The sequence below is a fragment of the Scatophagus argus genome, chromosome 14, assembly GCF_020382885.2.
Source record: "Scatophagus argus isolate fScaArg1 chromosome 14, fScaArg1.pri, whole genome shotgun sequence".
In the NCBI taxonomy this organism is placed as follows: Eukaryota; Metazoa; Chordata; class Actinopteri; family Scatophagidae; genus Scatophagus; species Scatophagus argus.
The window spans coordinates 5,901,888-6,471,501 of record NC_058506.1 but is presented as its reverse complement, the minus strand read 5'-3'; the positions used below and the strand labels follow the sequence as shown (position 1 = coordinate 6,471,501).

Below are 569,614 nucleotides of genomic sequence, written 5' to 3'. Positions count from 1 at the left end.
TTTTAATCCATGCAGACCTTTTTTTTTTGTCCTGGCGCAAACTCTGAAAAACAGCGACAGCAGGTACAAACCAGTACATGACTGCAAGGGCCATGTCTAAAATGCTCACCAGATGGTCCTCGAGAGCTCTGTTTTCATCTCTGCAGGTTGTAATTAGTTTGGGTGCTTGTAACCCCACAAATAAGTCATTTAGTAGTGTGCTGCTATGATGATAATAATGTCACTTTGAAGGTCTTTCCAAAATAGGAATGTAAATTGCTTGTGTGCTTAACACATAATCCAGAAAGTTTTGAGCAAAGAACATAGTGAGAATTTCTATTATTAATTCCTCTGTATGTTTAATTGTCTGTCATGCTAAATATGGCAATTAATTAACTGCTTTTTTTTTTACTTAATTAATAATTCATAATTAAACTGAACTTAATTACTGTTGTGGCACACTGGAGCCTTCATGTCTGGAGGGCTGAGAAACAGTCTGACTTTTCTCACTTGATTTCTCATTTACTTCAATCTTGGATGCAAATAAAAATCTGTTTAGTAAGTTATATACATATATACAGTGTTTAGTGACTGGAAAAGAAAAGTCATAACAAGACATGAAAGCCATCTTGTTTTCCTCCTGTGTAATAATGTCAGATTACTGTCTCCCTCTCCAACAAACTGCAGTTTCAAATAAAACTTATGTGACCTGGTCAGTGCATTGTTGACATTTTGATTTAACTCCATGCAGCTGATAGTGCTGTTCTCTGCCCCGAGCTTGATGTCAATAAATATTGAAACAATGTTGGTAAATGTTTTTCATTTCAACCCATTTGGGCCATTGATTCCATGATTGGACCTGATGACTAACAGTCATCGAAATGCTGTAAGTGTTTTAAGCTCAACGGTAACTGCGGTGTTGACATTGAAGAACAAAATGCACAGTGCATTATCTGTCTGACTATGAGCGTTAATGTCTGATGACTAGTGCCATTTTAATACAGCTGCTGCATGTTCTCCACAATCCAATGTAGCCTCTGGAGCCGTAACCACAGTAGGACATTCACTATAATCACCACTGGGTAATATGATACAGATAATCATGCAGCACTGGCTGATGAGCTATTGTGTAAAGTGTATGAATTTTGATTGTCCAGTGCACTGCTGATGACAGCTTGTAATTTTTTTTTCTATAAATAAAAATCTATTGAATAAACAATTTACACTAAAGTGCAATACACTGTACTGCTGTACCAACAGACTATTCGTGCAGCCTGTTTCACATATACTGCTGAATGGTCTCGTCTTATATGTTTTGGAAGAAATGTCATCACTGCAGTTTCCAGATGCGTTCAGGGTGAAAATTTTGTGACTGTAGAGAGGTTACATTTATGAAAAATGTTTCATTTCCTTTTCCAAGTGACATAACTTTTCTTTCATTGTAATTTCTGTTGTAAATTAGTTATATAAATCTAATATTGAACTCACATATTCAAATACACCAGTGTGTATCTACCAATGAATTGTTTGCTAAGCTGACTGACCAAAAGGATGGTGCCAGTGTGGTGTCATGACTGGTTTTGAGCCAATATTTCTGTATGCAGACACAGTGAGGCTTTAAGCTAAACGGCACTGTCAGAATGCAAACATGATCACTATGCCAGTGTTAGCAGGTGATATTTGGTTTCACAGGGAATCATGCTAATGTGCTAATTACCATGAAACACAAAGTACAGCAGAAGCTGATGGGAATGTCTTACGCAAACATTTGGTCACAAATCTGCATTGGTATGATTTTAGGATCCTTCAAAATTTTGACCCAATGGTAGTGCTAGATGAATAGTGAAGGCATCACCAACATGATTTCAATTCATCCTGTGAAGGGCATGAATGTATGTTCTAAATTTCGAAGCAGTCCATCAAGTAGTTGTTGAGATACTTCAGCGTGAAACAAAGTGGTACACCCAAAACTGAAAATAGGTTCAAACAGGGCAAGCTTAACCAGTTGCACTCTTCAAGTTAGAGAGTGAGGAGTCATTCTGAAATACAAACCTGGTCCTCACAGTTAAATACAGTCAGTATAGTACAGTACAGCTGTACGTGCTGTATTTGCAATAGTTATTTCCAGGCAGACAGTGAGTTTGTTTTAACCTCTTTCACTGATTGATCCGCCCCCGGGTGCTCACACAGCTTCAAATCCCAAACCTGCTCTTATGTAATGATGAGTGAAGCAGATCTGGGTGGGGTGATCATCTGAATCATCAATTGCAATTGGTTGTTTGTATCGATGGTAATGTAACTGCTCAATACTTTCCAAATAGACACTCCTGACTTCATTCAGAGAGTGCTGGTGATCAGTCGGCAGAGCGAGCTTCAGCCTGTCTCACTCCATGAATAGTCACCAAATCATTCACTCACAGAAAAATTGCAACAAATTAAAACAAGATACTCCCAAAGTGATTATTCCTCAGTTTTTTTTTATTTTATTATTAAAAGAGCCAGTTCCAGTGTGTTTACTAGAAATTAACATGGAGAACAACTTCACAACCCAGCCATCAGGTTTTTGTACTGCACACTTTAGGATGCTATAAAGGTAACATTATCATATTCATCAATAACCAACAAAAGAGAAGACAAAACAGCAATTTAATCACTTCATGGGAAAGCTTCATCATTTCATGTCACCAACACAGGAACCAGTTTAATCAGAGCTGCTGCTAATCAAACATGTAAGAAATGGAAGTGAAAGCAAATGTGTGAACCGGGTTTGTCTTCAGCCACTGTCCAGAGAGCCTCCCCATGAGAGAGCTTTTGTTTCAAATCTCTTAATGCAGCCAGTGTGCCTATGTGTTGCACAACTGTTCTGCCTGGATGGGAGTTTGACGTCACACTAACAAAGCAGTCACGTCTAAAACCAATGATCAGTTTTCACACACATCACTTTTGTTGTCATCTACATTGTTGTAACTCCATAGGGTAGATACTTCTGTCAAAACGTCTTGTACTGGTTACTTTCTCCTCAAACTTTGCTAAACTTCATTCTTCTCGTCGCCTGTGTATACTGTATATGAGACAATAATCTTGACACTTGATCACTTGCTAGCTATGGGTTCTTTGAAGCATATTTCAGAAATCCACTTGACGTTTTGCATATTATTTTGTGCTACAAGATGATTTATAGGTACCTGTTATTTGGACTTTTTACATCTGAGATCTACTGATGATTCTTACAGTTTATACACCCCAGACCCCTTGTACACTAAGAAGATATTTTTTATAAGGAGGCAAATTAAATTAGGTCCCAACGTTTTCTCAATACACTTTTCAGGCTTTAACATCAGGCAGTTTACCTTAAAAAAATGCAAAAGGCCTGTAATTCATCTTTCTCTAGCCTACAGATGTGAGTTTATAACTTTGTCTGTGTTACTGACATTGTAGTAAGTGTTATTGTCGTTCAGTATAAATTTTGTCTATCAGATCTATTTTAAAAGTACTTGACATTACATCATAACATGAGATCAATGACATATACTGTATATAATACCGGTACTGAACAGTAACAGGATATTTTTGAAATTCAGATTTGAGAATTACTTGTGGCTGATTGTTCCTTACTACATCCTGTCAAAAACAATCATGACAAGCAGTTCTATCTTTTCTATCTGCCGAGCAGATACATGTTTAACATCTTAGTTTACTGTGTTAGCATGCTAACTGCAGTATACACACATGTGCTTCAGTTATACATAGAAACGTGTGATATAAATATGCAAAATTTAAGTTGCAGGATTAATGGATTAGTTTTATACAATTTAGTACAGATTTTTGTCAAATATTTCTTGGCTTGGAGATCTGACTCGTAACTAAAATCAGACATAAAACTATGGGGCAAGATTTCTGTCAAAATGAATACTGCTGCAGAAAAAGCAGTTTTACTGAACCACAGTGAGCAATGAGGTGGGCCTTTAAAATATTTAACTGCTACATTTTAATGTCTCCGCTTTTTCTATCATGCCTCTAAAGGAAGAACAACAGGAACAGCTACAGATCCTACAATTGTGCACACAGTCGCTCTGAGATTAATACACTGCACCAAGGCAGCACAAAGTAGCCTGGATTTAATTGGAACAATGTTAGCGGGGCCCCTTTATTTAAGCCCACTTTGTATCAGTCACCTTTAGCGATAATCCACTTTGCATCAGCTAAATGTGACATACCAAAGAAAAGTCTTTGTGATATAGCAGCATTGTATTAGTCACAGTGCATGAAGGTAAAAACATTGTCTAAATACAAGGACCGGTTACTGCAATATGAAAATATTACATTTGCTTAAGAGAACAATCCATTATGAAAAGGAGGAGGGTGACAGAAGAGCATCACAGGTTAGATAACATGAGCTGAGTCTCTGGAAGAGGTGGGACGGGCGGGGTGAAACAGCACAGCATTACTATGATAGTCATACCTGAAGAGTTCTTACCCCCGTTAGGAAGGAAGGAGGTGATCTGCTTTTTTTCTTGAATGATCGCATCATCATCATTTCTGAAACAGAGTCCTTAAATTCAATATTTGGTACAGGAAATAACACAATGTTTTAAAATAAGCAATAATCTACAAACAGTAATAATTTAGTTCCCACAAATAATCAACGCACGGATATACAATGTCCTCAAAAAGTTATCATACATACAGTAACAACTTTCCTCTATTCAACCAAAGATTTTTACACACACCGACACTTACAGAGACACTGGCCTTTCAGTTCACATGAATTAAAGAGTTAATGTTCAGTTTCTTTCAACATGTCTCTTGAGTACAAATGACTGAGGTCAGCATTGACTCAACTGCACAGCAAGTCCATACAGCGTGGAAATAAAGAAACTGCCTCAACAGCCATTTTGCATATAAAGTCTGTATAAAAATCAAGGAGCAATAGCAACAGGCCCTCTTCAAAGGTTAATGCTAACTCCTACTGTGAGCTGAGCTGGAGTGAACTGCATGTTTGGTTAAAGTCTCTCCAGCTGAAAATAAAGGCGAGAGGTAAAAACAAGATGTTGGCCCACGTTTACTGAGGTCCGATAATACTGCAACGCAAAACTGGCTGAAGATCCTTATTGTCACTGCAGAGTTGGAAGATGTCATTCTGCCCAAACGGCCTTTCATACAAAACAAAGATTCATGTAAAAAACTGTAAATACACAGTTACAGTATATGTGCATACCTAACATGATGAAGAAGTTTGACTGTAGAAAAATATATAGCCTATATCAAAGTCACTTCGCCAGAAAATAAATCCAACAAGCAGAATTCAGGATCATTTTACAACGTCATATATAATGACAACACCGGAGGACCAAATTACACAAGGCCAAACTGAAGGCATTTTGGTTGCAGAAACTTGTAACAGGGCATTTTCTTAATCATGGGTTAAAATGTGGAAAAGGGGAGCCTGCAATTTTGATAAAATATTACAACAATAAAAAGAAATACTAACAAAGCTTGTAAAATTATTTTCAGTCAGGTATACTTCTATCATTTTGATTTGTTTAGGTTATTAGGGACATACAAGCTCGCTATCAGAGTGCGTGAATAACCCTGTTAGACTGCACAACCATTTATTATAAGAGAGGAAACGACATAAACAAAACAATAAGAGCACAAGTGTCCCCCTTCTCCCTACATGCTTGCATAAAGGAACTGAAGCTTTCTTTACAATTATGTCATATCTGACACTGTTTAACAATTGATGCTAGCAAAAAATGATTTTCTTTTTTTCAAGTCATAAATTACTTTGTATTATCAGCATGTTATAAAAATGTATATGGCATCAGTTTAGAAAATGTGCAAAATAATTCTCATCTATAGCTAGCAGATTAGAAAGTATCACTTTTCCACTAATCACAGATTCTTGCCAGGAAGTGAATTTACTGATATAATGTGGACTTTTAACAGGAAGTTGGGATGTTTTGAAAAGCTTGGGCATGAAATATAAACTTTGTATCACATTGTTTCATTATCTTTATGGCTCCAGTATATGAGCTGCACGACACAGAAGGCAACCTGTCCTGACTTTGTACATTATAACTGATTTATGAGTCACTTGCGGGAGGAGTTTCAGTATATGTTCTGTTCTGTAATAAGACAACTTTTTTTAAAAAAAGTCCCATTTTTCATATTTTCCTGTGTCCACTGATGTTGTTATGTTAAGCCTAAAACAGATGATTCACTGTGCAGATTGGGTGAACAGGACTGTGATTTAACATGTACTGAATAATACTCGAGTATTGACCTTAACTATACAGAGGAAGAGTTCACAGTGAATCGAGTCACCTTTTCTCATAAAACCACAGCCTTCATAATAAAAATAATGCATAGTCATGACAGACACAGGAAGCTCAGTAAGGATGACAATAAGGCAAAAGAACAGTTAAGGAGTAACACCTAGTCGGCTAAGAAATCACTTTGTCTCTCCTTGTCAAAGGTATTAAAATAACGAAATATAAAGTAGATTTGGCTTTAAGAGCGTTTGTGACATAAGTACGACAGTGTAAGCTGTGAAATAGTGCATTTTTCTGATTGGTACTTGGTCCTGTGAGAAATAACACTTAAAATCTGCCACAGGATGTTAAAAAAACGAGAAGCGAGCCTAGAAAATAAAAGTCAGAAATTACAAAATAAAAACTTTACACAGTTTTTTCACCATAACACACACATAATAAATAGTTTGGCCCTATGTTCCCAACCAGACAGGTTAAATGCAGAACGTTTAATGTTGTCTCTTCCCTGTGTATTAATAATAATTCAATAAATCAACCTACCATGTGCTCTTTAATTTTAAGAAATACCTGTTCGTGCACCATGACAGGACTGTTTCATGCAACACCAAACAAAAACAAAGTTTTTTTTCTTCACGTAATAAAAAATAAATAAAAATAGTGCACAGTTGGAGAAGGTCTGTTGTTTTAAAGCACATTATGGGAGCAGGACAACACCTGCCAGCCCACACCTCTGATCAAATATACTGTAAATCATAGAGTGCATAAAAAATTGAGTTGTTCAGTTGTGGCTACAGCTCTGCTGTAAATGTGTTTAAAATTAGCCTTTTCAGTGCATTAACTTGCATGTTAAAATGCAACTTTTATTCAGACACATTAATAGTGTGTGGATGACACCTGCTCTTGCAATAGATTCTTACTCCAACTCTGTCAGCCTGTCACCCATCAGAGGCTTTCACTGCATTATTTCAGAACTGTATTACTTACAATAATAAACAAGCAGCTTCACTGAAATAAAACCATTTTTCCACATTTCCATGAGCTGTTTTTGCTTTTTGTGATAAATTTCTCAGGTTAATGCTACGCAATGCTACTTACTAGGTCCGTGCCGCTCTATTGTGCGGTTCCCAAGTAGCTGAAAAACCCACAGACCTGATCATATTCAACCAAAACAGTGACTGAAGTCTGTACAAGTCTGAAGTCTTCTCATCCTTGTGACAATTCACATATTGATAATGAGAGAAAGTAAAGTGCTTTGTAATAACCTATGTGTTGCTACATGTGGTGGAAACATCAAAGTGGTGTTGGTGTAGTAGGACATCACTAGTGAACCCTTTCCATGTCTGCATTCCCATCCTGCATGCATTTATGATTAATGGCAATTAAATATTTCTGTGTGGGTGTGAATGTAAACGACAGGAACAAAAAGGAAGAATCATCAGAATAAAACAAACAAGATATCTGAGTGATGTTAGGTCTATACAAAATATTGGCACATTATTTTATAAATCCTGGATGATGATCATATTGTTTAAGAGTTACTACTTAAACAAATCAGGCATCCAGTCTTTTATATCATGTATCACAGTTTTAAAAGTGCACTGATTGCCCTACAGACCATCATTTTCCAATTGTAATATTCCTCACCATATCTCTCTTGTAAAATGTGCTACACTTTTTCTTTGATACTCATTAATGCCACTTTAATTTCTCTAGTTTCTCTTCTCTTCACTTGCAATAAGCCTAACGCTCCTGACCATTCTCACACCTGAGTCTCCACTCCGTTCAGTTTAGGCATCAGGATACGAGGAGTCACCCCCGAGTTTAGGTCCCTCTCAAACTCCAAAAGCTGGCCCATGAAGTTTAGATTTGGGGACACCACTGGGCGACGGCTCCGCACGTATTTGTAGGCATCTGTCATTGTCATGAGGGTGTGCTTCATAAGGTAGGCGATGACAATAGTTGCAGAACGGGACACGCCTGCCTGGCAGTGTACCAGCACTCCCTGTCCACTCTGATATGCCTCCTCTGGGGATAAGAATAACAAAACAGATGAGCTCAATTTTCTCAATTCAGGCACTAATAACTGGCTTAACATGACATGCTGCTGGCAAGCTGTGATCATCTGTGAACACAGAAAGTATTGCATCATTAGAACTTACAACTATCATACGCTTGACAAAGCCTATGACAGCTGTCATTACATGGTGGGTAAAGAATTGAGCTTGTTTACAACATGTTCATACTTTCATTCAAGGCCCCATAAAACATCACTGACTGTCTTATAAACAATAAATTCAAACTTAATTTCCTTTCAAAGTCATGACACTGACTACTGACCCTGCTCTTGTCGCTCACACTGTGATAGAAGAGATTCACTTTCAGAAGTTTCTTCAGTGCCTGGCAGAACTTTTCATCAAAAATTGTGATATATTGAAAGAAATGTTAAGAAGGATTGGTGAGTGTTGAATTCATAGTTTAAAAGACAGTCAGCTATGTTTTATGAAGCTCTGAGGCTGTAGCTGTTACCATGTTAAATTCAAACACAGACTGCTCACTTTAGTATGTTGATATCTTATTAATCAGACAATTATCTTTCAACTAATTGTCAGTGTTTGCAAAGTTAATTACATAACTTTACTAATTACTCAGCAAGAAGAGTAATAACAATAACGAAGTTACATTAATCTTGTTACTCAGCCCAGCTCTGTCAAAGGTACATTGGTCGGGAATACTGCATGTGCAATTGTCTGTAGAAACAAGAATTTCCCTCCAGGGATTAATAAAGGAATTCTGATTCTGATTCTGATTCTGATTTTTACAAATCAAAAGCCTTCAAACATCATACACTATATAGACAAAAGTATTTGAACAGGGGCTGTATTTCAGGGGTTGATCTTGGCCCCTTACTTACAGTGAATGGAAATCTTAATGCTTCAGCATACCAAGACATTTTGGACAATGCTACACTTCCAACTTTGTGACAACAGTTTGGGGAAGGCCCTTTTCTATTCCAGCATGACTGTGTCCCAGTGCACAAAGCAAAGTCCATAAAGACATGGTTGGATGAGTTTGGTGTGCAAGAATGGTATTAGTATCTGTGATGTAATTACTGAAGTAATCCCACTTAAGTATAACATTACTAAGTAATGCATTACTGCCCAATACTGCTAATCATTACTTCACTTCTTAGCATTGATGTACTTCATACACACTCACAATTATAACAATATATCAGAGGTGGGTCTCTCACCAATAAACTCGAAAACCTCTTCAAAATACTGTCGAAGATTTTGCTTGCTGTTATCAGTGGCTGGCAGCCTTTTGTAGCGCAGTCCAGAACTGACGTGGTAGAGGGGCAGGTGTGTTGTCACGTTGACCACATAGCCAATATTGAGGCGTAGCAGCAGGTCCAGGTCTTGGGCGTCTCGCTCGTTCCCCAGAAACAGGAAGGGCAGGATGGGGCTGATCACTGCGTTTTCAGCATCAGGAGTCATAACACTCTCATCAGACAGAGAAGCCGGCAATGAAGAAGACAGTGGCAGAGAGAGGTGCACTGGAAGAATATGAGATAGAGATAAAGTGAGTTGAGACATCGTCAGCGGTGTGTGAAGACGCTTATGTCTGCCACAGAGCAGGAAATGACATAAATATTACTTTTTTTTTACTATTACTAAACAAACAAAACTTGAAGTAACTAAATCACCAATGAAAGCGCGGATTCAAAAGTGGGTTTGTTATAAATGTAAAAAATTAGTATTTATATTTACATAGGAAGTCTGGCCATTAGCACTGTCACACCCTGAAACTAAACCGTGATGGAGCCCTGTAGTAAATAAGGGATTGAAAAATGCTGCTAAATAACAGTCAACATAATATAACACAGTATTGTCAGTGATTGCAGTGGAAAATTAGCTACTTCATACTATAGATCTTTGGTATTTTATCAATTGCACAGGTGAATTGTGAGCTATCCTTACTTCTGCTGTTCTCCTCATCTTGCTCTCTGTTCAGGGAATTGAGGGCCAGGTGAAGTGACTGAGCCGATGGCAGCGAATGTCCTCCCTCCCTGTCTCTCTGCCAAGGTTTGGGTTTGATAAGTGTGCTTGGGGCAGACGGTGGAGGCGAAAAGGACACGGGTGAGGGTGGGGATGCAGAGCGGGGAGAGGGAGAATGTTGATATGCTGCATCGTCATCTTGCTCAGGACCATCACCCATTCCCATATCTTCAGCTTTATTCAAGAGCCTCTTCAGTGAGTTCCGGCCTTCATCATATCCAGATCCTGATCTCCGGCCCATAAAATCAAGGGCAGCCATTTTCCCTTGCTGAAGTCGTCGTCGGCCAGCATGATCTGTTAGCTGGGACTGTGTGTATTCCTGGAGGTTTTGACAGTCCAGAAGGACAAGGCCTGTACCATTACTGCCATTCTGGGCCTGGCCTGCACAGGTCTTTCCAACTCCTACTGCCATCCCAGCGCAGTGATTCTTTTGGGCTTTAGAATGGGTCATCTTCTTTGCCAGTTCTTCAGGCCAGATAGTACGCACACTGTAGTCATCATCGTCAGCTTGGTACATACCCATCGGATGAGCTGCTCCCATGCCTCTTCCTGGGGGTTTGCCTCGGCGAGGGTTGAATGTCACCACTATTGGGTCGCTGCTGCAATAGCTGCAGGTGGAGCTGCCTGTCTGAGAGGCTTTGGGGTTGCAGCCTGTGACACAGCTCTGTATTGCCCGGAGAGGGGCTGAGGAGGACAATGGGGCACAGGGCAGGCATCCCCCTACCAGTTTTTTGCGAAGAATAGCAGGACTCTCAAAGTTTCCGGCCTCACCAGAGCAGGAGGCACAACGGAGAGGTTTGAACAGGTTTGCTCGGCAGTCTGACACAGTGCTGTTTGAAGAAGAGGTGTTGGAGGTGGAGGCGGTGGAGAGGCACCCACCCAGATTTTTCAGGCCCATTTCTTTGCCTCCCCTTTTCACTGCTCCGACATTGTGAGCACAGGAAAACGAGGTGGAAGAGCTTCCTCCACCTCCTTGGCAGCTAGCAGAGTGCCCCTTACACCCTGCGCATCTTACCAACCTCCAGCAGCCGCAACTGAATGGGTGGGTACAGTCAATGGTACAGGTATGGTCAGGACTGGGGAACCCTCCTGCGTGGGAGGAGCAGGGGGAGAGGGGTAGACCATGAAGAATGTGAGGGCGGTGATCCCTGTTGCGGGACAGGTATGGCTGGCTGAGTTGTTGAAATGATATTGGGACATGGGTGGGTTGGGACGGAGGGGATGAGGAATAGTTGGAGTTTAGGATGGCAGCATGGGGCACTGGGACGGAGTTGTGGTGGTAGGGCAGACTGTGACTATTATGACTTTGATGGACAGTTCCCAGTTTGGAATTCTTTTTGTGACCTAGAGAGGGAAATTCTTGGCTACTTCTGTTAGGAAAAGTGGTGTTTTCCTTCTCCTTTTCACTCCTGAATTTATGCTGCTGTGCCTGAGCAGGGACAAATTGTAAGACACCTCCAGGGGAAGATGATAACTGATTATGGCGACTTTGCTGTGACTTGTATTCGGCTCCACCTGGTCTCCCTGCAGTTCCAGTTTTTCTCTCACATTGTCCTTGATCCAACTGTGAAGAGGCACATTTCCCTTTGCCACCTTTGACACTTCCACTGCGCCCTAACGAGTTGCTGAATCCTCCTCGCCGTCCTCCTCCTTTGTCTACTGTCACCCTGATATCAATAGTATGTGTGTGGGAGGGAAGCCGTGGGCCAAGAGTTACAGTGCCATTGCTGTGGCAGTGGCTAGGGATGTGTCTGACACCGGCTGGGATGACAGGCTCGTCGCCCTTGAATTTCTGCGCACGGGAGGATCTGCGCTTGCATTCCAGAGTCAGAGATTTAGAGGAGGGCGAATAGAAATGGGACTGAGAAGGGTGGAGATGTGGAGGATGGACGACTTGTCCATTGGAAGAGGCTGATATTTGAGAGGAGTGTTGTGGGATGGTTTGTGGGGAGGCCTCACAAAGAACCAAGTTTTTAGGGCGCTGGATGACCACTATGCGCTCATCAAGAGGGAGGGGAGGCATCTGGGTTTATGCAAAGCTGTTCAATGAAGAAGATGAGAGAGACAAAAAGAATAGTCAGGAAATTACTGTCATTTCACAAAGACAAGAAAAGTGGGGCACACTTTACATTTCATGAGTTTAGATGCAAGATGCAGCAATTACATATTTATTTGATACAGTGAACACAGTTGTATTTTTTCTTCTAGTAGGTTACAATACTGTGTAATGACTAGGGATGTGGTGATTAGTCAACTAGTCATTGCTACCTTTGCTAGTCATCACCCAAAATGCTAGTTGGTTAGTAAACTAATTGTTATTTTTATATCAATGTACATGTTGGAGCCATTTCTAGACCTAAGTGTATGTAGAACACCGTATTGGTCCACTAATTGTCATCTCTGTGCTTTTGGTCACTTAAAATACAGATAAGAACTTTGTCTTCGGAAACAGGTGTTGTTGGACAGAGGAGTACAAATAGATTTTTTTTGGTCACATTCATTTCATCAAACACAAGAAGTGGACTTTGGCTTTAATTTTACGTCTAGCCTGCATAGTACACCTTTAATTTACATATTGACATGATTTAGACTGAAATGTCATGTCTTTGTAGTCAAATGTTATGTTTAATGTTTAACCCTATAGTTTATTGTACACAATTTTTACTGTTTTCCAAGTGTTTTCTTACTTTCAGTCTAGTCGACTAGTCTAAATTTAAGATTGTGGTTTAAACATCAGGGAAATGAGTTGTTAGGAACATCCCTAGTAATTACATTTAGAAAGAATTGAGGTCATTTATTTGTGAATGTAAAGTAAAACCCCAACAAAAGAGCAACAATACATGATGACAACTATTGTTTGTTTTGCATATTTTTGTTAATCATCCCTGAGGTGTCTTTTGCACACAGACACATACAAAGAACAAATACAAAACCAACAACCAACAATGTTGCATCTCAGTTTTGAACATCTCACACATATTTCCTTTGACATTTGCTGCAAATGAAAGGAGGATTTATATAAAGAGAATACCCACTGAGGTGCATGTTTGATGTTAATGGATGACACTCTAGTGATTACATTTTCCAAATCCATTTAAACATGCACATCACAGTCTGTGACCTGCTTATACCAGGGCCACTAACCAGACCTTCAGTGCTCATCCAAATTTAGACTGCTTACAAATAATATCATTACCATTAGACTTTTGTTGCCTTCTTTCCTGTGAACCTGTTTGCTGTTAGCAGCAAATAATCCTGATAGCAGTGACACTTCTTGAAAGCTAAGTCATCAAAGCCACATCAAACGAAAGATAACAACCTTCATCCTTCTGATGAGTCTTTATTCTTAACAGGACACATTCAGTCACATGAAATAACATGCCAAGACGTGTCATGGTTGATGGTAAAAACAGTTAAATATATAGCTGGACAGTGTATGTTCTCTGCTCTCAATGCAGAGATGCACTATATAATGATGTCTGAGTACATTAAACTTCAAATACAAATAGAAATGCATCTGTGATGTGTGTAGATTGTTTATAGGTACTACTTAGAATGGGCACAAATCATATTGCACTGCTGTCACAGAAAAATGACATGGTGACTCAAAGTCAGTTTATGGCTCAGTGGGATTCTTCACTTTAAAGACTGTTTAATGCTGGAGAGCCATGTGATTATCTGAAATGAAACACTTTCTGCTCCTAGCCATCTAGCCCTGTGGAATTAACCAAATTAACAGACTCCTCTAGGCCTTTTGGAAATGAGCATTTGTCTAGGCCATGGTATAAACAGAAGGTCACCCCACACACAACAATACAACTCAGCTGGAGAGAAAGCTTTCTCACCATGACACAGCAAAAACTGACTGCAATATATATAAATATTGCAGTTATAAATATGCGCTTTGTAATAAAATACATATAGTTTTTTTTCACATATCATTAAATTGCTTTTATGATTGATGTTATTAATAACAGGCTGGTACAGTTACTACAGGACTTTAGACTTTAATCTTTTGTACTCATTTGGAACATTCATTATACGGCTGCTCTCAAACATTAAGATGACAAATTATTGTTGTTAAAGTGAAAATCCGCCCTCTGACATGAACACTGTTCAATTCAATCAAGCTGAGATGTTCGATGCACCCAGGAGTTGTTTGACTGATGAAGTACTTTAATTAACTATTTGCCACACTAGTGGCATAAATGTAGGAGTGAGTACGTTCGGAGGATGTTAGCATGCTGATATTAGCACCAAGCTCAAAGCGTAGCCAAGGCTGACAAAGTACAGGAGTCAGTTTTGATGGAAGGCAAGTGATTTCCCACTTGAGAAAAATGATGCATTTTAATGCAGATGTGACAAGTAAGCATTCCACAACAGAGACTGATGAGGTGATTTCTGTCTCTGCCTCGTGTGTGGTGGGTTTCCCCATGTGACTGAGAAGTGGATGCAAACTGACGAATCTAGAAAAATACATTTCCTTTCTGTGACATTTGGTGCAGACGTCCATCTTCACCCAAGATGCATTTGGCAATCACTTAGCTGGCTTATAAATAAATATTTGTAAAAACTGACATTCCCATGAACTTCAGCCGCACTTTGTGTCTCGTGCAAATTTTAGCATGCTACCACTAAAACTAAGATGGCAAACACAGACCATGTATTCTTAGTCTTCAGTGTTGTAAAAATTTAGATTTAACGCAACATATTTGTTCATGTAAACCCTGAGATATTCAGCCATACAGATAATTTATTTGTCCAGGATTTGAGAGATCGGTCATTTCTGTTGTCGACCAAAACACAGGTGAATGGAATTTCGTTCAGTACATTTACTAAAGCTACCTTTTAAACTCCACAGTAATTGAAGGGAGAGATGCATCAACCAAATAATAACCACATAAGACTCTTCAGATTTAGCCTCCATGCAACAAACCAACCGACGTACATCACATAGCTGTTTTTAAACAGTGTTTGTTAAGGTGGATTTTCATTTTAATCCTGAGCCCTTGAAGCCATATTTATCAAGAATCTCTCAGGGAGTGGAAGACCATAAAGTTCAAAGGGAGGAACAGATTCTGAGGACAACACTGGCTGACAGAAACAAAGTGGGTAGAGAGAAAATACAGGGGGACAGATTATAACGTGACACTGGAGAGCACAGACTACAGGGGAGGAAGGAACACGTCAAAATAATCTAGGGATGCCTTCAGTCCCAACACAACACAGATACCGACCCGCAGAGAAAGCAAACCACGCTCCAGTGTCCCCATGCTTATATCCACGCACAGAGTCTGGTGATGGTATCCTCATCTTTTTTTTTTTCCTTTTTCAGCCTTGCCTGTGGTGGAGGGGGGTGGGGGTTACATTGACCCAGTTTTATCATGGTGGAAGTCACTATCACTCTGATCACTTTTCTCTCACACACTGTAAACTGCAGGCCGGCAAGTGGCCCTTTCACTCACTCAGTCACAGCTTCAGCAGGCAGTAAGGCCACAGAGAGAAAGAGAGATGGAAAATACTAAAACAAAGTACAGCATTGAAGTCTCTTTGGTACATGTTGACATGGTACTTTACAGCAAGAATACAGTTTAATGCTCTACAGACTACGGTGAAGCATTACAGCATCAGACTGGCTCGTTACAGTGACAATAAAAATGTTTGTGTTGGAAATGTATTAAAAATACAGTCAAATATGAAACAGGATTTAAAAGAGGTTTGCCTATACTGAAGCTTTCATGTCCTATTGTGGAAAGTAACTACTCATTTACAGTACAATACAAGTAAAAAGTTGGGACTCCTCTGCACAGCTGTAGTCATTTTTCAGATTAAAATTTTATATGAAAATATATTAATGATACACTCAAAATATGATTGTATGTTTGAGATTAGACTTTGATTAAACCTGTGGCTCCTAACCTCATGGCTTGTGGCCCCTTAATACAGCAGTTTGTTAAATTCTACAATATTTCACAAAAAATCCAAGATTTGAGAAAAGATCAAAAGGTGCCTGGGCCAAAACTTTGCTTTTCCTTCTTTTCTGTCACATTTATCACATTTATGTCAGCCCATCCCTGATTTAAATACAGTGGTTAAACCCTGCTCCACCTTGACCAGCTGCAACAATTAAATGCCATATTTAACACGCTGGTGCATCGGCTCTAACTATCTAATAATCTAACATATAATAAATATATCAGGAACAGGAAGCATTTTTCTGTAGAGTAATTTTACGCAAGTATTTAAGTGCTTTGAATGCAGTTTTTCTTGTAATTTTACATTGTTATATTGGTCATTTTAATTAAGTAAAGGGTTTATTGCAGTAAAACTACCACTGGTCGTGCCAGATGTGGTGATCTGGTGTGGTAGTTGGTTTAAGACTTTTTTTTCTCTAATATCCCGTCATGTTTGAGCATTTATTCTCTGGACCTGAAGGCGGGCTGCAGCCAGAGGGCAGTTAGCCACAGGATTCACCTAAAAACCTGTTAAACTGTGTGAGCACTGTTGATTAGGAGGTTAATTGAAACAGTGTTTAATTAACTGTGTTTATGTGAAATCACTCCACTCTCTTTCCAACACACTAATGGAGTCTGATAAAAGGCTGTAAGCTACTTCCTTTGCCAGCGTACAGCACACACTGTGTGCTGTTGTGTGTGTTTGCAGTGACTGTCTTTCAAAAATTAGTCGCCTCAGTCTGCTTCATTTGGATCAGCCAAACAGTACAGGATGTACAAAGTGTATAAATTGATTTGTCGCTTGTCAAACAAAGACACTGACTTCTTTTTTGTCATATGACAGTTTTTCATTATTGCCCCCTTCTGCTGATAGCTTCAGTTGCCAGATCCCACATCTGAAGTGGGAGCCAATCTGACAGATCTGGGGAAATAAAAAAACCACAACAGAACACAGTGCAAACAAAAGGAACGTACTACATAAGCTCATTGCTGACTAAGAAGTAGAAGAAGAAATCTAATCTATTTGATAGCCAAAACAGATGTCTTAAGGATCCGATCTGCATGCCTGCACTGGCACAGTTATAAACTCCTACACCTGTGTGTGCTGATAGGAATTCAGGAATAGCTCATCTGTTTGAAAGATTCACAGTCTCAAGTGCACAACTCAGTATGTGTGATTGCTTAATATATCTACAAGGTATACTGTATATGACTTTAGATACTGACAGTAAAGTGTGAATAAGTTATGAGAGCTGATGCAGAACAGCCACTGAGGAGAAATGTTGACAGTGTTGGCTACTTCTATTAGGTTGAATAAACAAATGTTGCAGCACGGATCGAGAAGTGGAGGGGCAAATGCAAATGTATGTGCACGATTAGGTACATATTAACATTAAAATAAGGAATGTATGCTAAGCTTTGCAATCACATTAGCCGCTTCAAGATTCAAGCATATTAACATGTAGCGACTTGAATTAAAACCTCACACAGATAAGATCAAATATTTTTTAAAAAAGAAGAAGAAGAAGAGGGCCACTTAGTTCCTGTTCGTAGAGCTGCATGAGCCTATGAGGGCAGATCATGACGCCATCCTTCGGCTCACTGCTACCCCACCAGCAGAATAAAGATAACAGCTTTACAGTCACAGGAATGAGCCAGAAAGAGGGGCCCGCTGCACATGCTAATGTCTTTCCAGATGATTTAACTCTTTTCCAAACACCTGAGCAAAACCTGCAATACAATAAACAGTTTGCTTAGCGCCTCTGAACTGTGTAATGTTTCAGAAATTCAGTCAGAGTGTGGTGAGTACAACAAAAACCCATCAATTTTGTCTTGAAAAGAGAACAGGAACAATACAAAGTGATGTTCATGAATGATGGCGCCTCACATACAGGACAGGACGACAGCGAATAACTTACAGCAGAGGAGACTATAATGTATATCACAGTGGAGGCTGAGGCAGCATGGTGTACAGTGCATCTCCAGCTGAAGAGCTGATGCAGTTAGTGTTTTTGGGGAACAAGCTGTTGAGGGGGCTGGTGTTTTTGGGAGCAGATGGCTGCCTGGCTGTGCAAGATTGATGGCGATCTTTCTTTTCCCTCTCTCTGCCAGCTGTATGCTGCTCCTTCATCAAAAGGCACCTGACAGCCAAACACCCACGCAGCAGAGTGGACAACACCAGAGCAAAAATCAGGCAATAATGTGAGGATGTGCTGCTAAATTACTGCTTCAGACCATCTTTTCCTGCTTCATGAATAAGATTTTTCTCCACCACAGTAAAAAGAGAAAAAAAAAGGCATTTTGAGATGGCGGATGGCAGGGAAATTAGTCATCTGAGTCAGTTGTTTCCAGAGGCTGCTGAGCAGACCGTGTCTGTCAGAGGACAGTCCACATCTCCCCATTTTTGCACGTGTTTAGCTATCAGTTGGCACAAAATGACAGAAGGCGGCCCACTTCTCTCTTTATGTTGCTGTCCTAACACATAAACAAACTGACAGATGGAGAACAAGAGCTGTGGATGCTGGGCACAAAAGGAGGAAGACACCAGGATGTCCATAATAATATAAGCATTAAGTCTAAAACAGTTGGTGTCACAGATCCTACAGGATGTTCTGCATCCACACACTGAGCCAGGCATTTTGTTGTGGAACTGATGCTGTGACTGAAAATCAATGAACAGATTCTTACCTCACAAGGTGGACTACATACTGCACACCACTGAGTGCAATTTTGCAATCCAGCACTGAAATATGATAGATGGTTTCTACTCTCTCTCTGTCTGGGGCTGAGTATATAAAATATAGCCCTGAGTCAATTTTCTCCTTGACAGTCAAATCTGACCACTTGATTGATAACAAAGGACTAAAAGCAAAATGAACAGAGGCTGCTCCCTTTGTGTTTTCATATGGTGGTTGTTTTCTTAATCCTCAGGAATGTGCAGGAAATGTACAGTCCACCATCGGACTTTCTGATTTAATGTGGAGACATGCGGCAGAATTGGGCAGATTATTGTGTATGTTACGATGGGAGTAAAAGAGCTCTCAGCTATGAGCAAATGTTGGTCTCATGAATGAAAAGAAAGGCTTTCCTTGGCCTGCACAGATGTTGATTTCAGAGAACAAATGCAAATCAGCACAAAATGATCAATCTTTTCTGGGTTTACACATTGGAACATGATTTGTCATTCAATTTTAACAAGGCAGACTTCAGAAAACATGCTCTCTGATGTAAACACAAAAATTACATTTGTTTGAGGGCAGAATTCAGCTTGGTGCCAGACTGAGGTTAAAGTCTTCTCCTGAGAAATACAGATAGTCTGTACATCATTGAATGTGTTTTTATACTGGTGTCACAGCAGCGTGTGGAATCTCTTCTCTTGCATCGACCCGGGTGGAAATGTTAATTGTAACTGCAGCAGAATGGGCTGTAGATGGGGGAAAAACAGCAGAGTGCGAAGCGCCTCCTCCCTATCGCAAATATGACATGAATGATAATGATTGACTACAAAACCAGCCTGTACAGATGGCTGCTTGCCACACTGGTGTGAAAATCGCTTTTTAATGAGATATTCAACCCCAAACTTCGATAAAGGAAAGGAAAGTGACATATCTTGTCATTGGAGGGAACTCACTCCAACGAAATTTGTTCTCTGCATTTAACCCACCCAAGTGACGTGCACACACACACAGCAAACCCGGGGCAGTGGGCGACCGCGTGCAGCGCCCGGGGAGCAGTGGGGGTTAGGTACCTTGCTCAAGGGTACCTCAGCCATGGACACCGGGACGGGGAATCGAACCAGCGATCCACCGGTTACGGGTCCGACACCCTAACCGCTGATCCACGACTGCCCCTAAGACGAGGCATTCAGTTACCAACAGCGCAAATTCAATGTGAGCCATTGTGTGATCAGCTTTATCTATATACAGATTAAATAATTAATCAGCTATGTTCACACTGCAGCTCTCAATGTGGCTTTGGAGGAGCTTTTAAACCCTCAGGTTCTTTAAAAGAAGATCCAAAACATGTATTATATGTTTACATAAAAAGTGAATTTCCATAACAGTGTTGGTTAACAGAAAACAAAGGAGAAGAGAAACCAAGGATCAATCTGGGCCGTAACAGAGACGTGGACTTACTAATCAGGCATAAGTTACACATCTAATGACGTAAGATCAACTTGGGACAAAAGAACATGACTTACAACTTGAAATCCTACGTGTGTGATGACTTGGTTGTGACTCAGTGTGTTTTGTCAACATGATGGTACAATAATGACACACAAGGATGAGCCTTTTGTTGGTTTGTGTCATTATTAAATTGTCTAAAACACTGGTGTGCTGATGTTTGAGTGATTCAGACTGAATTCATGCCCTAAATTACTTCAAAAGACAACATCTTTTTGCTTTTCTCTGTAATCTGCTGTGTTTCACTGTGTCATCAGAGCTCACACCACTACAGGCTACTGGGGGGGGAAGTCAAAATAATTACATCACCTAATCTCCACAGTCAGCGGACAGAAAGTGATGGAAGCAACTGCACAAACCGGCCAATCAGAGGGCAGCGTGACAGGGAACATCCAGCCACCTCTTCTTGTCCTCCATTATTCAGTCAAACTGAAGACAAATACTTGACTTTTAGGATACTGTCTTAATCCCCACATATTCAAAGATAAGCAAATGGTATTTTCATTTTATTATCTTACAGGAGAAATTGGAGGCACTTTGGCTGAAGGGCAATACATTCCGAGCAGCCCAGAAAACCTTAGTGTGCCTTAACTTATATTGGAAAATCAAATATTTTAATGAAGGAGGAAAGAAATGCTCATCAGTTACAGGCTATCAGTACAATGATTTCTATTAATGCTCATAGAAAGGCATATGGCAATGGCAGATTCTAAGGTTAAAAAATAAGACTGGAGTTTGACCTCCAGTTTCATAAGAAATACAGAAAATGACTATCCTGAAATAGAAAGCTAAGAATAGAAACTGACAAAAGCAGCTTGGAGATTGAAGGTTTTGTGGTTGGTGGGGATTTGAGCCCTCTGTCACCTGAAGATAAGAAGAATGGTTGTGCTTTGAATATATTTTAAACTCTTTGAAGGATTATCTCTTTAAAAAGCACACTGTCATGGTTGTTGATTGCTTTGAAAATCAGCTGACACTGGAAATCCCTGATCTGAATACCAAAATGTAGTTGGATGCTTGTGCCAAAGCATTTCTGTCCACCAAACGTCATCCCAACTGTAACTTTCTGGCATAATGGAAACAAAAAAATAAAATAAAATACAGTCATGGAGTAAGACAACACATTACTCATTCAGATTAATTGATGGAGCCACCAACATGGTCTCATGTTACATGAATGCCACTGCGTGAGTGTGCTCCAAGGCAGTATTTGATAAATGTTTTGTTTCAGAGTGTATTTTGATGTGAAGTTGATGCTTGATAGGACCTCAGATACACAGGAACTCAGACAAAGAGATCAAAGAATGTGTATTAGGCCCACAGACCAGCAGGATTTTTCCCCTCACAAAAATAACACTGAAAATGATCTGAGTCTATTCTGTTCGACAGGGGGTTGCTCAACTTGAACAAAGAAACGTACAGCAACATCTGTTAGTTGCAACGTGGTAACAACAGTCTGTTTCCGTTCCCCCCCTCTGGGATTTTTGCCATACCATCTTCATACCCTTGAAGAAAGGCTCTAAAGAAGTATGAGTGTGCATGAAAACAACAACACAAGACACCCTGAGGCTGTCGCTGCATCGCCCTCAGCGCCACAGCCAGCCTGCAGCATCAAGAAGAAGGGCCGCTTAATGAAATGATCATTATGAATGGTCAAATTGTGCGAATCTTATACAATAAAATAAAATAAAATAAGATGTTACCTCGGTCTTGATAGCATGACCTCGGATCATTATGATGGATATTTGTTCACTATTTGAAGTGAAGTGCTATAGAGTGAACTTAACTAAACACTTAATCAAAAAAATAAGCTGTAAATGGATGAGTAATGAAAATATTCATTACCTGATGATGACCTCTTCATAGTAATCTCAAATAAATGTCCATAGCTGTATATTTCATAAATATCTTGTAAATATTTCCTCTTCCTGAGCGATACCTTGTTGACTGTAAACAGACTGTTGCAGACTTAATCAGTTCAGTAAACTCTGATGATACACTGCATCTTTCCTGAGAGTCAAAGTCAATTTAATTATTGTTACACTTTAAACATTACACGTCACCAGTAATGGCTGCCCATGGTGGTACACGGGGGGTAGATGCAAGCACTGAGTCAGCTTTACAGTCTCTGTAGCTCAGGCCAGGAAACCAACATATGAACTAAAAACAGCTTCAGACTGTGAGTTGGATGATCATGTTACTGAGGCATATTAGGTCTAAAGCACTGCTTTATGCAGGTTCAGGTGGTGATTGGTTTGTACGTGTCCCTGCACTGCTAGGAAAACAGCACTCTCCCAGCAAAAACACTGCAGTGACTCTTGCTTATGAAGTTAGTGCCTCTATAAGAACAGCCCGCCTCACATTGTGGTCTAAGCACAGTTCATGTTTGCAGTTCTACTTTTTAGTCTTTTTTTTTTTTTAAGAGAACAAACTACTAAGCTCTACCCTTAAATATTCTATATGTTTGATTTTCCAAATGGAGATTTCAAAATAGCTTTCATCAGTCAGCATCTCTGTATCACTGCCATCCAATGACTCGCACATCCTTTTACTTTCCTGCTCTTTGCTTTTGCAGGATTTGTGCACATCTAACTCTGGTGACTGAGAGACTCGACTATGAAATAAATCACTGGCTGTCACACCTCTACAGCACCACCACAAGCAGAAATAAAGCAGATATTAATATTTACATCCTTCCTATGCGATCTTGTTTACAGATCTCTTCTTCAGGCCAGTCATGGAACATCTATTAGTTCCTGTTTACACAGTCACTAGATGGCGCACCGCCTAATTTCCCTGTATTTTTAATCGCATATTCGTTGCTCATTCTTTGAACCTTTACCATGATGAGAAGTGAAGCTGATGTGGGCGACAGGGCCTGAGCCAGCAGGCCTGTACCTTCACTACTCACTTTGATCAAGTGTGTATGTGTATAATTAGGATTCGTGTATTATCCTACACTTGGCTGTTGGCTGATCGTCGTAAATAATACGCGCAGCAGCTTATGGCAGCAGTTATAATTACTGATCTCCTTCGGACAGCGGTGAACACACGAGGATGCATTGCGTGGTTTAATACATTTGAAGTGTAAATTCAAACATAAGACATTCACGAGGTGATTTTTTATTTCCTTTCGCTGCTGTAAGCTGAACGTGACCAACACGCAGTGCTGTGACAGCCGCTGCACTGAGCACAGCCTGCTGATGGGGGGGGGGGACTCGGCGGCGACAGGCCGAGCGGACTGACCACAACAATAAGTAACGTTAGAGAAAACAAACATCACTTACATCAACAGTGGCGGTCTTGTGGTGTATTCATCATTTATGGGCAGCTGAATGACAAATCCTCATGTCTGTAGTGGCCCGAGTAGCACGACCCGATGCGGTGGTATGATCCAGATGTGTAACACCTTCACTGCCTGCTCGTTTCTTCGTGTATTTTGAAAAACAAAAAGATTAAAATAAATATAAACTAAAAACGACTTGATTTGACCAGAGGATGCACAGCTCTGCCGGACTTTAAGATAAGCAGTTAAATAAATAGTATCAGGAGTGCTTGGCTAACTCAGCTGGCGTCACGTCTGAGCGTGTGTCACTCTGAGCTGCGATGCGTGTGTGAGGAGACACTGACGGGGAGGTGGGCTCTATTGTCTTCACTGTGGATGACATCATCCCAGACCAATGGCAAAACACACGAGATGAAGGGCTCAGGGGCGAGCACGCAGCACGTGCGGGCTGGTGGGAAGGAAGGAGCAGGGGGAGGAGGGGTGATATTAAACCCAACAACACAAGATGAGAAGAAAAAACAAGTAAAAGTAAAATCACATACACTTTCGTTTGCATGAGATGTCTTTAAGTGAAACTACGGTCAAAATGAGCTCACTGAGCAGCAGTGGTGGAATGTTTCTCAGTAGCCTAATGTACTCAACTACAAATTTGAGAAGTACCACCAGTAAATATGTATATACATACATATGCAGTGAATGAACAGAAGAGAAATCTAAAATCAAATCAGTATTTGGCGTGACCACCCTTTGCCTTCAAAACAGCATCAGTTCTTCTAGGTACACTCGCACACAGTTTTTGAAGGAACTCGGCTGGTAGGTTGCTCCAAACATCTCGGAGGACTAACCACAGATCTTCTGTGGATGTAGGCTTCCTCAGATCCCTCTGTCTCTTCATGTAATCCCAGACAGACTCGATGATGTTGAGATCAGGGTGGAGGCCATAGCATCACTTCCAGGACTTCTTGTTCTTCTTTACGCTGAAGATAGTTCTGAATGACGTTGGCTGTATGTTTGGGGTCGTCGTCCTGCTGCAGAATACATTTGGTGCCAGTCATACGCCTCGCTGATGGTATTGCATGATGGATAAGTATCTGCCTGTATTTCTCAGCATTGAGGACACCATTAATCCTGACCAAATCTCCAACTCCATTTGCAGAAATGCAAGGAACCTCCAGCATGCTTCACTGTTGCCTGCAGACACTCGTTATTGTACCGCTCTCCAGCCCCTTCTGCTACAGACAAGTATTTCAAATTTTGACTCATCACTTCAGAGCTGCCATTTTTCTGCACCCCAGTTCCTATGCTTTGTGAATAGTTGAGTCACTTGGCCATGTTTCCATGTCGGAAGTATGGCTTTTTGGGTACAACTCTTCCATGAGGACCACTGCTGGCCAGATTTCTCCAGACAGCAGATGGATGTAGCTGAGTCCCACTGGTTTCTGCCAGTTCTGAGCTGATGGCACTGCTGGACATATTCCGATTTCGAGGGGAAATAAGCTCAATGTGTTTTTCATCTGCTACACTAAGTTTCCTTGGCCGACCACTGCGTCTACGATCCTCAACGTTGCCCATTTCTTTCTGCTTCTTCAAAGGAGCTTGAACAGCACATCTTGCTGCTCTGAAGTGACCCTGCTGATGCAGTATAACTACCTTGTGTGTTGTTGTTTGTTGCTACCTTGTTGCTGTGCTCAGTCTTGCCATGTTGTATGGCTTGTGACATGAAACTGTCTTCCACAGCCTCACATTGGTAGCAGAGCTTGGCTGTTCCTCATGTTTTTGTGTGTATCTCTCTCTCTCTCTCTCTCTTATAATGCCATATATATATATATATATATGTGTGTGTGTGTGTGTACTTTGTATTCCATAAATTCTATTTAAAGTACTTTTTAATGCACACATTATTAGTAATAGATCAAATTTGTTTGACTTCAAACAAATTTGAAGTCAATGGTAAATAAACTGCCTTTATTTACCATTAAAAAATTCTACTTATACAATAATGCATATTGCATATAAGCTCATAGTATAATAACCTGCTCATAGGGACCCTTTTCTTCATTATTACTACTTTTACTTTAGCTGGTTAAAAGATCTGAGTACTCAAGCACCATAACAGTGTGTGTGTGTGTGTGTGTTTCATGAAGATGTTACATCTTTTACACTATACTTCATTGTAATGATTCTGAAATATAGTCTCCTGGCTATTCCCTGTGACAGATCTGCCTTCAAAATGTTTTACTTTAGTAAAAGTAAAAGTAGGCTACTAAATTATGCACCAGAGTAGCCACTTGATATACAGACCTTTTTATTTGCTGTGCTCCTTTTGCTTTTAATAGATTGCATTATTTAAAAAAAATGCTCTGCCTTTATTTACCATTAAAATATTCTGAGAGATATATATACACACACTGCTACCACCAAATGTATCAGCGTGTTATTTCTAGCAAAACAGCCTTAGATTAGAAAAATCCACTTTTCTCTCTTCACAGGGAGAGGAGTTGATTGATTGACATGGACATCATGCTGACCAGAGAAGATATTCTCATTGTGTGAAATCAAGTAATCAAGTAAAATGGAGCAAGCAGTTTCAGACTAATTTTAGCACTTTAAGAAGTGTTAGCTGTCATGGCTGCTGAGAAAGGCAACAAGCACAGACTTTTCAGACTTTTGAGTTTTTTTCTCACATATTTTGGCCTACATTTATATGGCTTTACAAAGACCTTTTGTCTGCTTTTTCTGCTGCTTTTTGAGCCGCAACAACAAACCCTGTTGACCTGCAGTCTGTACTGTGTGCCAGCGCTATCATATTTTACTGAATCATTTTTTTGATCCCCTCTTTAAAATGCCTATAAAAGATTCCCAGAGACACTGTTTTAGTTTGACAGATACATCATCGACTGTTGCCAAACAGCATCTTGGCACAAACCATATGCTAACCAGCCGGCACTTTGATGGGCTGAGTCCACTTGGAAAAAAGCCCTGGCCAAGGGACTCTGAGGCCATCCCACCCCATGCAGACCTCTGCATCGTCAACTCTGATCGTCCAAGCTTGTTCATGATCAGAGGAGCTACAACTGAGCAGCAGTAAAATAATACCCCATCTTCCCTGTTGTAGGCTTGTTTGAGTTGTGCATTTCTACTGTAACCTCTGAAATGTGTGTTCCACAGGCCCTGTTCAGGCCCAGTGTTAGCATCTCTAAGCTCTATGTGCAGGTATGAGTGAGCCCAAGATGCATCGATGTTGCATTTTTGAGCTGGTCACTCAGACCACATTCAGAGGTGGTCCAGGTCACACAGGACCATGTTTTGTTAGCAGTGTGTATGCGAATGTGTCCTGGGCCTACTCAACTGACGTAGCAAAGGCATAATGTCCAATTTCCTTTTGCAAATCCAAAGTACGTGTTTGGGTTGTCTTACCTGATAGGATAAATAGTAGATGTTTGTGAACACACTGTCTGTTTCAGCTGATTTCACCACTGAACTAGTAACCACAATATCCCTAGAGTCCCTTTAAAATCACATAATTTTTAGTGTTGCTGAGTGTGGAGGAGCTCAATAAATTGTGAGAAACGACTACAGCAAATTCGAAATCATTCATGTCTTCTTGTAAATTTAGTATTAAATACAACACATTAAGTGTAACATATTTGGCAGATGTTTGAACACACTGTTTCCACTGAGTTCACCATTTACAGCAAATTTATGAAAGACAACAACATTTCATTGATGGTAGACATCACATTTTTTCAAATACAGCTAACATTAACCAATATAGGCTACTTTTCATCTGTAGGGAAAGTCTCTATGCTCCTTTAAAAAGTGCTCAGTTTTGTGAGTTGTTGGGAGATATAGTATCAACTTTATATGTGAGTTCGAGCCACAAATGGTCACTCGAGATGCACATAGAAATGCATTATAATGCCAGGTCTGAACAGGCTCACAGCCTCCACACAGAGAAGAATCACAGCTCGTTCGACTTGTATTGCTGCTGTTACAACTGTTACTTCTTCTTGACACACTGGTCCATTTGTCTCCACCTGCCAGCAATGGAGACACTTCACCCATTCACAGCTGTGACTGTAATGTGTAAAGAAAAGTCTCTCACATTCCCAAATTAACTGCATGGAGCATTTCATTTGCAAATGTTACATCCCAGTGGATAAATACAGGATGCGCTGGCACCTGCTTCACTTGGTTACGTAATGAAGTGTAAATCTGATAATGTGAATTATCACATTTGACACTTGCACTGCAAATTAGAGTAAATGATGGTGTTTTCAGATTTCTTCACTGAAAACATCTGCAATCCTCTTAGTGTGTCACAATTTAAGTGACTTACACAAATAGCTTGTATCCTTAATATATGTAATTAGGCTTAATGACCTATTCTCCATGGCTGAAATGATCTAACATTCCTTCAACAATTTTATCTTGCTCCAACATGTTTTGGACAACAGGCATTTCATTATGAGTAGTCCATACTGACATAGTTCTCCTTTGTTTCAGAGCAGCAGACACGGAGGGACAGTTGTTGAATTTCAATGTGCTTCTCTAACTTCTTTATATCTGATTAGCAGGTTACCTCATGAGACATGACATCTAGCCAAAGTTCTGCGGATTCATCCGGTCTCAGGGGATGTAAGTGATGCTTCCTCTAAGCCTATTGAAGTAGCAAAGCAGACTTTGTAGACTCTGTTGAGGACCTTTGAGCATGATAATGCTGCTAACAGTGAGTTAGCTCAGTACAAAGTTCAGGAACAGACAGGTCTGAAGGTAACAAAACAGTCCCTCTAAAGCTACTGAATCAACACGGAGGACTTAGGATGAATAAAAGTTCTTCATGAGCCTGCATTTTCCTTCTGAGGGGGCTGAAGCATATCCCAGCATGCTCTTGGCAGCAAGTACAAAACCCATCCAGCCTTAGCATGTGTATGCATATTAAATTCATGGCTCATTTCCTGCTCAATACAGCAAAATAGCAGAGCTGGGAAATATGGATGACAAGTAATAATCCAGTATTTGTGAGCCTTCATGAAATGACTGGTTTTACAAAGAGATTTTTGTAAACAGAACAATAATTTGAATAGCCAGTCTTTATTAAACGCTATTAGATTTGAACAGGCTGGGACAAACACATCTTTCACTAGGGATTATGAAGCATATTTATTTAGTTTTGAGGAATTATAATGAAAATTTATATTAAAAATTATCTGGTGTTGGCTAAATGTCTGCACGACACTGCAGTGTACTGATATGAACTTGGTGTTGTTTTTTTGCTTTAGTTGTTTTGTCAGACTTGCACTCACTGATACAAAAGAGAGAAAATCCACCAGGTGAGACCTTTTGATCAGTCCTCAGACCTTCATCACGTATGACAGTTTTGTCTTTGCCAGAGAAGTAACCATGTGTTGACCATCATTTTCTGTTCAAAGAAGCCATAAAATGAAAAAGCAAAGCAAAGTCCAAAAAAATCACAAAAGTAGCAATGTGCTTTCAAGAAATAATACTAATAACACTCCTCTGGCACAGTGGGGGTCCATTTTCCAGTTAATGTGTTGGGAATTAATGCATTCCTATGCTTGCAATAAGAAAGGAACACTTATCAAGGCACTGCACTGCAGCAGAGAAAGTGAAGAAGTTATTTTCATGCTTCAGAACTCTTTTTCTCTATCTTTCAAATGATTTGCTGAAATTTGTTGCTGCTATTGACCATCAGGCTAAACAATAATCAGCAGCTAATAGGTAATCAAAGTCTCACCTCATCAGTGGAGCTTCGGTTTCACTTAGCTGTGGTCTTTAATGAGAATAAACTCTTAATTTCACAGAATTTCAAATGCAAATGCTGGATTAGAGTCCTGTATAAATAATTAAAATGGTTAAATAAGATATCAGTGACCGAAGCAATTTTTTTTGTGCAGAATTAGGCTGCCAGTTCAGAACTGTGTGTCAGATGGGTACACAGCTTCATACCTTTCAGACATCAGATGAGTATTTTTACTTTTGGTACTTTAAGTACATTAAGCTGATAATACTTCTGTACCTACCACTGTCAGAGGGTTTTGAAAGCTGTAACACAGCCCTATTGCACTGGGTTGCATTATGTGATCAGAAAATCCTCTTTTCAGTGTCTTTCAGCGTTAACGTGTTTGCTCACTTTTAGTTGGTTATGTAGCACCTTGTTTTCTAAAGAGTTCAAATTCTGATCATCTTAATTACCATGTGCTTTGGTTTATATATAACTTTGAAAGACCCTCCCAAAGTTTTCTGTCAGAGTTTCTGTTTTTTCCTGTTGAATTGTGTAATTAAGACAAGAAGGCATTTCATGGCATCATAAACCAGCAACATTTATTTCCACTTTTTATACATTAAACGTGCATATCAATAAAACTAAAATTGATCATATAAATACCTCTACTGTTACAATAAATATGGCTCTACAGATTTTGGTTAAATAAAAAACAAAATTCAATATCAGCTGCTGTGCGACACAAGGAGACACTCAGGAAGTACTGCACATGTCTTCTTTTTTAGCACATTTTTCAGTGATTGTGCAGTCATCGGGACCTAATAACTTCCCACAGACGTCTGTGAAGAGGCCCTTTGCTCTCTGCTGTGCTTTTTCTAAAAGTGATGTTGAAAAAAATGTTCACAGTGTCAGCATGACAGATTAGAAAACTGGTGTCGTTCTCAGATCCTTATCAGACTATGCTTATTTGTCATGAGCACCCGTAACATTTGTGGACGAGATAGTGCCATGCCTTTCGCCAGTTTGTGCCGAAGAGCAGAGTATCACGCATATACACACACTCACACGAAAATCTTAAATATGCTCAACGATTTTACATTTCATAATACAATTTAAAGCAGAGACTCTGCTCCAGGTTGACTTATATTGTTAAAAAAGAAAAAAAAAAAGGCAAACAAAAAAAAAAGGCATTTTAAACCCTGGCTATGTCCAACATGATACTGATTTAGAAAGCATCGTGGGAAAGGGGACCAGGCAGTGAAAAGATTATGTTACAGCTGTGTTTCACATGTACAGGAACACATCAACACGTCAACAGCCATGTCAAAATATTACATACAGTACTTTAAAATAGATTACCAAGAAACTCTTAATCTGGTAACGTGCAAAAATAAACACACCTACTCTTTCACAAAACTCCCACGCACGATGTTCATCTTTTACATGATACACAATGAGTAATTAATGTGTAGATTCAGTAATAAATATCAACACACAAACATGTTTTACTGGTCGTTTCAGCCCCAGTAACGTCTTTCCTTTTACGTAAAGTATGTAAATGTCAAGTATAATGTCATCCCATGCACCATCTGTAATTTTCCATTTTATCAGACCCTTAAAAATACAAGCAGACTTCTCAATACTTGCTTTCATTTTGTGCTTAAGTAACACTGAATAACTAAAATAAGTGTCCACACAGAGAGAGGACATGATGTCAAGTGACAGAAGGTTTGATGTGATTTATGCTCAAAGCAAGGATCAGATAAATGTCCAGTGGAAGGTTTGATTTCAGAGGCTAAAGCTATACTTTACAGCATAGTGGGTGGTAGCAAAGTTCCAAAGTCCAAAGAGTTAAATTCAATCAGATATTGTGCGGTATCAATAATAACTAATGATACAAATAGTTATAAACCTTTGTGAAAATAGACAAAAACAGAGAGAAAACACATTCTGTAGACCGTATAAACAAGGAGAAGAGCTGTGTCTGTGCGTTTCCCTCAGTCTCAGAAGCCAGGCACGTGGCAGTACGCCTCCAGGGAGGCCAACAGGATGTAGATGAACCAGAGGGAGAGGAACAAGAAGAAGGTGAGGAGCTTGGCAGTCCGTGGGCCCCCGAGTTCTCCACCTGAGATGCTGGGACGCCGACGGTAGAGCAGCACCAGCACACACACCAGCGCCATGATGGTGAAGAGGGTGACGGAGAAGGCCAGGGAGCCCGGGTCCACTTTGAACACCTTGCCTTTGGTGTGCCAGTAAATGGCTGCAATCGTCCACGCCACACCGATGCCCAGGAAGACATTCACTGCGTTGCTGCCTGTCACATTGCCGATGGAAGCATCGGCGTATTGGTCCTGGATCGCAGCCACTTTACTCGCAAAAGTATCTGAAAAAGAATCAGATACAATACATCAAGGTCAAAAATCAGAGGCGTGCACAGGAGGCAGAATTCTCTTTAGACCCTTCATTGAACCACAGAACTGCCAGGGACCTTTGAGCAAAGATGACTTCAAAATGTTAACTTTAAGGGAAGCCACATGATATGGAGCTTTTGATGGTTTTTCGTGGCTAAAAACCTTTAGAATAAGGCACCCTTTAGATAAAGGTTTATAAGTAGTAAAAACAACTTTATTGTAAAAGTAATATTAATGATATAATATTAAATTAAATATATTAAATTTTAGATTTCTTGGCATTTTATACCATTATTAAATATTGATACTGAGCAACAAAGGTCTCAGGCCCCATCCAAAGCAGGGTGTGGTGCTTCATGTTCAGTGTCCCCTGTGGCTTTGTTAGCGGTTAATAAATCATACATCAGTCAGAGACAATAAATAAGACCACCTTTTAGATTGTCTTGTTATGAAAATGTTCTGTTTCTATTTGGTAATAATGCATTGAAAGGTGCAATAATCATTAGATAATGTCCTTCAGCTAGTCTGCAGTTATAATGTTATTAATCCTTTTGTTTGACATATTTGGTCATGCACTTATTTGATTTCTGGTGGAGAGTTAGAAGATGACTGGTATAACTCCGTCTGTGAAATATGAAACTATGTCCAGCAGTTAGTCAGCTTATATTAGATGGTGTTAGCCAGGGACGTTATAGACAAAAGTGTATTTTCCTGTTTTCTAAGGTGAGAGAGAGCGGAAGAAGATTGTTTTGTTTGTTGCTGGGTGAGTTAAGCAGCATTCTGCCAGTCACACCAACATATTGGCTGGTTGCTGCTAAAGCTTGACTCTGAGCAGTGCCATGAAAACAGCATAAACTTTAGTAAGTTATTGTATCCAATCAAGAAATAATCTGACATTTAACGACATCATACATGTCGTTTTTTGTACAGTTTAAATAAACAGTGTAACACATTAATTAGTGAGCTTTAGAAGTTTATATACTTATACTAAGTTAAGCTAACCTGACTGCATTTCCATATTTACTGTACTGACATGCAAATGTTGTCAAACTTCTCATTTAATTGTTTGCCAGTAAGCAAATAGACATGTTTCCCAAAATGAGAACCTGCCCCTTTAAGTTGTGAATAAATGGATTTTGGTTTGACTTTTACACCTTAAACTGGAACAAAAATATTTTATAAACATATTCTTCAAAGCCTGTCCTGGCACTATGCCAGACTGCACAGACACAACAAGTGTCGAAAGAAGTCTCTGGAACTCTCTGCCTCTCAGAGCTTATAACCCAGGCCCATAAGACCACTACCTGTACTGATACCGTCCTGGTGGTTGCCATCTAACTAATTCATTTCTAGCACAACTAGTCTCCCAGCTTGAAGGACGGTGTTTTGTTCTTACTGAGCCATAACCTGTCAAAACCTAATTTTCGTGTTCTCATTTGTGCCTCTCTGTGGCAGTGTTTAGGACATACTGAAATACAATTATGCAGTGCAGAGAGACAAAGTGAAACGGTGCTTTTCCTAGTTTACAGATAATATTCAAGGCAAGAGCTCTGGAGAGAATTATTCCGACAGCACAGGCGGAGGCAGAGGTTACATGAGTTTCCCTTAGCACCTGCCTCTGCTGCCCAAGCAAACCCCAGAGGAAAGTCAGGACACTGTTAGAGCTGATAGACACCACGGGGGCCTACCTGGAACAGAGGTGCCGAGGGCCACGAACACCACAGCGGTGACAGAGTCTTTGAGGCCAACGGTGCAGCCAAAATGGGAGGCTAAATCCCCGGTCACAGCTGTCAGAACGCCAATGAGGGAGATGGACACGAAGAAGCAGGCCCAGCCGTTCCAGTACTCAGTGGGAGGGACAAAAGCGAAGAGGACTTTCCAGAAAACTGTCAGGAAATGCATAATGTAATCAAAGCAAGATGGCAGGCGTTCCTCCCCGCTCTCTTCCTCATCGTCGTCACCTAGTATAGACAGGATAGATGCATAAAGGAATGCAATATACAGACAAAACCTTGCTGCTTCTATATTCACTGCTGACAGATTATCTGAGGATCATATTATCCTGAACAAACCTGAGTCAGACCTTTGTGAGAACTAGATCAAATCAAACTTTATTTGTATAGCACCTTTCATATAAGAACAATGTTACCCAAAATCCTCTACACAATAAAAGACAACCCCCACCCAACCTCCCACACACACACACACACACACACACACACAATGAGTGTAGTTATGTTCTAAACGAAGGACTCAATAAAACAGGAGTTAAGGAAACTCTATCCTAATATGCAAGAGAAAACACCAGAGGAAGGACAGTTGATGCTAGTTATTATTTGATCCTACTGTGACATCCCATCTCAGTTCAGAAATGCTCATTTGAATGATACTGAATCAAGAAAAGTTGGTGAAATATAATCCCAGCTTCACTTCACGCTTTAATCAAACTTAGATGACATCTAGCTGCAGGCAGCAAAATCAGGCTAGGACTGTACTAACCCCCACCCCCACCACGTTTAAAACATTTGATGAATGTGTGGGAGCTAACCTTTTCACATTGTTACATTAAATCTCTAAATATAGGCAGAAATTACACGTTATATTTATATATACTCTCTCTTTGCATGAAAATCTGAGTGGACTCAATGAGAGAGAGAGAGAGAAAATGAGAGGAATGAGCGTATTAGCAAAATGACACATCTCTGGTGTCTAAGTCAGCTTTTAGCCCAAATGCTTTGAGCACTAGTGCACATCTAAAAGCCTCACAAAGCCAAGTGCATGGCTTTTGAAAGGGCAAAATAAAAAGGGTTCACCATACCACATACATGTACAGAAATTCTTCAGAGCCATTAATTGTCCAGGCAGAGCTGACCAGTTTAGTTTTTATAGTGAGCCACATGAGGAATTCACTACATCATGTGTTTTTATTAAACTGTGGATTAAAAGGAAGCAAAAATAAGCACAGAACTGCCAAAATACATTAAAACAGGCTTTGTTTCTGTAAGCTCTTTCATTCATTTTATGTTAAATTAGGCTTTTTTTAAAAAATCAGCCAATGTGAAACTGGAGCACCCAGGATTTTATCAAGATAAAGTATCTAAAAAATAACAGTAAGGCTGGTGAGCAGCAGCTGGGGGACCAGATCTAGCTGCAGGCTCAATCTTCCACAGGTCCGGTCACAGAGGAATGAACAGATGAGACATTTCAGGACGCTGCGACTCACCTGCACTGACAGTGACAGCACTAACAAACTGCTCTCTCCAGCTGCTGCTCCCCACCACCAGAGCCAGGTTCGTCTTCTTAATCAGCTTGTCCACTGTGCTCTGCAGTCGGACACAAAGACAAAGAAATCAAGAAAAAAACAGACAAGTTGGTGGGAAGCATCACTGCAGGTAAGAGACCATCAATATAATCATAACACTGTCAAATGACACTCGGGGCACTGATGTGGTGAATTAGGGTGCAATTAACCGTGTCGCTCCTCCCACTGTGGTGCTCAGTGAGTCACCAAAACAGGTGCAGGGGAGCACAAAACGCCAGGATCCCTCAGGAAAAAAAGGCACAGCATCACCGTAAAGCTGCTTTACACCTGTGCAGAAAGATGAGCTACAAGTATCAGCACATTAAACTGGAGCCCCGAGCATGAGTGCAATGCCATATTAAGGAATAAAATTGGTTTTAAAGGGGCAGACCACCAAGAAGTTTACCATACAAAACAGTTGCATGGAACATGAAGCGGCTCTGATGGGAGTTTTGTCATAGTGGTGCCCTCACGGAAGCTTCATATTTTTAATCAGCAGAAATGCTTGTTATAAACAGGGGCCATAGAATTTGAGAGACATGGACAGTGAAGAGACGGAGAGGGTCTGGTGAAAGACACTCTTGAACTCCATTATGGGAAATGTACGATTCAGTTTTTGAGTTTAAAGTCAGAATATCTCTGTTGCATCAATTTTGAGCATTTCTTTCTTAACTGGTCTCATACAAGAACTGCAGAACCCTCATGTTCATTGCAGTGCAATATAAAATTGATGGAATACCCCTCTCAAAGCTGCATGACGGTCAAATGTAACAATTTTCTCAACTTTTCTCAAATGATGAGTGAATAACAGGCAGAGCCATTAGTTACATGCACATCACTAATAATTTATCATCCATTCCTAGTTAGATTAAATATTAATTTCCAACAGTCATACCCAGAAATATTATGACATAGCTGACATTAGTCTAAAAGAGCTGTGTTTTGTCCAATTTCCTCCAGCAATGCTCAAAAATGCTGCAAAGGTGCTCTTCCAGTGGTGAAAATATGATGTAATGCATTAATTTGAAATGTGTACTAGTTAAACTTTAAATCTGAGACACATGAGGAAAGAGTTTTGATCTTAACCAGGGCTTCTAAGTGGTGCCCCATCGTGTGCAGCTGGTATCCATTTCATTTTTTTTAGCTCTTACCCCTCAGACAGCTGCTGTCTGCCACTGCCCCCAGCTCTAACCAAGCTGCAGAATAAAATAAGTCGCCACTGCGCATGGTTAATAGAGAAAATGTGTTTAATATCATGTTGTTTGCTCTCATATTGTGTATAATGAAGTTCTAAGGGATTGAAGGTTGCGACCCTCTCTCTGAAGCCCAGAGAACTGCTGTGATGTGGTATTCAGTAGGAAGAGAGCAGGTAAATCTTGAAAGAGCAAATCAGTTATTTGCTTTCATCATCAGTGTGTGCAGTGCCAAGATATGCAAACATCAGCGTGATGCTGGATGTGTTGGGTGAGCTTCTGAAGTAAAACGCTGCTTATTTTTGAGTTACCTTGAATTCATAGGACTCCTCAATGACCACCTCCAGCTTAGTGTGCTCACCCAGACAGGGGCAGCCCATTTTTGACACGTCCTCCGGTCCCACTGCTGTCTTGTTATCGTTGGTATCTCCTACAACAGAGTGTAAACTATGAGCCGGTATTTCATATGAGATTTGTTATAAAATAAGATCCTGTGTCTACTGATAATGAAACCCAGTCTTCCACATGTGCTATTTGCTTATTAAAGGTCACAAGTGACATTTCCAAGTACTGCCTGATTAATTTCAGGTAAAAACTGGTCAACCAATTTTGTATATTCTATTTTAGTTTTTAATCTTTTCTTTCATGCTTTTGTGTGTATACTTGCATCCTAGAAGTGCTGTATGGCAGATTCTGAAATCATTTATGTTCTTTTTTCTTTTACAATGTTGTCATAGTCACTGTAGTATATTTTAAAGATATGCTTAACGTGTAAGATATGTAAACAGATGCATAAAATATAAATAGCTCTTTTAGCCCTGGTCTCTTTTAGCTATGACTTTGATCCCACGACTTTGGCTCAAGGATCATAAAGCCTGGCCATGAAATACACCAAAGGGACTAAAGAGATCAGACCTTAGACCACCAGAATTAAGACCAATTTTCATCAATGGATATAAACTGCTATAGTCCAAGGATTTTATTTAAGGCAGAGTCCACTTTTGAGTGTAAAATGTATTTTAAGCAATAAAATAATGAGAAGAATCACTCTGCTGCTGCCGCATGTAGCAGTGCCCATAGCTCACCATGTCTCTGTCCCACTTCCAGCAGGATGGGCTCCTCCAACACAATCGTGAAAGTCTTGTTCTTCTCGTACTCCTCATCATCGATGATCTTCACATTCAGCAGCTTCCTGAAAGCAGAAGAGTCAAGGAACAAGGACAGGATGGAGCCAAAACAGAGGTGGATGAGTTAATTCATTGATACTATTTGGGAAATAAGAACAGCATCCAATATGAGTTAACCTGCAGCACACATTTATTACCTTGGTTTGCCATTTGTTCTTTTTTTTAGCTAAATTATAAAATAAGAACATCCCAGGCAACCAGTAACTGCAGTTTCTGTGCTTTTGCACACATTAGAATAAAACAGTGTAGCCAAGAGGTAGTCTGCCTACACAGTGAATCATGAAATAGAGATGTTAGATAAGACGATGGAAGCTTGAGATTTTGAATCATTAAATATCATGTGGTACAGAACACAGTAGAGTATGTACAAAATTCAAAGTGATATATATATATATGTGTGTGTGTGTGTGTATATATATATATATATATATATACACACACACACACACACACACTTCACAATACCCCACAAGAGGGCAGACTCTTTCTACACCATTAATTCCATTAGAACACAAGAGAGAGCTTGTATATCATGAGAGATTGAATTATAACGTTGTTCTCAGTGGAAATTAAGCACCCGGTAATTCAGACTCCATGAGATAAAAGCCAGTTTTTAGAAACTTATTTTGGAATGTAAACTCCTCTACTAAATCTGAGGGCTACAAAAACACGTGAGGATGTGGTGTCAAACCGTGACCGACATATTTGCCTCAACCAGCTTCATTCTCCTACACTGTCACAGTGAGTCTTCCTCTCCCTCTCTCTCCATCTCCCTAATGATATGTGGGTGGCTGTCTATTTCTGTCTACACTTATACACTCAGGATTCGTCAACACGCAGGAAGAGCTTTTGCTTGCAGAAGAGGAGAAGTTTATTTTAAACATGAATGATACGTCAGCGGCCGTCTGATGTCAAGGAAAGTCATGCCAGTGGGAGCAAAGGGACTCACAGTCCTTACAATGGAAACAAACAAGTTTATCTTTCAAACTAGGTGCTATTTCAAGTGTTACATGTACAGAAACACAGAAACTTTCCTTTAAAGCATTAAAATAAAATGTCATGGTTCAGTTGTTCTGGACCATATTCATGCAGCAGCTAGTTTGATATTACACTATACAGATACTGTTTGCGTAGCAAGACGAAGAGAATATAACTGCCAGCGATTAAACAAATATTACTCTCATTAAAATACAAGGCAGAAATGAAAGACTGTCAAAAAAAAAAACAAAAAAAAAAAACAGCAGGCATATAGGTTCACATACTGCATTAGGCTGATTAGGTGTTAGTTTAATTCTCATTCCTCTTGTTCTTTTTTTCATCTGGTTTAGAGTTTAATAAGAATTTGTATACCAACACTTAGGTCTGTATGCTAAATATAAAGCTAGAGCAAGCAGTGAGTTAGCTTAGCTTAGCTTAGCCTAGCGTAAAAGACTGTAAACAGTGGGAAGAAGATAGTCTGGCTCAGACCAAAGGAAAAATATTTGCCCACCAGCTCCTCTAAAACTCACTAATTAAGACATAATATCTTATTTGTTTCACCACACACAAAAATGTAAACATGACAAACACATTTTGATGGTTTTGTGGGGAGTTCCTCCTCAAAAACATACTTAAACAGTGTGATATCTGAGCAAGGTGGAGTATTTACAAAAATGTACTTTAGTTGAGATTGGTGACAAATTCATGGGGTTCTTGTCATCCAAGCATCTCCCTGCGTGTGAACTTGAAACGACCGCATTAAGAACCAGGTTAACACTAACAGTAACACCACCACAGTTTCCTTCTGTATCTCTGAAGGCTGATGTAAACTCTCATTACATCAGGCACAGTGAGATTCCATCGAGACAGTGTATATCACATTTCACTGTGTGTCTCTGCCTGCCCGGCGACTTCATTTCTGGAATCGTTTTTGAGAAGCCACAGTGGGCATCAGATCCTGCTATTGTATCTGTCACACACAAATGTGAAGACCTGGACTGTCTGAGCTCTGAGGACTGCTCGCTGTTGCATTTGAAACAACCGTAAACTCTGCTGATATGTGGAATATTACATACTGCAGACTGCAGAAAGGTCCAATAAAATTGTAGAAAGCGTGAGTGCTTTTTACTTGGATCTTGTTCCGCTTTTCTCACAATTTCTGACTGCCAACTGACTGCAACAAAAAAAATGCATGTTTCTTGTATAAATGAATTAGCTGGATTAACTTGGATTAACCTGTTAAATGGAGGCTGAGTAAAGGAAGAAGCAGCTGGGGCCCTAGGGTGGAATGGCTCTGCAGCTGAGGCTGTCACCTCTAGAAAAAAAGGACCAGGCAGCTGTGGAACCGTTTTTTATTTGGAGTTTCCCCTCTCCTCCACATTCTGCGTTGGTTTGATAAGGACACTCCAGTTTCCTCCCACAGTCAAAAGACAGTAAGTCATGAGGACTGGAGACTCCAGATTGCCTACAGGTATGAGTGTGAGTGATTTTATGCCTCTGTGTTCACCCTGGGAGAGTACCTCTGCTTTCTACACTCTGCATGCTGAGATAGGCTCCAGCCCTCCAGAGAGACTGACAAAAATGAAGCGAGTAGGGAGAATGAGTGAATGCATGTATGTATGACAGAATGTCAGATTTCCTTGCCTGGACGGACCACCATCATTCATACAGAAAGGAAGAATTATAGATCAAAGCTGTGTGTTTACTTGCATCTGCCTTGCTCAAGTGTCCTGAGCAAGATAGGCTGCTGAATCTCTACCAGCCAGACTATATTGTAGCTGAATATGAATGTGAATCAGCGGCGTACCAGTACGACAGATAAAATATCAACATTTTATTATCCCCACTGGAAGGTGTTCTTGGGTTAGTATGAACAGGATATTTATATGGATACAAAAGGTTTCTGAGACTGATAAAGATGCATGACCCTGTCTCTGATAAATATGGCAGAGGAGGCATGCTTAATGTTATCTGAACTAATGAGCACTGAGGGAGACGTGAGATGAGAAGAAATTCAGTATATAAAAACAACAAAACTGAAGTTTCCAGCAACTTCAGACTGCTCATAGGATAGTGGAATAGCTTCAGAAATCCTTTTGTCCCCAAATCTTTCTGACATCATGGTGTCCATTTTGGTAGCTTTCCAAAAACCGACATTCACAATCGATTGAGCAGGTGTGCAGTGACTAGACAGGAGTGATTTGAACCTCTCTTTTAAGCTGTCACATTAGTCATGCTAGTGACTCTGTGAGGCTCTAGGCCACTTTCTTTGAGCTAAATGTTTACATCAGCAGGCTAAAACGCTCATAGTGTCAATGCTAAGATACTGATGTTTGGTAGTTATCAAGTTTAACACATTCACAAATAAGCTCTAAACACAAGTTCAGTTGGCACTAATAACATTAGTGTTTCAAATATTTCAACATAAAGCAAAGTATAGGAGGAACTGAATTGCACCCACACCATAAATTTTAACTTCATGGAAAATCTAAAAAGTCACTGGATCACCACAATTGTTATGATTCATCTTCATTCAACCTAATCTGTACAAAATGGCAGTAGTGGCTATGATATTTCAATCTGTCCCGACATGGTGTACCGGCTGGGCGACAGACACTACCCAGCACCAGCTTAAAAGTTTAGCCTAATAGATAAGAAATAAGACAGGCCTTTATTATTCTCACAAAGAGAAAATACTCAACACGAACAATTACAATGAGCAACTGCTGTGTGCATTAAATAAGAGAGTAAATGTTAAAATAAATAAAACACAGAAATGCATTACCCAATCCTGACTCTACTGCTTGCTTATATCCATGTTCGTTCGTGAAGTCATCGATCTTGACTGCATTAAGCTTGAGAAATAAAGACCATCAAGATATTGATTTCCCTTTTCAGAAGTGATCTCCTCACATCTATTTCATCTTAGCTTATGTAACTGCCCCCATTATCCACCTCAGCCTCTAGTAGTGTATAGTACCACAGTACCACACATTCTGAGGTGCTAAACAAAACCAGATACAAAAGGAAGCAACACAAGCATCAAAGGGTCTGCGCAGATCTTCCTCCAATCCATAAACACAGAAACCTAAAATGGTTCTGTATCTCAGCCTGTTTATTTTGGCTCAGATGTTTGTGTCTGTACATCTTAATCTATTTACTGCAGTGCAGAATTCAGATGATAAATTATTATTTAACTGCATGCCTAGATTTTAAACAATTCCCCTGGCTCCATGTCATGAGCGCATGAACTTGCCCTCCTCCTCTTTTGCTCCTCTGCATCGACCGGGACAGGCAGATGTACACAGACACAAAGACACACCATGCAGCGACACTGCAACAAACACACACACCCACACAGAGCTGCCTGGAGGTCGCCTGCCGAGTGACAGCTCTTTGTCTGAATACCCAGGGAAACACTTGGGTAAGAAGAGCCTGCTCTGTTTGAAGGATGAACTTTGGCAGCCTGCTGAGCAGCAAGGAGCAAAGATACACATTTAACACAGGGAATAAATGCATAGATATGCAACTACAAAAGCTGAGGTGCTTCAAGATGCAAGGTAAAGACACAGTGATGAGGTTTCACCTCCATCTTTTAACAGGTCTGACTGAATGGTCCAAATTAAATAACCTTTTCAAAAAAATTCAGTCAGACTCGAGCATCTTATTAGCATAAAGCAGGAGCGAAATTTCATCTTTTACAAAGACTTGAAAAAGAGATTAGAAATCTGTTCAATTGGGGAACTTTGGCTTGAAGGTTCTACGTTTTATGTGGCAAATACAGGCGAATGCCACGATAAAATGTCTTTATGACCTTCTACAACAGATATCTTAGATTAAGAATTCCACTGGCTGAAAAGATAAGTAAGATAACTAAGCTGCTGTGACTTGACCCAAGTGGATGTGGTAACTCTGACTTAAGATCTGAGCCAAACCTTTTCACCTATAATCACAGTGCTCCTGCATTCATCTTGAAGTCCTTGTTTGTCATTCAAAGCAGCACAGGAGCAGCTAAGCACAACTCTGACATTTCCTGTTCATGTTTTGTTTTCATTGTTTTTCTAGAAGCAAACTGTCCTGCTCTGTTGGATCCTGCTCTCCACAGTCCTCGCTCTCCTGCTGCATGGCGACTGTCAAGGAAAGCAGGACTCCAGGTAATACACAGAGTGTGCAGTTGCTTGTGTCACCGTCAGCTTGCTCCTGTCATATGAACAGAGTCTTGGCTCAGTAAGTGAGGATTTTATCTTATGCTCAGTCTCTGTTAGAACACAGAAGCCTCCAGCCTCTCATTTCACATTGCTATACACTGTTGTCTCATTAACTGCAGCTTCTATAGCATCTGCACTATGCTAAGAACTTTTGGGACTCCTTTAACCCCTCTTCACTCTCTTTAATTGCTTTGGATGCTCAAGAAGCTCATTTTAATTCCCCTTTGGAGTGACATTGTGTTTGATGTGGGTGTGAAGTGGGTTCAGCGTACAGATAGTACTCGCAGACACCCTTAAAAATACACACAGACAAACATACACGCAAAAAGCCAGCAAACGCACTAAGTGTGCACAAACAAACTGACAATTACACAGATAAATTTATTCAAACAACCATCCAAATCACCTTCACTGTAAGGCAAAAGAATAGACAAATAGTTAGATCTGCGTTCTCTTTGACACCGTGTATTCACCTGCCTTTCCTCCCACTCATCCCACCTACACAATACACCTACACACCAACCCTGGAATCCTCCTCACACAGACGCATTCATCTGACACATTTTGTTCCTTTGTTTTGTCCTTTGGTGTGCTGTAAATCATTTTGTGATGAGCTTGATACAGATAAGGGCATTTTCTTTTCCAAGCTAAAAAAAAAAAGAGAAAAAAATCACTGCTGTGGATAATTGCCAGGTCCTTTGCACATCACATCACTACAAGTGTACTCATCATCCCAAACCTTCCACACAACATTCAAGAGAAGAGCTGGAAATACATCACACTTTCAGTGCTCTCTCTGTGCCCTTCCTCCCTGCTCTTTTTTATCCGCCTCTCTGCTGGTGCATCCATGAATCCTTTGGTTGAAATTATCACACAGGCTTCATCACAGGCACCTGTTTCAGTAGCTGCTAAGTCCTCATCCCCTCCTTGCTGCTGTGTAAGTCACCTGTCTGATTTTCTTAGCTCTACTCTGTTGCTAACACACACACCTTTGTTTTCTGCGGTTGAGCCAACGAACTTCCTTATAACCTCCAGAGAATTCCCAAAGGACTGTATGTTAATTCATTCACAGAAAGCTTTGATGCCTCCTCTCCTTCTCCTTCTTCTTCTTTACATCAGACACAAGGTTTCATTATCTGCCTCACAATTATATCCTCTTATCCTCCCACGTCATCCTTCAGAAAGATCTAAACTTCTTCTCAGAGTATCTATGACTCATGAAAATAGCCCTTTTATCCTTTACCAGAATAGATAACTTAGGGTAATGGAGCAGGACTGTTTAACATACCAACATGTGGGCTGTGATATTTGATCAGGTGATGAGAAGCAAAAACAAGACATCACATCATATAACAAGAATAGTCACTCACATGGTTTCATCGTTCTGAAACTCCAGCTTGCCCGACACCTCCTCGTAGTCCTCTCCTGCCTTGGCGGTGCCCTCAACCGTGTGGTAAGGCACAGCCACCTTCCCCCTTGCCCCGGACGTCCGGTGAACCTTCACCTGCATGTTGCCAATGCTCTCGCTGACCCTCGTGGAGTCACTCTCAAAAGTAAAAATGCCAGCATGGTCGTCATCATAGATGGTAACTGTGGCAGTGTGTGCCTTGCCCAGGGCTGCCTTTGGGGGAATGTGGGAGGAGATGCCCACCATGCTGTTGCTGGAGGTGATAGAGCTTGGCTCCAGGACGGAGACCTCAGCTCGGTGCACAATACGTGGATTGCTTAGGCACACATAGAAGTGCTCATCCTCTTCAAAAATATCATCATCAATAACGCCAACAGTGAACTCTTTTGTAGTCTCACCGGGCTTGAAGACCAGAGTTCCCTCAGCAAACTCATAGTCTGAGCCGGCATTGGCAGTTGCATCCTCTGTGCGGTAATCCACCTGTGGGCCGCAAGCAAAGGAAGAAACTTCATGAAATATTTAATGTCTGGAGTTAAAATAAAATTCTGAATTATTAATATTCAACACCTCAAGCTACTAAAGTTGATTTTGAACTGACCATGAGCATTTACATTATTTTTGTCATTACTTCCTCTTACCTTCACTGTGCAGCCACTTTCTCCTCCATGCCGGCTCACTGAGAGTTTTAGTGAGCCACAGTTCTCAAAGCACTGGTAGTGAGAAGGTTCAAACTGCAGGTAGATGGTGTTAGGATCCTCCTCTTGCCCACTGGCCTCATGACAGCTCACCACCTTCCTGGCCTGGTCAGCTGCGTGCTTTTTCAAGATGTTCCCAGCTCCGATCATCATTCGTGTTGCTTGAATGCGATAGAAGGCCCTGCTCTTCTGTTGTTGGACCAGTACTTGGTAGTTGGCCATCTCAATCAGCTGCTCCATGTCCTTCTCTGGGTGCCTCTGTTTTAATTCTTTCAGAGTGCGAGCCATTTCCCGTCTGGCCTCTTCCTCTTGATCTTGCTCCGAACTCATCCCTCCACCTTCTTCCACCCCCTCCAGCATCCCACCCAGAGCCTCTTTGGGGTGAGTGTGCGAGTTCACGCCCTGGCCATCCATCTCCAAGTCCATTTTAGTGAACATGGCGTCTCCCTCTGACTCGATGATAATGCCACGGGTCTTGTCAGCACGATAACGCTTATGAACGTACTTGTAGAAGAGCAGACGTCGGTCGGCGATCCAGGCTTGCAGCACACAGAGAGGGAAGAAGCAGAAGGTGAGGACGGCCTCCCAAACCTGCACCTCTCCAGGGGAGAACACAGACAGGATGAGATACAGCCAGATGTAGGCGAATATGCTCCAGGCAGCAGTGACAAAAAACACCCGCAGGTGCTTTATCTTGCGGGTTTCATTTTCTGGCACCACATAGACACAGAGAGCAATGATAATGAACATGTTGAACGCTGCACTGCCAACGATAGTGCTGGGACCCAAAGCTCCGGCCTCAAAATTATGGCCGACCACCTCAATTACAGAGAGCAGGATCTCTGGTGCAGACGAGCCCAGAGCCATAAGTGTCAGGTTGGATACTGTCTCATTCCAGATGCGCACAGTGGTCGTCGTTGTTTCACCGTTAGGCTTCTTGATGGTGATCTCCTTTTCCTGAGAGGTGATGACCTCGATAGAAGACATGAAGCGGTCTGCGATGATGGACATACCCAGGAACATGTATATGAGGGCTGCAAAGTAAACAATGGCGCGTGCCACCTTGTCGCCCACTGCAGGGTTTTGGGGGTTCCACATGGGTAGCACCACACCATCAGAGCAGTTATCTTCACTGGAGCAGTTGCCTGGTGTGCTGCCAGTATCTTCATGGCTGACGTTGCCGTGGGAGAAATGAGTGACTCCTGGGAGCAGAACCAGCAGAATGGAGATGAACATACATGGTGTGAAAGATGAAGTGAAATTCAGGATACTCTTGTGCAGAAACATGGCAGCGTGATGATGCGCGGAGTCTTCTAATGCCAAAGTTCAATCCACATCACATGCGGAGGTCTATACAAACTTCTGAAAGATAGAAGAAAAAAAAATTGTGTGGAGGATGAGATGGTCACAGTCACTACATCAGATGTTCATCAGTCAGAGTTCTATTTTTTGAGATAACCCCTACAAGCAAAGGTTTAACATCATCACAAAAGTGTTCACAGTCATACTCTTTTGTATGCAAATGACGTGGGATCCAATGGTTTGCTTGGTCCGAGCTTGGAAAGCCAGAAATATTGGCACCTACTAATCGTTGAGTCACTGGTATTGAACTATCCTGTCAAACTCCCACATATATAATGTGGTCATTTTGTGTGAAGCAGTAGTAGAAATGTAACCCTCTGCACCTGTAGTACTGAGGGAAAACTGACTCAGTCCACCATGTACTGCCAGGTTGGATAGGATTCCAAAAATAAACTTCACTGACAATGAGTATAACAAGAGAAGCAGTTGTTCATAGGCAGCGCAGGCGTACTGACAAAGATACCAAAAGATTATTCAAAGTAAAAACATTCCTGCTCCTCTTAACTCTGGTCTGTAGTATAGGGTGTAAGGGTTTACTTGTTTCTTTTCAAATAAGCCATTTAAACTATGTAAGGGAACAATTTTAAAATAATCTGAGTGGGTTTCTTGGCAGCAGCATGGCTATTAACAGCTTGAGTGAACAATTTAGAGTGTACAGCATCAATGCCGTCCAGAGGATTAACATCGGCATCAGTGTGAAGAGAGAAGGAGAGGAAAAACACCGAGGAATGTAATCGGGTGCTTCCTAATTAAAATTTTAAGACCATCTCCATCTCAGAAATAGGTTGCCTACCTGCAGCAGAAGAGATTTGACAACACTTTATGTACAGCACATTCTCTCATTGACATGGAGAGAGAAAAGCAGCAATCTTCACTCTGACCTAACAGGAGTGCACGTTTTCCATCATGGCTACATCTGAGGGTGAAGCAGTGTGGTTCAGATGAGATGTAGAAATTAAGTTGTCACGTTCTTAGTCCATTTTTTTTTTAGCTTGAGATAAACTACTAACCAACGACATCTCTGTGGAACAGCTCAACACCTGATCAGACTGAGCTAAAACGTCAGCTAGATCAGCACCACGGACAGCAACCCCTGCTGTAAGCAGACAACATGTGGCCCTCAGCCTGCGTTACAAAGGATGTGTGATCCATGTTGAAGAAAGACATTTCAGAAAGTCCTGCAGCTTTAAAAGCTTTGAGATGAATCTGCTATAATATTAGAGCAAAACAGTACAAGATTTTGCACATCATGTAATTCAGTATATAATATGATATAATATTGCTTTCATCTGGCACACAAACTTGCACAAATTTTGAGTGGGTGACGTTTCTATGGCAAAAGCAAGCTCTCCAACTGCTGGGTATACAGGAATATAACATGTTTTTTGACAATACTGCAGAGACAAAAGTATTTTCATATTTCCCTATGTGCTAGTGGTGCTTTTCCCTGTTACATACATTCCTCAGCGGAATCAGCAGGTAGCAGGAAGCTAACCAGGTAAAGAAACTTACTATTTGAGATACTCCTTGTTTTCCTGAGGATAGAAGAATAAACAAAACCAGGAAAAATTGAGAGAAAAAGAAAAAAAAATCACCTTACTTTGATCATTTGCAAATGATGCTAATATTGATTTAAATCCCTCGCTGGGTCTCTCCTGTTCCCTTTACTGCTGATAGTTAACATGAATTTCTTGACTGACCACCTCACTTCAGTATTTGCCCTTTACTGGCTAATGACAAGCCCAACAAGATGCCACTCTTCCATTCCACACAGTTGTTCATCTAACCTCTAATAATTTGAAAATGAGCCAAATCTAGAGAAAGAAAAAAGTACCTCTAACCGCTGTATAATTATGATGATTTAATCCTCAAACATGTTTGGTAAGCAAAGGTCTCTGCTTGGCAGGTAAACACTTGTACGTAATGAGTCACACTTTGTTGCGAGCACTTGTTTGGTGACATTCTCAATTTGTAATGAGACTCCTCATAAATGCCATTTCTGCTATCGGAGTGAAAAGTCGGAGAAACAAACAGAGGGAACGCGAAGCAGAGAAATGTGTAAACAAAGACCGACATGACTTCCTTGACGCCTTGTATTGTACAAAAAGCATAAGAAAAAGCAATCGAAGGAAAAACAATAAAATAATAAAACGTGTACTCGCCTGGTGTGCATGCAGCTGTGAGATCCTCATGCAGGGATACCATTTGTTATTAGCTCTTTTAAATATCTGAACGAAGTGCATCACTCACCTGGGTGCGGATGTCAGTGAGTCAGCTCAGTGTGGAAGTTGTGGCCTCAGGAGATGAAACTTCTCCCCCATATCGCTCTGTGCAAAGACAGGTTAACTTAAACTAACGAACTGTAAGGAGAGTTTTATAATCACCGTGCAAAACTATAGCCGGAAAGGATTCCACATTAGAGAGTTTTAAGAAGCTTATTAAAAGCCAGATATGTGGGTCAGCAGCAAGTGGAGTAAAAACACAAATAAACCATCACTGTTGCAGACTAGAGACAACTCAAAATGTGAGGTTACAAATGGGTTCTGAGACAACTAGATTATTGGACATTACAGAAACAGGAAAAAAAAGCCGATTATCCCATCAGGAGGCTGCTGTGCATGAGAGACAAACAGACCGGTCCATTTGGTGCGCACAGCAGTCCCACAGATACTCACAGAAAGCCCCGAATCTCGGCTGGACCCTGGTCACAGCGTGGCTACCCTGCACCAGTTCAGCAGAGGAAGACACCCCGTGTGCCATTCACCCAGCAGGCTGGTGTAATGGTGTTGGCTTGTTGCGCTGGCGTCTTGGAAATGACGCGTAGCTTTCCACGGCGCTTCTTCGCTATTTTTTTTTTCTTTTTCTGACAGGTAGCCTACCTCAGCAAAGTTAACACTGTGGGATTAGTTGCTCTTATTAAATTCCCTTTGTTCCACCGCGGCGACACCATCCGCAAGGCTAAGTGATTTTTCAAAAACCACAATGCGTTTTCAGCTTTATCCTCTCCAGACTACGGGCGATTGTTGATGCGTAAAATAATAAATTAAATTACTGAGTCTGTCGTCCCGCTTGTATCAGTCCGAAATTTTTCAAAACTACCAATTTGTAAAAGGCTTTAACAGTGTTTCTTTTATCCGAAAAATAAACTGAGTGGAGAAATTTCCTTGCTTTTCTGTCTGAGCTGGATAACGCAAAGAACCAAACAGGACTGCACATGAGAGTAGGCGTGAATGAATGAAGCATTGAGAGGACGCAAACCACACACTACACGGATCAGTACAAGATGGATATCAAACAGAGCGATGGTGGCAGACAAGAAAGAGGAGTGTGGTGTTATGCAAATGGAAGTCTTGTCTTACTCTTGCGGTGGGCAGCACTGGCACAAGAAACGATGAGCGAGAAGGGAAAGCAGTAACACTGCAGAAACAGGGGAGGAGACGTTCAGAAACAGCGCTACACGCACGCCTGGTCCTCCTGACTGCGCATCAGGAGTCCAGGACGAATGACCATTTCACTCCTAAATCCTCATAATTTGCTCATAATCGTTATTAGCCACCAGCACAGATAACCTACTGTAAGATAAAGGCTAAAGATCCGGTATTTGTTTCAAGACTCCCAGATGCTGTTGTCTGTAGGTCTGTAGTGGGTCGGTGGTTTGATTTTTGCTGTATCTGGATGCTTACAGATGTAGAAAAGAAAAAAGCACATATACTGGCAAACTGCACTAATGATAATAGAAGTATAAAATTGGGAAAAGTAGGGGACATGAGCCATTTTCTAGGTAACATCAAAACAATCTAAACTAGGCTAAAAGTCTGTTTATCTATTAGCAGCCCCATTCATAAGACTCATTTCTCACTAGCAAACAAGATTCCCAGACGGGTGAGAAATGATGAGACACTTTTGCCATTCCGGTCCTTACCACTAGTGGAGTAAAACAAGATGTCTGGCTTTGGGGTGAAGTCAGAGTGAAAGCCATCAATTTTATACATAAAGGTCAGCCTGCTTCAGTGCTGCTCAGCCTGTATGTGAAAAACGCTTGCATAATATCTCCTTGAGCTCTGGAGGGGTTTTCTGCCAAAGCAACCCCGATGATGTCATAGTGATGTCACCAGGGTTATCTTGAGTTTGAGGTGAGACTTATTTGACAGAAAGCTGTTATAATCTGTGGCCTTGAAATTTGAAATGTGAGTGCTAAATCGATGGACTAAAAGGGCTCCCTGACTTCTGCTGCACAGATATAAACCTTTGTATTTTTCTTCTTTTGTTTTCTTTTTAATCTGTCTCTTTTGAGTCCTCCAAATGTATCTAACTTTATGTAAAATATATAATGAATATATCCTAAGTCTGGACAAAATAAACTTTAATTAATTTATGCTTTTACCTGAATCCTAATATTAAAAGGCTAACATGCTTACAGGTAGTGTGTCAACATGCATGTTTACAGTGACACAAACACGCTGACATTTAACACGTTGGAAGTAGCATGCTCACACAGTTAATTCAAAGTGCACGCGAAGGTGATGAGAATTCAGTCGTTCAGCATCCTCTACCTGTCGACTCTGCAGTGCAACACCGCCATCCTTACAACCACACTGCCAGCACTGCTAAAAATATAACTTTCATTTAGATAAAATTCATTTAGTTTTTATTGGTTCGTGATTGCCTGTAATGAGGAATGGAAGTTGCAGATTACCCACCTGGAGAGATGATTATGGAAAACCTTGAAGAGAAATAAAGAGATTGCACTGAGATGTGGAGGAGGGAAAGTGTCGAGGGAGGGGACACGCCCCAAACATCATGAGGAGATGCAGCACAGTGGGAGCTCAGTTTATTGAGGGGAAGACTTTGCCCTGTTATCTGTGGCGATGCTTCTGTTCAACAGCTCACTCTTAACCCTGTGTCCATTCCAACACACATAGCTGCCCAGTGAGGTTTCTCATGAGAAGCCTTCCCTATTGACTTTGTGCACACACTGTTCTACTAAAGGAAGCGACAACCTCTAAGCATAACTCACCCTCATTACCGTGAAGTGGCTGACCTTCCTGTTTGGATTGTGGAGTCGCCGCCAAAAGGTGAAATGACTGCAGAAATTCTGCACATTTGAGTAAACATATAGAATCACACCAAAAGACATTTGCTCAGATTTAATATGTGTATGAACATGAGTGCATAAATCTTTTAATTGAAAGCACTGACCTGCCATTATAGCTACCTACTATTTCATTTTCATACTCAGCAGAATATATATCGTGTAATACCAGAGCAGAAGCACTTATTCAATAATTCTAAAAGGGAGCAGATGGTGATATATGCCTGTAGCTTAAGACAGGAGGTGCTGCTCAGTAATTAACCCATAACCCATGATTCTGAGTCTCTCCCACCTACACCATCTCCCTCTCCAATTTCTCTAAATTAGCAAGTATGTTGTCACAGGCCGGTCAGCTTGAATAATGTCACTATCCATCTTTCATACTTCAGTCACTGTCAGTCAACACTGTGGACAGAACCTCAGAGCTCCTGCAACACTCAGTAATAGCAGACAAAGTAAGTCACATTGCTGGGAAATGCAGCAAAAATACTGTTTGTTTGAAACCTCATGTATTATATACATTCAGTGCCAATGTTATTAAGTACACCTGGACAATATAATGTAATCCAAAACAACAGTCCTGCTGTAATGTTTGTCTTTAATATGTTTATTATATTCAGTGCTTTTGGTGTATTTCAGTGTATTGAGTATTACTGAAGTCATATTAAAGATGGTGATATACTGGATGACAAAACACTGAGAGGTGGCTCAAATATTTGTCTTTCCCATTTTCAAACATGAACATAAATGAGTACTAGAAGCAACTGTGAGTATAACACTGTGCAGTGCTTTACAACACCATCGCTAACTATAACCTCAGTCCTGTAACATGTAATTTAAGCAAGATGTTTATGACAATGTCACCAGAAAGTGAGCAGTATCAGCATGATAAAAGTAGACTTTATGTGTGTTTTTCCATAACTGAAATCAAAAGTCTGAGTCCATTGGTGCTAAGCCTTGACCTGTGTGAAAACTTTGAGTAAGAAAGAGTTTAAAAAAAAAAACCATAACTCAAGGTCATGTTAATGTGCTTTTCTGAGCCTTAAATTGCCTCTCACAGGCCCCATTAGCAAATGGGACTAACTGATGGAGACAATTAGCTGGTCACTCATAATTAACTGTTGTGCCATTTTTAGTCATATTTTTCAGCATGAGGGTCCACTATTTGTTGCATGAGTATGTGGATGTCAGTTTTCTGATGTAGTTTAAGAGAAATCCACGTAGCGGGAAGAAGCCAAACCTTTTGTGAGTTATGTTGTAGAGAGCAGCTGCTTGGTCTTCTGTGATTTTCATGTCAGCTGTGCACTCTGGGTTACCGGGTTGCCCATTACATCAAAGTATTTGAAACAATATTATTAAAAATTAGTTTGTTGCCTCTCACTGACACATACAGTTTGGTCTTTTGCAAGATTTTGGTAAGCAATAAACATGCAAAAAAGAGAGAACTTGTTATGTTCCTGGTTAGTATTTGACAGTTTTCCAGATTTCCCTTTATAGAACACATTTCTAGGAATATCTCCTTTCAAGTATTATTTGATGAGTATTTTTTTTTTAAGATTCCAAAGGTCATGTTTGGTGTGAGTGTCTTTGCATGCACATGGTACTATGACTATAAAGTCTTTCCCTTGGTTCAGACCCCTCTGTCAGCAAGACCTTTGTGGAAGCAGACCATGAAATGAGGATTTATGAGAAGGTAAAGTCTGAATTTCAGAAAAATGAAGCCAGAAATATAAGTGTACATGTGAAGATTGCAACAGCTGACTGAAGGACAGCACAGCTTCTTTTCTTAGACAGGTATTCCTGTAGAACAGAAGATTGTTATGATGTCTAGGAAAGAAAAAAAAAAATTCTAATTCCTTTCTACTCTTTTTGAAGAGGAACAGGGACTGGAATGTGTTTACTTGTCAGTTTTGTTGAGTTACTAAAACGTCATCCTTTATTAAAATGAACCAGAGAATGCAAACTGAAATAGGGAAACAACTGCTTCCCACAAAACCATATTAGTCCTCAAATCATTTTTTCTTAACTTCTTTCTAAATCAATTTCTACTGATGCCTTGTGCCAAAGACAGGCAACTGCAGCTAATCATGAGAGCATGGAGACGTCTTTAGGATAATGTGACCTGTATTTAAAGGGCACAAAATATTTGATTTCTGGTTAGAGGCAGAAAAGCACCGGATGTGTTTGGTTGCTATGGTAACTGTTCATCTACTCTGTATCCAGGGATGTTAAGTGCATCTTTATGGTTGTGGTCCTGCTGAGTTTTCTTTTGGCAGATGATTGTATATGTATTTTTAGTGTGTAATAAATAAAATAAAAATTGGATAATGTTCAGTGAACCAGTTGTATTGTTGCTTTTCGTCATTCCAGCCACTGGTGAGTCATGTGTAGTCGCTGCTGCCTACTAGCACCAAGGTCAACAAAGGTTGTAGTCTTTTTGTTGCCATAAAGTCATGATAACTGTCTATAGATAGATAGATAGATAGATAGATAGATAGATAGATAGATAGATAGATAGATAGAAGCAGCCTCTCAGCCTGACATGATGTGGTCTTCCCATGAAGTAGTAGGTGATCCAGGTCTCCAGGTGTGAGGTTGCCTTCATCTCTGACTTGTTTCTCAGTAGGAGGATCTGGGTAGTATCGAAGGTGAAAAATCAATATAGTATATAGTATATAATCCTCAGAGCACTGCACCCCTTGTCCAGCAGAGAAGATGGCATCCTGGTAAGCAGTGAGTCGAGTGCATAGCAGAGCTGGGGTGTGAGGGGATGGAGCAGCAGCAGTTCTGAGGTCTTCATCACATGTGAACAAACCAAAAGGACATCATCTGCATGTCTGATAAGTGAGCTGTTTATTGAATCTGCAGACATTTGGACAGCATGAAGGGCAGTTAGCAAATGCACTATAATCCTGCTGTTTGACAACAATAAAAGGGTCTTTTCAGGACATATGGTATCTTTTTGTTTTCGGAACTGGAAGCATCTGTGCACAATTAACCCCAGTGTCTAATAGCTTCTGAACCAAAATACAAAGCTGAAATATATGCTTTGGGTTTCAATGGCTCTGTGTCCTACGGGTGCCCTGTTAGGCTTTTTATCTTTTCATTGTTAAAGTGATCAATAAAGCTGTAAGGGGAAAAAAAGAATTTAGGCCCAAAGGGCAGCAGGTCAGGCAACATTAAACTGACCCCATCTTGTTTCTTAGCATACTGGCAGATGACTTCAACACCCATCAGTACCCTGGGGAGGGTCTTGATATCTACTAATTGATGCAATATCCCACTAAACACTGCCCTCAGCTGTTCAGAGCACTGAGCTGTGCTGCGCTTTAATTCCCACTGAGGTACTGTGACTGAGGTTAATGAGCCATCAGTCCAGCTTGCAATCATAATAGATCTTCAAATATAAGTGCATACTGAAAGACTTGACCTTTCTCTTCCTTTTCTGGCACATAACAGTAGTTTTCTTGCAGTTTCTTCCCTCAGTAATAAATAAAGATGCTTTCTGTCCATCAAGTGAGTTAACAAGGATGTTTTATAGCCTACATGTACAGCAAATACAGTAAAACCATGGGAGGACTCTGCTGTGAGAGTGACTCATTTGTAAATCAATACCGCTGTTAGACACCTAATGCGGCCATCTGTTGCTGCCTCTGCCTCTCATATGTTGCCATCTTGTGGACAGCTCAAAACCTGTCAGTCTCGATTTGCCCTAATGCACCAATTAAACTCTTCTTGGAATTCCAGACACGGATTTGAACCGGGTGAGCGAGTTACAATGTCAGTCTTCATTGCTGCAGAAGTCAACGCACAACTGATCTGATTGCTGTCCTTAACAAGACACAGCAAAAGTCCAACTGAAGTTATGCAGTAAAGCATAGAATACATGTTTACATTAACAAGTGTTAAACCAGCAGTTTTTCAGGCTAATGTGAAACTTGTGATAATATTAATAAAAATCTCTCTCTGCCACGACTGTCATTATGATTTTGACGTCTGCATCACTGGCTTAAAGGCTCAAAGCAGTGATTAATGGTGGCCACTGCACTTCAAACATAAAGAGGAGCAGTAACATTTTATTGAATTCTTTAGCTCACAAACATTTTCATGTATCTGTCAGCCTAGCTGCTTTGAATAAAATAAAATGACATTTTGTCATTAACGCTGTGTACTTCAACTTTTAAAACTTAGAATTGTTACACAAACAAAGAAAAAGCTCTAATTACTTAAACACCAGCCCACGCTGCAACATATGTGTTCAGCGGGACTTTCAAATTATACTGGTGCCTTTGCTGTGTGACAGCAAGGAATGTGGAAGGACATCATGAGCTGCAGTCAATTACTATCACCACTAGGGGGAAGACTGAAGCCAGCAATGAGACACCAGGTCTACAACCTCTGACAAAACATCCTCCAGTAGGTTTCAGTAAGAGGGCTGGTTATAGTTTGTTAGTGCATGTTAGTGCAGTTAGTGCACGTAATAAATGATGCTCTGCACTGTATGTGTTCCATCCATCAGGAGGTGACTGACACTGTTAACACTTTCTGTGTATGTGGTTCATGGATTGATCATGTGACCAATAGGTCACAATATCCTCAACAACATTATCCCACCCTCTTTACACTTTTTATTTATTTATTTAATTTACAAAGTACACATACAGCTACAGAAACTTACAAGAGTAATATAAACGGCCATCAAAGCTACACAATACATACCGACTTTTCAGAATATTCAAATATTTCCTTCTATGCATTTATATAACTTTTGCCACTTTTAAAGTCCATGTGTTCTTCATAGATTCATCTCCAACAATAAAATCTGAAAAAATGAGAATGCTAAATAGTTAACAGTTTTTATAGACAGTGTAAATAATGACAAATGGTGTGTGTCATTGTGATGGTAGCAGCCATCACAAAACCAGGAGGACCAGATGTTCCTTTGGTTTCCCTCTAACAGGTGGCTCAGACAACTGTCAGTGTCAAAGTCAAGCCAAGTTAAATCTGATTAGAAATTACCAAAGAAAGTGGCAAATGCTTGCAGAATACCTTTAAGGTGTCGTACTTATTAACTTTATGTAACAATCTCATGCTGCTGATCATCATGTAAGAGTAAGTTTTAATGAGAACAAAGTGGGGAATTTAAGAGCTCACTCTGAGGGCCAGAGTACTAACCTTCTTGGACTTCTCCTGGTGGTTTTGGTCCAGACACACTCATGTGGTGTTTATGATTTGTGAGCTACTGGCTCACGATGGAGCCAAAACTTTCAGCTCAGGCCTGTCTGGCAGCCTTCAGTACCAGTGGAATCTAACTGCAGTTTATATGCTAAAGTGTTATGTTATAGCTTTGTATGTGTAACAACCCAAATTGCTTTGGGAATTATAAAAATGAAAAAGCAATTTACATTAAAAATAACACCTCAACACAGTTTGACCAGACTGCAGGGAATCCCCAACCATCGACAACGCAGTAAACCGGAATAGACCAGCAGCCTCTGTTTAACCATTAGATGGCTAACACACTGACCCAGATTGCTGAAAGCCACCCATTCACTTCTTTGTGCTGTAACCCAGATTGCAATCTCTTCACACCAAATTTCCATGACAAGCCATCAGCCATATGTACTGTATGTGCTGTATAGGCCTGATAATCACACTGAAATGGCATTTCTTTTCACTTCAACATGTGGGCGGTGATTCAGAGGTCTGGAACCAGGCTATACAGGCACATAATAAATCAACAGTGCATCAAGTGTGAGACAGGCAGTACACCATGTTTTTTTCATTCATTTCAGGCAGGTTTCTGTTGATCAGAGTAAAAATACAGTAAGTAAATAATGACCGGTAATGTACATTAGACAGTTCATCTAACAAAGTTTATGGTGTGAAATCTGACATGAGTCTATGAATTGTTGACAAAACATGAATGGTTACAATGCAAACTAGACAGCCTGCAGTAGATTCCTCAATAATCTCTAAACTGACAAAAGTCTGAGGAAGCTGACATCATCTAAATTCCTTGCCCTTAGTCAAATGAGTGAATAAGTGAATCAGTGAATAAATGTTCAAAGATCTGTATCCCAAGGGAACTGCTGCCACTCTGTCAATCCAAATAAGACTTCTCTTCGTCAAGCAGGAAGCAAAGGAAAAAGACCAAAATCTGAAATCGCTGAAAGTAATGAATAAATGATTGAAATGTCCAATTTTTGGTGGTAGCAAACTTGACAAAACGTTGACAGTTCAGTTGCATGAAAAATATCGTACATTCACTTTTATATCACAAATAGTGTTAAAAAAACCAGTTTACAATCCATTTCTAAGACCTTGACTGGAACATACCAGCTGGAGTTGATAAAGGTGTATTGTAACTGTGGGTATGCCAGACAAAAATGTTGAGAAGCACTGCATTACATCATGACATCGCCCCCGTCCTGACACTTAACCGCAGAGAAGTGTGACAATAATGAGACGATGCTGGGTTACTTATGGCTGAAGTATTTGTGTATTCGGTGATTTGTGGTGCTTTTCCTTTCAGACTTTGGCATCTGTCTAAGAAACGTTGTACAGATCAACACGGAGAATCAGCAGTAATAGTATTATTGAATGCTTCTGACAAAAGATGTGGCATCAATGTGCACTGGAGCACCAGCAGTTTCTAAAAGCTCTTCAATAATAAACTATGGTTGAAAAAACCAAAAAAAAAAAAAACCCAACAAGAAATGAGAAGAAAGGACACAAAGGGTGAAACCGAGCTACTTAATAGATGTTGAGCGAACAGCTAATTGAGCAGAGAAGTGAAAGGAATGACAGGTGATTGAGAGCAACACGCTCTGAGATCCAGACTTACATTTCATAAAATGACAGATGACTAAACGCTTTGCTGAAAGGGAATAAGGGAGACAGACAGAGAGATGCAGACAAAAGGAAAAGCATTTGCAGCCTGCCCTGCCCCCTCATCACTCTCTGGGGAACAAGAGATTATGGAAATGTATAAATGCAAGAGAGAGGGAGACTGACAGACAAGGAGGGAGGAGGGCGAGAGCAAATAAGAGAGGGAGGGAGACAGAGCAACGCTATTGGTCGACTGTTATAACATCAAGCGTGGTGGAAATATTTCTCTCGCAGTTTAAGAAATAGGGAAAGAGACAGACAGAGACGGTAGACTCAGGAAACACATTCAGGTCTGTTTTCAAATTATCTGGAAGAGATAAAAGCAAAGGGGACTTTGGAAAGAAAGAGAAGCAAATAAGGAAAGGGGAGACAATAGACAGGTGGACTAATTAACTTAAGACTTCTGAGGGCTGTGGGGATTTTTGCTTGATAACTGGAGTGATCTCAAAATGAGAATAAATGCGACTCAACATGTAGATGTTCTGCATGTTCCTCGCTAAATATTCCACCTTTTTTCCCCTCCCAGAACTGAATAATTAACCCTGTACGTCAGCAAAGACATATCTAAATGTTTTTGGAGAAATCTGAGGGATGCGTCTGAGGGAAAGATGCAGAGCAGAGAATTCTGACATGGTGCCGACCCAAATTGACGAGGACAGAGTGGACTGTTCAGTGGCAGACACGTCTCCGACCAGACACAGGTATTCTCTACTCGATATTAAGATCAGTTGAGATGTTGATCCATGCTAACTGAAAGTGTCAACATTGTACTCTTGTATTTGTGAGTCCTCTTGGATGTGTGATATTGGCATTGCGATGTTAAATGGTTGTTTTATTTCAAACCTGATTCCACTGTTTGCTGGCTCACTGATTTATACTAGCGTTATTTTATAGAAAAATCCACAGTGGCAACCAGTTATTTGCTTTATCAGAATACAATTAAACAGCAATACCTTGTGATCAGATTTATGTGGAAGGTTAGACATTTCTTAAAAATGTAGTAATAAAATAAGTAATACATCAAAGAGATTTTCTCTGCAACTAACTTTAAGCTAATTTGCAAACTATGGTTGTTTACAAACGTGTTAAATACGATTTAGAAATATGCGTCATGGATGGTGTTCTTGATTTAGAGCAACAGATGAACTGAAAGCCATACGACAAACTACTGAACTATCACAAGCCATAACGGTCTCACACAGTAATCCTCACTGTTTTTAAAACGCAGAGCTGTGCTTAGTATCGACGAGAATCCTGTGCTTCTGTTGTCTTCGTGCCACTCAGACACTTTGTGGTTTGCGTTACTGTGAGAGGAACAAAAAATGTGTAGGCTTTGTCTAAAGCGAAACTACATGGAGGAGGAGGAGGAGACAGACATTTTGCCTGTCAGAGACTGAAAAGAGGAGCATCAGGCCAACAACAGACAACTGTGGCTGTGAACAGACATATAAGTGCTTCCTAAATCAAAGCCAGAAAGAGGTCGTCCTGCTGTGACACAAGAAGAGACAAAGACGGAGGCATGAGTGGAAGCACTGAAGCCACTGATCAAACTGATTATTGATTGTTACTAAAACTGTGCTTTACCCACCTGGAAGACACAGACTCAGCTCCCGTCGGAGGGGAAAACAGACAGTAACCTCCTCTAAACCAAGAAGGGAGAGCGGGCAGTAGCCAGTAGAGAGACGGAGAGCAGGGGGAAGTTCCCTTTCTCCCTCTCGACCCAGCTCGTCGTCAGGCTGGCTGGCACAGCCATGGCGTTCACCTTTGCGGCCTTCTGCTACATGCTCACCTTGGTGCTGTGCGCTGCCCTCATCTTCTTCGTCATTTGGCAGGTGAGCAGCTTTGTGCACACTGGGACCACTGACCACACACACACACACACACACTGACACTGAAATGGGCACATGTAGGGCCTGTGAACATCCACGCTGCGTCCCACGCAGACAGACGAGCACGTCCACCTACACACAGTTGTACAACATTGACAGGAACACAGGACCAGGTCCTCCAGATCAGTGGTGTCAAACTCACTTTGATCCTTGGCCACAATAGCATTTTGGTTGTCTGTAATGTAAGACTATATGATAGCAAGCAGACATTCAGGTTTAGAACTATTCACATAGATTTAGCACACACTGCTTCAAAAACGCACCCTCTAAAATACCCTGACAGTCATATGATTTCTTCAACCACAGTAAAGCTGGATTTCACTTCTGCATCATTTATTTCTTACGGTAACTTTGGCCACCTTTTAATTCTCCACCTTTTTGTTGCTTTTCTTGATGGCCAAGGTTACTATATTTGTGTGGTGTCAAAGTGTGGAATAAATTGCATTCTTTTGGCACTGGCACTTGTATTTGTTGGACATTTAGCTACTGTTAACGTTACCAGCTAGAACCACTGGTCTAGAGCGCCACTGCAGGAAATGGCTGTGATATTGACACCCTATCCAGAATCATCTGACATATAATGGGACAGATGCCTTCAGCAGGCAGGTAACAAAATTAGAATGCTGGAATTCTGGGACATGTAGTTTATGGACACAATACTTCTGTAACTCATCATTAAATTATATTGTGCAAATTATGTTCTTTGCAAGCTCTCATGGACCACATAAAATGATGCGCCTGCCAGATTTGGCCTGCGGGCTTTGAGTTTGACACATGTGCTCGAGAGGTCATGACATGCATAAATATGTCAGCTGGATCTCAAAGATAACCTTAGTGTAATTGTACTAATGTGTGACTGACATTTTAAATGTCCTCTTCAAAGTCACCAAATGACTCTTTGGTCCATTTCATTTCAAACATGCAGCGCAGATGTAATTACAATTTGACCACAGAGTTGTGGGAGATGCATGAGAATACATGTAAAAAAAAGGATGCTAGTCTAAATTTGAATGACTGCGGTGACTTTAACTGACCTGCGGTTCATCACTAACAGAATTAAATGGAGCTGTTGTGACCCTCACGCTTTCTCCAAAACCCCAACTCCACACTAAAACAAGCTTTGATCCAGAGAGCTAACAGCAAACAGCTCCTCAAACAAGGTGTTCAGGCTTCAGCAAACTGCACGAAATGAGTCCAGGGAGGCGGCAAAACACAGTGATCATAAATTTCATGCCGGACTGTTGCGAATCTGTCTGCCTGCGGCATTTTAAGTGGAATTTGCACACATATCGCTGGTGCGCTCGGTTTGCTGGTTGCACAAGTGCCGACTCGACAAACACTTTGCTTTGATCTCTCACCTTTAACATTCGGTCCTTGGAGGCTGGGATAATGTGAAATACATAACATATCATTATGAATATAAAGACTTGAAATGACTAACGTAGCAACTGACTAAGTGGGTGAGACTACATATGAGTCAGTCAGCGTGTCTGTGTGTGAAAGAGACGGGGAGAAGCGCGCGTCTGGCTCAGCACTCATCCATATAATTGACACGCTCATCGAAACTGATTTCGTTCACCCCTTCCCCCAGTCTGTCTCCACCCACGGGTGCAGCACCCCAGTTCTATGTGGCTCTCAACCAATCAGAACGTTTGATCACCGCTATAGTAACCATGGAGCCCGCTGAGGGGCTCGCCATGTCGCCATGGAAACTGAATCTGTTTACAACGTCTGTAAAAAGACGAAACGAGATCCGCATCGATTCCTATGGGGAAATGATCAGCAGGGGTGACTCTATATCAGTCAGATTCAAGTGTTCTGTTTTCTTATTATTGTGGACATAAGTCAGATGCTCACTTATCTGCAAATGATGTATTTTTTATAGCTTTTTAATGAGCCGTCAAACTGAAGGTTCCCCGTTTGAAAGCCGAAGTGACGATAAGCACAGCAGGTGGCCTTTTCTCTGAGATTTATTCGTTATTTTATAGTGCTATTAATCAGGGAGAAATTTGGTGAGAAAAATGATCACTTGTATAAGGAGCAGTTAGAGAGCTATGAGCACAGAGACAGTGGCACTGTTTTCTCTACAGTGTCCTCAGTTTTTATATATTTTGATATTTTGCTAAAAAAGAAATCATGAATAAACAAATGAAGAGTTCGTTTGCAAACCATTTTGACTTGACATTTCCTTGAGTGCACATAAAAAAACATGATTTGTGAAAATTAAAAAAGAGAGATATCTCGTCGAAACACACCACAGGAGATATTTGTCTATCCGAATGAGCTCTTGGAATGACAATTGTCATTAAAAATTAGTTCAGTTGGCAAGTCTGCTTTAATATTCTGTATTTTCTAATGAACAAACGCTGTGTGACAACATGGGAATTTAAATCAGATTTTAGATAAGGAGCCACTTTATGACACATTGCATAAATATGATATACAGAATAAAGAGAAAGAGCCGTAAGTAATTATGCACATGCTCATCTGCCATTTAATCACCATGTGTGCTTGAGTAACGTGAGCTATGGCTGCAGCTGTAGATGTAGTGAGTGTGCAGTAAACTGTTCCAAGATGTAATGAGTGTTATGTTGAAAAGACACCAACTCTGTCTTTATTTGATATATCTACATTACAATTACAGGATGTGCATTCATTGGTATTCTAAATGAAAACAAACTCACATGTCTGTTATTCTTCAGATCATTGCATTTGATGAGCTTCGCACAGACTTCAAAAACCCCATTGATCAGAGCAATCCCACCAGAGCGGTAAGAACCCTGCTGTTTCGCTGCTTTCAAGAATGATCAAACCCTCGTGTGCACACAGAAATCCCTCCTTTCTAGTTCTTAGAAGATGCCTCAATGATCTACACGTGATGACTGAGAACAAATTGATGGTTTCTCTCTAAAAATGTTGCATATGACCCTAAATTTATTAGTCAGTATTACAAATTTTCTAAACAGAGTTCATCAGCTCCTCATAAACAGCTTGTAAATAATGGGCTTTCATACAAAATCCACAGCACGGTGCCATTTAATTCCTGCAATCATATGAAAAAGCAAGCATCATTTTATGTAAATGAAGGTTTTGTGATTTTGGAATCTTTCAAATGTTTTATTCAGTTACAATTAGCCTCTTCATTAATCTATCAACATCAAATATTTGTACTACTTTGAAAACAGTTCCTACTAATCCAAGCCTCCAGGTGATTGCAACAGCAGCATCCAGACAACATTTGCCTTGAACACTCATCTGTATGCAGATTGAAGCAATCAGCCTTCCACAAAGACGTCGGCTCGTTGGCTTAATCAGTTAAGGAAATTGATGCAAATGAAGCTGCTGTTTACACAATGAGATACTGTGCTGTCACCTCTATAAAAGCGCAGATACAAGGTCTCACCTCACTCTAACAGGAACTAACTTATTCACTTGAGTCACACTTGAAAATACAGCCCATGTTCTAAAGTGCAAACATACTTTTGTACAGAAAGACCTGCAGTGATTATTTCATAACATTTTGTCTTTCACTCTTGCAGTGATGCTTATGTAAAGCGTGCATACTTCTTTCTCAATCTTTTGCAAAACATAAAATAACATTATCATGAGTCAGTAGTGAATAAATTCCATTATTCGCTTAACAAGTTAACAGCAGCTGTGAATGTCTTTTTCACAAGTTAGCTAATGTTCTAGCAATCATGTGAACCTGCATCTGAACTGCAAAGTGATGAGGAGTGGGAGAGGAAACTGTGAAAGCCGACTGTGGGCGTGTGGAGGCACTCCAGCTACAGGGGGTGGACACAATAATTGCAACACCTGTAAAATCTAATTCAACCCAATACAGTAGCTCTGCAAGAAATGCTGCTGTGAATGTTCATTTCAAAGTGGATCATTGTCCTCCCTCATACAAAGATGGAGGGCTGGTTTCTCTGACGGATATCAAAAAGTATTGAACACAACAAGCTTCCTGGCAGCAGGATTAAGGCCACTGTACTGGATTGCATTATATTGTACAAGTGTTTTGTTTTGTTTTGTTTTTTTTAATCGATAACACAAACTTAAATGTGTCATCTTAACTGATGTCAACATGTCAGATGGGTTCAGAAAGAACATGATCATCCGGGATGCGATGCTGTCATTCTCTCCCGAAATCAATGAACTGCACAAACAGAAGAAGATGTACAACACGGCAACAGCCTTGGAAAAGAAACAGCAATTATTTCGTGCTCATTCACTGCTGTTGCCTACAAAAAAGAGACGAGCAGTAAACATTTGTCAGTGACAGAGAAATTACAAAAGGACATAACAGAAGAGTCTGAACACGTGTCTCCAAATCAGGTTTATGTGTACATGGTTACACTGTGCTGTCACTGTGACTGGCTGGGTGACAAAATGCAATAAATAGATTACTAACTGAACTACATACACTCTGTATATTGTAAAATGTCTCCACTGTCTTTGATTAATGTTCTCAGTTGTGTTTCCTTAGTTGGGATAATTAAATATTTAGAGTCAAGTGAATGACCTGACATTAATTAGGACACTTCAGGGAGGCTCCAGTCTGTAAAATTCAAGCAGAGTTACTGCAGGACAACAATTTACAAGCGCAATTACAGACCATGCAGTGAATAGTAACTTAGCTAGAAGGTCCAGCACCGCGCTCTTTACATTTAAAAGCTCATTGTCGTAGACGGGTGCGATGCACAAAGCGAGCAGTAAGAGAGAGAGAGAGAAAAAAATGCTGTAGACCCAAACCGACAACTGTGAATAAACAGTGAGGATGGAGATCCAGGATGCTGTAGATTCAGGGCAAAATCCACTTTGAGGTCACCAAGGGAGTTTGAATTTATGTCCACAGATTTATAAAAGGTGCAGCCTGTGGCTAAAAGGAGCCGACATACCGGTGCCTCAATAACGGGAGCCATCATCCTGTAACTAAGACAGATGCCTCAGTACATCACAAAATGAGCGTGAAAGTCTTTCCTGTTAAGGCTTCATCAAATACAGAGGAAATAAACCCCAGTAAGGTTTACACACACAAATATATGGCAGCTACTTTTGTTGCTACTTATGTTCCCAAAATACTGAAACTTTTATTGACCTGCTCTGTTGCTTTCATTTGCATTGATAGGTAATCAGAACACCCCCCCTCCTCCCAAAAAAAAAAAACCTCACCATTCGAGGCCACTAGCTGCTGCTCAAACTGGAAGATGGATGGCTTTCATTACTAAAACTGTGCATTGACTCCTGTTTAATGACCCACAAGAGACCAAACAGCTCAGTTTACAAGGCAAAGTACAAAATGTCTGCGCCAAACGTTACTGTCCTTATTGCTTAAGATGTGGCTGCGGCTGCGGCTTTTTCAACAGGCCACCGCTTGTTTCATTCAAGCTTGGTTGCATGACAGAAATACATTAACTATAATGGAAGCGGGAATCTGTGTCTCTGTGTATTTGAAAGTACTCACCAAGCCTAGTTTTTGCATTTTATTGGCATTTTATTCACAATTTGTCTGCCTTGAGAATTATTTTCATGGATAGACAGACTTTGTGAAAAAGTAATTTGTAGACTGCTAATCAGACTTTCTTTATTTGCACTCCACAGAGGGAAAGGATTCTCAACATTGAGAGAATCTGCAACCTGCTTCGCAGAGTGAGTAAGAGTTGTTTTTCACCTGCTGCTGGGGGATGACTAAGACAGGGGGGCTTCAGACAGACATGACCATTTGTCTTTCTAACTGTTGTGAGGATCATGACACACACTGATTCATTTCATATGTAGCCTCTCCTAACAACCCACCATCACTGCTCTGCAGACACATAGAAATGGAGAATACTGAAGAAGGTTTTATATGTGTTGCAATACATTTTATAATCCCTACAAGGCTTTCAAGGAGAAGCTCAGTCTCCTTGAAATGTTATGCACTGTGGAGGCCATTTTGAATATGTGTGCTTTAGAAAATGATCACTTGCATTAAAACAGATGACTTTAAATAAGCTCAAGTTGTTATATCACCAAGTACACATCATACAGAAATGGCTGTAATTCATCAGGGAAGATCGCACATTAATTTAGGGTTCATGTTTTTACAGCGTTTTCTTACAAGGGTGGCTGTTATCTGTGAGGATTTTAAGATTCAGTGGACAATTGGTTGGCCAAAACTTTGCTGTCATGGGAGTAAAGTCTGTTAGTGTAAAAGAAAATGGTTTATTCAGATTCAGATATTTAGAAGTTTGCTACTAACTGACTAACTGCTGCTATTTATTTTTTGCAGTGGTGCACTGCAAGGAACTTAAGCACCATTAATGCATACCCACACCATCACTTAATATATGAAAAAGATATCTCAAACATCATGCAAATATAGTTTCAAAAATCTTTAACTGTGGTAGAGGGAGACAATATGCACTATGGCGACAGAGCGATGCGAATTTCATCTTTGTCGTTATCACTCAAAAATGCAGAGTGTGATGCAACAAAAACAATCTGGTGATCAGTTTAGCCCTGTCAAAAGAGTAGGTCTCACATCATGTTCACACCAGCCCAAACTTGTAATTTGATAGTTTGTAATTTGGGATGTGCAAACAAGTCTGTCATATCAACTTAAAATGTGATAATATATTGGTGTTATTTTCACAGCTCACTGATTCAACTAGCAAGCTAGCAACCTGAAGTATCTGTATCAAAGTACATCTACTTCTACTAACATCTAAAAAGCAGTCTACATGTGTATGAAACTATATTTGCACAGCAAGTAGCAGTGAGCCACGAGTAACATTAACACCTTCTGCGTGAAGTGTCTGCCTCACTGTGTCACTTTGGTTTCATAGATTGTAGCACAACATGCATGGAGTTGCAGTGAGACTTGCTGCAGTGTGATTGGTGAATCATTTTGGTTTCTAAAAAACAAAACAAAACATGCAGACCTGTAACCTGACTCCTTGTGACTACTCTGGCTAGTTGGTGGTACCGGAGTACTCCATCCACGGACTCTTCTGCCTGATGTTCATGTGTGCCGGAGAGTGGGTCACGCTTGGCCTAAATATCCCGCTGCTCTTCTACCATCTGTGGAGGTACGGTCCCATAACAGATGTCTGATAAGCCTCTGTTGGTCCTTTGTGAGCGTGAGCCAAACCTCTCTGCTTTTTCAGGTTTTTCCATCGGCCGGCTGACGGGTCAGAGGTCATGTACGATCCTGTCAGTGTGATGAACGCTGACATTCTTAATTATTGTCAGAAGGAGTCCTGGTGCAAGCTGGGCTTTTATCTGCTCTCTTTCTTCTATTATCTCTACAGGTAGGTTTAAATTCACAATCCTTCAATGTATTGTTGCTCTGTCAGGTTTCAGTGATGGCCTTCTCATTTGTTGTGATTGTTTTTCATGTCTTGTCTATTTCCTGCTGAAGTATGGTCTACGCCTTGGTGAGCTTCTAACAGACAGGAGATTGGGAGGAATAAAACGAAGACAATATAAGAAAGACACAGAGGAACAAGTGTATCCCTCCCATCACTGGCTTGGGTTTTCAACAGTCTAAACTTGGACAAAACAAGAAGACCAATCTGAATGATAATGTGAATGTAAGTGTTGCCTCCGCTCGATTATATCGATTATATCGCTTTATCCCAGGTACTGCTGTCGGAAGGCTGGACACGTTTTTGAAGGATTGAGATGACAGAGAAAAGTGCAGTAGGTGTTTGTGTTGCCTTTGACCCATCATACAAAATAACAATATGTTTCTGAAGGGCTGGAATTATTCCCATGCTGCTCTTACTGATCCAGTCGCTCAACTCACTGTGAATCTCCAAACGCTTCGGGGCTGGAAAACAGAATAATACATCTGTATTATTTAACTTTGAAAATGTGCTAAAAAAAAAAAAAAAAAGATTGTTTTGGTATCATCATATATATTCAAGATGGCTGACAACTGATGACTGCTTTGATTGTGTTACAGGTTCATAAAACTCCAAGAAACAGCTTAGTTTGTACAGAAGAACTTTAAAACAGTGTAAAGGACACAGAAGACCTGGCAGGGAAATAATAGATTGTGTGCACACACACTTTTAATCACAGTGTTGATAAAGGATAGACCAACACAACATCTCCTTGACGCCAGCCTCTGCCAAAAGTCAAATTTAACAAAAACAACAAGGAATTAATCAAAGGTTTGATTTCAAGGGTCAGCGCTCATAATGTACATTCAAAATAAGTATGTCCATAGCTGTAAGGAGGTATTTTATGCTACATGCTAAATTCATGCTTTCCAAAGAGCATCATGCTCAGACCTACGTATAATGCCAAAAGTTTATATCTAAAAAACATTGTGCCAAATTAAGACATCAGTTAAGAAAGGTGAAAGGAAAGACGACTGGGTTTGCAGTATTTTCATCTACATCTGCTAAGGCATTGCAAGGCTATGTCTTCACTTTCTTTGACACACATTTGATTTTGGCACAATGTTTTTTTTTTCTAGAAAAAAAACGAAAAAAAAACGTAGTTCTGTTGTATTTTTTAGTGTGCAGGGAGCGCCTTATTCCTATTTCCAGTGAAGTTTACTTCTTACTCATCTGCATCTATACTATAGTCATTTTAGCACAGCAATTTTTCTTTGACTGGAGATAGAATATAGACATGCCATGTACAAAAAGCAATTAAAAACAGCCAACTAGCAATGTGATATGATTCATGAGACATACTAATGCAGTGTTATTCAGTGTATGTAATAACTGTGAGTGGGACACGAGTGACAGATGAGACAATAATGACTCTATGACAATGTTTCAGTTATTTCAGAAGTGTAAAGACAGTGAAGTCATCTCAATACGTCTGCAATCACAGACTTTCAGAAGGGACAGACGTAAGCCGTTAAGATTTGTAAACAGCAAAGTCTTTCCTTGGCTGGTGCTGCCTTTGCTGTTATGTGTTCATTGGTTTGATCTATTTGTTGATGAGCGGTGGTTGAAATGTAAGATTTGAACAAGAGTAGAAAAACAGAAACTCTCGAGCCTGAGATCAAACTGTGATGTTTGTCTTACGCCAGCTCCTCACGTAGTAATTGGTGGCAATGACGTCTGGTATATAAACTGTGGGACTCAGGAAAAACTGTCTTGAATACTACAGGCTATTGAAGTAGATACTAACTGTGTTAAAAGAAATACAACTAAAATTCATATGTCAACATGTAGTTGCACCACTGATCCATGTGAGCTACTGATCATCAGTCACGATTTTCTTAAACAGGCAAAATAACCTCTGCAAACTTAAATACAGAACACAGAAAAGTAAATATTATGGTATTACTACACATATAATGTGCATTTTGTGTATGCTGCTATATTCATGCAAGGTATAACTACATTTTAATTGTAAGCATATAACTTTTGCCAATATTAACTAATTAGCAATACCATAGAATACGGCTGGTGTAGTTCTGTAACTTAGTTACTGTCACAGACTATAACCAGTCCCTTTGTTTCTACTGAAGGCATAAATCTTTAAAACAGTTAATGATTTTCAAAAAATATTTCACAGTTTCCGAGGACAGCAGGGCACTGTAGTATTTATCAAATGCCCCATGAACAGGAGTGGATGGTCCATTTCTCTGGGTCTGTTTTCAGGCAATGGATTAATACACATTTGACATAGTAGTTAGTACTTACAGCAGCAGGATGGTGTGTGTGTGTGTGTGTGTGTGTGTGTGTGTGTGTGTGTGTGTGTGTGTGTGTGTGTGTGTGGCATCGATTCATAATAAGCTACAATGCCAGTGTTGATCATGATGAAAGAACGTCACCCAGCATAACAGTGTGACTTATTGATTCTAATAGTTTTTAATAGCTCTGTGGCACAGAGGAATGATGGCACTTTTGCTTCACAGGTATGGCTGACTTTGGTCTTTTCATAAGATTTGCTGACAGTAAGAAAAATGTAGAATATCACCTGTGTTATTCTTTGAATGTGAATTTCATTCTCAATACAAAACAGTTTTGGATGAGGATGTCATACATACATTATTTTCAAAATAATGTTCAAAGTCACCTGTCCTGCCAGGGTTTATACAGTGCGTTAGGTAGGCTTTACATTTCAGGAAGCATCGTTCCTCTTATTCGTTTAAAATTTCACATGATAGCTTCAAGTTTAAAAACACACTGTCCTCACCACTGCTACAGTAGCCATTTTGTAATAATAAATCAAACCATATCCATATGTGACAGAATCTATTTCTCTCTCTCTCTCTCTCTCTCACACACACACACACACACACACACCTCTTGTGTCAATCACAGTCCTTTTCTCGTCACTCTGATGCTAATGAAAGCTTCAGAGCTCAAACTGCTTTGATTTGAATTTCAGCCAAATTGTAACCTTAACTGAAATAACTTTAATAGTCTGTCAGTGTTCCTGCTGACACACAGCAGACAGTACACGTTCCCATCAAACAATCACAAGCTACTGAGACCTCAAAACTCCAACAATGTGAGTGCGTTGAGTCTGGACAATCACTCTTAAAGCACAGGACCACGAGGAAAAGAGGAAAAATACAGATTGGTTGAATGTCATTATGTAGTTGCTCTAAACAAAGCATTTTAGAAAACTGTATTTAAGTATATCTATTTGTATCTGTCTTTTATACATTTATCATCAATGTACGCTACAGTAAATTTGGTGGATTAATTTATATTTATTAGGTTACACTCTGATGTACAGTTACTGAACAGCGATTCTCATGCCATATTCTAATAAAACAGTAATGCCAAATAGATCATCTTCAAGTGTCTTATTTCCTGTCTGCTGAGGGTCAGTATTTTGCCCATCTGTGAGGAGTTATACAGACACGATGCTCTGCCAACACCAGAGAGAAGAAAAATATAACTCTGAGCATGATGAGGAGGATTTATAACGAGGATACTGAGTGGTGCATTAGACGGAGGACAGAAGATGAACCGCCACATGGAGAGCTGTCGAAAAAACAGCTGCATTTACAAGTGGTTTCAGAGGCATTCACACAGCCTCTTAAAAAGCACTGAAATAACTGAATTTCCAAAAAATGCTTTACTGATGTGGAAAGAACTTCTACTGGATAGACAGCAAAGACAGAATGATAACCTTTCATTAATGCCCTTCAAGCTCCAGAATACTAACATATCAAATTATACCTCATTGGATGCATAACAAAACTAAGTTGTTCCATGTCCACAGCAAGAGAACACTGACGAAAATGTCACTACATTCAACATTTCCTGACGGATTTATGCTCTTTTTCTTCCAAATTCAATAAGGCATGTGTCTAAGCCAGCTCAGGGACTCATTTGTAGGTTCTGTAAGGGTTGCCAGGTTGTCACTTGTCTAAATAATGATTCAGACAGAAAACAGAGCAACAACGGCTTCAAGCTGGCGTTTTCCCTCTGTTTGAAAAGGATGTATCAGTCCCCGCTGTCACCATGGAAACTAAATTGTATTAGAGATTCCTGTTGACTCACTCTGAGGCTCTCACTCAAAACACAGAAAGATCCAAAGATTCAACTTGGTTCACATGCCTGGCAGCGCTGCCTTTCTGCACAATGCATATTTTTACATTAACATTTCATCCAGTGCACATAAAACAGTTTCATGTTTGTAGTCATGACAGCCACAACCTCAAATGGTTCTATTCGTGACTCTTGGCTAACCCAGGATACAGACACACACACACACACACACACACACTCGCTTGCATCTGTTTCTTGTTCTGTCTCATCCCACGGTTCACACTGTTCACACTCATCATCCCGGGCTCTTCCTTTTTCAGCACCCTCCACCACCACCATAATTGTCTCAACTCCTTTCCCCTCTCTTTGCGCTCTCAGAGAGCTGTTACCATGGAAACTGGCTACAACTGATGGGCCTGAAACGTCACGATTGGCATACACAATTGGCAAGTATGAGCACACGCGGAGGTGCACACACACACACACACACACACGCACACATTCATTATTATGCAAGACACTCACGGATGTTGCACATTGTTATGGCTGTGAAGACATGAACACATAGAAATAGAAAAACCATAAGGATATACTGTATGCTAGGGTCATGTACAATGGTGGAAAGTACATTTACTGAAGTGTTGTACTTAAGTAAATATCCCATAATGCAATTTATGTAGGCTTTTAATACTTCCATAATCAAGTCAGTAATATAATATACATTACCTTTAAATGAACCAGTCTGCATAATACTTTTGTGTTGTAAATATATTTTGTTGCCACTTCTTTTGCATTTGTTCTTTATTCACATTTTGAATGTGAAACTTTTAGTTGTAGCAGAGTCTTTCTACACTGTGGTACTGTTACTTTTACTTTTAGTAAAACATGTGAGTACTTTAATCACAACGCATTTGTAACACACGTGTAACTGAAGCCTCATGCTATGCTTTATTATCACATTAACGTAACAATGACAATTACAAGAAGACTAGAGATTTATTAAAAGAAGATATTAAATGAAAAAGGGAATAGAAAAACAAATAGTTTTTTTGGCCTTTAGGAATTTTGTTTAATCATTTTATGCACACAATTTGAAAGAAAAAGAAAACCACCACCTCACTTGTCATCAAATAACTTTTAACTTTTGTTTGTCATATGTAAGTCAACACATTACAATGAAATGTGCTGGACGTGAAACGAACATATTTGCTCTCTCTCATCCTAAGAATGAAGCGGGAGCAGATGTGCTGTCTGAACGTTGTCTGTGTGTGTCCAAGAATGTGTCAAACCTGTTCACACTTATGTTTTTATTTGGCCCGTGGATCGCCTGTCTAGACAGAGACTTGTGTGTGACTCACTCTGTCAGCAGTCGTCTCTTTTATAAAAATATCCACCGTTTTCATCTGTAACTAAATACTGAGATTATTTTTAATTAACTGCCTTATTTCTAACAAATCATGTTTCGTTTAAAAAAAAAAATCAAAAATCAAAATCAGTACTGCTATTTATAAACTATGATGATTTATGAACTATGAAAACAACAATTCATCTGCAGCCATGCTGGTGTTTTAATACAGGACAGGTAGGATGCGCAAGTTCTTGATATGTGGTCAGATTTCTTTTGCTCTTAGCAATTGATGACCATGTTGACAGATTGCTGAAATATCGATCATAACGGATGTTAAACACTTGGAAGATCGTTCTAACTTTCCCTGAGTAGGGAGGGCAGAGAGAGAGAGAGACATTTAGCTGACACGTCAAGCTTTAGATTTAGACAATAATTAACAGAGGCTTTGCTGCACCAAGAATTTGTATTTCTGTCCCAGTTTCTCACTATCCTTACTAAAGATGGATGAGGAGCAAAAGTTAAATTAGCAATTGTCACTATTATTACAAAAAAGTAACAAAATGAGGTCCCTGACTGACACATTATTAAATATAACATTTTTAGATTACTGTTACTGATTTATTAACATGTCATCAGTGTTAGGTCATTTAGGCCAGTGACTCCAATGTTATCAAACATTTGGCCATTTTTCATCAGCCAGTTCATCCACATCTGCGGCAAGGGCCCTAGTTTGCTTTTATTGTAGTACACTTGTCAAGTTAAGGGCAGGAAAGCAAGTATAAAGTCGCATTACAGTAAACTGAAATACTCAAGTGAGGTACAAGTACCTCAAAGAAGAACACTTCAGTAAATGCACTGAATTCCTTTAAGTTTAGTATAAAAAATCTCATATAAGAATGTCAACAACATTACATTTCATGTGTTTTTCTGAACAGAATTATGAAGTGGTCCAAGAACGGTAAAATGAACAGAATCAGGGAAAAAATATAAAACCCAAGAAGCTTATAATAAATCAGCATAAATCCAGCCACAGCGTAGATAACCACAGTATTATACAAGCACATTCTTAATTAGCACTTAGCATATGAAAAACAACACAAAATAGCTTGAGTGCTGTGTAGGCGAGACCAGAGGCCAACTCTACTGTAAATGGGCTTGAAAGTTGAAAAGTGAAGGTGTGCATCAGTGGAACGGGCTGCCATCTGTACACCTCACTGCATGTAGGAGAAATATTATTTGCATCGGGGTGATCTATAATTGAAAGGGGCATATGTGACGCACATAATTTTTCGAAAAATGGCAGTGAGGTCTAAATTTGTTGCCGGGAAGTAGCAACAAACAGTATGTTGACAACACGAGCACCTGTGACCCCCCACAGTGAATCACATGGCTCTGTATAAATCTTGGAGAAGGAACGCTGCTTTCATGCTGATTGAGGCCACTTTTCAGGAGCCTCTGATTGTGTTCACTTGTACTAATGCAGCCCATATACCTCATGTTCCTTCAGAGTAGTTTGGTTCAAAGCTGAAGCCTGACAGATGTTACAGAAGCCTGGTAAACACCCGCTATTAATGCCTGTACGCTGGAAAAAAGTCCATCTGAACAGGATGATGATAACAGGTTGAAAAAGGTTATTAAAAACTGACAGCTATTAGCTGCCATCGTCATGGTAGCTAATGTCTGTTAGCTGTTCTGGTCTTTCAGCTGTCTCTAACACACTCACAATGGGCAGATTCAAATCTTCATACAAAGGAGTACGTCACACAAAGCCCAGAGGGATTTAAATAATAATGTGTGATAAGTGCAATTAAGAAGCATGATTGAGTCTTGTACACTGTTTTGGATTTGTTTATTTCAAATGTATTTCACAGATAACAAATTTAAAAAAAAGACAAACACGATAAAAACGCTGCGAGCCATTTCATTAAAAAGGCACTGATGTTGACATGGAAATGAATTTTTTTGCTATTAAAAAGTTTTCGTTCTCAAATGGGGTGTTTTTGTGAGCTTATCTTATTTTTATGAGAAAGCAATCAGAAAGCCAACACTGTTTTCACTACAGCTTTAGGCTTTTATTCTGGAATGCTTCAGCTGTAGAAACAGACAGACTTCACCTATTTAAGATCCCTGTGAGGTTTGAAAGTCAAAATGCAGCGAAATAGAAATAGTGGTCTATTTAACATCCTTAATAAATGAACCACAGCCTTATGTATTAAGGCTGATTAAAACTGTGATCTTCCTGCAGAATCCCAGTACAGCACCACGGCTTGTTTCTTGTGTGCTCTGCGTAACTGAAAATGAATTTAAATTTTAAAGCTATTGCTATGTTTGTGTGGACTTTCCCTTTCAGTATATATAAGGGAAGATCCTGTAGGGGACACGTCGACAGTAGGTGTCCCACGCCAGTCCATATTTGGCCCTACATTGTCTCTCATCACGGTCCTCTCGGTGAATCAGCAAGACAGTGAAATATATGACATAGAAGTAAGGCAAAAGATGTGTGAATCCTAAAAGGAAAAGAGAAGCGTACATAAACTGTAAGCTTTGGTAAACCAGTATGAATTACAAAAAAACAAAATGTCAAAGAAAATTATATGATTCACTGATGAAACCCTGACTTTCAAGTGATCATCAAAACAGAAACAAAATAACACCTTTTACTGTTAACATCAATATTCACGATGTGATTGACACGAAACAAGCTGTAATCAAGTCTACATCCTCCTCAGCAAATAGCTGTACATTGTCTTTCATATCTGTGTTATACAAAAGCCCCGCAGTGAATACCAGCTTGATTGAGCTTATAACGTTCCCAGTGTTGATTGATCTGAATGGTAATTTTCAAAGACAGCACTCTATAGTGTTTTTGAGCAAATATCTTTTGTTTCTTTAGTAAAGGTCTGGATGTGACCACTGTTCCTCTTTGTCAGTGCAGCTTTCATCCATGTTTGGTGGAGAATGCCATCATGCCTTTTTTTTAAAAAAATGCATAATTTAGCAATTTGTGGCTTTTGCAGCCACAGTTAAGGCAGCAACTACAGTACATCTCAATTACAAGGGCAGTTACACAAGTTGAGTCACATTAAGCATGAATACAAATGAGCAAAAAGTGTCAGCTGTAACAAAAGCCTGACTGTCACCATTTTAGGAAGTGAATTTTCAAAGGAACATAAGGCATCCTAGAGAGGAACAAAGAGAACAGACAGTAACTGGCTTAACCGCTTCTGTGTCGGTCACAAACACTGCATAGTTATCTAGTAAAGTCTGAAGGTGAGTATCAAACCTCAATACTTTTTCTGGTACCAACCAACAAAGGATCAAAAACTTCAAAATGGGTTGCTGAAAGTTAACACTGAATGCCTGATCTGATTTGTAATTGGGGTTGGGTAGTTGCTGATTTAAAGTGGCTGTAAAATCAGTATTTTTATATAAGCAGTAGACCCCACGATTACTTTGTGTAACCCACAGATCATAATGACATGACTCTGCAGTTCCTGTCAGCTCTGCAGAGCCTTTTGTCATCTTTAAGCTCATTGTTTTGGTTTCCCAGCCTGTAACTTTATGCTTTAGTCCAGTTTTCACTGTAAAGCTCTAATAAAACCTTCACTGTGCTGTGTGCTACCTGCTCAGTACCAAAGAGCAGACACACACAGTCAGGAGTTGGTGGAGAATAAATACAGAAGTAAATATTTAATTTATATTCATCAGGTGACCACACACACAACTCCAAACAAATGCTACTGTTGCTCCTTAAGTACTGAACAACTTGTAGTGACAACTACATATAAAGGTGACATATTACCAAAAAAATATATTATTTCAGCTTTAGGGTTTGACTATTTTATTTATTATTGTTAAATCACTGAATGGTTGCACATTTGAGAGCTTCAGTACCTTTTGTTAAATATAACAGGCTTTTGAAACAAAAGTTAAGAATATCATTTTGGCATTGATACAAAAACCTAGAACAAGTGCTGAGACATCTAGTCCCAACAATCCAGCATGAGGAAAGCTCTATTGGTAAAGAGGAAGCCAAACACATGAAAGAAAATGTTCTACAAATTGAAAGGCTGTCACCTGACCATTTAGATAAATCAACACATCTAACGGTCTCAACAAAAAGCCAATGTTATTAGTTTTGCTAGGCTTTACTAGCATATACTGCAGGATCATCTGGTAAGTTGCTTCTGTTATTTTGTCCAGTCACTGTACAGATGGAAAGCTGTGACAGCAGGATCAACACATGCACACTTCTTAAACTGTGTTGTGTCCAGTTGGACTGCAGGTGCATGTGTCACATAAACATGTGCAGCACTGCTTCTCATTATGTCTCCAAAGCACCAATGCATCTGTTTATTCTAATGATAAATATGGCTGGACGTACTGACGACTCAGCCTCAGCCCAGACATTAATGTCATCTCTACGACTTGATCCACTTTTTCTAATAAAGACACTGTAATAAGAGGATGTGGCCTGTACGCCATAGAAGCCTTGTAGTGGCTTTCAAGCTGTCTTACCACATGGCAGAGACCACGCCAGGGCCATGAGGAGGTCACCAAGGTAATTGGGATGACGAACGAGACCCCACCAGCCGGACACCAGCAGCCGTTTCCCTGTTGCTGTGGCGATGGTCTCCAGTCCTGCAAGGAGTTATGGAAAATATAATATAAGTATTTATAAGTGTATATATATATAATATAAGTATATAAGTATTTATTTTTCATATGTACAGCATGATTTGACAGACGATAAAAATAAAAAGTGATAGAGTATAAGATATAAGATTTTCGACTTGATTTTAGAATACATACAAATCTTTTTTTTAAAAAAAAATGACTCACTTGCAACACTTGGATGTGAAGGGTCTCGTCTGAACTGGTTCTTCTGTGAATTGGATTTTCTAAAAATATAATATCCAATACCTGACGGCAAAGAGAAAAATATTAACAATGCCATCTTAAACTCACACGCAAGCTTTAATGAAAAAAAAGCTGACACATGTTTACCATTCAGTGCTATTATAACCGCTGCTCTGAGGGAGCTTAGGTCCTGTGGGTGGACAACAAGGAAGGCAGCCTGCAGGCTATATGTGAAGGGAACCCAGGCCAGGTCCCCAAAGACCAGCATGAAGCCAAAACCATCGTGCACAATGTCCATGGTTGTCAGAACAGCCTCCTGTTGTAACACAGCAGTGCATGAGCGTAAGTGCAAAATCACACACTTACTAAGTTGAAAGTACAAAGACACAAAGCTGAACATTCCTGAAGAAGTTTGTTGATGCACCAAATTCAAAATGAGAATTCACATATGATCTAAAGCATAATCTTTATCTCTGACTCTGTTGCCCCTCACCTCATTCCACAGAGCATCTGCCACATACAGCAGCTGGAAACTGTTGACCAGTATCATAGCGAGTGAGGGCGAGCCTCGAAGCTCCACCTCCTTCATCAGCATGCCGAGGTTTATGACCACCTGAGAGGGAAACAGGTGAATATTGGAACATTTTCACCTGCACTGTCCAGGCACTGCTACAGGAGACCATTTTATGATTTACTGGGCAAAAACCCACAATCAGATGAAACATCAAATGGTAACACACACAACCACTAAAGCAGTTCATGTTTGGCCATTAAATAATCTACTAACTATAACTTTGCCAGGTTTCATAATGTTAAGACTACCATTAAATGTGCTTCTACTCAAGTAGTATATTGTTGGACAGTTTGTGGTGAGAACAGTGTAGAAGTCAAAATGTCACATTCATCATAATGCTCACAAACTGGACTGGCCACTGAGTAAAAAGATCCTGTATACCTCACTGTATTAGCTCTTAAAATGTCCATTACTGGGGACATTAAGAGCAACTGTAAGATGTTGGAAGTTAAAAGTAAGCAGTTTTCAGATTCAACAGGAAGCAGAAATCTCCTACACACTGTCTGTAGCCAGCTGGTAGGAGCTTTTTCTGTCCTCTCCTACGTACCTGGCTTTGAAACATTCAGATGTGCAAAGGTTTTACTGTTTACACTGTAAATACAGAGGGAAAAAGGTAAATAAAGGACTCATCACATCAATATTTTCTAGCATGACTGTCCTTTTACTGTCACTGTGCTGATTTTCTATTTTTTTTTTTTAGTACTAGTGAAGATAAAGAGAACATTGTTTTAATTTTAGAACCTTATTTGTAATTCTCATTGGAAAGTCTTACTGGGTCTGATGACTCAGACACAGATAATGATGTGCATCTCTGTCCTCCAGCAAATGTCTCACTTGGTCATCGGGGAGAAAAGTTTCTGACTCTGACTGTGTCAGAGACTGCAGTGCAAATTACTGTGGGGGATCAAGAGAGAGCAACATCGCCATCTGTTGGTCATGTTGTGTTCTAATGTCAAATTATTGAGACTGTGTGTGTGAGAGTGTGTGGTTGTCTGTCTTTGTGTGTCAGCTCTGTGATTGACTGGCGACCAGTCCAGGGTGTACCCCGCCTCTCGCTCACAGTCAGCTGGGACAGGATCCAGGCCCCCCGAGACCCTGACGGATAAGCAGTATGGAAAATGGATGCACGGATAAGCTTCTGCAGGTTCACTCACCCAGCCAATCAGACCCGGCCTGAGCTCACAGAAATATTTAAGGTCAAAGTTTCCAATACGGGGGTTTAGCTCCCGCCCGATGAAGAAGTCATACAGGGGATTTCCTAGACAGGACGACAGAGGGATGAATGCATTAAAACAAATCCACAGGAGGACTTGATGTACACAGCTGAAACTCTGTGCTTTCGGTGTCTGCAGGTATATACTGTAAATGAAAAGTGAAAAGTGAATTAATATCATGTTTACTGGTCAAGTCACTGACTTTATAATCATTTTTAAAATAATCTATTAGCAGTCAATTAGTTAGCAAATAGCTAAAACTTATTTTTAGTCAAAAGCTGTTTGTGTTGATCAGCTTATGGGTAATTAAATCCACTCTCTGATACACAGGCATTGTTAGACCAACAACCAGCAACACTAACTGATGGCTGCATTCTTTTGAGATGTGTGAGTTCAAAGGTCCAGGTTTATTTGGTTTACTGGGATATATAAATGAAGCAGAGCCATCATTAACAGTATTTAGTAATATGTTGTATGTTGTCACATTCCACCTTCCTGTTTTATTTCACTTAATGTTAATGACACATGGATGTGCCTGTTTTACACCTTAATTAAAATAATTTTGCACAAACTGAATACCCAAGAAGTGTTATTTTTTCCTTCTGATTTCATACTATGGCACTGGAGAAAACATGTTTTTGTAGCCTTGCTCATTTTTTCTTCACACAAACTGTGATGAACGTAGCCATCAGCGAGCAGGAGCTGAATCATAACAGTGGATGCTCTCAGGTTTCTGCCTTCAGATGCAGCAGAGTACAGCGAAGCTGGTGAAGCAGGGTCAGCTTACTTGAAAGAGTCTTCCTGGTGCCTGCAGGCACCTGGACAGCTTAGCTGTTAGATAATTACCCACAGGAATACCAAAATTCTCCACCAAACAATAAAACAGGCCAACAAACACACAGTACATCAGCTGCAACTGAGTTTAAAAAGTGTTTTAGGGCGGATTCTTCCTTTAATGCTGAACCTCCACTCTCACCTGTGTTGCCTCCCAATGCGAGAGCATGGGAAGGAGCCCAAAAGGAACGGATGTAGAGATAGATGGAGAAAAGGAATGACACTGCTATTGCACACACGGCCAGAGGCAACAGCAGCTCAAACAGATACCCCAGCGGAGCCCCAAGCCCCACTAACAACATCAGCAACACACCGCTGATGCACAGGCCATGAAAACCTGAGGGAGACAAACAAACAAAACTAAATGTTGTAGCCTGAGGGGAGAGAGAAAAGCAGACTGAAAAAGGTAAAAAAAAAAAAAGACAAACAAAAACAAAGAAACTAAAAGTTAGAGTAGTGGAACTTTAGATTGTGTAACTTCAGTAAACTTAAGCTCGAGGTCAGATCAGGAACAAAGTGTAGAGGTTAAACTCAAAATAACATTGCAGCAAGTGCATTAGCGGAGCATTACAAATGTGAACAAAGTATCTGCGCTCAGATTTTAGTCAAGCATAAAAATCAAGCGTATTTATAATAGCACAGAGACGATTATGTTTCAGTTATGTTTCAGTGCACAATTATCTCCTATTACTCACAGTACAAACAAAGCCAGTGGTCAACAACTTTGCTCACAATCGCACTTAAAATCTTAAAACTGCCTTTAACTTATTCATATCAAATACTAAAAAATAAACAATCATAAAGAAATAATCCAGCAATACCGTTTATGGGATACTTGAGACGCGTTCCATCCCTCAGCACTAATCCTTCAGATACCTGAAGGAAAATACTTTCATTATGAATCTGAACACGTAAAAATTATATCTTGTGTATATGTTAATAACTGGAGTCATAGGCTCAGTCAAGGAATTTAGGAAGTTTCGGTGCAGTTATTAATGAAGTCTTATCGTACAGCTCTGCTAGAGATGGATTCAAGGGTGAAAAGTCAACTAATCAAAACTGTGCAATTCATGCAGAGCTGTGCATTTGTATAACATGCGGTCACACTTGGAGATATGGCTGAGATTAATATTTCATCAGAATAAATCATGGAATAACAAACACATGAATCTGTGTCCAACATGTAAGCATTACATAAAAACAACTTTTTACGTCACATGTGTAAAAACGCTATGGAGTGGGACTGAGTACCTTTTGAAAGAGGAAATAAAGCATCCATTCTCTTACTACTATCATCTTACTTGTTCTGATATAACCTGTAATGTTTAATGTCAATCTCGGTTGACTCATGTCACGCTGCATTTTACTCTTAAATTCGCTCTTAAATGTCTGTTACCCCAGTCCCACCCGCTGCTGGTTCCTTTCAAAGGTAACAAAATGCATCAAAAAGCTTACAGTTATCATGTTTTTTTGTTTTTTAGTTGTTGTTTTTTTTTTTTTTTTTGCTTAATCTCCACACAAGCCAAAGTGTTAAACAGCAATTCACTGTTTGGCCTAATGTAACTTAAATGATTATTAGTACTATTTTTAAACAACACTTGCAGGTACTTCCAAATGATATGGCAGCACAAAATGTAAAACCATAATTTGGTATTTACCTCTTTACTTGAGTTCAAATTTTTCTTTTTTGAAAATGAATCAAAACATTGATTAAGGGGAAGATTTCAGGTAGATTACAATTAGAATAAATATAAAAGAAAATTGTAATTTTCCCTGTTAATTGCTCCAATGACTGGGCCGATAAACAGTCAGTCACATCTACCTGCACACCACACATGGCGATATGGGGAACTGTGTTAACTGTTGAGTTACTGAGGTGCTGGCTGTTACTTTGGAGTCTTTGTACATCCAGGCTACCTGTTTGCCTCTGTGAATGGCCTTCAGCTTCTGGCTGAAGTCTTATATTTAGTGGGCAGCTACAAGAGTGGCGTCAGTCCTCTCATGTCTCTCTTGGCTGGAAAGCCAACAAAAACATTTCCAAAAATGTCAAACGATTCCTTTAAAGCAGCTGAATCGAGAGGCCGCTGGCAAAAGGAAAATTCATATTCCATTATCTCATAATTATCAGCTGAGGCCACAGTGGCTGCTGTTCAGCAGAACTTATGCTTTAACAACTTTGTTAAAGTACTTTGTTAGGTTTTTCTGATCATATTTTCACAATTAAATTGAAAGTTGATGGACTGGAATTATTATTTTATATGTTATAATTTATTAACATTCACTTTAACACACAACAGTATAGCTGGTCATAACATCAAAGTCATCATGAACTCAAAAAATATTCCAGAGGCAGCATCTCTTTGGTGTGTGTGTCACAATGGCTGGTTTCATTATAAGTTAAATTTAATTTTGCCTGAGCTCATGAACATGCCTTACCTTTCCTAATGGCATCAAATATAGGAGGGCATGCAGAGCGATCCAGCCCAGCAGCAGCACAAGGGCCAGAGGGTCCCACAGCTGGTCAGTGGAGGGGAGGGAAGGAGGCCATTGGAGCACACTGGCCTCAGGGCATCGACTCACACAGACCAGGAAGAGCACCATCAGGGGAAGAAAGATGGGAATGCATATGGCACCTGAGAGACGATTACAGATAAAAGGGAGATAGCAGAGTGGGTGACATAGGATAGCAGGGAAAACTTAATAGTGAAGAACATCTGACCAGTGAGACTACCTATTGTTCCAGATCAGCAAAGCAAATGTATGCTACCTGTGGATAAGCAAGCATGTTAAATAACTGCATGGTAGCAAAACAATTAGTATGGGTGAAACAAAACTCCCCCGGGGGGCTGGAGCCTATCCCAGCTGACTACGGGCAAGAGGCATGGTATACCCTGGACTGGTAGCCAGTCAATCACAGGGCCAACACACAAAGACAAACAACCACACACTCTCACACTCACACCTAGGGGCAATTTAGAGTAGCCAATTAACCTAATGTGCATGTTTTTGGTATTGTGGGAGGAAGCCAGAGTACCCGGAGAAAACCATGCAGGCACAGGGAGAACATGCAAACTCCACATAGAAGGGCCCAGACCGGGATTCGAACCTGGAACCCTCTTGCTATGAGGCAACAGTGCTAACCACTGCAACACCGTGCCGCCCCACTGCAGAGTTTTGTCATCTTATTATTCCTATTGTGGCAGCAGGTTTATGACCTCCCAAAGAAGCAGCTGAAGAAATACCCGACCTGTGCAAAATATCATGACAGCGCCTATATATTTAAAACAGTAAGTATTAATGCAACTTTATATTTTACTTTAATGAAATCATCTGCTTTTGTTTACTGAAAAAAAAAAAAAAGCAACTTGTACAGAAAACTGTAATTCAACAGCAAATATAACAGCAAATGCTGCTATATGTCGAGTTCAAATGACAGTGGATGTATGGTGAAGAAGCGGCAGTGAGGCGATCTTTTCTGCTGTGACTCACCCAGCGTTCCTCCAAATTCCCTCTCTGTGTCATGTGAGGACTTGTGCTTGAGCGCTTGACTGTTTGGTCTCATTATTGGTCACCTGTGAAAATATTCAAGTAGATATATTTCAGTCAATATAAAGACATCTGATGAATAAATAAATAGCAGTAATTATACGGCAATGGAGTAATACCAAAGCCTTCAATGAAAAAAGTGACATTTTCTAGAGTGAACCTTATCCATCAAATCTGCAGTGAAACTACCCTCTGAATCTTATACATTCACACACAGTGTTGCCCTTTCAACAGGCCATACACACTTTCAGTGCAGCCACACTGACTCACCAAGTGTACCAGATTCAACAGGATGCAACTACTCAGACTGTTCCAAAATAGTTCAAAGTAGCATCATGCAACCAGGTACATTAAAACACTGAAAACCTTTTAATGCATCACTAATCTACTAATCTAGGAATTATGTCTAAGACTTTGAAAGGTGCCATTTTGATGCTTTAGGTACATTTGCTGTTAATATTTACACACTTTTACTTTAGTAGATTTGTTACTTTTCCACTTGGAAAAGAATATTTTTACATACCGTAATAGTATTTCTACTTTTATTTTATTATATACTTTTATTTATGTCTCAGACTTCTCAAGGAACCTTAAGGGAAGTCATAATAACACAGCTGATCACAAATGCACCAAAAAATAAAAGACAAATACGGAAAAATCTGAGAATCAGCGAAGTGATGTTTCACTTCCAGTATCAAGGAATTGTATGTAAGAATTAGAATTATGTAGAATAATTAGCTGGTATTTTGTGTACTACTGATATGTTGCTGCGATTGCTGTCATAAATAGCCGAGACAAAGTTCAGGTCAGTTCCTGTGTCCAGACATTTCTATTATGAAACGAGATGACAGGCTGTTTAGCTGCTCTCTCGTTACCTGCTGATGCTAAAATGAGCTGAGCGTGAGGGAAACAAAGTCTTTAGAAATAAAGAAATACAGCGTATATAAAGTCAAAAAAAAATGTTTGTCTCGCAATACAGTAAGCAGTGTCTTACCAGTCTAAGGCATAGAGGTGTGGACGGGACCGTAACGATATTCTCATGGATACGTCCAACAGCCTGCAGTTGGAAACGCCCCCGACAGATACACGAACAGCACGAAAGCGTCTCTCAGCCAATCAGACTCCTCTGCGGTCATCAGAAGAGGGTGGAGAAAGAGAGTTCAGCCAATCGTATTAGCTCCTCAGGTGGCGACAGTCAGATGCACGCTACAGTGAGAAATGGCTGGCAGATGTTGTGAAATGCACCTGAATTATGTAAATTTCTTGCTATATTGTTCAGTTAAATGTAATCATAACATAATTGACACAAACTGCTATGTTTGTTTTTTTTTTTTAATTTTGCCCATTTCAACAGGGCTGAGACTGTTTTCTTATGAAAAAAACAAACAAACAAATGTTGAATCTCACATTCATACAGGTTTATTGTGGACATATAATCGAGAACATTCCTAAAAGATAGTGTTGATCTGCAAAAGAGATGCACAGAAAACAATCAGCTCATCTGAAGGCAGCTGTGTTAAACATGGATTATATAACCAGATGACATTCAGACTGCAAATTACTCAGCAAATACCCCCCAAAAAGCATTTACTAATACATGAGATTCCCACAAGAGTGAACTTTTCTTTTTTGTCATTAAGAATCTGTATTCACATGAAACACATCTCCTTCAAGGGGAATATGTGCTAAAATTTTTAGATCAAGTCATGGATAATTAATTTAGTTTCTATCTACTCATTCTAACTACTTATGTACACTTCGTACACTTTGTATGCTTAGTGCCTGGAATGTAACATAGACCTGCCTCAAATTCACTGTCAGACAATGATTTAATCTTCTTGATGATAAAATAGTCAATTGTTGTTTGGTTTTTTATAGTGTTGAAAGGCTTAAAATGTTATGCAGAAAGTTTCATCGCTTTTTCCTTGAGGCTGTGACAGGAGTATTGAAATCTTCACAAATGTTAATGAGATTTTGTGCAAAACAACCTTTTTACAGTATAATTAAATGTGGATTGGTTAATGTAACATTTATCACATCTGAAGTTGTGATATGGCGTCTGGAGCACACTAGCTGTCTGTGCAGCACGCCAAGCTTTAGCCTCGCTCACAGATGACTTCGATCACACTCTGCTCCATTGGGGCAGGATCCAGGCAGCGGTGGGCCGAGCTCCCCACTATCTCGTCCAGCAGGAAGTGCACAAGGTTCTCGTCGGAGACGAACCGCCACAGGTACATCTGCAGGTAGTGGCAGTCAACCTGGATCTGCTGAAGCCCGTAACGGCCAAAGGTGCGCAGACGGACACACTCCAGGAACGTCTTCAAACTGATTTTGATAATTCCTGTCATCACGGAGACCTGGGACAGTGGAGGGGTGTGTGAGCGGGAGATGATTTTCACTGAACGCTACGTCATAGTATAACGAAGACCTGTACTCACTTTGTTAAACTCCACTGAGCTGAAGATGTCAATCCTCTCAGAAAACAGCTTGTGTATGTTGCTCAGGAGATTAGTGTCCATGGGAGCACTGCAGGCAGACACATCATTCAAGTGAAAACACAATTAACACAATGACCTTATTCTTATGATTAAAGTCACAAGTTGCTCCCCCTGCAGTGAAAGTGTAATACGGATTTGCTGCATGCCTCTGTATCATCCTAAACCACTCATATATGGGCCATATGTCATCACTTTACTCCAGCACTGAATGCCTTGCAGGAGAGACTGTTTGAAACATATGCTGTTATTGCCGTATTTTAACAACATTGTGTCTCCATTAGGCTACCACTGTGTCCATTCAAAACAATTACAAACACTCCTGAGTTTTTGGCCGACCTTGTCATATGAACCAGCTCTTTTCCACAATAACTCAGTCTTGACATTTCATGCAGACATTTGTCATTCAAAACGTGCAAACGTCACCTAATTACACCTGTATTTCAAAAACATGGATGGATTTGATTTTAGGATGAAGCTGAAATAGCTACCTGTATCTCAGCAAAGTAATACAGATAAAAAAAAATTTCAGCTGGAAAAAGATGTTTACACATTGAAAACTTTGGACTTCAACATGTTAGTAAGTTTATGTTCAGCATCCTGCAGAGTAGGAATACGTTTGTGCAATTAAATTCCCTATTAATTATCCCCGTGCAGAAGAATTAATGGTGGACATGTAAAACTGGTGGCCATCTCTAGTGTTCAATCGTGGCTTTAGATTTAGAAAAGTGCTCTTGACATGATTTACATATTTTCAATCTTAAACCATATCTCTTAAATGTCCAAGAAACGACAAAAACCTTGCTAAATTAAGTCCAAGACTTCATTCTGTCCCTGTCAAAGTCTGATATGTTGTAATTACATTAAAATTAAGTGATTACACCCCACAAAACTGATACTGCACTTTGTTTCATCGCTTCACCAGTGTGTGTGTGTGTGTGTGTGTGTAGCTGACTCACCTTGGAGTATAGCTGGCAGCATAGCGGGCTTGCTGCCTGGAGCTGCTGTAAACAGAGAAAGTCCGTTTGCTGGAGTCACTGCTGTGCGCTTTCCTCACACCCTCTTCATACAAAAGGCCAACCTATGATGGATCACGAAGGTTGATAAGACCACTTTCTCATACACGGTGATGAAAGCAATGCATGGACTGATGGCGATACTGCGATTACCTGGACATCTATCGAGGTGGTGTCCTCCACCACTCTCTTCATCACAGCGCGGACATTTCGTGGCTCAATGGTGTTAACCCAGTCTCGTGTTTCCACGCTCTTTCTTAACATCTGGGAGATAATCAGACCTTGAACCTGTAAAAACGAACAAGAAAACACAAGCAATTACGGGAAAAGGTTCTTTGAAGAAGTACTTTCCTGCACTGAGGTCTTAAGTTTTCCCTCAGCAAGAGAAGTCAGTGAACGCTGGAGATGAAAACCGACCTTCACATAATGGTTCAGTAGTTTCTGTGCTGCCTCCCTGGCTTCTGCACATAAAGTTGTGACTGGTGTCACAGGACTGTGGTGCTAAGGAAGTACAAAAAGAAGAAAACGTGTAATTTAGGTGGCTGTTACCCAGGTCACCTTTTGGGAGCGAAATAAATTCATTTAAAAAAAAAAAAAACACATTCAAAAACATAACAGATTTGTCATATTTCACAGGAACGTGCTCAGCTAGTTGTAGTTAAATAATGTTTTTCTACAGTGTAATATGGTCTCACGTGCATGCTGCTGCATTTGTGGCAAGCCATTTACCTGCACAAGGAACTGTTCATCTGTGAGAGTGAGAATGTAGGAGATAGTAGAGGTTTCATAGTCCAAGCAGAGGCGGGAGAGCAGCAGCAGAAGGGCCGGAGGAGTCGAACCTCCCTTGTCTCCCGCGCTCTCACAAAACTGGCGAGAGGACTGGCACACAAACTTTATAAAGTTCACCACCAGGCTCTCACGTACACCCTGGCTGCAGAATTCACCCTATGAGGAGAAGACAGTCAGAAACAGCTGGCACACTCACTGTGCAGAAACTAAAAATACAGGATGTCACAAATGAAAGGAATAGTGCCACTATTCAATTACTCTCTGTGTGTTCAGTAGTGCTAAATAAAGAAAAAAAATTACTCACCTTGAAGTAAGGCTTGTTGGAGAATGTAATGTCCTTAGCTGTGAAGAGATGCACTGATGCCAGCACTGATTTAATCTGATTGAGAATAGAGGCTGACAGGGATGAGAGGAGTTCTGGCAGGCTGGATGGAGCATCTCTGCCGGAGGCCGGACCCCCTAGAAGAGCTCCGCCTCCAGCCGCTGCAGCACTGGCCACAGAGAGCCGAGGGGTCGCCAGGGCCTGCCTCACGTCTGTCAGGCTGTCCATGTAGAAGCTCTGCAGCGCAGCGAGGTACTGCTTGACTCGCTCTGTTGCTGCCCGGATCACAATCTCAGTCCCTTGGTTTGGCACAGCAGAGCCTGGCAGCAGCTTGGCGATAGCCTGAAGTCTGCGGTGGAAGCGGTCAAGTGCGCGGACTAAGAGGGAGTTATCTGCAACACCTTTCTCCTCTTGTATTCTCCGCTCCACTAGCGAGAAATATCGAGCGGCCAGATCATCCACGAACGCATGCAACTTCCCATTTGCCATCTGAGGAATATTTTTGGATGCTAGCTCGCCTTTGTGAGCATGGTTGATAAATAGTTCTTGATAGGATGTAATAACTAAACATAAGCTGCTGACAAATTCGTTGCAGCCTCTGTCAATGAATTCCAGTATGTCAGTGTTTGAAGTGGGAGAAGGTATTGCACTCATTTTAGGGGAATTATCTGTTGGTGATCCAGCAGCTGCAGTAGATGACAACCTGCGTGCAGAAACATCTTTCATGGCTGCAGCAGACGGGTACGGTCTTATCTCAGCTTCCAGACCCTGGAGGTCCGACTCTAGTCGAGACTGCGCATGGCTCAGGAATTTATCACACAGCTCTTCTGCTGGCTCATCCAACTGTAGCAGCAGCTCCACACACTCTGACAAATCTTTGGCACTTGATCCACCATCCCTACAAGATAACAACAAAGCAGGTAGAAATAAATGATCTTGAGGAAATGGAAAAATATCAAACATAAATAAATCTCTATTTAAACATTTTGTGTAGGCGAGTGCAGCCTCTAATAATGACAAACCATTGACATTATACCAAATATTTGTTTAACTGACCTAGTTGAGCAGCATGAGTGAATTTGGATAAGATTAAGGCATCAGTCTGACAGAACAACGTAAGGATTTCCAGTGTACTCAGTTACATTTAACCCTTATTTCTTTCTATGGTTCATAAAATCTGGGCGTACTCGTCAATCACAATTATTCACACACACAGTCGTGTGTATAATCTGAATGTAGGCTCACAGATTTCCTACCTGAACTTCTGCCGAAGCTCCTGTGCCAGCTTGTCCATGATAGCGTGACAGTCGTCCTGAATTCCTTTGAAGGAGGGCAGGTGGCTGTACTGCTGCAGCACACAGCGGGCACGGCGGTGGGATCTCACTGCTTGAGCATAGGCCTGCAGCTCCAAACACTTATTTAATCTAGCAGGCAATTCAAACAGAAACTGCAGTTTTCTTAACAGAGTGTGAACCCCTGAAATGAAACACGGCAAGACAAAAATGTCAAAAACAATAACCGTCGTGAAGTCCCCCAGAAGTGATTCAGCAAAACAAACTGCCAATTCAGGCCTCACCTGAGAGTTTTGTGATCTGCGCGTGCTGGTCTTGAAGAGTACCACTGATACGAGCGCTGAACTCAGTGATGGCTGCCATGTTAGCAGACAAGCAATCCATTTCATCCTCCATCTTCTTGAAATCGTTTTTCATCTTTCTAATGGTGTCTGGAAAACATGGAAAGATGGGTCAACTATCTGGATATGCACAATTCAACAAAATCTGACAACATTTCAAGAGTAACTTAACAGTGACTGAGATGTATCCTCACCTGTAGCAGATATGAACTTGTTGTAGTTTTCATACACCAGCGTCTGCATGTCACTGTCCAAAGAGCGGATCTGCTTGACCATGCAAGTCTCCTGGTCCATCAGCTCCGCAAGAGAGCACTCCCTTCTGAGCTGCATTTGGACACAAAACACATCACGGTCACAGAGATTTTTCATGATGTGGTTAAAATGAGCAGTGCGCTTAATTTTTGATCAGATCAGATGTATCCAAAGCTGAATTATATTCCCACTTAGTTTTGTGGTTCTTCAGCATTTATTCCAAGACTTCACATTAAATTTAAACTGATGCTGGTAATCGATGAGAAGTATCCCAGACGCTAAAAACTCCCTTCCACTCAATATTAATATATTGACTCCCCATCATATTACAGCAAATTGTACGTGTTGATGTGCAGTGACGGAGACAGCAGCAATGACACAGAGATGGCTTTAATTTATGTTCGAATTTCTCTCATTTAACAACAGCATAGAGAAAAGTGAGCCTGTAGTTTAGCAGGTCCAGGTAACACTGATGTTGACAGCAGTCTTTATGGCACACAGTGCAGAGGTCATTATGAGAGCTGTATGACTGGAGAAGCGACACAGCAGCGATCACTAACCTTGTTGAGGAAGAGCTCGGGGTCGAAATGCGGCCCGTTAATGTCGCAGGGATCCAGGGACGTCGGTTGCTCCTCGGCCTTTCCTTCCTCGTTTAGCCCGTAGTAGAGCTTCAGCATGCCGTGCACCCTACGTCTCCTACCGTGGCCGGAGTCCTCCGACACCGCCACAGAGCCGTCCATCTCACCGTCCATATTGTACAGCGGCCAGCTGAGAAATGTACAAATGAAATGACCGTAAACAAAAACGACGAGCGTCCAGCTGGCAGGAAAAACTGACAACCACTGTCTGAAAACTCTAACTTCTTGCTCTAAAGTGACCTATATTCGCGTAGCTTCGTCGCCTCCTCTCTATCACGACGCTTTTCAAAGTAGTTAATAAGAAGATTTCATATTTTCCATACAACACAAGCAGCTAGCTTGAACGCATTTGTTTCCGGGGTTGTAAGCCTATCCGGTGTTACGTCGTCAAAGAGTGTGCGCAGTCAAGATAGTTCAGTCTTGACTCACTTAGGTGAGGAATGATGCAGCTCTGCCAAAGAAACTCTTCTGCTCTGACAGTACGGAAATGCACTGCTGCACAAGTCATGGTGTTCACGGTTCAGCAGACCACGAGGAACAACATAAATGCACTTTTTAAATTAACAATAGATATTTTAATTTTTAATAACAATAGATATTGATTACTGTTTGTCGTCAGAGGTGTTACTGATCCAATAAAGTGAATAAGGGCATAGGCTGCTCTGACAATAATCCCGTGACTACGATAAATGATAAATACTGCTGTAACATGGAAAGGTTTTGAGGATTTCTTATATGACAATGGAAAATCAGTCATAAAGTCCCGTAACAAAATTCTGACTTTATAAAACAAAGAGGCGTTTTTGCATTTAAAAGACAGAATTTTAAATGTTGACAGGCTTCATATTCAGAGAAAACAATTTTCATTTTAAGGGTCACGAATTCAAAACTTGACAAAAGACTATATGTTGAATCATGAACAATATTGTAACAGTAGAATAATATCCCAATTCATTTCAAGTATTTTTAAAGTTATGGTTAATTATTAATCGGTGAATAAAAAAGAGAATATAAAAGAGTTAATAAGCACATTTTAAACCATAAACACATAAGAAATCACAAAGCCACTGTCTGAACATGGATTAACAGTGTTAGATCACTCACTCACATCCTCCACTACACCCTGCACATCATATTACCAATAATAAAATTTAACACTAGAATACTTTTTCAAACCTTATTACATGCACATAGTTGAAATGTTAGAGGATGTCTAAGTTATGTTTACATTATCTGAGCAGTACACATGGCAAAATATTTTCTAGGAATAGGAGTTTGACTAAAGATTGAGCAGAATATATCTGTACAAAACATGAAATCTGCAAATAGAAAAATCATAAATAAATCATAAAATCAGACCCCGGTAACAGGGTTAGTGAGAATACATATGGTTTTGGTGTTCTTCGGCTTCAGGCAGTGAAGTAATAAACACACAAACATATTTTCAGCGAAATGGGCTTTCTTTGCATCTGTTTATTAAAAAAAGCATATCAGACATATGTTTATGAAGGCAGAAGGAACCAAAACACACTGTTCAACAGCAGTCCAGTGTAGTTATCCAGTATATTAATATACTCACATCAGCTAGGAAAGGTGAAATGCATGGTCTAGTTGAAAATGCAGGAAACATATTACAAAACACAATTCACTTTTTCTGAACCCTTGCAATAACAAAAAATGTCAATTCCTGGTTTCCAATCCTCAAAAACAGTACAAACAAAAAAGGCACTTAATGTTTCTGCAAAGTGACTGCTTGAGAAAATTATGCTTAAATTGACCTATTTTTTCCCACTTCATCCTTGTGTATAAACACTGAATAGTACATGAAAATGAAAGTAAAAATATTCTCTCGTAAAAGCCAACAAACAATACAAAAACATCTGCAGATTTACAAACAGTGTATTAGTATTAATAGTGCAGTATCACACAATGTGTAGGCTGTCGGAATGGCTGTTCTACAATGTGACATGCATAGTGTAAGTTAGCAACAATATATTGGGGTCTTGCAGTTAGGTTACAGACTGTGGCTGACATTTAACAAGTCAAAGCATAAAAAAGTAAAAACATTCTGCAGTTTGCATGCTCAGGAGAATTAGGAGTAATACAAAATACCACCACACCTCAAATCACGTTCAAGTGGAAGGCAGTATTGTAAAGATGTATACCTTCTTTCATGGCCATGAGTGAGGTGAGCTTGTTTTGTTAAATGTGGAGGACCCTGCCATGTCTCTGCAGAGTTTAGGTAGCATACTGTGCTGCAGCATGTTAGATAAGCTTTGGTGTATAGACTGTACTTCAACAGCATAGTCAAAAGCTCTTGGCCGGTTGTTCTGTGCCATATGCATGCAGCACACATTTGCACATGTATTATAGAATTAGGTGATTTTTTTTTAATGTTCTTTTAAGGGTTGATGAAACTGTCCTATGTTTGAACTAAATCAACCCATTAAAAACCTCACAAAGGTATATATTAATGGTTGACATAGTGTTCTCCTTCTTCTTTTAAGTAATTTCAAAGGTAAGCGTGTTTCCAATGAAAACAATTGTTTCAAATGGCTGGATAAAATGTAGACAAGTGGGCTGCAGTTTGAATTTGTTGTTAGTGAGTCAGTAGGTTAAAGTAGTGCTGATAAGCACTGAAAAGGATTATTTTAGTCTTTCTCGTGTCAGAAGTTGCACAAATAAAGTATTGCATCATTTTCACTTTGTTATGATAACGCAAGTGAGCAAGTAATAGTCAAGCCAGGGCCAGTGCATGGATATCACCTGCAGTGGAAGGTTAACATGGTATGATACCTGAACTACTGAGGAAGACGGCTTCTATTGGACTCATTTGTGGTTATTTTTTGTAACTTATTGCAGGGTTTGGGTGGTTTTTGACTAAAGTTTAATCCTTTTATCAGTGCAAGACATTTCATTGTCCCCACTGAGGACCTGGTACTATGAATGTATAATTTTAGCTTCTACAGCTGGAAGCTCTAAATGTCTGTCTTATTCTGTTAATTAACATGTTTAGACTACATTCACTCGATATAATTTTCATTAGTAAAAAAGTGAGATGTGCCACCTGCACTTTCTTTCCACGATAACCATCTGCAAATATCAGCAAATATTAACAATGTCCAACACTTAAAAGAATGTACTCACAAGAAACTTCCGCAGCATAGACTATGCGCTCCCATACGGACGCTTTACAGTCAGCAACACCAACCACGTCTCTACCACTACTTTTCTTAAGTGTCTTCACCCTTTGACGAGAACAAGGCACTGGCAGTTTGAGAAAGCACAATAGTGGAAACACGCCTTTAGATCGTCCCCTCAAAAAGTCTTTGTCATGCTGACTGTCAAGAGATTGTGGTAACTCTTATAGTGTGAAAAAGTTACAAAATGCTAATGCTGAATGTCACATGGGGATATACTGAGGTGCACTTGATGTTTGAAGCCCAATAAGAGTTAAAGTAAAAAGAGGTAATGCAGTGGTTATACTCAAATGAGGTGTAACATTTTTGAGTTATAGCAGTGTAGCTGTAGAAAGGTCAAAAGGGTCATGAGACATGATACAGTCATTGACTGGAGTCACCGGTCTCTAAGGCTTGTCTCAGACTTATTAATTAATGGCCATTAGATGAATAGCCACTTCAGTATGACCTTGGCAGCACCTCTGTTATATATTCCATTTTGTTTTCACATTACTGTCCTCTCTTATTATACACAACTTCAAAAGATAAATATCGTCACTCACACTTAGATCCCTCGCTTGGTCCTTTGCATGTTCATATATTATCAGTTAAACGTCTTAAGTTTGAATCAAGTCTTTTCTCAGTGTAAAATGTTCAGATTTGGTCTTTAAAGAGGCATGGGACGCAGCTGTTCAGGCAGTTTAACCCTGCTCCAGGCTCTCTGTCACTTGCACAGCAGAGTACGTGGGTGCAGACACCTGTCGGGTGAAGAAGGACGCGGCTCTCTTGGGCTTCAAGCGTTTGATTTCTTTTCCTGAAAGACGACAACGGACAAATATTGAAACATTTTTCAGACTCAAGTCGCTACAGGGATATTGTCCTCTAGATCCAGAAATCTTGTACTGTGCGTATGCTTGGACTACTACACGCAGTCTTTAGACTCACCATTGTCCACATAGCTGATAGTGTTAAGTGTATGGACCCGGCTGCACACAACACTGTTTTGCCTGTGCAGCATCCCGCGCCGTCCTCCACGTCCGCCATTGTTGCTGCCCCCCTGCTGAGGGACACTCACCTCACCGTCCTTTTCGGCAGCAGCCCCTCCCTCAGGCACAGGCTTCAGCTCCACACAGAACTCGATGAAGCCGCTCATTAGCTCTGCCTATTCAACAGGACAGCAAACAAATACAGAAATAAGTAAATAACAATACAAATTCTTAAGTGTGATCCTTAGAAGTATACATAATAATCAGCTGTGCTTCACTTTCAGATAGCTTTGGATAAGGGCCTGGCCTGACTACGTATTACTGCCTTTGCCATTATGTAATCAAAGTAAAGTATTAATCTCTTCACCATCTGGTGGCTGATACAGTCCTATTCAATCCAGCAGTTACTGAGAGATGATGATATACATGTGAGTCCACAAACAAACATGTAAACTCTATTAGTGTTCAACACCAATATCAAGAGCTACGCTCCTCACATGGGCACAGCAGCTGCACCTGATCCAGACGCTCTCAAAAACACCAGGTGCACTGCACTCTTGAGAGACGGCTCCGTATCCTCATTTGAAGTGAGACACACATAACAGGAATACATCTGCCAGCCTCTCCAGCAGCGCGACATACTTCAAGTGATGTTCAAACGACAGCCAAGATCTACCACGACAGGTGCAACTCAGAAACAGCCAATCAGTGCAACACATTCAACAGCTCTGAGGCAATCTAAAGCCACAATACGCAAGCTTGTTGATGACACTCCACCATACAGGTTTTATATATGATCCTATCAGGTGATTTGTGATTTGTCATTTTCTTACTTGTTTTGAGTAGATCTTTAGCAGCTTGTTGACAGGAGTACCGTCTTCCTCTCCATCGAATTCCAGCCACAGAATGTGTGAGTCGCCCTCCTCCTCGGGGTAGCTGTGGTCCCAGGAAAGCTCATCAAAACGCAGGCCAAGCAGCACATGCTACAAGAAATCAGAACAGTTTTCATGAATGGAAATGAAAACCAAAGTGCCATTGTGTTGTTGTTTTACAGAAACAACCAAAGAGAATCCAGCTCCCACCTTCTCTTTGACATCCATCACATAAACTCCCTCCAGACAAATCCCAACACTGACAGCTTTGCGTTTCCCCCTTTGCAGAATTCCTTGTGCCTGTTTGTCTATCTCACCGGGGAAGAAAGCGCACCTGTTTGTGTAGTTAAAATAAAACAAAACATAATAAACATAAAGTGACTTGAGGTATGTAAATTATTTGAGCTAAACCTAACTCTTGCGGACAGAGTAAAAATGAGTGATTACATAAATTCTTACCCATAATAAGGCAGAGCGTGACACGTGTTGAGGTACTGGTGTAGGAGCTGTGTGGGCTCAGGAGAGTTTCCAGCAGATGTGCTGATCTTTCTGTACGCCTCCAAGAGGTTCTGCTCCAGCGCTGCCTGACGGCTCGACTTCCCTCTCAGAGTGGAGAACAATCCTCCGCTCCCCATGACGACATGTGCAGGCACAAAAGAGGACAGCTTTTTTTCTCTGTGGAAAGCAGGCGAGACAAGCTTGTGTTATGCATTTAGAGCATCATATCTTATACTCAATTCATAATTCTTTTGTTAACATTTACTGTTGAATCTCATGGTGTCTTTTTCTTATTAATAACAGGATACTGAAACAATGTGCAGTATCAGTGCAAGCTACTCTCTTGTGCCACTATACTGTGTGGTTTGCAGTGTAATACATTTCTTCTTAAATCTTGTTTTCTTGCACTTTGCTCTTGCAGATGTTGCAAAACTCATTATTTCCTTCCCTTAACTACAGCCTCAGTATTTCTAGCATTCTCTTCCCATTTAAATTAAGTTTTGACCTCATCTCCTCAATGACTACCACCCACAACACAAACAGATACAAACCAAGACATTATTACATCACTGCAAGCAGACAAAATTGTCATAAATAAATAGCAATTTATTTATGTTACTACCAACTGCAGCGAACCTGTAACATGTGCCATGAGCTTCTAAAATGTCAAGACAGACACAGGCACTGTGGAGGAGCTATACTTCTTAATCCTTTAACCACAGTCTCAAAAGGCTTTGCAAAGAAAAAAGACACACATGATCATTCCACTCCAATCAAAAGTGTCGTTCTGTGCATTTTTGCACTTGGCTCTTATAAACCAACAAGCAATTATCAAACACTGTTGTGGCACAGGGGAGTGTCAAAGCCATTTAAAAAAATCAAAGCCCCATCTAACAAGAGAGGAACCATTGACCCTCTTCACAATGCCTCTGGATTTTCATCAAATAACTATGTGTTGTTGCTGATGATTGTGCCGACAAGCGTGAAGCTGCTCAATCCACCAGCTGCCCTTTAGAGTACGTGGGTTGAGGGACATGAATTTGGTTATGTGGTTTTTTTTTTGTGTGTCATTTTGTTCCAGCACATTAAGCTGAAGTGACACACTACACACTTCTTCATTTTCTAAAAAAGGCTAACTAAAAGCAAGTAAACTCTGGCCTTCACAAAATGTTTGAGAGCCAAAAAAGAGAAAGTTAAGTAGCAGTACACTGTGTTTTGATGTAAAAAAATGCAATGAAATGCTAATTATCTTACCAGAAAATGACCCACAAGTTAACATCAGTGGATGTGGATATGGTTACAACACATTTACACCATGTATTTAAATGAATTTCTGTTTTGTTTTGGGTTTTTTTCAGTTTCAACAACTAGTTTCAATGCAAACTTTAGATGTCACCCCTAATTTACTTAAAATTAAATAGTCTCATTTGTTTAAAGGAATAGTTCAACATTTTGGGAAAGACACCTAGTAGTTTTCTTGCTGCAAGTTCAATGAGAAGACTGATATCACTCTCACATCTGTGCGTTGAATCACAAGCTACAGCCAGGAGACAGTCATCCTAACATTGCATAAAGACTGAAAGCAGGGTGAAACACCCAGCCTGGATCTGACTAAGGGGTTAAATAAATCTGTACAAAACCCAACGCGGGAAAAAGTCAAGTTCTGGTTTTACAGGGGATTAAATATTCATCTATTTCTTGGGCATATGCAGTGACTGCCTGGGATCCACACTGAGAGGACGCTAAGTGGAAAATCCAGGAGGTCGCTGTGTTTCTATACTTCAGGTTTTCAAAGAATTAAACAAACAAGACAAACACATGTTCTATCTCGTAAGCTTTAGAGGACCCAGCAGGCAAATTCTATTACATTTGAACACAGTCATACTAGCTGTTTGCCTCTGAACTCAAACTTTGGACTAAGCTACACTAACCTCCTGTCTGTAGCTTTACACCAAATGTGATTGATTTTCTCATCTAACTCAGTGAGAACAAATAGTTCAACAAAATATTTTGTTGCTGATGGGTCAACAAGGCGATTACCTCAAAAACCAGTCAAAAGTTTATTATCCAACCTTTCTAACTTGCCTTATTATAGTAGTAAACTGTTGACTTTCAAGGCCAGTTCCCTCATCAAGAGCAAGCGACAAGGCTCCAAGACCTGCCCAGTGTTCAGGATCACAGGGGTATCGACCTGTGAGGATGTTGCTCCTGGCCTCCTCATACAGAAGCCTCAGCACTGCCTCATCTTCTACCTGCTCAGGAGTGAGACCAGGACAACACTTACTATTTCAAAAAAACAAAAATCTTCATTAAAGTGCATGAATGCCAAGCAGAGAAATAGAGTTAATAGTACCTGCAGCTCTTTAGATTTAGGATAAAACACGTTCCGACGGAACTGGAGATATGGTTCATCTGAGGAAAAAGCAAAGGACACTGACACATCAGGGTCAGGGGACCAGCTGTATATTCAGTTGGTCCAGCCATCGCTGGGTGAGATTTTACCCCACTGTCCAGAGTGGAGACATGGAGGTATAGAGGCAAACAGTGTGGTAGATGTGAAGCCCCCCTCCAACTAATGGTTCTGTATTGTGTGTGAAAACCCCACCTACTGCACACAGGAAATTATGCAACACTGAGGGTACTTAGTGATACATTTTTATTACTGGTCAGCTGACACTGGTGTTTTTGTTTTCCAGACATGCTCTTTGCAGCAGTGTCAACACTTCTTTGAAAAGGAACTGACACACCACAGCTAACAAGTGTGGGTTGTTCTGCTTTGACTGTCAAAGTACTGGCAGATAACACCGGACTATGAGTCAGTGCCTAGCACCTTCACATTCTACGTTCACATTTTTACCACAAACTCCAATCACATTAGCTCCAGCTGAACCGCGGAATGCATTTTTAACACAGAGTGAGGACTTTGGATTTTGACTCTTATCAGCTCATATTAGAGGGGAGGCTTTTTGCAGCCAGTATTAAGGGAAGGAATAATAGTTTCAGTTTCATTGCATATGTAGGCATGTGAGTGCTGAGAGCAGAAAATATGTTAACTGATCCTTTAATTTTAGAAGGTCGTTTATAAAAAAAGTTTTCATTATCAATAAGTCTGCCGATAATATTCTTGATTCATTTGCACATACAATGTCACAAAATGGTTAAAGTTGTAAGACATATTCAAATTGCTTGTTTAGTCAAACCATCAGTCCAAATTCCAAAGATATCCAATTTAATATAAGACAAAGAAATTATTACATTATGTTCAGGTTTTCCCATTTGGACAGGATTTGTCAACATATTGTCGACACTACTCCACAGACTGCTCAGGCTGTCAGTGCTTCAGGATAATATCCTCTCCTGTGTAAATATCTCTTGTTGTCTTATAATGTGATAACTCTTCAGTTTTATTATTTTACAAGGAAATAGTAACCAAAATGAAGCAAGTACTTTCTCTTCATTGTTTGATTTTCAACATTTTTCCAACCTTTACTACCAACGTTCAGCTTTAGGTCTTTATTGCTTATCATGCCAACTCCCTTTCCTTTCCTTTTCTTTATTCCAAACAAACCAAGCAGCAGTTTTATTATCCTGAGCAGGCTACAAAGCACCAATAATTTATTAAGGTATAAATCCACAGGGAACAGATGCAGACAACTGGCTGTGCTTGGCATACAGACGAGAGAAACCAGTTTAAGGCAGGGAATCAGAAAATGTATTTACTATATTTGCACAACAACAACTTAGTTACTCTTAACTGAGATTTACACTCTTTTCTTTGGTTAATTTGCAATGTGATTATTTCCCTCCCTAACAGGAATGCTTGTTTCACACACCCACAAATCATCTTGTAGAGATAAAGAACTCTGTTACAAATACACGGCCAAGAACTCATGTTCTTTCAGCAAAAATCTGGCTTTCAAAACCAAATAGTTTAATCCTCACTTTGATTGAACAAATTAGGTTTCTTGTTGAGATGACTTCTACAAAATGGAAACCTGACAAAACTGTTCGCTTAAGTTAGTGCATGTAAACACACTGACCTACAGGCCAAATACTCACCTTGTGAAATGTCTTCCTCTGAGGCCTCAGTGAAGCGATACAGCAAGTCCTGCCACTGCCGACACAGTTTGTATGGTTGATGCCTTGCCTTTAACTGCAAATCTGAGGAGTAGTGAGGGGGCACATGTAACACAGTGAGATGATTGTTGCCCCGTTTACCATTGTGATACCGGAGCTGCTGATATCAAAGAAGAGTACAATCACGAGTAATAAGGCTTTCAAAGGCAAAGCCACAAATTAAAAGAGGTTAATTTGAAGCAACTGATCTTATTTTTAAACTAAATTCTTCCTCTAATAACAGTTCAGTACATATAAACATACTGTAGTCAACCTGCTTGTACCAATTTATTCCTAATACTGGTAGTACAACACTGCATAAATGATATAATATATATACTTCTTCAGGCAACTGGACACAGATCCTGCCTAACATCCTGCCAACAATATCATATATTATGAAATATGTTGTAGCCAGATTATGATTTTTTGTTTAAAGAAAAATATCATACATGTACACATCAACATCCACATATCATAGCTCTACAGACAAAGAGATGCAGCATTTCTGAGTGTATAAAGTGTGGAAAAAGGTTCTTACCAAGCAGTGGCGAACAAAGCCAGAAGGCAAAAGCGTCCTGTGCGGACTCAGGAATGCTGAGAGCCTCACGAACACTGCGGCCCAACTCCTGTACACTGACACTGCCAAGCCCTTCTACTGATAAGTGTACTGCACTCTCGCCAAACAGGTATATAAGGACATCTTGGGCTGTGAGAACAAACAAAAATAATTTAAAAAATTACAAAGTTAGCTGAAGAGAAACAACACCACTTCAAAATTCAAGCCTTCTTTAAAATACATTTACTACAAATAAAAATATAATACATTAGAAAACACTGAGGAGTGATTTTATCCTTTATGAGTTAGATTAGTATTTGCTGCACCGTACCACGAGAAAGTGTTGCAGAGGAAGCAACACTTCCTCTTTGTGAGTGGTCGTCCGAATCTGGAGGAAAACTGCAGTCATCTCCTTCCATCTCTAATCTGAAACAGAATAACCAAACAAAAAAGTCACAATACATGCACAGTAGCATAACTGTGAACATACTTTAGAAACAGCTAGAGAACACTAAGCCTGGACAGGAATAGTAGTCAAATCAGTACTGATCAAAGCTGACATATTTCACATGAAAACTCCATATATGCTGCAGTTATCAGGTGTTCAACTACAATATGAAATGCACAAATGCCAACAGCATGTCTGCAGCTCCCATCTAGCCCTGCACAATGTATTAACCATGCTTCCGATGAGGGACACTGAACCTGGACGAACTTCTTTGATCTTCATGTGTGATGGGATGAGACCTCTTAAGTTATCTATGCACAAATGGCTAACCAGAGTGGTCTGTGAAGGAGTTACGTGTCTGAAGTGCTCACAATAACACTAGGTTCAACTACACTGAAATAAAGACTTAGAAACTGCTTCAGAGATGACCAGACAGATATTAGCAATGGTATTATCGTCCAATATTCCAATACAATATAGTATCCATTTAGTCATGTTTCAACAAATGAGAAAACAGGCTACAATAAGAACCGACGACATCACGTGGTATTTGATTAGAAAAGATCCTGTACAATCAGAAACTGCCAGTCGACTACTGTTGACCTGACCATGTTGGTCTACGATTGTCGTTTGTCCCCGTAATTCAACCACATTTATATGATATTTAAAAGGCCTCTAAATGTTGACAACAGCCAAATTATGGTTAGTTAGTAAACACAGAGACATAACAACAGTATCCCGAGGCCTGTGGGACAAGGGCTAGCTAGCTGCCCAAGTTTAACTGGATTGTCCTGTACATGCCCGAACAAACCCAAACAATGGTTGAAAATTCCCAGGGAACCATTCAAGGCCACTTAAATGAATTTGATTATCTAAGAGACAAGGGAAACGACAATGCTAGCTACTGGGATACGGGGAATGCCACTAAACGTTACTGCGATATTTTAAGATACAATAATACATTTTTATTCGCCAGTTGACAACGAGTTTGTCACTTAACCTAAGTGGTTAGTTAGCCATCTCTTGGTGTTTTGCCCAACAGTCTGACTTAGTGTTAATGCCAAGTGGTGGAACAAAATGTATCTGTTATCCACCTACCTGCCAGTTGTAAATCTCCCCCCTCTTGCAGCTAATGCTCTAACTGGGATCCTGTTAATTTTGTAAATTACGTTAGGCCTACAGTAACTACTGGTAAATACATCAGCTAACTTAGTCAACGATTCGTTGTTATTTCCCTGACCACGGTTAGCCAGTTGTCTGACTAGCTTTCCGGGCAGCTGCAACAGTTTGAGTGTGTGCCTTCAAAATGATTCGCTTATTCTGAACCAGTCTTTACTGGGCGTGACAGTCAAGCTGGGAGATTCAAAATCGTAATTTAAATTAGGTATTCATGAGGGGTAAAGTCATTAAATCAGATAAGGACAAGTAATCCAAAGCGAAAATACATCGACTAACAGACTGTGTACATTTTGAATGTTTTATGCGGGACAGGTTCAAAAAGTCTGATCTCAAATATGAGTCGAAGAACCAGTCGAACATCGGAGAGCGCGTCGTCGCACGTCACGTGATCAATACGTCATAGTAATTCCAACTGCTCAGACAACAGATTAATTTTGTTTATCTGCTCTAGACTGTGGCTGATACGTGAAGTTAAAGAGACATAATTGCAGCAAAGATTAAACCAATTTTATTGTTAGAATTTGCGTATTAAATTGTCAAGAAATAGACTCTCTCAACGTGGAATTACAACATGCGCTTCAGCATACCATCACTACACCGTAGAAGGCTGTTGTAGTACACTTTAGACTGTTGTGTCATACTTCAGGCAGACAGAAATGTCATATAGCTCTAATGCAGTAGGTTACAGTAATATGAAAGCTACTGCCACAAAAATGACTATGAATCAACACCTCTCATCTCTGACACAGAGACATCGCTTGATTTGTGTTATGGTATTATTCTACATGTCAATTAACAGGTTTAACCTGCCACCATATGCAAATATAATATAATCTCCAAGTCTGACACATAAACGTACATGTCAAACTTGGACATTATATAATATTTCGATCAACAGTAATCATTAAATTACTGTACAATATACAGTATGCCCAAATGATATGAATCAAAAACTGATGATCTGGTGGTGAACATAAACAGTACACCTCCAGAAAGTCAAGATATAGCATAAATAACAGCTTATAACTACATGCCATGAGTGGCACAGATTGGAGTTTTTGTATTAATAATACCTGGGAAATCCCTGAGATCTTTATTTGCCATTTAGATCCAACTATGTTCATCTCTAGACCTTCACAGGAGTCATACTGGGCTTGATTCAGAAAATCTCTGCCTAACCCAAGAACATCACTCAAGACAATCAAGAGATGTTTTTAAAAGGACCTTTAATAAAGCTATTCAGATGGGTTGACATTAGAAATGAATCCCAGAGATCAACAAATCTTTTACTTTGTGAAATAAAGAGCATGTAGAATACTTCACTTTTAAATTCAATGAAGTGGACAGGGACTTGGGTAAAGAACACAGAGTTATATCTCAATATTATCTTTCTGTCAGTAATTTAGAATTTCTTAAGCAAACAAACCTTAGCATAGTTCACTTGTCATCTTACATCCACCTGACACAGGTGTCTAACTGCAAGGGCAGCAGGTTGAGTATTAACAAATGGGATTAAAAGATTTAACAAAGATGTCAGAACAGAGGACACACTTAATGGCTTTCACTGCATTACTGACATCAGTTAATCAGTCTTCATAATCCTACTCCTTTCACTGACGGGGAGAAGATGGGACAATTTGAATGGGACAGTACAGTAAGCATTTACTGAAACTGTGATCTTTACATGACAATAAAAAACACTATCCCTAAATCTGTGAAATTCATAGAAATATGAGATTGACATTTGTTTTCAAATTGAATTAATTATACATTAGTTGTTCTCTTTGTGTAAAAATTATTTACATGTGTCTGTGTACATAATTTGTAATTTAGGTGGTAGCTGGAGCAGCAGCTGGAGCAGCAGCTGGAGTACCCTCTTCCACCTGGTTGGTAAGCAGGAGGAACTTCAAGACTGGGTCAACGTACTCCTTGATGGTCTCTTTGACTCCTTTCTCCAGCAAGTACCCTTCTGTCTCAATCTCTGTGTTCTCCTTCCCTGCCACTGCCTCCATGGAGGTCTGCAGGAACCGCAGGCTCACCAGCACAGAGCCCTGGGGAGGAGGAGGAGGTGGAAAATGGGGGAACGACTTAGATGTAGAGTAGGTTCTGTTAGAGAACATCAACAAATATCTACACAGACTCTATGGACATTGTAAAAACTGTGGCCATCAGACCCATAGAAAAGAATGTTTCATGTGCTTGTAAGGCCATAACCCAATGATAAACTTAGTATGACCTCAGTATCCATACCAATCCCTATAAAGGCAATATCATACCCTGGCCATCCTCCAAATTAAAGCACCACCAGCTGCATGAAATCACTGTAATTCTTCATGTATAATATACCTGTAAGAGGAAGACTGACAGAACTCCAGCCCCAATGGTGTTCATCAGGCCCATGTAGTAGTTTACCAGGGCCTCTCTGCAGCCTCGGAGGTAGATGTTGAGCTCCTCGGTTTGGTATTCATAGTTATAGTGAGCCGAGTTGTTGGTGAGTTGATACTGGATGCATGGCCGTGGAGAGCTGGGGTTGCAGCAACTGAATGGGACCCCATCTACCAAGTAACGGCCATCCACGTTGCTCTTGATGCGGCTGAGGAAACAAGTTAAGTATGTGTCAGATTACCAACATACAGTATTAGAAGAGATATTTAGGTCTTTTGCCTTTAGTTTTAATACCATACTAAGATCAATATCACTGCTGTGATGTGTATGATGAGCTTATTTTAACTACCATACATACTGTTGGTAGTTTAATCTACAGCAATCATCATATTATATTAGATAATCGTATGTTTGTAGTTTGAGAACCACATGCTCAGAAAAACAGCCTTGTTTTCAGCTTTGTGTACTAGTACCCGAAACTGAGGCAAATGTGGTGGAGGAAAGTATAATATTGTATAAAATGGAAATAGTCAAGAAAAGTACAGTGCAGTACTAATTACATTGCACCACTGCTGACATATTACTTCATGGCTCTTCATCTGTAGTGTAATCAGACTCACTCTTTCACTTCCTTAGAGCTGAAATCAAGGTAGCGGTTGCTGATCCACTGCACCTCAAACCAGTCCCTATGGTCATTGTTACCACAGCACTGAAACTCCATCTGCAGGCGATCAATGTTCTGTTTCTGGAAGCAGCGACCTGGGGTGTCTGTGTCCTTGTAGAAACGGATGCCATTCCTCAGGCCAACCTTCAGAGAAGACTCCAGACTGCCCTTCATTGCATAGCTCATGATGACAGCTAGCAGCATGAGGACAGTAAAGAAACAAGAGACAGCAAAGTAGGGCTTCAAGAAGTTCTTCCAGCGAGGAAATCGCCCGGCATCCAGGGCATCCTGACAGATCTTTGAAGCAAAGTAGTTGATACCCAAAGAGGCCAGACCAACAATCATGAGGGTGTTGGGCACAATATGTATGTCTGAGTTATCCATTACCTGTAATCACATAATAATGCAATTCATATAAATTCTATCCATTTCATGTAGGTAAACAAGGCAAACATGTTTCAGAATGTACTTTGTAAGGATGTCATCATGCCTGAATTTAAACTTTTTTAAACGATACAGTACCAGTATAAAAGAAAACCTCTTTCTCTGGGATTGCTGGGCGCACATAACGGGATACATTCTTTCCTTTTCTTATTAAAAAAAAACTGCATACTGTGTTGGTACAAAAAAGTCACCAAACACAAAGCTCATGATGCACAGATAACTTATATTTTTGCTTTTCTTCTTTTTCTTCTTGTAAATTATTGTTATTATACCCCTGTAAAATTGTCCAGTGAGGTTATAGAGTATATGTGTCTTTGTATTGTATCTTTGAAAAACATATTCCACTGGTTTATGTAGAGGATCTTTGGGCTAGTTGCATAAGCCTGCATAAACAAGCACTTGTGGGAAAACTCCCATTTGCACACCTAAAAAACTGCACAAAATCTATTGGACTTTAATAGATTTCTTACACTGATTTTATTGATTTTCCTTCAGTGAGTTAAAATAAAATGCAATATACATAGTGACATGATAGTGACATACCAACATTTTGTAAACCTCTTAGATTTTGGTAAATTTAGGTTTTTACAGCCATCCAACTAAAACAGGTCAACTGGGCCTCTTTTTGTCATAATATTTGTATAATTGAAAAGAAATATTTTGGTGGGTTTTTTGATGAAGTTTTTGGTGCTGCAAATAGTGAAATTATGAAATCTATTTATCTATGAGAGTAAAATGCTTTAAAAATAAGTTGCAAAATGATGTAGTGCTTATTAATAATGCAAAGGTGTGACGATCACCTTCAGAAGAATGGATTAGGCTGATTAAAACTGTCAGAGCCCAGTTTATGAAATGATGAGTCAGATTCCAAAGTGGGTCATAGATGTATCAACTGCTTGTTGGTCTCCAGTTAAGGTCTTTTGTTTGACATGATTAGTTTTGATTTATCCTTTCAAAACACTTTGTCCTATGTTCACATTTTTCCCAAAAGAGAGACATTCCAGGTGGCACCTGTCAGGTGTACTTGTACATTATCAGCACATCAGTATATAGTCAAGTGTAAACCTGACAACTTACAAATTTGATGACCCTCAATGTAGGCATTTCCCGTGTGTGTGTTTGCATGTGTGTGCATACAAGTACAAGCAGACCAAAGTCAACTCATCATACTTTCTAGGACGATCTAAGAAACATCATTACATATCATTCAGTTTTGCAATAAAGCAAGTCTGTAATTTCACTGTTAGTTGGTATGCTTATGTGGAAAGAAAAGGTCAGAAACAAAAAAGCTTTGGAATTTTGAAGCTTCAAAGTGTGAGCATGTAAAAACTGAAAAGTACCTCTGCCCTCCTGCGGAGCTCTACCTTCAGGATGCACCCCAGGCTGAAGGTCATAGCTCCAGCCACTGTGGCACACCAGGAGAGGAGCCACAGTCCCTGGGCTAGCTTCACCCTTTTTTGAAAGGGGAACTTCATCTTCATCACCACCATGGTTGTAGCGAGGGAATCTGAGTCTTACCGGGGGAATAGGGGAAGGAGAGCGACGAGGCAACACGGGACGATGCTGTGCTTTGTCTGTGAGTAAGGAGGACAGGTGAGAGGCATGACTCTGAAGACTCAAAGATGAAGATGACAAAATCAAAATTCAACACTGAACTTGGAAAATAAACCAGTACCAACAAAGCGAGCACAATTAAAAACACACTTAAAACAGCTTTGTGACAACAAACTTTAATCCAACAATAGAAAATGTCAAAGAGGTTGGTGCAAAAATCTTCAGAACATTTTAGAGAGTTGCATCTCAAAGTGAAACAACAAGGTTTACCTTATTTGTCTCCCCAAAGTGCTGAAAAAAAGTCCAGGTATCTCCACCGACCACTATGTACCATCCAGTGTGCCACACAGTGGATTTGGCACACTGGATTTGGCAAACCTGAATACTGGGAGCGTCTTATCACTAATGCCTACCTATCCTCTTAAACTGGTCTGTGAATCCAGGCCATTGTCTGCTCAGCACTCATCACTCATACTCATACAGAGATACATGGATGACAAAACAAATTGAAGCTGACAGGGAGGTGGATATTGTTATGAGGTATTAAATGTGTACCACTTATCATAATGACACAACTTCAAATGCACACATGAACTGGAATTCATTCAAGTCAAAGAAAAACCATTCAAGTCAAAGAAACTTGATAAAAACAAGATATGTGTTCAGATCAGTTTCAATTAACATTTGTTCAGAACAATTTATTTTAGGCATTTTATTTATTCCCTAATTTTTGTTTCTAATAATTATGCATGAATTCGAAAGGAAGAGTTAAAAGTAAGAACAAATGAAGAATGTTGTCAGTCAAATAAGTCACAGTGATAAAAGGTTTCTGTAGTAGCCATGAGGAGCTCAGAGGGATGAATATAATCACAAGGTTTGTTTGTCTGCAGGATGTCAGCTAGTTTCAGGCAAAATCAGCACAGCAAGAAGAGGCTCTTTTTGCCACCCCGAAACTTTTACTACCGTTTCTTTTTATGCAAACCACATGCCAGTTCTTCATCCATCATTCACTCACCATATATGTTTTTCCTGCTTGTCCAGGTTGGAGTCACAAAAGGACAACATCCTTTAGCCTTCGTAACGCTCACTGTAACCAGCTGGGACATGTAGTTCATGTCCTGCATGCGACAAAGAGTCAGTCAGAACTGAAAGCTCCCAATAAGTACCCAAACTACACTGTAAGCATTCATTCATTTGTTCTACATTGATTTAGAATTAAACTTTTTAAAACATGACTAAGAGTCTACACCCATGCAGCTCTGTGAGGCTGTGTCAGAGATAATGTGTGTTAATATGCTAAGACTTCAGGGTACAAACAAACAGTGTTCAGCTGGTTCTGATGGGAATGTCGGCTTAAAGTTTTGCAAGTATTTGGTAACAATACAAAGTTTGACCTGATGATGGTGTTTCATCAAGTTATTACAATTCATTCTGAATGGGAACATCAATGTCTGTTCATCATTTCATGGCAAACTATTCAATATGCTGAGGTATTTCAGTCCAGAGCCATACAGAGCTAACACACACACACACACACATACACACACATACACACGCACACACACATTTTTGTCCCCACAACGGATCCACACACACACTGTCACGAGCAATAACAAATCAGCACATTAAGATTTGCTTAAATTGAATAAAAATAATAGTCAAATAGTAGTAAAAACAATTGCAATGGCATATTCATATCCCTTGTCCGTTTACATAAAACGCTCTTATGACCTCTTTTGAAACAGCAAAGAGCTGGACCACTGCTCTGAAACATGGACAAGGTCCAGTACTGAGGCTGGAAAATTCCATCCTGACATCCTACCCAGCTACAATCTCAAGGACCTCCTTAAAAGAGATGGGCTCAGACTTTCCAGACTCAGTCAGTTCAGCCTGCTGAACAAGTTAGAGTGTCTCATCTGCTATATTTATATAGCTTGTCATCAAACCACTGTCTCACAGAAGTTTAGTTCAGCATCGCGTCTCCTCTTTCTGATCAGTCTGTCTGTCATTCGCTGTAACTCTCAAGAACCTCTCCTCTGTATTTAAACTTTGGGCAACTTCCTAGATTGATACAGTTCCTTTCAAGGAAGAATGACCAGAACTAAAACATTGCAGACAGTTGAGTCACTGTAGTTTATTAGATGTTACATAAACAGAGTTAAATGGATGACATTTACACATGTGTGAGAAATTACAAGCATTTTTTTAGGCCAGTTACCAGAGGAAAAAAATGTTTTATGCCAGGACAGGACAATACTTTTGTATACTCAAAGGTAGTACATACCTGTATTTGTAAGTTTACATTATGTTATATAATACATGGCTACTAAGACTATGCTTAACAGGGAACCACTGTTGTTTTTAGATTGTGGTTGACACAGTATATATCTTTAATCAAAGCATAATTATGACTGCCTACACAAGAAGTATACCTTATTCAAACAGATAATATTTCATGCAATAAAGCAAAAGACCAATATAATAACTACCTTTTGTACTCTGCAGAGATTAAAGGACCCAAAAGGAAATGACTATACCTGCAATTATACAACAGAAATACACATTTATATTTAGCTATTAAATAACCAAATTACGGAAGCTTTAGAGGAAGTTTCAAGGTACAGAAAATATACTTTATATCTAAATACATATGTTACAAATGTTAATTTTGAGAGTTTGGTTAGAAGTGCGAATGTGTGTTGAATGCATGTAATGTAGAAGATTTTTATTGCGAAACAAATGAGGAAGCACAGCTTTGAAAAATGTTCAAATGAGACGGGCTATCAAAGTAAATCCACCACGTCTTACAGTTTGACTACAAAGGTCAGCTCTGTTCAAACCACATGTTAATTAGGATGGCTGAACTGCTGAGCCGCTGAAAGAGAGCATCACTTTTCAAATTGATTAAGATCAAAGTAAATTATGATTTCAGACACAGTAAACACTGCACTCATGTTTCTATCACAGCTGTGTTCGCTCCCCTTTCAGCACCTCATCCGGGATCCCTCCTGTCCAGCCCTGTACTTCAGCCCTGCCCTGATCTTTCCCTTGCCCAGGTAGTGGTTCACATATGAACTGGTTGAGCATCCGCTCAGCTGATTGCAGGCTGGCCAGACCGCTATCTGTCTCTGACATTCTGCTCCCAATACCCACACCCCTGTCGTCATTTGTTCTCCAGTGATGAATGATCTCATTATCCAAATCTTCAATGGCTTCGTCTCCTCGGTGGTGAAGGTCCATCATGGCCTCTGTACCTCTTAGCTCCTTCTGTATGTGATGGCGCCCAAGAGGGATTTCCTCCAGGCTAGCTGACCGGATCAGGATAGTAGAGCCAAGACTCGGAGTTGTAGTGATCCTGTAAGTGCCCTCACCTGTCCTGCCCTCAGACAGATTCTCACTGTGGATGGTGAACTGGAGATGAGGTATTTGCAGTGGGCGCGGAGAGTGTGGTCTGACAATGTCCTCACCCCCTGACTCACTGTCTTTGTCAATGTCTCCTTCTTGGAGTCTCCATGCTTGACATCTGTTTGATCCTGTCAGTATAAAACGTGGAGCCTCTTCTCCCATCTCAGACCAGTCAGATTCCTCTTCCTCTGGAACTGAACCTAGACATTGCTCCCGCCCACTGGCTTTGGCCTTTCCATAGTTATGACTGTCCATAAACTGAGCCGGAGGGGGGGCGATGGGGGGAACTATCTGATTAATGCCATCATCTGACTGAAAATGGAGATCAGTTTTGTGTAGCACTGATGTTACCTACAGATAGATAGATAGAGATTACAATCACATTAGCTTAGTAATTATGAATAAAGAAGAGGTGAATAAAAAAAAATCATATTAATGCTATATGTGCATTACAGATACTCATAGAGGATTATCAATATTTCTTTCTTTTTTTATAGTAGTAAACAGAAATCCCAGAATATTTTCATTCCTTGCCCCTGAATATGTTTGTGAAGCAACTGCCTCCACCTAGAAGTTGATAACAAGTTAAAGAGCTCACATTGAATGTTTCCACACTGTTGGCAAATTTTGCCTCAGCGAGCTTCTCTGTCAGTGCTGAAATACGCAGGTTCAGCCTCTCACGTTCTCCTTCCATTCTCTGGGCCTGACACAAAATAACATGAGGTGGTTATTACAGACGAACCTTCAGTAAATGGGATGAGGTATCCCTGCCCCAGGGCGTCAGTAACTTTTACTGCTCAGGCAACTTTAATAATCCAGTGGAAAAAGTATCCTTGTTTTTAATAACCATTGTCTTATTTCTGATCATTAAGCTCAAGCACAAGAAACATAAAAATGCATCCAATCTCACCACTGAATGAAGCTTTTGCTCTAGAAGATTATTAGTCTGTTGTGTGGAGGAGCAATTGTCGTGTAGTCTAAAATAAGGCATATACACAAAAAGAGAAGTTAGTAAGAAGAAGTCCAGTCTATTAAAATACACATAGTAACAGACTTTCAGTGCAAGCATCCACAACTGTTGTTAGATATCCTGACTAACTACACATTAAAAAAGAATGAGTCTGACTTTGCTTGACAGGTTAAGTGAATAAGGAGTGAGCTGATTCTGCAGGTTAAGTTTAATATGTGGGATCCTAAACTGTCTACTGAAGAGCATAAATTGATATTCCCCTAATAAAACATAAAAAGGATTTTTCTTTCAGTATAGTGCAATTTTTTTAGCATATCCATGGCAAAAGCATAGCATAATCCAGTGTTGTACTTTAGAGCAAATGTAATCTAAACGCATGCTCAAAGACAATGAAACCCACACATCAGTTTTCTAATGTCTTACATTCAAGATGACTCAAAGTGTTGTCTGTGCTTTCTTTACCTCTTAAACCTCTCTGAGAGGTTGCTAAGCTCCATGCGTGTCCTCTGAAGTTCCATTTCCAAAAGCTTTTGGCTGCTCATGAACTCCTCTCCTAAACACTCCATCCTCACTGCTGTCTTCAGCAAACTTTGGTGCAGTCCTACATTCTGCTCCTGTAGTATCCTATTAGGATAGAATTATAGAGGATAAAATTGTACATGTTGGCTGTAAAACAGGCCATTGTTTTCTGTGATATTGATATTCTATGATATTGACATTGAAAATAATTTGAGTGAGCAACCAATTTATCTATGTAAAATATTAGACTATGACTTTTATCAGCTAACAAGCCTGAAAGAATGCCATGGCCCTTACATGATTCTTCCCAGTTCATGTGTCTTTTCCTGTATTGGAAAAAATTAAAAAAGAACAAAGAATATCAATTTTGAAATGTCAGTTTGATTACCATTAGTTTGTTCAATATAACTAATCTATTGTTCTGTAATAATTAATCTAGTACACAGTCACATGCAGTCTGAAGCCCAAATCAATAAGTAAGAAAATGAGTGGAACATTATTACATAACCAGTTAATTAAGCAGTTATAACACAGGAAACTATTGACTTTGCAATAATTACTTTATAGACATACTGTAAGGAGGGATTTCACAAATGAATATACTCTAAACCCTGAGAGAAATGTCATACTTTATGTAATGATGAGCCAGTGAAGTTTGTTTGTTCCTCTTCCTGACTAGAGGGGCTACTAGTATTCCTGGGTGAAGTAGCAGATTCCTGCTTCCTGCGTGAAGTTGGACTTAAATTACTGTTGTGGTCATCAAGGTCATCATGGTCATCGTCATTGTTTTTGGGGAGGGGCTGGCTGACATATGATTCAGAATGTTGTACTTTGTGATGGCCTGGACTGTGGTGGTCTTCCTGTTGATGATGATGACCTGTACTGTGATGGTTTCCATGTTGATGATGATAGCCTGAACTGTGATGGTTTCCATGTTGATGATGATGACCTGAACTGTTGTGGTCTTCATGTTGATGGTGATGGCCTGGACTGTGGTGGTCTCCATGGTGGTGATGATGACCTGGACTGTGGTGGTCGTCATGTTGATGGTGGTGGCCTGGACTGTGGTGGTCTCCATGGTGATGATGATGGCCTGGACTGTGCTGGTCTTCATGGTGATGATGATGGTGGCCTGGGCTGTGATGGTCCTCATGGTGATGATGACCTGGACTGTGGTGGTCTTCATGGTGGTGATGATGATGGTGGCCTGGGCTGTGATGGTCCTCATGGTGATGATGACCTGGACTGTGGTGGTCTTCATGGTGGTGATGATGGCCTGGACCGTGGTGGTCATCATGTTGATGGTGATGGCCTGGACTGTGGCAGTCTCCATGGTGATGATGATGGCCTGGACTGTGCTGGTCTTCATGGTGATGATGACGGCCTGGACTGTGGTGGTCCTCATGTTGATGATGACCTGTACTGTGGTGGTCTCCATGGTGATGATGATGGCCTGGACTGTGCTGGTCTTCATGGTGATGATGATGGCCTGGACTGTGGTGGTCCTCATGTTGATGATGACCTGTACTGTGGTGGTCTTCATGGTGATGATGATGGCCTGGACTGTGCTGGTCTTCATGGTGATGATGATGATGGCCTGGAGTGTGGTGGTCTTCATGGTGATGATGATGGCCTGGACTGTGGTGGTCTCCATGTTGATGACGATGGTGTGTACTGTGGTGGTCTCCATGTTGATGACGATGGTGTGTACTGTGTTGGTCTTCATGTTGAGGATGATGGCCTGTACTGTGGTGTTCTTCATGGTGATGATGGCCTGGACTGTGGTGGTCTCCGTGGTTATGATGATGATGATGGCCTGGACTGTGGTGGTCTTTTTGGTGGTGATGATGATGGCCTGGACTGTGGTGATCTCCATGGTTATGATGATGATGACCTGGATTGTGGTGGTCTTCATGGTGATGATGATGAAGACCTAGAGTGTGGTGGTCTCCATGGTGAGGATGATGGCCTGGACTGTGGTCATCTCCATGTTGATGGTGATTGCCTGGACTGTGATGGTCCCCATGGCGATGATGATGGCCTGAACTGTGGTGGTCTTCGTGGTGATGATGAGTTGCGCTGCAGTGGTCTGCAGGATGACAGGCAGGACTGTGGTGGTGTCTGTGATAGTGATGATGATGGCCAGAATTGTGATGGTGCTTATAAGAAGGTGAATGAGAGCGATGTTGAGGAATTTGAGACCATGAGTGACGTCTTTTCAAACAGCTAACATCAGTGCAATTTCTGGCCTTGTGATGCTTGTGATGGTGAGGGTCTGCAGAACAGTGACCATGATGGTGGTGGAAAGATTTAGAGCGAGAAATTCCACTCTTGCTGGTATGGGAATACTTGCAGGAGTGTTTGCTGGTATGGGAGTATTTACTAGAGCTATTAGAATCTGGACTGGTAGGTCGACTCCTCTGCTGTCTGAGTTTCTCGGTGCTGCTGTTGGCCTTACTGGATCTAACAGAAGCCTGCCCGGGACTGCTGGGTCTTTGTGCATCAGTGACCCCAAGAGTGGTGAGTCTCATCGGGCTGAGTACCTGCCGAGTGATCTCATTAAGGAAGGCAGAGAACTTCTGTTTTTCCTTGATTAAATTCTTCATGGCCTCACCTTTTCTCCTCTCTTTTTCATTTCCCTCTTCATTTCCATGCCATTCTCTTTCATTGGGTCCAGTGAGAGCCTCAAGTGATTTAGCTTTGCGGAAACTTCCATCATTACCCAAGCCTCTTGTAATCCTCCGCGTGTTCTTTAAGGTGCCCTGAGTAGAGCCACTGTGAGAGGGCTTTCCTTTCTCTTGTTCCTGTTTGGGTGGGAGTTTATTTGGATAACCACTTTTATCTATCAAAGGGGCCGTATCATCTCCCTCTTCAAAGTACTTGTGTTTCCTGGAAATGTCAGTACAGGACTGTGAATGCTGGAGCTTCTTCAGTGCATAGCTATCGAAACACTCACTGCTAGTCTCAGAGGACAGGCTAGAGGAGGACGTGGAAGACGAGGAAGAAAAGGAAGAAGAGGAGGAAGAAGAGGAGGAGCAAGAGGATGTTGATGAAGACGAGGAAGAAGAGGATGAAGAGGAACCAGTTGAGGAACTCAAGGGAGTTTCTGAAAGAGAAACATGACGATGGTTTTCCTTGCGATGGTAATGGTGAGAGTGGGAATGACGAGTCTTGTCATGATCAAACTCGTATCGATGGTCGGGGTGATGATCACTGAAAACGCTGTCCTCAGTCGTTGAATGGGTGCTGTTTTCAAAAAAAAAAAACATGGATGTTAAAAATGCACAGTATCTTTATACAAGGCTGATGATAGCTTATGATAATGAGAATGTGTTAGTTAAAATTGTATAACAAATGAACTCTTACTACAGCAAAATATATATAAAAAAATTAAATATCTTTTTTTAAAACTAAGAACAGATTTCATACACAAAACTTGGATATGATATGTCCAAACTTACTCTTGACTATCATCTGACTGATGTATGTTTTGCTGGTTACGGTGACGGTGATGGCTTTGATTTTGGCGATGGTGCTTCATTTGTTGAGATTTTGAGTTAGCAGTCTTTCCATACTTGTGGTCTCTTTCTTGATGGTCACACATTTCGGCCTCGCAACTTTTGATGCCTTCAGTGTCCCGATCAGGATATGAAGAACTGCAAAGATTCTCCAACAAACGGTGGCGCGGCTGAGAGTCGTCCTCAGAAACAATACTGTTCTCTAGAAAAATATTTTCTATATTTAAACATAATAACACAATTCAGCATGCTTTTTTATAGATACATTTAGAAAACATCTGCAAAATTAGAACCATGGTAACTGTTTTCATTCATGCTCTAATTGTGAGCTGAACTAAAGTATTAATAAAACACAATTGTGCAACATAATGAATACAGGCCTACACGAGGTAAAAATGTAAAATATTTGTCCCATACAAACTTTTTTGGTCAAAATGCATCTTAGTAAAGGTACAAGCAACAATATGAAACAGAGAGGGAGAATTAATTCAGTTAGAGTTAATTAAGAGAAGAATATTTGTCTCTAATCTACCATAGAGCCAGCACATGTACTTACGTTCTGATGAGGCTGTTGTGTCCATTGAAACTCAGTGAGTCTTTCTCTGTGAGGCACCTTCTAATAGAAGTGGGAGGGACACGTGACATCCACTTACACATCAATAACCCCCCCGGACAGAGCTACTAGCTGCATTTGACACTACTGTATAATGTTCTGTATATGATGACTTATGCGTGTACTTTAAAGACTCCAACATGAATAAGTAACATACATTAATATGTGTATATATACACAGCACAATAAACAGAATAATAATAATATGTACTATACATTTGCATAAACTATAAATACAAACCTTCAAAAACAGTTTAAGAAAATAAAAAGGATTAACAATATTGCAAGTATTTAATCAAATACATTCAGATTTCAGATTTTGTTTAATAAAACAATCAAACCACTGATCATTAATGTGACAGCACACTTTTTGCAGTTTGATGTCTAAGATATGAGTCACTAACCCAAAAACACCATCTCCCAACATTTCAGAGTCACATATTATATGCAGTAAGGGAAAGAATGTCAAAGGTAAACTGCTGCTGAGGTGAGCCTGCATAACCTAAGGTATGGTAGTGGCTGGGTGTTAGATGTCTCCCACTATCTTCTTGTAATATTTACATTTTTAGAATATTCACAAAGTAATGTCTCACTAGTCAGTATATATTAGTACTTGCTGTTTGTCAGAGTGAAAATATTATTGTGAAAAAGTAGACTTATGAATTATAAATCTTCACTCCAGATGTTAACAGTTCATCACAAAGGTCATTTTCTACCTATGGTTGTCATCATGGGGGAAGGTCAGAGGTACAAAAAAACTGTGCTGCTTACAGTATTCACGGTAATTACAAAGTGTTAAGTTATTGACTAGAATGTCCCTGTTACGTCAGTGCACTGAGCAATCTAATAAATCAGAATTACCGAGAAACACATTGAACTCCAATAGCGGGACAAATGCAGTTGCACATCACAAGGCATCCTGATGTTATTTTAAACCACTCAGACTTAAACCATTTTCATATGTCAGGAAACATATAAGACAACACAAAGCATAACGTTATGGTGTGATACAAGTGTCTAATCTGTTATCATTGTAATTTTGCACCACGTATCTTCATTGCCGCCGGCAGCTTTCCCTAAATCAATGTAATATGGCTCAGATCCAGTGACAATCAATGGCAACCCAACACTGCTGTGACAGTTTGGCCAATGCAATGGAAAGTTAGAAGAGGCAACTAACATTCACATGCATGCACGTGATGTATTGATGAATATTTATATCACCAAGATGAAGGGTGTTATAATGAGGGATCCCAAAGAGGGCATGTGATAAAGTTACAATAAAGTTGTATGGCATTGTTACGGCATTCAGTAAAAATAACTTTGTGACCTCTAGATGTAGCTGCTAACACTTGTCAGATGTGTCAGCCCAGGTGTTTTTGTTTTCATTTCTAATTTCCCTCATCGAGTTGTAAATCCGCTGTAACGATGAGAAGATTTTTAAACAAGAAACTTCCATCACGGACCAAGCAAACTTGCCACAGTGAATCTGAATTTGAACTGAACTGTAAGTAGAAGGCGTGAGCGTGTTTAAGGTAAGATGATGCCACTAACTCACTGAACCGTGAGGTTATAATTGCCAGCTGTGCATGCGTCATTGACTAGCTTGCAACAAAATTTCTAATAGAATGAAAGTGACAATACATGAGTTGGTGAATAGTTACAAAATTATTTGATTTTTAGCCTGGACTCCTTAGTAAATTGTCTTCTATTAAAAAGTAGTCTGTGTAGGGTCAAGCTGACAAACAATAAAATCAATGACAATCAATGTCTGTCCACAGACCTGATCTGGTCTCTGTTATATTGCTGAGTTCACTGACTTCTGCAGGACATTAAAGCTGAGCTGGATGCACCACCAGGGGAGTAGGGTTCAAAACTTGTGTAAAGCCTTGGCTGAGCAGAACAGTGAGTCCATTCATTAGGTATATCCAAGAGGCAGGTCTGCCTCTTTCTCACAGTCTGGGTAAAAAGTACACGATGTTCAGTTCAAGGTTGGAGAATCTAACATCCATGTTTTCTTCAGCTACAATCCAAGTCTCACCTCAGAATCATTTACATTTGGGATAATGACATTGTGCATAAAAGGCCATTATCCAGTCTTGTCTGGCCAAAAAACACTTTTTATAATCTTTTCACAATTAACAACTAATATTTTCTAAAAAAAACAAAAAAACACACATTTTGACCAAGTTTGACCACATTGCAAGAATTTAACAATAAGTGAGCCATGAGTCATGAGTAATTTGTCATTCACATGTTAATGCATTGCAGAGATACCTTTACTTTTACTTGCCACCTCCTGAAATAAGCTAAACAGCATTATCTTTGAAAGTAAATGTTTTAATTCAAGAATTAGACATAAATGAAGTGTCTTGCCATAGTGAGAAGAAGAGAGTGAGTGGTTACTCTTTCCTGCCCATCCAGCTCTCATTTTTTAAGTAATTATTAACAAATGTTGTCATTTGGGTGCAAATATTGTGCGGAAAAAAAGCAACAATTTATAGTGTAGGACATACAGAGATAAGGAATGAATCTGCTGTGTGGGATCTTATTTACTCTCATTATCACTGGTCTGTGAAAGCATCAACATGCTGCTTACAGCCAGCAGCTGCTTCCTGCCCACTGGGCAATGGAAAAACAGTATGTTGTGCAATAGTAACACATAGTTTTAAAATAACATAAAATAAGTTAATCTCCATTTAGGTGCATAAACTGACATTTCAGAAGCTCACTCATGCACAACAGTAAATAACAGTCACAGTTCATGGACTGTACAAATTCTGTAGTATTCCCATTTAATAGACAGTCAAAAAACCAGGAAAATGTACATACAGTATGGAAAACCTAAAAGCAATGCACTCAGTTTCAGAAGTAATGCAGACACCCATAAATAGTAATTAATCATGTGTTGGATATATTTGGTTCCAGTTCTGGCCACATCTTCTCGACAGGAGAAATGCACAAGGCCACTCCAATCAAATCAGCAAGCGGAGTCAGTTTATAAACGTTAGCGAACATTTCGTTTCTAACTATGTACATTCTGACTTTTCTGCCAGCAAAAGATATTCTTTCAACATTGAGTGTTATAGTTTCTACTGAGCTTAAAAATAAATCAACTTGCAAAGATCACTGACAAATGTTAGCTGTAACTGTAAATATAAATACTACCCCATCTCACACTCATCATAAGCTTTTTTCAAAGCAACAATTACATAATCCTTTGTTGAGAGGCACCGGGCCTTGGTCAGCTTTGGAGTTTGCAGGTTTTTTCGCTTGTTGTGAGATTTTTTTTATGGTCTGTGAAGGGCCTGTTCCTCCTGCCTGATATAAACGAATGGAGCCACAGATTGCCTCCATTCTAAGGAGGTGCGTGTCTCTTTCTCCTTTCCATTCAAGTGGAGGTAAACAGCCCCCTCTGCTGGGCTAACCATGTAGTGGACAGTCCAATTTCTGCTCGGTCTACACAGGCTTATAATGTGTAAAACAGAGGGGAAAGAAGGAAGCAATACTTTTGTTTTTTATCAGTTTTTCCCCACACGGATGTTTGGATTAAGAAGGGGATCTAAATTTGGGTCTGAGCCAGCGGAGGCACGTCCAAGTTTAGCCATGATGATTATCAACGTAAAGAATCCCAGAATTCCAACCAGAAGGAGCATGAAGACCCGCTGTTTCCAGGAGAAAGATGTCCGCTTTCCACCTGTGCGATTTCTGAAGAGACGGAAAATGAAAATTAATTAATTAATAAACTGGGGATTACAATGACATTTGTATAGTGATTTATTCCTAGTGAGGTAGGCAATAAAAGACAGGCTCTGGAATGTGATACTAACTTGAGAATTTGAGCAAACCAACTTAATGCTGGTCGTCGTCTGTACTTGTCATCATCAAAGTCAATCTGTGTGACAGAGCTGTGACCCCCGTCCCGAGTGTCGTAGATCTTTCTTGGTGATGAAGCTGAAGAATACCAAAAAATAATTGTGTTAATCTCTCAACAAGGGCAAAAGGCAACACAATATGTTCAATGTTTAGTATGTGCGCAAAACTGACCCAAAATTGCTTTGAATGTTGCATGGTTCATAAAGGAAGACAAGGCTGTACTTTCAAAGCAGTAGGAGAAGGCAGATTCAGAGGGGTTTCCATTGTTTTACCTGCGTGTATTGTAACTGTGTCATTTGTGGCAGTATTAAAGTTGACCACCGAGTGTTCCTGGGTCCCATTTTTACGAGGGCCTCCAAAATCTTCCTGTGCTGGAGGTGAGACAGGATTTGGTGGTGCATTGAGGCTGGTGTTGTAAGAGTGGCTGGGGTAAATGTTACTTTGATCTTGTGCTGTGAACAGAAAACGGACAGTCTGAAATAATATTGTGTAAACAGCTACAAAAGAGTCCCTGACAAATATGCACACTTGTAATGAAGAGTAAACATTAAGGCTCACCATCAAATGTAGACCAGTCAGTATAATCAGTGACATCATTAACTGTGGTCTCCTCAAGGATCCCAATGGGCTCCTCAATCTGCCAACCAAAGATGACATTTCATTAATATCTTAGAACATTATATCTATACATTTAGCATTTTAAAAACAACAAAATCACAGTTTTCGTCACAGGAAGACTGTCTAATGGTTGTGAGATCAACAAACAAGGGATTTAACAATAATAGGCTCTTACCAGTGGCAGCCCCAAACCCGCTCTAGCCCAGTTAACAGAAGACAGCTGTTCTTTCAGCACATCAGCAACTGGGCTGGCCAAGTTGGAAGGGGGAAACACAGGACCCTGACAGACGGGACACTGGTATCCGGCTGGAGCCGTATGGAGTGGCAGTCGAGATGCCAAGTTATTAAGACAGGACCAGTGAAACACATCTGTGGAACAGGGGGTGGGATGTCATTTTTCAATGTTATGGGCTCAACAAACAAAATTACATTAATCTCAACTGCTTCTGCATTCCAGCTACAACTGTTCCTTCAAACGTCAATGGATTTGCTTCACACAGACAAAGATGTAATGAACAGTGAGTTTAGAATAAAAAAAACTGATAACCTACCATAGCAGACCAGTCTGACAGTGTCTTGAGAAGTCAGTGGACTATTACACAGACTGCAGTTGGGGTTGTAATCGCTGTCCTGAAGCCATTGCAAATATGATTGCACGATACACTGAAGACAGAAATAAAGAATTTTATTGTGACTTTGCACATTTTGCACAAAAATATGTGATAACATCAACTGTAGGAAGATGGACAATATGATAGCTCCCTAAAAGTAAAGCCAAAACATCTTGATTACCCCTGTTGTCAGGCACCAGTATAAGTCAAAAACCCATCCCCCTTCATATTAGCAGAGAGGAACAAAACCAAAAACACAAAATGTGCATCAAACCATTTTTTTTCTCAAAGCCATTTCTGCCACTTTAAGTAGTTCTTACCCTGCTGACATATGTTCAAGTGTACATTTCTAATATAATAAGATGACAGTGCTCCTATCCAGGATTCTTTGGCTTTATTTTTGTACAGTGGAGACACATCATCCATTTTTTTATAACGACAATGTACAATGTCTATGAGTTGTTTACCCACTAACCTTGTTGTGGTTGGAGACTAGGCAATGCTCACACACATTTACTCGATGTTCGAAGCAGAATAAATTTGTCACCTTCCTCTTTGGACACTTGCAGAGACCCATAGCCGCCTGCGATGTGCTGAGAACATATGAACAAATCTAGGTTTCAGTAAATTACACAGCATCTGCCTGTTTATTGTGAGCAGAACTTTGAAGCAAGAAGAACATGTCTTTATTTACCAGCAAAATCATGTGACATAAAATTTTTTGCTGAGCCTATGTGTCATGAGACTGGATACAAACTAGAGCAACACAGTAGAAAAGATTGGTTGTAACAACTTTCAGTGTAGCGACCTTCCTCATTTTCCTTACAGTCTAAATCACAAACAAATAGGAGGGTTTGGGCCTCAGGGGGTTGTGTTGTAGTGACTCTTCACTCACATCAATTATGCTCGATAATCATAAATATTAAATAGGCAATCAAGGTCAGAATGTAAACATCTACATCAGATAGCATGGCTTGTAGATATGTTAGGTCAATATAGTGGTGGGTGGTATATCTTGAGAGGATTCATCAGTGTGATGAAGTTCCTTATTTGTCAGGTATTTAAATTGCTGGTATAGCCAGATACAGAAATTCTTTTCTTGCTATCTTATCCATTAATAGTATTTTTAAGAGTATTTTTTTAATAACTAAGATTGCGGTATGTACAAAAGGACACTACTGTGACAAGACAATTTTAGCCATATTGCCAACTTAATGCTATTATCCTTTTTATATTTTATATGGTTATTATACTTAAGTGACGTTTTCTGAGGTGTCTGTGTTGGCTAGGTTACAGGAATTATGAAGGCCTTTTCATACATGTTCATTGTCTACTTTATTCACCTAACCCTATTGCCGTGTCACAAGTAGTGGGTGGAACAGCCCTAAACACGGCGAATAGCCCCAACATAACACAGGTTGTAATGTTAAAACGTTACAGAATGAGAGCAGCAATTATGAAGGTCAAATCATCGCTACATTATCGAAACAGACAGGTTTTTGGAGTAACACAACTCATTTACTTGTTAGCTGGTTATCAATGGCAGCCAGCACTTCATGCTACTGGCTGTTGACGTGATTTGTACTTCTTTAACTGTAACTGGCTGCCCCCTTAATGTTGTGGTTTCAGCGAACTTGACCCTAGTACCCGCTTCGATAGGGCTTTCGTCATGTTTACCAACTTGTTAGCGATAACAGTTTTAGGGAAATTAACATTTATCTAAGCTAACAGTAGCTGCTACCTTAGCTGAAAGTTGACAGGTGAGGTAACGTTAGCTCGCTAATCTAACTAGCTGGTGGACTTGAGGAAGTTCAAACGCAACTGACAAATAATTACATATTACCTGTCACACAGACTTTAATAAAGTCCCGTTCGTTTCAGGTAATGTTGTACGACTGTCATTTAAGCCTTGTTGTGAAATTTGCATTGAAAGCGGCTCCAAGAGGCGTCATCAGCAAACTTGACTACTGCTAACTGGTTCCTTCCTCTCTCTGTTTATGTGCCACGTCTCTTCCGCTTCTGCGTCTTCTTCGTTTCTTTTTGTAACAAACCAACAGTCGCATTTTGCCATCTACTGTACCGGAATAAAAGTTCCTTTAGATTTCCTTTTTTCCGATGTTTTTCTTTTTCTTTTTTTTACAATCGGGTAATTCGCATACATATATATATATATGTGTGTGTGTAGAAGTGACAACTATAAGAGATTACCCTACATATGGCGCACGCTTTGACTAAAAATACAAAGCAGACCAGCAGCTGTTTGTTTATCATGTTAAATACCGCCATTTTGTTTTTCTCTCCTGCTCTTGTTAACTGCATATTCTTAAGTGTGAAAAAGCATGTCACCTCATGCTGTACTACAGGGGGCTGTGCAAGACACACACTGATATATGAATTATACGACGACATGTGACCTCACACATTTTGTGCTCCAGTTTCTTATTGATTCACAATCTTCTGTCTGACTTTGTAGGTCCACAGAGATTTGTGACACATCTCTCTTGCATCAGATTCTCTCTTGGTGACTGTAGTGCATTTTACTTCATGATTCATACACTTTAAAATGTTCATTACTTTTAATAAAACATCCTGTCTAGCCATCTCTTACATTTAGGCTTAACGCATAATTCACTCCTAAAAAAAGAAAGAAAAAAGAAGTTATAGATAAAACTATTGGGACACTTGCCTATTTAAAAATGTGACTTTATGTTCTGTATTCTCTATATCTGGCATTCCTGCGACTTTTTGGTACCCTAAACCCTCTATGATTTTAATGAAAGACTTTAGTTAAATAATTAAATAAGATAAGAAGAACTGATATAACTAAATATTGTGTATTTATTATCCTTTTTGTGTGTTTTCCTTTATGTTGCACTGGTAAGTAACCTCAAAAATGTGATACTGTTAAATTTATGACTATATACACTGTGTAAAATAAAAAAAAGTAGAGCAGGAGAGGCAACAAAGAGATGAACCTGTCATGCTTCAGATCCCCACTTTCTTTCTCATGCAACACATCAGCAAAAAAGGCTTCTTGTTTTACCGGGTACTTGACTTTTTGTAGACCTACTAGGCATGTTCATGTCAGATTGCAGTTAGTGTTTTCAGTCAGCAGATGGTGTACAAACTGATTATTAGGTATTACCAAAGGCAAGAAGAAAACTGGATTCAATCATTCACCGGTCAGCTCTTCCATGTGCAGATAAGGATATTTACCTTTCATCAGCGGAATTCTATAATGCAGTTATACATCATTCATCTTCTATGTGTATGCGTGGATCTTTTGAATAGATGATCAGTTATTACAGGGGCCTTTGATCATAAGCTTATGATTTACTGCAGTGGCTTAATTAATAAAAACAGAAGATCAGATGTTATGTAGACCAGTTTTTGTTGCCCTCATAATCAGCTCATAATCAGCAGATCACTGGGATGATTTGATTGGATCTAAATGTGTGTGATCATTTGATCAAGTGTTCTTAATGAGAAACATTTCTGAGTCGTTCTAGCAGAGAATGTCTGCCAAATATCATAAACATAAACATAAATGGATGTAAGGAGATAGTAAAGGACAGTAAATATAGGGATTTACTGTCATAAAAACCTTGGCCATCCCTGACAGACATCAACGGCGTTACAATAATTCAGAGCTGCAGTTTTAAAAAGTTAGGACTTTACATTTTGCACATGGCAGCCATGAGAGCTCCCAATCCAGCCATGACAAGCATTTTATAATGGTAATGACATCGACGTGAGCATGATGCTGCCTGCTCATGCATAATAATGACTTTTGTCTTTACAGTATGCCTGTATGCTTGTGTGTGTAAATGGCCGTGCATATATTTGAGAATGGGGGTACAATTTTTTTTTTTCACAGTTCACTGCACATGGGAATTGCCTATAGAGGGAAGCGACAAGAGTCAAATGAGAAAATGAAAAAGCAAAAAAACATCTGGAGTCGAAGGAATGAACGAACACAGAGATGTCCTGTACATCTTAAAAGGTCTAAAGCATGAATCAAATTATGATGCATGAAATAAAAACTTGGTTAATGCAGCAATCAGTGCAAAGTCCTCCAAATTTTCCATCACTGTGGGGGAAAAAAAAATCATATTTGCAAATTAAATTTTTTTTTTTGAAACAGCATACATAAACGTCTACATTAAACGTGGCAAACTGTTTAATGTCTTTGAAGAAAAAATGAATATGAGTCTAAATGACTTTTCAAATGATCATGAACCTGAAGTGATGAGCAGGGACACACATAAATCAGTGACAGGGGTAAGGCCATGTGGAAAGGGCATTTGAAAAGCACTGGAGCTATCAGATAGAGGGAAAATCTAAAGACAAATGACAGAGACACTGGAGGACAAATCAGCCCTGGAGCTGAGGCAGCTGGGGCTGAAGTGACCGGAGAGGTTGGCGGGTGGGAGGGGGTTGATTGAGTCTGGCAACTATTGATCAGCTATCAGCTCAGTCTGTGAGGGAACGCGTTAAGATTCAGGCATGGCTTGTTTAATGAATCAGCTCCCTGATGTTACTGTGAAGGTACAGGCCCTAAATCAGACGGGTGCTGAAAATACAGATAAGTCTGTGGGAGCTGTTGTTTACTGGACTTATGACATTTTGATATGTGTACCTTTTAAATACGTTGCCCTTATTATTACTGAAGAGGAAGACAGTAAAAACTCTAATCACAGGCTAGTACCAAAGCTGAAGTTTAATTTTGTTTGTAGTTTACTTAGTCAGAGTGTGCATGGATGATTAAGGTTTGCCGCATGGGAAAGAAGCTTCAATTCACAGAGCTCAAGCTTTATCACAGCTTCTAAGACCTAAGAAGAAGAAGGAGAAGGAGAAACTAATTTTCAACATGTCATGACGTGTTTACAGATCTGTCCTTAATTACAAGTCTTGCACATTTGCTGATGATTTACACACTAATCATGCTATTCTCTGCATCTGCACCAAATGCAGACACCCCGTGTGCTGGTCAGAAACAGGATTTGTTTCAGTTCTAATTGCTAAACTTAGATTTTAGAGTAGAAATAAGATATCAATATCCATATGAAGAATATTTATGACTGTCTGCATATTATTAGATACATTTGCCAAATTTGCAAATAATAAATTCTTGTCTCCAAGACATTTGTTAGTGCTGTTTACTCCAGCTTTGGACACCAGTCAATTATAAAGTGTAATAATGTAAAAGGTTAACATTTTAATATTCATAGTTATGCTTATGCTGTTGAGGAATGAATGATGACTTTATTGTAGATAGCATTAAAAGTGTACAATGTAAAGTCTGTCTTGTGTCTTTTAACAAACTTTCCATAGCAAAAGATAGATAGAAAATGAAAAGAGTATGTAAAACAGGAACAAATAATTAAAAATTATTTTTTTAAAAAAGTCTCGTTTTATATTTGGCCATGGAATTAAAAGACTTTGAGCATTTTTGTATCTGTAGGTAGCTCTCAAGATGAGATATGATTCACTAGTTGTCGTCTGAAGATTCTGAAGAAGGTTCTGAAGGTTCTGCCTAAAGATTGAGCTGAGAGCTGAGATGTGCATCTATTTTTAAAATAGAGAATGCAAATATTGTTTGGTGAACACATTTGAATGAGCTGAATGCAGTTTTGAGTCAAAGAAAAGAAAAAATCATTCGTTGTTGCATCCACAAAAAGTCCTGTTGTGCTAACTGTGTGAGGAGGTTGAACAATTGAAAACAATCAGCGTCTATCTGACAGGAAAGATATGAAAAAATCATAAAATGTACAATGGGTTTATAGACATTTATAAAAATGTGTTTTATTTTCATCCTATAGTCGTCTCCAGTACCTGAAACAATCTAGCGCCCCTCTGGGGGTCCAGCTCTCCAGCATGAAAACTGTTTGCCCCATTTCAGAGGAAGCTCGGACTATGAAATGCTTTTCTTTCTGAATGTACTCCTTTCTACATGTTTTGTTGTTCCTCTTGTTGTTGTGTGTGTAATAACTGAAGATGAAGCCAAATCAAATCCGTGGTCATAACCACATCATCTAATTTGGAAGGTAATTACACTGTAGATACTGTTAACTTTATCAGGACAGTGACTCTGAGGTAAATCCATCAGGCTTTGCTCTGAATGAAATTGGACTGACTGATTGATTTATGCATGTCAAGTGAAGGGCAAAGAGACAGACAAAAAGAAACCAGAGAGTGTGAGAGCGGGTCAGTTGCGGGGGAGAGGGGGAGTCACAGATCTATGGTTGAAGCATGGCCCCCTGATGGGGGAAGGAGAGTATTGAATCAGACAGAGATAAATGGAGTGTGAGAGACAGAGAGAAAGAAATTCAGACATATGCTTGCTGACCTCAACCCTTTTTTTCATCTAATCAATAGAGGGAAATGTGCATGTGGATTTGTGTTTGTGTGTGTGTGCTTGTTTGGACGGAGGGAGGTTGTGTCTGTGTCACTCCCAATAAAGATCAGAAACACAGTGACTTTACGTCGGCCCCGTCTGACTCCCCTTTGGCCTTCCAACCCTTGCACATGCCTCTATTTAATTTTGAAGCCTGTAATCCAATAAAAGACTGAGAGGTCTGGAACACTTAGACTGTCCTCATCACTGAGCTCGGTGAAGATAGTGGGAGATAAAACATAAAACATCACTGCTGCACAAATGACATACACGTTCTCAGGCGGTGCACGTAAAATGTGTTTGTGTGCATGCTTTCCTTGTGTTTCATTTAGTGTAACACACACACACATACACAGAGCTGCATTTTCACGCCAAGTAATTCGCAACAGAGAATAAAAATAATGGTTGATTATCTGATTGCAACTCACTTGCTTATAAACACACACAGACACAAATTGGCAGAAAAGACTAGCATTTTCTAAGGAATAATTTCTTTGACAGATGTCTGCTGTGTACTGAATATTGCTTTGAGCAGCACATTTTCCCAGCAGAGTTTTCTCAAAAGTTTCTATTAATCAGCTACATTGTGCTATATTCCACCTAGGTTTCACCCCCCGTCAGCCTTATTATTGGTTTCTCCTGCTGTTTAAGACTGAAGCATTTCCGTACACATCTTCAGCCAATTAAGAGGAAGCCCCAGCATGACTTTATTCAAATCCAGAACGCATAATGACCAGGCCAACCCATCATTCAATCAGTCAGACTTCTTGAAATGACAGGAAGTGAAGAGGCCAGCTTTGCAGGTAAAAAAACAAAACAAAACAAAACAAAACAAAACAAAGAAGAAAGAAATTTTGCCATCGTTTTTCTGTGAAATCAATACGGGAAACATAACAATAGCATTGTGGATCAGAAGAAACAGTGTCTGGTATTTACAGTGGAACTTCATCTGTCAGGGTAAAGAGCGTGCAGGCAAAGATGAAGTGCTCCGGTTGAAAGGGAGTGAAGCTGTGCAGAGAATGAAGGTACCCTCCCCATCCCAGCAATCAGCTGTTATTGGTTCTCTGGATGGTCTGCAATCACCATTAAAATCTCAAAGGACCCCTTTTTATTAGCCAGTAAATTAAATTGACACCCCCGAATGTGAAATCTTCAGTGACTACAAAATAAAGCTCTTGTGAAGAACTCATGATGGAAAAGAGATATAAGAGGAAGGTGTGACAGAGTGGGCTCCACCTCAACTGTAAGTGACTGCTAACAGAATACAGCATGAATAAGAACAGTTGATGGTGCAGAGTATCATTCAATATCAGTTTCTAACCTCTTGTCATCAGGTTATTATAACAAGACTAAGAATGCAGCTATGCTAGCAGCTGAGGCTGTAGGACAGCATTGCATTGAGCTAAATGCTAACATCAGCATGCTAACATTCTCACAATGACAATACTAACATGGTGATGAGAGGCAGGGGTAAAGTTTATCATCTTCGCCATCTTTGTTTAGCATATTAGTATTATCTAATTGGCAATAAATACAAAGTACAGCTGAGGCTGATGGTAATATCAGTTACTTTTGCAGGGATTCGGTCAGAAAAAAATGGAAATTATAACCTGATGATGAAATGAGATGAAGGCCCTTGGTGGGTTTGTTTATTTTTAACTAGCCACCCTTGCAATGGTGGTTGAGAAATTTTGCTTAAACAAACAAATATGAACCACATTGTGGCACAAGAGGAAAAGTCAGAGGACCACCACAAACTAGGATTAATCCTCTGGGAGTCATGAGTGTCCAACACCGCCATCCATAAAGGTATGCTGCCAACAAACAGTGCCATCTTGGTCACAAACAGTCACTCTTGTGTGAAGGCATCAAGGCAAATGCTATGCCACAAAGTCTTTAATGTATCGTTCGATTCATTATTTTCTAAAATAAACATATTGGCCTCAAAATGATTTACCCACGTCACACTGCAGGAACTGACACTGAGATATAGCCTAACATTCGCTGCTTGATGCTCAATAGTTCACACTGGAGACTTATTCATGCCTGGAAAGCACACAGGACGCACTGAAGTTCACCCAAAAGAACACAAGGTTTCTCTTTGCTGCCATTAGCGTTAATTAGGCCAGATGAATTACACTTTATATCTTTGCATGTAGCAGTTGAGCACTGAATGCAAAAGCCGATCACTGCTTCCAAAGACTGATTTTTGTATCACAAAAACACGCAGCTATATATGCCTATTTCCATTTAAAATTGGCTTCCAAATGTTTATTTAGCCATGGTTACTTTTCACTGAGACAGACAGATGGTCAGCCTTTTCAGAGATGTGTTATTGAGCTGTTGTTCATGATCTGTACTGACTCACTCTCTGGAAACCTGTGTGCTCGATAAAATTGGATCCTGAACTGCTATCAGCATCATTGGAACCCTGCTGCCTGTTTCGTCCTCTGAAACACCACTGACTAACAGTCTAAGCCCAGTTAAGCAGATCCCTTTTGTTTCTCACGAGTAAAGATGAGGAATAGTCATGGATCCTTTTGATCCATGGTTATTACACTGATAGTTCTGATGTGTGAGAATGCAGATCTTTGCTGGCTATGATCTGTGAACTCTCTGGTCTGATATAATGTGTAGCAGCTGTGTGAGAGTTAGCGAGCCATCTGTGACCCTGTAGCTCTGGTAGGCCCAGTCTGCCCGAGCCTAAATGGCACAGGACCTTTCAATGTCAAAGCATAGTTAAAAAACACCAAAGACACCTGTCATGATAAAATCCGGTTCGTTTGTTGAGATACTGCATGTCCACCACACCCTCTGCTCTTTCAGTGGAAGCTTATGGAGAAAAGTATGGGAGCTAAAGCTAGGTTGTTCAGCACAGTTGATGACAACGATTTGATGAGTGTAATGGATATGTTCAGGCAGAGCAGAGGGAGATGAACCATTAAAGTGATGTGTCAGTACCACCTACCTTTGAGGTGTTTGATCAGAATGGCTTTGTCGACAACATCAGAGCGCCACTCAAGTCTCAAATGATTAAGCGTGAACACTTCACTGCATCTGTCATAGAGAGAAAATAACTCTTGATATTAAGATGAGTAGTCACCGTGAATTTGTCATAACAATTTCTCTGACTCATGGACTGGTAGCGCTTTATCCACTGAAGATAAAGACAAATAAGAGCCAGCAAGACAGACCAGATTTAGTTTGCACTGAACACAATGGTTTAAAACAGTGGGCCAGTGGCCCAGAGTTGTTATAAATTTGCTAAGTCAAACGAATGACAAAGAACTTGAACTTCTGCTGCAGAAAGTGGTGCCCTCTTTTAGATATCCAGCAGGGTCAGTGTCAGTGATGAGAGATGTTGTTTCCTCCAGGACCAGATGTGAAAAGCTTAAACCCAGCACAACACAGCTTCATTTTATGAGGCCATTATTCTTCTTGTTGTTTTACAAACACCTACTGCCTACAGCAACCGCTCTGTTCATTGTTAAATGTGAATTGGCCTGATTAGGTTTTTGTGCTTATATGAGACAATCCAACAAGAATTCTAATGTATGAAAATGTGTACGGCACATTATGAATGTAACAAGACAGGTGTATGAGATGGAGATACTTACAGTGAGTGTATAAAGAGTTTGTGGAGGAGTTATGGCAGTAAGAATGATGTCAACAGCTTGGCTGGTGTGTAAATGTCTATCAGAAAGAAGGCAGCTGGGAGTGAAAATCATTGGCTCCTCTACAGGCATCCAGGGACCAGCTACCAGCATTTTCTTTTCTTGCAATACAAAGACAAATTCAAACAAACATCCTTAATGGTAGGCTACAATAGGTCATATTCACTGGATCATAACAAAATAAAAGCACTAAGAGCAATATTTAGAAAATAACAGGTTATTCTATTATATTATAATATACATTAAGTGAAACAGAACGCAGATCCATGGTAAAAATGACATTTTAAGCAAGACATCACTCAGTCTTATGTTACATGCAAAACAGTGACCAGCAGATATAAAGTGGTGTGTGAAAGTATTATAACAAAACAAGGGCTCAGGGCTGATCTGCAAAGCACCAGCGAGGTGGGTATTACGCTACTGCTGATAGCGTTGTTTAAGATTTAACATTAACCCTAACTATTACCTGCATTTTTGCTTGAGTGTTGTCCATTTCGGAACCCATTCTTAGATTACAGTTCTTTGCTTGTCTGTTTTTATGTGTTTTTTGTTTTGTTGTATTTGTTTAATTAGTTTAATGCGAGTACTGGAAATTACGTACAATACCCGTACCTACCACTCTCATATGTTTGCCATGGATGGGAATTCATGAATTTTTTTCTTTGTAAATATTTTAAGACTGCTACAATGGAAAAAGCACTTTTTGAATTACTTCTATGCTTTTCTGAGGTCAAATAAGATGCACTGACTACACTGGAGTGCATACAGCTGGAGCCAACATGATGACAAGCAATCTGGGGCCCTTGGGCTCAGAAAAGCTGAGAACTACTGCTTTAATTTGTTAATTAAATTTGTTAATTTGGCAGGTATTTTGACCTGATGATGGCGCTATATAAAAAGTCAATGAAAAGTAATTACAAATCATTCTGAAAGGCACAACAATGTCTGGATCAACATTGTGGGCCAAAGAACAGACCGACATTGCCATGCCAAGAGCCATGGCAGCTGAAAAAATGATTGAAAACAAACAGGTGTTAGTAGATGCTTATGGGACAAAGTGAAAAATTTAAGCCTGAAATGTATACGTGTTGAATTTTCATAAGTGCTAAACTTAGAGTACAGAATTTCAATTAAACTTCTTATAATAAAAAGCACTTCTTTAAAAAATCTCATTTAGGAAACACAGTTAACTTTTCCTTCTTCCCTACAGCTCACCTTTAGTCACATCCCACATCGACATCCTTTCGACAAAATATTTATTTTTCCCCTCACTATCCAACATAAGAAGAGTGTAATCATTCAGAGCCAGTCATTAACAAAAACACACAAATGAAATATGATTAGACAAAAAGGCAAAGTGATTCTCTCTTGATGACAGCTGAGTAGGCTATAATTTTTTTTTACTTTGAAGAAAAACAGCATCATATTAATCCCGTTTGAAAATCCTCGTCTGGCTGAAAACTGAAATTACAATCACATGCTGGTTTGGCACTGGGAAGATAACACAGACGAGCACAGGTTTCCTTTAAACACATTCCAGCAACATGGGTCATTTGTGCTCTTCATTATTTTTTATCCAAACCAAGTCTGAACATGGACACACACATGCACACACCACCACCACCTGCCCGCAAAGAGTGGTTAAGTTGTACAAATTCAACCCAGCATGCACATTTTCTTAATGGTATTAGTTTTATTAAGTGACTCCTGTAGAATGTATTTACTATCTGAGGCCATCCAGAACAACTGAATCAGTAATATCCCCCTGATCTAATTGTGAAACTGCTAGGCTAAATTGGTTTACAAAATGTAATTTTATTCCAGTCTGGAGCACCACCTCGGTAATTTGAGCCACATCACGGTGATTACTACCACTTCAGAATAAATAGCACACTTCATACAGATGTCAGGGTGCCTACAGTAGATTTGTGCTGCAACAAATTATTCTTTGGTAATATTCTGCTCCACTCTTGAAGAAAATCTGTTACACCTACACACAAATGTCTGTCTCCACTATTTCTCTCCTGGATTAACAGAAAAAGAATGCAGACTTAAAAGTAGCAAATCAAGGAAAAAATACAGCATGTCCGCAGATTACAGCTCACCATACACAACAGACAAGAATAACAGGAGTAGGTTGGTATAGTGTTACTGTAAGATTGTTGCTCTGCACTAAAAAAATCAAAAGGCAAGAAAACCTGACAGATGAATGCTAAAATATCACCCAAACTATAGTCACCGGCTAAAAGTGAACAGTACATCCTGTAAAATTCAGGTCCCTTCCATCTGATCAGCTATATGGTTTCTCTCTTAGTAATTAGAGCTCAGTTGAAGCCAAGACAGGCTCAAGAACATATACACTACTGTCGTTCCAATATACAGCATCGAGGTGCACTTGAGGCCACAGTCACACCAGTGAGCTCCGGCTAACAAGCTCAGCTATGTCTCTCAGGGACAGGGATTACATCTGGCTCCCTATCCGCAGTTGTGTCTTTGTTCATGGACAGTATTTACTTTCTTTCTGTAAGACAACAGCATTTGGGTCCATCATAATGAGATTCCTTCTGATGCAGAAAGCGCTGAATGTTCCCTACATTTGTTTTTGTATCTCTCTTGTGTATCTGTATGATCACCTCCCAAGACCCTGGGATGTGAGAGCTTGGATTTTATCCTGTATTTATCCTGCAGAGCTCTGAGTTCTCGGTTAGATTTTGTAATTACAGATGAAACACAAAAGAAAGAAACGGTATTAACGTGATCTTTACTGATGAGTTTCAGGTTCTTCTTGAAGGTACAGGATTGCTCTTTTGAGATTAACTCAATAAGGGGTCTGTGTTCCTTAGTCTGCAGGGATCCACCAATACAGTCTCTCTGCCTCCGCTTTTAGCAATTGTACTGTGATGTGGCCACGGCAGTCTCGTCAGGATTTTAAGGACTCCAACAAGATGTTCTTTCTCAAATCCATGCAGTATTACAGTATGCTGATCCAAGATGATCAGACTGCCAGTTCATCAACCATTAACTGTTGAAATCTTGGAAAAACATTATTAAACCATCTGCGTGTGAAACTAAGCAAGCCCATCTGCTGTGAGACTCCACAACAACTCCTATGGCCAACATCTTTCTCTGCAATATATTCTCTGCCCTCCTTGGCCCTATTTCCAATATCTTATTTCTCATATTTCATTGCCCTTGCCTTTTTTCTTGCTGCCCAATGAGATTTAGAGAGGGTGGTCTTAAATCATCCAGAACTGAGACAACACAAAGATTACTGCCTTCAGAACCTTCAGAACAGTTATATGAGTTGTGATCCAGCTGACCATGACAATAGGATACTCTTTCACCTTTGTGAGCACAAAAGGTGCACAAAAGGAGGTGAGTGCATTGTCCAATAGCATCAGAGACATATGTACTGCTGACTGTGAAGCCTTCTTTGGTGAAACCAGAAAGGGCTTTCCTTCAGATAAAGACTGCAGTGGACAAAGAATGATCTTTCTGAGCAATCTTTCTTGAGTCAGTTTACATCCTCTCCGTTTACTGGCTGTAATGTCACTGATGTCTGATCAAAGCGTCTTCATCTTCAAAATGATGCCCAGTCTCTTTTAATGACACTTTTAAGTCAAGGTTTCCTTGACTTAAAAGTGATAGTACTTCACCTATGTCACATCACACTGCACTACTATATAGTGGAACTAAAAAACAGAAGAAAAACAAAACAAGTTCAAATTCAATGCAATAAAACCAAATATCATCCTTTTTATTCCACATGTCAAAATTTACATTACCCACATTTCAACTCAGCCACTGACATTTCAGTTAGAGTTTCAGCTGTGTAATGCTATTAGCACGAAGAGCAGACTACAGAGATCTGGTAGGCTCACTCTTTTCCACTGCCACAGATTTTCTTCACTTTCAGTCTCATAGTTTATAATTCCCAAGTCAAGTGGCATCACTTGAGGACATTTATTTGAATTCTTTCAGCTCCACAAAACAACTTTTTTTCACATATGTTGTAGTACTCCTTAAGACCTGTAAAAATTGATGTGTAAAATTTGTCATGTGGGAGGTGATCCTTGCAGATGACAATTTGTGTGCATGTGAATTTGTGTGCTTCTGCATTTAGAAAGGTTTTACCTCCACAAAGACAACAGATATGCTGGGTAAATAAACATGATGACATATTTCTATCATGCTTGAAATTAATAAGATTGTGCTGTAGCTTCAGTGTTTTGAGGAGAGCATAATCCAATCAGCTTCTGTTGCTCGGCATGGGGAATTCAGCTGCTGTTACAAACTGCACAATACTTTGCAACAAAAGTTACACTGCTGATCCACGATGATACTCATTAAGTCTCTCACAGACCTACCACATTATGGTCATAGATAGTAAAAAATGACAGCACATTTTACTTCTGTGGAAATCCAATGTGTGACAGCAAGAAACTGAAGTTGCACTGAAGAAGAAAAAGGAAACAAAACAAAATAATGACAGTAAGGTTTGAAGATTTTGGACCTTAAGTTAACAGTTGGTTAACAGGTGGTTTTCTTGAGTGATTTTTCAGTCCAGCACCTGGAATTCAACTCTTCAATTGTTCAGATCACAGTTGTCCGGCTTAAGCTTTCCTCTAACACAGCCACACATAACAGGACCGTGTAGATATGCAAACATTGCCAAAAGATTCTAAATTCACTCCATCAATCTTGGCTGTTTACAAGCAAAGGAGTAAAATTCAAGGAGTTGTTTCTGTGTTTACAGCTTGCAATGATGCAACCAACAAATTTGTCATGCACAATAGCAAAGAATAAATTGTAAGAGTGCCATCTTCACAACATATTAGTGGATCAGTCTCTCTCTATATATATATATGTATATGTATATATACTTTTCTCACTCCATTGTACAACAATAAATTGAAATTTGCACAGACAAATGTGAAAATTTGTACATTGGCTTGCTTGAAGTGGAACTTAACACCCACAGCACACGACTGTATTCAGTATGTTGATGAAAAGCACCACCGACTTTTGGAAACACTAAATTTGCTGTGGAAACTGTAAAGACATGTGGCTACACATGACAAAATCGAAACTTTTGATCTGACATATTTATCATCCCTTAATTGGTAGACATTCATTTGACATGCTAAATATCAGATTTATTCTGGATCCAATCACACAGAAATGACACTTGATTGAAAATGAAGCTGTTTTGAATCCAAACACTTTCTGTACCTCCTTGTAGTTTTGTGTGATACAGTCATTTCTCTATTATACGACATAGAGGAGTTACTCACATGAGGTGACTCATTTTATGATCCCTTATGACTATATTAAGAAAAAAGTGAATAAAATCCCACTGGGGACATTAACAGGTTAACATTTCATATCACTGCAGAGATGCAGAGGTGTATTTCAGGGTGTGTCAGTACACTGCAACATCATTATTGACGCACTACTGAATCCAGCCATCCACACCCTTCAGTGAAGATGGATGTGATCAGACTTGAAACTTTCAGCCAGAGAGGAGAGTGAAACCCTGGTGTTACTAAGTTACTCTTAAAAGCCTCTATTGTTCTCTCTTTCATTAACTGACCTTTACTCATTTGTACTGAAAATGAAACAACTCTGTTTTCAGAAGGGTATTCAGCTGACACACAGGCACAACTTGCTCAACTTAACTGGAATTTCAACCCGCCAGAGGCTGATTTATCTGTTTCACTTTAAGTATTGCGATGGTCTTCATTTGGAGTTGAGCTTATTCAGCCTTGTGGAGTCCCAGGCTGCACGTCAACATAAAGTCATCAAGGGCAGCAGCCTGGTGACTTTCAAGCTCCATCTCAGCTTGTCCCAAGTGTCCTGCCTCAGGCTGTAGTTGGCACTGTTTTATTCCAGAGCTACTCAGGACCTTCGTCAATGAAAACAATATACAGTATAGGCCTAATTTTTGTTCAAAAGGCAGATTCTTGGACTCTAATTTTATCCCCTACAAATACCTCTGTGAGTTATAAAAATATTATCCTCCGGCATGAGGTGAAATGACAGGTTGCAGTAATAACAAGATTATAAAACTTTTTATTGATCCCCTCTGAAGATGAATTCATAAAGCAAATTCCACACATATCTCAGGTTCACATAATTTTTTACGCAAAGTTATGGCACCATTACTTTCGACAATTTCACCAGAAAAAATATTCATGTGGCTGTGGCCATGGTTTTATTTATACAAATGATGAGGAAGTATGTGTCTTGAATAGACCCACTGTAAAATAGTAACTACACTTTATCAACATTCCCCAAAACAGAAGATGTTGTTTGTTTAAGCCAGTGATTTTGGGTGTGAGATAAAATATACATTCACCTGACATATTGTCTGACACCACCGTAAAACTTTAACAGACAGAACAGTCAAGGAAGCACAGTTGGTTTCCCCTTTGGAAGCAACACAGTGGTAAACAACCGATGGACGATATTCAACCCAACGGGCGAAGCTGAGTATGACAAAAAGATTTATGCACGGGTGAACTCCGCCGCGCCACAGCCATCAATTCTGTATCTTTCTCAGTGCCTGGAGATTTTTCTTTTTCCTCCACCTGTCATTACATTTATCCCTGTTCCCTGCTAAGTGCTAATACATTTACATTTTTAGTGCTGCTCAGTAATAAAAGAGGTGGAATGAGTGGAGGCCTTTTAGCCATTGCTAAAACAAACACCAATGAACTCACCTCACTGAGGAGTCATCCCACCCCCAAACTCCCCCATCAGTCCATCCACCTACTCACAGCTTGGCTGCTGCTCCACAGTGCAGGTCAACAGTGTTGCGGTTTGAGTTTCCTCAGTCTCACTCACAGTCCTTGCCCTCATTTCGAGGTTCACTAACAAGAGTCTGCCTCACATAGGAGGTTCCACATTAGTATTTTGTCCGGTTTGGATTCTCTGTGAACGCTGTCATCACTTTAAGAATGAGGAGGAAACATTTTGCAACCAAAAGTTAGCAAGTGAAGTCACAGGTTAAGCACACAGCAATAAATGGAAAAAGAGGGACTGAGATCTTTCTCTATTGTCTCAGTAGACTGACAAACTACTCCTTGGGTGGGATCTAATTTTCAAATTACATAGTTTAAACAGTCTCACTCAAGAAGAATTCACTTTACTGAATTTAAGAAAGCATGAACTGGATACAGCCATCAAGTTATTTACTTCACTTCTCGTATTTTGTTGTTTAGATGAAAAAAATCCTTCATCCAAGCTGGGTTTCATCAGGAATGACAAACATAAGGGTGAAAATAAGAAGAAAAAAGCAATTTTAGCAGAGACAAAAAACATCACATGAGGAAAAAAATAAATTAATTAAAAGAGCTGTGCAGGATTTGATTACAAAACAAACCACTGATAATAATAACAAAGCATTTTTCAAACACAGCTCAGTCGGTATCTAAGTAAATTATCTACACACTTGTGATGCATCTCATCTGATGCAACACTACAATACTGATCTCAGGTGAATGAACTCGAGAGGTATAACCAAGGCCAGCCAGCCCTGATAGGATCTTCACCCTGCCAACTACTGAATAAGGTAATAACAAGCCTACTTTAAGACATGTGGTTATTGGGTCATTTGAAATAGAACAATTCACAGCTTTACAAAGCCCTTTCCTTGGATAGCTGGTAGGGCACATCAATATAGTTGAGGCATTTGGAACAGTGAGTTGATGAGACTACATACTGTGTATGAATGGAGAGCAGAAAGGAGTACCAGAAATGTCAGTTTCTCATCATTTCTTAATCCATTTTGAATTGACTGCTGTGGCTCCTGTGTGAAAAAGGAACTCTCTCTGCACCTACGAAAAGTTTGACCTTTCCACAGTGTATACATTCTCTGCTTACATGTCACAGGGAAAGAGAAGAAAAGAAAACATACACAGGCCATTACTAAGATGGAGAAGAAACAGTCAGCTGTGCATTTACACCTGGGGCACTGGCTGCTGCTTCCTGCAGTGAACTGTTCCCACATGGTTTCAGTTCCACTGAATCACATACAGTACTTTCAGTGCAGTGAACAGCAGGTAATTTGGAATGGGAGACCAGAAGAAGAAGGCACAGAGGGGTGCTTCAGAAGTGTCCATGCGAAGGGAAATTGTGCATCTATACAGTTTACCAATAACACTGAACAGGATCTGGTACAGTACATCATGTGTAACAGTAGTCTATATCTGGGATTCCTCCTTCTCTGTACCCACGGTTAGTGCCATGTCCTGCATTAGAAACATGGTTGGCACCCTTGTACAGGCCTGTGCCATTAGAGGGGAATATGGTATGAATGATGTAATCTTCTCGTAGGGGCTTAGGCTGCATTGGCTGGCAAGCCGCCATTGGTGTCATCTGGAAACCCGGACCACGAATCTCCAAGATACTATTGTCCTTCTTGGTGCCTGACTCAATGTAATCATCATAAGTCTTGCTTTTTCGGGAACTGCTGCGAGTATAGTGGTCACGGGGACACAAATGCCCAGTCCTATGCCCATACCAACAGAAGATGCCAAAAATAAGAGCTAAGGATACAATGGCGGTAGCCCCACCAATAATCCCCGCCAGGGGCAGCACTGTCATCTGCTGTGAGTCCTCCTCCTCCTCCTCCTCCTCCTCCAGTGGGCTGAGGTCTGACGTTTCAGCTTTAGCGCACACCAGAGCTTCATCAGAGTCGGCATCTCCAGAAACTGCCCCTTTGCTTTCTGAACTTGCAGGGAGAGGCACCATGCAGATGATGTAGCTGGAGTGTGGTTGCAGGGAGGTAAGCAGGTACTCTCGACGGTCACCCCGGACAAGAGTTTCCGTGATTGATCCCATAGCATTCCCAGTACCCAGTCGGAGCCAGCTCAGCCTGAATGAGGAGCTGGGCTGGGCCACGCTCCAGGTAACACGGACACTGTTGTGAGAGAGGGGCTTCACATTGAGGGCCAGGCTCTTACCCACACCACTGCTGCTAAGAGTATAGTCTAAACCAGAGTCAGGAAACCCCAGACCAGGCCGCTTTGAGCGGAGAGTGAAGAGAGAGCCCTGCGGAGGAGTTTGAGTGGTAGAGCTATCAACCCCACCTCCGATCGTTTTGTCTCTGGTCCCTGCTGTCCTCACCACCTCACATTCCTCCATTTCACTGGTGAGGTCTATCAAAGCCATGTCTCGCACTCTGTCGGGGCCATGGCAAGTGAGACCTCTCACAGTGATGGAGTTACCACGGGCATGCAGCCAGTCATACAGCCAGCGCAGATTGCATCCACAGTGCCACGGATTACCTCGCACCAACAACTGACCAAGGCTGTCCAAGTCTTTAAACAGTCCCCTCGGCAGAGTGGTCAGGTTGTTTCCTGACAGGTCCAGCCTCTGCAGCCTGCGCATGCCATCCAAGGAACCACGTGGCATATGAGTCAGGGCATTATCCTGTAAAGACAGACGTTGCAGATGCGCACTGGGCAGGTTGACAGGTGGGGTTTGGAGAGAGTTACGGACTAGGGACAACTCAGTCAAGTTGGAAAGGCGGGAGAATGTGTCATCGGCAATGCGCTGGTTTGCCAAAAGGTTCCCATCTAGGACAAGACATCTAAGTGAAGTGAGGCCTCGGAAGGCATGGGTTGGGATAGTGGAGATTCGGTTGTCATCCAAACGGAGTTCTTCCAGAGAGGCAGGCAATCCTGAAGGGATACTAGACAGGTGATTGCGTGAAAGGAAAAGTAGGCGCAACCTTGGATTGTCAGCAAAGGCCTGGTCCTCAATACTGACAGTGGAAATAGAATTGTCATCCAAGTGGAGTTTTTCTAGCAAGGGCATCCGAGCCAGCGCACTACGAGGAATAGTGCGTATGTTGTTGTCCTGCAAATGCAGTTCACGGACAGATGGTGGCAGGTGCAGGGGGAATTCATCCAGTTCATTATCATAGAGGTAGACCACACGCACAGCAAGATGGTGCTCCAACGAGGTGGGCAATCCCGGATTGTTTATGTGGTTGTTCTGAAGATAGAGGACAGATGCTGAAGGAGGCAGTGATGGGATGGAGCTCAAGCCACGATCATTACAATAGATAAAATCCTCATCACACCTGCATACAGATGGGCATATCATGTCCATGTCCCCAATGTACCCTTGAATCGTGGCTGCAGCAAACTGAAGCATGCCAACATGTAATGTCAGGCAAAGAAACAGCATAAAGAGCCGAGCCTGCAGTTTAGTCACTCCTACAGGTGCCATTATGGTGAATATAAGCACTGTCTTTCTTTTCAGGTGTGTTGTTAATCCTCAAATCGTTGCTGTGAGCTGGAATCCTGTGACCTCCGCCCTTAAAGAGAAAAAGAAATTACAGTCAGCACTGATGCACAAATTAATTAGTTAACATCCAGAGGTAACAAGACAACTTAGGTGATTTCAGTGAAATATCATGACCTCAGCTTCACACTAAAAGTCTATTGTCTTATGTCCTTAAGAATATTAAGAATATGCTACAGTAATCATATCTTAACAGAAGCTACACCGATTTTTTGAAATAAATAACAAGATTGTTTTTGTTCAGAACTAATGAACATTATTAGGGAGATGTTCACACATGGATGGATCTGTGAGGATCCCTATCACAGCCGCTCACAACAATCTGTCATCGACTCAAAGCCAAGAGACACAAATATAACTGTACAGCCAACAATCATTATGTTGAATTAACATCAGTAATCCAAGATTACAGATAATTACAAGACAAAACTTTAGTAGTGTCCTGTACTGAATTTTTAAAGCAGAGTGAATATTTAGTTTAGAGCAATTACTCTGAGACTGACAAAACCAGCCCTACATTTAGAATTAAACCTTGTGTGTGAGTATGAAGTCTTGAGAATATTCTCCACTTCTAAATTGTTTAAAAGATCTTGAGATGATACATAACTCCATCAGGAGTTGCCGGCAGATGGCTGCATTAGCCAGACAGAGCTGTATACTTTTCATTATCAAGAAGGAACACTGTTTACAAAAAACACATTTTAGCTCAGAGCCATTGTCTTCAAGAGGTTTTCATTGGACAGTCAAGATTACACTGGGGACTATAAAACTCCATCCAAAACCTCTACACAAATCCTAACTTCTTAATTTAGTTGAACCAAATAAAGTATATTTCTAGTCACCGCAACTTCGCTGTGGGAATCTACAGGAGCTATAACCAAAATTTGACTGGCTGTTACTGGTTAAGAGAGACATGTCATAACAGTAAGTGCATCATTGACTATAGAGATCTGGAAACCGGTAAACTGCAACACAGTGACAACTTAAGCCCATCACAGTCTTCAATAACCAGGGCCATTAGTCAAACCGTTAAGGCCCACACAGCAGCAAACATAGTCAGGCTGTAGTATTGATTTTCTCACAAATCCGAGGTGATCTGCCAGAGCCAGTCGGCTCTCATGCAGATTACAAGACTCCCAGGAGTGTAACTTAGACAGCAAGATAATTAACCAAATAAATGACAACTCTGCTGAGAGTTGACTTTGCAGGTTGGAGAATATATATTTGCAAACATTAACATGTATATGCTCATTCATTACTTCATTCATCATTATGAAAACGTTGCTGACAAACCTTATTGGTATTTCACTAATTTTCAAGTGTAATCAATCATTGTTTGAAAAAATAAACAATGCCAAACACACAAACAGTTGTTCAATTGGGATCATTTAATGGAAAAGTAATTACTTTATGTCCTTTGTCATTTCAAAGGTTTAGCAATTTTAATTTCAAATGGAGGACTTATTACCACTTTTAATAACACTTATTCTTCACTGTGTGTTGATGTGAGCTTGACCATATGGCCATCCAATTCACCACTATATTAGATTTGATTTGGACTTCAGGGACTTACTGTCCGACCTATCTGGACACGTTTAAGTTGCCAGTAGGGTTCTTCAGAAGCACTTGGCCAAACAGTTTCGAAAAGCCCCTCCCCTTAATCAAATCTTTCCAACATTGGAATTGCGGTGGACTGTGTCCAACAATGTGGACTGTATCCAACAATGTCTGTAATTTTATAAAACCATCAATCTTGCATTCACACCCACCTTACACAGAGATTGGCAAGCTGTTACTCAGGTTTGAACTTCTCTCTCTAGATCTCTAGTTTGAATTCTTGACACAACTATTTCTGTTATTTTTCATGAGAATGATATCAGAAAATGTGTTTGTACCAATCTCTACTCAGTCCTGAACAACATCACAGAGGAAATATCATTTTTAAAGCTAGCACGTGTAACAAGTTTACTGAAAAATACTTAAGTTTGTGACAAACCTTTTTACTTCATTTTCTTCCATGTTGTATTATTTCACATGTAACACAGCTGTAAGAGATTTTTAGGTACTTGAAGGTATTTTGTGCTTCTTTGCCCTGTTCTGTGCAGATATTGTTCATTTAATTTTACATTTCTTATCCTGACAGAGCAGAATGTTACATGTAGAATTTGTCTCACTCATACTAACAATCTGTTCACCAAGATGTTGTTCTATTAACGTGTTTCTCAGGCTTGGGATTTCAGAATAATAATGTAGCTTCAGCAGGAAATGAATGTGTCATAGTGCAGTTATTAACAATGTCACCATCTTTTATAGCCTTTTATATTTCTTGTTTTAGTTGTTGGATTTATGCCTGTCACCATCAGCTATAAAACATCTCCACACTCACTCCCCACCAATCATGAAACTCTGTTTTTGTACTTATTTCTACTTCCCACCTCTTGATGCTGTGAAGTGGTGTCAGCTCAGTTCAAGTGGAACCTGAAGAGTAAAATCATTTCTGAAATTTAAAAAGTGGATATTGTTTATACACTTGGAGCAGTTCAATACGAATTCATTTTATAAGTAAGAAGAATTGGCACTGTACCCTGCTGTAAATGTTCATGGTTTCAGTGTGTGTGTGTAAGAGGTTGAGTGGTGCTAAAGAATGGATGACTTTTGAATCCCAGGAGCATCAGCAGTAGGTCTGAACACTGGGGTATTTGGGTCAGCCCTTTAAAAACAAGATAGATGTGGTGTGAGATTGAAGTGGTGCAGAGAGCCAGAGGGATTAATGGAGCATATTGAGATGTGACTCCCTGGATTAAGCAGGTACTACAAAGAATTGCAGACAGTCATTTCAGGATTTTTTTTCCTTTGTTGCCTTATGGTTGCTCATTTTTCCTCCATTAGAGTATGATATAAAAAGCATAAAGAGCACCTGTCTGCTCTTTGTGTTTGTGCGTGTGAACGTCTCTGCTTTGGAACTACTGTGTGTTTGTCTACCCATGCACAATCACATTGCAAACATTAACCCATATGGGGACAATCTATAGGGTTTCAGTCTACATTTCAGTTATCTGTTGAAGGGAGTAAAGCAGGGATGTGGGGTAATGTGTTAGCTAGACAGCCAGCCGCCTCAGGCAGTGTACAGTCCACACAACAACCCCCAATCTAATACTGGAACCCAAGACTGGATCGATTTACATAAAAAACAGAGAGGGAGAGAATGACAGAAAGCAGCTATGAGCAAGACCTTTGAATCCCATCCCCCCCATTAGACCCTCACAGAGGGACAGGACTGGGAAATGTGGAAAACTGGATTTTGGATGACCGAAGGGGCTGCTGATGTATCAGGAAATCCACTCTACTGATGGCAGTGAAAAGATAATAGTGGCCCACATCTTATCTTACATGCATGTAGATGGATTGCATTTTAGATTTACAGATTGAACATGCAGAAAGGAGAAAGGATGACGCAAAGCATGATGGTTACGGTGATGACAGAAATAAATCAAGGGATCTGAAACAAAGAAAAAAAGAGAGGCCAGAAAAGCACGGGCTATTCATCTTACTTGATCGCAGATGTTGCTGTGTTTTAATCTTGTGTGTGTGTTTGCAATAATGTACTACAATCTTCAAGCTATTAAAACATGGAGATAAAAAATGGACTTTAATCCCCAAACGAAACAAACAAGGCACAAACACACACGGCAGTGTACAAAACAACAAATATTCTACTCTCCACAATTTGCTTCTTCCGCAGATAAAAATCATGGTCTTCAATGTGAGTGATGTTCAAGTGTTTTGAATAATGCCATCTATATTCATCGTCTCACATATTTTCAAACCAAATGAGTCCCTGCGTTTGCAACTCATAATAAATTATAATTATGAATCATTTGATGTGCCGCTGCATTACAATCCTTTTAACTCTCTTGTCTTCTCCTCTTCCTTGAAATCATGCCATGTAAATATGCTATATAAACTGAATCACATGTTAAAGACTTAATGAATAATGTTTTTTTTCTTCATACAAAATCTTTTTTTCTTGCCTTGGTTTTTGCACCGATTTCCTGGCATGGACAAGTGATTGGATTTGCACTAAGCAGTTTCTCATCTCAGATGCTGACACAGAGACCTTGGTGACATATACAAAGATTTGTGTTTCCTGATGAAAATAGTCAAAAAATAGTCATAGTTATTTTTGTCATATACGCTAACAAATTCAAATGAACAAAAAAACTATACCGTCTGTTGTGTTAAGATGGATTAAATTTAAGAAAAAAAATAATAATTTACATATTACACATGTAAAACTAGATGTGGATTCAAAGTCATCCAGTGCCTTGAATACACATATTTAACTCACTCGGTGATATGTATACTTCTAATTGCTATATAAATATAAATATAAAAGAAAAGTGGCAATGAAAACAAACTGAGAACAAAATATAAGTAAATATAGAAGCTACCCCCACCCATCCTGGTGTGGGGGTGTTTGTTGGTGGGCACACAGGTCACAGTGAAGTGACTGTGACTTGATATATAGCTCTACGGTAATATGGAGTGTTTTATTTTTACAGCACCATAATATGTTCTGTTGTGCCACCAGTCTAATTCCCTGTCCTCCCTACTGCAGTTGCTGTGGCCCCTGCATACTTTTGGCTCAGTGTTTCTTCCTGCAGACAGCAAGATTACAGGTAAATCCTTTCAGCATTAACAAAAGAGCTGCAGCTCCTTGCAACAATATGCTCTTGTATTGTGTGCAAAGGTAAGAACAAATCTTACACAATGCTGACAGGGTTTTGGGGGACTTCTGTTCAAAATGTAGGCAGCATGCTAACCCTGATCAATAGTGTAATCCAGCACGTTTCTCAGGGGTATGACAGTAATAGTCACCTTGATTGAGCTGTACTGAATACTGAGGTTTTGGGGAAAAAAATGTTTGTCTTAATTATCACCCCATTTCAAAAATATTACTGAGTAATTCAACAAATTATTAGATTTTTTTTCTTTCTTTCTTTTGATTTTTTTTCTTTCTCGCCCATAGTCAGCTGGGATAGGCTCCAGCTCCCCCGCGACCCTGACGGATAAGCGGTATAGAAAATGGATGGATGAATACATTTTGGAAAAAAATACCTTTCTGATATCATGTATGACTTTCCTGCATTTCTTTGCTAAATAACAAAAGCAACATCTGGCCGACACCTCTGGGTTTAATCTGTCAAGCCATTTAAAATAAAAGTCTTTATTTAATGGGAGATTTGCTGTTCAGCCATATTGGTGGATGATACAATGAGATAGCATGAGCCTGGCAGACTGGTTGGCAAGTAAACTTTAGATGTGTCAGTCTATGTCAATGGTCATAATGTACTCTTTGATCAATGCCTCACTGGCTTCTCAAGTCATTTGCACCCCTTTCAATGTTGCTGTTTTTTCCAGTTCTGTTGGTGCTACTTAAAATAGAGAAAAAAGTTTATTCAAGAAGAGTGTAGGTTCTCTGTTTTGTTTTGTTTTTTTAAAAAAAACATACTTGATCATTTTCAATGGGACTTATAAAGGCAAATTTATCTTCTGCCTTTGAGTCAGGGAGTCAGGCTGTGGTTGTCACGCTTCAGCTAGGCCTCTGATTGGATTTTTTTATTTGTGAGAAAAGGAGAGAGGGAGATTGGTTAGCTTAATTGGTTAAATTTGAATTCAACCCTGACAAGTTGCAATATAAATACAGGGCTGTGGGAGGCCCAGACGGCAGCTGAGTCACATGACAACATTGTGCTTTCAGGGTGAAAATTAACTTCCGCATCAGAAAAACTACAGAGGGAAAAGAAGGGATAACATTAATGGAAAACGTCTCTGTATCCCTGACACCTTTGCAGGGCTGTCAGGTTATGTCTGGCAGCCATACTGGTGGTCCAACAGCCATGAAAAACTGAGAATGCCTACCATCTCACCAGTGCTATAATGATGTGAAAAATATATGTGCTTTGAGTGTAAACTGATCCTTTCACCTGTCATGTAGTTTTACACATCAACATCAGCCATAGCTGCTGGTTGAGACGTACTGCAACCTTTAAGGGAACAGCATTTTACATCTTTTTCTTTCATTAAAATCTAATTTATGTATGTATTTATATTCTTATTTGTGACTGTTCATATTCAACACTGTAAATTTGGATGAAAGGTGAGAGGCACGTTCTCACAAAAAAGGAAAGATCACATTCATTGCACTTTTTCCATTTGAAGACCCAGATGGTGTTATTTGTGTTGCATTTATGTCCTGACTTCTGTTTCTAGCAGGCAGCTGTCACAGAGCTGGCATTATAATCACAATGAACAATGAAGAATTTTGGTTTTTGTTTTAACATCATGGTGGTTGTTTTTCCAGAAAAGTGAAATATTAAAAAGCCTTTCAAAGACAGATATTCAAAACAAAGCTAATCTATTGTTGTTTCCTTGTAGAGTTAGACTGATATATCAGCAGATATTAGCTTACTGTTGATATACATTATCGGTATCTGCATGAAAAACTGCCTTCTAAAAGGCAAAAACTGCCTTCTAAAAGGCAGTTTTTCCTCACCACTGTCGCCAAGTGCATGCTCATGGGGGAATATTGGGTTCTCTGTATTACAAAATTTAATTAGAGTTTGGTCTAGACCTGCTCTAATTGGAAAGTGTCATGAGATAACTTTAAATTGAATTGAAATTGAAATTGAATTGAAATGTGTAAAATACCAACACCAAATATCGATACCAGTATCAACCTCATAAATCCAGTATCTGTTGGGATAAAATGTGTTAATGTGTTACAGTGCAGCCGCAAAGATACCATGAGGACGTTGCCAAAAAATGTAACTGGCTGCCTTTGTTTCTCCTACAAGAGTGATGCTGGTGGAAATTATTGGTAGTGAAGACAACTTTAAGTAAATTGAAGTAATCTGCTCTTTTTCAGTATGTACCAAAGTCATTTCCACAAACCTTCTGCACCCCGCAATCACAGCCTTCCATGAATGAATGAAAATACCACGCTGATTGCACATCAGCAGTCTCCATTCAATAAGAAGAAAAGCCAACGGCTAAAATTTTCAGGTTTATCTTTGCTGTAACTCATAATCTTCCAACCTAATATTTTTTCTATACACACTGTGAGTATTTGTGGATATAACTCAGTTTATCCTTGGCCACAACTAAATTCACATCCTCCACACAAAGAAAATCTAATGCAGAACTGTTGATTCAGTGTTTGGCTGGGCTGGTCACAGGCCAGTTTCCATCACATGTTGGTGCTGTGACCTCAGCTACAGCGTTACTCATCTCCCCGTCAGCTCCTTGGATCTTCATATTCTCATCCACACCATCCACACACCAATTTACACATCAAATCCTACACTGTATTTTCCAAAGTCGAAACATGTTTGTGCATGTATTCATGTACCCAGCCTGGACATCTGAGGACTCAATTTCAGTCTGCTCTGGTTTAACAAAAGCATATTTTTCTAGTCGCTCTCCCTGTCACAGTTTCCCCCTCATGTATGTGGCTTGTGGGACCAACTAGGCAGCTGACTGAGACCCAGTTTTCTTTTGCTTCATTGTTGCGCAGTCTTCCTTTCACTTTTGTCTGGCCTGTCACCTGTTTGTGTTACGTTTACAAATGTCCTAAATCGTCTACATTGACTGAATTTCACGTTTTCATCTTTTTCATATTTTATTCCTTAGCATTCAGTCTGTAGCAGCATCTTTAACTTTGTCTTTCCTTCTCTATCTTTCTCTCTTTATACAAAGTTTACTTAATCCCATTTTAAAGTCTTTAAAACATCCAAGCAGAAATGAAAAGGCTCTTCCTTTGAAGAATTCAAATAAAAAATGGCAATAGTTAAAATCCACGTTTGTCTAATAAAATCTCGTCCAAAGGGAGAACAGCAATGCAACTACAGCGCTGCTAAATGAATATATCTGAATTAAATGTAAGGAACCATTGTCTTGTGAATTGTCATTGTAGTTTAAAAGGCACTTGTGTATGCATGCAGGCTTCTGTTAATAATGAAGTAAATATGATCTTGTGTTGTCACTCTTGGAGCTGTATTCGTTTGTCTTACACCCTGTAAGAAATCACAGTGGATAAATAGATACAGGCCGCCTCCGGGGCTCAGAAAAGATCCTGTGCAGTGTACCCTTGACTTCTCAGTGTGTGTGGGTTTCTCCTGCATGAAATATCAGATGTGGGAGTGTTCAGATCTTAAGAAAAAGTTGCTTTGAATCCCGAAACGCTTCACACAGTTGTTCACTCTCTTATAGCTCCACATGATCTCACTTTCACCCCTTGGAAGCTGGATAGACTGGGTTCAAAACACATACAGAACATACTGTTTGTTTGTTTTGGAGTTTTGTTTTTTTTTCAAGCATTTTGCCTGATTTAGATCTGATCAAATCTATAAAAACATTGTATTAGAAAATAATTTTTTCTAATGTAATTTGAAGCAGAATTATTGCTCATATTTGGAAACCAGAGAAGCCGGTGGATAATAAACCAAATTAACTAAAATCCTGCCTCTGTGAACCAATATGTGCTTGTTTTGAAACTGAAAAATACACTGAGGCAGTCTTGGTGTCACTAGATACAGTCCACTTGGAAGAATTGAGCGATAGCAGCGACTTAGTATATTTCATTAATGGGTGCTGACTTTTGGTGCAACCTTTACTGATTGCTTTGTTTGGCCTCCTGCCCAAAAGGAGAAAATGAGGGGGGGATAGTCGAGCTTTATTGCTCACTATTTAACCGTTGATAAGCGTTAGTTTGTTTAATGGCTTCATTTATCTCTTATTTAATTACTGCCACCATCTGAGAAAGAGGTACAGTCAAGGTGCTCCTCTTGCTACAGTTTCAAGGTCTCATAACTTTCAACTTTCCTCAGTGAAACAGAGTGCTAATGTGTTTTCTTTAAAAGGCTTAGAGGATGAAAGAAAATTTCAGTCACAGAGAGTTTTCTGACACCAAACAGTGATTCAGTTACTTTTACGCATTTCATACAGTGTGTTGTGGGCTAATACTCTTGAAACAAAGGCTCAAACACACAAAAGATGACAACATTATTTTGTCAGAATCGAGTTAAAAGAAATGAAACTCAGCAAACTGGTTACAAATCTGTTGTTATTGTGCAATAGGCAGAATATTCATTTTCTTTGAAGACTCTGGAAATATTTGAACAACGTTAACTGTTGTTAATCAACTTCATGAGTTTTTTTCAAATTTGACAGGTATTTAATTTTCCGACAAACAGATGCTTAGCACTGTGACTCAGGTGTAATGCTAGTACATGTCTGGTACTGTCCTCATGTACTCATCAATCATAGAACTAGTCCAGTACAGGCACACTTGATACCAATTCACTGCAGCTCATCAGTGCAGGAGTCAGAGTGCTGACAGGATAAGCAATGATGACAAAAAGTAAAGAAGATTGCAAACTACTACTATACTATATTCTTCTAAACTGTCAAGACAATTGTCTTGAGGAGGTCCAATAGGTCCAGTCTGTCACCCTGTAGCTTGTTCAACCCAGACAATCAGCCAAAAAGTCTATAATTCATATGTCACCCATTCTGCGCATTTATATTATTCTCAAACTCCATCCGCACTTTCTTTTTAAGTGAGAGTATTTTATATCCGTATTTGATGTCTACAAGTGTCCAAATATAATTGTACTTGACCAAAATACAGCATGTAATACCAGAGTTACAGTAGCATAAGCAGACATACAATACAGTCAGTGGAAATCTCAAATACAGAAGAAAATTCTTGGATTATATTAAGGTTTTATCAAAACAGAGCTACAGGTAGAATCTGTACAGATATTTTTAAAATATATAAATGAAGAATATCTGCTTACTTTTTGAAGGGGGGCTGCCAGGGCAGGAGGTGCTGCAGCACCATTTGCACTGTTATGCTCAGCACAGTTCCCTCAAATTCCACAAACTGTATCTGCTCCGGCTTTCGAGGACATGCAGAGAAGCTGGTTCAGGAGGTGCTGCGAAGGGCTGCGTTCTCACTTCTTACTTGAACAACTCTCTTCTTCTGGGCTTTTATGTTCAGTTTTGATGTTGATTAGTTGTCACCACTGGCTTCAGATCAGTTCTCTGTGGAGAAAGAGAGTGACAGAAAAATCACAAGGGAACACAGCTGACCATCAGTGCCAATCAAATGTCACATTTTTTGATGAAACTGTAATGGCATTACAGATCTTCCAGCATGACCCCCTGTAGTGGGTTGTCATTTTGTATGTTGTATTTTTGTTATTATTTTTCATCATCTGCACTCAGAGGATTAAGTGATTTTTAAATGATATTTATTATTTATTTATGACTTCATTTAATCAAAAAATGTAAGAGGTTTTAATACCAGTTATAAAAGGATAATGTCTGCACCACAACAGTCATTTAGGATGTTAAATCAAAGTTCAAAAAATGCTATCAATGTCAGCTAAAACATGTTGCCGTGAAATATTTTCACCAAAAAATCCTAAAACCACGTTTTTGCCTCTAACCTCACAAAACTATTGTCAAATACTCTCCACTCTCTTGTTAAGCTCCTTCCTACCTCCGCTTCGAGGGTTCATACTTGGAAAAGAAAATAGTTAATGATATATCAATCTCCAAACTACCAACCTCCACCAACCATCTCTCGTGTTTTCCCAGACAAGACCTTGAAAGTCTGCCAGCGGCCCCCTCCACCCTGATCTCACTGACTTTCTTTCACATCCGTGCTGATTGTGTCTCTTTCTCGCGGCTAACATCGGCTGCTTTGTGACACAAGGCGGCACGCCATCTTCTGTCGAGTCAGTTCAACTTACTCCACTTGTCATGACACCAAACCTCATCTGATCAGGCATCTAAAACTACAGAATAGTATTGTTCCTTTAACATTTATTCCTGGAGTCTTCAATGTGCTGCCTCCAGTGAGCTCTGTTTAAATCTTTTCCAGAACAAACAAACTAAACAAGATTGCTTGCATCTTTTATTTTCTGAAACACTCACTCAGAGTACATGACTTTTTGAGGAATTTCAGCAAGGTTCCTGCAACAGGTATTCATGTCCTGAAACTCTGACAAAACTGAGACAACTGCAACAGCTGTTCAATTTAGGACCAATTAAAGTATGCTGAATTGGATATCAGCAGTGGCTGTTTGCAGTGTACCCACACTCACTTCCAAATTTATAAGTTCTTTTTTGCTATAAATTCTGAGCACCTTTATGGACAGTCATTTGGTATAGTTGTGGGAGGCAATGATATCATCAGAAACTCTAAGTCATCCTGGATCTAAAAATACATGTATGATATCTCTGTGCTATATGTGTTGTATTTAACTGAGTCATGACTCAGAGAATGAGTGCGGTTTTGTTTCGTAACGTAATACTTATTTGATTGGGTTGGTTATTCGGCCAAATTAGCACATCAAACTACACTAACCGACGTCTACATTATTTTCATTGGTATGCATGTGCTGTGCACCACAGTATCTTTGCCTCAGGTCTCTCCCTCCGGGCCCCCAGGGGGAGGTGCGCCTCGCTGTCTGAAAACCTGATGTAGGTAAGTAGTTACCATACATGTGGATGTAAACCTGTACTCAGAGTTGCAAATGTAATCTTGCCATTGAACTGAAACTGAAACAAATGCAACATTTGAGCAGACTATTATTTAATTTCCGTGTACCATCAGTTATACGGTTGGGTTATGATTAAACAGTGCAGTGCAGCATACTGAATCGAATCAAAGTGATGCAAAGGAATATTTGATGTGAGGGCCTGGTTATTATGGTGCTCGTGTCACACTTAAATATTAGAGAAAAAAAACAACTTTGCACACCAATGACATAAGAAACAGGTTTATTATCAGGATAATTATGGTAACTGACTATGCCCATAAGGGGAGTAGAAAAGAAGTTAAAATTAGGAGTCACTGTTTTGGAAAAAATAAAAAAACTGGGGCTGTCTAACTGTTGATGATACAAAGTGCAATTAATGCAGTTAGCACATGTGGATATATATGTTCAATATTTCTTTGTTTGTTTTTATTTATTTATTTTTTTTTGACTGAATGAAACACTGCACTTACTGAGTAGATGGCAGGTGTTCCAAGTCAAATCCAAGGTGTATGTTTAGGTTTAGGCAACAAAAGCATTTGGTTAGGGTTAGAAAACCATCAAGTTTTCAATTCAATTTCAATTCAGTTTATTTATATAGCACCAATTCACAACAAAAGTTGTCTCATGACACTTTTCAATTAGAGCAGGTTTAGACCAAACTCTTTAATTAAATTTTGTAATACAGAGTACCCAGCATTCCCCTCTTGAACAAGCACTTGGCGACATTGGCGAGGAAAAACTGATTTTTAGAAGGCAGAAACCTCGGAGCAGACCCAGGCTCTAGGTGGGCAGCCATCTGCCTTGACTGCTTGGGTTAAGATAGAGAGATAGAGAGATGGGGGGGTAGCAACAGCAGTAATACCAGAAGTATTGGGACTGTAGATAATAATAATGATGAAGTATACAAAAGGTACTGTGGTGATTATGATAACAATAGTGGTGGAAAACAATAGTGGTAGTAAATTTCAGTGATATGTTGAAATTCAGTTCATGAAATCTGTAGGATTGGTGTACATGTACATCTTTAACAAAATGGACAGTTCCTACAAACCCTGACTGAATATTTTGTCTTTTCTTGTCAGGCTTCTGGCATTAATACATCAATTTATTCAAAAAAACTGAGTGAAATCAAGAGTTATTACAGGCAGAGTTGCTGCCACCGTCTGTCCAGCCAATGGTCACTGCTTTTAAGAACACTGTGTTACGGGTATTGTGAAATGAGTCTGCCTCTTCCGCTCCAGGGGGGCCCAAAAGAGCCAAAGCATCTTCTTTTGCAACAATAAACCCCTTGGCTCTGTCACCACATCCCATAATTCCTCCTATCATTGCTATGACACTTAACTGACCTTTTGATTCCCAGCACTGACACACAGGTTGAGTTGCATATCTCCAATTTTCTAGTTGAAATCTCCAATTGGATTTCTGCCAAACACCTCCCGATTGACCTTGACAAGACTGAGCCGCTGTTCTCCTCTCAGAAATCCTGCCCTTAACAAGAGCCGTCAATCACAATGACACCCGCACAGTCGCTCCTGCCCGGGCCGACGATTAGGTTGATCTTAGACAACCAACTGCTACAGCGGCTATTGCAGATTTCCTGTGTGTAAAATCTGCTGACTCAGATGCGGTTGCTTGTGCAAACACTCTTTGTCTCCCATCTGGACTGCTGCAGCTCCAATCTGGCTGAGCAACCAGAGATTAACAGCAAGTTGCCAAACTAAACTTCAAAGTGTACTTTGCTTTGTCTCCTACAATTGTAAGAAAATAGTGGTTTTATATATATATATATATATATATATATATATATATATATATATATATATATATATATATATATATATATATATATATATAATTCCGCTCATCTTATTTGAGTCACTGAAGAGATTTTCAATCTGTATATTGAATGTCAACATATTTACACATTACCTAGTCTCAAATGTATTAGAGAAGCTTTGGCTTTCACATTTGTCCATAAACAATCAAAACAAAACAAACAGCAAATTACTAACATATAAGTGAAAAGGATCACTGTAAATTTCCCTGTTGGTTTAACTCAATGGGCTTCCCTACTGAGACTGCTGGCCCCGGACCCGGTTAAGTGGAAGAAAACGAGACATGACAAGATAACTGGTTGATGGGGAAAAACACATAAAAGAAGTTCAACAGTTTGGGAAATATGTCTATTTGATTTCTATAGATAGAAAACACCACTTTCATGTCAGTTAGGTACATATGAAGCTACAGCTGAAAGACTGGAAGCACAGAGAAACAGCTAGTCTGGCCCCACAGTTGCCAACTCTTATAAGCAACTTTGAGCTTGTTTTTCTATCAAGTCAAATACTGGTAGTCGTGGGTTCCTTGTTTGGGTTTGTTCCCTGTACGTCTTATGTCTCTCTCCATTGGTAGTTTGTCCTGTTGAAAGATCTGTCCACAACCCTTCACCCATACACACAGCTGACAGTGAGTGAGAATTTACAAATCAAAATTGCGTTTTCTGTAGCTACTTCACTGATAAAGCCATAATCTGTATGTCACGCTTTGGAAACAAGCACGTAATGATTCATTTTACCTACAAAATGTCAAGTGTCCATGTTGAGGTTCACGCTACATTGTTACAGCTCTATTGCTATGGTGTAGCACTATGTTACTGTTCATAAGGGTATAAATAAAAGATTCATATGAGTGCTTTTGTGTTTATACCTCACTGTGATTGAATGGTGATAGGCAGCAAAGGTGCAGAACCTGAAGCTAAAATGATTCTACACACACGCACACACGCGCACGTGCTACTCTCACACACCCTGTGATGTGATCAGACTTTCAACACAGCTGCACATAATGTCTATTCACTGACAGGGAGGTGGTGGAGAGCAGCATGGACTGGGATGACAAAGATGACACATAATTGAGACAAAACGCACAAAGTCAGATGATTTCTCATGAACAGTTAGCTTGGACCTTTCTTTATCATTGTACCAAAGTTGTTCTCACCCTTTCCTATTCAGTGCTTTGCTGTTTCACTTTTCCCTCTGAGGCCCATCTCAATGACAACTGAGAGAGCATTCTCTCTTCCCTCGTTAACTGAGGAGTGCATCAGTCCTAATAAGAAAGCTTTTACACGGTTAATTAAGAGACACTGTAATGCAGTATGTAATGCCCAATTTACTCATCTCATTCTCCCCTCCGTCCTCTTTAATTTCATTCAGAATCAATCTGTCGGACTCTCTTTTCTTCCCTATTATGTGGACTTTTCTACATCTACGCTGAGCTTATGGCTGTCCAATTTGCTCGTGCCGGCTCCATTTTGAGCCTCTCCAATGGTTTCCTCTTCCACCGAGCTCTCTGATCGACCATTTCTTTTAATTCTCAGCCTTGATGTTTCTAATTCAGGGCAGAGGAGAGGGGAGAAAGAGCAGAGGAGAAAAAAATGGATGCAAGAAAATAAATGAGCTATTTGGGAGAGATATTAGGATGATAAAATGCTGGAAACAGCAAGCACGACAACACAAATATTGGCGGGGACTGAGCCGTGAGGGCTTGCCAGTGCAACTAATGTAAACATGGAGGGAATATAGAGTGGAGAGGAAAAGAGGAGCTGTGAAAATAGAGTGGGATAGTGTTGAAGTGGAAGCGGATGAGTAAATAGACAAACTACACTTTAAGGACAAGGAGTAAAAAGAAGAAGAAGAGGTGTGGACGTTGAGAGAAGGACACAGACAAAGCAGACAGTCGAGAGGCGGAGCGAGCTGAGGCTGGTGTTTCAAAAGGTCTGCACGTTTAAACATTAATTAAAAGTTATCCACTGATGAATTGCCTTGTGATGAATTGTTTCCCTTACCATAAAAACTGTGTATGCATCCCAGAGGAAAAGAGGCAGGCCACTAAATCTGTCACCCATGTTTTTCATGCTCTCTGCCTTTGACAGTAATGAGCCAGGCCAGTATGATTGGCTGCTCAGCGGCTGATTAAAAGTAGTTTCCTCTAATACATGGATTTACTTTGACATTTCTTGCACAGGGAAACTAAATGGCTTCATAACACTGATGAAAGAAGTTATTTTCATTAGCGAATCATCTCTTGATTTGTTCTTTGGCTTAAAAAATAAATAGTTTAATCTTTAGAATGTTAAAACATTGTGAAAAATGAGATTGAGTTGATGTGCAAATTCAGCCAATATTGAGAATATATTAAATAACAATGTGACAGTGTGAAACAAGATTGGCACAATATCAGATTTCCAAGAATACAATTACAGTGGCCAAACAAATTCACAATAATTATGGATTTTTTTAGAAAAATGCTATCAGTCAATTTCATATTAATTGTGTGTTGTTGATTGTGTGTTTTGACTTACAATATGTGTAGGGAGGTAGAGAGAGTCTGTAAGCAGAACTGTACAAGAGTGTTCCAAGAGATCAATTATACTTAATGAGCAGGGAAGAAGCATCCAGATTAACTGATAAATAAAAGATCTTCAAGGCCTAACATCTGCACTGGATTATTCACTCATTATCATATCTGTATTTCTAACACAATTTCAGTATTTGGGTTATAAATATCATGGTGATCATCGGTACAGGCTTTTCTGCAACAACCTCAGTGTGAATGCTGCTTATAGATGAACCTACAGGGAACTATATTTGTCTTTTATGACAAACAATGTGTTCATGATAGTAAGTTAGATAAGAAGGAGATTTTAGCAGGAAAGCTAATGTGGTTGTTGTCTGGCTGTGGCTCTTGTATGGCAGGCTGCTGTTCTGCTGCTCAGTGTAACTCCCTGCATATGATAGACTGCTGACTGCACTGCTTCATGCAAATGTGTTTCTGCATCTAAATGCACAATATACATTTCTCTGTTGTTTTTGTTTTCTGAGAGAAGAACACAGGACACGTGACTATCAGAGCTGATATGTATACTGTAAAATTTAAATTGCTTGCTTGGCTCAACCCCCTGTATAAAACCCAAAATATGGTGGAATTTTTGAGATGCTGGGCCCATTTAAAGTATAGCTTTTTTTTTTTTAACTTCTGTCAATTATTACACTATCTGCTAAACACCCTGTTCCTGCTCAAATGTAAATATGTGATGTTTTTCCTTATTTTAGATAACAGTAACCTGAACATCTTTGCACTCCAAAACAAGGCATTTGAACTTTGTTCTGTGAGAAAATCTGACAATCATTCTTCATTATTTTCTGGCTCTTTATGGATATGGTGATTAATTGACTAATTGAAAAAAATAATGGCACTTAATTAGCTATTCATTTCAGCACTTCTTCATAAAGTGAAGTGTAAGGAGTCTTTCTTTTCCCCAATGAGATTTGAATGCAACATGCATTTGAAAAGAGAAGCAAAATCATTTTGGATTCCATTCTGTATATCCTCCTCATGTAAAATGCTTTGTCATGCATGCAAATGTGTGATTTGTTAACATCTTACGATACGTGAATTCAAATTTACTTCACCACAGGAGGCACACTCCCAGATACACAAGGCAAGACAGTCGTGCATGTCAGAAACGTGCAAAAGCAAGCTGCACTGAGGTTGTTATGTGACGTGAAGTAGGAGACAAATTGCAGAGTTGCAGGCCGAAATGGTTCATGGCCTCGGCTGAGTCTGATAAATTCTGTCCGCTGTGCTTCACTAATCACTGCAGCCTGTCACAGACACGCCCCTCTCCCCCAGAGAGCCGACGATCGCGCTCCTCGTCTCAGGGCAGCCGCTGACCAGCCCCACAGACACACCCATGCGGAGCCCTCCACGCACTCAGACCTGTGCTCTTTATGCATGTATTCGCTGATTGTCAAACGGATCGCAATCAAAACACAGTTTGAGTTTCCTCTGCTTCTCTCCCTGGTAACAGAACACAAAAGAATCCCTTTTTTCTGCTCCCTCTATGTTTTTAGAAGCCATAAAATGCTCACAACAGCACAAAAATTTCCATATCTATCATTCTTAATCGTTTCTCTATTCCACCCCCATCTCACACATACACACAAATGCACTCTGTGATAAGCTGTATCAGTGTAATTGATGCAATGACTGGAAATAAACAGGCAATTTAAGTGCTGGACACCTCACTGCTCTCTCTCCTTCTCTCTCCACTGCTCTCTCTCCCACCAATATGTTTCCTCTTTGTCCACTCACACACACACACACACACACACACACACACACACACACACACACACACATGCACACGTACATTGTGGACTATCTCACAAGAGAACAAGGTGGAATAAGGGACAAGGTCAACATGCTGGGGAAAAAAATGTGTGAGACAGAGAGGAAATTAGGCAGGATAAGAATAGAGAGGGACAGAGGGCATGCAGAAAACAAAGACTAATCTCACAGATGACTCATGAGTGGATGGCTTGTTTAATGACAAATTTCCAGCCACGTGAGAGAGAGAGAGAGAGAAAAAGAAACCATGTTATCACTGGGCAAACTACATTTTTTTGTATTTTTAGTTTGTGCTGCTTTGTATTTGTTCATTCATGTGGTTTCAGAGACGTGCAACTCACAGGAGTTCAGCGAGCACTTTCACCTTCCAAAACATCTCCTCTAAAAAGTCTTCCCTGTTTGCATGATTGGGTCGCCCTCACTCGACCACTCAGCCGAACGGACACTGTTCCAACCTCTCTGGCCTGCAGCGAGCTCGGACCAAAAAGACAGAAATAGCCCACGCTGATCCAACAGGCCATGTCAGTCTGAACAGACTGCAGCACAAAACAACAGACTTTATCTTTCGGCCATTCTAAAGATCCCTCATGTGTGCATTCACATGCTCCAGCGTGTAAGTACATCATGTGCATGTGTGCATTCATATGCTGACCCGTAACAGCATTAATTATTCAAAAGCTACATGTTAAAATGTGTACTTGCTTGTCTTGTTCTGCACGTGTGCGACAGCATTAATCTGATCCTACTCGGTCCTGTTAGCATCAGTTGGGAACAGTCTTCCCGCATGAATATTAAACGGTTACAGCCAGTTCTGTATGCTACAGAGTTCATAATGAACAAGGTCTAATAATTTAAGGGATCTGCATGTTGACACATCCCATGGGCTGCCATAGTGTTTGTACATGAGGAAAAGAAAGTTAAGAATAAAACGATACAGCAGGACTTGACAAATGGAGAATGACAGAAACCAAGAACACAAGGAAAAGAACAGGAGGTACGCTTTCCTTCTGTTTCTTGAGGTTTCCTCCATTCTTGATGGGATGGAAAAAGAGCATCTAGAGTATCAGGATGAGTCATCAAGAACCTCAAAAAAGGGTTTTATGTACCCATGCAGGCAAAATCTAAATTAAAATCAAAATGAATATGTGTAGCATTGCCAATATTAAAGAGTTATTTTAGGGTGTGATCTGTTTCTATTACTATTTAGAGACATGTGGGCCTTTTTGGATGTTAGGATTCACACTGAACACAGTGAGTTCTTGAAGTGGTCAGTATACATGAATCTATCTATAGAGTGGATAGAGCCAGTTATCTGCAGTGGCAATGAATGAATCATAAATATTCAATACATTTTCCTGGGTCCCCCGGGCAGGCCAACCAGGTTTGATACTGATCACTAAAACTGTTGTCCTCCATATAACCATCATTATGTATCTTGAGTTTTATGTGTGACTACTGTTTTCGATGACCTCTGACCACAGCACTGCCACTGAGCCATATTTTTAGGACTGATGACATTTCCTTTCCTGCTGAGAAAAATACAGTTGTCATCTTTCAGACCACACGTCCTTGACTCATCCTACAGAGAAACTCAACCTTCAATGTCCGGACATCACAGACCCACAGATATTTACACTTTACACTGTGTTCTCCTACGTGCATGTCTTTAATACTCATTTATGTACAGATACTTAACCTGAACTATGCCGTAACTTAAAATACACAGGCCATAATAAATAAATACTTCTAAGTATCTGAATAGTAAACACAAAGCCACCCAGCTAAGTCAAACAACACAATGAGTCTTGAAAGTTTTTGAACTGCCACCAAATCTAAACATTTGTAATGTCTTTGTTATTAGAGCCATCACATTCAAATTACAACAAACTGAATAGCATATGTTTTAACAAGATACGCTGAACGTAAGTACAGCCTCACACAGCCAGAATAATCAACTGTTGCATGAAAGGTAGGAAAAACATTCAAGAGTGTTAAATTCTACAGCATACGTTAGATCATTTAGTCTTGTGTGGCTGGCTGCAAAATAGTTCATAAATTCCTTTTAAATTTTTCTGATAAGTTTGGTTTTATTTTGTTATTTGATCCTATAAAAAGGGAGTGAAGTGTCATGATTAACAACTGAGCACTGCTTGCAATTGGATCAAATGATTTTATGGGCGGGAAGTCGATCCCACGGCTCCACCACCTGATCAGTACTGTGCAGACTTCGTCTCCAAATGACACCACCGGCACAAGATGGCAGCTCTTGTATCCAGGATATCTTGGCTTCATTTTTAATACACTGGGAGGAAGTAGAGACATGTCCTCCATCTTATATGTTAGTGGGTCCCACAGCACAGACCGATGATATGAATGAGTCTCTGTAAAAGAAAACATGCATGTGGTGGGTTTAGGCCGCTAAACAAATAAGAAATACATTTTGGCTTTATATTTGCACAGACAAAGGAATTAGAGACATGTGGGCCATAGTATTTCTAATGGGTTCTAGAGTATGAACTGACCACATGAATGATAGAAATCTTTATCATAGTATTTTTTTTTTTTTGTCACTACCTTTCTATTTCAGATTTTGGTCTCACATTTTCTACGCTATGTTCTTTCTGTTCCACTGAAATCTCACCTCTCTCCTCCTCTCTTCTTGACGTGCATGCTCATTCTCCCTTGAAAGACTTCCCTTCTTGATGGCAGCATTATCACCACAACCTTCTGACAAACAAACCCCCACTCATGCAACAAAGCACACCGACGCACACACATACTGTACATACACACAAGTACACACACTGCGTAGGCTCTCTGCAGTGCATCTACCTCATTGACCACAATATAATACTTCATTAGCTATATAGCAGATTTTACCGTTCTAAGTGAGATTAGCTTCCTTTGTCTCCTTTTAGCCTCTGAAAAGCTTGCTGCCATAAACCTTCCCTGCAGTCACAAAGCCAATAACCTCAATGTCAAGAAATTTTATGTTTTCCTGGCATTTTTTAAAATTCTCAATCTGTTAATTTATTCTGGGAGGGTGTATGCTCTGGAAGAGATCCATGGCCATATGAGTGATTGTCTGAAAACTGTAACGCTGTAAAAATACACAAGAAGGACTTCCAGAGGGGTCAGCAGCTTCCGTTTATTAGTTAGAAAATAGAGAAACCAGATACTTGTATAACAACACCGTGATGCAATTTTCCAAAAAGCTCATAAATCATAAAATGTACTGTAATATGTTTATATATTTAACAACTCTCTCCTGTAATATTAAACAACCACAGTATTAACAATCAAACTGCTTAAGGCTGTTCCATAAAGGGCAGTCATTTGTCTTTCTGTGCACAGGAAAGTTAAAAAATTCAGGAGGCAGACCGAGGCCACAGAGCTCCATTTTAAACCTTCTGAGAAATTTTCAGCGCAATTGATCATCGCACTTCATTTCACAAAGCACAAAGCCTGAAGCGCAGAGCGAGGACTGCTTAGCGGCAGGAGGAGGGAAGGAAATCAGAAACAGTAAACCTGTCCATCTGGGCCCCGTCTGTGTGGGCTGGCGGTTATTGCACCCTGACAGGGCGTCCACACTGCGAGCGGCTGATGTGTCGCTGTAATCTGACCGAGTGTGGGCCGTGCAACAGATTGCTGTGATTGCTTCAACGTTCTGGTCTTGTGCAGCTACAAAGTTTAGAACAGGGAAGTTATTAATGATTTTCCATAGCAATTACCACAGCTGACTGCCTGCAAGCACTAAATGGGAAGCATTAATCTGAAACAATAAGCTGGATATTTGTTACAAGAAAAATAACACTTTTCACTTTTATAAAATACTAAACATGAAATGAATATGTGTGAACCTTATGGATCTTACAGCCATATTATACATGACACTTATACTGTATGTATTAATCAAGCCACATGCCATTTATGACTGTTTGACTTTGAGACTTTACTACAACAACCACAATGATGACATTTAATTCTACAAGTATTTTTTTCTCTCCCTTCTGCTACTCTGTTCTATTTCTCTATAATATCAAATATTCATAACTAAATGAGGAAAAATCTGATTTTTTTTTTTTAAAGGCTTATTAGTCATTTATTAAAAATGTTAACACTCAGAAACTCAGCTAATCTGCATCTTCAGGGCTGTGTGGGTGTCAGTGTTAATTGACAGCAACAAACAACACAGCAACATCTGAATCAGATTCTGATTCAGATGTTGCTCAATCCTGATTGGTGCACAGAAGTCTGTGACATGAGAATCACACTTCTCACCAGTAAGAAGAGCCCAAGAAAAACAGAAATTGCCAACATAAAATAATCAAAACAGTCCAAATCCTTGCAGAAAATAGAGCATTCATGCCAAAGCTAAATGAGAAAATAGTTTTTCAGGGTCTTTACTATTTCAATTATATGGATGCCAAACAGAGAGGACTACAACCTGTTCTATGTACATATGACAATAAAGCGTTGAAACTTCACTCTGACCGTGACCAGCAGAGAGCTGACAGGAAATGGGAGAGAAAGAGGGGATGACCCAAAGCAACAAATGTTCCGGGCTGGACTCTGATACTGAGAGACATTGGAATTGCGTGGTCAGCATCTTAAAGCCTGAGGTCACAAGGGTGTCTCAACTTTGAAACTGCTTGGTTTTTATGTAACTACAGAGCACTGACACACTAGTGACTGTATATTGATCATACACTGAAATAACAACAATATTCAGGTCTGTTTGGCGGTTGGCCAGATGTTTCCAGCTATTCACATAGTCAGATTTGTGGTAACATGTTGATCATGCTGCACGCAGAGTGCCTGAATGCAACACAGTGATACAAATGCTCCCTTTTGTTTTAGACATTTTGATCTTATCCAGCTTTATTCTGGACTGATTCCTTTCTCCTTACAGTATAAGAGCAGCATCCTGTTTGTGAGCCATTTCACTGAGCTTTCTGTGATGGCTTGTGAATTATTCATTTAAACATGATTGAGCGGGGATTGAATTACAGGACTGATTGATCATTGGGCTCGTAAAAAGGAATCCCAATGACCACTGAAACCTAAGGCTTAAACGACCTAAAGACTTAGATGGCTGAAGGGCGGACCGGCCTCAGCAGGCCAATGTGCTCAACCAGTGCAGGGTGAAAATGCATCACTCTGGTTTTGGTTCACGGCGCCCCTCATTTTTTAAACTTTTTCTGTAAAAACAAGGATATAAGCAATAGATAATTATAAGATATAAGGATGAACAAGGGACTGAAAGTCTGTCACTTTACTGAGAAAGCTGCAGATTAGAGGTGGGATTATCAAATATCTGTCTAAATGACTGATGGATTGGTTTAGAAAATATTAGAAAATGAAAATGCATTTCCCACAGGTATTCATTTTACTATCATCAAAGACCAAGAAAAACAGAAAATGTTCACATGTGAGAAGCTTGAACCTGTTCAGTCAGTCATTTCAGCATGAAAAATGACTTTAATCTACTATGAAATTTGTTGCCAAATCATTTCCTGACAATTTATCAATTAATGAACTTATCAAAGCAGCTCTAATTAAGATGCCGGAGGTGATCTTATGTCCCATGGCAAGAACAACTCTCCCCCTGTCCTGTACCACCAACTGCCACCACTCTCCCTTTATGTGTCATAAAGCAACAGATTTCTATCAAAACACAAAGACACATAATGTCATCTGTAGTGTAAAGGCTTTGTGGTAGCTGCCCTGTTTGTTTTGATAATTATGCAAATATCTCAGCTCCATTGTAATACTGTTAGAATGCTGGATACTGACACCTTAAACTGGTGTTAATAGCAGGAGCAACATTCACACAGATATGAGATTTGTACAGAAATGTCTGTGAGCTGTCTCATGCTGCAGGAGATTATTGTTGCTGGTGTTTCTGTCTCAGAGTCTGTTTTTCTCTCTGTGTCTGCTCCCCCATCAAAGCACAACAACAAATCTCTGTATCCCTGATTTTTCATTACTGACTGTCTTGCTTTATCCCTTAAGGTTCAAGTCTGAGCCTTGTGTTTTGACTATTTCTTTTTTCTTTTTGTGTGTTTTTGTGTTGCATGAAGTGCCAGACATGCCCCCCTTGTGTACTTGAATAATCCCAGATTACACACAGATACCAAATGTGTGTATACCATTACATGGCACACATCTCATTTTCTTTTACTCTCTATGTTTTATCTAATCCTGCGTCCAGTAATGTCTTCGCTGACCTCATGCACCTTCACAAATTGTTGTTAAATTCGGCAATTCATCCCCCAGAAAACACTAATCAGATCTTGGATTTTCAGAGCTGCCATTCAGTCTAAATCAACCAGAGAAACTGACCCAAATGTCACTTCTCATTTAGAGTGAAGGAAGGGAGAAAAGAGCTGTCTGCCATGGGGAATTCTTGAAAATGAACAAATTGTGGAAATTATGAAAAAATAATCGAGGTAACTGCTGCTTCTTTTTTTGTCTGCCACTCCTGTTCAACACCACTTATCAGTCAGAATGTCACACATTCAAAACTTGGTTCAGTATCAGCTGTGCTGTATGTAGTGTGAGGCTGAACGTTTATACATGTATGTGAGTGTTTTCGCACAGCGGGAGAAAATTGGGGCAGCGCTTGTTGTTTGTATAATAAAAGGTGCTCTTTGCATATTGCAGAGTCATTACGGAGGAGATGTCTTCCTTTTACTGTGTGCTATGAAACTCCTCAGTTTAAAGGAAAAGCACAGAGCTCTTTTTCTTTTAGGAGAAAGGAAAGAGGAAGAAAAAAAAGCCACATGAGCAACAAAGCAGAACTTAATTATTGCTCCAGTCAAAACAAAAAGAAACTAATCACAGCAGCCTTCCCGAAGCAATGAACATCTTCATCATAAGGTGTTAACATATAGGGAATGGACTGTAAAATTTCAGTTTATGTTTATATTTAGAAAAATCAACCCAAATTAAGAATCAGTCCATATGTAAGTGGTTTTTTTCTAATCAATTCTTCTCTACGCACTGTTGCTTTCAAGGGCTGATTTTATGGCTGCTGCCCTGTGGCCTCCGCCTCAAGTCCGTCCCACTGAATTCATTTACAGGCCTTCTGTGAAGGTACTGTTGCATGTTTTAATGGCCACAATCCTCTGTGGGCAGCAAGGAGTGTAATGTGGGCTGCATGTGCTCGAGCTGTCCGAAAAAGAGCAGCAATAGGAGACACAGAGCTGCAGCGCGCATGAGTCAGTCACGTTCAAATGTGTATTTTCTCAAGTCAGTTGGCAAATATCTGCACTAAGGGTTGGCATGCCCACTGTACCCTACTGGCTGCCAGCTGTCACTCAGGAAGATGGAAAGATGGAGGATAGGGAACAAGAGAGAGGAAGGGAGGGGACATGGGGGGGATAAAGGGAGTGATGATGATGTGAGGACATGAGCCCTGAGGCTTTCTCTTGCTCTTGTTTCTCATTTGTCTGTCTGATGATAACAAAAAAACATGGCAACTTAAAAGAAGACAGGGCAACATGAGAGGGGAAAAAAGGTGAAAATAATGCTTAGGCAAAAGAAAAAGAGAGCGAGTGAGTTACAGAGAGGAGTGACAAAAGTATGTGGGCAACAACACAGTGATTCTTAATGCATTAGTCCAAATGAGTGCACCCTCAGGTTCACCAAGACATTAACCATACAAAACAATGTGGTATTTTATGCATAATTTTATACATGCTGCACATGAAAATACAAATTCATCAAGATGAGCGGTAAATGCAACACCATTCAAATTAACATTTCTTCTTCTAAAGTTTAACACCAAAATAATAAATAAGACTAAATAAAGCTTCAGCTTAGTGCTGCTTGAGAAAAGATGGCAGAAGCTAGATTTCAAGTGTGTGTGGGAACTCAGACAGTGGAGTCGGTTTATCGAGTTCCCGCCCATACGTCTTTTTGAACCTGTTGCAGTCAGCACTCAGAAACATCCACCGGTGTGATAAGAGCTACTTAAAATGACAGAAGCCATCATGAAATATTTATTTCACGTATACTTTGAGTTCTTCATTTGGTCTACGTCCCATCTGCTATCACGGACCGGGGGGGGGGCAGGGTTTATGAGCTATACTGCTGCCAGCCCCCAGCGGGCAGTTGATATGTTTAGGCTTCACTTTTAGGGAGCTCTCATGTCATCCATAATATAACATGTTCCTACAAAGGCAATTCAGGCTAACTACCTTCATGTCGCTCACTCTCTTAATCGATTTACATGAAATCAAACTGATTTAAGCTTTTACACTGGACTGGATCAGCAAAACCAGAATCTTAACAATCTCTAGAAAACAGGAGAATAATGAACCGCCCAATTCTAAGAAAAGCTTGTTTTCTACCCCTGTCTGATGAATGATGACTGTTGTGAACCCCTAATGGAGCCTGCTGCACTAACCACACACTGTACAAAAGTTGATGTCATGACTTCTCTCTCTGACTTTGGGACCATCAATCAGCGTAGAGTCACAGTAATGCTGCGCAGAGAATTTCATCTTAGTTACATAGCAGCATGTGCGCCGACGTTTGGGTTGCAAACACTATATCAGTACGTACATTGGATTTGACATGTAGTTACTTGATAGTCGTTTTACTGCTGCAGCAGATTTGGAGATTAATAGATTTCTTGAAGCCTTTCATGTTACACAACTGGGCAAGACGCATGCAGATACAACTTGCTCATATTCCACCTCATGGGAAACATTAATATTTAATACATTTCGCCCATACACTAGTTTACAACTAAGCAGCAATCTTCAGGGTGATACTGACAGCTTTTGACTTTGTGTGAATATTTTGTCAAAGAATGTAAGATACAGCTCTATTACTTACATACAAAAGTCAGCATGAATGCTTCAGCTTTTCATAAGACACTCATTTCTGTGATTTAGAGAGTACAAGGGGGTATGACATATTGCTAAATCATTAGACGGCATATTCTGGGCCTTCTGCTAGATTTTAAAGGGTTTAGTGTTTACAAATGTCACGACTATTTGGCCTCGGAAAGCTTCCTCCATGTCTAATCTAGAGCCTCAGCAATAAAAAATGAAAGCCACCATTAACTGCTTGTGTTTTGCATTTCAGATTTCAAATGTCTCAGCTCTCTAAATGTCTCTTTTAAATTAAATTGCTGTTGTGATTTTTCAAATCATTTATGCAAATAATAATTATCAGGACGTTCACCTTATTTTAGGATTAAAGCTCTGGCAGTCAGTCCTGTACTGCACAAAAAAGACTTATTAGAGCTATCTGACATGAACAACATTTCACATAACATTTCACCCAGCATGTGCACATACAAATTTAAATGAAACATTTTTTTTCAAGGCAGCATGACACTGCACTGTCAAAGAGCTATTGTTATTATACTCAGATAAACAGTATAGGTACATACAGTAGACCTGTTCCACGTTGTATTAAAATCTGTTATGAGCTACAAAGTTTTGTTGATGTCAATATGGTGGTGTTTTTTAGGGTAAAAAGCTCCAAGGATGAGTAGGATGAAGTAAATTAACTCCTTATGCCAGAAGAACATATTTCCAATGGGAAGACTGAGCTGCAACAAGCAGGCAGAAGGTCTGATTTTTTCATTACATTACATTGCACTGAATATGATCGACATTGTATCTCCTGCATCTGTGTACCCAGAGCCTGTTTGTAAAATCAAGGACAAATGAAAACTGAGCGAGGACACAGTTTGCTTTTTCAGTCTCCCAACATGACAGTGTAATGTATGAAAGAGGAAATGATATTGCCTGTGGTAATACAACGCAGGCTCTATTGAGACAGAAGAATTGTGATTTTATTCCAGCTCAGTACACTCTCACAAGCAGCTTCAAGCTATTGATGTCTGTTCCTGCAACTGACGTTATTCAACATTCAATTCAGGGACTCTAGGTCTAGGACACCAATTTTTAAACGTAAAGCCACATATTGTACAACCTCAGCGCAACAATGACCCTCCCACATCCTCTCGCAGCTTTCATCTGCACAGAGCCTAACATCTACCGTATGGATAAACTGGTCACCCCGCACACACAGCCGAAGTAAAGCAACTCAGTTACTCACAGCGTTAAAGCGGCGCTCTGTTCTGAGGCTGAGGCATCAGGCGTTTTTTCTTCTCTAAAAATGGCAGACATTCAAAATATTCAAAAAGACTCAATTATTGCAGGAAGCCATGTTTCTTTAGCCTCAATCCGCAGTTAATGGTTGTATCAGCACCACAGCTGATGTAATCAGGGAGAGATATGCACTGCACACACAGCAAGACTGAAGCATAGCAGGGGAGGGAGAGCAGTTCCTGTCTGGTCTTTTTCATGACATTGTCAATCTCTCATCTTTGCACCTGCGCTGCACTTCAGTTTTAGAATATGAGCCTAGACCTCGCAAATTCCTTAGCATATTTACTAAACCTTGTATTCTGATAGGTGGGATTTATCTGTAGGACTGACTGTTTGGGTAACAGCAGGTACAACAACTGGTGGTGATGAACGTCATGTTCAAAACTGAAATTTTCATGATGACTTCAACTTTTTATGCATTACTTTTATTTAACTATTTCAACCATTCATCCATTAGCCTACATTTAGGTTGCCAAACTTCTTCATTCTCTCCCAATCGTAAAAGCTTGTGTCAGGTATCAGACTCCATACGTGGGTATGCACTGTTCAGTCAAAACACGGTTTCTCATTTTTAAAGCTGAGCTACAACTGCTCCATTGATCCCTTTCTTTTCACGTCAAAACATACAGCGCGACTTAAAGGAGCAATGGCACTAATGAAAACCCAGCTTTGTGTAATAGGTAATAACTTATGATCATTATGGTCTAGTTGTCTGCTTTCAGTGCTTGTCTTCATTACAGTTTGATTCTTGGAAATGTGTAATGTGAAATGACATGTTTGAATGTCCATTTCACGCATCACAGCCCCTGGAAATACTTATTTGTTAGGTGGCTGCTAAATTACATGCTAGGTTGCGGAAATGGAGAGACATGACTTTGATTGATTGACACAATTGTGAGTTGCTGTTGTATCTTTACAAAACCTGCTGTGACACGAATTATCTCACACAAAAATAAATCATGCAGTGGCGACTATACTGTTGAAAGTATTCATAACTTTCGGGTGGATAATATTGATTGACTGGTATATCATATTTCATACTAATTTGCAATCAGCATTATGACAATCAGCAGCAATTAGGGAACAATTGGAAATGTTTTTATGACCATTTGTATTTTATTTGTCTTGGAAGTGTTTCATTTTGGAGTGCATGTGCTGATATCACCATTCCAACTCTGCCAAATAAACAGCACTCATAAAACTCAGGCGTCTGCCGCACAGGATGGCAGGAAGTTTACAATAAATGTCTGGATAAATCCATGAAAGACAGTGTTGCCAACTCTTCTCCAATGAAATACTCTAATGGCTGCTCAGAAAGTCTCGCAAAGAAGATGATGCAATACCTTAATTTACATGTAAATTAAGTTAATAGGTGTTCATCATTGGAATGAAAGCATTTACAACATTAAAAAGAGGAAGACGGACATTGTGAGTGAACTAAGACTGGGCTATGGAGATGCAGGTAGAGAGACGTGTCCTGACACAAGCTGGCCCTCTCTGGGAAAGCTGACTAACACTGATCCAATGAACCTCAGTTTTGTCAGCAGCGGTTCAATGTGCTGTTTACCCTGCAAATGTACGACTAATTAATTTCTGGTCATGGCCAAAGATAGAGGCTGTCCAGCTCTGTGCAGGCCTGTGGCAAGGGTACAACACCAAAGGCTCCGCTGGCTCCAGAAAGCCCTCCCTTTCCTTTCGCTCCCTTCCTCCCCTCTTATGCTTTCACTGGAGAAGAGAGGGACTGTGTTTCTGTTCCCGCTGCTGCAAATGGCAAGCAGCTCAAGAAAGGCTGTCATTAAAACAGCAAAAACAGTTGGATGCAAAATCTATTTAAAATATGAAAAATTCCTTAAAAACTAACCATGGTTTAAGTATTCCCGCAGAGATTTTGCAGAAGTTAAATATCTAAAAGAGGCTGGAAGCAGAAAAACCTTTTTAAAAGGTAAAGGTATTCAGTCAAGTTGACACCTTTGCCGTAAAAAATATTTATTCTTTATATTTACATTTTTTCCTTGCAGTTCTAAAAGCACTTATAATGTATTCCATCAGATAAATGTAGGTGTGCTCCACCTCCAATTCATGACCTTTTCATACCCATCATTTGAATACATGAGCATAATTTTTCTGTTTTGGTACCAAATACTACTAATTGGTACACATGCATCTCCTTAATCAGCATTGTTTTAATACTATTGCATTGAAAATAACACAATGGGATTCTTGGAATGACTTACCTTGCAATTAACAATCTGTGTCAATAGACTCGCTATAGGTGCTTTCTGTCAAAATCAATCTGAACTTATTTTTATGAGCTGTTTAAATCCTGTTTCTCAGTCCACCTCCAATCTGTTCTGACAACTTCCCACCAAAGACACAGAAAACCATCATTTTTTCAGCTGTAATGGCAACAATGGGTAGCAGGAAGACTGTCATTCCTATAATGACTGTGCTGTCATGAATATAATAGCTATGCTGTTATGTTTTATAGACAGGAAGTTCACATATTCCCAGTGTGAGTAAAAAGTACTGTAGCTGGGGGCAGCTAGCTTTGCCTAGCACCATTTCTTTTTGATTTTATGAATTTATTTTGTTGCAACATTGAGCAGTCTGTAATGGCAAAAAGAGATGTCATGAGACATGAGGGGTCTCAGGCAGATATGAATATGTTGCAGATATGTAGCCAACTGGTCTTTAAGTTTGTATATTGTGTGCGTGTGTTGTATTTTCTTGCCTGTTTTGAATGATTTCTCCATGAAAATGTCATGCTGATGTTATGTGACAGGTTGAAACTAATCTGTCAGAGATCGGGACAAAATGATCTAGATGTCAGTCAAACGTCAATAACATCAATAAGTCAAATGTCAGTAAGTAATGTTACCTTGCACACAGTCAGTTGAAACAAGCAGTAATGATTTGGGACTGGCAGCAATGACACAAGTCCCTGATATGCTACAGGTTGCCAAGTAAAGCACACTTACAATGAGCTGGTCATTATTGAAAGTAAGCCCCAAAGCAAATGTAGTAATGAATGGCTCACTATACGTTATCTTTTGTATTAAGTAGTCACTTACCAAAGACATTAATCATCTGACACATTATAATGATTTTTTAGTTTTTCTTAAGCCATCTAGAAGGCTGTTCAGTACTGCTACATTACAAACATTTGTAGCTAGCATCCATGACTAACAGTAAAAGATGTGGACAAATCCAGCAGAACTGCTGTACTACTGACAGGCAATAAGAAGTATTGTGCTCTCCAAATAAATCGGTATCACACTGCTATAATCTGGGTTTTGCATTATCTAAGGATAATGTGAAATCAAAAAAAAAATTATACTTATATTACATTAAATTACCCAAATTAAAAAACTCAATGAAAAGCCACACAAAGACCCTTACACTACAAAAACCTTGCACTATAATGAGCCTGCTCTACCTACAAATGAATGAATTGGAAAGCAATACTATTCAATAACCATGTTAATGACCGGGCATCTAATAGCGCTGGAAGAGGCTGCATTGTGCCTGAGCTAGTCATCCAATTGCAAATCTCAATTGCTTGCATATTTATCAATGTATGATGAAGCCATGTATGCAAATCAATTCAGCGACAACTCTGCAGCATCAGCATTGTAGCTACAGTGCAACAAGAGGGATTCCTTTTAAGGGTGCCGGTAAGACTGAGCAATGTAATCAGCAAGGCCATTCACCATCGCTGCCCTCACTGCTGCCAGACGCAGGCCTTGGTGCCAGCGAGCCAGAGGGTAGTCCATCCAAGAATATCGCTTCCAACTTTTCCGAGATGAATTCCTTTGGAGATGCCATCTGTTTGTCTATCACCCATGTGCCAGGTTAGATCAAGTTATCGCAGCAGACATGTCTCAGGCTTCCTTATTCATACCTGTCCTCATCATCCTGTTTTCTACCACCTGTGTGAAGTCCCCCTCCTGTGCGCCATTGCCAGAAATCTTTCGTATGCCAAATCTACCTTTACCCTGATATTCAGTGCACAAGATTATTTAATGAGGAAAGGTGGTTGGGATATACTGTGCTGTATGTATCATAAACAGAAACTAAAGCTTGAAATTTGCTTTCTTCTGAGCTACTGAAACAGCTACTGTGATCATGAGGTCGGTCCACGGTACTGACAGAACATGTACACAAAAGAGGCTGGATTTTTGTGCTGATTACACAATGAGATACTGCAAAATTTTAATTGCATTATTTCCATTTTAATTCCAGCTCAGCTTAACCGGAGCCCTTACAGGACTGATCCTCTGAACTGCAATGTTTCTGTCTCTCATGTGTAGATGTACTGCATGTTGTTTTCATTTCGCGTTTATTACATGCAGCTGTTTTAGCAACCTAATGACAATTTAATGGGCATACATGGTGAGAGACACTGCTGCAGGAATAATATATGTAGCAATTCTGCCCATAAGTCAAGTAAGTCAATGGTAGCCTGGCAGTGGGGGGGGGTTCAGATTATCCAGAACTCACCTCACCAACTTTACAGTCTGCATTCACATCCAAATCAGAAAGGCGGGCTACATCCCGAAAGACCTGAGTGTATTCAGACTGGTTTATAAAAGCACTGTTTAAAAAAACATATCATCGTCTGCCTATAACTGAAATGCAGATATTTACTCCATTAAATACACATTCTAGGTATTACACACATTACCAATGTGGCAGAAATATTGGGTCCACAACTTGTATTTTCTTGTTTCAATATTCTGTTTTTTTCTGCGTGAATACCTGCGCCAATCACTCTAATCACTGTATGTTGTATCTTCTCCTTTGTTTGAATTTGTATCCAGACTGGGCCTTCGAACCAGGATCCACTGCTCATCTATCTGACCGCCAGCCAGCCTATTCACACCAACACGCATCCTCAATCAAAGTGGTTTGGCATTTGCAGAGGCGATTGTATTGTCTCACAGACAGACCTTATTATTTCTTGCACCGTGCCACAAACAGAACGCAAATGTGTCAAATACTTGTTGGACTATAACGCGCTATAAAAGACTGATGGGCTGATTTTCCTTCCCCCCAGCTTTTCCTTTTCTTTTATTCTCTCTCTTTTTTCTCTTTTCTTTTCTTTCTTTTCTTTTTTTTTTGGGGGGGGGGGGGGGCAGCTCGGATGGAAATGATGGAAAGCATATTGGCAGTCCGCGCACATCAATCAAGGTTCACCTACCGGATGGTGGTTCGGATGCCTCGCTTTCTCTCTGCTGTGTTTGATGCAAAGTCTCTCAGATTTGGCCGCCCTTTTCCCGCACGGGTCCTCCTGTGTCCTGCAGAAGCAGGTGTGACCACAATCTCGCCTTGTTGTATTCCCATATGTTGTCGCCAGCGCAATTATGAATGCTCCAGTTGATCGGTGACTGGATAGCCTGTGTGATCATGTGCTGCCTGCTCCTTTCTCTCTCTCTCCCCCTCTCTCTCTCTCTCTCTCTGTCTCCTCTCTGTAACTGCTCCCTCCGCCCGATTATCTGCCCGCTGCGGCACTGGCTACATGGTAATACAGAGAAATAAAACGTGCCTGACTCGTTGGCGAACTTGTGCGCCTTATTATGGCAATTAGTCGCCGGACCGGTCTGTGCTTGCTCATCCGTGCACCTTTTGCAAAACGTGCTGCCTTTCAGCTGTATCCGCTATTCTGCACTGAATAAATTGCCGCCTGAGACGCCGAAACGCGTTTTATTTTCTGAAAGAGGAAGGGAGAGAAAATCTCTTCAATCTACCGACTGAGACTGGAGGAGAGGAGCAGAGGAGAGAAAGACTGAGGCGTTAAAGGATGGAGAGGATTAAAGGAGGAGGAGGAGGAGGCTGGAACACATTTGTAAAAGCCTTTCCTCTACATGTCATTTGAATAACAGTGAGACACTGTGTATATTTCACAAATCTTTCTCAGTCTGTCTCTCTTTCACTCATCTGTTCCCCAAGCTACAGCCTACAGATTCTTGATAAATATCAATATTTTATCTATCTATCTATCTATGCATCTATCTATGATGAATAATAACAGCACCAGAAGTGTGTGCAGTTGCTTTTTGAACAGCTCCCCACAGACTTTGCTCTGGCTGGTCTCAGTCTCGCTCCCTCTTTGTCAGACTGATGGATGTTGTGTTTTTTATTTAATTAGAGCTCCACTCTGATCTGCACAGCATGTTGGGCAGGTTATGATTCTGTCCAATCATGGCACTGTTAGTCCGAACCTTGACAGCGAGTGTTTTCAAAGTGGTCCTCAAATTGGTTGGACATCTGTTACAGTCCCCAGAGTGATGTGGACCACGACTCGCTGTGGGGGGAACCGAGCCGGTGTGAGCACTGTGTGTTGTGAATCCCACCGGTGGGGCTGAGCTCAGACCAGCTGCTTACATTTCAGTTGTGCATCAAAAAACAACACTTGTCGACTGGACTGCTCTCACTGAATCAGCTGGTGTGTTTAGGTGTGGCACGGCTACAACCCCTCTTTCCATACCTTTATGTGCACATTTCGATGTACAAAATGTGCTGTCTTTACAGTTTTGATATTGTGTTATGCCTCTAGACCATGTTCCATTAAAAGCCAGACTTGTGATTTGTGTAGAAAAGCAGAATTTTATACATAAAACAAAATCTGTAAGCAAAGATCAGTGGCTTCTGTAATTACAATGCAGAGCGTCAGCGGATAACATTAATGATTCAGTAGGACCTTGAAAAATGAAAAATGCAGCTACTCATAGCTTTCTGTGCCATCATGCACTCCTGTGCTGGGAGTGCATTTGATGTAATTTTATGAGCATCAAATTTATGTCAGTGTTTCTCTGGGAAACAATTACTGTAACATCTGAGAGTGTTACAGCGTGGCAGAAATGATAACCTTAGCCTTTTTGAGTGGACTGGGTGTTTGGAGCGAGTAACCTACAAGTGTGGCTCTCCTCACTGAGAGATGAAGCTTGACAGAAAGGCAAAGAGGCCTGCACCCGAAACTAAAACTGTGTGAGATGTGTTTTTTCTCAGCGCTGTGACAGGCCTCGTCTCTTCGTTTGACGCCTACAGAGCCTGGTTTGCATGGGAATATGCAGCCCAATAATCATAATCCGAATGAAACGGATTCACAAAACTACAACCATTGAGCCCCCACGATTGCACAAAAACGTTTGAACAGATGATTTTTGTGCAGGTTTGTTTGTAGCTGCTTATCAAAGATGCATGCCCCTGGCAAACTGTGTTACACCAGTGTTGAGCTGCATGTGCGCACTCCTCAAGACATGTGCTGTTAGAACCATACTAAACCATCAGAGAGGCTATGTGTCATTATGTGCATGCAGGCCATCGATAGATCCAAGCACTGCTGCACTGCTGCACTCCTGCTGGCAGGTTCATATGTTTCAGCAGCTCGGCAGGCAGACTGTTAATTTTTTTTTTATTTTTTTTTACAGTGGCTGTACAATCAAATAGTAAGGTGAACTGGGCTTTATGGACTCTGTGCTCCATTTATTCAGCTGCATGTTGAGACACAGAGTGGATGACTATGCCAGTAGTGTTATACCGGCTAATGTCAACAACCTTGTTTGAGTGTGTGACTTGCTGTCAGCAGCTGATGTAGGTGTACACAAGCATGCACATTTCCAAATGAGTTAATTAAATTCACCTTCTCATAATACAGGTTTGCTTTATGCTTATGACCAGCCTTGAAGGCTGTGTGTATCTGGCTGTTTGTATCCAGCTGTAAAGATTCTTTGTGATTAAGAGGCTCTCAGTCCGTCCATTCAACTTTTGTACTGCTAAATGTGATCTGCAATTAACCGGGCCATACTGTAATTATACGGTAGATAGATTGAAAGCTTGAATGTTGCATGATGTTCAACACATTTTCTGCAGAAAATACACAAGCTCCAATGGCTCCTTTACAAAGAATCTCGAAGCAGAGCTGAGATGGAGACCAAGTAACTCCAGAGTTGCATTTTACAGTAGTTTAGGGTAATATTTGGAGGCCTTTTTACACTATTTTGATTCATATCATTAAGATGCAATGACCAGTATGTTGATTGAGATCATTTATGTTCAAAGTCACCTTTCCCCCCTAATCTGTAGGAGTGCTCAGCTGGTGTTTAGGACTCAGCAAAGGAGTGAATATGATATCTGACCCATCTTGTGACATTTTGTTCATGTTTCCTCTCTCCCACTGCCGCTGCTTTCCATCTACGCTGCACTTGTTTCCTTATCCTCCCTCTCCATGGCGTCTCAGTGGGAGTGGGAGTGTAATTACGCAGTCAGACGGTGTTTACAGACGCAAAAGCGCCTTAATTTATTCCAACAGTTAGCAGTAATTCCCCACTTTAATTTATAGCTCCTCCACCCAGTGGGAAAACGAGAGAAGCAGATAGTGAGAACGAGGGGGGGAGAGAAGGAGCATATGGACGTTATATTACAGAATACTGTTGACTACAACTTGTACAAGGCTTACGCACACGTAAAGGCCATTGCCACTGATTTTACTGTGCATTTATTATTATTTTTTTTTCCAATCAGTGATATGTTACAGCTTGCTCTGTAAGGCAGGCAATGCAAACAAAAAAAGATGCTCATGGCTGTGTTATTTGAAGCTGAAGACCATTTGCTGCTGTTCAATCATCAATATCATCCTCCAGAATGTAGCATTCATATCAGATCAGGCTGTAGACCATGCAAAGCAGAGGAGTGAAGCATAATTTAGTTTGTCTTAACTGTCATTAAATCAACACCCGGATTTGGTATTAATTCACCATTACTGATGTGTTATTTTCCTCGTCCGGTAAACAGTCAACTGTAGGTGTGATTTACCACAAACAGAGAGTCCTTTCAGATCAAAAATGGATTCACTCTTGTGTTTTCTTAATGTATAAGCTCCTGTAAAGCTGTGGACACTGGTGAGAAAACGGGCATTGATTGCATTCATACTGCCGCCGCACAACAGCTACAATGGTTCTTATTGACTTTCAGGAAACTATGTGAAGCAAGGTACAAAACCTTAATGACCACACCAAAAGAGTTATGTCAAGATACCCAAGAAAAACAGCCTGCTGAACTGTAGCAGCTGGTGCGGAAACACGCTCCTCCATCCCCAGCATTATAGTGCAGTATTGATGTAGCTGTGGACGGCAATTTGAAACAGGAAAAAGTCAGAATGGAATAGAACAAACCTTGATATTGAGGGCTGTGTTTGAAGGATATATTCAAGACAGGAGCTAAGTCTGCTTGAAGAGTTTTACATTGATGGAGATACAAAATGCAGGGTCATCTTCAGGCATCTCATTTGTCAGTGTCATGCAGAAAACAAACACAGATAAACATAAAGGTTTCTCCAAACTGAAAAGTCCTGTTGTCCATGAGCTCATTTAGCATCTGGTGTCATACAAAATGGCAAGTTACATTTGATGTAATGCTAGAATAAGCTTGAATACCTCAATAGCCAACATTACAGCAAAGAACTAGTTAGTAGGAGATCTAGAGTGAAATCCACAGAGGCCTGACAATGAATGTAACAAATCTTCCTGTGTGACTAGAATGAGCATTTATGATAGAGAAACGCTAATTAAAGAAACAAGGAATTTTAAGTGCACGAGTGAGACAGAAGATGAGGTGAACTGGGGCTGCTTCAGAGGCAAGAGGAGAAGGGAAACGGACATGAGGGCATTAGATTTTAGCTGAAAATAGAGGCACTGTGTTGACTGGGAGCATGAAGCTGACTCCAGCCATGATGAACCACAAATGAGTGGTTGATGTGTTGTTGGGTGGAGCCACCGTTCTGTCACCGCAGGAAAAAGATAGCTAACTAAAGTGCAGACACACAAGTGAGGTGGATTGTGCATCAAAGTGTGCACTTCAGCAAATAAGCTGCATCTGTCACTGGTCACACATGTCAGCGGTAAAACCACACAGAATTGGCAGAGAGCTGGCTCATCTGGCAAGTCTTTTCAGTAATTAGGGCACACTAAACGATATCAGTGGGTTGTTCTGGTGAGCCAGTAGTTGAAACACACCATGTAACTGTGGCCTGGTTTGAGTTCGGCCAGAAATTTGTAAAATGTCATCTTTCTCAGCAAAAAAAAGGACAAATTAGACAGGTAAGCATGCAGGCAAAAATACATGAAAATTATCAGGATGGTCAAGAGAGCCTGAACTTTGTTTCACTCACAAAAACAAACTAACAAACAAAAAGAATGCAGTAATAAAAAATGCTTTCTCCAGTTTCTGAAAATGATATAACAAAGGATATTTGAATTTGAGATGTTACACCCCATCACTTAAATCTTAAATGAACAGTCCACTGATTTAGCTATCATCTTTTTTAATGCACACATTTTTCCTCATTTTCACCTAAATTACCCACAATGCAACTCAACTCAATTCACTCCACTGGACAGATGCAGGTTTGTTAGTGCTAGCAGCAGTAGAGCTGAGGAGTGGGCTTCAGAGCTACACCCCCACCCCTCCACCCAACACACACAGCTCCCTCAAGGGCCCCAGCAGACTTTATACAACTTTACTGCAACTATATGCAGTAGTACTCTGCCAGCACACAGAGGTGCACATTAGAAATGAATTTGAAAAGTGAATACATGCGGACATAAAGAATTTAGATCCGAGGTGAGGAAAAAATATAAGGTCCTCACAGAAAGTTCCCTGCTTCATCCATTTTTCTGACACCCCACACCCCCATCCACCCCCACCCCAATCACTTTCATACAGTCCTGAAAGCCCCTGAAAACCTGTTTTGAAGTCTTAATTACTGTGCTCTCACATTGAGTTTTCATGTCTCAATAAGCTGTCTGCGTCATTGGGACTGAGTGGGTGTGGTTTGGTCAGAACAGATTGGCAGTGTGACATCTGTCATCAGATTGGTATTAATAATAACTAATATTGCTAAAGTCAGACTGGTGTTTGCAGTCCCACTCACGTCAGAGTAGTGAAACACTGACATAAATCTATCAAGTGAAATAAGCAAAACTTAAAAAAAAATAGTGGGTTCATGTTCATTCATTGCTCTCAGGTAACTTCCAGAGAAAATGAATTTCTCCAACAACCTCATAGCCTCCAACACTTTGTCCAGCACGACTTATGTTGCAAAAAGATTTACTTATTGCATATAACCCTTAAAGGTCAGTCAACTGCGACCAAAAAATTTTGAATGCATGTTCATTTAATTATGAAAAAGTCAGCAACGCTTTTTGAAAACATAATCCTCCTCATAAACAACATCCTGTGATCTTCACTACTATGTTCTAACTCAGCTGATTAAAACTGTTGCCAGAAAACATATTCTGTCAGCCACTAGTTTGTTTACACTCCCATATTTGCTGCTAAACAAGTGGGTGATCTGAGGGACATTTTTAAGCTCTCTGACTCCAGGTAATGTCCTTTGTTTAAGCTGTGTGAATTGTCATGACTTGATCAAGGGGAAGCATTTTTTACATGCACACACAGGTTAAAAATGAAAGTTACTATCTCATGTAGAAGCACTCATGTAGTCTAACATTTGAAAAGTCCTTGTGGGTTGTGCTATGTGGGCAACGTGATAAGGGAGCTGAGAATTAAGATTTCTTAGCAAACAAGTTGATAAGGTTGAGAGATCCCAGGCAGCCGGACACTGCATTTCTGCTGGCCATGGAGTTTGGATACTGCGGTTTAAGGGTATTGAAGTTGTCAGGCCACTGCTGAGGGGAGAAGATAGAGAGAGGGAGTCTGAGTATCCTGGAGGCTTAAAGGAGGAATTGCTGTTGTCATGTTTTTTATGAATACAGATGTTTCTTACGCATTTATTTGTATTTTCTATGGAGGTTTTGATCAGGATGACTTTTCATCAGTACAAACATGCATTTTACAGTGCTCAGTGTGAAAATCAATCGGTCACTTACATTGCTGTTGCAACAACAGAATGCTACGTATCTCTTACATCTTATTGCTCTTATTATTGTTCTTCTTATTTTATTTTTCCTGTTTGTATTTGGATGATGTAGTTCCAACTGATGTGCATGTGCTTGTGTTGTAAATGAGAGTATATGAAGTGTACATACATTTGCTTTATTATAAAATTATGATTATGAAAATGAACAGACTATTTACTGTATAAGCTTGCTGCAGCAACAGTGTGCAGTTCATCTCTTATGACTTATCTTTCTTACGACTGTTTCTTGATAATATTTGTGTTTGGATGGTTCATTGCCACTCATCACAAAAAGAGGAAGATATTTCTTCTTACAACCTGAAATTTTGTACTAATGTAGTACTACTATCAGTTCAAAAAGGATGAGACATAGTGAAGCCACCGGTCTGAAATACATTGGTGTTACATTCTTAAATGAGAGAGCTGACCTGCTCTTTTGCTATTTTGGAATTTTTGAGTTGGCATCCATCAATCCATCATACTGAATAAACTTTTGCATTGGGCTCTCCAAATCATTTGCTTAGCAAACACGCTGCGGACATCACCTTCAGATTTTAGTGCCTTGTTACGTTGATATTTTTTACACCGTTTGAGATAAACTAAATTTCCACAAAAAAAACCCCAAGATCCAATACAAGCACAACATAAAAGAGTAATCACAATTTGTGTATAATAAATTTGGCTTTAGCCTGCAACACTGGTCCATTTCACAGCCAGTTTTACTGTGAGTGGCTCCAAACCTTCTTCATCTTAAACACATTTGCATATTCAGAATTGCAACAGCATAAAGATTAAAGAAGTGAAGTTGAAATGTTCCTATACCTGTCACATCATCCATTTTTTAACAGTGAGATAAAACTGAGAAAATCATGTAATGTTCAAAGGACTGCTTATGAACGTGGGATTTTTCACTTTCATATAAGAGTAAATGGGTTTTGTGAGAACCATAACAATGTGCTTTCCAACCATATCACTTTTCTGCGAGGCTTCACAATCACGTTCCCTCTCTGTTATGCACATAGACTTTTCGGTGTTCATTCTCTCTCCCTGTAAACCATTCATTCAGCCACATTTTCTTCATTGGGGACACATAAAATAAGCAATAGATGGGTAAACCATGTCGATCAGTGCTTAAACGGGAGGAAAAGGGAATATGTTTTATTGCTGGATAATAAACATGGTGATAAACAGGCGTGCAAAGAGGGAAGAGAAGAGTTGAAGTGTTCATTTCAAATTTTAATATCCCCTTTTTCTATTCTTTCTCTATCCACAAACCATCTAACCACACTGCAAAGGGTAGTGATCCATTACAGCATAATAACAGTCATTTTGACTAGATGAACTGAGTCAGACCACTCAGCTAAACCCAAAGCAGCTGTCAAAGTCAGCTTAAATGACAGGACCTGCTAACTAATAAATTCTAACCGCTCAGTATATTTAGTTTGTCCTTGTAGGTAATTTCATTATGTTTTTGTACAGGTAATGTTGATCTCATCTGTTTGGTCTGTCCTTGTTTCTCTCACTTCACTAAATACTCCTGGGATCCTCTTCCTGCTGCTGTGCCAGGGGAGGAGAATTACCGTCAGGCTGGTCTCCCTTAGATTACAGTGAGGGAGGTGGGTGGGTCGGTGGGTGGGGGGTGGGAAACCGTCGAGCGTCAGCCCTCCAGTTATTTTGCCATACAGAGTGACATTTTCCCCCTGGGACTCACCGAGACACAACCAAATATTTACAGTGGCACACATTCTTGAATCCACATCGCAGCCATCATTTGTATCCTGCAGAGGCAGATGTGAAGCATTCTTGGCTCAGAGCAGACTGGCACAGCAGGATGAGTGAGGCAGAGAGGAGGTAAAAGGAAAAGTGAGAGAAACTCAGGGTTAAGTAGTAGTTAGTTTGCAGTCTGTAGTTGCTTGGCCACAGCACCAGAACCACATGTTGGAAGGCCAACACTGGTAATACTGTCTGTTGATATTTTGTATTTTTCTTATTTTCAACCAATGTGAAAAGACCAAAACCGACAACGAACTGACAATACTGTGTAGCTGATGCGTCTTCTTCCTATGTGCCATAGAGCTCCCTTTTCTAATGAAAACAATGTTTAAAACACATTAACGAGTCACACTTTTGCACTGCATCACTTTCATCACCTTGAGCAGAGTGGCACTGTATTTTATTGTGAGCCAAACCCACATATGCTGTCCTGCAGCCTTACGTTTGTGTATTAATCTGCAGCTGGAAATAGTCCACAAAAAATGCATTATTCACTCCTTTTTGAGAGACTGGCTGTTAAATTGTTATAATACTTATTTCAACTTTTTTTTTTTAAAAAAAATGGAAGTTTATGTTCGTGAGTCATTTTTTAAGGAATTAGTTCTTCAGTATGAGTGAAGGGGCTTCAAGGCTGAGAGCTCTGGACAGAGGCAGAATATGGCCCCGTTGGTTTGGTCTTTTCATAGAATGTGTTGGTAATAACAAACATAAAATACTGGCAGGCTTATCCTTTTATAGACTATAGAGGATGAATTATTCTCAGCACAAAGCTCACACCCCCACAACTGCTGAAGACTCACTGCTAAATTACTTATCAAAGATTTCTTGTTGATGATTCCCAATTAATGATCTAATTTTCCACACCGCTGAGCAGACTTACCCTGTCCCACAACATACGGGACAGAAATATTGGAGGCAGGGAAGGGAGACAAAATCACCACAGATGCATATTGTTTGGGGGTGTGAGAGAGTGTTAAGAGGAAATCCTCTTTCCCCATACATTACCAGTAGTGTACCTTCCACACATAGACAGCATGCACTGCACAGTATACATCACAACATGTCCCAGCAAAGATAGAAATTTTAATTATTAGGTTTATTTGCTGTTTATTTGATTGGTTGATCCCTCACAGGCCTTATGGTTTGTTAAGTCACACAGAGCTCCTTCCAGATGGGAACTTAACCCTGTGCTTCCACTTTTCATCAGGTCACATCAGTGGTTCTCCAAGTGCATGTAGCCGGGCTGCTTTAAGGACAAGACAAGGGTGCTGCAAGATTTATCGTCTTAGTTTCACGTTTGTTGTGAATCAGCTGTTTTAATTGTCACACATTTCAAAACAATACATATAAATATATCACACTCACCATATCAAAAACATTGCCTAATATTCAGTAATGCTGCAGATAATCATAACGAATAATGGTTGTCATAGAAACACAACATGCTTTACGGCTCTGGAGTTTTTGAGGAGCTCAGCAGTCAGAAAAACAGTAGCAGTCAGAGGAAGAGATGAAATGACACAGTAAACAAGGCTCAAAGGACTGATGATACATCCCCAGCCCTCAACACGGTCTGACAGGACTGAATCTGAAGCCACCTGTCAGTGGAGTCAGACCTGCAGGTTATGATCTCTCTGCACAGCAACAGCAGCCTCGCAGGTCACATCAAAATGCCTGCAACCTTTTGTGCCCTTGTACACCTCAAACACAAGCTAATTTTAATTAAAACAATTAAACAATTACACACTAGTAGCATGAAAGGATTTTTAGTTGTACTTTAATTGTTTGTTTTAAATTAAATAGTTATTCATAAATCTGAAAAGCACAAGTCTGGAGTGATTGTCAGTGGCTCTAAAGCAATAACCATGTTTTATTTTGGTTTGACAGAAAACATTCCTGATCTAAAAATGTTTGGGAACCATGGCTCTACATAACAATATGAAATTGTTATTTAAATATGATTTATTTTATGAATAGAATATCAATATTTTGATCTTGCTAAATTTATATTTAATTAAAGATCCAGTGCATAGGATACAGGATGCTACTAATTGCGTCTTGAGTTTGTATTTTATTTTTGTCATAATAATATAGATTATTATGATTATGATTGTTGTGTGATGTTTCAGCAGAGAAATCACGAAATAATCTCAGTGTTTAGTAATAACTTAATAGCACCTAAAAAATACATATTTAAAATTAACTCTGTAGGACAGAGAAACGTTAGGTACCTTTAAAAGTGTATCATTTGAGGGTACAGTTTCAGGCCACTGACAGCACTCGCTCTCCCCAGGGGGAGCCAGAGGGGAGAGAAACTGAGGGCAGCTATTGATCCAGTGATCTGCTCTGCATGTGGGCAGGGAGACACAAGTGCGACACAGTCGTTTATTTCCCACTAACCTACATGAAATGGTTTTATGGCACAAGGAGGCAGAAAAGCTTTAGAGTTTGCAAGGAGGTCAGAGCTGCACCCAGCTCCCCGGTGCAAGTAAATGGCTTTGTGCCAAGCTGTGAGAACTGCTCTGGGTGTTGCTGTTGTTGATTTTCTCTCACACCTTTCTCATCTGTCCTGCCCGATGCAACATCTGCCGGATCCTCAACAGGATCAAAAAGGTCGTCAGGGACAGATGTTCCCACTATTTTACCTGAACATTTACAGTAAACGACCTTTTGCTGTAATTGAGTTCAGTGTTGGCTTTGCTTTCCCTCCATGTGGAAGGAAAGTGACCTTTTAAACAAAATTAGGCATGACTTAATTGAAGTTGGCCATTGTCCGTGCCCCCCCCCCCCCCCCCCCCCCCCCGTGTTAAAAAAAGTAAGGTTGCTGTTAGTCAATATTTTTCATACTGTCAAAAAAAAAATACTCTATGAAAAGGCCAAAACCAACAATGCATTGCTTTGTCTCTCATTATTTCCAACTTCCCTATCCTTTTGTGAAAATGTAGGTGCTTAAAAGGGGTCATAAATATATTGTTGATACTGTAAATGTTACAGTATTAAAAAGCCATTTTTAAAAGGTTCTGCAATTTCCTCCTGATATTACTCCAGCGGGAGTAAACTTCTTTCAGCTGCAGATTAATACATAGTTTTTTCGGGTGGCATAACCCATGTGGAACTGGCTCAAAGAGTGTGTGTTCACAGTCATGAAGGATCATGTCACCCAGTGCAACATCATGGCTTATTAATTTGTTTTTACTCACATTTATGCACAACACTGGAGCTGAGATATATCAGGTTTTACATGAAATTTGTGATCATTAGTAGACTGTTCTTTTGTTTGTGAAGAGTCAAAGAGGCAACTGAACACACAGAATACTCAATATATATCTTCATCCACTATTTAAGAAGGTTTGCCACACATGAGGAGTTTGTATCTGTTTGTACTCTGAATGCAAGTCATCCCAGGAACAGAGGGGTATAAACCTTACACAATCTAGACTATAAACAATGCATGCAATGAGACAATGCAAAGAGAAACTAAATTAATAATGAGACTACCACAACACAGATTTTTTCCTTCATCATGCATTATCACTCCAATCTCCCTTACCACACACACACACACACACACACACACACACACACACACACTGCCACCACAACTACTCCTGCGTTCAGCATCTGGACCAATTCAGTGGTAATTAGTTTGTGCACAAGCTTGCAGCAATGCATTTCATGTCTCTTTCAGCAGCTTTTGTCAGTTTCAGCACATATGTGGTCCATAAATACATCATTCCTGTGAATCCTGAGAAATAGCTGCAGGCACTCTGCTGTATAAACATCAGCTAAGAGTGACTTAGTGGTTGTTAATAAGAGCAGTGCAGTCTCCACAATAGACTTGATTGTGAAGCGGTGGTCCTGTGTGCTGCATGTCCTTCTTGTGTGTGCCTGTAAAGGCACTCATGCATTACCAGGGCTTGACCCAGATCACAGATAGACATGATAATGCATGACAGGTTGTCCTTTTGAAAGCCCTGTGTCCTAAAAGGCAGAGTGGCTATTCATGGCCTCCATGTCTGATACCCTGCCAAAAAAAAAGGACAATTCTGCTCCAAAATCTTCATGTTTAAATGTATAAAACAACTCCACACTGTATTGTATGCACTTATCACACACACACACATATGTATATTCAGTCATTTTACACCTCACCAGATGCAAGTATTGTATGTGTCTTGTGCATCATTTTATGCTATAATATAATTGGCATTGTTGGAAACTTTAAGATCCCAACTGTAACAACAAGCAAAGAACATTTCAAGAGGTCATACAGCAAAATGACTGCGTACTCTCACTGCTACATTTGACTTTGGACATGTAAACATTAGATTCACAAAAAAGCCTGTCAAGACTTTGTTCCAGTTAAGAGAAAATCTAAAGACACTCAGAGGATGTGTTCCAATACCAAGATGTCAACTTAAGTACAGTTTCCATGGTATCTGTTATATTTATCCATTATACATGGGAACGTGTGAGCATGTCATTAAAGATGCATATGAACAGCTTATCCCAAAGACTTTAAAGGAACTGTTCGCCAAACAAACAAAGATAATGTATTATTCAAATATTCTCATGTCGTGAAACTGTACCACAAATTCCTGTGCTTTAAGTTATTCCGAGTTAATGAGGATTTTTTAACCTCTGAGTGGTGTCATCTGAGGGACACATGCTCCATGTGGAGGGAAAGTGACAGCTCTTCCTGGTAGAATATTTACATTTTATAGTTCAAGACTACTGACTGAATGTTAATCCAACAATTTGGCTGCTTTGATGATCTTTAGTCAACAGGACCCAACTTGTTTTTATTTTCTGCAGTTTATCGTTGAGGGATTGCAGAGGTGAAACTTCAGCCAGGAAGGCAGGCCTTCAGGGCAGCTAATACTGTAGGCTGGACTGCTTCTTGACTTCTCTAGAGGTACAGTGATCGTGCTGAGCAGAGAAAAGTGAAATCATTCAAAATGCAGTTCTGTGAAATGCTTAAGCTGTGCAGTACGGTGACCCTGAGAGCTCAAGGCACTGCAACCAAAGAAAACACATGCAAATAGACAAAACACAAGCAAATGAATAAAACATCTTCATCAATTTGGCAACACATGTGCAGCATTTAGAAGAAAAAAAAACACTCCAAAGATTTCAAATAAAATACAGAAACAGGCTACAAATACAGAACACACAACCAACACACAAATACTGTCACACAGAATCAGAAAAAGGCATGAGATTAAAACTAGTGAACGACACCAGACTAATGGCATCATATGCAGTCATACAGAATATCTGAAATATGCAATCATAATGTATCATAAAGCCAAAAAGCCCTCTAGTTCAAACACTACTGATGATCTACTTCAGCAATGTCATTAGTAACAGAGAACGGCAACAAATAATGTGTGTCAGGTGTATCCGAGCATTTTAAAGAACCTTTTCTTCCTTTGTGTTCTGTGTGTTTGTTTTCATTTCTCTTATTTGTTTGTATTTTCTTAAGCCGCAGCTTGTTGAGCTTTCAGGTCCACTGCAGGAGAGACTTTTCACTAAACTGCAGCCAGTGAGGTTTGGGTCTGATAATTTAACAGTGCAATGCAAAAGACGTTTTGAAGAGCTGATAACATGAAGGCTGCAGGATGAGATCAGCATATGTTTTCACCTGAATACCTGGTGCTTGTAAACATACTTGCGGTATTTATCCATGACAGAGTCTAATGTTCCATCCGAATCTACGTTAGTATTCATCTCTCTCCATAATCTAGTCTGTTAACGTTTCTCGCTGTCTCCTCGAGCGTTTAACCTTGTCAGAGATAGGCTGGGATCCATTAAGATTTCCTGAAAGGGTTGAGCATTACAGGCTCATTTAGAATGACTTCCATTTTTAATAAACTGCTCACAGCCCTGCAGATCAGATACCGAGAAGGTGCACTTAACAATGCCGGAGAGATAGATATGTCCCATAATTTATATTGCACTAAAGGAAATCATACCATGATTTTGTTCCCTTTATATTTTGTTCTTCTCTTTCGTTCCTCTTTGTGAGAGGTGTTTTCACACCACGCCGATACATTCAACATGTTTTAAAAGCTGTCTCGCCATCTTTTCAGGTTTGCCCTGCTGCAGCTTCGGTGTCACTTTTTATATGCTGTAATAATGTTTACCTTTTTTAACACACTGGCATCATTTTGTTTGGACACGGCATCACCGCTGCCAACTGAATCTATAACAAACTGAACAGGCTTGTTAAAGTGGATCACTGGCAGAGAAACTGTCCCCGCAGATACTTACACTGGTGATTTTACCTTTTTACAGCACACTTAAGATTACACCCGTATTTGTATTGCTACACAATCATGCCTAAAGACGAACGTGTGCAGAAATGAAGAGCGATCACATCTCAGCTGAGCCAGAAACGATGGGATGATGAGGGTTAACAGACAGTGAGAGGGGTGATGGATGCCATAGGGGAGGGTGAGGGTAATGGAATTGGTGCAGGAAGGTAGTGTAGGGAAGGCTGTTTAAATGGTATGTGAATTGAAAATGGCTTTTTAGCTGCTGAATCAATACACACATTCACATTCTGAGAATGTGTCGGTTGGTGAAGGCCCTTCAACAAGAGAGGTGAGAGGGTGTAGGTACAGACCTTTCTGCCTGCACCCTTACACACTCATAACAGAAATCCCACTGCATCAACATATTGGTATTACACCTCAAGTTCACTATCCTTTTTTTTCTTCTTTCAGAATGAGCTCCATAGCTATTCTTCCTGTTAATTTAGCAAAGAACATGCTACTGTAAGAAATGCTTTTGGTTTTCCTCTTTTCATGGAGTAGTGCTACTGGAGAAATGTATCTTTATCCTTCCAGTATCCACGGGTTTGACCTGCATGATTAAATGAAAGCGGCTGTATGCACACGGCATGAGTCAGTTTTCTGAGATCTATTCACAGATGTTAGCTTCTGCAAAATTAAAGTTGCTTGTGTAAATGCCACTGAGTCAGAGGAGGACAGAGGTAAGAGGAAGGAAGCAGACATACATGACAAAGGATCACTCTGGCTCATCCTCCAGGAAAAGGTTGTTGGCCGATGAGGCACTCAACAACACATGGAGCAATTAGACTACATAAAGATTAAGTATGCCAACATTTACCCACAATACAGAGAGAACAAGGATTCACTTGCCAGCTGAAAAATATTCATTCACAAACCATCATTGAACAAAAAAAATGTTGCTGCCAAGTCAAAACCTCCTGACTGGTTCTTTCTTAATTTTTAAATTCAACCAAAAGAAGCTGTAAGCTATGAAAAATGATTGAATCCTTTCAACTCAATATCATAAACTCAAACAAAAAATATCCTACAGTTCAAAACACAGTCCCTGGCATCTGTGGAGAGCAACAGACAGCAGTAATGTCTGTATTTTGACACATTTAATAGGCCTTTTGGCATTCTTTTAATATTACACATCCATAAAGTGTGGGTACTTGCATGACAAAAATAATAACGGTCAAAACTGGTGCAGCAGAGGCTGGGAAACTTTTAGTCACCGGTCAAGCTTCAAAAGTGTTGGTTCCTGCCTTTTATTTTTGTCAAACTAAATGTCATCCATTTATAACACAAGTCCTCTGACGAATATTTGAAGTCTCAAGCCCAACTCAAGGTGACCGTCACTTGTCAACTAATTTGTCACATTAACTTTATTTTTTCCTAATTTTTTCTTGAGTCTAATAACACTGTACAATTTCCATCATTTGGCACAAGTCATTATAATGTCTTTATGCCCATACGCAACTCAGACACATTTTGTGTCTATTGAACTGTTTGATAAAGGCATCACAAAACCACTTCTGAAAGTGTGATCTGTTCTGAAAACTTATTAATAAGTGAATTCTGCCTACAGCATGATGGTGCTGCTGGAAAATGTTTCCCCTTTTCGTGTGAGTACGCCGCTGACTGGAGGAGGGTGAGCTTTGCTCTTGGGTCGCATCCAAGCCTTGCACACCGTAATTGATGATTTTGAACAAGTGTCCCATGCAGCTCCATCTTTGTCAAGCTCAATATATTACTTTTATTCTGTGCAAATCATCCACCCAGGGATTGATTTGATTAATGTCTCAGTGACACATTATATTCATGTTATTCATCGATCCTCGGTCGGTCACTGTGACTCTTGTTCTGTCAGTGCCAAGAACCCTACTGACCCCCGGTGGTGAGGAATTTATGGTGCAGTGATCAGGACCAGGGACAGCGACAGAATTCATGAAACTTATCAGTGAACTAATAGAGCATTGTGAGTCCCTGATGGGCAGTATTTTGTGACATATCACAAACCACATATTTTAATAGCCTGTTAAATATTTCATTAAGCATTCTCATCAGTTAAAACACTTAGCAGACAGTTTTTAACCCGCTGGACTGCTGTACAGGAACAACTACTCTCCAATATTCAGTACAAACCTGCAGACCTGTTTTTTGTGCAATGTTACATTTCATTGCTTCATTAAATCTGCAAGGTCTCACACTACAAGGAAATGCAACTCATTACACAGTATTGTTGTCCACAACTGTAAATGGATCACATCTCAAAGGACTTTTATATTTTAGTACGCTGTAGATTGTTACTGGGAGTCTAATAACAGCTTTTATGGCACCTTCAAAGGTGTCCGCAGGACTGTTAATATGTTTATACTGTGAAGATGACATTTTAATTCTACACCGTAATGATTATTTAATCCCTTACACAATCTAAACATAGTTTCAAATATGCAAACAGAGATGGAGTTTTTTCTCTCAGTTTGTTGGATTTCATTTCTGTTCTCTATGAAAGTGTGATTTTATGAGCAAACATTTGCTTCTTCCAGCAGAGACCAAAGTCTTGCCCTTCAGAAAGTGCAGCTGTTTGTAAGCAATGCGGTGCCAATAACGATGCCTTTACTGCAGCACACAGTCGGTGGAATATGTGAAGCGAAGAGTTTGATTAGCCCAGAGGCTCTGCAGGGAATCCATCTGCTGCCAACAATCAATGACCGGGCTGCAAAGCATGCCAATCAGTTTTATTGGTTTCTCCTTGCTTTTGTGTTATCACATGCATCATCACCAACAATATGATATCAGCTCTTGTGGCGTTATGGTAATATCATCTGTTGGTGTGCAACTTTTTTTCAGGCTGATTTACCTCAACAGCTATTTGATGGTTTGCATCAAAATCTGGTACTCGTATTCAGGGTGCTCAGAGGATGAACCTCACTGACTGACTTACAACGGTGATCCCTTTTTCCTTCCTCTGGTGCACTATGAGGTTGACATTGTGGTTTTGGGTGAAGTGTTAAAACAACCATTGGATGGGCTGATATGATATTTAGTACAGATCCGTGCTGCCAGAGGATGAACCTTAATGGCTGGAGGCCCTCAGCCTCCAGTGTACTTTAGTCCTAACTATGTGAGCAACTGAGACTGTAAACAAAGTAAACATTATACCTGCTACAAATGGTCACTGTGCGCATGTACAAGGTTGACATTAGTATTTCGGTCAAAACATTGCTAATTTTGATAAATAAAAATAAAGAACTACATCCAACAAAGACTGAGCAGAGGTTTTTCACAAGGCCAAAAACCCTTTACTATACAGTGTCTTTCACAGGCTCCTGGCTTAGTGATACATGGGAACAAGAGTAATTTAGTGAGAAGATGTAATCTAGTGTCTTGTCCTACTTAATGAAGGTCTTGTCTCATTAGAGTGGGCACTGTGCCCTTCTATGTCCTGCCCTGCTCCCTGTGTCCTGTGCTGTTAATTGTTGTCTTGTCCTGAGCATTCACGTGGTCTAACAGTCTAAATCCAGTTCCACTGACCGTCATGCAAGTAATCTAAAAATCAAATAATCTAATAATAGGCATTTTAAAAGTATCTTACAAGTGATTTTTTGTGAGAAAAGTGACATATTCATCTCTTTCACGCAGGAAACCAAATAAGAAGGGGAACACCTACGACAGAGGAACAGGTAAAACAGGACACTGAGGACACAGGACAGCACACAGCAGTCATCTAATGATACAGTAAACTCATTGCACAGAATGGGATATTGTGTCCACATGCTAACAATACAGAAGCTAACTCAGAAATTAGTTAAGTTATATGGTCATCAGGCTATGTTTGGGTATAAACATCAGCATGTGTAGCTTTTCAGAAAGAAACATAAAATACAGTGGAACTTTGCTATGCCAAAGTCACCTTTGCTTTAATAGGGTTGTATTGCAGGCTGTGCAGGAACAACTGGATGGAGGGTCAGCTTGACTGAGAAGAAGCTCTCACTGTTGAAAGAAATTTCAAATGCCTCTCTTGTTAATGCCATCTAACAAATAACTCAAAAAGAAAAACAGTAAAATATTTCCAAATGAGGCTCAGGAATGTCAAGTAAACTAAAATCATGAAAATCAAGCTAAAGAAAAGACATAAATAGGCGCAGAATAAAACTCAACAAACCTGTGTGTGCCACCTGCTAACCATATTCAAAGGGAACTGCATTTATGTTTATATTTATGAGTTTATAACAGAGTATTTGGATCTACAACTCATCATGTCAGTATTATCAAAAGATAATATATCGAAAGACATGAAGCACCCGAGCACACAAACTGTTGCAAATGCTAGGGAACTTGATTCAACCACAACTGTTTTCTGTTGCATATTAATTGCTGTTCAAAGCAGCATTGTTTAATGAAAGACATTCAAACCCAGAGGGGAAGCTTTTCTACAACCTGGCTGAGGATCAGATAAAATAAAGACGCTCAAAAATCCACTTGACCCCTAATTGTGTCTTGTCCTTTTTGTGTAATATGCAGGGGGGGGGGGGCAGGTTACTGACTGGCAACAAGCCTATCATGAACAGATGCTTAAACCAATAGGGGTTTATGATAAATTTGAATAAGATTATTCAGATTATTAGATTTTGAGTTTTTAAATGGAAGTGGCTCCACAATTTAAGAGAACTGATCTCAATCTGTGGCAAAAGGGGTCATCCCAGCAGAATGACCAAAAGGATCGGAATGGCTTTTGTCATAATCAAACCTCCTCTATTATCTACTGTGAGCCACTTCAAAGTCTCACCGTCAGCCCAATGGATCCGTGAACAAAAGCACGTACAGAACAACTGCAACAAAGACAAAAGACACAACCATCTATTTAAAAGTAAAGTTTATTTTGCACCAACCAAAAAACATCTTGGTGCAAAAGGTAAATTCCCAGTTACGACATCACTGACAGTGCATCTCAGTAAAATAGTAATGCTCAAAAAACAGAAAAAGAAGAAAAATGTCACTTACTACAACGAAAGAATAACAACACCAATAAAAGCACATTTTCTTAAGTAAAAATTTCAATATTCAAACACAAACCGGCCAGTTACCTTTCAAAAGACACAGGCGGCAAACAACAAGAAAATAATACAGTCACCTGCAATAATGCTTCATCTGGTAAAGAAATATCAGTATAACTAACCTCACCAGCACCGCTCATGCTCTCACACATCCACCACCCACACAGCCCAACACACACACACACACACACACACACACACACACACACACAGCTGGTTCACAAGAGCCAATTTAATCATCAATCCCATTACCACAGCATTAAAATCAATTACATGTAATAAATATCAGTAAAAGCACCTTTAAAGCTGAAATGTGTTTAACTGATCAACTGACTGTGCAACATGTAAAAAAAAGAAAAAGTCCAATAAAAACATAATTACATCAGAAGACTAATATACCATTAAAACAGCTGTCAAATTTTAAAACATTACTTTTTTTTTTTTTTTTGCCTCTTAATCATCAAGGATGAGTATATACACACCAGGTCTCGCAGGTTGGGCTCACAAGAATCGTACAATTAAGTGTATCATTCTGTAACATGATTTAAATTGCAAAGCCATACAATGTTTGAAAACCACATCTGTAAAAAAGCAAATTTGGGCGACCCCTTAAGGGCAACAGAGAACCAGAATAACCTCTGAAAGTCCACAAGCCCAAAGGTGATGCTCACACAAAATCACCAAAAAGGATTCCCCCCTAATCGTAGTGCAAACACTCAAGCTTGCACGTGGTAGCGTAGAAACATTCTTGGTGACCTTTCCTTAGTGAGTCTGAGATACCAAAATATATAAAAAGTTCTTAAAGTTAATAGTCACAACAAATAAGCATGCTAGAGATGTTCAGACCAGCACAATAATGCGAGTAATTTACAGCCAATATAACAAGAAAATCACTCTCCATTTCATCACCGCTTTTGTGTCTTCATGGGTTTTTACAGGTGCTACTTGTGGACACTACCATACTGCAACCATCTCAAGTCAAACTTTGACTGTTTGTCAAAATGCGTTATTAGAGCCATCAATCAAGACAGGCGCTCCACATTGTGTTACATGATATCTGTAAAGATGGTAGTGTATTGGAGGTGCAAGTGCTTTGCAATCTTTCCAATAGAGAGGATTTTGACTGCAGTATAATTCATCCTCTGCAGTCTCAAAGGTCATATATATATATCTATATATATATAGATATATATATATAGATATATATATATAGATATATATAGATATATATATATAATGTCCCTCTGTGCTCTGTCCTTCCAGAAATTTGCTCCTTTTTTTAACCATTTGATCATTTACATTCTCTGCAAAAAAGTGCAAACACCTAGATTCTTGCTCAACCTACACAATTGAGAAAAGTTTTTTTTTTATTTTTAATTACATCTCCACAAACTGCTCTCTTTACAGAGCAGAATGCTGTTTTTTTTGCATGCTGCAAAGTTAAAAATAACTTGATATGATTAAAGGGTTAATTTTCTGCTGATTTCTGTCAGGACTATTCATTTGCTACGTGCAAATTTTTGTGTATTCACAACGGCTCAATTGAAATATTCACTGTTTTGCTGTATATATGGCTTCTGCTCATTTATGGCTCCTTTTTCCCTTTATCCCTATATAGCCAGGCACTGTTTCTTACCCACAGTGAAAATAGGTAAATATCTTTCTTTAATTTTTAACTTTTAGTGTGTCATATCACCATATTATGCTGGGTATGAGAATACTGAATAAGCAAAATTTTTTCTCAAGGCCACAGATTTCTGTCCAAGCCAAACCTCCATCATCATCTTCTCTTCAATTCACTCAAGACAAAACGTTGCTTTGCTGTTGAAAAAGTGGAAATTTTGTACTGAAAACTTAACACTAACCTAAACTGGTCTAGTGGTTTATCAGTATGGTCTTTTTTTTAGAACTTGGTGACCCTATCACAACTGGAGGACTCTGCGTTCTCTCTCCCATGTGATTTAGGCTAGCTCTGCTTTGGGGTCACAGTTTGCTTTGGCTGCACTTTGGACGCTGTTGCAGAGGCCGAGGAGGAAGTGGAAGAAGAAGAGGAGGAAGAGGATGAACTCCATCGGGTTTCTACACCTGTGCTCGTCATCTTAAGCTTGCGGCGTTTTGCAAGGGGAGCGTTGTCGACACTTTTCAGAAAGAAGCCCTCTCTCTTACCACGGTTGAAAGCCTGGTGGAAATGACAAGAGAAAAGCAAGATGAAACAAATGCACTTAACATCTCTTCTAGGACGAATTCAGTGCACAAAGCTATTACCTTGTAGGTGGCATTGACATAGGTGCGAACAGTAGGCCCACTAGACTCAAGCACATCTGGGGTGCACAAAGGAGTGGTGGACATGGATGCGCCACCCTGCAGCCAGCTGTTCTCTTTCAGATCTGACATTTTGAGACGTTTCTCTGGATCTACTGTCAATAGGCCTTAAATAAAAGGCAGAGAGGTTAAACCATACAAAGAAACTCAAAGACAAGAGAACAACAGGGGTGTACTATGAAGCCAGGCTGTGCACATGGTCCCACATACAGGGACATCATTGGACTCTCATTCAGCACAAAGATAGTGTGCTGCATACTTGAGTTAAGAGGAACAGGTTGTTATAATGGAGGGCCATGAAGAATATATATATAAAAAAATAACAATAAACAAAACACTCTGCATAAAGAAACATTGTTGCTGGACATTGCTGATCATGATTTATAAGCAAATATATTTATTTTACCGCTAAGCTCCCCCCCCCTCATATATTTTTAACATGACAACTGCACATTGTAGAGCTCTTAAACTTCAAACTCAATACAGCATATTTGAACATTAAACTCAAGAAATGCATTCAGGTCTGATGCTGTCCCATAATGAAGGATACATTTTAGCTTTGGCAGGCAGAAACTCTGACTTAGTACGTACAATTTGTAATTATGTAACGTGGTCCTATTAACTAAAAGAAACAGCATGTGTCAGTAAAAGTTTACTGCATCACATACCTTTAACGAGCTCTTTGGCATCCTCTGATACGCCCTTCCAGGCCTCCCCATCCAATGAGAAATCACCCTCTTTTATCTTTTGCATGATGTCAGCAGCATATGATGAGGTCATCCCACGCTGCTCACTCTGAAATGGCACCTGGCCTGATAGCATGGTGTACTGATGAAAACACAAACACACACACACACACACACACACAAGCATGCAGAGCCATTACTACCTCACTTAGACGTCCTGATGTGAAAGAATTAACGGTTTTAGGTTAAATTACCAAGATGACCCCAAGACTCCAGAGGTCACAGGCTTTGTCATATCCTGCACTTTCAAAAAGTTCAGGCGCAGCATACTGCAGCGTAAAGCAGGGAGTCTGCAGGGGGGCGCTGCCTGCAGGGCAGAGACGGGCAAATCCAAAGTCTATTACTTTCAGCACCGAGTCCTCCCCCTCGTCTGCAAACAGCACGTTCTGTAAGATAAACAAATAAAATTGTAAAATGAATTCTTTTTCTTTCTTTTTTTTTTTACCTTCTACCTCCATTTTCCTGACTGACCACTTAATGCTACAAAATGGTGTGTTCCTAATCTTGATATATGGTTTGCCCGTGTGCCCGTGTGGCTCAAAAGAGGAAGTAGAGATCAAACAGATGAGAGCTTCATTCAAATGAGGCACCACAAAATTAGTTGTTGATATTTTGGTGACAATTCGATTAGATGCTGGAGGACGAGAACTTTTTCCACATCACTCATCTCACCATGATTCATTATTTGATGATTCTGTCAACACACGCAGACTCAGTACTGCAAAGAAATGCACAGTGGAATAATGTAGATAAACTGTTTTAATCAAACACATTCCAACTAGTAAATGTGTTTTGATTGGCATCAAAAATAAAAGTTTATGCAATTACGACAGGCGTTTCGGCAAAAACACCGCGCAGAACTAAAAGTTAATGGGTGGTTCTTCGCGCTATCTGTCATTCACAGCTGCTTTATACTGAAAGCCTTCTCCTTCAGTTAATTAAATCCCACAGCCATCTGAACACAGCAGGATGTTTGTGTGATAAATCTGCAGCCTTCATTTTGAAAAGTGCCACACCACAGCACAGAGGCATTAGGCACTGTAGTTCACTGTTCACCTCGATTAAATCATGTGCAAACGATGCCGCAAAACAACCACACTAACATCCCCACACATCATGGTGGTCAGCTGTAACTCTGTATTCAGACAGATTATGTGGGACATCCTCGGGGCAGACAGGAAACATGCAGTTCACAGTGGAAAAATACTGACAATTAAAATTTCACTCTCTTGTCATTCCCACTGATTCACTTTTTCAACACATAACTCTTGCCTATGCACATGCCATGGCTTCCTTTCCAATCTCTAACTTCTCTGGCAATTTTTAATTATTGAAATGCATTTTAAATAAGATGTGATACAGCAGAATTATGACTGTAATAATGCTGGACTGATGTTTCCATTAACAGAATCATTTAAATGCATGTGAACAGGTCAATGCTTGGTGATACGGTCTCATTGGAGTGGAGTCATCACGTGGCTAATTATTTGGGGGGTTTTTTAATGAGAGACTGTGCATTTTTCAGGAACTGAATCAAGCCATCAAAGCACAACCCACCTCTGGTTTGAGGTCTCTGTGCACGACTCCAGCCTCGTGCATGAAGCTGACAGCTGAGACGAGGCTCCGTAACAGCTCGCTGGCCTCCGCCTCGCCAAAGAGTTTCTTCTTCTTGATCCTTTCCAGCAGCTCCCCACCTCGCAGAAGCTCCATCACTAAATACGTGTGGTACTGACAGAGAGAGACATGCAAAATGATGAGTTCATACAATATTGGGGGGGTTTGTTTGTTTGCTGCACATTGCTGAATATACAAGATTATAAAGTTTCCATTCTGTGCGTATTTCCTCCACTGTACCTGATCAGTATAGACTTCGTGCAGCTTGACAATGTTTGGGTGAGCCTCACATTGCCTCAAAGCAGCAATCTCCCGCTGGGTGTTTGCCTCCATTCTTAGAATCAAAAGAAACATTCATTGTTAAGAAGAATATTCGGAGACTTATGCCATCAGCTGGCACGGTGACACTGTAAAGCACTGTAAGGAACACAAACTTAAGGCTATTACTAAGACTGTGTTCACTCACCTACGGCTGACGATCTTGACGGCGTACTCACGGTCACTTTGCTTGTGTTGGCATTTCCGGCACACAGAGAAACTACCCTCACCTAATGGTGGCCCATTAAGACACAGCTCATAGAGCTGAAAAAACTGAGATTCCTGTACAAAGAAGGGATGGTATGAGTCAGGCTGAACTGTGAAGGGAGAAGTTTTGTTTTTTCTTTCCCTGTGCAATATGACATGGCTTCCAGCATTGGAAAAAGAGCTTTGGTGTGCACTGACCAATATGTGATACAACCTGTAAAGTCAATATTTATGTCCCTCAGAAGGGTTTGCTACAACATGTTGAATTTATATAGAGATTCAGTTCTATTCTTAATGCACAGTTTTATTTTGCACAACACACTTTTGCTATTAAATAAATAACATTAAACATACAACATTAAATAAACAATGACTGAAAGAAATGACTGGATTCTGTAATCTGTTGAAAACAATGTAGCTCAGCACCATTATGAAACACTTAAATATTGTTTAATGATTCCAGAAACTCATCGTTGTGATATTTCTTTGATATTGCCCAGCTCTTGATAAAATGTGATACAATATGCTCTGAAATAGGCTTTCTAACAGTGGTTAATAAACTGGGCCAAATAAACTAGTTTCTCTTCCTGCCTGCCTGTCCTATATAACAAACACTGCTGAGCTTATCTGATGCTACTTTACATAACCAGGAGCTGTGTTATGGTGGTTTTGCAAAACTGCATCTATAACACAATATAATCAAGAACAGCTATTATCCAAATAACTTGAAATCTTAAAATGGCTTTAAAGTCCAAGATCCATACCTCTAACATTGCACTGCGTTGCACAGATGCTGAGCCCGGTCGATCAGCACCAATCTGTGATCCTACAATGTCTTCCATGACAGCATTCTTATTGAACAGGATGGAGGGAGCAATAAAGGAATAACCCTAAAATAATGGGTAAGTAATGTTAGGTGTATGATGAATTATGAAGTCTGTCATAGACAACAAGAGAACAGAAAAGGCATTAAAACATTTTATATCATTTGATTTGTTATGAGGGCACCACTTACTTTCTCATAGGTCTGGGCGATAAAACACTTTACTCAATATCAATACATCTAAAAGCCGATCAAACACAAGAAGCTACCAGTGAAGAGAATGGATGTGAAAGCAGATCTCCTTTGAAAAGGAGGAAAAGGTCAGTGCTAACCAAGATGGGAAACACAACAAATGTTTTCCATCACCTGAACAGGTACCATCCCAGTGACCACACCCCAAGTATGAAGATGTGGGCCATGGTAGCCCACATGTCAGTTTTGTCCAGTGTCTTCAAGGCTGGCACTGTTGTTATTTTGTTAAAAGGCCAGTGTGTAGGATTGCTTCACCGCTCCTTTAAGTTTGTAGTAGAAACTAAGTTGGCCACTAAAGATGTGAAAAAGCATAAAGACCCTCTCTAGAGGGTCCAGTTTTTGGTTTTTCTATTTTGGGCTACTGTAGAGACACGGGGTACTCTGTGGAATATAACATGTACTGAACCTGTAGATATAATTCCATTTCTGCCATTTTTTGCCATATCACCCAGTCCTATTCTGTGAATGTTAATATTTTCAGATAGTGGTCATAGGTATTTTATTTTGAAAATCAAGCTTTAAAACGATAAAAGTTGAGATAGTAAAGGCTGACCTTGAAGAGACGGCCAGTGCTTGGGGGCGTGCTCGCTGGAGAGTAGACAGGATCCATGCCAGTGAACTCCTCAGCAAAGTTCCCCACATCAAGTTCACTCTTCAGCTCTGGCTTGAATGGACTTGAGACCTTCTTCTGTGCCAGATCAGCCCAGTTCAGTCCCTGTTAGGAAACAGAAAAAGTTATGGATGAACGAGAAGAAGGCACAAGGGAGGAGAGATATTTTAGAATTTCCCTTGGGATCAATAAAGTATGTATGTATCTATCCATCTATATTTGAGTGTAAGTAGGACCTTGAAGAAGGGGTGTGCTTTGATGTCTTCGGCCCCTCGCGGTCCAGAGCCCAGTCTCTTGTGGGGATCTTTCACCAACAACTTCCTCAGCAGGTCCTGAGCAGTGGGTCCAATCATAGAGGGGAACGGTGGATCACATCGCAAAATACGTCTGACAAAGCAGGAGTGGGAAAAATGGTTAAGGAAGTCAAATAATGCTCTCTTTGTTAGCAGGGTTTTGACAAAGTCCTGAAGCAGCTGTAAGATTTTTACATTTTTTTTGCATTAAGGACATCCACATGTAAAATTATTGAACTGCAATTTCTGCTACATAAAATAAAAGCGTGAGAAAAGGTACTTCCAACACAATGGCTGGGATCATTTTTAAGACTTGAGGATAAGAAAGGGTTGGTTTACTATTTGAATACATGCTTGGGGATATAGCTGGATTCAGCAGTACTCACTTTGACACCTCACTCTGGGAGTTCCTCTCTCCCTCCAAAGTGAAAGGAGAGGCTCCCGTCAGAAGCTCAAACATCAGGATCCCAAGACTCCACCAATCTACAGACTGCAGGAGAGAACAGGTTAAAAAACAATACATAAAGAGAAGAGAAAAATATGTGTGGATAATCCCAGCCAGCAATTCAGAGGATGACTGTTTGATATCAACTACCTTCCATAACCAAAAATGTCAATCTTATCTTTGATGTAATGCAGCCCATACAGTGTAGTGTTCACTGATGTTATTTATAAACCATTTAAAACGTTATGTGTACAGCACTTGTCCTTAACTGCAATTTAAATATGTATAACCACATATTCAGTTACAATGGATCTCACTGTCATCCTGAAAATCTTTAACTTTGAACACTGAAGACCGGTGCTTGCTGCATTACTATGACGTATTTACCTTGCCATGCCCTGCTTTCCCCCTGATGATTTCAGGGGCCATGTACTCAATGGTGCCACAGAAAGAGTAGGTCCTTTCCTTCTGAAATGAAAAGGGAATATAAGGAATAACTGTATAAACAAATCTTACATGAACAATAAAACACAACACACAATAACGGATAAAACACATTTCTTATATGATTTTGGAAAACACATTCTTATGTTTAGATTTTAGTGTTGCTTTTATGTACCTCCTCTTCCAGAAACTCCTTGCTGAGCCCGAAATCTGTCAATACCACATGGCCTTCACTGTCGAGAAGAATGTTTTCCAATTTTATGTCTCGATACACTATCCCAAGCTGTACAAAAACACAGTGAAAATTTGTCAACATAGATGGCATGAAGAACACAGAAGAACATGGCCAGTTGTCTACTAGTTACTTTCAGTCATCACCGCATTTTCCAACCCCATTCAATAATTCTAATCCCTAAAATCGTACACAAAAACAACTAATCAGACAGCAACACAAACTGAAGTTCAATCCTCAATTGCAACAACACCTCAAGTCACTAAAGGTGTACCGACAGTACTTGTGAAATGTAAGTGGGTAATCACTAAGTAAGTTTAGTGAGCTAGAGTGTATTTCAGGTAGAAAAGAAAGACCCCAGAGGAGACTTCCTGCCCAGTACCAAATCACAGACCAAGTCGGTGGCTATCTGGTGAACAAAGTCAAACATTTATTTTTAAAGGCTCATTTATTAAACAGAGTTTGGCTGTTCCTCACCCAGTTTAAAGCCGACTACGCAGCTGTTCCTGTTTCAGTTAATGACTGTGTTTCAACCTACATGTGAAATTGACGATCATTAGGACCTGTTTGATATAATTTGTTGATAAACCCAACTATAATCTGACAAAATCCCTGACTTTGTGCAAGTGCACCTATAAGGACTGATGCTGGTTTCAAGGCAAAGGGTAGTAACAACAAATGTTGACTTGATTTAGATTTTTCTTTTGTTCGTTCACTTTGCATTTTGTGAATTGATAAAAATATACAACTATTATCTATATTTTTGAAAGCATTCCTTACCGTATTTTTTCACACCTGCCTAAAACTTTTGCACAGTACTATATATTGTGATATGTTGGTGCAGTGTCTGCGTAAGCTTTGCCTTGTCTTTCTTCTGCCCCCTACTGACCAAAAATCAATAAATGTAGCTTGAAGTTACAGAACTGGAAGGAGCAACACCCACCTTGTGCAGGTGCTCCAGAGCCAGGATTATTTCCCCAATATAAATCCGCACCGCCTCCTCAGGGAAGTGATCTCGCTGGTACAAATGAGTGAACATCTCCCCACCGCTCACATAGTCTGTACTCACACACACAGACAAATACACAGGGAGCTTGAACAGACATAAAATTACACAAACACACATTATATAAAAAATGCCAACAAAGAGACATACAGTAATAGACATGAACATAAAGAAAACATCTATTCAGAACTTCAAGACCAAAGACACAAGATTTCACCATATCTGCCTGTAGAGTCCCATCACTCACCAAGGATGAGATGTAGTTTGCTCTGAGTCTGAAAGGCATAGTGAAGCGTGACCAGGAAGGGAGACTGGCGGATGTGCTCCAGCACCTGCCTCTCAGTGCGAGTGTGTTCTGTTGTCTTTGCCTTTTGAACAATAGCTGCTTTCTTTAACACCTGGGATAATCATACAAATGATACAAAAAATTATCATTTATCATCAATTAGCATTATAGCAATGCACCTCCCCACACAGCAGATAACAGAGACACAAAAATTGTATAGAAATATAGTGACAAAATTCAGATCAAAAGAATTAAAAATACACAACCTACTATAAACTTTTAGTTGTTTGCATGTCATTTACAACCCAGATTTCAAAAAAGTTGAGACAACAGTTAAAACATATATTTACAAACATTATTATTATTTTTTTTGTATATGGCATTAAGTCAGGGTTGTAAAATAACATCTTATCATGTGCTGCACTAATGTTTTCAGTACATTCTGTACAAATGCAAAATCAAGAACATGTTTCATAAAAGGTTTTACAAGATTTCTTTTGCCTTGAATTGAAAACAAAGCCATTAATTTGATCAAATTAACTGTGGTTCAATATTTAAAACTAATAGTTTTACCTTCATAGCATACAGCTGGCCCACATCATGACCGCTGTTCTTCCTCACCAAAAACACTTTTCCATAAGCTAGACGAAGACAAACAAATATTTCATTCAGAAATTCATACTACTTCTAATATGAAAGCAAAACTGAACTGTGCAATAACATTCCTGCACACCAAATTTAATAAGATGTTGTATTGTTGATGGAAACAGCCTCTTGGATCTCTCAGAGGTATTCATTACGGATGAGATCTAATAAGGGAGACATCTACAGCATACAGTCTGTCTTTTAAACATTCAGATACCACTCATGCTGCTGATCTACAGCTCTGAAAACAGAATATGAATATAAAGAAATATCTTACTACAGCGCTTAAATCCTAAGGGGAATTTTCTCTCACAGGCTGTGCATTAATTAATAATTGCCCTCAAGATATTTAACACTGACAGGAAAATACATCCTGTTCGCTCAGGGTAAATCTCATACTGGCATCTTACTGGAGTTTTTCTTGTATTTAATATATGTCATGCTTGATGTAAAAACTTGCCTCCAGTGCCCAAGACTTTGAGCAGCTCAAAGTTCTCCATGCCAACCTTCTCAGTGTGACCTGTGAGGTTTGCTAGTGGCACAAAGAAAACACCACAATTAAAACATATACTATACAGTGTGTGCATTATGTACATACCCTGCAAACATGTTTTGTTTAGAAAAGGATCAAGCAAACACATTTTAAAAATGCAGTAGAACCTCGTAGAGTATGCTGAGTTTAGCCCAACACATGATGTTTACAATTACATTAACAGTAAGAGACATAAATCTAATATAAATATTCAATTCTCCACAATGTTTTGAAGATTTACTAATATCAGCTACTGTACTGCAACTTTTAAGAATGCTGCCTGGTCTGTTGCTTGAAATTAAAAAGTTGTTGCACTTCAATCAGTATCTAAATCCTTTGACACAGTAAGTATCTCCTGTGACAGCTCATGAAAACCATGACAAGCTTCTCAGGTTTAATAAACATAGGCTGTAAAGCACAAGGGGCACAAGGGTGGATGAGATCTTTTCAAACACATTCCTTGAATGTATATTTTTTAACACATATATATTTTTATGTATAAAGAAAAGCAAGCACAGTAAACGTTATAAACACCTTACAATATAATCTAATCCAACACAATGTTAACACAAACTCCTAAGAAATGAGTGATAATTTTTAACTCTGCAGAATTTCATATGCTTGATTTTCTGGGTGTTTATTTTACTTACCATTGGTGATTTGAAGCTTGACGGTGCAGGCCTTTTCATTTGATTTTGCATCGGAGTCATCACTACTATCAGATGCGTCCCCAGGCATAACTTAAAGTAACGTAGCCTATACGGACTGTTTAAGATGTGCTGGGCAGAATGCAAAATGTTTTAGTGGTTACAGGATGTTCCACAACACGGCCAGTAATTACAAAAAAAAAAAAAATCTATTGTAGCTGCATTATGATGGATACAAAGATTATCGAGGTGAGCGGACAGCTGTGTTTTCTACACAATACTGATGCCCTAATGTTAATCCCCATGCGTTTGACATCCTGGTATTTCGCATTATTTTTATCATGTGATTGGCTGAAATCAGTCAGAAATCACAGATGTGTAGCTATTTAATTTACAGCTAGTAAACAACTGTAATCAAACGCGTTCTATCACCACAAGTTAGCTACGAGAAGGCTCATCAGTACTAATTTTGAGTAACTGTGGATGTTAGTTACAGCAAGTTTAAGTGGCTAACGTTAGCATTAGCCGTTTAACAGTAGTCATTATTCATAAGTTAGCGCACGTTACTTATACAACTTATATAATAATAACATTAACGCTTATTTTAAATACGCGACTGACCAAAATAGTGCGTTACTAGACAGTATGCAAACGCCTACAACACTAAACAGTTGGCATAACTGTTAGAATAACAAGAAATGTTACCGACCTAGCTAGAAAAGCAGTAGTAAACCAGCAAACTAGCAACAAGCTAGCTGCTATTGCCCGTCAAAGTTTGAATGTTAGCTAACGCTAATGTTTTGTTAACGTTAGCTATGTTGACTGATCTCTTTCAGACCATGTTGAAAGGGCCAGTTTAAGTAGTTCCCGGTCGTCTTTCTTCCCACTAGAGCGAGGCTAATAATTCGCATATCATAAATATATCTACACGTCACTTTATATTTTTTTTATCAGCGAATAGCTAATTGCTAATACCAGGATGCTTTCGACACAACCTGGGCGACGGTCAGTCACGTGAACTCCTAATGTGGGCGGAGCAACATCGCTGAAGATTTCAAGAAAACTGTTTCTATATTAGATTGGATTATTTAGATACAGTTCTAGTCGTGGTAGTTTTTTTGTTTGTTTGTTTTTGGCTTTAAGTATGATCAATTTTTGATACATAGCCATCACCACATAATATTAACAATTTGAATGTCCAAATGACTGGATGAAGGGCAATACAGCCTATGAATTGCACCTGTGTATGTACATTTGAGGTTTTTGTTGTACTGGCAAAATGTATTATGTTTTGCTATAGACCTTTGTAACACAAAGTACATTCAGTTTTGCTATGCCGACATTCTGATATTTGCCAATATATACTACAAATTTCTAGAACAAGTATGTTGATATTTTATAGATATTAATATGGGTTAAATGTATATGTGTTAACAAGCATAAATATTTACAGGAAGAATCTCCCCATTTTAATTTTTATTGGTATGTGTACTGTAAGAAGTTAAAGTCAGACTAAGACCCTTGTGTAAATTAAGGTCTACTACTGCATTTAATTGATGTCCACATTGTTGGCCTTACAGGAAAAAAAGTAACCACTGAGCTTTCAAATACATTCAGATACTATATATTTCATAGTACAATAGATTTCGATTAGTACATTACAGTTCTTGGGATAGTTTCCTTAACATCATGTGAGATTTTGACGTTTGTATAGGTTGTGATTACAAATGGACTTCGATGGTGAAAAATGCCTACACTCCTAATTTTTGCTGAGTTGCATGCCACAGGTCAGAGAATTCCAGATAGGGCAATTCTGCTGCGGAAATGTAAAAACACAACAGTGTCATAATTCATTTCCAATATACTTGTAGTCCCTCTTGGAAACCATAGCACGGAGATATGACAGTGTGGTGATTCTGAGGTATCTGAAGCCAAGTGGGGCATAATGGTCAAGAGCAGTATTAACACATATACACTGTATTTACGCTTTGAAAGTAAACACTGAGCAGTCTGCCCCTGTGGGAGGTATGAACAATTTACTAAAAGAATTGCCTTGCTGGGGGAAATGCACCCTTATGACAAGCAGACAAACATTAAAGATGCCTCATGAAGTGAGATAATCGTGACCTCTCATTACTCAATTAATAGCTGCTAGCTTGAAAGGTTAATCCACCCTTTAAATACCACATTATTCCCATTAAATAAAGATTATTATCTTGCAATATTTAAGCCGGGAAACCTGCCGCATTTTGTACAGCACCCCTGTAGTTTCATGCTACGGAAACTAAAATTTGAGGTCAGCCTTAACTAGGTACTTTGATTTGAATTATTGACACACCTCATGCTGCCTGCACTGTTTAAACCTCATCATAACCCTGAGGGGGGAGCATTGTGCTAGGTCATCATGCTCTTGTTCACAGAGCAGTGCATTTTCCACAGTACTCTCCTGACTTTTTTTGACAGCCTTGCTGATATTTCTAGTGACACAATGGCTTTCTACCAAATTTATAATTTCTGACTCCCCACAAATGATAACTTAGCACCCTTAATTATTGTATGGGCTTGTTAAATGTAGTACTGAAGATCAACCTTAAACTATGTCATGACAAAATATCCCTCCACACAAAAGCATTATTACTTATTTGTCTGGATATGCTCTCTCTCCACCGCAATCACGGAATCTCAGCACTTTCTTGATCTAATAATATTAACCATGGACAGCAGAGATTAATAACTAAATTCAAATATTTTTGAATTATTTTGGTGTATGAGAGGATCAAAGGAGAGGAAGCACTGAGGAAAACAGCTCAACTTTATAGCACCAATGTTTAGTCAAGTCTTAAAAGAGGAACACAAGTCTTGAGAACAATGAGAAATGTTGACAATTTCAATTTGTGAACTCAAGTACAATCTAGATTTTGAGTACCGTATATATATTTTTGCATGGAACCATGGACCATGGAGCAATAGGAATTTGTGAATTGATTAAGGGTGGATTTCCCTTTTAAAACACTGAGCATTCTCGGGACTGAACTGTGCTGTTTATTTTAAGATGTATTTAAGCATCTGTACATGTGAATCCAGTTTTTTCAAATGACATTTTCTGGAGTCCTGGAGTTGATGTCACATGAGATGGGTTCTAAATTACAATGTAAAAGTTGTGAAACTGATTTTTTAAAAAAAAAAAAACGAAAAAAAAAACATAACATACACACCAAGTCTCAGTGAGACCAAGGACAATATATTTTTAAATTTGAAGGCAAGAAAAGAGAATGTAATATTTTGGAGGGACTTGAACATTGTTCCACTGTTGCCTTGGAGGTTCCTCACACATCTTAGGCTTGACTGTCATCAACGAATGGCTATCAGTCCGACATCAATGAGTTTCTGAATCTTCTGAGCGATAACTGGATTCTTTAAGTGGCTGAAGTGGATAAAACAGAAAAAAAAATTCAATTAAAAAAAAAAAACAAAAAAAACAATCATTATCAATCTTTACATTTTTCATGTAGAGAGACAAAAGTGGGTCAAACTTACTCGCTAAGCGCCTGAGGGTCCTTCTGCATTTGCTCAAGAATCATGCGCATGGCTGGGTCACTCATAATCTGCTGCACCTCGGGATCAGCCATAGCCCTTTTCTTCACTTCCTCAGGACTGTCGTTCCTCATGGCCTGACTGACCATACAGCGCTGCAAACCTTCTGTGGCTTCCTGAAAGCAAAGAATGAAAAAATGTCAGGCTTCTGAAAAGTATGTTCATTTCTATGGACCCAATGTTGGGCCTCCTCCTACATGAATTACTGCATCAATGTGGAGTGGCATTTAGGCAATCAGCCTGTGGCACTGCTCAGGTGTAATGGAAGCCCAGGTTGCTTTGATAGCTTTGACTGGGTCTGGTGTCTATCACCTTTCCTCTTGACAATCAGGTCAGGCGAGTTTGCTGGCCAAAGGGCACTGAACCAGCTTTTGGTACCTTTGGCAGTGTGGGCAGGTGCCAAGTCCTGCTAAAAAATGAAATTAGCATCTCCATAAAGCTTGTCAGCAGAAGGAAGCATGAAGTACTCCAAAATTTCCTGGTAGATGGCTGTGTTGATTATGGACTTCAGAAAACAGTGGACCAACACCGGCAGATAACATGGTGACCCAAATCATCACTGACTGTGGAAACTTCACACTGGAGCAATGTGGATTCTGTACCTATCCACTCTTCCTCCTTCCAAATGAAATGCAAAATTTATTTTCATCTGAAAAAAGGACTTTGGACCACTGAGCAGCAGTCCAGTTCCTTTTCTACACAGCCCAGGTAAGACACTTCTGACATTGTCTCTGGTTCAGGAGTGGCTTGACACAAGGAATGCGACATTCATAGCCCATGTTGAGGATTTGTCTGTGCATAGTGGTGATGCGCTGACTCCAGCTTCAGAACACTACTTGTGAAGCTCCCCCAAATTCTTGAATAGATTCTGCCTGTCAATCCTCTCAAGGTTGCGGTTATCACTTTTGCTGGTGCATCTTTTCCTTCCACTCAACTTACTATGAATATGCTTGGATACAGCACTCTGTGAACAACCAGCTCCTTCAGCAATGACTTTTTGTGGCTTACCCTCCTTGTGGAGGATGTGAATGAATGAATCTTTTGGACACCAGTCAGTAGTCTTCCCCATGATTGTGTAGCCTACTGATCCAGACTGAGAGACCATTTCAAGGCTCAGGAAACCTTTGCAGGTGTTTTGAGGTAATTAGCTGATTAGGGTGTGACACCATGACTTTTCAATATTGAACTTTTTCACAATATTCTAATTTTCTGAGACACTGAATTTTGCCATAGCCATAAGCCATGGGCTTCACTTTCTGAGATGAGTGACAAAAATATTGAACTTGTTCATGATATTCAAATTTTTTGAGATGTACTTGTGGGTTCATTAAGAGGCAAGATTTTAGTATTTGGGTTTCTGTTTGTAGTCTTAGTAGTTTTGCCTAGTCACATGCAGGTGAACAGTCAGTGTGGAGAGCAGTAGAGGTGGGAAGCATAAGTGGAAACGTAATCTTGGAACTCGTGAGCTATTGTCTGGCATCAATTTAGTTTCTATTTATAAAGAATAGCTGAAGTCACAAATGCACAAGGAAGTCTTGCCAGCATAGTCGCTGTCCATTATCCATATCTCTGAAACAATGGCCATTGCCCTCAGCGGCTAAATGTTCAGATGGTGGCCAACGGTTTTAGACATTGTCTTACACCTTCCGAGGGTCATTTGCCTGAAGTGTTAAAGGTTTTGATATTTTTTCCAAACTTTTCTGAACTCTGTAAAAACCTATAAAATACCTTTGAGGAAGAATCAAGCTCCAGAGCCTTCTGGTATGCATCCATAGCTTTTGAATAATCTTTCATGGCCTCCAAGGCGGCTCCTTTACGCGTGTAGCCTTTAACTGTGGATAGACGTGTTCCAATTAGGTGTGATATCATAATCATTTGTCTTGAATCTCAAACACAACAGTTAAAGAGTGCAAAACACCACTATTAAAGTTGTCCAAGCAAAATGTAAATTAAATACAAAATTTCCAACTCACTGAAGGTGGGCTCAAGTTTGATGCACTCTTCACAATCCTGGCAAACAAAAAAATATCATATGGTCATATTTGACAAGCAATAAATCAAATAAAAGAGATACTTTTCTGCCAGATTCTGATTGATTTATTAGGGATGCATTGTACCTTCAGGGCAAGCTGAAACTCCAACAGCTTTGTGTAGCAGGCAGCTCTGTTACTGAAGAGTTTGGCATCATTGGGGTTTCTCTTGATGGCTTCACTGTAATGTTTCATGGCTAAGGGGTAGTCTCCTGTGGGTGGGGGAGAGAAGTTCATTTTCAAATAGTTTCTTAAAAGAGGAAACAAATGGAAATGATCAATCAATAAGTATTACAAACAAACATGTACCCTTTTGGAAGGCATCATTGCCCTTGTTCTTCTCTTCTAGGGCTAATTCAGGGTTGATGTAGGCTAGTTTCTCCTGCTCCTTCAGTATCTTCTCTGCCTGCAAAACCAAGTACAGTATCAGTGTATAAGTGAAGTGCCCACTTAAACTTTCTTGCCTTGAACAACTTAAAAAGTCTGCATAAAGAATATTTTCTAATGATCTTAGTTAAAATTAGGGAAATGAGCTAGCACTGCACCTGCTGACACTTCTTCAACACATCAGGAGTACGATGCTCCGTCAAACTCTTGTTGAAATACTGAATTGCTTCTTTGTATTTCTCCTGCTTGAAGTATGAGTTGCCAATCCTTGCCAAAGCCCTATAAAAAAGAATGTATATTAACATATCACTACATCACAATGCAATAATATGACATCTTTCTTGTGTTTTCTACCAAAACTCACAAACCAACAATTCGAATTGTGGGAGCACCTCACTTAAGGACAGGACTTTAATAAAAATTCTTATTCAACAAACAACCCTGCAAAATTCTTGAGTTATACAGATTTGTGAACTTGTATTCTAATTCTAAGTAATGGAGCAACATTGCCATCTGGTGGTTCTTGTATAACACAATTTCTCTTGTCAATGCTGCCCAGAGGCATGTGGCCATCCATCCAGATTAGAGCAGATATGTTCTGTGGCCTCAATATCAAGTTCCACAAAATACCAGCCCTGCCCTCTAGATTGAGGGACACTATATGGGCTGATTCAGGTAAAGAGAGAGAGAGAGAGAAAAAAAAAACCTATTACAGAACTTACTTTGCAATTTGCCTGTAGTCTTCCCGATTCTCTCTGCCAACATCAATGGCTTTCTCACACAGCTCTCGGCACTTCTCAAAGTCTCCCTTCTCAAAGTACACAGCTGAAGGGATAACACAAAGGAGTACACACTTAATTTAAAAGTGATAATCAGGTGAGTTTTCTGTTTAAACTGAAGAGAACTAGTGTCAAAAAAAAAAAAAAAAAAGTAGGATGATTGGGTCAATATTTCTCTGCTTTCCATATTGCTGAGCAATTCTCTAAAATGCCCAAAAGATCACAGCAATAATGTGAGAAAGGTGGTATTTACAACTGTGTCTATCACATTTTTTTCCTCTCCAAGGAGAATTTCATTGTGTTGGCCTAGTAGCGAAAACTCCAACTGATGAAAAAGTCTAATTATAAACAAGTTTTTTTCCCATGAACAAACCAGATCAATTTTACGTATGACAAATTCTAAATTATCCATTTGTTTTTTTTTTCACTTCATGGTCAATCAGCTGAAATGTGTTTTGCTCGTATTTGTTTTTCAACACACGAGAACTTGTACCTGCTTGGTTAGATATGTAAGTCATGTTGGTAGGGTCATGTTTGATTGCTTCTTCATAATGTTTCAGCGCTGTTTCAAAGTCTTTATTCTTATATGCAGAATTCCCAAGTTCTTTTTCCTTCAAAGCCTGTTAAAAATGGAAATTAGAGGATTAAAATAATGCAGAGGGATTCAACAGACAAAATGACTGACAACTCAAAAGAGAAAAGTAGGATGAATTGATTTGCCTTTTTCTTGTTTTCAGGAAGGTCTTCCTCTTTGGGAGGAGGTGGCTGAGTCTCTTTGGGTTTGGGGGGAGGAGGGGGAGAAGGCTCCTCTTCTTCTTCCATCTCAGAGAGGTTCAGCCCCAGCAGAACAGATAGTGTGGTCATCACTCGTGGATCCTGCAGTTTTCTGCAATGCAATCACACAAACAAATGCATTTCTAATAGCTCAGAATTCAAATTGATATTTGTACTCTGGTTTATTTCTATTATTGAAATAATAATAAGACATAATATGTTCACCTTAAATAAGACAATGTTATTTCAACTGAGACATATTTGAAAATGCACGTACGTGCCGAGCTCTGATGGTTTGTTCCTGAGCTGCTCCAGCAGTTCTCTGTAGCTGGGATCCGACAATAGCTCACGCGTCCGAGGATCACCCTCCAGCTTCTGATACAAGTTGGGCATAGCGAAGGGATTCATCATTGACTTCTCTGGTGAAACAAAATTTTCATATTCATTAGTGTAAATCATATTGTTACAAAGAAGAACTCAGGATGTCCATGCTTCTTGCTCTAGTCTAGGATTAAATTCATCACAGCTTTCTCTCCTCTGTAACAGCTACTAGCACTACAATGTCAATTTCAGTGATGCTGTCAGCAGTTTAAATCCTCTACCCATGTAGGATTGGAAAAGTGAGTCACAATATTCACACTGTAAGGCCACCTTTTGTGTAGAATAAAAGACAAGACATTCAAAGGTTCATACCTGCAAGCCGAGCTTCAATGTTCTGTAAACCCTCCTTCAGCTGCTGATTATTTGGCTCTTGCCTGAGACCTTCCTGGTAATTTGCTTTAGCATCCTCCAATCGACCAAGAAATTCCAAAGCTGCAGCTTTGCGGGAGTAGCCCTGGTCATCAAAATTGCAAAATTGTAAATATGCCTTCTCTATTTCTTAGTTCTACATATCTTGTCAACAGAACAACAGAAGAACAAATGATATCTCACCTTGCCCCAGTCAGGCTTGATTTTGATGGTCTGACAGGCATCCTGAAGAGCATTTTCATAGTTGCCTTTCTTAGCGTAGGCAGCAGAGCGGTTACTGAACAGGACATGGTTTGAAGGGTCAAGGGCCAAAGCTTCAGTGTAGCAACGTACAGCCTCATCGATATTTCCGGCACTTAGCGCCTTGTTGCCCTGGTCTTTCAATGCTGAGACCTATAAGCCAGAAAGACACGATCAAAATACAAGACAAATTGAGTATTTTAAGGTTCTTCTGCTCTAACTTCTTTAGCACTCTTACACAAAAGCAAAATCCCCAATATAGATCTGACAGGTGTCCCTGGCAGAACTGAAGAAAGAAACTGACAACCACTCAGCTGTTCAGGTCAGACAGGTGCAGCAGTGATGTAAAGAAATGTCTTTATTTTGTTAATGCACATTCACGGTGCTCCAGGTCCAATCTAGTCTAGTCAGAAAATAACATGTCCCAGTTAGCTTATAGCTTCACCGGAAGGAGGTTTCAGTCCATCAAAGATGACCCCACTTTTTGAAACGCCAGTTTCAGAAAACAATGGGGGTATTTTAAACTGAGAGACATGGTACACAGCTGCATACAGAAGCCAGCAAAGTGAACAGGCTTGCTAGCTGAAGCCCTGAACAGAGCTGCAAAGGGTTCTGATGCTGATTCCAGAAAGTTTATGAGCATACTTGTTTCCAACACCACTTGTCCAGTCCTGGTTAACTGCTGTGGTCTGAGAAGTTATGATGCTGCATCTCCATCTGTGTACTAAAATGAATTATACACTGAGCAAAGAGAAGCACCATTCTCTTCTAAAAGCAAGCTCTCTATCCCTCACTGATGACTAATGTGTTAACACTACATGTGCACTGACAATCATTCCGAACAAAGAATAAAGTCAGTTTACTGGTATGACGTTCCTTCCACAGTCGCTTGACCAGACCTAAACACCTTAAAACATCTGCAAACATAAAAGGCAGAACAAAGCAGCATCACAATCCCCTGGGACACTGTGGGATGGAATTTCTGTAAATCAATGTGCAGAAGCGCTTGAATGGACGAGAGCATTAATTTCAGTGAGGTCTGGTTGTTGATCATGAAGCTTTACTTTGGATACGGTCATTTGTGCCAAAGGAAATCCCAGCACACCTCTTTAAGCCATTTAGAATGAACACATAATACACACTCACAAACCAAAAGATCTACTACTACTACAACTAGATCGACTGTCTTACGCAACACAAAGTAAACTAGTAACTAACTCGCCTATGATCGAGACACTGTGGGTGTGTAAAAAGCCCGACGTTGATCATCTTTATATAACCAGAAATTATTTGTTAGAAGCATGTTTCAATATTTAGGCGACCGTATGGAGCGTATGGAGACAACAGCTGCGGGACTAACGATGTTTGAACAACAGAATAAATAACCATGAAAAATACACGTCTGGACAGCTCAGGCATGATCATATATTTCTTAAAAAACAGAAGTACTGTCTCAAAATCAATGAATGAATCACAAAAAATTGCATAATAGTAGAACGGATACGGCACTTGACAACAAAATGCGGCTGTAGCCATGACAGCGGCTCCGTGTGCATCTAGAATGATCCTCGGGTCTGTGTGCAGGCTAAGGACAATGCTGAGCTTGGCCGACCAAAAATACTCCTGCAGCATGTGCTACTCACCAACTAGCGCAGTTTAAGCTATCTGTTTGAATTAGCATTTAAACAAAGGGATTTAAGTTTCAATTACGTCCTTTATTGTCCGTCACCTTATAAATAATAGCGTTCGCATGTTGTAAGCTAATGCTGGCTTTTAAACAGCGATTTGCTAACTCGTGAGTTACCTAGTGCTATCTTGCCGGTGATTTGCAAGGGGTTTAAGAACTTATTTGTCATATTGAGCCATAAACAGGAGTTACCATAATGGCGAATTTTACTGAGGTATTTTTACTGACAAAACAGCGGTAACATTTTTGTGATAACTATTTAGTGTGGTGACAAATCATTACTTGGCCTCAATCGTGCACAAACTAACAACCGGTTAACCTAGCTAAGCTTGTACTTCCTGGACTAACGTTGCAGTTTAGCTACATAGCAAACTGGCGTTGTCAAAATATCACTATTAAACCCAATCGTACAACATCAGCTAAGCAGCCTCAACACATTATTAACGGAATGAGGCTAACTAACACGCTAGCTAACATTAGCTACTTGATATTAGCTAACAGTGAAATCCAAGTGTAAAGAGGTGGCTAAATACACTAACCACCAGATTATTATTATCAGCAGTCTTAATGTAACTTCGAGAAATCCATCGATATTTTTTAAACACATAATTCTGAAAATAATCAGTGTGAAGATTACAGGACACTCACTTTCTCCATGGTGCAAGCATGAGGTTCCTTCCAGAAACTACTACTGACTAGTGCCTCCCACTGAACAACATGTAGGTTGCCAGTTTCTACGCAGAAAATCCGTAATCAACGTTCAGATTTGGTTCCACCCCTGAGGGTTTTTGGAGACAATATATACCTCACGCACTGAAACTTCCAGAAGATAACAGAAATATCAAAGACAGACATCTTTGACTGGCAATACTTCGTAGCTGGGGACCAAGGCTGGAAGTGAGAGGGTGAATTTAAGTGTCAGAAGATCTATTTTGGCCAGTTATAAAGTCTTGCACGCTTAACTTGACAGTGTCTATATTGGTAATAACTACTTTCAAACGTAGGAAGGTGTTGTGGACAGTTAATATACTGATTAGTTTTCAGGGGTTTTTTAATATCAACCTGTAATATGCTGAGAACTTTCACAATATTTTTCAAGTATTCAAGATGCAGTATTTAAGATGTCATAATGTGCCAGATGTCTGAACTATATGTGAAAGATTATGATGGTGTTTGTAATATAAGGAAATATTTATTGCTATTATTTGTTCCACAGAGGGGAAATTGCAGCTTTACAACAGCAAGAACAGCACTGGAATAAGAGTTACAAGGATCAGAAATATTTAAGATAATAAAAATAAAAAAATATAAGAAATATAAAAATAAACATAAAATAGCTTCTACCTGTCTAGAAAACTCAACTACAAAGTTCTGCATAAATAATAATTTGTTATGATAAACCTTTATACACATTGAGCACACAATATACAGTTCCAGATTATACTGAATTTGTCAAGCCAAGTTCTTTCCTTTCGGCCCCAGCCACTTCCACCAGCTCATTCAGGGGATACTAAGGCGTTCCCAGGTCAGATGAGAGATGTAGTCTCTCCATCGTGTCCTGGGTCTTCCCCAGCATCTCCTCCTGGATGGGCATGCCCGAAACACCTTCCCAGGGAGATGTCTGGTAGGCGTCCTAACCATATGCGTGCATGAACCACCTCAACTGGCTCCACTCAGTGTGGAGGAGCAACAGACCCCGAGATACTTGAACTCCTCAGCTTGAGGTAGCGCTCTCCTCTGACCCAGAGTGGGCAATCCACCGATTTCCCGCTGAGAATCATGGCGTCAGACACAGAAGGGCTGATCTTTATTCCAGCCGCTTCACACGCAGCTGCAAACCATCCCACTGTGACCTGGAGGTCACTGTTCAATAAGCCAATAGGACTACATTGTATGCAAAAAGCAGAGACAAAATCCAAAGGCCATCAAACCTGAGTCCAGCCCTAACTGGGAATGGGTCTGACTTTTTGTCGGCAATGCAAACCATACCATATTGTGAATCGGGACAGATCTTGTGTCCTCCAAAATAAATAAAGTGTTTAGCTGCTATCTCCACTGGTCTCCCCTAATGGGATGAGGAGACCTCTTCAATCATTTGTGGGATCGGGCCAAGTCCAAACACTTTTGAGTTGTATGTTTATATGTGACACTGATTTTGAATTGTAACAGCAAAATAATGTCATTCTTAAACTATATGTACTGCCTAAAGTATCAGTGTTCTCTTGACCCAATATCATACACATTTAAAAGGTAAAGAATATGCTTTGCTGCAGGTTTTCTTGTAAATACTTTTTACAGCCTTGTCATGAAATTCCCTTCAAGACCTTTGGTCATGGACTCATGGACTCATGGACTGGATCTGAACTTCGGACATCACTGGATCATTGTGGTGATGTCTGTAGGTCTACAAGGGGTTTCTGTGAGTGGCTGTTGATATGAAAATGGCATGATGTAACATTTTTTATTAGTAGTAATTTTTGTTGATCCTTTGTTTCCAGAGAGACTATTGATTTCACACATCACAAGCATCAACTCACAGAGATACAAAGTCAGAGTGTTTAATAACTTTTATTTTCCTTAAAAAAAAGGGGGGGGGGGGGATGTACACAGCAGAGATGGGTGTTTGCCAGTCTTAGCAAGGGCCTTTCAGAGACAACCTACCTTTGTGTTACCTGGCCTGGTTTGACTGAAGCTGAACATGCAGCGAGGGCAACTACACAAATCAGACTATAGATTATAGTGATGCAGTAAGACACTTGGAACAGGCTTGTAATGAAACGACAAGAAAAAAGTTAATCAATTATTTTGATTGGTTGTTTTTGGTCTACTGTTGCTTACCTTTCACCAACCAGCAGCCAGGAGCACTGTTGTATGCAGGGTAGTTTTGTTTATGTTTTATTTTTTTAGTTAAGTTAATGGGTTTGTATTTATTGAAGATTTAAATATTCTGTTTTAATTATTTAAGTGGTGGTACAGCAATCACGACTGAATAACTGAATTGGTTTTGAACTCCAGAGCAGAGATGAAAGTGATTCAGAGTGTAGCAGAAAGTGACTAAAACTGTGGGTTTTGTTTCTCATTTGGACTATTTGATGATCCATACAGTTGATTCTCAGAAGTAATGGATATGGCTGAGGTTATCCTATATTCCTGTTGCTGTTGCCATGGATTCACAGACGGAGGAAACACAAGAAAGAGAAGCCACATGTGTCAAGATCAAAAAGAATCTCAGCAAGGATGTGACACAAACCCAGTGAGGCTGAAATCAGCCTCAGGCTCTGTGAAAAATGAAGAGCAGAGCTCCTATGTCTGTAATCTTTGCCCTCGTCTTTCCTTATAGACTCTCCAGCAAGATGTCCCCATCTCTTTTTAGTTTAGTTTATTCCCTCCCATGAATAGTCAAATGAGGTCCACGAGCAGAGCACTGCAGCCTTACCTGGGCTGTATCGAATGAGATAAGCTTACAACATGTGGACGTGTTCTTTACAGATTTTAGTACACTCCAGTTCTTTGATAAGGATTTAGGAGCAGATGAGAATTCTTTGTTTTTCTGTGTCAAGGAGGCTCCTATCAGGCATAAGTGAGAAAAACTTTTGCCTCCAATAAATTGTCCCCCAATCTACAAACGAGTGCTGTCAGTCAAATACTGTACAATATACCATCGTCATTATTTTCGATCGAGAGCGTTTCAATCGTCCCTGAGTTGTATGTAGAATCTCCGATCTTGCAAGTGGTTCGTGAAGAAAGCATCCGTCACCAGTGACAGTTGGTGCGTGTCGCTTTCCAAGGTGCTGAACCGGAAAGAATATTTCACTGTAGGTTGTTCTAACTTTTCTAAACTTTTGTCAGCTTTTGTTTCCATTTAGTTTTATATATATAGTTTTATATAGTGTTCTTAGAAAACTATTTGTGCTACTAAAAGCAAAAACAGTGACGAATGGTAGCTGTACATTACAGCTGTGGCTAATGGTACCTGCTATTTAGCTAAATTCGCTGTATAAATATTTAATGCTAGCTTTTTAACTAAATTATTTAGCTAATTTACTGTAGGCTTGTTGATAACTAGCTAAAGCACTAAAACAATGTACATTGGCTTGACTCGTCAATCCAGCTAAGTTCCAGCTAGTGTTAATCTACCTCGTTAACGAGGTAGATTAACACTTTTTAGGGCGACCAGCACACACCAGGACCTCAGTTGTATGGTCTTTTCCCTTTTATATGTTATGCATCTTCATGCAGCACCATAATATCACTCGCCAGTTGGGCTGCTCCCGCCATGAGGAGGCAGGACGACCAACCAGACAGGCCAACAGCAGGTTAGTAAAAGAGATTTATTTCACTGTGTGCTCGCTAGTATATTAATGTTCTCATATTAATAAGTACGTAGTAAGTATAAGTTGATTACGGATTTCTATCCCCGTTTAACTTTAGCTGTCTATATGAAAATGAGGGTTGGCTTTTTCTGTGTAATGTTAATAGTGTATTACTATTTAAAGAGAACATTTTATTTGTTTGGCAGTACTTATAGAATATTATTTGTGGTGTGGTACCATATCCAAAGAAAAAGCATCTAGTATATGTAGTATAATGTTGACAAAGTTATAGGAGTACTTTCTGTCTGTCTTCATGTCCCACACAGTCTGGTATGTTCAGATATGTGTCCCCTGCCCCCATCAGGCTTCCTCCCCGTGAAGCTCTTTAACCAGAAGAAAAGAAACAGAGTTCCTTTGACATCTGCTCCCTCTCAGAATGATTTCTTCTCCCACGGTGAATTCATGGCAAGCACCAGCTCAGCTACATCTTACAACACATCAGGTGAAGTATTCATTTAAGTTCCTAAAGCCTCTTTTGTATTTCTCTCACTAGGTGGCAGTACATCCAAAGACAAACCTAAACGTAAACTTGACAATTTCTCTGTTAACAGTGTGACTCACTCAGGGCATTTACATGTATTTTAAAAATGCTTTGTTGTCAGATTTATGTGTTAAACATGACTGTACCAACTCCTGCTGAGCCACAAAACTTAGACTATTTTATGTAAAGCGAATGGCAATATTGAAGAATAACTCCCTGTGAATTAAGATAACCTTTTACAGCTACACAATGGAATCTGCTATAAGATCTTCTTCTGTGAATGTGTCTTTCGTCAGGTACCTATGGAGGTTACCAGGCTTCAGATCCATTCTCTGGTGCTTCACAAAGCCACCTGTGGACCAGTCAGGGTATCCCACCATCCCAGCAGTACAGCAGCAACACACCTGCTCCTGGACCTGTCCCTTCAATGAAAAACTACTCACCCAAGCCACATCCATACAAAGTTGGAGGCACAGAGTATGTTTCATTGACTATTTGACCATTAGAGTTATGGTCATTGGTTTGACCCACTTGTCAAAGCCTAGCACAAACAATGTGTTCAAAAACAGACCAAAGAAATTCAAATATAATAAGAGTTGGAAAAAGCTGAAAACTTCAGTGACGTGTGGTTGGTATTTTGTGCACGCTGGTTTTCAGTTTTAGATCTGAATATATAAGAATAAGTTTATTTATTTTTATTTTTCAGCTCTAAGATGGGACAGCCCAACAACCCAATGAAGCAGTCTCAATCTAACCCCAGTGTTAACTCTAGACAGAGTGAATATCAAGCTCCCCGCATCAATGAGAGTGCACAAAGCAGGCCAACACCCCATGCTGCATTCTCTCAGAGGGGTCAGCAAGCAATTGCACATTACAGACCACCCAATACCACACATCAGTATTCCCAGCAGTCCAGACCTCTGTCTGCTCCTGTTCCACCACCCAACAGACCCTCTGCTCATGTAGTGCAGTCACAAAATAACTCCTGGAAGTTTACTGACAGCTTTGGGCAGCAAAAACTCCCATCTGTGGGAAACAGGAGCACAAATCAACCCCAGACTGCAAGACAAACTCAAACTGAGGTACACAAATATGTAGAAAATATATATTAAGAAATAAAGAAGTTTCATGAGGTTCGTGATCAGTGTGGCCTTTGTATTTGTGCTCAGCAGAAAACATTTCCAATGAAACCAGCCATTGAGAACTCACTGAGGATCCTGACTGCAGTTATTGATGGCATGAAACACTGGAGCCAGTTTAAAGACAAAGTCCCATACTTATTTGAGATATTTGGTCAGTTGATTGGGAGTTTCTGATATCTCTGATGTATGTTAAGTATTTTTAAACACCATTAAACTGATGTGATCTTCCCTCAGCTACTCTAGACTCTGCAGTCACACTGGGCCACCACGGAGCCAAGAACTTCCTCATGAGAGATGGGAAGGAGGTGGTACAGTGTGTCTTCTATGAAAACGTGAGTTGATAACTCCTCTTAAGAAGTAAATTGAATGATGAAAATACAGTATGAATATGTCTTCAGGGCATCAGAAGAAAATCTTAAAAATGTTGATCATATCATCATTGTTCTGACTCTCCTCAGCTTTAATGTCTTGGTGTTATCCAAGAACAATGATTATATTTGCTGTACCAGTAAACCTGTTAGTATGTATGAATGCAAGTATGTATGAATATGTTACTATCTTCAGTAAATTCCTTGGTTTGAAATTACAGGCTTTCACATTTAATCAAACTGAAAAATCAGGAGGAATTACTGAATGATTTTAATCAGCTGTTTAATCAGTGATAGTGAAAACAGGTTTGCATCAGGTTTGTGTCCCCTTACCAGTATCTGTGCCCATAGGTAAAACAAAATAATCAACTATACTGTAGGTTTTTTGATATTTCATCTCTGTTAAGTTCACCCTATGCTTACCTGAGCAGGAGCAAGGTTCCAGGTAGGCCTGGCTGAGAAGATGCCATCCACCAAAGTAGTGGGTGGGAGGAGTAGCCTTCATTTGTGTTTATAGGCTTCTGCACTGATGATCGCTGTGGCTTTATGTTTTAGGATTGTGCATCCTCATGCCCCTCCGTCTGTCCATCCATCTGTCTATCTGTCCCATTCGTGTGAACATGATGTCTCAGGAATGCCTTGAAGGAATTTGTGCTAACATCTTCCAATTTAGCAAATTTTAGAGATGACATTTTATATCCAAAAGGTCACAGGTCATGTTTTCTGTCTGTTGTTCGACACTGTAACTCAGGAACAGAAGGGCAGATTGTGACCATATTTCACATTTGGTCAAAAGCTGAATCAGTGACACTATTCTGGGGATCCATCCTGAGACTGTGCTGAGACTGTACAGATCCTCTGTGCTGCCAGGTTGAAGATGCATTTGAAGCATCCACAAGTTAGAATTTGTAACTGCTTTGCAGCAACATCCATATGAAGCACTGCAGACACCACAACCTCACTGGTTTTGATTATACTGAGCTTCAGGTGATCAGCGTTGCACCATGTGACATGCTCTCTGTCAGTCACTACATATATGGAGGCAGCTGCAAGGTGATAATTCTGTTTTTTTCTTTCTTCCTTCACATTTTAGTTGAATTTTCTGGAGTCTCAGTTTGCCTGACAATGAAAATTTGGCAGTTAGCAAGTATTTGCAAAATATAAAATAGCGCAGGACTCCGACTGAATCTGATTTTTTTCCCTCTTGAACAGGAGCAGGAACTACCCCGTCTCATCCGCGGTCAAGTTCATCGCTGTGTGGGAAACTATGACCGCAGTAGAAACATCCTGATGTGTGTGTCCGTCAGACCCGGCCTGCCCTCAGAGCTGAGGAATGCTCAGGAGGCTGTGAAAGCCTGCGATGCAGAAATGAGGGCGCTAGTCAAATCACTCAGTGAAGTCTGAGTACAAATACAAGCAGTACAAGGCTGATGGGAAGTAGTATACATGTGATGAGGCTACATGAGAGCCAAGTGCTATATAGTAAGACCTAAGTCTTGTTACGACTTGGAGAGTTTAGTTTTTAAAACACCTTTAAAGTCAAAGTTTTTGACTTAAAGTGCACTGTTGTCATTAGTTTGTTCTTTGCAAACAAAATGCACTAATGCTGTGGTTTAACTGCTGGAATTCACTTGCATGTTCTAGATGTTTTTGTCTTTATTTGTGAAACAAATAAATAAAGACTTGTTTGACTGAGCAAAAACTTAAATCGAAAGCAAAGCCTCTCTTTTTGTGAGTTCTGAAATATTTTTATTACAAAGAAAATTCACAGAACAGCAAACATTGTTTAGAGGTTAATTCAGGTAAAGCAAACACGATGAGGTAATATCTCAAAATATATCTTTGAAAAACGGGGCAGTTAAGAATAATGTGATATCAAGTACAGTTAGTTTATTTACAGTCAAACATCACAATGGAAAAAAACAATAATTCTATTCTACCAAAACAGTTTCACCAGTGCTGAGACTACACACAAAGGTTCAACAAACGGGGGAATAAGTTCAGTGCAGTCACGCTAGTCATTCCCACAAGCACAGTATGAGGTCCAATACAATACCAACACTTCTCTCCTGACCTTCTTTCAAATATGGCAACATAATCACAGCAATTTTCTTAATGTCAGGACATGTCATTATGGGAACCCAAATTTAGGTAATATTTAAAGAATAACCCATTAGAAAAATCCAAGCCATCATTCAACACTAATACGCACATAAACAGCCACTAGAACAGGGAGCCTAGCCTGATGAAACTGGCAGTGTACAGGGACAGTAAGTGGAGAAGTAGACATTTTGTCCTTGGAACATGACAGGAATGGTGCCAGCAGGAAGCAGAAAGCAGAAGTGGGCTGATGAAAAACACAGCAACATGTTATTATTTGAGGAGCTAATTATTTTAAGCCACGTTTACACGTAATGCGAATAATGTGTTAGCTCAGCACAGATAACCAAGGGTAAAGTTCAATTTGTACAGCTCTCTCCTCTACCACTCAATTTCTAAACCACACAGGACAAGAATGCCAGGAATTAATCTGTTAGCTGCATGTCACAACCTTTTAATATAGCAATTCAAGTTACCTCTTCCAGATAATTGGCAAGAATTCTCAGGGCGTAATTGAACACAAGTACACTGCTTTTATCTTTTTCCTTCTCTCTGCCATTACCTCCATGAATTAGAAGACATCATCTTTTTTTTTTATCCTCAGAGCATTTTCTCAAGTTAATGAGATCACTCTGCATCCCGCAAGTACACGAGAAACTTTTAACCTCTGAGAGGAAAAATATAGGAAAAAAAAACACACACCACACAACAGGATCCACAGTTTTCAGCAGAAAAAGATGATAACCTGATAATTGTATTAAACACTGGTCTTGGTTATGTTAAAAGGCACAAGTTGGTCAGGTCACATTTAAAATCTAGATCAATTGTTCTAACATTAACAAAGCCCATCTTATCATGCATTTTTTGACAAAATTCCTACATCTCCCTGCCTTTTGCATGTTTTCCTGAATTAGAGTGTTTAGTATTGTGTGTTGTAGATGGAAAACAAGTTTAACAAGCGAGTTACAATACACAAACATTTCTAGGGAAAAGGTTAACAAAAGGTTGTAGTATCCCAACATAAAATCTTTGACAACACTGCTCTGAAACCACTATTTACTATTATGATTCACTTCCTTGTTATGAGGAGAGATTTCCATTCGCTCTCTATGAAGATCTGAGTCAGTGTCTTCTGTCCTTTTCTTTGTGACACTTACTAAATACACTGTCCTTGAAGGCCAAAATGTCTTCTTGACTCCCACTGGTTCACTGCCTGGTTACAAGACTGTAAGGCAGAAAAAGTCTGAAGATCAAAAATCCTTCAAGGTGTCAGAATTCTTGTTTAAATGTTTTATTCTCAAACCTCAGTTCTATTAAAAGCAGATCATATGTACAGTCCAAGTGCTTCCACACAAAACATCGTCACTAGGTGCAACTCCTTCAGAGTTGAAGCGCATGGGTCCAGATCCATTAATATCCTCAATCGTCAGCCGATTTAAGGGGCTCTCTGCTTGAGTTCAGCGTTCTTCAGAACCTCTTACTGAAACATTATTTGATTGGATGAGTCATATTAGCACATAACCTCATGCTTCCACTCTCTTTATGCAGCCAACTACAAGGCTGTTTTGGAATGTTATACATGTTCATTTAGCTATAAAGGATAACAGAAAATGGGAAAAACACATCTTTAGCAAGCCGTTGTTATGTTTAAGCTAATTTTCATTAATCGTGTGAAATGAAGTTAACAGTCCTTGTGTTTTTTGACTGCATCATTTCCAGAGCTAACAAGAAGAAAACATCAAAGTCAAACTGCAGAAAACTGTTAGAGCTTATGAGAAAATTATAAGCACAGATCACTATTAAACATAAAGCATTCCATTTAACTGAATTTGATTTAATTACGTAACAGATGCAGGAAGACAGTATTTGTTGTTGAGTGTCAGTGGGGCATCCAAAACAGCATCACCTTAAAAAATGTGATGCAGGTGTCTCTCCATGGCATCAAGCCCAGGTTAGAGAGAGTGGTCAGGAGGGAAGAAAACCAGACATTGTATCACTGCACTATAACAACGTGGGTAAAGGGGTGGGGGACAGTTGCTCCTTCGGTGCATATTTGGCAAAAAAGGGCAAGAAGACGGTGAGCATGACTCCAACAATAGCCAGCATGTAGCCCCAGCCGATCTGGCACTCGCCCGCGTAGTAGATGTCAGAGTCCCCGCAGAAGGACCTGACCAGTGAAGAGTTTAGGCCAAAGGGGTAGACCAGCAGTCCGGCAGCCATGATGAACACTGCAGAGAAGACAGAGTGACTTAGGCAATGAACAGAATATTCATACAGGTTGTTGGAAGAAAGACTAAGCACCATATTAAAAACATGTTTATAGAGTCAAAGTCAAGTATAGTCCCTCGATTAAACCTAACTGTTCTACTGAGAGTAAAGCAAACCCTTGAATATCTGCAGTGCTTGTTATTGAACTGATGTGCCAACTGAGAGCCGCTTGGTGGCAGTAGAGGTTTTGCAGAAGACAGTCTGAGAGTTGACTGAGTAATTTTCACTTCATCAGTGCCGAAGTGCCTTCATTTGCACAGACTTATGATTTGTTGACCCGTGTTACATATATAAAAATAAATTGTGACCTACATAATGCTCAGTCCGATAGCGGTAGAACAGAGCTTTCAATATACAAAACAAAAGCTTTGAATATCTGTAATTGACAGAAAAATTATTCATGTCTCCTCAGATCAACTTGCACTCTTCATTTTTAAAACTCCAGGGTTTTGTAAAGAAGACCCCCATCCCTGCACTTGTGCTCAGATCAGCTTTCTCAGACACTATCCTCAGAGCCCATGTGGCCCGAGACCAGCTCGCCTTTACAAATTGAGTCAAGTCTCCCACCCTTTGCTGCCAAGCAGTTATCGACTGCGCTACAGGCTATCATTGCTGCTCTTAGTCATTCTGAGTGCTGGATCTCCATTACATTGCCAGGTGTCATAGTTGTTTCAGCTTTGGAGAGGTGGGGTTACTGGAAAAGCTTGAACTTGTGATAGTGAGCAGCCCTCTAAAAAACACAACAAATGTGTATTTTATTACGCTGTGTTGATTTCAGGAGATGTCTGTTTTTCTACTTTCAAGGGCAGCGGCTTCATGGTCGCCGAGAAACAGTGCTCATGTGAGAGATACAATGGAGTAGCTGTATGAGTATTAAATCGATGGTTTGTGTGGGCAGCGAAGGATTGTGAACAGGGATGAAGAGGTAGGATGCTTTCAATGATGTTCTTGCACACTGGAGCCGTTGGGATTGACTGTCAGGAAGAGCAAAGCAGAATGCTTAAGTCTGAATAGGTGAAGGAGAGGTACCTCTTTGAGCGTGGTTTGTCTAGCCTGCCGTAGTGTCTCTCTTCGGAGTACTTTGAGGCTCTACCCAGCCCTCTCTGCTCTCAGAAGGGCCCCATGTTTTATCTGCAGGGGCCTGCCGCCTAAAAGCTCACTGCCTAATGACACTTTAATGACCTTCTTTATCAAACTATCATCGGCTTTTGTGGAAGAAACACAAAGACACAAGCGTGCACTCAGAGCCCAAGGCCACTTCCCTCATACTCTGAAATGACTGCATTTTAAAAAAACTTGGACACAAAAGTAGAATGGATAAATGATGAACAACACTGCATAACCCTCAAATAGTCAATACAGGAATGAAATTCAGGCAGCAGTCACTAATGAGAGTCAGGTAAGCAGGATAAATGCTGGATTTTATTAATCAGACCAGGAGGGTATGCCGTGCGGGTGTCTGGATCAGATAAGCTGCAGCTCAGGCTCACTGGATCTCGGCAAGCCTTTAATGAGAGGAGAACTGTTGAAAAACTGCAAAATCAACCTCACATCAGAGGCTAACTCCAAATAGATCAATTTTATTCTTCAAGTCTGAAAGGGATGAAACCAAACCAAAAATATTAATGGGCAAGTCCACTGATTTTACACATGAAGTGTCATGGAGTGATACTGCATATGTGGCTTCAGTGGGATCTGAGTGTCTGGTGAATGTCCTCTCCAGTGATGTCACTTGAGTCGGCGACGACTGTGTGTTCGGGGCTCAGCCACCAGTATCATACCACTCCACCATTTCAACTGCTGACAGTTGCTTTACATTGTGGGTAATGTAGGCACATGTGGGCAATGTAGAATGTATATTACATAGAACATGACAGAACAGTGAGGTCTGTTTTGTGACAAAGCTTTGCTTAAGGTAAGGAAAATGTGAAACATCATTCTAGTTTCTGCTGCAGGTAGGACAAGCTTAAGTTCAACAGGCTCTTGCATGGCCTGCTAGTGTAATCCTGTGAAGAATGGACAGCGTGATGAAAGAGGCTGACATGCCTCCAATCTGCCATCCGAGCAGACTGAAGCCTAAAAGCAGGACTCAACATTAAAGACTGCCCGCTTGCTTGGGGCAAGGGGAAGTAAAATACCAAACTGCCAACCATTTCTCCAGAACTGATGAAGAAAGTAGCTAAGGAGGAGGGTTTATTTTACTCCGTGAGATTATTTTTATTATTATATTATTATTATTATTATTATTTAAAAAAAGCAGTTACAAGACAAAGATGGCTTTTGTTTTGACTCAGGTATCATGAAATTGATTTGAAGGATAGGAGATGTGATCTCATACATGTCAGACTATAGCATCATCTGTGATCTAACTTCACTCATTCTGTGGCTGTAATAACTCTTTAGCTGCTCTCTGTGCCAAAGTATAGAGTGGCTGTATTGTTCTGTAATTCTTGCCATATATTATTTTAAGATATGGAGAGGCTGCTTGCTTTTTACAAAACGAAACACAAGGTTCAACCCCCCCTCTCCACTCAGCAAGTTTTGTGCACTCCCTTACATGGGTTTTAAAGAGCTGTCCACAGCAGCCACCGGGCAGTAAAGAGCTACGAGTGCTTCCATCATTTACCTCCTAATAGACTCAAGTAGACCGTTTACTAACCTCCCAACCCCCCAGTCAATGCTCTGCATTTGTAAGAACTCAAGACAAGGAGGAAAGTCTAGCCCATCCACACATTTTTCCACAGAGAGGAATAAACGTGAAGAGAGTCTGTCAGCCCTGATCACATGAGTATCAAGGCTATCATAATGGCTCAGAGATGATGAGACGGTGAATAATGGAGAGACTTCAAGTTAGCTGGGCGCTGATGTGTCCTGGATTCATTCAAAGAAGGGTGCTGCCAATTTTTGAATGTGTACGTTTATTCAGTTCTGATTAATCGTTGTTTTGCATAATTTTGAGCCTTAAATAAGACTACTTTTTCATTCACAATGTTGTCAATTGCAGGCTGTTAATTTTGAGAAAACGTCCTTGGATTACTCGCTGCATTTCTCATTCCGACAACTTGTTTGAATGCACACTTGAGCAGCTTTGAAGTGTGCAAGGACTTCAGACTGAGAGAACAAAAATATTGATTTGGAAATGCAAAACAGCCAGAAGCATCCAAGAGCACCAGATTTCATTGTTCATCAGCTTCAGGTAGCAAGGCCACGGAAGCCTTTGTGTAGGATAATGAATAGAAAATACCTTTATGTGTTGCCATCTTTTTTTTGTGTACAGTGTTTTTGTGTGCATCCATGGCAAAGCTAGTAGAGATGCAAAATTAAATAAAACACAGCATTATACTGCCATACAAAGATGCCACGTAGCTTTTAACAACTAGATGAACTGAATTAACCTTGAATCTCTTTCTCAGTGGTGTCGCAAGAAATGGGAAGCTGCTCCCAGAGATGGTGAAACAGGTTCACAGCAGTGAGGACAATAGAAAGAGATTGAATGGGTCTGTGAGGCAGGAAGGTGTGTGATAACCTGGCATCCAAGCGTGACACTGAATCAATTTTATCACAGACCTCTTACACAGAAATCACTAGCTTAGTTTATCACACCAATGTAGACACACACAAAGCGCAGGATCATTCGAGAGTATTCAAGATATTCCAGTTTGAGTTCAGTTGTAGAAATCTGGTCAGTCTGGAATCTACTCTAGTCAGAGATGTCAAATAAATAAATGTAATTTAGTGCGGTCCCAGCCATTCATACACCTTGTAGCCTTTATAATTCTTCAGTTTTATTCTTCTCAAGACGTTACTAATAAAAAATTCAATTCTGTGAGCTTCAAGAATCCTTTCATTACGATGCCAAGACCTCTGCTTTGGATCAAACTCCATTTCCACGCTGTGAAGACTGACTAACTCTGTTAGCAACAGGACTGGTTGAATTAAACTCTATAGGAAATGGGTGGCTGTCCTATTGTAGATGCAGCACTCTTTAATTCCTGCTGGTGTCATCTGTCTCTTTTCTCCCTCTGGCAAACAGTTACATAAAATATATTAAGTGCACTGATTACTGTCACCTGGGCCCAGACAGAAAGACGCAGCAAAACCCGGCGTGTGGCATCTTCGTACTGAAGTGATTCACTGTCTAAACAATATGGTTTTTCATAAAACCTTTACAGAACATTAACAGTTGAACAGTAGCTTAGTTCACTAAGATGATGTCTTTGTGGGTTCACCTATAGAGGATAGGCACTTTAAAGGCACTGACACTGACAAATAAGACAGGATAGGTTATACAATATACATTCAAGTCTGCTGCAGGCAAGAGGGAACTCGAATATATTAGAATAGACCAATGCCCTGCTTATCTTCTCTGACCTACAAGCCAAACAGACAGTCAGGTGAAGACCACGAGCTCCACCAGGACAACAGCAGTCAGATGTGTAAATACCAAAACATCAAAATAAGAAGCACAGGACCGCAGAGGGCCTTTCGGGTCTGTGTGTCACCAGCTCCCACTACTTATTCTCACTCCTGAGACAAACTTCTTATCTGGCAGCTTTCCAAACAGGGACATTATCTGCTGCTACTATTCACTTCAAAGACACATGAAAGAGCACACACATTAGACTGTGGCCTTACATTACCACAAACTTGTTTGATGTCACATTACCTTGCACAGGAAAGACATCAACAAGCACGCCAGTGGGGGAAAAAAATAACATATTTTTCTTCTCTGCCAAAGATAATGACTGTCTTCTTCCAGGTAAACTTGTAGGCAAATGCGAAACAAAAACAAAATTTGTCTAATAAATCTTGATTTTCAACACAGCGCTCATTTGTCTGTGTTGTCGGCCATGTTTGTCATTGATGAAATACAGTGGCAGGAAACATATGCTGGAAAAAGCTGCGAAATGTTGCTTAGTCGCAGATGCAGGCCCAAAGCTATACATCAGAACTTCTGTTCTACTGTGATGTCTTACTCTGCTGCTTCATATCAACCTGTCTCCCCTTTTCTTTTTCCTTAAGCAAGCATTTTACATGAACCAAACAGGTGAGCCGGTCTTGGTCTAGTCTCATGTAGGTAATAATAACACAGATGTGATCAGGCAAGCTGATGTAAATGAGCTGCTGATTTACTTCAACAGCCTGGGGCAGTAAACACAGAGTGTGACCCACATACGCTCACACAGGCACATACCGTCGTGCATAGGTGTTACACACACACACACACAGTATATACAGCGCATCCGGAAAGTATTCACACTGCTTTGCTTTTTGCACATTTTGTTATGTTACAGTCTCATTCCAAAATTGATTAAATTCATTTTTTCCCCTCAAAATTCTACATAAAATAACCCATAATGACAAAGTGAAACAATTTTGCTTGAATTTCTTTGCCAATTTATTAAAAATAAAAAAAATAAAAATATAACATGTACATAAGTATTCACACCCTGTGATAAATACTTTGTTGAATATGGTGCATATTCATTTTCAGATCTCTCCAGAGATGCTCAATAGGGCTCAAGTCTGGGCTCTGGCTGGGCCACTCAAGGACATTCACAGGGTTGTCCCGAAGTCACTCCTTTATGATGTTGGCGGTATGCTTAGGGTCGTTGTCCTGTTGGAAGATAAGCCTTCGCCCCAGTATGAGGTCCAGTCCAGGCCCTTCTACCCCAATCACTCAGTTTAGCTGGGTGTCCAGCTCTAGGAATAGTTCTGGTGGTCTCAAACTTCTTCCACTTATGGATTATGGAGGCCATTGCGCTCTTTGGGACCTTTAATGCAGACGAGATCTTTCTGTACCCTTCCCCAGATCTGTGCCTCTACACAATCCTGTCTCAGAGGTCTACAGACAAATTCCTTTGACTTCATGGCTTGGTTTGTGCTCTGACACGCACTGCCAACTGTGAGGGCTTATATAGACTGGTGTGTGCCTTTCCAAATCATGCCCAATCAACTGAATTTACCACAGGTGGACTCAACTCAAGCTGTAGAAACCTCTGAAGGATGATCGATGGAAACAGGATGCACCTGAGCTCAATTTTGAGTGTCATGGCAAAAGTTGTGAATACTTATGTACATTTATTTACATTTTTTGTTTTTCATTTTTAATAAATTTGCAAAATGTTCAAGCAAAATTGTTTGACTTTGTCATTATTTTGTGTAGCATTTTGAGGGGGAAATTTAATTTAACCCATTTTGGAATGAGACTGTAACATAACAAAATGTGGAAAAAGCAAAGTGGCACTTTCTGGATGCACTGTAGATGACTGTTTTGGTAAATAGTGGCTTCTATAACAATTAGGAGAGAGTTCCTGGCTCAAGAGGAGTTTGACAAATAAATCTGAACAATGTGGGTATGTGTGTCCAACGATGAAAGCACAACAAAGGGCACTGCATAACAGCATCTCTTGGAAATTGCATTTTCACTGGCCACATGCAAGGATTATTTCCATTTCCCCTTGATCCACGGGTCGATGGAGATGTGGATGGATAATTTCTGTTTCTTATACACTTTTTTCCCCCACATCTAGTCTAGCAACATGGATAAGGATGCAGACAGACTACAAATGTCAGATGTTACCGTGCATTACCACGGTTAAAGATAAAGGAATAGTGTGTGAGCATCCCTGAAAAGATCACAAAACCAATCATCTTTAGAAGAAAGTCAAATCAAATGACACAGAGCACAGTCTACAGACCACAGCATATGGTTACATATCCAAATGTGCACTGAGGTTTTTGACCCCTTGGCGTGCTCAAGGTGAGGAATTGCAATGTGGAAGATGAAAGTTTCGGAGTTGCTGAAAGTTGAACCATGCCAGCAATGAATCTTCAGGTAGTCAGCTGGGACCTGGTGGAGTGTGGGCATAAACAGCAGGGACTCCATCCTAATGTGATGAGCTGTGCTCCATTCTGCACACAGCCATGTTGATAATTAAGCTCATTGCGCCTCTGGGAAATTATGCTAATGATGCTACTCCGACTACCTACATTTCACGAAACGCGTGGCTTAAGGTGATCCCATACACAGCGGCAAATAAAATATGGCTCCCCAGTAAATGTTTCTGAAAGAGATTAAGAAAGGAAAGAAGGCTAATGGGAAGAAAGAATGCAGAAAGAGGGAGAGAGCACTTTTCAAAAGAGTCAGTGAAGTACTAAATAGTATCTATAATTGTTAATATGTTTAAGACCTGAATATGTTTAAGTCCAACTGGAAAGGACATTCAGAAACTGGAGCCTCAGTTTCACTTTGAGCAAGCGACAGGAAAGATAAAGAGTCACTAAAGCTACTGAAAGTGAGTTTCAGGTACGTAAACGAGGAAATTAAACACCTGTGACGACCAATACCTGCTACTTTTCACTTTAAGAACACAAGTGAGGGAAAATCTCATTGTTGGGTCCAGCGTGCTTTTTATCAGGGGCGGAAGTAACATTAAATTCACTCTTGTTACAAAGTCGTTCCTTTTTTAGGATACCACAAAGAGGTGAGACAAACTAAGAGTGCGTGCTCAGAATGTCTACAAAGCTGATTTGAAACCTCAGGAGAATTACTTGTTGGAATCCATGAGAAAGCAACTTGGTAAAGAAAACATCAAACCATTTAAAGTGGAAACGGTCCACTGCTGTCAATGAAGCAAAAACCTGTTGACCTTGAGCAAAGCACAACAAGAGATAAAAAAAAAAAAAGAAGTGAAACTGCAAAGTAAGAGAGAGAAAGAGAAAACCAATGAGGAAATAAAATACAGGGAGTTGGGAGAGATTAGCAGGGCAATAAAATAGCTTCTGCTATCTTTATAGTGAGCAGGTCTGCCTGTGGACTGGTCAATCAGAGCTCAGTAATAGGTCTGTTTATCACTGAGTCATTCAGGCAGCTCTAAGCTCATACAGAGGACTGCATAGGTGGTTAAAGCCCACTGGTGCAGAGTGCATTAGGGCATGTAAAATTTTCTTTATTCGCACAGATTCTTAATGACTTGACTTTTTACATTTTGGCGATTATAAGCTGACACAGTCAAGTTAAAATGTTTTGTGTAAGCCTTAATGATTCCTGTGTGGCACTGCAGCGACAAAGACAATGATGCAGATAAGAATGAAACAGATGCAGAGTAGTGAAGATAAGACAACAAGCACTTACAGTACCAGAGCATATTTGTGATAAAGGGATAAAGAGAGCACTGTAAAGAGATTACAGATGGGTCCAAAAGAATAATTCAGCGTTTCGGAAAATACGCTTATTCACTATCTTGCCGTGAGTTTGATAATAAGACTGGTATCTGTCCGTTAAATATGAGGCTGGGCAGTTAGCTTGGCCAAAAGACTGCAGGCAGGGGGAACAATAACCCAGCTCTATCCAAAGGTAAGGCAATTTAAAATCAACATTTCCAAAACTCATGAAAGAACACAAAAACCAAAGTACATAAACAGCTGGATTTTATGAAGGGTTATGTGCTAGACTATTTGTTATGTTGGCCCTGTTATTTCCTCCCTTGAAAAACCACTTTTTCTTTTTACACTATTCCTACCATTTCTTTGAAAGCACTGGTTCACCACCCTGCTTCACAATATTATGTAACAGGGAGAAAGAGATAACCTATTGCTGCTGAACAAGACAAGACAAGACAAGAGGATAATGTAAATGAAAACTGCTGATTGGGGCTAAGGAGAAGAAAACAACAACAAAGAAACAACGAAAAAAAAGTTATAATAAAGTTCTACAACATAGCATGCAGTCACTGGACACAACTTCCACAGCCACCAAACAAAGAACACTTTAAGTGTGTTTCTCAGCACCCAGCGCATACCAAGCCATCTGAACTCGTGCTTTTGACTGTGAGTCTCCATCCTGGGAGCACTGTAGCGATCACACATGAATCTGACACCCTGCACTCAATCTATCATCTTAATTACTTCCATTTCCATATCACCATTTATTTTATTTAATGTTGCAAATTAATTTACACCCCAGACAAATTGCTTGTCCTTGACTTCCTTATCCCTTATGTGGCAATCCACAGCACACATGGAGTTGTGTCAGTGTACAACGTATCCCATCCCCACCACGCACGACCGGATTAGAGAGAGAGACAAACTACCTCACATGCGTGAATGTGAAAATAAATAATAATAATACATGAAAGAAAGTGGCGATTAGATTGGAGGCATCAATCAACTGTGAAAGGTTCTGCTCACTGTGACGACGGTATGTTGTGTGTAGAAACAGTCAATGAAGAAACAGTTGTTTATCTGATGAAACCTGAAGGTTTGCCCCTGTGCCGCATGTGGATGGCTGCTAAAGGTGGCGTGTGTGTGTGTGTGTGTGTGTGTGTGTGTACAGCCCTGTGTCTGACATTAACCTTGTGATTGTGTTGACAGCCTTTGGCCCTGAGGCTAAATCCTTAAGCTAGACGTTTCCTGGGTTCAGTAGCTGCCTCAGGTCCAACAGGGAATGTCAGCCATGAAAGTCAGCACAAACCGGTGACACTGGTAGCCGCACTATATATCCACCTGTGCTGTGGCATCACAGTTGACATTTGTGTGCCATGGAGAAGAAAAAGGTAGAGCAGAACATGCTACCATGAATATGACACAATCTAAAAATTCTTGTCTTGTATATATTATACAAAATAGATGAGAGCTACTAAATGAGGAACTGGTTCAGTTTTATTTGCATCCACATGATTATTTCACCGCACACTGGAATCAGGTTGGTGCGCCCCTTACCTCAGGAGTCAGAAGGGGATTGTCTTGTTGGGTAGCTGAATTACGAGCATCATGGATGGGTTCCTGAACGGGCTTACCAGGTGCAGGCACATTTTTTTCCCCTCTTCTTTAAAACTGTAACCCAGACCGGCACCCTATTCACATTTTTCTAAACTTGCCCCTGCTAAAACATGCATGGAAACACGGGATATAGTGGATCTCATTGAATGAATATACATGTATACATAAATACAGTACAAACACCATCTGTATGATAGAGCATACTGTAGAACTCATAACCCCCAAGAGAACACCACAGGTATAATGAAAAGTGCGAAATGCATGAATTCATGAGGTGAACTAAAAACAGGGTACTTATTTTCCGTTTGACTGCCACACATTTTTCAAATTGCAGAATGTATTTTGAATGGGTTTCCTCCGTCTTGGGGTTGCAGTGCTCGCTCAGCATATATGACAACACTGTAACTCAAGTGAGAAAATGTTAAAAACCTCGCTATGGAAATTCAACTTGTTGTGCTGTGTAAATTAATTTTGCATCCACAGACTAGTTATAAATGTGTCACCTTGGCAGTGTGTTGTTGTTTATGAAGCAGCGGAAGAAAGAAAGCGGATCCATATGAACGCGACACACAAGGCTGCTGTAGACAAAAGAAGACCAGGAGCCCTGCACCTGGGTGCTGCGAGTATATGAGCTCCCATTAATCAGTGTGTGTGTGTGTGTGTGTTTTGTATATGCGCCTCTCTGTGTTGCTTGTGGAGTCTGCACAGAGAACATCTGAAAACAATAAATGAATGTCCCTGTTTATGGATCTTGATTTCTATCTGTGTGTTACGCTGTGTGGGTGTGTGTGTGTGTGTGTGTGTGTGTGTGTGTGTGCATTTCTCTGCTGGTGGTGCTGAATTGGGGAAAAGAGGATAGACAGTATAATATCCTCTAGCGAGTCAAATAATCATGTTAACAGAAAAACATCAGATAAAAGAATCAGATGTTTTTGGAAAATAAGTTTTTAATAAAACTATTTCTGGACCATTTTATACAATACTAAGGGTTGTTAAAGCATTGAAAAAGAATCAATCAACAATTTTGCTATATCTGTGAGACTATAGCAAGTAGTACACCTGCTGAGGGAATGAACTGGGGCTGTTTTTAGAGTGAAAAGCACAATCTGATATTGGCTCACGACTCAGCAGTTGGCGCAGATTTGCTGAATGAAATTTTCAGGCATGGCAGTTTGAAAATGCTCTAAAATATAATGTTTTCTTGTCTGAGAGGGAACAAGAAAATGTGAGTTATTTTCATGTAAACAAAAGTGTGAAAACATGCAGCTGAGACAGTATTTTCTTCAAAAAGCAAGAACAATGGATGTTGCAGCCTCACAGCATCGAGGGGTCCAGCCGCTTTGATACAAACCTAGACAATCATTTTCTGACAATACAAAGAAACTTTCATGATGAGTGCTGGGTGTAGCTGAGTTGTGTGTCTGTGTGTGTGTATGTGTTGTTGGGGAAGCAGCAACATAATGAATCCCTACAGGAGACATGGGACCCTGCTGGGCTGCTGTAATGAAGCTCTGCCCTGCCATTGCTCTCTGACCCGCTGGCATTAAGGAAAAATGGAAACCATTACCTTCAGACGTCACCTCAAAAGCCTACCAAGTGGCGGACCTGGAGCACACATAGGTATATACGTGTATGAGGCTGAGCTAGAGGCGGCGTAGGGGATCCAGACGAGACAGAACTATTACTTCATATGAAGAATATGTCTGTCATAAGCAGGCTATAGTCTAGTGTAGCGTGCTTATGTGTATGTGCCATGTAAAATAAAGCCAAATATGTCCAAGAGAAGATGTCTCTTAACAATCTAAACAACTTTAGCTTACACAAACTTTATTTCAGACACACACACATATGGCAGACATAGAGGACAGGGTTTTAAAGAAGATTGGATGTTCCCTCTCAGACACATTTGAGTGTGCCCAGGGATCTTAACAGCTTTCTCTCTCTCTGTGAGTGTGTGTGTGTGTGTGTGTGTGTCAATACTTCCCTGCTAAGCTCATCCTTGGTTGAATGCATCTTATTAGGAGTAGACTGTCATTGTTGTGGATTTCCAACGGAGTAAACAGACCATGGTTTTCTGATGTGTGTGTTTATGTGAGTCTGTGTGTGTGTTTTTGCAAGTGATTTCCGCTGCAGTCTGTTTTATCACATTTCTGACTCAAAACTAGAAGCCATTGTTTAAATGTGTCGAAATCCACGAGACCCCAAGGGAATCACAACAAAGGGAAGGCTTTTGTCTTAATTCCCTACAAATGACTTTTTCTGGGCTGCTTTGTGAAGGGGTGTGTCAGCTGTAGCGGCTGCGTCCTCCACTGTTGGTCCCTCTAACTGGTGTGCCATTGGCTGGGTATCATTTGATCAGCAGATCTCTAGAATCATGTTCATTACAAGAGATGGAGCACCGCTGCAGTCTGCCACAGATGAACCCTTTAGATAAGCTTGGCCTCATTCCTTCTGGCTCTGCTCTTCCTTTATCTTTTTATTAGTCTTCACTTTCCTCCGAACCTCTCTGTTATTTTTCTAATGTGCAGTATGCAAGTTTCTGAGAAACTAAATATAATGTTGGTAATCATGTTTTCACTAGTGTATAATCACTTGAAGCTAAGAACCATTGTGTTTTTATTACCTTACAAAGGGTGCATTATATGTACAGAGGGAGTGGGCTGCCTTCCACGAAGTCTGCCATGTTGCACTGCCATGTTTCTGCAGTAGCCCACGGTGGAGGATGAGACAAGAAATGTTTACTTGGATGGAATCTGCAACTACACCACTACATGGTACTAAATCCTTCAAAAGCTGAATGAAAAAATTTGAATATTGTTATTTTGGACTTGAACATTTGCACACAGTTCACCATGTTTGCTGAAAAGCACGATTGCTATTTAGAGAAATTTTTATGCATTTTTTGGTATGTGCAAAAAAAAATTATGGTGGTTGTCAACCCACTTAATGTGGCAATATATTTTCTAAACCCCTGCTGATCCTGTGTCCTCAGTGGTAAACCTGTCTATGAATTATTCACCATCTTAACAACTTCCAATTTTTCAGTTTGAAACAATGCTATCTGCCTTCTAATGCTATGTACCTTCTATCATTTTACATTATGTGTAATACAGACGTAGTTAGCATGGAGAACTGAAACGATTTATTAGGATCATGTAGAGGATTTCGGGTTTTTTTCTTACTACATAATAAACCAGTTGGTCTTTCCTGGACTCTTTGCTCTTACATCTTTAATGAGCTTTTCCCATGCTCCCTCCAATAATCATGAGTGTGACTCACAGATGCACATACAAATACACATACACACACAAATCTACCCAGGCTAATAGACTAATAAATGACTGTTCCCCTCAACGTCACCCTGTGTCATCTCATTGGACTTCTGAAGCATCTTGTTCAAAGCAAGAGGACTCATCCTTCTCTTTAATAAATCATATCTTTTCTTTAATTCAACCAGTCAATTAGAAATCGTCCTTAGCCCGTGTATGCTGATAAATGGCTAGCATCTCTCCTCCAATCGATCACACGCTTTCAGATCTGTAAATGAAGGCTTAGGTAACAAGGATGGCCAGGGAGGTAATCAAGAAGACCACCGAGACACAAGGGAGGAGAGGGCTAATGCGGTGAAAGCATTTCCTTGGTTACAGCAGCCTTCATGAAAGCAGTCAGAAAAGAAAAGTGGTGGTTGAGCTCACCACACACACACACACACACACACACACACACACACACACACACACACACACACACACACACACACACACACACACACACTGGCCTGTGCGTGACTGTGCGACATGTGGCCTTTCTTTAAAACACAGTCTTGGTAACAACAGTGTGCCTCACTCTCCTTTATTTAATGCTTTGTCTTCTCTCTGTCTTCCTCTTGGCCACACACACATGCAGGGTGTCACTGGCCAGAGTCAGAGGGCAACCTCTGTTCACTGAGGCGTGACCCTGGGGTTTAATCACGCATACTTATGGTTTCACCCTCTGAGCGTCTATCATGGAAGAACTGACGGCCTGACTCTGATGGAAGGTATCTAGGAATGGCCATGGTCACTCTGAAGCAAAGACATGATTGTATGTTATGATTGTTATCATTATTTAGAGGCAATGTAGTTGAAGTTTGCTACTGTGTTATTATGCAAGTTGAAATACCTTCTACACATTCAGCATCCTGATCTGCAATTTTGTTGACAGCCTGCTTATCCTACTCAAGTGTTTCACAGAACTTAATGACATCATGAATCATTGATACAATTGTATGTCAAGACAAGCACACAAACACACACACACACACACACACACACACACACACACTCACACACACAGGTTTATGTCCCAATATAATAGCAAACACCACAGGCCAGTGATCGGCTGCATCCCTCTGATATCACCCACTTGGTTTCAAAGCTGAATTTGAACACCACCTCTCTTATGAACACACACAGATGTGTTGGCTGTCCTTCAGCCACAGCAGTTACAACACACTGACAGGAGAAGTGGATTCACTGTCAGAGAATGGGATAGTGTGATGGCAGTGTAAGAAGAATTTTTAGAGTACAAGGAGATAAAATGTCCTTTTATGGATACTAGGAATTAGGAGTTAAGTTCTCAACCCAAGGTAAACAATTTATATATACCAACACCACCACGAAGCACAAGCTTCATTGCACTTGCAAGTATGTCTGGTCTTGAGAGGAATGCAATTCTTGAGGCGAACACCTCCTCTTGTTCAGACTGGCCCACTGAGGAATCTGTCAGGAAGAGGAGAGGAACTCATCATCATCACTCAGGGATGTGGAGTCTGAGAGGTGAACCAGGTGGGTGGGGGCCTGGTGGGGAGGTCACTGGGGGTAGCACTGGGTATCAAACACATCAGTCTGAAACAAACACACCTGAATCCTACTTATCTACCACAGTCCAGTTTCGAGTCAGCTGAAATTGTATGACATTTGGCTTGTATTTTTGTGGTTGAGTGCAGATATCCACCGCTTGCTGCTGGTGCTGGCCACTCTGACGCTGTGAGGTGCTTGCACACTAGTGAGCAACTATTAAGTGTTATCGCTAGAGAATTGTGAGGCAAGCAGGACAGCGTAAATAGAGCTGTTATCTCCACCAGAAGCTGGTACAGTGTGTACACACACTGCACAAAAAGCGTCCCCACTTGATTTTCTGCAAGCTATTCCTGCATACATGCTCTGGGTTACATTCAGACTTGTTCAAGTTATGACTGAAATTATCGTTTAAATGAATGGATCAAGGATTTCAAAAATCTTGCAAACGCAATAAAATAACTGAACAATCCAAAGAAGATTTGTTTTCTGCTTCTTCTTTTGTTTTGGAACTGTAGCTATGCTCAACCAAAGGGAGGAGCAGAGCAAGACAAAGCCAGGTGTAAAACTGACTGGTCATGCTTTAATAACAAGGTGTAGTCTTTGTTATTAAGGCCTTAAATCACCACTTATCTCTTCTCTGTGTACAAACATCCCCTCATTGCAAAAGCATCTCCCGCATGTCTGAAAAACCCCTCCGTTTTAGAATGGTGATGTTACAAAACAAGTAAGATGCAGGATTTGTATTATTACAGGCTCCTGTGACCCTCTCCCCAAACAGACACACACACACACTCATACACACAAAGATCCCCAGCTCACATAAACACTGTGCTGAGGTCCCTTGTGTCAAATTATCATTATAACTGGGACATTCATCACGCTGCACAAAGGCTGGTTAACATCTTCAGTGGTTACTCTATTAACAGCTTTATCGCTAAGCAACAGCATGAAACCCCCCACCCCCCAATTTCTTCTCTCTCTCTCTCTCTCTCTCTCTCTCTCTCACACACACACACACACACACACACACTGTCCATTTAAACGTAATGGTGCTGTGTCTAATTTGGTGGGTGTTTGACAGACAGCATTTTAATGACCAAGAGCCTGGGTGAGAAGTTAAGCTGACAGAAGCATCTATAGGGCCTCTATCATGTTAGGGAGAAAGACTTTGAACAGACAAATAAACATCTATACAGAGAGGGTGGGGGTGTTTTTATTATCATACCATTAATACCATCAGCTATGAATAAGCAGAGAGTACAGTTAGTGTCAGAGCTACAAGACATACAAAGAAATTAAAGTGAGACACTGGAAAGCAAGGCAGGCCTTCTCCCTGTCCTCAGCATAATGCTGTGGCACTCTGGGAGTACTGAGTAGCGTGTAATGAGAATAACCATGCAGCTTTAGTCATGAAATGCCTAATTAGCCATTAGCATGCACTAAAAAGCAGCTATGAGACCATCACTGTCTTTCCTCCTCAATCCCCCACTGAGCTGATACAACACAGTTCAGGCCCAGAGGATACTCACTGTGGGGAGAGCAGTCAGCCTATCAGATGTCTCCTTCCACAGTTCAGGTCCCAGCAATGAGACCACGATAAGGTTTCTCTCTCACTGTGCAGGTCCAGCACGCCCACACAAATGGCGGCCTCCTGTTCCTCTAATTTTGTGGGTTAATTAGAATGAAGCTGTCTGCTGTTGACAAGAACGCAGCCATATGTAGTCCAGATTATACTCATCGTCACTTTCAGCAGAATGGGCTCCAGCTAAACACACACAGACACACATATGTACACAAAATCACACACAAATGGTTGTGCGCATGCTCTATTTTTGTTGAGGATTGTGTTCCCCGTCATTAGCAATTTTCTTCGCTCTCTCTGTTTTGGGCTAATTAGGCAGCTCAATTTGGTGCCCATCTTGGCTAATGGGAGATGATGTGCTGAGACTGTGTGTGTGCAGAAAAGAATCTGTATAATTACAAAAGACAACACAAATTTACTATTGACTTGTAATAATACAGTATAATATATTGCAATCCCCATGGAGAAGTTCACTTCTTTTTCACATGCACAGGGAGGTCAGAGGTCAGGCTTAGCTGCAGGACAACACCGTGCAACACCAAGGACACTTCAGCGGTGTGGATGATTGTCAAACTGGATCCAAGTCATCTGGTTGAGAGACAGTACATCTTTCTGCCCCCCACCCCAAGCAGTTCAACTGGTGTGTGTGGGTTTACCCTGAATACATTTACATTCATTAGTGTTGACATTTGCAATTGTGGTGCATTGACGTGGCGTTTGTCTTGCACTGGCTGTGTGATTAGTTTATTGATGTCTGCGTTCGGAAACTGATGAGTGTGTGTTTAGTCTGTAATAATAGTGTCACTTTGCAGGAACAGAACCACACAGAGGTGCTGCGGGACTGATGCATCAGAAGTGACAGAACCCGTCAGCGCCATCATTGATTGAACTGCAAAGACAAACTGAATATGCAGAACTGTACTCAGAGATCTCGACAGCAGAGTGTGATGAATGTGTGAACTAAATATCACCATAAAATCATCTGCAAAGTCTGTGACTGTGAATGACCCGCCGATAATTGCCTGGCTGGATTCGTTTGCGCGAGCTCAGTCATACCTGACAGTGTGATAAGTGCACAATGACCTCACATTGAATTTTCATTCATTTCCCAAGATTTTCTTGGATCACTTGCTTTAAACAGAACTTTTGTCTCCCCCTTCTGGCAGTGACAGGAATTACATAAACACTGTTAATGTGCATTCATGACATAAACCTCCACTATAATCTTGTTTGCTGTAGCCTACTCCAACACTACGGTTGCTCCCTCTTCAGCTCTGGCAACCAGTCATTGCTGGGTGATGCAAGTGCACTGGTACCGGACTGCCAGAAGGGGAAAGTCACCACAGATGACACCCGCTTTGAAAACTCTTAACTGGCAGTGGAGTCGTACACACCAGCTTTAAAACCTGATAATTAGTCAACTTAAAGTGAATGAATGGAACCATAGGCAAGGAAATATGTCTCCTGGTTTACTTTTAGTTTCACTGATAAAACAATTGGAATATTCTGTGACACCGGAAAATAATGAGGCAAGTAGAAAAGAGTCAGCAAACTCTTTCAGTAATTAATGTCAAACAATAAAATCCAGCTTTAAGATTACATCATTGTTTCAAAAATGACATGATCTAGTTTAAAGTTGTGAACAGATTAGTACCATCGTCTTATAATAATGTATCTTATGACCAGTACAAAGTGTACAACAGTCTTTTGAGGATGGTCACCATGTAAGATTAGGAGATCTTGATCTTGTCATGACATGATCAGGAATGGCATCCAAAGCATCACACAGCACACTGTAGATGTCGTCAAATCAGGTGAGAGAAGGCAAACAAAACCAAAAATTCACATGACAGGCTTACGTCATACACTCAGAACCAGTTGTCTATGATGCACTACAGAGGATTAAATGACAAACTGTTATGTTCAGTGCAAATTTTCATACACTGGATGAGGCCATTTTCAAGCCAGTATTGTATAGCCTCATCCCAGTTTTATGCAGAAATTCTCAACGCGGCCCCAATTCCCAAAGCCTCACCGTGTCCGACCCCATAAAATGCACCCAAAATGCACAACCGTGAATCCTACATTACACTCCCTCACTAAGTAAATATGACCAGCGTGCCCAGTGCAAGCCAAAGCATGTCTGTGTGCTTCCATCACCCACATCACTGCCCATGCATATCTCATGCCCAGCCTTTAACCACCCAATGTACCATCTGCCTTGGCAGTCAACTGCACCAGACCAGGCCAGACCATTGCTCCAAAGAAGGGTGGATCGGTGATGGGGAGGTGCTCCAGATGCTCCTCAATCCAGCTGCAGCCTGTTGGCAATGTCACGGCATGCCCCTGGATTAATGAGCCCCCCTCTGCTTATTCCTTGGGCTGCTGTCCCACAATCTGTATGGTGCCTGCCAAGCCCATTATCCATGCACGGTTTAAGTCAAAATGCCACACGCTCACTAACTGATCGATGGGGTCTTAAACAGTGGGGAGCCATTTAAACAAGGAGAGAAGGTTTGCATGTGTTTGAATGCGCGTGTATGACAGTTTTCTTACAGCCTAGGTTCCCACTGCCATCTCATCTTTCCCAGCCGTCTGTATGGATTTAGGCGGCTGGCCTGTGGGCCAGGCTCCATCGATTACAAACAGCCAACCAATCATGCTGACAGACAGCCCGGCTGAGAGCACACCTTGGCTTTTAATAGCGTTGTCTGTGATGCCCATGTTCCTGTGGAAGGCTGAGAACAGACAGTAAAACATGGGCAAGCAACAGACACTGAGGCTGAGCAGGCAGCCACCGTAACCTTGTGTATCTGCATGAAGAAACACACAAGCATGTAGACACAGACAACCTCGAGCAGTCACAACACACACACACGCAAAGACCAAAACAATGCTTTTTTACTTAAGCTTTACCTAAGCTTGCTTGTGCTTTTTCTTGTCCTGTGTGTGTCTCTCTGTTCTACTGATGGGCTGAGTAGCAGCTTCAAAAAATACTCAGGAAGGAAATGCAAATGACCTTGTCTCATCTCGACACAAACACTGGGAAATTAAATTAAGGCTCCGTGCGACTTGGGAAGTGCTGTTTCCTCAGTCTTGTAGGTTACATTTGTGTGCATGTATTTTTACTCTGTGTGTGTTTGAGTGTGTGTGTGTGTGTGTGTGTCTGTGTGGGTGTGTTTGTGTAGGTAGCCAAGCTGTGAGGAATTGATGTTTTTCTTTAAATCCTGCTAAGTCTTATTTCATCTCTTTAAACGTGTGTGTGTGAATAATAGCCAAATTTGGCCCAAACCAAACAAAATGTGTTGGAGTTTGTGTGTTTGCGTGGCCAGTTTTTGTGTGATTATGACAAAGAGTTCAGTAACATGTAGCTGGTTCTCTGTTGTCTTTGTTGTGTGTGTGTGTGTGTGTGTGTGTGTGTGTGCGTGTGTGGGTGCAATCTATGAATGCAGCTCTTTGTCTGGCCTGCTCCATTGTCACAACCACTAATAGGAATTCACAGCGATTTAATAATTCACACTGAGGTAGGCGGTTACAGTAAACTGTCAACAACGCAAGCTCCTACTGAAATCCCATTAACAGCTGATGAATTATTCCCATATTACATTGTCCCAGCCTTTCTGTACAAAAACACACACAGTAATAACACATATGTATCGCACTTACACACAATATTCCTAATGGTCCAACCCTAACCAGGCTAAGTCTGGAGGTCTGGCAAGGCTCTGAGGCACTTTCCATTATTAGACCGGTGAAATGGAGACCCCATTGGCTTCTGGGACGGAGTGCTAAGCCCAGGGACATTATGATAATGGAGTTCTACGGGGAGTAGTTGCCAAACTGGCTGATGTGTTGTCTAGTGATACAATAACAGCAGCCTGGCCACAGGTTCATCTCGCTGCATCTTGATCGAAACATTTCTTCCATTCTCATCAGCTGTAATGTCCTCTGTACATATTTGCTCCTTGTGGTTTGTGTTTTCCAATGACTAGTTACTGGAAGTGAGAAAGTAAAGCACCAAAGGGCAGGCAGGCACCAGAAGTTGATGGTGTCAGATTGTATTTGCATTGCATATATCCGAATGTGTCACGTACATATGGAACTGCTGATTTAGGTAAGAATGAAATGTTGAATAATTTAATATTTTTTATTTGAAATTGAATGCTGTTATCATCCAATGCAATATTTATAAATCACTTAAGGATAAAGATTTTTATTCCCCTGTGGACAGCTTTTTTTAAGACTTCCAGTGATGTTCAGATGTAAATATTAACTGGACAAAACGTTTGGTGGAGCCCTAGTTCTGTGCTTTTTTTTACTGGATAATGTAAAAAATAAAAAAATAAATGAAAAACAGCAGACCTTTAAATATTTATGGATATAATGAGATATGCTTAGGTATAAAAAAAACCCACTTGCTTTGCAGTTATTGTTCTTCAAATTAGGTGATACAGTAACGAGAAGTCAAACCTTTATTAGTTCTTTTGTCCATTTTAATTTAGAATGGAAAATTGTGTATCACAGTTCCTGATATTAAAAAAGTCCCATGACAAAAGATAAACAATAGAGTGTCATATATTACTCTACATCCCCTGTGCTATGGAATATAATTTTATTTTAGGAAACCCAGCCTTTCCTCAGTGTTTCGACATATCATGCATTTACACAACAGCCTTCAGCAACCAGCAGGGAGTGGCTCTTTGTCTGACTGCCTGCATTCAGCTCACACATGCACACACTGAAGCGCTCCTCCAGCAGACAGTAGACAGTCCCTGTTTGTCAGTGATGGAGATTATACCTTTCATCAGCAGTAGTGCAAAGCTGATATGAAAGCTATGTGGATTTCTGTTATCAAACATGTAACGGTTGGAATGCCCCTGGTTACTCAAGTGGAAAACTGGAAATGTTTTAGGAACCCTTTATTCCCCTTTTGATGTCTTCAAGATAGATTAAGACTCTTTAAAACCCCAAACTGACAGTTTAGTAGACTTTGGCAAAACATTTTTTTTCATTTTCAGTAATTGCTAATAGAGAACAAGCTATTAAGAAGCTGCAGCACAGCACTGAAATTGAATGTGTTTTATAACATAAGCACCTGCTTCAGGAGCCAAGAAGTGTCATGTTAATACTGTCCATTTACCATAACTAACTGCTTCAATTGAGATAATGGAGCAGAGGTAGGGGTGGCAAATTAACGACCACCATCATACAAAGTCTCCCTGTTTTCCTAAGACGACAGTAAACATTTTCAGTCGAACTGGCATTAATTTTGTATTCAGTAGCTTGTCAAGGCCATTCACACAGTTTCTGTAATTATTTCATATTATAGCCAATGGATGAGATCTGCATTCACCTTGCACAGTCAGACTGGTTTGGAAAATATTCATTCCAGCTTCGGTTATGAGGATCAAGCAGAATACAGAGCCAAAAGACACATGATGCACACTTGCACAGAAGCCCTAAAAGCAGCATTAGGGTTTAGAGTAATTGGATGTCCTTAGAAAAAAATGAACCAGCACTGGTTATTTGATGCTTGAAATGTGGCTATCTTGCCAACAGAAGCTGTTGGAGCTGTAAAGAAGCCATGGTTACACTAACAAAATTACGGGACCTGCTGGGTTGCTGTAGGGTTTCGACGACCCGGTCAAAGCATAACCTTTCGCTTTCTGTTACAGTTCACAAATCTCTCGCCGCTCGGCCCCGGGGCTGTTGGGCATTTGTCACCAACGCTGCCAAGTTATGAAAAAACTCACTTTAGAGCAAACATGAAAAGCGTGAGCTGCTGCCCCATCAGCAACCTCCACCCTTGGGTGGCTCCAGCTTGACATTAGCAGCCATCATTATTAGTGCTATTAGGACGTCAGGCATGTTTTTCATATCCAGGCTGAGTTAATGTGAGGTTAGATTGATGATGATGATGATGCGTGGAGATCTTGCATCTGATTTGTGGAGGTTGACAATGAGGGCTTCATTTCCATAATGAATCCTCAGCGCGCCTCTCTGATGAGCTGTTGACAGTGGAGAAAACAACAAGTGTCCTGCCTTCCACAGAAAAATAATGGAAAAGTGGAAAATGAGCCAGTTAAATTACTTCATCAGCACTATATATATATATCTGTATCTCTATCTATATGTGTATCTATCTATCTATGTATACAGAGAGAGAAAGAGAGCGAGAGAGATATAGATAGATAGATAGATAGATAGATAGATAGATAGATAGATAGATAGATAGATAGATAGATAGATAGATAGATAGATAGATACTTTATTGATTCAGAGGGAAATTCAACACATATATCTTTTGTTGGGTTTCTAGCTTAACAAAATTTAACAAATTTAACAAAAGTTTTGAGGCTACTCCTTACAGCCACAACTATCAAGCCAAAAGCTTTCTGCCAAAGAAGACAAAGCCTTGTCTCTCTTCCACACACATCCTTACGCCGCCCTTCCCAGCTCAGAACAGCCTACCTTCTAGCTTTATTGCCAGAGAGAAACTCTGGCTAGAATGAGATCCCCACACAGCTTAACATCTGGGCGCTTTGCCGCTGATGCCCTCATAAATAAAAGATAACTCCTGCCTACCGCGCACAGTCGCACTGGTATAAATCATGTATATGGATTTTCACTTGGCTTTCACTCTCTCTTACAGTCTCTCAACCCCCTTCCTTCATTCTGCCCCTTTTTCCATAATTCTTCCTCTCTTCCCTCTGCCTTTATAACCCAGCGTGAGGTCCATGAGACAAAGGGAGATGGCAGGTAATTAGAAGCTTCATGATGGTTGCAAGAGTAGCTGCTTCGTCCTTGTCCTCCTCCTATGCAAAATCATTACTGCTCGCTCTGTGGCCAGGATGTCTGAGAACTGCTATTCACACTTTAGGTAGTCGTCATCATCTGTAACACATTTACCTGTACTCCTGAAATAAAGTTTGAACTGATGTGAAAATAGACGACATTCATGTGACAGACGATGGTATGTCACATGAATCTATCAGATGTAAATGTATTCACCTTGGGGATTCAAAAGGTGGCAAAGGTTGCAGATTTGACACTCGATAGACTTAAATTGCAACAAAACATCATAGAAGTACCTTCAAAAAAGTTCAACATGTCCACATACCTGAATGACTGTATGGGTTTGATTGTCAGTGTCTCCCAAGACAATATATCAGAACAAAATGTTACTGATGTGACTCACCAACAGACCGACAAAGTTAGCAATTAGTGTATTGGAGCATTTAGTTGCTAAAGATCTGAATATTTCCCTTGGGACTTATGTTCACACTTGTTTCTGATGAAAAGGTTTAACAAAGAAACAATCATAGTTTAACTAAAGCATAGTATCATCTTCCCAATTTCTGTATCAACATTTCAAGTACAGCCCCAGAATAATAAAAAGCATTGAACGACTGTGTTTAATATACTATAATATTTTTTTCAGATTGTTCAGGGAGCAATGAGCTGCAAACTATCTTGAACCCATTTTAAAAACAGCAGCATTTCCTCTGTAAAAGAAGTTTTTACGATGTAATATTTTCATGGTTTAAGGCTCTGGGTTTACCAGCAGCAGACATCGGGGCATATTACATGTCCATTTACAATTTACTATTACAAAGATGAGCTATTGTGAAAATGAGGCCAATATTAACATAGTTTTTCATCAGTGTGATCCTTAATTGATGTCTTTGGGGAAATTCTTTTTCTTTGCCACCCCACACATCATATTATTGTAGGCATGGATGCATTGTGTGTCCGGTCATGAAGACACAACACATACAGGAAGACAACAGTGTTCAGAGAACCAACATACCAACTGCAGGAGGGGAGGTGCAACACAGGTCGCCATGGCTGATCAATAGCCTGGAATAGGAGGCTGCAAGACAGAGCCATGGACAGTTTTCAGTCTCGGGGTCTGGCAGCAGACGAGTAACTGTATGGCCTGATGGGGGGGCGGGGCAGTCAAATGACTGACTGATATATTTAATCCCCAAGGACAGGAAGCCCAAATCGTCTTCAAACAAAAAAACTAATTATGTCATGTCTCCTCTGGCTGATGATAAAGGATAATTACTTTTTTTATTCCTCTTGCTAAGACCGAATACGTTCCTTTAGATGTGGCGACGTAACCTTTAACGAACACCGCGTGATTGATGAGGCGCCTCATTTCTCCCTTCCAAATGATTACCGATCACTGTTTCCCCTCCTTAGACTCACACACACGCAAATAATCTATCCATCCTCACAACCAACTACAAACAAGTTTGTGCGTGACACTTGAAAAAGGAAAGCATCTCATTTCAGGACTTTCATTAGTCATATCATCTCATACTTACATCTCCAGTGTATGGAGGCAGAATACAATTACAGAGGAAAGAGAAAGGGTTCTACTTTATCTGTCCTGGGAATGAGATGCACTCACATCCACAATGACCGTTTCTGACAACAGTGTCAGCCACAGACAATACTCTTCCATATCTATCTGTCTTCGGAGGACAGATTCTCGGACAGTGGGAGCCGGTGACAAATGAGACATCTCCCCACGTCTGATATATATTTCTCATTTCCAGAACAAACAATACAGACATCGGATATGACTATCACTAGGTGATGGAACACAGGTAACACAACTCACTTGGCGGGTAGCAAGAAATAGACAACATGAGGAAACATATGGTCTAATACCACTAAATGTTTATCCTTTAATTATTTTGTACAAGTAACACTGAATATGTTACAGTTCTATGGTAAAATTTTGCCAAACACTGAGTCAAAACTATAGGGCCGTGACAATTAGTTGATTAACTGATTAGTCAGTCAACAGAAAATGATTTGACACCTATTTTTCATCGATTTTTTAATTGTTTGAGTCATTTAGCAATCAAAAATTTTAAGCATTCTTCAGTCAGAGTTTCTGAGAATTTGCTGCTTTTCTTTGTCTTACACCATACTGAAATGAATATGTTTGTGCTTTGAACTGTTTATTGACAGAAGTAAGACATTTGATCAAATAGTGATGATATCAAAATAATTTTTAGCTGAAGACTTGATCCATTGTCTTGGCTTTGAGTCTACCCATGGGGACTGGGTAAAGATGACTCTGTGTTATATTGATCCAGACTGAGTCCATTTTGATAGTCCGTTAATGCTCATGAGCTTGTAGCAACACTTACACCCTCTGAGAGGTTATCTCCATGACCCCCTTGCATTTAAAATCTTCATTTCAGCTTAAGAAAGGCCATTAACTTGTACGCCCAGCTTGACAGTAAATGAAATGAGACAGCTCTCTCCTCATCCTAACAGCTTGAGTGAATTCCTATGAGACTGGAGAGCAAGTGTACAGTTCATGCCCATATCTGGTGTATGTGCCTCATCCCTGACACTTGACAAATGCAGTGTTCCCCTCTAAACCTGGTTACTAGCAGGTTGTCCAATGACAGCATTTATTCGCTGTTTAATGCCACCCAAATCCGATTATGTCTTTCGGGGGTGCATTGGCCAGTCGACAGAGATGGATGGAGATTATAAACTGAGGTATTGGCCGCGTAGAACATTTCTCAAAAGGTTAGGATAGACGTAAAAATAGCAAGACTCAAGGATATCTGCGCTTGAATATCCCAGTACTCAAGGTCAGCAAAGTCAAGGTGAAGGAGATGACATGGGGAGAGGAACACATTATTGGTTCTTCATCCCGCAACTCCACCAACCAGTCTCAGAGACACAGATTGGTCATTGTAAATTATGACCACAAAGAGCGAGAAAAGAAAAGGACATGGAAACAGAGGGGATGAAAAATAGTTGGATCCAGGTGATGTGTATCCTGTGTAATTGCATAAAAGGAGGTCACTTGATCCAGGCAAAAAAGGTGACAAGGTCTTTACCCAAAGTCCCCTATGGTATGTCTGTCTCCATGTGGCTAAGCTATAAAAGAACAGCTGCAAACACGGATTCCTATCGGGATGAATAGCTAATCAAAAGCTAATTGTGCCATGAAGTTTTAGCACAGAAGAGAACAGTTTCAGTCTTTTGCCAGTTGTTTAGTGTGAATGTTGCACCACCACACATTCAGTCAAGAAAGTATCAGTTTCTGAAAAGAACCAGTGAACTCTTTCGACTGTATGTTTGCCAACACATTTTACTCTCTGGGAAATCCAATAATCACATTCCTCCTCTCGTTTTGTCTTTTAGCCATTCTCAGTTTCTCGAAGGGTCCATTCAGAGACAGGGGACTATTCTACCTTATCCTGAAAGGCTTTAAACTCTTTCCTCCACTCCTCAATGGCTGAGAACAGGCAGACCAGGGCTTTCTCTGAGTAACACAATTAGCCATGGAGCGTCCGGGCCCGGCCTCCTTCACATTCAGTCTCTGTTTGATGGCTAGCCAGCCCCTGACTTCATGCATACACACTATCAGCCTATTGCCATGCAAAACAGCGGTTCCTTCTCCAGCCCATGCACCACCTCACATTGCAGTCTAAAAGAGGTCCCCCTCTTTAGCCGTGCTTTGTCCCACAGCTACTAATGCGTGTAATTTTTCTGCGAATGAGGAACGAAGACTGTGAGCAAACACACCTCTTTCAGCTCAAGCTATTATGGGATTTGGCCCATATGGTGGGAGGAAGATTTGTGATTGTGGCCCACTGGGGAAACAGTGGGAAAGACAGCGTAATGGGAGGGCTGAGGAGTTTGTGGAGTTCAGTTTAAAATAGAAAGCCAAGGAAAAACAGGACTTCATGGAACACAACATAAGAAATAGCTACTAGACTTTGGTTTCAAGAAAATGTTTCACAAGAATATAATACAATTAACAAGAAAGCTGTATCATATCATATCAGTCTGTATCATCATTCTGAATATGTTTTTGATGTAAAGAAGTATTTCTGACTGTCCTTTGCCCTCATAAAAAGTCCACATACGATCCAAAGCACTATTTAAGGCTCAACAGAAGAGTGAAGAGGAATGAAGTATAAAGCTGGCATACCTACAGTGAGGGGCCGAGACGGCTTTATATGATTAAAATTGACTGGCACATGGCGCGGACCTCCACACCCACCCATAACAGACATTGAAGACCCCCCTGGGAGGAACGAGCAGCCAGAGGCCTCCGTCGGTGAATGAAACAAGGTTTGTAAAAGGCATGATGCTGCCGCCACAATCAATTTCCAACCATCCAACCCATGCGTATGTCTGTGTGCATGAGTGTGTTTTCTGAGTGTGTGTGTGTGCTATGCCCTTGTATCTGGGTACAAGTCACCAATTCTTTTCCTTTAAGTTTCTTAAAAACCACTAAAGCTCTCCTTGCCATACGTCTCACCCCATCCTAGAGTGATGTCGAAATAAATATTTATCACATCAGAGGAAAGAGAGAGGCAGGCAGAGCAAAACAGGAAAACAGGGACAGAGAGAGAGAGCGAAAGCAAGAGACGCTTGTGGTTACGATGACAACAGCTTCCACTTGGCAGAGGAGAGAAACTGATGGAAATTTAGCAGACTAAAGAAACAGTAAGGAGCAAGCAAAAGAGTTGTGAGTGTGGGGGAGAATGAAAAGCAGCTAAAGCCTCAAAATGAACCCAAGGTGGTGAGCGCCCATCTGGGCAGCATGCCACTCTGGTCAACTCCCCTCATTGAATTCTGGGAAAAACTGTGTTTTTCTACATCTGGCTCCCTAAAATAATTTCACATAGTAGCGTGCAATTTCACAACTCGCATTCCACTTGTCTCATCCTTCAAGTCCAAAAGAAGAATCCAAGTAGTTTCTTCCAAGAAGGCGATCATAATACTAACAGCATTATCCAATAGTGTCTTGCAAGGAAGGAGTGTGATGTGTATATATAACTGGTGTGCACACCATAGTAATACTCAAGGTTACTGTGAATGTTTATGAGTGAGAAATGCATTTAGGATTCAATCAGAGAGGAACACACTTTAGAACAGACCACTGAGACTTCACACGACACAACAGACTTAAAGCTGCTGTAGAAGAGATTTTCCCTGGACACACACATTACCCTGCATGACCTTTAACCCCAACGTGGCTGAGGGTCATGTGGGTGGGACTGACTCGTGGGAAGTGGGCCAGAGAACACAACCTTATATCTGATCACCAGCTGATAATTCATTTTGTCAGCTGTCACAAAAGTGAAGTGAAGTCATTTATCAAGCAAGTATGCCAAAAGTGGGATTATTTGCCACATTTCACTTTTTCATGTCTTCGAGAATTGCTTTTGATTTTGAACTGTTGGAACTGTCATTATTCTTTTTGTGTCAGATTTATGGGGTCAGCCCACCAATTTCACACATGAAAATCAGTTAACTGTGAAAACAGCTGTTTGGTGTCTACTGTGACTCTGGGATCTCACAGTTTTAAAAAATTACTGGTGATTTCATCCGCTGTCTCAGCTCAGACTTGATACTCAAACTGTCTAAAAAGTAAACCTGTGGACAAATAGGCAACAAGTTTGGTATAATGACAAACACTGTTGAGTTGTTGTGGGAAATGTAGGATCCAGCATTTAAACTTGACTTTTAGCCATTCTTTTTGAAATCTGTCTCCTCTGTGTCTTCCAACTTCATGTAAGTCAATGCTAAATCAATGGATTATCACCTACTAGCTGGTTAATTAATGAATCAATTATGAAAATAATCCTTGCAAGCCTGATTTATTTCACTCACGCTCACTTATTCATGTACAGGGATACAAGCTCGTATACATCAATTCGACAATAAATGTCTGAGATCAGCATTTGGTTTGACAAATTTCTATCACTGTGTTTGCCTGTCCCTTCAGGGTCTAAATCCACTTCAATGTTAATAGACACTTCCTTTTCTGTCTTTAATAGGGGCTTTAATAATGTAAGAGTATTCCATACAATTCTGTTAAATTCAATTGTGCAAATCTTAGCTTGAGGCATTTTTTCCACACGCTTCTTCACACTCCAGGTAGCCAACCTGAATAGGTCTTTGGCAGTTGTATCCATAATTCTGAATTTGCCATAGATAAAATCATTATCTCCTGCATTTGATCCACTTCAATCCTCTCTCAATATTATATTTCCTAATTAGGGAGGTGTGGGGGAGTGCAGATCCTTCCCTTGAGTCTTTATCCTGACTCATTTTCTTCCCTTTGCCATCATTTTCGCTCCATTCTCTGCCTTGATGTCTCTCTGTTTCATTCCATACACATCAGTCTCACGTTCCTTTCTATTTGCCTGCTTCCTGTTTTTTTCATCCCTCTGTCCAACAACCATGCAGCTTTATTGTCTTTGTCCACATCTTACTCCCACTTCCTCTCTGTCTCTGCCTCCTTCATTCTTTCTGTCAGGGGCAGAACAGTAGAGGATGATTTTCCAGGAAGACGTAAATCCCAGAGAAAGCAGCAGGGGGAGGTGACATGGGTACTGGGAAAGATAGAGTGATTGAGTGTAAGGAAAAAAGCAGAAAGAGGGAGAAAACCCTAAAGTTCAATTTGCAGTAATTCTGTTATCTGAGGCAGGCAGGGGCTAGGTCATAGCTTCAGATACAATGGATCTCCTTAGTCCTGTATTTCCCATGTCCAACACTCAACCTCAGTCTTATGGCTTGCTGCTGTTTGTGTGTGTGTGTGTTTGTGTGTGTGTGTGTGTGTGTGTGTGTGTATGTGTGTATGTGCGCATATGAACCACTGCCTGTGTGTATATTTTTTTTTCTGTGTAACCCTGGAAAGTACATTAATCCTTCAGAGCTAAGATTCTGTCACCAGCAAATGGTGTGACAGCAATGTGACAGAACTGGCAGCCATTATCAGTAAGGAGACCATATAGTCCTCTAAAAAATGAGATGTCTATTTGGAGAAGAAGGAGCATAGGAACATGAGCTTCACCTTCCAATCCATATAGCAAAATGTGTGATGTTTTGGCTGTCATTCGATAGTATTTGCTGATATCTTTGTGTACTTACAAAGGATGCTACAGCAATTTCCAAAAACACTGAATTCTGTCCATAGCGCAGCTCAGTAGTGTCCTCTAAACGTCATGCACCCAGTTTGAAAGACGGGTACAACTGTGAAAACGTTCTGTGAGGCTATACAGCATGGGGACATCCTCACACTGTTAAAGCTAACATGTTGTTTAATGTTTACCCTCTTATTTGAGCATGTTAACATGCTAACATTTGCATATAAGTACAAAGCACTCAGTACAGTTAGTAAAGTTATTTTCTCCTAAAGGTGATTCATCCAACACCTGTTGAGACATTTCACTGAAAATCACATATAATGTATCATCCTCATGATGACACAAAAGGAGAAGAAGATCACCAAAGTCAGTATCCTTCAGGATCTGGGGACCAGGAGTATAAATGTATAAATGTTATCTTTAATCCAACAGTTGTTGACATACATCAGTCTGAACCAAAGGGGATGGACTATCAGGCATCAAATCTGACATCGCCATCAATAAAGCAATGCCAAAAATTCTCTCTTGGGACCTGCAGGCCCAAGCTGAGAGCCCCTAATGACATCACCAGAGTCATTTTCTCAGATTTGATCAGCTCAGGAGCAACAGCAAGTATCATACAACCAAGTGTTACCCATCGTGAATCAGAAACTGACTGTGATGTGTAAGATTGGTGTAAGATCCATACATTCGCGAATATGAATGTATGCAATGATGGAAAACAGTTGCAAGCTCTATCAGACACATCACTGCTGTCTGTCTGTTCTCAGTGTGTCTAACAGTAATCACTGATGTAGCAGCTAAATAATCTGCTTTCACCTCTTCTGAATTGCACTCGGGCTAAAGACTGTTTCAGCCTTCATTCGGCAGCGAACACAAAGGTGTGACCTTCAATTACTCCCCTGCACATTCAAATCAACCGTCTTTAGCAGGACAGAGAGAGGGGAGACGCACAGAACAAGTACCAATGAGATACAACTATGCAAAAGATCAAAATCACACACAAATCAGTTTAATGACTTAATACTTACTGCAGGCTTTAATGAGCCCAGGATAAAACCACTTATATATTACGCAGCAGGTCATAATTATAAGAGAGGCTGAGCTGTTAAGTAAACAAATTAATAATTAATGTGTATGCAGCAAGAATTTGAAAATGTATCACTACTAGTGGATGCTGTGCTTTTTGCACTCAATTTTGAAATACAGTGTACACACAAAACATTCACACTTTGTTCTTTTCACTGGAGGGCTTAAGGAGGAACCGGAGTACAGAGCAGATATCGTCCATCGGGCTCCACTGGCCTGAGCAATGTGTTGGAAAAACAGCCCACTGTGGAGCTGGGCTTATTGAAATCTTCTCAGGCATTGCTGTTTTAAATGGGAAAGTGAGTGGTGGTGCTGATGCTGCGCGTGTGTGTGTATATGTGCACGTGTGTGATTGTGTGTGTCCCTGTGTGCACAAGTCACGGACAAGCATGAGCGCTGCTGTTGATGACATCTCCATGAATGAGTAAATCTGCTGCTTTCCTCTCCTCACACCACTGCTACTATAGTTTTACTAGGAAGTGGAGGGATAACAGCTGCCACAATTCTCTGTCAAACCAACACACACACACACACACACACAGTGGTGAGGTGGCTGAAAATGCTGAAAATGAGGGTGTGCAGGCTGTGACGGTGAACATTAATGGGGACAGCAGCTGTGGAATTAATGTGGCACATCTGGGAGGACGGAGCAGAAAGGAGACAGCAGCTCTGAGAGGGAGTGATGAGGAAGAGATAGAAGTAGACAGACAGAGGGGGGGTAGAGGACTTTCAATAAGCCCCCCCCCCCCAATCAGTCTCACTCGATATGGTCTCGCTTGTATTACAGCATCTGGCTGGAGCAACAGATTTTTAAGACTTTCCTGTCCTTGTCTCACTTGTTGGAAAGTCTTCATCTCTGACTTTAATTCACCTAAGAAAAGTTAACTTTGCCTCACATTCATTTAGACACCCTCCCATTACAGCCAGGACACCTTAGATTTACAATGCACGCTTGAGGCATTTTGCTAATGCATCTATCCACTGCAACCTCCAATAAGTGGGGCAGTTTGATAAGATATAAATAACATAAGAACATTTTCACGGATTAGGGAAGAGAAGAAGATGTTGGAAAAAAGCAGTGAAGATTTTGCTGAATTAAATAGGTGTAACAGATTCATAAACAATTTCTCCTACCTCTACGAAAGCACACCTTCAAGGCAAGGCCTTCCTTTGTCCCCACATTCAAGTGCTATCTGGGGAGCTCCATCAAACAAGCAGCCAGGGGGAAACCTTAAAAGTCTCGTCACCCCCCCACCACCACCACCTCCCTGCCTCTCCTCTCTGTTGCTTGTCTCTCTGTCTTTTGGATTTTAACACCTTTATTGTGGGTCCACAAAAGCGAGAGCAAGCAAACTTCACCTGCCTAGAAGAGACATCGCTGCAAGATTTTACTGGACACATGTGAACACACAGACAAGCTTTAACAGCAGTAGGCGGAGGAATGAGAAAGCTGCTTGGATGTCTGAATATGTGTACCTCTATGGAAAGCTACCACCACATGTCCATGGGATCGGAAGAGCTCCACAATGAGCCATCACACTCTTGGAGATCCACTTCAGCTTCAAACCAATCAGCTCAGAATATCCGGAGAGAGAGAAGGACAGAGGGAATGAGACATGAGCAGCTGTGGATTGTGGTGAGGAAAGGAGAACTATAAAAATAAACTGCTGCCTCTCTCTAGACACCTTTCAAATCAGAACATATGGCCTGATGCTGTTCATCAGCACCATGATGAATGAATAAGCCTTTATTGGAAGCTCACAAATGCTCAGTATTCACCTCAGCATCCTCTCCACTCATTATGTTTTCACTCTGAGACTGAACATGATGGATAAGAAAAACTCATACCAGACGGCTGCATGCTTTATACAGAAAATGTGTGTTTGTCAAAGCAAAACAAGAGCTTGGCACACCAGGAGTGTCTGCTTTAAGGGTGAGTTCTTCAGTCTGCAGTGCATTAAAGCAAATGGAAGAAACTGGCTAATTTTATATCATCTAAAGAGCAACACAGCTAGAAAATTTAACAGCAAGACGTGAAGAGGCTAGCAATGCTTTCACTGCGCAACATTAAGCTGATCAAAGGGCTGACCTTCCAAAACCTTCAGGATATGTTTTTAATATAGAGACGAGCACAGAGGGGGAGGAAGAGGGGAGGATTCACTCAGATGAAGACTCTGATGCTCGGACACTTCTCTATTTCCTATTAGAGAGAAGTATTAACACAAAATATCAAGTAAGTTATGACCCATCTGCAAGACAAAATTAAAAGTGAGATGAAGATGTAGGCCAATGAGCCTTACTGATATTCTCTGACTTCTTTGGCTGATTAATTGTCCTGATGACAGGGTTACCATGAAGGGGAGGGGAGACGTTAGCTGTAAAACAAGCTGATATCCCCCGTTTGCACAGAGCTGAAGATAGAAATGGATGACCTCTCTCCTCTCTTGCTCTCTTTTCCTCAGATATATTGTGCCATCAATCCCCTGCAGCGGAAGCCACACTAGGAAGATGAATAAATTAATCTGGAATAAATGGCCTCCTGCTTGACACATAATCACAGATTAGGCCTGGTTGGCCGGGAGTGATAGATTGAGCCAAACTGGTAGGGCTGTGCTGAGAAGGAGGAGGGGGTCATCCAAGTTAACCCCGACCCAGCGCAGGAGACCCTGCACAGCTTTAGCCAGAGACAGTGAAGAGATGGAGAACGCAGCACAGAGGTGATTTAAGCTGATCTGCTGGCTCGTCCCTGAGGTGTGATTCAAACCGTAGGAGGTGGCAGCTAATGATGTCACTAATGAGAAATTCATTACCAGGTCAGCCCTTTGAACCCAGCCAATGTTAACTCTTTACTCTGCTATGAATATAATTGAAAGACAATGATGAAGCTGTAATAAAACTCATAAAATACACAAAGTCACTGTGCATATCATATTGCTATATTTCCTGAACTCATGACAAATATCATTCAACTAAAATCAATGAGCATGCTACATCACCTTCCAAAACCATCAAAAGCATCCACAACATCCAGCAGCGTCCATGCCTGATTTTCTGCTGAGCGAAACACAATTATGGTGAGCGGAGAGATTCGTCATGTTGATTTATCCCGCACCTCACCTAATGAAATTTTCCCACACTCCCTTTTGAGCAAGTGGCTTGAAAGGAGGGAGGGGGGAGATGAGAAATTGAAGACGGGGCGACCCTCTGCACACCTCGTTCCTCTATTTAGATGAATGAATCGTACCGTTGTCCCTTTCATTTTTCTCAATTAAGTGTTTGCCATTTGGAATGCTTCCCAGCTTCATGATCATTAAAACCTTTGCATGTCAGAGGGGGTTGAGGGGGAGGAGGAAAGGGGGCTGGGAGGCACGCTTAATTCAATTTCACAGCCGTCAGCACTACCTGCCCTCATCAGCAGACAGCTAGAGAATGCGAGGGAGGGATGGTTAAAAGAGAGAGAGATAAATAATGACAATAAACACGCTATCCATCCGAGGAGAGCTGCCAACATGAAAGAAAAAAAACGTATTGACAGTACAAATCACTGCTACTTTGTCTGGTAATCTTCTTAAGATGAGTGAAAAGATATCATATGCTTCTAATCCAAAGTTCACAGATGTTAAAAAGGGAAACAAAAAAACTTTCCCTCAAGCCCAACAAGTAGACTTTAATGTTCTGCACAGCACTGAAAGACTTTTGGAGTCAAGAAAATTGGATTAGTCAGAGAGACATTTAAAAGAGCCTTGAGCCAAACACTCATCTTCCTCTAATCAGAATGGAGTCTGTACAGTTTCTTTATCTTCCTCCTGATGCCGCATTGACCAGTGCACAAACCCCTGACCCGGCGCGCTTCAACAGTTTACGTGATATATTCATGTGTCGATAGCTGAAACGCAGGGGGAGAAAATCAATGCTGATATAATACACTCACATTAACATGGGACCGGACAGCAAGGCCAGAGCGGAAACCCCCCTCCCTCCAGAAGATGCTATCTTCCTTCATAGTTAGCATATGGTCAGCGTATGAAATGGACAGAGACAGAGTGGGGGCCAACTCCTTCATAACAGCTCAATTCATCCTCTGTTTACTCCATACAAACCTACAAAACTTTTTCATTCCCTGTGCACTGAAGGATCATCCAAGCAAAAGGTGTGCGGTAGTACAGAAGTGAATTAGGTCAAATGTAGGTTGAATTATTATCATTGCAAATAGAAAGTACCAACTAAGAATAGCGATTTAAAATTTTGTTTAACTTATGACTATGTACTTGTACCAGCAATTATTATTTTCTTTGCAAATCTCTGTGAGTGAGATAGGCCACTGGGGCAGTGACTTGTAAATCCCCAAAGGTTTCATTTAGAAAGGAATGCTAATTCTTATCGACCCTCAAGTCAGGTCGGGAAATAAATGATGGCGGTCTGTTGCTGCTGCTTTGCCAATACCATCACAATCACAGGAAGAGGAGGAGGAGGAGGAGGAGGAGGAGAGAAACACCTCTGACTTAATCACATTCATGGCTCCTCCACCTCAGTGATTTGCAAACTTGAGTCTCCTGCACCCAGGGGTGCAAAACAAGTAAGTAACAGCAATTTGTGCTTCTTGAGTAAGATACAGTGTTTGACATGACTAGGAGATTTCAGCCAGTCTATGCAGCTGTAACCTCCTGAGAAGAAGCTGTGCTTTGAACTAAATGCTAACATCAAAATGCATGGTCATAAAGATGATGCTTACAGGCTGTTGTTCAGCAGGTAACATTTAACATTCTCACCATCTCAGGTTACCCCAGTATGCCAACATTTCCTGATTTGTACTGATCACAAAGGAGAGCTGAGGCTGCTCGTTGGTTTTGCAAGTTATTTCGTCACAAATGTGCTTTTGACGATGGCACTAGATGAAAAGTCAACAAGTGGTTACAATGTGAGGAACATGAAAATGTGCACCAAATTTCAGCTTTTGAGACATTTCACTTAAAACCATAAATATCAACTTTATGTTGATAAATGTTTTCAAAGTCATTAAGATATATTGCCTTAGGAATGTGAATATCTGGACAATGGTTTTTATGTCAACCCCTCTCATAGATGTTGAGATATTTCAAAGGATAATTGAAATATTTAACTTGATGCTTGCATGAAAGGAAATGTACGAAGGTCACCAAAGTCAGAATGATGGCTCTTCTTCTGCGAACCATTAATGTTTGAACAACATTTTAAATGAATCCATTGAGCAATTGCACAGATATTTGCATCTGGATCAAAGTGGACCAGAGTGACATCCTGGAAGCCAGAATAGCTAAAAAGCAAGAGTGTGAATATTTAGGAACAAAAACCTTCATTGAAGCTACTCTTAAGTCTCAGCATCTTGCCTCAAGGTGAACCTTCAAAACTCTTCTCGCTGATTAAACATCTAGAGAGAATGTGGGGCGAAGACAACGTATTTATGCAACAGTATGTAACCAAGCTACATATATGACGCATAAGCCAGTGTTGGCTTGACTTGTGTTCATGAGGAGCCTAACAGAAGCAGTTGTGGATGTGTTTATCAGCTTGCCTCCAACGGGACTTTCAAGAGTTTCATAAGGCAACAACAAAATGTGTCCACTCCTCTTCGCACCGGGACCAACTCCAGTATCGAGCGCAGTCGCCCTGCTGACATCAACCCATTGATTTATACTTCCTCCACCCTCCATCCACACTCCTCTCTCCATCCCTCCACCCTCCCTGGATGACTATATGTCGGCTTGTTCGGGACGTGGATCGACTCTTAATACACGTCTCACACACACACACACACACACACATGCTCAGCAGTCTCCCCACCAGGTTTGATTAATTTGGCTCGTAACGCGTGTGAGCAGAGCTATCACCGGCATCCAGATGTTCCACAGCCCTTCTGTCTGCACCCCCCACCACACACACATTCACACACCTGCTTTCATCCCCTCCCCTTGCCTCCAGTAGTCGAAGATGTGATGCGGCGTGCCGTGTGTTGTTGTTTTGATTATTCCCCCTTTGCTTCTCTGAGCTCTCTGTGAGCTGTGACTATCTGCTCTGCATCACAAGAAAGAAGTGTGTTTTTCACGAAGGCTTGCAAAGATTGCATCAAGGACTTGAGGGCAGTTATCAAAGGAAAAGAGCTGTTGTGTAAATACAACACAGTCTCGAGCACAGATACACACACCTTCTCCCTCAATGTAATCGCCACCAATCGCACGCTGACACACTCACCCACCGCAGTGCCAGTGTGGCACCATCACTAACAAGCACAAAGTAAGACATCTTTAGGAGCACTGCGAGAAAGCCTGAATCCAATTTCCCAGCTCTCTCAGTGTGGCCAAATACAACTGGACAGCCACAGCGAGCTCTGACAGGATCCTGACTCTGTTCTTCACTTCGGACCTTGCTCTTACCGCAGGGCGAATCCACGTCCTCTGATCCGACCTCCCACCTGCTAAACAGAGGTGAAGCATAGACACGGCAAAAAAGAGAATAAGAAACTGTGTTTTTGGAGAGGGTGAGCATCAGGAATACACAGGACAGAGAGGGAATGATGGATTGCAGCCACTGGGAATGCAGATCAGAGAGACGATAGCCACCTCATGTATGAAGGGCAGTGGGAGAGTTATGCAGCAGGGATCATTTTTGTTCCAGAAGCAGGATTGGATTCCATATTGTGTCTTTAAGGTTTGTGGCCTTTCATTAACTTTTCTTCAAATTTAGAAAGCTACGCAAAACTTGAATGAGAAGTTTGTTTTCAAAGTCACCATAGGACTAAATAAAACAAATACACAGAAACAACACAGTACAAACACATGCTGACAAAATTCTGGTATGAACACACACTCACACACACACACTCACACACACACACAAGGAGAAACCAACAGATGCTAGCACACATGAACAAATGCACACAGACATGCACACACCCTCAGGGTGTTTGTACTTCTGAAGCATATGCGTCCCTGTTTTTTACCAGTTGGAGTTAATGCGGCTCTGTATCTCAATAAGCAGCTTCAGTCTGTTCTCCAACAATCTGACGAAAACACACGATTAACATACCATCGTGTGTGCGTTTGTACATGTTTATGTGTGTTTCTTCAATACACATAAATACCAGGGCGCAAACCTTCTCCATCTGTTTTATTCAGCCACACACAGATGGAGAGAAGGTTAATCAGCATGTTTGTTGGAAAGCAATGATATGAAGCTGATGTCTTGACGGCAACATCTCGCCACTTTAAAAAGCTTTATTGTTCGGCGTGTATTTGCATACTGATGATGCCGAAGCTTCCCAAGACTCGGCAGCATTTTGATCCATAACAGCAATCGTTAAGAGTCTCTAAACGCACACTTTGTTTGAGTGGGCTGGTCTGGAGACAAACTTGAGAACACGCTATATGACGATGAGCAAATATAAGCACACACTTCTTATCACACACATAAACAAACCCTATAGAACACGATGGTGTGCGAAGAGCAGATTTAGCATGAGCTAATGTTGTGTGACGTGTGAAAAGAATCACGCTAAACCAGAGTCATGCTTCCATCTGTCCTCCACTTGGTGTTGGTCATGTTGAAGCCAAATGATTGTGAGTCATTTGTGCTGTGGTGTCTGAACAGTTTCAAAACATTCATATACATTCATAGTTGCATATAGTTCACATGACATATTTGGCCTTCTTTGAGTCCACATTGTTATGAACTTGACCTCTATGGCTCTTTTAAATTTTGACAGAGAAGTGGGTGTACTTATTTCAGGTGTCCACACTTTCAAAAAGATACACTATATAGACAAAAGTATCCAGACTCTGTATGGGGCTGTTTTTCAGGGGTTGGGCTAACACATAAACACTTAACCCCAACATACTGAAGACGATGCCGGTGTTTCTACATTGAGGAAGATCAAGAATATCATTAAATGGACATTTTTGAGTTTGGGAATATTAATACATGAACATGAATATTCTCTCTGTACCCGTGTGGGTGCTGTGTTGTTCGCAAGGGAAGATGTGTGAGCATTGCTGCAGTGTTGCTGTACTTTAATAAAATTATTTATTTATTATTATTTATCCTGAATAAATTTGGGTTAAAGGTAACTGTGACTGACCATTTTGTTCTTCAATGAAATAAAGTTAGCCCTCTTTTTTGAAATATTTCTGTTTTGTCTTGTTAGTGCAAACAAATCCACCTGTATTGTATGTGTGCTTGTGCATGTGTGTGTGTGTGTATGTGGTGAGATGTGTAATTGGCACACACCAAATGACACATTTCTGAAACCAAGTGCAGGCAAAGCTGAGTTGAGAGGGAAATGGGACCATCATTACAGAGATGATAACTGTGCGTCGATGTGTGTGTGTGTGTGTGCGTGCGCGTGGGTTTGTACTGACAGACTGTGTGTTTTTGCTGGACGGATTGTGTGCAGCCAATGCTAGGGGCCAAACAAAGGAGAGTTGTTTATCCAGCTTTGCTTTATAGACACTCCACTGCTGCACAATGAGGCCACAATGAAAACACACACACACATAGACCGATATGATTATTACGTGGTTCACAGCCTTGGCACTGTTTGACATGGAGTGTGTGTGACTGGCTTTGACTGTACGTGACAGGGGGAATTGCTGTCACTGCTGTCGCCAGGTGAAGATCGGACACGTGTGTGTGTGTCTGTCTCAGATGTGTACATGAAGAGCGACAGGTTTTACATGAAGTGAATGTGACATGTAGCCATGGCTGAATGTGTTCTGTCCTGTGTGTGTGTGTGTGAGAGAGAGCGAGAGAGAGGTTGGGCGCAGGTGACAATGTTTGCTTGTATGTTCATTCAGATGGACATGTAGATGGTGTAACTTCTTAGACGGAGGCCAGATCATTTGTTTACCTCAGCGGCAGAGAGAAGCAGCTTTATAGGAGGCAGGTAATGATTGAATTATAATGAATCCCCCCCCCTCACTTTATATCTCATCAGCTTTCCACTGTTTTGATAATTGTACACCACATCACCATGAGGAAATTCAGGTGAGCAGCGTTGCACTTTGTACACCTTGTATGTGTGGACTTCTGACAAAGTAATGGTGACAAAAAGTGAGGGAAAAAAGTGTTACCTGTATTCCAACACCTGCTTTGAACAGCTTTTCACTTTCTGATTGGTCAGGTAAAATCCTTGCACTGACATGTTCACACATGTTACAACAGTTACTGTATGATATTTTATAAATAGATGAACCAACCAACCTTTTCTGGCATTCTTAATCCACGTTCTTTAGTCCAGAGTTTGAATGAAAACTCACACCAGAACAAACAAAATGAAAATCAAAAATCAAGGTGTGAAAACCTCCCAGCAGGTTAAAGGGCACAATCCTCCCTTTTCCTGGTTGGCTCTTCATGTGACCATGAATGTCCAGCCTAGAAAGAAGCTGGATAGAAGTGAGACTTCTTTGCATAGCAGTTTTCATTTGAGAATTTACATTTGAGCGTGTGTGTGACTGAGTTTTTATTGTGAGCTCACTGTGCCCCACTGGAGTGTCTATGAAGCACTATCTATATAGTTACACTCGATACATATACATGCATAAACTGATGATATCTTCCCACTTCATTACCTCTACATTCACACACACACACTCTCTCTGTCTCACACACACAAAACCCACACACACTCATACACACAGAACCCACAAACCACATATCAGGTCCTATTATTTACACTAAACCACAACCTGATGCCTAAAGGAGGCCCTCACAGGCTCAGAGAGAAATCCCAGTGAAGCCTGCCGACAGGCTGAGAGCAACGCACAGATCCTCTGTGCATGTGTGACAAAAGAAATAAAATGAGGTTGAGTGATGCTCTAAAGTGGAATAAACAAGAATAAAGCTTTTTGATCAATAACTCCGAGCGGAGCTGGACACGGGGAGTGAGCTGACAGGCAGTGAGAGGGTGTAAGTTGATTATCTGTGAGCCTGGGGGGATTATCCCTCACCATTCATCCTGTGTAGCGAACCCTCATCACCTGGATAGAGAAATAACTGAAAGCAGAGAGGCAGGATGAGAGAGCTGATCTGCACACACTCCTATCTAGGAATCAGATCAAGGAGGTGAAGCACCATCCCTCCTCTTTTTTGTCTCTTTGTCCTCCCTGTCTCATTTTCTTTGTTGCTCTCTATTTAGCTTAAACCCAAATCTGTCTCTCCCTCCTCAGGCTTATATGGGCAGCAGGGAGGTTCAGATTTCAGATTGCTGGCATGACAGTGACATCAAGTCTGTGCCAAGCCTACTGTGCCTCGGATCATCAGAGAGGGACAGCAAAAGGACACTGGCAGCGATACGCAGGCCGTCCATGCACAAACACTAACACAAAAGCAAACACGAACGCAAACAAAGGATCCAAGACTATTTGAACTAACAGTGCATGTGTGTGTGTGTATGTTTGTGTGTATGTGACTCATGGCTCAGCAAGGGAGTGTGTCTTCCAGTTATATCAGAGGGAGCACAGTAGTCCCAAACCTGCCAGCGATATGCCTGACATCTTTATCCGGGCAGACTGCCCGCCTCACCCAAAACCACCACTCATCCAAGTCACCTTGATCAGGAGGGAGATCACGTATCAGGGCTTCATCATAGTGCACATGGATACTGTACACACACACACACAAACACAAACACACACACAGATCCACAATAATCCCCAGAGATTCAAAGGGTGACTCATCTATTCCTTTCATTCAGGACACTGGACTTGTAGACAAAACTACTACTGAGAAATCCATTTTATCACACATAATTTGGATTCTGGCAGCACATTGTCACAATTTAAAAGATTTACATATGCACTAATTGTATATACTAATAATAGTAGTAAACCATATAATTTTCAGACTTAAAGGGACAAATCAAAAGTACCTACAGTCTCCTTTAAGTGTCGTGTTATCTAGATTGTTTTGGTGTGAGTTGCAGAGGTTGGAAGATGTTGGCTGTAGGGATGTCTGTTTGCTGTCTTGAATATAATGAGACTAGGCGCCACTTTGCCTGGATGCTCAAGTGCCAAAAAAAGGCATTTGAAAAACTCAACAGCAATTTCTCTTTCCAGAATTCAAGAGTCTGTTACTTATAATTTATAAATGTTAGTAATTTCTGTTTCTCTTTTGCAGTCTCAAATTGTGATTTAGGTGAATACAGCAAAATATAACTTCCTGCCTTATTGAGTGTTACTATACAAACACATGATTGAAATGCACTGTCCAAGTGTGTTTATGGACTAGCACAGCTGAGGCTAATGGGAATAAATAAATATATATATATAGTATTTAGTAATAAGATAAAGAACTGGACAAAGTTTTAATTTTAATCTGCTGATGGTGTTGGATGAAGAGTCAGGGGATCACCAGTAGGATTCATCCCCTGGGAAAAGAAAGATCTGTACAAACTTCTAAGGCCAACCAGCCATCATCTATTATGTGTAGATGTTCAGGTGTGTCAAGTGAAAATTTTGACCTGCATATGCAAAGTCAGAATGATGCATCTTCTGGGAACCATGAATGTCTCCGAATCCATCAATCAGTTGTTAAGATATTTTAGTCTGAACCAGCATGGCTAAAAACCAACTCATCCCATCTTGAAGATGTGAAGAAAAATGAATACTGAACAACTACATTGCTGTAAACATTTTCTGATCTGCTTTCACTGGCACGACGACTCTGCATAGACAAGCAAATAAACGAAGGGTGGGGGGGGGGGGGGGGGCTGTGGAAGGCACTGATTAAAAAGCTGCAGGCAGGGACATACCGGAGTATCATTATTATTTATCAGCTCCTTATGGCTTGTCTCACACACCTGGGTACACGTATGACAGTGCTGCAGGCACACATATACAAAGAGCAAACTTCCAGAAATCTGAATCAGCAAAACCATTGACAAACCTTTATTAATCGCTGATCAGCAGATCAGCAAAGAGCTGAACAAGTCAGGCCTGTGAAGCAGTAAGGTTGGATTCCTACTTCAGAGAAGCCGTTAATTACGCTGGATAACTCTAATAGAGTCACGCTGCACCAATTAAAGACAACAGAAACACAGCGTAGACGTACAGAGCTCATTACTCACACAAACAACACAGGTCTCACAGGAGAGGGAGATTAATGGCATTTCTCTTATAGCCCATATATAGTGTTTGTATGATGAAAACATATGTCGGGGCAACAGGGAAAACACAGGCATGGGAGCTGATGAGTGCTCAAACGCACTTGCATGAGGATGAGAAATTGTGTAACAAAAGTAAATACGTGCACAAGGGGGAAGAATCATCAAGTGACGCCTGTGTGGAGAAAACAATAGAGGAGAATCAGACTTATTTTCAGTCTTGGGCAGACACATTTCAATTTGAGAGAATTTGAAAGCTTCTCGGGGGGCGATGTGCGTGAGGAGAGGACGGGAGGGGGTTGCAAGGAAGATGAAGAGGCGGAGGAGTGGCGGCTGGGCGACCGGGGAGAGGGTGTCAGAAGAGGAAGGAACAAAAGGAAGAGTTGAAAGGAAGAGCTAAAGTGCAGCGGGTGAGAGGGGAACATATTCTTGAGGAAAATTGCATGTGTGTATCATTTTCTTGTTACATCTCTCTTTGAGCCACAAGTAAGGCATTGGGGTTATGAGTGCATCCACACTGTTGCCGTCAGCAGCGCCTCTGGTCTCTTCTGATGCATGCCTGAACGTCTCCTCACCACAATTTCTCTTCCTCTTATATCCTTTAAAATAGCGAGCAACACGGCATTGGCAGTGAGCGGAGGCCTGCTGTCGTTAAGAAGGGCCAGAAATCATGATCAGGTCCACCGACAGAGACAGAGAATCCCTCTCCCTTTGTTGAAGGCCTTTCAGTCGACTGAGGCTGTTTGTTCCTCTCAGAGACTCTGACAGGCTGTAATTCTGTTTTAGGACAGAAAAAAGCGCTACACGGCGTTCAGGAGGAGTCACATTTTTTATTCATCATATTTTAGTATTTCTTGCAGGATTTTATGACTACCTTGTCTTCCCTCAGCTATACAAAGTGCTGGTTGTCCTTGTGACCTCTCATGAGGGTCAGTGACTTCCTCTGGCCTCTGTGAGCCCAGACTGTGCTAAACAGCCTGGCCATAAAAGGCAAAGCAGAGATGATAGTGGGATTAGGGGCTCAGTGTCACTTCTGTTTCCTACAGAAAGTCTTATCTCGAACACAGACTCAGACACCTCTGTGCTTCCACACTGACAGCCAGCACCATATAACTCTTACATTTCATCTGTAAATCTGTCAAAACCATCATTGTGCCACTTTTGTTTTAGTCACTGTGGAGCTATATTTCATAAGTATGTTGTATTTCATGAGTATGTTTCATAAGTTTTAACCCACTTTATTTTGCATTATATCCTTTATTGCTGTTTTATTCATGTGCTTTATTAATAAAACACCAGCTTATATGACTGTTCTTCTCTGTCTCTCGTCAGGGACCGCTTGTAAACGCCAGCAGATACGTCTGGGAATATGGGTACTTGGATAATTTTTATTTTCAGTTTCTAAACTTTACAAATAAAGAAAAAATTAAAAAATAGTGAAAAGGATGCATTAGAAAATAAGTGAGAAATATTCACATACACATTAAGAAATGGATGATGATTATATGAGCTCACAATGCTGGTGTTTGTCATGTAAAATTTCCACCATTTCAACCTCAGGGTGGCTGTAGAGAAAAGTCAGGGGATCATCACAGTTATGAGGATACATCATCCAGGCACCATGAATGCCTGTACCAAATGTCATGACTATCCATCCTATAATCATCAAGACATTTCGCTAAAAGGCAAAAATGTCGACCTGTTGGTGTCACCAAAGCTAAAGTCAGTATTGTGAAGGCCTCTAGATTTGTATTATTTTTATGCTGTTAGTGCCTTACACTCTGTGTTAATGTTTGCTAATAGCTGAAGGGAAGACTTGGTGTGTGTGTGTGCTCTGTGCTCTGTGCTCTGTGCTCTGTGCTCTGCACTCTGCGTGTGAGTGTGTGGTGACAGATTGAGGGTGCTGGGAGACTCTGGAGACCAATGACGCCTCTTGCTCCTGTTGCTGCTGCTGAATGTGCGCGGCACTATGGCTTGCTCTGCCCCCGGCAACAGGAAAAAGTAGGTGGGACTGGTTTCCACAATGTTACTTTCATCCCCTTTACTCTTTTTCCATCTCATTTAGTTTCCCTAGTTTGTTTTTCTCATTTGTCTTCCCACAAGAGACAACTTGTATCGCTGAGATGTCTCCTGCCTGAGAAGCTTTGCTGCCCGGCATTAAATTGCTTGTGTGTGACAGAGAGAAAGAGGAGCAATTTGCAGCCAGTTTCCGCACCTCATATCTCATAACAAGAGGCGCTAAAAAGGAATAAGATTTGTCAGCAGCAGCATTTTTCGACAAAATGTACATTCTGTGAGAAATGATACAGTGCAGAGCCAAATAACTAATGTTCATCTGCAAGTTTTACCATTACAGTTAGTTCCTGAATCAGCAATCATTCAGATAAGCGAACAGCAGTAATTCATCTTCTGCTTTTGCATCTTGAAGCATCGGCGGGTTAACAGGCATACAATCCTGGAAATTTACAGGTTATAATCTGTGTCATGAGTTTTGTTTTGAAGCCATCTAACAGCAGAAGTGATTTCTAAAATACTCAGAGGATGAGCACTGTTCAACAGCATTAGACTGACGAGAAGACAATGACAGCCTGCCTTTCTCAAATATACTTTCTCTCTCCATACTTCCCATCTATCCGATGTGCTCTGGTTAGAAGTTGAGAACCAGGGGAATTCCAGCCACGATGAAAGAGTGCAGCTAACTCTAGAGTAAACAAGGTTAGACTGAAGCAAGAGACCTGAGAGACAAGGGAAATCATTAATGCATCAAAGGCTGTCAAAAGAATACAGTCTAAAAGTCTGAAAGTGTAAACAGAGCAGATGGCAAGCATCTCGTCCATGGACGGGCGATTCAGCCCCGCTGACACAGTATCAGCTCCTACTGAGGTTGTTTGTATCGGCCTGTCAGTGAGAAGGGATAATGGGCAAAATAGCTGCATGGATTATGAGATTAGGCTGTGCAGTCTTGACAACAAGAAGTGAGATAGATGCCCAGAGCTTCCAACACCTCATCATAAAAATATTAATTACCGGTGTTAGTATAATAATACACTCAAATTCTGGCTGACTTATTTACTTATTGGCCATCACTTCTATTTGCTGATAACAATGAACTCAAAGTAGTCACGGAAATCTGGAAACATGTCTGTCTACATTGCCGCATCGAAATGGCGAGGAGGGAAACATAAGCTGCTGGCACAAGCGCAGGAACATATAGAAAAAAACTGACAGATGTAGAATCACACACACACTAAACTTGTGTTGTTTTGGACATGTGTGAAATGTACTGCAGTTATGATAAAGGATATTTAAACCTGCAACAAGTGCATTTACTGTCTTGGTTAAAAGCGTAAGCAAGATCTCAGAAACACTGGACACGTAAGGGCTGATAGCTGTTTTACTCAACATGTTATTACTGGTGAGTCAAGCCACTGAGACTGGCTGGCAGAATGAAAACCAGTGCAAGTTTTGGATACACGTGCCCAGGGCTGTACTGACAACATGCACCTTCACTCTCACTGGTGAACTGGTGTCCCTTTTACCAAGGATATTTTGCTTGTTACTGGACTGTTTAAGGTAAAAAGAATGTGTTTAGTTTTTGTGCTTTTACTTTGCACGTATGCTCCTGTTTGGCAGCTTTGGCACGACAGAATAATGCATCTACAAACATTAGCATTACGAAATGAATAAAGTAAGCACTTTAACATCCATTCATTTTCTATACCACTTATCCATCAGGATCGCGGGGGGGTTGGAGTCCCAGGAGACTACGAGAGGCGGGGTACACCCTGGACTAGACGCCAGTTAATCATTTCAATTCACTTAGAATGATCCTCTAAGATTCAATCAGGGTGAGCTGTGGTTGAAGCAATCTGACCTCAGAAGGAGGTTTGTTTAGCAGATAGCATACCCAAACATAACTGAACACGGGATGGCGGTTTGTCAAAGTGGCATTTAGTGAATATTCAGCATCCCTCAAGTTTCCCTGTGACAACTGAGCCAACTGTGTCCGCCACCCAAAAGTGGACAATTAAACAGACAATAAAGGGTGTGGTTGAGCAATCCGGCTGTCAGGGTGATCCCATTTTATTCATGCTTCACTTCCTGCCCAGCAGCCTTGTCTTGACCCCGCAGTCACATGGTGAAAGAAGTGAAATGAACAAGAGAGGCTGGTGGGGGAGACCAGGGTTTAATCTGCTCGGTCCCAGACTGGCTGCTCGCCTCATCCGTCTTCCTCTCCTGTCTGTCTGCTCTTGTGAGGTGCCCTCTTTAAACTGTAATCAGAGAGAGGCGAGGGAGGTGAGGGATGTGTTGGGACAGAGAGCGAGAGAGAGTGGAGGATAAACAGAGATCCAGTCTCTCTCTCTCTCTCCCTCTCTCTCTCCCTCCTAGCCTCTGTATCGTGTGTAGACTGCTTTGCTGTAACGGATAAGATCACAAGCTTGAGAGCATCCATCCCATCAGCAGATCAATCAACGTGAGCCGAGTGAGCAGGCCGACACACAGGACATATCAATTAGGAAGGAATTGTATATATATGTGTGTGTGTGTGTGTGTGTGTGTCAGGTATGCATTTTACGTGGTTGTTTTAACCTGATTCAGTTTCATAAAAGGCTGCTATCATGAAAAGCAAAGACATTTTCCTTATCTTACTTGAACTGAAAGTTTAAAATGCTATCTGCAGGGGAGGTGGACAAATTAATACACCAGATAAAAGAAACAGCCACATACTGAGTGATTTTCACAACTCTCACTGTTTGAAACTTAAAAATTGGGTTTCAAATAATTACTACAGTCATTAAAAAAAATTTCCAGCTCCTAGAGCCTCAGGTGAAATATTCAAATTGCTGTTTTGTTCAAATAGCAATCCAATACCCAAATATATTCAATTTACAATTATATAAAACTGAGAAAACATGTGAAATCTTAACATTTGAAAAGCTATAACTACTAAATATTTGGTATTTCTGCTTGATAAATGAAGAACCCGCCTCTCGCCTGTAGTCAGCTGGGGTAATCTCCAGCCCCCTGTGACCCTGATGGATAAGTGGTATAGAAAATGGATGAATGAATGCTTGATAAATGGCTGTAACAATTAATCACTGACTGAAAATGTCTTTTTTTGGCAATTCATCTATTGACTAATCTACTATGATTTCAGTGCTACTACACGGTAAGCTGTAGTTTGAACAGCAGCTGCTGTCACTTAAAGAGTGAAGATATTTTTCTTCTATTAAGTGAGTTTAACTACACTATACAGACAAAAGTATTGGGACACTTTTATTATTATTAATTAATTACACCTGCTGGGACTTCAATGACGTTGCATTCTAAATACACAGACAGCTTTGCAGCTCTAACAGATTCCACTCTTCTGGGAAGGCTTTCCACAAGAGTTTGAAGTGTTTCCGTGTGAATTCTTGCACACATTCATGCAGTACAGCAATTGCAAGGTCGGGCACTCATGTTGGACCAAAGAACTGGCTCGCAATTTCCATTGCAGATTATTCCAAAGGTGTTGAATGGGGTTGAGGTCAGAACTCTGTGTGAGCCAGTCGAGGCTTTCCACACCAAACTCATCCAACCATGTCATTTTGGAGCTTTGCTTTGTACACTGGGACACAGTCATACTGGAATAGGAAAGAACCTACACCAAACTGTTGTCACAAAGTTGTAAGCGTAGCATTGTCCAAAATGTCTTGGTATGCCGAAGCAGTAAGATTCCCCTTCACTGGAAGTAAAGGGCTAAGCCCAACCCCTGAAATACAGCCCCATCCCAATACTTTTGTCTATATAGCATACTTGTATACTTTCAATAGTACTAGAACTAATTCAATTCTAAACATAAGACATGATCTGCTAATCTACAGTGTAGGCCACATGTCAGTTTCATGTAAGTAAAACATCTTTACACACACACAGAGCTCCAAATCGACAGCATGGGACAAGTAGATCAGCAGGTGAAAACATGAGGACAGGTTTCATTACAAAAATGATCGTGTGTAGGGGGGCAAGTCCAGAATAATATAAGACTCTGTCCTCACGTAGGGAGAAAGACCCGTCCAAAAATTGACTGCTTTTACAACACCTTTGTGTGTATGTGTGTGTGTGTGTGTGTGTGTGCTTTTGGTCCCTCCCAGAAAACTGATCCGCGCTCTCCCGTCATCGTGAGATATGATAGCTCAGAGAGTGATGCATATATCATATCCTCTTCCTCCGCAAAGCCAGAGATACAAACACAAAGATGTGTCTGTGCGTGTGTGCAAGGGTGCATATGGGTGTGTGCTATAAAATCCAGAGGGCAAACACTGCATGTGTATGTGTGTGAGTTCGTCCATATGTCTGCCTGTCTTTTTGTGTGAGGAAGAGGGCAGTGAAAGTGCATGTGTTTGATTTAAGGAGGCACCGTGCCAACTGCATGTGAGGACCAGGGGGTTGGGGGGCAGGAATGTGGAGATTTTTCTCTCTCACTTTCCTTTAGGTATGTGATGTGTGCGTGTCGGGGTGGGGGGGCACGCACCTGTGTGAACCATCTTTCTGATAATGATGGAGTGGTAAGTTAGAAACTGACTTATGGCCCAAAGGAGCACCTCGTCAACACACACACACTCCCCAAGTCAGTTAGCTTCTATATCTCAAGTGGCAGCCATCTTTCACTGGTGCAGTATATTATAGTATGTAGTCTGAGTGGACAGACGTGTGGCTCTCACACACACCCGCTTTCAACACTGAAAAACCACATCGTCACACCACATCAGTTGTCTACCAAAGAATGAATGACTGGTGCATTGTAGGCTCCTGTCTGCCTGAGCAAACAACAGATGTTGTCTTACCTTGCTATCATTGTACATGTTCAAAAAGAGACACTTACATTAGGAACTGACCATTCATAGCAAATGGTTACACAGTCAGGTTTCACAGAAAAGGCTCTGCTTTCTGAGGGAACAACAAGGGTTCTGCTGAGCAAACTAACACCCCTTTAATTAAAACATTATGGAAATGAAATGTTAGTTAAATCTGCAATATTGAACAAATAGCACATAAAGTTGAAGGTGGCATAGGGTTAGCAAAGGGTTTCAGGTTATAATGTCTGTGCTGTACACCTCAATGAATGCGACTAGTCAGCTGTGAGTGAGCCAACAATTATGAAACATGAATGCCAATGGTGATCAGTTGATCAGTTAATACAAATACTTCGCTAATGCCTCCATGCCCTGCCTGAACTAACACTATGTGTATGCAGTATGTGTGTATTTGTAATCTTGTAAATTCTGTGACAGATGGACTAAAAACATATGAAGTAAAGCATTTGTATTATCGAAGTCCAGAAGTCCAGTTAAACATAAGCGATTCATAAATAAAATATTCCAATGTGACTTAATGTGAAGCACTTGAGATCCACCACGCAGCTGCAAATGCATCCAGTGTAGCAGCTGCAGACGTGGATCAGACAGGTCACAACTGGACAAGGTGTCACACACTGGTTTGTGTGAATGTGACTCTGTGTTTTACCTGCAAGAAGTATGAATAGTTTGTTCATACTTCTTGCGTCAAAGACAGTCGAGTTTTGCTGGGTTTCCTCATGCAGCAGAGGTATGGCTTAACTTCCTGAATGAAAGCGTGATAAAGTTTGGTCATTTTCAGATCAACGGGTCACTCTGCCCACTGAACATCCTTACTGAATCTACCTTATCAGCTCTTATCCAGCTGACTCTGAATGTACAGTCAGTCCCCAGCCGCCCTGCTGCCACTGATGTCCTTGTAAGAAAATATTCCCTCTGCTGCAGAAACTTGAAAGCTCAAACATGTCCTGGATCACTACTGTTCTCCCTTTTTCTTCTGTGCAGACCAGCAACTATGAAACCAGTCCCCGCTAGTACAAAACAGTATATTATTTTTGTGTACAAAGTATCAGCACAGTACATGCAACTGAAAGAAATTTGTGACTTCTTGTGTTTTATCTGTAGAATGTCTGGTATTTTTTGTTTTACATAGAGCATAACCGTATTTAAAGAAATAAATCGATATTTTGAGAAATACTCATAGCAGTTTTCATGGCACAGATCTGCCATGAATCTGCTATAACTTTTTAACAATCAGACATGAGAGTGGTCAATATTTTGACCTAACTCTTAACAAGAAAGCAAATAAGACAAATTTCTAAAAAAAAAACAACAAACAAACAATCAAAGCTGAACAGCTGTGAATGCCAATGTTATGAAACAGACTGGACTATGAGCTGAAATCTTTTGTTCTTTAGTTCATACAGTACATGTACAAGAATACACATTAGGTTGGTCAGTATAGTGAACACCTACACTTGATCCTCAGACGCAGCATTTTTAATTCACTTAGCAGAGCTAGCACATTCATTTTCCTTATGCAAATGAGAAAGTCATAAACACAAGCAAAGCAATAGCAATTGAGCAGCATTACCTAATCAATCATGGTGTGTGTGGGTGTGTGTGTGTGTGTGTGTGACAGGTACTGGCAGTCTGAAACCTTCATATTACCGACAAAAACTAATTCCAAATAACACAGATGGCGCAAACAAAAACAAGACAACGCGACACAAGCTCTCGCTCATCACTGTGCACTCAAGAGAAGCCTCTGAGCAGAGGATCAATCACTGGATGAGAGGCAAGAGGATAAAACGACATAAGAGAAATGAGACTGAAAGGAAAGCACAAATAAACACACACACACACACACTTCTGCAAACACTCATCCAAGAGTGTGCGTGTGGGTGCGTGTGTGTTTGTGTGTGTTTACGGCTGAGGGCCCAGTGTGGAGGAATAAAGCAGCTGCAATCCAACAGCCACAGACACAACAATGACTCATCCTGGCTGTTGTTCACATTAAACAGGCAGTAGTGGGAATTCCTGACACACACACACACGCACACACACACAAGAGATGCATTACTGTGACATAGAACTGTTTCCATCTTGTTCTACTTAGACTGAGTACAAACACACACACACACGTCAGCACAGGTGCTCATTGCAGAGACAGGTGTTACTGTGGCACACACCTCCAGCAAATAGCTCTGTTTCCTTTGCAGTCACACTATTTAGCACAGACAAGAGAATGTTCCAAGGGTGCAATAAACTTCAGATACTGTTTTGTCATCTTCTGTAAATCCAAGGAGAAGACATGCATAGTAAGAGGAGAAAGCAACATGGTAAAAACGTAGTCTCATTACACATCAATAAGTAATGGATTTCCTTCATTTGTTCAGCCTCAGTTGTTTACAGTCATTACGTTAAGATATTACTAAATTACATTGATCTTTCATACTGCAGCACACAAAATCCTTAAGTCACAAGTTTCCCATAAATAGCAGCTTCTGGTTTCTGCAGTAAAGCAAGGCAACAGCCCTAAAGTGCAGGATCTGGCTTCCACCTCATCATCTATGCTCTGAGTTGCAAAATGAAAAAAGCAAAGAGGCCTTCAGAGGTGGAGGACTCATGCAATATGCATAGCCACCAGTTCTTTGACTGTGTTTGTGTGTGAATGTGCGTTGGAATGTGTGTGCGTTTGCCAGGGCATTCATGGCAGGATGACGGAGGAGCAGGAAGAGAAAGGAGACAGGAAAGGAATAAGAAAGAGCCGAACATGCTTTGGACCCCGCAACGGTTCTTCTTCATCTGACAGAAGTGAGAGGACTGAGCCAGTCCACCAGAACAAATATGAAAAAGCAATATATATTTATATATATCTGTGTGTGTGTATTAAGCGCAGCAATACCCCCACCTTTCCTTTCAGTCTGCCTCTGTTCATCTTCCTCCCCTCCTCCGTCAACATGCCATTTGTCGCTTGCTATCCGTGACACAACTCAGAAAGGCAAAGCCACTTGCTAGGACATTTTCACTGTGTGTGTGCAGAGGCAGAGATAATCAAAGGGTTCCCAGCATAAACAAAAGATAAGGAAGGTTAATTAATGTTGTAAAGAACATTCACATCAGATGGAAACTTTCTTAAACACACTGGTATTCTTGCATCTTCACATTCGATGAGGGGGGAAATATCAAAGCACACGCTCCTTTCAAAGGGCAACATTAAAGATAGATTAAAAAAAAATGTTGATCTCAAATGAGGGCCTCAACACAAAGTCTATAGGAGAACTCTCAAAAGAAAACAGATGAATTGGACAGGATGAAAGTTCAGTCTTAATTACAGGCTGGCTCTAATTGAGTGGTGGAACCAATTACTGTGGTTTTTGTGGGTAATGTATCAGTGAGAGTGAGCAGAGCTGAGTGCCACCGTGCCCATAATTACAGTAGACATCAGATTTGACCAATGAGTGAGCTCAGCATACACAAGTACACAAACACACACAGGCTTTGATTCATAGGTAGACATTAGGCCTAGTTTATCCATTTGGGCGCATTTGCAACAATGAGAAATACTGTAATAAAGCAGAGCATGTATTTATGAATGAATTAAACACGTCGTATGTTTGTAAATGCTTTGTCAAACTGAGCTGAGTGCAAATGAAGTGAATGTGTAGTGCTTCTCCAGTATATTAATGATTTCTGTGTAAATCTGCTCCTGCCCTGTTTAGTTAATGAGATTTGTGAAACTGAACACAAACTCGAAGAAAAGCATGAGTGTGTGTGTGTGTGTGTGTGTCTTCTGGGGGGGATGTGTGAAGAAAGCAGCGATGGTGAGATGTGACCAATCACATTACTGTCAGCAGCAAGAGCAAAATTTAGCTCTGGAAAAACAAAAAGTCACACATGCATACACACCCAAACACTTTGACTGACAAGATGCACGTTAATGATTAATGTCTGTTGTCAGCGTCCTGTGAGTCACAGGTGAAGAGGTTACATTGTCAGCATCACACTGTATCTAAACTGGGTCACACACACACACACACACACACACACAAAACACAGCAGGCACTTGTGTGTAGAAGCTGAATCGACTTTTCTGCCCTTGATTTCTTCAGTACTTTGGTGAGATTCGGTGGATAACAAGTTCTTCTTGCAAAAACGTACTTTTCAGGTGAGCGAGAGCCTTTGAGCAGGCCAACTCAGGATGAAACAGAATGAAATATCAGTAATCAACAAAAAACAAGCAATGAAAAAAAAAAAAGCTTTGGGGTACTGACTGTGATAAAGATGTGCTTATGGGAAATACTCTGACAGGTGAGGAGTGTAAAGGATGAAAGCAAAAACTGGATGGAGGATGGAGGAGTGACAGCAGGTCAGCAAAAGGAGCGTGGATTGACTCCTCACACACTCTCAGACACACGGCATATTACATGAGAGGGAAGCAGCCTGGAGGGTGGAGCAGAAATGAAAGACTCCAAAACAATGACAGGCAAGGTATCTTTGAGCAAGGCCCTCAAGCTGAAGTTGCCCCCATCACACAGAAATAAGGAAAACTGGACAGGAATGGGTACATTTTGTGCCCAGAGGCAGCTGGAAGGAGTTCAAAAATGGCAGAGATAATCAAGCAATGCTTCAATGATGTTTGCTCTCTAAGAAAAGTCTGAGAGTTCGTTCTGAGACTTTCTCTCCGATTCTGAGTACTAATGGTGACCTGAATGATGGTCCAATCATCCTTCCTCATGCTGCGTGGAAAGAAAAACTCATTATGTGTAATTTAATTGTTGGAGGGACACATAGAGTCTGCAGTTTTAGTCCAGGCTGATATGGAAAATGTATTCATCTGTATCTGAGAGGTGACTGACGGCTGGCACAGGTTCCATATGGGCTCCGGCGGCGACAGCAGCACTGAAAAAACACAGCAGGTGCTTTGATCAAAGCAACTTCCTATTTTCATCACCATGATTTGGAGGACATCTGCATAGCAACTTTGCCCAAGGGAACGCTGACACAGCAGGCCAGGCTTCCTCAGCATCAGCACGATGAAACTGGGTGTGAGAATATGCATGTGTGTGAGAGAACACACACACTCTGCCTTTCGTTTCCCAAGCAGCCACAGTCGGGTGAAAAAACACTGAAGGACTCTCTCTGATGGGGATGCAGATAAGAAGGGACAATTTCAGAGCGTTGCACAGGGGGAATCTTCAAAGGGAAACAGTCACCAGGTACAACTGGGGTTGGATGGAGTTCAGCTGTAAATTAGAAACCTTTTGTCAACCAAAAGAGGGTCCACTGAGCGAATGATAAAATTCCTTCACAGTCATTTTCATTCATTCTGCAGTGACTGCAAAATTTGCTTATTCAGTGCCAAGAGCATCCAAAGTGTCACAGTTTTAATTTAAACTCAGTCCTGTGGCTGAAACAAAGTACTGTCACATCTGCAGATATCAGTAGAGGAATCTAGTTGATACTGATGTTGTACGACAAGAGGTTGGTTTTCCAAGTGCCCACAAGCGATTTAACCCGCCTATTCACAAACTTATCAACTACTGCCTTAAATCAGTGGCTGTAAACATGAGGACCAAGACCCCCAAAGGCTCGCATATATAATATATATATTATAATTAAATTCATAAATAGAATGGATATCAATTCTATATAATTCATACAGATCAAAATGGAGAAAACATATTTCTTCCACACAACATCATGTTTTTTGGGAAAATTCTTTTGGGACTTACTTAATAGTTTAACGCCTTGCACTCTTAACCCTAACAAGACTTAACCTGTACTTTAAACTAATTAACTTTAAGCGTGTTCATTTCATGCCAACGTGCCAGTGTCGTGCAGGTGTAATGTTTACCATGCTCACCCACTTGGTGTATTCCTATTTAGCATGCGTTAGCATGCTAATAGAGAAAAAAAGTCATGTAGTAAATTGCTGCTGTAATATTTCCAAATCCTAAAACCAGCAGTACCTTTCCCAAAGACATGCTGCTGTCTACACCACCTCACAAGGTTTTATTCAAGCACTGCTGCTGAGGGTCTAACAACACACCAGGCGTTGTCCATCAACAAGGCCAATCTACATTTACAGAATAAATTCAGCTACTTCTTCAGAACTTCACCTCTGTCTTCAGTTATTTCATTAGGACCTTGGCATTTTGGGGAAAGCACAGGAAAAATTTGCAGCACACCAAATATTAAATTAATGGATATCTAGTAAAAAAACAAATAGTGCAGCCAAAATCAGCACTCATAGTGCAGCCAGATTTCACTTGTGGTTCCCCATTAATTGCCGAGTCTCATTTTATCACTCTATGTAACAATGAAAACCCACAAACATCTCTGACTGCAAAGGTAAGAAAAAAACCCCACTTTGGTTCATATTTCTTTCAAGAGCAGAAAAACTGTTTCAGGCATATCCCTTTCAAGTCCTCAACCAAGGCAACTCCCAAAGAACATTTTCACACGAGTAAGACTTTTTGAACTGGAATACTACGCTTTGCTTGCAGTCAAATCAATGAAAGTAGAAAACCACAGGCAATCAATGCAGCACATATAATCTCCAGTACATTTTTTTTATGTAAGCACATAATGTAAATTGTCTCCATATGTTAATATGGCTGTGAGCCTGCAGGAAACCTGCTGAGATGAACCTTGTATGTGCAGCCAGTGCTTGTACACTCAGTCGAGTGCGACGTGTCTTCATCCTTGAACAGATAACGACACTGCGAGAATCTGCCTGAGCGTTGTACCATGAAGGAACCCCAACGCGTTGTTCAGTTGCTTCTGTCGGCAGGTGGATTTGAGTAAAATGAAGTATATTAAGTGGGAAGAACAGCAAAAATGAGGGGTAAAGGTCATTGAAAACTGGGCTCCTAGACATTAAGACACTGAGACAGATAGAAATTAAGATATAATGTGAAGTTTGTGTGTCTTTAATGTGCATTAAATCAAAGTGCAATAATGCTTTCATGTATTTCTTAACTCTGCAAAGTGTGTGAGTCTGTATCCCTGCCTGTTCACTTTCTCCACACACACACACCACAAAGAGCCGTCCAATCCAATGGATTCTGACCACTAAGAAGAACAGGCCGATGAAATATGCATGACACGAGAAAAAGCTCCCCGCCTTAGCACACAGAAATGTTCTGCCTCCCCTTCTCTCAGAGTGTAAAACATTGATGGCGGCAGTGCTCGGCGGCGCAGCAGCTGAACCGCTGGATGGAGCGCTGAGCCTCACCAGCGGTGGGTTATCAAGTTCACATCTAATTCTGGACTTCACCCACGGGACCACAGGGCTGAGAAAGAGTTGTGCAGTTTTACCTCAAAAAAGGTTTTCCTAGTTCAACCCCGCCCTCAGCTGTCTGTCTGCAAGTGTGGGTTTATAGGGCAAGACATGACAGAACAGATGACATGCAAGGTCATAATGTGCTTCCACCTCTGAGAGAACACACAAACATTCCCAGCTTGTGTTTTCTATGTTCCATATGTATAATAGTAGCAGTGATACTGATGTTTTGGAGGTGGGCTGTGTATGGCCAGAGTTTAGAGACTGATTTAGAGAATGATTCAACTTCTGGTTAATGCTGTATTGTAGCTTAGTTATCATTGAAGACTCCTTGGTGTATTTGTCGATCTGAATAATATCCACCTGTTGGTTTAAGAAAAGTACTTGTAGGTCAAGCTCTATTTCTGTAGCTACTGACAGCCTCCATATTTGGAGAATGTGCTGCCACCCGCACCTTTACTTGGGCCTGAATGGTGATAGTATCAGTCATTGTGTATGAGCTTAATTTGCACCATACATGGACATGAACATACACACAAGCACAGCACCATGCAGTCTTATCACTTTGTGATTTTACAACCTCACAATTAGTTTGGAGGTCAATCCTGGTCCAGTTTGTCTTTTCACTTATTGCAGTTTTTTATGTGATAATATAAGCCACATGGTACAATGGCAAATGTTCAAGTTTTGGCATTTTTTTTAGGACCAATAAAACTGTGACATTCTGGTCCAAGAACTCTGTCCATGACATAAACCTGCCCTTCCCTTCAAACCTGCTATTTTTTTGATATACGTGTTTGAATGACCCCACCTTGAATTATGTTTTGCTTTAGGAAACACTACAAATGAAACAAGAGCGTCTCAAAACACTGCTTCAAAGGGATAAATGTTCACCTTTATTCTTATCTAAACGTGTTCAAATCTTATTCTGATTTAAAACTCAATCTTGAACCCTGAAAGAAGCCATGATCAGCAAAATGTCCGCACTTTGTAGGATCTCCCTTTTAATTTTTCTTCTCGTGATGACTTTCAGTCTTTGTATGTGAAGTAACACACACTGTCTCACACACACACACACACACAGGCACACTCATATCTCTTTCACTGTCAGAGATGCTGTAGAAAACAAGGGGATCAAAACAGGCATCACTTCCATCTGCAAAGGGAAAGCTGACATGGAACGTCTTGTCAGTAGTTCATTTCTCCCAGTCTGCTAGAAAACACACAAACTCAAAAGCAACACTGATAATATGCACACCACAAAGAAGACCATTGTTCTTAATCTACTTGTTTCAGTTTATCAGTTCTCTTTGGTAGCACACACATATACTCACAAACACACATACTTGCAATGCTGGGAAAACAAACACTCTTCTGATCTGCCCTCCTCAGGGCTTTGTGAGCTCTCTGTGAAATCTCCATCTATCCAGACAAGAGTCGACCTGGAAACGGAACAAAGGCCCGTCTCCTCGTTTCTCATTGTCATTTACCAAAGTGTGCACAGAACGGGGCACGCACACACACATTAACAAGAGGCTCAGCACTCTTGCCTTTCCACAGACTCCTTCTCATCTTCCCAAAGCAACATTGATCTGATCCTGGAGTCAGACAGAGAAGTATGGGAGTCTGGCTGTAAGCAATAAGCGCCACTTTAAACACACCATTAACCATGCCCCGTGAAAGTTCCAGATTTGTCTGTAAAGATTTAACCTGCCCAATGAATCCAGTCACTAATTATGCTTAGTTAAGTACCACATGCAGGGATTTAAATTAGCTACTCAATATTCTCAAGGATAGAGGCCACATAATTGGTGCTGGAGCTAAATAAATGAGAGGGGAAAAAATAACAATTAAGGGTTTGTTGATCAGTCAACCTGAAGAACAGAGTGGCAGCTGAAGTGACATCAGACTTTGTAAATCAAAGCAATACACACACACACACACACAAAATGAAACATGAGCTCTTCTTTCCTCCTTCAGCTACTGTGCTAGCTAAACTCGCAGTCATCACCAACATGACACCATTTAGTCTGAGGGCAGCTAAGGGTTAGCTGGAGAAACAAAAAACCGAATTATGATTTATCAGTCAGCACTAGCACATACGTAGAGAAACAAGACAGAGTCTAGCATTCTAGCAGCTCTGTCAGTCTGTACTGAGCTGATGCTAACACCAGTATGCTAACATGTTCACTTGACAATGCTAAATGCCTGATATTTGGTATACAGTTTACTACGTTCAGCATCTTACTTCCACATGTTACCATGCTAACATTTGCTAATTGTCACTTAACATAAAGAGGTTCAACAGAGCAAATATGCAGTAGGAGCACGATAAGTGTCACCTTTTAATATGAAAGTGCAACACACGTACTGTATGTTGCTAAAAAAAGCAAACATGGACTATGTCCTATCATATAACAACAAAACACATTTGTACCAACTGCCATTAAAATGGTCCAATGCACAAGGCAAGAGTGTGAAGACTGGTACTGAGCGGTGACATGAGCCGTGCTGTCGTATTATGGGTTTTTGAAGCACAAGTGCTGACACCACTGCGTTTTGTTTACGAGAATAATTCTCTGTTCGAGTGAAAGCAGCGGCCTGATAAGTCACATGTAGCCCTGAACCAATGACCTGTGTTAAGGAGGCATAATTGTCTTTTTTACAACAAGCTCTAAATCTATCCCCACCCTCCCTTGCAGATTCACCCCTACAGGTACCATACAGACTCTGGTTGCCTAGCAGCAGCTGTCCTCGAGTTGTTTCTTTTGTATTTTTTGTTTTTGTGACTGGTGGGCAACAAAGTCAGCTCCCTTTTAAAACAGTTGTGGTAATAGGCAGCGTTAACACTACTTGCTGCAGAGATGCGGTGAAAAATGGAACGGTGAAGGATGTCTTCTGTTTGTTTGCACAAAGAGAAAACAGGCTACTAAAATTGTGGATTTTGTACATATGCAAGGATGTCGTCCGTGTCGTCTAGTATGAGTGTGTTGTTATGTGTGTATTCACATTTGTACTGACCTGCAGCCATCTGCATGTATCCAGCCAGGGTGCAGATCCTCCTCTCACATCCTCCGCTGGGCAGGAAGATGGTAATGATGGCCAACAGGGAGCTGACAGCCAGCAGAGCACAGCCTCCTGAACAGAGCACCGCACTGGTCTGAAGAACACAAACAGAGCAATTGGATATTAGCCCCATTTACAGAGCCAACACCACCCTGACTGACATACATTTGCACACATTGACAACAGGGAGCAAATTCTTCATCTGTGGCAAGCTGCTTGTTCTGTCATGCAGCCACAAACCAATGTGTACATGTTTATCTTCCTGTCAGAGTTAACCGCCACATTTGAAAACACTCCTCGAAGCCAAAAAGGTGTGTTTTGGTCAGGTCAGATTGTGTAATCTCACTCCTTACAGGTTAATGGCTCTCTCAGCTGGAAAGCAGCACTCCATGGCCAAACAACAGGACTCTGTCCCTGTTCATTACATCTTTGCTTAATCACACACACCATGCAAGAAGAGCAAAACAGAGACAGAAAGCACTATTACAGAAGCACACACACACACACAATAGATTCATTTACAACTTTTAACAGCTATGACTGTACCCATACTAGTAAATCTGCAAGCATAGCAGTGAGGAAGTTATTCCTACAAAAGTGCTGTCAGTTTCTTGACTTGCTTTTCACGCTGATCACTGTGCTGAACAGTCCTCTTATTTGCCTCTTACAGAGACTCCGGGGAAAGTGTGTATTCCTGGATGAGTGGCAGCTAAGTTTAAAACTCTGCAGTACATTAGCCCTGAGGAAGTGCACGCACATGTGGGTGTGTCTTCGTGGTGCTGTTTGATCTACATAACCCCTCAGCTGACTCTTCACCTTCAATAAAGCAGCCACACGTCCTCCTCGACACATTTAGCAGTCAAGTGGTTGGACAAGTGCAGCACACTAACACAGTCAGGAAACAGCTCTACGTTCGTTCGTGATTAGCATGCAGGCGGGGGCGATCAGAGAGAAATGTCTAACATGCACAAGGGAATTACAGCCCGAAAACACGTGTCATTATGCATGTCCCTGATGTGACTGACGTGAATGGAGGAAGGATGAAAGCAGAGTGATTTCCATGCCTGACAGAAGATTTAATTAGCTTGTTCTTAGAGTTTGGCGGAAAGGCAGAGAGGGCAGCAGGGAAACATTAAAGTGCTGTAATGTTGGTGGCAATGATGATGATTATTCGTTTGACCTTTTTTTGTCTAGGTTTGTTGAACGTGGGTGTTCTTCATCAATGCCCAGCATACCTAAACAGTGCATTTATACACATCTGGAGTACAGATCAGCTGGGAAGCTAAGTGCCTTGCACAAGGGCACCTTGGCCCTAGCTGTGAAGCAAAGGAGAAGTGCAGAATAAGAACAACTCCTTCAGGAACGTGATTTTATTGTAAATCATTTTGAGAATGATTATAAGTTAAATTTGATCAAATGTATGATTCAAATGACATTGTTATTCAGAACATGTTTCAGTTCTCTAGCAGTACCATGTCTGGTCACAATTTTTGCCTTGTGATGGTGGCTGGGATATTTGCTCAAGCAGCAGAGAAATTTTGAAACTCAAATTTTATACAGATATTAAAGGGCCCACTGGGATGAATCCTGCTCATCCAGGTCAAAAATTTTATTTCTTTATTTTTTTTTAAGATTAAAAACGTACTAAATTAACACATTCCCATCAGCCTAAACTGTACTTGTTTTCATGTGCATGGATGGATTACATGTGCATGTTCAGTACTAATTAATACACAATAAATGTTAGCATGCTTATTTACTAGCTAGTACATGGTAAACATATCTGCTGAACATCAGCACATCAGCAATGAGACAACATTGAGAGCTTGTCTGCATGCTGATGTTAGCATTTAGCTCAAAGCTCTGCTGTGCCTACATACAGTCACACAGCCTCACAGGGCCCTTGCATGGCTATGGCTGTTTTCCCCTGCTTTCACAGAGAGTATAAGAATTACAACCTGCAAACTTGGAGTCTTTATCTAATTTTGTCAATCTTTTACTCCATATAAACACAACACTTATTAGGTCTAGGGTCTTAGGGTGTCATATGCTTCACAGATTGTAAAGCCCTTTGAGACTAGTTTGTGATTTAGGCTGGTACAAATGAAACTGACTAGAACGGGAAGTGGAAGGGGAAAAATAATCACCTAAAAGATATGAGATAATAGAAATGACAGAAATGCTAAATATGATGATAAAGCTGATGTGAATGGAAGCAAACACAAAAAGGATTACTGGTTTGTTTGTGAAAGAAAATGTCCCACTTAATATCACATACATTATTTTGTCAGATTTTGTCTGACACCAAGAGCTCATTTTTAATTTAATTTTTTTTTGCACGAAAATCAAGGCTGAGAAAGGGGTGTGGGGCAATCATCAGGGTGTATCAGCATGACCCTGTTCGCATACAAGTAGTTATGTGAGCCATCATAAACTATACGAACAAAAGTATTGGGCCACCTGACCACCACACCAGCAGCTTTGATGGCATTGCCTTTTAAATACATAGTAATTAATATGGAGTCGGTCCCCACACTTGCAGCTACAACAGTTTCCACTCTTCTGGGAAGGTTTCCACAAGATGTCGGAGTGTTTCTGTGGGAATTTTTGCCCATTCATGCAGTAGATCAACATGAGCTTATAGGATGAAATAGGCCTCTATGTTCTCTCTGTTCCAGTTCATCCTAAAAGTGTTTGATGGGGTTGACTCTGTGTGAGCCAGTCGAGGTTTTCCACACCAAACTCATCCAATCATGTCTTTATGGACTTTGCTTTGTACACAGGGACACAGTCATGCTAGACTAGAAAAGGACCTTCACCAAACTGTTACCACAAAGTTGGAAGCATAGCATTGTCCAAAATGTATTGGTATGCTGAAGCAGTAAGATTTCCATTCACTGGAAGTAAGAGGCCAAGCCCAACCCCTGAAATATTCAAACACCTTTGTCTAGTGTATATGAGGTAATTTAATATACCATAACAAGGACATAACAAGTAAAGGAAAATGTTGTCAGTAAGAACCCTTATCTAAACCACAGCTACTTGTTTTTCTTGTTCTGAAACAGGAGACTACAAGAGGACAGAGAAAACGCAGCAGCACACTTGAAGATATGGGAAAGTCATTAACTTCATTGGTCTTTGTTCTTCTCCCCCTCTCGCTGGAATGATATTCATGTATGCAGAGAAATGTCTCCTTTCTCTCTGTAGCTTGATCTTGGCGTGCCTTGTGGGCTCCCAACATACCTCCCACCCTGCTGTTTTCAATTCACTATGACACATAAAAGGTACTCATATAGGGGAGTGGAGCTTGAGAGGGGGAGGACAGCCATGTTCAGGTACACTCTCACTAACCAATAAACGACATGTTATGAGTAGTCAGCTGAATTAAGTCTGATAATGGTGACTAGGATAAAAACACATGATTTTTGGGGGGGGTTGGGTAATGGCTAAATGTATATGGCTGTACATCCAAATGCATATGTAAGCTGTAAATCCTGCTGCTTTGTGCAGATTCCATCCATTTTCACTCACTTTATTATCTGCAAGCACTAATAGATTTATACACATGACATTTTCTGTGTGCCATTTAAACACAGCCCAAGAGACTAACAAAGGCTATCAGAGCGCCATACAGCTATTTTTACAGAAACCAACATTTCAATTAATGGTTCTTCAATTAATCAGCGCCCAACACTGCATCCGCATGTGTTCTGATGTTCTGAAACAAACTCTTTATCATTACCATTTTTACTTGCAGACAATAGGCCACAGAAGCATTGCGCAAGCTTCTTTCCTTCTTTCCTCAAATGTACTTGCGTTGCTATGAGCAAGCTAATTTAGTAGAAAATGAGCTGCTAACAGCACTGGTCGTCTCAGTGATGTTTCCTAAATAGATTGCAATTATGTGTTAATAACCGGTCGAGCAACTGTAACAGCTGGAGTCACAGAGGAAAACGATGGGTTGAAAGAGTGGAAAATTGTGGAGGGAAGAATTAAAAGTTTTCATTTGGCAGAAGACTGAAACAGAAACAGACAGACTTAATCTTTTGTCTTAATCGCTTTGTCTTTCACTTTACTGAATCGGAACACTTGATTTGGAAGGTAATGATCTACAGATATTGAGACTTATGCTATGCTGAAGGAAGAGACATAACTTATGCATCACAACCATGATTATTACGAACAAAACTGATGGATTTGACCCACTAGCACCAATTAATCCCACAGTGCTAGCAAGCAGCCATTAGCTGTTAATATAACCATAATTGTAACAGTGCATATGCACATGTATACTACCTGGCTCAGTCATAAAGAAACTTTATTGGTTTCCCACAATAAATTGTCCATATCCTAAGCCTGTTGGAGACCAATAACCACACCAATACAAAAAACTCAAGCCAGCTGCTTTGAGTAATAAAGGGACAGTCTGAAGGGGACTCTTTGATTTCCAATTACATTAAGGAAGTCAGGGATTACATTGTGTGGGCCAATGAAATTTCATTGTATCCCCAATTGGGAGTTACAAGATGGGGATGGCAGGGCATGTCTCATTAAACACGCTTTGCCTTTCCAAGCCTGGACTGAATGGCTAAATGTTTCAGCTGTGGAAAATGGGGGATTTCTGCTCTTCAGAAATATCAGCTATAGAAGACAGTTAATACTCAGCATCGGCCCTTGACAGAAATAACCCCTCCACTTTACAATCCAATGCCTCGTCTTTATGGAGGACAAGAGGTGAAGTGAGACCACTGCGGATCCTCCGGTAAGCAGACGTGACAAGTTTGCCATATTTCTCAACAGTTCTCTCTGCGTGTGTGCTTCAGTGTGCATTGTTCATGTGTACAGGTATGCCTTACGCACTGCAACTGCTCTCTCACCCTGTGAGCTGGCCTCAGCCCATCACAAATCAGCATTCAGCAGCGCGCAAGCCCAGCGGTCACACTGTAGCATGAGTCTTGACATGTTCTGCCTCGAGAAGCCCATTAGCACCGTAACACTGCTTTCCAGAACATTTCTGAGCCACCAGAGGTGTTTCTGCTCCTTCCACCTCACATAAGAAATCCGATTTTATCAAAAAACTGTTTCCCTTCCACTGTGCCTTTTCTCTCTTTGCTTGTCATGTAACTTCATCATCACTCTAATAACTCTGCCAGGGCACTAACACAAAAAATACCCCCCACCTCTAAATTAATGTGCTGAATAATACATCCATCCTCCTCATTGATCTTCACTAGGAAGAGAGTGGGAGAGGCAGTGTAGTACAGATAAGTGTGTGTGTGTGTGTGTGTGTGTGTGAGACGGTCTTCTGAATGGCTGACGCGGCTGTGTGTACAGAGTGAATACGAGATGGAGAGGAGATGAGGGAGAGAGGGGAGAGGAGATTAATCACCTGACAAGTGGATGGAGTGTCCATTTGTGCCTCGGGGACAGGCTGCAGATAGGATGTGACATTCAGGAGCACTTAGGAGGACAAGAGAGCGCTCACTGTTCCCACTCCACCACACACACACACACACACACACACACTGCTACACAGATGGAGTCAGTCAATGTTAGCATACAAACATATATGTTCAGAGAGGAATTCCTATTACTCTGGGAGTATAGGGATCGTGATATTGTAATATTAAATCCCATAACAAGTATGACAGTAGGACGTGTTGTCAGGCAAAGACAAAACACCTGTTGATTAATATGAGAAAAGGCTGGAATAGTTTTAGATATTTTGGAACTGACTTAGCGATGACTTCATCAAAATGATGAAATGATCAAAATGACTAAAATCAGTTCCAGGTTGCAACGAGACGGTTCATCACAGTCACACATGTACCTAAAGCTTCAGGCAACACTTTGGCCAGACTCATTAAAACGGTGACACACAAACACATTGCCTACTACAGAGCAGAAACTGTCAAATAATTCATTATCAGACAAGTCTGATGTGAACTTTTCCACAGAGATTTCAGTGGTTACTTTGCAGTAGTCTGATTCTATTACCCAAAGTTTTACTAACTGAAAAAAATGTAACCAATTGTAATTGCGAATTCACAACATCAGTCCAGAGACAGTTTTCCTTCAGGTTCCTGTAAAGTAAGTAACCAAAGTAAAGGAAAATCCATCCATTTTCTATACTGTTTATCCATCAGGGTCTCGGGGTGGGGGGACACACCCTATCCCAGCTTTCTATGGGCTCTTCTATGGACTGGTCGACAGTCAATTGCAGCGCTTATAGACAAAGACGGACAGACAGTAGTAGTCAATTAACCTAATGTGAATGCTTTTGGGATTGTGGGAGGAAGCCAGAGTACCCAGAGAAAACCCACGCAGGCACAGGGAGAACATGCAAACTCAACACAGAAAGGCCCAGACCGGGAGTCAAACCTGGAACCCTCTCACTGTGAGGTGACACTGCAAAGCACTGCACCTGACCTAAACAAAGGTTGCATGATTTTAACGGGATTTGTATGAATGTGCCTTAACCAAACCTGCTTATTCTTTGAAATATAGTTTATAGACACAGTCTTATTTCTGCCTGCAGCCTGTCTCTGTGATTTGTTTCAGGAACAGAAACCATTGCTTCACGAGTAAGGCACTCCTAATTTTTAAAACACATATTACATGCATATTTTCTTTGTTGCTGTGACAGGCCTCTTAGACCTACCACCAGCATCTCTTCTCACCAGAAATCAGCACTTTGATTTGTATTTATTTGCTGGTAAGCATAAGTGTTCGCATGCAGAGTGAACTCTTTTGCAACTTTACAAAGCTTTGAGTCCGACAGGAAAACTCCGACTGTGACTTTCATCAGTGATGTGATGGTGAGGTACATAAGGTCAAGTGCCAGCTTTAATGTCATTATGTAGCGGGAGATGTGAAGAATTTTTATCAAAGTAATGACATTAAAATGAATAATTTAAAAATGTAAGAGTTAAATAATTTAAAACATAAGCTCTAAGGGACAGATTTTTGCATTTCAGCACATTTCTTTAACCAGTTTCTGAAAAAGCCAACTTTCTGCATAAATCTCACCCTGTGGGTTGTCTTACTGCTTTTTCTTTTTTTTTCTTTTGGCCTCATGTGGCTGTCCCACAAAGTGTACACATTCTACTACCTGGAATAGTAGTAAATGTTGCTGTCTTCATGAAAAAGGAAAAAAACAAAAATAACTAACTAATAAAATTTTCCCTTATAGCGTCAGGGTCAATATCACTAATCTTTCGCCGACTAAGAGCCACAAAGAATCACAGTAACATTTAAAAGCTCCTCACTTTTCATTGGACATCCAGTGTTTTCTTCCAGGGAGCCACACAGGATGCTCCCTGCTTCAAAGCAATGCTTTAATGTGGTGTTGGGTCTTGGGTATCATGTTAAATGAAAACACTGTGGGAATCTCTCCTATACACCCAGAGTGTCACTTTCACACACACACACACAGTGACAGATGAATGAACTAAGACACAAGCCATATATGAGCCAGGCTTGGGCAGTGAATGTTTTTTCATTCCTTTATACCTTCTGTACACTATATACTATACTGTACTGCTGGTGACAGACTTCATTGTAGCACGTATGACATTATCTAGCCTACAATACTGCATGTTTAATATGCAATTAGCCTAACTACTACTAATAGTGGGTTTAAATTCTTATGGTCCATATATGGAGGAAATAATATCCATTCTTCCATAGATTCTTGCTTTAGGACTCAATAACACAGAGATCAACACATCAGTGGGCTGATTAGAGATGATGTGTGGATAGTGATGTCAGACTGGCAATTGAATAAAATCATATGACTAATAAACTTTGTTTGTCTTGCCTGGCTTAACTTTATCATTGGGCAGAGCTCTTTTTTAGCTGTAAGGCAATAGCTCAGTTAGCCAAATACACAGCAGGACTGGCAGGATAGATGATGGAGTATTTTCATAGGTCTCCTACTGAATAGCCAACCAGTGACAATGAGTGGACGCGTGATGAGAAGATGCAATCCACTGGAGTCAGCGTTCTGTGCAGTTTGTCGGTTGCTAAGCGACAGTTAAACAACCTTATAAACCTTCGAAAATCCTTTTCATCCTGGAGGCAATGTGGAAAAGATCTCTGTTCATCCCAAACATATTGTCAATTGTCTACATCTTCTGGTGGAGTGTGCTGCATACTACATTCACCTTACAGCTTCTCAGCATCAGTTTCATAGAAAAAGAAGCATACGTATTTTTGACTATAAATCAAGATTTCAAAACACCCAGGTATAATATCATAATGATAATACCTTGATACTGACTAAGGCTAGTATGAGCCAATGCTGGAACCTCTCCTGAAACACATTAGAGACAGGGAAGCACACACACCTTGAAAGACATCACTTTGTAAGTCAGTATGTGCAGTATGTGACGTGCAGGGATGTTTGATTTCAATCATATTTCAGGGAAGGAAGTTGGTTCAGAGTCTCCAAGGGCTCCAAAACAATCTGTCAATCTGTCATTACTGTTCATATTCCAGCTAGAGGAAGATATTTTTTTCTGAAACAGAAAGCCCGCTATGAGTGAACACACTGATAAACAATAGGCCTTGCACTTTCAGAAGGAGGCAACCAGACAACTGCCTCCAGACCCCACATTGCCGGGGGGCTCCGAAAGCCACTGTTTCACTCCATATGAACTGATTTTATGTCATTTGATTAACTGCAGATTTGTTTAGCCACTTGCACTATCAACTAAAGTTGGTCCTCCATTATCTAATCGCAGGACCCTCAGGTTGGATTCACAAAACACCCATAGGCTATAAATCCCAAAAATGAGGAGTGTGTCAGTCCTAACTTTAGGACTTAGAACAAGTCATAAAGCATTTTAGCACTGAGAGAAGTTCGAGGTAAACCAAAGGAGTCCTGCATCACTAAGTCTTGCTGTAAACTTGTTCTGTTAATGATACAGAAAGAAATGCAATGAACTTGTTGCTCTCAGCAGCTTTTAGCATTTCAGCACCGAGAGAAGTGCTAAAATGCACTTAGGAGCGCCTGGTGTTAAGATAAGATCCTTTGTCAATCAAGTCGAGCTCAACCGAGCTCAAAGGGATTTGTTATCGCAGATCAAGTGGTCCATATTATTCATTCATTGTCATTCATTCATGACATGCAGAAACCACAAGGCTATGTTGTTTGATTCCAGCACAGTAGCATTGGTTGATTGTTGGGTGCCTGGGCAGTTAATGAAGCTGCAGTGTATAGCGGGAGTCAATACGGTCTGAACAACTCATTTTTAGCAAGTAAATCCTGTCATGCCCACAGAGCTCCAGTAGAAATATGGCCTGGTTCCAGTTTAGCAGCTGCCTCCCTGCCAGGTCACTGCCCACCACCTGCTCCAACACCTGTAGACCAAAGGGACTTCACTTCTGGGCTCTGGGGTGATGAATAAGCTCAAATGATTGTTGATCAATGAGCCAAAGCTGCACTGTGACCTGTTGCAATGAGCTGTACACGGTGCTCACACTGACTGCAGCCAGTAAAATGTCTCCTGCATAAATGGTCATTCAGTTATATGTTAGTCTGAATGATGACTCTGCAACTCTGCAAGTGCCTTCAGTCTGTCCTGCATGTGTTGTGTTACTGTAAATACATAACTGCAAAATTTTAGCAGGCAGGTAACAATGTTTTTACTCCTCATAATTTCTTTTTGCTCACCGGGTTCCACACTCCGCTCGCAATTTGTTGCTGTTGTGATTTCAACAGCTTTCACAGATTCAGCTTTTGCTGCATTTCCCCAGAGGACTCATTAAAGTTTGTTTGATACATTCTCAGCTTTTAACTGAATGAACTGTCTAGTGTGCAATAATAATACAGTGGTCAGTAGGACATGCTGAAACATTATATGTAATGGGCTGCCTGTAAGTGATGGTAAGAGTTTCAAAACTGCAGCGTAAATTCTAACACACCAACAAAAGTGAAAATGAGACCAAAGATTACACCAGAGAGAAATTACCGCAGCTGTAAAAGTCTGTATCTTCTATAATGTTCTTTATTTTCAACAAAGACGTTTAGATAAAGATTTATTTCAATCTATGAATAGAAGCTGCATGAATATAAATTGCCTAAGGTGCCTGCCAAGCTGCCAAAAAACTTGACTGAGGCTCTGGTCCCAGAACTGCTGGAGAAACACATAAACCACAGTTCTAGTTTCACATCAGCTGCACTGCAGGAACAGGAAATAGATGCACACGGGAATCATCCCAAAGGAGAATCATCTTTATGAAACCCTCAGGTAGAGCAGCACAGACAATGACTCATATGTAAGAGACTGTTATGGAGGGCTATAGGGCGCAGAAAAAAGCTTCTATTTTAGGCACATTGTTCTGAGAAAAATACCTCCTTTTCAAAGCTACATAACGCCCAGCAGTCCCAGTGATTCACATCAAAAAACACAGTGAAAATCAAAACCTGAAGAAATAATTAAACTCCCTCACCGCTGATGATCAGGGTTCATACAGGTTTCCTTTATGGCTCAATCAAGAATTGTATGACAAAATGATCAAGTGTCCATCTGGCAGTGCTGAGCATCATCAGCCCACACACACACACACACACATAAATATGAGGCTGGGCCACATGGCTGATTCCCACTGTTTTCCCACAGTGCAGAGATCAGAGCAAGCAGATTACATGGCTGTACATCTCTGCCTGAAGCCAGAGATTTATACTCAGAGATTCTGTTCATACGAGCTCCTATATTCCCATACTGTTGCTATGTGCCTCCAAACTACAGCATCACTTCAGTCATTATATATCAGTGTATTGCAAGCTGCAATACACAAGGCTGTTCTCCTGCTTCTCATCTCTTTATCTCTCTCTCAATTAAATGGTGGTTGATTCTCTGCAAAGGATGGAGGGGGTGTACAGGTTGATGTGCATGCAGGATTTAACCAGAAACCTCTTAATGACGCCTCCTCTCTCTCCTATCCATCGCACCCTCGTTCATAATAGATCACAAAAGCGGATCAGATCAGATAGGGGGATCAGATAGCTGGTTTGGAATGTATGGGACCCCTTGCAGCCCACTTTAATGATGACATCCTCAGAGGTTTTTATTCAGCTTTTATAATAGGCTGCTGGTGGTGGAGGTGGGGGGTTGGCTGATGGGTAGTCAAAAGAGAGCAACCCCAGGCAAAGTTTCCCCTTTCTCCTCTCTCTCAATAGATGCTGTAATTGAATTATAGTGCAACTGATACTTTTGTGTCCAAACTCCCCTCCTCACCATTCACTACCTCCCCCCTGAGCCTCTTCAAAAGACACCAGCCGTGGAATTTGTCTTGCTTTGTCTCTTGGCTTTGAAAACAGATGCTAATAAGAAATGGATGTAAAACCATCCTGTTAAAATTTGGAATGAAGAGCTGAATAAATTGAGGGGGAAAAAGAAAGACGAAGGAAACAGAGGCGATCACTGTTAATCAGCACCTTTGATCACTGATACAGACGTATATTTGGCAACCCGACAAACAGCGGAGTATAACTGGTGCACAAAGAGGCCCAATCCAGAAATTATTTGGTTGATCTTTTTACATCAAAAACCACAGCACCGAGGAGAGACAGAAGGAGGGAGCTTAGGGGAGAAAACAAGATGGGAGTGTGAGAGAAATACAAAGAAGATGGGTGGGGGGGTACTTTGCCTTTTTAAAGTACAAAAAAAAATACAGTACTGTCTCATACTGGCACAATAACACTACAGCCCACATACAGTAAGGCTCCATCTGCAGATTGTTTTGGCCCAGTAATGTAACACTTTACTGAAAATGTAATAATGCCTGAGAATGTAATGAAAATTGCAAATTTAATAAAACCCACTGAAACAACTTGACCAATAATATGATTCTAATGTAGTAATGTGGAAACACACGCTTTATTTTCTCAGAAATGTAAAGGGAGCAAGTATACAAAATTTATAATACTGTTAGTGTCATGTTAGCCTACTGACAACACTAACAACTGACACTGATTTTGAGAACGTAAACTAGGCCTTATGTACAATTTGAAATATACAACAGATGGCAAAAGGTATGTTTTTATCAGGCAAAGCTGCATTAAGATAAATGGGAAATGAACCCGCCCGGCCACGTGCTGATTGGTCGTCGTGCAGAGATCAGACAGAACATTACCCAAGTGAGTCATGAAAACAGTAGATTCAATCTCCACCCAAAATCCTTTTTCATCATCAGTAAAAATCTTATTACAACATCAGACAGGACATTATTATAAATGAAGGTATTATTATATTATTGGGTACTGCATGTCTCATCCACCTAGCAGCTGTTCTTGACGTTCATTTATTCCACTTTGTAGATTAATAAAATGACTCTTGCTTTAATAATAAAAAGCAACAACCCACCTAGTCAAACAGTCACAACTAAGATGAAATGTTTGATTTGAAAAGCACCTGAAAAGCTGTCTTTTACGTTGTGAACAGTAAAGTGAATGCTGCCATTTGAAGCTGTCTTAACATTTATCTGTAACTCTAAGTTTAGGTCCTTAAGCCTAAACCTGCAACACAGGTTACTCCACGATGAAGACATGTTGACACAATTACCACTGTGATACCTCTGTTGATGTAATTATCACAAACCAATTTTCAAAAACCTACCTATACATGGTAAAATATTTAAAAAATTCTAATTTATTCAATGCTCCAAATGTGTATATGATACAACTCTCATACATACTGTAATAATTTCACAGCGTCCAAGAGAATAATTACAGGCTTATGATTATCACTTCAACATCTCTTGTCCTCCCATAGGGTCTCCTTTAGCGGGACCCTATCACCCTAACGTCCCTCCCAGTACCACATTCATACTTTAACAGTAATGAAAGTGTGAAAACACACGTCCACACTAAGGACCACATGTAAATGAGTCTGTTACACCAGTGCATGCTGGGAAGCTTCCCTACATGTCTACCTCACATAACTGCAATCACATGATCAGAACTCTTTTCACTGGCTGGGCGTTAGTCATGGTTTCGACTTTCGACTTATGGTGCCTTTAATGTCTGTTGTTAAAAGTAACTACATCCAGCACTAAAAAAAAATCAATTCTCTGACTTCAGATGAGGATCATTTAAGGATCATTTTAACCTGACAGCATGTTAACTTGGATTAGTTCTTTTGATGTACTATTTGCACATGTATGTTGCAAAACATAACACTTCATGGGGAGATGTTGGGATTAATGACCTGTTTACCCCATGCTGTTCTAAGGGATGAGTTGAAGAGTCTAAAAATTAATTAGTCTGAAAAGTGTGTGCAAATGCTATAATCAGTGATTTGTGTGTCTTCTAATGAGTGAACTACTTTTGCACAATCCAGCTTGAACTGGATGACTTGTCCCAGATGACAGAAAAAAGAAGAAATTTGGATTTTTTTTTCAAGAATTTGGATGTAATATTTATTACCCTTGCATATTGGCATTTGATTATGAGTACAAACCTTCCCTCACTTCAAAAAACGCACGTGGCTTTTCGTTGCTAAAATCTAACAAAAGGAGGACTAGAAGCGTGTCCACGTGGTCCAGCCTCCTCCACCTGTAATAGAGAAGTTTACGAGAGCGTGTGGGCTTCAGCCGTCCTTCAGTTCTCTCACACACACACCCTCAAAAAAAACTCACCCAGCCCAGCTTGCTCCTGCATTTATGCATGATCTGCACTACTGCTGGTCCCAAGTGCACATTTCATAATTCATACATACTGTACTGTAGCAACTGGAAATGCTACTAGATCTGCCTCCACCGCTCTCCTTCATTTCAGCAGCATGTCACACTGCTCCATGTTACGCCCAGATTACAACAAACTTCGTGACCCACTAAAATGAACGCATAGCTACAGGGAAATATTTAGTTCCCAAGTTCCCAATAACCAAATCAAACCAGTCAAACACCTCTGTTGTTTTATCACAGGGTGGAACGGTGTTCATCTTTTTCAAGCATGTCAAGAATAAAGTAGATCTCCACAGGGCCAATAAGTGTGTTACCAGGGCTGGATCACAGTTGCATCAGTCTCAGTATCAGGAGCATCTGTTGCATGTTAAGAAGCCCAGAGTCTGGCCCTATAGAGACTCAGGAAGAGAATGATGAAACTGGACAACAACATGCTGCTGAGCAGTTTCATCTCACATGATGACAGTTTATCATTACACAGTGGGTCACTAATGAAGCTCAGTTCTGTAGCTTGCTGGGAGAACACTGATGAATGATAAGTGAGTAAAGCTTGTGTTCAACCCTTAAATGTGCTGTCTTTTACTGTAGAAAGGCACAGTAATGTGAATTTAATTTTTTGAGTCCATTCACAAAGTAATATTTCTGTTTATTCCTGAGTGGTCAGCTAGGAGCTACTCTTCTTATTAAAGGTCTTATATATTGGCCCACGGATGGGTGCAAAAACAAAATTCAGGAAACTGAATTATTCTCCTGGACTTGGAGGGGGTACATTTAATAACTTAAAATAGATTTTTTTTTTCCAATCTAATCTGAGAAGTTACATCGATCGTTCACCCATGTCCCACTGGGTGCTCCCATAGTCACCTTTCCTTTCATTCAGCACAGCAGCATCAAACCCCTCACTGTAGCAGAGTAGGAAATGAACCTTTTATTGAGGAATAATTTCCTCCTCCCAAAGCTGGTTTTAGTGGGCAACAAAGGGTCAGCTAAACCACCGGCACTAGTTGATCATAATACACACTGTTGTCCATTTATAAAACTAAAAGAAAAAAAATCTGTGACACATTGTTCTCTAAGGATGAAGATCAGGTCCTGGACCTCACTGAAATCAGGCCCAAGGAAAAAGAAAGAAAGAGAGAGAGAGGGAATGTAACTAAAATGATGAAAGTAAATTAAAATACCAAAATAACCACAGATACACAAAAACATGAACTCCACTGTGTGCACTAAAGTTGCCCTTCATAAATGCTGCTTCTATCTACATAGTTTCAGTGAGAGAGGAAGAAAGTGTTTGCTTTGAGTAAAACAACCAACTCCCTGCAGAAAGATCAGAAAATCTGATTAGATGCTGAAATTCCCTTCTGACCCCAAAACTAAACGTTTGAGCAGCAACGCTGGCAACTCGTGTCCCAACCAGCGGCTAATTTTTTAATGTCTGACATGTATAAAACTGTCTAAGAGCTCATAAGAGTAAGATATTTCAAAGCAGAACTTGTGTGACATTTCCCTTTATGTAGCACCATAAGCCTACACACATGGGACTTGTGGATTTTCTTCTCTGAAGCTGCACAACTCGCTCAGGGATCCAACGGAGAAGTTATGTTTGGGAGCTCGGATGTGGAGCTGGATCCCAGGAGCTTTATGTTTTGATGTTGCAAGATTTGTGAGAAGTGAAAAAGTGGAGCAGAAAAACTATATCAAGACACAGTGGAGAATCACAAAAATAGTTTTTTGTAATTTCATCAAGAGTGTCTCCTCTTAAAAACCTCTTCTTTCCTCTACAGAATGTTAGCTTTAAGATGTGAAGCGGAGGTGGATTCACCACATTAAAGTTATATTACTGTTACCCTGAGCTCTTTTACCTGCAACCCTGACGGAGACCGACTCACACAGCCACGACCTGCTTCAGTGCATCGCGCCAAGTGAGCCATCATTTATGTTAAAAAATGGAGAAAGGCTCCCTGTTAAATCAATACATAAACTACCCGCAGGATCCACAGTGAAGGCAGAAGAAGCGACAGGCCGCTTAACAAATGGACGGCGGTCTCCTCCAGCCCGCTGACTCAGCGTGCTGGCCTGGTGGAGGAAACTGCCCTCCGTTATGCCTGCCCCATCTCTTCCCCGTTCCTATCAGTCAGACAGATCGCTGTGTCTACCTGGGAATTGCTGATCAGAGGCTCTTAAATATCGCCAAAGCAAAGAGTATAATTCATAGGAGAGATTAACGCTCGCAGTATGGACACGCTTGGTACTGCTGGGAATCCAGCCAATATTTGAAGAAACATTTCTTGTCTGCTGGTAGAGTATATCACATTTTTGGCCATTGGTGGCTTTCATCACAGCAAGTGTTTTGCTGTGTGAGAGTATCAGGTATCAAATATAAATGATCATACACCACAAGTAACATCCATCCATCCATCCATCAAGGCTTATGAGATCATAAATGCTTCTCCTTCTCAGCCAGACTGATTTCCTCTACTTCTCATAGAAAGGCATAACATGCAGATCAACATACTCCCCCCTCTCTCCTGCTCCTCCTCCTTGTCTCTGTCTGAACCACCTGTTCTATCCATCATCTGGACAGCTGTTCCTCTGCACTTTCAGTTCCTCTCCCGTATGCAGCACTGACCTCTTGCCCCACTCCGACTGTTGACATGCTCTCCCCAAATCCTGCAGAATTGTGGCTAAATCTAGTTAGACTGGATCGCTGTGAGGACGGACACACCCTACCACAAGGAAGAGCAGAGGCAGACCTTAAAACACAAAAATTCATGTGACCTTTCCCAGAATTCTATTTCAAACATGTGGAAGAACCTCTGAAACATTTAGAGGGCGACTGTAGCCCCACAGCTTATTGTAGGGTTGGTGGGTCAGTCTTCACCTCCACATGTTGAAGTGTCCTTGAGCAAGATGATGACCCCCAAAATGATCATGTCGTGTGTATGTTGGAAAAAACAACTTGCTTTGAACATATCGCTGCACTATTTTCAGTACTTAAGTTATTTTTAAAGCATGAGGAAGAAAGGCTCTCTACTGAAACCCAAACCTTGCATGTCTCCCATGTGTATCTTATGTGCTGTGTCTTCGTGATCATGTTGTTGGATATTTGACTGTAAATTGTGAAATAACGTTAATGAAAGTTGACTGCTTCAAACTGTGCCAATAACAAACTCCAGCAGCGTAGCTTTGTGTGGTCATTAAAGTCAACTGAATTGAATGAACTACAAATCCAATATTCTCAGCATTACTGGCAAATGTTTTCTAAAGCCTTTTAAATTGATTAGCTACCTTCCAGGCAGTCACTGCTTTGCATTCCTCTCTGAATGGCATGAAAATCAACTTGCAGAGTACTTTCATGAGGTGTAAACTTATTTGTTAGGGGGTTCAAGGACATTCCAACATGCAAGATTTTCAGATTGAGATTACAAAAAGAAATGCATGAATGAGCTAATGTGTGCTGTTGTGAATTTAAATCCAGAGGGAAAACAGTAGGACAAGGATGAACTTGTCTTTTTCATGGCCGACCTGAAAGTCTCAAATGTCAGAGCGCTCTTGAAGACATCAGCACAAAGAGTCTCTACTTCTAACTGTATTTCCACATGATAACATGATTTTGTGGGAATAAATAAATAAATAAAAGCACCTAATAATCACTGTGATGGACTCAAACAGGTCTGTGGTCTCTGTATGTTGGACGGTATAAAATCATGGTCTGACTCACTGGATACGGAGTGCTACATAAGCCTGCCACTGGACATCTATTTCAGGTGTCATTCTGCTCCCTGCGTATTAATGTTTTCATAATCCCCATCGCTACAGGAAACAACAACAACAATAACCTCTGAAAATGGTCGCTAACAGTATCAACAAACCAACAGCTGTTACCTTTTCTTTTGCAGAGATTTCTCCATTTTAATGCCGGAGCTCACCTCTCCATGCACAAAACAAGCCCCCCCAGTGCTATTTTGCAGGGGCACCGTTGCTGCGTCCTGGGCTTAGTGCTGTCCAAGATGATCTTGATTGGTTTAATGAAATGCAAACAAGTCATTACTTTATTTCCTCTATTCCAGAATGATAATGGATGCTGCCGGACATTCTCCAGACAGGTCTGGCAGTTCGAGACAGTGTAAGGTATGCACAACTCCTATTAATGGCATAATAAATGCAGAGCCACCAGTACAATGCTTTAAGTACCTTTCACAGACAACAGGCAGTGTTGACAAGTTTTACAAACTGCTCATATCAGAGGCAGACAACACTGTCTGACATATCAGCCCACCATTGTACACTTCTAACCCATGCCAACAGATATTGTGCTCAAAGTGCATTACATAATAGCAAACACACTGGAGTTTAAAAATGCTGTTTGGTTCCAACAAGAGGTGAGGAAAAACAAACTGTGTAAAAACTAGGCCCATTCAAATGGGCCATTCATCCCCAAATCTATCACTGTACACCGCTCCTCTGTATACACACTGCCTCCCATTAATGCTGTCACCAGTCAGACGGTGGCCTTGAAGTAAACATGCACTGTATGATAATAAGTCTGCACACTACATTTCACGCAGGACTTGCTGTCAAAGAATCAAACATCTATCTCGCTTTCCTGAGAGGTAGATGTTCTTCTCCTTCTCTACAGCAGTAGTTTTTTGCAATAAGTCTATTTCTGTACCTAATGTAAGTCAAGGTGAACAGACAGCCAAATACAAAACACAACTAATTTATATTAGGCCGAGTCTGGGGCCAGGGACATGTCTGCCTCATAAAGCAGCGGCTGGGCTGGAAGCTTTGCCACCAGCAGAAAGACGACGCGTTGCCCTGCTCTAAACCAGCCACCTGAAAAACAACTCAGAGGAAGAGACAGTAGTAAAACATGACTCTTGACCTCCTCGTTCTCACTCGCTTCTCTCATCCATGCTGTACTCTTTGCTCTCTTCTTTCTCTTTGTTCACAGGTAAGTGCACAGACAACAACACGCTGGATTAAAGGTCAGGGAGGGAACAGAGTGGGAAATGGATCGGAGCCGTTAGCCGCAACATAACAGGTGGAAGTCCTTTTATGATATCGCCTGAAAAGAAGCAGAGTTCAGATGATTACGGAGTGTGAATATGGCTGAAGGCTGCTTTGTGCTGTGGACGAGGGCAGTTTGCTGGGGCTGCTGGTTTTGAGTGGGTAAGGCCTTCTTTTAGCGCTGTTATAAATGGATTTTTGGAGAACAACAACAGAAAGGATTTCTACTGAACTAACTCACTGAGTTTAATTCTTTCCCTTCTCTTCTAATGTCCTGCGGCATTCCCTCCCTGAACCCCTAATTACTGCATCAGTGCTGACATGGACAGCCACTGTACATCAAATCAATGCCTCTTTTGATCACACTCTGATGGGTGAGAGATTTTTTTGTGTCTATGCATCTGTGTCAGTCTACCTCTTTTCATCTCTCTGTGTAAAAGCAGTACGTGTGTGTGTGTGTGTGTGTGTGTGTGTAGACACATCACATCAGTCTGAATTATCTAACCATACTTGCGTGTGTGGTGAACGTGCCTCTGTGGAAAGCGGCGTACATGAAGCTCGAAACAGAATGAGGTCGGTATGAAAAAGCAGCCAGACAGGTCCTCCTTTTGTCTTGCATGCAAACTGGGCAGTGGACTCCCCCCATGGGGGAGGCAGAATACAACATGTGCATTAGACCCCATAACATCATTTATAACAGGCAGACACACTTCCACACAAATGGCTTTCACCACAGAGATTCCCCATTAGCATTAAAGGAGAGTGGCTTTAAAAGGAAGAGAGGAGAGTGAAGCTTTACTGCTACAGTAAATCTAAGGAGCAACACCAGTCTGCATCAAGGACGAAAATGATGACTTTCTGCTCAGTGGAGATTTCACAGACCTCTGCTAGTCTGTTGAGCCGGTGTATTTGTCAGTAAGTGGCAGGGAACACATTGACTCCCCTGGGAATATGTGTGTGTGTGTGTGTGTGTGTGATTGGACTTTCTGGGCAAAGACCCTTCATTCCTCCTTCATGTTGTTCAGAGAGATTAAGTCCAGACCTTGTCCATCATTCTGTTATCAGGCTGCCCATGAACTGGTGAATCTCTGCCTGAACCCGCCGTCCAATAAGTTCACATCATGCTTGAGAGGACACATTTCATATCTGGTTAAAGAGAAATATTTAATAACAGTGCATTCACTCTTGCTTGCTGTTACCATATGACCTTTCCACGACGTCATAGCTCATCTCAGTGCTGTCTATTTAAGTCAGAAAACACTAGAAAACTGTGTATGACGATTCTGTTGCTGTCAGTAAAATGTGCTGTTTTCCAGACTGTGGGATAAAACATCATCTCCTTCAAAGAACACTCAGAATAAATGTTACTTGAATACTGTTGGATCATGCCAAAAAGTAAGAAAGACTTCAAACTTCTTTTTAGTGACTGTATAAAAATTAGTGGGGCAGTGAGGGGGGGGTTGAACATAACCTCCCCTGGATTATTCATGTTTACTTTGAACCATCCTTTTGAAAAAAAAAACAAAACTCCCTGGCCACAACATGTTAAACTGGCACAATATGTTTAATTGTACAGTCCCTGATCTGGAGTAACCAAAACTTGTTATTTTGTTCTTTAGTGGTCGACTGTTCACTATGAAAACAGTTTCACAACTGTCACATTTCTGATGCTCATGCGATTCTTTAAGGTGTGATTCACCTGTATTGAACTTGAGTACCATCCATTAGTTGAAGGAGAAACAGCCTTTAAAAAAACTTTGAAAAACAGAAAAGCTACCATCGTGAATAAAGATAAATAGCTGTTAACATTTTATGTCCTATAATGGTCTTTTTTTTTTAGTGAAACAGATATTGTATTTTTCTGTTTTTTATTTGGTGTATTTGCAACATATTCCTCAGCCGTGGCATAATAGGATTCTAGTTTAATTTGCCAGTAAACTGGAGCTTTAATCGGTTGCTGTTGCTTTATTATCTGCTGTACCTTGCAGACAGTGCAACACACGCAGTGAAGATGCTGCGACCCTGGTTTAACTGGACTACCGGGATTCATCTTGCTAAAGCAGTGAACTGTAAAATACAGATTACATCCTGACATTCAAGAGGCTATAAAATCATTTCACTATTTGCAATCATTGTACAATTTTTATGTAAAATAACATGCTCTCACAGTAAACTGAAAACAAGGCAGTAATGTCCATGTTTTTCACAGCTGAACTTACGTTAACGAGGGAAGGAAAAGACAAAAGCTGAGAAGCAGCCAGACAGATGAATCGTAAGTGAATTTCATTAAATGAGTTATCTACCTACTTAAAAGTAGTTCTGGCTCAGTGAGTAGTGAAATGACATTTGGAACATCTAGCAGGGTTTATGCACCAGTAAGTGTTCTTCATAGGTAGCTGGCAATTGTGCATGGTAGAACATCTCCAGCAACGTCCATAATTCATCGTTTTGGCGTGTGGGAAAGACAACATGGGCCGACTGTTTTGTCTCATGTGTCAGAGGATTTCAATGGAAGCCAATCACATTCCTTATTCCACAGCCCACAATCTCTGCCTTGTCATGCTGCCATTTTATGCACAGAAAGACAAAAGAGAAGGAAGAACTCAGACATTTTCCAATCAGTGCTCCTGGAGCTCGGCCACGACTCATGTAGGCTACAAGCTGACCTTGACATTAGTCGGGCATGTACGGTATGAGAACACACATGCCGCCACAGAGACGGCAAACACATATAGTGCAATCCAAGAGCACCCAGACACACCTCCTGTGTACTCACAGTCTATGTGTCTGAGCTGCTGGCTGGTTACTACACAGGCCAAGCTAATCCAGCTCCAGTGTTTAGTGCTGTGAAGCAGCTGGAAGCACATAAGCTGTTAACAAGTTAAAGTGAAAATGTTTTCTGGCAGGCACCCTCGTCCTCCTTCACACTTTACCTAGCAGCAGCTCACGGTCCTCCACCGACACGTTCAAGCTGGCAACCACCACCGCACGCTTTCACACTTCCACTGACTTCTGCACACATGTATGTCGTGTGCGTGTATAAAAAGCATGCTCACACACTGGCTATACTCTGTCTGCTGTGATGGAAAATCACACAACCTAGCAGCAACAACCAGAAGCAATAGAAGGAATAATTTATGTAGAAAGCCACAGTGCAGAAGAGACTGCTGTGCTGCACTGATCACATTAAAAACACTTTTATGGATCACTGATAGTGCTGAGTCACTGCTTTCCATCTTGTAAATAGGTCTGACGTTAACATCCAAGACATCATTATGACTGGGTGACTCAGCTTAATAAACATAGATGTCGTCCACCGGCCAAACCTTGTCGTTCAAGGTAACTGCTACTAAGTCAATGCGCGTTATTATTTTATTATGGTCGTTTTATTTCTGATTTGTATCTTAAAATAGACAGCGGCCCAATAAGAACAAATGATACAGCAGTGACCATTTTGACAACAATGTTAAATAACCCTCCACCTACAAACAAGCGTCATCAGCTGATGTGTGTCTGTGGAGACAAAAATCTGTTCACACAGTCACATTGTGAGGACCTGCCAGTCCCCACAAGATGAATCATTAAGTATTATGGTGAAGAGCTGCTTTAAGGTTAGGGTTTGGATTAGGCAGGTAATGTTTATTGTTATGGTTAGGTTGTGGTTAAGCCTCAGGGAACAAATGTAAGTCTATGTAATGTCCCCGAAAGTGTTGGAAACACGACTCTGTGTGTGTGTGTGTGTGTGTGTGTGTGTGTGTGTGTGTGTGTGTGTGTGTGTGTGAGACTAAATGGAGGCAGCTGCCCTGCCAGCCTGGCGACGGCCCACACTGCTGGGCTCCTGAGCACCAGCGGCACTGGATGGCAGCACAGTCCAAGAAAAAGCTTTTGACAACATGAAGCAACAACAGAAAAGCCCACAGAAACTACAGCACAAGTAGGCCACCCTCTAAGGGAGCCTTCTTCTTCTCCTCCTCCTCCTCCTCCTTCTCCTCTCCTGTCCTGTCCTCACCCTCCTCTGGTTCACTCACAGCATCCGCAGGGCTCAGCTTGTCTTTTCAGAGTGAGCCAACGCTTCCACTCTGATGGAGACCACAGAGGTCAACATGAAGTGATAGTTTGTCTTCTTCTGTTGCTGTATGGGTGCCTCAGCACATGCTCTATGCCCTGCACAGGTTCGTGTTTGCGTGTGCAGGTTGTTGACAAGTTGAAAATGGAAGGCATCATCAAAACGATGTGCACATCAGTGAGGAGTGCTGGAGTAATAAAGTGGATCTGATGAAAACTTAATGGCCCCTTCACCTTTATTAATGGCTGTGGGAGCAGGATCGTGCACTCGGGTTCACCGCCGTAATAACACATGTAGCTCTGCGCGAAAAAGCAACTCCATCAGACTCACACTCACTGGAAGAGAAGCTCACAACAGGAAGAGCCACTAATTGACTCACTGACAACTGGCTAACTGGGAAAATGACTGGTTTTAGCCAAATGAGCCTTAAACACAGTAAGCCACACTTAAGTTCAGTTAAGGACATGTAGTGGTTGATGTTGATTATAAATGAGATGATCTGTACATACAGAGAGCCTCATCTTGTCTGTGTTTCAATCTCTTTGCAGCTTCAACACCTGTGAAAAACAAAACCTAAGCGTTGCATTCTTCCTACTTTGCAAATACTTACAATCACACAAGCAGCCACTTATTAATATCTCCCTTTCAAATGCTAATTCTCCTTCATACATAAATCATAACTCCATGGGTGGCTGGTATAGTGTAGTAGTCTTTTAGTGGGGAGTGCAAGGCTGGGGGGGGCAAACAGCCAGCCTGTGGTAACAAATGAAATTATCCCATAACTTGCATGACTACTAAAGGGCCCAGATACATGTCTCCTAACGAGGATTGTTTTTGCTCTAACAAGCTTACAAATAGCCTCAGCGACAACCTGCAACAAAACTAAAACAGTCATTTCCAGTATTTTCCAAAGTCCAAGGTCCTGCAAACAGATCCACGTTGGATCACCGTGTCATCAGATGTTCGCCCTCAAACATTCCCATCTGTGAGCCTGTTTGCCGGTTGGATGCAACTGCAGAGCTGTTTACACCACAGGTGGGGAGAATGTAAGTGTGGTCCGAAACAACCACTCACACATTCCCTAACCGGCTTCAGCTTGACAAAGAGGGGAAGCACTGAAATTCCTGCGTGTGGGAGAGGCCTGATCGGTGAGCAGCCTGCCAGCCCAGTGCCACTTTAGCAGCTCTGATGTGTGTCTGGCACGCTGAGCTGCAGATGCTGCTCTGTATGATACACCCCCCAGATCAATGAATCATTTCTTCTGACTGAATCGCACAGCATTGTCCCCAGTGTGTTTTGGTGAAAACTGACTCAGGAGCAGCATCAGCGGCACGGTAATTATCTTGTTGCGTCAGTCAGTTTATTGTGACACATATGGTGTGTGTGCAGGATGCACAGAGCTCCGTCATGAGGTGTCAGTGAACCTTGAACTTCTTTTGCACATCAGCAAAATAAAATCAGCTTCTGTGGATGCATGGGAAAATGGTTCATGGATGACTAGATCTTGTTAAATTTGCAGCATAATAAGCCTTTAAAGTAGCATTTTAAGTCCAACTGACTTGTCATGGGTGCATAATCAACTTCTTTAATTAAAGATCTCTAATCAATCCAGAGTACTTTTCTTCAATCACATGAATTTCCATGATTGTATAATTAGGCTTGAATATAATTTGAAAACTGAACGATTTGCTCTGTTTTGCTCCTACAAAACCGCTGCCTTGCAACCGTTTCCTACCTATGTCATGCCCCTCTTAACTGAAACCCCACATGCTCTCATCTATCCACATGTGAAGGACACGGGTGTGTGTGGGTAACTACCTGCCAGGAGCTGGACGGGATCTCTGCGAATTTGCCCAGTCCCCCGAAGGTGTAGCATCGGTACATGTGATCCAGAGACTCCGAGCAGTGCCACAGCAAGCCGAAGCTCACCGAGTCCTTGTTGTTGTTGTGATGGTGGTGACTGTTCCTCAGCTGGTCCTTAACAATCCAGGCAGGAGATATGAAGCTGAAACTGCACACGGCGACCAGAGCGGAGGAGAGGAGCACCCAGAAGCAGCCCACACAGCTGAACATGGTGGCAGCTTGGGGCAGAAAGCCCGGAGAGAGACCCAGATCGACCCCAAACCCGGCTTCTTCTTCTTTCTTCTCCCGCCGGCCCAGGAGCGAATGCATTTGGAGCTCACACCTTCAAGAGCGAGACTTCAACTTCAGCCTCTGACCATCAGCAAACAAATCAGTGGACATCCGCATAGGCAGCCCCGTGTGTGCGCGCGTGTGTTCCCAGAACATTTGGTCTGGACAGAAAAAGCACGAAGAAAACGTCCAAAACACATGAGTAGAAGCAGTGACGGTGATAAAGTCAAGTCATCCGCGCCTCCACTCAGCCTGGAAAAAAGCCAAAATCTTGACACACTACACACACAAGATATTTGTCACACCCAAAACTGGATGCGCAGTTGTCCTAGCAGAGGAAGTGCAGGTGGAGGAGCAGGTTCAGAAAGAGCCACAGACACGAACATGTCCCGGAGCCGCTCGCGTCCTCTGCTCCTCTCAGGGCACTTGCTCTGCCTCCACACGGACAGCAGCGCGCTTCAGTTTCAGAAAGAGTGCGTCTGGACAACGTCAAGTTCGCAGGGTTACAAAAGCCTACTTCCGGGTGTGATTTTCAAAATGAAATCCTGAGCGATGAGGCGCGGCAAGGTACTCTGGGTATCCCGGAGCCTTCACAGCAAAACAAGGACTAAAAGGACATTACACTGATTTTACACATGGGTGTCAGTTTACTCGCTCCAGTATTTTAAGAGCTTGTATATAAATATGTTTCCTGTAAGTCCCCAACTTTATTATCATAAAACTGAATCGTTAGAGCATATGTCTCACTGACAGTGCACCACATAGACAGACATACAACAACGAAACCAACAGGAACAGCTGCTCACATGGGGACAGACTGTGGCTCAGATGTAACCCTCATGTAGTTCTGTTCATCTCAGGTTTAGTCACTGCTGTCATTCTGTGCAAAGCAGATGTGGGGGATATGGCTCACACCTGGCATATCGGGGAACCTTATTCAACCCTTTTCTTCTTTTAGTGTATGAGCAAATAGGCGAAAAAGGGCACAGCCTGATAAGATTATTACAGACATATTTTGGCTAAATAAAACCTACCTCACTCTGATTTAGGGAAAAAGTAGAAAATAATCATGTGGAAATTGACTCTGGGCATTTAAGGGTGACGTGAAATAATGTTGCATAGTCTATGACTATATTACATCCTAGTCTATTCACATCAGCAAGTTAAAACAGGTTGAAAAAGTAGAAGTAAACACTGTCCAGGTAGACTGACAGGTTTGACACCCACAGCAACACAGCTCTGGGGGTTTCAACACTTAATTCTTGTTTATGGATTTGGGGAATGCATCAGTAAATGTTGATAGTTAGGTTAAGTCTGGTAGATGATTGGTGGACAATATGTTTCTGTTGGGGGCCTGTGGTGGCAAATCCTGAGCCTGAGCTCCTTTTTTCAACAACATTACTTTTATTCTGAACGCAAAAAGCATGTTTTCCGGTGTTTTGGTTGTCTTTTTAACTTGTCAGCTCAGGGTCCTGCCCGTAGATATTTGAATAAATTCACGTTGTACTTTGTTAATGTTAATGTATTATGTTATGTGTATTGACTGTAAGACAGTGAGGCATACCGGTGTAGTAAAAACAGTATACAAAGTATCTTATTTATCCATATATTAATTTTTATAAAATTGTTCATTTTATTCTCCGCGATACAAAATACTTGTCAGCACTGACATGCAGGGTAAATTCATTACTGTTGTCCTCACTGGTGCACAGAGACTGGTCTGCGTTACTTATTGTAACGGCATTTTAGCCTTCTCTCAGCGCTCAGCACAGGGACTGTCTGCTTGTACTACAGCGGGAGTTACCACTGCACGTGACGCTTCAAAGGAGAACGTTAGCATCACGCTGTGATAGCATATTGCTATTTAACTAATTGGTGTTCAAAATGTTTATCGCCCTAATTGGCGTCAGTAGTGGGTGTAGGGGCACTGCAATTTAAATTCACTTACTGTTAACAATGTGAGGGTACTTACAGAGCTGATATTTTACTTCTGTCGTTCACAGTTCACACAGCAAGAGGTGGCAACACAGAGACCTCTGAAGCTTTGTGCGGTGCTGAAGGAGACTTTCGAGCCCTGTGGATTAAACTGTACTTCACAATTTGTGACTTTTTCTGGAGGAAGCCAACACAAATATTCTTATGCCAAAAACAATAAACTGTGTCATCATTTTTTCCGTTTTACCCTAACACAGTAAAACAGTCAACATCGCCCCCACCTGGTCAGAGGTGATAATAGTCCTCCCTATAGCTGTTAACACCACACGTCAATATTCTCACATTTTATTAGTTAGGGAAATTATAAAAGTCAACCTCCCTTTTAACTTAATAATGTTTGTCTGCATCAAAATTACCACGGCCAGCAGTGTGCTGAAACCACAACCAAACGCTTGAGCTAAAATGTGTCAAAAAAAAAAAAAGGACAGACAAAAACATTTCGTAATATATGTATTTAAATCAAACACAATTTAAATATATTATAGATTAAGTACACATACATGTCAGAAATCATTAGTGGTACATAGTACCAAGAGTTCTTTCTGGTTCTTCAGCAAATCTTGGTAAGGCTCAACAAATTAAAAAAAAAAAAAAAAAAAAAAATTCACTGAGCACATTTTCCAGTTGAACAGTCTGGTCATCACTGACATTTGTTTCAGTGATGCATTAAAAAAACAGCAATCACCATAAAAAGGACTGACATTAATATATGGGGTAAACCAGAAATCTACATATATATTTATATTTATATATATATATATATAGAACATTTAGGACGTGGAGTTTGGAGTTTTCCAACACAAATGGAGCACTTAAATTCATTGTGGGAGTATTTCTTCTTCTACACTCTGTCAAGGTGCCAGGAGGTTCATACAGGTTGTCAGCCAGTCCAAGAACCAAATCAGCTCATCTTCTGATTCACTGTCACATTTCCAGATGCTCTACAGTACATAAAACAGCCAAGGTAGGACAGCTCACATCAGTGAACAGCACACAAAACTACTCCAGGCAGGCTGAGGGATGCAAAAACTGTACAGCGCAGACTTTCATCTGCTTGAGCCTTACGTGGCTAACCCTTAAGAGAGAATCTCATCTAAAAACAAGGAATGCTTATAAAAGGTGTGGGGAGGTGCGTCATGAGGGAGTGAAGGTAATTCAGTCTTCGTCACATCCTCTGTAGGTCCGAGATATCGTGTTTTTCAGACAGTACGGCTACAGCATCGCAGTGACTGACTGACAGGCTGCTTCTCTTTGTGCAGGGTTTCTGCAAGCATCGCATTGAATGTGTTCCTCCTCTGGAGTGTCTTCCTCCAGTCTGATGTGAGCATTTAGCTTTGCTTTTGTCGACAACAAGTGTACCTTTATAGTGTTATAAAGTTGGAAGATTGCAACAATGATGTACTTCAACCGCTTCCATTAGCCCATGAGCGAACAACCACTCACCCAAGCACACACACTTGTACAGACACATGATAAAATGCCTTGTTCATTCTCAGAATTATTCTGCTCAATGCAAGGTGAACCGCATGTACAGTCCATCACTGGTTCGGCCAGCATCTGCAGGGAGTGACGATCTTTTGGTTCCTCAGTGGGGTCATAACTGCGGACAGACAAAAGAAAACACTTAGAGAGGAAATCCACATCACCGCACAGGAAAGAGACTACAGAGTGAGATTTTGTACCTTGGTGGTCTTGCCTGGGCTGTTATGGTTTGACTGGTGGACGACGTCATTGACGATCATCTTGGCGATCTGCCATGCCATTTCCTCCTGGGCCTGGATGGAAAGAGTCCGAGCACACTTTTTTTTTCTCCACAGACTTTTGATGATATTCTTTAATAAATCACGTCATGTGCTGATGTCACAAAGCGTATTTGAACACATGCCATCAAGAGCCTTGCCATTCAGACTACTGAATCACTGCTGAATATTTTAACATCCTGTGGGCTCACCTCATCAGAGTTGCCTTGGACCCATTTCTTCATGGCTTGAGAAAACATGGAACCTAAATCAGAGGAAAGGGAGGCCAAATGAGACATCAGTAAGCACTAAACAAATGAATATGAACAGATACACTCAAACAAACTGCAGGGGTTTTTTTTTCATTTCTGACTTTTTCAAGGTGAAAGAAAGTACTCTTAAACAAGATTTTTTCATGTTAGATCTAAAGAGCAGTGGAGGTTGTTCTTAAATATTTCAAAAGGGGTTGAGCTGTGAGGAGAATGGAAGCAGAAATAGGATGAAGATTTAAATTCACGGCCACAGAGTGGACATTTTTCACCACAAGGAGGAATGAGATCAAATATGACAGAGTGAAGGCAAAGAAAATAATGAGACAGAGACAGCCTAACAGGTTAAAGAGAGAGACAAGTGTGTGTGTCATGCCTTTGGACTTCTTGACGTCCGGCTCCGGCTCTGCCTCCCTGATAAACTGGCCCATCTCATTCACCTTCCCGAACGTCATCTTGCTGAGCAGACGGGGGGGAGAAAAGAGGAGATGGATGAAGACCAAAGACAGAGCAAATGGGACAAAACTGAGCCTTCAACATTCAAATACTACTGTGTGTGTGTGCACGTGTGTGTGTGTCTCCATTAAATTACTATAATTTAAATCAATAACATTCTCTGCAATTATCTTCATACTGGACTTTTCAAAGCACGCTCATAAAACACTTCACGAGGGACTCAAGAGAAACACAGCAGAAAAAGAACACAAAAGGAGAGAAACATAAAAGTAAAAGATGACCTATGAAATAAATGACCAAAAAACCAAAATGACATAACAGAAGACATTTAAAATTACATTTAAAGAGATTAAAATACAGATTTAGCCAGTTTACAAGTCACACACTGGCTTCAGACTTAGTTCTGATTTTTCAGGGCACCACTGCTTTCCACTCAGTTTCACTCTGTTACTGGAGGATTTCTATAAACTCATGCTGTCAACTTACATAATTGACAGCAAAGGAACATTAGGCACACAAAGCTTACCCAGCATACGGCCGCTGGTACAAAGACTCAGGGTCCAAGCTGGCAACGTCCACTGTGATGGCCTCATCAAAGTTTTTCAGGATCTTGATGGCTACCTTTTTGGATCCTTGCTGTAGTGAAGATAGCATGAACTGAATGTTTGGCAGAAGTATAGATATGAAGACAGCTGCAACAATAGGAATGACCACAACCCTCTGGCATTAACATCTCAGTGTTCATATAATGAAGTGGAACAGGTCTAAATGTCAGCAGACGGAGGAATGTCCCCAGGGGGGGGGCTGAGGATGTGGGTTAAAGTTGGGGTCACCTGAGTCTGAGAGACCTCGCTGGCATTTGAACTTGAGCGGTCGTTGTCCGCGGGCCCGCCCTGACCTGGAGTGTTGACATTCACAAACTCATCTGCCCGCACCGAGTTGATGAGGTCACTCAGGTATTTGTAGTAAAGGTTGCTAGACAGGAAGCCCGGCATGTAGACCTGAATAAATGCAAAACACGGTGAACTCTGTTAGAGAATAATGAGCTCCCTGATGTGTCTGAGCACAAGGTACAAAGGTTTGTTACTGACCTTTATGCGCTAACAACAGCGTTCAGCTTTCACCGCATTCATTTAAGGCAGGTGCATTTGTCAGTGGTGTAAGAGGACAATTTGTCAGTGGCTTACAACACAAAAACCTTTAGCAGGTTTGTGTTGCAGCTCGAGCAAAAAATATCAAATTAAATGTTTTAAAGGGTAATGTAAATGAATCTTTTAGGATGTTTTATTTCACACACTGGAATATTCCATATTTCCTTACATAGTAAAAGAACACACGGAGAGACACATAATGAAAATGAGCCCTTGATGTAAAGTTATTTAAGAACCTGACCTTCTCCATGGTGGTCCAGGCCTGTCTGAGTGGAGTGGTGAAACAGTCGGGGAGCGGACCTCCCTCTCGGCAGATATTCGATTCTATCTCCATCCGCACCGAGTCACCAAAGCCCAGAGGGTTGGTAGCCTGGAGTGAAAAATACCTGGAGATGAAAGAGAATAATGAGTTTAGATGAGGGCACCAATACCAAGATTTTATTCAAGCCCAGATGCAATGCAATTCAAAAGAAACCATAAGAACTGTAAAAGATGTAGGTTGGCACTGGAAAACATGAAAAGGGGATGAAGCAGGTCAGAAGGCAGGACTATATGTAAAAAAGGTGTCATTTATTAATGAAAATACAAACAAAGCCAAAGCAAAGGCAAAAATAAACCCCAAGACCTTCACAGTTTCATTTAACTGGAACCTTCCATCTGCTCTTCTTATATGTGGTGAGAGAGACGAACACAAAGCTTTAAAAGCATACAGAATAACAAACAAACTTGTTACAACAGAATTTCACGATGGCTGCAGACGCAGGATGACTGCACAACAACTGTCAGTGAACTAAACTGTAAGTGGAATTTGACCTTCACTTTAAGATTCTGCTATGATCAATGTAAATACTGGACAAAAGCATACCAAGGCATTTTGGACAATGCTATGCTTCCAACTTTGTGGCAGCAGTTTGGGGAAGGCCCTTTCCTTTTTTGAGACTGTGAGCCAGGTCTTTTGGTCCAACATCAGTGTCTGACCTCACAAATGCTCTACTGCATGAATGGGCAAAAACTCCCACAGAAACACTCCTAAATCTTTGGCTTCTGTACATCTTTTGGAAATAAAGCATTTTTTGGCCTGATGAGGAACTATTATGGATATGCGATGCATGTTGATAGTAACGTGGGAATGTTTCTGCTGCTGAAGCCGAGAGGAGAAGAAGCAGAAGCCTGATAAAGTCTATCTGACTGAAATGAACTAATTAACATCTTGTGGATTATTTTCCTCATAAAAAGAAAACAGTGGGTATTATTTTCCTTTCCAATTATCATCACAAAGCCACATCATGTTATCCTGAGCTGCACTAATGGAATATCAGTGAAAAAAAGTATCCACACGCAGGCACCCTGTTGGGAATTAAAAAAAAATATTTGCGCAATTAAAATTCAGCTGTAATCATCATGTTAAAATCTATCTATCGCTCTGTTTTGAGATTGTTGTTCTGTTGTCATACTGGAGTGGAAATGAGAGGCCTGGAACATCAAAGGTGATTTGACTGATCTATAAAGACATTACTTGTCACTTCAAGGTAAACTCTTTTGTCTCCAACCTTCTCAGAGGTTGGAGAAGCGGCTTGTGATCGGAGGGTCACTGGTTCGATTCCCCCACCGGACGGGCAGGAAAAATTTGAGTGTGGGCGATTAATGCGAAAAATGTCCCCACCCGTCCATTAGCCGGCTGATGTGTCCTTGAGCAAGGCACTATGCTCCCCAGGCGCTTGATGCTGCCCACTGCTCCTGTGTGTGTTTCACTGCATGTAATTTGCCGGGTGTTGCATGTGTCTGTTCAACTAAGAATAGGTCAAATGCAGAAGACGAATTCAGTGTGTGTATGTAAAAATATATATCCTGTCAATAAAGCTGATTCTTCTTCTTCTTCTTCTTCTATCCTGTAGGAATGATCAATCTGTTTATCACTGATCTGATCAGTCAGGGGTAAAGCTGTTGATAGGTTTTCACCAGCTCCACTCAAGTGTTTAAGCTGACTGATGACTGATCGAATAAATTAACCAAATTGATGAATGATTTAACAAACACAAAAAAGACACTGGTAGCATGTTAGGTAACACCACTGATGGAAAAGCGCAATCTTTTGATTTGTTTTACACTTTAAGAAAAGATCTGCGCTAACACAAACTGAATGATCATCAGACTGTGGCAACTTCCATGAATCAAGTCAAATCCACTCTACTAACAACAACAAGTGGGTGTTCTGGAGCACAACGGGACTACAAAGAAGCCGAGTGAAGACCTACTTGTCGTAGAGGATCATGGCATCATTTTGAGCCTCCTGGCCATCATATTGGCCCTTTTTAGCTGCTAGCTGGTTCTGGAAGTTGTCTGCTGCCAGCCAGAACTGCAGTACATTCATCGCCTCCTCCTTTTCCATGTACTGCAGAGAAGGGGACAGGGCACAGGACAATTCAAGGGAAAGTCACCAGGGGTTTCTGCAATATCCTCGTTTCAGATTTACTACATGTCTACATGCCGACATAGAAAATCTGATCAACCAAGAAATATTTACTCTGAAAATCTTTGACTCTGTGTGGAGTTCTGGTGTTAACTGTCACTTTTGCATCATAGGAAAAGTTGGAATACTGTAATGGGAGCATCCGTATTGTTTTTGTGCTGTATTTTTATGTTTATGTGTCCTTAGTGTATTGCTGCTGGAACAGTTTCTCCAGCATAGACAAATAAACAGAAAACAGAGGCTGTTTCACAGTAATGGCAATAAGGGACAGGTGTATAATGAGAAGTCAAGAAGAGGTACAGTTTGCAGCAGAAAGGGAAAAAAATGTAAAAATGTGCTTGTAATGAGAAATGTCAAATAAAACATGTTTTGGGAACCACTGGGCTCACTCACCTCAGAGAAGTAGAAAAGAGCTGATTCACAGAACAAGATGTCAGCCAGGAACACGGAGCCACTAGTCAACACTTCAATCTGGTATTTACAGAAATGATGGCTCCGCAGGAATTCACTAAAGTGCCTAGAAATGAAAGAGCAAGTGGCAGATGAATGCAGCCACTGCTGTCGGTGTCAAGATGGTGAAACGACAAAGGACACTGGCTGCACTTTAATCACAGTGTCAAAACGTGACAGTGGGGAAACCTCGCTGTGTGAGCACTGACTCCTTTAGAAGATGAGTAGGCAGAAACTCACTGTTGCTCCAGGATGGTGAAGACGACCGACTGTGCAATGACGAAGCAGTTTGGGTCCACCATGCCATCCTCTCCACATATCTTAGCTAAAGTAAAGGAAAGGCACATTATTGCCTTGGAGACTATCTTTTAAAAATGAATGATTGAAAAGTTTTTGTCACTGAAACCAGTGCGCACAGAATTCAATTCAAATCGTCAATTCCTCTTGGCACTGTCCGTCTTACCAACTATGTCATTTCTGATCTGCTCTGTGATGGGGATGGGCCTCACTGCATCTGGAGAGATGTACTTAGTGAAGATGGTAACTGCATCTTTCTCTATACCTGAAAAACACAAAGAACTGATCATCCAGTGGCACTACAAGATACATAAGAGAGAGGTTATTTCTCCAGGCTATGTTAGTGCAATGATATTTTAAAGGACAAGATCTTAAAGCAATCCTAACATGTCCATATATACACTGAAAATGTTAATGGTCAGTACTGTTAACACATCTGGACGACACCAGCTGTCAAGACCCCTTCCTAAAGTAATTCCAAGTGTGAGATAAGGGAAACAGGCCTTGTTTTGTGCATAAATGACTGCTAAAATTCAGCTGGAGATAATAGAATCCCTAGAAGAATCCCTCTGCTGTGATTCAACCCACCAGCAAGGAAGCACACAGAGTGAATATGAAACTAAAAAGGTTAACTTCTAAAGACAAAATGTCTGACTTGTATATCTCAGACTGCTAAAGCCTGGTTTGAACTTAAGGTAAATGTACCTTTACATACTGTGGACTCTTTCATCTGTCACTAACACTGAAATCCCTTTATTCTTTACAGCTAGTCTGGGCAGCAGGAATAACGACAGCAACCGATAAAACATTCGATGTACATATGAGCTTGGTGAGACTATTTTTGTTGCACAGCAAGTCAAGAACAGAAAGTTAACAAATAGCAGTCCATAAAGTTTACCTCCACCTTCCCCACAAAACTGCCAAGTTTGTCTCCAAAATTCAGAGCACATTTTCAACTCATTTCAAGAAAATCAGCAACAGAAAATGCTAATTACATCCACTGCTGTTATACAAACATAAGGAGTTGGATGAACAGTTGGTGGGTCTGACTGTCAGCTCTGATGCCACTAACACATTGTAGAAGAGTCCAGCAAGTCACAATCAAAAAAGCGCCAATCAAACCTCAAATGGCAGAAAACCACGTGGAACACAATATGAAAATCTGGCATTTTCTTGTTTCATGTATTTGAGGAAGGTTAGAGTCTCCTCAGCCCTCCACACAGATCAGACCAGCCACGTTTCAGTCGCTTGCTTCTTCTTTTCTTTGCCTTTAATTATTATTTTTATTGACAAACAAACATTTCTTCCTCAGGCAAGCATACAAACTATTTATGACACTTTTTGGAATTTCTGGCATTTTTCCACTGCAGTTGAGTGAAAAATCAAAAATGTGTATACAAAGGCCACCAAAGCACAAGCATCTTACTTAATCAATAGAAAGTTTCCTTTCACGATGACGGTGAAAAAATTTGCTTTGAACTGTGAACTAAAGTGAAAACAGGATGAATGAATTCAACAGAGTCCACTGAGAGTGAAGAAAACATTCAACATTTAAACAACCACAAAGAGAAAGAGTTTGAAAGGTGACTCACTTTTCATGAGTTTGTCTGAGAGGTCTCGCAGGCTGCTGTTTGACTGCGTCTTGTAAGGAGTCCCTGTCCTGGAGGACGCCTGGCTGCTGGGGGTTTCAGATCGAGGGGTCCCGGGTCTGAGGTCCGCTTCTGTGCCGGAGGGGTCCGGCGGCTCTGACTGAGCTGTAGGACGTTCGCTGCTACTGTCCCGACCCATGGCGTTGGGCGTGTATTGGGCGAGCCCCCGGAGCTCTGAGCCGTCCTGGGAGGAAGGGACTGGCTCGGCCAACGAACTGTGTTTGACAGAGTTTAAGCTGTGGGCTCGGACCCGCGACCAGCTGGTAGAGCGGAAACTCTCAGCCTCCAACCAGAACCGAGCCAGGTGGTCAGCGCCCCGTAGTTCCATGAAATGCATGTAGTGAGGTATCGCCACGTTGTCCCGAAGAACATGGTCTAACGTCTTGGACAGCCGAGAGCGGGTCTCTTGGGGGTGATAGTTCACACTGGAATGACCTTGGAACATACAAATTCACACGCGATTCAGCCATCGGCTTAGCAGAGGGAAACACAGGCTTCAAAAGACACATTTAAGACTAACAGCTCTATCCAGGAAAATTCAGAAGTACGTAAAACAGGTAGCTTAAGAAAATAACAAATGACTTCCCTATCATTTCTACATTTAAAGCTAATAAAATGCAAACAGTTTGGAACATTATATTAATCCTGTAAACAAATGCCTTTACCCATATCTAATATAATTCATCTCCAAAGAATTTATTAACTGATAACTGTCTTGACACAGGAAGAAAAAAATTTTAACAATAAGTTTTGAGATGTTTCCTGGGCATTTTTAAGGACTTGCAGCTTGAGTAGCAGCAATTTGTGTTTGTATGGCCACAACAGCAGATCTAACATTATTAGACCTCATTTTTACAGGTTTTACAGTGCCTTTAAGTGCACACAAGTATGCAACCTTACTGACAGACTGAGCAGTTCATTTTCAGGTGTTCACAGCCGTTAACTTTCAAACTAAAGGAAGACAAAATGTGCAGTAAAGTGAGGGCAGCTGAAACATTAAGCAAAAGATAAAAAAAAGTGGATTTTCTGTGTTCAGCTCTTCTTTGTCAACGGGAAATTCAGAAGGCTGACGTGAGCTGAGTTTAAACTCCTGAATATTTGTTTTGATGTCTTGTGAACTTCCAGCTCTGTCAGTCTAAAGGTGGCCTTAGACTATGCAATTTCACAGATGATTTAACCCAGACAAACTTTTCAGAATCACACGTCAGCAGTCTGTCTGTGTGAGCTGTTCATCCTGTCACCCATGCGTGTATGTGTATGCGTATGCGTGTAAGTGGTCAGCAATGGCTGTGGCATCCATGGCAACCTGTGACAGCCTCCAAACTCCAGCCAATCTGAATACTGAAGGAAGTCTGATTTCTGCAGGGATGTCATAATATCTGACTTCACGATATCTCAAATAGAGACTGTCCGTTTGAAAAACATCTGCCGTCCTGGGGGACTGGAGGTCACAAACACACTCAAAAGAAACAACGCATGGGCTGAGGCTTCCTGAAGTTGCCCTTTGAAGACAAAACAGAGGTGCCAATCAGCATAGGTACTTCTCAATAAGCCTCTTAAGATTCCTTAAGATCACACAGTCAAGGCCAAATTACTACTGAAAGCTGTTAAAATCACAACAAGCAGTGCAGCGTCTGTGTCTGCATCACATCATCAAAAGGCCTCACTGGCATTTCTTCTCATAGTCTGTCAACGTTTGATATGGCGCTCCCTAACGTGCTGCATCCACTCTGCACCGCTGTCAAAGCAGAGCCGGGAAATCATGTGACTGTGTTCTCACTGCCAATCAACTCCTACAGGCCACTGACCTGTCGAGTTCATTTCTTAACTCTTACCATCTCTTTCATTCTCCGCTCTCCGCAGAACTTCCACAGCTGCCTGTGAGCTGCCACACAAACAAAACCACCTGAGTTCCTTGAATGCTCCTCCCTCACTTTGTCTTTCTTCAGTTCACTCACATCTCAGGAATCACTGGCATGCAGTGTGTTTCATTCAGATGCTGTCTGGGCTGCGGCACAGGTTGCTCCACTAAGTCTGACTCACCTCACTCTGGACAACTTGCTTGTACAGTTTCTGTCATCGCTGTTGCTCAGCAAATAAGCCACACTACACACTCACTGCTTCATATCACAGGACCAGGCATACACACTTAGAATCTAATTTTAGTGTACTCCTGATAAAAGGGTGGAGCTGTTACTTCTCCATGTGACCACAACAGGAGACCAACATTTTCCAGACAGGCTTTGGAATGTTTGGATGCTTGTCATGAAATGTACCTCACACAGGATTACAGTAGTAGCGCTCGCCACTTGCACAAGACAGTGTGCTGCTGATGTCAACTTTGTAGTGCAAGAATCACACTCAGGCATACTGCAGCTACAGCACATCACTGTGAGAAACTAATCATCCCAGTAAGGTTAAACAGGAGCTCATGAAGCGAATGTCGCCAAGTTCAAAGTAACTGTAACATGCAAAACATTCCCAAACTGGTTGACATGGCATAGACTATTGAATAATGTTACTTACATACTAACTGTAAACACTGAAGTAAAACAGGCTGCTGTTTTGAACTGAGGTACCCTAAATCTTGATTTTCCATCTTAAAAGTAACACTTAAGTTATGGTTCAAAATGTGCCTCAAATGTATTCATTGAAATGTTTTAGTTCAAGCCTTTACGTGCTATTATAATAAACAATATCCATAGACATGAGAGAAGGCTCTGTACCAAGATCTCCAAAGTGTGCAGCCTCCATGTGGCTTGGCTGTTTCTTGAGGATGGCGGTGCGACCGCGGGCAAAGGAGTCCATGTTGGCAGAGATGGCGTTGATGGCCACATGGCTGGGCCCGGCAGCTTCCTGGATGGCATGGTGGTTCCTCTGTCCTAGTGATGGAGAGTGAGGGCTGGTGTTAGCTGTGAGTGGAAGGGGAAAAAAAGAGAAGAACAGGAACACAGTGATGTCAAAGTTCCAAGGGGCCTGAACATATGACCCCAGTGTGACTTGTATGAAAAGGTCTTTTTAGGGAAGGCTTTTGAAAGAGCTCAAAGTCGGTGCATAAACGCCTCAGGGTGTGAGAGATGTTTCTAAAGACAGGCTGCTCAGTGTTTGTCTGACTGAGAGCTGTATGCCTTTCATTTCATAGCCGGAGGTCAAAATACTGGTCCTTGTGACAATACAAATCAGCAGTGATTAAACACATTAAAAGCCAACTTAGGACAAGACTGATTTGAATCACTTCTTTACAAATGCCAATCTCAGCAAAAGCATCTCACATCTCTCATGTTTTCGTGTCATTTTGAATACTATAAATAGACCATATTCAATTCAACAACATCGTGTGACACTTAATAACCTCACAGAGGTGACAATGAACTCACCTCTATTGACTTTAGCATCTGTCACTCTCTCGGGCTCTTTGCTTTTTGCTGTGGGGAAGAAGATGAGAGCGGGTTTGTAACTGGAGAAGAGCAAGGCATTTTGTTTCACAATACAGGCTGAGACCAGCATACTGAAAATATAAATCACAAATGAGGCTCACTGAGGGAGGACGTGTCATGGTAAAACTGGAACACATTATCAGGTTACATGATAACGTAGTGAGACAATAAATATACTAAAAAAGCTGCAGAGCTATGCTACACAAACAATAATTAACTGACTGCAGCCCTGCTTCCCTGCCACCGCGGACAGATGAAGAGACAAATAGGGAAGCTGTGTTCTGATATGTGAAAGCCGCCTCAGTCCTGCTCATTATATAATGAGCAGGACTGAGAAGGCTTTCATACTGGACGTCAGCATTAAGAGTCCTTCCTAAGATTAGTGACCTTGGTCTATCAGTTCTGCTGAGTCCCAGCAGCTTAAAGTCAAATTTTCTAGAAGTTAACTGGACTTGACTCTCTGAAAGCTTACCCTATGAGAGTTGGTTATTGTCAAAAAAAAGAAGAAAAAAAAATGGTCTCATAGGTTGGTGGATGAGCTAAAACTGCATTGCCTAATGCAAAACACTTTCAAACTACAAAACAACTGGGGACACTCCTCAGCTCTGTGGCTACCTGTCAAATAAAAACTGAAATATGCAGCCAGCAGTGGAATGAGTGCGCGGTGGCAGACACTCATCAGAGTGACTCACCATTCACATCTCAAGATTAGGCTCTTGCTGCAAAGAGCAGTCGGGCTAAGTATCAATTTCAAGCACTGATATTACAAAATGGACTGAGGGGCCCGGGCAAACGGTACAGAAGATGCTCTCTCAGCGAGACATTTTGGACAGAGCTGTTTGTGAGAGCATGTGTCAGCCAAGAGTCAGAGTCGGCTGGCACCATCTGTCACGGCCGAGAGTCGTGACTTTCAAAAATCTGACAACCTTTGATGTACTGAACTGAAACATGGTACAAATAACACCAGAGGTCTCTGCTCCAAGTAAACATTCATTGGACCGTGATGAGTTGCTGTGATGTTCGGGGTTAAAAAAGAACTGCATTTTGGATGTTTTACAGGCAAACTGGTAACAAAGCATTGATGTGCAGAGTTACAAGCCAGCTCAATCAGAGAGAAAGAAAGAGAAGCTTTGAATTTAATTTAAAAAAAAACTACCTTCATTACATTAGCAGTACAGACTATAATCGTGACGTAAAAATGAAAGTTCAATCTTAATGCACCATGAGGACTCGTCTTTTTGGATGGCCTTGAATAGGAGCTACAGATGACAGCAAAGTATAAAGACTCATTGCAATGAATGAGAGCAGTTTTGCAAATGTTATAGAAGAAATGTTGTGTGGGCCTGAACATAACAAACTCAATGAAGGACCAATGAACAAAAAGAACGTGCATGATAAATAATCAAAGGAATAAACCCGAATCCACAAAATGCATGTAAAATTTTCTCTTCAGTTAAAATTTTGCCTGTACATTTCAACCATGTGTGTAAAATGAAACACATTCACTTCCTGTTAGTTTCTGGTCCTAGTTCGACACATTGCAAAAGCACTCTCTCTGATATTTCCTCATTTTGGAGGTCTGCTGTGTCAGCTATTTTGACCACTGCAGCCTGTGATAAAAATCAACTCATCTCACTTAAGATGAACAACTGTGGGCCAGTTTAGACAGTGAAACTACTGTGCCCATTTCCCAAATAACCACCAGCAGAGACATAAGCTGAAATCCATTTCACAACCTCTCCCTTCTGTCCTGTCACATTTGTGCACTTCCTTCCAAAGTGATGAGATACACTTCTTGTAAGAAAACACACTGAGTGAAAAGGCCTCTCATAACGCAGATGGGATGGTGTGGTAAGAAAGCATAGTGCTCTGCCTTTGCATACACGTTGTTAGGCCAATTTATTTGCTACACCTAGCTAAGAGCAACAACCTTGCAATAAAATAATGCAATTAAATGCCACCTTCACGAAGGTTATCATCTTCAAATTTGTTGAAATTTGCTATAGAGCAGTGTTAATTAAACTTTATTGTTATCATGTGGAGGCTGTTGGAACTGTTTTGCATCATATTGAGAGCTGTTTCCAATATTTAGTTTATCCTAATTAATAGAAATAGCGTGGACAAAAGATGTGCAGCATATGTCGGTAACTATAATGCAACAACAGTCTTCAACGGTTACACTCTGCAGTTTAATCACTATCTCAGTTTCAACAAATACTGAATATTGTAACCTTTGTGAATGAAGGAGTTATTGCAGGCTTAGACTGCATTAGTGTTTAGGTAGGTGCACCTGATAAATTAGCAAATTAGTGTGACAATGAAGCAGTTTAATCACTATGTATTAAAAGAATTTCCCTTCAGAGACAAATAAAGGAATTCTGATTCTGATTCTGATCTGATTTCTTACTACCAGTCTATCTGAGCTGTAGCAGCTGAGAACAGGTGAATTAATAGTCTAAAATGTATTATGCATATAAACTGTCTCTTATTTTTAAAAGACTGTATCCACTGACAAGATTTTACCTGGCAGCCTAAATGGGGGGGGGTTAGCCTGTAATAATGCATTGTCACGTAGTGGTTTATAACCAACACTGCTGAAAGCCAGGTCCAATTTAATCAGATCCTTTTACTTAACGAAGATGGCCAGTTTTAATAACGTTAGCAACATCTCCCACGTTTCTCGATGAAGAGTAATGTAAAATGCACTAATTTTCTTTACGACACCTAATAAGTAATTCAAATAAAACGGGCGTTTATGAAGTCTTGATGGTTAAGGCTGTATGAAATGAAAAAGCTAGCTAGCTGACATAGCAGAGTTCAACACTTGTGTCAAGTGTTGTCCATCGCAGAAAATGGTGCTCATTAGGGAGTTTTCACCATTTAGCTCGATGAACCATTCAATGCACACATAATCAGTGTGATGTGTCTAAGTGGTACCGCTGACATCTTTGCGGTGGATTTATTGCCTCCCGCGTTATGTTAGATAAGACAGGGAGGGCAGAGAGGCCACCGCTAAGCTAACCATGTCACTGCAGTAAACGGCGGCGGCAGAAAACCTGATTTCCACAAATACCACGGTGTCCTTGGCTAATTTATTTGCGGCCGCACTCTCGACCACACTGGATACATCTTATCAGGCATCACTCTCCGCTCTGCCGGACTCTCTTTGCGACTAACTACCGTTGACGTTGCAGCCTTCAGAGGCAGCTTCCTTACCTTTCCTCTTAAAAAACGACATGACGGGTTTCACACTCTGAACGTTTCCTCAGCTCACTGACACCATCCCGTGGATTCGCGGGTCCCTTCATTCAAAACCATCTGTCCCGCACACTCTTGGGGTGGAAATTGGTTATTATCGCAGCTCCGCGGAGTGCTGTCAAATTACAATTTTCTCCAAATCCAATCCCAGTTCCGCGGCCATATTGTCAATAAACGTCTTACTTCCGGGCTGGTGCGGCAGCAGCATTGTGGGAAATGATGTGTCGTTACCTGCCATGGTCAGAAGAGGGCGGTGTTTCCATATGAACAACGAGAATTACAAGAAGCCTAATGATTCTGCTATTTAATAGAACCACTTTTAACCACTGTTTTATTGATTTAACTGTTATCACAAATCTAAACAGACAAATTGAAAACTTTTATTATTACTTAATGAAACCAAACAGTACACTGATGATAAAAGTGTGCTCTATCTTATGTTCTATTGTTGTGAAGGAAGTTGAAGACATTGGCAAAGCAACTCCTAAGTGATATTATCCCAATGATAGATTTTTCATGCACATATACAAAATATGTTTTTATCAAAATTACATTTTTGGACAGTTTTAATAGCCACAAGAGTCAGAACAGGTTTTAAAGTAATGTTGTCAGTTATATTTAATATAATTGTACTAAAATTCAGTCTTTTGTTTTCTATAGGCCTACCAGAATGGGCTACTGGATGCTTGAATTTCGCCCCAGGACAAATAAAGTATCTATCTATAACCTTAGGGTGACAGTAGACCTAAAACAGTTTGGTTTTTTTGTTTTTTTTTATAATTAAGGTAAAGGTAAAGGGGGAACAAGTGTGCACGATGGTGTTCATACTGCTCACTCATTAGAAGTGAACAAGAACAAAAATGTGTGGGCTTGTAAGTGAAAAAGGTTACAGTTACACATTCATACAAAGCCTCCGTTGAGTTTTTCACCAGATGACTACTTAAGCACCAGCACAGCTGTTTTCACTTCTGCTCCATTAGACCTCTGCTATGATGCTCAAGCAAATGAAACAGTGAGAGATGTGTGAAGGAGGTGTCGAACACTTTGCACACACCTCTGCTGTCCTCAAATGAGGTTTAAGAGGCCTAAATCAAGCGAATAAGTGATAACACCTGAGTGTGTAGGGTCTTTATTGTGCTGGTTTTCTATCAGGGCAAACACATTACTTCCACAGTCTGCTCCAGTCTGCCTTTTCTTTCATCATGATGGAGTTGGAAGGCACTTTGGTATTTTAAATGTTCTATTCTACTGAAAGTGAAGAGTGTTGTTGCATGTTACTAATACATTCAGTGGACAAACAACAAAAAAGTTCTTTTATCACATTTGTTTTTATTTGTTTATAAGAAATGTTGATTTATTTTCAGAAATGTAATTCAATAGCAAAGATTCACAGAAATGATTTGAACGAAAGAAAAGATGTTTCTGTGGGGTTTTATAATACAAAGAATCTAATATAAATCACACGCTGCTCGATTCAGTTAGATGATCAGGAGATGCTGCGCTACAAGCTTGATTTATTCATTCATTTTTCAATCTCTTCCGACTCCATGGGTCTCCTTGGGCCTGTCGATGCGGTAGACAAACTGTGCAGGCATGAAGTAGCCCAGGTACTCCACAGTGTCAGGTGTGGTGTCTATGTAGTAGTGGCCACCTTCTCCGTGGTGGCTGAAGCAGTGGGTGTGCTCCACGCGCAGGTCTAAACCCTGGATACACAGCAAACAAATGAACGAAAGCATCACAAAGCAGCCTGTTTTACAAGTGCACATTGAAACGAGTGTGTTTACTTACAGGGTCTCTGGATACCAGCACCGACTGGCAGATGAGCGGGGCGCTGACCTCGAAGTGCTTGAGCCAGCTGTTGACGTCATCATTAGTGTTGAGGGGGCACATTGAGAACTCTCTCGGCTGTTGACGAGCAGACACAAGCAAATCAATGCACACGGCTGTCAGTGACAACTCACGCTTTCTGCGTCACGTCCAGCGTTTACCATGATGTGGATTTTTGCTTTCCCTTTCTGGATGATGAAGGTGCCTCCCAGAGCCAGGTTTTTATCAGGGTAGTGACCCTCGAGAGTTTTCCTCAAAGCCGTCACAAGACTGTGGCTTCCTGTTCTCTTCTTGGCTCGCACCTCTATGACCTGGAGAGGCACACGGGTGAAGAGGGCACGACGACTCAGTCACTTTGCTTTTGTTAATGTTTATCATTTCAAATTCTGGCAGCACGCATGCCACGGGGGCCGAAGTTCACACACAGCAAGTTTAGCAAGGCCATTAACTTCCAGATAATTGGGTCTAAGTTCATGTATAACCAGAGATGTTCATTATTTGTCAAAAGCATAAGAAAAGATGACTGCATTTTTCATCCTTCACTCTCAGATACAACGGATTACCTTCCCAGACTTCCCTTCACAAGCGTACAGATTGCCCAGCAGCCCGAAGCTGCAGTCGCTGTATTTGTCACTGTATTTTTCTTGCAGACACTGGCCATCGGCGGGATTGATGGAGGAGAAGTAGCTGCTGTTCACCGCAGGCCTTCCCTCCGCTTCGGTCAGAACCAGAGGCATCAGCTGTGGACCGCATCAACCTCTGTGTTAAAAACAACTGTTCTCCTGGTTTATAATGACAGCACGATACTTTACTGCAGGAGAATCTAGTGTTTCACTTTTGACTCTCCTCAGGAACAATTCATCACTTCGCTCACAGGGAAGACGTGTGGCTTCCAGTCCAAACTTCAAAAAACAATCACACAAGCACCCAAAGTTTTTTGCTTAATCCAGTGTTTACTCTGTAGCCAGACAGGCTGGTCAAGAGGTGATAAAACTCTCTGAACTTAAGACATTACTGGTTCCAGTTTTGATTATTCTTTGCCCACTACTTTAGCAAATCACAGTTCTGCATGTCATAGAGGCTTTCAAAATGATATCTGGGGCCTCCTCTCTAGGGGAAAGGACCAGAGACGGCAACACGTAAGCAAATCTAAAGGTAAAAATGACTCACCTCTGCATTCATTCCAAGAATTCTGGAGGGAGCACCCGCAGCACCGAGGATGAAGGCTCCTGGCAGCTCCAGCTCTTTTGATATGGCGTTCATGTCGTATTCCTGGGATGAGGAGAGACAACTGCATGATAATCCCATTCACTACACATCATTGCTCATTACCTCCATTGCAATGTTTTTACAAAAACTACCTTGTGCCTTTGAACCAAGGGGATCAGGTATGGCACGCCCCCAACATCAGTGATGCGAGGATTTCCACACAAGCCTGCAGTGCGAGGACAGAGAAGAGGACGGTGACCCAAAGCGGTCACGTCTCCAGTGTCCCACTCCCACACATGCACACCTGAATGAACTGGTCTGTCTCACTGTCTTTCAACATATCCGTCCTGGTCGCTCGAAGCAAAATGAGGTGTCATGCTTGCTTTGAAAAGCACCCATGAAATCCCCTGGTGGAGGAAGCATTCATGTCCTCCACATAAGTAAAATACCACACTTTGAAAGCGCTGCTCTACAAGTAAAAGTCCTGTTGCTTAAGCACAAGTATCAGCAGTAAAATGTACTTCCAGTAGTAAAAGTACTCATTCTGCAGAAATATGATGTTTTACTATTCTATCTGAAGTGATGTTTAAGGCTGAGCTGTTTTAGTTCAAAACTTTCTCTTGTCATGGAATATTTTCGCAGTACTTAAGCACTTTGTACTTAAAGGCATAATATGATATGACTGTTGCTTGTAAACACGTCATTAAGAAGTTATTCTGGAGAAATAGGGTTGATTGTTAACTCCATGGGAAGGAGACGCAGCAATCAAATATCTTTGCCCAGAATCTTTGACCCCCAGAACACCCGAACACATCAAAATAAAGAGACAAGGCAGGGCGCAGGGTCTCTGCAGATACAGACACTGGGACACACTTTTAGTGGCACTGTTGCCTCACAGTGAGAGGGTTCCAGGTTCGAATCCCGGTCTGGGCCCTTCTATGTGGAGTTTGCATGTTCTCCCTGTGCCTGTGTGAGTTTTCTCCAGGTACTCTGGTTTCCTCCCACAACCCCAAAAACATGCACATTAGGTTAATTGGCTACTCTACATTGACCTTAGGTGAGAGTGTGTGGTTGTCTGTCTTTGTGTGTCAGTCCTGCGATTGACTGGCAACCATTCCAGGGTGAACCCCGTCTCTCGCCTGTAGTCAGCTGGCACAGGCTCCAGCCCCCCAGCCCCTGACAGATAAACAGCATAGAGAAGGAATGGATGGAAGTTCTTGCATTGTATGCCTTTAAGCACAGTACTTGAGTACATGCACTTTGTTATATTCCAATACTAACAAAATCAGAAAAGTCTATTACAGTTTGATTCAAGTAAAACTAAGTACAAGTTACTTTGACTAAATCTTTGTTTTTCATCATAAAACATTAATGCAACATCTAATAAATGTCTATTTATCTCTCTATCTCTATTTCCTCTGGTTTTTATGGCAAATAGATTACGCAACACGTCCATGTTAGAAACTAAGTTGAGCCTTTGAGAGGCTGATAAATGGACGTAGTACAAAAACGTCGTATGACCTCGGTGTGCTGACTGGGTCTGAGCAGACTTTACACACACAGGAATCACAGGTTGTGTTTACCGAGTAATAGGCATGAAGCGGACTTGATAGGCTCTTACCTTTGACAGGAAACTGGAAGGGCTCTTTGGTGAGATCCGGGCACTCCACAACACTCACCTGAACTTCAGCAAAGTTGTCCTGCAGTCCTGACTGCAATACTGCAACCAGCAATAAGTCGTCATCACTCCTTACGAATCTCATATTTCATACATGCCCGTGTCACTTCGCCTGTATATCAAAGCTGAAGTCCTTACCATAACGCAGTTCCTCTAAATCTGGTGCGTGCAGCTGAACCTTTTCAGTTTTACTGATGCCTGCCATAACTGTACTGGAAGGTAACTGTACGAGCAGATCCTCACAGCTGCTTCCCTTATACTGGTTGGTTAAGGCACGAGCTAAAGAGTAAATATTAACAAGATAGTTTATATCCAATATAGCGTTTCCTCGCCTAGGCAGCCATTTTATTAATGCGGCTGTTTAATACGAATAAATATAAGGATGATATTGTAAAAAATGAGCTTTAAGAAGGTAAAGCGGGCACACCGAGAAACTCTTTTGAAACACATCTGATTTTTTTGGCTGTTAGCTTAAGGTTTAAACTCTGAAATGTGAAAATGGTGTGCAGTGTGGGATGGAAGTTGAGGGAATGATATACATATAAAACAAAACAAGAGGCTCAAACAACTCATAATGGCTACTCTGTAATTATTATACTTTCCATAAACAATCAACTTGTTTCAATTTATTTAAAATATTTAACTGTTTCCATTTCACCAGTATTCACCTACTATCTACATAAATGTACTGGTATTATTTGGTTAACGTTCAAAAATTTTGTTGAAAACATCATTCCAATATTTGTTAAAAAAAAAACAAATAACTCAGCGTTATCCTACCATCTTGCTTTGCAGCTAATAACTTCATTTCACAGCTGATTACCACATTTCAGTGGGACATTTTCACTGGCTTACGCTAAAAAAAATCAACTCTACTGTAGGATTCGGTGCAGCCGAAAACGGAAAGACAACGAGTTAACCTCTTGTTTCTTTTAGCGTCTCCTGCCTCCTCTTTGGTGATTGGTGGGATTATGACTCGAGCCGTTGCTCACGTCGATGACGTTGAAACACTTCCTGGTTGACCCAGAACTACATGTACGGTGTCTCTTTCTTCGTTTGTTTTGGTGCCGCTGCACGTTGTTACACGACATTACTGAGATGTGCTCTTAAAAAACATCATCGTTTATCCACAGCGGACGTTTAAATGCATCAGAGAAACTTTTTGTTGGTGGTATCGAACGGATTTCATCTCTAACTCTTTTCTTTTAATCGATAGCAGGAGTACAGGATTCTCTAATGTCTCAGTCTGCTAGCCTTGCTGAAGTTTTATCAGCGGAGTCATGCCACATTGTCCTAGAAACGTCGCCTCCAGACTCTGTGAAGAAAATATCGCGGTATCTTGAGTCTCAGAGCAAAAAGGATGAGGCATCTAATGAACCTGCAGAAGCAGAAAGGTAGGGTGACCCTAACATTGATGAGCTGATCAGCTCCTCCTAGAACAACAGCATGAAAGTCCCTGAGTTTGACTTTCTAAGTGTATAATTGTGTCTCAGCAGTGACTCAGGAGACAGCCTGTTCATAACTCAGAAGCCAGTACCTGAGGCTGTGAGATCAGGAAAAAGACATCGATACAAAGTGAGGTCACACCCCACATCTTCCAGAGATCTGGAAGAAAGTGAAGGCGACACTTCGGCGTCCTCTTCCAATGGAGAAACTGAAAAAGAGAGAAGAAGAAAGAAGTACAGACTGCCAACATACAGTTTTCCTTTCATCTCAGGGGGAAAGTGGAAACCCAGAAGCTCTCTGTTACCAGTCCCGCAAAACAGAAGCCTCCATGTAAGGACAGCCGATACCCATTTTTAATGGCTGTCATTGTCTAATTTTAAGAAATGCTCCCAAATGTTTTTTAGTGGTAAAGTCTTTCCTCTTTACAGAATTTTGCAATTGGAGGCTTCTTTAAATGTGTCAGAGAGCTGTGGCGGGGCTATCAAACAAGAGATGAGGTGGTGTCGTCTTTACCTACGGTTGACATCGATGGAGATGACATATCTCCACTGTCAGAGTACGTTCATCTTAAGCTAAAATGCTCATTTGAAGTTGCATGTGTAATTTTTAAAGAAGTGTCCGTGATCCATCAGCACCCAGTGGCCACCAATTAATCTCTAATCTCAATCATTCATTCTAAGCACAGTTTTAGAGGAACTGGTCACGTACACTTACATAGGTTCCTTAAGGAAAACAGCACTTTGTTTGAGGCTGGTTTACAGGGACAGCTTTAGTGAGGGTAGGTGATGAGCTTAGGGTAAATCTAGATGCAGTAAACTTTTGGTTCTGGTACAACTTGATCTGAGTGCTGCTTTTTGTATAGTTGATCACAAACTTGTGTTAAATAGAGTAGATTAACCAGTGTGGAGGAGTTTGTTCCTTAGCTTTTAGGCACATAGTTCTGAAGTTCTTCTTAAAGTTCTGTCGCAATTTGATATTTTTTCCGAACACTGTAAAATAACTCGTGGGGTTCCCCAAAGTCTGTTTGGGCCCACTACTTTATAAATGTTAGCCCTTAGTGGTATCTTTAGGAGACATGGAGCAGCTGAAGTGTTCGTATCTATAAAAGGAAACTGAATGACATTTCATTAGCCTGACTTTCCATTCAAATGCTTTATAGCCATTATTTAGTTTGTTTGTAGATTCAGTATGTAGGAAATGTTGTCCATTCTGGGCTACTGTAGCTCCATTTTTATACATAAAAAATAATCTTTGTTCATATATGTTCATTTTTTTGCAATTTATTTGCATTGCAATCATTTGTACTTCTTGTGTGCATTAACTGTGAAATTGTTTTATTTATTTACATTTTTACTGTCATGGCCTGTAAATGGCTTTGAGTTGCACTGACCTGTCAAAGGTCCTGTACAGACAACGTCTGACTGATTGGTAATAAAACACACCTCTTCTGTTACAGAGAAGAAGAAGAAAGGCCAGAGGATGAGGACTTCAAAGTGGTGGTAAGCAGGCTGTTAAAACTTAAAAAAAAATCTTGCATCTCATCACATTTTTGTTCATGAACTTTATTTCATTTTTGTCATCTTACAGGAAAGGAAATGTTTTATGGTTCCATCTAAAACAAAAAGGAGACGGTCCTGGTGCAACCAGTTAAAACAAGGGAAGAAACAGGGAAAAGCTGGCAATGCCAGACAAGTAACCTCAGGGGAAGGACAATGTAAGACGTTCCATAAAATAGCAGCTACTGCATCCAAATCAAGGGCCACATCGTTGTCCTTGGATACAGAGAGCCCTCATGGTGGAGAGTCTTCTTGTAGTGTTCAGGCCGAGAGGGAGAGCCATGATGAAGCTGCAACAAGTGACGGAAACCTTCTGGTCCAAAAGGAGAGACCAAAGACAGAGAGACGCCTTCCACAAGGAAACAAGACTCTTTTTCAGCAAAAAGCGAGAGCGGAAGAGCTGGGCAGTGACAGCGATGCTACAGTTTGTGAGTCACTTAATGTACAGAGAAGTCCACAGCAGGGCAGAGAAGCATCCACAACTACAACAGAGCCGGACACAGCTGTTGTGCACACAGACGATATGCCCCCTACAGGACAGACAGCGGTCGATCCTGAAAGCCAGATTCTCTTCCACAGTCTCCCGGACCTTATAAGTGACACTAATACTGACAGTGCATGCAGTGAAACCAGGGTAAGCAAGAGGAAAAAGAAGAAAAAAGATAGAGATCACAAAAGCATAGAAGAAGGAAACGATCAGAAGATCCAGCCAGAGGGTCTGCATGCTGTGAAATCTGTGGAGGTAGAGGAGACTCCTGGCTTGTCTGAGCATAACAGGACAGAGCCTCCAGCCTCACAGGCTAGAGATGAGAATGAATGTAATGAAAGAAATTGTTTGGAGAACTCATCACATGATGGTGCCATCGTGACACAGGAGGAGAAAGACGTTCCCCATTCAAAACAAAAGAAAAAGGAGGGAAAAAAGTCTGCGGCAGACAGTGTCAGACAGGAAGTAGGTGGACACTTCGAGTCAGACGTGAGAATGGAGGATTCAGTGAGCTGTAACATCGAGAATGGTGGGAAGAAGAAGAAGAAGAGGAGGAAAAGAAGTGATGAGGATGTTGAGCAGTTACAACTCTGTGCAGCTGCCAAACATCTAAATGATGATGACATCCACATGAAAAAGAACAAAAGGAAAAAAGAGACGATTGTAGTTGTGGAGGAAGGTGAAGAAAGCGAAGTGTCACCAGGACACTTACACGAATCTGCAGTTACTGAAGAGGCATTAGAATCCAGTTATGGTAAAAGAAGCAAGCACAAGAAGGCCCGACACTCATCTGTTAATGGGGAAGAGGCTGCAGATGTGAGCTCTTCTGCTCATGCTGTAGCCTTGGAAGAAAGCACAGGGTTGTTACTGGAAAAGAAGAAGAAGAAGAAGAAGAAGAAGAAAACTACCTCTGAGACTCCTGAAGAAAATGAAAAGTTTAAAGATGAAGATAATATCCAGAAAACAAAGCAGGGCCTTGAAGAGCAAAGTGATGAATTGTTGACTAAGAAGAAGAAGAGTGAAATATGTAGCAGGACTATGTCCAAAGACAGTGTGGGACAAAGCGATGATTCGGTGTCTGTGCGGAAAAAGGAAAAGAAGAGGACCTCATCCTTCCTTGTTGCTGATGCAGAGGAAAAAGATGCTCAGACACAGGAGGAACAGAGCTCTCTCTCACAGCCTGTGGATGTTCATGTCTGGGGTGCTGAAAAGCCTTGCGTCAGCGCTGCTGATTTTGAAGCACAATCGGCAGAAATCACAGGAAATTTGGAGGAATCTAACGATGGGGTCAGGAGAAAGAAAAAGAAGAGGGAAATGTCAGTAGAGCAGGACAGTGTGGAAAAAGGTCGCAAGCGTGAGTTTGAGGAACCACACAAAGCATGGCCGAGTGTTTTGCCTGAAACTACTGCTGCGGGGGTGAAAAGGCAAAAGAAACATATGGGAAATGAAAGTCAGCTGGTGAACCCCACGGAAAGACTGGAAAGTGCAGCTAATTCAGGATATTGTCCGACTGGTGAGGATGTGGTGTTGAAGCAGACGAAGAAGAAGAAGAAGAAGAAGGAGAAGTGTAACGAAGAGCCATGCCGTGTGCAACCACCATCTGCCACTGATCATATTCAGTTCCAAAAATCTGCACTGAATACTTGCAGCGTGGATTCACACAAGAAAAAAGGCAAACATCTGACTTCTCCTTTGATTGCAAGCAGCAAATATGAATGCAGTGCTGACATGTCCAATGACAGCAGCACTGCTGACCATGCAATCAAGGAATCTCTTGTTGAACAAGCTTCACCGTATCCAGAGATGCCTGGAAATCAGACATTAAATGACAAAAGAGTCAAGAAAAAGAAGAAAGAAATGAAATCCCCTGGCAATATTCTGCTTGAGGGGGAGTCAATGACCAAGTCTGCTGATTTAGAGCCCCAAGAAAATAAAAAGATGGAAAAGAAGGAATCAAAATCACAGATCTCGTCTCAAGACTGCATCATGAAAAACAAGCACATAGCGGTTAAGCGGAGACTTCATAATCCAAATGAGGACTTCCTTACAGACTGTTAGTATGAACTCACCAATTATATGACAAAGCCTGGTCAGTAGAGGAGCGTGAACACACAAATGGACAGTGTTGAAGTCCCAAGTTAAAATGTGGCACTTGTGAGGTTTTTAAATCATTTTTTTATGTATTTTGCTTTGTATCAAAGCATTTTTTTACTCACATAATTCTATGCTTGTTTGTTTTTTCAAAATAAAAACACCTGAATTTGAAATATTTGAGGTAAGAAAGTGTCACAAGTTAAAATTAAAAGAAAATTAAAACCACATCAAATAATTTTAATCAATTTGTGTGTGAACACTTGATTTTTGACATTTTTAATTTAAACACACCTAGCCTGCAACCTAATGGGCATTTGGGAGAAAAGTCAGGGTCATTCTGTGGTGAAAGCCAATGCACTGCAGCTGCTTTAGGTTAAACATTTTCTAGAAAGTAAGGACGTGTTCTGGAACTTAATTTGTGATTTTGTGTCTTCTGGTGTGTTTTATTTTGTTTGTTTGTAAGGCATATTGCCCTTTCTACAGAGAAATATGCTGAATATTATATAAAACCACTGACTCGACTCGTCCTATTTATCAATTGTCATCAGACTCTTACTTCCACAACTCCCACAATGCACCACAGAGCGACACAGGAAATGTCGCCATCAAACTGCTAAACTCTGCACTGTGACGGACACACTTACTTTTATATATAAAATGTATATATTGTTTCACACACGTAAATACCTGTGTTTTTAGATTTTTAGATTTATACTTATCTTGCTTTTGTTTATCCTATTTTTATATCTTTCACTTTTCTTTCTTGGTCGGGAAAACTGCAAGTGCAATGTCTGTACGAAAAAGAATTTACCTTCGGGGATAAATAAAGGAATTCTGATTCTGATTGTGATCTCCTTAATAAGGCGAATCACTAATGGGATTTAACAAACTCTAGAAATAGTATTTATTGTAAACATATTTGTGTTTTCCTGAAAACTTGAAATCTTTGGTGGCTGTATAAAACAGGGTTATGTAGCTGTATATATTGTAAAAATGACCTAAAGAGGAGGGTCGCCTTTTAAACTGTAAATTCCACTGTCATTTTTTATTTCTTGAACGCGTCGATTTGGTTTATTTTGAAAGTCATCACCGGATGTGATATGACCCGTCAAATTTAACTTAACAGACTACCTATAAATCCAAAATCATGGAAACGTTGTTTTGATTACATTTTGTTTTGGAAGAACCTCACCGGAAACGAATGGTTAATACTTGTTGTGACTTTGTCAGTGAGAGGTAAACAAAGGGAGGAAGCTTGTTAACTGGAGTTTTTCCGCCCGCAACTCGCGATGTCGTGCACAACTCAGCGCATTTTACGCACGGTGACTGGCTACAACAAGCCGGCGGGCACGTTACGTAAGCGCGCAGCCACAGCCAGCATTTAAACTGTGAAGGCTGTGAAGCTCAGCTGGAAACTTTTCCTGCGCGCCTCTGAGACCAGTGTGTGTCTTCACCCACACCTTGCGCCGTTTGCCGTGTCGAGCCATGTCCTCGTACAACAGCGTGTGTTTTAACGAGGCCAGGAGAGTGGCTGTTTTCGGGGGAACGCACGGGAACGAGATGTCAGGCGTGACACTTGTAAACCTGTGGGTGAAGAATAGTGCCGAGATACAGAGAAAACGGGTCGAGACCAAACCCTTCATCACCAACCCGAAGGCTGTGGAGAAGTGCGCCAGATACGTGGACACGGACCTGAACCGAGCCTTCAGCCCAGAGAACCTCAGGTAAACACAGCTGCCTCGGGAGCTGTCACGTGCCGTGTCGCGGCTGGACGTGTTGCCGTTGCTGTTGTACGTTGAATGGAAACTTTTTTCATGGCACGCAGGGATCCAGAAAACAGGCTCACGTTCCACAACAGATTCTCGTGTGACTTGGTTGGTTAAGTTTTGAGCTCAGACAGACGCAGACGTGGAACATGTGCAAACCTGTACTGACCTGTCGTGACACCGAGCGGCCCGTACATGTTCTCATTAAAGTAAAGAACCTAACTGTGGTTCAACGTTACATCCTTGTAGGTCTCGGCTACACGTAGTGCTTGTGTTGGAAAATGTAATGACAGCGCAATTATGCAACATTATCGACATCATTGACCACTTGTGTGCTCTGCCAGACAAATGAGGAAAATAGATGAGCGCCTTTGTTCACAGAACGTAAAGGTTAGCACAGTTCACGCACTTTGGACGGATAGACGTAGATAAACATGGAAAACAGCCAAGAAAATAGTCTAAGGTGATTTCAGTTTTCTTCTAGGAATTCCTAAGGTAACACGGTCTCGTGGACATCTCCATCAGACTGTTATTATCACAGGTAGCGTGTGTGTGTGTGTGTGTGTTTACCATCAGCTCGCCCCCCCACCCCCCATGGCTCCCTGCCAATAACAGCAGAGCAGCGCGTCCCCGGACTTGAGCTGACGGTCAGCTTGCAGGAATAAAAACGTGAGCGAAACGTGACCGAGCTGCAAATGAATCGAGACCGTTTTATATTATTCGTTCCTCTTCGTGTGCGCCATAGCGTAAAATGTCTTACGCAAACGCTGGCTCTTATAGCAAGTGTGCACGGAGGCACACAGCAGCCTATTTCCTAATGTGGTTGGATAACAACATCACATTCCCCGTTCATAAATCATCATAGGAATCCTAGAATTAATTACATTACCCGCGTTATTACAGTGTCTGTGGTGCCTGTTGGGGAGGTTATAGTTTTATTTTCCTGTCCTGTTGTTTTTCTTTTTATGGGAATGTTGTCATCTCTGCTTTTGGATGGTAGTGAAAGGGCAAAAACTGCTCTTTTACATAATTTCTTATGATGCATACCACATTGTTTCTGTGTGGTGCTTTCATATTCTACTGTAATGTTTTACTCTGGATTATGAAATGATGGTAAAAGCTCTGGTCATACTGTAGGGGTGAAGTTAAAATCTCATCATGCAAATTCTGAATGATCTTTAAAGACTGTCTCAACGTTCCTCAGCTCACAAACCGTTTCGGCCTCTCTGAGGGCAACACGTAAGAAGATTAACTGCTCGTGGTGTGCTTTTCTTCCACAGAAATAGACTGACAGCTCTGCTCTTCCTCATATTTACAGTCCTCTCAGTTGACGTTGGTAAATTGGAGATCACTCCAGCTGCAGTCCACACTGTCCACACGTGTACCAATGTCCTGGCAGTGCAGACAATACCAGATATTTGCTGAAAATGGGGTCAAAAGAGCAGATGTGAGGGAGGCGAGACAATATAGACAGCAGAGGTGCTATTCTACAGTAGTTTGGAGAATATCCTAGAACAGTGGTTATTTTGAATTGCTTTAAAAGAGCTAAGAGAATGAAAGGGAAGCTCTCATTCTCTGCTGTGCTGAATGTCTGTCTGATGGGGGGTAGTTCATCCTGAGGACAAAAGACATTTCCCAAGGATCCTTTAGTCCAAACATGCAAGCACTGAAGAAAGGTGATAAAATTTCTTCCCAACGCTCACCAAAAGGAAGCCTGAATCCAACTTTTGTACAGCAGCTGTCATGGCTGCCATCATGCTCTACATGAAACAAATGAAGTGGATTCATGGAATATAATCATTTGCAAGTCACTCATGTTTATCTTTTCCAGTCATTTGCATGAAGACACAGAAACAAGAAATTTTTGTCTTGCAGCTCTTGTACATGTTCTCCATTTTAACCTCTCAGTTACTCAGTTAACATGCAGGTTGTTCCACAGAGAGATTCTCCACTGTGGGCGACAGTGCGGTGAAAGTGTTACAGGGCGTACAGATCAAGTAGACACCTTTGTGTAATAAATCATTAACCTGCTTCATAGCTCAGTGTTTCTTCAGCAGAATTGTCTGACAAGATGTGAACATGTTGGTGTCTCGTGCTGCGTGACGTGGGCTGCTTTTCTGGGACAAATTTCAGACTAAGACCCAGTGAAAGTGGGGACGGGTTGTCCAGTTGGAGACTTGACTTTTGTTCCCATTTAGACAAGCTGACCCCAAAATAGCTCACTTTTGGGTCAGTGGTTAAGGTTTGAGTAAGGATTAGGGTTAATGTAAGCCTCCAGGAAACAAGTTTATTTTGTGTGTGTGTGTGTGGTGTGTGTGTGGTGCACCCTGCAGTGCCCTGGGAGGAGAAGACCTGCCCTACGAGGTACAGAGAGCCCAGGAGATCAACAGGATATTTGGGCCCAAAGGAAGCCCAGATGCCTACGATGTTATCTTTGACCTCCACAACACGACATCCAACATGGGCTGCACTCTCATTCTGGAGAGCTCCAAAGACCACTTCAATCTGCAGATGATGAACTACATCAAGGTGACGGCCTTTAGCTGTCCTTATGACCGCTCATCAAGAGCGAATAGTCGAAATCAGTCGTGAAGTCTGACACCCCAGTGACCTCAGCGAGAAATGTTCCATAAATATGTTCTATGACACATGCAGTACACCATGTAGGATGCTAACAAGTACGATTTCTGACTTCTTAAAGTGAATGGTGGTGACTCGGTGTCCCACTTCTGTCTTCCATTTCTTTGTGTGTTCTTTAAAGTCAATGTTTTACCAACAAGTCTGCTCAGAGAGGTTCAGTTAACCTTTGTCAATAATATAATCAGCAGTTTACCTTTATGTGTTGGACAAGCTAAATGATCAACCATCCAAATAAACCAGAGGGCCACAAGAAGACACCTTTTTAATCTGTCTCATGTGCAACCGAACACGTTCAGGGCCTCCTCGTGGGTGGTGCATGTCGTACTTCAACGGCAGTTAATCAGCATAATGTTTGTTTTAAATTACAAGAAATGAGATGCAGTTCAAATTGCTCCAAGGCCACAACACCAACCTTACTGACATTACATCAGGTTTCACTCCAGTTACTGACTCTAGTTCTTCTCAAGACACAAGACAAAGGCATACAGCACCACGCTGCTTGTGACTGTAAGATCATGAGAAATACAAGATGTTTTCAACTGTTAGGAACACAAAGTGTTACAAAGAGACGCATACGAGACTGACTTCAGAGTCAGCTTTCTTGCCACATATGTTTACACAGACGAGGAATTTGACTTGGCACAAGGTGCGATTACAAAATATAAATATAGAATTACAATTACAATATGTAGAAGAAAAACTTACTTAAAAAATTACTAGAATTTTAAATAATAAGTGAGATGTACACTTGGTGCAAACATATGATCATGCAGTGTTCACAGTATTGAATGAAACAAACAAGGAAAAGGTGAGGAAAGAAATCACTCTCTGAGAAGCCCAGCATGAGAAAATGTTTTAGAGCCTGTTTTGTTAGTAGAAAGAAGAAGGCAAAAGTCAAGAGAAACATCCTGTGTTTGTCTTCTCAAATGTCCATTCAGGGGACTGAGCTCCTCCACCGATTCAGAGACCTCATTCAAACCAAATGCACACAAACACATCAACAGTGTAGCATTTTTTTGAATAATCAGTAAGTTAAACTCAGCCATCCTCCTGATAAATTATGGAGACAAGAATCACATTGCTGCCTCTGCTGAAAATGACCACCAAGACAGACTGCCAATGTAAACTTGACTCATGCACGTGGTCATTGTGTTTGTCACTTTGCTATTATATGTGTCAAATTTGTTCCGCTGTGAGTTGCTGTGCATTTAATTTTCCGTTCAGTCGAGCTTTCGCTCGCGGTTGAGGTCTGCTTGAGACGGTCAGCTGATGTGACTGTGTAAAGGTTTGTTTTCTATCTGCAGCTGAGATCTTGTTTTTGTCGGTTTCATGTTGCAGAAAGCCATCGCTCCAGCCAGTTGTCTTGTTCTGCTCAATGAACATCCTCTTTTGAAATATTCCACTTCACGCTCTGTTGCCAAGCACCCTGTTGGTGAGTCACTCATGTCCAGCCAAACTGGTCTTGGGACGAAGGGCTTTATTTAAGATATCCCCCAGACATCCGCTCAGGTGGAAGGAAATCGTTGTCCATGTGCAAATGTGTCATCTGATTGTTTCGTTTCAGGTCTGGAAGTGGGTCCTCAGCCTCAAGGTGTTTTGAGGAGCAACATCTTTGAAGCTATGAGGGTAATACTGAAACATGCCCTGGACTTCATCGAACTGTTTAATGAAGGTAGGGCAGCCATGCCATAGCAACATGTAGCATTCAACAACTGGCCACATCATGAAAGTGTTAAATTATATTTCAAGAATTTTGGCTTGGAGGCAACTGATATTATGATTCACCACATGTTATGTAATAGAAAAATAGGTTGGGATGTTTTTTTGGGTTTTTTTTTTTTTACAGTCTGTCAACTTGTTTGTCAGCATCATCATGATGAGAAACATTTTGTGACAAAACGCCCGTGGGTGCCCATCTGATTCACCCAGATGTACCTACATCCACATCTCTAAATTTGTCTGCATGTGGCTCATCGTGCCTCCGCTCTCTCTACCCCAAGGCCCAGAGCAGTGTCTGCCACGTTTAGGTGCAGGGCAGCCTTTTCCTTCCTCTTTTACGTAAACAAGTGGTTTGTGCCAACTGTGAGGTGCAGTCTGTCGGGTTCCCCTGACTGGCCTGCTTGTTGGGAGTTGGTCAGTTTCCATGTCATTCGAGTCTGACTGCCAATGATGTGGTAATGTTCTGTTGTGGGACCACACTGGTGCTGATGAATGCTGGGCCATGGTGATGAATCGTTGTTCTCGTGCTTTGAAGCTGAAGAAACAACTCGTTTAGCTCTAAGGGATTCAATAATTGTTATAGCTGAAAATAGATGGCTCCGTTGAATCACAATCACAGACTCAGTGGGAGAAAGTGTTTGTCCTTTTTTCTCTGTGCTGTCATGTTCTTAATAACACAGCTCAGTGGTCACTTACACAGTCAAGCAGGTGATTTGATCCACTCTGCCAAAAACCAGTGCTCCTCCTGCTTAGTTCCAGAGACTAAATAGGGCCACTTTGGCACCATGTGGCCCCCTCCAGTTCGGGATTCAACAAATTTTATCAACATACAGTAATGTAGATGCATAAGAGATTAAGTATAGTGTTAGAGGCCGCTGTTTAGGCTTACTAGTCTGTCTCAAGAACGTAAATGTGCACGTAGGAGTAGATGTTAGAAGTAACAGACACTCATCATTTCAATGTGCTTGTTTTTTTGTTTTGTTTTTTTTTTCAATATTTGACATTGTTTCCTATTAAAAAAAAAATCTGAATTTGAATAATTTTTTGGATATTCTGTATTTTATTCAGTCACATTCTTTTAGATTTTTTAGGTCTGTTTTGTTTGTTTGTTTGTCGCTTATAAATAGATCATATTTATTAGCCACCTTAGCGACATGCCTGTATGGATGGTGACATCACTCAGTCCATCATTTTGATACAGTCTGAAATGTCTCAAAAACTGTATATGGACTGCCATGAAATTTTGTCTAAACATTCAAGGTGCCCAGAGGATGAGGCCTCCTGACTTTGGTGTCAGACATGTGTTTGGTACCGGTATCCATGGTGTTCAGACAATAAAATCCCCATGATCCCTCCTGACTTTTGTGCTAGTACCAGCAGTAGGGCAAGATAATCAAATGTCTGTCAAATAACATTTACTGGATGGATTCACATGAACTTTTGTACAGACATTCATCGTTTCCAGTGGATGAATCCAACCGACTTTGGTGATCTTGTTACTCATCTAGAGCCATCATCACCAAGCTAAATTTTTGATTTGTCCATAAGCTAACTGCTGAACCCAGTGGACCGGAAACTTAGGAACCCATTCTTTGTTTAGTGTAATTTTTGTAACAGCACACTCCCAAGGAAATTATCTGGAATCATGGAGAAAACTATTCCTCTTACATAATGATTCGTCTTCCGCTGCCATCTCTATGGCTGAATGGTCATCTGCCTTTTGTCACTGGTTTGCTATTCTCTTTTTTTCTTTTTTTTTTAGGCCTTTAATCTCACATGATCAGAGACGTTATCACTGTTTATTCTAAGGAGGAATTTTATTAAGATTGCGATACCCTGTCACTGTTTATTCTTCATTTCTCTTTTTGCTTCTCTTATTGTGTGTCTTTGGACATTTTCTATCAGCCTTTTTTTTTGTTTTTGTGAAATAAAGAATTTTCCAGGATGCTTACAATATTGGGTATGTTGTTTTCTGCACATTGTTAAGGCATGGAGTTTCCTTCCTGTACGGTGGAAGTTTTTCGGGTTTCAGAGAGGATTGACTATCCCAGAGATGCCAATGGAAACATCATTGCCATGGTGCACCCTAATCTGCAGGTAAAAATGAGAGCAGTCTTAGTGACGCCTTCACTCTCCCAACCAAATACTGTATATGATCTATTGAACTTGTATATATGGGTTATAATGATAGAGGAAATGAGACATCCTAGACTAATGTGAGAATATATTATTTTAGTTTGAGGGACATACTCAAGTTCCTTATTGCTTGTTGTTGTTTCAGGACTGTGACTGGGAACCACTGAACCCCGGTGACCCTATGTTCCAAACCTTTGATGGAAAGACCATCCATTACCAAGGCCCAGGCACCGTCTATCCCACTTTTATTAATGAGGCAGCCTATTATGAGAAACAACAGGCATTTGTAACTACCAGACGAGAAACCTTGGTAGCAAGTGCCATCAGGAAAGCATGAAAACTGGTTTGCGAGGCTAACGGAGATCATGAATATATGTAGCCACAGCAACGATCTATGTGTAGATTTTACACTTTGTTTTGTTAGCAAATGACTCAACACCATGTTTTACACACTGATTTAGTTTTCTATGAGTTTACTATCAGCAAATCGATTAACTATGCAAAGAGTATTTGTGGAGGCTTTGCGAAGACTCACAGGGCAAAGTCAGGGAAACAGGGAAACACTGGTTTATTGCTATGGTAAGTATTTATGATACTGCTGTTATTTTAAAAATATATTTACATTAAATCAACTAAGTTTCTATATATATATATTAAAGGCCAGGCTTAATCATTGATGGCTTATGAATCATTATACAACACTCCAACCTCTGCTCAGGACGGCCATTGAGGATCATTAGCCAGAACTTTTGACCCAACACTGTATGTCGTTTGTCTTCTTCTGAAAATATATTTGTAACATCTTTGGCAGGGTGTCTGTGGCCTTTGATTCTACCTACCTGTAACTCCAGTGGTTGCATCTGTGGTGCTGTCCTATTGTTGCCTTAATAGAGATTTCAGAGAAAATTGCACAACAAATTTGGAGTGGAATTTGTAGATTATATGTGTTGGATAACAAGATATTATTTTGATAAGAAATGGTATATGTTCTGTTCATCTATACAAATGGGATGCAGTTTGAAACATGTTTTATAATAATAATATATTTGTGGCTATTTTAATATATATGTACGTTTGGTTTTATGTGATGTGTAAGACTTGTTGAATCAGGAAGTATATGTACTTTCTAATATTTTTACTTTCAAAGCGTTATCACTGTGGTCTTACTGTAATTCATTTTACATTCAGCAATATTTTCGGTAGCAGCATTTATATGGTTAGTTAAGTTTGCTGTCTTTGAAGTCCTGTGGAAATCATACATTCAATAAATGTGGTACTATGCCACACTGTGATATTTTATCTTTTGTCGGTGATCTTGACTAGTCGGGCACATTTTGTCATGTAGGCTAGAACCTGCAGCCACAAGAGGGCATCACATAACCATTGATTCCTCCTCAGTCCTCTTAGCGATTCCCTCCGCTGCTGCATATACTTCACTGGAGTAGCCAGTTACAGACTGTCAGAGCTGCGTATTTGACTCACCAGCCTGTTACTGGTGCAGGACATATCACTCGATTGTAGCCAACATGTAGTCATTAAATTAAATTTCTTTGTAACTATTTCAATACTTTGCTTGTCCCAGAACCACAGACCCATAACTCAAATACACCAATCAGCCATAATCACATTATGACCACTCACAGGTGAAGGGAATAACATTGATTATCCCATTACCTGGCAGTTGGTGGGATATATTAGGCATCAAGTGAACATTTAGACCTTGAGGTTGATGTTATGGAGGTCGAAATCGGCGTGTGCAAGGATTTGAGTGACAAATTGTGATGGATAAACAACTAGGTCAGAGCATCTCCAAAACTACAGCTTTTGTGGGATGTTCCTGGTCTGCAGTGGCCAGTACACAGGCTACCAAGAGTGGGCCAAGGAAGGAAAAGTGATCAGGGTCACTGATACATGTGGGGAGCAAATGCTGGCCCGTGTCGTCTGATCTAATAGAAGAGCTACTGGAGCTCAGAGTGTTGAAAAGGTCATACTGGTTCCAACAGAGAGGTTTCAGAATGCATACAGGACTGTATAGCTGCAGAACGATCAGGGTGGATAGTGAGATGCGTGTGCTTCGCTTACCTGGGGAAGACATGGCACTAGGATGCACTACGGGAAGAAGGCAAGCTACTACTTTGTGTAGTAGACATAATTTGGACGTATTTCGAAGTTGTCTGAAGTCCTGACTTCTATTCAGCTGATTTAAGATGAATACTGAAACTCATGACCAGAGCCTTTTTGAATTTGTATCATTTTTAACAAAGCTCTAAGTCTTCTTTAGCACAGAACATAGTACTCTCACTACATTAAAAGAGCATTAAAAAAGCGATTACTGATATTGTATGTATATACAGCACATATTTTGCAGATGATACAGTCAGTGTTTAGTGCAAACACACAGATGTGTTTATAGTTCTGCATCCGTTTTCAGAGTATACTGTAAATGTTACAATTACAGTGTAGCTGGAGGTTTTGTTCATGTCCTTCATCCTGTTATTCTTTGTCTCACATACTTGGTTGCTTCTCATTCTCAGCAATGAATTCCATTCAACAACTAAATTAGATGTGTCTCGTGTCCCAGGACATCTGGAACTGAGCGGGTGTGAAATAGGTAAAGAGGGTGGACAAAACCTTTGGGAATATGTTCACTTGTGGTGAAAGAAAGGTTGGAAGGCTTAACAAAGACTTAGCAAAAACATTAAGTATGTCGTGCTGACGGTGTCATTTAATCTGTAGTACGTGTCTTTTTGGAACAAATGAAATGAATGAATGAAAGTATTTTGGGAATGAGATGGAAAGAATGTTGTCTGCCGGCTACACTCTTTGTGCACAACCCTATCATTTCAGCATTCATGTCGTTATCTTTGTACTGAACAAGCACAGAGGTAAGACTAGTTAAAATCTGATGTTATTTTTCTGTTACACTGTTATGAAACTATCATATCAGTAAACATGAGGAATGTGACTCAGCTGAGGAAGTCATACTTCTGTATTCAGCAAACTGACTGTTTTGGTTAACCAGGAAAGTCCATACATTTCCTCTTACATCACATTAGGCTTGTGATTTATAGTCCAGTTTCATGGCTACAGGCTGGTCAGAGCCTTTCTCATCTATTCATTACAGTAACCCGATCAGGGCTCTCAAGCCTGAGGCAAGTGCTGATCAATGATTCCTCCTGACTACTGAAAGCTTTTAGGAGAATGATCTTTCAGTTCTGGGCAGAGATCCAAACGGGCACTCAAAAATACCAAGTGCCCATCTGTGCCTCCACCCTTCCCTCTTGTCCTTTGTCTGCAGTGATACAACTTTTCCTTGTGCTGTATAGCATTACAACTCTGGTTTACTGGCAGTCTTCTGCTTGGCTGGTTACCAAGTTTTTAGTGACAGCATCTGCACACATTGTGCTGAGATAAAAATGATTAGGTTTTATGTCTACTCCTTTGTGTAACCATCATGAAAACCACTATGATCAAAAGTTTTCAAGGTAAGATATATTTTTTTTCCATTGCTAAATTTAAACATGTTGACAATGTATGGTGTGTTTTTGGAGTGCTACAAATCAAGTGGGTGGAAAAGGCTGAGCAAAAGTGACATTTCTCACCCAGCCTTATTCTGGATAAAAACAAGCAAGAGAAAGAAAATGTGCTTTTTACACATGTTAACACATCTAATATATATGAGAAATGCTTATTGGTCCTGTTAAAACAATTAATGACATAATAAGAGACACATAAATGCACCACTGTAAAATCAATACAGATTATAAGCCAGGGTTTCCCTTGTCTTTCTGTGGCATTCAAAGCAAGTGTTAGTTTTCACTCTCCCCTGGATAGCATCCTCGTCATGTCAAACATGTCCTGGTGTTCTGCCAGGCATAAATAAATAAATTGTGCAGTATCCCATCAGTGCATCTTAAATAGAAACTTAAGAGTAGCGTATTCATATAACATATGAATAGTAACATAAAATTAACTGTCTTTAACGTTCTGTGTTTTCTAAAGTATAAATGAATCTGTAAACGTAAGACTCAGTCATGATTCGAATGAAACTATTCACATTTTCTTTTGGAGACAAAAAAATTCGTGTGAACATTTGACTCCTGGTTAAAGGAGTTGAATGTTGTTGGAGCTAAGAATTACTCCTCGACTACTTTAAAGTCGCTCGTTGCATTCAGGTGCTGTTGGAATTCTTTGAAATATTTAAACATGGAAGGGAAATATGTGGTAGTTATATACACTGGATGGTATACATTTATTATTGTTATTATCATACACCATTATCTACTCTGTGAAAACAAAGTAGGGCATAGTGGGTGTTGTCTAAATGGTAAAGCCACGAGAGCAATCTCATTGCATTTGTCCGAGCAATACATGAAGGCAGCACGTCTCAATACAGGAAGTCTCGAAACTTTTCAGTGCAGTGAGAAACTTGTTATCGGCGTCTGACACGCAGTGCACACGAACGCCCGCTGTTTGTATGTGTGGGAGGCTGGAGATGGTAAGAACGTGGTCGAAAACATATCGACAGACCGTTCTTAGGCATTAAAGCAGAAAAGGAAGGTGCTTATGTGCGACACATACTCCGCTAACTGCCGGTGAAGACGTTGAACTGTTAGCTTAAACATTTCTCAGACTGTTGCATTGTGAGACTGCGGTTGGCGGAAAGCCCAGTTTGAACATCGATATGTGGGAACAGGAGGAATTTGCGAAACACTGGAGGAATGAATTTCCTGACGGAGAGGTACCCCAGATGGACTTGAATTCTGTAGAAGACATTGAGTCTGAGCTGGAGTTATGTAAAAGAAACCTGAAGCGGCTCCAGAAGGCTCTGGCCGAGGAGAAATTCAAGGTGATCTACCTGCAGACCACGGTGTCTCGACAGAAGAGAAACGAGCCGGGAAGGTTTGAAGGCAAGGATGAAAACTTTAACGCTGAGACATTTACATATCCTAAGTCTGGGAACATTACGAAACCGCGGCGGCGGTATGATGATGAGAGCGACGGGCAGAGGACCAAGGTGTCTGACCCTGGAGGCGTGAAGCTGCATGCCGCAGGTAATATACCGACTGTTACTAGCTCCTTCGGCCGAGAGCGGAGTAGGTTCAGCGGAAAGACAGGTAAGCCTGTCCCCATCCCTGTCCCGCCACAGAAACCCAGCTTTCAGAGAGAAAACCCGCCGCCACCTGCCGTCCCTCAACCAAACGACAGTGAGGTGGGCAGCGACAGAGAATATGAGGATGTGGAGCTGAATGAAAATTTCGTCCGGAATAACTTGTTGGTGCCAAAGGTCGTCAGCAGGGACAACCAGAAGACGTCAAGCGCCTGCCGGGACACCCGGCGGCCTTTCCGCCACAGCAGGGACTTTGACTCCGGCGACGACGGCAGGCTGTCCCCGTCCTTCCCACAGATTCACCGCAGAGCCTCCCGCGGCTCCGGGTGCAGCACCCCTGACAGGAGGAGTGATGGCTACCTGAGCTCTGACCATGACGACTCCTCCTCTGCAGGTAATAATGTCAGCACTATGACTGCTGTGATTATCACCATCAGAATGAGAAATTTAAATATTTCTGCTCAATGTTAGCCTGCTAGGCATCCGTTATAACTAAAATAAGATGACATGCCAAAGGAGAACACAAAAGAACTGCTCAATCAATGGCAGTGGCTTTGAGCCTCCATTATGGACAGTGGAAAAGTCAGGGTGAGGATCTGACTCAGACAGAGCTGATACATTTGTGGCAAGAGACCTGACATTAGGGAACTAAAGACATCTTAAATGGTACAGGGGGCAGCACATAAGGGAACTAAGCATCTCTGCTGATGGCTGTATAATTAAATGAAATATTGCATGTCAGTTGTTACCAACCAATACAAGTATTTTATTTGACTTTGATTACCTCAGATGGTCAGCACATAGACAGTCAATATCTTAGCATAGCCCATTCACTGTCCTACAGTCTGCAGTCACTTACAATTGATCAGCGATGTAATGTGATTTATTTATTTGTGGCTCTTGATTCCTCACCAGCTCGTCCATTAGAGACTGATGATATGAGACAAAAAAGACCCTGGTGTTTGTTGTTGTTTTATCAGTTGTTTTAACTCTTGTAGCTATCAGATCTGACTACAAGGAATTAATGGCTATTACTACAAACAATGTTGCAACATGACAGTTTTCTGGTGGGAGCAAAACAGCAAAATAGGAACATTTCCTGTTTAAACCTCTGCTTCAGCACCGCAATGTTTATTTTTCACCATGCGGACTAATGGTTTACCTCAGCCTGGGCCCGTGATATTCTGTCTGTGTGCTTTTGGCATTGCCTGTTAGTGAACTGCAATGCTTTTGCAGTGTATACAGTATTTTCCTTGTATGAAATAGTCTGCATGGAGTGGTCTGTCTAGGAGCCTGATCTGTGGGAACTGGGGTCTTTTGACAACAGACTTCTCAATTGTAGCTAAGTGGTGGTGGTCTTAGATCAGCCTCAAAGGAGGTGAAGGAAATTGGGGTGGGGAGCTAGGGAAACTGAGGCAGTAACAACACACACACTAGTAGGATCTTTTGTTTTTTTTGGCTGCAAATAACAAAAAAATCCCTTTTAACACAGTCGGCCTCTTTATGTTTTAAAATGTGGTTTGGATTAGTTAAGTTTAGGTTTCACTGTTACCCACCCTTGTATGATTGTCAGGCAGGTGATGTTTGATGTCATATCCTGTGAATTCAGCAGTAGGTAAAGTAAAGACATTGGGACAGGTGCATGTTTACCACTGTGATGCACTATCTCAGTTCACTAAACAAGTGTTTGTGAACTGAGGACATTAATTGTTGAAGTTTTAAAAGTGAAATTCTTTTCCAGTCTTGCTCGATACATGACTTCACTTCTCTTGCTGTCATATTTTGGGCTCCATAATGCAGTACACATTTTCATTGGCAGACAGGTCTGGACTGCTGGCAGGCCATTTTAGTATCTGTCGCTGCTGCGAAGCCTCACTGTTGTAACACATGCAGATTATGACCTTGCTGAAATAAGCAGGGATGCTTCTAAGAAGATGTTGCCTGGATGGCAGCACATGTTGCAAAATCTGTATGTAGCAATAATGGTGCCTTTACAGATGTGCAAGTTACCCACGCCATGGGCATAACACACCGGATACCATCTCAGATGTTGGTTTATGAGCTTTGCACTGATAACAATCTGGATGGTCCGTTTCCTGTTTAGCCTGGAGGACATGACATCCTTGATTTCCAGAAACATACTGAAATGTGAACTTGTCAGACTGCAGCGCATATTTCCAATCTGTCAGTCCATTTCAGGTGATCGGATATGATCAGATAATCATATTGCAATTATTTTGACTGACGTTATGATGGTAGTATGATTCATGATTAGTCTGAATGATCATTCTTTCATGACATTATAGTTTATATATGGTAAAAATCCCTGAATTGTTTGTAATTTCAAGGGAAAACAGCTATCCTGTGCCTGCCCAAAATAACAAAGTCTACCAACCAGCACGTTTTAAAGCTGTGACTGTCCTGACTCTAGCTTCGTATTTACTGAACACATATGAGAGTGCTATCAGTTCTCTCATCTCACTATTGTCAAGAATGCAAATAATTCCCTCAATTCTTAAATTGTTCACAAATGCACAATCATAAATGCTGTGGTTTTGGAACTTCCTCATGCAAGTGTGACATTATTGACTGAGATTGTCTGCACGACATGAGTCAAGAGACGCTGACTAACTTGAACATGAGACTAGATTGAGGAAGGCTTTTATGCCGACAAAACATTTTCTGTGACACGTCCTTGTGCTCCAATCTGTTCCACTCATTAATATCTGAGGATTTCGGGCATTTCAGTGCTAACTGTGAGCTCATAATTTTATCTCTTGCAGTCTGTTGATGGCTTTCAGTGTTAACTTAAGTGAGATGCTGGATATGAAGTGGTCTGAATTCTATTAAAGGATTTGGTAGACGACCGGCTTTAGTGTTTGAAGTTAGAATCCCAAAATAATAGCAGGTAACAGTAACAACCAGGCAGTCTGACACTAAAGCTTTTTCTATCTGTAAAACTGACCGAGGAAGGGACTCCACCTCTGGTTAGATGTTGAAATCATTTGAAGCAAAAGTGGGAAATCATGTATAAGTCACATTTGAGGTCATTTAAAGAGACACCTTTGTTGAAATGTCGTACTTTATAAAGGAGATATGAATGTGTGGGACATGGCTCTGAACATAGGTCGTTGGCCAACCAACAAACCCTGTGTCACTAGAGCTGTCTCCTGTCTCATATCTAAAATTGGATGGATCTGGGAAAAGAAAACATCTGCATTGTTTTCTGATCACGATATAATGTTTGTTTTGCGGTGCAGTGGGTCAAGCGATGTAATTTCCCATCAACCTGTGGAACATGAAGGAAAAGCACTTACTGTAAGGCTCTTAATCTACTCCATCTTTGTTGTCCAACAGGATATTGATGTTGTGGTCTGACAACTGGGGGTAATCAGTGATTGTGGCTAAAGACAATGGAGGGTGTGTGAAGCTGTGGGAAAACCATGAAACATTTTCAGTGGCTGCTGCCCACTCAATTGAAGTAACAGCAGTCACCTGGCCCGTGGTCATTTGGGATTATTGGATGCAGTCCTCTTTCACTCCCCCATACACATACGCACCAGCAGTGGGCTCATACCAGGGGTCTTGCTCACCCTGATGGCTTTGTGCAATGTGTGTTTGCTGGGAAGAGGTCATCTATCAGGTCATGTGTGTCTGAAGTCATAGGTCTGGACTCTCTGTGTGGTTCTTGATTCATCTCTGATTCATGGCACAGTGTTGTTCTAAACCGGGAGTATTTCACTGTTATTTCAAGACAAACAAAGCATTATTATCTTATTAGGAGTTTGTTGATTCAAAAATCTTGCTGATCTAATCTGAAAGTAGTTTCCACTGGTGTTTGTTTTGCATTAGTTCAGTCCAGTCGTGCCAGACAGACTCCAGTTTTCCGCTATTCTAACAATTTAAAGCATTTTATAGGAGAAATGTCATTTTTTGTTTTTGTTTTTTTTGTGCAAAAGTGATGGGCAGAGAAATCTTTTTTTATTTCTCCACGGCTCATAGTAAAGTGTTATGTCTCACTGTTTAAATGGTGATATAATCACCGCTCCCACAATAAGTGTGACAGTTTACTTTAAGTTCATCTGGTCGGTTTATTGAGAGCTGTTGTTCTTAAGTCACTTTCTTTGTTTTTAAGTCACTTTGCCAACACGATGGCTCAGCTGAGAGAACTGTTTCCTGTTCCTCTTACCTATAACACACTTTGCCAAGCATGTGGTTGCTCAGAAAACATTCTGCAGAGAAAGCAAACTGTCTTCATTCATCTCAGTTCACTAGTACTCAAACAAGTTTTGAAAATTATTTTCAAGTGTTTATGAAATCCTGTGTAAGTGATACAACCAAAATCTGATATAGAAATGATTTTAAAAACCTTGTGGGCAACATGTTGAAACAGTTTATGTTAGTGTTCTGGACTGTGCATCATTTTGGAAGTCTTTGGTGTGACCTGTAGAAACACACAGTAAGGATAAAACATGTTTAATCTTAGCACTGCAATGTTTAGTCTGTATTATTAGACCCAGAGTGTGAATGCGATACCGAGATAATGAAATAACGATCAAACCCAACATGCACCCGACAGCATTAACACCGAAGAGAAAGATAACTGCATTCGTGATTTTCTAGTTGCTTCAATGTTAAATCACTCACTTCAGATTAGGAAATTATTTTCCCCAAAAATATGTCTGGTTTCTGACCTAGTGTTTTCTGGCACGACTGACTACTGTAACATAATGAATAAAACTGTATCACCAGGCAGTCTTGGCAGCACATGCTGTGTCATCCTGCTAGGGTCAGTTCTCAACACTTCCTGTGTTGTAGGCATAAGGACATGCTGATTAACTGTTTCCTGGTCGATGTTGATGACTAGATATGAGAAGAAAGTAGTTCGACCAACACATGCTCAGAAAGCTGGAGAACAAACCTGTTCTCTTTACTCTACTAGAGAGTTGTTGTTGGATATGACGACATATTCCTCCTTTCCCTTGGGTTGGTCCTGTCTTCACTCAGATAAGCAGGACTTGTCCAGACCCGCCTTGAATAGCATGTTCAGCAGGGGAACTATGAGTCTGTCATATTGTTTCCATCTTAACGCTCTCTGGTGTATATGGCAGTTCAGACTATTTGGTGTGTAGTACTTTTCTCATAAACATGCAAATTACAGTTTGTAGGCTTGTAGGCCTCAGTAAATACTGTGTGTGCAGCTCAAGTTACTACAGTATCTTACTGTGAAGTGAAGATTTTACACTGTGGCAGACTGGAGTTCAGCTTGAAGTCTGTCCATGTTTGGTTTTCATTTTCAGAATATATTAACAACAAGTTGTTGTCATTTTGAGTAACGTTATGTTTCACATTTCATATGTCTCCATTTCTTGTCCGTAAGTTACTGCGTGTGTCGACACAGGAAGGCTAGCCAGTTATTTTAACACTCAGCAAGAGTATTTATAATTATTGAAATGAGTCTTTACCAACATTATAGGAGTACAAAAATACCCTGTACAAGTCACCTCTACTGCTAGCAATGGCAGAAGCACGTAGCAGAGACGATGCACCAGAAGAGAAGGAGGCGGAAGCATACATGTCAATTCAAAATAAAGGAATGAAAGCATCTTAGATTCTTTGGCATGGGTGGCTGAACAGTTATGGGGGAATCACTGAAGACTTCCAGAGAAATAAAGCTGGAAAAGATAAAATTTAGACAGGTATGACACTGGTTAAAGCTAAATCTATTAGTCCAATAATTACTGAGTTGACTGTTAGACAGTTAATGACAGACAGGACAGACAATCGATTTTTGATATCGATTAATTCTTCACTTTTCAAGCAAAATGTCTAATATTTGCTTGTTTCAGCTGTTCAAATGTGAGGATTTCTTGCATATTTGTCATATATGATAGTAAGCTTAATATGTTAAGGTCTCATTTCAAAGACTTAATCGAAATAATGAATGATGACAAATTAATAATGAAAATAATTGGTTTCAACCCTGATATAAACCAACAGATTGAGATTGTGATAGAGTTATTGCCCGTTTAAAAAGCTTTGACTTAATACTGTGATGATGCAGCCGGATAATTTTATTGCATGTTTCAGGTCAAATAACTTCACTACTTCATTAACTTGACTATTTTTTTAATACTTTGTGGCTGTTTAACACCTACCCCTATAACCTCTTGTAGAGCAGTAATGGGACAATGCAACAATTTTTTTTCACATTTCTCAAAGCTAAAATCCTCTCAAAGTGAACGTAGTCAAAGAACCCATGGCTTTGAAACCTTGAAACTAAAATCCTATTTATGGACTGGCTCGTCCCCGTGTTACCTTGGTGATGAACGTGTCATCGTGGCTCTGCAGGCAGGCAGACAGGATGCATCTGTGATAGAAGAGGAGGTGTGGGTTTTGCAGCATCATTGCTTGTTCAGAAGGTGGATGCAGGAGTCTGTGTGTCTGCGGAAGCCTTGACCATACTTCTACATCTGAGGTGTGAACTGCAAGGCCAGGATTTGCAGTGCAAATCAGCACTTAAACATTGCCTGGTGCTCTCTAATCTATAGATACATCAAGCACAGCAGCACAGTACAAGAGGCACATGCTCACAAACCAAAAGATTGTGATCGGTTTCTCTCTGAGTTGGCCACATTCTACATACACCTATATCTTCTGTTTTCTCTGTTTTGACTGTTCAATTTTTTAAAGCAGTCTACCTTAATAATCTTAAATGAACCTGGAAACTATAACAGAAGTGGAGTAACTTGCGTGGTAATCTCTACGAACAGATTCTGCATATGGGACAAGAGAGAATTTTGGTAGCAGAAGTGTCCTGGTTTCTGTTTGTATTTGGTTTGTAGTCTGAGTAGCATTGACCAATTGCATTTGAGCAGACTTCCGTTACAATCAGGGGATATGGAGAATAAAAGAGGATGAAAGCATTGTCTGAAATGCATCAGCTATGTCTGATAGCGATGTAGCCATCCAACTTGTGTGTCTATAGGGGTTAATGAGACTTACCACTGTATGGCAATTTGGACCCCATCAACAGACATCCCTAGCTGTGACACAGTCTAGTCGTAGATATTCCCTGTCAAATCCAACTGCATTCATTTCTTCTTCTTTTGCCATTTTCTCATCTTATGTTTGTAGTTGCAATGTTAACGATAGCTGGAGAATGAAAGAGGAAGTTTCAGCTCAGATATCTGTTGTTTGCTGAATATGTGCTGGCTACACAGAAAGCCCTGAAACACTGGCTGTTTCCCTCAGTGGGTAAATCATTGTCAGATGATAGCTGATGGGTTCTGAGATTGCTCTTAAGGGGTTTTTCATCATAGCAGGATTTCCCTCAGTACAACCCCAGGCTCAGATAACAACCAGTGAAGTTGCTTCACATAAAATCCTGTGATGCAATGTATTCTGCTGACGTCAGCAGCCACAACTATTAACTGTCGAAACTGAGTAATGAAAGCGGTTGAGGTGCTGGACCAGATTCATGATGGTGAATGTAATATCTTGAAAAAGTAAAGCTTTATTACTGGTACCTCATTTCCCACCAGCTTACTGTTCAGGGGACTTTGGCACACTCCTCTTTGTACATGTGCATCAAATCTTACAATCAACCAAGGCTTTGACCTCCCAGTGATTAGGAACATGGCTATGCTGGGAAGTGCCTTAAGAGGAGCAGGGAGAGACTGCAGGCTAACAGAGGTGGTGATCATCTAGCTGTACCCTCCATCCACCAACAAAAACCCCTGCTACTGTTCCCATCTCCCTTGAGGCAGGGCTGAGCTGTGTTACCCTTCACGAGCCCTCCCTGATTCATCTGATAACCAGAGCCCAGACGAATTGCACCAGCCGTTTCACTTTCTGTTTTTCCTTCAGATTATGGCTCAGTGCTAGGATTTTAGAAAGGGGAATACAGAGGTACAGGAACCACAAACTCATTAATGATGCCGTGTGTTGTCTCTCAGTTTAAACCAAGTTGAGATGAGTAGCTGCGAAACAAAGGGGCGGCTGAGAGTGGTGGTTTTCCTGTCAGTTAACTGATTCATACACCACAGCTAAATGAACAATCCACTCATGAGTCTTCCAAAAAAGTGACGTCAATAATCTGTCCCGCTGTTGTCACTTTGTAAATGAACAGAGATGCAGGAAGAGCACATTACCTACGTAAAACGGAGATTACATTTATCTAAAACAGCCAACCCCACCTTTTCTGTGGTCTCCCAGCTCAGAGCAGAGAAGACACCTCTCTTCATTAAGTTCTCAGAAAGGTTTCCGCTTTCTGTTCGTCACCTTAGATCTCAGTCTCTGATATCTAAAGTGATTCTGATCAGAGTGCCACTCTGATTCTGATCAGAGTGCCATTTGGTTACCATTTGATAATAATGTAGCTGGTGTAAGACTTGAACATATTTCACAGTACCCAAGCATTCTGAGTCTCTCTTGAAAAAACGAGTTGTTTTTCTTGTGCTGCATCATATGAGCTCAGTTAAAAGCAAACTAAATCACTTATTAATTTATGACTTCTATTGACATAATACAGATGCAGACATGCACAAACAGGTCAGCTCTTTTTTATTGTTAACTTTTAGAAAAACTTCCGCTTGGTCTGAAATAAAAGAAAGCAAAACATCACTTCTGATTGGCTGGCTGCTATGGCTGCCATGGAGACCCCCAGTTTGGTGGTTGCGGAATAAGCTGGAGGGCGTGTGTGTGTGTGTGTGTGTGTGTGTGTTTTACTTACCTTGTGGGGACAAAATCTGTTTACACAGTTACAGGTGGGGTAGGGTCTCAACTTCCTTATGGGGACAAAATGCAAGTCCCCATGATGTATTATTGACATTTTTTTATTTCAGCGTGCCTTTTTATTCTGTTTTTATTTTATATCAGCATTTTTTCCAACAAGAATGTTATTTTATATTAAGTTTTGTTTTATGATTTTCATGATAATCCATTTTGTTTCATAATGTCCCTTTTTATGATGGTGTTGCTAACAGTCACCACTCTATTAACTTTCAGTCAACATGCTTCCTGCTTCTTTTAAATTAGCGGGTTTGAAAACAGACACCCATATTTAGCTAGTTAGCTCCTGTTAGCAGAGCTACAACAATCCTAAAGTTATTCTGAATCAACTATCTATTGTCTACCGCTGTAAATGAAGAGAGTGCACTGACACTAACAACAGCTTATTTAACTTATGTTAAATAAGCTGTTACATGTCGGACAGGTAACAGGCATTTGGATATTGTTGGAAATATGAATATGAGAACACATAATTGCTAATACCAAATAATAAATCTATAATTTATGGATCAGCCATGTTGCGTCAAGCTTCTGTTTTTGAAGGTATGAAACAAAAATTCAGCTCATTAATGAGAAGGGAGAGTTGTGTAATGAAATGGTGATTGGTGTGTCAGTAATCTGATCTAGTCATACCTTGTTGTTGGACACTTGACAGACGAGGAGCTCAAAATGGTAAATGTAAATGTTTTGCACATGGTTAGTTTCCTGTGTTTTTGTCGTTTCATTTCCACTGTATGAAATGTCCAGCAAACACGTTGTGATTACAGTCATGGTCTCGTTCTGTCCCTGAATGCAGACCTCGTGTTCTCCCTGCTGGTGTGTGAAGCTCTCATGGTGACAGTGTTACCGTGTCAGATGGCAGCCAGAGGAAAACTGTTTTCATGTGCTGTCGTGGGCGATCACCTCTGTGAAGGAGACTTGGCTCAGACTTTTAGTTTTCATAGCTGTCACAGTAGGCAATGTTATCATGATCCGACTTTCTTTTTGCTCTGAGCACAAGGTTATTCTTTCTCAGTGCTATGACATATCATTTCCTCCAGCATTTGTCACTCCTTCCCTTCTGTGACCCTCTCAAAAAAGCTGTGGTGGTGTCACCTACACACCAGGGAATAAAAAATTCAAACAGTGATATTCACTGAAGTATAGCAGTGTTAAAACACCTGTACAAAGCAGACGAAAACATTCTCAGTTCCCTGTCCTATTGTGCTTTGGTTATTATGTTGTGGGCTTTTTGTGTTACATTTATCACGTTCACTTCCTGTTACTAGGTAGAGAAACAGATGGATAAATAAAAAGATAAGTGAATTGGAAGGTTTACACTTTCTTCATAATAGAAACTTGCCACAAGTGCTTGTTTCTCTATTTATGCAACAACATAATAACATAACAGTAATAATAATAGTTATTTCTGTAATATGCCACTCAGGATAGGAAAACTCACCCACCTGTTAAGTCAGTGTAAGAGAAAGGAAAAAAGTATTAGAGTTTCAGGTCACATGAGCTCCTGCCGTGGGTATTGAGTGTCACTGTGTGTGATCCCATGTGGAAATTATAGATACACAGAGTCTGCAGGTCTAGGGTTAAAAGTATAGGCATAACATTATACATAGAAGGCGATTATTCCATTCGAAAGATGTGTCTTCCTTCCACGAGTTCAAGCTGTTTGCACAGTGTTAAGGAACTCCCTGTCGGACCAGACATTGTTTGTTGGTGCATCATAATTGCGTTCTACCCTCAAGGACTTGGCAAAGGAAAAGAGAGCAATGCAACCCAGTGCTGTTTGCTATCAGGTCTGGATTTTAGGTCACGTTAATTATGCAACTCTCCCAAACACTGCCTTCATTGTATTGGATACTTCGTGTTTATATGCCATTTTTGCTCAGTGTATAGAGGATTTCATTGTTGATTCTGATGACATCAGTCTTTGAAACTATATGTTCTCTTCTTTGCTATTGTCACAGCCCCTGCACATTCATAACAGGCACCTGTTGACTTGTTCTGTGACAGGTTGTGGTGAGGTGGGTGGTATCATGTGAAAAAGTGACGTTAATGCATGCTTTCTGTAGGGGCTAGCAACCAAAGCATGACATTTTTTCAATAAACTTAATGATGTCAGTGCTAAAATCCATAATCTCAAGATGTATTTTAACATAGGAGGACATATATTGTTTTTATCTTTTAGCACAGCTGTAAAGATGCTATAAATGTGTGACAAATGATTCTGATGCAGCAGTGTGGTTATTCTCTGGTTCAGAGCAGTAGTTGTCTGACAATGAATCCATACGGGTGCAGCTTTCATTCTCAGTTTTAAAGTGAGTGTCCCTGTCATGTGCCAGTGAGTACATGCAGTGTATTCAGTCCTTATGATGCAGTTAACCTGACTCAGGAGGTGTGCCAGCTGGCCAATCAGCATCTCTGCAACTGACACTTTATCAGGAATTGTGTTTGTGGAGTCTTTTATTTCCAATGATAATCCGATTAGGAAAAGCTATAATTGTTTTTACCATGAGCCTTTGAGAAACTGCAAGGAACTGTTCATCAGATCATCAGAGAATGCTCCCAGTTTTTGCTTTTTATCCCTACAATGCTCATGTCACTGTTGCCTGCAGTCATACTGAAAGTTACCCCAAAGGTAAAAACATAATTGGTCCTGCGAACTCAAACACACTGTGACATATTGCTAGTGAGAGCTCACCCCCATGTGGACATCTGTGAGAATGACAGGTTTTCTGTTATAAGCTTGTTTTCATTCTGTAATGTTTCAGTCTTTGTATGTTTTTCAGATTGGCTTCCATTTTTGTAGTAATAATGACACTTGTTCCCCATATTCATTAAGCGTATTTTGACTGTGCTTCTTTTAATCTGTCTCTTGTGAGCTACCCTTTTAAGGTAGTTCAAAATACCGTAATGGGAATTAGAGCTGTTAATTATTTGTGTTAATTTAAATTGTTGTTAAAGTTTCCTAACATGGCTGCAGCTTTTCCCAGACATCAACCATCAATGGGCTGTCTGCAGTCCATTGGAAACTCAGCTCATTTGTCTGACAGGAATTCAGTATGTGTATGTAAAAATATATACTGCCAATAAAGCTGAGTCTATCTTACAAGTATTAATCACAATGTTTTGAATAGTCTGAGTGTAACTTTTTTTTTTTACTGTCGAATTCAAACTGCCCTTATCGATTTTGTGGCTGTATGTCCACTGGAAGTTTGCTGGGCATTTTCCCCATGATAATGGACTCTTGAATCTAAAATTCTTACTCATGATCCCTCCCCATCACATTACTTCTCTTCTGTCTTTAGAACATTTCTGTCCACCTTGCACTGAAGATGTTGATCTGAACTTGTGTTGACAGAAATTTAACACTAGAGTGCAGTAGTTCTTTACAAACACATCAGTACCTTCGCTGTAATCCCTGACCACCGTCTTGTTATGAGGTGTGTGTGCTTGTCTGCGTAACCTGAGGGTGGCTTTGTAGTTTATAGTCAGATGCTTGATGAAATCCGTTGGTTTGGAAGTTAAGCCAGGTGTTTTTATTGTCTTCTTAGCTATTTACAGTCGTACAGTACACAGTGAAACGAGACAACGTTCCTCCAATAGGGACAAGTCAACACAATACAATACAGAGTATGTATATACATACTATACAACTCTACATAGAGCCACACAAGGACGACACAAGCAACGACAAGAGCCTAGCTTAGAAATCAGTGTGTTGAGTAGATACACACTAACATGGTGCCTTTTCTATGTTGGGTCAAATACTAATGATGAGCAGACAGCATAAATAACACAAGATGTTTTACAGTGCGTGTACATTTGAATGTGTGTGTGAGGGGCAGTTCTGCTTATCTGGTGTCTGTCCAATCACAGCATGATTCAGATGATTTCCACATTGACCTCAATAGATCAAAGTGAATTCAGCTGGCAGCAGCATGATGATTGGTCCTGTGAACCCCCCCCTCCACACACACACACATACACATGCAGTGTATGTTTTCATGCCCAATGGGGACATTACATAGACTTACATTCATTTCCTGCAGACCTACTCAAACTAAAAGCGTAACTTGCCTAACCCTAACCCTAACCTTAACCTAAACCTCAAACTCAACCTAACCTTAAACCAAGTCTTGTATTTTGTCCCCATAAGTTAGATGTGTCCCCACGTGTAGCTGTTTTTGTCCCCATGAGATAATAAAAACACGTATATACACACACACACACACACTTTCGTCAGTCTCTTTGTCCCCTCTTCTGTCTTTCTCCTTGACACAAACAGAGTGCAGGCTATTTAAAGAATCTCTATCTTGTCGTAAATCAACGGCTGGTTTAATAAAGAGACAGCAGACACACACAGAGATGCGTCACAGTGGTTGGCTAGACAGGGTGATTCTAAGTAATTGGACGGTCAAGGAGTTAGGGGGGACATCCAGGGCAAATGAGGTGAGGGGGGATCTGGTCTGCCAGAGCACATGCTGTGATTCGGACACACACAGTCACTGTTACGGCTTCTGTCCGCTGTAGCTTTGTCAGTCAGATAGACTTGCTCAGTGGTGACAGCTCAACTATCACAGAGAAGTGTGAACAAGGTCATGCACAGAATGTTCTTACTCTAATAAGGCACACACAGGAGAAGCAGGAGAATCACGAAAGCAACTGTTGATGAATGACTCTCAGTGTGTTTTCGCACTGATATAACCTAGAATTGATGGAGAAAAAAAATACAGAGGACAGACAAAAGACTTATTTGTGCTGCTGAGATAAAAACAAAACCCACAGGGGTTATCACACCATTTCACCTAAAACAAAGGAACTGGCAGACAAAAGCAAACAATAAAAAAATGCCCCAGATGATTTCACGCATTCCCATTTAACTAGCAGACATTCATCACGAGTGCACTCAGGGCTCTTTAATAATGCATAGTCATCTCTCGTCTCTGCTGCCGTCTCCCCCAGCCCCCCCAAAACAAAGGGATGCGTCTGAAAAACATACAGCCAGAGAATATAGTCATCTATATCTTAGGAGTGTGTTCACACAGAGTTCCTCATACTCGGCTGAGAGTAAGTGACCATACAAACACCACATACATGATCCACTGTTAGAAAAAAAGGTTAACTTATTCTTTATTGCATTTGTCTCTGTGTTAATGTTATTAATTCAAGGGCTTTGATTCGCTATGAAGTTTTACACCTTAATAATAAACTTTTAGTTGTGTACTGCCATGTTTTTATTTTAGCGTCCTCAGAAAACTATTAAAAAACTGGTATGCGTTCCCAAGTTAAGTTATTTTCATATTTATGTTTTTAATTGTGCTAGTGGCATGGCTCTATGGATGACCGTGTTGTTCTACAAATTGGGTACACACTGAAATATCTCAAATTTAATACTCTGGTGTACACTGAAATACCTGCAAAACTGACATTCCCATCAGCCCGAGCTGTACTTTGTACAACGTCAGCATGTTGGCATTGTTAATGTAATCTTGTCAGCATGAAGTTAGCATTTAACTCAAAGCATGATGTGTTTAGATACAGAACCACTGGCATGGCTTGTTCACTCTCCTCCTTGGCATATATGTGTATATATATATATATATTTTTTTTTTTTCAATTAAATTTTATTTAAAGTGCCAATTCATAACACAGTTATCCCAAGACACTACGGGTGTGTAACACATTCGAAAAAAAAAAGAAGAGAATCAGAGAGAAACAGGTCTCAGGGCAAAACCCCACACTGAGTAAGGTAAGCATTTGGCAACAGTGGCGAGGAAAAACTTCCTTTTAACAGGCAGAAACCTCGAGCAGAACCAGACTCAGTGTGGACGGCCTTCTGCTGTGACCGCCTGGGAGGGAGAGGGGGGAGAGGAGAGACAGGGAGATGGGGAGAGAAAGGAGAGGGGGGAGAGGAGAGACAGGGAGGATAGAGAGAACAGTGCAGAGTAGGTTTAATTTAATACAGTTTCTTTTGCCAAATTTATAATGAGAAATATTTTTAATATTAAATATCAATTTATCTTTCTACTGAGTGCTTAATTTCTCCCTCTCTCTTTGCCAAGACTAATTTTGTTTTGCCTAAATTATTTCTGTGATTTCTGTTTTGCTCGAATGCTTCATTAGGCCTTTTTGAAGCCACTCATCTTGCTTCAATACAGATGAGTGGCTACAGATGTCTACTTCCTGTGTGTGCAGCCCCAGTCTCTCTCACTCTCTCACTTGCAAACCAGTAGTGCTGGACAACATTTTAAAGTAAATTGGTGGGTGGGTTGAGGAGGGAGTGGGGTATGCATGAGCAGGTTGTTATAAAGGGCAGATTGAGATTTTAACATTTCAAGTTTCTTTATTCTCATCAACCAGTTTTGTTCCAGTGCCAAGCAGAGGGGGGGTGGAGGCAGAGTGGAACCAGACGCCCCTCTGTGGATACTGCCCTTGAGAGACAGTCGAGGGTGGTGACTGGAAAATTAGTGCTATCAACATACCACCCCCCCCCCCTTCCCCACATCCCACAGGCCTGGGGTTGGGGTCAAAATGTTGGCGAAGAGTTAAAGGGTAGATGTGGTTGGGTTGGTGGAGTGGCGTGGGGGGCGGGGGTATCTGGGTACAATGGACAGCATGGGAGGGGTGGGAGAATGGTGGCTGTTTGATTGGCTGGTGGGTTGGTACATTGCCTAATTACACACGCACACACACACACACACACACACACACACTGGTCTTGCCATGACCATTATATTCCTTGCGGCTAAGACAGAAAATCTATTAAAATTTCAAATAAAGAATCTGAAACAGCTTTGCTTAAGTGGTAAATTTTCTTTGTAATTGGTTGATTTACCATGGAAATAGACCGACCAACAGCCTGTTAATGGGAGCTTAAACAGTGATGACCGCTATGATTATATTGGGGGTAAAATAAATTGTGTTCCAGTAAACCATTTCCATCCATATCTGATAAATGTTGTATATAGCTTCATTATGTATGCACTAAATCCATGATGATTTTGTCTCACTCATGTAGAAGCTGTTTTTGTTTTTTTTGAATAATACTTATTCACACTTTCAAAAGAAGCTTTTTGTGGTGGCCTATTAAACAGCTGTTCATTAGAAACAGCAGAGTGGATAATCAGATTTCCAGCAGGAGTTGGTGGTGCAGAAGCGCTCTAACTCAAATTTGACTCAAATCTAAATATGCCTTTGAGCATCATGCAATACAGTGGGTTGCTCACAGTGGGATGACATGCATGATCAAAGGCAAGTATTGATTTTAGGCTTTATTTGTGTTGTAGTCCTTATCTATCTAGTAATGATGTATTGTCTTTTTGTGCTAGTACACCCACATTAGTTGCAGACACTCGTGTGACTCTCTGCAGATGTTCACAACCATAGACTGCACAGACTGACTCCACCTGACCTGAAGGCGAGCTGAAACAATGCACCTTTTTTCCTGGGAAAAGCAGTTTTGATTTGGAGACATTTAAAATTATGATAGCCTGCAGCCAAGATCTTATCCATCCACTCAATCCACCTGCTTGGCCATTATTCCAACACACATACACACAAACGCAGAAATTGGAGGACTGTTGCTGAATGTTGACCTTTCTGGAGAATGAACATGAATTACTGATGTGTTGAGCTCTTTTGTTATGTTACAAAGAGCAAGACTGCCCCCCAAACATCTGCAGCTAGACAGATACTTCAGCTGCTCTTACCTGAACCTACTGTTCTAGCTGGATGGCTGTGCGAGTAGTATTTTTTTTCTGTGTGTCAAGGGGTTGTAGAGACAGTTAGTTCGGCCCTTTTTACTACACAGCTTGACTGCCTATAAATATTTGATAAATGCACGTTTGTGACGCTCCAGGAAGACTAATATGCAGCTTGATGTGTTTGCATATATGGGGTGTGTGTGTGTGTGTGTGTTTTCTTTGTTTGGTTTGCCCCCAAAATGATGAGGGCTTTGGAGCAGTCAGGTACATGCACACTCAGAAAGTGTGTGTGTGTTTCCATCATGTGAGACAGAAACACTGTATTGTCCGGGATTTAGGACAATGGATGTGCAGTTTATAAATCTATTTTTGATGAAGGGCCACTCATCAACCCTGTGTTCCTCTCTGCTTGCTTAGCTTTCCCTTTACATTACACAATGTATGTGTGTGTGTGTGTGTGTGTGTGTATGTGTGTGTAGTCGCATTTTTTTCATGCAAGTGCTTTCTTCTTTCTAATGACACACTTATATTCATTAACAAGCCTGACATACATTAACACATGCAGGCTTACTTTAAATGCCTTGACACACACACACACACTCATAAGACCTCTGGCTAGATCAGCTCTGGGGGTTCCCTGTTATTGATGTGGATGTGTGCGTGTGTGTGTGTTTTCTCCAGCTGGCACATAAGAGCTCTGTAGCCAGACAAAGAGCAGCGCTCGGGGCCCGGTGCTCTGCCTTGGAGGGGGGGTTCCTCCTGTCAGCCTTTGTGTCCTAATTGAAGTTTTTCTGCCTCTCAACCCTCCCATCTTTCCTCCCCCATGCTGGTTAGAGGATGAGGGGGGGAGGAGTGGACCTGACATCAGTTTGAGGGGAAGGTTTTTTTTCAGGCTTTGTTGCTGCTGGCATGATGTTCGTTTCTAATGTAGCACATACGTGCATAAACACAGAGTTAGCTGGGCCTGATGAAGAGAAAGGGCGTCGTGTGGTGATGCCATCAGCTGTGTCTCTGGGAACACGACGCAACAGGAGAGCTAATGTGCTAAATGAACGGATGTGCCCATTAAAACCTGACAGATAATATGAAGTTAATAAAGCAGACTTTGAAATTGGATCATGACAGACTATTGATTTGTTTGCTTTGAAGGATGAGGGTTGTACTTTGACCTAATTTCTGTATGATAGGGTTTCAAAAATGTACTCATGACGTTGTTTTTAATGCAGCTATAGTCAGATATTGTAAAAAAAAACATTTAGTAGGCAAAGATTTTCTGAATCCTTTTATTATATGGTTTCATACCTAAGAATATATGTAGAGAAGAAGAATGACTGTTAGGCCTGAGTGATTTGATGAAAATATTGGTGATGTACATTGTATGACACATGATACTTTTGTATTTTGTAATCAAAAGGCCATTTGTAGAAAAGAAAAATCCGTTATAGATCCCAGCATGTTTTCCATTCTGTATTGTGTCAGCTGCTCAGCTGACATCAGTATTCAGCTCGGTCCAACCACCTTTCCACAGTTGCTACATGCACATTCACGCTCACACCCTCATGTCTGAGTGTCTCTTTCATGTTCTTCCAGTGTATGTGTGTGTGTAGATGATGGGGTCAGAGCACGTGGCTATGAGAACAGGAGATGTGAGTAGTTTAAAATGTGACATCTGAATCAGTCACTTTCTGACTGAATGAGTGACTCTGTTTCTCACACAGGAGCTCATTGTTGTGCGTGGCAGTCAGGCGGCAGTGATCTTGAGCTCATCATATCGTGCATATCCTACCATCGTGCTTCAGAAGCCTGCCAAAAAAAAACAACACACAAAAAAAAAGCGAAAGAATACACGCAAACACATAAAACCATCCTCAGGAAGCGGCAAACAAATCTCGTCTTGGGGCTAGTTTGTCCTTATGTATGGGTGTATATATAAAAAATGTTTTAGAAAAAAAATATATCCCGCAATTGCATTTTCATGATACCTTACTTACCTTACATTTCTTAGGTACACTGCCTTTGACTTGAAATTGAGGAATTCAGATCAGGTTTAAATAATGTGGGAATTGGTGCACCTCTTTTGTGGTGTTATAGTTGGCTTTGCTTGTTTATGTTGTTTGTTATTTGTATTTATTGTCTCTTCAGTATTTTTATGCTGCTGTCTTGCTTAGGTTATCTCTTGATAAGGACTTCACGAAAGAAGTTAAATATCAGTGAGACTTTTACCTTGTTAGATAATGACAAAGCAAAAGAGAAGAAAAGCAATGATATGAATATGGAGAATTAAGGCTTCAGGAGCAGGGTAGGGCAAAGTGAAGCAGTTGAGGTTGCACACTGTGACTGAGAGCTATTCACCTAAAACACAGACAGAGACAAGACAGCGAAAGAAACTTTGATATTCATTCAGTGACATAACGTAAAGAGAGAATATCAGAGAGTCAGGGAATCTGCCAGTTAATTCATGTTTAACATAAGCGTCGTTCATCTACAGTCATGCTTTTCCTCTGAATTCCTGCCTCCTCTCAGAGAGAAAGAGTGATGAGCCATTCGCACAGAATTGAGAGAGAGAGAGAGAGAGAGAGAGAGAGAGAGAGAGAGAGCGAGAGGAGGGGTGGATGGAAGTGAGCGAGCAAGCCAAAGAGAGAGAGAGGGAGTGCTTCTCCCTTCCCCTAGCAACGGTCGGCTGTGGTCGTCTCCAGCCTGTTGTTTTCTCTCTCTCTCTGTCACACACACACACACGCCACTCACTTATACACTCTTTCTTCGACTCACTCACTCGTCTGCCTGTTGGACCCCGGGGTGTCTTTTGACATTTTTTCCAAATGATTCTTTTTGCTTCTTCATGCGAGATGAAGACTGTTTTTCAAGGATAAGGAGAAGAAAAGAGACGACGCAAAAAGCAGCAACAGATAAGGACTGCAGAGATAAAAACGAAGCAGAGTGACTGAGGAAAGGGAGAGAAAAGGAGGATGGAACCTCTCAGTGCTCGTGGTCTGCCCCGGCTGTCCTGGATCGACACCCTCTACAGCAGTACGTATTCCTCCATCCTCCGATTTAGTCTTCTCCACACATCGCTTCCCATTTATCTTTGCGCTTCTCTTTACCTCTAGCCATTTTACCCAGCAACCCCCTCCTTCTCCATCTCATGGGCTGCCTGTTCGTGTTACAAGCAGAGCTACATGCACACGGAGAACACTTTGCATTTTTTCAGGACTTCTAATTAACGGGCATCACTGTGGCTGTCCATAACAAGATGGTCAAACCCTCCCCAACTCCTCCTTTTGCCCCCGTTCACCCATAGTGGTAACAACTCGTGTCTGTTGTTGTTGTTGAGCTTTTTGTTTGCTAGCAGACACAGAGACGGGGGAAAGCCTGGGGAAACTGTGTGTGAGAGAGCGTGAGTCATGCTTACAACCTGGAGGTAGAACTTTATGTTCCAACCTATCGAGGACACAAGCTGTCTGCTGTTGAATTTTTAATCTGCTCTTTATTGTGGACTTCATGCTGTGCTGGAGACACAGTCTGACATGTCAAACTGTAAGCTGCACTGTTTTCAGATCAGGCAGCTGTAGCGCATTCAGGTTAGGAAGAGACAAGACGGAGTTAGGAACAGACTGTGACATTCATTTAACCATATAAATGCAACTTTTTCTAGAAAAAGAATATTTTAATGAGAATGATTTACATAGAACAGAAGTTGAACATGTTTTTTTTCCCACTTTAATTCAGAGCAGTGAGTGTACACTACTTTGCAGCAATTATGCACATCCCCATTGTAGCAGCTGTGATTCCCTGTTGTTATATGCTGCTGTGACACTGTGTGTGTGTGTGTGTGTGTGTGTGTGTGTCCGTGTCCGTGTGTGTGTTTTTGGGCACATGACACAGCCTTTTGGGATTTGCTCTGCTGTTTCACCATTGTTACCCTGCCTTAATCTGCAGAGATGGAGTATCTAGGAGAGGAAGAGGGAGACAGAGTGGTGGTGTTAATGATTTTAGCGATACAGAAACAGAAACCCAAATTATAAGTATGTTGTAAGAAGTGTATTTGGTGGGCAGCTGTTGCTTCAGTTCTTCAGAGAGGTCAAAAGACTCACAGAGGCGCTGAAGGTAGCTACATCGTGTTAATAATAATGTCATCATGTTGGACAGTCATCGGTCTGTTTATTCTGTTAATTATCAAAAGTGTATCATTTTGTGTATTATTATCTCTGTAGCTGAGTGTTCTACTCAATGTGGTGTGAAAATCAGTAACTGCAACATAAATGTGTGGTTGTGGTGTGACAATTGAACTACACATGTTTAGTTTTAGAAATAGTTTAATACTGACTAAGATTTTCAGTCCACGTGTCCTGGAAGATTTTAGTGTCCCTGACAAATGACAGAAATTCTGGTCAAACATAGCCTTTAAAAAGAAGTTACTGATAGCACTGATGCATGCAGAGTCCGTATTTGATGACCTCAGAATAGGAATCAACAATTACTTTTCTCTTTATCGCCCCACCTTTGAATCTATTCAGTTTGGGCTTGTGTTTGCAGAGAAAGCCTTGCAAGTTTTCTTCCTACAATTTGTGTTACTTTTGTGAGTTGGACTGTAGTTTCATTTGTGTATATTCACCCCAAACAGCCAGAATACCTTTTTGTACACTTTAATTTGATGAACAGTAGCAGGCACCAAGGGTGTGTTTGTGTTCAGTTCAGCCTCTGACTAAACTCAGTCTAAACTGCTAAACACCCTGCTAAACTGCTCCTTATAAGAGCAGGGTCCAGTTGTGCACCCCTACAGGAGCCCTTGCTCTCCCAACAGCCCTCTCTTCCCATAACCAAACTGAACTCTGTATATAATTGCATTATACAAAAAAGTGCTTCATGTTTGGTGTGGAAATTATCAGGAAATTATAGTCTTGATGTTTAGATAACCGCATGGTGGCTGTAGCTTCATATTGAGAATACAGACATGAGAGCGTTATCTCATCTAACTTGCTGCAAGAAAATGAATTAGTGTAATGTATTGTTGGCCTTTTCCTCAAAATCATCATTTTCTAGTACCCTTGAATGCATTTTTTCAATGGATTAGCACTGAATTCTGAGTGCATGCATTTAGTACACTTTTCAAAAATAGATTAGGTCAGTGTAACTGGATGATAATGAATTTAGATCAGTGGGGATTTTATAGTCTGTGTACTATTTTAATATTGCTATTTTGGTTCTGGTATTGTTGTGACCAGAGACAGAATAACTTAACACCTCATGTGCTTTAACACATTTAGAATTCTGTGAAAGGGTGCATGTGTACTATAAAAGATAGAATATTAACATTACAACATGCTCGATCAGGGCTTTACTATGAGCTTTTCTGAGGGAAAAAGGGAACAATCCTTTTATGCACCTGTCATTTCATCATGCTTTTGCTTTCCCACCATCCTTTATCCTATCCTTCATGTGCCTGGCTGTGCCACTGTGTGTGTATTGCATAAGCAAATTTGTATGTCAAGGGCTCCTGAAATGACCTCCTTCCTCCACTCAGGGGAATAAAAATACCCTACCACTTTTTCAAGCTTTTCGAAGGCTAATGTTAAGCACACTCCCTCAGTGCCACTACACTGACCCTGAAACAGCCTATTCACCAGTTCACAGGCTATAGCTCATAACTGTGACTCATACCTGGTTGTTAATGTTGTGTGATGGCCCAGTCCCACCCTTCATTTTGGGTAGTTGAATGCAATGTAGTGAATTGCGAACTTTCTTTCCAGCCACTGAAACTGTGTTAATGGCTCAGTATTAAGCGGTGACCACACATCCTTAACTCTCTGAGTAAAGTGCTGAGTGGATGCTCAAAGCCTCATCAGCTTCAGGAGTCTTTCTGTCCACTGCTTGGCCACAGCTGAACAGGGCAAAAACAAGCTTATCTATCCCACTGCATCTTCTCATTGTTTTTGGTGTACAGACAAATAGAGGTGCATATAAACATGAGACAACAAATAAACAGCTGCACTGGCTTGCAGAATGGTATGCATCCATATACAAATACACAACCTCCAAAAAAAAAAAATCACTGGCCCAGACCTCTCATCAGTCATCCTCTGCCCCACTTGGCCAGGAAGCAGCATAAGTGGTAGACTCCCAGGCGGCTGTTAGTGTTTGTGTGTGCCCGTGCGTGCATGTGCATGTCAGTTTAAAATACTTCAACACAACCTTCTAATATCCCCTCTCATCCTTCTCCTTTTGTTCTTTATTTTATTTTCTTGATCTAAGAAGCTCCTAATTTTTTTGAGTGTGTTTTTCACACACACACACACACATACATTTATGGTTTACTAATGTTATTCTGTAGAAGGGTAAAAGGGTTTTTTGACCCATGATCTGATTTTAGAAGCATTTTGGTGGTGCCATTTTTCTATCTCCAACCAGTTCATTGGTTAGTCCTGCATTGTGTATCATGTTTCTTTGTTGCTTCAGTGGTTTCTATATGTTTAAAATTGTTTCTAACAGCTGCTTTGCACATTTGTGTCATTTAACAGTGAACAAATGTCAGCTTGTTTTGCCTAATTTTCACCTAGTTTTTACTGATATATGATGACATGTTGGGCCAGTTTTTTGGAATATCATATTGCAAAAGACCCCAGACTGATGTCTACGGTTGTTCAAGGCCACATTTGCTTCCCAGTGTGTAATTTCTGTGCATAAACTGCGGTACTATTACTGTCTCTGCAGCCAGAGTGGCAAACTGACTCTGATTTCTGACTCTTGCAGCCTACACTGTAACGTTCAGAGAATTAGCCAGACTCCTCTCTGGCTTGTTTCGGTGCCACGTGATGCTAAAGCAACATCAAAGGAAAAGCTAGATTATGTAAGAGCTGGAATATGGGCATTTTGGCACAGTACAGCCAAGGTGGCACGTGCACATGCACATATGTCAAAATGAATTTCCCTAATCCAAGTCACAGTGAGGAAAGCTTGAATATGTGTGCAGCTCTGAGGGAGTATTAAAAATAAATCTATCCTCATTTCTGTACATCCCATCAGTGTATTGCGGAGTAGTTGAGTTCAGCCCAGCAAGCCATGCTAAAATACCACTGTGTGAGTCAGGGAGGGCGGTTTGCCAGATTGTGAAGGGTTAATATGTGCTGCTTAATCCCCTACTTTCTTATGGCAGTATTTGCAGATTGCAATATGCAATAGTATGTTTGTGGTGAGAAGTAATCTGCTGTCTGTTTTGGTGCCATTCACTCCAATCACAAACTGTGGAAAAAAGTGTGTTTTGACTCATAGGTCAAATCAGATCCACAACAGATTGGATCCTATTTGGAGCTGATGTGGGACAAACATCAAACATACTGAGGTATAATATACCCACCCACCTAAGCAAAACCATGTTTTCAAACTAATAAATCTCTATAATCTTTTTGGAGCAAAATCTTCTTAATCACCATCCTGATGCACATGAAAGAAACTTTATTTGGCTATTAAAATCCTGCATTACTGTGAGAAACATAAATTAGAGTTACTTTGATTGCTTTGTGATGAGACACCTTTGACTTCATCACTCAGCCATGGGTGTTACTGTTGGAGGTTTAAAAGTTGTTTTTAGATGACAGTTAGGACCTTAGACTCATTAATAAAAAGATTATGTGGCTCAGATGTTAACAGTTTTTGGGTTATGCCTCCACATTTCACCTCGCACCGATGGCTTTCTGTGGCTGTCTAATCTTTGGTCTGGTTCCTTAGCTGTGATAGATGGAACTGGCTAGCTACTCCTGGCTGACTTCAATCCAGTCCCAGTTCTGTCTTTAAGTGTTTAATGTTAGTAGTTACTTGGCTGGCATTTGGCCTGCTTCACCCCAGTAAAACAGCAAAGTGATTCTGGATGGCCTCCCAGCAGAGCATCGTAGGGAAATTTAATAGAACTAGGGATGTCTCATTCATCACACCTTACGAAATCTATTTGACCAAACCACCCACCTCTTTTCCTCTCAGTCTCTCTCCGTCTCACTCTGTTTGAATAGCCAGTGGCTTTGTGTCCTTGTTGCCAGCAGAAACAAGTCCAAATCAATGGGATCTGAAAGTATTTCCAAACATGTCATTTGTGGCTTGACACAATACAGCCTGCTTAAACCTTTCGTTCACTGTGAAAATGACGCATTCTTTTATTGCTGCTGTCAGGTTAGATTGTTGGTCAGTAGTTTATTTTAAGCTAAACTTGCCATTGAGCAAAAGTATTGAAATGTAGTGCAGCAAGCATGCACAAGAACTCTTGCTTGCTCATCTTTTGTGTTTGATGGAAAAAAAAGACACCCATATGAATCCTGTTGGAGAACAACTCCGTCTTTCTCTCTCTCTGTGGGTGGAAGATTGTAAATGGTCTATCATACCATTAATATAATTAATTAATTGCCATTTCACTATTGCTACATTATAGTCACCCTAAAACAGCCACTGTGTCTGTCCACTAAACATGAAGACAGAGTGAGGATTTGCTTTTCAGCAACAAAAACATGTTATGTAACTTAATCTGTCCTGTATGTCCATTCTTGAATTCCTGTCTTCCCCCTGCCCAAGCTCCATTATCCTGATCAATAGACGAAGCTGTTCCTTCCATTCACTGTACCGTATCTATAGAAACAGACATTTAAATCTGTTCTCTCACACACGAGCGGGAGAAAGAAACTGAGTCAGCCTGAAGCAGCGTCGTTATGTAATACCGTCATCTCTGCTGCCTCTTCCATGCCACTCTTCCCTGTTTTGTGTTCAGGCATCTTCCTCTTGTTGGGTCTGGTAGGGGGTTCATACATATAAAATTTGCTTTATGTTCGCCTTTGAAAAAAAAAAAAAAAAAGCCAGAAAACAGTTGTGTGATTCTCAAGAGGGGGAACCAAACACTCAATGCTTTGAGTGTGTGGCAGGGAGAGACAGAACCTGGGACACTTTAACTGAGGCTCTTATCTAGCAGGACTCTAAGTTGACAGATACAGCCAATTGAAGCTAATTTTACTAGTACCGTATTTAAGGAGCAATCCACATCACAATGTAAAAACACACTTGTTACATGTAATGGATACAATCGAAAAGAGCATCCATTGTCACTAAGCTTAAACTATGCAGTTGCCCCCTCTTTGCCCAGGTGTTGTCATTTCTCCACCCAAAGGAAATAATAAATGGGAAATTAAGAGTCCGTAGTTTTAAATATCTTTTTGGCCATTTTAATGATCCTGAATTTCTTTTCTTTCAGTCTCTATTAACATGTTATGTCGTACATGTTGTACAATGTAAAATGTCAAAAACATAAAAAGCGAGATAAGTTTTTTTCGTTGGACAGTGACGATATACAGAATTACACATTAATACTAACTGTACAGCTGTAGTGAATAGGCAGCCCCATTAAAATGTGGATATGGCTACTTTCTCAATGTTCCAAGTGAGTGAGTCCAGCTGAATGGAATCAAGGAAAGACTTGGCGGTGGCACTAAGTCGTAAAATTAACTTAGCTTCTTCCATGTCCACATGTTAGGTTACACTCTTCTGTGCCACGGCCACCTGAGTTCATTCAATGACAGCCTTGTGAATAGTAGTTAAAACTCTTGACTCAAAGTACAGTATGTTGTGGCATTTTGACACATGAACATGCTTACTGGGGCTAAATGATTTGGTTAGAATATCCAAATTCAGATTTTCTGATCACTATTGCAAATGTGATATGAAATGCAATTATTTTCTAAAACTAAATTATAGGCAACGTAATTTTATAGTAATAACGATGCTGCTGGTAAGTGATGTCTGACAACCTATAAAGGATTTAATTGTTTGAGCTAATATTAACATCTAATTGATGCATCAAACTGACTTATCTGTGGAGGTTCTCAGTCATCCAGGTCATATTCACTCAAAGAGTTAAAGCAAGGCGTCTGGAGACAGAACTGATGAAGCTGCTTGGATTAGCAGCCAAACGTCTTCAAGCCAAATCTTCTCAAGTCCAGACGCCTTGCTTTAACTCTTTGAATCAAACTGACTATATTTTTCTATTAAATTGGTGATGGTATATCTGGGAGATTCCATGTTTACAAAAACTGTACCCAGAATAAATATACTGAACAAGAACAGAGAGAGACCAAGAGACCGGGGTTCAGCCATAGCTCTGATAATGGAGCTCTTTCTGTTTGAAAATTTTAAATTGTCATTTTGATATAAAAAGCAACAATTTGGCCCTTTTTAATCTTTCACCGCATAACCGGTTAACTTGTGTTTCTTAAACAGCTTATTACATTTGTTTTGTTGCATTTTTCTGTGGGTGCGTTTGTAATAATGATTTTTGTTGTTTGTTTGAACCCAAATCAACTGTGCAAGTCAGTGTTTTACATAAGCATAGAGGAAATATGGAAACATTTTTAACTGAACATAGCATGGCTCTTTTTTGCTTATCACAGGAATCACTGGTTTAAGCTGAGCAATAATCTGGGTACAGTATCTCAGATAGCAGTCATAACATATTCTCCTTTCAATGCTACATGTCTTGCTATCTTTATGTGGGTGAAGCTCTGAAAACCCTTTGTTGTGCTTGATGTGAGAGGGTGTGTCATATGTCTGAGTGTGTTTGTGTTCTGTGAGTCTGTGGGGATCTTCACCATGTCCTGAGGGGCTAGACCTCTGTGTGTGTGTGTGTGCAGGGTATGTTTCCATGGACAGCAGTCATCCTGTAGGGCTATGGTAACCACCAACCCCTTCTTCTTTTGCCACCCATGTCCCTTCCCTCTCAGCCAATCGAGTAAGAGTAACACCACTGTCTCAGCCAATGGTACGGCTGGCATGTTTACATGCTCCCAGAAGGCAAGGGCCATGATTAAGCATTCAGAGTAGTGGAGCGAAAGAGAGGAGAGGAGGGAAAAAGAGGGGGAGACAGGAAAGGGTGATGAGGCCATTATGAGTTGAAAGGGCTGATGGATGCGCTCGAGCTACGACCAGTCACTCAGAAGGACTCAGGTGAACAAACACATATAGGTCAGGTATCAGGTTTTCTTAAATGGGCTCATACTTAAATCATGGTTATGAATCTGACTCCGCACATGTTTGGTTGCATGTTTGCAGTACTGTATTAGAAGCTGCCAAACCAAGAATCTGTCAACCTGCAGGTAGTCATATGTCTCTCATTTTGTGTGTGTGTGTATGTTTAAATGTGTGTCTGTGCATGTCTCATTAAAGATTAATGGCCCCAGTTAGAGTTTGCCTTCTGCTCTCGGTAGGTCCTCTTTCTGCTGAGGTCAAAAAGTGGATGTTCATATTCAGCCTGGTTGTCCTTTTGGCATTATAGAGAGCCTCAGAGAGAGGGGAGAATGAGGACAGAAGAAAAGAATCCAGACAGGTGGAGCGGTTCATACATCTTTTGAGAGATGTTTTATGGGAGGTGGTGGGACTTGATTAGAGGGATGGTCTACAATCGTACGGGGAAAATAGGCTTTATTTTTAGGTTAATCTTAAATAAGGTTATTACCTACGGTGTGATGGATTGGCTGAAAACTCACAGTGCGAGTTAGGTTAGCAGAGGTGCTTGTTTCTTGCCTTTCTCTGTAAATGTAAGGGATATCTGATTAACATTTATAAAGTTGAGTGTTTCATGTTTGCCCAAATAGGATGCTGGCACCATTACAGACTATGATTGCCATGGCGAGGGCACTTGTTTAAATTACTGTCCGCTGTCTATTCACCACTTAACTGTGACCTTTTGTAGAGGGACCAAACTCTAAATCAGTGGAGTGATATTTGCAAGGTCTCTTTGTAGTCTCTCTGTGTGTGTGTGTGTGTGTGTGTGTGTGTGTGTGCAGTGTGCTGACACACTCAATGCCAGATGGCTTTGTGTCTCTGAGTGCTCTTTCAGTTTATCAGGCATCTTGCTGCGTCCCTTCTTACTCTCTTATCTCCTCTGTCACTCTTCCCAGCGTCTTTGTTTAATAGAAATTAACTCAAAGTAAAGCAAATGTTCAGACCATTGCCTGTGAAGTCTGATCATTAGTTTTCATTCACAATTGGAAAACAGGATGATGGGTGACATATGAGACCCCTTGTAGATTTTACTGTGACAGATAGACAGCAGTAACAGTTGGCTAACGGTTGGCAAGTATGAGAAGAGAACAGCACAGCATCACAGCACAACCATGGGAGAGTCAGAAAAATCTGCAGAAAGGCTTGTTTCCAACTGACTTAACAATATTTTCCTGAGAAGTCACATGTGCATTTGGTATGTAGTTTTCTCATCTTCCCTTATGCAGGTGTTTGGCAATACCTGCACTACTGCTGTTATAGCTTCAGGGACAGCGGAGCTGCTGCAATGTGGGATTGTTCTCAGCTCTTTCTTCAGAATATTTTTATTCTCTCAACTTCTGGTCTTGTCTTATAGGCAGAAAAATACCTACTGTCTACTATCTACTGTGAAAGTTTAGTGCAGTTATTCCAGTTTTGTATCAAAAAGGTTTGAATTGACATGCTGGCACCAACATAACTAAAGTGCTCTGTTTTGAACTGTTTGTCTCCAGAGGTTTGTATAGCTTGAAAGTAAAGAAGAAGCACTTAAATATCTGGTTTGGTATGGTGCAATCATGTGCAATAGTTTTCATCATCGGTGAAGGTTGATATACACACGCTGATGCTGCACACTGTTAACAGATTGCTGAACAAGTAATCACGATGACATAATCCTGTCTTCATAATATCCACATAGACTGCTCAAATAAATGATAAAATGCTCTTGTAAGTAGTTAGATCCAGTAGGAAGTTATATTCTCACTTGAAGTGCACACCCACACACTGCCAGTTTGAGTTTTTATCTTCATGCCTCTTTTTGGCCTAATTAGTTTCCAGATGGGTTTCTCCATTGTCACAAACCTTCTCATCATTTTTTTTTGTGCTCTGCCTGACTCCCGTGGGAGAGGGTCTCTCCTTTTGATGTCAAAGACTTGCTCTTTTCTGCCTTTCATTTTTGGAAACTTTAATGGCGTTACTGTGATGGGAAACATTAACCTGCCTGAGCAGCACACTACTGCTCAGGGCGTCCTCTTCTATCTGACACATCTAGAAGAGGTGACAGAGTGTTTGATACAAAACGCTCTGTCTTTAATCTGCATCATATTCATCTAATTGGGCTGAGGAGTGTAATAAATAGACAGTACAATCACTGCCAGGGTTGCCCTGAGGGCCATCCACAGCCGCTTGCATTTTAATAGCTTCAGTCGTTGTAGCTCTTTTGTTTCACTGCACAGTTTGATACACTTTCCATTAGCACATGCCCACGAACGAACGCAGAGAGTACTGCTGCACACTGAGGTGCAGATGCCCACACAGTAGAGCGGCTTTACAGTACGTTGCTTTGCTGAATGTGGGTGTGTGTTGGCAGTAAATAGCTCTAAAGTACATGTGGAGGATTGATTTACTTGTACCTGCTTACAAACACAGGGAGGACGGTGCAAGGTGGAATGTGGGAGATAAAATAAGGTGGATTAGTAGGGGTTTGTGTTTGTGTCTTTTTGTGTGTGCGCATAGATGTGTCTGCTCTCGAATGCGACCTCTTGTGTACTTGTGTTGCAGACAGACATAGCTTCAGGCCATGTGTACGGCAGTGGTTGTCCTAATCTATGGAAGCAGCGGGTTGTATCCAACCAGTTCGAGCCTTGGGATTTAGACTAGCTAATTACAATGTATAGTGGCTGGCTGCCATGGTAACATTGGTTGGTTGGGTTTGGGAGCTGCAGGGACAGAGGCTGTAACAGCAATTCATGCATGAGGCTCTGCAGTGGAGGGGGTCCTTATCTCTTGCGACCTACAGGCATATGGCACATGAAGATATGCAGCTGTAGGAGAATTGTCATTCATTTGAGGTATAAAGGGACAGTATTGCCTTTTATCGGACTCTTCACTTGACAGGGAAGTGCTCTAGATGTGTGCTCACAGGTTGTGAAGTGAATAATGGGCACACATCTTCATTAGCACCATCTCAGTACATTTGTAGTGGAATGCACACACAGTGTACAACAGCAAAAGGCTCATCTGTCCGAATGTGTTAGATGCTTTGTACTGTTTAGGTTTTGATTTTAGATCTGCAGCTCTCCTGTCATTTTCCATTAAAGCACAATAGTTTGAAGCCATCGCTTCCTTTTTCCCTCGCTGTCTATGATTTCTTTTGTCTTTCTGTCTCTCCCCAGTAACTATTGTGTGGGAGTCCTGCAGATTATTGACCTTTTTAAAGTGCTCTCAGCCTGTTGCCTGAGCACAGTGGTTAGCTCAAGCTGAGGAGCTGACCCATTATCATCTGTATCAGGCTGAATGAGGGGAAAGGGGGAACAAAGACCCCAGCTTAACTTCAGGACTCACAGACTTTCAGACGGCAGCTGCTCACAGCTCTTGACACTGGCTTACTTAGCGTCATTTAGCATTACTGTAACATCAAACCCATGGAAAATAGTGTCCTATTCATTGAAGTGCAAGTGGCACACACTGGCATTTCACTGCAATTTTGGGTTGGAATCACTAGAATAATTCTCAGGTAATCCTATAATCTATGGTTTACATCTATGAAGTAGAATGACGGTCAATAAAGAGAATATATTTTATTATTTCAACAATGAATAAGTCCATCAGAAGTAAATTAGTATCAGATTTGATTTGATTTCTTCAAATAGACTTGCTGAATTCAAACATAAGCCAATCACCTCTGATCTTGAGGCAGTTGTTGGGGGATATTCAAAGTGACCATGACTCATTCACACCTTTCCACGCTGCAGTGTCCACGCACATCCTGTGTTCATTTGAAACTAACGTGGTCGATTATTTTTAGAGCATTAAGCTGTAAAAGCTCTTTGTAGCTTACACCTTCAGTATATGCTGCATATGCTTTATAGATCACACAGGCTGCAGTGGATGGCTGGTTCAAGTGAACAGGTCCTCATTAATCCTAGTTCAGGTGAGTTTTTGTATAGATGCTTAGAGACTTGGAGAGAAATGGATATAACTACATGAGCACTTCATCCTCGTATGTTATTTTCTTGTTATTTTTATGGAGCCATAAGTTTGTTCCAGCGCCGTTTGTCTTTTTTCCTGTCAGAAAATATTACGTTAATTGTCGTGTTTTCATGTTTTTGTAGTGACCTCCACTAGTGAATTTAGTTTGTTTATGCACCTCATTACAAAGACAGTCAAAGCAGAACCTACCTAAATCTAAGATTCACCCGTTTTTCCAACAGATCCCATCCAAAACGTCACTCTGCTTTGCTACAGTGTGCAGTGTGTGCTGAGCACCGTATTTCCTCACTTACAAACTTATGCTCTTCTTAGCTAACGAGATATGCTTCAAATGTACAATCAACCTTTGGTGATTTAGAGGATGTCTCACCTTCTTTAATTCAACCCATAACTGTTTCTTGTACAAGACTGCGCTGTAGCCGTCTGCTGTGCAGTGCATCTGTTAATGCTTCACCAACATTCCCTGTCTCTGAGGGGTTTCTGAGCCTCCCTGACAAACAAAATTTCAATTTGATGCTCAAATAAAAGGCTAGATTGGATTCTGTGATTGTGCAGCGAGACCTGGCTCTCTAAACATCTGTTATCTGTCTGTGTGTGCACATGTGGCTTATTGTTCACTCACATGTCTGCAAACGGAGCTGTTTGAGGATCTCTGTGTGGGTGTTTGGATGAGAAAGAAGGTGGGTGTGTCTGCATATTAATAACTACTTCAGCTAGATTGATCACAGTTGAGACGGCTCCTGGGGGAAGCAGCATGTAGGAAAGAATGCGGTCTGTCGCTCCACATCTGCCTCTCTAGCTAGCGGCTGTTTGTCGTCAGGTGACAGATTTACCTTTTTACTTGTGGAGGGTTTTCTGAATACAAACTGTGTGAAGAGAAAGATCTCTGAGCACCTGATGATTCTTGGACCTGGGAAAAAGAGAGTACATTGAAAACTAATAAAGCAGCAGTAATTTTATTAAGATGTTTCTTGTTTGTCCCTAGAGATTAAGGGTAGTTTAAATTGCATCAGCTAGCCAGTTTTGAGTAATTTGTGTAAAGTGTAATCTCTTGTCTGTCTTTCAAATTTAGTATGTCAAAACTTCAGATACATCTCACTAAAGCTTCCCTCTTTTGAGCTTTTTATTTGAAGCATCTGCATGCAGTGGAATTAAATTGGTTTCCAGTGCTGCAGTGTTAGCTGCTGGTTCTGTCCTCAGAGCCTCATGTGATGTTGCTGCAGTTGAAATACTTTATGTTGATGAGTGGAGTAACAGGCCCTGGCTGTAAAGATAGACCTTCATGAAGGCTTTTAATTTCCCCAGTGTCACCTCCTGATTGACTACAGCAGGACAGGGAGGTGTAAAAGCCTTCGTGTACACCGTCGTCAACGCAATCACACACACAATGACCACACATCTGTCAAACAACCGATGTACTGTCATTGTGTCATGGCCCCATAGGGCTCTAGAAGACTAGTAGCTGGGCAGGAGGCTACATGAGACAGTCTTTTTGTTTTTCTTCTCTCTGTCTTTTATCTGGTCTGCAGAGAATTGGATCTGTTATGGTTGAGCTCACTTACATCTTTTGAGAGCAGCACTGAAGACACGGAGGAATATCTTGTCAACCACTCAGAAAACACTCTCTCTCTCTCTCTCTCTCTCTCTCTCACACACACACACACGCATGCACACACACACACACACACACAATTACGGTATATATTCACTAAAGATGGTTGAATAGTAAACATGTACAAACATGTTGAGAAACTATCACACATTCCCTCCAGCCCTGGCTCATAACCACACATCTCTATTGTAAAAATGAGTGTGTGTATTTGTGCATGCATGCTCAGTCACTGCAGCCATGGCCCCTATACAGAAGCAGTTTGCAGGCATCATGTTGCCCACACAGTTTTAGCTGGCTACGAAGCATGATGTAATCCCTCTTCTCCTCAGAAGAATCTGCTGAGCAAGGCAGCACAACTCCCTGATTGAATCCACACACTGCAGCAATGTTTCCTTCCCATGACTTAATATGGTTTGCAACTTTGCAGAGCTGATCAAAGCTCCTCTAGATGGACAAGGCAGAGAGCGTGGAGGATTACTATATAGACTATATCATATGGGAATTGTTTGTTTGTTTTTAATCCCATTAAACCTCCCAATAACCCCCTTTGCGTGTTTTTTTCACATACACATATTCTAAGTCCACTGTAGTAAATAATGGTGTGTAAGTGTGTTATCAGCATTTGAACCTGTGACATTTTACTTGCAAGATTAGATAGAAGATACTTTATTGATCCCAAGGGAAATTCAAGAATTCAAGATTAATTCTTCACCAAGGTTACTAAGTTTTTGACACAATGTGGATTTTCTTGAATACACTGCTCAACAAACATGTACAAACGAGTCTACTAATGTAATGTGAGAACTCGTTTTTGAAAGTATCTACAGAGCTATAGAGGTATCTATAGCTGTAACAAAAAAAAAAACGGTATTGGCAACTTTTTGAACGATCAGTCATAAAAGATCAGTCCAAGATCAGTATCAGATCAGTATCAGATCAGATCAGATCAGATCAGATCATTATTTTTTTTTTTTAGACAACAGTAATTCCACCTTCTCACACTAGAGCTAAAATAACCATTTGAAACCTAGCATTGATGATAACTGACTAATTGCTTCATTTTTCAAGCAAATATGTCATGAATTTTCTGGTTTCAGTTTCTTAAATGCAAGATTTTTTTGCTTATATGATAGTAAATGAAGAGTTTGGGTTTTGGTCTGCTAATTGGACTAAAGGAGCATATGGCAGATGTCACTTTTGACCCTGGTAAATTGTGATGAGCATTTTTTGTTCTTATTGACATGTTATAAACGATTAATACATTAATCATGTGAAGATTTGCTGCATTTCTCTAAAATAATTTTAAACAAGATATGTTTTGGATTGTTGGTCAGACAAATCAGAGATATGCACTGTGTAAAAAGATAATAGAATTTAATTTTTTGAGAGATTTTTGATATGTGAGTAAATTATTATCATTTAATGAAGAAAATAATTGGCAATTGTTTAAAAAGTTGTTAACTTCTGCTTGACAGGTTTACTGTTAGAATAGTACAAGGGTGTTTATCTTTTATTGTTTTAGTTATGACTCATATCATACAGTAATGTTTTGGCACATGTGTATGTTTACATTACTTGTCTGCAGTGACAGACATATGTTGATCTGCACCTGCTTTTCAATGAAAAAACAAAAAAAGAATAGTGGAAGGATTTTGAAACGCACACACACAACCCGCTATTGAATAACAGGAAAACAAAATAAACAACCTTTTATGTCTTAGAGGTGAGTTTATACGACCAGCCATTTTCATAAACTTTGGCCTCGCTTCAACTGAGTGCTCAGTGAAGTTAAACCACTGGCATGCCTGCCATCACGGCTCTATGCAGGGGTCTAGCCATGTGAGATCGCCTGGCACTGGAGGTGCTACTCAGCTGACCAGTGTGGGAGTGAGGAGGTGTTTTTTTGTGCTTCAGTCTCATGCTTCTGCTACTTCTTTCTTGCATTCTTGTGGCGCAGCTACCTTCCTTATGAGGGACCAACAGGACAGGACACGACAGGAAGTGGTTAATTGTTGTATTATATGTTCCAAGGTTTTGATCGTTTTTTTTGTTGGAATTTGCCAAATTGTGTGTTCAGCTGGAATTGAGCAATTCATGTTATCCCTGCAGAGGTGTAGTGTGTGTGTGGGGTGTTGAACACAGTATTCTCTCTCTCTGTGCAGCCCTCAGCTAGCTTATGACTCAGGCTGCTCGGTTTTTAAAGTTTGTTTCTCATCTGCTGGCTTAAATAGCACAGGTCTTCCAGGAACATTGGTGACTTCACGACTCAGTCCAGCAGCAACATTTTTTTTTCTCGCAAACAGGAAGCCTTTGCATCAACCTGGCAAGTTGTCATGGCAGCCTTTGTCCTTGCCATGGAAACGAGGACCGGTTATTGAGAGTGACAGGTGGGTTTATAGCTGTCTGTCAGGAGAGGATAACATGAGAGTGATGTGAGCTGACATTGGGGCGGAGGTCATGGTTGTTGCAGCAATGGGACCGTAGATTTAACTGGTTGGTTATGCAACAACATTTGGACCATGTCTGCTGACACACACACACACACACACACACACACACACACACACACACACACACACACACACACACACACACACACACACACACCACAGCAGCGATTCTCAGGAGAAGCTCTGGGCTCTGTGCATCACTGCTACCTATTGTTTCTCTGTTGCCAGCTGTCTGTGGTGAAAAATCACACCAGTGGGGACTTGTGTATTGATGAAGTGCTCTTCATTATGTGCTCTTGAGTCAAGTTATGGTGTCTAAACAAAAGCTTACTGTTCATCCCTTCACCCCTGACCTCTTAAAAGGATCACATATGAGATTTTGCATGTTTTATCCCTTTAAATACAAAATGCATACAGTTTACTTCCAACCATTATCCCCTTTACTTGGTATCAGTAAATAAATATCTTATTGCAGATACCTGCCGGCTTCATAGAGACAATGTGTCTCAGTGAACATTTAGTCCGCTGCTTTTTATTTAGTCAGTGACACTTTGTGCTGTGAGGCAGTGCAGATGCAAGCGGGGAAAAGTCTTTGTTGTTGGAGTCGGCTGGTGAAAGTGTTGCTTTCTCATGTCTAAGGAAAAAAAAAAAAAAACCCTGAACAGACAATGAGCAAACTGTGACATTATGAGAGAAATAATGTAAATTTGCTTTATTTGCATTTATATCAAGGGATTGTTATTCAGCAGCTGCCACTCAAAGGCCGTATGCCAGAGCCTCTTGAATGCATCAGGGAAGAATTCTTTAAGGTGTCATCTGGACATAAATGGCACCAGAGACTTTATTTATTTTAAAGCAGCATATTTAATTTCCAGGCTTTTGCATTATTGCTTTGTACATTGAGGAGAACATTGGAAGGAAAATATGGCAAATTATTTTTCACTTTATGTTTCATTTTATTCACTTTGATCTCTTTGTAATAAGTTTTTTGCCACCACATGTGGAACTAGTTGCTCTGAAACTGCTGAGGTAGTTTTCTACTCACGGGACTGATTCAAACATTTGGCATTTCCTCTCTGTCACACAGACTTCTGTAGTCGCTGAAGTGAACAATTGACAATTGCAGAGCAGAGTGCCGTGTGTATGTGTGTGTGTGTGTAAGTGTGTTTATCCCTTTTGAAAGGTTTTCTGGTGCAAGCCATTCCTTATTAACTGGAGCCTCATTGATCTAACCCTATCAACACACAGCAGAGCCCATGAGTAATTGTGTAGAGCATGTGTCTGTGGTGTGAGTGACACAGTGAGAGTGTCTGTGTGTCCTCATGGGCTGCACTAATTTCCCTAAGCATCATGTGGAGCGCAAAGGAGGTCCAGAGAGAGAATGAGAGCGAGCAACATCAAAAACACGAAACTGTCACTGTGCTGGTTGTAAAAGAAGCAGGAAAAATCATCTGCAAAACACCTGCAAAGTTGGTGGTATATTTTTAATTTCTAGATATTTTTTGATGTATTTTGTTGTTATTTTTATCCTGTGTAAGATCTTGGCCATATGTAGATGACGTAATATCACAAGTTTTAGAATGTGACCTTTTCAGTATTATAAAATATCAGATGAAATGTCACATTTTGAATCAAAAAGCAGCTCATTTCTCTGTATTAAACTGACATTTTACGCAATATTAGTAGTTATACAGGGGTTCCCTCCCCAGTAGTTCAGATACAAATTTTAGTGGCGGTAACCTCAATAGATGATAATGTAGTGCATTTAGTCGAAATGTTTTAACTAAGGAATGAGGTGACAAGTAAGACAGTTGGACATGCCATGTAAATGAAAAAGAAATAAGATAGATTAAAAAAAAACATATGGCTATTGATATGTTTTCAATAGCCCAGATGAGAACAAATCTGCCTTATGTTCAGCTAGGTTGATCTGGCAGCAAAATAGAAAATAATTGTTCAGATAATTGACCTAGTATGTGGACTGAAATGCCTGTAGTTAGCTACTGTTCACTGCGCAGTAAATGGGAAGACATGTAGTAAAGCTTTTATTAAGGTAGTGCCAATAGCACTCAAGCACAAGCAGTGTGTTACTCCAACTAGCGTCAGCATTAAATCTCCATTTTAATCAAAACTTTTCTTTTTTTAAAGCTCTCTGCAGGCAGCCCTGCCTCTGTCAGCACATGCAAAATATGAACAGTGTACATGTGGTTTTATCTTCTTCATAGCTCAGTGTTTTCTGCTGGAGGAGTGTTGATTTCATCCTCTCAGTTCAACTAATGGTGCAGTAATGGCCATCATGTCCAGCCCAGCATTTTTGGTTCACTGAAGGCATATGTTTCTGTGCACAGGGGTGGCTCTCAGCCATCTGTGAGTTTGTCTGGTCACTGTCAGGTCAACCAGTGGGGCCATCAGTGTCAACTTGCTGTCCATTTGTCAGACTGAACCTTTGTGTATTCAAACAGCGCAAAGGAAACCTTTAAAAGAAGATCTCTGTGAGTTCTGTTGCAGCTGCATTGTCACAACACTACAATTTTGAAATGAATTGTAGGGCTTTAGAGCTCCTAACTTATATCTAGATACACCCTTTGCTGTGTCCAGATGACAATGCATGTTTTTAAACATTCACAAATGATTCAGTGGTTGAATGATGTACCTGGTTCCCCTTTGATAAGAGCCAGGGGGGCTGGAAAAATCCCAAACTAGATTTTTAAATAATCCTATAATAGCTCATATTCAGCTCATCATCTCATCATGAATCATTTCCTGATGTGAAAACTCCACTAATTCACAGCCGGTTTGACAAGTGGTTGAAGTGCTGCCTGTCTGAACCAGAAATCCAGTTTTGGTTGGTTCCTCATGGTAAAGTACATGGAGTGTAAACTAAACTTCATGCACATACACCCACGCTATTGATTTTTACATATGATTGACCCATAAACTATATCAGGGACGGTCATTATTGGCCAACAAGGAAGTGATGTGACAGTAGTGAGCGGTCAGAGAAACACATTGATGCACTGAAAGCATTTTATAGCTTCCATACAGTGACTGTTCTTTTTGTGCATCGGAGTTTATTGCTTCCTCCTAGGCTGTGGGTGTTGTTGAATACTAGATTGTTGCCTTAATTTGAATGAGTGCTATGTGACTGGTTCATAACAGTGGAAGCATTCAACTGCGAGCAGCACCAAAGCAACTCTCTTATTTTGGCAGTGCACCTCTCAGTTTGTGTAGATTTTTTTTGATCCCACAGCTGTGACATAATGTTTTTTCGACTGCCTTGGTGACATGATTAACTCCCAGTGAAGGTGTTTAGCTTAGACAACACTCACGCACACACCAACAAGGTCATGACTTTTTTCTTTGAGGCCGCGTGCGTCATTCGTTCTCTCCTCTTCAGCAATGGTAAGTCTGATCACTGTGTGTAGTTACTCAGCTCTGTGGATGTGTGTGTCAGCATGTGTGTGGGTCAGTCTTGACTGGTTCACTTCGCTGTAGTGATGTACCAGACGGAGGCTGTATTGATTTCTCAATAGGATCTTCCTCCTCTGCAAGTCAATCCTTGTACTTGAAGTGATCTCCTGTTTAATTGCATGTCATGTTGAGCTGGTCCCTGTTTTAACCCTGTAAAATACTATATGTGTTTTGGTTTGGGGGCTACTCTGTTGAACAGAGTAACTGGTAAGAGCTGATGACACAGAAAATTTCCCTCTCTCACTTACAGTGCAGAATTGATTTTTCTGTTTGTCATGGGGATTGTCAGGATGCATTAGCTGACTGAGGCAGCCTACATTTCAGCCTGTCAGAGTGTGTGCAGATAAACATGTGCACGTGTGGGCTCCTGTGTCACTGGTTCATGCACATGTGAGCGATGTGACTGCCCCCCCCCCCCAATAGAACAGCGGTACAACAGAGTGATGTTTGATAATATTGTGAAATTGGAGGTTCTACTTCGTAATGTGCAGTTGTTGTTTTTTTTTTCACTGGAAAGCCTGTGTTATTGAACCAATTAGTCAAAGACATCTGCAGCGCAGTGAGAATATGTTCATTTTCAGTTGTCTTTGTAACCCAGAGTCTGTATGCAGATGAAAACTCCTCATTCAGAAAAAGATATCCTTCGTACCAGTGATACAGACATTTAGGAGCGCATAGGATGGATTTTAAGGGTCACAAAATGATTGACACAGCGATACCACAACTGAAAGAATAAATTTTGATTAAAATGCAGCCTATAGTGAATATGATTACTATGCAGTAGAACGATTATGAGACATAAATTTGGTAAAAACCAATTTGTCAGGTGTTTTATGTCAAAATGTAAAATGTAAAAATGGTTTCTCTTTCCCTTCCTTGTTTAGCTTTACATCAATGATTTTTGTTAGCTCTGTAAATTCACACTCTCTGGGTATTCTTATTTACTTTCTAGTCTTTAAACAAGAAGCTAGTTGACCTGAATTATTTAATGTCTTCCTCCTCAATTGAACTCTCTTCCTGTGTGTGGCCTGATTGCTTACAGTAGTAAAGCCTTGTCAAATATATAATAGCCTATTGCTGTTCTCGTCCATACTGGAAAAGCATTTGTGACTACAGTTTCATGTGTGAATAACAAAATGTATTGTAATGTAATGTGAGAATGTTACTGAACACAACTTTTGTTTCTGTCTGTTTAATTGATACTTTGACTGGTCTTCTTGGGCTGATGTTGTCACTGAGGCGAAAGACACGTCTTCGCAAATGCCCTTTCCTGTCTCCTCACTACTCGGTTTTTTTCTGTGTCTCTGTCTTGCCCTAATATGCTTAATCAGACCACAGTTTCTACCACAAGTAGAAATAATGACCAATCACACACCAAATTGCTTGCAGTGAATCATTCAAATGCAAAGTGACTGTACCTTACATTAGCAGTTTAACACACAATGCATGCAAAGCTGTAGTGTGTCCACACTGCAGGCTGTGCACGAGCCAGAGAGCTGAGCCTACAGTATATTCAGCCCATTTGCTCTGCTTTGTCTTCACTGCTCCGACTCTGTTCTCCGTGATGGACTGGCTCCCTGTTCAGCACACTGGGGACTGTATTTCTGAATGATTTGCTACCTATTGATGTTCCTGAAAATAGAAGTGAATCATGGCCTACATCTTAGTTAAAGAGGGAACAGACCTTGGTGCTTGTCGAGACAAGAGTGCTTTGTTGGGTGCACGATGTAAGATGTTTTCCAACATCAACCTTGGGCTGGCAAGAATAAGTTTTGAGGGCACTGTTGAGTGCTCTATCATCAGGTAAATATCTTGAACAATTTACTGTTTTTCTCTTATGCTCACATATACACGGCGAGGAGGCCAGAAGGTGTACAGAGGGGTCACACAGGAAGCAGATGGAAGAGAGAGATAGAGGAGAGAAAAAAACAAATACACACAACCACACACTTGCATATTGGAAGAGACGATCTTTTCTATGGCATGATGGCAGCACAGTTGGTGATGGACAGATGACCGTATCTCAGTGTTTTAACCCTATCCTCACCTTTATGTCTCATGTGTTGTGTGTCGTTTTGCAGCACTTGCACACACACAGTTGCTGTTTTTTTTTTTGTTTTTGTTTTCGTAAATGCTTCACTAAGTCAGCTTAGACCCAAATGCACTATTTGTTAGCTCTTTGCCCAACAGCTACAAAAAAGCCATATGGCAGCTATGACTCCCCACAATCCACATACAGACTCGCATGCAACTAACAGATGGAGGGAATTTTTTTGATTGGCAGGTGGGTGGTCCAGTGGCTGTGGCTTATGGTACATGTCAGGAGGTGACAGACGGTGGTGTGTCACCACTCGAGGCGCTCATCAGCATTAGCTTGATGGGGTGTGCTGTCCTAGTGGGAATTGACCCCTGCTTTTATTTTCCAATTAGTTCTCACTTGTGGCTTGTTAACATTGCCTAGTATTCTTATACACACACACAAGCACACATTTATCTGTGTAATAGTGATGAATTGCACTGTGAATTGGTGCATTCGTACTCAAAAGTGGTGGTTAAGATCAGCGTAGGTTATATGGCGTCACATATGCTCACCCACGTACCTCCCACATAATTTGCTTTTCAAACATGTAGTTCTGCTTTTACACCTGCCCACTGCTGTATGGCTTTTTGTAATAGTTACGTAAGCTTCGGTGCACTTCTCCTCTTTCAAGTTCATATAAGGAATGTATTGTGTCAGATAGATAAACAGGATTTGTACACCACCAGGCTAAAAATCCTGGAATGTCTATAGTTATTGTTTAAGCACAAACAAACATCTTTCCTTGCTATATTTGCACCTTTGCTTGCAGTAAAATAAATAAATAAATAAATAAATAAATCCTCCCTTTTTTTTATTCTAGTCTGTGTGATAGCTGGATAGTCCCTGACTGTCTGTCAGAAATACCCCTCTCCTCTCTAATAAGACATCAGATATAAAAAGTGTCAACCTACCATTTTTCTTGTCTGACAGTGGCTTTTTATATCCCCTATGCCTTTTTGTTATTCTGCTGTGTTCTTCACCAATGTTCTTTTAGCAGCAGAAGTGGATTCGGTGTCAGTGTTGTTCCCTTCCACTTGAACTGTCACTGCTACTCAGGCCTGAACGCCAGTGTTGTTACTGGACATGACAATCGACCTCAATCCTGACTCTTAGCCTAATAGAAAACTTCAAGACAGTGATTCCACAGAAGCAAAATCAAACTTAAATTAAGACGGTTAACATGGTTTTTACTGCATTATTGCATCTTTATGTGCAGTGCTGCCACGTTACACTGTTTATTGTTATTGTTTTCAGCCACGGAGCTTTACACAAGCTGCGTCATTTCACACTTTCCATCAGTTACTTTTTGTATTCCCGTGTTTATTCTTTGAACTAATTGAAGTTCGCGTGCCCCCTGCATGGAGGAGCTGAAAAGTGGTCGACACCAGGAGAATTCAACACCTGGAAATGGCATTGAGGAAGTAGATTTTTCTCACCGAATCGTGGTAGCAAATCACTGGAACCCAACAATGGCTTTGTTATTGCTGGCTTTGTTTTGGGCATAATGCAAATCAGCATCTCTCTTTCTCCTCTCTGTCTTCCAGACTTTAACTACAACACAGATGGCTATGAGGGAGACGGAGCGGAGGACGGCAAGTCTCAGGACGGCTCGGAGACGCTGCCCTATATAGATGAATCGCCCACCATGTCACCCCAGCTGTGCACGCCCCAAGGGCCCGACGGAGAAACTGTCTCCCCCACACCACCAGAGGGCCTGCTAGCAGGGGTAAGACAGCACACACACACACACACACACACACACACACAGATGAAGGCAGGTATAAATCAGTAGCTGTCCTCCGTGCGAGAACGTCTATACACAACGTCACATTCTCAGTCAAGGGAATAATGTGACAGATGGGAAAGAGAGGGCTGTGCCACATAAATCACAGGCCAAATGTTTCAGGTAGTGATTACACGCTGCATGACTGATTGGCTCAGTTCAGTTCTCTGTCAGGCAACTTTCTGAAGTAGAATATGTCCAAATCCTGAACGGCCTGAAGGTGATTTTGTAGGTTTCAACTGATCATCTATAACTGGTGTGTTGTTAAAGGGACCCTTCACCCCAAAATATTTTAGTGTGAGTCGCTGAGTTTTGAAGATATTGACTACAGAGTCTGTTTTCTGACAAATATAATGAAACTCAAATCCACAACAGTTAAGACTTACTTACTTCTGATTTTGGTGTGAAATATCCCTTTAATAGTATCTTAATTATCTTATCTCAAAAGCATGCTTTTTTTAGTCATTTGTCAGTGTCACTTACATTTACTGTTGAATGCTAATGCAGCTGTTTTTGTCATTTTCTGTTGGTGCTTTTAAGAGTTGCTGGAAGCTCCATGATGTCTAGTCTAGTATTCAACACGAGTTTCCTGTTTTTGTGGAAAAATAGTCTCATCGCAAGTCACATTATTCTCGCTTATCCTTTAAAATGAAATATCTCTGCACTCATTTATCAAATATTTTATTCAAAAGATTCTTTTAACGTCTTAATGCAATATCTTAATACAATGCTCACATGTCTACATGTGTGTTGTAAAAGTTATTGGTTGCTGTCATCATTCCTCCCAAGGACAAATTCCACAGTCCTCATTCTGTGTCAAAATGCATTCTAAAGTTAGTCACATCGAGGGTGGGTGTCTTTAGTGTGACTCTCCCTCTTTGCGTTTGCCTGGCCAGAGTTTTGCCTTGCTGAGCTGCAGTGTAGGGACAGTAACACAAAGGTAACTTCATCCTACAAAAAATATTGTAGTACAATTTTAAGTACTGTAATGAAAGTATTGTTTTGAGACATACTGAAGAAAAGGTGAACCTGTCCATCAATGTACCGCTCAGGAAAGTCTTCAGAGCCCATCACCATCATGTTTCTGTCCCAAAAGTGACTAAATGTTCAGAATTATGACCGTTGAATCATATTTTACAGACTTAAAGGATTTAAAAATATCTCATGCGCAATTAAAATGTCTTTGAAATGAGCTCATTTTAACAGCCATTTCAATATTTTTTCAAAAGTCAACATTTTGTGAACAACCTGACATCAAGCCAGGAGTATATTACAGTTGTTCTTTTTATTAGCATGAGGTGGCTTCGCTCCAGACTCCATCTGTGATGACAGTCTTTGAGTCTTTTCTTGGACGACTCATTGTTTCCTCCTGACGTTAGCCGCCACATTATGACCCAGTGTAATTGTTAGCAATTAGCCTCAATAGCTGGACTCCCAGCAGCCAACTGCAGGTGGCGCATTCACAGCAGCAGGAAATGAACGCTGACCCAGATGGGGCTTGATGTCACCATTGCCAGGTTAGAATGCAGAATGCATTCAGAGCTGTGTTCATCCATAAAGTTGCAGTTGTTTTAAACTTTTCTTTTCCTTTTTTTTTTTTTTTTTTAAGTGGTCGGTGCAGTCATCATTTGTCATTTAATCAGAGTTCAGTCCTGTGGTGTGTTACTGTCCATCTACAGTACATAACTGTCATTTAGATATTGTGGGTGGCACTCATTTCTTTGTTTATTCTATCATAGCTGCTGCCACTGTGCATGTGCTTGTCACTGTGTACTCCACGTACACTGCTGCTAGACTATAAACTATAAAAATGATGAATGCTTTCCTGATTTTTTTTGTATGCGCAGTTCAGTGTCTGTGGTCCTGTCATGTACTCCCTCCCTCCCTCCCTCCCTGAGACCAGTAGTTCTGGGGTTACCAGTGCTTTTTTCATGACTCAAGGCTATACGTGTGTGTGTGTGTGTATGTGAATGTGGCTTATGCGTCTGATTGTGTGAGCGGAGCGACTCGGCGGGAGTCATCCTGACCCTGACCTAAACCGACCCTCACACACACTCACACACGCAGACACACACACACTCACACACAGTAAAAGAGGCTAACAAGCTTTCACTTCACACATCACAAGCAGCTTTGACAGCATGTAAAAGCCTGTATGAAAACTACAACAATCACAAGAGCTTGTCTCATATTTTTGTTATCTGATGGATCTTCTTTGTGTCTCCACTATACATTGAACAGCAATAGAGAATTTACCATTTGCTTTGTTTGCCCTTTACATCTGCCTGCTCTTTCCCTATGACTCTTTTGTCTCTTTTCCAAGTAGCTGTATTGTCATGGTATTGTAAATACACTGTGGCCTGATCTTTGACATCCTTGCAACAGTTGTAATAAGAGAATTATTGTTCTATAATATATAATGTGAGTCCCTCGGTGTAGGGTTCAGGTCTTGTAAATGAAAATGTGTCTCCATCTAGTGGCAAGTTTGGGTATTAACATTTTCAGATCATTTAAAATGTACTCATATAGTATATATAGTTCAGGATATTTAAAAACATTTTAATCCCTCCACCTTTGGAAAGTCATTGTATCATACATGGAAGGTACAACAAAGCACTAGGTAGTCTAGATTTGTAGTTATGATGGTGTACACTGTATATATTGTCCCACTATGTTCTCCTAACCTCTACACTTGAGAGCAGTATATATATATATATATATCTGGTTGGTTTGATGAGATGAGAGATCGTTTGTGGAGAATCCATCTCGGACGTGGCTGCCTTCTGGACTCTAAAGGTCTTTTCACTGAAGTCGACCTCTCCTCACTGCCTTGTTCCATCGACCTTTCTTTGTGCTGCGTTTGCATGGGCCTTTCATCTGCTGACACGAGAAAGCCGAGGCTGACACCTCCATGCCAGAATGCATACATCCAGCACAACAAGCGGGTTTTTACACATTCAGGCATGAGAGTTCAGTTTGTACTTTGGGATGTTTTAAAACTACGGTTTCTGTCTGAAGAGGGATCTCTTTGTTTTTCTCTCCCTTAAAGGTTTTTTTTTCCTTTTTTGAATGGATGCTTGAAGGATAGACGATGTTGTATGAGACAAAATCATGATTTGGGGCTATATGATTAAGACTGCAATTTTACGTTTTTGTTTGCGTCCTCTTCTTTTTATCCTCCTTGTAATGTTTTCTGTTCTGTGGGTTCTGATGTCATTTCCTTTGTCCTCTTTCTCATATGATCCTTTCTCTTCCCATATTAATGGCTTCTAATGGTGCTGACCTAGAAATACAAGCCACAAGTGTAAATTTACTCTTATTTATTTTCCCAACACCCTTCCAAGTCCTTATAAAATAGGTGTGACCCATATAATGTAGGCAAGGCAGTTAGCAACCCGAAGAACCAGCCCAGATGTTAACATCTGCTGTCTGCAGACATGGCCCACAAAGATGAGGTTTGAGCACTCGAAGAACAATCACAAAATCTGCCTGAGATATGTGGGCAGAAAAATGTAGAGGGTGGTTGATAGTGCAGCAAGGGGTGTCACTTCCTGCAACGTGACACCCAAGGGTCAGTCGCAGGGTTGGAGGTTGTGTCGAGTGAACAGTTTTCATTCACAAATACCCATAAAAGTTGAACTATCACGTCATTCACATTTTTAGTCTCATTTCCTTTCTAGTGGATTTATTGATTTTCCAACAGCTTGTCTTGGTGCACAGGCGTCTTTTTTCTTTTCTTTTTTTTTCTTCAAGCCCACGTTCTGCCTGTGCTAAACTGCTGCTACCCAGTGAACTATGTGGCTTGTAATTAGAATCAGCCGCCCTGGAAGCACATTAGCTGGTCTCGGCTCCACATCCAAGGCTCTCAGCAGATCAATAAAGAGACAATGGTCAGAGAGAAGCAAGACCAGAGAGAAATGAACTCTGTAACACTCAGTAAAGCAAGAAAGCAAGAAACTGTGTATTTGAGGAAGTGCCTGAAGATACGGAAGACAGAAATGAAGAGAATGAAGTAAACGACTCCCCCAGTGAAGCACAGACAGAAGCGGCCTGTGTAGCCACCAGGGAAGTGGCTTAAGAACGTTTGTCGTGAGGGGAGGGGCAGATGTAGAAGGAGGGCAGACCTCATCGACCGAGGTGGAACAGTGGTGCAAACACACACAGAGTACACACACGCACAGTACACACATACACACTCAAACCAGGAAGCCCAGCAGAGGAAGGGGGTGGGGTGTGTAGGCGGGGTCCTCTCTCTTTCTCTCTCTCGGCGTCCATACGACTTACTCTGAAGGGAAAGAACTGATGTGTCCAGGCAGGCCCTGAAGCAAGGGATCTTGGGCAGAAAGAGGAGACGGAGAGGTGAAGGAAAGAAAGAAAAAGAAAGGAAGTCATGGAGGAGGAAGAAGAGGAGGTGCTGTGCTACTTGGACAGGGTGCTGGAGGAGGAGGAGGTATTTGAATATGGAGATGGGGAGCTGGATCCCATCACTCCGGTACATAGACAGTTCAAGGTGAGATAGCGGCTGAACAACTGGATGCAGAGAACACACACACACACACACACATACACACACACACACAAACACAAACACAAACACACACACACACACACACACTAACGCGCTGACCAGTCTTGTAAGCTTGGCTATATATAGCAAAGTGGAAAGCGTTATTGGTGTCTTGGCATGATGTAGCGTCACTATGTGCTGCTACGTGTGCCTATGAGCCATCTGTGCTGCAAGAGTGTGTGTGACAGCCATTGGTCTCTCAGCGTGGCCTGATGAGGCAGATACTCTGGAGCACATGTCTCCTCCTTACTCTGCTGCTTTTTAAAGACACATGGTCTACATTTCTAAAGGTAACTTCTATCTTTTAAGAAGCCTGCATGTGTGTGTGTGTGTGTGTGTGTGTGTGTACGTGTACGTGTACTCTTCCCCACTAGATGAACTGACAGAAAGCAGTGCTGCCTGCGCTGTTCCCGGTCATTCTTGATTTCAGCAGCTTTAGTATGCAGAATGAGGGTACAATAAACATGCAGCATTTATCACTATGAAATGTGTAACTGAGAAGTGTACGCACCCAGGCAGGTTTCCATGGAAAATTCCTTTCACCATTCATGTATTTCTCATCTTGCCCTCTCACCACACAGTAGCTCTTTGTAAAGAGGAGGGAAAATATTCCCACTGTTGGAAGAAGTAGTTTTTCCTCCTTCCTGTCTTGTCGTTTTTTTTTCTTTTTCTTTTCTTTTTTTTTTTTTTTTTAATCCATGCTCCTGTCACTGAGGGAGTAGTCTTTACACGTCACCAACGCCCACGTTTACATTGACAATAAAACACATTTCTCCGCACTACGCTGCACTACATGGAGCTGGCATCATCATAACTCCTAAGACCTTAAAAAAGCCAAAATAAAAGCAAAAGACAAAAATGTGGACAGACATATGGTTGCACATTTCATATCAAAGAAACATCTAAGACTCTGACTCTTTTCTAGCACTGCTTTTTTTAGGACGATTAGTCATAAGTAAAATGACGGTTTCTTTTAATGAATAGCTGCAACAAAACAGACAAAGAGGCTCAAACACACTCAAATCCATCATTAAATTGCTGAAGTATTAATGTGAATGCAGCTCTTGAACATTTTTCATTAAGAGACGTGGTTCTTAACATTCATGTATGTTGATGAACCGGATTCACATGTATCATTTTGAAGTCATGATATAATTTTAGTATGTGATTTTGACTCACCAGTATGATTTATCATCAGTCTGTTAAATCTTCTGTATGTTGTGTGTTTTAGAAGTAAAGTTGGGGATCAAATAATAGTTTGGCTAAATCTTTTACTGTTGCCCAGCAAAATAATTGTAATAACAATTATTAATAATAATAACAATGATGGTGTTTGTACTGTAGCTGGTCGTACAGTGTACCTCCTGTCTTGAGAGATGTCATCTTTGTTTGAGAGTGGATGTTGGGCGTGATTGGGTTAAAAGGATGAGGTCACGGCTCCGTCCTCGTGTTATCACGCAGAGCTGGTGTACTGATATCATTATAAGGATATGGTAGTGTTAATAATTAATCTTCCATTCTGCTCTCTTGGCTGTCCTTTGGCCTACCTTAGAGCATGTATTTGTTACATTGTCATCACATCTCCAGTTTATTGCCTTTCTTCAGCTGTGGGTAAAGAGCCACTGGCAGCCTGAGCGGGTATACCTGTGTTTTCTTTAGGAAAGTTGTTCACTAATTGCTACGCTATATGCAGTTTCATTAAATGTTTAAATGAGGATTGCTGAAGTAGCTTTTCATGTGTTTTAATTGTTTTGGTCAACACATCGTGTTTTTTTAGCACGTATTAACACCACTACGATATTTTGCCTTATACAGTGTAGTGTGAATCGCGCTGGAGGCGCTAATATATCACTGTCGACACAGGTCACATATAAAATGTAGACACATCTTGTTCCAGTGTCTTTTTCAGTCACATTCACAAAACTTTCACATTCACACTCTCTGAATTCTCTGAAAAGAATCAGATTTTACCCATCTTCTTCTCACAACAAGTGACAAAGTCTTCCATGGTCTGCCAGGAAGAACTGCAATACAGTAAGTTTTGCAGTTCTTACTGGCATGCATGGTTTGTAGTGCTACTGCAGTCTGCATTGATGCAGGCCTGTCTGAAGTGTCAAAGCACTGCTTAATGGTCTCTGGTGTCTAATTACACCTAAAATAGAATGCCTGTCAGGTGGATTCGGAGTGGGAAAAATGCCTAGAGGTGTGAATTGAATTGTCTGTCCTGTCTGGTCCTATCTGGTACTGTGTATTTGACTGCTTTCTGCCCAGTGCATGCAGGAATAGTATTTACCATGCTTCAGTGGGGATAAGCAGGAAGATAAAAGAGTGAATTTCACTGATGTGTTCTGTGACTGTCAGAACATTTCATGTGAGTTTAAACTTCCTAGCTCTGTATTTCTCATCTTTTCTCCTTTTAAGTATTCCGAATTTTTACTCAGACTAGTGTTTTCTCAGGAAAACTAGTGCATCGTGTTTTGCTCTCGCTCTGTGTTTCTCATACATGATTAGGAAGGTGACTCCCTTCTTATTGAAGTCAAATAACAACAGCCGAGGAGTAAGACTTTCCACAGAGGAAGCAAGCCATTTAGATTTTAGATGAGTGAAGATTCCCGATAAACAGCTGTTCACTCCTACACACTTTGGATGTGTGTGTGTTTTAATCTCATGTTTACCTGATGTGGTAACTGCTGTGGCCAGATGCAGGAAATGAGCCTGAGTCGTTCTTCGGTAGTGTGGCATTGGTTTAAATAATGAATCCTGGATACATAAAGTTTTACCAAAGGATCTTTGGCGTGTGTTACGTGCTGCTCCATATACATTTTTACAACCAGGTCTGTTTTATCCTGCAGGGAGACATAGAGAAAGGACTGGAGATGAAGAAGCTGGTGCTGTCTGGTTTTTTGGCCAGTGAGGAGATCTACATTAACCAGCTGGAGGCCCTGCTACTGGTGAGACACAAACACACACACACACATACACACACACACACACACACACACACACACACACACTGCAAAAACTGTTGCACATGAAAGTAAATAATACAGCTGGTGTGAAGATAATTTTACTTTGTGTTCAATGCTCTGAAAAAGACAGCTTGCAATGTAGGGACACGCGTGTTTGCTGCTGCAGGCCTGCAGCTGGTGCAGACCTGCTAGTGCTTAATGGTCATACTGAAAATACTGCCACAGTTCAGTAGTTTCCTGAAACACTGAGTGAACTTACTTCCCCATATTAAGCTAACTATGTCATATCCTGCCGCTTTGACCGACATCCAATCTGTGTGGCATCAAGTGTTATGTTACGCTGCAGTGTAATTTTGATTAGTCACACAGCAGTTACAGTACGAAACCTTCAGTGCTGAAACACAAAAATCTGTAGTTAGTAGTCAGTCAGTTAGGTAAACTAAAGTTTGCAGTAATAATGGCTGAAATCTGGTTTGTGTCTCGGTTCCTTCTGTATCAACTTTCAGTGACGACACAGCAAGTCATTTTACAATTTGCCCAATGAAGAGTTTGTTCCTCTCTTCCTCCACTTCCTCAGTTATTGAGACAATATCTGAAATACACAGTATGGGTCAATACTTTCGTTTTTACTTAGTTGCATATTGTTTATACTTGGCAGGTTTTAGTTGACACTGCCAAAGTAAAGGCAAGCCATATGCGAATATCAGACAGCCAGCAGCTGCTTATGCTTGCTTATGTCTAGTAGTGACACCCAAAAAGACATATTTACTTTGTTGGTTCAGACACAAACTCCCAACAGACAACCTCGCCAGGCTTCCCTCACAGTGCAGTTACCACCCGGGGTATAAATGCCACTTTCTACTAAATACCCCTACTTAACCGAGTGCAAGAGACTCTACAGGACTCAAAAACCATTTCTGTCTGGGAACATTTCTTTTAAGTTGAGAAATTTATGAGTGTGAGCAAAAACTTTTCATCAAAACATCTCATCATCATGTGAAACTTACCTGACAACAGTATCAGATGAAACCTTGACATAGGGTTTTCAAGGTGTGCGGATATATGTTGAATATCTCCTGCTCTTGCTTTCATGAACAATATGTGTGACATCATGCAAGCTTAAAATGAACAACTTGAACGTGCGGACGTACGCTACACCCGACATGGCAGGGCGCCATAAACACTCGCTCATAAAAGTAGATAATTATTATACCTGTTGAGATATTGACTTCCCATATTTTGATCTGTAGCAGTACACTTCTAACAGCTCTGTGTCACTTGTGCAGCCTGAAATTACCCTGTAGTGTAACCAAGATAGATTCGTTTGTATAGCACTTCTGTCAAGATACTACTTTACCATCATATATAGATCAAACAGGAGGTGTTGAGTGTGTGTCTGCCAGTGTCAGTGCTTTTAAATTAGTGGGAGGCTGACTCATCATCCGCCTGAGAGAACTTTTGCTTCCATGACGTGAAAGCCTTTCTGTTTTCACCCCCGCTCCCCCACCCCACCATGATGTCCACTCCACACGTATCTGTGATTAACTGAGTTGACGTACAGTCTCAGTGGTCTGAAACTGCACAGTGGAGAAGAGAGTCACCCAACTGCAGTGCAAAGTGGCTAATATTATACTCTTATCACTGGGTGACACATAGCAAGGTCAAAACGTTAATTAGTGTCTTACTATCAAAGCATGCTGTTTGATTAGACACAACCTCACCCTCTTTAGTTAGAATTTTGTGTAAAATAAACATCACATAAAAGCAAAGATGCCGTTTAGCCTTGCTTTCCAGGGTATTCATGTTGTATATTTACTGTAGTTAAATGAAGACTCACTCTGTTTTATCCAGCCCATGCGTCCTCTGAAAGCTACGGCCACAACCTCGCAGCCTGTCCTGACCATCCAGCAGGTAGAGACCATCTTCTACAAAATCCAGGACATTTTTGAGATCCACAAAGAGTTCTATGATGCCCTCCTACCCAACATCCAGCAGTGGGACGACAAGGTCACCGTGGGACATTTGTTCCAGAAACTGGTGAGTGTGACATGTGCCCAGAAGTTACACTGTGTGGTTTTTTTTTTTTCCCCTCTTCATCATTTGCAGAGAACGGAGTGTTAAAAGAAGAATTGTCAGACTCTCACTATTTGTACTTGTGAATCACTAGTCTAAATTAGACTGTGTGCCTAAGTGAAAAAGTGTGTGTGTGTGTGTGAGTGCCCCCGTGTCTGAGTGCATTAGCTGTAATGTTACAGCCTCCGATCTATCACGCTGTCTTATTTGCAGTGGATGATGTTGCTTCAACAGGTGTCCTCAGTACATAATGGAACAGCATCATTGTTATGTGTGTGAATGTGTGTCTGTGTATAGAATTAACAAGGCTCCAGGCCTCAGCTAGTCTCAAAGTGAATTAGTCCTCCTTCTGTGTTAGATCAAAACATTGTCAGATATGCAGGCGATAATGTAATTTCAGCAGACATTCTCAGTATATAACGTACCTTAAAAGCATGTGCATATACAGTGTGTGTCTTAACATATTTTACATAGTCATTATATTTGTACTACTTTCCGTAAAGAGGCTGATGCAACATGCTGTAAGCGACTTTCAAGTGTAAGAAACTGGACTTCTACTTGGAAAACAAATTCCAAATACAAGTTTAATTTACCAGGTAAAACCCATTTAATGTATGAATTCAGAGGCAGTCTCCAGATTAAAACTGTGGCCAGCTGAACAATTCCAATTTCATTTGGTGCTGAGAACAGTTAGAGTAGCTGGTGTGATTTGAAGTAAATTAGCCCTGGCACACTTTGTCCTGTGTGGTCACCAAGAGTACATCCAGTGTGGGGGTGGGGTAACAGAATATTGTGCTTTGTAATTTTCCTAGAAATTATTTAGAAAAGTAGGAGTGACTGTTGTTAAGTTTCTTCTACCTCTTCTGAACTAAAGTTGGGAGCATCACAGCATCAATTATTATTATGCACTTATGAATTATATAAGCCTTGAATAGTGTTGATTTTCATATCGTTCAAATTCTAATCTTTGGTGCCCTGCTGTTCAAAGGGCTATTACAGCTTTTACAGCCTCATTTTGCACTATATTTTTTTAAAAAGATAATGATTAATGAATTCTTCTTCATTACCTTCTGTAACATCATTCTACAGTAAAACATAGTCTGTCGTCATTTTAGAGAGGTGTTGTATTTGATATTAAATCAGTAATTAACTAACTGATTGAAAACATAACACATAAATTTACACAAAAAAGCTCCTTTAGTCTCCACTACTTCTTCTACTTTTTAAAATACATGGTACAGCTGCAGGATCAAACAATAATACTGTCTAGTTGATAGACAAGAAATATATGTGTAGTTTTAGAAATCTACCTATAGCCTCTGTGTTGATAACCAGACAAATGTTATTAACTGATGTGGGATCAGTAATTAAATATGCCCTGTATTCAGCTTGCACTGTGTATTTGGATCTAAGGAGACTTAATTTAATGAGCTGTGAATTAAACAGATGTCCCATTATGAGAGATCTGTGACATTTTGCCAAGTCATGAGCAAACTGTTGTTTTGACTGAAGCACAAGATTATGTGCCAAACCAGCTCAGATGAGTAAACTCGAGACAGGACACTGGGAGCTACAACCTTTAGTTGTTGAAAAGACAAAATTACTGTGTAAAATATTTCTGGTTCCGCTGCCTGTGATTCAGTGTTTATTTGTGTGTGCTGGCAGCTTGGATTTAGAATATGTGACATATTGAAACAGAGAGCTGAGAACAGTTTTCCCTCAGTTTTGAGGAACTTTTTTACCTCGTACTTCAGAGTACTCAGCCCTTCTAAGGACAGCATTTCCACTCCCTATTAAAGCCCACTGTACCGAAAATCAGCTGCAATCCACCTAGGGGCACTCGCAAAGTAGTCCTCAATGAATGGGAGTGATGGAGCTAAGTGGCTATTTTAGTTTTTACAATTATACTATTGATTATATATCAGAATTGAAAAGACAAAATGCCAGTTCGTTTTTCTTACAGGGCAGATAGTTTTTGCCCATAAAGCGCTAGCATTCTGCTAATGTTTGCTGATTGGTCGGTTAAAGATTTATGACCAGCAACGTTATGTTACGGTAGGCTAACTTCAATCATCAGTGCATGAACATAACCATAATAATATTTCAGTTTTATGTATTAAAGTCCATAAGTATTTTCCTAACAATAGCTACAGCAGACATTAGAAGCATGTTAAAACAAAACACAAACTTCCTGCTTGATTGATGAGTGAAACCAAAATTGCGAATGCCATAAACTGCCGCAAAAAAAAAAGTACAGAAAGGTATTTAGTTATAAAAAAGATGTGAAAATTGAATTGAATCTAATTGTCTCTACTACTTATGCTGAAAACATAAAGAAAAACATTTTTTACAACCTAAAAGTTACATTTTGGGGCTACAGCTGCAAAAGCCCCCATTCGTTTTGGCGAGCGCCCCCTACACAACCGAAAGTTGAGCGGGAGTTCCTCTTATTAGAGTTTCTTCGGTAGATACTCTCCCAGCACAAAAGGAGCCATGAGCCATGTAAGCTGGCAGTGATTGGGCCAGATGTAAGTGTACTTTGATTGATTAAACACATGAACCAATGCAGCACTGTGTGAAACATTAGCCGTGTAAACAACAACAGGTAAAGGTATCTTTAAAAAAATGAAACAAAACAGACAGATGTTCATGAAATTGTTTTGTACATTACGCAGAAGTGGCGTTGTTATACCAAATGCCGGCCAGCTTACTTCACTGAAAGTTTCAGCGGAGAGAGAGTCCCCAAAACTGATTGGTCTGAAATGTTTGCTTTTGTTTAAGTTTATTTTCATTGGGCTGATTGTAAAGCTGTATTTACAATCATGTGTTCAATTCATTTACACCCCAGTGGCACCCCAGATACAGATTCTAACCAGGTTTTTGCTTTGACAGATGCAGAAATATGAAAGCTTTGCTTTAAACTGAATGAAGTTAACACCATCATTATGAGGAACTTGTTAAAGATGCCTGTCTTATTTTGATATGAAACTGAGCTCTCTTTCATGTTGACAACTTTCAGTTTTGGTTTTTAACATCTCACAAAGGTTTCAGCTACAGGAATCTTTTTTAGCAGTATCTCACTAAGACTCAAAGGTTGCAACTTCTGGTTTATTCATAGGATTCTAGGTCTATATATATATATATATATATATATATATATATTATGTATAGAACTATGCAAGAAGACATACTGCACCTGATAATTGTTGACAGGGATTTTTCCTTTATTAAATCACAGATTTTCTCATTTTAGACTGTGTTTTATATGGACAAAGTTCTACAGCAGTACAAGTTTTGTTCAAAAATGAGCTTTTGCATTGTGCAAGTTTGGCTTCTTTTGACAGATATACAGATAATAGTTCACAGGGTAAGATAAAGTTTTCAGCAGTGCACCAAGATGTGTTTAACAGATTTAGATTTAATGAAACGTTAATAAAAGATCTATTGAACGTTCAGTGATGGAAATGTGTCAGCAACTCGGGAACATTGATTGGAAATGCTTTGAAGTTATGTTTAGTAGCAGAGCAAATGAACAGAGCTCTCATGCAGAGATGTAATTCTCTTACTAAATGAACTACTTTCTCTCGTTCCCCTCCTCTCTGTGGACCCTAGGCGTCCCACCACCAAGTGACACCTATTAGTGTAGTCATCAGTTCCCATCTGTGCCGCATATATGTGCGTACATGAGCGTGTCATGTGGCAGCTAAACATTTAGTCAGAGTGGCAGTGTGAGAGTACAGATGGCAGCTTAATTAGCTGGTCTGCTCCCTGCTGCTCCTTATCAGCAGCATGGAGGTCACTGGAGCAACACAGAGGGAATTAAAAACAGTTCTAACTTTTCTCACCTTTTCCAGACAAGAAGAAAAGGGCTCAGCTGTAGCCTGTGACTGCCAGGATTGCATTTAACTGACCAAATTCCTTGGAGGCATTGAGTGGGAAAGGTTTCATCTTGCTACAGTCAAGGCTCTGAAGAGCTTTTGGGCCCATCTGAACAAATTTTAAAAGCATTTCTGAGGACACTTACTGTAACTGTAATCCATATATTGTTGTGGTAAGTGGATTACTGCTTCCCCATGATAACCTTTTTTTCCATGCCAACGGAGTCGGTCTATGGATGGCAGTGTTAGCTTGTCAGTTGGTCAGTCCACCACTTTTGGACCAGGCTGAATAACTCAACAACTCTTATATGGATTATCATGATATTTTAAAGCAGGCATCTCAAACTGGTCCACAGTTGTGGCTGCAGGTTTTTGTGCCAACCAACCAAGAGCACACCATTTCACCAATCAACTGTCTGAAGACGGAGATCAGTTGATTAAATGAGTCAAGTCTGGTGTGCTGCTACTTGGTTGGAAAGAAAACCTGCAGCCACACCGGCCCTCCTGTGGACCAGTTTGAGATGCCTGTTTTAAAGAGACATTCATGGTCCCAAGAGGATGAAGCTTACAGACTTCAGTGACCTGTCCTGTAGTGCCACATGAGGTTGATGGATTTAGTGAAATCTCAGTAACTATTAGATGGATGGCCATTAAAAGTTGCACTGACATTCATGTCCCCCTCACAATGAACTGTAATAACTTTGGTGATCCCTGAACATGTCAGCCCACTGTATCCTCACAGAGATGCTGACGTGGCTATCGACTATTCTCTCTTGTTTTTCGGATGCAAAGTTCTGTTTTTTGCCTTGTGACTGGATTGTAGTATTTTACTCAGGGTAGAATGCGGAGGGGATGTCAGAATGTGGTATGTTATTTACTTCAGTTCACTTTGGATCAGTTGTTGCATGCTTTGAGAGTGTGTATTGTGGTAGAATTCCCCTGGTTTGATTGAACTATGCAGTTATCAGTCATGAGACATATGCATTGACTGACAGTAGTTTGAGTGTTGAAGACCAAGAGCAAAGACCAAGCAAAGTATTTTAGGAACAAGAGAAACTCCGGCCCACCACAGACAACAGAGAGAAGCACATGATTGAGCGTTTTGTTGTAGACTGGGATTTCACACTCCATCATGCTGATGATTATTTTGCGTGACAGGAAATGATTGATTGATTAAATGCTTAAATGTGTTTAAAGAAGAGTGAGTAGTTTCTTTGGATTCTTGGAAATCCCAGGGCCACGAAAAACAGCCTACGATACTGCTCTATCAAGTCTTTTTAGCATTAGAGTCCAAGGGTTTTATGGCTGTTTTTGTTTTAATTTTACTGATCGTAACCATATGATCAGTGCTTAAACAGAGCAAGGCATCCCGTGAAATAAAACATCCAAACAGATCTTGGACAGTATGTTGTGCGTTACACAGAGGCAAAAGTTAATAATTCTTAATGAAACATGGTTGGACTGCAGCTTTGTGTTATCCAACAGGTCATTGAGGATTTAAACTATCTATAGATGTTTTTAATCAGCCAGAAAGTGCCTATTTTTTATTACCCCCTTTCCTGGTTTCTTATTCCTCCCTTCTTTTCTTCTTTCCTTCATCTTCTCCTTCCCACCTCCGCTCTCAAAACACAAGCTGTTGTTTCCCACCCTCCGCTGTGGCCTGTGATCTGGTTGAAGCGTAGGCAGTATGTTCGGAGCGTTGCTCCAAGTCCCGTGTCATGGTGACGGACGGAGAGGAAGACGCTTCATACCGGTCACAGCGTGTCCAAGCAACACGATGATCTGATGAAATACCACAATCGCGTCATTGTGCTTAGTTTGTGCTTTCCAGCCAGGCTGCCAAGTCAAAAATCTCTTGTCTTTGGAAATTCAGTCATCACACATTGTGTTTCTCCCTTCTGTCCGAGGTCTTACTTTGACATAACAAAGTCTGTATGATGAGATGACACACAGTCAGTGCCAACTTGTTTGACTTTTTTTCATCTTGACTGTTTAAGTCATGTGCTTAAATGTTTGTGTCACGATTGTGCAAAGAAGACTATCCCACAAAATAACTGTTGGCTATTTGTTTTATTTTCTCTGTCTTTTATTGTCTCTTCCCATGAAGAATGTATTGATCTACCACATAATCTGTGTCATATGAGGCTGGATGATTCCCTCATATCTCCTCTCTTGAGTCCAACTGTACAATCTGAGGGGAAGTGGAAGGAGAGGAAATGAAAATGGGGTGGGGGGGCTTAAGGACAAAAGTAACAAGTCTTACTCATTCACTCTATTCAGTTGAATCCAATCTCATTGCTTAAATAGGGTGCAGTCAGCTCTTCAGCCTGGCCATTCAAGCATAGCTGTAGCAGGATGCATATTCATGCACTGCTGGTCTGCAGCTTGTGTTACAGTGCATTTACAGTGGAGCAGAGAGGGCTGTTAATGAAAGGGGCGAGGAAAGAGAATCTGTTTCAATCCAGAGGACTGCACAGAGCCACCGGTGGGGAGGTGTTATGGGGATATGATTAGTCCTGTGTGCATTGACTACATGCATGCAACGGTGTGCGTGTGTGTTTGAGGGGGGTAATATAATGTATGCTGCTAGAGAAAAAGAGAAACTGCAGCACTCTTTTCAACCCTCCACTTCAGGCGTAAATGTGATGGGATTTCAAATTAATTTATCTGTCCAAGCTGTAGATGAATTTTAATGTAATGATTTGACATGCGGAAGTGTTGAAGTGGAATCAAACTGTTCTCAGGCCACCGTATTTTGGTTTACTGCTATGATGCTGCTATGGTCTCCAGTGTCCTTTAAAACCAGCTTGTTTCTCCTGTACCTAATGCCTGCTGCTCTCTTTTCACTTACCTCAGGCCAGCCAGCTGGGAGTGTACAAGGCCTTTGTGGACAACTACAAGGTGGCGGTAGAGACAGCAGAGAAATGCAGCCAGGCCCACAGCCAGTTCCAGAAGATATCCGAGGTAAGTTGACAGATTGACAGATATTTCAAGAGTGCTTGGCAGGAAGCAAAAAAGGACATGTCTGAACAGAAAACATGCAGCATTTAAGTTATTTTGTTATGTGATGATTTGGTTTTATTTTTTCACTGTATTTTTCATTTAAACATTAAATCATAATTTTCAGACACTAGCATTGCAACAATTGTTGAGCACCCTATTAGACAAATACATGCTGCTTTACAATGCTTTACAATTTTTTTTCTACTGGAACCAAGGATGCTTAAATTTAAAGAAAATCAGACGCTGCATTTAATATTTACTGTGTTTACTCGCTTGACATGGTCAAGAGTCTTAAGCACTTTGATCAGCCATCCTCAGTATAGTAAAGGAAAAAACAAATACGCATGGAACGACGACATAGAGGGGAAGCTGGGCAAGTTAACATCCTCTTTTGTACAAGAAGCAGCAGTGTTTATGGGAAAGGCTTATGCTTAGGGTTATGTATGTGGTCTTAGTTTGAGGAACATTAGTTTTAAAACACCTGGTACTTTTAAGCTAATTAGTGTTTGGACTGATGAGCAGTGCAGTTCACACCACAGGGTACATGTACTGTATGTCAGCACATAGTGGCTGCATTTAGTGTTGAGCGCAGGTGTGGAAGAGGAGTCTTCTGGGGTGCTAAAATTCCTCCTGATTGCTCTGAAGGTGGTATAAATTTCAATTGACAAAACATCTGTGGCAGAAGTGACTTGTGATAACCGTGATAATGCCGAATCCACAGGTATGTCCCTGTTTCCAGGCTGGTTACAGACGAAAGATTAATCATTGTAAAGGAAATTTCACTGGACTCTCAGAAGATGTGACCACCTTAAAACCTGTGTTAAGGTTGTGGGATAGCAGAATCTGATACGATACAAGTATAAATAACAATATTTGATGCTTCTTTCAATACTGTAGCAAAGTTATAAACAATTAGGTAATAGGTATTATTTTTACCAACCTGCACACAGTGCACGTACAGAAAAGATCCCTGAAGACAAATCAACAGATTTGTGATTACATTGATATCCATGCAGCCTTTTTATTATTTTTTTTGTGTTTAAAACACAAAATTTTTTTGACAGTTGACAGTTTAGTTGTAAAAGTTGAATCAAAACCTTAATTTTACTTATGCAATGTAAAATGAATAGTTCTATCATACCCTAGAGGTATATGTTGGTGGCTGTAAAGAAGGTATAGAAGATATAGAATTTACTGTGAGGTTGCGCTGTTCAGACCTATTCAACTGTATCAGTCTACTGCAGTGGCCCTATACTTCTTCATTAGTGGTATGAGCCTCAGCCAAGCCAGTAGAAAGCTGTGTGTGTGTAATGAAATTGATTATCCTACTCCTTTGTTTTTTTTTTCAGAACCTCAAAGTCAAAGGTCCTAAAGACTCCAAAGATTGTACCACAACTGTCTCGATGGAGAGTAAGTGTGTGTGTGTCAGCATGTGTGTTTACTGTGTGTGTGAGTGTGTCCTTGTCTTTGTGTCCATTCGTTTTGTCTAAGCTGGCTTGCTGCTTTAAGACTCCAGCACTGCCCCTTCTACTTGTGTATGCAGTGGCGGGCTTTGGGAGGCAAACTGGTGCATGTGTGAGCACTCACACACACACACACACACTCTTGCTCTCTCGCTCTCTCTCTCTCTCTCTCTCTCTCTCTCTCACTCACTCTGTCTCTCTGTCTGTGCCTGAGAAAGGAGGCAGTGAGCAGGAGAACAGACTGAGGAGAGGAGATGAAGGATATGGAGGTGCTTCTGGTCCTCAGACTGTGTTGTAACTGCACATACGGTAACGACTGCGTGATTATGAGCTGCCGTCATTTGACTCAGGAAACTTGGGGGTGTTGTTTCTTTTTCTTTTTTTTCTCATTTTTCTATGAAGCAGGACGTCAGCGTTGTTGTTTCTGCGACAGATTGGTGGCACACCGTGTGTGCTGTAAAGTTACCGATAAGTCAGATTGATTTAGGATAGCAGCATCTGTGAAAGGTATTTGGATTTTATGAACTGATGCACAAATAGTATCTGTCTGATGTGAGACATTTAAATGGAGTTTGCCTATTTCTGTACATTTATGGCTGCTGTAACCGACGCAGTGAGGTGATAAAATTAGTTTCTTTTCAAGTGCTGGACCTTTTGTCTGCTTGCTGTGTGATGATCCTCCGCAATATGCCGCACAGGGGGACTGACAGGCTGCCGTTGTTCGTGTCTTTTAACATATAGAATATACAGGAGGACAGCAGCTTTTTTGTGTGTGTGTTTGTTTAAACGCAGGGCACGTTTAGTCTGTATATGGACTGCTGGCCCCAGTCTGCTCCTCAAAGAGAATACTTATCACCAGTGAATTGAAACAAGTCTGATCTGTATGATGTGTGTGAGTGTGTGTATTAGAGAGCAGGTACACCTTTTGCAAACTTAACCTGGGGATTGTGCTCAACTAAACCAGGGGTTAGACCATTTGCTGCAGGTGAAAGAATGAGATGTTGTGGGCTGTCCAAATTATGCAGTGATAAGCTAACATGGTGAGCAAACGGTGTGGCTTTGTCAGGCTGAGACAGAGCTGGTGAGTGTTCAGATGTATGTCAATATTCAGCAGTGTGTACCTGTGAAGTGTATGTTAATTTATGCATCGTAAATGATGATGCTGTAATTACATTTGTTTCCCATCTTTATTGCTGAGACTATACTATGTTATCCAAAACTACTATGTTGATGAATATGATAATGCAGGTTACTATGGTAATTTAGGAGCGCAAAACTAGTTTCATATTCCCTCAACAAATCAGTGTTTGTCAGCACCCAGGGCAGCTGCTTAGATTACTGTTTGTATTACAGTTTCTTAATTACCTGGTCAGGTAGTCGAGGGATTTTTCTGGCTCTCATCTGTAACTATGACTTCCTCTTTCCTTGTCTTCCATATTTCTTTTATCATCTGTACATCCATCCACTCTTGTCCATCCTTCTTGCCTACCATATGATTTTCTGCCCTGCAGCCAGTAAAACTGACACATGCTTTTGTGTTTTCCCTTCTTTGGAATAAGTCAATTTGTCAGGCCTGTTTAAATTAAGGAAAGTCGAGTGTATCATTTGCCTAGCACCTCCTAATGAATGGATGCAAATAGCAACACAAGTGCTTGATCAAACAAGCATCTGACATCTTGTTTTACATGTAAATGGAGACTCCTGCTCCTCTGTGTTAATCTGCCATCCTTGTTTTCTTTCACCTATTGCTCTCTCTCTGTCCTCCACGTCCTCTGTCTTGGCTCACGTCTCTCATCAGTACTGTAGCTGTTAGGCGAGCCAAACACTGAAAGCTGGCAGTCTCGGCGTCTGAACTGTAGAGCTGTGCTGTATGTGTGTGTGGATGCATATTCCTGCAGTTGTGGGGACAAAAATCTGTTTACACAGTCACATTGAGAGGTCCTGCCTTACTTATGGGGACAGAATGCAAGTCCCCACAAGGTAAATCATTTAATAATGTGGTGAAGAGTTGCTTTAAGGTTAGGTTGAGGTTAGCGTTAGGATTAGACAGGCAATGTCTATTGTTATGGTTATGTGGTGGTTAGGCCTCCTGAAAATGAATGTAATGTCCCTAAAAGTCATGGAAACATGTGTGCGTCTGTGTGTGTGTGTGTGTTGTGCCTATTCAAAGATTTCGCCCACATGATCTATCCCCTCGTTAGTGAAGATGAAGTCGTTGTCCGTCAGCCAACTGGCCAAGGCGACCTTGAGAGCAGGGCCAATCAGAGGCACCTTGCTGTGACGGGTCATCGACTTCCAATAATCCACCTCTCTGTCTGATTCTGATTCTGTGTGTCTTCTCACCCTCCCTCGTCTTGACTCTGACTTTCTGACTTTACCAGATTTCTAATGGGATACGTGTGGTCAGTGTAAAATCATCACACATTAATGCTCCATTGGTGCTACAGACACTGAGAAGGTTTTCATACACAGTAGCATCCTGGCTATGATCCTTATCCTTTCTGTTTTCAGATTATGATGTTATAAACTATTAGTAATCTGATGTTAGCATTTAGCTCAAAGCATTGTTGTGCTTAATTACAACCTCACAGCATGGCTTCCTTGGCTATAGACTCTTTCCAAGCATAACAATGGTGCGGCGGTATTTCAAACATGTAGCACATGCAGCAAGCAGGCCATACATAATCAATACGGCTGATGTACTGATCTGTACTGCCAGCAGTCATACTCACAACTCTTCAAAGTGGCAACTTAAATGTACTGTACTACAATCAGATTTTTGAATTGTACCCAAGCTAACTTCAAGTCACCGAAATTTTGAATGAATATGAACCTGTACACACTCATAATTAGAGGTATTCACAGCCCTTGTAGTCAGTGCAGGTCCTCTAGTTAATCCTCCAGGAGGCAGGGTTCAGTGAACCAGGACCACTGATGGAGGCCACTGTATTTATGGCCAGAGGGTGGAGGAACTTCAAAGAGCATCAGCAAGACTCTGTAGAAGATTCTCTTTGGTCTTATACAGTGGCTGAGTGTGTGTGAGTGTGTGTACGTGCGTGTGAGTATGTATGTATATTTGAGCATATGAGAGTGAGTATGGAGTGTGTAAAGTTCGGTATGACAAGCCCTATCAGTAGATCTAGACGTGTTCCCTGTAGGTTTCTGCGCTCGCTCTTTCATCTGTTCTTGTTGAAAGAGGAGGCATTGAGAAAGGAGAATAAACACTTAAAACTGAGAGCACAGAGGGAGAGAAGAAGACAGAGATAACATGTTGTTACTTCTGTATAGTCCAAGGGGGCAGCGTTGAATGGTTTAAACAGATAAGTGTGTAACATTCAAGGGGAAGTGTAGCAGTGTTTCTGCCTCTCTGTGGGAGCAGAGCACTGCCTGCCCTGCATACAGAAGGCACATCACTTCTCTCTGTTTCACTTGGCTGGCTTTTCTTCCCTTTGGTTTAAAAATCAGTTGCTGTAACTCTTTCACTATAATAAATGGAGATTAGCTTGATCACCGAGTGGAACATTGTCAGCTGGTTGCCAGATTCCTCTGCCCTTGTGGATCTGTTTTTGTTTTTATTGCATACCCGTCCTCTTTTTTTCTTTTTTGAGTAAATGTACAGAGCAGCATTATTATACTTTTTTTTTCTTTTTCCAATACTTTGTGGCACCAGTGGCATTATTATTTTGAGACACTGAGACATTTTTGGCATTTCATTATACGACTGGTAACCCAGAATAAAATTCCTCTCCCTCAACCTCCCTACTCCCCCTCTCCTTTCTTTTTATACATCGATATGTGTGTTTGCTTCTTACTCGTCTCTCAATAGGGGTTCTCGCATCTGCCGTCTTCCCTGGTGCACATCTCCCCTCTATTTTCTTTCTGTCTTTCCCTCTGTCCTGTCTGTGGGAGTTTCTCACCTAGTGCTGTCTTGTAATGTCAGACCTCACACCACCTCAGCGGCAACGCCGTCCCCTGAGAAACCCAGCCAGGCTGAAATTGTGATTTAGAGACAGGAGCCGTGGCGTTTGGGCACGTGTCTGTATTTTCGTATGTACATGCGTTTTATACATGCGTTTATTTGTGCTGTTGATGTGCGCTCCCATATGTTTCAGACAGACTGTCTGAAACTCCAACGTGAGAGCAGGCTGTAGTTTACCTAGCAGCAGCCTAATAATGCAGTGGAAGCAAACTCTTTCAGAACCAGTAGGAGGCTGCAGCATCAGCCCCAGAGATGGACTGCATGTTAAGCAGCCTGCCTACAGACCTCTGTGTGTGTGTTTGTCCATCCCTTCATTGGGCAGCTCACAGACTGCTGCATTCCTCCCACCTTCAGTCTGTACAGCAGACAAACAGTCAGATTCAAAAAACAAAACAATAATATGCTCCTCTGTTGATCCCCACGTGGAAACCTTCTTTTTCAGAGGTCAGGGCCAGCTGTAGGCGTTTCTAAGAGATGATCTAACAGCTTGTTGTCATCAAGGAATCATATCATCAGTCAGACTATGGCTGTCAAAAATTCTTCATCTCCACAAGGAGACACCAAGTGGTGGTTCAGTATAGTGGTGCTGCTGTATCCCTTTTACCTCCCACTTCAATTAACTTATTTCAAAGGCAGGAAAAAATCCTTTTAATCACCTTTAAAAGCCACAAACTAAATTGCAATTTTCTCAGTTTTCAGAAGCTCTGTAGACTATAGTCAGAGTTGACGTAGCCTATGATTTTCTCCACCTTCACCACTGAAACACAGTATTGGGTTAGAGATAGTTCTTTTTTTGGTGCAAGCTTCTCATCTGCCAAGCCACTAGCTATAGTTCATGTGGCATTGTTACAATATGTCACCCAGGGAGGAGCCACGAGAAGTCATCACCCACTCCCAGTGCCTTGTTTATCTGTGTTTTAGAAGTGAACTGTGACCTCCTGTGTGTGTATGTGTGTGTGTATATTTGTGTGTAAGCAGCACTGACTCAGAGCCCCCCTCTTCTCTCTCCCCACAGCTCTCCTTTACAAGCCGATTGACCGCGTCACCAGAAGCACCCTGGTCCTTCATGTGAGTACACAGCTTTCGGTTTGCACAGCTTTAAAGGAGCTTTTCACCTAAACTGATTCGAGAGATGTTGCTGCTGAATTTTTTCAAATGTAGTTTTTAGAAACTTGGTTACCAAGTACATTCACTTAAGTAGTTATGTGGTACTAAAAGTCACTTTCATGTTGCTTGATACTTCCACTGCATTTTTAATGAAATACTGTACTCCACTCCACTCCATTTATTTGACAGTATTAGTTACTTTTCCTATTAAAATATTAGAATCTTATGAAATACGGTAAGATGGAGCAAGTGGGTCCCATCCTTTTTGGCTTGTGACCTCTTTGCAGAAAAACCGTGTGGTTGTGTCCACCCTTGAGGGTAAAACTCTCACGTGCACGTCTTCATTCTTGGTTAGATACTCCAAATAGCAGCTCAAGAACTGAAAAGTCAAAGCCTGTTTTTTGTTGTTTATCACAGTATCCTCCTAGCCTAAATAAGCCTTCCTCTTTGAATGAGTAATAATTAAGTGGAAAGTGCCAATCAAGAAAGCAGAAATGCTTGCGTATGTGTAGTTACGCTCCAGGAGTGTATTGCATAAATACCTTTGCATAAAGCTGTCAGAACAACGCAATGTCAAGTGCACGTAAGGCTAGTGTGCAGGTTTCTACCAAAGTCATGCTCCTGTCATCCATGTAAATTAAGAGGCTAGTGAAAACTGGTGATTTTGAAAGATAGACACCTGCTCAAGCCGCTGTTGTCAGCTGTCCTGTTCATCTTTTCTGATGAGAGCAGCTTCAGTTAAAACGAGGAAATGAGATTTTCTGAGATTACTGAAGTATTAAATAAGAAATCTGTGTACCCTGGAGTGAAGTCACATCTTAAATAAGAAGGAAATCAGAACTTCTGCTTATGCTTGGATGGATTTTTTTATAGGTTCAATAAAGGCAATATTACTTGATTGTTAATAGACTCTTTTTACATTAATGCACCAATTATTTCTACACTTTCACAGTACAATAAAGTTCTCTGTATCAGAGCACAGACCTTGAACGTTGTATGTAACCACTAGCGTTGGTGCATGTGTTGCAGGACCTGCTGAAACACACTCCTAAGGACCACCCAGACTTCCCGCTCCTTCAGGACGCTCTGCGGATATCTCAAAACTTCCTCTCCTCCATCAACGAGGAGTTCGAGCCTCGCAGGACTGCTGTCACCACACCCAAGGGAGAGGTGTGTGTTTATGCAAAAACAAATACTCCTTTTAGTATTTTAAGTATGAGTAAGATCACAACTCCTTTTCATTACCTACAAATAACTAGATAGAGCCTGCACACTGTACCTAGTGACTATAATGAATATAATAACAGTAGATGATGTTTATGTCATGTTGTTTCTTTTCTTTTTTTCCTGCTATAGAACTTGTTGTTTGTGTGTTGAATATATTTTAAGACTATTAAACCTTATTATGCAGCACATTTTGTACATTTAGAAGTATTTCTAACCAACATGTGGTATTACACTCCACAATATACCAGCCAAAAAAAGGTCAATTTATGGCACCCGCATTACCCACAATGCAACTGAACCACTGACGGTTCAACTCTGTCAGCATTGTGTTTGTGTTGGTGGCACAACAAGAAGTGACATTAGGTGTTCTCTTAGGCCCGTCAGCTGGTGAAAGATGGCTTCCTGGTGGAGGTGTCGGAAAGCTCCAGGAAGGTCCGCCACGTCTTCCTCTTCACCGATCTGCTGCTCTGTGCCAAGATGAAGAAGACTGCTGTCGGGTGAGCCCACTTTGGTTTTTCCTTTCCGTCCAGAAGAATCACACTGCATTTACACCAGAGCCATTAGAATGTGCATCAGCTCTTTCTGGATTATCCTCTCTATGCTTCTGTCTGCACGTATGTCATTCATTTTGCCTTCCACATCAGCACATCGACCCCCGACAGTGAAACAGAAAGGACAACACTTTACAAAAGATTCTGTTTCTCTCACTCTGTTCCTGGCTCAGCAAAGCAGGAGGGCTTTTTGAAGGCTCACTAACAGAGAGAAATACTCGCAGGCATTTTGCCTCGGGAGTTTTGAAAAGTGGAGGCGAGCAGAAGATATACTTACTGAACAGAGAGTGAGGATGAAGCTGTAATTCAGAAAAATGTCTAAGCACAAGTAGAGGTTGGTGTGTTTCAGGAAGCAATCTGTTAGAGTGTGTGTATGTGTGAGAGAGAGTGAGATGTTACATCCAAAGGCTTGACACGTGTCTGTAGGCACATTTACAGGATTGCCTGTCGCTGGCCTCGTCAGCATGGCAGCTGCTGTTAGCCTGATTGGAACTTATTTTGGTTGACATTCACCATTTGTCTGTGTCATTTGCAGCCACCTTTCGCTTAGAGGAGCACGTAGTGTTGCCATAACTACCAGACCTGTTAATCAGACTATTATGGTCTGAATTGTTATCTCACAAAGCTACCTTCAGGCTGCACACACTCGCACACAGTCAGAGCAGAGCAGCCATCCAGAAACTTAATCACTGAGGATCTTTAATCCCACTACCTCTGTCTGATTATCTCACTTTCATCATGTTGGACTTTGTCATATTTACACTGACTCCGCTGGCACACATGTTCCACTTCCTGAATACATATTTTATTGTTTTCTTCATGTATATCAGAATCAGAATTCCTTTATTAATCCCTGGAGGGAAATTCTTGAAATATATAAAATATATAATATAAAAAAAATATAATATAAAAATGAAATATATATTCAACTGTTGCCATTGTTATGAAAGGGCAAGGTTACAGGAAATGATTTGTACTGTTCTCAGATGTGTATCTGACTGAGCCCCACCCTTTTATTTGTGTGCTTGTGATATTTACCAAAGGCGTGTTTCACGAATACACTGGGAATAGAAAGAATGGATGATCTGCAAAATAATTCCCAAAAGACCAGAGAATATAGAGACACAAAGGGTGGAGGTGTGGCCAAGAGATCAGAGGCTAAAATGAACATACTTGGAAAATAAAGAAATGAATAGCCCATCTTTCCTATTCTGCTGCGAATCAGCTGTGAAGAGAATCCAAACTGCACATACCAAAACTGAACACGGTGTTGATTTTGAAGTGGCTGAACAAAGGTATACAGTCAAGTTGAATACAAGTTGAATTGTACTGTTTCTTCAACATTTGTACCATTGAATAGTTCTTCCACAGATCACATGACCTGAAGATAATTTGCTGACTGTGAAATTCAGACCACATTTTTTGTGTAATTTTACATTTATGTTCCTCTAATTCAATTGCGTGAGTTTTGTTTCGACTTTGATGGGGAAACACTTTGAGTAGGCTTCTTCCTCATAAAATTTTGAGTGTGAAACACTTCAATTTTCTGTTATATGGTAAAAAAAAAATGCTCCAGTGATTGGCTTTTCTGCATCAATTTATCGTGGAAATGTTTTTATTTATGTGAAGGAAAACACAAAATTCAGCCTCCAGATGACAATTCAAAACATATAAGAGTGGAATATCATGTAGTAAGGCTTTCAGGCAAACTGACTGCCAAAATAAAAGCTGTGGGGGATCTGTCCCCTTCATCCCTTCTGAAATTTACACCTATGCTCTAATTGGTATGATCCAGAAAATACACAAAATTTTTCCCCTTCTAAACTGTCCTGTGTATGGCCATTAAAAGGTAATAAATGCAACTTTTCGATGCTTGCAAATGAAGATTTTAGACATAAAGGATGATCCTTTTGTTTCCAGTCTTATTCTCATTGTGTAGCTGCTCAAATTTCCGTCTGATGAAGGTTTCCCACTGGTAATGAGTTCACTGTGCAGCACCCAGGAATGCTAATGAGAGTCTCATTAGTGACAGTGCACATCAGTCTTCTCAGCCGTGGTGAAAAGTAGTGCTGTGCTGAGCGTGCATCATTTTCAGTAATATAGCTTAATGAATACACAGATAGGCTGAAGATTATTCTTCATTTTGATGTGCTCACATCAAATTAGCCCAGAGGTGAAACTAGCGCACCTTTGAATCTTAAAGTAATGCATTTGCGACAATGACCTTAAACTGTAGTGCTCCTAATTGGCCTATTAGTGCAATTTATAAGATTTTTGTTTTTTTTAATAAATGTTTTACTTTTGTATTGCATCGACATGTCTTTTACATTGATATATTTACACTACAGGACAGTGACAAATCTCTTATTGGGAATGCTTTGGAAAAATTAGACCAGAAATATTAAATTAAATTATGACATCTATATTATTGCATTATTTTTTTAAAAAACAGTCATCTGGACAGACATAATTTATTTAAGAATTTTCCATGAACTCTGCTATTACTACATGTTTTTTCGCCGCCTTTTTTTCTATAGATCTTTATGGCTTAGTTAAGGAAGGATGTGTTTGTGTGATTCTTTACCAAACTGTGCTACACACTCTCTTCTGGATCCCTGTGTTTTCCTCCCTGTCCCTTCTGCAGTCGCCACCAGCAGTATGAGTGCAAGTGGTACATCCCTCTGGCAGACCTGACTTTCCAGACCCTGGACGACTCCGACTCTTGCCCCAGTGTCCAAGTCCTGCCCGAGCATGAGATCGAGGAGATGAAGATCAAGATCTCAGCCTTAAAGAGTGAGATACAGAAAGAGAAGGTAATCCTGTTGTGGAATCAAATATGATGTATTCCTGTGACTCAGAATAGTGTTGGTCTAACACTGAGACGGGAATGAGAGCACTGTTATTCTGTATTAATGCAAAAGAAAAAAATCTGGTGTATCTATATTTTTATATATTAAATAAAAATATTACATTTTTCTGTGGTTGATGAAACAGAAAGTATGACCTTTGATACTACAGAACAACAACTGAATGAGTCACTGTAACTGAAATACCTTTTAATTATGGGAACAAGAATGAGTAAAGCAAAGCATGTCACTGTGGTCGTACTGCACAGGGACTGAATAAACCATTTTTCTTGGGTGAGACATGCAAAAGGGGCAAATTTCTCATCATAATAATAATGAGAGATTATTTTTAAGATTACTGGAGATAAGCAGACATGATGGACTGGGTCATGGCACACAGACGACTCTGTACATCAAGTTAGGGATTCAGTCAGTGTGGGTTAGTCAAAGTAGATACTGCATAGATATAAAGCTGTGTCTTGCTGTTGAATATCCCCTTGTGTGAATGGGATTCACAGGCAGTTAGGTACATTAGAACAGAGTTAAGGTGTGAGCTGTCAGAGAGCTCAGTACATTCATGATGACATGGTTTGATACCCACTGCAAGGCCTAATTACAGATTGACACCATATTTTAACGTGAATACTCGACTTCTCCAGGAATTGATTGATTTTGATATTTCCACAAACAAGCATTTGCGTAATTATCAAAGCTGTAGATTTAATGTCATCGAAGACTGACACAGTGATCACTCGGAGGGCAGAAGTACAAGAAGAAGAATTTTGGAGCTGCTTGCTGTATGACGTGCTGATACATGTATAGAACCACATGACATCTGGTGCAACATGATAAGGCAAAGTTGGTTATTTCAAAATCAGACCTTCCATTTTCCTTTAAAATTACTGATCAGTTCTTCAAAGAAAAACAAACACAGAAAAGTGACTGAGGAGGGAAATTTAGACTGAAACTTTGATAGCCATCAACCTGCCCATGTCAATGATTTTTTTTTCTTTTTTATTTAAACAAGAATCAGTGTACACCAAAACATACCTTTTTTCTGTAAAAGTCAAAAAGTGTTCTCCCTTCTACCACTTTCTGGGTGACTCTTGCCAGGGCTGAAACAATTTGTTAGTGCTAGAAGTAGGAAAAAAAGAAGCTGTAAGCCTCCAACATTACGCCCCCGCGGCCTTGGCTGAGACACACTGAAGGCTTCGGCAGCAGAGAGTTCCTGTTATTCCCCGCTCACAGTGTTACAGTCGCACACCGGGGCACAGCGAGTGACCACGGCTGGTATTTAGAGTCAGAGGAGGCCAGAGCAGTGAGAGATTCAGCTGATTGTATCCAGGCTCTGACTCACGGCTTCCTGGTGAGGCCTGGGAGGGCATGTGTATTGTTTTCCTTCAATGCTTACAAGAAGCTGAGATCTTTGAGTTATATATCAAGACTCAAGAAGAAATTTCAATAAGCCTGTACTATGCTGATAAGAATGATGTAGTAGTGATAAAACATTTATTTCTAAGTTTAACATATCGCATAGATGGTGTGTGAACTGGACAAAATAAATCTGTAACAACATTATTTGATGAATGTTTCCCTCTGCCACCAGAAAGCACCAAAGGGTCAGAGTCGCGTGGAGCGTCTGAGGAAGAAGATGAACGAGCAGGAGTCATGGCTGCTCCTGCACTCCCCCACCATCCCCTTCCGCATCCACAACAAACACGGAAAGGTGATCCGCTCGTCCTGTCCTGTCACTTTCGTCATATCCGTGTAGCTGTAATGCTTAACTCTCGCCACTAGATGGAGACATGTATCCAAGAGTCTGTGTGTAGTCGGCTTAGATTTAGACTTAATTAAAATCTTTGTACAGCATGAGATGATTTCACACCAGTTTTTCGAGAGATCTTCAGATAGATTTCTACAGAATCTGCGCTACTCTTTTTAAGTTTCTCATTTAACTCGGAGGAGATGTCTCTGATATATTTAACAGTGTTTTTCTCTGTGTGCATTCAGAGCTACCTGTTCCTTCTCTCCTCTGACTACGAGAGATCAGAGTGGAGGGAAAGCATCCAGAAACTCCAGAAGAAAGGTAACACCAGCCTTCAACAGAGCTGTCCTAGTTACTGTTTCTGTCCTTAGGAAACATTGGTGTGTGCTTCAGCTTAACATGGGTTAACTTTTTAGACTCTCTACCACAGAACAGTGAAAGTTGTGTTTTTGTGGTTGCTGTGTGTTTTTCAGATCTCCAGGCGTGTGTTTTAAGTTCTGTGGAGCTCCAGGTCCTGACCAGCTCCTGTTTCAAACTCCGAACTGTCCACAACATTCCTGTGACCAGCAACAAAGACGGTAAGAAACACACACACACACACTCACACACACAATATCGTCTTTATTCTTGTCGTCCTCTGTTTGGAAGCTTTGTATGATTCTCTTGCTTTCTCCTGTTTCTTCCCCACAATCACAAACACACAGTCTTCCTTCCTCTTCTCTGCTTTGAGTTTAAATTCAGAAAAAAAAATGTGCCCATTAAACTCTCAGCACAAAAAAGCCACATAATGAGAGAGGGAGGCCTTGCAGGAGAGAATCTAGGTTACAATATGTTTCTGATCCAGCTCGAAGTCAATGCCTCGCAGTGTGTCGGCGGTGGCCTGCGCTGAGCTCTCAGTCCTATATATTTGGTTTTGCTCCAGATTTCCACGATGCACCGCTTTCAGAGTCTGGTGGTGACATTAAAGCCATCTGGCTGACCTACTCTGATTCCCCGAAATGGCACAGTGATCCCTGTATTCTCGTGCACACACAATAGATATGCCTTACCACAGAGCTGACAGAGAGTGTTCGAGACTCTGAAAGGCATGCTGTCTCAATGTCTCTCACATCCTAGAGAAATAAAGATCCAAGTTTGCTTCTTATACAATGGCATCTCTATGCAAGTCAGCTGTTATTTTGACATCCAATACCTTTAAAGTTGTGATCATAGGGATTCTTGCTTTTAATTTCAATTTTAAATTCTGGTGAACTTCAAGGGAAACAAGAAGTCACTGCTGGAGGGCTTACTGCTCTGAACTTTTGTTAGTTGCCAGCTGAACAGTGACTGTGACTTTTTATTTTATTTAAAGGAGATCCATTGATTTTTTTTTCTTTTGTGCTTAAATTAATTACCCAGTTATTCCTTTAATCATTCAAAACAAACTACAAAGATAAGATAAGAATTTTATATTTCTGCGTGTGTAAGTTTCAGATTATTAAGCATTATTCTTTAGAAAACACAGTCACACACTCTCCATGCAGTTTAATTAAACCGATATTTAATTAATTAAACCATGACCAGAGCTTATTTAGGCTGTGTTCAATCACCCATCATACACACCTAATACGTCAATGCATGTACATCAGAGAAACATTTTACACACTCCACAACAAGAGAACAAATATAAAAAATATGACAAATGTTTTTCTAAAAAACTGCAAAGGGTGCTAACCATCACAAAAACAGACATTTAAACAGAACCTCCATAAGAATCTCACATCAAATCCAGCATTCATACCAGAATCTTAAGAAAAAGACAAATTGTGCTGCGACTTTTTCCCTACGTATACTCTACTGCTATGACAGGTGAACATATGTGTCTCTGTGTGGAACGCGAAATATCACCTTTTGTTTTAATTTGAAATGTTGAAAGTGTTCCACGTTCTACAAAGGAGATAAGAGTGTGTGAGGTGGAATATGATGAAGGAAGTTCAGATTTCACCATCAAACACACCAAGATTGGTATTTCACTGGAAAGTCATGGCTCTTGTCAAGCTGTGAAAATGAATTTGTCTTACAGTTTTTCAACAGCAGAATTCATTTGATTTGCTTTACATCCTCTCATCATGAGAGGTTATAAAACATGTCCGCCATATTTTTCTGAAAAATGTCACCTCACTGCAGCTCTTTATTAATGAACTTTGGGTTACAATGTTAACTGCTCCAGGAAGTTTTTACTTACATGTTAACTCGCTCTGCTGATTAAATTTAAACCATTGCCTTTCTGCTGTGCAACAGGTCGGTCATTTTGCTTCAGTTTGTTGATTTTTTTTTTTTTTCCCCGGGAGGTAATACCAGTATTTGGTAAAACAGAACTCAGGCCCCACATCTCACACACACACACACACACACACACACACACACACACACACACACACACACACACACACACACACCTCAGTGACATGTGATGCAGGGAGAACAGTAGGGGTTTAAATGGAGACCAGCTGGTGAAGGAATGTTTCACACAGCTAAGAGGATGGATGATATTGTAGAGAAGTTGATTTAACTCCTTTTGATAGGACGGTCATCAGTTATCACATATTAGTTAATGGATTTCCTCAGTTTATTGTTGAAGTTACAAGTTATTTGGGAGAGAAAGAACCTCAAGAACCTCAGTTTTGTTTGAGAAGCAGCTCATTGGCCACCTCGAAGCTGAACCTTTGAACTGTCTCTCTGAGAAACTCTGTCGCTTATATACAACACAACACGCTCATGTTTAACCCCCGGAGGGGGCTGACTGCTCTGCTCCCAGCCTCCTACAGTGGAGCTCCAAACAGTCCCACTGCCCTCCGTCCGAGTTTATTTTACCAGGAAACAGCTAGGCTTCACAGGCCTCAGCCAAAGCAAGAGTGTATCCCCTTCATGTGTCTGTCGGCAGGGTCGGGGCTGGGGGGGCATATCAGGCCACCCAACAACCGTCCACCCACAAACCTCCACTCAACGGCCAGCTCAGTTGTTATGGCAGAAGGCTGTTCTTGTTGGTGTGAGGTCTGATATCCATCTGTCAAAAGGTTGCAATAACAGTTAATTTGCAGTCCTCACATAACTTTTTTCCTCATTTTCTGATGCATTGTATTCAGGTCTCGGCTAATGCCATCTGAAGTTGAATGTGTGTCTTCTTCAACACAGACTTGAAACTGGCTGTGTGATTGAATGTTAATAATGACGTTGATCCACAGTTTGGACCACCCAGCCTGAAGTGAACGCACACATGCTTGAGTAATTTTATGTTGATTAGTTCTTTGAAAGACTTCTAATGAGGAACTAAGGAACTTTTTCGTACCCAAACCAATTAGAGCGTATGAAAAGTACAACTGCCTGTGACATGTCTGGTATTAGACAGAGAATATTACAGCGTTTGGTGGGTGATTTTATGGTGTTGGGTGCATCAGACGATGATTCAGGACAGTGCAAACTCTCCAACAACTACTGAAATGTGGAAGTTACTTTGCTAAAACATTCCAATAAAAATCCTAAAATCTGAATAACTTCTCACTTTATAATGATGTTGTTATGGTGAACAGAATTTTAAATCAAACAAGAGTGGTTTCCACCCTGTGAATTTTGTTATAACCAAGCAGAAAATTCTGCGCAGAAGGAATGCGGTTCTCTTACGTCACTCTTGAAGTAATTGAATAAACACATGAAAAGTTCACTGGGTGTATGAGTGTTTCTCTGGTGTATGAGATCTGCAGCAGAAATGTGACTGAAATGACGTCAGGAGATACAGTAATGTTCAGTGGGGATTTCTTTTCATTTTTATCTGTGAGTCTATCTCTTGTCTGCACAGTATTGATGTGGAGATGCAGGAGCTGCATACAAGTCATGATGTGTCATGACTGTTTATCTTTGCGTTGTTTTGTGCACACAAACTCCGATTCTGAATGACTTTTAAATACACTGCGTCACCATATTTACTCAAGGAACTGGACTAATTGCTCTGTCTGCTTGTTTTCCAGATGAAGAGACTCCTGGCCTGTACGGCTTTCTGCATGTGATCGTCCACTCAGCCAAAGGATTCAAGGAGTCAGCCAGTAAGTTGGCCAGAAACAGCATTTTCTTTTTTTTTGCCGCAGTTGCGCGCACAGTCTGGCTCAGCCTCCCTGCACACATAGCTGCTGTGCACTTAGACTTCTGCCAGCAAAACACACAACCCGGTCACTCACTGCAGCCTGTGCATGCAGTCTCCATCATGCAATGGCCCAATACTGAGATGACCAGATGGATTGATGGAGGGTAAGAGCACAGAGGACAGGGGAGAGAGAGGACGGGAGTCTCAGAGGAGAAATGAAAGCCACAGTGGAATTTCTGTGGTTGTTTTTATTTAGCAGACGTCACAAATGACACAGAAACTTTCACATGAAAAGGAAAGAGAAAGAAAGTCATGCATAGCAGATAAAGACCATTTTCAAAGTGAACTGCTAGCAAACATCATGACAGTTGTCTCTGATATTGCCTGCCTTACACAATTATTCCTTTTTATAACTGTGTGTGTGTGTGTTCGACAGCAGTCGAGCGTGGTGTTGGAGGGACCGTGTCAGTAGTGGACAGCTGGTGCCTCGATACACTTTGTGCGCTGTTGCACAATCGCCAGTTTAAATATCAAATATCTGGAAAAGAAACGGGATGCAGACATGTGATTTCCTCAGCTGCCATGACAGTCTTTAGAATGTGAGAGCTGGCCTGCCAGAATTTCCCGGGTAATGGACTGGAAAGCTCTGGTCTCTGAAAGCCTGTTTGATCCTTGGTGGGGTGCAGAGAGCTGAGGGGTTTAAAAATGAAGAATGTGTGCATGTGGAGGGAAGTTGGCTTTTTTCACTGATACAGTTTGATCTAAGCGAAGTGTAGAGAGCCTGGGTGGGACATACCAGCCATGGAGATAGTGTGAGGTAGATGGTTTGTTGTTGTTGTTAAGCAGCACTCTGCTGGTGACGATGATAATGGCCATTATGGAGGCATTTGTCCTCAAAATGAATTAATATTTCACACTCTGTTTAATGGACAGAGACGCTGTAATAACTTGTCAAAATAAAAGACAATGTCCTCCTAAATGGCATTCAGAAGTTAACAAAAAGTAATTATCAGGCTTGCTGTGGAGAGTGAATGCATGTAGTGTGAATTTTGTTTCCTCGCAATCCGACGTAGCATTTATGCACATCCCTTTGGGTGTTGAGTTTACACAAGTTAAAAGTCTTTCTTGCACTATTTCTTTTTAAGTTTCTGGGATTGCTTACCCCACCCACTTTTGCAGTGTGATGAAAACAAACAAAGTAAAATATGCGACTGATGTCAATTTCTCAGGACAGAAGGACAATCACGCCTTTGGACCAAAGCCCATAAGTGCGACTGTCAGCCCATGTTATGTTCAGCTAAAGCTTTAGAATCAACTTCAGAAATCTGACAGAGGAGAAAAGAAACTGGAGAGTCAGTTCAGAATAGAAATTGTCAATAATTTTCTTGTACGTTTCTGTTCATTTTATACAACTTACCAACTTACCAGTTTATTTGTTCAGCTGTGTTCACTATTCCGTACTAAAGAGTCACCAGCTGCACCCACAGTGCACCACTGCTGCCGCAGAGCACCTGTGTTTTTTGGGTTAGGAAAGTGTGGATAACTGTTTTATATATATATATATGTGTGTGTGTGTGTGCATGTGTGGGTAGTTTATATGTGGGAGTATACTGACTGCGCCCGTAATGCTGTCTTGTTTCTGGCTGAAGCTGTTCATCATTAGTCAGACGCTTAATGTAAAGTATAAAGAGTAAATGACACTATCACACCATTAATGCATTTGAATTTTCTTGATAAATGATTCAGCTGTCTTTTATTGCGTTAGTGGTCTATTCAAGCCTTGCATCCTGTGGTTGAAAGTACTAATTCTTGACATTTCAGTTCATAAAGATAAATGTTATGACTTTTGTGTTGAAATTGCAGTGAAGGTCAAAGTTGTAATTGTTTTTTATAATAGTGTTTTTTAATATCCTTATAGGATCCTGATTGTGATGCTGGCAGAATTTCTCATTTTTTTTTCACAGATGGATGTTTTGAGCCCATCATAGACATCGTAGAGAACTCAGACTTGATGGGAGACAGTATGTTCAAAGTACTGCTTTTTTTCTGCCTGTATAATTCCCTCCAATACCACAAATGACTAAAATTACACCATTTCCTCCAGATGTAGCTTAATGATGGGATCAAATTTGCCTTTTTATGTAGATGTTGCGCGGTGTTATTGTGTAATTCAGCCTGTGTGTGTTAGAGGTTCGTTGTGGTTTCAGTTACATTGTTGATGTCTCCTTCACCGTCTCTGCTTAAGTCATTTCTCATTTTGTTGACTTCCCCTGCAGGCCATGTGTTCTGCAGAAGGATTTGGAAGCGGTTTTCCTCTCTTTTGCATAATAATGTGTGTGTAAAGTATGTGCTTTCTGTTGATGCACATGGTAATTATTATCATGTTAGGATTGAAATATGCAATGACTGGAAATAACATAATTCAGTGGTTCAGATTATGAAATAGACATGTAATCATCCACATCAGCCTCTTTTAGTTTCTTTATTGATTGATTGAAAAATCACATAAGCTGCATGAGCAAGAAGATCTTATTGGAGCTGAGTTATTTATGTCACAGCAATGTCCCCCTCCACCAGTGGGAAAGGGCTTTAAATTCAGCCCAGGGCAAAGTAGTCAAACTGGGTCACAGAGGAGGAACTGGGAGTCAAGCATCTTCCAAAAACTCTCAGGGAAAAAAAAAAAAAAAAAAGTAGAAAACATGACCTAGTAGAGAGGTGCAAAACATGTGCGACACTTTGTTCTCGGTTTATTTTTGTGTATGTCAGAGTGTCAGCAAGTGGCATCGTGCATTGTTCCCCTCATATGTGTTCAACGGCTTCTGCAGTTTGATGTTGTCTGATTGCAGTTTCCCATCCTACACAGGAAGTGTGTACAGATCCAAACTGACACAACTGAAACACGCATTTTAAGTGTAGCTGTGCTACAGTAATCTGAAGTTAGTTGCATGAAGTTCTATGAAGTCGGGATGACTGCAGAAGATGGTCTGTGATACTTGCTTATGCATCACTCCCATGCGCAGGATGCCAAGTCACGAATCAGACAAAGTGGCCTGGCCCCCCTGCAGTCGTCTCCTACAGAATCTTCTTGTCAAGATTGTGATTGACAGTGAACTCCAGCAGTCATCCAGAATTCATTGTACCTGACTGTGTGCTTTGTAGCTCTTGTACTATTTCAATTTCCTGACTGCCGCAGATGGTATGTAATACCTGGATATGCATCATAACCAGTTTTCAACAGCCACTACTGTTCCCAGACAAAGTAAAGTCAAAACGCTGCCATAAGTGTTCACATGTTCTCATGTGACTGTTGTGATCTGCTTGTAATCGGATCCAGCCATGGCAACAGGTACTCCTGTTCATTGCTCTCCATGTTTTCATCTGTTTCCTCCTTCTGGATTCTATTAAACAATGCAGTTATGCTCCTTTCCCTCCTCATTTTGTTCTCTTAGACGAATATTTTGTCCTGAAGCCTTCCAGATAAATGGACAGTGAACGAGTCTTGTGGCTGGGACTTGTAGCTGTGGAGATGCTCATGCTAGTTTAACTGATTATTGCTTGTCTCCTAATTCTGTGAACCAGCAGTTTGACCCAACATTCAACACGGCCTTGGGCAAAGATTAGCCTCCTGCGTAAGAACAACCACACGCCACAAGGGCTGCGGGCCTCAGTTGATTGAGATGGAAAAGGATGGTATCCATTAACCCCTGCATTTTGAGGTCAGGGATCCCATGCTGACCAATTTATCCCCCTCATACTTTGAGCCTGATGGTGACCTGCCAGGAAAATGAAAACTCATGGAGTTCCAGGCTTTTTTTTTTCCAATGTGTCCTACTTCTCAAAGCCCTCCTGGATCCACTGCGAGGACACAAAAAGACCTCTCTAAATACATTCTGCCTGGCCTTGTTTGAATTTTAGGTCTGGGCATATAAACCTATTTCAGATGGAGAGGAAATCAACTTCCAGAGAAAATTGGGAGCTGCTCAAACTAAACTCTGTGCTTCAGTGTAAACTATCTGGATCATTTTTGATGCTTCCACTGTGTCATGCCATCCCTTCACAGAAGCAGACTCTGACAGGTAGCTTGCTGTAATTTTTGGGGAAGCCAGACATCGAACCAGAGGTGACGGCCACAAGCTGTTATGCCTCTGTATGTAGCGGAAACGTACGATAACTGCTTCATTTCATAAATATCCCCCAGATGGTCGCACTGAATTCCCCTCCGCTGAACTTCCCCCATACCGCCGGCGCTAATCTCTTCCTCATTGGGAGTAATTATGCCAGAGCCTTGAGAGAAAACAAACAAAGAAGGAATGAAACCAGATGAGATTCCATTATACTGTATAGTCCTGTTAGGGTTCGTTATATGGCTACATGTGTGAATGTTTGCTCCAGTCTACTGGTATGCTTGCTATCTCTCCATAACATTAACCAAGCCTCAGGTAAGGCTGTTGTTCCTGATGAGGCCATTACTTTTGATGTTGTAGTGTAAACATATTCTCTGTCATCCTGCAAGTGCATGTTTATATGTACATGAGATTAAACCAGCCTCTCCTCTGCCTCCGTCTTCCTCTACTCCTCTCCCGGTGAAAGGTCGAGCAGTACATCCATCCATCATGCTGTCAGATGGAGGTTAACCCGAGGGACCAGGTCCGGGCTGCAGGGTGTCCTGTAGACACTTTACAGACAGCCGATAGTGAGGTCTGCAGGAACCGCGACAGCAGCATTTAAAGAAACACATTAACAGACTTAATTGCTCCGAGTAAGAACTGAATGTGAGCTGATTCCCGGGGGTGCGACGGCTCTACTACGAGGATCTAAAGAGGGGAGGAGGGGAGGAGGGCTCTGAATGTGTACACAGGCAGGAGATTGATGTCTTGTCAGCTGACAGACTACAACATATCGACAATTTAAAGGGCTATTTCACGTTGATGGAATGTCCCCTTTAACTTTTAAGTGTGCATTCATTACAAATCTGTTACCAGAATTAGATGTTAACATGCTGTCACCTTCTTTTAAAACTCTTCAAACATTTCTGCCTTAATGTGCTTTTAGATGTGAAATTGTATCTGCCTTTATATTTATATGATTTTCACTGCTTGTGTGCATAGAGGGAGATATACATACTGTATGCAACGACATGATGACAATGAAATGTTGCCTTTAGCCATGCAAACATTGATTCAGCTCTGGCAAATGCAGCACGGAAGGACTTGGGTCACCGGGCCTTGTGCCATTTTAGATACACGAGTATACACCTCACTATTGGCTCTGGAACCCTGCGATGGTTTTGTTGTATTTGCTGCAGTGATTGCTAGCCAGGGGTACTTGTAGTCCAGGGGGTCCTTCTGCTGTTAACAGGGTATGTGGAGAGATGATAGCTTAACTAAACTAATTGAAAAATATTAAATTAATGATTTATATATATATATATATTAAAAAAAATTCCACATATTCAGTCAGCTGTAACAACTCATTAGTGTGGTGTTTTAAGGAGTCCTAATGTCAGTTAAGAGTGTGTGATGGAGGAGATGGAGTATTTAGCGAAACGTAATATATATAAACCGTTGAAACAGATCATTAAATTAATGAATAAATAGTTAAATAACACCCAGTGTGAAATGAATTCAAATGAATGCATCTGGAATGTAACTGGGGGTGTTGATGAAGGGGTGCTGGAGATCGTTTGACAGGACTTTGAGAATTTTGCGCCTTACCAAGAAGGAACCACTGCAGCACTCCACACAGTTAATTGATTAACTGAGAAATTTATCTGTAGATTATATGATAATGAAAATAAATGTCAGTTTTAGCCCTCCGCTGTAACTTAAGTCTAAACAAAATGAATAAAGAATTTCTGCTCAGTTAATGAGAAGACATTATTTCCATACTATGACATAATTACCCACTAAAAGTCTATTTTAATGGCTGTAATAACTATTTAATGGCTGTACTTTTACTACAAGATGATAAAAATGGGATTAACAGAGGCATGTAATTTGACACCACTGTGTTCCAGAATGCTTCCAAAATACAATTACTAAGATATGTTATAAATTACCCAGATGAGTCATATCACAATGACAGAGCAGTCAAGAACCTTAAATGTTTATTTAATGCACTTCAGTGATTTGCAGGCTCCAGTTTCCTTGATCTGTCTACCTTGTGTGTTTCTTCCCAGATCTATACTGCACACTGGAAGTGGACTCGTATGGATACTTTGTCAGCAAGGCCAAGACCCGTGTCTTCAGAGACACCACAGAACCACAATGGAACGAAGTCAGTCACCAAGATGTCTCCTTTTACTGTGCATTGCCACATTTTAGTTCCTGTGGTATACTAAACATTTGACTCTCCTCTCCTGCATGTGTTCGTCATTTATAATAGGAGTTTGAGATTGAGTTGGAGGGCTCCCAGTACCTGCGGATCCTGTGCTACGAGAAGTGTTACGACAAAAGTATGCTCAACAAGGACGACAATGAGATCGTGGACAAGATCATGGGAAAAGGGCAAGTCCAGGTAAGAGGACGGCTGCTGGCAGGCCTTCACAGAAACAAACCATACACAAAGTCGCCTGTGTCCTCTTGGGGACGATTCCCAGCATGTGACTCATTTTAATTAGCTGTCTAGCCTCGACACACAGCGGAGTGGTTTTGTCGTGGTGGACTCTAATGATGCTGGTAGGATTAATAGTCTGACAGAGAGTTTATTTAAGGGGGATTTCCCCTGTCATGTTGTGAGAAATGTTCCTATAAAAATCCATTTTAGTCTTGTTAACTAGATCCTGCCTACACTGTGGAATCTGTGGTTTTTTTTTTGGTTTCAATGCAAAAAGCCATCCTCCTCTGCATCATTGTTTAGGTTATGCAGAGGAGCGTACAGAGGAGTCATATTTCCAGTTTTCCAGAGCCTCTTCGGAAAATCCGTTCAGTCTAGTGGAGCTTCACTCCTGTCATTTTCCCTGTAATTCCGTCCAATTGCTATCGTTCCAGTTTCGTGCTCTGCAATCGATAAAGCATCGCCTTATGAAATTAGGTCAACTGTGAGGGTTTTAGTTGCTCTTATCATCAGGCAATGTCCTCATGTTTTTCTCAAGTGATTCATGTGTCAGTGCCAGAGGTGAGCTTGTAGCAGGTTATTTTTTAACCTGCTTCTGATGCTTTTTCACTCTCCAAATTTGACAGAAGATTTAAATCGTTTCAGTCATTCAAGAGTTGTTTGTTGTTGCCGCACATAGAATAACATTTGTAGTTGCGGGTAAAATCAGTACCAGTGACAAGTTTCACTGGGAGTACAAAACTCCTGTCTAACATAAAATGTGGGGCAAACTTGAATCACTCACATAACGTTACATTTTATTTTTCAAAAATATCTCTTATGTTCTTCAGTGGGGTACCTTGTTTTTCCACAAACCCAAATTATTGTTGTATATCTTTCAAACAGTCTTTGAATGGAAAAAAAAAACAGGACATATTTGTTGTAGCATTTCCTGTTTGTCACCATCACTTTCCATGCTTTTTGCTCTTAGTGTGATGGTTTGTCTCCCTGAGTGTTGCCTTTGACTTTATCTGAAGAGCAAATGGTAATATGAGTGAGTGTGCGGACGCACAACTCTTGTTCAACCGCATCCAAACTAGGTGCATATTAATGTGGCATTGGATTTATTCTTCATATGACCTTGGATATTTCTAAAATAATTAACAGATACATCCACTATGTGGGGGTGATGGAAATGTGTGGCTACTTAGCAGTCAGTCGTTGCTTCTGAGTGTAGTGTGGTAGAAAATAGTCAAACCTTACTTGTGCTGCGTGATTGGGTTAAATTAGTCAGAAGTGTGCTCCTGATGGAAGATTAACTGACCTATGAGAGGATTAAAAACATAATTATGTACATGTGTGGATGTATGTGTGCACATTTGTTTCCATCTCTCTCTCTCCGTCAGTTGAGTAATTGTTAAGGCAGAAAAATGACTTCTTCCCTTGTATTTAATTAATTAGTTTGGTCTTTATTTTAACAAGTACTCCTCAGTTGTCATAGAGAACGGATAATTTGCTGACTTTTTTTTGTAAGCAGAGCTATGCAGCTGTCTAATAATCTATTTTCTTCCCTCTTCTTTGTTAATAGGGACCTTCTTTTCACATAAGGTACCGTGGTTCATCAGTGATTCAGAGTTGCATCTTACATGACAGTAAAACCCAGCCTCTCTGGTATGGCTGCCAGTCACAGAGACAAATGCTTCTGCTGCTGCTTGGGAACGTCTACTTCCAGCCAACAACAGCCAAAAAAACAAATAAATACACCAGATGTTTGCTGGCTCACTATGAGAAGGGGAAAATAGATAGGGGGGGTAGATATGGAGAGACAGAATGGCATGTTCTGTCCCAGACTCTGAGAGGGTGGGAATGGTTTGTGTGTGACAGGGATAGAGTGTACTTATAGAGGGGGTTGTTGGGATTTTGGGTGTGTAGTTGGCAGAAGAAGAATCAGATGATTTTCTTAAAGAATCTGTTTCCCCTAATTGTATCAACTGTACAGAACTGCAGCAATTCTAGCAGTCTGTTAATTAACTGATTGATTGGCAGAAAGGTAATTGGCTATAATTATTTTAGTCATATTTAATTATTTTAGTCATATTTAAAGCAAAAATGCCAGATTGGTGATATTTTGTTCCAGTTTTTTAGACGTTTGTGTGATGTGACATACATGAAAGTAAACTGGAGTGTTGATCAGACAGAAGAAGACATTTGAAGACATCACCTTGGGATTTTAATGGAAGTTTCACTATTTTCTGACATTTTATAGAAAAAATTAATCAACTTATCGTGAAAATAGTTAGTTGCAGCCCTGCAGTACAGTATCAGTGATGTCAAGTACGACAAAGTGGTTTGGGTAGCCCCACAATATCTTGAGGCTCTGAATGTTTAGTTTTGGTTTACTGACACAAAAATGTGATGAAACCCTGAGAAAGAGTGTTTTATGTGACTGCCCAGTGTTTACATATGGTTTAGAGATTGATGTTTTATCACACACTGCACATGTCTCATGTCATATGAATGTGGCAGCAAAGGAACCTAAGTACTGTAGATTTCTGCAAAGAATAAGCCAGAGGGACATTAGCCTGCTCTATAGTCCATAGTGCATACCTAAAGAGACTTTCATTTGGACCCGAGCTGTTTGCTTTCCTGGTGAAGCTGAGTTTCGAAGGAGCCTCCAATGTTTTGTTTTCCACTCTGGGGACCCTCTGATTTATTTAACAAGCTTGTGGAATACTGACTGACCGTAAATGGGCATGTTGGGCTGGAAGTCTTCTTTTTTCACCCTCTGCTGTTACTACTACTTTGTTACTGATGAGAAAGCTGATCGCTTCTGTCATCAGAAGATGTTAGGAGATTTTATTTTGATAGTTACCAAGGAAACCAGTGGTATTTTTGGTGCAGTATTCTGTAAATGGTATGGCTTTATGTGCTTTATGCACGAGGTGTAAAGGCTGAGAGAAATGCAAAGGTAGTGCCCTCATGTTAGCTTGATTGAGTTGCCTGTCCACAGGGGGAAATACCACCATTTATTTCCAGCCCTTCAGCCAGCTGACGTCCCCCAAGCAGATAACCTCTGACTTCTAAGGTCACATGGCTAATCCTCCATTAAATGGCAACAACGTCAGGGTTACGCTCCCCCTGTCTCTCAAACTGGCAACACAAATGAATTGTTTAAAGTCTCCAAGCGGGCGGTTTGGAAAATTGATCACTATCAGCTCCTAAGGTTGCCAGTTAAAGACAAGTATTGCCTCCAGTGTGTCATTTCCCTTGCATGTTGTCACTGATACTGTTGCTCTGTAACCACAGATTGTCCTCTGGCTAAGCAAACTTTGTGCATGCATGTTACGACCTCAATTACATTAAGAAACTTTTATTGTTTTTGCAGTCAGATGTTGTCACTAGACTTTGAATGTGCCAATGATGAGATGTACATTTTTAATTACAAACGCTTCTGGATCAGACTGTGTTGGTTTCTGATACTATTTAGCTGCCGGTCTGATGCTTCGCAAATCTCTAGTTGCCAGAATTGTGTGCTATAAAGGGTCACCAAGTCCTAAACTGGTCACAAATGGAAAGTGCAAACATTCATCCGGTCTGCCTCATGCACTGTGCAACTTCTCCCAAATGATCCTTAGGTGTCAGCTGTAGCTTGCAATACTTGTCTTCAGAGGAGCAGTTATGTAATTGTTTAGGTTAACAGCCCCAGTGCTGTGTAGCAGGAACACAACACATCACCCAGTGTCAGCAGTGCTTTCATCTTGTAACCCATCCCAGCCTCCCCAGGGCTCACCTCTTAGGGCTTGTATTTCTCGTCTTATCGGTGGAAGAATGTGTTGTCTTTCATACACCCACCAGCACCCTTAGTCATTTAGTCTGTTGAAAGAGAAACTCAGGGATGATTCCACTGTCAGTAACATGGTTCGTGGTTGACGTCAATGAGGTCGTTTCCTTGGATCAGAGGTTATCAAAGTGGGTTGTGAAAGGTGCATGCCAGAGTTCTAAAAACAGCAGGGAGTTAGTTATCGTAGTTTGGCCAGCTTATCAACACGTTCAACAGCTGCAGCAGGGGCTGTGTCACACAGCTCGGTGAGGCAATTAAGGTACTTAAAAAGCACAAGTGCCTGATTGCAATTTGCATCAAAATTCTCACACCTTCGTTAACGCTCAGCCAAGCATGAACACACAAATATGATGCACATATTTTTGGGTTTAGTATGAGTTAAACTTCTTGAGAATCATTATCTTTGATGCCTGTTGCAAAGAAACATCCATAAATCTGTTTTGAGATAATAAAAACACATTTCTCACAACTAAAAAAGTTGCCTGAGAATCATTACTATCATATGGAAGTAACCCGGCAATTGTTACGTCTGTGTCCATGGGTATATTGCAAACAGGAAATTCTAATATCTAATTCATAATTTTAATAGGCTAAAATAATCAGAGCTTAAACTGTGACTCACAGCTAATTAGCTGACTCCATGGCAACATCATACTTCCTGTTTCCATGCCCCTAAAGCTCCCCAAATTACGGGAGCTGTAGCTGTAAATTTAAAGAATGATTATCCAAAGTAATTACAGGGCAGGAGAAAACCCTTTGACTACTTTGAGCATGCAGTACACCGGTAACCACTGTTCACTTAGGAAATCACAGCTAAGACCACAGTGTTCTGATACTTTGTTTTTACACGGGAACTGCAAGTTCTCTGTGTTGTCCGGGTCTGAACGTAACTCTCTGTTGCAGCTGTTATCCCATTGTACCTCATGAGTCATGTCACATGTCCAGTAATGTCCCCAGCAAAGGGGCACCAGCTCATCCTCTCAACCCCCCCCACACACACACACACACACTCTCTCTCTTCTCCTTCCATCATCCTTAACACTTGTACACCTCCCTCTGCACAACGCTGGGGGTTGTTTTTATTGGTTTGGATTCCAGAGTGGAGTGCAGCAGTGTTAGTGGCCCTCAATAAGCAGTAACCTGATAGTCTTGAATGGCTTCCCGGAGATAATAGGAGCCAGAGAATTTGGGCATTGGGAGCGAGGAGAGAAAGGGGTGATGAAGCGGTTTGTTCCTGGCAGCTCTCAGCTCCCTCCCCGAAGTCGAGGAGCTGAACAGGGGTGCACGCATTAGCTGGCATTACTGTAAAACTATGGGTGCAGAGGGGTTGTAAAGTTTGAGAGCGAGCATCTATGTGCACTCTCACTCCCACTTAAGCGCCAAAGCTCTTTCCTCTGCATGCAGTATTAGATGCAAAGTTTGACATTTACATGCTATGTGAAGGGTTTATTGGAGAAAGTGCTATTGTTTGGGCTAACAGCAGACTGGGCATCTGGAGAAATGGTGGTGGACCAGTGGCACTCAGCAACACAGAAAGCACAGGCCTCAAGTTCTGATGTCATCTCTCAGAACTCGATCAAATATGTCATGAGAATGAAGTACAGCCTGGTGACTGCATTTAGCAATATGTACAGAGTGTGTGAACAGCATCGAGAAAATTTCATCAAAAAATAGTGAAAGTAAAGATGAAGGAACTGGCAACAAATCAGCTCAAAATTAAGATTTTTTGGATTCATTTTATATTTTATTAGGATCTAAATAAAAGTTTTTCACTGTAGCACAGAATTAACACTGATGGGAACATTTTTTGCCGTTGTTTTCATGGAAACTGTGCCCAGGGCTCCCAAGAGATTGTTTTTTTTTTCTGTGTAATTTCTACTAAAAATGTCTCTTCCTGTGTGACATGCAGGGTGGTGGTATTTCTTGTAGTACTGGTTTTGAACATGGGTCTCAGTGATTTTAATGAGCGTGTGTGCATGCGCGAGTGCGCATACGTGCGTGCAATGTATATGTATTAATATAAGTTAGTGTCTAATATATGCTGTCATCTATTTTGTTTCCGCCAGCTGTCATTTGGGGCTGTGATCTGTCATGTTTCCGCCCTGCACACCCCCTGTGGCCATACACACACACACACACATAGATGTCAATAGCATTAACAGATGAGACGCTGTTGTGTGTGTATTGTGTGTTCAGCCTCCCTGGGGACAAACACCAGACTCACATACACAGACAAATGGGTGATGGGCTAATGCATTCTAAATGATATCAATAACTTTAGCCTGCTACATTACATGGTGTTTATTAGCTCCCATCTCCTTTGTCTGGCTAGGTATGTGTTTGTGTGTGTTGGAGTGGAGGTTGTAGATGTGTAGAGTGTGTACATTAATTTTGTAACAAAGCTCGTGCAAATCCTCATTGCTCTTTTCCTCCTAAACCCACTTAGTTTATTCTTTATGTTCCTTGTAGTTTCTTTTTTTCATTGTGGTTTTTAATGAGGCTAATCCCTCATATAGCCTGCCTGGGTTTGAGCATATGGTGCTTTTTTTTTATTGATGAGTTCCAATTAAGCTGACTTCCTCATCAGAGGATTCTTGTTCAGTGGAGCTGATAGCAGCTTTTTGATGGATTTTAGTCTTTCCTTGTCATCTTCCCACAAAGAAGCTCCTCCATCACAACCCCTCACTTAGACAGCCTTTGTTCCCACTTAAAACATTCACTCCCTGCCACTTGGGGTATGCATGCCCTAAATAACTGCACACACTCCTGTAAGCATTCTTAGATCATGTAAGCATTCTTAGATCGTGCAAACATGCACGTTCCCACTTTTCTTTTGTCTTTGTGAGCAGAAAAGGGAAACCCCCTGACCTGTCAAATCTATGTGTGATGACAAAATGACGCATTTGATCAACATTTGTCAACCAGCTTGATGCTTCTTGGAATCAAATGTTCTGAGCTTGGAGGAACAGGCAAGAATGACAAATTGCAATGTATTCTTATAATGTCATTTTCTTATATGAACGTATTGTAATGAAGAGAATCAAAACCAAATGTTGGTATGTTGGACTGTAAACAGTTTCTTTAGTCCTGCAGTTTGATGAAGGCCAACATATGTTGAATCAGTGATATGATGTTAAACATGTAGCACATGGAGCCTGAATACAATGTTTGTTATTTCATTCACTGACCAAAGTATTGGACAAACTGAAAAACACCAAAGTTGTTAAAATTTATCTTGAGGGGGCCATGACTGTCTGAACAAAATTACTTGAGACATCCACAAAAAGCCTCTTGTGATGCAAGACCATAGTCAGTAGGCTTCATTCTCTGGGGATCTTGAACATCTGTATCAAATTTTATGGTCCTCCATCCGAAGGTTGTTGAAGTATTTCAGCCTGAAAGTGGTGGACTGAGCAACCGACCTGCTGTACCTAAAGCCAAAATGCTTATGAAACATTATGGACTGCAGCTTTGAAAGTGATGAACAGAAGCTTAGTCAATTCTGAATCCTACCAGTTATGAATAAAGAGATGCCAGTACTGCTTAAAATTTCAGCTGCTGGATTCGGTACAAGTCGGAGGCGTCGGACAGACTTTTGATTCAAAAAGTGATAGAGAGTGAACTGTGAACCGTGTAGGAAGAGCAAAGTAGAAAAGCTTTTGCTGTATGCTGCTGAATGACTGAACTCCGTGTTACCTCTTTCACATCTCTCAGTCTCTCATTTATTATCCCATTTATCCCTTTTTTTCCTGCATAAAGTACAAACCCACTGCTCTCCAATGATATCGAAGGCAAGCCAGCTTTGTAATTGGTCCTAATTATACTATTACATAATGTTTCAAGGAAGTGTAAGGGATTGACAACAGATGTATGATTTCCTACCATGAACGTGCATATGCAGCACACGTGGAGAGCACAGTTGGAGAGACAGAAGAGGAAAGGATGGAGGAGGACAATAGGAATGAGAGCCCCAGATGGTGGCCAATTATGTGATGCTGAGAGTTAAAGTGAGAACAAAGGAGCTCATCACAGCCTGAGGAATGAAATGCTCTCCAGAGAGACACCGTGACTCTCTCTGTGCATTTACCACCGCCCTTTTGTCTTACAGAAGAGTCCGGGTTCGCCAATAATTGGAAGCAGTCCTGGGGAGGCGGGCAGCTAATGCAAAGAGTGTCATATTTGAACACAGAGGCCGTCAGTTCTACACTCATAGAAAACCGTGAGAGGTGATGAGAGCCTCTCAGTCCAGCCATAAGAGCTTTGACCAATGAGGATCACTTGACGTGGTTGTTATTAACATTTCCCAGTACCTCTCTTATTGTTTCAGCTGCTTTGTAGCTTTGGAGCCTGAGACTTGAAAAGAATAATGCAGAGGCTCTGTGGTTGGAGACGAGCACAGAGAGAAGCAATAAGTGGTCATTAATGATGACAAGTAGGCTTTTGTTAACACCCCAACTTCTCAGTGATTTTGTAACCATGTTGTGTTTAAAACAATCAACTCTTATTAAGTTGTTGTTTTTGTAGGGCACTACTGCTAGCAGACCATACTGCAAAACAATATCAAAATGACATCACTTACATATGATTAATCCTGTCTTTCCTTACTACAACAGGTTTTCTTTCTTTCTTTCTTTCTTTTTTAACCAGACACTCATCATTTCTTCTAAATCACATTTAAACATGCCATTCACACATTTCCCGGGCTTCTCAGAAGCTGAGGATTTATAACAGACAACAGATGACATTGGGGGAAAAGATTCACCCCATCCCTCTCATCACGGTCCCAGTCTGACTCTCTGAGGGGCAAAGCTCATTTCATGCTTAGCTCTGCTTGCCGCTGCGAGGCTCATCCCATGGATTGTTGGGAGTTCACCTCATGTGAAAGGTCTGTGAAATCCTGTGTGGTCAGTGGCTGATTGTCCCGTCCTACCTATTGTTTTATGCTGGCAATTAAATCTCTACGTTTGCTTTCACGCCAAGCCCTCAAGTAGCTAAGGTAGTTATGATTCTAGTCTGTCAAGAGCAAAATATTAATTTGGATGAGATTATTATCGAGCATCAGGGGCTGCTGAACGGGATGGTCAAGGTGAATAGGTAGGTCACTAAACTGTTGGATTTAAAAACAAGAGATTGACATTCATTTTCTGTTTCAAGTCAGTGTTGGTTTCTTTAATCATGACTGCAGTTGTTTTATAATTGCAACCAAGCGCTTATTGTTAACAAGATAACAAGATTCACCTTAACAGAGTACTGCGTTTAATCCAAACCACAATGTTTCCTGTCTTCCTAGCTATAATCTGATATTTTACCTTCCCTTTTTTGGATATAAGTGTAAAAACTGCATTTTTTTGTTTTATGGGTAGTTATGTGTCTAACTGTTTCTAGTGATTTCCTCTGGTCTTTATGCTGACGCCGCACATTTAATTCAGCTCAATTCAGTTTATTTAAATTTATTTTAAATTGAATTTAACCGACTAACATAAAAGTGGACTCGATAAGTAAGTGTATTTATCGTCTCATACATGTTCCTTTTGAGCAGCCTTCCATTCTGAAGCAGCTCTATAGAGGACCCCCATCCACTTGGTGTCTCTCTGTTTTCTCCTCTTTCTTAATCACATTTCACATCACTGCCAGAACCAAGAATCTGACCACAGATGCGATTCTGTCTTTTTATCCCCACTAACCCAGTGAGACCAGAATATTTGCTTGCGTCCCTCTCACTTTCCCCCTTTTGTTGTTGTTGGCAGCCTTTCGATCCATATTAAAGTAAATGGGCCTCAGTAACACACTGTGTCCCAGCATGGAGAGTCCGTTCTGGCTTTCAAGTGGCCGGTTGTGGAACCAGAGCTGTTTCTACAGCATTAGGATGTGATGGATTTCCATCTGTGGCCGACGTTTGCTCTGGGCTGCTTTTGTTTTGAGCCACACACTACCCTGGGGAAGCTGTTGATCGGGTTGGACAGTTATGAAGCTATAGAGTTTAGTCATATGCCACATTGTTAAAAAGCTCTCCCCAGTTGTTTGTTTAGACGTGATGATTGTGCAGGAACTTTGATGCTTTCCATATGGTCAGAGCTGGGGTCAGAGATTGAGCAACTATTTGCCCACTGTGGTTCTGCACCTCATTATGCAGGGTGGTTGATCGGCCGTGGGGTCTGTAGGAGGTTTGGTTTTTTCCAAGAATCAGGAATATGGTGGGGAGGACAGTGGAGTGGTGGTCGGTGGCCACGAAAGTACTAAGTCCAAAGTACTTTGTAGTACCTCAAGTAAACACAATTTTAGTATGGTTGATCCAAGAAAAACTGGAAAGAAATATGACAGTTACTCATGTTGCAGGGTGATCTCCTTGTTCACCGCTCTTCCCTACTGCATCCTGTTTTCTTTGTAGTGTTTCAACTTAAACGTTTTCCCCAAAAGCGTCCATAAGAATCCGGTAGTATAGTGTGTCGGAGAGGGATTACTGACATCCTGGTTTTTCGTTTTACAACCTCAGGAGAAGCTTTGTGAAACATCTGTGATCCAGTGGCAACATTTTGTGTCAGCAGAAGTGGTTCAGGTCTGATGATGTTTAGGCAGAGCGAGGTGGCCTTTCCCAACAAGGTGGGAGAAACAATAGAAAAACAGCGACTGGTTTGACCATCATGTGAGGTTTTGATATTGTCCGTCAGTGTTTTCCAGCCACGGTTCCATTTTTTTGTTCATTGACATGCTGAAAATTCCAATGATTTTTGAAAGATGAACCTCACTGCTGCTGTCTGCCAAGAGCTGTGGGTGTGTATGTGTGTCTGTGTACTCATTTCTAGGTTGCTTCTTGTCCTTGAGCCCTCTGTTGTATACGTGTGTGTGTGTGTGTGTTTGTGTGTATGCCTCAGTAAGCTGTCAGATCTGTTTTTATACTGTACACTCTGCTCAGTCTCAGTAGCTCTCACACCCTTGCAGGTGTTGGAACTTAGTAAAGGAGAAGGGTTCATCACTTCTAATTAAACATTTTGATGAAGCTGATTGTCAGTTTATTAAGGTCGTGGATTAATTTCACAAATCTTTGGTTGATACCTGGTGCTGAGCATGTGTTTTCTTCCACACCATATGAAGATGAAACAGTTGCTGACTCTTAATAAATAGCTTGAGGTTCTGCAGCTGTTATTTTTGGGTTTTTGCATGCAGCTTTTGCATGTTCCAGTGTCGCAGAGGCATCTGCTCGTTGATCTAACCACGTTCATGGGTGAGTCAAGAGAGAAAGCCCCCAGTCACAAATGCACATAATGTGTTCGCCTGCTAGACAGTGAAAAAAAGAAAAAAGAAAAAATTAAACTGGACATGAATACTGCTTGCTGAGGGAAAAGCAGTTATTAATAGTGTTATTCCCAGGCTTATATGGAGATTTTAAGCGAATGTTAGGTCCCTAAAATAGTGCTTTGAGTCTGTAACCTTATCTGGACTGTGACCTTTTAACCTAATGTAAGCATGAGCTGATGTACAGTGGCGGAGATGCAGCTGGTGACATCAAGATTTATATCTCAATATAATGGTTTTACAGCAACATCTGGTAAGTGCATGACAGTGGTACATAGTGGTACAAGACCTCTGCATGTTTCATATAAATACACAAGAAACCAAGCAGTTAGGTCTCAGCATTATACTGCTGATATGACCTCTGACTGATCTTAATAATCTTTAGCTTCTACAGAATCTACAGTATTTGCCCTGCAAACCCACAGCCACTTTCAATACATCAAGTTTTCATAACTTCAGTTATGGCAAAGCTTTGAGTTGTTGGTGAGTCGATGACTTCCCATGGCTTTCTGCTATTCGTATGGCGGCACCATGAGCAGTGCCAGGCGTTTGATCGTGCTTTATGACTTCCTGTCCCAGGGCAAGGGAGGCGAAACTGCCCATTTCCTGTTCGGACTGTTCAGACCACATGAACTCTGAGCTCGCATGTGTACTGATAGCACAGGCCACAATCTAATTTGTTTTGGTTTTTTCAGTAAATATATAAACCCACCATTGAAAGTCCAAAATTGAGGCTTTATTAAATCAGGTTTTGTGTTTTTTTTAATGTCTACAATAATGTGATTCTTTTCCTATTCTGCTTTATGAGTGTGCATCTAGACTGACAGCTGGCCACGTGTTTGTGTTCACTAATGAAACACAAAGTTCTTCTTATTGGTTTCCTGAATTTCTGACTCAGGATCTTAGCATTGGGCCGCTTTTGCTGTCACAAACTAAACTGTTGATGAAGATGTAAATGTTGTCATGTGGAAAACATTTCTTGTCCCTACAAACTTCTGGCAGGGATGTTTTGAACTTGCCATAAGATGAGGTCATATCCATTGTGTTGATCTAGTGTTGATGGCCAGAGCAAATCCAGGTCTGTTATTGCAGAGCCAACTGGTGCTTCATGTAACACGTCAGGGATCAAAACATTTCAGCCTGATCTTCTACTTCTTTCACACATTCAGGAATGTTAAACCTCCCAGGAGAAGATCTGTTTAGGTGTAAAGCTCAGCCCTCGATTTTCTAAACCATAAACCCACTTTGTGGTTCCAAAAACACAACACTCAGCACGCAGTTTATGCACTCTTATACGTTTGATTATGTTTTTGCACAAAACATGAATAAAGAACAATTTGAAAGTAGCTTTCAGAATACTTCACTATGACTTAACCACTGATATGTACCATTTTAAATAACCTTGGAGAACAACGCTGTTCACAGCTCTTAGTGTTTCTCAGTTAACAAGTGCTCTGAATCTCTTTGCTTGAAGCAGCCTGTTGCATAACCAGCGTGTCGTGCTGAATTCATCTTAGCAATGTTTAAAAAAAAAAAAAGTGTCCCTGGCAGAATCATAAAATGTGTTGATCCGGCAGGGGTGCCAGCTCGAGTTTGTACCTGTTCCCTCTACTGGTCCTGCTTTCAAAGAGCTGAGTGCCGAGTGGGTGTTTATGGGGGAGGGCACTGCAGAAGTCTATTTCACAGAGTCACAAATTGTTTGAATTATGTAATGTGTGTTGTATAATAGTCGAGGAAGGGATGTGTACTGTATGTGTGTGTTCCAAGGGCTGCAGAGGAGTTGATTGCCATCTCTGCCCACTTGTATCTTCTCCTCTCCCTCCTGTAGAACCTGATGAAGTTTCACTCAGTGAGCCTGAAGCAGTACCACCAGCTGTGGTTAGACAGAAGAAACCGTCATCCAGCCTCACTGATCTTGTCACTGGTTGCTTGGTATCATTCATTAGTGCAAAAATACTTACTTAGTTTCTAATCCATCTTATTTATCTGTGAATTTAATGGAGAAAGGGGAGAAGATGGAGGATCAGTGCAGTGTGCTACATCAGAGGGAAAGCCTGAGGCGGTTTGCTGTGTTGCCCTGCTAACAGTGTTAAACAGAGAGTTGTCATCATAACCACCCAATCATCAGTGTGCTTGTTAGCAGCAAAGGGCCAGTGGATTCCCCATTGATTGAATAATTGATTTTCTACTTAGAACTTGATGGCTTCTTCACTTCCTAATGAGGTTTTGACCCTGCACTGACTTTTTTTTTTTTCTTGTTTATTGGCGAAGGAAGAGGTGAGCTGGGAGGGCGTGGATGCAACTGGGAATGACTTAATAGAATAGTTCACTCAGTTTTGACGGAAAATAACGTGTCAGAGCTTACCAAATGGATTTGATGACAGAGATTTTCATGTCCCTTATTAAAGCAATATTATGCAACTATTTTACCTTGAAAACTGTAGGCGCACCAAAAAATACTAAGTCCTGCGTAGTGTTACACACACATACAGTACGCATAGTGTAAATATACCACCTCGGTCACATTTTGTGCTGCGAGTAATTTTGAGAATTCATGGGCCACACAGTGAATTATTTTGTTTTCATAACTGCTCTAATTAAAGGAAAAGTACATTAGAAAAGTACATAGACATTTTGTGAAGCACCCTTACTCACTTGGTGAGATTTGTGAGATTGATGCCACTTCTATGTCTGTACATTGAATATAAAGCTACTGACAGCAGCCAGTAAGCTTAGCTTAGTGTAAAGACTGGATGCACGGGAAGCCAGGGTGAGTCCAAAAGTAAGAAAATCAACCTCAAACAGCAGAAAGCATTGAGCACCCCCCACCCACCACCATTCATTCAGTCAGTCATACTCAAAAGAGTTTCTTGTCAAAGCTTTTTACTGTAACCTCCAGTTGCATAATACTTTCTCATCTCATCTCGTGTTGCTTGAGATAGTCCTGTCACCTCTTCCTCCCCGTTAGTCCGACCTCCCTCTTTCCTGTTCGTGTAATCTTCCATGGGGCTGTGTCCAGTCAGCCGTGTTTTTACACTTTACAGTGAATTATTCAAGCAGGTCAGCAGCGTCGCCGTCCTGCGAGGCTGCTCTCTCTTCATCGCTGGAACTGGGTCACCCTGTTAAGATGTAACACAGCCCTGTCCCAGTCAAGCAGAAGGCACAGCCTGAAGATCACAACTTCATCATGATGGGTTCACATGCACATCACACTGAAGGAGCAGAGTGATTCTTGTGAAGAAATCACACCCAACTCCTGTCTGCATCCCAAATTGTGGCTGAAGCAGAGAAAAACATGAGACTCTCTTTTACACTGATTAAACTTATACCAGCTATGGCTGCATTTGAACATCTTGTCTGTGCACATAAAATTAACAAATTTAAAGCTGCGTGCGAGTGTTCAATCCAGAAAAACCTGGACACTGCAATGATGGTAAAAGCTGCTGTAGAAAGATTTCTTATCTCCATCTCGTCTCCTCCAAGCAGCTAATGAAAAACATGGAGATAGAAACTCAGTAGTTTGTGGTGTCTCTGTGTTATGGTGCTTTATGAGGAATGAAATATAAACTCTTTCAAAAAACTTGTTTTGCACCACCACTTGGGGTTTCAGAAATGCAAATTTGCCTTGTGCAGCTTCTACTTTATTTAGAGTCACGGGTGTTTATTTAAAGCAAACCCAAGTTTTAGCTCGACTCAGATTGTATGCTGTAATGTTTACCAGGGACAGGTGGATCAGTTGTAATTAAAGAAAGTTGTTGTCTAGCTGTAATTACCTCCACTAAGACAGGTCCTGTTGTTTGCCTGTTTGGCTGAAAAGATTTCTGCTGTTTGATGAACAAATACGCTTTGAGCCGAGGAACGACACATGCAGAGCGTCAGCTGCGTCAGTCCTCTCTGTGGGAAAACTGATGGGAAATGATAACCAAATCATAATGAAGAATCATGACAATAGAAATTAGAATAAATCAAGAGGAGAGCAGTAAACATAGCAATTAGCAATAACAACAAATCAATTGGAAGTACAGAAGTCACAGTGTGGAAAAATGGTGAAGAACAGCATGTGTATGGAGTGTGACCTCATTGTTTGAATGAAGGTTTGTTATGCTGAACCTGCAGTGTTACTGCCTCACCATTTACTGTTGCATCACTGCTTCACAATCTCTTTTTAGTCTTTGTGTCCTCTCGCTCTGTTGATCTTTCTGGCTCTCCCTCTGTCCTTACCTTCCAAATGTGCTGTTCAGAGTTAAAAAATCTCCTTTAATGAAGAGAACACCAGTTTTAATTGTGCCTTTATATTTAAATACACGTGAAGCCTTTAAATAGCTGTGTCTGTTCATATCTTCGCTTATCCTGAGTGCTTTGTTTTTCCACCCACTCTGTCTTTGTCAGGACACACACATACGCCTATTCTCATCTCAGCCACACCCAACAGCCCACAACAGACTCGAGCTCCATGCTAATGAAACCTTCTCCTAGCTCCTTTCCTCTCCTTGCCTCTTTGCTCTTCATTGCCACTTTTGTTACAAGGTGCTTAATAAGTGATGGAGCGGTTAATCTGAGGAAGACGCCCCCCAACGGCTCACATGAAAGAGAAGCAGGAATAATCTGTAGAGCACCCTAAGGCTGTGATTTCCCACCCTGCCAAACCCCCTCCTGCCTCTGCACTCCCATTTTAGCGCTTCCACTGTACCCTGAAGGTCCCTCCCTCGAAAGCCCCCACCCCTTAAATGCACACACACACACACACACATACACACACACACACGCACACACACACACACACACGCACACACACACACACCTCTGTTTCTCCTGCCTCTTGCCTAAGCCCAAGTGAAGGCAGCAGGAAAGATCAAAGAGGTGCAGTGGGTCATCTTCTAAACATACTTACAGAGACTGTTCAAATTAAATCTGATTGATTTATCCGCTCACAACGCGGCTTGCAGCTATCGATGTCACCCAGCCAATCACAGGCCTCAGAGAGACACACACATGATGGAAAAACAGCACTTTGTCATTTTTGATGGCTGAGTCAAATAAGCCCGAGGCCACCTCCCCTTTCTTTCTTTGATTTCATCATTTATTGATACCCAAATCCCAGATGATCACCTTTGTTCCTCTGTTAGCTGTTTCACAGAACCTCACAGAGCTGAGGCCAGGAATGTGAATGCACAGTTCAAAACCCAGATAGGCTGGGACAAAAAAACATTAAAAATGCCTGTGTGTTCGCCATGACAGTCAAAAGTAACCAGTAACAGTCTCCCTGTGTTTTGGTGAGCACTTGATTTGATAAGAGAGCTAAAAGATTGGCTGAACCACTTAAAAGATGTTATCAAACAATTTTAAATATGGAAAAAATAAATAGAACCAGATTTAACTTTGACCCTGCAACTTACCAAAACTTTTAAAATCTATTCTATGCTCTGTGGAGTTTAAAGCAAGTTCTGTCAGTAAAATCCCCCAAATGTTCTGCATTAAAGGAATAATTCAACATTTTAGCAAATACCCAAAACATAACTCTTCATTATGTTGATACTATGTGCCTTAGGGAGGAAAAAGTAGTCCAGGGTAGCAGATTTCACAATAAAGGATACGAAAGTAAAAAGTAAATCTGTGTAGTATTTATTTTACATTGAAGATTAGATGAAATGATAGTAAAGACGGATAACAAACAGCATATTCAAAGTTCATTTTGGGATGTTTTGGAGAATTGGAGGAATGTTGCTCGGAGGAATAGTGGGACACACAAACACTCAAACCGTTCTCTAATTATAGGACTGGATGAAAAGAAGTCATTGTGGACTGCTTAGCATTACACTCACACATAAGGTTTGTTTCATACAAAGGGAGAGAGCAGTGAAGGTCAACCACAAAACATTTACAGGCAGATGTCTTCAACAGCTGTACATATTCCCTGCATGTCTTGTTCCATGCTAACACGCTGAAACACCGGACAGACTGATGTGTCAGAGCCATCCCATGTTTAACAACCAGGCATGGATTCAGAGCTGCTCCATATTCATGTCGGAGCACCATCGGCGTTAAATTGATCATTAATTTATCTCTGGGTCTTGAGGGTCTCCCTGATTGGCAGAGCAGTGCTGAAGCCTGCATAGTGAAGGCCGGAGAATCGCAGAATCAACAGAATCACGGTGCTCGTCAGGGAGCGGCCGTAGTCCCAGATGGGAGTCTGGAGTGGAAACCAGGACCTAGTTCAACATTCCCCCCACCTTTTGTCTGGTCATATGGAGCAACTTTACGAGGGGCTGTGGCACCCAGCACATGTATAATTAAGAGCCAGGGCTGGTCCTGATGTCAGAGTATAGGCACTCAGGGCTGAACCATCTGCTCTCTCACCTTTTCATGTTGTACTCAAATGGGTTTATCTTAATCTTTTAGGTTGAAAATAGTTGAATTCTTAAGAGTCTATTATTCTGATTAATAATAAACTCCTTGAAACATTTGACCATTACCCTTTAAACAGTCTGGTGTCACTGTCCTCTGTGTGCAGATTTCCAACAATAAAAGAAGAATTGGTGGGTATGTTGGCATGACCCACAGCGTTGACGAACACAAAAGAAAGAGATTCAAACATAGCAAATAACACTTAATCAAAAGTAAAAGAAAAAGGCAAGCTAAACAGCCACACTGTCAGATGATGGAGCCACACTAACACCACAGCACCAAACCTGGGAGAGAGCAGAAAACATCTCAAGGATTACCGCTTTTACTAATTACTCTTTCTTACTCTTTTCTTTCATGTAGTCCCCCATTCCCACAAGAACTTTTAATCTTATCTCCCTGTTGGACTCCCTCCTCCTCCTCCTGCTTGCATCTTTCCACGTTTTATCATTCCCATGTCTCCCAAGCTCAAGGCCCCACACAGTTCATCCTCTCATATGGTTAATTTATCTCTACAGTACATTTTTATCTATGCGAAGGCCTTTGAGGAAAATAAGGGCCCACTTCTGACGCACAACAAAACCTAATCTAACCAGCTACACCAGGGAGATGAAATAGTTTGCTGCCTCCAACAAGATTCAGACAAATATTGTCCTGGCACATTGCTATCCTGTTATTATTCTTGCATTTAAATGTCATGTAAGGAGTTACTTTGGCTTTTGGGGAACTGAGGCGGTCTGGACCAGAGTTGGTGTGAGCCCACAGTAACATGTCTGCATGTACAGTATGTAGGCGTGTTTTTATTGCCATAAATAGTGCATGAGCTAACACTAGACGGAGTGGAGCACTGGATGTATGAATGTACAGTGTGCGTTTGTGCTCTTCCATCTGGGGGAATTCATACAGGCATGTGTGTTCCATCCATGATTTTTCTGATGTGATGTGAAGTGTTGGACTCTGGTTGACCCAGTAGTGTGCATGCCTGAAAGCTTTGCCATACTCCAAAGAGTAACTGTGTGCTAACATGACACAGTGAGGAAAAGAGGGTTTGCTGATAATCAGGAGGGGGAGGGGGTCATAAAATGCTCCAGTGTTTATTTGGAACCATTTTAGTCAGGATATCATGGCCTCTTCTGTGTTGATTTTGACCGTTCATTTTTAATGAATCTGTCTCTTATGTGTCCTTAGACTTCATCCAAGTTCAGTGTTAAATGGCTGGAATACCCCTTTTAAAGCAATGTAGCTCTCAAGTTTCTCCGCTTTGGAACTTTCAATATTGAAATGTCCAATTTGGACCCTTGATGTATGCTGTGGTAGCATGCCTCACTTGTAACTAAATATCTCTCTCTCTCTCTCTCTCTCTCTCTCTCTCTCTCTCTCTCTCTCTCTCTCTCTCTCTGTCTCACACACACACACACACACATATATATATATAACAGTTAACATATGCACAGTTAAAATATGCGTCTATTTCTGTGTTCTTCTTCTGTCTCATCTTCCCCAAAAATATCTCCCATGTCCCTGTGGGGTTTTTTCATCCCACTTCCAAAACACGGTTTTCCCAGACAATCTCTCCAAGATGTGACGCATGGAGTGTGTATGTCTCATAGTTCCAAAGCCCGGGAGACAAAAATACTCTGTGGTGAGGGTTGACTGAGGTCTCCTCCATACTAACCCACCACCTCCTCCTCCTCCTCCTCCCACGTTGTCGGTCACATAGTCAGACATGCAGACTGTTCTGTTCGCCCTTCCTATCTGTTCACTGTTTTATCTTCATCTCAGGAACACGCACTAACCCACATGTTTTTACACCACTGTATCACACTGTCTGGTGCAATCTGAACCTCATGATGACATGATGACTCTCTGGTTTGTAAAGGTGCGTTTGTTAAGGTGTGTTCAAAGCCTATATGGATATCGATAACTTCACTGACTAGCATGGAAAAGGGTTTTTTCGATCATTACTACTTTTGGTTAAATCTGATTCTTTTCACTGGTTCTATAGTTGAGGTTGACACATTCAGCAGAGAACTGATCACCTTCACCTCAGTAAGCACAGCAGCTCCTTGTACTTTGTCTGAATCCCTTTATGAATCACTTTACAATCATCAGGGAGCAAACACGGAATCTGAAGCTTAACTACCATCAAGCACAGCAGACAGTCTGCCTTACTGCTGTGGAGGCTTTTAAATCCAGCTTTGCGTCTGTGACCTTTCCCCAGTAGAATATTTCTCCAAGCTAATTCAAATGGGATGGCACGTGGTGGATGGAGATGGAGTTTGACAGGCATACACACACTCTCCTGCCCGTATCGATCCATTATACAGAGGAATACGCCTTTTAGGAGCAGCCAGCTCCGGCTGTCCTGTTGAATAAAGATGGTGATTCGCTCTGCGTGTCTCCAAGGATGTGCGAGTGTGCGTGCATGTGGAAACCAGAGAACTGTAAGAGCGTGGTGTGGAGAAGTCATCTGCACACAAAGGCACGATAACGGACACACAGGCAGAGAGGAAGTGGAGGAGGAATAAGGTAGAAGGAGGAGGAAAAAATGTGGCTCTTGTCATATTTTGAGGATTTTGAGGAAATAACATCCAAAGATTTTAAAGTCACAGATTTCTACTGAGATGGTGTCTTGCGGTGTTTTAGACATTTTATCCTTACATCTTTAGCATTAGTTACCTGTCCAAATTTCACACTTTGTCTTTCTCTCTCATTACATTCCTCTCTTTACTCACATCCTGCTTATGCTGACCAGCTCTGGGAAAGGTTGAGAAGGGGTCAAAGTCCTGAACAAAACACAGCGTTTAGCAGTCCCTCCATCCCTCCCTCTTTCACTCTCCCTCTCTGTCCTCTGCCTCTCATTTCTCATTGACTGTTTATCGCTCCCTCCTCCCCTCCCTCCTCTCTTTGGAGGTGTGTCCATCAACATCTGGAGAAGCAGGGCCGCTCAGTGACAACAGGAGCTCATTCACTCCCTCGATCTCCCTCCCCTTTCTCTCTCTCTCTCTCTCTCTCTCTCTCTCTCTCTCCCTCACTCTCTCTCTCTCTCTCTCTCTCTCTGCCTCGCTCTAACGCTCTGTATCTGTGTTTGCTGTAGTGGAAGTCAGATTGCACAGTGAGGAGATGTTGGCAGCTGACTGTGGAATGAGCTCAGAGAGAGAGAGGCACCAACCTGGAATTATTATCAGGCTTATCAAAGAGACCATGGCAGCATCTTGTTCTCCTCCCTGTCATCACTCTCTCCATTTTTTGAACTGAATATCAGCTGTGGGAAACCTTTTATTTTGTCCTTTTTGCTGGTGAATTCCCCGGAGCGGCTCTCCAGCACCTGGTCCGGTGATCAGTGAGAGGTTACGTGGGGATTCGTCCTCCCCCCCTCCCTCTTTGTAAGCGACAGTCTGTGGAAGGAACGTTCAGAGGCTTTTGGGATGACGGAGATCCTGGTGTCGGATGTAAACTTGAACTCAGTGTGTGAGCGTCTGGAGCAGCACTGCTGCGTGGACCAGAACCAGCACAATCTGTCCAGCCAGCCACAGACCCCTGTGCTCAAGAGGCACACCAACACCGGGGCCAAGCTATGGGGCCGCGTCCGCAGCAAGCTGCTCAGACAAAAGGTGTCTGGCTGACATATGCACACACACACACAAGCTGTATTTCCTCTCTTTTATCATTTGTACTCTCCTCTTTATCACTCTGTCACTTCCATCTGTTTGTTCTGCCTCTCTGTTATAGTCTCCATGTGTTGTGCGCTCTCCCTCCCCGGAAGTCTTTCTTTTAGTGCAGAGTTGACTATTGTTCTTATCTGATGGGTCTATTGACTGCAGCAGAGGCAGTGATGTGGTGCTAAATGAAACGGTGGCTAAACTCTGACCTGCTGTGACACCAGCCACAGTGAACACAAAAATATATATATTTTTAAGAAATGCTTTAATTTATGCTTTTTTCTGTCTTAAACAATTCTGTTCTTAAATACTTGCATCTATTTAAGGAATATAAAGGAATTCTGATTCTGATAGTTGATGCTGCTGCCTGCAAATATTCGCTACTGTCAGCTTTAAAATGGGGATGAGTGTACCACAAGAAAGTGTTTCCTATTGTTGAAGTTTAAATAAATAGCACAGATTCTAGGAAGGACCTGGACACTACACCCTGAGTGTACAATGTATTTACCAAGAGGTAAAAATCACTATCACTTTCAAAACCAGTGCTACAATGGATGAGATGTTTCAGTGTCAGATTAGCTCCCTCTGCTGGTAATTTTAAGTACTGTCCTCCTCTGGCTGAGCTGATTTAGTGCCTCTGTGGCATTTCGATCATAGAATCACTGATTAACTGCCACATTATTCCAAATAGCCTCTGACACATCGCATATTTACATCACGTTTGGCTTTTTTTTTTAATGTAAATAGCATTGCAAGGGTAAAGTTTTGGACAAACTTTGACATCTTGTAGTCATATGGCCAGATATCAGCACTTTCTCTTTGTTGTTTTGTTACTCATAAACCACTGATGTTTATTTTCATTTTTAAATGGCAGCAGTTGGTTTGTTTGAAGTTAACAAAAAATTAGATGAAAAATGTAGCGATCACTGTATGTGCTATTAGAGGACTGATGTTCATTCAGAACAGGCAGTTGTTGTTTGGTTTCAGCCTTCAGGTGGGACTGAATGACCCCTGTGTTGAGGGATCTGGATGCACACATGCACGCATATCTGGTATGGTGTGGTTTAAGTACAGGTTCTGTATTGTGACTCATGCTCGGGAGCAGGAAAAGGGCTCCTTCCTTCTTTTTTTTTCCTTTTTTTTTTTCCTCCCGATGCTTTTGGCATGTGATAGATACAGAAGAAGCATGTGAGCCTGTCCTGGTTCTATGCGTAGCCCTGCACACGCAGCTAAAACTATGACTCACTTTTTTTTAATTTCACTGTGCATTTGCACATGTTTATTCAGCAGTTCTCAGCCCTCATCTTCATCATGAGCGCATCGCCAGCATTTTGAGCTATAATTTGTGTGCATAATAAACAGGTTTAGGACAGTTGAGAGTTGGTGTGACCTTTGCTTCAGTGCTTTCCATTATTCAACAGAGGCCTGAGGAAGGCTGACCACTGGTTACACTGAGCGGGGGTTAAACAGGGATTACATACTAAGACCAGACTTAACTGCACTGACCTGCAGGTCCTGTATTGATTCATTCTTCTCCTTTTGGTAAAAAAAAGTCTTAATGGCAAACGTTGTGAGTATGGAGGTTTCTGTATGTCATTACTGTCTTAAGTTTGTCAATTTTGAGTTTAGTTGCTAACAGCCTGTGCAGAAATTCCTGTTCACCAAACTGCTCTGTGAGGTCCCATTCATCCTTTCATTCACTTTGAATGAGGCTTTGAACACCAGGTTTTATGAGTAAATTTGAGTTGCAGTTTTTCTCTGCTCTGTAACCTTTTGATCCTATCAGCTCTTCTACAATTCTGCCTTTCTTCTCCCCCGGGCCGTGCATTTCTGCTTCTACATGGCGGTGAACTCTCTTTGGTGGGGGTCAGAAGCGATCATGTCAAATCATCCACCATCATCTGAAACAGTAGCATGACCGGCTCTCTGAGGGTCATCTGAAATCTTCTAAAGTCTAAAAATATCCTGTTTTTATATTAAACAGGACGTGCTTAATGGATGTTTTCATTTCATAGACTTTTATAAACACAGTTGGACATTATTCATTTCTCTCTGACCTGCCTATTCATTATATTAATAACATAATCAGCCATGTTCAAAATGAAATAAATTGTTTTGCTGGCTTTATTTAACTTTTCAAATTGATGCAAAATCTACTTGAAAATTTGTCTTTAAATTGTCTTAAAAGTGTAAACATTCACTTTCTAAAGATGTCCCTTATGAGGAAGAGCGATTTCCAATGTTTTCAGATCATTTTTGACGGTGGCAGGGAAAGCAGACTTTGGAACATATTGATCTGTATGTGCTTCTGTGGCATGTATCATGTTATTTCCAGGGTGTTGAGAGGAATGTGGATGTTAGACGATGTGTGAGGGTATGGACGTGCAGCAGGGGAATTGTCCTCCTTCAGCCTAAAGCGACAGCTAATTAAGACATAGTGTGATGAGATGGGAGGCTGGCTGGGAGCACTAATTGGACTGGAACCAGACATAATGTATGGTATGTGTCCCAGCAAAAGAACAAATGATGATTAAGCCTTTGCTCAGATGTTAGTGTGTTTTTTGGCTGTGTGTTTAGCATAATGTTTTTTGTTTTTTTTATTTTGGCTGATGACCTGTTTGCTTGGCAGGTTTGGTTTTATTTTCTTTGTGGAGTTACAGTCAGCTTAGTGAGGAGAACAATGGAGCTGCCACACTGGCTTATCCGTGGAAGAGAATCAGATCCAACCATTATCATCCGCCCTCCGCCTCGCTCATCCCACCTCTCGCCCCCGCTGCATTTTAGCCCACGTACGAAATTATGCCCTTCCATTTGAGTATGTTGATTAGTGCAGATGAGATATTAGGGTTTCATCCCTCCTGCGTGCCTAAAATGCCAGCCAGTCCCCTAATGGCCTTTTATATAGGCCACATAAATCTCCCGGCTGTCCCCACCGGAGGGCATAGCCCTTTATTGGCCCCAATCCATTCCCAGTGCACAGAATTTGCGATTGGTTAATGAGTTCCAGGAGGGGAGTGGCAGGTCAGTAAAGCACTCTCAGGTTGATACCCACAATGACCCCCGCTGGGATGAGTCCAGCCCCATCACTTCTGGCTAGAGAGCGTGCCATATGCAGAGTGACAATAAGGCATTAATCGTGTAATTGGGTGCTGAGAGTCAGGAGGTGTGGGCTTCTGATATGTTTGTCGCATGCTCTAACAGTGGTATTGGTTTGGGTAATGACAGGACAGTTACAGCAAGAGGACGATGAATCAGGGCGACCACATGGATCCATGGAATCTGATACATTCATCTGAAATAGTCAAAGGCAGTTGGGTTATGACTGTCTGAAGGTTTTCTCACAGCTCACAGGCTCACTCCAACTTACCAAACTCACTCTCTGAAAAAGCTGATGAATGTCACATCAGAACTAAAGTGAGACCACCCCGACCATCTTACTGAGACCTTCTTAAAGACTGCTAACATACTTTGTGGACTCCACTGAGTAAAAATATGTAGAGATGATCTCATGGCTTACAAATGGTACATATTGTTAGAGGTAAAGATCACAAATAACTTGAATAGTATCATAATGAGCTAGCCCATAACTATGCAATGTTTCCAGGAGGCGGACGAGTGAAAAGCATTGCAGCAGGTCTGTTCTAGACGAACGTGAGGGTTCATCAGAGGAGAAAAATGTGACTTAGATCCCAGTCTCTTGATAGCATATGTGAGTGTACGTTCTTTGGCATCAGATTAAGTCAGAGTTTTGGTGGTTCGTGTGTATAACAATGGAACAAAGCAATGTTTGCATCTGTGACTTCACCATGTGGGTTTTAGATCGTAGATGTAATGAGAGAAAACAGTGAACCATGCATTTTTTTTGCATGAAACATGAAAGCACTATTGGATAAATGAAGCTTTTGTGTTTAACTCAAATTCAGAGCCATAAGGAAATTCTTCTTATTTCTCTGGTCTTAAATGTAACATAACTCATGACTCTCTGTGCAGGCTGCAGGCAGGGTCATGTTGCATAAGTGTAGTACGGGTCTGTGTGATGCTGTTTACAGGCCCCATAAGAGAATCACACACACTGCCTGCAGAGATGCAAGACTACCCTGCAAATCACAACGCCGCGCTGCCTGAAAACCCTCGCCCATTGGCTCAGACGGTGAAGTGAGGGAAGAAGGCAACATGGCAACCGAGTCAAAGACCTCACATGGCTATGGTGACATCAGCAGCTGTTGAGTAAAAGACTCGCTGTCACTGATGCACATGTAAACATTATGCTTATGTGATTCATTTGTCTAAAAATAGTCATGGTGCTTGTACATTATGAAGCAAATATTCTGCAGCACAGTGTGCTGGGAGGCTCAATCACTGCACAAACAGTTCCTGTAATCCTGCTAAAACCAAGGAGCCGTGCAGTTTGAACTACTTTCTAATTAAAGGACTAATAAAAAGCTTTCTGCAGCTGAATGAATATTTAATCAGCCAGAGAGCAGCAGTGGAAAATGCCAGTGAAACACAAAGGAGAAATTAAAACAGAAATTCATTAATTTAGCATATCAGAAGATCAAGTTGTATTTGGAATATTGTCGTTAGCATGCGTTAACTCACCAGCTCAGCAACAATGGGCTAATTAAGTGTGTAGGGATTTAATTATTAAAGGCTTTAAACATCATTTCGATAACTGACTGTTTAGCACAACGTCTTCTGCTAGTTCGGCACACACTTTTTTTTTGTCTTACATCTGCATAATCAGGAGTAGTTTGTTAAAGAGGCATATGCTCATGTGCATGTGTGTGCAGGACAAAGGTGAAGCCCAGTGATTAAATCTGGGTTGCAGTATGTAGATATAAAATATTTACATGCGGGATTTAATCTGCACATAGGAATCAAAGAAGGAATCTTTTCAACAAAACAACTCTTTTTGCTCACATTATTGCAGGTGTGCATACATGTGCTTACATTTCTGTTATTCTCCTGCTGTAGTGCTGCATGTGCTGAACCAGGTCTCTGAAGCCTCCTGTGTGTTTCGTAGAAAATGTTAACAGCTCCAGAGGAGTGCAGTCCTCTGATCGTCCCTCTGTGTCGGTCTGTTGTTGCTGTCAGTCTCACACAGGCCTCAGGAGCGTGGCTCACATGTCACATGCTGGTGAAGGAGTCCAGGCTTATCTTTGCAGAGCAGGGAGGGGGAGCTATCAGCCAGTTCCCGTAGTGTAGTGGTTATCACGTTCGCCTAACACGCGAAAGGTCCTCGGTTCGAAACCGGGCGGGAACAGCTCTCTGTGTCTTTTTTAATTTAAAGACAACAGGTGTATTTCTTTTTGACCAGGAGAACTGCAGTGACGTTCTTTGTTATTGTGCAGTGATTTAATGGTTAATAAACATCTTGTCTTATAATTCTTCTTTTTTTTCTTGTTTTTGCCACATGTTGATGTACAGTTTTGGTGGTCAAATTTTCAGACTTTTAAATTTATTTGCACCCAAAAGGCTGTATTACCATATGATACTCAATGAATCATTATAGAGTATATAGGAAATGCCAGGAAATAAGTTTAGCTGTGTTTACTTGTAGAAGGAAAGCAGCGGGACTTATCTGCTTTGTTCTGTCCCTGCAGATCAGTTGGGGGAGAGTGCAGGCTGTGTGTACATCCTGTCTGCTTCTTTTATTGAAATGAAGACCCTTGGCCATGATATTTGTGCCTGTGTTCTGCTTGACTGAATGAAGTTCCAACTAGAGGCGTGAAAGATACTGAAATCAACCGTTGGTTTTGTGTAGAGCCTACAAGTGGGCCGTATCACATGAGAGCCACAGAGCTCCTGTCGTATCCTGACTTGTTTCAGATGCTCAAACCTGCCAAAAGTAATGAGATGAGGACGTGTGTGTGTGTGTGTGTGTGTGAGAGAGAGAGAGAGAGAGAGAGAGAGAGAGAGAGAGAGAGGTTTAGTAGGCTATACACAGAGTTGAGAGAAAGTAAATGAGCAGCACAGCAACCAGCTGAGCCCCAAACCTGGGACACGTTCAGAGACGTACACTATGAGCTGCTTACAGAACAATGTGTTCCCATATAACAGAATAACATGCTGGTTTGATTGCTCTGTCCAAACACACACACACACACACACACATTTATTGCATTCTATATAAGGAAAAAGCTAGAGTCCCAACTGGAAACAAATCAGTGTGTGCAGCAGTTTTCTAGATTTGAGGTATTTCTGTGCTTTGCTGTGGGTTGCAGTCCACTCTGGCCTCTTCTCACTCATATATCCTTGATAGTTTTCATGGTCCTACAAAGACAGCTTTGCCACGAGAGTAATCAGAACCATATCGGCCTCTTATAAAAACCATGAGACTCCTTCTGACTTTTATCTTTTCCTGGACATGTGCATGAATGCACACACATATAGTTGATGCTCATGTGCTCAAAATCCCCCTGAAGCATTCTTAGCAGTGGAAATTGGTCATTGAACTTTTCATCTTCTTGGAATGAGATGAAAGAGGACTAAAGCTGTGCTGGTTCGCTTTCTTCTGGTCCAGATCTGAAAAGGACTGAAGATACGGGAAATAATCTAGAAGTGAGGCTTTGAAATATATTCTTTATATACAGCCTCAGTTCTTTTGTGTCATTTCCTCCTATGGCCATACTTCTTAATTCATCATATTCAATCAGACTGAGACCAGTCTAACAAGCTTCATTTTTGATCTTCTAAGTGGCATGTCTAGGCTGCATTACTTTTGCTTCTCGTCTCTCGCCTCTGCTGGCTGCTGCCCTTTTCCTGTTAGCTCCCGCTGTGAGCCGTCACTCAGGATAAGGCATTAAATCCTCTTGCCGCTTTGTTTAGACCAGCTGGCTGTAAACATCCCCCAACACGTCACAATTCATTTTCAAGAAAGCTGTTTCTTGTCATGCTGCATTTTGTTCCTAATTCTGAATGCACTATTTAATAAAAACTAAGTTGTCGTGTAGGCCTCCTTAGCCAGACTGTTTGCAGTCATCACTTTAGGTCAACTCATTACCCAGGAAAGGAAAATAAGAGGGAAAACAAGTTCTTTTATGATAAATAAATAACCCAGTTGAGGATACATTTTCAAAAGGGGTCAGTGAGTGTAACCACCGGCTGTAAAGGATCCTCTTTGTTTTTATAGCCCTGTTGCAGTACATTCATTTTTAATCAGCATTTTTGGAAATTAGCAGAGGGTAATGAGAAGGAAATAGGTGGGAGGAACAGTTTTTTGTGTTTTTTTTAGTGGGTCTACTTTGAGGGGTTACGGGAGGCGTCAGCTGAGAGTCCTGGACCTTTGCCCAGTTCTCTTCTTGGCAGTAGCTGTGTAAAGACCCAGTTGCAGTGATTACCTGTCTCTTGTCTCAAACCCTGCTGGGAAAACAGGCTTTAACGATAATAGGAATGCGTGAAACCAGTGCCAAATGGCCTTTTTACGAGGTAATGAAATATGCTCACTGAGAACTTTTAATGGTTGCAGCCTAATGCTGACAATAAGAGAAGTGTGCTGCCCTTGTGCTCACCCAGTAGTCATTATTTTCCTCTAAGTTGTGCACATCACCATGCATGTTGTAACGACATGGTGTAGTAGCGCAGCAGCGCTCTCACATACAGCCTATGAAAAAGGCATTAGCCGTTGTGGCCTCACGCAAGCGGGCACACACTCCAGGAGACTTCAAACAACAACAGGCTGCCATCTATCATGTCTCTGAGAACACATCATGGGACGTGTGAGCCAGACTTTTAGAATGTGTGTGGTCAAGTATGCCAAGTGTCTGAGCCTTTCTGGAGCCCTTGTTGGACCCACAGAAGGCTGCATGCGTGGGAAACATAAGTGGCATTTTTCTTTCCCAGAGTTGACTTAGTGAGCGTGTTGTTGTAAAGCAGCAACACGGGCCACGGCGACAGCTAGACTTTGATCTGGTCCGGAGGTTTGAAAACTGAAGCAGCTAAAAGGTGAACTCTGGACTCAGTGAATATTAATCACAGCTTCAAAGTGCCTTCCCTCACCTTTAAACTCTCTGTCAGTGGGAGAGGGGGCACCTCAGCTGCCAGCCAGTTCCCGTAGTGTAGTGGTTATCACGTTCGCCTAACACGCGAAAGGTCCTCGGTTCGAGACCGGGCGGGAACAGCTCTTTTTTTTCATCCACCAACAACAGATGGTACCTCAGCAATCTTGAGGATTTGCTCAGTCTTTGGTGGTGGATGGAGAGAAAGAGCACTGCATTAAATGACATGTAGAAATATCTTACTTATTAGACTTTCCTCTAGCTCAGTGTGATTCTGATAAAGTGAATGAAAATGAATGTCTTTGTCGTGTCTTTCAGCTGGATCCTCAGACCGTGCAGTCCAAGAACTGGCAAATGGACGTCATAGAGATGAACGGGGTAAGACTGAAAGATTTTTACATATACTGAATATTGTACATATGGTAATGTTATGTTGCACAGTGTTATTTATTCAACAGTGTAGAGTACACAGTACACAAATTTTTGAAAAATATTTAGTTTGCAGTAATAACTTTAAGATTCAATGTTTTCCCGGAACAAAATATCTGATCGGATGTAATGTATCAGTAGCTTAGTCTTAAAATTTCTTAAAAATGTCAAAACATCTATAACCAAATAAATAAAAAAGGACAAAAAAAAGAAAAGGTTCATGAAGGTCCCGGAGTTCAGTTCGGGCTTCTTAAAGGAATCCAGTTTACTTCAGCTGTGTTGTTTGTTCATCATCAGATCAAAGTGGAATTCTCCATGAAGTTTACAAGTCGGGACCTCAGCTTGAAGAGAACGCCATCCAAAAAACAGAGTGGGGTGTTTGGAGTCAAGATCAACGTGGTGACAAAGTAAGTCTGCTCTGTGTCTCAGAGACCTGAAAATAAAATAAGACGTTCTGCACTTCCTGGCGATAGTGAATCTGTATTATTAACACGGCTGCTGTTTCCATAGGCGCGAGCGCTCCAAGGTGCCTTACATTGTCCGTCAGTGCATTGAGGAAGTGGAGAAGAGGGGGATTGACGAAGTGGGAATCTACAGGATCTCAGGGGTGGCCACTGATATCCAGGCCCTCAAAACAGCATTCGACGCCAGTAAGACTCCATTTGCTGTCCATCTCTCAAACTCTCATTTCCTCACAGCTTCTTTACTAGAAACCAAACGATGGGGTTTTAGCAGCATGACAGAGAACCAACAGATTACAGTGCATAAACCGCAAACACTTTTAACAGCCCAATCCCATCAGTGGTGCATTATGCTGAGCTGACAGTTTTGTGACCTATGTCTAATCATTCATTCAATTCCATCAAATTATACAATGCCATGTCAGGCATCAAACATGCACCTGGAAATGAAGTGTTTGCATAAAGACTGTATGTTTGGATGGTTATGGTGTGTGTAGTTTTAAATGTAGAGACTTTAGATTGAGGTCTTTGCTGTAACACAATGTAGAAGTGAGATTTGTGGGAACAGCCCAGGACAGAGGAGGAGCAGCAGCTGTCAGGAGTTGAAGTTTTATGTTTTTACATCATTCCTGGAGACAGAGAAAGCAGCTGTGTTTTTGGGAGGCTTCAGTAATGTGGTGTGTTTAGCTTCTAATCCGTCTTCATTCATGTCCCACCTTCAGATACCAAAGATATCCTGGTGATGCTGAGTGACATGGACATCAACGCCATCGCGGGAACACTGAAGCTTTACTTCAGGGAGCTGCCGGAGCCTCTGCTCACCGACCGCCTCTACCCCGCCTTCATGGAGGGCATAGGTGTGTGTACAAGGGAGTTCAAACTACCCACCTGGAAAACATGAGAAGTTCAAAAGCTGTTTTGCCACAACTGACATCTTTTTCCAATCACTTGCAGCGCTCTCAGACCCAGCAGCCAAGGAGAACTGCATGATGCACCTCCTGCGCTCCCTGCCTGACCCCAACCTCATGACCTTCCTCACTCTGCTGGAGCACCTCAAACGGTACACACACACACACACACACACACACGAAAACAGCCTACTGTTCACAGTTTGCCGCCTGTCAGTAAAAAAAGTCATAAAACCTACAGTTGTTCTGCACCTCTCTGCATCTTTTCATAAAAATTTCCGCTTCCAAAAATCTCTGACTGACTCAAATTGCACCCCACTCATGCATTAGTGTGCATTGGTCTCTTAATACGTTCAAACGGTCTGGTGTTTTGTTAATTGACTGTGAAACACTTAGATAGATAGATAGATACTTTATTGATCCCGAGGGAAATTCAGGAATTTCTTTGAATTGCGTTTAATTAATAATTAAAAACAAGAAAGCATGATAAAAATGTAAAAATTATTCTATGCCTCTTAACATTTTGTTTTTTATATCATAACATATAAAATCAACATTGTGGATTGGTTTTATGTATTTTAAGTAAAGGTAATCAGTAACCCTGTTGGACTTTTTTCCTCTCCTAAATATCAATATGTATTAATATTTAATATGTATTGTTACATTAATATGTGTTGTTATTTGAGGCTAAGATGCACAGAACCAGTTAGTTCTGATATTTAACATACAGTAACTTTAGCAGAGACACGTCTGTCTCAATATGACTACAGTGCTGTGCCCGCTGGCTTCTCCATGGCCAGCTTTAAGAATACAAGAGAAGACTGTGAACCTTCTTTTACAGCTTCGCTTTCACACTCATCAGGAGTTTCCCAGCACAAGCGCAGTGATTGTAGTTTTTCCTCTACATTTGCAATGACTGCCTTTTACAGCATGTGTATCAACCCCGTCCTCTCTTGGTGTTCGTTCCTGCAGGGTGGCTGAGAAGGAGCCCATCAACAAGATGTCCCTCCATAACCTGGCCACTGTGTTTGGCCCCACTCTGCTCAGGCCCTCAGAGTCAGAGAGCACGAAGGGACAGCACATCACCTCCGCCTCTGACATCTGGTCACACGACGTCATGGCACAGGTACCTACGCACAGTCGCATTTGCATTTTGGTGCTTAGAGAGAGGCATACTATGGTCATACACAGAGTACTGTCTTCTTAATAGTAACAAAGTAGGCATCTCTCTGTGAGTGTACTCAGTATACAGGGGGATTGGCTTGTGTACATGCACTTTTCCTCAGTCGCTGCACGTCTTTTCCTGATGAATTTTACTCCCACATCACTAAGTGACCCATGTCACTGCCGTCTGCTCTCCCAGCTGTATTTAGGCTGCTGGTCATCCATTCATCTCTACTGAGAGATGGGTTTCCTGTGCACAAATGTCTTTTCTTGGCAGAGTAAACAACATCCAGAGTAAATCATCATAAACAGGGCATCATGCACATGCAGGAGGCTCCATCTGTCCATTACAGTGAAGCTGAGTGTTTGTGTTTGGGCTTATTTAACTTCTAGATGTTTATTGCATCAGTATACAACATGTCAAACACCAATGAAAGATGTTTCCGCCACCATATCCTGAATAATAATGGAATATGGGGGTCAGGAGTGACTGAATCGTCCTTTTTTTGATAAAATAACTCATCCAGCAATATTAAAGAGAAGAATATAGTGTTTTAGGGAATATGATTAAGTCCACTGACTCACATAATACATCTTCTCAGAGTTCTAAAACACATATTGTAAATTCAATTACTCGATAGAAACTGTTTTCCTTTGAATTCCTGGCAGCATTAAATCGAGTTAAGTTGTTCAGACATATGCCATTTGGTGAAACCGATTAAAGCGGAGATTAAGAGACATTTGTGGATCAGTGGAGGATGTGGGGGACATGAGACTGAATCACCTGTTTTAATAGCAGATTTTCCATGCTTGCAATTTTTTATCCCAATGGGTACACAGCAAGCAGGAACTTCTAATAGCAAATTCAACATACTTTAAAGATGCTAAATTTCCATAATGTAGACAAATAGAGGCTAAAAAATTCTCAAGTTGCAGTTGTACTGAGTTGCCAGACTATAAATCGAATCTTGTTAACATCCCCCAAATCATTATGGCGATTGTAGTTCCACATCTAGAGCATGATTGTCCCTTAAATTGATGTAAGAAAAGAATAATAGTAATAGGAGGAACAAACCTCATTAATATGGGTGGGGTGAGTTGACAGGGGGGGACACATTTTTTTTTAGGTTTTGTCTGCAAGGGGCCTAGAGTCTCAGACTTTACATTAGACTAAGGAGTAGACAAAGACAACCTTGATAATATGAATTCATTTTCAATGAATTAAAAGTCCCTTGTTTTCTCTCTCCTTAGGTCCAGGTGCTGCTTTATTACCTGCAGCATCCTCCCATCTCCTTTGCTGAACTGAAGCGCAACACGCTCTACTTTTCCACTGATGTTTAATCCCTGCCCACCTCCCTCAGGATGCCATCTGGAGAGGAGAGACTGAGAGACTCCTTACAAACCCTGGTCCCTGCCACTCCTGTCCTCCTGCCTCAACTCTCCTCCCAGCAGGCTCATCTTGACTGTACAGCCCCCAGCCTGCACATCTTTCCTGACTAAACCCCACCTCACCCGTCTGTCCTGAAAAGAGATGGAGCTGAGCACGATGAGAGGTGTTAAAGGACATTATCTGGTCATCTAGTAGTCATGTCCTGTAATGTGAGGTGAGGAGAGCCGACCCCCGCCTCCTCCAAGTCGACAAGGCATTCTGGGACCACAGTGGAAAAGTTCAGGGGGGGGATCTGGAGGCCATAGCCTGGTGCAGTGGCTAGTAAACCCTTTCCAGACACTGGTCTGATGATCTCAGAAACCTCCAACTTTGTTTTTCTCATCAGAGGCATTCCAGAAAAATGGCATTTACATGTTTGATAATTATGTTAAACTGATGTTTTGTTTCCTTTTTTGATCTTTCTCGCTTTGTGCATGTGCGTGGTGAAAGAGGCTGGGGTGTGTGAGTCACAATGTGGATGTATTTGAGTGAGCGTGTGTGTGAGTGTGTTTAAGGGACATTGAGAACTTGTGAGGTTTAGAAGTGGCTGGGAAGCCATGGTGATAAATGGCTGGAGGTGTATCTCTCTATACTGACAGAGAAGAGAGAACTGCCATCCCCCGTGAGTCTTGGCCAAATTAGCCCTATTTATTTTGAATATATATAATATGTGTGCCTGTACAGTTCTGTGCAACTAGAGAAATGCTCTAAGGAGTCTGTTTTTTGAAGTTAATCAGGTAGTGATGTTATTTTTAGTCTGATTTTTCTCATTCACCATGTCCCTGGTTGGTAAGCTGTACTGAACAGATCACCAGAAAGTCTGCTAATTAATTTCAGATCACTTTGTAGAGGAGAAGGGGCACTCTGTGACATGAGGGTTGTTGGGTGAAAAAAAACACAATGAATGGAACATTTAGCTTTTTTCTTGTTGTTTCATTACAAGCCTGTTCCAAGTGTCTTACTGCACCGCTATAATCTATAGGATGATTTGTGTAGTTGCCCTCGTTGCATGTTCAGCTTGTCAGTCAAACCAGGCCAGGTAACACAAAGGTAGGTTGTCTCTGCAAGGCCCTCGCTAAGACTGGCAAACGCCCATCTCTGCTCTGTACAAAGCCAACCTTTATGCTATCAAGCCTGAGACATATCTTACAATTCTGTAAGCACTGCTAGATGAGTACTATTTGATATTTTTAATATAAGATTAAAATAAAATAAAAAATGTTGTATTTTACTTCCTTTGCGAAGAATTTCAATATACTGTAATATTGAGGCTAAATGTTAATGTGAACTTTCTCCCCCTTTTTTTTAGTAAAATAAAAGTTATTAAACACTCTGACTTTGTGTCTCTGTGTGTTGATGCTTATGATGTGTGGAATCAATAGCCTTGCTGGAAACAAAGGATCAATAACATAATAACTACTAATGATAAAAAATGTTACATCATGCCATTTTCATATCAACATATTGTGCATTGATGACATTTAAGTGGAGCATGTGAGGATAATAATCAGCCCACCCACCCCCAGTTTAAAACAGACTGCACAGTCTGGTAATGTGTTTTCCTTCTGTAGAATTATCTTCCCATAGGAGTTGTCACAATTGTGACTTCTTTCTGTTTACGCTTATTCTTCTTGATAGACCAAAATCACATACTATATCATCTGAAAATCTGTCAATTAGACTGAAATATGAAACCACATCTGGATTTTTAAAGTTTCAGATATTCGCACATTGCGCCCCCTGGTGGTCACCCTTACAAACTGAATGTTAGATGTTAATTCTTTGTACGCCAGTGCAGTTAGCACAGTTTTGAAACTTATCACCCACAAAAACCCCTTGTTGACCCACAGACATCACCACGATGATCCAGTGAGGTCCAAAATTCAGATCCAAATCTTATAACACATCCAATAAAACAGTGATATATAACGTGTCTGCGTCTTGCCGGGTCTGTATGTCATGGAAACAGCATGATGACCCAGCTGAGGTCATTTAAGGGCTGCAGAACATTTTGATTTTTCTGCACTGGAACTCTGACACAAGTTGTAGCAAACCCAAACTGTGGACAGATCACTCTCCTGGAGACCTGACGCGCTGGAAAGAATCAACTGGAAAACCTGAAAAAACAAAACTGTTGGATCAATACATTGCTGTGGAAAACTGAAGCGGTTAAAACGGCCCTCAGTAGACCACTCATCAACGAGAAACACCTGAGTTGGACGATAACCACGCGGGTAAGACAACTTTTAGATTTATCCGTTTTTCTTTGGACTCTTACATTGATTCTTCCCCTTGAAGAAGTTTATCGGTTGCGAAATCAGTTACACTTAGTAAATTTCAAGGTACAGTTCAAAATCAAAAATTGTGCCTGTTGGAAGTCTTTCCAACAGGATGATAACAGACTCTCAGACTCGATTTCACCGTGTAAAACGATCATTTGATGGACAGAATGTCCTAAATTTCCTGGGAAATGTGTGTAATAAATGAGCAAGCAGTGTAGAGGTTTGAAAACATTGTTATTTTGGTCTGAGGGCATCAAATTTAACAAAATGTGCACCGAAATTACCGAAAAAGATGGCGGCTTAGCCTAAATACGTTCAATCATAGAGGTATGTTTTTCTTGTGCACCATGGAGACGATGGAACTTTCAGCTGCGAGCGTCACGTAACGACGTACACGTGATCAAATGAGTTGGATTGTTGAAGTTTGACTTACTGTATCCCGAACTCAAGTCGAATCATCGATTAATTTTTATTCGAAAGTTTATGTTGTTTAGGACTTGAATAAAGGAGGTGAAAACAACGATGAATGACTGCTGTCTCTGAACCTTCAGCGTTAAGTGTTATTTTCCGTCATCACGCAGCTTTTATTTGACATGTTTGTGTATTAGACACATTGAAAAGCTGTCTGCGTGTTCGTCTGCTGTTTGGTTTTCGAGGGAGAATAAAGTTACGTGTCGTTCAGCTCTCTGGGACTGCAGATGCCATAATGTACTCTGAGATTCACCTCAAGCTTAACCATTATCACCATCTTTAGTCCAGACTGAAAGCTGTCAGAGATGTCAAACAGCGAAAACTCAAGTCACACTTACATTAAAATATGAAAGCAGGGGCCGCAACTTTGACTCAAAATAGTTCTCACAAAATTTTGCTGTCAAACCAGCTGCTTTAAATATTCTCAGCATTATGTCAGCAGCCAAAACTATGCTCACTTTCTTACATCCTACAAACGTTGTCAAGCTTGTCAGTTCTGTAACAAGAGTAACAAACAGGCTTGTAGTTTTTGTCGTTTTAGTTTGAACTGGTATGAAAAATACTTTTAATTTGAAATCAGGTTTTCAGGTTTCTCTTGCTTTTTTTCCTCTTGGGTGGTGTAAACTACATCACTGAATGTCCTGCTGAATATGACCTCCCTCATGATGTCCCAGAGGATGAACGAATGGAAACAGATGAGGAGGATGAAGACACTGATTATGATGAGGACTCAGGGTATGACTCAGTGTGTGAGGATGAAGAGGACTGTAATTATGATGATGATGATGATAACAATATCAGACCTCACACCCCCCTCATCCAGCAGTACCCTCCTCCTGTGCCCGCTTGTCCACCTGTTGCCCGCCCTCAGCAGCTAACTGTAGGTACCTGCTCAGCATCAGGAACTCCATGAACAGCGAAAGGGACCTCCTCTGGAAGGTCTCCCCTCAGTTTCTCAAAGGTGGAAAAGATGCTGCTCCCTCAACCTCTGGCTTCAGCTCTTCCACAAAGGAGAACCGGGAAGAAAGCAGCACAGAGCAGGTTAAGTGCTAAGAGACAGAGGTGGAATCATGAGGAGATCCATGAGGAGTCAGCTCCCTCAACTTCAGGCCTCGGCTTCTTCACAGAGAGGAGCAGGAAAGAGAGCCACATGAAGTCAGCTCCCTCAACTTCAGGCCTCAAAAACTCTACAAACAAGAGCTGCTGCCTCGGCCAGCAGTCTAATGGTGGAAACCTCAAATAAAGTTTCCTCTCACAATAGAAATAATTGTGACCACACACATATTTATATAGATCACAGAAATTTAAACTTGAGTTAAAGTTGCTCTTAAAAATCACTTTACAGTGTTGTGGTCATGGACATGTGTAAACTTCATCAAGAAAAAACATCCTGAATGCGCAAGTTAACAAAAAAACAAGCATGTTTAATTTAAATAATCCTGATGCGGATTAGTTACTGACGCATCACGCCAATGTGATGCAACTTGAACAGCATGTATCTGAGTCTGATCTGAGGTGGTCTCGACTCAGCCTGAAGGCAGCTTGTGTTCAACACGATACCTTCAGCACAGGAGCAGACCCACTTTCTCAAGATTCTCCACATCATGTTGCTTTGCTTTGCTCAAACTGCTAAAAAAAATAACGAGACACTGGGAAATACATAAAGGTCCTTTTCAGCCCACTGCGCCATCACTTAACCCCACAGGAATCTGCCACTTCCACCATATACTTCTGTTCTTCTTTAACAGCAGTCCTCCATGTGAGAGTAAATATTCACAAGGATTTCTGGTCCAGATGTGCATCAATTAAGTTCTTGTTCACAGAGCCACCGTTTAGCGGTTCATCGCAAATAATATTCAATGGCAGCTGAGAATGCAGCAAAGCCTCCACATCCCAGCACCCCAGCCTTGAGACCAGCTGCAAAACAAACAAAAACAAACAAATGTGAGGACAGGAGAAATATATGAACTTCAGTTTAAAAAAAAAAAAAAAAAAAAAAATCAAATTAAATACACCAGATTACACACCACGAAATCCAATGGCTCCTCCAGTTACACAGCCGCTGTACACTGCGTTCTTCCAGTCAGATTTGCCTCTGTGCTGTAAATCAAACACAGGTACAGTGTTATGCACTTGACAATTAGGATCTCCATTCTGGTTGGAGATCCTAATCCTACAAATTAGCATGCTGCTGTGTCAGAACTGTATTCATATGGAGGAGTGAGTTGTTTTCTTTCATTCACACAGCTTTAAGCACTTTTGGACACCAGAGGGTGCTATGAGACCATTTCGAGGAGGTTAAGAAAGCAGAACTACCAACTACCATGAGGTTCCAAATAATCTCAAAAAAATATAATGGGATGATAAATGTGTTACAGAAACAGTATCGGGATTATTATTCCCTTATTTTGGTTATGAAGCAATCACATGAAACCTTGTTAGATTATCTGTGTGCATTTTCAGATCCTGCTCAATTCAGTATGGACACCCAGTAATTATATATGAACAAGTTATTAAAGATGAGCAAGGACTAATTATTACAAACACAGAAGCAAAGGTGGAACAAATCAATTTCCATACTAGTTTGTCCACCGATCAACCTGAGTTCAACCTGACATGACTCATCCTCTCTGTTGATGCGTTTGTCATCATCGTTTGCCATATGGTTCCCCTTGACATATTAAATAGTTCTGCTGTGTTTTTTCGAATTGATGTCCCTCTAATGTCACCACAGATGAGATGTATAGTCTTTTGGGTGCCGTGTTAACGAAATCATAACCCGGCCTTGTCGCAGTGTTTGTAATTGTAAATCACGTCACTAAGTGTTTGCATTATTTTGTCTGTTCCCCATTGTTCTCCAGAAAACAAGCAAAGTATCCTCATTGAAACTCATTTATTCCTTTGTGCTGAGCTCTGACAGAAGTTAAGTTCGGCTGTAGAACAACTTAAATTCACTGCTATGTTGTTCTCAATGTCTTGTCACGTGTTCACACAATGATGCTGGTTTGTGTATCATTTTGTAGTGAAAGTCATTCCTTTCAGTGTGGTTTACAGATCTGTGTGGTTCTGTCTAACATCAGCGTGTCACCTCACCGCCACTAGACCGAAGTATTGAAGAGAAAAGTCACCTACTGATTCTATGATGCACTCTGTACAGGAAAACATGGCACCCACGATGGCAAAATTCTTGGCGTACGACATGCCCCTCTGGCCCATGTCTTTAAGGACTTCTCGTGCAGTAGGAGTTCTCAACGGGTCTTTAGGGTCGAAGCCAACATTGGTATCGATACCAGCAGTGAAAACACCAAAAGCTCCTCCAAGGACAAACCCTGTGGAGAAGAAAAATCTCTAACAAGTGTCTGCAAAATACATTACAACACTATTAACATGAATAAAGACACACACCATGCCTGCTGTCCTGAATGGATAAATATTATTGCCCTTTAGCTGGTGGTCAAGTTTAAAAAAAATAAATAAAAAACTGAAAGGTAACCATCACGTAGTGTAGGCCTCTTAGACAAACACTGGAGAAAGTATAGTTCACTTGCTCATTTAATATTTATGATATCATGATTACGTTATTTGATTTTACAGACAGAGATGGCCTAATATTTTTTCCTTGGAACTTGGACGTGCTGGAGGCCCGTCTTCCACTGTGAAAACCTAATTTCAGCTCCGTATTATGGAAATATCACATCCCAATCCCAATGTTCTCTTCGAACCCCATGACCCACATGGCATATTGGAGGCGACAGCAGATATCATATCATATTAAAAAATTCGCACCTGTCTGTCACCTGAGGTTGGACGGGCATGCAAACACAGAGATGCTATGCAACGCTAGTGTCATTGCTCACCTCCAACACAGGCCAGAAGCGACTTGAAGGCGCAGCTCTCCATTCCCCTCTCGATCATTTTCTGCTCGTCGCTTTTAGGAGGCACCGGCAGTCCCCCCATAACGCCAGGATTCAGGTCCTTAACGGCTCTTTTGTCTCCGATGAGATGGTCCAGAATCATACTGTACTGAAACACTGGGCTGTCCATACTGGGACCAGCCGAAGCTGGACCTTGTGGGTCGGAGGCAGCAGCGTTAGTAGCACCCGTGGAGGCAGCCATGTTTCTCAATGACAGCGGTTTAGGTAAATGTAGTCGAAAACGAACGTGTGCTGATTCGTCACAATTATAATGTCCGTTTGTGCCCGAGAACGGAAACAATGGGAACATTACCTCTATATAATTACAGGAATGATACAGCAGCAGCTGAAAACATATTTAATATTTTACACATATTTTAAAATGTTTTGATTCCCTCATTAATGTTTATTTTCGTTTCGTTTCATGTCAGCATATTCGCTACACAAAAAAATCAATCCGCTTAAGCCTTCCAGTACATGAAGCAAGTTTTGTTTGTTTGTTTGTTTTTTAATTTTAAGGTCAGAGGCGAAAGTGTGTGTATTGATAATTTGCATTGCATTAGATATTTGTTTTACCTCACTTAACACCTCGCAGTAAATCCTCCATTTGTGCAGCTTTTGTTTTGAAAGTGCTTCAGAGAGGTGTTGAGTCTGTCTCTTTCAAACAAAACTAGATCAACATCAAAGAGTACTTATTCCAGAAACTCAAGTTAACAAAGGTCGGATAGTGCAAGCGTTTTTTATCCTTCAAGTATTGCATTGTATTCATCTTTGCTGGTGTTGTGTACAGTTTTGTTAATACATTTGTTAATATTTTTGGGACAGAAGATAAGCAACGCCATATTTTCTTTAAAGGTCCAGCATTCATTCTCATCAACAGATTCAGAAGGCATAATGAAGAAAACGATATGTAAGTGGTCCTCATACATACAGTTCTTCACGTATCTATAGAAACATCTTTTTTACACCCATGCATGGTCTGGTCATATAATTGACACCTGAGAAACAGTCGTTTTCGTCCTTAACCAATAGAAAGACTCTATTTCCCAGAAATCTCCCCGAGCACTGCGCCAAACTGCCTTCGCGCGCTCCACCTACCGGCTCAGCACAGGCCGGTGGTGACACTTAAATGACTCGTGTGCGTGAGGCAGCAGCAGCATCCTGATCAAGCAGAAGCAGCACCGCCGCATTACCGAACAGGTGAGCACAAGCTAGTGGCTAATAGTCGTTTATGTCTACAGCTTCCTTCACCCTTTCCCTTCCACTTGGTTGAGTTAAAATGCACAAAGTTTGCCATTAACGGTGGACATGAACGAAGCTGTCAGAGAGGGTCGCTCGGGGTTCAGTTGTTTTGACCAGTTGGTCACCAGACTTTCATGACAGCTTGCTTATTGTCAGCGTCCAGAGTCCCAGCAGGCGTCTCTGTTCCTTAAATGAACGACTAAGTCATTCTGTCGCAGACGTGTCTCTCTTATGATAACATAAATTGGCCCAAGGACGGGTTGTTTTCACGCTATTTGAACGTGCCACGGGATGGCTGTAAGGTTAAGCGACAGAAAGTCGAATAACACGGGTCCTGTTACCATGTGAATCTTTTCATTTTGCATGGCATTTCTTCAGATACTCCCTCCTAATTTTACAGTTTACTTGCTAACGTTGCACCATGCGGAGTCGTGAGTTCAACAGGATCCTTACCCCATCACCATCTGCTATATAAACATCCTTTTTCTTGGTTTACATCTTATTCCACCGTGGATATAAGTAAAAGCATTAACGCAGTGATATTGTCGTAGCCTAATGTTTTACCTAACTATGAATGTTTTCCTGTGTGGAGGGACGTTTCAGTGAAGATACTTCAATATATTTATCCAGTAACCATAATGAAAGTCTTAGTTTTTTGTTAAAAAAAAAAATGTAAATCTTAATTTCCAACATGTTTAAATGCATCTTCCAAGCCATCTCCACACAATAATAATCAGGAGGAGAAATGCTGTGGCCTTTATTTATTTCTGATTTTGTTGGCTAAGAATAGCGTAGTCAAATGTAAGCCCCCTCAGGTTGTGAAACACACTAATTCCCACAAATAAAGAGGAAATGAATTCAGTGTCCTGCTACAGCCTTTAGCTCAAGTTCTCAACAATTCAGGTGTTTTGTTTTATCATGATATAACAAAGATTTGACATAATGAAAGTTTTTTTAATGCACAGGTGATTTTTATGTTTGTCTTGCTGACATAAACATCCAAATATGCTGCTGGATCAAGTTACAAATCCATTCATCAAATGAGCTCTACTGCTCAGGTTTTCCTATGTTGTTATGTAAATTTCACATTTTGTTCTCAATGGGAAGTCGCCTTTTAAACCACATCAGTGCCCTGCAAGCATTTTTTTTCTTCACATGATCAGCCAGCCTTTTGTTCCTCATTAGATCATTACCATGTGAAGCAGTCATACAAGGGCTTGTTGTGTTTGCTGTCTTAAATAGCTCCTGAAATGCTTCAGTGTAGCAAACTATCCTGACTAAGCTCCTGTGTGTGTGATTCTTCTCTTGCCACGTAACATGTACTTGTAAATCACCAGAGTGTTCCACAAACACCAGATTGCTGTCTAAAATAGTGACGTTTGAATAATAAACCGCTGCTATTTTGCTCATGGCTTGCTGTGCAGCATAATTGGACATCTCAATAATGACAATTGGGAAAGTAAGGTTGTAAAATATCCTAACTGCAGAGCTTACGTTGTAGTCTTATGTTTATAGAAGAGGCCAGCTTTGCAGTGGAAAGGCCCTAGATCATTTAGAAGAAACCAAATGGGCGACAAATGACAGCTTTCACTTTCTTCTCTTCCTTTTGATTATGCCGGGAGAAATGAGACTTCAAATGTGAGCAGCGCACCAGTCATTTATGAGGCAGTCAATGTGAATGTTGTTTGTAGGTAATTACAACCTTTGTTTTTCTCATGGTTAGCCATCCAAGAAGGGGAAATAGTTGGAAATCTGTCTTTTACTTCTGCGCTGCGTTCAGGGCCGACTGTGCAGGATACCAAAAAAACACCAAGGAAGGCTGGTTGTGTCAACATAATGATGGCAGTCAAATGAAAGCGCTCATTCAGATATACAGTTTTTTAACTATTGAGCTTGACTGATAGATGTGTGAAGAGACTTTTTTTTCTCTGTCTACATGGTCTGTTGTCATAAAGTTTTCAGAAAGGAAACTTGAATGCATCGGACAACAACTTACAGAAGTGTTAAATTTGCGGAGTTTGTTCTTGACTCCATGAAATTGTGTTTGCCCTTGTCGGAGGTGGGAGTGTCTCTTGCCTGGACTCATTCTTAGCTTGTCCTTGTAGAGCCTGAAGCAGTGAATCTCTCCTGTTTTTTCTATAGCTCCTCTCATCCTCTGTTCAACTCATTATCGAGGCAGTTCCTGTCATTGGCTTGCTATTTATAGCCAGGGGTTATGTGGGAGCACCCAGGTCCAGTTGTACAGTGGTGGCATGGCTTGTTTTTGCTAGACAGAAAGATGATACCTGGTGATTTCCTTGACCACTCTGCTCCACGGTGAGCATTAAATGTGTGTGACGTTCTAAAGGGAATTCAAGGTCTCCTCTCTTTGCTGCCTGACACATTCAGGAATATCTTCGGCCAGTGCTGGTGTCCTGGATTCACTTCTGTTAACTATGCGTTGAGGTACTGTGAGTAGAAAATGAGCAGTGCTGGAGTCTTTCATCATCATCATCATCATCATGGAGTGACCTTGTTCAGCTGTGGGAAGAAGGGTGCAAGGCAAATACTGCAGTGATGAATTCACTGCATGGTTACTCTCTATGGAAGAATATGCTGCCATAATAATGACCTGTAGGCTTAGTATAACTCTAAGACATTGATCTGGATCTCACACTCATGAATGGCGGCAAATGCACGCTTTTGAGTAGGTCTAGTACCTCTATATAACCAGCAAGAAATTTGGTTCTGCCGAGTGTAACAGCTGTGTAGAGATACAGTCATTTGCATGACCAAATGTAGACAAAAAAAGTACTGATCAAACATTTCAGCTGAAATCAAGGCTTGTCGAAATCGTTCCTTTTTAACGAGGAGGTACAAGTAGGTGCAAACTTGACTTTGTTGTGCAATGCCAGTTAACTTAAGAATGCAGTGTGGGGCTGGAGGAATGTTTTGTGGTTTTAATATTAAAAAAAATAGTAATTTCACAGTAATTATATAAAATAATTACCAAACAGACACCACCTCGAAATGGAGGATCAAAAAGGAGGCCGAGCCGCTCCAGTGTGAGCCTGTCAGCAGCCATTCTGATGCTGCAGCTGAACCTGTAGAGGTGCTGAGTTCATCAAGTGTGTTAGTTGGTGTGCAGTGTTAGCCTGCAATGACTCTTCAGTCGCTGTGCAGTCACAATTATGTGTTTTGAGTTTTGTCAAAGGCACAATCGCTGTTGTACACATGTCCAAAATATTCTGCAGGTCTCTCCACAATGACAATGACCTTACATTTGAGATGATTTTATGAGGACATTAAATCTAAAGTAATGATAGGCAGTAGTTTTTATTTGCAAAAATGTAATGGAAATTTTAATTTTTCTCCTAACAAACGTGAGACCATACAGAGAATTTTCTGCTAGTTATGTTTTGGAAGCTGGTGCAGGTGGACGAGTGTGGAGACTGTGTGCTGGTTCTTAAAGGGATCGACTTGACCACAGTTTTGCCAGCGTACGTTATCAGGTAAATCCATTACGAATTGATTGTCCGGTCGGATGTGTTGCATAGGATTCAAGTAGTCTTCTGGACTGCACTGGGTTTTTTGTGTGCATGAAGTCTAAACGAAGCCTCAGATGTGTGGTGAATAGATGTTGGGCCAGAGGGAGGGCCTGACTGGGTATAGTTCATGAATCTTGAGCAACACGATTGTCCAGTGTGACTCAGTGTAGCAGACTGACCTGTTCACAACAGCTATAAACACTAGCTTGAATAGCAGCTTGACTGTACGGTCAGTTTGCCAGAGCACTTTTGTTTGTCTGAATGTAACTGCTCAGTCTTTAATTCTGTAAATTGTGACCTTCTCAGTAACAGTAATAGCTCTCACGCTCTTCAGCGTGATGATCTTTGGAAAATATTAATACTCTCAGAAACACATTTCTCTGTCTGGTGTGCTCAGACAGCCCTCTTTCCCACTCCGTTCCTCATGCATTCAGAGAAAACCACTCTGCGTGATCTGAGAAGAAAGAGCCCTTATCAGTCCTCAAGAGGCGAGGTCTGGCCTGCATGCAGTCAGAGTGGCATGTCCTTTACTGCAGTGGAAGAGGCTTTAATTGAGGAGATAAGAGGAGATGAGCTGATATGAGCAGGAATGAGTACTGGCCTGGCACTTAGTCAGTCAGTTGAATAAAGAAAAGTCTCCATATTTCTGACAGAATGTGAGGCTGCTCAGCATGCAGTTAGCAGGTTGCAGCTATTTTGTGTAATGTTTTAACTCATTACTTTTGCATTACAAAGTCACAGATGGCTACCAGCCTCCACAGCATTGCCAGGCTACCTTCCTCTCAGTTTCGAAAGCGTCATCTACCAAATGGCCAGTTGAGAAAAATGTATTGCACCGGCACTGTCGTGTTTTCTGAGTTGTATATAGCTGAGAAGGAAGGTAACTCCAAGCGTCTTTTTCCTCTGGCTCTTTTTTTTTTTAAGTTCAGCACCATCCAGGAAACAGACTGCATACTTGACAAGCATCGCAGTGTAACTCGCCCTGCGGAATGCTAGCATGTCTGTAAATGGGTCATCTAGGCCATCTTTAGCCTGAGAGCAAAGACGGTGTCTTGCAGAAGTGTGATGTGCAAGTCACGAGTAAGACGGCTGATCTGATACTATCCCAGCCAGGTAAACGGGACAAGCGAGTTGTGACGTTTGGGAGTGTCGTTAAAAATGTTTGCACTGCAGCTGAAAGAAGTCAGATCTATTGAAATCTCTTCTGGTGTCTCTTCATACAGGTTACTAAACACACCCACGGGGCACATCAAATAGCTCTCATGCCACAAGTCTGTGTACTGTTGCAGACTAGAAAGACACAGAGCAGGGATCGCTTCTTTCCAATTGGACGGTAATTCTACTCAGTGGAACAAATACTATGGTGTGCCATTGTGGAAAATCACTAAGCTCTGTGTTGTGGTTATTTTTTTTTTTATTATTATTCCCTCACAGTTCTCATGGATGCTATGCTAAGTGTTTCTATGGAATCCACCCACACGCTGTACATGCAGCCAGCCAGGCAGACAGGAAAACAGCTGAAGTTTCTCCAACATGGCTCTATTTATTAGACTTAAACTTTGACACCATCAGAGCAGGAAGTTTGGTCCTCGTGGGAGCCCTGCTCTGAGAAAGAGGATGAAGCAGATGAAATATTCATGAAGTGTCTCAGCTCCTACTACTGTATGCTTGCTGAAGCCAGGACAGAGCAGTTTTCTGGGAGGTAATGGGTGGCTGACTGCTGCGAGATGTCACAGTTCAATACATTAGTGATTCCTGGGCCAAACAAATTAGAGTGCACATGCTTACGCCCATTTTTGTTTTTGTTTTGATTTTTGCTTTGTTTGTTTTTTTTTTTTACTTTTTGGTTTGCTAAATTAATAAATTCCACACAGCATAATCATAGCAACTATTTTGATAACTGAGTAATAGTCTTTTTTTGTAAGCCAAAATGACAAACATGGTTCTGGCCTCTTATGTGTGAAGATTTTGTGCTTATCTTTGTCATACATAATAATAATATCACTGCTGGAAATTACAGATTATAAAGGGCATTTTTCAGTATTTTCTGGCCTTTTATAAATCAATCAGTAATATAATGGGCACATTGATTGGTAATACAAGTAATCAGTTGCAGCAATAGAGGACTTAATTTAAACATAATCTTATAACTGCCTTGTTGAAATTGTACAGTTACAAACACAGAAAGAATTTTTTATTTCTATTTTCAAACATTAGCTAATGGAGATAATAATTTTTATTCCCATGAGTTATGTGTCATGAAATAGAAAAATATTAACGTTTTGAGTTTAGTTGTTTGTTTGTAAAGTAATTAATAATCTGGACATGAATAGTTTTAAAATTTAAATTCAAGTACACCAGAATTACATAACTTATGCATCATGAAATGTGAGAATATTGTATCTGACTTGTAAATAGAGAACTGAACTTCCCAGCTTGAATATGAACAGTCACAGTTAACGAGCCAGGATCTCGTAGTAAGCACTTATTATTTTGAAAGTTTGAGAACCCTGCAGCGTAGGCCCAAACGACCTATTGATCTCTGTCCAGATCAAAGCAAATCATCATCTCAGCACTTTAGCTGCTTTTTCCCCATCTCTTCTCGGACTAAAAAGTGCTGATCTAAGCAGCAGCTCTCGTCTTTTAAGCTTTTACATATTCAGATGCTGAGAAGAAGTTTTTTTTTTCTGTGTTTCAGCTGACAAATTATAGTATCATAGTGGAATACTTGATAGGATTCTTGTTTTACTCTTTCTAGCAATAATAAGGGTCACCACACAAAAGCAGGTGACACTAAAGTCAGTAGCAGAAAGTGTTGCAGATGCTGGCTCCATATGCATTTTATTTAAATGTGATGATGTTGGTATGATGCCCTAAGGCTTTCTTTAAGACCAGTCAACAGCCTGAAAACACAGTACAAACAACCATATACATATATAGACATATACAGACATGCTCACACCACTTTTGAACCAATGCTTTCCAACTATGGCCTCATCTTGAATCATATAAAGTCTGTTAATATTAGCACAGCTGTAGGCAGTGTGGTGTGTTTGGTATCTTTGCTTTGGTCACATTCATATCTCACAAATTATTAGTGGCTGCAGAAAATGTCGCTGATTTGCTGCGTTGTTTTGTGTGAAACTAGGCTGCAGCTTCCCCTCATACTGTTTTTGAGGAGGAGGTTTTGCGCCCTGTTGTGTACTAGTTTCAGATCCCTTCGCACTAAAGGGGAAACCCAGAGGGAGAGCAGAGACTGTCTCACAGCATGGGATACAGACTAATCCCACACTCTTCCTGTTTCACTGTAGCTCTGATAATGACTTTGCACACACTGTCTCCCCAGACCCAGGTGCTATGCACATGCTTCAGAGCTGCCGACGTGTCTGGCACAATTAATACATTAATGCAAGCATGTATGCACATAGATTTCCCACTGCAGTTTTATTGTCTCAAATAAGACTGATATTAACGTGAAATGGATGGTAATTCTACAATACCTTATGTTTATGTCGCAGAAGAAACCTGTTCTGATCTCACTGGCTTTTAATGCACATGTTTGACAGATGTACAGCTGCCGGCATGGAAAAGTGCTCTCAGTAGTGTAGTAGCAACATATTAATATCGCACCAACAGAAGCAATGAAAGATAATTTTATTTTCAGTGTTTTGATGCATGATTCTAAGATTTTTATTAAGTTGTGTTCTCTCAGATTAATTCAGTGTTAAATCTTCTTGTTTCAGAGCTTCAAGACGGCAAAAAACACTCACCTTCACGTGCAGTAACATCAGGAAAAATAGAATGGCAGGCTTAGTTTTTTAAATCATGCTTGGCCACCTTATCTTCATCTTCCTAAATATATTTTTAAAAAAGTTGCAAAACCAACTGCTTCTTCCCACTGCAGTGTTGCTCAGAGCACATGCTGATCAAACAGCCTTATAAAATGTGAGTGCAGTTTCACACAAAAATAATGTAACGACTGTGACTGTAAACTGAAAACCATTTCTTAAATCTTTGACATTTTGAAAAAGGGGTACCCTTTCACAGCCTGAAGGCTTTACAGTGAATGAGCCAGGATCAAAATTTTTAATTCATGATTATGTTTACGGGTGACAAGCACATAGCATAAACCCGTGCCACAGAGCACATCAGGAGCAAATCATATAGACTGGAGCCAAATCATCAGTGTTGTGTCCAGATGCTGCTGAATCCACAGATGTGTGGAGCTAATCATATCCTACAGTCTGTATTACTCTGTCTAAATTTCACTCTGCACAAAAATGCTGCTTGAATTTGAATTTGTAATCTTAATCTATTTTTACAAGTGTTGTGTATAGTTTTGTTTTGAATGAGACTTTGCTCTACTTTCAGTGATCATGGGACAAGCATTATTTTAAGCCTCGCACTGAGTTGAATCACCATCCGTGCACATTTTACATTTGTTTTCACATCCTCTGCAACAGTGTTGTGTCTGTGTGGAGAGTCTGACTCAGTGCTTTTTCCTGTGGACGGAGGGAGGAAAAAGGACGAGAATAGGAAGCAGGCAGAGCTTGGGAGCTTCAGTGTGGCTGCTGATGGTTTTGTCTGAGAAGTGTGGTGGTCCTTCCACTCAGCTTATTGTATCACACAATGACAGGAATCCCCCGAGAGCCACTTCACCTTGGCAGCAAGCAGCCACGTTGATTTATGTTCCATAATTTATTAACTTTTGGCCTGTTTCCTACTCCAGGGCTCTGTTGTTTCCTTGTTTGTAATTCACGCCCTACTGTAAGAGTTCAGTTTTAATTTATACAGATGATCTTGGCAGTATGCAAACTCATTCCTGTTGGAAATGTTCTTTTTCTCAGAGACTGGAGATTTCTCTTTCAAGTCCATGTTTTGTATTGAGACACTTACAAGCAGAGAAGTGAAGTACTTTGCGCCGCACTGGTGACTTTCGATAGTTTAGTTAACTTGGTGGAGAATCCTTCTCCTCCTCGTGAAACTCCTGAGCGGTAGATAAAAAGCACAATATTTTTACTTTCTAGAAGGGGAGTTCCTTTTTCATGGCTCTGTGGATGGTGACCAGTCTGTGTCTTGGTCCACCACTTTTATCAATAATTACATATCTCAACATTCAATACAGGACACCCATGGTTTCCAGAATAGCTTCCTAATAACTTTTTAATTAACTAGTTATTCTAATGAGCCAACCGCATGGTAGTGGAAAACTGGTTTTTAGTGAAATGTCCCAACATCTTCAGCATGGCTTGCTGAAATTTGGGCACTCCTGCCCTTTAGGGATGTATTATAGTATGAAGTATTGCACTTCTTGTGTGATTTGATACAAAGACAAATCGAGTCATGGGTCAATATTTTCAATATATTGCTCCTATCAGACATGATTGTTCAGCACTGCAGAAATCCATAAAAGATAGATTACAAAAAGTATAATAGATGTAAGTCACATACAAATGATTTTTCCTTGGCATGCTTGGAAAATATACAATAAAACAGTAATTAGGCTGTTTACTAGAACTATATTGAAAGTGTGACACCTTTGACCGTTAGTGTGTTTTCTGTGGTTATGGTGTAATCCACAGTTGCCACGCACATTGCCACTGGCACTGAACAATCGCAGGAAAGGTACAATGTTTTGACGGCATTTAGCAAGACTGTAGTCAACGAGGTAGCGTCAGCCAGTCACAACATTACAGAGTCAGTGTAGTCAAAGGGTTGCAACAAATGTTAGATCACACTCAAAATCTGTATCTGCAGGAGGTCGTGAAACAGCATGCAGTGCTTCAAAAAGCATTCTCAACTGTTTCTCAGGCCTTTACAGCTTTCTATTAAAAAGCAGTTGTGGTGGTGTAGGGGTGTGGTCATACCAAGTTCCTCAGTTTACCACTTGCCACAAACTGAAGCTTGTTTCATCCCGGACCAGAGTGCATTACGCTCTCTGCCCACATGCTCCACAGCCTTGGCATGCCGTACGTTGTGGGATCCAAATTAGACCAGTGTGGTAGAGCATAAAATGGAGACCCCCTCCACAAATGATCCACCCTCACATTAAGAAGTGTTTCTGACACAAAGACTGGCTTTGTCGGTGTTGGTAGTCACTGTTTGTGCCCAGACAGCCCACAGATCACTTTGGAAATAAAGAATTCATAACAATGTCATAAATCAATCCTTATTTTTCCAAGTCTACTTCAATGGGCCAGAGATGAGTGGACATACTGTAGTGCGCAGAAATTTCACTGAAGTAACTGTGGTTTTTAATCTAAGAATACAATGGGACATTAGTGTCTCTCCCACAAACCACAAGCACACACGCGCCCAGGTTAAATCAAAGTGCAAACCTCTGTCCTGAGAACAAAGTGAAGACACCTGCATTTCAACCAACAGTGGCTTAGACTGTGTGCTCATATTGAAAACCATTAGCCTCATTCAGACAGTGCATGGCCCAGCAGTCTCACTGCCACATGTTGGAGATATGTTCCTCCTCCTCATGGTCCTTTCTCCCCTTATTGCTGCCTGTTCTCCTCAAGTAAGAAAAACGCCTGGAAAAATTATGAGAGGAGAAAAACATGCCCATGGCTGAGACTCTGTCACTCTTCCTCTTTGTACGAGAGAGAGTGAAAGAGGCAACAGCAGAGCGGTTAGCAGCCTGCAGTACTTCCTCATCCTGACTGCTGTATTGGGGGCAGACAGCCGTTGCTCCTGATTCTTCATTTTCACCCTCAGAATGTTTCTATAGAGCTCTGCAAAGGACGAATATTTTAGTCCAGTGGCGCTCAGACAGAGGGCAGCCTCTAGGACAGCATCCAGTACACAACACGTGAGTGAACTGCACCGCTCTTATTTTTACATTTTTCACTACCTTGAGCTCTCAGATGATCTTGGAGTATGTTCTGTCTTCATTGTTTCCAGCTTTATAAGGACTATGGAGTTTACTTTGGATTGAAAATGTGATTGGCAACTGTTGGATTGGAATAGGAAGTTGAAATAGGAAAAACTGAAGTCATTTTATATAATGAGTTAGGACAGAAGTGACTAAGACCATCTGCTGCTGATATTTCTGCCAGGTTTCTCACATTTCTGTCAGGCACTGAAAGTGCAATTCTGAAAGGGATACGTGGCCTCATTGCAGTAGTAGTAGTAGTAGTAGCATTTACCTAAGGTTTTACAGCAGTGGTTAAGCAGAGGAAGGTGTATTTAGGCTTATGTTACACTTACAGTGTGCTATATTTGGGTTTATGTTAGCTTTTTAAGAGTTAATTTGCTAACCAATGAGCGAGACAGGAAAGAACACATGAGAGGATGTGATGAAACACTGTGACTTTTAACCTTGCATCTTATATCCTTTTTTATTTTCCCCAAACACAGGCAGAAGCATAATCTATATGTATTAGTTGAACCACTGATTCTACTGGTTTTGGTGGTCTGGTGTAGGTGAGCATGAATCTGTGGCTGGCGTTTTAATGTCCACATGATGGCTAAGAAATACTTTAATTCAACATAGCTTTTGTGGTTATGCTTTGCTGTGTGTTGCAGTGATTGAATCTTAATGTTATTCTTTGTAGACAGAATAGAAATTATTGATTGGAACAATGCAGCACAGTTACACCTGAATGCACTTTGTTTTATTAAGTGAAACCACAAGAAGGCAGAAGGTTTTGCAGCCAGTTCTTTGCAGACGTGTGGTTTCCTCATCTGATCAGTGATTTTTTTTTTTGAAGGACTGCGTAAATGGCAGTGACAGGATGTACAGAGTTCTAAAGGGATGATGTATCTACTTTCATATCGGCTCGATGTTCTACACAAATGCATTAAGTGAGCATTTGAAGTGTAGTGCGCATAACCCGTCCTGCACTTAACCATGGCAACCTGCATTTAAGGTCAGGGAATGGTCAGGCCTGGTTAGCTAGGATTTTCTTACGTGATGTGAGGCGCTTTGTGGTTGTGGCTTGATGAATAGGCCAAGTTATGCATTCGTGCAATGAATGTGTACTCTTAAGATGGTATTTCATCTGTAAGCCATATAGTAGCGAATTTGTAAGGAATAATTATTGGTTTAGTCTGAACATCTGTCCCAGTTCTGCTGAGTAGCAGTTACTGCAGCGGGCACTGTAAAATGATTATACATGCAGATCTTTTCTGTGAAAATACTGGAATTATATTTATACAAATAGGTATCAGTCAGTATTGATGTAATATTTTCTTAATGTAGATTGATATACACTTAAGTTAATAAATTTGTGTGTTGTCATGTCTTATTTGAAATTTCAAATTTGTTGACCTTTCGTATTTCTTGATTTGATTTGCTGTTATTTACACTATGTATAAGTGTTGATTTTCCTTATGCGATGAAAGCACATTGTCTTGTCCCTCAGGGTTATGTTGGATCAGATGCCGTGTGTGAGAGAGTGTTTCATCCAGGACCAATCTGATAACAGTTGGTCTTGACTCCCAGTACTTTCTCCTTGTTTGCTTTCAGCAGTCTAGTCCAGCAGCAACTGTCAGAAATAACCAGAGAAACTCCTCCACCACCCCGTCCCATATTCAGCCTTTACATTCATCTTCCAGCAATATAATTAAGGCAGATTAGAACCCATTACTTATGGCTGTGGTGACTAGAAATTATATTTGGCTTTCTAATTGGATATTTTTTAAAGCAAATTCCATGTTTAGCTTTTTACCAGCCTTGTTTAAAGCACAATGTCGTCATCCTGCATTTTTGTTTTGTCAGACCGTGCAAGCTGTAGTGTAATAAGATAGTAAATCTGTCGTTGCTTTTACGTGGAGATACCAAACTCTCACACTGTCTCTAAACTCTTTGCTGGTTCAAGTTTAAAATATAACCCACTGTCTGTCTCTCAAATACATTTGGGTTCCTAACTAGGCCGCTGTAAAGTAAGTGGGACAGAGTTCTGGCTCCTGAGAATCATATCTCTGCAGAGGAATATAGAGAGGTCATATTTGCAGAGTCCTGCCATGGTCCACAGAGGATGCAAACAAATCGGATTAGACTTCACAGACCTTTACAGACCTTTTGTACAGCAATTTTAATGTCATTTTTTATGTCATTATTTCAAAGTTCTCTGATATAATTTCTTAATATCCTCAGTTTTGCCGCACTTCCTCCTTTAGCCTACACAGAGATCAAAGAAGACTGAGAAGCGGGTTGAATTTGTGCCTGGGTGCTGCTGTAGCCTGGTAAAGTAATCTAGAGGGAGGTGAACCATCACTGCAGAGGTGTTACACTACCAAGCCAGGCAGGATTTAGTCACAGGATCTGGCCTGGAGAGTTCTTAGTATCATATGATGGGCCAACGGGGAGACACATGCTCTCATATGGGCAACAAAGTGCATACAATGTGTTCCTAATCAGATAAGCTCCTAAGCACCTACAAACATTATCTATGAAGAACAGTTTAAAATGTACATAACTGTATGTCCTCTGCTGAGAACATTTTACTGATGTGGATCCTGTGTATGTATCCTCCTCTTACTTCCATCAGAGTGTTATTTCAATGATTGTTTTTTACCACAGCATCATTTGCCCTCTTCTCAACTGTTGTCTGGTAAGCCATTTTGGCAAATTATTGCATACAAATAGTTTAGGGTGGAGGGGGGGGGGGGCTTAATTCATTTCCCTGCTTTCTGAGTCTAGAGGGTATCCCCATTAACAGCACTGTGTTTCTCAGAGGCAGGAGATCAGGTTACATCAAGCCTGATCAATGACTCAGACATTGTGCTGGGAGCTACAGTGTTCTTTGCCAGTACACATTCTCCTTGGTTAAGTGCACTCTTACCTCCTTCCATTTCCTCTAGCTACTCGTTGTCCAGATGAGTGCATTTCTTTCTGGACATCAAACGCACACCTTTAACAGTCTTTGTGAACACATCCTATTGGAAGAATTGAACATTTGCTGTACCGCCTTTTAACTGTATTCCTTACAGAGGAATGCCAGTTGTAGCTACAGCCAGCTGAATGCCTTCTGCTAGATCTGTGGAGATATTGCTGTGTGTTGGTCAGTGCTGAACAACGAATCAGATAAGAAATTTTGTTCTCTTTCCTCCCTCTGAACAGGAAGTACTTCAATACTGTTGCTTCTGGAATATCCTTAGCTGCCCTCCGAGACAACACTTGGCTTGTGTACTTTGGAACAGCTGCAGAATGCCACTAGGCAGTACTAATACAATATAGTCTTCTTGTTTACGTGAAACAAAGGTGTACTTCTTATTATTCTGTACTTACTTACGTACTTAAGTTTTATGCAGTTGTGGAGCTTTTGAGAGAATTTGACTCACATCTATAGCTAGCATATTAGCATATTTTTCTTGTATGTAACACAGTTATTGTAGGGTATTTGTTTTTGTTTTGTTTTGTTTTTTTAGGTTTCTGGTTTTGCCGGTCCTATCCATTTTGCAAGCTTGAACCGGTTTAATTTTATGTAAACTGTCTGAACCTGCATTTGTTAAGTGTAGATGGAGAGAGCTAGCAGCATGCAGCGAGTAAGCATGAGCTACATCAAGCAGAAGTCTTCTTTATTTAGTGTTTGTGTTAAAGAAGTTGAAGAAGTAGATATGTGTCCTGATGGACTGTGGTGCCGCTACACTCTATTTACAACCTCAATATGAGCAATGGCTGACTAAAATGTGTCAGCTAGTGGCAGAATTCAGTCCAATGTTTGATCTCATATCAAACCGGTTTGAAAACTTTCTCTCTCATTTGTAATTATTGTTTTAATATAATTATTACGTAGTTGTAATAAATGAATTGATTTTAGACAGTAAGTGACAAGCATGTGTACCTGTGTTGTTGTTATCAGACACGTTTGTTGCTGTAAGTGTTTTTCTCATTAATATAACATGATATGTTCGTGTTTCAGCTGTGCTTTTCGGTGCCTCTGGTGCAGTGAACAATGTAGCATAATGGTTAAACATGGCAACCTTCAATGAGACAATACAGAGCAACTGTCAGCCTGCTTCAGGGGAGCTGTTCTGCTGTACTGCAGTGAATACACAGACACATTAATGCCATTTAAAAGTTTGTTTTGCAACCATTTTCTCCCTTCTCTAGAATCCCCCCCCGGGTGTAGTTCGCTGACACGCAGCCATGATGAAAACGGGCGCCACCAAGGTGGGGCTGCCCAAGTCGGGACTCCAGGAGCGCACCAAGCAGGCCTCCTTTGCCCATTCTTCTTCCACCACCACCCCCACAGCCATGAAGACCTCCAGATCATCCAACATGCTGTCCTCAGACCAGCGCCTCAGCAAGGTGAGTCACTGACACATAACCATCTACCACAAACCAGCATGGTGGTGCTTTACATTAGAGAGGAAGCTTTTTTCTCAGAGCATTATTTTTGACACTAACAGCAGATGTGTTTCTAGCTGAAAAGAGCCAGCAGTGATGATGCCTTGACAAAGCCTGTACTGGGAGCTGCTGCCTCTGGCTCCAGGATGAAGAAGACTGTGACCACTGGAGCCATCTCAGATCTTGCTGAGGCCCGGCCTCGCAGCCTGTCTGGTAAGGGACTGCCTCTGTCAGATATCCTCAAATAACTCATTTCAGATTGAAAAACAGAGGAGAGAGCTGGCATCTTCACAAATTATGGATATTTTGTGTTAGAGTTAAGACGACATCATAGTGAACACTGAACAAAGTGCTACTAACCACTTGCAGCCACTAGAGGGCCACAGTACATCACTAAAGCTACATACTGGAGCTCCCAGGTGCTGGTGGGAGCTGTTTGCTCAAGCGATGCTTCTCTTTACCCTTCACTTGTTTTTGCTTGTCTCATTTTGTTCTTGTTTGGTTGGCAGTGATGAAATGCAGGTGGCTGAGGACTATGTTTCTCAGGATTTCAGTCCAAAACTCAGAGACTAGACGCATTCATGGTCTGCCCCTCAGACAACATCTGCTCAGCCGTGTGAACAGCAGGCCATGTTTTGGATGACAAATGAGGGAACTCTTTTATCTATGGATGAGAAAGAGAGAAGGAGGGGGGTGGTGTTGTTGGTGTTTTTGGCAGTTTTTTGTTTTTTTTTTTAAACCTTGCCTTCATGTAAGATATGTGTGTGCATAGTGTGTGTATAGTAAGGGCTGAAATATGTGTACATTATATATCAAAATTCAGGTTTTGTCTATAAACATTCTGTTCATCATAATCATTAGAAAAAACATTCTGTGGATAGTTAACAGTTAACATGATATTATTTAAATTTAAATGATAATATTTACACAGCTTTCTAATACTGTACAGATTTAATTACCAGTGTATGAAATATATTACAAATTCTTCACAAATACTCTTTGTATCCATAGGTGTGATTTTTTTTTTTTTAATCCAAATCAAATCCTGAATTCTTTTTACATGTTCAAGGAGATGAAACAAGTTAGGATTTAGGATGATGATTCATACTTACCCAGAATGCAACACACTGAAAGTCCCAGCCTTGAGATGTACTGTGCTTTATTTATGTTAACCATTATTATTAAGTGTTGAGGCTGCGTGTGAAGGTGTGGCAGGTCCACATTTACACCAGCAACATCTCAGGTGACATAATGAAGGCATGCAGATCTTTTATGCCTCTGGTGTTGCATATGAAAGCCAGAAGACGAGTGGAAATACCCGACTGACTTGAGCTATTTTAATAATTTACCTCCATAGATACATATGAGACAAATACTGCTCCTTCTTTGGGATATGTGCTCTGTGCCATCTGTGTTCATTTCCTGTGAGTGAGATACACGCTTTAGTTTATTATCTTTTCTGGTTACTGAAAATACTGTACATTATCAACAGGAGGCCATGATGGTAAAGACTTGTCTAAAGTGTTGTTATTTTTATGTGTTGGCACAATACGAGTGAGGTGCACCATTGGATAAACAAAGCAACTACAAATACACCGGATAGTAAAATATCTATTGCATGTAGGACAAATGTGGCGGTAGGTAATGACAGGGATTTGTTTGCAGTAATTAATGTTTTTCACAGCACATCCTTGAAAAAAAAAATCCCCTGTGAGGGAAATAGCTGTGTTTGTTTATGGTGGCCAATCCACACAATGTGTAGATGCTGTGCTTCAGTGAAATTCTTCTTCAAAGGGTGGCTGTGCTAAAGCGAAGATAATTGAATTCTACTTGACAAAAGACTTCAGAGGAGCTCAGAATCCATGGCCAAGTGAGGCATTCGCTTCTTTGAAACACAATTACACCATGATCAGCTTTAATCGGACTGTGCTCTAATTAACCAGAGTTTGGTTTTTCAAAGTGTTTTCGCACGCAAGGACAAGAACAGAATCCCACTTTGTGCTGTTCACGATAAATTCATTACTCTTTATGTACTTCTTCTGGCCTGGTTTTGCTGGCCAAGTTCTGGTAGCCAAAGATGAGGACAGGAATACTGCTAAATAATTCTTGGTCGTTAAGAAAACATTGGTCTTTGAAATAGGGCAGTGTTGATGTTGTGATGATATGTAGCTGTAATTTGCATCAAGCCAACTGGCATCCTTTAGCTTGTTTTGCATTTTGGGCATCACTATAGGAGCAAAATCATCCATCAGTTAGATGGAGAACAACTTTGGACCTTAAGCATATTTCATCTTAATAATTTCACTGAATTTACACTCAGTCACTTAAAATTTCATAATACGCCCATTCTTAATGAACGCCTTCAGACGTACAATAACTGGCATTCTTGGGTATAGCTGTAGGACACCCATGACACGAGCAGTGGCTTTTGCTCAACATGATGTTCCCACCAGACACACTGTATTGTTCTGCACCTGGACTAGGACTCCATGCTCCACTGCATGTCAAGACATATGACAACAGACAGTGAATGGACATGTCTAACAGGTCTCAAACATCAAGGCAATCAGCAAGTGGAAAATCAAATCTGACACCTGAAAGAGCAGTGATGGTTAACCATGCACGCTCAGGGTGGCAATCATCATTTAGCCTGCTGCTCTCATAGTCTGACTAGAAAGCACTGCTGAAATATCCACACAGGGGAGATACCGTGATTTGAATATAGATTGAGGTAGTCATCTGTGGTATTTTGAACTCACTGATGTTGAGATGTAATGCTCTTGAGTGTTAGTTATTGATGTGGAAGGGAAGTCTCTGAAGCAAAATCGCTTTTGGACTGAAGAGAAGAAAATTCAAAAATGATGAATTTGCTTCATGACATTTTGGGATAAATATATTTACCGGAATTTACTGAGATGTATCTTCTGGCTTGTCTTAGTCATGTTGTCACTCATCAGTGTTGTCAGGTTTTTCATAAACAGTAAAGCTTTTCCCGAGTTGATATGTGGCATTATGCCCTGACAACAAGCAATCAGGACTCTCTGGACTCTGAGGCACACTGCAGCAGAACTGTCATCATACCTGCCAGCCAGTAATTGAGTCTTTTTTCAGTGACCATCCAAGAACATTTTGTCAGTAGACTGGGTGCATGACAGAATCCTTACTGAGCATTGAAAACATGCTTTTACTTAGTAGCATGGGGCCAGGGAGATTTTAAGCAACACACCGCCGTTTGTCCACTCCAGAAATGACACCCTATTCATATTTCAGCAAATATAGTATGTCATCTTGTTTCGAGCTGTAATTGTACCCACATCCCATTCAGCAGATCAGTGCTAATGAGTACGAATGCGGGCGGTGGTGATGAGAATCCTTTTTTTTTTTTTTTTTCAGTTTTTTACATAACTGGGTCAGATGTGCTTGAGGTGCTTTGCATACACTGAAAAGCAAAGAAGCAAACAACAGAGGAAACTTCTTTTGCTAATCAGTCTTATTTGAAACCCCAGCAAATTCTGATTTGTGCAATAGTCAGTGTTCAGTAATGGAATTGATCTGTGGTGCCGTCTTTCACTGGCTGAAACTGCGGAAACTGCCTTATTTTTATCATAACCTTTTGAAGTATTTTCACTATATGTTGTCTCTAATTCCAACTAGATGTCAGCTTTGCAGCTTTGGACTTATTGTATTCACTAACCTTACACATTTAAAGGTTTTTGTTGTCTTAAAAGACTTCAAAACAAGTTCATGGGACAGACTTAAATGCACTGTAGTGGCTAAAAGGGTCTGCCTGTCCTCGCAGCATGTCGCACTAATAAGTCAAAACTGTTATTTTTGCTAATGGAGTCTTGTCCCTGTCCCAGTTGGCACTTAACCACCTCTATCATCCTGTGAGACAATGGGTTAAAACCCAGCCTCATCCTGATGACTTATTTAAAACAACTCATCAATAATTCAGAAAAGCTTTCACTAGAAGTGGAGTCCCTGTGGAGCGTGCAAGGAAAGAGACAGAAGGAGATAAGCCTGTCCCACTCTATAAATAACAAGCTTGCTGGGAGTGACTGCAGGGCATAACTTTACAAATGGGCACTTCATTGACAGGCGCCTTCCTTCACGTCTGTTCGGTCAATGTTTTCACATTGATCATTAATGTTTGGGTGTCTTTCATTGAGTGTTTTCCTCATCTGATCCACTGTATTACACTCATGCTTTCTAGCAGCTCTGGAGTTACAGTTGGTAAATCAATTGCACCACTTCAGCATTAATTCAGCTTCACTAATACTTCATCCTCTGTACCATTTTGCAACCACACTTGCAAGTCACAAATAGATGTAGAGAATACTCCACAGGTTTAGCATTGCATCCCTATAATGTCATGGACGTTCAGGAGTGTTCCAGTAGTAGCTTAACAAGCCTCAAGCATCTAGCTTCAAGCAGAGGGGTCTGGTAAACACTTGTTTTTAACGCCACACAAACACTTCCATTTTCTTTTTTCTTTTCAAATTTATGGTCTTTTCCCCAATTGGCCCTGACTCAAGTGATATCACTTAAGTGCACGAAAAGGCTTTAACTTTTTTCAGATATGCTTTAGTATCCCCTGAGACCTGTGGATGGGCGTTCACAAAGTGACAATTCTGTTTTTGTTGTAATGTTGTAAATGCCTTTGTTATTCGAATAAATAAGAGCTGATTCGTAATCCATTTGGAGCTCCGTGATTGAAAATGGAATACAAAACTACATTGAAATACAGATGTATATCATACTACTCACACTAGTACCATTTAAATGCTTGTAATTTGGCTTTCTGTCTTGCCTGGTCAAGCCAGAAAGGATCCAGATACTTTGCTCTAATCATATTTTCTCTTGCCTGCTATCATGATGCATTTCTTGTTCCACTTGTGTACTTTTAGTAGTATCTAGTATCACTTAAAGTTGAGAACAAATATGTTGAGTCTTTGTCAAGAGTTTGGACCTCTGAAAACATGTGCATCCGCCAGTCTTACTATGTTTCTGCTGCATGCTGTTATCCCTCTGAGTGACATGTGTTAGCACCATGCTTTCACAAAAGCAAATGATCAGGATTAGCTTAGCTTTACCAAGGAGCATCAAGGTCTCTCCTACCACATCATTCACTTTTCTGTCACACAGAGATAATATTTCATCAGTCTGCTACATACTGATTCAAATGTATCTTGTGTGTGCTTTTCCTCTGTTGATTGAATGCAAATTTCTGCAGGCGTTAATGTTATATAAGTAATGTTGTATTTTTTGCTGTGTCATTCCCCAAATATCAATCAGCCACAACAGGACTTGTTTTTCCATTAACCTCCTGCCTCTGCTGTGTGAAAGGTCTGCAGTCAGAGACTGATGGAGATGAGGTATCGTTCAGATTGTTTCCTAGCCACAGCAGATGGACTATGAATTTCTGGTCCCTATTGATCATCTCATCAGCTCTTATCATTTGTTCATAGCACCAATTAACTGCCAAGGAGAAACAGAGGGAAGATGGATGGATGACGCAATTGTCAGTTGACCTTAGTTAACAATCACAGAGAAAGAGAAGCAGAGCTAACAGACTGAGGTGCACTAGGAATACAAGGACCCAGAGTCTGTGTGTGTGTGTGTGTGTGTGTGTGTGTGTTTTATTACACACAACTCATACACCAGGCTCCAGACACCAGTAACATGTGGTCCCAGCAGGACCCTGTCTGTCTGTGTGTGTGTCAGTGCTTGGAGGGCAGGAGGAGACAGAGGTAGAGTCCTTGAGCTCCTCATATCTGTCAGATGAATTAATCAAACACGCCTCAGTCCTGTGGGACGCCTTAGCCTGCACAAGCACTCAGGGTTGAAAGACACACACTGACACAAGCAGTGGAAAGACATACACGCATGTGCATGCAGATAGGCACACACTAATATACATGCAAAATCACCCACACATTTACCTATTCCTGTCCTCCATGCTGCCCTGTCCAAGTCTAAATATACTTTATACCAAAGTTTAGACAGTATGGTAATGTACTAATTTTGCATGCAGTGTAAAAAAAGAGTATGTCAAGCAGGAACAGCTTTACTCACACTCATTACAGTCAGTTTGCTTCAAAAGCAGGAATCAACACTCTATCTGCTCATCTGACATCAAGTCAGAAATAAACACACCTGGCCCCTCTTAGGTTTGTTGACCAGAGTTTTGGCACTGAGTATGAAATTCTTCTCTTGAGAAGCTTGTGACCCGAGCAAGTTCCCTAAAGATGCAAGACAGAGAGAAATGGTCTTGCCAGATCTTGAAAGAGGCCTGTTGAGCACACAGAGATGGATGTCCTGTGGTGAGGAGAACATTCTTAGAGGCATGTTTGTTTACCAAGGTACCGTAGATGTGCTGCTTCAAGTTGCAGAGAGAAGAGAATATTCAGAAGGAGAGAGAGGAGAGGAAAATGTACCAGCAGTTTGTGCAACATTCATAAGAAATGAAAAGGCTTGCAAGCAGCCGTGTACAGTATTGTATCAAAGTGCTGGATATTTACCCTGTTGTGGGCAGAATCATGCAGCAAACTAGACCCTCCTTACAGCCATTAGAACATTTTTTGAAAGGCTTTTTTGGCCAGAGCTTTGAGTATTTTGTGCATCATACATGTATTGAACACAACTGCAGCTATATCTGTAATTGTAACTGTACAGCTGTCCAGTGCTATATTATTCTACTACTTCATTTTTATTCCAGTGATTCTTCTCCGCAGTGAACATGAAGGAAAAAACTGTCAGAGCTGCAGCTCCAAGCTTATGCAAGAGAGATGCTCATTCGACTGAAAATTTCAGTGCTTATCTGTGTCAAGTATGGCTTTAAAAATTGATGATGGAGTGAGGATGAATTTTAATGTCTGATAAATAGTGCTTGATACAGATTGTGCATATGGCTTGCTTTGAACCAGCACAGCCTACTGTGTCGTAGACACTCAGATAACAAGACATAGTGCAGCCTCATTGTATTACTGTAAATTGAGGTCAGATTAAACACTACTGTGTCTTTTGTGTTTGTTTTAATCCCTGTTCTTATTTGTAACAAGGTAGAACTGTAGAATACAGATTCTTGTGGTCCATGGATAAAATGATCTTTTTAAATCAGTAATGACAGCAATTTTTAGAAAACTAATTTCTTTCTTCCATGTGTTAAGGCCCAAGAGGGGTTCTTAACGATTTTCTTGATGTTTATACATATGTGCAAAAAAACACAAGAGACCAGAACAACTGAAAATGACAGGGCATTCTCCCTTAAAGCTTGGTTTCCCCATGTAGCCCCTGCCATCATAAATATTTAACACGAGCAAGCATACATTCTGAATGAGAAATGAAAAAAAAAAAAACCCCAAAAAAGCAAGCCCTCCTCTCACTAGCTCCACACTGCCCTACCAAAACTAGTGCACCACCCCCAGTCTTTATGCACATGAGAGCACACTCACATACACACATGCTATTGTCCCCTGCTGGGTGCGCTGTGGAGAGAATGGTGTGGTCTCCTATCCCCTAGACCAGCATCTCCTTTCCCTTTTGTTTGGAAATAGCAGTTATGATTTTGCAAATGGTGAGCAGGCAGACAGAGTGTGAGGTCCTAGCCTGTAAGTTCCCTCAGTAAGAAAAGACAAGAGCTGCCTCTGGCAAAAATGCAAATAGTACCTTTCCTTTCCTCCTGCTCTCTGTCTCTTTGCACACTCGTCTTTTCAGTACCAGTGAGAGGGATGGTTCGTCTCACCATTGTTCAACTGGTATTGGTGAGAGTAAACTGGCTGGCAGCAGTGGGAGGAGGTGTGTTAATGTGCGTGCGTGGCCTGGGAAGCCACTCCTCCTCTGAGCTGATTCCAGTCATCACAGCAATAATGAAGTGCACACAGCGCTGCCTGCCCGCCTGCCTGCCAGTGTGACATACTGTCACCGTTCTGGAGGACACACACACACACACGCACACACACTTACAGTCACTCAGTGACAGGACACGCAGCCTGCCTTCTCACACATGCACGCACTCACACACACTCTCCACAGTCCTGGGAAGGAGTGTAGAGGAGAAAAGAAGAGCAGAAGGAGGGAAGAATTTTATGTGTCCTATGGTTTCCTCTCTGTGTGGCTTACTGGCGCTGGTTGTGGGTGCTAAACAGAGGCAGCAACGCCGACACTCACACACACACACACACACACCTCACCCACGCAGCCACGGATTCTTGGATCAGTCCGCCCCGGTGTGGAGAGTGGGAGTCGTGGATCGGATCAACATGGGGAACCAGGCGGGGAGACAGGAGGAAACAGAGTCAGGTCTGCTTGTGTTGTACTGTTGATTGGCTCAGCATCACTTTACCTTTTTGTATGTGTCTGTCTGTTTCTGTTGATGTAAAAGGCAAAGACATATATTTGCCAAGTACAATAGGTTTGAGTTAAGTCATGTCATGTCTGAGTACATCTCTGACACGACAAAGACCTGACTAATGAAAACTGACTAAGATGTGCACCAACAGAGCACTGACTGATGAGATGATGACTGATTCATATGGCCTGGAGTGAATTAAGCTGTTTAGACGGGTTAGAAGTTAGTTGTCCTGCTCTGCTCTTGTGCTTTAATTTGTGCGAGTCATGCAAGTCCTCACTCTTGTACTTGTGTGTAGTTGCAGATCTGGTATGTTGTGTGTCTGCATTCAGTCAGTGCAGGTCTGTATGGGTGTATGTGTTTGCACCTGTGTGTAGATATTGGAAGTGAGGGGGTGCTGATTGAGATTTACCTGGCAGTAAGCATGAGGGAACCTGCCAGAGGAGATGGTATCATCAGATCTCTCTACTGCCCCGAGCTCACTGCGCCTCAGTAAGATTTCCATTTCAAAGTGCCTCTGAACTGCACTCAGCAGCAACTTCACACTCATCGAAAGACAACCAAGCTCTTCTGCAGCTTTGTAACCTCCCTGAAAACCAGCATTTGCATCTTTAATCTGTGTATACTTGTGTATGTTCCTCCTCACATTTGTACTCTTACATTTCCGCTCACATTACACTCAGAGCTTCTTCATGTCTTTATGCTAGAATACGATTATATTTACATGTTTCCAGCCCTACAAAAATAGATGCTAGATAGACTAGAGCCAGGTGGCTTGCTAGGGCAACAGGCATGGGCGTACATGCGGGCACGCACACACACACACACACACACAATACAGTAGAGTATTTTATCACTAGTGGGTGTGAAGCTGCATCATTTCATAGCAGTGGCGTGTGTAGCTTGAAGATAGAGCACAGAAGGCTCAGATTGGAAGGCAATGGTAGCAAGCTGCTGCATGCTTGAAAAGATTAGCACTCAGTTTCTTTTCTATACACACATGCACACTCAGACACACACACACACACACACACACAGCATTCACTGCACAGTTAATACATTATATACAAAACAAAATATTGTTGAGTCTTGAGTCAAACATAGGAACAAAGAAAGTTATTATTACCTTCTTTGATCTCAATAAATATTCTGTAGTTACGTAAAATTGGGCTGAGCAAAAATTACTCTCTGTTGATTATGAGATTGGTACACATATGTGATATCTGGAAATATGTGGGGTTAAAAATGAGTCAGAGTAAAATGTTTGCTCAGCCATTGAAGGAATGCACCACCACAGTCACACTTGGGACAATCGATCACATTCTTCAGTCTATGAAAAATCTTTCAGCTGAGCTTGGTACAGCACTCCATGATACTTGGTCCCGCCATTATGAAATAAACCAGTCAGCTATATTGTTAATTGATTGACCTGATATTCCTATAAATCCACTCTCCATTTTCTCAAATGAACCTCTATAGTAAATGAGAATTGATCAGGAAAAGGCTTGATTTTTCGTTATGCCGGTTCATGACATGAAACCATAGATCCAAGAGCACTAAGGACACACAGAAGCCTTTGAATCTATTTTTCACACTATTATAGCATAATAAGTGTAAAGACTTTTAATCCTTTAACTGAAGCCTGGCTTCATTGGTTGCTTTGCTGTGAACAGCAGTATAGTGATGGAAAACAAGAGTGAAGTCTGTACTCTCCACCCATGCAGTGAAACGGCCAGCTGAGGTTTGTCAGACTTTGGGCTTGGGCAGTAACAGTTCTGGTGCTGGAAGTAGGGAAAGAAATGTGGGAACGGGAGGAACTCGTTCTGATTTGATTGATGGTGTTATCTCTGAAGTGGCAGGCTAAGGAGTAAGCTGTCTGCTGCAGTGATAAGGAGGTCGTTATCAGAACCAAATTGCACTGACGGCTACTACACTGAACCTTCTTGTCTCCCATCTGGCTCACCAGGAGAGCAACCAAGACCAGAACCAGCCGTCAGCATGTTGTCTGCTGTTGATGGATTGTCAGAAAAATACAGTCCAAGAACAGTGGGTCTATTTTCAGCCAGTTGTACCCATTTGGGCCTGGGATTAAGGGAAACTTACAACATGTTTGTGTAGTGAGGTAAAATAGACTGAAAGGGCTTTCACATGGTCAAAAATGGGAAATGTTACACTGTTGTGGTTTCTCCAGAAGTTTGATCGGAATGCTTGAAGGTAGCTGTAATGCTTCAAGGTGCTGCCAAAATCTTCTGAACTTTGTGAAAGTAGGGGATGCTATTGATGTAACAGTTAGCATGTTGTCATTGGAATAATATTGTTCTTTCTGTTAACACTCAGTTTATCAGCTGCACAACCACATTAAGTTATTATTTTTATGGGTACTGGAACTGAAACCCAATTCAGCTCAGACATGCAATATGACATTTTGCAAATTTCAGCACCATGATTGCATGATTTAATGTTGATTGAAAGATGCTTTTCTCGCTTTCTTTTGGACTGTTTTGTCTGAAAAAATGTCATAGCTGATATTTCACTTCAACTCTTTACTTCCACATCTGAAAGCGTTCTAGACTTTTTTTACTTGATTGACATTTACTTAATTTTTACTGCCAGTTTTGTTGCATCTGTTTGGTAACAGCATGAAATTCCCATCATCAGCTTAAGCAGAAGTCTAATCAAGCAGAATAACCAAAAACACCTGTGAGCATGTGCAGGGTCTTTAAAGGTAATTTTTATTGATCAAATCAGTGCCACTTCAGCTCAGAGAAGAAGCTGTGTTTTCATGTTGTGCTTCGGTATGTTGAACTCCTGTGTTAAGGCAGTTTTCATGCTCACTTGCCACACATAAACTACACTACATACATCCAGAAATATCTTCTTGTCTTCTTGGATATTCTTTAGATTTGCTCGCTGCTTGACAAATGTATCACAGCACTGAAAATAAGATCCCAATAGATGTTAGAGTACAGCTGAGATTTTATTGTCTGACACTGATACTAAATGCTTATCTGTTGGCTGTTATGTTCAGTGAATCACTGATTCATTGTGCTGGGTGGGTGCCGCTCCCATTCAGGGCACACTTTGACACCATGGTGAGCAACAAGACAAAGAACATGGAAATGTGTAGATTATTGTGCCATCTCAACAGAGCCAATTGACGTAGAGCAGGGATTAAACATGAGGAAGCAAGTTTGTCCAACTTGTGATAGGTGGGACACTGTGAGGAAGTTACATCAGTCATACTTTCCATGGCAGTGAACAGTTGGTACAGAAAACACACAGTTCATACCACAGTGCTTTGTGTTTGCAGAGGGAGGCGTATGCTGTTTAAATGCCCTGTTTGTGTGACAGGAGAGAGTACAAGCTGGATATCAAAGTTGGTATATTATGTCATCATAAAATCACTAATATACTATAACTGATACCCCAAAACACTTCAGCGTGATCTGACATGTAAACCACCAGGCCTGTGATGTGTGTTCAGTTCAAACCAAATGATACCTGTTGTGTTGTGGTTTGTCTATCTGTCAGCTGGCTGTGGTGTCTCCTGGTCTCTCTGTGGATGTAGGTTCTGCTGTCAGCTATCCCCAGAGAAAGCTCAAATGACAGGCACTTATTGAGGGTAAGGTTGGGAATGCTGGATGTCGTCTTCTTGTCTTCGTCCAGTTTCTTCACAAAATGGCACAACAGAATTCATTAACGCATCCTTGGGAAAAACTGCCGTTGGAAGCTGGGACCATCTTGTAGGATATATAACACAGCTAATATGACAGATTAATCCCCAGGGTAGGGACTGTCAACGTGGTTTGAATTTTCATGGCATTTGCATACTTGAAATTGAATAATATTCACCTTGTCTGAAATGTTGCCTTCACAAATGCTGGTGTGACTGAGCTTTTATGTAGAATCAGCTGCCTCTCTGCTGTGGTCATTGGAAAGTGTTGTTTGAGATTAAGGACTGATGTTGTCTCTGTTTTTGTCCTTTTTTCTTTTTTTTTTGTTTTTGCAAATCCCTAACATTAATCTTTCCACAGTACATGCTTATAATCCTTTCTGTGGTCAATCCAGGAAAGTAAATCACAAATGCTTCATACATCCTAAGTCTTGCAACATTTATTCAAAGGGTTTAAGTGCAGAATGTAAATCATTGGAAGATTAAAACTAAATTTATCAATGCTCATTACAAGCTGTGAACCTGCATTTGTGGTTCCGTCAGTGAATCCTGCTTTGAACCGTTTTCCATACAGACCATGAAGAAATTCTCCCTCTGTGCTGAACAGCTCATGGTCCTATTGAACATCTATGGAGGGTATTGGCTCCATAAGCAATGTAAGTCAGACTTGACCTGCATCAGGATGCTGTGTCAAAAGTTTTAGCTTGCAGGCCAGTTAAAATGACTCAATCAAAATGGTTAAAGGAGCCAAAGAATGCAGGCCAGGTGGTCTTGTGCGGCTTGCCAGCTCTCCTGCTGAACTTCCATGCTGTGCTGCAGCACTGAGCTCTTCACTTTTCAGACAGAAACAAGCCTCTCAACTAAAATAGACGATCGTGTTCTGCATAGTGTATGTTTGTTTTTAAAGGCAGGGCGGAAGGTTTGCCTGGTCGGTTGTAGGCACGATTGTTTAACATGCCACTTGATGACAAGACGGTCACAGCAGTGACTTCATACTAAGAATGTATAAGTGTGAATGTATCACTGCTCCATTTTTTGTATTTGGTCCACATTATTTCTACTAAAATTAAATTAGAGTAAAAGTGATTTTCAGCCTCTTTTTAGACTAGTTACCAAAAATATTTTCTTTGCTTTGCTATTATTTTAACCTCAACACAAATACTTTCATCAACAGAAGCCTTTTCCATTTAGTTTATTTTATATTATCCTTTGAATGTGGTTTTTATGCAGCTTCAGTTTTGTAGTGATGTGTTTGCATGGAGAAGAGTTTGAATAGAGCTTATTGTGTTATCTGATATTGTAGCAGTACCTCCATTCAAGCAGAGAGGAAAATCTTTCGACATAAAAAAAAATGTGCGAGGAAGTATCTTAGACCTTTTTTTTATGTTATTGGTGAGAACCAGCCAACAACAATTGTGTTGGTGTGTTAGCTGACAAAATATAATTGAAACAAAAATGTATTTCATTGGTGTGAAAGTCAGAGCATGTCAGAGCAAGGTTTGTTTTATTTTGCAATCTGAGGATTGTGTGATGAGCTTATCCCAAGTGCAAACAGCCACTCGAATCCTCATTCAAAGACTGGTGTTAGACTGTTGTCAGCCTTCAGTAAATCTCCGAAGCTCAATGATATAGTGAAGTATATCTAGTTTACACAGGTGACTATTGTGAAACGACAGATGCTGCTCTTGTTGGAGTTAATCATTTTGGCATGGTTCCAACGAGCTTCTGTAGTTTTATATTATCATGTTTGCTTATTTATTAGCTTGCCTGTGATGTCATGTCCTGAACTGGAAGAAGAGTCGGAGATTTGAGCTGCATCTTAGGAAACAGCTTTACATGTTTTCATGTTGTATTCACAAAACTTGTTATCTTTACGACATCAGTTGTTAATCCACTTAATGGTTATTCTCAACAAGTGGCGCTGTCATGGTATTCAGTGGCACATTGTTGTGACGCAGCTTCCCACCCAGGCTAATCTCTGCCCAGTCACTGTGACAGTCATGGAGCCTCAGTTCTGTCTATCTTCCACTCCAGTAAGAGGAAAGGAATGCTTGTGAGTCCCAGCGTCTGACTGAGGGGCGCCTGTTGACCTATTTCATGCCCTGTCAGTTGGACAACAGGAAGGCCAGCTCCACAGACTGCGTTTTCTGTCTCTCCTCCCCACTTCCACCTGACTGAAAAACTGCACACCACATTTCCTGAAACACAGAAGGGAAGAGCCAGAGATTCCCATCCAAAGCTTGTTTGTGATTGTGACGAAGCCAGTGCGTCGTTTCAGGTGCCAACTCTCTGACACTCAACCACCTGCAGTCATTAATTCATCGTGACTCCTCACCCATGACCCCCCTTGTCCATTAAATGAAGACTCTGTACGCTGCTCACAATGCACTCTGTCCCCTCTTGGCTGGTGGGCATGCTGGCTGCAGTTAACTGGCTGGTGCTGGACTGCTTCCAGCCACACGGCTCCTGCTGTGATTTGAAAGCTTATCTTCATTAGAAAGACAGAAAGAAGCCAGCACAGTGCATTACTGTGATCAAGGAGCTGACTTCCCATGAAATAACTGAATGCCTTTGGATTACTGGAAGTCAGTGTGTGCAATTCATTTAGATAATTAGTTAATGTGAACAACACAATCATTTCACATGCTCATTCTCCCCAGTCAGGTTTGTTGAAGTTGGCAGCAAGTCCATGTACATGAAAAATTCTTAATCAGGAATAATCTCCAAAGAGTCTTCTTCAGTTGACAGTCTAAGATATGGCTGTTTTTTAGCATTTCAGAAAAAGGAGTGTAAAACAGGTCTGAGACCTATAAAATCACCCTTTGTGACAGTGTCGTCATTGGAAATAATTTTCCTCTCTTTCTCCAAACCTGGTATTTTGCAGTATTTGCACTTTGTTATCGATAAGCGCTGGTCTGTCCAGACTGCATGAGGATTTATTCTTTGCCAGAGAGGAAAAGCTTCTCAGCAAGCCATTTAACTGCCCATTCCACTCCTTTTCACAGTGCTTCTTAGAGGTAGCTATTAATGGTCCTGCACCTGAGCCGGCCTACATCGAAGACAGCACTAAATTAAGACTACGATAACTCATAACCACCCAGATCGTGAATATGTCAGCTTTGATTTGCACCTGCACACCAGCAGTAGTGTTTTGTGTCCTAAATACTGCCACACATTATGTGTTGTCTGGCATTATAAAATTGTCACACTTACCAATATTGTAATGCAGTAGGCAAACTTGGGGGTGGACATTTTATCAATCGTTTTCTCCCTTTCCCCTTTTCAGCAGCTATTAAGAAGGAGGGTGATGTCAATGTCACTCAACATGTAACATGGGTCCAAAAGACTTGGGAATTTCAGCTAAAATGTTTGTAAGGGAAAAGCAAATTCCGAAAGAGTATCTCTTTCTCCACCCTGTGCAACATCATTATTGATGATGTTGATTATTCAAAATAAAGAAACTATTCCTGGTACCTGAAGTAGGATTGGTAGTAATGATTATGTTCTTTATCTATTAATCTGCCAGTTATTTTTACGATTAATTGATTAATCATTTAGTGTGTATAAAGCTAAAAAATTTCCCAGAGCCCAGAATGATGTTTTCAGATTGCATCTTTTGTCCAACCCATCCATCCATTTTCTATACCGCTTATCCGTGAGGGTCGCGGGGGAGCTGGAGCCTATCCCAGCTGACTACGGGCGAGAGGCAGGGTACACCCTGGACTGGTCGCCAGTCAATCGCAGGGCCAACACACAAAGACAGACAACCACACACTCTCACACTCACACCTAGGGGCAATTTAGAGTAGCCAATTAACCTAATGTGCATGTTTTTGGTATTGTGGGAGGAAGCCGGAGTACCCGGAGAAAACCCACGCAGGCACAGGGAGAACATGCAAACTCCACATAGAAGGGCCCAGACCGGGATTCGAACCTGGAACCCTCTTGCTATGAGGCGACAGTGCTAACCACTGCACCACCGTGCCGCCCTCTTTTGTCCAACCAACTGTCCAAAACGGAAGACACTTTATTTACTGTCTTACATTAGAAAGAAAAACAGCAAATCCTGAATCCTGAAAGCAATTAACATTTGACATTTTTGCTTGAAAAATGACTGAAATTATGACATCTAATTTTCTGTAATCAATTAATTGACTTATGTGGCAGCTATAATCTGATCCAGTACTGTGTTCAGCTGAAATCTGGGAGCTAAGGGTGTGTGGTTTGTTTGATGTCTCCTCCTACCCTCTTTGTGTCAGTTTATAAGAATTAAATCTCAGCTCTTTCCCTCCTGGCAGAGCAGTGCCTTTTAGTGGTTCTGTGTTTGGCAAAGTGGGTAAAAAATTTAAATTATGGACTCTCTGCAACTGCAGTGTTGGTCTTGGAAACAGGTTGTCTAACTGTGTTGGTATTTTTAATTTCCTAGTGACAAAGTGACAGTGATAGTGTTGGCCACTATCAGTTTTATTAAACAATATTGTACTTGGACTAATATTAATAGCCAAACTTTGGTCAAATAATCTTTCTTTATGTGTATCTCTCACTCAGTACATCTGTCAATAGAATATTGTCATAGTGTTCACAGTTACCTTTAGAAAAGCATGTCGTGCCAAAGTTAAACCTGCTCTGCGCCTGCGTTTGTATTAGCTGATATAAACATAAACATCAGGGGTTTTGCATTAAAATGTGTGGAAATTCGTCCTCTGCAGTGAAGAGAGTTATAAGGCCTTTGTTTTGAATTCGGAGGTTTTCTAACTATCCGATGTTGTAGTGTCTGTTTCAGCCTCTGCTGTGTTGCATTTGCTGACTCCTGGCATGTACGCTGGTGTCAGTTCTCTGTCCACATGAAGCAGCTGTGGTGAAGTCATGGTTAAAGAGGTGGGCGATCTAAAGATGAGTGACTTCATGTGCTCCATCTGGCTTTTATTCACTAAGAGCAAGAGGAAAAGAGAATATGAAGGAACAGCAAATGAAAGGCTGTCCCACAGTCCCACTTTTGGCATCATTCTTGCTCATGGGAATGGACTGATCTTATTCACATCAGAATCCTCTCTCTCTTTTAACAAGGACCTATTGTCCCTCTCTTTATTACTCCCTATAATGGGAACATGACAAGTGGCCATAAAGTAGGCGTAAGCTGTTTCTCTTTTATTGCCTTATCTGGATGATACTTCCTATAGTGCATAGTAAACAGTCATTTATAACACACAGTGCTGATTTAATGTTAGCATCTTCCATGTGACAGTACATAATTTACAAGTGCATGACGTCCTCATTCTGTCAGTCACAGATTCATCCTCTGTGAAGTGCGGAGAAAAGTGACTGTGGACTTTTAATGGCACTGTGGATCTTTTTTTTTTTCTATTCACGAACAAATTCATCTGTCTGATTGGGACCAAGTGCTGCATTTGTTAATGTGAATTTGAATGGCGACACCTGCTCAAGCCAAGCAGGTTGGAGTTCTTTTTAAAGAGAACATGATCCCAGTGACATTCAGAGCTGACAGAGCAGAGATTCACTGCATTCTTTATTTCTATAGCCCTTGATTTTGGTTACTAAACAGTTTTAGGTCATCATTATTATCATTATTGTCATATTCATGACTTTCCATTTACGCCATTGATTTGTGTTTACCACTCTACTTAAAGCACTTCACTTTTTCAACCACAGCAGCACACTCTGGGAATGTTAAATGGCTTTGTACCCCAGAAATCGTGCCAGTGTTGGCAGCTCCTGCCACAGTTGCCATTTAATTCAGTAAGGGAATAGTCGATGCAAAGTGCCTATCAATGGCAGAGTACTTAAAGAACCCACAGAGGTATAGGATTTCCATTCCAAACTAGGCCATTTGTTTGTGGATTCTGTGTGCCGACGTGTTGCTCAGGGTGATGTGCTGTCTATCTCCGCACACAGGCTGCCTGTCTAGTCTCTGCTCTGTGGGTTTGATGATGATGCGTGCATGTGAGAGACACAGCTGTCTTTGTCTGTGCACTACTTAAGCTGCTTTGTGTCTGAATGCTCCACGTGCACAGGGACCTTTGTCATCCTCTGAAACAAGCAGCCCCCTTGTGCCTGCACTGCTGTTTGCTGATGATCTGAAAACAAACAATAAAATGTTTTCAGACAGCAACCCGCTCACGCTGGGCATCTGTAAATACACTCATATTTGAGAGAGGGCTGGAAAAGACTCGCACCAGTGACCCACGCTGATGCCTTTTGAAATGCCACAGTTAAGCTCTGCTGCAGCACTGAATGACCACAGAAGCAACAGACAGTCTATGCCAGGCAGATGCTCTGTTGTCCAGACAGAGAACAATATGTGAATAGATTACAGCGACCAGCATCATGAAACTGCTGAATAATACAAGTGTCTGAATGTGACTCACTGTCCATTCAATTAGTGTCATTACATGATGTGAACAAATTCATGGTCCCAGCATGTCTGTGTGCTGATTCCATTAACCTTTCTTGTTTAACCTTTAACCTTTTTTTTGCACATCAATGCTACTATAATATAATCCCATAATAATAATAATAATACTATAATCCACCGCTTTATGGATGCAACACAGTAAATGCTGATTTGATCACTTAGTACTTTTGTTTTGATCTATGTTGCAGGTGCACAAGCAGCCAAGAAATCTGGTATCCCAGCTCCTAGAGAAATCCCCTCTAGCATAACAAGAGATCGCATCTCTCTGAGGGACCAGCTTAGGAGCTCCACCACAAAGAAGATGGTTTCTAGCGCCAGCACTTCCAGCCTATCTACCCTGGCAAAGCAAACGCGCAGTTCAACCAAGTCCCGTGGAGACGCAGAGGGACAGGAAAAGGGCCTTCTGGAGTGCCAGGTGAAAGAGCTGCTGGCTGAGGCCAAGGCTAAAGACTTAGAGATTAGCAATCTCAGAATGGAGTTGCAGCGCTGCAAAGGTAAAACCTCCCCTGCATCTTCTTCTCCCTCCCCTAACTCTGTCTCACACCAAGAGCCTGCTGCAGAGCAAGACCAGGGACAGGCAACAGAGGCCCTTGTTCTGGTTGGAGAATTGAGGGAAAAGAACGGGAAGTTTCAGAGAGAGCTGGCAGTGCTCAGGGAGGAGAACCAGGTGCTGAAGGAAAAGCTTCTTTGCTTGGAGGCCTCACCTCTCTCTAGTACAAGCACAAGCACTCCCTCCAAGCCTGTTGTGAATGGCCTGCCCTCAAACTCCGACTCCTCAGCTCCACAACAGGACAGTCTTCCTTCTGCTGCCAGCCCTCTCAAAAATTCTGTCTCATCCAGTTCTGACATCACCAAGGACTCACCATCACCTGACTCCTCCGAATTTGAGAAGATCCCATCACGCTCGGAGTCGGTGAGCAGTGGTGTCAGTGGGGGAGCTGTTACAGCAGGGGCAGTAAGCAGTGCAGAGGGGCAGAATTTGTCAGTGCAGAGCCTGACGGAACAGATTCACAAGATGGAGGAGAGCCATCACAGCACAGCTGAGGAGCTGCAGGCAACTCTGCAGGAGCTGGCCGACCAGCAGCAAGTGGTGCAGGAGCTGACAGCTGAAAACGAGCGTCTGGCTGAAGAGAAGCGCCTCCTGCAGACCTCACTTCAGCAGCAGCGAGAGCGTCTGGAGGTCCTGGTCCAGAAGAATGAGACGCTGGCTGGTCGACTTCAGGAGCAAGCACAAGCTCAGGCCCAAAGGGAGGAGGAGCTGGGTAGCCAAGGGCCACGGCTGGCCGAGCTGGAGCAGAGGTATGCAGAGCTGGTGGAGAGCTCACGGTTCGAACGGGAGAAGCTGGTGGACATCCAGCAGCAGCTGACGGGCAGCCTGCGGGCTCTAGAGGAAGAGCACCAGGAGGCCCAGGGCCAGGTACGCTGCTTAGGAGAGGAGATGGACAGGCTGCAGGCCCAGCTGGGCAGGGAGCTGGAAGCAGGAAGTCAAGCAGCACAGGCCGCAGAGGAGCTGAAGGTGACGGCAGAGAATCTCAGACTAGAAAACAGTAGGCTGAAGGCACAGGTGGACATTGAGAGGCAAAAAGTGGGTGAGCTGAAGGCCGTGCAGAGTGCCAGCGACAGCACTGAGGTGCACAACTTGCTGAAAACAGCACATGCTGAGAGAGACAGGCTGGAGGCGGAGCTGACAGAGCTGAGGCAGGAGTTGCTTCAGGCCCAAGCTGAGACTGAGCATGTGCAAGCCACATTGTCCAAGGTAAGGAGGGGTACAGTGTTACCACTTGGTTTCCATCTTGGAATTTATAGTATTAATAATTTATTGCAACTTTGTTAGGTCTCTTGATTAAGCACAACATGTATAAACACTATAAAGGAAATACTAGAATAGCTCGATATTTTTTCTCTTTTCTGTTTACTCACAGAAGGGAATTCAGTCACAATATGACAGAATTCATACGTATTTTCAAACAGTTGTTGTCACCAAAAATTCAGATGAATCTATTTATAACTCAACAATTTTGTTGCAAAGATTTTCGCAGTTCAAACATTTCCCACCTGGTTGCTTCCATTGTGTTGTGTTAAGTGGTGCGTGTGTGTGTGTGTGTAAAGCAGGACTTGAATTATAAATGACTCACTGTGTTCAAGAAACGTGTTGTTTTCCGAGCAAGCTCATAGTTGTGTATGACAAAACTTTAAGGAATTGCCTAAAGAACAATGTGCTCGTCCACATGTACTGTTAACTATGAAAAAGCAAAGCGTGCAGGTCACTCATTTCTAAACAGTTCATTAGTTTTTGTTCAGATGCTGTACTTGCAGTGCAGTCAATTTCAGTCAAAAGAATAGATTTGTCAGGAATAGGAAGAGACCAGAATCCTATAGCTTTGTGTATAGCAATAATAATAAGTCAGTCTAGCACTTGTTAATGATTTAAAGATGTAAATTAAATGGGCAACTGTAACATTATTAATAGTTCTGTGCTCAGTCACGTATTGAATGTGAACATGAGGACACACTTTCCACAATGGTTCAAACAGGATTTACAGCTGGTTTGAGGTACTTTTCTTCACCAGCACTGCACGTGAACTCATGTTCGCTCAAATTGTTTTCATATGTTTCTCAGTTGTCACTTTGGTTTTCCCCTTCAACACCACAAACACCAAAAAGGCTCAGGCAGTGTGGGTTTGGTGTCATGTTGACTCCAAAGTGAGGCGTGTCTCCAACAGCTTAGTGATGTCATCATTGTTGGACTGCGACTGCTGTGCCAGCAGTAGGGTGGTCCATCGGTGTGTGACCCTCTGAGTCACGCTCCTGTCCTCTGCCACATGGGTGTGAGGGTGAGGCCACTCCATAACTTCACTCACCAACAAGCTAATCTGTTAGAGCCACATGATGTTAGTCATGCATAAGTACATCATTTACTTATTTTAGCTTACAGAGATCTGCATTACAGTGTCATTTCTCAGGACGACAACAGTCATCATGGTTCACTGACTTCAGCTGCAAGGTAATTGAGTAGTTGGAGCAGAGGACACAGCAATGCAGTCAGATCTGACCCAGACTGAACTCTTATTTCCATGAGTCACTGTGACCTTGTCTATCACCTTTTTAAACTGTGGCCAATTGGTCATTGTCAGCCATAGTTAAGCTCTTGTGTCAACAGCACTGCGTGAAGCAGATCTAGGTGAAAGTTTACATTTACCGTTATTTCTGTGTGACTTGTAGAACTTTAATTAAAGGTCAGATGTGAAAGCTAATGTGCTAAAATCAGTTGTTTGAGCACCAACATTGCAATGAGGACAAATGTGCTCAAGTCGCGTTGCAAATGATGCCAGGCATTAAAACCAAGTGGACTGACTACTTGTTCATAGAGATCAAAAGTTTCGCATAGCTGATAAATACCATAACATAATTTAGCTGATTTTAATTACAGATTGGATAGTAGTTTCATCATCTACCTCATGGACACCCAAAAATCTTGTCCTGAAAACCCTTTTTGTAGAGAGCATCTTTGGTCTGATCTTTTAGAGATGTAAAAAAGCACCATCCAGATCAAATGGAAGCACTGCACCACAAGAATGTCCGGAAGATATCATAAATTTTAATGTCTAGAGCCGAAGGTGACTTAAGTGCTTCCATCTAATTAGCTGAGTGACAGCCTGCAATCACTTTAACTTGAAACACTGCCTCTTTGTTTTAGCCCGTTTCCGTACTAAGCCCATCACACTCACGCAAATGCGCACACATACTCACAGGTGGAGGCCAAATGCCAGCAGGTTCAGGAGCGGGCTGAGAGGAGGGAGCAGGAGCTCACCAGCCGGGTGACTTCTCTGGAGGATGTCGGGATCCAGGCTGAGAACCAGGTGAAGGAGCTGAAGGAGACCATCTTTGAACTGGAGGACCAGGTGGAGCAGCAGAGAGCCGTCAACTGCCACACCAACCAAGCTGTCCTAGACATGGAAAGTATGTTCATTTTACTGGTTCACTGCTCAGTTCTCTGGGGCTCCATGGAGTCTTAAATGTAATCTCGAATTTAAATGAATCATTGACTGGTTTCTAATATTTAGTCCATCCTCATTATATCAACAAGGTGGACAAAGAGAAACAGGTCTACAATAACCATAAAGTTGAAACAATATGCCTTTAAACGGTTCCAAAAAAACTGAACATAATGAAGTTTATGAAGGGAGGATGTATGGATGTGTTGCAGCGTTGTTGTATTAGACTTCATGTACATGATAATACTAACACATTTATCTCTGACTTGCCATTAGTGCAGCTGGTAAATGAAAAATATATGTAGAAAGATGTAATTCTGTCCTGAAGTAACTGTTACTTCTTCTGAAAACTGAGCAGGTGAGTGGTGAATGTTTAATTGGTGTGATTCTGCCACAGTAATCCACAGTAAGTTAGATCTGCGGTTCTTAAAGACCTTGAATTTGTCATTGCAGATCTTGTCAAAAAGCTGGAGGAGCAGAAAGCTGAAACGGAGCGACAACTGAAAGTCTTGACCAGACAGATGAAGGTAAGAAAGACTCAGTATGCAGAGTCATAAAGCTCCTTTAGAATGTAATCTGTAATCTGTAATTAAAGCAGTTTGGACATCTTAAGCTGAAGACAGTTGTGGACAAAATGAAAAGATAATATATGACAACAAAAGTGTCAGACTTCTTTTGTTGTCTCTTTCTTTCTACCTTCAGCCTTGTCGTAAGAGCAGAATTAGAAATTAGAAATGTCCCCTCTTTTACAGCCATCTCTCTACCCTCCAGCTTTGAGTGGGTGGTACTCCAGAGAAAAGTTTTTGGGCGGAGTATCACTTTAAAGTCAGGATGATGTTCTAGCGCTCAGTTTTTCCTTGTCTTTCTGCCAAAATGTTCGACCTTGGAGTCTGGTGTCCACCGAGTATTGTCCAAGTAGCATCCGGGTGGGCTGTTCAGGCAGTTATGAATTTTTTTGGCAGGCACTGATACTTTCTTCAGCATTATCATGTAGACCAGATACCAGATTCCAGGCTTTTACTGTCACCTCTTTGGTACTTATTTTGTACAGTGCTCTCTCAGAGGAACTTGTTCTTTTTCCCTCTCTCATGTATCTGTCTGACTGTTGATGGACACCCACATCTTATTAGATGCAGAAAAAAACATGTGGAAAATTTAAAATGTATTAAGACACACCTAAAGACTAATCTACAAGTTACTGATCTTTGTCTTTAACATTAAATATTGGATATTTTTTACTTCAAGCAGCAAGTGATCTGTTGTTTTTTGTCTGCTTCAACATCTGTTGTTCTGCCTCCATTTTGTGAATCAGATTAACAGTTATTTCTGTTTCTGTGCTTCCACACATCTCTGTCACAAAGAGTAGACACTGTTGATAACAAATATGGATTGTGATGGGGCAAAATGTCACCGACACAGTCGTTATGCTAGACGTTCATGAAGTTTTCCAGCCTAAACTGTGAATGCTTTGCTAACATCATCAGTAAAAAAACAAGAAGGTATGTATTTGGTATTGTTTTTGTAGCATTTGTTCTGACTAACTGACCAACTAAATCTTTAGGATGAGAAAGAGGAGTGGCGCCGGTTCCAGGCGGACCTCCAGACGGCAGTGGTGGTGGCCAACGACATCAAGGTGGAGGCTCAGCAGGAGCTGCGTACGCTCCGCAGGCAGCTGCAAGAAGAGCAGGAACGCAATGCAAAGCTTTCCACGGACCTCGAGACCCTGCAGGGAATCAGGTACCATCTCCACCATACTCCTACTCTCATTTCCTCCCATTCCACCAGCCCCCCCCCCCGGCTCCCCTTGTTCGGGCTGCAGTTCTTTCCTCTGTGAACACCATGTGGATATGAGATACCTGCAAGAGTCTTGCCATATCCCCATTCAGCGTTTTATATACGTGATACAAACAGGAATATATTATCATCTAAACCTCCAGGAATCTATTGCTTAAGAGCTTTCCAAAATCAGTGGTCAAAAAATGTTAAACAGGATGTGTTGAGTGTCAGCATTATTTAGTGCATATCTTGTGTATTTCGCAAGATTAAATCATCGGACTTTGAGAATTTAGGTTCCTGGGATTTGGCAGACTCTGTTGGTAAATTAGCAGTCTCCTGCAGTATTTCCCTCTGTGTATTCTACTCCTTTAAGCTGCTGCCCTCTCTGTCTCCCTCTTCCACACTGACCAATGCCCTATATAACATTTAAGGCTCACACTCCACAGTAAACTACAGTATATTAATTAGAGGACATTATTATCATACGAGAAGGCAGACCTGCTCTACACGCGGATGCTGCTTTGATCCAAGTGCATTCCAACACTGAAGCCAGTTTAACACTGTCCTCGCTGCACTTATCAGTGAAGGTATTCCACACCAGTGTGTCATGCTCTCATGTAGTGTTGTGTGTGGCCATGCAATAATGTGACAGGTGTATTCATAGGTTTGTGTGTGAGTATACTGTATATAATTGTATATAAGTGTGTTTGAGCATGAAATGCCGTGGTGTTTTTGACAGTGGTGTCCCTTTTCACTATCATGCTAGGTCTAATACGTACTGTGCTAAGGTTTGCTACTGTATAGCACTCTGTTTATCTGTGTGGCCGGTCATGTTATACTCTTTAAGCGAGCAAATGGTCTCTGAGTTGTTTCTACTTCAGTCTGTATCACCTCACAAACCTCATAGGAATACTTTAAGTATGCTAGAAGTAGTAATATTTGGTTTAAAACCAAATATGTTCAAATTTCATCCAGTCCTTGTGAATTTAGTACATTACATTACTGGTTTTAGACTTGGGCTAAATCAGAGAACTTTCCCCAAGATTAGCTGTTGCGCTGCGTCCACTCCCCACCTCCAGCAGCTCCCTGTGATGACTCTGTCAAAGATGTCCCTCTGAAAAGCCTCCTTGTGTAAAGCTCAGGTGAGTTCCCTGCCCTGTCAGCCCTCTCTCAGCCAGCCTGCCTCTCCTTGCTGCTGCTCACTGACCTTCCTGTCTGTGTTTGGCTTCGTGTTGCTGCTTCAGCCTGTCTGACTCTGTCTGTCTCTCCGTATGCTGACTGACTGAACCTTCAGGACTATCTTACCTTTTTGGTTTGCTTTGCCTGGTTCTTTAAACCTGACATTCAAGCAGATGTATCTGGTGCCACCTGCTGTTCTTGAATGAGTAACCCTCCTACTTTTTTAGTTAAACACCAGGATGGTCTGCACGGCATGACTGGATTAAACTCATGCTATGCATCATCTGCTTCAGATACATTGGCATAGCATTTTCATCACCGGGTGATTTAGATATTCTAGACGTTATGAGTGGCCTTATTAATCCTACAAGGTATGCATGGTACAGAGTGTTAAAAAGTCCAGAGAGTGCAAAGTGGTTTGCTTACAATATACAAATACAAATATTAAGAAGAAATGTAACATCTCAAGTTTTGCTGCAAGTGTAAATGTTTAAAACAGTTTTTAGACAGTGGCTTTATACAGTAGTTCATCTCCCTCTTTTTTTTTTTTTCTTTTTTTTTTTCAGAATAAGTTCCGGAGCCACTTTTGATACCAAGACGGCAGTAGAAGGGCACTAGAGAAGTGCTCCCGCCTCAGCACCATGTGAAGACAGTGTTATCATTGCACTTATTACTTTTCTGTGTCATTTGAAATGTAAAGTGGTAAACCAGTCTCATCCCAAGCTGCAGTGACCAGTGTAGATGCAGTACACAATGAGTCTCATGACACAGAGTCTGGCTTCCATTTCCCTACATGTCTTTTAGAATCTTTTGAATAATAGTTCTGTATTTTAATTTCTCAGTGAATGTATCTTTTCTTTGCAATGTTCTTGACCTCTGTTGAAGAAATGTTCGACAGACTCTCCTTTTCATACTGTACAAAGCTGATTTGTGCCTTTTTTTGGAAAGTCAAGATGATAAAGCGTGATGACCTGTTACAAAAAGCACCATGAAAAAAGAATAATATTTAGTCAATGGCAAAGCTGAAACAGTTCAGATTAACAGCATATGCCACATGTAAAGCAGAAAACCCCATTTTCAAGGTAAGAGCAATGCATTGGAATTCAATTCAGTTCAGTTCACTTTTCATACTATTTCTGCATGAGTCAAATTACTTTCACTTCAACATCGGTTTGCTTGCTGAAAGAAAAACAAACTTCACTGTCAGACCTAAGTTTGGTCTGTGGTCCAGTGGTTGGAGTAAAACTGAATGTAGTGTCATATTTAGCCATGAGATGGCAGTATTGAACACACAATTACCATAGACGGGTGACATCCTTAAGGACATTCTGGTATCATCTGCTCTGTTACTGTTACAAAACGATTATATATATATATATATATATTATTATTATTATTATTTCTTTTTTTTAATAATTGCTGTCCTTTTAAATTTATATCTTCAATTCTTTCTGTCAGATAAAATAACCAGGATTGTTGACATCCAGAGCACTGCCAAAATTCATACAAGATTCAGGACTGCCACAAACACAAACAGCTTTACCTCAGAGTCATTTGTTACTCTCCACAAACATACCAAAAGGTTGATGCTCGCATTAACACAACTTAGAAAACTGTGCTTCAGGTTTGTAAAATTATTATTTTTCAGATCACCAGTATCTAATGATATCCTGAGAGTTTCAGAGGACACTCACGATACTTGTTCCTTGTTGACCAGTCTTCAGTGACTGTTAAACATATTTAAAGACTTCTTGAGCGTCCTTTTTAATGTATCAGATCATCAAAATAATGACTTATTTCTTCTTTGAGCCAGACCCTTACACAATATTCTGTGTTGCAGTTTCATGACATTGCAGGATCTCAGGTTCTACTCAAAGTCAAGTTTTTATCAGAGCTATTCAATTTGTGCATTTTATCAAAAGCCATATTGTTCGACCAGATAATTTACTGGTGCTCAAACTGTAAACATTTGAATCTGTTCTAAAATACCATCTAGAAAAAGATAAAATGGTAACAGTGTGACATTTTTTGCTTTTCTTCTATAGTAAAGCCCTTTAATGAACAATACAGTGAATGTGCTGTTAATTTATTCTACAAAGAAAGACTTTGAAAGTCTTGTGACTGGTTCATGCCTGTGAGAGAATACAGAAAATTGTATTGTATGTGTGTTTGACTGCTGTTCATTAGGAAAGTGAATAAATGAAACTACACCAGTCCACCTGTGTTTGTCTGTCTCTTTCGGTCGACGCTCTTTGGAGGTGAGTTGAGTGCAATGTTTAAGACAGAAGTTCCTTACTTGTCATTCATTCCTCATCCATCACTGACAAAGACAGTCCAAATCCCTCACAGTGTGGCCTGGAGTCCAACGGTCACCAAGGGCAATGGGTAGACAGCGTCCTGACGAATTGATTGCTTAGTGTTCCAAATTTAGGTCTGGCTATCTGCAACTGGTCGTCGATTATTGACAGGTTTGTTAGTTCAAACTTTAAACTATGATCACGTGATTTTGTCAGGTGATCTCATAAGATAAACACTAAAGTGAGGGTTTGGACTCTAATCTGCTGTTTGCAAATACACATGCTGTCTGATACTCTTCTGCCCAGATGTATGTTTTGTGTATGTCTCTACACAGCAACCCTGTTCATTGTGTCTGTTAGGTCCCAAGGTGACGAGGTGAGGGTGTCCGACTCCGATAACAGCCGTCACTGGTGCGGCATCTCCATGATCCCGACCGCACCCACAGATGCCAGTGGAGATGCCGACTCGGAGCCCGGAGCTACTGTCAAATCCCTCATTAAGTCCTTTGATACAGTGGGGCAGAGTGAGCACCGAGCACCTCAACAACACACACACACACACACACAATCACTCAGTCACGCACAGACACACACAAGAAATCCCAACCCAGCAGTGTAACTATAGAGGAGAACAGCTGGTGAGATCTCTTGATGGATATCTGTCATTTCTCTGCAGCGAAATCATGTGAAGTTGTGTGGGACTGTGTGGCCTGGGCTGATCCCAGGCAGGTGGGATAGTTGTTTAGAGTTTAGAGTTTTTTACGAAAACATTAAATTTAAATCCTTTGGTGTTCAATGTTGTGTTAACACAAATGCTGACCAAAAAATACACTGTTAGATTCATTAGTCTATCATTTAAATCCATTCAAATAGATACACTCAGTGGCCACTTTATTAGGTACACCTGGACAATATAATGTAATGTGAAACAACCTTCCTGCCATAGCATCTGTCTTTAGGATGTTTATAGTGTTCAGTGTTTGGTGACAGTGTTGGAAATTTGTGAACTTAATCACATGTTAAAAGTTGATGAGGTCACATTAAAGGTGATGCTGTGCTGGACTACATTATACTGAGAGCTGTTTCTTGTATTTTGTCCCTCTTTTTTATAACCATGAGGGGAGCAGAATATGAGAGATACCTCTGACGGTCTGCAGCAACATCATCACTAACTATGATCTCATATGATCTCATGCTGAAACAAAGAATTTAGTTAACACTTCTATAAGAGTGTCAACAACAATTACCGTAATTTCCGGACTATTGAGCGCACCTGAATATAAGCCGCACCCACTAAATTTGAAAAAAAAAAACAAAAAAACAAACTTGTTCAGCCACAACTGTCTATAGGCCGCAGGTGTCCACGTTGTCAGTCTCTCTTTCATTGTCGCTCTCAATGTCGCTTTCGTCTCGAGGCAAAATCCGTAAACTAACCGCATCATTGTTTAAGCTGCAGGCTTCAAAGAGTGTGAAAAAAGTAGCGGCTTATAGTCTGGAAATTACAGTAATAGGCATCGTAAAAGTAGCCTTTCTGGCATTTGTATTGGATTGTGTCAGACAGTAAAAGTGGACCTGATGAGACGGCCTCTGTGTGTGATCATAGAATAAGTAAACAAGTCAGTCAGATTTCAGTACTTGACGCATTTGAGGTTTGATTCCCAGCTCTCACTGTAGGCTGAACTGTCCCTACAGTCCCTCATTTACAGTAATTAATAATGAAGTCTTTGAATGAATCTTGCAATTATTTATTTATATTAAAAATTATTTGTGGTACCTTTTTTGGTACAATAATCAGTGGGTATATTCTGTGTTCTTTCAGATGGACCAGGACACACAGTTCAAATGCATTCCTCCCCAAGAAGCCCTCTGAGTGGGATCCCAGTACGCACTGCGCCTGCCGCTGCTGTGTCCCCAATCCAGGTATACACCAAGACATTGTTCCTTTTAAAATATAGAAATATACTTCCTGTAAGAGAAACGGTTTCAGACTCTGATATCATGAGATCTCCATTCTGTTCTATCTTTTAGAGACAATCATACATAAAGCCACTATCAAAGACATTGGAAAAAAGGATCAGCCATGGAGAATTCTCTCATCAGTATGGTATGTAACACAGATATGATTCAGTAAGTTCATTATGATCCCTCTGTTTCTGGTGCAATCCTCACCTTCTTCTTTGCCACCAAACCCCCCCACCCCCCCACACAGATAAGCTGTCAGGCTGCGGGGAAGACCTGAAACCTACCAGCCTAATGAGAAAGAGCCCTTCTCTCGAGTCTGTAATCAAAACCCCCACCTCCTTCAGCCGAACAGCATCCTTCAGCTACAACCGCTGCAACAGCAAGCTCAGGTGCGGCTCAAAAAATGATTTTGTCCAATAATTCACTGTGAGGTCATTTAGACACAGACAGTGGGTTTTTTTGAAGTGCTGAAAAAGAAATCTACCAGACAACTTCCCCACCTCAACTTCCCTTCCCTTACTAAATAGTCATCATTTGTAAACGTCCGTCTGTATAATGACTTCTCTACGTGCATCATAACGGTTGGTTGTGTTTCACATGAAAGAGGACAGAAATGCAAGCTGAGTGTTGTGAAAGGTTTGTTTTTTGTTTTTTTTTCCACATGAATGCAGAACTTCTGTGACAACCAAACATCTCAGAAAAAGAAACAAACAACAGAAACAGAGTGACTTTTAATAGCACAAGAAAAAATCCTGCCTTTGGTGTCGGATACTGTAATACTAGTTTCTCTGGAATGTAAAAAAATTCTTTGCACAGATTTTGCATTTGTTTAAAATAATTACAACTTCAGAATTCAGAATAGGGTACCCAAGTAGTTTGAGGTTTTTTTTTTTATTATTATTTTGCAGTGGCATAATGACTTATTCAGATCCTTTAGTAGAAGTAATTATACCACAGTAAACATTACAAGTAAACCTGCAAACCTTTCTTCAATAAAATATGTAAGTATGATAAGCAAAATTTACTTAAAGTGTCAAAGGTAAAAGTAGTCATTATTCATAAAATTGTCCCTGCTAGTGTTTTACTATTATATATAATGTTTTTGAATTAACCTGTAAGGGAACACTTAATCCTTCACTTTACCAGAAACATTAAAAATGACCAAATTTTGAATAACACATTGTTTTCACTAGACAGGAAAGATGTGAAACATTTATTCTGAAAAGTAACTAAAGCTGTCAAGACAAATGTAGTGAGGCCATTGCAAATTTTGCAATAAGTAAAGCCCCTCACATTTGTACTTAAGTCCATTCCACTGCTGATTTTAAGTAACAATTTATTGCTCTGAAATTTCGTGTTGTGTTTTTAAGCCCCTGCTGAGATGCTTTTGAGTTGCACAACATTAGTTGCCAACACTGTTTTGTGACACGGACTACTTCAACACAGCACATGGAGTAAGACAACAAACATGATATCATCTTCTGACTTCTGGCATCATTTTCCCGCACAGACCCCTCCCCTCTGTACACACAAAAATGACCAGTCGTGCCGCTCCATTTAGACTCGTTCTGTTGCTGGTTGCAGTTGAGGTTGATGAGTCAGTGTTTAAATTTACCTTAATGTGTTGTCACAGTGAGTAAAGTTGTCTGAAGCAGTCAGATAATTGAGCATCACGCTGGACAACACCCTCAGCTTTAACCAACATGTGTGCTGTTGATGTTAACACACACTACTGTCAGTGATCTGGAAACGAACCTGTCTGTCCAGCCTCACCTCTTCTTCCTCTGGTGTCCTGACAGTGCTCTGCTCTCTACCTCTGCTCCTAACTGTCTGTATTTACAGTATGACTATCTGTCTGTTTGTCCACATCCTCTCACAAATTAACATATTTTGATGTCTGTAAGCATGTCTGTATTGCAGACCTTTGCGCAGCCCGTCCCGCTCAAACAGCAGATCAGTAGGTGTACATTACCGTCTTTGGTATGGTTTTAGGATTATCATATAGCTGCTGTGTCACTGCTGATAGATGCATGCGCCCTCTGCCTCTACAGTATTTATTTGGACAGGATCGTCCTACTTCTGGCCTTGCGGTACCTCAAACAGAGAAATAATGAATTTAACAGCAGAGCTGCAGTGACGTGTGAAATGTTTACCATGCTCAGAGCAATGACCGTGTCTCGTGGTCTTCCCATGGCCCCAGCTCCAGCACAGACCCCAGGGAGTCAACCCTCTGAATAATACTGCACAAAGGCATTTAATCAGTATGTACCTCTTGTCATTACTATTTTTTGTTGTTTTTTTTAGCATAGTGCAGTCAGTATACTGTAAATAAACATTCAAGGTAGACTGGCAAAGCTAAAAAAATAGCCCAAGTGAACACTGAGCTGTATGTAGTTGGCTTCATTCCAGAGTAATCATGAGTGTACTCTGAACTCTTACACAAATACTGTAAAGTAGCTTTTGAGTCTGTAATAATAATAATAATACAAGATCAAACTGTAGAGTTCCCTTTGGTGAAAAAATCCTGGAATTCTGAGAGCTGCTTGTCAGAGAGGGAACATTTGGAAATTAGATGAACTATGTAGAAAATTAATGTAGAGGAGTATCATTATTTTAGTTCTTTAGTATTAGAATGTACTTTCAGTATTTCAGTTGCGCTACATGCCTGGTGGCATTTCTCTTTTTGTCATTAAGCTTCTATGTGATGTGCACAGTTTTACAGGTCCAAAGTGAAGGATTTAGTGCCACTTAGTGGTGCGGTTGCAGATTGCAACTAACTGAACATACCTCATCTCCTCTATAGTGACTGTTAAAAACACGAAAAGCCCCCACTTGAGCCAATGTTTGGTATGTCCCTGCAGGGCTACTGTAGAAACGTGACAATGCAACATGGTGTCCCTCTGCAGATATAAAAGGCTCATTCTATGATTCTTACCAGTCAAAATATAATTTTGATTATTATATTCCATTTGTGCCACTAAACAATAAACACTGGACCTTCAGACTTTACAGGTAAAATTATTGCTGCCTGAATCAGAGTTTATGGGGGTAGATAAAAAGGTGGTATGGAAAGACAGACAGCTTCAAACAGTTTATTTTCTTATAAGGTGAAAGGTGTCCTCAACGTAAAAAGGAAATTTGAGGGAAAGTAAAATAAAGACAAGGTAGGAATGGTATTTTGACTAGAAACTCAGTTAACAGAACAAGAACGTGCCAAACTTAGAGAGACAGGGTTTTGACCAGGTTTTTTTTTAACATGGGGGGGAGGGCGACGACCACATACAATGTGGTCAATGGTACATTTGAAGGGCATTTGAAGTCCAATTTATATGGAACTGATATTAAAAATAAGATGAATACTTTGTCACATCAACTTAGCTTAAAAGACCAATGAAAGAAAAATTGCAGAAAGAAATTCAGATTTGTTTGAGTCAAAATGATAATGTTCAATATTCAGTTACATTTCCAATGAGTCAGTTAGATAGATCGATAGAATAGTTTCCCAGTTCTCAGTGAGGCGAATAGGTGTGAATCTTCCAATAAGAGAAACATTAACACTACGGTGGAGAAGGTAGTGAAAACATTAGTATAAGAGTATAAGACCAGAGGCAGCTAAGCTTTGAAATTTGAAAATATTTGAATTTGAAATATGTTCAATATCAAGTAAGAATGCTCTCACATGAAAATAGATAGCAACTAATTCGCGTATAGTCGAGGTCTTGTTTAATGTCATCATATTTTTGTAATGGAGAAACGAACGTGTTTCTGCTGCTGCTAGAAATCTTTTTTATTTACAAAGTTTTTCATTTTTGTTAATTTTATTATTTTCTCCCAAGTCATTTTTTGTTTTCTCCTACTTACTTAATTACTTAATTCCCCTAGCACTGATAATCTTTCATTACTTTTATGCTCTTCCTTCTCAAATTGTAACTACTCAGACGTCCATAAGTTCAGAAAAGAGAACACCTCATACATGTTCACAACAGTGTGGTTCCTGTCTTGTACCTGCAGACCAAAGTGATTCACGTGAGACATGATGTTGCACAAAAACGACCAGACGCCATCTCCTCCTCTTCTCCCACAAGCCCTTGTGTGGTCCCACCATCAGTGGAGCCTCATTGGTGCATTCAAGGCTCCACTGTCATCTTGACTTAAAACTTTAACAACCGTATCAGTTGCACACATTTTCATCAACTCATCCTCAGCGAATGGCTTTTCAGCTTCAGCAGTGTTCTGTGAAGCATGACGTGATGCAGCAGTTTCTCTTGTGCCGTGATTGATTCACAGAGAGTGTATGATATCATGTGGCTTTTTCGTGCTGACAGTGTTGTTCTTTGTTCAGGACAGTTTTGTTCATCTGTGACTAAATTAGATGGCAGGCAGCTAACTGGTAAGCATGCAGGGCATCTGTTACGTCTGCGCTCAGTAGTTATAACTCATAAGTCAAAGGCCGTGTACAGTGTGGGATGAGGTCAAGATAAAGTAAAGCAGGGTGCACTTTGTTTCACATGTTGCACGCTTTATTTCACATCTTATGACAAGCACATTAGTGGCAGTGTGTCCGCGTGAGCCGGACATTTGGCTGTCGCCATCCGGATGTGGCCCAGTGAGCCCATTATTGGGTTTTGGTGACTTAAATGATGATAATATTTATGAAGATTACTTAATGTCCATTTGCACAGAAGTTTGTATGTGGATGTAATGATAATAAAGGTTTTATGGAGTAAGCAAACACTAAACTTAACGCTTTCCAAATGACTTACTGTAACTGTCTTTCTCTCTCCCTCCCTCCCCCCGATTGCTGTTCATGTTTCCCTGGTGACAGTGTGGAAAGAAAGGACCCCTTGGCTGCACTGGCTCGGGAGTATGGAGGATCTAAGAGAAACGCTCTACTGAAGTGGTGCCAGAAGAAAACAGAAGGCTATCCGGTAGGGATCACAGGCCAGAGACCTCTCTCTAACACAACAGGGTCTGCATTCACTTTCACACCCTGCTTTTTCTTCATCTTTGTCTGACACTTTTATTTTAGTCTCACACTCCTCAGGTTTTCATTTAAAAGTGAGATGACAGCTCCCACTCGCTCCCTTTATATTGGTCTGTCTATGCCCTCAGGTTCTGGAGTTATTTCTTTTCTTTTTTTTTTTCAGCCGTCACTGAGGTGTTAGACTGTAGTGGCACATTACTGCATTTGCAGGTACACCATTCATCCGCCTGTCATCTCACTTGGGATTTGAAATCCCATTGGCACAGAGGTAATGGAAACTATGGAGAAAAGGACTCAGTGTGACAGACACAATAAAACCCTCCTTGTTTTTAATGCATGTCCATTTGTTTATGCATTGTTATTGTGTCCCCACCTGTGCTCGCTGTGTCCATGGAGCCAAAGGCTGACAATCACTTGGCTTAGCTGCTCCCCTAATACCCAGTTTAAGGAGCCCATTAAACGCAGTGGGATTAGAGATTTGCCCATGCAATCATGCCAGCTAGTTAATGCTAACACTCTTACCACCAGGCAGGCTGGTCCCTGCCTGTAAACTCTAGTTTAGGAGGAAGAGGAGTTACTTCAGTCCTGTCAACATTCTAATAGAAGATGAATTATAGCTATAAACATAAATGACTCTGGGTTATATCATGTAGCTCAGGCTTGACCAAGTATGAAAAGGCACAGTTGATGATAACAGCTAAAAATAGACCCAGCCTTGCCAGTGATAAATGGTCTGAATAATTGCGTGAGTTGTCAGATCAATAGTTCCTATTTCTCAGGAACAATTGCGCTTAGTGTACTTTGAGTCACCCTCGTTACATCTAAGGCTGGTTGTTGGATGGTCACATGGTGGGTGTGTTGGTAAAACACACACAGTCGATCCTCTGTGATGGAAATGTCTCAGCAGATGTGATAAAACTGCTGCTGCTGATCTGTCTGATAAGATGTTGGAGCTGTACACAGACTGCCACGTCTCAGTTTGTTTGGATTCACACTCCTTTGTTTGATAAAGATATCGCTACTGGCAATGGAAGGTTCCTTACTCATGTCCACCACCAGCTGGGCGCTTGTTAGAAGAAGTTCCTTTTAAGAACCGTTCATTTCAACGGCCTACAGAGGAAACGCTCAAATGCAAATTGAAATCGTTTCTAAGACGTATGAATAGATTAATAGAAGAAAGGCCTTGATAAAACTTTGCAGTTTAACTGTAAATTAATGTGGCTCATTCAAAACAAAAACTAGTACAGGGCAAATGTTTCCATCATATTAATTCAGGTTTAGATGATGTCGAAGGCATTAAAATGCCTGATAAAGTCTAGCAGTGTGATGTCTTCAGGCAGTCACAGAAGAACCCACATTCCCAGCATGACGTGTTAAATCCGTTGGTGAAAGAAGTAACCACATCCTTAACTAATGAAGTAAAAGTAGTTGTATTACATGTACAAAATGTATCAAAAGTATTAGACAGAACCACCTCTTTCTGAGTGTTATTATTATTTATTTATTATAGATTAGAAATACCAATTACTATTCTTGCTATTTATCTTTAAGGGTCACAAAATAGTGAGAATGCTGATCACAGATCCTTTGAGTCTAAGATAATGTCTGCATTTTACTCAAATTACTTCTTGTATCTGACTATCTAAGTACAAAAGCTGAAAATAATCAGTTTAATGATCACATAAAACAAAGAAAAGCAGAAAGTCCTCACACATGACAAGCTGGAACCAGAAAAGGCTGTAATTTTTGCTTGCTAAAAGAGTTAAATCATTATTGGAATTTTATAATTGGAAATTGTTGACGATTATCTGTTGTTCAGTTAATCAGTGTTATTATTGATTCTTTCTTTAAGTAGCATTTTAATGCTATAGCTGGTCAATACTAATTTGATCTACTTTATGACCTGTTAGATAAAGTTTAATCTACAAACATCTATCATTAAATTTGTTCATGGAAAATCTTACTCTGCAACTATAGCTCTTAAGAAAGTACCGTAAAAGTAAAAAGTACAACGTTCCCCCTCAAACACTGCGGAGTAAAAAACAGTATCAAATCAAAACACTCAAATAAAGTACAAGTTGCTCAAAACTGTACTTAAGTATAGTCCTTGAAAAATGGAATTACTTCTTCACTGCTTAAACTTAAATGGGCTCTTGTTGAATAATAACCCAAATGAAATTATAAATCTCAGTTCAGTTCAGGACAGTTGGGTCCAGCGACATGAAACCCTTAATAGAACCTCATTCCCATTTAACTATGGAACCTATGATCCCCTCTCACAAAGGACTTAGCAGCACAGTGTGATTATATGCAAGTATCAGGAATGCAGTAAGAAGATTTGGCTGCTGGGAGTGTTTCGGTCTGTGGCATAATCAGCCCCTCCTGGAGTAACTGTTGTTGAGTTAGCTGTGATCCGTCGTGTTTGTGCATTTTCTCCATATGCCTGACCTGTAATTGGATTCATTCATGGACTATTAAGCAGCTAGCCTAAAAAAAAGAAAAAGAAAGCCTATTTTTAGAACAAGTGTGACTGCCCTGTACATTTCATTGCCTTCAGGATGCGTATCTATTTGCGTAGCTGATGGAAATTTGTTTCCAGTTAGTTATTTTATATATCTGTCCACAAGACCAAGTTTCCAAGAAAATTTCCCAGATATTTTGAACATTTGGTCTTTGACTTTCTCTGCAGATATACAAAAATGGCTTTTATTTGCCTCGCGAGCTTTGTCCATGTTCTGGTGAATTCCACTACCTTCCACTGGGATTTCTGTTCCCCGTATGTACTGCTTTTGTGTGTGACATGTAGTGTTTGTGCATCACTTACGGTAAGTGCAGCACATCGATTGCACGGCACCGGACCATATGTGACCACAGGCCCAGTCCTGCGGCGGGCTGAGGGAAAAGGTTACTGTCAGGGGATGCGTTGAGTTTCATATGTCTGGTGAAAGGTCAAGCTGAACAGTGTTATGAGGCTTCTGTCCACATGAAGGCGACTAATTACAGTCCTAATGTCCAGAGAGACTGACTGATCTGTCACACAGTTTGAAGCTCCAGGACAGCCACTGTCTGAAACACAGCCGCATCCAGGTTGCCTGCTTTGTCTTTCTCCCTCTCTGTCTTGCTCGTGATAAAGGTTAGTGAAGTTTGGTTTCATCAATACATCCTCATGCACTTTGTGGTCCCTCTCTTCTCTGCTGTGGACTAAGGTCAAACAGGTAATAATTCAGCACTAATTGGCTCCTCAGTATAGAGTCACCCAGTTGCACTTTATGCTTGGCCTCTTGTGGCTGCATAATTAATGGTCACTTTGAAGAGGCAGCTTTGACCATCGCCTTTCACTCTCCATTCTCGCTTGGTTTCTGAACGGTGGAGTCAGGAAACAAGCTCTTATATCATGCTCATCTGTCAGCGCGGAGCCAGAAAAGCCGCTGTGTGAGACGGGGACAAAGCCGGTGGGAGGGTCAGTCCCGTGCCAGGTGTTATTACAGTCCTTTTGTTGGTGGACTTTTTGGTCAAACAGCAGTCTAATTAAAGTGAAACAGAAAACGGGATTGTATTGTATTGTAAGCATGCCTGGGGATTATTTGATGTTTAGGTGCAAATGTCTGCTGAGGGCACAGCAAATCAGTGTGATTAAAGCAGGACACAAATCCTTGTGTGACACTTTGCACGTATACTGTGATCAATAAAGGGATGAGAGAGGTGAGTGCTTGCAATCATCACAAGGAGATGATGAAATAAGACCACAGAGGAGGGTGTGATATGCTAAAAAAAAAAACCAAGAACCTAGAGAACTACAGATAAGCATCAATTTCCAAATCTCATATGAAAATCTCTCTAAAGTATCACTGTTATCAGTATTGTATACTGAAGATGTTCTGAACACACTGAAGTAGACACACTGAAATCATAGCAGCTTTATACTGAAAACATAGTTTTGCATAGTTGGTACATTACTATCATTCTGTGGTTCACTCATGTTCTGTGTTGCATGTGAGTATATGCAATGACCCCATGCACATACATAAACACAGATGAGTCTGAAGAAGAGAGTGATGTAACTGCAATGCCTAAACGTTTACATAAATACAGGTATTGTACAGGTGTATATTGTGTTTCTCCTGTTGGAACCCTTTTACAACCAACTGGGCAACCAGATTATTAACCACTATTTGTTGGGTGACTAAGCTGTGTAACATGTTATCATATGCAGTGGACAAATGGAGTCTGCAGACAGATGACGCACATAGCAGCAGAACAACGTGGAGGTAAAACTTCCAGTGTGCCGTCACTGCCTCCCGCCATGTTTCCACTGACACAAAACCAACCCACGTTGCTGCAGCTTTGGTTAATGCAGCTTTGGTTGATGCTGAATAGTATTTATTGTGGGCTTTTCAAAGTGTCATAATCAAAAATGGTTTAACAGTAATTAAAACAGTGATACAAATCGTCATTTAAAGTAACCATTTCATTCCTAGTTACATATCAAGTAACGTGTGTTTTTGAAATGGATGCCTTTCTGTGCTTTCAATGCGCACAGGTGACAAGGGAAAAAACCATGATGGAAACAGCAACTATGGCCTACGTGCCTTAAATCATCCATCTATTCAAGCCACAGGTGTTGGTGTGTTTATATGTATGGACTTGCGAGCGGACGTGTTGCTGTTGACATGCATCGGCCGTATGGATCTCATCTCTGGACAGACTGTGACAGCTAACACAGCTAGAGAATGAAAACATGGCTATTGGCATGTATGTAAACACAAAGACACAAGAGTAAGATGACCGTGTTGTCACCATGAAGAAGAGCCCATGTCCTCCTAAGGGAGAATGGGGTGTGTGAAGGGGTGTGTTTACCCACCAGCTGCCTTCCTATCCCCACCAATGCAGAGGTCTTTAAGCAGTTAAATACCTGACCTGTGTTAAACTCTCAGCAGAGGATGAGACGTGAGCCCAGGCATGTCCTGTCACACCTCAAATGTCAGATTCTGGGAAGCGCAGATCGATCAGTGGAGACCTTAAGCTGACTCTGATTGACTCTGCCCTGTGGGATAGACTGAAGGGGCCTCTCACAGGAAATTAGTATTCACAAGGGATCCTGTGCACGTCAGTGCTGGATTGGACACTGACTTGAAACACAGAACCGCTTTTGTACAACTTCTGTCACACTGGTTTTTAAGGCAGTTTGTAGGATCTGACTGAAAAGAGCGTGTAGCTGCACGGCCTGGAGCTGGATGTCTTGTGTATTCTGTGTGGGCCGAAGTTTCTCCTGCTCTACAGTTCAAAGTCTTTGCAGTGTTTGAATGGACACCATGCAGCATGCATGCTATAAGCAGTTGTCATAGATAAATAAGATGGGCTGTTCTCAATAGAAAATCTCATATTTTTGTATCAAAACTTTTGATATACATTGCGAATTTTTATATCTTAAAGAACTCACATGTATTCAGACACAAAATGTCTACTTGTGGTTCCAGATTTACAAAAGTAGCCATTTTTGGCTTTCTTGAATGTCTGATCTATTGGAAAACACTCTAGTCTCTCACTGTATATTTATCAGGCACTTTGATGTCTTAATTTAGGACTGCTCCGGACACTTTTTAAGCTTTTCTTTTTTCTTTTTTTTTCAATTAACCATAGAAGCCAAGAAAAAATAAAGCACTGTTTGTACAAGATGGGAACAATGAGCAAAGGCTCTGAACATTAGACTCAGCTGGACCTGACAGAGCACAGCTCATCCGGCCTTGTCTGGGAAACTCTCTCTCTCTCACACACACACACACACACACATTCGCCAAGCCATTGAAGAGACAGGAATGGAACCCCATGCAAGTGTGGAATAGAGGTCAGACATCGAGGAGGGGAAGAAGGAAGGAGTTCAAAGAGTAATCATGACTTTAAGTTCTAATAATGCAGGATTAACAGCATGAGATCATCAGTGTAAAATAACAGACTGCAAATCGTGATCATAGCAAAGGCTCACTCTCCTATAGTTGAAAATGAATGCGCCGCATTGTCTGTTGTTCCTCAGATCATCAATAATTGCCATTATTGACCAATATCTGTGTCAAATATTGAGCTGTACTTTTTCCCCAAGGCAGGTGGCAACTGGTAACCTAGCTCCTAAGAGTTAAGAAGATAAAGCACAATACAGTGGTAATCAGAGACACAAAGTCATTAAATTAGAAGGACATATTGAGTCCATGAGTGACATATCAAACCAGTTGTGCAGTTAAAATTTAAACAGTAAAAAATAAAAATATGGTCAGGAGTGACATTATAGTCTAAATCTCTTCTGTAATATTAATAATAATACAGGCTGCTAGCTCACAGGCAGACCTGTCATAAATCCTCAGTGCAGATGACCTGTGTGCACTCGTGTGCAGATCAGATGCCATGTAGAGACATGCTGAGGCTGCGGAGAGAACTCCCAGTTCCATCAGCTCTGTGACCTTCCCTGTTGCCCTGTCTTTATCTCCACAGTGCTGCCTGCCTGGGCCTTCAGCCTGTTATTCCTCATGACTATCATTCATTGCTAGGTACATTAGGGTGTCCTCACCCTCTCTGTCTCTCTTTCTCTCTCTCTCTCTTTGTCCCTCCATTTCAGACTTTCTTTTCTCATTTTTGTTATCTCCTTTTCCTCTGTTCTTCTTTACTCTTTCTTTCTTTTTTGTTTTTGTTTCTTTCTCACCTGTCATTCTGAGCCATTTGTCTTCCTGTTACTCTGCTCATTCAGTCGAGGTGATGTAGAGACATTCTGCTACAGGAAATATACTGAGACTAGCTCATCAGTCTTCTGACTCTCTAAAGCTTGATGTCTCCAGCTTTCGCTTGTGAGACTGATGGCTTATTAACAAACTGTGTGTGTGTGTGTGTGTGTGTGTGTGTCACAGTCACATCCTGTGTCATATCCTCCGTCACTCCCTGACTTCTTGCTGCATGTTGCATTATGCGTCAGTGTTTGTACTTTCTCCATTCATGAGTAAGAGCTCATTACTGCAATAGTGGCATGTAGACATCTGCCTGTCAAGTGTCATGACAGCAGAAGAGTTTTACTCCATGTTACTGAATGTGACACCAGTCCAGTGGCCTTTACATGTGGCAGCAGAGGGCACACACTTACCTAACTGCACACAGTGTTAAACTGGTGTCTGTGTAATGTTTAGTTCCTGGCTCGTGTCCAGCTCTACTGTGAATTCAATTTCTAAGTGGTTCAGTATGATGTCCAGGCTGGATGTGACACGTCCTTGGCCTCTAACGTCCTCTGCAGCTAAAGCAGTTTCTACAGTAGTTGTAAATATTTTGCTGACTGCTTTTTGTGCCTTTTTTTTTTTTTTTTTTTGAAAGTACACCATTACATGACTGAGAATCATACAGCAGCATGGGACCATTCTTCACAAAAACACTTGTATGTGCGACATGCATATATTCACTCATCATTTAGCCACTGATGTTATCATAGATTATATCTGCTTTCCAGCTAGAGGCAGACCAAAGTAAATATACACAGATCAACTTGACACTTCTCTCTGTTCAGTCCTCTGTCTGTCCAGGCCCCTGCTTCTCTCTCATGCTCTCTTTCTCTGAGCCCTAAAAAGGGACGGCTCTGCCTTTTGTGCCCAGCGAGACGCTTCCTGTCGCTTGATGCTGTGTTTGCTTTTCTGAGCCGGCTCCCAGAGAGCTGTTGTTGTCCACTGCTGTTTTAGCATTCATGCCTCTCCCTCTCTTTCTACCCTGAACCATACCCCACCCTCACCACGACACCGCCACCACCACCACCAGCCCCCTCCCTTGCTCTCCTACTCCCACCCTGAATTTGAACACACCCACCTGCCCTCGATTAGCACATGTGTTCTCTTCAGACCACCCCAACACCCACAACACACACTTTCACGCACACACATACAAAAACTGCCCTCTGCAACCTGTCTTATCAGCATATTTGTTATTGTATATCTCAGTCTCAGAGACTCTGGGGGACTGACTAACCCCTATCGCTCCCTCTGTGTATGTGTGTGTGTGTGTGTGTCAGTCTGCACATGCATCTCTCTCAGACACACACACACACACACAGTGCAAATAGTGCTACTGCTGAGCCAGCTAAGAGAGAGGGGGGCGGGTTATGGGAGGAATGTGGGCTGACATGACCACACAGGTCTGCCCTCCAGGCCTATTAGACAGTCAGTGACTGATGGAGAGGAGACTCATGCATTCAAAGACACTCTCAGTCTCAAACATTATCAAAGCCTCTGATTGTCTACATGTTATCTGGACAATAGAGATCACTCTTGGGAGTGATGTTAAAACATTGCTGTTAGTTAATAGTGCAGACTGAGTACTATCAAAGTGGTTAATAAAATTGTCAAAATATAATTCTTTTGCTGATTGCTTATGATGATCATAAGTTAATGTGCATGATTTGAAGGGGATTCTCGATTCAATTCAATTTTATTTAAAGTGCCAATTCATGACACAGTTATCTCAAGACACTTTACAGGTGTGTAAACAACACATTCAAAAAAAAAAAAAAGAATAGAATCAGAGAGAAAGGAGAGGGGGAGAGGAGAGACAGGGAGGATAGAGAGAACAGTGCAGAGCAGGAGCAGCAGGATCCGGGCTGGGCCATGGAGAGGGTTCTGGATCCAGCAGCACTGTCAGTGCAATAGGCAGGGCCAGCAGCGTGCTCTGGAAGTGCTGAGAAAAGATGGAGCACAAGAGCTCCGGGGGATAACACACAGCATCCTGTTTAGCTTCAGTCAGATGATGCAGCTGCCCCTTCAACTGACTTTGTGACCACAAATGCTCCCTGATGATTCAACTAACTTGTATTTTAATTAGTATTTTAACAAATCAGGCTTAAGGGATGTTGATGCTCTTGAAATGTTTAACTCAAAACCAGTGTGACAGATGGCAGTATAGGGAAAGCCAGGGTCAAAGGTCAAAGTCTGTAGTATTTCTTGTATGACGACCATGACTGTACAGAATTTCATGGCTGTCCTTTGGATATCTGTTGAGATATGTGAGTCTGGACAGAAGTGCTGGACGAACTGACAGCCAGCTGATACACACAGTCATGTTGCTACGTGGCTAAATAGTATATTAAAAATAATGGAGGGGAGTGTGTTTTCATATTAGTGATCTTCACCATCCATAGAAACTGCCATCATAACACAGTGTATGTAGTTTTAAGCTGTAGTAATCCATAACGCTAATGCAGGCGAGTGAAGGCAATCAGAAATACCACATTTATCAGCAGTTCTTAGGAGCTGCTGTGTCCCTGTGACTTCTAATTCCTGTCCTCACGACCCAGAGTAGGGCACATTTTCTGTCCTCTCCATCAGGTGGTAAATTACATTCACTTAGTGTTACATGTATGGATCAGTCACTGGTTAAAATGAAAATCAGCAGAGCTCTGGTCCTCAGGGCTTGGCTTAAAGACCACTGGTTTACAGCAACACTAAACAAATACATGGCTGCATGTCCAATGTTTAGCATCCCTCTGGAGTCAGTGCTGTGTGTACAGACACTGTTATTGCAGTCCTTTATCCCAAACAGTTAACACAAACAACATCACTTGCCTTCTTCCTGCTTAAAAATATACGTGTGAGGAAAATAACGACCCAAGCACAGTTTGGTCTCTTGTCTGTGTGAGGGTGGAGGGCTGATGGTGGTGGATGCATGCTCAACACTGAATACAGTCATTCAGGTTATTCAATGTCCTGATGATGGGAGAGAGAGGAAGAGAAAGACAGACAGAGAGAGAGAGAGAGAGAGAGAGAGAGAGAGGAGGTGGTGAGACGGCAGATGTCCATTTTTACCAGATACTTAAAGACCTGCAGTAGTATGCCATACTGTACTGACCAGTACAGCGTTGTGGCCCAGCGCTTAACAAGCACTGGTGCCAAATACACACACATCAGGTCCCGGCACACAAACAGAATGAAAACAAGCCATAAAAACACCCTGCCTGATGTCCCCATCAATCATGATCGCTTCATAGGCTGCGGTGTCTCTTCGGGCAATGATGGACCTTTTCCTCATTTTAACGCTACATGGAACATACCAGCAACCCATGTTATAATGTGAAAAGTGTGTTTTAATGACATATGTTAGTTATATCACCTAACAAGATAATGTGATATGTTATAACCAAGAAAAGAAAAACGGTGTAATTTTGTGTCTGATTATAATGAGAAAATGTCATATATTTGTCAGAATGTGAAAAGGATTATGTTTAAAAAAAATGTAGGCATGTCTGCTGAGTTTTTCCGACTGGGCTCGATCAGAATGCTGTAAATTCCTCATGTTTAGGGTGTGAATGTTTCTAAGTGTGGGAGGCCTATAAAGCCTCACAGAAAAATGCCCATGACTCAGGAGATTCTCACTGGCTGTGTGGCTGTGAGCCCCATTTCCAAAGCTCACAAGGAGGATGAAAGAGGAAGACAACCGACATAACTTATCTGTCCAACAGGGAGCCTACGACTCCAAACAATGGCCCAAAGGAAGTCTTTCCTCCAAACTCTCCACTCTTATCAGGCCCTGAATACGCTGTATAGGGTGTACGAGGTGACGATGCTCTGTGAATCGCACAAGAACACAAAAGCAAAGCAGGCTGGACGTGCTGCTGTGCACGTTCTTCACCCAGAGGAGAGATCAGAGCAAGCTTCAGAGGCTTTAATGGGATCTGAGAAGGTCCTCCAAAGGAAACATGACCTGGCATTAATGGACGCTGAAAGACCCAGGACTGCCTGTAATAGCATTACATTTTAATTTTCATGTTTTTGCCTGACTTAATGGCTCTTTTCATAGCTAGCTCTCCCACCCAAATTATGAGCACTTTAAGCTCATTATCTTTGCATGATATTGACATTGCTTGTTTGTGACTTGTATGTTTTATTTTCCTTAGCCTTGTCTCTTCTTCTCTGTCTTCAGAATATCGATGTGACCAACTTCAGCAGCAGTTGGAGTGACGGTCTGGCTTTCTGTGCCCTGTTGCACACATATCTGCCTGCCCACATCCCATACCAGGAACTCATCAGTCAAGATAAGGTAGAAAACTACAGGAAGGCTGCACCCACAAACAGACACGCACTCAAGGAAGACCTAAGCACATTAAACTGATCAGAAATCAGTATTTTCATAGAAAAGGGCACGCCTCCACTACCAAATGCTGCCTCACTTGCATGCTCAGGTTCAGTCAACGCTTGGTCGTGACCCACACATATTGAGTGAGTGGAGCAAACAAACTGCATGTTCACTTTCTTGTTGTCCTCCACCTTAGATTTGCAGAATTGTGTCTCAGGGAAACACCACACACTCACACACACACACACACACAGCCACAATCAGTTGTTTGTGGAAAATGTGAACCTATAAACCGTGAACATGTTCTGCTTATACAGTTGGTCTGAAAGATGCATGTTTGCCAATAGGAACATAAAGTTTCAGTAATGCTTTGAAGCCATTTTCCAGCAGTCATTTTTTCCACCATTAAGCTGCGCATTCCAGACTTCCTTCATGAAGCTGTATGCATTTTATAGGTCTGCCATATTGTCCACACAGCGTTAAAAGATTGCCTGAATATGAATTATGAATGTAGAGTTTGTGCAGCCACACTGTAAGTGATCCTGAGCACACAGGGCAGCAGCGGCTGTATAGCTCGGTGCTGACAGCTCCGTAATGTGGACATGCAGGTGGTATATACATTAGCTTCTAAACAATATGGTTCCTCTCTGGAGGCTGCTGCAACATTACAGCATTAGACAAACACCTCCGACCCTCCCTGACACATCCTATGTGACAAATTGGTCATGTAGACGTGCGTGCGTGCACGTGCCGGTGTGGACGTGTAACACTGAGCTGATGACAGAGACAATGCGCGGCCCATCTCTGTGAATAATTCAATAGACGCGTGTTGGCTTTAATAACTCTTGCTGAGTGACTTTCCCCTGAGGCCCAAACACCCAGCCTCTTCCCAGTATAATCTGTCCTTCCAATAATCCCATTACCGCCCTTCTTTGCTAGATGTTTTTAAGAAAACAAGGTTAAAGGTGAATTTACATTTTAGGTTGAAAAAAGGAATTTATTTGAATTTATTCTTTCAGTAGCAGTCTACAGCTGCAGTTATTAAGTACCTGTACTGTCCATTCAAAAGGCTGAAAAATTATACTTGAGGTCCAGAGAGACAGAAAAAAAGCACAAGATAGTATGCAGGTGGACTGAGGCTTCTGTCAACAATACTCACTTAGGAGGCCAGTTTATATTTCACTCTCAAGTTTTATATATGCAAAACTATACAAATCTCCAGCATCTCATAAGGACTGTGATGTTAAATCTGCAGGGATTCAGATCATGGGAATGTTCATAAGGCTCACTGACAGGTCTGTGTTTACAGAGATTTCATCCAGTATAGCTTTACACTTATCAAACAAACATAGGGGATAAAATAATACACTGAAATGCTCACACAAACAAGCTGAGGCTTTTACAGTATGTGCGAATGGGTGTTTGGTGGTTTATAAATGAATTTGTGGGCTTACTGCTGCTGTTTGAAGCTCCATGTGTGGTGCTGCAGGATGACAGGGTGCAGGGAGTTTCACAGTCCCTCAACACCCAACGGTTTGTTTTTCTTCAGGTCCGGAATCTGACCCTGGCTTTCCAGGCTGCCGAGAGCATTGGCATCAAACCCTCCCTGGTGAGTTGATCTGCCACAGACCTCACACACACACAAACACTGTGATAATGCAGAGGGACCCTTTGATTAGACAAATAAGAAAGAAAACACACAAACAAAATTTCAGGTTGTGAAACTTCAGAACAGAGATGAACCATAACCTGACAATCTTGAGCTTCACTCCTGCAACACATGTCGAGAATAAAACTATCCTGCTACATAATTCAGATATAATTTGGTTGTGATTAGCTTAGTTGCTCTGTGCAAATATGAGCAGCTCCACTGAAATATTTTGAATCCTTGATTTGTAATTTGTAATTTGTTTGTAATAAAATCCCTTGCTGTTAGGGGTTAGCACTCAAAGAGCCCTAATCATCTAAATATTATTATGCAGCGACACACTGTAATGTGTTCACAGCACATATGTTTGTTCACATTCTGGCAGAGAGTTAGATATGAAGTAGTTTTTCTTTTGCTGTGTGTCAAATCTGAAGCTCGAGCCTGGACAGCCAGTCTGATCAGTTTGATCGACAGTTGCCTGGCAACATTAGCAAACAACCTCATACCTGTCATCACATTTCGACTGAAAAGTTTTGACTGAATCATGACTGCTGTAGGGAAGTGTGTTACATCACCTTTTTCCGAGTGAGCTCTGCCCACTTCAAACCACAGAGGAAAGCACACACAAAAACACAAATTCACAAATCAGTCGAAACTATTCAAACTTTCATAGAAAACAGTGTGTCCTTGTAAGATCTCATATCACTGTCAGTACGAGTGAGAACACCAAACAGTTTAATGCTGACCAAACAAACAGATGGATTTATAGAAACGATCTGAATCCTGTGTGTGTTTTACTCCTCAGACATCCTCAGACTTTCATCGGCTCTGCACATACTGGCTACACTTAAAGCTGTTTTGAATATGTTAGACGTGACTGCAGAGTGTATAAGACGTGTTAACGTTGATGTGACCTCACGTCCTCCCTCGCCTTCTTACTCTCTGTGCACAACTGATGACTGTTTCGTGCTTTGAAGAGTGATAAAACAAATAAACGTACATGCATTTTTGTTCTTGTTAAAAGTTCTGCAAAAATAACCGCCCTGAGATGACTTTGAAAACACACAAATCAGCATTTGTCAGCATCAACAGCTCATTTGCTTTAAATCTGCGAGAGCCAGCTGGACATCAGCATGGAAGTGAATTAGGCTTAAATGTTTTACGGAGACCAAAGTTCACGTTGTTTCATTAATTCTCCATTACATGCTTGTGTCTGCAGGATTGGACACACAGGCATTTAAAACTTGTTCCCATGCCAGTGACTTAAAAACTATAAACAAATAAATTACTGTAACCACTGGCTCTCACCAGTCTCTACTGACAGACTTCTATAAGCAAAAGCCTTGGACACAACCCAGAGAGGACCTGATCCTCCTTCTGTTAAGAGCTTCAAACATCATGGAGGTGACTGCACCGAAGCTTCTGTGTAAATCTGAGCTCACAGAGTCGACTGTGACACCGGCTCCACAAGAAGTCATGTGAAAGTGGGGTTCGCTGTCAGCCAGGATTTGTCTGTGAGCGGCCGACTGCAGCCTGATCAGATTCCTGAAAGATTACAGGTTTTCCTCTTGAACACAGTTTAAGGACCATTCACCACACCAGTTTATCCTGGGCAGCACATCACATTCACTTGTCCTGCAAAAGCTCATCACACACTCAAAGCATTTAACTCTTTTGTGTCAAAAGTACAGAATCGTCAAAGTGACCCGTCCATTTACAATTGGTCAGATCAAAAAGAACTGTTCTAAAGAACTGTGGCAGAATGACACATTCAGCACACTTTATAAACTGTCATACAAACAGTCGGTCAGGTTTCTCACTGATAGTGTTCACTGTATATATAACAGTAATGTAAAACTGGCTGGAAAATGAAAGTAGATAAAAAGCATGTAAATAAGGAAATATTTTAAAGCAAAATCCCATCCAGCAAAATAAAGAACACACACAGAAATCATTTTTGCATGGTGCACAGAGGCCTGTTGTCTCACCTTGCTGTCTGCCTGGCCCCCACCCACCCACCATGCTCAGCCTCAAAGTGTTTTGACAATGAGGTGCTGCAACTTTATAATAAATTAACCATCATGTGACCATTTACGCTAAAATGTGTACTCTTCCATTTAACTTCTGTCTGAAAGCAGAGAAAATGAACCGTGGAGTCAATGAAACTTGTCACATTTTTGTTCTGGGTTCTAGAGCTGATTGGACTAATGGGGCTTCTGTAATTTAGAAAATCTCATTTGGCACACGAGAGACTTCATAATAATACTGTTCACCATTTTAACGACAACACATGGAGCTGTCAGTGCAGAATACATTAATTATTTACATTAAGAACACCTATGAAAAAGCACAACATTATTACACACTCTCCTAAATCTTTTGCTCTTTCGGTTCCAAACAGGACATCGAGGAGCTGATGAAGACGGACAGGCCTGACTGGCAGAGCGTCATGCTGTACGTCTCTCAGATATACAAGTACTTTGAGACCTGACCGGTGGGAAAAGAGGAGCAGGAGACAGAGCAGCTTTTCTGTCACACCTTGCAGACAGACTGAACGCTGCCACCTCAGTGCTTCTCCCGCTCAACGTTTGACCAAATTCCAAAGGCTGCAGTCTTTGGTTTGAACATGTGCCAGGTCTTCTGCTAAAACACAACTTATATGAGACCATCCATGCATGGTTAAAGTGGAACCATCTGTCTGAGTGTGCAGTGTGACGTCTCTTTCCACTGAACAACATGCAGTCATGAGTGAACTCAACTTTTTGGTACTAAAATGTCTCAGAGGACCAAACGCTCCTCATACTGAGCAATTATTGTGAACAAACAGGAGTTCTATTTTGCAGAGCAGAAAGTATTTTGACAGGTTTGAGTTGAACTGAAGCCTTTATATTTTCCACATTTAATTGTGTGCGTCCTTAGATAAAAGCGAGACAAACCATAGCTGCCATCTGTGACGTCACTGTAAAATGGCTGAGCACTTCGAGAGTTAATTTTGTAGAAATATTTTTGATGGAAACAGATCGACTTCTATGTTTGCATTGTCTGCAGCATTAAGGATTGGCTCGGTCAACCCATCATACTGTGCCCAGCTTTGTTGCTTTCTATCTACATGGTATTGCAGCTGCTGTGCAAAATACATATTTTGCATGCCATGTTAAATTATTAAGAAGAGGACATCTTTTACATGTAAAAGTTGAGGCACAACACTTTCTCAGAGGTATGATTTAGACAAGCCTCCGTTTGCAGATGTCCTTATGTTTTGGAAGATAGAAAGTATTATTTATTTATATTCATCCTGAAAAGTGAAAATGTGGAAAGAAATGTATAAAGTTTTCTATTTTATGGATGTGAAACTTGGAGGCCTATTGGATCAATATTGCTCAATAAAGAATCGTCAAGTTTTATATTCAGTCATCATATTCAATAATTTACCATTAATCTTCAGGTTTTATTTTGTCACAGAGATGCTCGTTCAGTTGAGTATTGTGTGAATTTCCCACATTCTCAGCGTGTGGATTGTAATTGAGGTTAAACTGCTTTTCCACTGTGCCCATTAAAGCTCTGCCAGGGCTGCAAAACATTTAGCTGTGTGGGACCATGGAGTGGAAATGCATTTCAGCAGCAGTAGGTGTTCATGGAGAAATATCTTAACAGAATAAAAATGGGTCTGAGGGGAATTTTAAAAAGGCCTTAAGTATAAAATGACAAACTTTATAGGGTTTATTTGGTAAATAAACTGAACAATTATGACCATTCTTCTTGATCATGTAGAGAATTTAGTGATCATGGACCCATAATAACATTAAATCATTTGGTTTTCAAAATGTCAGGCCCCTTTCCTCTCTTTAAAAGAGACTTCCAGATATAAACAGTACTCTCTCCTCTGACTTCATCTCATGCGTCTGCGTCAGCCAGAAGCGGAAGGTAAACTTCTGCTTTTGCCTCCACTGAGTCGTTGGCGTGGGGGCAAAAACTGCGCGATTTTAACCTGATTGAAACCAGATGCTGCCGTGTTTCTGCGAGTATGTATGTACGTGTGTGTGTGTGTGTGTGTGTGCGCGCGCGCGCGCCGCCCAAACATTGCAGCACTTACATTAAAGCACGTGGGGGCATCGGTGGATGGTGTTTAATTGGCGCGTAATTACGCACGCTGGGATTCACCCTTGTTATATTTGTACCGCGTGTGACTCTCTGTCTGTGGGGGCGCGTGCTTGTATATGTGTGTGTTTGGGGCGTGGCCTCTGTGAAATTGAGTTTTCCCCTGTTTTTTTTCGCCCTCCACTTCAAAACCGCTGTCGGCGGTAAGTTGTGCCACATTGTAGCTCCGCTGCAGATCCACAGATGCCGCTTTGACGCTCCGCAGACGTGAAAACACTCAGAGGCGATGAACAGGATCATTAAGGTGAGCGACAACAATGTAAAGTGACTTTCTGTCTGTGGCTACACTTCTGCAGCTGGCGTGGAGGATAAACGCAGCTAGTACAGCTTTTGGCAACTTAGTGGAGCAGGAATAGTAAATTGCTCCTTTTTTAAAAAAATATTAAGTCAATTCCTTTTTTTTCACCAGATGGCTGGCGGTGCAGCTCACACTTGTGGAATATTCCTGGATTACAGCAGAAAGACTTCTTTAGTCCTGTGGGACTAGAAGCAGCTTTGTGGGTGACCGTCTTTCTCTGTGAACAGCCTGCAGATTTCATTCCTGTAACACATTTCGCTGAGATGAATTTCTTCTACGTCGTTATTGAAGTAATAATTGCTGTTCTCTCAATATCCGGCAACATACTGGTTTGCTGGGCAGTCGCGATCAACAGCACTTTGAAGAACGCCACCAACTACTTTCTGGTGTCTCTGGCTGTGGCTGATATTCTGGTCGGTTGCCTCGCCATCCCCTTTGCCATAACCATCAGCCTCGGCATACGTCTGGACTTCTATGGATGCCTCTTTCTGGCATGTTTTGTTTTGGTACTGACTCAAAGCTCCATCTTCAGTCTTCTCGCTATTGCAACTGATAGATATCTGGCCGTCAAAATTCCTCTGAGGTGAGTATGATCGTTCATCACTTGTGAGACATTAATTTAAAAAAGAATAACTTCATCTGTCCCCACGTGACAAGTTTACTTACGTAAGGGAAACCTCAGACTGGAATAGTTGCTCTCATTTTACTTTCCTCTAATTAATCTAAATGAAATGAGGTGCTCATAGGGGATCTGCTGCTTTTGGCTCCCAGTTTGTAAAGGACCCACTTAAGCAGAACAACAAGTTAAGCAGAACAATACTGAGTTCCTTTCATCCTATCTTATAAGAATTCAAAATATTTTTTTTAAAGTAACTCAACATTGACATGATGGAAACTGTTTGAATTCAGGACCTGAAAGATCAGAATCAGCTCTTAGATCTCATGAATCCTCATGTTTCCTATGGAGCTTAGTGTAAAAATAGCAGAGTTAACATCTAAAGTTGGAATGATAATCAGATAACACCTCTCTAAACATTGTTTAAATCGGGTACTGGAGACAGACTTAGCAAACACTTTGAAGTGCATGTTCCTAAACCTTAATTCAATAATCTAATGGGTTTAGTTACACCTGTACAGTGTGGTGGTGGCTGTGGTGTTTCAGCAGGAGAAACCCAGTAACTCTGGGTCTGATTATGTGAGTCCTTTAAAATAATGTTCCTCAGCTGATCAGTAGTGAGCTCTTGATAAAGAATAAAGAAAGCTCTTTAAAGAATTTCCCTTCGGGTATAAATAAAGGAATTGTGAATGTGATGCTCAGCAGACACCTCCTGCTCCTCGTGTAGAGCTGCCAAAGATCTGTCATGCAATTGTTTGGCGACACACCAGCAGAAGCCGCTGGATCAATAATTGGCCACAGTGTGTCACTCCCATTGATCCTGACGGCAAAGGCCATCGAGCCTCACTGTGCAGCCGGTGAGCAGGAAACAGAAAGGGGCAGAGGCAGCACAGTGCTGCTTGATATTTCCGTGAATTGAAAAGTAAAAGCTTTATTATTAGAGGGGAATTGTCTGTCAGCAGGTGCTGTTGCATTTGACATTTCACCCTGTCGGAGAGTTGTCAGTTTATTTATTTATTTATTTAAGTAAACACTCACTGCGGTGAATGTTGTGGGCACTGGATGTGGTTTTGGGGGCTGTTCGTGCTGTGATGTGCTGTCATTTCCATTAGACTCAAACACTGGCAAGAAAGGACAGTTTGACACTCATCAGGGATGAATGTTATCTGCCATCAACCAAGTGGCTTGTAAAATCCCCACTCCTGCTTCTATTTTTGACCTAAGGACGGAAACCGAACTTTCCTCATTCTGCCTCCAAACACAGAATGCACTGACTTAAATCGCCTTTAAAACGGCGACACGCTCATAACAGTCATAAAAACGTTCACAACATGACATTTTACAGTTTCCTCTGAAAGCCGAGCTCCGAAGCTCACAAGTGATAATAAGACCAGTGTGTGTATGTTAAGCTCGGATTGTCCATAGTGATGGCTGGAGTGTGTGTGTGTGTTTGAGAGAGTGTAGGGCCAGTGTGCAGGCCTTTGGGGCCCCGATTCGCTCTCAGATAAAAGTGTTTTCACAGATGTTTTAAGTGGAAGTGAAAGGCCAGAGCCAGATGTTTGAAACCCCGTGAGATGACAGAGCCGCACACCCACTCAACGTTTGCGTCAAACCCCCGTCTTCCCTGCTTGTATCTCTCAGAAAAAGACCCTCCAGCTGTTTTGTCTCTCCGTCCTGACTGCGCTTTCAGATAGCCTTTATCACATCACGGACCTCAACAGCTGTGGTCACTGTAATCTCGCCCGGCTGCTGAGTCAACAGATCTCTGTTTCATCATTTTATTGGACAATTTGAGAAATTCCTTCACTTTGTTTCCACACATGTAGAGGGAAGCGGGTGGGGTACAGTGTCATCGGTTTCACAAATAGTGTAATAATATGGGAAATTTAAGGTAGTATTAGAGCTGAAGAACCAGGGAAGGCTCTATTAGAACAACAAATTACCGTAATGTTATTTAGTGAAAATGAGAGGAAGACAAATGTTTCAAGATGAACAGGCAGTGAGGGATGCATCATACGGTGATTGGAAGTGAGGCAACAAATGCAGTCCTGAAATGACTCTGGATCAGCTGTGGAGACCAAAGCACAATGAAGTGCAGTGTGGAGTGAAAAGAAGTCTGATAAAGAGGTTACTGTTGGTAAGAAATGGGGTAGAGTTAAGGTTTAGGACTGTGCGTTGTTTTGTGCTGAGTGAGGGTTTGTGCAGCTTGTCTTGAAAATAAAACACCAAGATTTCCTCAGACGTGTATCTCACCAGCAGCACGATCACTTCTATAGCTCACTGATTAAACACATTATATCTCGCTTTCTGTATTCATACGAAAACCAAAGTTTAAATTTGACAAACAGCAGTTTTATGTTCTTGAACTATTTCTGTGTACAGTGAAGTTACTGTGTCTACCACGAAACTCCCTATGAAACCACAAATTATTGTTTTTACATTTTAGTTTGTGTGCAGAACAAACAAAGGGGAAATAACATGTTTAGGAGTGAGCTTTCTGAGGAGCTGCTGGGGGTATTTTGGAGTTGAGGGTAGAACCAGTTTCCCCCCCAGTTCCAGTCTTTATGCTAAGGTAAGCTAACAGACTTCCTGGCTTTAGCTCGACACTCAGCTGACAGTCGTGAGGGCTGACTAAGGATATGATGTTTTTGGATATTTTACACATAAAGCTGCTGGACAGGAAGGTAGTGGAGGTTCAGGGTTACACCCATGGTGATTACTGACTGCAGGTTGTGATTGTTTGTATATATCAGAGTGAAACCAATCTGACCATTTTCTGAGAGGAAGAAAATCTAAAAAGCCTAAACAAAACAAAACAAGACTTAATAGTGTAGCTGTTGAGTTTGGCAGCAAGACGCACACTGAAATAGCAAGTCCATCTCCCCCATGAAAATATACAGAGAAATTGTATCTGTTCACCTTTCCCTCTTCTGTCAAGACAACAGTCTATTTGCATAATCACATCTTAATTGGTGTGTGAAAGCTTTACAAATTTGCCAGCTGGGTGAAGTGCAAAATCCTCTGTGCTGTCAGCGTGAACGGCCACCTGTTAGACTGCATTTGGAGCAGGACTGGGGACACTGCTGGACATTTAAGAGGATGCTGTGAGAGTGTGTGTGTGTGTGTGTGGCCGGCCTGGCTGAGGTCTGTGGCCCCGGGCGGAAGCACGGTGACAGTAGAGAAGAGAAGGGATGTATGGCGAATGGAGCAGGGGAAGAAAGCAAAACAAAGCTAGATGCCAGCGTGCTGTCGTCATGCCAGAACTAATCCATTCAGCCGCTCGGCCCTTCCCTGCCTCCGAACACAGAGAGGGGAGAGTGTGAGGCGGTTGTGCAGGAGACGGGCCCTCTGGGAAATGGTCCCCGTGTGGCCTGTTGTACGTGTGACTGACAGACAGAGGGAGCAGAGGATGGAGAGGTGCAGGGGGAAGGCAGAGCGCTCTGTTATTCGTGACCCCCGGGGCGACCTGCTCGCCTCCCCCCCCCCCCGAGAGGTCGCAGGACAGAGGCGGGGCTCGCACACCATCGATGAATAATTGATTGATTGAGATTTTTATATCAAACTGTTTCGGCTCTGAATGTGCACTTGGAGGAGAACTCGCGTAATGATTAAGAGGTCGTACCATTCCAGTAACTTTCATTTTACCAATAAGTGCTTTGCCTCTGAAACTAACTAACTAACTTTGATGGCATTCATTTCCTGCCTGTGTAATCACAGTCTTAGATGTTTGCTGCCGGCTGAACCCACTTCCTTTTAGCATGAATAAATATTTGCAAATGTATTGCTAAAGGTTTTAAAGTAATTTATTTTTCATTTTCTTTGTCTTACTCACTGGTTAGTTATAGTCCATTTTAGTGTCTGCAGATAACCTACTTTCTATTTTTAAACAGTCATGTTTTGGATTTGCCCTTATTTGACAGTTGACAATGAACAGACAGAGAGGAAACAAGGGGACAGAGAGATGAGTAAGACACACAACCAAGACTTTCTGCTGCAATCACAGAGAACACTGTGGTTATGTGGCACACACTAACCATCAGCCTTTTCGTCAAGGACGTGAGAGTCTGCGGTGGTAACGACAAACAACTGCAGGAGTAAAACAACAGCAGGATGAGGTGATGCCGAGTTGCTCGGGCTCAGGAGGCTGCGGGTGGTGCTGTGTTAACTGTGGGTGTGCAAAAAGAGTCAGAAAGGAAAAGAAGAGAACTTTGCAGATACTTTTCAGCCAGGTTTTGTAGTTTACCACAATTGTTAAGTAGGCTTACAGATGGCTCATTAAGGATCACAGTGTCCTTGTTTACCTATCTGTTGACTGAATCAGAACTAAGTTACGAAGGGTCTCTTGACTACATTAAACAGAAACTCTTTGGAAATGCAGGGTTTGTGAGCATTGTTTTAAAAATAGTGATCCCATCCTTTAACATAAGTATTTTACCATAAACAAGTGAAATATATTTAGAAGTCACTGACGATTAAATAACTTGTTAATGTTTTAATCACACTTTAACTAATTTATGATTTACAAATGATTTATCAACTCAGTTAATGGCTCATATTAATTATTTAATTAAAACTGTACATAGTGCGCATGCGTCGATACGTGTGCAGCCTGTTAGAGACGCTCCCGATTCAAGAATTTCCCTCCAGGGATTAATAAAGGAATTCTGATTCTGATTCTGTTCCATCATGAACTAATGATTTCATGATGATGAAAGTATAACGGCAAAAGTTACACTTCTTTCTGATTTGCTGTGATCGTGTCCTGTGCTGCACAGATGTTATTTGTGGCACCTCCAGCTCAGACTGGCTTGTGTGTGTGTGTGTGTGTGTCAGTAAGTGTATGAGTCATTACCATGCAGTCGATTGCATGAATCACTTTGAGGAAACAATTCCTTTTGCTTCAAGCACAGTTCATATGATGGGGACAGTCAGGGCGAAACTGGTGTGAGTCAGCCCTGCATACGCAGCCTCCGTGCACCTGCTCTTCATCATTTCACATTTCAGTGAGTCTGTGGTTTAATGGGAAACACGATCAGTTAATCAATCTAGTGCTCCACTTTCATCTCTTTACCAACAGTGAAAAACACAAGATGGAGTTTTGGCAGCAAAAACGCACAAATTGAGATGGATGAAAAGTGAAGACCTTAAAAAAAAAAAAAAAAAAAAAAAAAAAGTCCATCAGCGCAGCTTCATTGGCTTCTTTCACTTTCAAGCCTTCATGCTCTGTTGATGTGAATATCTATACAGAACACGCGTGAACTGACCTAACACGTCAAGTGAGGCGTGTGCTATTTTACTGTTATGTTTGTGATATGAACTCAGGTGAAAACAGGATGTGAGATAGTCAGAGAGATAGCAGCAGACTTTGTTTGCACTTCGCAGCTGATGATGTACTCAGGAGTAACATACAAACAAGCCTGTCAGTGTAAGCACTAAACCGTATTTTCGTGGAAGACAGTGTGAGCTGTAAGTTCTTTTAGCTGTTTACCTCTACCTGTTTTTCTCTCGTTTGCTTTTAATAATTTAATTGGGGGTATAATTTTTCACGTATGAAAGCTTGGTCATTAAGATGTTGTTAACAGACAGTTTGCTGCAGTTTGTCACAAAATCAAACAACCCAAACATCGCTGTCAAAACCAACCTGCCAAGACTTGGAAGCTGATCTCCATCCATTTTCATTTGGATGTGCTTTAATTATGTTATTCTAGCGGCACAGGGCTGAAGATGATAAAATATTTCAAGTGTTTTGCACTTTGTATGTGCAAAACAAAAGAGCAACAGTCTCTATGGGTGCCTGTCCAATCAAAATATGTGAATTTTTAGCTACAGTATTTTCAGGACTGTTAGTCAACTTCTTGATCATTTAAAGAGCAATTCTAGTATTTTTAAACCTGGTCTCTATGTTTACACAGGAATGTAAACATAGGGACCATGATTCATACTTACCAAAACTTTTGGAACTAGTCCAGTCCTCAGGTGGCATCCACAACACTGCTGCCATGCCTTCAGCGTAATCCTTTGGGGCGACTGTCCGTTGTTACTCCAAGTGTTTGACAACTTTATGGCTTTATGTTTATGTACAAAATAGACCCTTTTGCTAAAGAGTAAAATCCTTTTTGCTTAACCAGAAATACAAGTCCCACTCTGAAAGTCTTGTTGCATTTGTACCTCTTAGAGATGGGCTGTACCTGATCTTTAGAGCCTATTCTGAGTGTGACATTTGTCCAAAACTTCCACATTTCACAGTATCATTTAGACTTTGATCAAACCGTGTGTTTTCTCCAGGTACAATGAGTTGATGACGGGAAAGACTGCCAGAGAGATCATCGCAATGTTATGGATCCTCTCCTTTGTCATTGGCCTCATCCCCTTTTTTGGCTGGAACTTGAAGTATTCGAATTGCAAGAACAGCAGCTCTGTTGTAGACAACACTACAGACACTGACCTCGGGGAAGGGCTGAGGGGCGGAGCAGACTTAATACAGAGCTGCGAGCTCCAGTGCTTCTTTGAGAGCGTGGTGGACATGCAGTACATGGTCTACTTTAATTTCTTCGTCTGTGTGCTGCCGCCGCTGCTCATCATGCTGGGCATCTACCTGAAGATCTTCACCGTGGCCAGGAAGCAGCTGAGACAGATCGAGCTCAAGTGCGTGGGCAACGGGGACAGCCATCACCACAGCCTGTTGCAGAAGGAGATCCGGGCTGCCAAATCCCTCTCCATCATTGTGGGACTGTTCGCCATCTGCTGGCTGCCCGTCCACATCCTCAACTGCCTCACGTTGTTTTACGGTGAGCTAAAGAAGCCAGAGTTTGTCATGTATGTGGCCATCATTCTGTCTCATGCCAACTCCGCAGTCAACCCCATCATCTACGCTTACCGCATCCAGGACTTCAGGAACACCTTCCGCAAGATCCTGGCCCAACACTTCCTGTGCCGCAGGGAGGAGCTGTACCTCAGCTCCAATGGAAGCAGACGCAATAGAGACCAGATCCACATGACCATTGACCCTCTGCTATAGAGTCATGACAGAGGACAAAGTATTATCTGTCAACTCTATTGTCTCACTCTTGAATTTTATTTTCACTGAGGTTTATAATGTTTACAGAGGGTGTGATAGTGAAGATGAACAGATGTTATTTAAGAACTGTGCTGAGTATCAGGGGTCGAGCGGTGAAAAGTTAAATGGCGAGTCTTATGTAACTTTTGTATCGTGAAGGATTTTTTTATTTAAACAAAAAAAAATGTTGAAGCTAACTGGATTTGTAGGACTGTGAACAGGATCTAAACTTTGCTACATTCTAAAATCCTCTTCGTCATTCTGAATCCACCCTGTTACAACTCCAAACACTCCTTTTTTCTGCCAAGCTATTTTATATTGTCAACATTCAGTACCAGTGTTTATTAATTTATTTATTACAAGACCTTATCTTTGAGAATGTAAAGATCAAAAAACTTTTGTGTGGCTAGATCTGTACTTGTGGACCCTGAGAGGTACAATAGTATTAGTCTACATCTGTGGTTATTTTTGGCCCGTGACCCTTTGAAATGAACTCATAATGATGCTTATCACAGGCTCAATAATACAGTAAGAAGTTCAGGTTTTCTTTATTAATACCTTTTGTGCAGCCTAACAGCCGACGTTCTCGAGCTGCTGCTTCATCTAAATGCCAGCGTTTGCAGGTGTTCTGTCGCTGCACTAATGAATCCTCCAAAGTTAATGTGTGCACAGGCAGAGGGACACACTAGTCCATGTGGGCTCTCATACAAATCACAAATTAGAAGAAAAGGGGGGAACTACAAACATAAACAAGAATATAAATGCTTTTCCTGTCCCATGAATCATCTCTCATATCCTCAGGGGTCACAAAATTATCTTGTGACCCCTATGGCTAAGAGCCAGTGGAAGGGTTTTTGGAGCTAGTGGATAAACAGCATGATCCGATTTAGTCACACAGACCCAGACATTAGTAGTTTAGGAAAACACACCTGCGGTGCTGCTGCATATCATTTCCATGTTAACAAAACAAAAGCTCAGGAAGTGGGAAACTGATTGTACCCTTTACAAAAGTATGACATCTGCATAGAGCATTTTCAGCTGCTTTTTTTAATCAACAAAGTGACAACATACTTAAAGTAGACAAGCCAATTTGACTTCAAATCAATGCAATTTACATGATTCTTTATCATCCAAGCTTCTGGTACACATGTATTTAGTGGCTTACATAATACAAAGCCCTGTTGCTTTGGTTCAGTTGGATGCATATGAATGTCCTTTGCCTTAGGAGTTTAGCTGACAACCTCAGACGCAGTCTCAGCTGGGATCCTCATCTGCCCCATTAGTGCAGTCAGTCCTCCACGAGCTGCTCAGTAACCAAGTGAATTGAGCAAAAAATAACACAGAGGATTCATTTTAATCAAACAACTGATTAATGAGCTCACACTTCTTGATCAGATCACTGGTTGATAGATAACAAAGTGCAGTAGAACCCACAAAGACAGAAATAACTTTAAAGAGTGAAAAAGGTAACACTAATGAAATATTTTCTGAGAGGCCAACTTTCTGCACACGACGGTGCACACACACACACACACACAGCATCACAGTCTGCTGCAGCACCGAGTCTGATGTGAGAGTACCTGATGCTTTGCTTCTCTTCTGCATGGGTGGGATCATCAGCATTGTGATGCGTGTTCCAGTCGAGCCTCTAAAAGACTGGGGCAGGAGCTGATAAATCTCAGAAAAAAGGTCTTGATGAATTCAATCAGAGCAAAGAAGCATTTTGTTTGGAGCAATGTGATTTATGTGGGGGGTAAATAATGAGGGTGAGTTTGGTCACCTGAAAGCCGTCACTACACAAACGAAAACTCATTGCACTGACATTTTAGATTATTTCCCGTTTGGTGTGTGTCATTGGTGTTGTTGATCCCTGTTGTGCTGGTGTTTAACAAGTGTTCTTAAGTTGAGAACTTGACTCCAATGCTTCTCTATCTCCTCTCATTTGCTGTTGTGTCTGGTGTACCACCTCTGACCAACTTCAAGGGCTAAAATACAGGAGTGTGCCAAAGGTTTAGTACATTCCGATGGAGACATCTACACTGTAACTGCACTGTAACGTTATTGTCTTTGTTGACTGATGTGTAAAAAAATTAAGTACTGTAGGTGTCTGGCTTTCTACAAGCTATTGATTGATGTCCAACTGTTGCCTTCTTCTATGATTTTCAAGGTAAAACTGACATTGACAAGTTGATCTAGATCAACATTCCTGCCTTTCATTCCGAAGTATCTGTCAGTGAGCTATCGTGTTGTTATTAATCAGGAAAACATCCACTGTGGTCAAACTGATGTTCAGCCTTTCCCAGAGGCCATTCTTTCTTTCATTCAACAAAACTACAACCGCGATACTGCTATTTAACATGATGCAATCTGTACGTATGGTGAATTATTTTGTTAATAAAGGCAATGTTTATACCGTATAGATCAGTTTTTATTCTTCAAGCATTAAATCATTTGGCCACTTATATTTACAAATGGCATACTGGAAAAATGTTTCAGCATTTTCATGTTCCTGAAGTAACTTGCAGATACTCTCTACTTCCCTAATTGATGCAACTTCAGACAAAAAGAAGCTAAAAATAAAGAACATGCTCAATGAAAAGATGTCGTTCCTCTGGAAACAGACCATGAGCTCATGCAAATAAAAAAAATAAATAAAAGCAACATTTTGTTATGGTTATGGAAAAGCAGAAAGCGTGGTAGTGATCATGTGCTCCAATCCTCTCAGCTCTGCAGCGACCCAATAAGTCAGTCCAAAATATCAGCTCTTGTCCTAGAAGGACCACGAGTGTGTGCTGGTCCACCTGCTGTACTGAACATACCTGGGAGTCACAGGGCTGCTGTCCCGCTCAGCAGCGTGGACATCTGCTGATCAGACACACTCTCCTGCTGAGTCACACCCATGGCCTGACACAGGTAGACAGCCAGAATGTGTTTGCACTGGGAGAAAAAAAAAATAAAAGATTCATTACATGGAAACAAGCACTTGTGTGATTAATGACACACATGTGAGGCACTAATGATACTTCAGTCATTTAAACACACAGTATGTACTTTCTGCTGCTGGGGTGGGGCCTTTAAATAAAAACAAAACCAAAGCTGCATGTAGTGTGGGATCATGGGAAACCTGTCTGACATGAAAAATGTTCACAGATAACGTTTAATTCACGTTACATTTATTCAAATTATAGCAACAGGTGACCAAAGTAAACGCACCGCTAACTTGAAAATACAATGACGGATTTCTCTAAGTTTGGACACTGCTGGAAACATTTGGAATAATGCAAGTAGAAAACACTAGCTGTCAAGAAAGAAGCCACTTGGCTCTGTCCTGCTGGGAATTTTCCACTGAGTAATCGTCAATCCGAGAATAATCGTAACAAAGCAAATGTCAGGACAATTTCCAACACTTCCATAAACATTTCTATAAATAAAAAGCACGTGATTAGGAGGGTTATGAGTGTGTATTCTTTCCTAAATATATTGTTTGAATGATGAGTAAGACATAAGTCCAGTTAACAAAATGGGTGTTAGCCGAATGACAAAAAAAACCCAGCAGTTCTGGATTTGTGTGCATGAGTTCCTCTTATTATTATTATCTACATTAACATGTTAATCGTCTTGTTTTTCCCCTCAGCCTGTTCCATGCATTGTAAGTGAGATTCTCTCCACACCAATGAGCCTGTGGATTAGCGTTTTACATAAACAATAAACCAAATTCAAAGTGTGGTGAAAATGCACAGAAGTCTGTTCACTAGCTTGTCCTGTCCTGACTCTGTTTATTAACACATGGCTGTGTGCTGGCAGTGGGAGAGATCCTTTATCTGTCCTCTGACCTGCTTGTCAGAGCAGTATGGACCTGCCTTTGGCCTTATCCAGTCATGTTGGAATCTGCAGAGACCCTGAACAAACAGAGTGGCTCCTGCAGGGGAGGACTGCAGACTGCACGCTCAAACTTACTGAGTGTACAGAGTCCATGCAAAATGGGGGGCAGCTTCACCTAGACGGCTATCAAAGTTACCGCAGAGTTTGACGAGGCAGCGAATAGCTTTAGTTTTCTGTGTTTGCGTGGCCAAAGTTATCAGCAGTGCTGATGGGCTCATGAGGAGTCACCACAGTCCGCTGTGCAGCTCCCCGTTTCTCATACTGATTTTAGCAGCATCCTCCAGGGAAATGAGTCTTCGTGATATTTGGAGCAGGAGCGGAGGGCGTTTGCTTGAAGATATTTAGAGCAAAAAACAGCCAGTCAGAGAGGAGACACCCCTCAGTGACTCGACCACAGCACATCTGTTACACACATTTCAACGTTTGCGACATCTCACTTTTGACTGGACGACAGTTTTCTCCAGGATACACGTCTGACTGACAAGACACAATGGCTGTGAGGCAGCCCGCATGCGTCTGTGTGTAAATATGCTACTGTAAACACTGTGTACCATACATATGTGTTCAACCCCAGCAGCACACCATGTGTACATCTGAGTGGTTGTCTTGTCTTCTTACATCTAGGTGTAGTGTCTAATACTGTTTTTTATTAATAGTAAAAAAGTAATATTATCAAGGGTGTAATTTCCAGTGGGGCTGGTGGGAGAGAACATTTCCTCCTCCTACACAAACTCGCACACACATACACTTGTTTTAATGAGTTACTCCCTAAAATGTGTTTAAACAGTGTCTTCTTACTGTGCAGATATGAGAAACGATTAGGACTTAAACGCTACAACTAAACAGTAAAAGACAGTGCTCTTTTCAGAGAAGATGCACACACAATTTGAAGTAGGTTTGGCGAATCAAAAATTCAGCAATATATTTTACATGAAATATTTACTCAATTGTAAAAAATTTAAATGCCAAAAAATAACATTTACAAGTTTTCTTTTTGTTTCCTCCAAACTTCCAAAACCAAACGTACCCTTTTGCAAGTACAAATATTATTCCTATTTTGTGAAAACAGTATATATATATATATGGAAAAGCAGTACATTGGCTCTGCTGCAGCTCGCATATATATCCATATGCATATATATATATATGTCTTGCTACTAAATTATTTTTTTTTCCTTTTACAAAATTACAGCTTTAAAAGTGGCAAAATTATTTCAGACTGAGCCACAATAAGTCAATTAATCAATCAACAGAAAGTTAGTTGCAAACTATTTTGATAATCACTTGATCATTTAATTTTCTTTTTTTATTATTATTATTATTTTCTGGTTCCAGCCTCTTAAATGTTAGGATTTGCTGCTTTTCTTTGTCATTTATGATAGTAAATGAAAAGCCTTTGGTTTTGGACTGTGGGTTGGACAAAAGAAGTCATTTGTAGACGACACTTTGGGCTCTGGCAAATTGTGATCAGTTTTTTTTTTCTTTATTTTTCTTTAACTGATTAATCACAAAAATAATTATGAGACTGACTGATAAAGAATAAAATCTTCAGTGACAGTCCTAATCTGATTAAAGCACAAGTAAAGATGAATACAAATCTGACCAAGCAATCTGTACCAGCCTGCAGTACAGGCACTTTTTGGTTGGTGCCAAAGTATTGATGTTTGTTCTGTGGTGAAGGTGCTTAAGACTCACCAGCAGGCCCTCGTTTCGGCGGAGGACGCTGTAGGCGAATGCCGGGCACGGGCAGTAGTGACAGGACACAAAGCAAGTGTACAAACACCCAGAGCTTCCCATTACCTGCAACAGATTCATGCAAAGTACATTTAAATATGTGGCAAAGCTTTTGTCCATGGACCTCATTTGAAAGTTCATGCACAACTGTTTCTCTTAAAAGGGAAGATGTGCACCAATCAAGTATGATCATAATGCTGTCTGTAGTGGCTATCAGTTGCTCATGATAAAAATAGTAAACACAAGTAAAGGCCTGAAAACTTGCGCTTTACCTCATCAGAAACGTTCCTCAACTTGTCCAGACATGATTGGCTGAGCTCTGAGAATCACAGCTGTTTCCAAGTACACCTCTCTCTCTCTCTCTCTCTCTCTCTCTCCCATCCCCCCCTCTCTCTCCCCCTCTCTCTCTTTTCTCTCCTCTGTCTCTCTAACGTAACATTGCACATTGCTTAAGTCAAGTGTTTTAGCCCCCTTTGGATTGATTTTTTCCCTCCATTTTACTTGTTTATAACACTGCGTATTTGACAACACTTTTTTAAAATATAATTTATACTTTATGTCCTTCAGTTACACAGTATAGAGACGACGCGATGATGAAGATGTTGATGATGACGACGTCATCTGTAGAACTGCCCTGCAGCTGCTCCATATGTGGAACCAAACTGTTCACACTTTACGACAGCAGTCGTGCTATTTTACTTGCAAATATGCATATCCTCTTTTTCACAGCTGGAAACTCCCACTTCAAATAAACTGACTTGGGTGGAAGTCTCAAAGCTCACAGAGTGTCACTGTAGCAGCTAATTATTTCAAGTCTGCATGCTGTTATTTTCAAGCTTGCAAAAATCACTACAATATCCCAACTTGAATTCTGTTTTTGGGTGGACTCTCTCTCTCTCTCTCTCTGTCTCTCTCTCTCTCTCTCTCTCAAATGTTTTATAGACATGACAGAAAAGTGGTTGGGTTGAACGTGAGGTTGCTTTCACCAAACCCATCATTTCACATTAGTTATTCGGAGGAGACAAGATATAAACGATGCATTTTTTAACAACCCGTATGTGTTGTCTAATGGCCTCTACTGACAGAACCTCCTGTCATGACGCTGGTGTTCACTCCCAACTAGAGACAGTGATTTAAGCCTTGTCCTCATGCAGATGACACATGAGGACATTAAACTGCTGGATTAGCTTGACGCTTCACAATAACTAATGCCTCCCAAGATGGCAGAGCAGGCTCCATTATTCTCCAGGGCTTATATAAATCACCTTTCCCCTGTGACCTAAAAAAAGTAAAAGTAAAAGAGTCTTTTCTTCAATCTGACACTTCATTATAAATAAGACACACAGGAGATAATTACATGGCATTAAAACACCTCAGTAAAGATGAATAAAGCACGACAGCAGAATCAGGAAATAAGCAGTACAAATGTGAAGACTGAGCCAAGGACCACTACAGCTTCTAAAGAACCGAGTTTATTGAAAACCAACGCACACTCGGGTCCTTTTTGTTGCCTGCTGTCATCACACATTATGTGGCTCCGCTGCAGCTCGCCCTGCAAAGTTGGCGACTAACATTATCAGCAGACACCACAAACTGTAGGCTTCCACTGCCTGGTAGGGATGCTGGCTTCCTCAAAACAACACCATACATCAAGATTCAGTCTCTGCAGAAGGCGCAGTGAGAGTTAAAGACTCAGCACAGCTCTGGCTCGGTCTCTGCCTGAAAAGCTGGTTCTCACAGGAATACTCGTCTGGAAGCCGCCATGAGCCCGAGAGCCAGGATTTGGACGCCCTCTGTCCACTAGTTCCACACCGCAAACAAGGCATCAGGGAATTTAATAGCTCTGGGAAGTCACTCAGATACATACCCCCTGTATCTGTGCTCCAGTATACTTACATCACCTCTTCTGAGTCCTTGACTGACTTATACAGTGTCAAAGTGGTTGAAGAACCACCTGTATTTCATTCAAGTGCCAGTGAGCTACTTCAGGTGCTAAAAATCCTTCAGACAGACAGGACCTGATCAGTGATGTCAAACCTGATCCGAAGCACAGAAAAAGCCATACTACAAAGTCATAATTTTGATCCTCCTGTACCCTACAACTGTACTGTAATGTGAAAATCCATAAACAAGGTATACTAGTCCATATGAGTCTTAATAGTCTGAGTCTAATTGCTTGTTTTGTTCAACAAACATTCCAAAGCTTGAACATAATAAATTTCATATTCATATTTCACATTCATATTTAATGAAGATGGAGCCTGAAATGTATGGCACGTTGCTTGACTGAAATAATGAATTAATTAAATGTTTGGGCATTCACTATCTATCAGCAACCTCAACATTTTGTTGTGTAAAACAGTTAGTTTGTTGTTTGTTTTGTTGTGTGCTGTGGGCACTAGTCACTACTTTTGTTTCCCAACAGGCCGCAGAATGAAAAGGTCACTGAACATTTGGAATGAGATAAGGTGAAAAATCCCAGCAGTGAAATGCCACGCTCTCATGACTTATTCATTCCTTTCGAGCGAAGAGGAGACCAGCCACGACAACATGAGAAAGTTGTGAGTCTCATGGAAACAGTATATTAACAGGAAATGACAAAAACCTAATTTATCAACTAGTTCAGCATCTTTTTGATGTGTTGCCCAGCTAGCACATAAGTCACTTCCTCAACTCAATACAGTACTCTCTTAGAATAAAGCTAAATTCTAAACCTGGGCCTGATGATTGTCTGACAGCCATTTAAGAAAGATAACTTCTGCTTTGTTAGGAACATTTTTTAATGATCCAATGGGAGAAATGTGCTCTATCATCCTCCCAACATTTTACAGGAACTTTGAGAGAGTTCTTCACAAGCAGACAAGTAACTGCAATGGGTCTTTATTTTTAAAGGCACTGCTCCTCAAAATGTCACTTCACTTCAGATATTGAGGTGGAAAAAGCTTGGTCGGTTTTCAAAAGCTGCATACTGAAGCACCCACTGTCAAATTCAAACGAAGTCAGACAGCAGGGTTATGCTAAATATCTGTGGCATGGCTTTGAGTCGGACACTGTGTAAACTCAAGTCTGCCTTAATGCATCACTAACTGCTCAAACATAAAACAGACCTGCCCAAGATCATAGCAGCAACACTCACTACGGCTAACTCAACAAAAGAAACCCCAGTTTCCGAGATTTGCGACAAAGAAGAACGTGACTAACATACTGTTTATGTTGTATCACTTCCCAGTGATGTCATGTGAATTACCAGATGATGTAATATTAATATTCCCAAGAGATGACTGTTCCTGTAGGTCGATGGAAACACAGAAGGGATTTTTAACGTGGACAAATCCAAGACCAGTAAAAATCACTCCAAATCAACTCCAGTACTCACAAGATTAATCAAATGAACAAGCTGATGATTTAAACTTTAGTGATCACGCTAGTCTGAAACATTCAAGTTTGCCGTAGAAAACAACGGGTTGCTGAAACATTCTGGATTATTTAAAATAATGTTCTGTTACATGTTCTCATTTGTTTGATACACCGGATGGACTGATCTGCTGTATTTTGGGAAATGTTCTTATTCACTTTCTTTTAAATGAGAAAATCAATACAACTCATGTGAGTGCAGTAAACATGAAACCACAAGGAGCAGACAAATGAGCTTTGCATAAAGACTGGAAACAGCCAGACTGGCTCTGTCTGAAGGCAACAAAATCCTACCGGCTCCGCTAAAGATCACAACTGAACATCTTACTTGTACAATCACACAAAAAAACAACCTTTAGACAGTCAGGTTAGCTGTTGATGAGATGAGAGTAAAATCATTTGCATGAAGTGCATGAACATATTTACCAAAAAGTTTGAACCATCCTACTTTAAACACTCTTGATTCCTCTACAGCTATGTGTGAGTGGCAGCTTCTTTTACCAAGGGTGAGTGATGTTCAAACTGAAGTGTTGCAGAGCAACAAGCAAACAATGGAGCAATAAAGCAAGGACCAGAGGGAGAAACGTGTGAGCTTCCCACAGGTTCAGACATAAGCAAACAGTACAACAAGCAAACACACTTGTGTCACTTTCAGGGAACACTTGAGTTGGCAACATATTTGTACCAACGAAATGAAACTGTCTATCTGGACAGACGAGGGCTGCAGCTAACAAACTGAGCATTTTCCCAGATCGCAGAGAGACACCTTTAAACTGCTTGTTATGTTCGTTTATGATCGTATAAGACATGAAGTGAATCCTCATATAAGGACAGCTGGAACCAGTACTTAATTGGCATGCTTGAATTAAATTAATTTAAACAATGACTCAATCATTGACATAATTTTGAGATTTTTTTTTCTTTCAACTAACTAGTTCTCTGAACTGGATTTGATTTCGGAGAAAGTCACAATCATAAAACAACCACAGCTCAGGATAACATAAAAAAAGAAACATTTTCCAGAAGAGAAGGGAATAAAAATAGACTATTAAATTAATCATTTCCAATACATGCTGCTGGACCACAAACGTCATAGACAGCCTTGAGGAAAATAAAGTGAAACAATTAAGACACCAACAATTGAGTTGTCCCAACAGAACACAATACATGTCCGTTTTTAGCTGCATTGTATTTTACAATGTTTTTGCAGGAGCCTGAAGTAGTTTACAGGAAATTTAGGTCACAATGACCACAACCTCAATGGACTGACTGGTTTCTCTCCCCACAAGTCACTTTATGTCCTACTGGCTCTTATAACCCTGAGGATAAGAAAACTGACGTCAGACAGCATTTCTTCTGTGGGATGAAGAAACTTAATAACATCTAGAATATTCTGTATTTCTAAAGTGCTTTTAAAACTGTGAGGGTTTATAAACACCGAGTGAAATCCAGATATTATATTGTAACGCACAGACTTATAAACTAAATGTGTCACGGCTTCTCTTCAACAGAACATCAGCTCATGTCTGTTTCTCTGTGAGGACTTCATGGCACCGAACAGTGATCAAGAATGTTTTGACTCCTGAATGATAAGCTGGTGGAGGGAATTGTGACAGTAAAAATGCCTCACGTGGCAGAGGATGAAAAACAACATTCTTGGCTAGTTTAAATCACAGCATCTTCAAAAATAAAACTCAACAGGTCACATTCTTAGACCCTAAGACTAAGACTATGGTGGAGCAGGGGTGTTTGATCCAGCCAAAAAAATTTTGTTACATGCAATCACAATCTACTAACTAAATTGTGATCTTTTGTTTTTTGGTTTTTGAATGCCCTGTAGACTATAACCAGATGTGATGTCGCTGATGAATTTCTCCATCTCCAACCACGCCTCTTAACTGCAGCGCTGCTACCTATAACTTGTATTGCATTATTTACAACATGTCATCCAAGGAAAAGCAGAAAAATCTGTCCAGTCAGCACAGCCATCAAGTTGGGTACATCACTCTACTGCTTTGTTCACTTAGCGATCTGCCAGGCAACGGGTTTATGTGAAGTATGGACAAAGACAAGCATGCAACCCTGAATAATGCAATATCTACAATTTGATGTAGGGATCAATCACAAATCGTAAAATCTTCATATCATACACCCCTAGTCTGAACCAAAACAAAGTACAATGCATATACTCACTAAATACATCTTTAGTCTGGTACTTTAGCCCAACAGTCACTTGTGCTAATGATGTTGTTGATTTAGATGGCAAATATAGTGCTTTGCCAGCTGAAACGGCACAACTTCACTCTGAATTTTGAAAAATACACAATGAATAAGCCAGTACTACCTGGAATCAGAAAACAATGTTCATTCACTCATGCACAAATCCACTGTTTATTGGGGCAGAAAATCCTGAAGTCCAACAATTTGATTCAGAGAAATGAATGAATCTGTGCACACAATAACTGTGCAGCTCCTACAAGTTTGACAATGTAGAAGAATGTTGTAGATATTGTTATAATGACTGCATGCTTCAAGCAGAGTATATAAACTGTGCAAGTAGCACTACAGTTTTTAAGGTGCCAAACTGTCAGAAGCACGACAGACCTGGAATGCTTTGCGTCCACTGGGAGATGACAGACAGGTGACTGAACGCTGGTCAACCAGGTCCAATGCCTGCAGCGCACAAGGCCCGAAGACAAACCTCAGCCTGTAAGACACGAGAAATAAAAGGGAGAAAGGAGGCCAGTGGAAGATTACATTACACTAGTTTGTTCAAGGACCCTCCTGACTGTGGCAGTTTCTCATGAAAAAAGTATGTTCTTTCATTGCCCTGAGGAGTTGACTTTTGGTGACATTGTTGGCAGAAGAACTGGTATATCTGCCTCTTTTACAAACACATCCTCATGGCATGACTGTTTAATTCTCACACAAATGTGTTTCTAGTTTTAGGGGATTTACACCAAAACTTTATGTTTAGAATTACTGCTTCATGTGGCAAAAAATATTATTCAGTTTATAGATGTGTTTTAAATATCTAAATGTTAACATCTTGCATCCACTGATAACAAAAACTAGGAGCAATAATCCAAGCCATCGCTCAAAGGTGCGCAATCTGGCAAAAAAAATTAATAAATCAAATCAAATCACAGTCTATTAAACTGCAATCATGATCTTTTATCTAAATTCTGATCTTTTTTGCAATGCCTTGTATACTACAGGACGACTGTAAATCAATCTTGGAATTTCTCAAAATCCACCATTAGTACACAATATTTCCTTGGAAGATGTGTGTATGGAAGATGGTTCATTTATGGCATAAGCCTCTCATCCACCACTTTGCTCGCTATAATTCACTTTGTATTGTTTGCAATATTTCACTCATTAAAGAACCATTTGAATTAGTTTATCCAATTAGCAAAGCCATTTAGTTGGCTACATCACTCTGCTGGTTTGTTCATGTAGCACAGACCTGATCGTCAATGAGATTGTGTGAACTTTGGAGACAGAAGTAACAGGATATTGAAAACCGTGATCTCTGCCATTCACTTGAAAAGTACATTGTGGACACCTTCAAGATCTATCCCAATCTAAAATCACCAGACAGCCAACCCCCACTGTAGCAGTTTTCTAGCAGTGTCACAGTCTTTTATACTGAAAAATAAAATTTCCACCAGTGTAGACCAGTCTGGGATCGAAATATATATTCTAGAAAATTATTCTACTATTAAATATCATTTATACATAGATGTAAAAGACACTGTAAGATAATCATATCGATGTTGAATGCAAATGCAAACAGTACTCCCCCCGATCCCAGACAAAACTCTTTTAATGGAAATCAAAACTTGAATGACTCAATTTGCTAGAGTAGCTGTTAATTATATTCTACCTGCATTAATTAATGTAGACAACAAGATTTTGCCTGTGAGGAAGAGATGAGAGAAACCGAAAAATAAACATAAATGGAAAGACATTTGCTTCTGAATTACCACACATTGGGATAAGGAGTCCCTAAACCAGAGGCTTCCTGACAAACAGACAGGATGTGGCCGTGCTGACCCAGACAGTGAGCACCCTTTCACTCTCAGTAACTCAAACCACTGTGCCAGGAAATGTCTTAGTAACGACACATCATGACACTGTGTCTCCATGCTACGTCTGTTTGGCAAATTCAGACTGTAAAAATGTCTCCCTCTTACTCCTCAGTGTGGTTTGTGCACTTCACACCCACTCAGATCCAGCCATGACCAGACCTTTTCACATCGATCATGAGTCAGTCAGAGGATATTAAACACCTTTATGGGTATTAGAAGATTGATACTTACGCTATAAGCAGGTCATCTGGAACTGTAAAAAAAGAAAAAGAAAAATCAAGTAAGTTTTTGGTTTCGACAGATTTAAGTGATCAAACTTTACTCATAAATTTCCTATAGCAGTATCCATGTTTCACACCTGAATGAACCTTTTCAGCTTTTACCATATGAAAACAACTCTCAAAACGCACGCTAGCTCAAACAACTGGTCTATCTGAATAAAAAGCATCTATATTGTGCACGCAGTATTTGGAGTCTATTTAGAAGACAGAAATCCACTCTGCTTTTGAGTTGATGAAGTAAAGATGTCATATTTAGATACACAGACAGAATCTTTACTTGCTGAAAACCTGTTAGACTTGAGTTTGCTTCTTAAAAAATGTGTACAGGCCACTGGAGACCTATGATCAGAAATGAGGGCCTGTATTTTTTTCATTTTGTGTTGCACTATACTATTGTTACATTGCATTTGCTAAAAGTCAGTAATTGCTTTTCATGTACTGTTGAAATTATATACACATATAAAGAAGTACCGGTAACATTTGTAAATGTAACAATGCATACTTTTGTTTCTAATCATGTATTTTTACACTGTGGTAATGTTACTTTCTGGTTAAGGATCAGAGTGTTTTTCTACTCCTGCAACAATATGAAGGGTGGAAAGGTCAAACAGTTATGGGTTCAAGTCCAAACCTCATGGTCTTAGGCTCTTAGGCAAAGCACCGACTTGGAGGAGCGCTATGATATCTATTCCACTCTGCACATTATTTAGTCCCTAAACATGACTTTGGTTTGGTACAGAATAAACCACAATCAGTGACTAAAGGTGATAAACGTCAGCTGAGACATACTGAGCAATATCAGGCTTTAGGGCTTGGCAGAAGGTAATCCTTTATGGACGATATACATCCATAAAGGATACGTTGTTGGTTTTATGTGTTATAACATCCCCAAATTTTATATCCTGTCAGAGAAAAACTGATCAAGGACACCTTTTTATATGTAACTAATGTTATCGGTCAATATGAGAGCCTGGTGATAAAAATAGGTTAGTGGTAGGTGAAATATGTCTGTCTCACCATGTTGGACAAGCTGGTCATAAAACCAACAGTGGGATTTTTTCCACAGCATCTAAGGTAAATGATGGCACAGTTCCATTTGAGTGTCCCCGTAAACCCTTCCCGTTGGCCAGCATGCACTTTAGCCTTTTTCACAGCACAGGTGTAAATGAAATATCCGATGGTTCAGTTTCATTTATCTGCTTCTGTTGCAGGGTCACAGCTTACTGGGGCAGACACAATAAAATATTTTTATTTTTATTTAAGTTATTAGCACTGGTGTTTATCCAACTATGACAAGTCAAAATGCCTGCTGTGAAAAAGATCCATCTTTTCAGGAGAGTAAGCCTATACTAGCCTGGGAAAAGTGTTGTGTATGGAGAAAAGACTAGAGGTAGAAGTGCATGGCAGCAGCGCCGCCTGCAGCCCCACAATTAAACTACACCGCTGTAAAACGTGGGAACAAGTCACGATGTAAATAAAATGTTATCTACAAATATGTTGCGTTTCTACGGAAATAGTATTAACAACTGCGTTTCAATGAAAGGCTTCCAAATGGGAAAGAACTATCACTTACTAACAAAGGAAAAGACAACGTCAAGTTTGCTTAGAAAATCAAGCGAGTGTCTCACATTCTGCTATAACCAAATGTAGCTAGCAATGCTACAGCTACGTTTACATGTAACTCACGAGTTTACGGGTCACCTTTCACATTTATCTCCAGCTACTACTCTTGTCTTACTTTGAGACGCTTCCTGGTACGCTTTTTGAATATCTTGGAAAAGCTGCTCAGCCACTGCAGGTAAAAATGACCGCATTTCGCGGAAATTTTATTTTCAGCAGGTCGCCAACTTCGCTGACCAATGAGATACGAGCGAAATATTACAACTTCCGTCTACAGCAGTTATTTTCCCCTACAAAATAAAAGACCTAACACAACACAAATTGTTTCATTTTTGTGAAATTCTTGGGTTTTAAGCCTTGGTAAATGTTTACATGAAAGACAAGAAAGTCCATGACAGACAAGTGTATTCAGGGCAACTTCAGGAAAATGTTATCACTGTCCCACCTGACAACTGACATTTTAATGTCTCACTATACTCTGTTGGAGTCATATACTATAATTTACTTACACTGCCCTATGAGCAGTGCTGAGGTAAGCACTCAGACCTTTAGCAGTAAAAGTAAGTAAATGTAAAGTAAACGTCCTGCATTCAAATTCTCAATTAATAAAAAGGTATCAGCAGTGGAACACAAGTAACAAAACAAAAAGCACAGAATGGCCCACAACAGAATAACATTTATTACTAGATTACTGTTGCTGATAGTGATATACTTCAGTGTTGCAGCTGGTAAAAATGAGGCTTTTAATTAATTTATACAATGCTGGGTAGCTTAATCAACAGTGGTGCTTGAAAGGTTGTGAGCCCTTTAGAATTTGCTCTATTTTTGTATAAATATAGCCTAAAATGTGATCATATTTTCACTAAAGACCAAAAACTACATAGAGAACCATTAAACAAATGAAATTAACTATTATGGTTGTTTAAGTATCTATTGATAAAAATGATCCAATGTCACATATTTGTGTATGGCAAAAGTAAGAGAACCTTTAGGCTTATCATTTTATTTGAAAGGAAAATTAGAGTCAGGTGGATCAATCCGTGGGATGACAGGTTTGAGTGTGGGAGGCCCTGCCTTATTTAATGAACAGAAATCTGATCTTCAAAGCACAGGTTTGTGAAAATCTGATCACATTTTAGGCCATATTTATGCAAAAACAGAAAATTCTAAAGGGTTCACAACCTTTCAAGCACCACTGTACATCAATACACCCCAATTTATAAATTTATTCATACTGTATATTAATAATCCGGATCTGCACAGTAACTAGCAAATAAAGTTATTAAATAAATGTTGCTAAGTAAAAATTACAACATTTGTCTTCAAAATGAAAAGGAGTGGATGTATAAATGTAGCAAAAAATGGAAATACTAAAGCGCAAGTAGCTCAAAATGACACACTGGTACACTACTTGAGTAAATGTACTTAGTTACAGTCTACCACTACCTACAAGGCACTAGTTTTGTGACTGTCCAATTCATTTTTAATTTTCAGGTAATGACATATGCTACAAATAACTGCACTGACACAATTCCTTGGAGCGAATCTGATACCGACTCTTTCGTCTCTTTCAGTGATAAGTGGCGGTGCAGTATAAGGAAAGAGTAAAGAGACATGAGATACGTTCATTGCGAGTGTAACTAATAAGACAT

General features: G+C 40.9%; 23 protein-coding genes, 1 long non-coding RNA gene and 2 other non-coding genes across 52 annotated transcripts; 9 read left to right on the top strand and 17 right to left on the bottom strand.

Annotated features, from left to right (window-relative positions):
* Positions 1 to 6,177: 6,177 nt before the first annotated feature.
* Positions 6,178 to 24,120, bottom strand: si:dkey-175m17.7. Its single transcript, XM_046411698.1, has 4 exons — positions 23,735 to 24,120; positions 10,232 to 12,348; positions 9,505 to 9,807; positions 6,178 to 8,279 (listed from the first exon to the last, which is right to left on the bottom strand). Exons 2-4 carry the CDS (start codon positions 12,330 to 12,332, stop codon positions 8,014 to 8,016), a joined length of 2,670 nt encoding a protein of 889 aa, XP_046267654.1. The 5' UTR covers positions 12,333 to 12,348; positions 23,735 to 24,120; the 3' UTR covers positions 6,178 to 8,013.
* Positions 24,121 to 30,068: 5,948 nt separating this feature from the next.
* slc8a4a (solute carrier family 8 member 4a) lies at positions 30,069 to 49,474 on the bottom strand. Its single transcript, XM_046411596.1, has 9 exons — positions 48,898 to 49,474; positions 48,473 to 48,549; positions 44,804 to 46,222; positions 44,128 to 44,645; positions 37,470 to 37,576; positions 36,696 to 36,814; positions 35,114 to 35,213; positions 33,579 to 33,851; positions 30,069 to 31,862 (listed from the first exon to the last, which is right to left on the bottom strand). Exons 3-9 carry the CDS (start codon positions 46,145 to 46,147, stop codon positions 31,483 to 31,485), a joined length of 2,841 nt encoding a protein of 946 aa, XP_046267552.1. The 5' UTR covers positions 46,148 to 46,222; positions 48,473 to 48,549; positions 48,898 to 49,474; the 3' UTR covers positions 30,069 to 31,482.
* A 9,287-nt stretch (positions 49,475 to 58,761) lies between these two features.
* On the top strand, positions 58,762 to 69,925 carry cnih2 (cornichon family AMPA receptor auxiliary protein 2). 5 transcript variants are annotated; one of them, XM_046411711.1, is made up of 7 exons: positions 58,762 to 58,906; positions 59,801 to 60,037; positions 62,797 to 62,865; positions 65,699 to 65,746; positions 67,055 to 67,167; positions 67,246 to 67,389; positions 67,500 to 69,925. In XM_046411711.1, exons 2-7 carry the CDS (start codon positions 59,957 to 59,959, stop codon positions 67,525 to 67,527), a joined length of 483 nt encoding a protein of 160 aa, XP_046267667.1. In that variant the 5' UTR covers positions 58,762 to 58,906; positions 59,801 to 59,956; the 3' UTR covers positions 67,528 to 69,925. The 5 variants fall into 5 exon arrangements, 3 of the variants coding, with proteins under 3 accessions (XP_046267667.1, XP_046267666.1, XP_046267665.1); XR_006845303.1 differs by lacking the exons at positions 58,762 to 58,906; positions 59,801 to 60,037 and adding an exon at positions 61,791 to 61,896 and having other exon boundaries at positions 67,500 to 67,671; positions 68,046 to 69,925; XR_006845302.1 differs by lacking the exons at positions 58,762 to 58,906; positions 59,801 to 60,037 and adding an exon at positions 61,791 to 61,896 and having other exon boundaries at positions 67,500 to 67,671; positions 67,837 to 69,925.
* Positions 69,926 to 74,736: 4,811 nt separating this feature from the next.
* tm7sf2 (transmembrane 7 superfamily member 2) lies at positions 74,737 to 85,056 on the bottom strand. 2 transcript variants are annotated; one of them, XM_046410167.1, is made up of 11 exons: positions 84,927 to 85,056; positions 83,876 to 83,958; positions 82,823 to 83,019; positions 81,208 to 81,262; positions 80,529 to 80,723; positions 79,493 to 79,596; positions 78,258 to 78,377; positions 77,912 to 78,080; positions 77,747 to 77,827; positions 77,423 to 77,545; positions 74,737 to 75,411 (listed from the first exon to the last, which is right to left on the bottom strand). In XM_046410167.1, exons 2-11 carry the CDS (start codon positions 83,946 to 83,948, stop codon positions 75,251 to 75,253), a joined length of 1,278 nt encoding a protein of 425 aa, XP_046266123.1. In that variant the 5' UTR covers positions 83,949 to 83,958; positions 84,927 to 85,056; the 3' UTR covers positions 74,737 to 75,250. The 2 variants fall into 2 exon arrangements, with proteins under 2 accessions (XP_046266123.1, XP_046266124.1); XM_046410168.1 differs by lacking the exon at positions 84,927 to 85,056 and adding an exon at positions 84,456 to 84,486.
* A 272-nt stretch (positions 85,057 to 85,328) lies between these two features.
* vps51 (VPS51 subunit of GARP complex) lies at positions 85,329 to 91,491 on the bottom strand. The gene is made up of 12 exons (XM_046410164.1): positions 91,300 to 91,491; positions 91,000 to 91,207; positions 90,382 to 90,511; positions 90,131 to 90,277; positions 89,811 to 90,030; positions 88,537 to 89,452; positions 88,173 to 88,388; positions 87,861 to 87,944; positions 87,597 to 87,731; positions 87,387 to 87,508; positions 86,371 to 86,458; positions 85,329 to 86,289 (listed from the first exon to the last, which is right to left on the bottom strand). The coding sequence occupies exons 2-12, from the start codon at positions 91,189 to 91,191 to the stop codon at positions 86,029 to 86,031; spliced, it is 2,511 nt and encodes an 836-aa protein (XP_046266120.1). The 5' UTR covers positions 91,192 to 91,207; positions 91,300 to 91,491; the 3' UTR covers positions 85,329 to 86,028.
* Positions 91,492 to 92,516: 1,025 nt separating this feature from the next.
* frmd8 (FERM domain containing 8) lies at positions 92,517 to 103,048 on the bottom strand. Its single transcript, XM_046410165.1, has 11 exons — positions 102,834 to 103,048; positions 101,619 to 101,713; positions 101,270 to 101,437; positions 100,672 to 100,773; positions 98,966 to 99,024; positions 98,698 to 98,864; positions 96,574 to 96,789; positions 96,325 to 96,448; positions 96,076 to 96,225; positions 95,202 to 95,418; positions 92,517 to 95,070 (listed from the first exon to the last, which is right to left on the bottom strand). The coding sequence occupies exons 2-11, from the start codon at positions 101,704 to 101,706 to the stop codon at positions 94,958 to 94,960; spliced, it is 1,404 nt and encodes a 467-aa protein (XP_046266121.1). The 5' UTR covers positions 101,707 to 101,713; positions 102,834 to 103,048; the 3' UTR covers positions 92,517 to 94,957.
* A 1,689-nt stretch (positions 103,049 to 104,737) lies between these two features.
* On the bottom strand, positions 104,738 to 107,953 carry rom1a (retinal outer segment membrane protein 1a). The gene is made up of 4 exons (XM_046411287.1): positions 107,748 to 107,953; positions 105,920 to 106,350; positions 105,261 to 105,507; positions 104,738 to 104,965 (listed from the first exon to the last, which is right to left on the bottom strand). The coding sequence occupies exons 1-4, from the start codon at positions 107,895 to 107,897 to the stop codon at positions 104,744 to 104,746; spliced, it is 1,050 nt and encodes a 349-aa protein (XP_046267243.1). The 5' UTR covers positions 107,898 to 107,953; the 3' UTR covers positions 104,738 to 104,743.
* Positions 107,954 to 114,788: 6,835 nt separating this feature from the next.
* si:dkey-273o13.3 (uncharacterized protein DDB_G0271670) lies at positions 114,789 to 117,018 on the bottom strand. Its single transcript, XM_046411481.1, has 3 exons — positions 116,930 to 117,018; positions 115,205 to 116,101; positions 114,789 to 115,014 (listed from the first exon to the last, which is right to left on the bottom strand). The coding sequence occupies exons 1-3, from the start codon at positions 117,016 to 117,018 to the stop codon at positions 114,789 to 114,791; spliced, it is 1,212 nt and encodes a 403-aa protein (XP_046267437.1).
* Positions 117,019 to 119,764: 2,746 nt separating this feature from the next.
* Positions 119,765 to 124,113, bottom strand: zfpl1 (zinc finger protein-like 1). Its single transcript, XM_046411427.1, has 8 exons — positions 123,935 to 124,113; positions 122,567 to 122,684; positions 122,032 to 122,143; positions 121,656 to 121,849; positions 121,421 to 121,499; positions 121,135 to 121,314; positions 120,817 to 120,940; positions 119,765 to 120,694 (listed from the first exon to the last, which is right to left on the bottom strand). The coding sequence occupies exons 2-8, from the start codon at positions 122,666 to 122,668 to the stop codon at positions 120,508 to 120,510; spliced, it is 978 nt and encodes a 325-aa protein (XP_046267383.1). The 5' UTR covers positions 122,669 to 122,684; positions 123,935 to 124,113; the 3' UTR covers positions 119,765 to 120,507.
* Positions 124,114 to 137,749: 13,636 nt separating this feature from the next.
* Positions 137,750 to 152,448, bottom strand: flrt1a (fibronectin leucine rich transmembrane protein 1a). The gene is made up of 2 exons (XM_046411666.1): positions 152,337 to 152,448; positions 137,750 to 142,489 (listed from the first exon to the last, which is right to left on the bottom strand). Exon 2 carries the CDS (start codon positions 142,399 to 142,401, stop codon positions 140,350 to 140,352), a length of 2,052 nt encoding a protein of 683 aa, XP_046267622.1. The 5' UTR covers positions 142,402 to 142,489; positions 152,337 to 152,448; the 3' UTR covers positions 137,750 to 140,349.
* A 44,239-nt stretch (positions 152,449 to 196,687) lies between these two features.
* Positions 196,688 to 207,911, bottom strand: rps6ka4 (ribosomal protein S6 kinase, polypeptide 4). Of its 3 annotated transcripts, XM_046410302.1 has the most exons (19): positions 207,588 to 207,911; positions 206,882 to 207,010; positions 206,160 to 206,231; positions 205,628 to 205,695; positions 205,016 to 205,166; positions 204,706 to 204,821; positions 203,706 to 203,813; positions 203,474 to 203,554; positions 203,028 to 203,131; positions 202,585 to 202,735; positions 202,292 to 202,453; positions 201,428 to 201,553; positions 200,605 to 200,738; positions 200,379 to 200,472; positions 200,082 to 200,252; positions 198,719 to 198,910; positions 198,447 to 198,606; positions 197,722 to 197,885; positions 196,688 to 197,635 (listed from the first exon to the last, which is right to left on the bottom strand). In XM_046410302.1, the coding sequence occupies exons 2-19, from the start codon at positions 206,967 to 206,969 to the stop codon at positions 197,423 to 197,425; spliced, it is 2,355 nt and encodes a 784-aa protein (XP_046266258.1). In that variant the 5' UTR covers positions 206,970 to 207,010; positions 207,588 to 207,911; the 3' UTR covers positions 196,688 to 197,422. The 3 variants fall into 3 exon arrangements, with proteins under 3 accessions (XP_046266258.1, XP_046266257.1, XP_046266259.1); XM_046410301.1 differs by having other exon boundaries at positions 206,882 to 207,911; XM_046410303.1 differs by having other exon boundaries at positions 203,474 to 203,551; positions 206,882 to 207,911.
* A 1,761-nt stretch (positions 207,912 to 209,672) lies between these two features.
* Positions 209,673 to 217,919, bottom strand: stip1 (stress-induced phosphoprotein 1). Its single transcript, XM_046410304.1, has 14 exons — positions 217,768 to 217,919; positions 215,376 to 215,585; positions 215,136 to 215,277; positions 214,720 to 214,861; positions 214,389 to 214,554; positions 214,162 to 214,288; positions 213,612 to 213,714; positions 213,048 to 213,168; positions 212,812 to 212,908; positions 212,590 to 212,714; positions 212,446 to 212,482; positions 212,201 to 212,304; positions 210,416 to 210,588; positions 209,673 to 210,302 (listed from the first exon to the last, which is right to left on the bottom strand). Exons 1-14 carry the CDS (start codon positions 217,774 to 217,776, stop codon positions 210,230 to 210,232), a joined length of 1,629 nt encoding a protein of 542 aa, XP_046266260.1. The 5' UTR covers positions 217,777 to 217,919; the 3' UTR covers positions 209,673 to 210,229.
* Positions 217,920 to 220,802: 2,883 nt separating this feature from the next.
* Positions 220,803 to 225,191, top strand: LOC124070214 (spermatogenesis-associated protein 22). Of its 9 annotated transcripts, none has more exons than XM_046409878.1 (8): positions 220,803 to 220,934; positions 221,359 to 221,435; positions 221,797 to 221,934; positions 222,270 to 222,450; positions 222,680 to 223,055; positions 223,143 to 223,266; positions 223,359 to 223,447; positions 224,696 to 225,191. In XM_046409878.1, exons 2-8 carry the CDS (start codon positions 221,396 to 221,398, stop codon positions 224,885 to 224,887), a joined length of 1,140 nt encoding a protein of 379 aa, XP_046265834.1. In that variant the 5' UTR covers positions 220,803 to 220,934; positions 221,359 to 221,395; the 3' UTR covers positions 224,888 to 225,191. The 9 variants fall into 9 exon arrangements, with proteins under 9 accessions (XP_046265834.1, XP_046265840.1, XP_046265837.1 ...); XM_046409884.1 differs by having other exon boundaries at positions 220,804 to 220,934; positions 221,888 to 221,934; positions 222,362 to 222,450; positions 223,350 to 223,447; XM_046409881.1 differs by having other exon boundaries at positions 220,804 to 220,934; positions 223,146 to 223,266.
* Positions 225,192 to 225,356: 165 nt separating this feature from the next.
* Positions 225,357 to 314,807, bottom strand: LOC124070212 (transmembrane protein 211). 3 transcript variants are annotated; one of them, XR_006845160.1, is made up of 5 exons: positions 312,987 to 314,807; positions 288,356 to 288,494; positions 227,490 to 227,811; positions 226,741 to 226,808; positions 225,357 to 225,830 (listed from the first exon to the last, which is right to left on the bottom strand). XR_006845160.1 is itself a non-coding variant. In XM_046409875.1 (3 exons), the coding sequence occupies exons 1-3, from the start codon at positions 313,338 to 313,340 to the stop codon at positions 227,585 to 227,587; spliced, it is 720 nt and encodes a 239-aa protein (XP_046265831.1). In that variant the 5' UTR covers positions 313,341 to 314,806; the 3' UTR covers positions 225,357 to 227,584. The 3 variants fall into 3 exon arrangements, 1 of the variants encoding a protein (XP_046265831.1); XR_006845159.1 differs by having other exon boundaries at positions 225,357 to 226,808; XM_046409875.1 differs by having other exon boundaries at positions 225,357 to 227,811; positions 312,987 to 314,806.
* A 926-nt stretch (positions 314,808 to 315,733) lies between these two features.
* On the bottom strand, positions 315,734 to 330,662 carry akap10 (A kinase (PRKA) anchor protein 10). Of its 2 annotated transcripts, none has more exons than XM_046409873.1 (15): positions 330,431 to 330,662; positions 327,155 to 327,202; positions 326,504 to 326,689; positions 323,721 to 324,212; positions 322,295 to 322,393; positions 322,072 to 322,156; positions 321,775 to 321,898; positions 321,167 to 321,303; positions 319,153 to 319,297; positions 318,594 to 318,761; positions 318,287 to 318,396; positions 317,681 to 317,763; positions 317,248 to 317,300; positions 316,979 to 317,071; positions 315,734 to 316,896 (listed from the first exon to the last, which is right to left on the bottom strand). In XM_046409873.1, exons 1-15 carry the CDS (start codon positions 330,450 to 330,452, stop codon positions 316,891 to 316,893), a joined length of 1,851 nt encoding a protein of 616 aa, XP_046265829.1. In that variant the 5' UTR covers positions 330,453 to 330,662; the 3' UTR covers positions 315,734 to 316,890. The 2 variants fall into 2 exon arrangements, with proteins under 2 accessions (XP_046265829.1, XP_046265830.1); XM_046409874.1 differs by having other exon boundaries at positions 326,504 to 326,659.
* Positions 330,663 to 331,804: 1,142 nt separating this feature from the next.
* On the bottom strand, positions 331,805 to 335,465 carry c14h11orf54 (chromosome 14 C11orf54 homolog). Its single transcript, XM_046411203.1, has 8 exons — positions 335,325 to 335,465; positions 335,130 to 335,228; positions 333,661 to 333,734; positions 333,470 to 333,571; positions 332,863 to 333,039; positions 332,461 to 332,610; positions 332,261 to 332,377; positions 331,805 to 332,175 (listed from the first exon to the last, which is right to left on the bottom strand). Exons 1-8 carry the CDS (start codon positions 335,389 to 335,391, stop codon positions 332,002 to 332,004), a joined length of 960 nt encoding a protein of 319 aa, XP_046267159.1. The 5' UTR covers positions 335,392 to 335,465; the 3' UTR covers positions 331,805 to 332,001.
* A 703-nt stretch (positions 335,466 to 336,168) lies between these two features.
* On the top strand, positions 336,169 to 341,435 carry pho (phoenix). 2 transcript variants are annotated; one of them, XM_046411201.1, is made up of 5 exons: positions 336,169 to 336,580; positions 336,680 to 336,962; positions 337,061 to 337,188; positions 338,089 to 338,131; positions 338,220 to 341,435. In XM_046411201.1, exons 1-5 carry the CDS (start codon positions 336,423 to 336,425, stop codon positions 340,731 to 340,733), a joined length of 3,126 nt encoding a protein of 1,041 aa, XP_046267157.1. In that variant the 5' UTR covers positions 336,169 to 336,422; the 3' UTR covers positions 340,734 to 341,435. The 2 variants fall into 2 exon arrangements, with proteins under 2 accessions (XP_046267157.1, XP_046267158.1); XM_046411202.1 differs by having other exon boundaries at positions 336,170 to 336,580; positions 336,683 to 336,962; positions 338,220 to 341,434.
* Positions 341,436 to 341,955: 520 nt separating this feature from the next.
* On the top strand, positions 341,956 to 350,329 carry aspa (aspartoacylase). The gene is made up of 6 exons (XM_046411205.1): positions 341,956 to 342,493; positions 344,869 to 345,064; positions 346,514 to 346,607; positions 346,740 to 346,847; positions 348,882 to 348,991; positions 349,176 to 350,329. Exons 1-6 carry the CDS (start codon positions 342,255 to 342,257, stop codon positions 349,365 to 349,367), a joined length of 939 nt encoding a protein of 312 aa, XP_046267161.1. The 5' UTR covers positions 341,956 to 342,254; the 3' UTR covers positions 349,368 to 350,329.
* A 3,108-nt stretch (positions 350,330 to 353,437) lies between these two features.
* Positions 353,438 to 472,024, top strand: abr (ABR activator of RhoGEF and GTPase). 4 transcript variants are annotated; one of them, XM_046410991.1, is made up of 23 exons: positions 353,438 to 354,534; positions 396,785 to 396,966; positions 404,443 to 404,541; positions 406,411 to 406,596; positions 413,367 to 413,474; positions 414,863 to 414,923; positions 419,971 to 420,023; positions 421,092 to 421,232; positions 421,665 to 421,786; positions 424,485 to 424,653; positions 426,293 to 426,412; positions 426,697 to 426,772; positions 426,925 to 427,029; positions 430,456 to 430,530; positions 436,747 to 436,844; positions 436,953 to 437,084; positions 466,616 to 466,675; positions 467,024 to 467,133; positions 467,237 to 467,376; positions 467,910 to 468,044; positions 468,142 to 468,247; positions 469,068 to 469,221; positions 470,511 to 472,024. In XM_046410991.1, exons 1-23 carry the CDS (start codon positions 353,715 to 353,717, stop codon positions 470,598 to 470,600), a joined length of 3,342 nt encoding a protein of 1,113 aa, XP_046266947.1. In that variant the 5' UTR covers positions 353,438 to 353,714; the 3' UTR covers positions 470,601 to 472,024. The 4 variants fall into 4 exon arrangements, with proteins under 4 accessions (XP_046266947.1, XP_046266948.1, XP_046266949.1 ...); XM_046410992.1 differs by lacking the exon at positions 353,438 to 354,534 and adding an exon at positions 372,802 to 373,660; XM_046410993.1 differs by lacking the exons at positions 353,438 to 354,534; positions 396,785 to 396,966 and adding an exon at positions 401,287 to 401,533.
* trnav-aac lies at positions 463,491 to 463,563 on the top strand. Its single transcript has one exon. It is a non-coding gene; the product is annotated as a tRNA-Val (tRNA).
* Positions 466,347 to 466,419, top strand: trnav-aac. The gene has a single exon. It is a non-coding gene; the product is annotated as a tRNA-Val (tRNA).
* Positions 472,025 to 474,724: 2,700 nt separating the features above from the next.
* Positions 474,725 to 477,598, bottom strand: timm22 (translocase of inner mitochondrial membrane 22 homolog (yeast)). Its single transcript, XM_046410989.1, has 4 exons — positions 477,299 to 477,598; positions 476,574 to 476,770; positions 475,469 to 475,541; positions 474,725 to 475,358 (listed from the first exon to the last, which is right to left on the bottom strand). The coding sequence occupies exons 1-4, from the start codon at positions 477,555 to 477,557 to the stop codon at positions 475,282 to 475,284; spliced, it is 606 nt and encodes a 201-aa protein (XP_046266945.1). The 5' UTR covers positions 477,558 to 477,598; the 3' UTR covers positions 474,725 to 475,281.
* Positions 477,599 to 478,407: 809 nt separating this feature from the next.
* specc1 (sperm antigen with calponin homology and coiled-coil domains 1) lies at positions 478,408 to 544,239 on the top strand. Of its 4 annotated transcripts, none has more exons than XM_046411058.1 (15): positions 478,408 to 478,555; positions 493,190 to 493,387; positions 493,504 to 493,639; positions 512,071 to 513,638; positions 515,635 to 515,842; positions 516,331 to 516,404; positions 517,439 to 517,614; positions 521,490 to 521,653; positions 522,949 to 523,049; positions 523,158 to 523,233; positions 523,339 to 523,480; positions 527,917 to 528,019; positions 539,008 to 539,124; positions 540,710 to 540,769; positions 543,210 to 544,235. In XM_046411058.1, the coding sequence occupies exons 2-15, from the start codon at positions 493,226 to 493,228 to the stop codon at positions 543,297 to 543,299; spliced, it is 3,177 nt and encodes a 1,058-aa protein (XP_046267014.1). In that variant the 5' UTR covers positions 478,408 to 478,555; positions 493,190 to 493,225; the 3' UTR covers positions 543,300 to 544,235. The 4 variants fall into 4 exon arrangements, with proteins under 4 accessions (XP_046267014.1, XP_046267017.1, XP_046267015.1 ...); XM_046411059.1 differs by lacking the exon at positions 478,408 to 478,555 and adding an exon at positions 488,651 to 488,941; XM_046411061.1 differs by lacking the exons at positions 539,008 to 539,124; positions 540,710 to 540,769; positions 543,210 to 544,235 and adding an exon at positions 528,239 to 528,412.
* LOC124070819 lies at positions 514,317 to 521,282 on the bottom strand. The gene is made up of 3 exons (XR_006845244.1): positions 521,129 to 521,282; positions 515,633 to 515,829; positions 514,317 to 514,755 (listed from the first exon to the last, which is right to left on the bottom strand). It is a non-coding gene; the product is annotated as an uncharacterized LOC124070819 (long non-coding RNA).
* An 822-nt stretch (positions 544,240 to 545,061) lies between the features above and the next one.
* On the top strand, positions 545,062 to 555,354 carry adora2b (adenosine A2b receptor). The gene is made up of 3 exons (XM_046411063.1): positions 545,062 to 545,210; positions 545,376 to 545,847; positions 552,166 to 555,354. Exons 2-3 carry the CDS (start codon positions 545,528 to 545,530, stop codon positions 552,896 to 552,898), a joined length of 1,053 nt encoding a protein of 350 aa, XP_046267019.1. The 5' UTR covers positions 545,062 to 545,210; positions 545,376 to 545,527; the 3' UTR covers positions 552,899 to 555,354.
* On the bottom strand, positions 553,470 to 568,232 carry zswim7 (zinc finger, SWIM-type containing 7). Of its 2 annotated transcripts, XR_006845243.1 has the most exons (7): positions 568,081 to 568,232; positions 566,293 to 566,314; positions 564,572 to 564,674; positions 558,515 to 558,619; positions 555,757 to 555,874; positions 554,518 to 554,605; positions 553,470 to 554,240 (listed from the first exon to the last, which is right to left on the bottom strand). XR_006845243.1 is itself a non-coding variant. In XM_046411074.1 (5 exons), exons 1-5 carry the CDS (start codon positions 568,154 to 568,156, stop codon positions 555,764 to 555,766), a joined length of 417 nt encoding a protein of 138 aa, XP_046267030.1. In that variant the 5' UTR covers positions 568,157 to 568,232; the 3' UTR covers positions 555,348 to 555,763. The 2 variants fall into 2 exon arrangements, 1 of the variants encoding a protein (XP_046267030.1); XM_046411074.1 differs by lacking the exons at positions 553,470 to 554,240; positions 554,518 to 554,605 and having other exon boundaries at positions 555,348 to 555,874.
* Between the last annotated feature and the right edge of the window lie 1,382 nt (positions 568,233 to 569,614).

Excerpts from the sequence above, each read along its gene's own strand:
- si:dkey-175m17.7 (XM_046411698.1), bottom strand. The coding sequence starts at position 12,332 with ATGCCTCCCCTCCCTCTTGATGAGCGCATAGTGGTCATCCAGCGCCCT. Across the intron at positions 9,808-10,231 it reads AGATGAGGAGAACAGCAGAA|TGCACCTCTCTCTGCCACTG; the intron begins GTAAGGATAGCT and ends ATATTCTTCCAG. Across the intron at positions 8,280-9,504 it reads AGAGGTTTTCGAGTTTATTG|AGGAGGCATATCAGAGTGGA; the intron begins GTGAGAGACCCA and ends TCTTATCCCCAG.
- slc8a4a (XM_046411596.1), bottom strand. The coding sequence starts at position 46,147 with ATGTTTCTGCACAAGAGTATCCTGAATTTCACTTCATCTTTCACACCA. Across the intron at positions 37,577-44,127 it reads TTTCAGAACGATGAAACCAT|GAAGCTGCTGAATGTGAAGA; the intron begins GTGAGTGACTAT and ends TTCTGCTTTCAG. Across the intron at positions 36,815-37,469 it reads GGAAGTGGGACAGAGACATG|GAGATACCAACGATAACAAG; the intron begins GTGAGCTATGGG and ends ACTCTGTTGTAG.
- cnih2 (XM_046411709.1), top strand. The coding sequence starts at position 61,792 with ATGTCGCCATGGAAACTGAATCTGTTTACAACGTCTGTAAAAAGACGA. Across the intron at positions 65,747-67,054 it reads TCTGCAACCTGCTTCGCAGA|TTGGTGGTACCGGAGTACTC; the intron begins GTGAGTAAGAGT and ends TACTCTGGCTAG. Across the intron at positions 67,390-67,499 it reads TTCTTCTATTATCTCTACAG|TATGGTCTACGCCTTGGTGA; the intron begins GTAGGTTTAAAT and ends TTCCTGCTGAAG.
- tm7sf2 (XM_046410167.1), bottom strand. The coding sequence starts at position 83,948 with ATGAGACCAAACAGTCAAGCGCTCAAGCACAAGTCCTCACATGACACA. Across the intron at positions 77,546-77,746 it reads TTCACATCCAAGTGTTGCAA|GACTGGAGACCATCGCCACA; the intron begins GTGAGTCATTTT and ends AACTCCTTGCAG. Across the intron at positions 75,412-77,422 it reads GGCGTGGTCTCTGCCATGTG|GATTCACACATCTTTTGCCT; the intron begins GTAAGACAGCTT and ends TTTTCCTTTTAG.
- vps51 (XM_046410164.1), bottom strand. The coding sequence starts at position 91,191 with ATGGACGGTGAGATGGACGGCTCTGTGGCGGTGTCGGAGGACTCCGGC. Across the intron at positions 89,453-89,810 it reads GAGCTTCGGCAGAAGTTCAG|GGATGGTGGATCAAGTGCCA; the intron begins GTAGGAAATCTG and ends GTTATCTTGTAG. Across the intron at positions 86,459-87,386 it reads GCTGCCAGCTATACTCCAAG|TGCTCCCATGGACACTAATC; the intron begins GTGAGTCAGCTA and ends GTCTGCCTGCAG.
- frmd8 (XM_046410165.1), bottom strand. The coding sequence starts at position 101,706 with ATGGAAGGAGATGACTGCAGTTTTCCTCCAGATTCGGACGACCACTCA. Across the intron at positions 99,025-100,671 it reads AGAGGAAGACATTTCACAAG|ATGAACCATATCTCCAGTTC; the intron begins GTGAGTATTTGG and ends CTTTTTCCTCAG. Across the intron at positions 98,865-98,965 it reads CTAAATCTAAAGAGCTGCAG|GTAGAAGATGAGGCAGTGCT; the intron begins GTACTATTAACT and ends ACTCCTGAGCAG.
- rom1a (XM_046411287.1), bottom strand. The coding sequence starts at position 107,897 with ATGGTGGTGATGAAGATGAAGTTCCCCTTTCAAAAAAGGGTGAAGCTA. Across the intron at positions 106,351-107,747 it reads AGCTCCGCAGGAGGGCAGAG|GTAATGGATAACTCAGACAT; the intron begins GTACTTTTCAGT and ends ATGTGATTACAG. Across the intron at positions 105,508-105,919 it reads AGCTCTAAGGAAGTGAAAGA|CCGCATCAAGAGCAACGTGG; the intron begins GTGAGTCTGATT and ends TTGTTTCCTCAG.
- si:dkey-273o13.3 (XM_046411481.1), bottom strand. The coding sequence starts at position 117,018 with ATGTCACGTGTCCCTCCCACTTCTATTAGAAGGTGCCTCACAGAGAAA. Across the intron at positions 116,102-116,929 it reads CACAACAGCCTCATCAGAAC|CACCCATTCAACGACTGAGG; the intron begins GTAAGTACATGT and ends TTTTGAAAACAG. Across the intron at positions 115,015-115,204 it reads ACCAGCAAACACTCCTGCAA|CACCATCACAATTCTGGCCA; the intron begins GTATTCCCATAC and ends CCTTCTTATAAG.
- zfpl1 (XM_046411427.1), bottom strand. The coding sequence starts at position 122,668 with ATGGGTCTCTGCAAGTGTCCAAAGAGGAAGGTGACAAATTTATTCTGC. Across the intron at positions 122,144-122,566 it reads TAGTCTCCAACCACAACAAG|TGTATCGTGCAATCATATTT; the intron begins GTTAGTGGGTAA and ends TTCTGTCTTCAG. Across the intron at positions 121,315-121,420 it reads TGACTGGTCTACATTTGATG|CACAAGATCAAAGTAACATT; the intron begins GTGAGCCTTAAT and ends TTCTGTTCACAG.
- flrt1a (XM_046411666.1), bottom strand. The coding sequence starts at position 142,401 with ATGGCACCTGTAGGAGTGACTAAACTGCAGGCTCGGCTCTTTATGCTG.
- rps6ka4 (XM_046410301.1), bottom strand. The coding sequence starts at position 206,969 with ATGCCTGGGGACGCATCTGATAGTAGTGATGACTCCGATGCAAAATCA. Across the intron at positions 201,554-202,291 it reads GCACTGGCCGTCTCTTCAAG|GGTTATTCCTTTATTGCTCC; the intron begins GTCAGCCTTTAC and ends CCATTATTTTAG. Across the intron at positions 197,636-197,721 it reads ATGTCAATGCCACCTACAAG|GCTTTCAACCGTGGTAAGAG; the intron begins GTAATAGCTTTG and ends CATTTCCACCAG.
- stip1 (XM_046410304.1), bottom strand. Across the intron at positions 212,909-213,047 it reads TGTTGAAGAAGTGTCAGCAG|GCAGAGAAGATACTGAAGGA; the intron begins GTGCAGTGCTAG and ends TTGGTTTTGCAG. Across the intron at positions 212,305-212,445 it reads CAAACTTGAGCCCACCTTCA|TTAAAGGCTACACGCGTAAA; the intron begins GTGAGTTGGAAA and ends GTCTATCCACAG.
- LOC124070214 (XM_046409876.1), top strand. The coding sequence starts at position 221,396 with ATGAGGAGGCAGGACGACCAACCAGACAGGCCAACAGCAG. Across the intron at positions 222,451-222,679 it reads TACAAAGTTGGAGGCACAGA|CTCTAAGATGGGACAGCCCA; the intron begins GTATGTTTCATT and ends TTTATTTTTCAG. Across the intron at positions 223,448-224,695 it reads AGTGTGTCTTCTATGAAAAC|GAGCAGGAACTACCCCGTCT; the intron begins GTGAGTTGATAA and ends CCTCTTGAACAG.
- LOC124070212 (XM_046409875.1), bottom strand. The coding sequence starts at position 313,340 with ATGCATTCGCTCCTGGGCCGGCGGGAGAAGAAAGAAGAAGAAGCCGGG. Across the intron at positions 288,495-312,986 it reads TCCCGTCCAGCTCCTGGCAG|ACCAGTGCGGTGCTCTGTTC; the intron begins GTAGTTACCCAC and ends TGTGTTCTTCAG. Across the intron at positions 227,812-288,355 it reads ATACATGCAGATGGCTGCAG|TGTTCATCATGGCTGCCGGA; the intron begins GTCAGTACAAAT and ends TCTTCTCTGCAG.
- akap10 (XM_046409873.1), bottom strand. The coding sequence starts at position 330,452 with ATGTCGTTTTTTAAGAGGAAAG. Across the intron at positions 321,899-322,071 it reads TTCACCATCCTGGAGCAACA|GCACTTTAGTGAATTCCTGC; the intron begins GTGAGTTTCTGC and ends TTTCATTTCTAG. Across the intron at positions 317,072-317,247 it reads TCCAAGGCAACTCTGATGAG|GCCCAGGAGGAAATGGCATG; the intron begins GTGAGCCCACAG and ends CTTTCCATCCAG.
- c14h11orf54 (XM_046411203.1), bottom strand. The coding sequence starts at position 335,391 with ATGGCAGGCATCAGTAAAACTGAAAAGGTTCAGCTGCACGCACCAGAT. Across the intron at positions 335,229-335,324 it reads TTTAGAGGAACTGCGTTATG|TATTGCAGTCAGGACTGCAG; the intron begins GTAAGGACTTCA and ends TGCTGGTTGCAG. Across the intron at positions 333,735-335,129 it reads CTTCCAGTTTCCTGTCAAAG|GCTTGTGTGGAAATCCTCGC; the intron begins GTAAGAGCCTAT and ends CTCGCACTGCAG.
- pho (XM_046411201.1), top strand. The coding sequence starts at position 336,423 with ATGTCTCAGTCTGCTAGCCTTGCTGAAGTTTTATCAGCGGAGTCATGC. Across the intron at positions 337,189-338,088 it reads GACATATCTCCACTGTCAGA|AGAAGAAGAAGAAAGGCCAG; the intron begins GTACGTTCATCT and ends CTTCTGTTACAG. Across the intron at positions 338,132-338,219 it reads ATGAGGACTTCAAAGTGGTG|GAAAGGAAATGTTTTATGGT; the intron begins GTAAGCAGGCTG and ends GTCATCTTACAG.
- aspa (XM_046411205.1), top strand. The coding sequence starts at position 342,255 with ATGTCCTCGTACAACAGCGTGTGTTTTAACGAGGCCAGGAGAGTGGCT. Across the intron at positions 346,848-348,881 it reads CATCGAACTGTTTAATGAAG|GCATGGAGTTTCCTTCCTGT; the intron begins GTAGGGCAGCCA and ends CACATTGTTAAG. Across the intron at positions 348,992-349,175 it reads TGGTGCACCCTAATCTGCAG|GACTGTGACTGGGAACCACT; the intron begins GTAAAAATGAGA and ends TTGTTGTTTCAG.
- abr (XM_046410991.1), top strand. The coding sequence starts at position 353,715 with ATGTGGGAACAGGAGGAATTTGCGAAACACTGGAGGAATGAATTTCCT. Across the intron at positions 426,413-426,696 it reads TCCACAACAAACACGGAAAG|AGCTACCTGTTCCTTCTCTC; the intron begins GTGATCCGCTCG and ends GTGTGCATTCAG. Across the intron at positions 430,531-436,746 it reads AGGATTCAAGGAGTCAGCCA|ATCTATACTGCACACTGGAA; the intron begins GTAAGTTGGCCA and ends GTTTCTTCCCAG.
- timm22 (XM_046410989.1), bottom strand. The coding sequence starts at position 477,557 with ATGGCTGCCTCCACGGGTGCTACTAACGCTGCTGCCTCCGACCCACAA. Across the intron at positions 476,771-477,298 it reads GCTTCTGGCCTGTGTTGGAG|GGTTTGTCCTTGGAGGAGCT; the intron begins GTGAGCAATGAC and ends TCTTCTCCACAG. Across the intron at positions 475,542-476,573 it reads CAGAGTGCATCATAGAATCA|CACAGAGGCAAATCTGACTG; the intron begins GTAGGTGACTTT and ends TTTGATTTACAG.
- specc1 (XM_046411058.1), top strand. The coding sequence starts at position 493,226 with ATGATGAAAACGGGCGCCACCAAGGTGGGGCTGCCCAAGTCGGGACTC. Across the intron at positions 493,640-512,070 it reads CCGGCCTCGCAGCCTGTCTG|GTGCACAAGCAGCCAAGAAA; the intron begins GTAAGGGACTGC and ends TCTATGTTGCAG. Across the intron at positions 523,234-523,338 it reads AGAATTCTCTCATCAGTATG|ATAAGCTGTCAGGCTGCGGG; the intron begins GTATGTAACACA and ends CCCCCCACACAG.
- adora2b (XM_046411063.1), top strand. The coding sequence starts at position 545,528 with ATGAATTTCTTCTACGTCGTTATTGAAGTAATAATTGCTGTTCTCTCA. Across the intron at positions 545,848-552,165 it reads GCCGTCAAAATTCCTCTGAG|GTACAATGAGTTGATGACGG; the intron begins GTGAGTATGATC and ends TGTTTTCTCCAG.
- zswim7 (XM_046411074.1), bottom strand. The coding sequence starts at position 568,156 with ATGCGGTCATTTTTACCTGCAGTGGCTGAGCAGCTTTTCCAAGATATT. Across the intron at positions 566,315-568,080 it reads GTACCAGGAAGCGTCTCAAA|TTCCAGATGACCTGCTTATA; the intron begins GTAAGACAAGAG and ends CTTTTTTTACAG. Across the intron at positions 564,675-566,292 it reads CCAGATGACCTGCTTATAGC|GCTGAGGTTTGTCTTCGGGC; the intron begins GTAAGTATCAAT and ends CGTGTCTTACAG.